Raw genomic sequence first — 576,716 nt, 5'->3', positions numbered from 1 at the left:
TGCACATAATAGTGTTACCAGTAAACAGGGGGGTAACAGAACTGTGGGAGGGAAGCATGAAGGCGTTAGCAGGGTCTAGGTAGAGGGAGGACGGCAGCGGATGTAAAGGCGGGGGGGGGTGGGGGGGGGGGGAGAAGCCCACAGATGGCCGGACATGCAGGAGGTTGCCCATGACGTAGGGGGTTAACGGGGTCCGACTCTGGGGTGACTCACGTCAGGTGAAGGCTACTGGTCTCCTTGGGTGGGGGGAGGGGAAGGGTCGGGCGGGTCACCAGCCTGCGTGGACTGGCGGAAGCTGTGAAGAAGCATGGCCCATTCCATGGAGATGGGAAGTTTGCGCGCGCCCTTGGCTTCTTCCTCCCTTAAAGCGTCTTCCTCCGCTGCCGCCCATTTGCTAACCGCCCCTTTCCATTGTGCTATGGGGGGACCCTCTGGTGATCGCCAGCGCATGGTTATACATCTATTGGCTAGTAGGAGCGCTAAGGACACGAAGCGCCGTCGCACCGGTTCACGCTTAGAGATGTGGAGGATGCCTAATGCACTAGTCTCCCAGGTGGCTAGTGTAGTGAGTCCCGTGAGTGCCCGTAGTGTGTCGTGTACCCCCTGCCAGAATGGCTGAAGATTGGGACAGTCCCAGAACATGTGACGGAAGTTCGCAGCTGGGATGTAGCATCTGGGGCACAGGAAGGGCGTGGAGGGGTAGAACTTCTGTAATCGCGCTGGGGTGAGATATGCCCTGTGTAATATATAATATTGAATATTTTTGAAGCGGGCGTTCCTAGAGACGCGTTTAGGGGCCTCGAGAGCTTTAGTCCACTCTGAGTCGTGCAAAATACGGCCTATATCCTCCTCCCAAGTGGCTCGTAGGGTCGCCAAGGGGGTGTATGAGAGTTCCCGGATGGATTTGTAGAGCCATGTGACCAGGTGGCGACCCACCCCCATATGTAGAATAGTATGTATTACTGGATGCGTGTCTGGCTCGCCATTCTGAAGATTGAAATGGGGTCGGTATCCGTCGAGTAATTGTCTATACCTAAGGAATTGGCCTGGGGAGAGCCCGTACTCTGCGATCAGGCGGTCCAGCGGTTTCAGTTGACCCTCCTCGAAGAGTGATTCCAGGTCTGTGATACCACAGCGGGACCAGTCGGCGAGTAGTGGGGCCGCAAAGTAGGACTCCTGCTTGGGGCCGCCTATTAACGGCAGCAGCGGGGAGTATGGGGGCCTAGCGGGGGATAGCCGGTGTATCCGCAGCATACATCGGCGCGCGATCGTCACCTGAAGGGGGTAAGTGCGCCGTGGCTTGGTGCCCGGAAGGAGCAGACGGGTGAGTTCCGGGGTCGTGATTCTACCAGTAGGAGTAACCGTTTCCTGAGGGTAACGGTCCGCTGTCCAGTAGGACAGCCACTGGAGCTGTGCTGCGAGGAAATATGCCTCGAAGGATGGAGCTCCGAGTCCCCCCTGTGTTGTGGGGAGTTGAAGAGTTTTCAGGGCGACTCTGTGGCGGCCGGCTCCCCAAATGAGAGTTCCCAAGAGGGAATCAACGTCGCGAAAGAAGGACCTGGGTGGTATCACCGGCAGGTTTGTGAAATGGTAGAGGAGCCGGGGGAGCATCACCATTTTAGCAAGGGCTATCCGTCCAATCGGGGCCAGTGGTAAATTATTCCAGAAGGCGACCGTCGGGCGCAGACTCTCGAGTACCGCGCGGTGATTGCCTTCAAGGATGTCCGTCGGAGAATGGTATAGGCGGACGCCAAGGTATCGGGGAGCTTCCGTGGACCATGAAAGACTATGTGGTCCGAGGTCGATGTCTCGGGGGGGTAGGTCCGGGTGTAGGGGGTAAACCACGGACTTGTCCCAGTTGACTTGCAGACCCGAGGCAGTCGCAAAGTCCGCCAATGTGGTCCCTATGGGGGTTAGGTCCATTGCAATGTCCCGGACATATATGAGGAGATCATCCGCGTACATGGACACACAATGGGTCCCATCTGCAAGCGGTACTCCCCAGTTCACGCCCTCCCGACGCAGTCGAACCGCCAGCGGCTCGACCGCTAGCGCGAACAAGAGGGGCGACAAGGGGCAACCCTGCCTTGTGCCTCGTCGGACTGCAAACGCCGGTGAGATACGTTTCCCGATACGAACTCGAGTAGTGAGGTCGGTGTATAAGAGGCGGGTATATGCCATGAGCGTCGGGCCGAGATTAAGGCGACGCAGGACCGAAAACAGGTAGGGCCAGGTGAGGGTGTCAAACGCCTTCTCCAGGTCCATAATGAGGCAGGCAGCACGGGGAAATCTGTCGCGTACCTGATCTTGGATATGGAAGACTCGGCGATGGTTCTGGGAGGTATTCCTCCCGGGGACGAAGCCGCATTGGTCGGGATGGACCAGCGGGCGTATGATCTGCGCATAACGCTCAGCTAGGATCTTCCCCAGTATCTTACAATCAGCTGACAGGAGGGTGATAGGCCGGTATGACCCCATGTGAAGCGGGTCTCTGTGGGGCTTAAGGAAGGTGACAATCACGGATTCCCGTAGCGACTGGGGTAGTTTCCCCAGGTGTAGTGACGCCCCGAACATCCGTGACAGACGGGGAACCACCAGGGGAGAGAATGTGGCGTAGTATTCTAGTGGGAAGCCATCCAGTCCCGGCGCTTTATTTCGGGACATGGCGCGCATCGCCTGGGTGATGTCAGAAGGAATTATCTTGGCGTCTAATGTGCGCTTGTCGGAATCCGATATTGCGGGCAACGTCAGAGGGTCTAAAAACTGATCCGCGGTAAACAGGGTACAGCATGCCGGGGTTTCGTACACTCGTGCATAATGGCGTCGGAACGCTAGGAGAATCTCATCTTGTGATTGCACCAGTACACCCTCCGGGTTGAGAATGTCCGTGATCGGCTTGATTTCGGTGTCCTGCTTCGCCATCCAGGCCAAAAGCGCCCCGGTTTTGTCTCTGTCTTTGTGTACCCGAGAGGCGTAAGCCCTGAAATTATATTTACGGAGGTCAGCGCAGGCGGTTTGATATTCCGTCTTGGCCTCCGCCGTGAGTACGGCGTGTTCCTCCGAGTCGTCAGGCCGTTTGGTGAGAGCAGCTAGAGCCCGTTCCGTCAGTAAGAGCGATCGTTCTAAGGTGCGGCGGACCCCCACTATCTGTTGGATGCATTCTCCTCTCGCCACCACCTTATACGCGTCCCACTCCACTAGTACTGATGACGCTGTGTTCTCGTTGTGTGTAAAGTAGTCGCGTATGCAGGTTTTGTGCGCGTCCTGAAAGACCGGGTCCGCCAGGCAGTCTCTGGGGAGGCGCCAGGTGGGGACCGGTGGATGTGGGGGGCGCCAGGTAAGCCGTATTATGTGGGCATCATGATCCGAGAGGATCCGTCCCAGGTAATCTGTAGATATAACCTTAGGGAGGATCGAAGCAGAGCAGAGAAAACGGTCCAGGCGGACCCGAAGGTTATGTGGAATCGAGTGGAAGGAGTAGATGCGAGCCAGTGGGTGTAGGTGTCGCCATACATCAGTGAGCGCCCAGTGTGTGGTCCATGCCTTGAAGAGGGCCGCCTGCCGGGGGGCCGGGGAGTGCGTGGGGGGAGGGTGTGAGCGGTCCAGCGAGGGGTCTAGTGTGCAGTTAAAGTCACCTCCCAGCACCCATGGGACTGTGGTGAATTGGGCCAGGACGCCCGTAAGGTGATCCCAGAACCGGTCCTGATCTGTATTAGGGGCGTATATGCTGCCCAGAAGTACCCCTTGCCCATCAAGAATCCCCTCCAGTAGCGCATATCTGCCCTCTCTATCCACTACTCGCCGGAGCGCCCGGAAGGGAGTACCAGGTCTCACCCAGATTAATGCGCCACGTGCAAACGCTGAATATTGTGTGGCGCAGATGGTCCCTCGCCACTTGGCCTGTAGGCGAATGAGTTCAGTAGCGTTAATGTGCGTCTCTTGTAAGAACGTAATGTTGGCCGCCATGCGCCGTATGTAGGAGTATACAGAGTAGCGCTTGCTGGGCGTGTGCAGGCCCCGCACATTTAGTGTAAGGATACTAACGTCAGAGTGGGGGACAGCCATTTCTAGAGTGACGTGGTCGGGGGAGGGGCACCTCTACAGTTCCTGTGTGCCGCCCATGTGTGCGTGTCATGTGCATTCCTGCGCGCCAAGCTTCCTTAATCGTGGGGGGGGGACTGGGGGAATTAACAACAACTAGAACCTTGGGTGGGCAACTGTCCCAATTCTGGGGATACGTCACTGGGGGTGGCATATCCAAACTAGTGTCCCACTAGGGGAGAAACCAACAGAAATTCGCGGGGGTGGCAGCATGTGTCGCTGCTGGGCCTGTGCGCGAGTCGGGCTCTAGTAGGAGAAGTGTGTATCGCTCGCCGGAGCTCGCAATTATCTAGTAGAGTAGTCTAGGCTTCTAGATATCGCGCATTACAACAGGCAATCATGGAAAGGATACGTCAGTTGACAGTTCAGGTGTTCACGAAGAGGTGGTAGGCTGACTGGCAAGGGTAGCGTCCAATGTGTGTGTCACCCCGAGGGGGGAAGAGACCGGGCCAAAACCCGACATAGTTCCATCACTGTCCCGGTCTTTCTCTGGAGTGAATAGGTGCGGCTGACCCTCCAGGTCCGAAGCCGGAGGTGACGAGTGCAGTCCGGTCACCGCTCGTAGGGCGTCTCGCCGCTCCTTTATGATTTCTGCGAGGTCGGGTGAGCCCGCCTGGGAGGACGCCCGGCTCTTGGAGTGTCCAGATCGCCCACGGCTCGCGCCCCGTTTCCTGGGTCGTCTGGAGTCATTGTTGCGTGTCTTCTGGGGTCCGGGTTTAGGGATCAGTGGGCAATGAAATTCAGTCCAATCCTGCGCGTCCGCTGCCGTGTCAAAAAAGAGGGCTTTCCCTTTGTGGATTACCTTGAGGCGAGCGGGGAACAGCAGGGAATATTGAAGATCGTTAGCGCGGAGGCGTCTTTTGACTTCCAGAAATGTGGACCGCCGCTGTTGGACCTCCCGGGCATAGTCCGGGAACACCATGACGTGCTGGTCTTCCACCCGCAGGGGGCCCGCCGTCCGGGCCGCGCGGAGCACCGCATCCCGGTCTCGGAAGTGCAGGAACTTGGCCAGCATGGGTCGTGGGGGAAGACCAGGTTTGGGCGCCCGGGCTGGGACCCTGTGGGCCCTCTCGATGGAGAAGAACGGCGAACGGTCGCAGTCCGGGGTGAACGATTTAGTCCAGGATTCCATGTATGTCAGGGGGTCCGAGTTTTCAATCCCCTCCGGCAGGCCCAGGACACGAATGTTACAGCGTCTCGAGCGCCCCTCCAAATCCACTGTTCGTTCCTCCAGGGTCGTCACGCGGCGCAGGATCTCCTGCATGTCTGTCTCCTGCGATTTCACCGCTGGTCGCAGTTCAGTCACAATCCGTTCACCCTCTTTCACCCTGTCTGCCAGTTTACGGTGTTCATCCCGAATTAGGCTGATGTCTGTCGTCAGGGTGCCCAATCTCTCCTCCATCGAGAGGCGAGACATTTCTATTGCTGCCAACACCTGGTCCAGCTTCGCTGATAGTGTAGGGTCGGCTTGCGACGTGTTGGTCTGCGTCCATGCTCTCGTCTGTGGCATCTTCTCGGCGGCTGTTTCCGGGACCGCCGTCATCTGTGTGGCTCTCGGCTTCCCCATGGGTGCTGCTTGGAGGGAGAGGGGGGTTCCCTCCGGTCGTTGCGCGTCCCGGGGGAGATAGGTCGTCGCCACGCAGTGCTACCGGGTGGTGGCAGCCGGGTGCAGGTCAGTTTCCCCGGTCCCTTCCAGGCCCAAGGCGAAGTCTGTTCCTCCTCGGGGAGCCCCCACCAGGGGCGTCAGGGGAGGTTTGTGGTTGTCAGGGGCCGGCTGCTCTGACCACGCGAGGATCCTCTCTGCTCCGTGGGGTGAGGTCGTGTGCTCCGGGCACAACAGGTTAACGTGGCTGGGTCAGGGGGCAGTGTAACATCTGCCGGTCTCTCTTGTCCACTCAGGGCCTGGGGCGGCCTCCTCTCGTCTCAGGGGACGGGCGCTAAATCAGGGCAACAAGGGCGTGCGGGTCTCCCTCGGCGTGTGGCCCAGCGTTAGTAGCAGCCGGTAGGGCCGGAGGACAGATGGTGGAAGTACGAGGGGGTCCCAGTGGTGAGGCTCGCGCTGTTCGCAGTGTTCAGGCCTCCACGGGCGCCATCTTAGGGTCAGGCGCTTGGGGCCGATGGTCGTTGCGGGGCTGCGGGGGCACCCTGAGTCCCCGAGTTATCCAGCGGTGTGATTCGCAACCATATGCCGAGCCCCCGAGGTCGCGGGGGGGGGCTACAGGCATCAAGTGTCTCGGGGGGAGGGGGGGGGGGGGGAGGCGGCCACTCACCGCCGCTGCGCCGATACGCTTGCTGGCCCTGGAATGGCCCACCACCACACCGGCAGCACGTCCGCCGATCCTCCGCACCCCGTGGCGGCGGAGCGGGCGACGGCGGAGAATGTTCAGGCCCCCGGTGAGGTCGCAGCGTCTGTGCGGTGGAGCTCCGGTGCGGCGGCTGCCATCCAGCGCACCGGGGTGGCGGATCAGGTGAAGGGGCCGTCTGGCGTGTACCTCGGGAGGGTTGGTCTCGCTGTTGCGCCGGGATCTCCCGCCGGCGGTCGCCGGTCCCGCCTCCTGGAGTCTGCGGTCACTGGGTCGGCTCCCGGCGGTGTACGCTCTCGCCGGACGGAGCTGCGCCCGCCATCTTGAGTTGAGGCGCCCGGCTCCGACTTCTGCGAATCGGCCTATGTCGCCCGTCCGCCGCCGTCTGAGGTCGTCAGAGCGGTACCCCAATGCATGTGGGGAGTCCCGGGTGTTTTTCCTGTAGGCTGAGGCTCCCGGCGATCTCAGGAACTGGGCTGGATGCTAGCCCGATCGCGGAGCCTCAGCAGGACACAGCCGCCATCGTGGCCTGCTAAGCCACGCCCCCCTGAAAGCTTGTATAATTGACCATATAATAACAAATGTTTTGTAGAATGCACCATTTTTTCCCAATATTTTGGGAGGGAGAATCCTCCCAAACCAGTGGCAGTGGGAGTACGCAGGTGTAAAAAAAGAAAGACACCTAACTCCTCGCCGCTATGACCCAATTTGTCTCTCCACCGGTGAACAGGAAGCAAACATGCTCCCTGAGCCAAACACAATGCTGCAATGCAGCGTTGTGATTGGTCTGAGTGCCGTAGTTAGGCGCTCAGACAGGGACTGGGGACCAGAGCATGTTTTCCACTCAGGCTGTAAGGCAGTCTGGGTGGAGAACATGCTAAGCGAGCATGACTGTTTGTCCGGCCCAAGACAGATGGCCAAAGCGCCATGTACACTTTAGTTTGGCTACCACTCCTCCCCTGCAAGCAGAGCACCCCGCCCCATGCTCCCGCAGCAGGAACAAATAAAATGACAATAGCATCAAGTAATTATAATTTCATTTTTCCTTTCTTTCACTGCTGCAAAGCAGTGTGTGGGGCGACGCTCCTCCGCCTTAGCGGAGGAGTCGCCACTGCCAAAACCCTCCTTTGTAGTGGTGCATTCGCTGCACCTGCTCTGCACCATACGGGAGCTAATCTGACTAAATTTGCCAGGGCTGCTTTAGGTTTCCAGTCCTGCTTGGGTGAAACAGAGCAGAAAATGGAGCAGAAAAGGCACAAGTCAGAGCCAAGAAAGAACCAGAATGCAAAAGCAGGATGAAGCGGAGCCTACAAAGAGGAACAAATGACAAGCAGGGTAAGAATAGAGGAGAAGAAGGAGCAAACAAAGCACACACTATGATAAGAACAGAGCAGCCTTATCATTGGTTTGCCACCACCACGAAGACCACCATGAAGACAGTTGCGCTAAATTAAGCATAAGCTTTTCCACATGGCAAACAGTCGAATACAAGCACTCTTTCAGTGGAAGCACACAACCTCTGCCAAATCAAATACTGTACTCCAGAGAATCAATGCCTTGACGGATCCTAAAATCACAAATAGTGGGAAACCCAATAGACCCTTGATGGCTTGGCCTTGGGCGGTTCAATATGTGCAGGTAAATGTGCCTACAAGGGATTTGTTCAAGGATATTTTAGCAATGGTTAATTAAATGGATTTGGGTAAGTTCTAATCAAGTAACTCCCAATTAACTCATTCAAAAAACAAATCAATCAATCAATTTATCAGTGAATAAATCATCAAGAAAACAACTAGATGAAGTAAAACACGGGTGTATATATTCAAAAAATGATTTAGTATTGATTGAAATGTGTTCAATTATGCAGTGTCCAACAAATTGTGGCTCTAAAATATTAAATAGAAGCACTATCTAATGTGAAGTAATTGTGTATAAATGACCTGCTCTGCAGGGAGGTCCTTCCTTTTGGTGAACAGAGCAGAGCCGATATTTGAAGGCCAAATGTATGCAGTAATTAGGACCATTTACACTGGCAATGTAAGATTTGGCAAAGCCAATAGGTTTCTCCTATGCAAGATCTATGGGATTTGGCAATGTTTATTTGAACATGTTGCACAGCAGCCTGCGCAGCTGTGCAACTTGTGTAAAAGACACTAACAAAGCAAACTGCTATTTGGCTTTGGCAATGTGTTTTAGACATGATGCACAGCAGTGCGGGCTACTATGCAACATGACTTATGGTAAAGTAAAAGAAAGCAATATGATGTGGTCACCGCTCGTTGCATCATAGCACTTTTTTCTTTACTTTAAGTCATATTGCACAGCAGCCCGTGCAGATGTGCAACATATCTAAATAAACAGGGACAAAGCCAACAAATCTTGCAGAGGGGAAACCTATTGGCTTTGCCAATGCTTGTTATATAATGCCATCTTGAACCCAGAGTAAAGCGACGCTGAGACTCAAACATGATTCCCCATTTCCAAAGTTGGGATCTCTAACAATCGTGCAATATCCTCACAGCAAAAATCAATAGAAACAGAGATCAGAAATGGTGCGAAGAGGCATAGTCAGACCCCCCAGGATATTGCGGCATGGATTAGCAAATATAGCGGCACAAATATGGAAATTTAGCAGCACAAATATGGAAATTTAGCGGCATTTTTGCAGCACTTTATTTTACTCATAATCATCCATTTTCAGCTTTAAAACAATGGAAACTGTTTTAGCAGAGTATTCCACTTTGAAATAGGCATCCTGGGATATGGAACAGAGTAAGCAGAACCCAGGTGAAGGCTGCTATCCCTTGGAAATGCAATCCTCCATTCGCTTAGCCCATTCCATTCCAGAATACATATTCTTCTTGCCATCCCAGATACAGCAGCCATTTTGGAAATCACAGAGGCATTCTGGCCTATTTGTTATAGGTTGCACACAGTTCCCACCTGCTTAGAATTGGTGGTAGTTTGTATGTGCAAAACTGTTTTTTTTATGACTAATCGCTATTTGCAAATGCATTGACATAAGAATGGTGATTCGATATAAACAATTTTTTAATAGCAAATCACTATTTTGAGTCGGTAACATACCAATTAAGCATGGGCGTAAAATCCGCTCCGCTCGCGGATTTTTCGGATTTTCGGCAAATTCGCAATCCGCGAACTCTCGCGAATTTGTCGAAAATCCGTGAATCCGCTCGCGGCGGATTTTTTGCTTGGTTGCGGCGCGCGGCGTGGTGCACGGCGTTCACTTTCCGTCATTTAGCGTTTGCCGAGTTGTTTTTCTTTGCGAGTGACGCGCCATTTTAGATCTTGCTGCGTGTTCCCGCGGGAGTTTGGCGCCCGCGAATACGTACTCGTGGCTTGCCACCTTGCACAGCACACCTCGCGAGAGTTCGCAATTGCGAACACGTAGTTGCGGCGGAAAGGAACAATCTCGCACTTGCGAAATAGAGATTTTGCAATTTCGCACAAGAAAATCACCAGCAAACAGGATAAACCTTCAGAAAATTATGATTTTTATCAGAATCACTCCTCAGGTTGACATTTGCATGGCCTTTTTTTTTGCAAGGAGTCCATTTTGGGGGGGGGGGGGAAGGAAGTGCCCCACAGTCTCCAACTTCCTGTTCCTGTCCAGCAGGCTCCTCCCAGTGCTTTGTCCATCTCCTGGTCACTTTCATTTGGATCTGGAGCTGGAAGGATTACTTTTTGTGGGTGCTGCTGGATATTTGGATTTGAGGCCTTTTTGACTGTCTTTGGATCACTTTTGGATTAGAAATCAACTTTCACAAGTAAGTTTGTTTGGGGCATTACAGTTGCTGCAAGTAAAATTTGGGAACTTTTTCAGAACATTAAATAAATTATATTGTGGGTAGCCACAGTATCCAGTAGGACCAGGGTTGGTTAGGGGTGCATGATACAACTGTTTTGTTGAATTTAAACACCATTGAGGCCATGGATGGGCTGGGATTGTGCTGTTTTTTGTCCTTTTTTTGGGCCTGCTGGTGTGGCCCTTTGCCCAGGGGTGGTGAGTGTTGCATGGGCCTAGTCTTTCTGTGGGGTGTCTTCTTGAATTTAAGGCAACATGTGCTTGGGGTGTAAGGGGCCATTTTGAGGAGAGGCAGTGTCTGAGGCCTGCACTTATTTTGCCTACTTTTCATCCATTATGCCCAGGGGTAGTGAGTGTTGCATGGGCCTAGTGTTTCTGAGGGGTGTCTTCTTGAATTTAAACACCATTGAGGCCATGGATGGGCTGGGATTGTGCTGATTTTATTGTTTTTTGTCGTTTTTTTGGGCCTGCTGGTGGGGCCCTTTGGCCAGGGGTGGGTGGTGAGTGTTGCATGGGCCTAGTCTTTCTGTGGGGTGTCTTCTTGAATTTAAACATAATTGAAGGCCATGGATGGGCTGGGATTGTGCTGATTTTATTGTTTTTTGTCGTTTTTGGGGGGCTGCTGGTGTGGCCTTTTGCCCAGGGGTGGTGGTGCATGGACTGAGTGTGCCTGTGGTGTGGTCTCACTCTCTTTAATGTAAACATCATGGATGGCATTGGATTGTGGTGATTTCTGGCTGTTTTTCTGTTTTTTGGGGGTGTACTGTTGATGTGGACTGGCCATGTGGGTGGTGGTGGTGGCCATCTTGAGTGCTGGCTGGTACAGGCAACATGTGCTTGGGGTGTAAGGGGCCATTTTGAGGAGAGGCAGTGTCTGAGGCCTGCACTTATTTTGCCTACTTTTCATCCATTATGCCCAGGGGTAGTGAGTGTTGCATGGGCCTAGTGTTTCTGAGGGGTGTCTTCTTGAATTTAAACACCATTGAGGCCATGGATGGGCTGGGATTGTGCTGATTTTATTGTTTTTTGTCGTTTTTTTGGGCCTGCTGGTGGGGCCCTTTGGCCAGGGGTGGGTGGTGAGTGTTGCATGGGCCTAGTCTTTATGTGGGGTGTCTTCTTGAATTTAAACATAATTGAAGGCCATGGATGGGCTGGGATTGTGCTGATTTTATTGTTTTTTGTCGTTTTTGGGGGGCTGCTGGTGTGGCCTTTTGCCCAGGGGTGGTGGTGCATGGACTGAGTGTGCCTGTGGTGTGGTCTCACTCTCTTTAATGTAAACATCATGGATGGCATTGGATTGTGGTGATTTCTGGCTGTTTTTCTGTTTTTTGGGGGTGTACTGTTGATGTGGACTGGCCATGTGGGTGGTGGTGGTGGCCATCTTGAGTGCTGGCTGGTACAGGCAACATGTGCTTGGGGTGTAAGGGGCCATTTTGAGGAGAGGCAGTGTCTGAGGCCTGCACTTATTTTGCCTACTTTTCATCCATTATGCCCAGGGGTAGTGAGTGTTGCATGGGCCTAGTGTTTCTGAGGGGTGTCTTCTTGAATTTAAACACCATTGAGGCCATGGATGGGCTGGGATTGTGCTGATTTTATTGTTTTTTGTCGTTTTTTTGGGCCTGCTGGTGGGGCCCTTTGGCCAGGGGTGGGTGGCGAGTGTTGCATGGGCCTAGTCTTTCTGTGGGGTGTCTTCTTGAATTTAAACATAATTGAAGGCCATGGATGGGCTGGGATTGTGCTGATTTTATTGTTTTTTGTCGTTTTTGGGGGGCTGCTGGTGTGGCCTTTTGCCCAGGGGTGGTGGTGCATGGACTGAGTGTGCCTGTGGTGTGGTCTCACTCTCTTTAATGTAAACATCATGGATGGCATTGGATTGTGGTGATTTCTGGCTGTTTTTCTGTTTTTTGGGGGTGTACTGTTGATGTGGACTGGCCATGTGGGTGGTGGTGGTGGCCATCTTGAGTGCTGGCTGGTACAGGCAACATGTGCTTGGGGTGTAAGGGGCCATTTTGAGGAGAGGCAGTGTCTGAGGCCTGCACTTATTTTGCCTACTTTTCATCCATTATGCCCAGGGGTAGTGAGTGTTGCATGGGCCTAGTGTTTCTGAGGGGTGTCTTCTTGAATTTAAACACCATTGAGGCCATGGATGGGCTGGGATTGTGCTGATTTTATTGTTTTTTGTCGTTTTTGGGGGGCTGCTGGTGTGGCCTTTTGCCCAGGGGTGGTGGTGCATGGACTGAGTGTGCCTGTGGTCTCACTCTCTTTAATGTAAACATCATGGATGGCATTGGATTGTGGTGATTTCTGGCTGTTTTTCTGTTTTTTGGGGGTGTACTGTTGATGTGGACTGGCCATGTGGGTGGTGGTGGTGGCCATCTTGAGTGCTGGCTGGTACAGGCAACATGTGCTTGGGGTGTAAGGGGCCATTTTGAGGAGAGGCAGTGTCTGAGGCCTGCACTTATTTTGCCTACTTTTCATCCATTATGCCCAGGGGTAGTGAGTGTTGCATGGGCCTAGTGTTTCTGAGGGGTGTCTTCTTGAATTTAAACACCATTGAGGCCATGGATGGGCTGGGATTGTGCTGATTTTATTGTTTTTTGTCGTTTTTTTGGGCCTGCTGGTGGGGCCCTTTGGCCAGGGGTGGGTGGTGAGTGTTGCATGGGCCTAGTCTTTCTGTGGGGTGTCTTCTTGAATTTAAACATAATTGAAGGCCATGGATGGGCTGGGATTGTGCTGATTTTATTGTTTTTTGTCGTTTTTGGGGGGCTGCTGGTGTGGCCTTTTGCCCAGGGGTGGTGGTGCATGGACTGAGTGTGCCTGTGGTGTGGTCTCACTCTCTTTAATGTAAACATCATGGATGGCATTGGATTGTGGTGATTTCTGGCTGTTTTTCTGTTTTTTGGGGGTGTACTGTTGATGTGGACTGGCCATGTGGGTGGTGGTGGTGGCCATCTTGAGTGCTGGCTGGTACAGGCAACATGTGCTTGGGGTGTAAGGGGCCATTTTGAGGAGAGGCAGTGTCTGAGGCCTGCACTTATTTTGCCTACTTTTCATCCATTATGCACAGGGGTAGTGACTGAGTGTTGCATACTTGCATGTCCCACTCCCTAGTCTTTCTGTGGGGTGTCTTCAATGTAAACATCATGGATGGCATGGGATTGTGCTCATTTTTCTGTGCTTTGTCGATTTTTTGGGGTGTATAACTGAACTGATGTTCCTCTGTCTTCCATTGCTTTTAGGTGCACAAAAAGACTCAAGAGAACCACCAGTGCCAGGAAGACGTCCTGCAGCGGTGTGTGTGTGTGTGCAGCATAACGTCACGCGACGTCACGTCTGGACACAGAACCCTCTGCAACTCGTGCAACTGCTGCCGTGCTGACCTGCTCTGAAGAAGATGGCCCCAAAAAAAGTAACCCGTAGCTCCTCTAGCAAGAAAGGTGCCAGTAAGGAGCAGAAGAAGCAAGTTACCAAGGACACTGGTGTGCTGCCCGCCCCTTTTTTTGGGAGTAAAAAAAAAAGTATGCCTGCAGCAGCAGCAGCGGGATCTGCTGGGGACCAAGCTGGCAGCAGCACCCCCGCTCCATTGGGCTCAGTGCCACCACCACCACCACGCCAACTTAAGTCCAAGCCCTTGAGTGCTGCAGAGGCAGCCAGTATAGTTCTTCAATCACCATCGACCAGTGATGTTGGCTCATCGCAAGAAAGCAGCAGCAATGTCCCTCAATCAACACAGGTTGTTGTAGCTCATCTGACGAGTGTTGCACAACCACAGCCGCAACAACAATCACATGTGCAAGTACAAGCCCAAGTACATGTGGAAGGAGAGGCAGCGCAAGGAGATGCGCAAGCAGAGGTGCATGGAGGGTCACAAGTGCCCACAATAGTTGTTCCTCCCGAAGTAGGGGCACATCAGGAAATCGACAATCAAGGCGAGGTATCATTTGAGGAAGCCACTCCTCCTGATGATCCTTCATTGTCTTCCACACCCCTAGCAAGGAAGAGATCAAGGGTGGTGTCTACATCTTCTTCAAGCACACCTCCTTCTGATGATACGGATCAAACTTGGGAACCAGCACCACAGCCGTCTGAGAGTGAGGCACACCATGATCCGACAAAGGTAGTTAAGCGTAAAAGGAAGCTCGTCCAAAGTCTCAGAGTTATGGAGTGTGATGAGTCTCAACAAGAAGTGGCGGATACTGCTGCTGATGAAGACTCTGCCAACGACGACCCAGTCATCATAAAGGTCACTGCAGCCCCAGCGGGCATGCAGCAAACAGACATTTTGACCCTAGCCCGAAGAGCTGCTGAGTGTGATGATGATGATGATGTTGTCGATGAGGAGGCAGTGGAAACACCACAATCATTGGAGTTAAGTAGTACACCAACTCGTCCCGCTTCCATATTTCTTTCTGGCAAGAAGAGACCTCCGTCAACCTCGACCTTAATTAGTGGCGGTGAAAGTGCAAAACGTACAAAAGTTGGGCAATCCAGATCCTCCACTTCATCTGGCATTAGCTTCATGACCACCACCACCAGTATCGCCGCCTCCTCCATGTCCCACAGACACTTCAAGTCCCCAGTTTGGGACTTCTTTACTGTTTGTCCAAAAAATCCAAAGTTTGCCATTTGTACCATTTGTAAGCAAGCAGTTAGTCGTGGTAAGCCAGGTACCAACTATGGTACCGGAGGCCAGAGAGGTCATCTTAGGAGACAGCACACTGTCAAATGGTTTGCGCACCTAGATGCGATCAAGAAAGGCCAAATTCAAGGAAACGTTGATGTTTCATCTGATGATGACGAGCAGGAAGAAGACGTGTCAAACACTTCCCTTACACCCAGTACCCCTGTCAGCAGTACACCCAATGTGAGGCACACTAAGAGTGTTGGAGCGAGTGAGACACCAACGCACAAAAGTTCACCAGCGAGCAAAATTGGGTCAACGAAGTCATTATCAGCCCGTAAATGCTTGGTCCAGGGCAACATTAGAACAATGCTTACTTCAGACGTGCCATATGAACGCAACCACCCACTGACGCGTCTGTATAACACTAAGCTGGCTAAAATGCTAGCTGTGGACCTTCTACCTTTTTCTTTTGTAGAAGCGGTAGGTTTTCTTGAATTAGTGGCAACGCTCTGCCCTAAATGGAAGGTTCCGAGCCGGTTCTATTTTGCCAGAGTTGCGGTTCCAGCACTACATGAAGATGTGCTGGAGGCGATTGGGGCAGCTTTGCAGAAGAGTGCTGTTCACACAATACATCTGACAACAGACATGTGGACCAGTGGCGCAGGCGCTGATTACATGTGCATCACTGCACACTGGGTCTCTTTTTCAGGTGTTAAAGCAAAGCTAAACGCAGGTGTTGACCCGGACAAAGTTTTCAAAGCTGCTCGGAAACATGCAACACTAGCCATGTTTGGCTTGGAGAAAAGTCACACAGCAGAAAACCTTTTGGAAGAGTTTGACAAAAAGGTCTTGAAAATGCTATCCCCCCTAAAACGCAAGATCGGTTATGTTTCCACGGATAATGGCGCCAATGTAGTTAAGGCCATGTTGATGGGTGACCATGTTAGAGTGCCGTGTTTGGCGCACTGTATCAACCTGGTAGTTCAAAAATTCTTGATTGATAAACAGAGTCCAGCGTTCGAGGTAATGGCCACCTGCCGCAAAATGTGCAACCATTTCAGCCATTCTTTTAAGGCCTGGAAGCATCTGCGGAGACTGCTACTTCAACGTGGAATGCCAGTGAAAGCACTCATCCAGGAGGTGGCAACACGTTGGAACTCAACCTTCTACATGCTTGAGCGTCTGTATGAGCAGTATACGGTACTCGATCACTATTTCTTCACAGAGGGTACATCTCAGAAGGAGGACCTGCGGATGAGTGCGGCGCAATGGGACATAGTTAAAAGCCTGACAGACATGCTTCGTCCTTTTGAGTTCTTCACGCGTGCAGTCAGCCAGGAGGACTGTAATTTGGGAAAAGCTATCCCATTGTTGTGCATGCTGGAGCACCAACTGATGGCGGTGTCTTCTGAGTTTGAAAAAGATGTTCCAAAAAAAGACCATTTTATTTTGTCTGAGAAATTATTAGAGCGCCTACGTGGTGATGAACGTCTTCAAAAGATCAAGTCAGATCAGCATTACATTTGTGCTACTATTCTGGATCCACGCTACAAAAAGGCGCTGGCAGGCGAAGCATTCTTTCCTTTTGCTGATGCAGATGTTCAAAAGTACAAACATTGGTTAGCCTGGTCAGCCAAGAGGTTTGAAAAAGAACGGCAGGTTATTGAAGGAGAAGCCAGTACATCAGCATCAGCATCAGCAGGCCATCCCCAGTCACAAGAATACAATTCTGCACCTGTGGCTGGGGCACAAGTGACCTCTCAGCCGTTAAAGACACCGGCAACTGGATCATCTGCACCACACACAACAAAAACAGTGGCTGTTGTAGAGGATTGGCTAAGTTTGCTTGGGTATGGTTCTCGAAAAAATGTCACAGCCACAGCAAAAAGTAAGCAAAGTGGAGGAACCGTTGATGACCTTGAGTCGATGGTGCAGGACTATCTGAATGACTCAACAGAGGTCTTTCTTAATGATGAGCCATTGCAGTATTGGCATGGCAAAAAACAATTGTGGCCACAGCTCTTCAACCTGGCTATAAACTATTTGTCTTGCCCACTCGCAAGTGTGTCTTCTGAACGTGTTTTCAGTGCTGCTGGTGGCATTGTAACTCCCAAACGGAGCCGCCTCTCGCCCAAAAATGTGGAGCGGCTGACAATGATCAAGATGAATCAGCACCTCATACCACCAGATTACAAAGTACGAGAAAGCACGCCGCATGAAGACGAGGAGGACGGCAACGTAGATGAGGGGATTTGTTCTCTGTTCGGTGGCACTGACCTCATCCAGCCTGAATTCGCAGAGTATGATGACGAAATCTTGTTCTTATTCCCTGACACCGAGCCCTGAAAATGAGACAATCAATCAAGAACTTTATTTTTCGTCCTTATTCACTTTTATTCCTGTGTGCTTTGTGTCTCTCTTTCTTTGTTTTGCACAGTTAATTTAATTCAAACTTTAATCACCTAATCCCAAAAACAAGACCATCATCAGAACTGTCTTCACTTGTTTGCTTATTGATTTGAAGGTGCCGCAGTCTACATTCCTCAGGTTCACAAGTTCTGAAGAACATGCTCCTCTATCCTCCTCCTCCAGACTGCGATTTCCCTCAAAGCAGAGTGCTGGATTACGCCCAATGAAGAAAGACTCAGCACTTGTGGGGGTGTTGTACTTCTTTGCGGGTGAGTTGACGGATTTGGGCCCATTGCTGTGAAGCTCTAATAATGGACAAAAGTGTTTTGGACCAAATATGAGGTGGAAATTTCTTGCCGTTTTTGCTGACTTGCTTGCCTTTGAGGTGCTCTTTGGCGGGGTTCCGGGTGTTTGTGGGTAATTTTTGGTGTCTGGGAGCACTGTTGCGACAGTCTAATCTTGATTGCATTTGCTTTTCAGGAAATCCGTGGTGGAAAACAGGAGTTATGATGATTGATGATGATGATGACCTAGCTGCACAGCGCCTCGTTTGGACCGAAGGCCGAGAGATATTGTAAGTATGAGATTTAGCTTTTTCGCTGTTTGGGGGTGTTGTCGGGTGGTTTTTTCCGGGTGGGTTGGCGGGTCTTGCCTGGGGCATTCCTGGGAAGGTCTAATACCGGATAGAAGTGTTTTGGACAAAATCCTGAAGGAACAGCCTTTTTTTTGCTATTTCTTCTGTCATCTTGCTCAATGTAGCGTTTTGGGGGGCTTCCTGCTGTTTGTGGGTGGGTTGCGGCCGGGGTCTCTGTCGAAGCACTGCTGCGACAATCTAATCTTGATTGCATTTGCTTTTCAGGAAATCCGTGGTGGAAAACAGGAGTTATGATGATTGATGATGATGATGACCTAGCTGCACAGCGCCGCGTTTGGACCGAAGGCCGAGAGATATTGTAAGTATGAGATTTAGCTTTTTCGCTGTTTGGGGGTGTTGTCGGGTGGTTTTTTCCGGGTGGGTTGGCGGGTCTTGCCTGGGGCATTCCTGGGAAGGTCTAATACCGGATAGAAGTGTTTTGGACAAAATCCTGAAGGAACAGCCTTTTTTTTGCTATTTCTTCTGTCATCTTGCTCAATGTAGCGTTTTGGGGGGCTTCCTGCTGTTCGTGGGTGGGTTGCGGCCGGGGTCTCTGTCGAAGCACTGCTGCGACAATCTAATCTTGATTGCATTTGCTTTTCAGGAAATCCGTGGTGGAAAACAGGAGTTATGATGATTGATGATGATGATGACCTAGCTGCACAGCGCCGCGTTTGGACCGAAGGCCGAGAGATATTGTAAGTATGAGATTTAGCTTTTTCGCTGTTTGGGGGTGTTGTCGGGTGTTTTTTTCCGGGTGGGTTGGCGGGTCTTGCCTGGGGCATTCCTGGGAAGGTCCAATACCGGATAGAAGTGTTTTGGACAAAATCCTGAAGGAAACACCAGTTTTGGCACTTTTTGTAAGTTAGGGTTCGTTAGGGTTAGCCCTACCAGCACGATTGCATGTGTTTCGGGGGGTTCTATTGCAACGCAGTTCTGGTGTTGTAGAGCACTGTTGGAGCGATGCTGGCTATGGATACTTTTGCTTGCTTGCAAGTGGTTGGAATACAATCCACGGTCTGTATTTGGGCCTACTGTTACTTTCAAAGTACGTTTTGTAACCATTTTTCTGCTAGGCATCGTTTTTGGAGATCTGATTGGGGTTCTTCTACATTTTTGCGACTGGCTTTAGTAAGGGTCTTGGTGGGAGCATTGCTGGGAAGGTCAAATTTTGTTCTAAAACACAGTTTATAGTACACCTTAATTGAGGGGAAAGATCCGCTATAATATTTTGGCCATACTTATTTATCTTTAAAAAGGTGAGTCCGACAGAGCACGCAATTTCAAAAATTTTGTACTGTCTATTAGGGAAATCAAAGTGTCACATTTTGAACCACACAGCGTACATACCTTTTATTTATTTATCAGTGGTATTGTAATAGCACTTCCTGTTTTCCGTTCAATAATTACAGGCCGGGTTTCAGTCAACATCCGCCAGGCAGGCAGTGGACAGGGTGTCTTCTGTCAGTGGTCACCAACATTGATGGACGAAGCGTCAGCTGGAATGGAGGAGTGCCGCCAATAAGAGGAATTGTTTGCTGCATGCAACTTACTTACCAAATTCAAGGACAACACCAAAAACATACGCAATACAGATACAGTATCCATTGTATTATTCTATGAGTGTGACTGCATGTGCTTAGCTTTACTTTGTAACCAAAGATTGTCTTTATCTTCAATTATTGTTTGTCCATGCTCTGCTTTTTTTTTTCTTCTCTCAACAAAACCTACCCAAAAAGAACCCCCCATTCCCATCCATTTTACAAACCCTAACCCTCTTCCCCCGGGCTGTGTTGTTTTGCTTGATGTCTGACTAAAATGACATCAATAATTCCACACACTTGCTGGGGAGGATAAGGTCATAGCAACAGGCTGGTGAAGGAATACGAGGATATCTTCTAGACTTACTCAGCTTCAGTACTATATCTTCTAGTAGTAGTAGCCAATGTCAAATAAATTCAACGCAAGTACTAGTTATACTTGCAAGCAAATACTTTACCATTTGTTAGGCTACATTATGGCACTGTTCTGTCTGTCACCTGCTATATTCTCGATCGTACCGTAACCGTTGTAATGCTACAGTAAGGACAAACAAGGTTTCGTTTTCTTTTTTTCCATAGGCATGCAACTGCCACTGTGTCACACCACTAGTACCACCGCAATGAGGAAATGTCACCCGCCCAGGATTGACAACGTTAATCCCCATTTCACGTGGAGCCAGCCCTGGGCCTAGCCCTAATTTCTAACACAAATTACAGGTAAGATAAGCGTTTGGTGGGAGGTAGTATAATGGAGTATTATTTCGGAGTAGACAAGAGATTGACGGTTGTACTACTAAAGTCCTACGACTGTTCAGGAAAACAAAGTTACTGTTACACCCCCGCCCCCCACCCACCAGACTGAAAAGCAGTAAAAAACAGGTATGGTCAGATAAAGTTTAAAAATATATTTATGTAGCCCTAACAAAATAATCTCCCTAACCCCAACGATTGTCTTTGAAACGTCCCAAAACGATCCCAACTCCCAAATCCCACCCCCCAAAAGTCTATAAAAAAAGGGCAAGGGACACTCCACTACTGGAGGGTGCTGGTGCTGGGGCATTTTGCGGCATGGGCATCATACTCCTTGCGGAGGGTGGCAAGCTCGGAGCGGAGGCCCTTAACCAAGTTCTTATACTTCAGGACCTCCTGCTCCAGGTTGGACATTCGGACTCGTAGGCGGCGTTGGCGTTCCTTGCAGCTCCTGTGGGGGGCAGCTGGTATTTCTGTTGCTTGGCGGTGGCGGTTGTCTTTCTTAGCCCGGCTCGGTCCCGCTGGCTTAGTCACGGAGGAGGATGCAGTGGTCACAGTCGAGGATGTTGTTGTTGCCCCGCTCGACTGCGTGTCCTCCTCCTCCTCCAGGGCCATCAGCCGCCGATATTCGGCGACAGTGGCCTCCAGCCTCCGTTGCCGGGCCAGTCTAGCCTGCCCCCTCCGTGTTGTTGATTTGGAAGGAGCAACTATATGAAGAAAGAAAGACATAGTCTGTAACCAATGCTCCTTAGCATTAATAACACAAAGTGATTGAGCCGAAAGTTGGGTCACAGTACAAGTAGCAAATTGAAAGCACAGTACATAACTATTGAGGACAGTATCTATGTAACCTCCCACTTCTGCATCCTTGCTCTAACATTAGTGGTAGTTTAATGAACAAATTCTACGACCACTATGGACTTCCATTACAGTCGACTATGACAGTACACCAGTCTTATTCTTCTTCTTCTCTCTTGTTTAGGGAAATTGGTACGTTATCTTATGCAAGCCGGCAGAATGACATGGACAGCACAGTGAACTTGCACCCGAGAAAAAAAGTTGCACACCATGATGAGTGAGACAGACTTGCGTTACTGTACCGGTCTAGTACATGCAGGTGGTGAAGCTATTACTTTTCTATTACGGGTGGCACTGAGAATACTCTGTTACAAGGGCTACTGCTTAATTAATTTACCTTTCACCCTACAGTGCAAATGAGTACTAGAAAAGGAAAATGAAGAAGCTAACTAATTTGATTATCTATCACTTCACATGGGACGTATTTGATGACATATGGGATGACTTTAGGTTCTTTGCTTAATATTGAGTGAACAGTGATACACCCACACATGAATGACGTACTACAAGTAAACTAAAGTTATTAAGAGAGGTACGGAGTGTCCACCGTAATAACCAGATATATGCTGTGATTGCAGACGCAATACAAAGTACTGCTACTATTCATGGTAGTATTGGACACATTTACAATTTCTTTTCCTTGCCTTCCCTGCACTGGAACGGACGTGCGGGTGCGGTGGTACATGCTCTTCAAGGTAACACTTACTTCATCTGGCGACCATCTACTCTCTCTAGATACACATGTGCTATCTAAGAGTCAGAGAATACCATGCTCCAGGCATCCATTCAGTCAAAGTATACGCACACATACAGTTTCTGTTTCACCCACCCAGGCTGCTGTCCTTCCACCCATCCTTGCTTCATCATTGACCCAGCCATGCACCATACCATATTCTTTCCTTCCCAGCCACCTCGGGGGCCAAGCAAACACATATCGTTCTTCTTTGGTAGCCATCATACAAGTTCGCGTCCCACTTACTTACACCCTTCTTTCGCTTTTCGTTCATCCCATCCATCACATTCGTCTAAGAACTTATTGGGATTCTTCTCACCAAAAACTTCACAGCTAAGTCGAAGTACATTTCGAGGAGGCTACTACCTGGTTGATTTGTAATACACCCGTGCAGAAAGCACACTATGCAGTCTTCAATCTCAATAGGTAAGGAATATATAGCTTACCTGTTTCCGCCACCACCGTTTGAACCCCCACAGGACCGTCCGCCGGCTCTTGCACCGCCTCCTCCCCAGAGTCCGCCGAGTCCTCGCCCAACACAGCCACCTCCGCGCTGGCCCCGTCACCAGATGTTACACCTACAAAGTACATTTAAGAATGTTAGAATACACCACTCACTACTATATAATATTTGGTCTAGGAGAAATGTTAAAAAAACGGAATACAATGTAATAATTTGTGACTGTCTACTCCAAAGTAAAAATGTCCCATTTTCCAGGGAAGGCTGTTGTCTTGCTGCACTTTTATGCACAACTGATGAATGCTTGCTTTTGATTTTTAACACGCACCACTTTTTCTCCTAACAGACAGAAGCTTGACTCCTAAGAACACGACCAGGATCAAGTTCAAACCAGGTGAGAGCTCGGCTCGACCACAAGAAATGTGTCCAATTAATCGTCTGCACTAACCACTTTTCCGTTTTCAGTTAAATAGTTTTATGACAAAGTAAATTTTAATAAATGTGTTTAGTTTTAATAAAGCTTTTAAACTTAAATAGACTCTGTGGTTTTTGTTCCTCCAGACTAGAGTGGATGAGCTAAAGGTTTTGGAATTTTTGCAAGCATGAGTGCCTCTGACACTTCTTGACTGTGCTGTGACTTCGTACTCTCTTGTCCTGCGTACGATAATCTAGAGATCATTGGGGATCAATAATCGGTGACTTCGGGAGCTGAATGACTCTGCCACACTATCTAGTCAGTAAGGAGACAGTGCATAGAGCTATTGCTGAATAGAATGGGAGTCCAATGGAATTGCCAAATGTCCAATCTTAGTGAGCTACACAGACAGACTAATAAGAATAGTCTAGTAATACCACAGGGAGTCATATTCGAGGCAGGATAAGAATTTATATCCAGTCTACAAGAAGATCAAAGACGATTTAGAAAAAATCGAATGAGGAACGCTAGGAAAAAATAGGTACTCTTTATTAAAATGTAAACTTACTGGGGCCAGCAAAGGAGCCCTCGCCTGCCCGATCCTGGCCTGCATCCTCAGCACCCTCCTCCTGTGTCCTCTTGCCCTTGGGGGGAGCTGATGTACAACATGAAAGAAAGAAAAACCAGAAAACATGGATGAGATTTTTCAACCAAATCAAACATTTCAAAAGAACAATAACAAAATATTTTGGAGAAATAGCAAATAGATAGACAACTATTCCACGGGATCTATCTCATGTGGTATACTACGTTATTCGTATTGCCTGATTTGCGGAACGTTGACTTAGAAAGTTCCTATGTAACTCAATAAACAGACTACTAAAGAGGTTTGCCTAGGCCTGGCACTGCAGGCAGCAGTCCGCAGCACGCGAAGTGACATGACAGACAAAGTCCATCCTGCTTGCAGATCAGTGAATACTCAAACTATCAATCCACCCACCACCGCCACTATTTCTTCTTATAGCCATGTGTCTAAAGGAAGGACTGGACTTCAGTCTGTTGGGGCTGATTTAGAAGTCCCTTGCGGCTCATTTTCCTCCATTGTTGCGTGCCTTTTGTGACGCAGCGGCAGAACAAAAGACTCGCCATGGTGTTGGTGCGGCGTATATATTAAAAAAAAAACACATATGGACATATGGGCGATGCATCACGTTGTAAAGCCCTGCGCCATCAGGGGGCGTTCCGGCGCAAGGGAGGGCGTACCTGCGCAGGAACGAATCCTAAAAGTGGCTGAGGGAAATCTACAAGATGTCAATCAGTCACTTTTAGGACAATGATGCATGACTCAAACCCTGCGCGCTTGAAGCCGACGTACGGCTTGATGCAGCATTGGGGAGATAGGGTACCCCAGAGCATTGCTGGAGCTGCGCCATCGTTGGCACGCAACTCCAGCAATGCGCTGCCTTTACGGCACAGATGCGTAAGGCTTCTGTGACGTTTTGGGCCAATGGGTGGTGGTGGCATGGCACACAATTACTGCCGCATCCCTGCTACTTTGCAGGGATGCGCCGGTAATTGAAAATATGACCCTTAGTGTCTAGCATTACGCAGTTCTTATCTTTACACTACACTCATACATAATTTCTCAGGCCAATGAAATGCTTCTGAACACAACATACAAAACAAAGAAGCATAGTAGCAAGCAAGGCTACTGAGAAGGAGAGCAGTGCACCTGAAATGCATAGAAGATTTTGAAATATAATTTACCTCAATGTAATCGGCAGCATTATTGCTCTTGGTAAAGAACAAAGATTTGCAAATAACAGAGCCGGATAAAACAGAGTAGTAAATGAATAGCTACTACTACTCACCAAGCCCGGGGACCTCTACGCCGAGCGCGTCCAGCAAGTCCCGCTCCCGGTCCATGACATCGGTCCAGCGGTGGGTGGCCTGGTTATATGTGCGCCGGACCCCAGAGAGCTTATACATGGCCCGGCACACCTTCTCCCACTGCTGGCGGCGCTCCCGGATGCCATAGCCAGTCGCGATCTTGCCGCCTCCCAGGATCGTCTTGGGGAGGCGGCGCTGGACGTGGAAGATGAGTGCCGCCACTTCCTCCGCGCTGAAGATCTCCCGCGGGACCACTTGCTCCCCCCTCAAACGCCCGCACGGGAGCCGGGCACGGGGTGCGGGACCCTTCCCCTTCTCAGGGTGCTTCCCGGCTCCCTTTACCATGGTCTGGGCAGAAATACAGTTAAATGATAAACAAGAAATAGAATAGTGAAGAAGAAAAGAAAAGAGTTTAAAAAAGTAGTTTAAAAGTAACTAAAAGCAGCAGAAAACACAAAAATATAGAGCTAGAAAAATAGAGGGATAGATAATAAGTAAAATTAGATCAAATAAACTTCAAACAAGCAAAGGATGGCAGAGATTGAGAGAGGATAGAGAAGCATGCCCAGAACCATAGCAATGAATGAGAAACAAGATGGCCGCGCCCGTTCACGACCGCGTGGGTAAGTTCGCGCGAGATTTTCCTTGCGAGTACGCGCGAAATTGTACTAGCGAGCAGCACACTTTGCGAGATTACACATAGCGGCCGGAAACGGAATTACGTCACGCAAACAAGATGGCCGCGCCCGTGTACGACCGATAGGGTAACTTGGCAAACGTATAGCTAGAAGCGCCTCGCGAACACGCGCAAGATCACGCGAACATACACGTCGCACAAAAAACAATTTTGTATTCGCACGTATTCGCGGCTTCCGAAATCGATCTCGCACGGATTCGAGCCCCAAAAAACGCGCGAAATTGCAGAAAAAACGATTTTAGCTAAACTGAAAGCAATGAGCAGGTGCAAAAGTTCAAACTTAACATTAGTAACATTCAAGGTAGTGCTTCCTGAGGGGCCCCTCCAGAGTTTGCAACTATTCTATGACCCTGCTATGACCCAAACAGCAGGCTCATAGAATAGATACAAGTAGACCATAAAGGTTCTGTGAAAAAAAATTTCACTGCAACAAAAAGCAAATTACAGATAAGGAAGGAAGCAGGTGCCAGCCAGACTGGAAGTTTCAAAATTACTGACACATTAATGACCCACAAATTAATTGATGGCAGTTGAAGAAGGGCAGGTGTGCTTGCTTTTTTCAACCACCATAATCTACAGTGATAAATAAACCTAATGGGTGGCAGTGAGGATGTACCAGAGGGTGGCATGGGTGTCCCAGAGGGTGGCAGTGGTGAAACAGAGGGTGCTGTGAACCTGTGATGATAAACCAGACGTAGAAACAACATAGTCGCGGCCGTTGCGAGACGAAAAGTAAGTTCGCAATTGCGAACTTGTCCCAAAATCGGCGCGAACGCGCGCCAACACAAAAAACGGGAAAATCCGCAAATCCGCTAGAGTTCGCGTATCTTCGCGGATTGCGAATCCGTAAATCCGCAATTTCGCGTACGCGAGATCCGCTAGATCCGCCCATGCTTAATACCAATTCATAATTCATTTGTATTGCTAAATTGATGCCTGCAAATGATTTTCTTACATACAAAACTATTGCTTTTGCAACCAAATGAGAGCAGGTTTGTCAGATGGTGAAATATTGTTAGCCGTCCAGAGAATATTTTGCATAACTAACTCAAACATAACTACAGATACATATATATCCGTCTGTCACTGGCCTTATGAGAAGTCTGTGAGAGGCAGGTTGAGGGCTACTTGAGAAAAGAGACTTGCTTGCTCCCTTTGCATCCCTGAATGCCATGCATTGTGACTGGTTCTTGCCACAGCAACCTGCTTCCTGGGTGATGGTGATACAGTGACATGTTTAAAGTTGGACCTGTGCAGCTTTGTTGTCAGTATAATGATTGAAATCATTGTTCCGAAAAGAAACGTGTAAACCACAAAACATTATGTTGGTGATTCTCTTGTAATTCGTCCGACGTCACGGTGGGCGTGTACGCCCACGCCATAAATCACCCGCGTCCGACGTCACGGTGGGCGAGTATGCCCACGCCATAAATCACCCGCACCGCGGCGAAATTTTCGCCGCGGTCAAGGGGTTAAATAACACTTGCCGTAAATCTTACAAAATCCAGTTTTTGAAGTCATTATGCCCGCTGTATCACCTATAGAAATGGATGCAAAATGTACACATACCAAGTGCCACATGCCATGTGGCATGTCTTAAACCTAAACTGCAATGTTTAAGCCAATAGAATGGGATCTTTTAACACTACACTTGCGATGTGAAAATTAAACTTCAAGTCCCAGAATGCAGCCTGCTGTTGGTTGAAAAAAAAAAAACACTTACGGACATGAAACTTGTGCCACCTATGACAAAAGATACTGAGAGGATAAATAGAAAATCAGTACAAAATATATAATCTCATGATGTGCGACTTTCCCCCACAAAGGGGTTGGCAGTATAAGTGTTTATCTAAGATACATTCAATTTTAGAAGCACGTAGCCTGAACGGGCTGTACTATGACGTGACACCCTTTATGTAGCAGCTACTTACAAAATACCTTCCCCACTTTGAATACACGTAGCAGGCCCGCCTCCAGCCTCCATGGGTCCCTTTACACACAGGTAAAATGAAATTGAAGCCTTTGACATTGAGAGGAGGGTGACCGTCACCGTAGTAACAGGGCCTGTCCCCTGCTTCCTTCCACTCCTCGCTCTTGACACCCGGCTTTATTTGCCTGCGCTATGGGTTGCTTTGAGAATAAAATGGGCAAAGGGAGGTCAGGAGACTGTAGGATGCTGGAAGGGATGGGACACATGGAAATCAGGAAAAGCTACTCCTTGGAAAATGCTGCACAAAATGAGCATCGCTGCACCCTGGAACGGCGCACACTGTGGGTTGTGATTTTGCAGTTCCCTAATTATTTGTGCCCATTATTGGCAGTTGTGTTAGTCTTATGTTGTGGGAGGGAGGGCGGACTGCTGTTTTGCAAAGACGGGTGTGCTCTTTGTGGCGTGGCGAGGCTCTGTTTACAAGACTAGCCGGAGCATCCTTTTGCTGCTGAGCTGAGCTGCTTCAGCTTTTCCCTGCATTCCTTCATGTTCGTGGGCACTTATGTGAAAATCTCTGCATTTTTACAAAAGTGCCGATTTCGCTGGCACTTTTGTAAAAATTGCGGCATTTTTACAAAAGTGCCTATTTCGCGGCAAACCGCGAAATCCTGGATGGTGTGCATAGTTAACAGTAAAGTGTGTTTGTAAAAAAAGGCAAGTTATTGTGGCATTATACCAGCTGGGTTATACAGAATGTGCTTTAAACCACTTGCGTTGGAATGCTAAGTAGTACAACATTGATCTTTTATTTTTTATATAATATCAACTTGATCCAAAAGTATTGGTTTGCTTTACATGAGCAATTGTTACATTACATACTTTTGAAAAATTGTGTTATTTCTAAACTTCATCGTGCATGCAGGAAGCAGTTCATCGCATATTTGGTGAAAGAAAGTGCATGGCAAAAGTAGACATTGTAGCTTCATGCTGCGTATTAAGGCCACGGTTTGAAAAAAGATTGTGTTTCACAAATATTTGATGTAGGCATATGTCACAATAAAGCGCCTTCACAAGGAGAGATAGTTTATTGTTAAAATATAGGGGCATATTATCAAGGGATTTATCTCCGCTTTTTTGGCTTTAAAAGCCAAGAAAGCGGAGATAAAATTATCTCCCTATTACCTAGCTGTGGCTAACACCAGTTAGCGACAGCTAGTAGGAGATAGCGACCATCTTGGGCCCCGCTTTGCATGTCAGAGATATTTATCACTAATGACATGCAAAGTGGGCGTGCCAAGATGTTATCGACTGGAAACAGTCGCTAACATTGCTATCTCCTATTACCAACTTTTGGAGATATTCGCGCTAAGCGCGAATATCTCCAAAAGCTAACACCTGCCCTGAGCAGTTCTTAGCCATGTTATCCAATGGGAGGTGGATAACATGGCTAAGAGCCTTAGCTCGGTAATGCATGAATATCGCTGACTTTACAGCGATATTCATGCATTTCGGCCGATTTTTATCGCTTAGGAGATAAACCTTGATAATAGCAAGGCTCCTAAGCGATAAAAATCGCCGCAACACGGCGATAAAATTATTGCCGCTAAGCCAACATAGCGATAATTATCGCTAGTTGTTGGTAATATGCCCCATAGTTCTTAACTACAAAGTGCACTTCAAAGGGCTTTCGTTAAACTGAAAATGCAAATCTACCCCAGTTTAAACAAATAAATATGCCAAATAGACTGAAAACTAGACACTTTGTAAGGCTACAGGAGTTTGAGGTGGTGTAAAGAAACTCAACAACTAAATGTAAGTGAGCACGCTGACAAAACTCACAATGTTGGGCCTAAGTCACAAAGGGTGAATGAGAATTCTCATTGCATAGATTCCGCCCTAGTGTGCAGACTCCCCACAACTGTGGGCCTCCACTACGAGTACGGAGGCCCTTTGTGAATCAGGCCATGAATGTGTACATTGTAGCAATCATCCAAAAATGGAAAATAATGTTTCTTTTGAAAAGGCAATTATGTATTCTTTTAAGTTTCGTATCTATACAATTAAGACCAGGCTTCACAAAGCAGTTGCACGCAGTGCATGTCAAAAATGGAAAACAAGCTTCAAAATTGAAAGAACTCCATGAAAGTAGACACAGTAAATAACAAAAAAAAACTCTCACACAGAGCCACTTGCATGAAAGTTGACATGGTTCACATTTTCCCAAGCTGGGATTTCTGACCGAAATGAGATATCATCGCAACAAAAGTTTGTTGAAAATAACGACTTGCATACAGAAAGCATTAGAACAGAACTGATCACAACACGGAGACTCCAATAAAATAAACACTTGCACAAAGCCAGTGGCATAAAGTGCATTAGAAATCAAATGAATAAAACACATGCAAAAAGGCAGTAGCACAGAATGAAGGAAATTACCCGATTAGGGTCACCCGGGTCACTCGTGACCACCTCTTGGCCTTCCAAGCAAATGAATAGTCGGTCAGACAGTAGAGAATACAAACCAAGTATTTATTAGTATTGCGCTGCAGCGGAGCCCAGTCTGACCGCCTCATGAGATAGCTGCTGAGGGACTGACTCCCCCAACAGAACATAGTATATTATACATTTCCAAATCCCTAAGAATACGCCCAGGCTGGAAAATTCCAGTCCAAGCACTAGCAAAAAACAGAAAGCACAGCAGGATGAGCCACAGTTCTGGGACCGGGTACATGTTATCTCTGCTCCAAGGTTATTTTCGCCCATGCCCGCCATACTAGAAGGTGGGAACAAGCCTATCTAACAGCAAAGGTATGCCACAATAGAGAGTACATTCATTAGCGCAGCTGGACTCGGCCTTGGAGAAACACGAGCAAAGGTGCATGGAGACAGTTTTCTGCTGAGACAAGCAGTACGAGACAGGAACTTAGCTTCGGTTAAGAAACACAATGGCGGTTACTAATAAAATGGCGCCATGAATGCTAACTTAACACAGAATAAAACACGAGCAATGGGACAATAACATTTTCAATTCTAACATACCCTCATTTTAGCATTCATTGCTAAATTTGATTACTGCCATCATGTAAGGGCCTTTCAATTATAAAACAAAGGGAAAATGCTCAAGCATAAACAACATTTGTTAGGTCGTTCAACTATCAGTGAAAGCAAAAACTCTGTGTGATATGTAATAAACACATTACATGGATAGGAATGCATCCCTAATATTTAAAAATGCCCTCGTCTATGCACATCATATCCTGGATGTCCTGCATCATCATAACCTTGTTCTTAGAGTCATGTTCCGAATGTTTAGGGCGAGGTGTCAATATGCGTACACAGCAGGCACAACAAGCAGGAAGACAGTGTATGCACAGACAACATGTCAGGAAAACACCAGCTAGGGCGATCGGGAAGATGATAATCTTCCACCCCCAAGTTGCAAATAGGTCCCAAAGCCACCCAGTGAGAGACCATATGCCATTCTCCTGGTGTATGTTAAGCTTATGGAGCTTCTGTATAGCGGCATATACTTTCGGAGTGTCGTCCGGTATGTATACACAGCAGCTACTACCAATGACGCGGCAAGCCCCACCCCTATCAGCAAGTATGACATCTAACACCATCCAGTTTTGCAGAGCAACAAGTCTCGTAGTTTCAAGCTCAGCCGTAAGATTAGTCAGGTTACTGGCGGTTGCATTTATCACTCCTTCAACCACCTGGGTGAGTCTACGAATATTCAGGCTATTGGGCATAGGACCCCAAAAGGCGACAATACCTTTCATGGCATCGGTGGACTGCTGCAGAGTGGTGTCTGTCTGCTCTACATCTTAATTGTTAATGACCCTCCGAACTCGGGACAGGTATGTGCTCCAACATTGCAAACAATGGTCCTTATGGTAATTAGACGGAGCTATATATACAGGGGTTAAGCGAGATAACACCTACCCGACCATCCTCTTAGGGAGCCAAACTTATCCCAAGGACCCACAAATGAAGTAGACGCTAGGGGGCAGTAATAGGGGTGGACTATCTGTCACTCTCAGCTGATATGTAGTGTTGCACCTGCTCTCCCTACCTCTATCTTTCCACTCCCCTGCACACAAAAGGTAGATGACCACTGACAGCGGCATCAGGGTATCTTCAGTGACATTACAAGCCTAAAAGGACTGGAAATATTCTGACGTGTTGAACCCCAAGAAATGATCTTTCACCACAAGAGATAAGTTCCATTCCTTACCCCTTTGCATGCAGCATGCAGGAGCTTCGGAACATCCTACGGAACAGCTCTCGACCTGAAGGAGCACCCAGGGGTGCTCTATGCTGCGAGCGTACATTTTGTATCATTGTGCGGGAACCAGTACTCCTTTTGTCTAAGGTATTCAGTAAGGTTGGTGAACGTACCATACTAAGCAGAGTAAACCACTCCTCACAACCACTAATATAAGACAACGGCATGGACAATAAGTTCTCACTTTTATGAGTCACCGACGGAAGTAACCCACACACCCAACAGTTGGTCGTGTTAGATGCATTATGTGATGCATTATGTGTTTAGTGCAACATTTGTATATAATTATCCTTATAAGACTTTCGGTGTTCCCCTTTATGAGGTGCCAATGTTACAAACATGTGTTCCGGAGGAGCAGGAGCAGGAGTTGTACCAATTAAGAAATGCACTGGATATTTTTCTTCAAGAAACCACATTATTCTGAGCATTGCTATGAGAGAAATCAGAACAGTTAGCATAAAAACGAATTTGCTCTTTCTTGACCAACCGGGACACCCAACCCTATTCTCCTCCAAATGTGGTGTTGCAAAAGGCTGTTCATCCTCAACAATTGGGCGGCCAAAAGGGTACATGGTGATCAATAGAGAAAAACGCAATGCAATGGTGTCAATAACAAGGAAATAATAGGATGGGAAAAGAATTCCCAACATCCTTCTGAGCCTCGCTGGCAGACTCCTATTGTTCATCAACGATGGGGCAGCGCAATCGCGACCCGTTAAAGAAATCCCACGTTGTCCAGGACAGAGCACCCTCCCTCTTCCGGGAAGACACTCTCAGCTTATCCTGTTCAGTATCTCGGACAATGCACCAATCTCCCTTTCTCTCAGCTATCGTTTGTACCACGGGCAGGGTACATACACCCTACTCTTCATCCATGCATTCCATCCCTACTAATCTGACATTTCCTTTGGTGCACTATCCCTCCGTCGGGGCCGCAAATTGAACCTAGCTACTCCAGGCACAGAGTAGTCAGTGAACACGGGCTCAAATTCAGAGGGGCTCCTGTTCACAGACTGACTCAAGCACTTGTGGGACAGGTGAAGGAGTATCCTGGGCCAGCCCACACTTCTGGGGAGACCGCTTCATTAAGCACAGCATCGTTCTCCTCGTCTGTCTGCACCCACGTCAGTCGGGCATCCGAAAATGGGATGAAGCGTGGCACCTTCTTCGTTTCGTGGTCACCTATGCCCTTAATCACCCACTTGTCATAGGGGAGAGGCAACGGTACCTTGCGACAATGGTGCACATGAATCCAGTTCTTCCGACCTGTCACTTTCACTGCACTCCTGGTAGCAAGGAGTACCTGCAGGGGCCCCTTCCATTGGGGCCCCAGGCTCCCCCTTCTCCGAAAGTGCCATACCAACACAAAATCTCCAGGTCGGATGGTGTGCTCGGGCCCCTCTGTTTGCAGTGGTAAAGCTTCTTGTATCTGTTGATTAATAGAACACACATTTTTAGTCAATTCGTCGAGATAATCCACTAACAAAGGATACTCAACATCATAGAAATGCTTCGGTCGTGGAACACCCCAAACATTCGCTGGGCGACCGAACACTACCTCATATGGGGACAATCCTGTCCTAGTATGAGACGTAGCCCTGTTTGACAGAAGGGCTAAGCGGTAGAGCATCTGGCCACTTCAATCCTGTGCTTTCCTGGATTTTTTTGCTATTTTCAGTTTGAGAGTACCAATGTTCTTCTCAACCAAACCTGCTGACTGGCGGTGGTGTGCAGCGTGAAACTTCTGTCTAATGTGTAACCCATCACACACCAACTGGATGACTTTTGAATTGAAGTGACTGCCGTTGTCTCTTCAAATCAAAGAGGAAAACCAAAGCAAGGAAAGAACTCCTTCAGGAGGGCTTTTGCGGTCACCAAGGTTGTATTCTCCTTCGTGGGGTAAGCCTCAACACATTTACTGAATACACAGACAACCACCAACACATATTTCAAATTGTTAACCCGCTCCATTTCGATATAATCCATCTAAAGAAACTCAAAAGGGAAAGAAGGGGGAGCAAAATTGCCTGGGGGTGTAGGAGTGCCTTTCCCAGGATTGTACATCATGCATATCATGCAATATTTAACAAAAGTAGCGGCTATTTTCGGGATATTATCATTCTGCCACACAGGGTCTAACAATTTGCATATGCCCTTAGCACTAATGTGAGCTGGCCTGTGCGCCATAGTAACTACAGGGAGGACATAGGCATCCAGTAATATCCACCTTTGCTTTCCTGACTTATTTGTCGAGCACCCATCTTCGTCTAAACGTGCCGTGCTTTCCTGCCATATTACTAGCTCCTTAATCGTTGCCTCGCTCTGTATTTCTTTCACACTATCCAGTGTGTCCTCAAACATAGTAACTTCGGGTACCCATCTAGCAGGACCTGCCACAAACATTATTTTCATTTTTGTTAGAGCCGTCTCTTTAGCTGTTAGCTCTGCAAATGCATTGTCCCTTCCCACATCATCAGTTATTGCCTTGTGGGCACTGCACTTCACTATTGCTAGCTTCTTAGGGAGTGTCAGAGCTGACAAAAGCCTGTGTATCAATGGACCATTCTGGATCTTTAAACCGTGTGAAGTCAGGAATCCTCTCTCCGCCCAGAGCCGCCCAAAATTGTGGGCAACTCCAAAGGCGTCCTGACTGTCAATATAAATATTGACAGTCAGTCCCTCACTTAGCTCACAAGCTTGAAGAAAGGAAACTAGCTCTGCAGCTTGTGCCGATTGAAGGGAACTTGTGATATCCCAACTACTGTGTATAAGGTAGTGATTGCATATGCAGCAGTTGTTGTGCCATCTGGTAATTTGAAACAAGAGCCATCGACATATAGCTCCCCTTGGGGTGCAGATAGGGGAATATCAGTCAGATCTACCCGTCCCTTCGTCTCCTCTTCAGTCCAAAAGATGCAATCATGCACATCTTTTTTCTCACGTTCAGAAGGGAGTGGTAATAACGTGGCTGGGTTCAGGGTGGCACATCTTTTGATGGTGATGTGGTGCAAATAGGGTCAGCTCATAGCCAGTCAGACGTGCACTGTAAGGTGCTGTGTCTTCGTTCTGTTCAAAAGAGCATCCACAGCATGAGGTACCATAACTGTGAGATCGTTATCAAGGACAAGCCCTGCCGCTTGTCGGATAGAGACAGCCACAGCAGCGACCACTCTTAGACAGCACGGGAGGGCTCTTGCAACGTTGGCAAGCAAAGCAGAAAAATAAGCACGCGCACTCTGCTTACCTCCAAAGGCTTGTGTCAGGACAGAGAGAGAGCAACCAGCCATCTTGTGTACATATAATACGAACGGTTTCTGATAGTCAGGCGTACCAAGCACAGGCGCAGAGCATAGCTCAACCTTTAATTGCTCAAAAGCTTGTTGGCATTCAGGCGTCCAAGGCAAGGGTTCATGCACATCTTTAGTGGTTAGCTGCAACAGTGGTTTAGTTAGTAAAGAAAAGTTAGGAATCCAGTGGCGACAGTATGAAGTAATGCCTATGAAAGCTCACACATCCCGCTGAGTCTTAGGGATGTAGCAAAAATGGAGGGGTTTGGTCCGATTGGGAAGGAAGGGGGTAGGACCACTGAATCAATACAAAGAAAAATGTACCCACACCTCCATCTATTTTGAATCGGAAATCCGATCAAGGAAAAAGGTAGACTAAATTAATTGTGTCTATCTTGGCAATAGTCATTTGCCTCTTTTATTTTGATTTATTTCATGGGAAAGAAATTATTTTCCGATAGGCCAAATTAGGAACACATTATCAACTAAACAAAATATCACATTGACGTAAAACAAAATCTGCACAAAAATCAATTGTTACATATAATGCATAAATTACCACACAAATTAACAATACATTTAAACATATACATTTTTTTTTCAAAAATTCAATGCATAAATACATTCAAAATCATCAAGCATGTCAAAAAGAGCTGTTTCTATACACACTATTTACATGTATATTCAATTGCATTGCTTTACGCATTGAGTCAGAAAATACAAGAAAAAAGATTCCTAATTTCTAAAAAGCAACAAATCCTAGTATGTTAAGTAGGTGAAGCAAGAATCTTCACATAGCCGACGCGTTTCGAGTTCTGGCCTTGCAATTACCAAACTCTCATCAGGGCAGCTTTAATCCTGTCTTTGACAACTATTTTTGACAAAAAGAAAAAGAAATAAAGTCGTTTTAAAAATAGCTTCTGAGAGGCCCCTGTAATCTGATTAAACCACCACTTCGATGTGTAACCACATACCTGTATACTAACAGTATGGAGTTCTGGCGTTCAATTATTCTCCTACGGGGTGCTTTCCCAGTCTGCAACAAAGTATCAATCCCTATTAGAGTCACACCGTCAGGCTTTTAAATCATGCCGACAAATAGCGTAAAGGAAAGGGAAATGTCTTACGATGACACTGAAATCATACTCGGTGTGGCACAGTTCTGTATTTCTGCAAAGATTAAAAACTAATTTTACTACTCAGTTCGGATGGTAAGCGAACAAACGTTTAAGGATGATGGAAAATAAGCGGAACCATTACTCACTCGATGGTCGCTGTTTGTTTGCCAAATAATATCGGGCTCTATTTATTCCAAATATTTTTGAACAGGAAACTGTGAAAGGAAGAGAAACGGGCTGAAATTAGATCCGTTATCCAAGAATTATATCACAAAGCTGGCTTTCTTGAAAGACTGTGGTGGTTCACTTACCAAATTACGCTAAAAGCGCATGGCGTTAGTTGGAGTCTGTTGCTTACAAAATTGTTCGCAAGCAGGCGAACCCAAGCAGTTCAAAGATATAGTTCCAGGTCAAAAAATCACGTGACACCTCTATTCGTCAAATGGGGAGGGGCCACGTGCCGATTGAATTCTGGACCTTGTAGTTCCCAGAGGGACATTTCAAGCCACTGTACCAGAAGTAGATCTTTTTTTTTTTTTTTATTTGTTTTTATTGTTGCATCAAGATAATGTATAGTACAGTAATATATCCTTGTCGGTGCCGCGTCAACATTCAGCCGCTTCCGACCAGTCTTGCAACTATTCCTTTTATTACATAACATTCAACTTTAGGTGCATAGATTGGTAACTTCGTAGTAATGAAGACATGGATTACCATATCCCATAGTAGCAGCATACCGAGTAAGGTCTAGTATCACGCAGGAGGTATATGTTTTGTTTACATCACGTGGGCACGGAAGTCGCATGACCCTTCTGCCATTTGTGCTGCCCCCTCCCGCCTCCCACACCTATTCCATTTCCTCCTCCCCTTCTGAACTGTCTATACCCTCCTCCTCCGGTAGCGGATCACAAATGTCCCCCCTATATGTGTTCCAGGGCAGCCATATTTTGTTCCATTTACGTGGGTTGGTTCTTCGTTGATACACCGCACGTTCCATCACCATGAGCGTGTCCATATTTCTGCACCATTGTGCCAAGGTCGGTGCCTCTGAAGCCCCCCATTTCTGAGCTATGTCCCGCTTTGCTAACATCATTCCGATAACTACCCATTGCCGCCCCTGTGGAGTCAGGTTGTTTGGGCCCCAGACATTCAGCAGACAGATTCTAGGGTCAGGTGTGATGGGGAGCTGCAGGGTTTGGGCAATAGTGCGCGTTATTAGCCTCCAGTACTCTACCATGCTGGGACAGGACCACAGGGTATGAAACAGTGTGCCTTCCTCCCCGCAGTTCCTCAAACAGTAAGGGTGATCCGTCCCTCTGAATTTTATGTAGGGTGGTGCGTGTGTAGTATACCCGGTGTAGTATTTTAAATTGTACTAGTCGGAATCTCGCCGAGATTCCAGCTTCTCTAGGCGACGCTAGTGCCGCATTCCAATGTGCCTCATCTAATTCCCCGAGCTCATCCTCCCATTTGCCTCTCAGTGTCTGTAATGGGTCTGGCAGGTTGTTCACCAGTTTACGATATGTGAGGGAGTCGGTCTTCTAAAGGAGCTGATTCTGGGACCTTTGTTCCCGGTGGAATTGCAGCCAGTAATGCGTGCCGAACCTGTAGGTATCGGTAGGTTTCAGTAATGCCCAGCTCGTACTGCTCCCTCAGGGTCGCGAATGGAATTACCCCATCTCTCATCCACATGTCGCCCACCGTGGAGATCCCGATATTATCCCAGTGGGTAAAGCCCATGCTGCTACGTAGATTGCCCAGGGCTTTGGAGTCCCACAGGGGTGTAAGCCGTGTAATCACACCCTCCCAGTTTAGTCTTCTTTGTGCTTTGTGCCATAGTGTTACTGTGTGTTTAGTCGGGCCAATCAATCTCGCTGTTAGTCTTTATTGTAGAGCGGGGCCAAAAGGGTAGTAGTGCCCAGCTGTCGCCGGTCTGCTAGATAGGCCGGGTCGTTCTGTGGAGCATGTAACCATTGGTTAATCACCTTGAGGTGTGCCGCCCAATAGTATAATTCTAAATTTGGGAGCGCAATTCCTCCACTGTACCAGTCCCTAACCAGCTTCGCCTGTGCGACCCTAGCCGGCCGGTTCCCCCATAAGAGGCCTGACAACTGTCCTGATATCTGTCTAAAAAAGGAAGGTGGGACCATTTCCGGTGTATTTTCCAAGACGTAGAGGAAACGGGGCAGCGCCATCATCTTGAATAGCGCCGCCCTTCCCAACAACGTCAGCGGAAGGGACCTCCAATGGCGGACATCCGCTTCTAGTCTGTCGAGCAGCTGCTTCAGGTTCATGTCCTGAAAGGCCCCGTGGTCTCGCGTAATTTGGATTCCTAGGTATTTGAAGGAGATGGCCTCCAGAAGCAGAGGACAATCCCCACTCAAGTGAGGCGGAGTCCCATGTAGCATGTAGAGCACCGATTTCGTCCAGTTGATTTTATAGCCTGAAGCTATACCATGTCGCTCACACAATGCCAACAACACTGGAATCCCCTCCGCTGGGTCGGTTAGGTATATCAACATATCGTCAGCATACAGTGACACCTTGTCCTCCCAGTCGGTCTCCCAGGCTATTCCTTGCATTAACCTGGTGGTTCTAATGACTGTGGCCAACGGCTCCAGCACTAAAGCGAACAATAGTGGCGAGAGCGGACAGCCTTGTCTCGTGCCTCTTGCTAACTGAATAATTCTTGAGATGTGGCCATTTGCTGTCACTCGCGCCACAGGGTTGTTGTATAAAAGCCTAATCCATGCTATAAATTTCGGGCTGAAACCCATATGTTGTAGGACCGCAAAGAGGTACCGCCATTCCACCAAGTCAAATGCCATTTTGGCGTCCAACGAGAGGATTGCTGCGGATTCTTTCAACAACGGGGCTCTTGCCATCACACCATGCAGGCGTCTGAGATTCATCGCCGTACTGCGATGAGGCATGAACCCCGACTGGTCTGGGTGAATTAGATGTGCAAGGTGGGGTAACAATCTATTGGCTAGTAGTTTTGCTAATATCTTACTCTCGGCATTAAGGGGGGAAATCGGCCGGTACGAGCCGCAATCTTCAGTTGGCTTGCCAGGCTTTGGGATCGCCACAATAGTCGCCATGCGCTGGTCAGGTGGCAGCTGTCCCTGTTCCAGGCATTCCACGAACATATTAAGCAGGGGTGTAGCCAGTGTTTCCGACATAGTTTTGTACCACTCAATTGGTATCCCATTAGGGCCCAGGGCTTTCCCTGGGTGCAGTGCTGCGATAGCCGATTGTAACTCTTCAGTCGTCAAGTCAGCTTCAAGTTCCTCCACCCTGTCCTGCGACAGTGTTGGGGTGGACACTCCCATAAGGGCTGTTTCTGCCATGTCCTGCGTAACTTCTACTTCAGGGGTATATACTGTCTGATAATGATCAGCCAGTATTTCGACTATCAGTGAGGGGCGGGTTTGCACTTCCCCCCGCGAGTCTTTTAGTCGCAGGATCGACCTTTGCCCTTCCCGTTTCTTCTCCAGCCATGCAAGAAGCCTACTGGCCTTGTCCCCTATCTCGTATATCTTGTTCGCCGTGGCCGTCAAATTGTCTCCTACTCTTCGGCGTAGATGATCAATATGACGTTGCTGACACAACTGGAGCGCGTGCAGCGTATCTCCGGTCGGGTCAGCCATGTGTTTTTCATTGGCCTTAGCGAGTTTGTCTTCTAAGTTCAGTAGTTCTTGTTTTTGGGTGCGGTTATGCCTCGTGATAGCGGAAATGGCTTGTCCTCTGAGAACCGTTTTATAGGCCTCCCACAGGACTGAAGGGGAAGACACCGAACCCTCGTTCTCCGCGAGATAGCACCTGGTTGCTTTTTTAAGTGCTTTGGTCACCTGGGGCACCTTAAGATATCCTGGGTAGATCGGGTAAATGCGTTTTTGGGACCGCTCCGGGTTGGAGAGAGTCAGCCTCAAAGGGGAATCGTCCGAGATTCCTCTCGGCCCAATCCGTACCTCGTCTACTGTGAGGAGCCCGCGGGCCAACGCCAGGAAATAGTCGATCCTGGAAAGGCTATCATGGACCGCTGAATGGTAGGTGTATTGTCGGGCTGTCGGATGGAAATTTCTCCAAAGATCTATCAAACCCTGCGCTTCTAGGAAGTCAGTCAGCCGGGACGGTCCGATAGTCTGAGTTCGTACCGGGAATCTGTCTAAGGTAGTGTGTGCCGTTGCGTTAAAATCTCCTCCCACTATGAGATCTCCCTCCGGGAGTCCTAGCAGAAATTCCCCCAGTTCTGGGAGTGCGACCACGTGCAAAGCCGGCGGAATATATACCGGGACCACATTTAGCGGCCTCCCTTCCCACTGTCCAATCGCCGCCGCAAATCGCCCCTGCGTGTCTATCTTCGTGGATTGAAGTATGTACCTGGAGGACCGGTGCATCAGTATCCCTGTACCACGGGACCCCCTGGTGAATTCCGAGTGGGCAATCATACGGTAGCCTTTCCTGTCTAGTGCATGTACTGCAGAACCTGTCAGGTGTGTTTCCTGTAGCAGGACCAGGGCCGGGTTGAATCTCCTTATGTTCAGTAATACTAAGCCTCGTTTGACCTTATCCCCCAGGCCCCTCACATTCCAAGACAAAAGATGTAAAGATGTCGCTGGCCCCATCCCAGGGTCTGCTCCCCCTACGTCAGTCTGTGCGTCATGTGCCATAGTGCCTGCGGTAAAGAGTTACTACGTGCCACTGTGAACATAGTCTATTAAGGTGCCCGAAACTCGCCATGCTGCATATGTGTGCCTGCCAAACCAATCTAGACCTATAAAACTACTCGTAAAATGCCAAACCCCCCAACCCTCAACTTCCCTCCTCCCTGCCCCCCTGCTAAACGGACTTGGAACTGCCCACCCCCCCAACTTAGCAGAGTGCCTAACCCAAACCCAAAACACAGTACTTGCTCGCTGGGGTGAAGGACTCTCCGGAGTCAGCGGCCCCTCATCATGTCCACGGAGGACCTATGCCCAGTGTCCTTGGCGTCTCGCCCAGCCAGCATTACATTTGGTCTAGCATTATAATCACGGGAAGTCATTGTTCTTCGTTGTCTTCACGTTCTTGAACCTCGCTCAGGGACGAATGCTGTCCTGTGTCGTCACCAGATACTTGGGAGCTTGGCCGTGTGTCATTATTGCGGTGTTTGTTCGGCCTGTTGGAGCGGCGAGGCAGGCCCATTGTTCTCCAGCCCTCCAACCAGTCGTGTGCCGCCTCCAGGGTCTCAAAGAACTAAGTTTTATTGTCCGCCACTATCCGCGGTTTGCCGGGAAGAGCATAGCATAGGGGATTTCTCTCGCTCGAAGTTCCTTTTTAACTTCAAAGAATGTCCTCCTCCTGCGTGCGACCTCAGCCGTGTAGTCCGGAAAGAACGCCAGTGTGGAGTTTTGGATTTTAATTGGTGGTGAGTTTCTAGCCGCCTGTAAGATCGCATCCCTGTCTCTGAAATTGAAGAGTCGGGCAATGATCGGTCTTGGGGATGTTCCTGTTTTCGGGCGACCCCCAGGGACTCGGTGGGCTCTTTCCACTGAAAAAAAGGCGGACAGACCCTTGGGTTTAAGTTCCTGTTGGATCAAGCCCTCCACATATAGGTCCATAGCTCTAGTGTCCTCCGACTCTGGAACCCCCAGAATGCGGATGTTGTTCCGCCTTGAGCGCCCTTCCTGCTCGTCCAGTTTGTCACGCAGTGCTCCATTTTCTTTCGAGATCCTCTCCACGCTGATTTGCAGTTCTGAGACATCTTCCACTAGTGACTTTGTTACCACCTCCATCGAACTCACTTTTTCCGACATTTTGTGGAAGTCTGCTCTTATTAGTGTAATCTCTGTTGATATCGACCCCACTGTCGCTTGGACCAGTGTCAGAGCCCGCATCACGTCCTCCAAAGTCGCTTTCTTCCCTCCTGCCGTGTCGGCCGTTTTGTTCGCCTGCATTCTCGCGTCCGTTGGGGAGGATGACGTTTTATCGAATGCATACTTCTCGAGTCTTGACTGCGTGTTTCCACCCTTCGTCCCCTTACCCGCCATTCCGGCCGTCGCCGCGGCGGTGAACCACCGAGGAGTAGGTGCTCAGAACAGTGTGTGTAGGGACCCGAGGCCAACCGTAGGTATCCCTTGTGAAGGCTCGCAGTGCTCCAAAGGGTCACGGATGCTTGTGGGCCTGGCAGATGGACGGACTCTCAGTCGTCACCGTCACTCTATCTGTCTTGCAGGCCACGTGGGTGGCGGGTTAAACGGGTCAGGCCGGTACGCCGTATGGCTCGCCAGGGAAACGCACCTTCGCCGGCGAGTTGAAGCAGGGTGTTCGCGACCAGGCGTCGTGGGCCACACTTGTTCTCAGATGTTGCCCTCACCGTGTCCCTGACACGCCGCCGATGGTCGGCGCAGCTCTCGGCTGTAATTTGGCCCCAGTCGGGATCACTCCGGCCACCCCAGGGGTGCGCCCACTGTCCGTTGCTTCCAATGTCTCTCCGCCGCCACTCTCTGCGGTGCTCACCCCAGCGACACAGCCCACTCCTCAGTCGGGTGAGTCAGAGGGGTAATGACACCGCAATCTCGCGGCAGTGTACAAGGCAGGGCTCGGGGCCTTGGATGACTGGGCCCCCGCCGTGACTTCTCTCTCCTGCAGTGGCGAATGGGCCGGAGTGGCGTCTCGGTGAACCCTCCTGCTAGGCGTCCCAAGGTCAGGACAGGGACTCCTTTCGGCCCCCTCACCACTATCAGGGCATCTCACCGAGGCAGGCAGTTCGCTCTCCGTCCTCTGCCTCGGGCCGTTGGGGAGTCCGAGTCCAAGATGGCGGGTCCGTTCTCGGACGCGGCTGGTCCGTCTGTCTCCGTGGAGCGGTCTGGGGCGCTCCCTGGCTCACGTCAGGTCTCTGCAGACGACGGACGGTCTCCGGGCCACCGGTACCCGGATTCTTACTTTCGCACCGGCCCGTGTATACCTCTCGCCCTCGGAGCCGCTCCACCAGCGGTAGCTTCCGGTGTCTCGGCGCCCAGCCCGCCGCACTTCCTGCCGGGTCCCGGGTCAATCTGTCTCCCGGCTTCAGTTCCCCTCCGCGGCCTGGGCGAGTTGCGCGGCTAACTCCTCTTCCCTCCGACGGATTTTCGTTTTTGTTGCTGCCGGTTGTGGCGCCCGGTCCTGGGCTTCAGTGCCTTCCCGCAGGGTAGTTTTAATGATCGGATCAATAGTCGGATTTACATGGAGGCCGCGTCAACTCCGGAGCTCGCCCTCTAAGCTGCCGCCATCTCTGGCTGCTAGCCACGCCCCCGGAAGTAGATCTTTTAATGACAGTTTACAAAACGGAGTTAAATTCTATTCACTTCGCTCATGCAATTGAGCCCCTTGTTGATACTGTCAAACTTCATAATTAGGTACGCTTCCTTGCGTAGTAACGCACTTTCAATATTGGGGGACCGATGTTTGGGGTCTATTGCAGCCAGAACTGTCCACTCAAAATCGTTTTCGGAATGGTTGGCAGATATAAAATGCTCCACCATTGGGGCAGTCAGAACCCTGCGCCTTAGGCGCGATCTATGTTGTGTGATTCTCATATTGATTTGTTGGCACGTTTTGCCAATATATACCTTGTTGCATCTGCAAAGCACTGCGTAAACAACATTTTTAGTTTTGCAGTTAGTAAAACTCTCATGTCTCCATTTGATGTTGTTATATTCAAATACATTTCCCTCCAAAGTTCACGAGCAAGCAACGCAGCACCCACATTTGTGGTGCCCACATATCGGTTTCAAATTCCACTGTGTGATTAAATCACTTTTGGGTTTTGGAACATAGCTGTCAGCTCTTATCAGCTGTTGTCCAATACTTAGGTTTTTTTTCATAGCGAAAATGGGTTTGGGCATAGGGCATTCCAGATTTTCCAGCAGATGCCATTTTTTTAGGATGATTTGCCTAAACTTGTTTGTATGTGAACCATAGGTTGTCACACAAACAAGTTTCTCCAACTCCAGTTTTTCTTTTTTCTGTAACAGGCTTTCTCTGGGGGTGAATCTCGCTCTCTTCTTAGAGTGTCTAAGCATTTTTTTCGGATAACCCCTCTTGGTCATTTCCTCACAGAATGAATTAGCGTGAGTATCGAATTCTGCCAGCTCGGTGCAGTTCCTTCTTATCCTTAGCAGTTGCCCGTACGGAAGATTTTCCTTCAGGCACTGAGGATGTGAACTCCTATAGTGGAGGATCGTGTTTCTGTTCATCTCTTTTTTGTACAATGTTGTCTTCAATATTCCTGCTGCCGGGATTATTGATACGTCCAGAAATGTCATCTTTAATTTACTAGACTGCATTGAGAACTTAATATCAATGTGTCTTGTATTGATCCAATCGGCAAAGCACTCCAACTCTGCCTGGCTCCCCTGCCACAGGAGCCAGACATCGTCGATATACCTCAACCATTGGAGCATGTTGTTAATAAAAGGATTATTGTTATGGATGAACCTTTCCTCGTATTGGGCCATAAACAAAAAATAAGCACGCGTGCTCTGCTTACCTCCAAAGGCTTGTGTCAGGACAGAGAGAGCACATCCAGCCATCTTGTGTACATATAATACGAACGGTTTCTGATAGTCAGGCGTACCAAGCACAGGTGCAGAGCATAGCTCAACCTTTAATTGCTCAAAAGCTTGTTGGCATTCAGGCGTCCAAGGCAAGGGTTCATGCACATCTTTAGTGGTTAGCTGCAACAGTGGTTTAGTTAGTAAAGAAAAGTTAGGAATCCAGTGGCGACAGTATGAAGTAATGCCTATGAAAGCTCACACATTCCGCTGAGTCTTAGGGATGGTCATTTTAACAATAGCACTAATGCGTTCAGGTGTTAGTCTCCTTCCCTCCTTCGACAGTAGGTGACCTAGGTAGGTGACCTCCTGTCGACAATATTGAAACTTTGAAAGGGACACTTTATGTCCGTGCCAAATGTGGCAATAATTTGACCGTTGCATCTTTGCAACCCTCTTCAGTGTCAGAAGCGATTAAGAATAGGAAGAATAGGGCTATTGCACACGTTCGCAGTCGTCTCTGCAATGACCCCGGACTTGATCAAGACTTGTATGATCCGTAAGAGAGCTCGCTCCCCTGCCCGGTGTATTTTGTACTGGGGAATATGTGGCAGAACAGCATTGTTGTTGACTTTAATAGAGACTGGGGGTATCCGTAATAACCCTACATCAGTATCGCTGGTAGCCCACAAAGTGGTTGGCACATTTTTAAATAGACGGGAAGGGGCTCATCTTTGGATAAACACTGCTTGGAACTCACTACAGTGGGCCCTAGTGTCATATTGACACAATCCGGGAGCAGGAAATGATCGCATGCAACCTCTTTAACAAATCCATACCCATCAAATTTTCTCCACAATTGTAGGTCAATAGAAAAGACATGTCTACAGTAAAAGGGAAAATAGTCAGGGCAAGGGGCTTGGAAATGAGGCTCACAATGGGCACACCTGAAAAACCTCCCGAAACATTATTTTGGCCAGACAGGGCTGCCCCAGGTACCAGTAAACGAGAAACAGAGCTATTCATTGCAGCTGTATCCACAAAAAATTGCCTAGCTGATCCCTGTAAGTCAGCAGTAACACAAGGCTGCTGATCTACAGGTATCGGAACTGGTCCCTCTCCCTGGATGTCCTACTCATGAGTCAACCCAGTCACGTCTAACCATGGGCGTAGTTTGCGTAGTAGTACTACACGTAGCTACGCGAAGTGCACTTTGCACTACGCATGCTATGGGTAGCTACGCGAACTGCGTAGTGCGGTAGGGAAATGCTGTTCGCACTGATTGCACAGGGCTGGATGCTTGTCTGCACTGTGCAATCATTTCAAATGGCATCTTGCACAGTGCAAGCAGTCGTTTTCTGCCACTCGAGTAAATTTGTACTCGAGTGGCAGCTTTCTCAACGCAGACTGGTAGTTTCTTATTGTGAGCAGTCGCAAGAATACGCGACCACTCGGAATGAGAAACCTGCCCTCCCCGCGTTGAGAATCGCACCGGGAGGTTTATTTTTCACGCTCGCGTTCGGCAACTTGATGTTGCTGATCGCGAACCAGGAAAAAGTCTTGCCGGGATGATGCTATTGCTCGCTCACGGTCGCCAACTTGACGTTGATGACCGCGAGCAAGCAGAAAATGCCTGCTACACTATGCTACGCGTTTTTGCACTGTGCTACGTGCAATTCGTGTAGTACGTAGTACCGCAAACTACGCACGCTTCGTGAGCGTAGCGTAGTACTGCACCCAGGGTTAGTCACGTCATCCAAATCATCGTCATCATGATAGCACTGTCGCCCCGAGGGTAAGCATGGGCGGAAAATCCGTTACGCTCGCGGATTTTGCCAATTTTCGGTAAATTTGCGATCCGCGAATTTACCGCGAATTCGCAAATCCGCGAGCGGCGGATTCCGGGGGCAAAAGTTCAAGCCTTGCTGGCCTGTTGTAACTATTTTACGATGGCGCCGGCAAGCTGCCAGCGCCATCCTAAAATAGTTACTAAGTTAGCTTCAACAGGAAGCTCTAATAGATAAAATAAAGCAGGTGCTCGAGCACCTGCTTTATTTTATCTATTAGAGCTTCCTGTTGAAGCTAATTTAGTAACTATTTTAGGATGGCGCTGGCAGCTTGCCGGCGCCATTGTAAAATAGTTACAACAGGCCAGGAAGGTGTGCCACTGCCTTCTTCCCAAATCTACCGTCGAAAATCAGCTGTGATGCTGGATAGAGAGGCCTTTGCATCCTTGACTTTCACGAGCGCAATCCTCGTGCTGTTCCTGTGGCCAGGAGCTTCTGTATCTTCATCTGCTGCTCTGATCGGTCTTTGACCTTTTATACACACAAGAGGCATGTGCACTCGCATGGAAGCCCCGTCCGTTTGGCCCCGCCCACACACTCGCGGTGTGCACCGTCTTCCCGCCATTTACCCACTATGATGGACAGCTCACTCAAGGGACCCCTGCACCCTTCGGCGCGATTGCATAGTAACACACACCTGGTCGCTGTAGACAACTCTCTGGCACTTTAGGCAGCTGTAGTGTAGTAAAAGCACTATACATCTACCCAACGAGGTAGCACTTACTGATTATCCAGTAGAAAGTACTCCAGTTGAGTAGAGGTATGGCACAAAACGGTGGCGTCTTCTTGAATAAATATGAAGGGCAGGGTTCATTCTGGCACGATGGTCCTGGCACAAAAATTAAACCTCAACCGGAGGCACTTACAGATATCAATTAAGCATGTGCCCTAGTTGAAGCTTAAATTCAGTGACTCATTCATCAGCCCAAAAACTATCGTGAGCGTTGTCAAGGCTGGGCAGATGTGCCTTCTTCCCAAATATACCATCGAAAATCAGCTGTGATGCTGGACAGAGGCCTTTGCATCCTTGACTTTCACGAGCGCAATCCTCGTGCTGTTCCTGTGGCCAGGAGCTTCTGTATCTTCATCTGCTGCTCTGAACGGTCTCTGACCTTTTATACACACAAGAGGCATGTGCACTCGCATGGAAGCCCCGTCCGTTTGGCCCCGCCCACACACTCGCGGTGTGCACCGTCTTCCCGCCATTTACCCACTATGATGGACAGCTCACTCAAGGGACCCCTGCGCCCTTCGGCGCGATTGCATAGTAGCACACACCTGGTCGCTGTAGACAACTCTCTGGCACTTTAGGCAGCTGTAGTGTAGTAAAAGCACTATACCTCTACCCAACGAGGTAGCACTTACTGATTATCCAGTAGAAAGTACTCCAGTTGAGTAGAGGTATGGCACAAAACGGTGGCGTCTTCTTGAATAAATATGAAGGGCAGGGTTCATTCTGGCACGATGGTCCTGGCACAAAAATTAAACCTCAACCGGAGGCACTTACAGATATCAATTAAGCATGTGCCCTATTTGAAGCTTAAATTCAGTGACTCATTCATCAGCCCAAAAACTATCGTGAGCATTGTCAAGGCTGGGCAGATGTGCCTTCTTCCCAAATATACCATCGAAAATCAGCTGTGATGCTGGACAGAGGCCTTTGCATCCTTGACTTTCACGAGCGCAATCCTCGTGCTGTTCCTGTGGCCAGGAGCTTCTGTATCTTCATCTGCTGCTCTGAACGGTCTCTGACCTTTTATACACACAAGAGGCATGTGCACTCGCATGGAAGCCCCGCCCCAAATCCGCGGATCCGCAAATCCGCAAAATCCGCCGATTTTGCGGATCCACGATCCGTAAATACGCAAATCCGCGAATCGTGGATCCGCAAAATCCGCCCATGCAGATCAGAGCAACCATTCTGTTCCTCATTGCCCCGGCCTCCATCATGACCACCTGCTCCACGAGAACCCCGTCCTCTAGGGGTTGCAACTTTCTGTAACAATGTCAGGCACTCACTGAGCCAGTGTCCCTCCTCCTTACAATATAGACACTGGTTCGGCCCCAAAGGCGCCGCACCTTTGCTATTGCGGGGCAGCTGTCGGGTCGGACCAGTGCTGCGTCCTCTCCCGGTCCCTCGAGATACCTGCTGCATCAACACCTTCGTCTTAAACTCATTGTTTTTCTTCTCTACCTTCTCCTTTTCTTCGTTCTCTCTATGCTCATAATACTGGGCCATACTTAATATCACAGATGGGGAGGAAGTAGTCCAAGTCCTCTCCGAAGCCTGTAACCGAGTCGCAATCTCGGGAAGCAGGTTCGTAACAAATCTGTTAATGAACAGTGGGACACCTCCCTCCATCAACAAGTCCTGGCCACTGAAGTCTAAAAACACACTTTCAAACCTAGTAACGTAATCCAATACACTTTCATCCTTCTTCTGACAACATGCTGTTAACTTGTCCAAATCTACTCCTCTAGGTGGGATTAGAGAATGCATATTTGTTATAATTTGACCTGGTAAAGCCAGTATCTCAGCCTTAGGCTTCTCACCAAGCTTCCTCTCTTTATCCCATGCCCTGATCTCATCCCAAGGGCCACCCAACTCCACAACATGGTCCTGCATATGCACCTGCCTCCAAATATCAACAGGCACCAATAAACGAAAAAACATCTCAATGTCTGCTCACGTCAGCACTGTTGACGATGCAGCCTATGTTAATTCCTTGTAGTATGTTATTGGATTTTTTCCAGGGTCGGGTAACTGAGTCTTAAGAGACAAAACCTCACTCCTTTTCAAGGAGTATAAACCCATTGTTCTTGAAAACAAGCCTCTACTTGATGCCTAACAATAGCACTCTGCTGATCATGCAACTCTGGTATTTCAGGGTGAAAAATAGGATGTACTTCCCTCATCGGAAACTGGGACACTGTTGTCGGGCTTTTCTGATGTAACCTACCTCGATAACCAATCAGTGTTGCAAAATTACTGAAAACATCATCAGGGGCTATGTCTGCAGCATACACACGGTCCCGAATGTCATATATTATCTGGAGTGCAACACCATTAAAACACTGTTCCCACAACCCTATTAATGTAGTCGACATATGCTTGAGGGCATTCTGTTGCACAAACAGTTCATACTCTTTCAACACACCACACATCCCCCACGCTATAAATCAGATTCCAAGCTCATTGCGCAGCCTGATCAGCCACCATCTTTTTCTCTACATCTCCCACAACAGATCGGATAAACACTCACCCCATTCCCTCCCGAGCAGTCGCCCAGTTCCCCTCGTCCATTCCACGCAAGGGCGTCCCAACACTCAGCAATGTTGGGGAGGATATATCCAAGGAAGACACAATAGATGAAGGAGAGGGGCATCTACAGTTATTAATGGCTGTGTCGAGGGTTAGAGGGATGGAGAAAGAGTGTAAGCGGAAACAATAGGTGTAGCAGGGAGACTTGTAATCGTTGTAGTTGCGGCATGCGAAGCTAGAGAAAGAGCCGAAGGTGCTGTGGCCAAGATAGCCAGATCCCACTTCCAAGAGGTGGAATCGGGAGGAGCGGAAGACTGGGGTGGCGGGAGAGCAGGGTATATCCTCTGCGGGGCATAGGGAGGTGGCGGTCGAGCGTCTAACAGCTCCTTCACGAATGTATTGCCTTCCTCTCTGGCTACATAGGACACTCTATATCCTATTCTACCTTCTCTCTATCATACACTACTGCTTTCTGAGTCACTGTCTGAATCTTTCCTCTTCGGGGCCTCCTTTTCTGCTTTCATTCGCCGCTGCCTTGCTTCCTTCTGCCATACCTGAAGATAATCAAACATTGACTGTCTACTTTGTTTTGCAAATAATTCATCCTGCAGGAAATTGAATTTTTGTTCATCAAAGGTACCGGTTAGCGCCCACTGCAACTCAGCATTGTCCCTCGTATATTTGTGCCATAGTGTACTAAACATAATAGGGCCAAGGCCATGCTTAACATACATATCAAAATTTGGGGTGCCTTCCGGAGGCACATGTTGCCTTTGCTCTAACCGAGCTTCAGCGGAACAACAACGGCACCCCAAACAACACAACTTGCTCAAGCAGAGCATCCTAAAAGGGGAGATGTTCACTATTTGCTCAAAACAAATAGCTCACAAATATTTCCCAAAAGGGTATCAAACGAGGAAAACCAAAAGTCAGTCTTCAGACTGCACCAAAGAGAGAAGTCAAAATCGATACCACAAAACCAAACAAACCAGCCAATTCCAGGCATTTTCAAAAGTAGGCCAAATCCATTATGTTGCCTGGCAGAGTGTCCGCAGACGCTCTGTATCCAAATCGGTCCACAGACCTGCCAAGTACAATTCAAATTGATCTCTGACAGTACCAAAGATTATCTAAACTTGTGCCATATTCACAAAGAACCAAGTCAAACTCACCTGGTGCACACAGGTCGATCAAATTTATTTTCCACTGCCGACTCTTCGGACTAAACCGTCAGATCCAAGGGTTTCGCCTTTCAGGACCCCATCCGGGATGACCGCTGGGCAAGTCACTTCCCGATCAGACAGGCGGGGCATCTGCTCTATCATGGCTCTATCATGCAGGGATCCCAGATCCGCCCATCCGACCTGACGTGGCCCTGTCCTCCTCACCCGTCCGCGGGCAAAGATGGGTCACTCGCCTGATCGGGTCCCTGTTTGGGCACCAATTGCAGAAAATGACCCGATTAGGGTCACCCGGTTCACTTGTGACCACCTCTCGACCTTCCAAACAAATGAAGAGTTGGTCAGACAGTAGAGAATATAAACCCAAGTTATTATTAGTATTGCGCTGCAGCGGAACCCAGTCTGACCAGCCTCATGAGATATTTGCCGAGGGTTTGACTGCCCCCCAACACGACATAAAATATTATACATTTCAAACATCCCTAAGAATACGCCCAGGCTGGAAAATTCCCATCCAGGCACTAGCAAACAAAGGAGGCACAGAAGGATGAGCTACGGACCTGAGACCGGGAACATGTTATCTTCACTCCAAGGTTATTTACGCCCATGCCCGCCATTCTGGAAGGTGGGAACGAGCCTATCTAATGGCAAAGGTATGCAACAACAGAGAGTACATTATTAGCGCAGCTGAACTTGGCCTTGGAGGAACACAAGCAAAGGTGCATGGAGATAGTTTTCTGCTGAGACAAGCAGTACGAGACAGGAACTTAGCTTCGGTTATGAAACAGAATGGTGGTTACTAGCTCCAGCAACAAAAGCAGCGGGTGAACAGTCCAAAAGGAAGAGGTACTTGGTCAATGCCCCAGAGAAAACCCACAAAGGGAGACAGGATACCAACAAGAAACTGCACGCAGTAACCAGTGAAAAGCAAGGAAATCAGAGTGACAACAAAACCAAAGAATGATAAGTAATGGGCAGCTTTTTTTATTTTTTTTTATTTACAAGAGATTTCGCAAGTGATGTGCAGACAAAACCTAACGACATATTATTTAAATGCGTGCTAAAACATGCTTAGTTTCCTGTTCCTGCTTGGTGCATTTCGGCCCTCCCTTTGCACAAGTACAAGTTTGGTTGTTGGCCCATTTGCATAAGTGCATGTTGTGAGTTTGCATGTTGAATTTGTGAATATCAGGTTGCTCGTTTGCATATTGCACATTTTCTTCTTTTTTAAACTTTATTTTTCAGGTTATACATAGTTATCCATTACAGTAGCCACACTGCAGTATCATAACTTATACCACCTTAGAAAACGTCTTACATATTAAAAGAGAGAACAACCTAGGAGACATTTCCAGAGACTGTATGCAAAACATTGTAGTCACATGTTAATTGGGTAAGCATACATATTACATAATCTGTTCACTTTGAATCAGGCTAGCGTAACAGGAATCATCTGGCATTGTGTATTACACACCCACATCGCATATTCGGATTCCATAGTCCTCCCTGTAAGATTTGGGATTGCGTGTGACCCGGATGTATGACATTACGACGCATGCTTTTACCACGCATGCCTTTACAACACTGTTTTTACAACGCATGCCTTTACAACGCATAGTGCTTTGGGGCGTTGGATAGTGAATAGTTTAATTTACTATTTCAACTCCAGTCTCCGTGGATAGTAGGGAAGGTGTTGGATAGTAAATTAAACCTATTCCCTATCCTAGAGCGCCCCCCAGCGCAATGCGTTGTAATGGTTTGCGTTGTAAAAGTTGCGTCGTAAAGGCACTGCATGGTAAAAGTTGCGTTGTAAAGGATGTTTCCCGTGTGACCCACATATTGCACATTTTCATGGTGACGTCTATTTGAAAGTGACTGCACTTTCGTAGAGCACATTATCAGCCTGATTCATGAAACGAAAATCGGCTCGCAAAGGGCCAGATTCTGAGAATCTGGCCCTTTGCGAGCGCAATTATTGCATTTGGGATTCATCATCCCAAATGCAATAATTGCTATAATAGAATTCGCTATTGTGCGAGGAATTGCATTTAAGGAATCTCTATTAGAGATTCCTTAAATGCAATTCATCAACCAATTTTAAATTGCGAATTCGCTATATTTGGCCGCTATTTACCACGAAGTCTGACTTCGTGGTAATTAGCGAAAAAATAGATTAAAGCACTTTAGTGCATTTTTTTCTTTTGCATGTTACACACACAAATGTCTTTTGGACATGTGTGTGCGCAACATCTGTGTAATGTTGCATTTCAGGGGTGCTACAGGGTGTTCTTTGGACACCCCTGGCACCCTTGAAATCGCTTCCTTATTTGCGATTAGCAAATTGCTAATCGCAAATAAGGAATAACTCCCCATTCATTCCTATGGGGCCCATAGGAATGAATGGGGAGTTATTCCTTATTTGCGATTAGCAATTTGCTAATCGCAAATAAGGAATGTGAAGGAATCGCAATTTATTTAGCAATTCCTACATGAATCCCGTTTTGCAAGTCCTTAATAGCGATTCCTTATGAATCGCTATTAGGGGCTCGCAAAACGGGAGAATGATGAATCAGGCTGTATGTGTCTACGCAAGTTTCACCCGCATGGACACATAATGTGACCCCCAGTGCATTGAAGTGCATGTAGTATTCAACCGCCACATCCCCCAAGGGGTGCAATTAGACATGGGTTACAAAATGCAGTTTACTTGAAAAGCAGTTGATGGCATATGAGATATGTTTAGTGGTATCAGTGCACATTTGTTGGTTTGCGTGTTGTACAATTGCATATTAGGATGTTGCGTACATGCATAACTGCAAGTTTACATGTTACATTGATGCATGTTTCCACATTGTTTGCTTATTGGTAGTATGCCTCTCGAGTTTACATTTACCAGTGGTTAGTTTGCACATTATTTGCACATTTGTATGTTGCATGCAGTTGTGCCACCGTATGTTTTCATATTTAGTCACTTGCTTGTTATGTCAGAAAATGTTTTAAAAATGCATGCACGTTAATGTAGGTACATCTTTGGACATGTTTTAATGGAACGGTCTTGCATGTTATGTTGGTGCCCATTTACCAATTTTCATATTCCTGCAATATGTATGGGTACAATTTTTCATATTATGGTGGTACAGGTTTGCACATCCTTTGCATGTTGATTTTTTCCAAGTTGAATCAGTTCACCTTTGCATGCTGCTTGCATATTAATTAATTAAGAAAAAAATTATGCCACGGTATTTATTCACAAGGAAAAAAACTGGCAATGTCTTTTCTTGGCCTTATTTCCTTTTCGAACACCAAAATAACAAGGAACATATGAAGCCAAAAAAGTTTTTGTGGCTTCCAAACCCAATGATGCTCCTGGGGAATGTATCCAAACAATCTCCAAATCAAAACAGGTGTCGAAATTAATAATAACTGTCCTTGTGAATAAATTATTGGGCTTCTTACATAACCCTTGGATTAAGGGTCCACAACAATAAGACATTTTTTGATCTTTTGGATCTTGAATAAGATACTTGGTTGTTGGATTTTGAAACTTCATTTCACACAAGATTGAATATTGCGTGTTTTGCTGATTTGTACTAATAATTTATAAAAATGAAAAATGTTCTTTAAAAGTAAATTACAAATCAGATGATTTGTTTTGTTGTGTTTTTCCTACCTTTTATTTGTTGGTAATAACCATTGGATGAACGTTATATTTAATGATAGATATATACCATATAATTCATGTTATGAGGAGACAGATACTTGGTATTGTTTGTCTCGCAGAAAAAACCTTCCTGTAAGAAAATACCGTGGCATCATTTTTTTCTTAATTTGTTATATTCACCCAGATGCCGTATGGTTTACCGGGTACCCCCTGTTATTAATAATGCATATCAATTATCAGGGAACGTTTGCGCATTTCTTGTACGTTATATCAGTGCTTGTTTATTAGCTTACGCGTTATTTATTTTGTAATTTTATAAAGCACATCGCCTGGGTCACTACTGAAAGCTAGGGAAGAAAGACAACAGATACCAGAAAGTTCTGGAAGCTGAGACTTGGAGTCCATCCAGGTGCGGTGCGGAGCGGATCTCTGGCATTCATCACTGTTGTGTTATTTTATTCTTATTCTTGTACAGCGCGCCACCCCTAGTGGTTTCTTGGTGCTGCTTCACAATATAACAGAGGGATGACAGCTGAAAGCTAGAAGACTTGTACAAAAAAAATATTTTTAACATCGGTCGGAACTCACTGAGATTTAGTCATGGCTCGAAGTTCTTCTGGTAAGAAATTCCAAACATTAGCATATCAGTCCGAAACACTTCGGCCGCACTGCCTTACTTTGCTGAAACTAAAGTTAGTTAATAGGTTAATTTACCCTAGTTGAGGTAATCCAGGACCAATCCTGACATTGGAATAACCTATAGCCGCTGGGGCAGGTAGATAGATGGATTTAGCTTAGTTGATGTGGTACAATTAAGGCTGACACTGTCGATCTTTTACCATTATTGTGAGAAAAAAAGATTTTCTGTAGAACGTTTAAATAAAATGTACATTTAGAACCAACTAACAAAGGCGATATTGCCACATATAGATGCATTTCTGTCAAAAAGGTCTACCAAACATTTTGATGTAGTCAAAGAAAGAGGAATGGTACCCATCTCTGAAGGCCAGTATGCTGTCAAGCCCTAGATTTGTGCTACCACTATCCAAAAGCACTTGCTCCATCGGATACGGGGCCCTTTTTCATATCTGATTTCTTTTATATGACTTAGCTCTTCAACGCTCACATGATCCTCCAATGGATCTTGTTTTGTGCCAATGAGGGGTTGGATACAGGGGATCCAATAGCTAGATATCCAATGATGGTCAGGAATTGGATAACCGATTTACAGCCTAATAATTAGATTCCGAACATTCTGAAGAAATTAAGTCAGACTAAAATCAATTATTCTGCCTAGGCAATACATAACAATGACATTAGTACCTGAAGCCCAGAAATCTTTCTTAACTGATCTCTTTAATAAATTAATTTAGAATACACAATCAACTCAAAGAGACAAGTCATGATAAACCATAGATTCAGGTTTCTTGTTAAATTTTAGTTTATCAAAGATTTTAAATAAAGGTCATCATGTTTTAAGTGAACAGTTCTTGCCTAAAGAGTACATAATAGTCTAGTGATTTGGTGCTTATCATAAAGTGACAAAGGGTTCAGGAAAATTCAGCCAGGACATGAGCCATAATAGCTCATAGGCAGTGCCCCGTTGAGGAAGAGTCTAAAGGGCAGATTTACTAAGCTTTTGCGCTGTGTTTGCGTCAGTTTTGTGACGCAAAATCTTGTTTTTGTTTAGCGCTGAAAATAACGTAAAAGTAATGGGAAGCAGTGCTTAGCTTGTTTCGTGTTAGTTTGCGCCATGGGGGCGTACCAAGGGTGGTGCATGGGCGTTCGCAAGCAACCACCCATGGTTCTCATGCTAAACCACTTTATTAAACACAGTAGATTGGTTTTAGCGTGAGAAAACGTCGGCGCCCTTTTCAACTAGGCGCAAGGAGGGAGAAATGCTTTCATTTCTCCTTCCTTTTCCGACTTTGCATGTGTGCTGCACTGTGCAGCACACATACAAACTGGGAAAACCTTTCCCTTGTATCGAGCATAGTAGTTTGTACAGGAAGGATCCCCTTCCTGTGCAAAACCTATGCTGAACACATACAGACACCCTAGCGCTGCAGCGCTAAGGTGTGTGCTTGGCTCACAGCAGCTGTAATCAGCGCTGGTGCAAAGGAAAGGGAAGGAGAGAGCCATGTCTTTGAAGATATGGCGCTCCCCTGCTCCCTCCCTGTCGCGCAACACAGCGCAGCCTCACTGGGGGCTGCGCCGCGTAGTGCAACTTTTTTGTAAATCTCCTAATAAGTATGGCGCACACAGCGTATGCGTGTCACAAAGGGAAAGGAGCGAGCAGAGTCTACAAAAGGAATGAGCATCAGCAAAAGAATTTCCAATGGAAAGGTGCAGGAAAATCAAAAGCAGTCTCAGGGGTCGGCTCATCATGTTCTAAATATCAATGTATAATTTAGTCCTCTAGTTCCGGGGTGACACCCCACATGGTCACCTCATCGTGTCAGCCCACTCAGTTCATTGGTCAGTACGTATAGAATGATTGTCATGAGGCATAAAGCAAAACACGTATTATAGAAAGAGGTGGTACTGATAACATAATTTGTAGGATCATCTGGCACGCATAATCCTCCAAACAATGATCCTTTAGCAGCAGGCACATGCGTGAGTTCAGGAGGACAGTTTCTCATAGCAAATATTCTCAAAATGTCAACTTTGTTGCCAGCAGTCCTTCAAAACGAGTGAGAACTCTCCAGGAAGCAACAGTTACGCTTGACATTGTAAGTTTGGTAAAGCTTCTCACCACTATAAGACAATTCAGAATGGGAAAAAATGCAGGCCTAGAATAAAGTCAATAGCATTCAAAGATATTAATAATCTTTTTGCAAAGATTGCAGGTAACTATGTCATTTTACTGCAATTTCAAAGTACCAACATGTAAAATCATTTCAAATCATAAAATGTAAATCTAGTTTCAGGTGTTCTATATTAGCACACATATAAAGATTACAATCTGAAGGTTCCATAACATTTACACTCAATATGGCTATGCAGCACCATTTTTGTTTTTCTCATTTGGTGCACAATTTCACATAAGCAGATGATGGAATTTTGAATGCAACCCTTAATATCATACTTAAAGTTATCTAAATGATATTAGATTTCCTTAATTCTTAACACAAATTAGTATTTCCATGAGAATGGTTAAGAATTTTTATAAAGCAAACACAAGGAGATGATGGACGGAGCCCTGAAGCATTTCACTCACCCCAGTCACAGATCTGGGTTGAATCCATCATCGTTCTTTAGCTCACTTTGCCACCCCAGTTCCAGGATGATTGTTCCGGGTCCAGAGAAGACCTGGCTTGGCAGTTCTGGCTGGACTCTTCCCATGAGGAACAGGGTCAAGACTGATTTACATATGGCTGGGTCTGAACTGGGGTGTCAAAGTGAGTTAAAAAATGATGAAGGATTCAACCCAGAACTGTGACTTGGGGTGAGTGTCTGAAAGGTTTCAGCACTTCGTCTATCATCTCCTTGTGTTTGCTAAGGATTATTATACCACATGAGAACATCACTTTAACATTCTATTACACATTGAAATAATGATGCTGCGGCTAGTTAAAAATATAACCCTGTGTTATTTAAATCAATATGATTTAATCTATCCTCAATTATCTGCATGTTTTTACGATGCAATAACTAAGTTCTCTCACATTTATTTTTCATGTCACTTTAACTTATAGTTGGTGCACCCTTATTCATATGTTACTTGGAACAGCTCAAAATCAGTTTATGTGTCACATAAAGATTCTTACAGCTTTTCAGCTGCATCACCTTTCAGTTTTGTCAGCATTTAACTTCAGCCAGTTTCTACCCATCCACTTTCTGATAAATGCCATACAGAGTTGGAAGACAAGGCTAGAGCTTATGAACCCTCCTAGTTCAACTTCTGTTTGAATGCCAGTGTACCTTTTATATTAAACCCATTGTTTGGAGTGCCTTTGCAAGGGCAGACATCGCCCTGACAGATTGACACGGATCAGTTAAAAAAGAGTTACATCACTTCAAGGTGGTACCTCCTCTGGGCTTTTCTATAGGAGACGGGTTCCCCATATCAAACGTGCCTAAGAGGTCCAACAAAATCATGGGAGTTGGTATTGTTCCCAAGAAAACTCCAGAATTAATTGAACAGTTGGATTTTAGGAGTTTTCTGAACTGGGGGTTGCCTGCTTCTGTTAGAAGTCAAGGTCTCTGTGACTGTTCCAAAGGTTTAGTTCCTAGACTTCAAGGATCTTCCACCATACTTTAGTCTTATAAAAGAAAGCTGCTGGAAAAAAATGTTATGCTGGTGCTCATATGCTTATTGTTTGCATGCTGCTTGTTTTCAATATGTATCAGTGAACATGTGCACATTGTCACTAGTCACAGGAGAGTAAATCACATTAATTCGACAGGATCTTCAAGAGGAATGTCTCGAAGACCTTAAACCATGTCTTCACAGCCAATGGTGGATGGCACCACCCAAAGTGTAATATCGTGGATAGTTTCATCATCGGGTCTAGTGTTAACTCCTCCACCAGGAGGGAGACTGTCAGGATGACAACTGTGTCAGAATGTGGGATTTGTACTGTAAAATTATCTCCTGTCCTGAGAAGAAAGTTTAATAAAGGTGAGGATAGGGATAAGGTTAAAAGCGGAGCGGTATAGTGTGGATTGGTTATTGATCCAGGACACCTAATGGTCAGGTCGACATGTTTCGGCCAGCAGTCACCCCTATGGGTCTAAAGTCTTCCTCAGGACTGTGTGTATGGGACACCTAGACTTTAGGAAATCCCTCAGGCATATATGTGTAAGTCAACTAACTTACAGTTCTTCATCCAGGGTTAGTAATCTGCCCGGGATGGGTCGTTTGTTACTTGTGTGGTCTTTGGTCTATCACTGGGAGGAAAACAAGAAAGGGTTAATCTAGAGAGTGCTCAACTTGTAGGTTGAGATCACACATGGTTTTCCTTGGTGCCCAATGATGTATAAAAAGTGATATGACTCATTTGTTCTCATAGGTGCAATATGAGTGCTAAGAGGGTTTGTGCCCAAATATGCAGAGATAAGAATTATAAATAATACCTGGTAATATGTTTTAAAAGCCAGGGTTATTCTGGTGTCTCTCGTATGCCTTTTGAGTAAGATGGTTGGATGGTATGGTGACACACCAGGATGCTGGGTGCCACACTTATAGATGTAAAGGCTATGCAAGCTGCCAAAAGCTAAGAATTCTATATGCTTGGCATTTTGGATAATTTAATTATGTGTAAGCAAACAATTATAATTAAAGTATACAAAAAGGTGCAGTGTTGGTTTATACAAATATATGAAACATTTTTGAATACCTTATGGGGGTTGTGGATGTGCCCCATTGAATACAGGTGGACATGGATCGGTCTGTCACGATCTGAATAAGGAGAGGTAGTTGGTATTTAGATAGCTTACAGCAAGGAAAGACATAGCATCTGTGAGGACCCAGGGGAATGATTCAGGGCCGGACAGGGAACAGCAACCAGCCTAGAAAACATACAGATCATGACTGACACATAGACATAAGAGCAACAATGAAGCATTTGAGTAATGTCAATCTGTACATGCCTAAAGAGGCCCTTGCAGCAGGATTAGTAGCATGGATAGTCTTTATATTCTTACCAAAGTCATAGGTTTCACAAATTGCACAAGAATTACAATAGTACTGGGCACTGGAGAGAAAATATGCTGCAAGCCTGTGAGCTCTGCCCTGCTTCTACTAACATGTGCTAAACTATGATACAGGGGCCAGATGTATCAAAGGGGTTTACCCATTCTGTGTCTATGGGAAAATGCTTTACTGTATATGGCCCCAGGTGTGTTAAATTGTTTACCAGTATTGTAGGTGCAACCATTCTGCCATTCTGGTTGCACTGCAAAGGCGTGTGGATTGCTAAGACACCTGTACCTTTTCCAAAATGTTGTTTTCCGCGCTTGCTCCTGTACATCTGCAATGTCATTCAAGTTGACCATGAAGGATTCAGCAGTGTAGAACAAATACAGAGTTACCTCAGAATGGGAAGGTAAAGCAACAATTGCAGTAGCATTTTTCGCAAAAACTTTCCCACAAACACTTAATTTTGGATCGATTGGCGAGCAAAATGTTTGACTATTGCTACCTCCCTTGGGAGTTGAGAGTATCATGTAAACCTTTAACATGTAGGGCCAGATGTATCAAGGGGTTTTACCCATTCTGTGTCTATGGGAAAATGTGTTCATACATATGGCCCCTAATCTGTGAAGTGGTTTGCTTCATATGGTTCTTAAGAGTAGGGTTGACGGAACGCATGGAGTTTGACTCCGTGGAGTTCCGCCAGTCGGTAGAAATATGCATGTTGCGGTGCTTGGGCTGAAATGTAATGCCGGTAGCACGAGCAGCACTGAAAAATCAGCCCGAACCGTGCCATGCAGTTCGCAAGAGTGCACCCGTTCAAGTTTATTTTGCTGCCGATCAAGTACAAAATCTACTCAAGCAGCAGCAAATCTACTCAAGTAGAAGGCTTCTGATCGCGACCGCCTACGTTAGAAGATCACGCTAGGGGACAGCAAAATTTGCTCACCAATTCACATTTCTAGGGCCTCGTGGGAAAAGAAATCCGCTATTCAGTAATTGGCAGAAATTGGCTGGAACTCTGTGTTACAAGAGTAACTCAATGTCACCAAATTCCGCCAATTCCGCAGGCGGAATTAAACATTCTGCCCACCACTAACTACAAGCCCGTTATGGTGTGCACCTGTTTATTGTGGCCTAATGTCCTAAATGTCATTATTCATTTGAATTATTGGTTGATCCATATGTACTTTATGCTCATTAATGTGTAGCAATGTGTTCTTCGTGTAAGTTATATTCTGATAATAGGCTTCTAGTATACATATTCCTATATTCATTTAACAGAATGCTTAGAAGAATGCATAGTGGCTTTAGAGTTACCATGTAAGTGAATGCCCATGCATTTCATCTCGCATTACATCATGAAGCACAGAGGTGTTTTTCTCAAAATAATCGTAAAGTATCCTAAAATTATCATTCAAAGCCATCTATGCCTAAAGTAACTTTAAATTCCAGAAAAAGCAGAGCCCTTCACTGCATATCTACAGGAAGGCAATCATTTGACATGGCAGCTCGGGCACAAGAAGGCCATGTCCTAAATACTGGCATTTCAGGTATGTGACAAGAAACATCTAAATACTGAACCCCAATAGAAGGGTGAAGTTTTGGTGCTAATACGCGTATTAGCTAGGAACATATCCAAAGACATCCCTCACAAGTTAATAGGTTGCCCACTCCTATAATTTTTACTACCTACTCATTTATGTTCGCTGCTACTATTCCCATATATGCAATAATATTTTTACTACACTCTGCACAAAAACTTGCTTCAAATAAAGCTTTAAAAATAACGAGGTGGATTTCTTGTGTGTGAGCTTGAAGAAAATGGGTCTAGTAAAAACACAACAATAAAACAAATACCCATGAGTCTCTAATAGGTTTGCTTTAGGCCTAACACACATTCTCACCAGAATGTTCATAAACCACCGGGTGGACATCGCAGGGGCGGCTCCCCTGTTTGAGCGAAGGAGCGTCGCCCGTCGCCCCACTGAAATGCCCCCAGAGACTAAAAATGAAATCCTACGAAGTTAATTCATTACCATCTTATTTTTGTCACCCCGTCCATAATGGAGCGTCAGGACAGAGGCAGGGCTGCTGCTGACCGGCAGCAACAGAGAGAGCAAAACACTTTCAATTTAAAGTGTGCATTGCCTTTGGCCAGCTGTCTTTTGATGGCCAGCCACACATGCACACTTTAAACCTCTCTAACCCAGCTGGGTTAGAGAATGCAAAAGCCTCCGGTGCTCTTTTGAGCTCTGATAGAGACCACTCCACCAATCCTGGTGCTGCTCTCATGCTGGTGAGAGCAGCGCCAGCATTGGCTTGGGATTTTGGAGCCTGCCTGCCTGCCTCGAGGAGAGAAGACCATCGAGGGGGACGTCGCACTGCAGGTAAGCGCATGCGCTGGACTGGCGAGACTTTTAGTGAGGGCTCAAAAAATGCTACCATGGCCAGCCTAGAGCTACAGTGCTTGTGCGCGGGCGCGCGCTTAGGAGCAGAGGCACCATATGGCAAACCTTGTCATGCTCATTAAGCTCCCGCAATCACTTTGACTTTCGACAGCGATCACTTTCACGGCGCCCCTTTGATGTTCTCCTTCAAAGAACATCAAACATCAAAGAACATGTTGTGGTAATGCTTTGCTGCAGCCCGTTTGACTTACAACGTGCTTTCTCTTTCCACAAACCCGATGTTTGTATTCCTTTATTTTGAGATGCTTTTAGTATTACTTTCACACACACAACCACAACCATACACACTACCACACACACAACCACACGCACAACCACACACACAACCACACACACACAAAGACACACACACACAACCACACACAACCATACACATACACACAACCACACACACACACACAAGCACACACACACAACCACAGCCACACACACACAACAACCACACATACAACCACACACACACACAACCACACAGACAACCACACACAACCACACACACACACACACACACAATCACATCCACACACACAACCACACACACAACCACACAGACAACCACACAGACAACCACAACCACATGCACAACCACGCAACCACACACAACCACACACACACACAATCGCACACAACCACACAACCACACATACAACCACAACCACACACATACACAACCACACACACAACCACGTACCCACACAACCACACATACACAACCACACACACACACACAACTACACACCCACAACCACACACACAACCATAACCACACACACAACCACAAACAAAATCACAGATACAACCACACACAACTACACACACAACCACACACACAACCACACCGCCAGTGCACACTTTCACCAGGCACAGACACCATCATTCATCAGTGCACACACACAACCACACACAACCACATACACACACACACAACCACACACACACACACAACCACAACCATACACACAACCATAACCACACACACAACCACAAATACAACCACACATACAACCACACACACAACAACACACACAACACACACAACCACACACATAACCACACAACCACACACACAACCACACACAACCACACACACAACCACACACACACACAATCACACACACACAACCGTGCACAATCCCAACCACACACACAACCACACACAACCACACACACACACAACCACACACACACAACCACAAGCACACACACAACCACACACAACCACACACAACCACAAAGACAACACACACAACCACACACACAACCACACACAAACCACACACACACACAACCACAACCACACACACAACCACACACACAACACATGCACACAACCACAACCACACACACAACCATACACACACACAAAACCACACACACGCACCCACACAAACACACACAACCACACACACAACCACACACACAACCACACATAACCACACACAACCACACACACAGCACACACAACCACACACACAACCACACACACAACCACACATACAACCACACACACACAACCACCCACACACAACCACACACACAACCACACACACACACAACCACAACCACACACACAACCATAACCACACATACAACCACACATGCAACCACACATGCAACCACACACACAACTACACACACAACCACACACACAACCCCACACACAACCACACCATCAGTGCACACTTTCAACAGGCACAGACACCATCAGTCATCAGTGCATGCTTTCACCGGGCACAAACACCACCAGCCGCCAGTGCACGCTTTCACCGGGCACAAACACCACAAGCCGTCAGTGCCTGCTTCCACCAGGCACACACCACCAGACGTCAGGGCATGCTTTCACCAGGCACACACACACCACCAGCCATCAGTGCACGCCTTCACCAGGCACACACACACCACCAGCCGTCAGTGCACGCTTTCACCAGGCACACACACCTCCAGCCGTCAGTGCACGCTTCTACCTGGCACACACACCACCAGCCGGCAGTGCACACTTCCACCAGGCATACACACCACCAGCCATCAGTGCACAATTTCTACAGGCACACACACCAGCAGCCATCAGTACACACATCAATTGTTAACACATCCACAATTAACTATTGTATTAATCGCAGTATGGAGCACTTTACTTTTACACATCATTCTGAGACACTTTTAGTGCCCCAAACCATGGCACAATTGCTGCTGCCTTTGCAATTATCATTGTTCTTTATCGTTCGTTTTAATCCTTTTTACTCCATATTTTAACCTCTTCAAACATTTTTAATCCACATGCAAGGAAATGCCATTTCCTGTGTTTCTCATATTCAAGATGGGCCATCCGAGCCTCTTATTTCAAGAATACGTACTAAAGCAGAGATCATCAAAAGCAGTTTACTTTTAAACACATTCATCTAAAGCGCAGCATGCCACCATTGCTACAAAAATAAATACACATTTTTTTGGCCTACAATTTACAGACTTGTGTTGCAATTGGTGTTGCAATATTTAGCAATGCCAATAGCTCAAACGTAATTAATGCAAGACCTATTGCATTGCAACTGCTTGTTTATTTTTATGTCCCCAACAGCTCAACCACCCTCGGGACATGCCAGTCGCCACTGGTCATAGTAATGGAGACTAATGACTAGTCTAGATCAAATAAAGCATGAAAACTCCTGACACCACTGTGCTCTTTAGTCAAACCATGGTGCTGGAATCACGAAATGTAATTGTGTTCACATTTAGTGGTATTCAATATGCATATGCAAGATTACCACTGGTGTATGAAAACAGCCTGGAGTTATTTGCAGCAAAAACAATCCAAATTCCACAGGACGATCCTGATGTACTGTCATGCATTGATGTTCTGAAGTTAAAAAAGAAGTTTATTCTGTCCGAAGTCATAAAACATTTTATAGCAAGTATATAAAAAAGATCTATCAAAAAAATTGAAGAAAATCCCATTAAAAAAGAAAATAACTGCCATTCTAGAATATATAACATTGCCATAAAACGATGTAACAAAATACATGAAAAAAAAATTCATAGCTGCAGGAACAAATTACACATCACAGGTTGCACTGATACTTAATTTATCAGCATAGAAAAACAACATTTCTTTGGTTCTTCAAAGCACAGAAATGAAATATGAAACTGCACACGATCATAAAGCGTGTATGTGCGACTCTAAGAGTACAAACATGAGTTATACATCACAAGATTATCTAGACACTTCATGACTCATGTGTGATGCATTGTTCTATGCAAAAAATATGTAATGCAGCTTCAAATCAAAAACAAATATTTTCAACTGGCTTCTAAATGCATCAAGTTATTCATGGGATTTCCTCTGTTGCATTGCCACTTCAAGTAACCTTTAAACAGAGGAACGGAGAATAGGGGAAGATAGGTAGTTAAAATTACTAAACTCTGGTCTATGCTTCTGTATGTCCTCCTTTTTAGGTTTCCCCTTCCTAGCACTTGCACTGTGCATATGAAATCTATTATTTTTTATATAAATCTTAAAAGGAGCTTACATACCGCCCCATCACTTTTTATTGATTCCTGTGTTTGCCAATTACTTTTCCTTAATTTCTATTGGCCGTAGCATATTTTCGTGCCTTTACCAATGTATCTTCCCCATCTGCTTCTCTTACCAGTTTCTGTAGCTGAAATACTGTTAACATCCGCTTTGGTGAACTATTTTTTCATACAGTTTTGCCTCTTTCGACTTTTTCCTCTTGCAGCAGATTTATATAGCGCAGCTTATCACCTGGAGAGATTAAGTGATTTGCCCAGAATCACAAGATGTTGCGCAGCTGAGACAAACTGGGATCCCTAGCTCTCTATTCAGAAGCTCTGGCCACGGCACCACATCCTCTCCACTCCTGTTACACTAGTCAGGGAGCTCTTTCCTTTGTCCCAAACGGTGATTGATAAAAACATCTTATTATTCATCACGAAGGCAAAACCGATGAATTACCAATGCTTGTTTAGAATTCTATGGCAGGACCGGAGGCGAGGATTATTCTGTACTTTCCTTTATTCCTACAGCCAGCAGTATTCAACTTCAACAACTTTTTTTTCTTTTAAACAAAAAACTAGCACTCCCATGGTGCTTCAAGCAGTTCACAATGTCCACCAATCACGTCTCTCCACTCCTCCCGAAGGCGTGTGCTTCCTGAGACATCCTCCTCTTTCTTTTTTGCTGCCATTCAGTTAAGTAGCTTTCTTGTTTCTCTCAGGGTTTTGCTCTGAAATATATGTACTGTTTACTTTACATTGCGCTTGGTATGTGATATTTGGGGCTTATGATTGCTGCCTGTGACTGTTGCTGCTTTGATCAGCGCTTCTGTTGTGTTTCCGGCGGGGCGCCGCACTAAACGCGGTTCCTGCAGTGGTTTATTTCAGGATTTTCTTTCATGTGCTTATTTATTTGACCCTTGCAGCCTTTTCTTTTAGGGGTGTCGAGTTCGGTGTTTGTTTGTTGGCGGGGCTGCGGGAGCAACGCCGAACTAGCTCTGCTCGCGGCACCGATCTCGCTGCTGTGCGCGTCGGCTCGTGGGGGGCGCGGGTGCAAACTTGTTGATCCGTGACGCTCCTGAGGCGGGGATAATCAAGTCTGTTTGCGCCCGCGAGTCTCTGGGGTGTCTGCGCTCCTGCAACGCGAAAAGGTCTGAGGAACCCTGACACCTGCTCGCAGGTGGGATTTTGCGGACAAACCACAGCGGGACACCCGATCGGGTCAGGCGACTTGCTGTGAGGCTCTTTTTCTTTTACTTGTAAGCAACCTATCTACGCTTGATTGCTGTGATGGGGTGGGCCCAGACCTCTCTGACACCCTCTGATTTTCTGTGTGAGTCGCCCCAAAAGTTTGCGCTTTGCGCTTATCAAAGTCTGCCATCGCTGCCCTTCTGGTTTTGATTTAAAACACGCTTTGTGTTATTAAGGGTCATTGCATTGCAATGGAGTCGGAATATCACGAAGAGGAATCCCTCCAAGTCATCCCCTTGGATGATGACTTCTGCGATGCGGTGGATACGTCCATCCATCGGGCAGTTGAAGCGGCGATGGGGCTCTTTGAGCGGCGTATAATGAAATACGCCTTCGCCATTCAGTCCGAGCAGGCCGACCAGACCCAACGCGCGGGAAAGCGCAAGTTGACCGCTACGCCCGCGCAGGATGCGTTTGAACGCTTAAAAGCAGTGTTCCTGATGAAATATTGGTGTATGGAGCAAGATCCCACCCCTGACGGGTAGGAGGAGCAGTTGTCACACGAAGAAGATGATGATGATGCAGCGGGGAAATCTCTGGATGAAGCAGGCTCGTCTGCTCCTTGGTGGCCTCCTGCTCCCTCTTCGGAGCCTTCTTCTCAGCCTCCAGTGCCTCCAGATATGCTGGTCCCGGAGGACTTGGTCCATCCCAGGTCCTCAGCCTGGGTTCCCTCTGCGAAGGTGTCAGCGTTTGTGGCTAGTAGACTCCGCAAGCCCTTGGAGAAGGAGGTTAGGGCCTGCTTTAGGGCGGAGTACCCTAGACCATCCCTCCCAGGCAAGGTGGACCGACGCCTGAGGTTGATTCAAGAATGGCAACCTTTTTGCAAAAGTATGTCCGGGATCTGAAAAAGGGCATAGATCGATCCTGGAAGAACTGCCAGGATAAGCTCCTGGATATGACAGGGCCTCTAATGAAGATTTTGGAGCTGGCTGAAGAAGCGCAGGAGTCTGGTTCGACCTTGTCCCCGGATCGTATATCCAACTGGGCCCAACGGGCTATAGTTTTCTTGGGAAATGCAAATTGCGCCCTCTCTACGGAGAGGCGCCGCTCCTTCCTGCTGAAAGTGGATCCCAAACTCGGGGATTTGGCCTCTTCGGAGGCGGGCTCAGTGGCACCAGGTGGATTATTTGGTGATCCGTTTATTAAAGAGTTGACAAAATTTGTCTCTACTTTCACCTCCCTCGATAAGGCGCAATCTTCTATAAAGAGGGTCTTCAATCCACGTGTTTTTGTTGGTGCCGGCCGTGGCAGAGGGTGCTCGGCCGGCAAGTTCTTCACACAAGGCCCTCAGAGGAGTGGTAAGAAGACCGCGGACTCCGGACATCAGGAGTTCTTCCAGTCCCGCCGTGGCGGCAGAGTTCGAGTAGGCAGAGGCCGGGGCCAGCAGATGGCCGCAACAGGTGAGTGTTTCTCCTTCGCAGCTGCCCAGGGTGGGGGGCAGGTTGGTGTTTTTCGAGAACAATTGGAGAACTATTACCTCAGACACCTGGGTCTTACAGACGGTGAGAGGTTTTCAGATAGAGTTCTACGGGACTCCCTCACAGGTAGTTCAGCCCAGACCGCTGGTTTTCGCTAGAGACACGGCCGCCCTCATAGACAAGGAAGTGGTCGATCTCCTGCGGAAAGGAGCAATTGTTCCCACCTACTTACACCCGAGGGGCTTTATCAGCAATATTTTCGTAATAGACAAGGGGGACGGTGGTAAGCGTCCTGTCATAAATCTGAAAGAGTTCAATCAATGGCTTGTCTATCGCCACTTCAAAATGGAGGGGATTCATCTTCTCTGCGATCTCTTGCAGCCCAACGACTGGATGGTGCGCTTGGATCTGAAGGATGTGTACCTCACGGTACCGGTCTATCCCCCTCACAGACGTTTTCTGCAATTTATTTGGGACAGTAAAGTTGCCGAGTTTGCAACTCTGCCCTTCGGGCTCTCCTCCGCCCTTGGTGTTTCATGAAGGTTCTCAAGCCGGTCGTGGAGACGCTCCGAGCTCGGGGTCTGAGGCTCATCGTCTATTTAGACAATATTCTGCTCTTGGAGCAGTGCCCTTTACGGTTGGCAGCCCGTCTGAAGGAGGCGTCCGATTTGCTGCAACACCTGGGGTTTGTCATCAATGAGAGGAAGTCTCTCTTGATTCCGTCCAGGCAGGTAACTTTTCTGAGGTTCACCATCGATTCGGTGGCACGTACCCTGAGTCTTCCACTCAGGAAAATTGTCAAGATACGTGGGGAACTCAGGCGTACTCTCACTCGGGCATCCACCTCGCTTCGTCAGATATTTATGTCCTGGCAGGCCAATAGATTCTTGTCTCGAAAGGAACTCTCACCAAAGCTGGCGATGCTCTTATGCTTGGTCTCTTGTCGGAGAGTATCGGATGTTCGGGCCTTAGATATTTCAGGCCGGGTTTATACTCCTCAGGGAGTTACCTTTCATGCGGTTCGTAGGACGAAATCGGATTCCAGGATCATCTCCTATCCAGCTTTCGACTACAGTCCTAAGTTGTGCGTGGTCAGATGTCTCAAGGCATATGAGAACATGACGGAAGACACCCGACCGCCGGGTGAGCGGCAGATGTTGAGTTCCTTACCTAAGCCCTTCAAAGCGGTTTCACCACCGACTATTGTGCGCTGGGTCAGATGGGTGATGCTGGAGGCGGGCATTAATGTCTCGCAGTTTGGAGCCCATTCAGTGCGAGGAGCCATGGCGTCCAAAGCTTTTTCTTTGGGGGTCAGGTTGGAGGACATTTTTAACGCAGACTGGTCCTCAGACTCCATGTTCAAGAGGTTTTATTTCAAACCGGTTGTGGATATGGTCTCGCTGGTGGTGGATAAGCTTTGAAGCAGCATAATGCTCGCCTCCGGTCCTGCCATAGAAGGAAAAATGTCCTAGTAACCATGACGGAAAGTTTCAATTCTATTATGGACGCCGAGGCGAGGATTATTCCCGCCCAGGGCTCTAGCGAACTTCTGTTTCCCGCCCGGGTGTGTTCTCTTTGGATGAGCAAGGCCTCGTATCGTATCAGTATATTTAACCTTATTGCTGGTTGTGTTCATGAACTGCATGGTCTTTTGGTAATCATCATTATGTTGGTTGTTCTTGATTACTTGTTTGCTTAGGGAACAGAGTCATGGTCTCTGTTTTCTTTCAGGGTCTGGTGGAACCAAGAATGAATGATGGGTGGAATACTAGTTCTGGCCGCAGTCTCGAAAGAGGATGACTCAGGAAGCACACGCCTTCGGGAGGAGTGGAGAGACGTGATTGGTGGACATTGTGAACTGCTTGAAGCACCATGAAAGTGCTCGTTTTTTTGTTTAAAAAAATAAAAAGTTCTTGAAGTTGAATACTGCTGGCTGTAGGAATAAAGGAAAGTACAGAATAATCCTCACCTCCACGTCCTTAATAGAATTGAAACTTTCCGTCATGGTTACTAGGACATTTTTCATTGGTAACAAAAAGTTTTGCCATTGGGCAGAATACCACCTGCGAAAAGTACAAAGCGCATTGTTTTTTTGTTTAGACAAGATGTTGCAAGGTAAGGCGGTTCATTATTTGCCAATTCTCAAATTTTGGGAACACCAAGTGAGTCTACAATCAGCCCCAACTTAAATCTGGGCAACAGTACTCGCTCATTCCCAAGCAAATACAGGACACAGTGAAGATGTAAGATCATCTTACACAGATCATAGCTTTTGTGCTCTCAGATGGCATACTCTCTCTTTACATTACCACCAGCCTATTGCCTTTTTCAGGTGTAATCAGAGTGGGAGCATTCATGGAGATCCTAAGTGTGTTGCTAGCTTGTATTTCATTTATTTAGGAGCTTATGAAAGCACCCAATGTCAACATATACCTCTTTAGCGCATTGGAGCAGAAAGATAAAATATACACAAAACATCCTGGTTCACTTCATATAAATGATTTAATACATCTGAACCATGCCAAGTGTTGGGCAGCGAAAGACGTGATTATTTCCCTACTAGCGCTCCTGTAACCCAGGCGTAAGTATACTCCATACCACTGTAGAAAGCGATACAGAAGACCATTGTGACCAAGGAGTAAGGATTCCTCCATCAGAGCAATACAGGAGCCAATTTACTCCTATCATAGATGTACTGCATTCCAGTTTCATCATGACAAACAAATCAGGAGACTCCTGCAGGAATGCCCAGAATCTTTTTTAAGAAGCCGTTTTCAATGGTCTTTAGTTTTTCATTGTGGGAGTGTGGGAGGTGTCTCAGCCCCTTGAGACCCTCACGGGTGAGTAGCTGCGCTATACAAACTCATGATTGATTGATTGGAGTATCCCCAGATGCGAGCTACTGCAAGAGTCTTCGATTTATACATGTCAAAATGGAGTGAATTTGTGGCCACCCTGAGAGCACGCAAATGAGTGACCCCGCCATTGATTCTGGAGGTTTCACTTCATATCCTTGTCAGAAGGGGTGACCAATTTGGTCTAGAACCGAAAGTAAGCTTAGAGGAATAATTCCACACTTTCTAGTCGTTGTTTACTAACATGTATCACCTTGAATCTGACTTTTGAGTGTCCTACTGCCACAAATTTTGATGTATGTAAATTTGTGTCTAGGCCCACACTGCTCATGTATGACATACACCCTGTGATCAAGCCCTGAAGCCAGCTGTAGATTAAGGCAACTAAACTACATCATCAGCATAAAGAACTGGTATGCACCAACGTGCACAGGGTCAGGTTCCAGCTATTAACATAAAGGGACATATTTCCCTGCGCTGGCACACAATGTGCTGTCTAGCACCAATGCTGTAAGGGTGCTTGCATTGTGAGCAGGATTGTTTTTGTGGAGGGAAGAACACCTTCCTGCACAAAAACCAATCCTGTTTGGCATTTTCCTCATTATGTGTGTGCTATAGAGATGTATCCTTTTGACACATTTCCAGGTCTACCACTTATGGTAAATCTGGGAATACAGTAAAATCCATGGCTGGGTGTGTGGTAACACCCACGCTTTAACTGTGGCACGCATCCCTGGTTCAGAGAAACACAACACAGCGATTTGCGCTGTGTTACATTACTCTGGATTTATACAGCGACTCAGGGCCATGCAAGATCACCTTGTGTAGCTTGATAAATCCGACTTAGGTTTTGTGTTGCTCTTGCTGCGCCCCCTTGTGCGCCGCAAATGTGACACGAAATCTACATAAATATGCCCCAGATGTATGCAGGAAAGAGACTAGAATTCAGCTCTAATTACACTACCATAGATTGGGGGTCAGAAGGGAAAGAGTTTATAGACTAGTGGGTGTGTATTCCCCTATTAATCAATCTATATACCAAAAGACACACCTCTAGTCTCATCCATGTGTATCAAAACAATTTATGCAGTTTAGCCCTACTTCTCTTGAAACTAACTTAAATTATGTTTATCATCAAGGGGGAGACATCCCTTAAGGATAAGAACCCTCACTCACCCGAAGGTGACATGCTTCATCATATGGGTCCTCCTTACCAGTGTAGAAAACCTAGTCAACACTGGGAGCTACTACTTCAAGTTTTAAGGAAGGAGCTCAGAGATGTTTTTTGGTAAGGAAAAGGATAGTAATCCCATATGTGGAATGATGGGTGTAGTGAGGTTAACAGCGCTGTGTGGAAAGATATGAAGTGAGTTAAAACTGTCTAGATAGAATTTACTGTCAACTACTTTATTATAGTGTTCTACCTGACAGGATTAAAATGAAACAGCACAGTGGTATGAATATATAACCACTGTCACTTTATGGTCAACATGTTTCAGCCTGTTGATCAAAACCCTTGTATCAGCGGCTTTCTTCAGGACCAGGTATAATCGTGTTATTGCTGCTGCAAAATGTGAAAAATAATAATAAAGTTTATACAACACCAGTATTCCTGTTATTCTTTCTGTTGTCAGGTTTTTTATCCCCGTGTCTTGTAATAGCTGAGGGAAAGATATGTACATTTTTCCCCTGGTCGTTGTGTGGCCTGATTTCCCCCGCGGACCGATTGAGGCGGTCTGTTCATAACCTGATTGGTGGTCGGATCTGTACCGGGTTTTACAATGCGGACCGATTGAGGCGTTGGTTTCGTGACCTGAACGGTGTTCAAATCTATTTTGGTTTTACAATTCTCTACCTGGTCATTAGAGCGGGAGGCCAGGTGTTCCTACCCCGGAGGTAGAGGCGGGCCCTTCTTCCCTTTATTAACGGCGGAAATTGTTAGGTGGGGTCGCTAATATCTGCTGACATCCGCTGGCCGCCTGCAGAGACCGCTTGATGAGAGGAGATTCTGGCTTTCGTCGCTCTACCAGGAGGTGAGAATAACGCGAATATGACTCGGCGAGCTATTTTTGTAAACTACCCTCACTCACTATCGGGTGGCTGTAGGGAACTGTTATATGTTTTAGAAGCAAAACTCGTTTGGCTTCAATCTAATTTCCAGAAAAATAGCCATTCTGCCACGGAAACTAAAGTACTAAGATAACTGTGGTGTTAGCACACTCTCTCTGAAAGCGTGATTTATGGCCGTATTTTTAACGATCTCCCGCGCTCTTGCCTTTTCTTGCAGAATACTTGAAGTAGTAGCTCCTAGTGTTGGCTAGGTTTTCTACACTGGTAAGGAGGACCCATATGATGAAGCATGTCACCTTCGGGTGAGTGAGGGTTCTTATCCTTAAGGGATGTCTCCCCCTTGATGATAAACATCATTTAAGTTAGGTTCGAGAGAAGTAGGGCTAAACTGCATAAATTGTTTTGATACACATGGATGAGACTAGAGGTGTGTCTTTTGGTATATAGAATTCAGCTCTGCCTAACACACCTGTTGGATGCAAAGAACAATGTCTGCTCCCCGCCTGGTGCAAAAAGTACAATTGGTGGACGGGATGCTGAAACAATGTCAAACCCTCACTCCCAGTACAGAGATCTGGGCCTAAATCCATCGTTTTTTTCACATTATGCCATTCCAGTTTAGACTCAGCCATATGCAAATCAGCCTTAACCCTGCTGCCCATGGGAACAGTACAGCCCGAACTGCCAGACCAGCTCTTCCCTGGACTGGAAAGAGGCATCCTGGGACCGGTTTCAGAGTATCACCGCTCATCAACCATGCTAGCTTGACTTCAGTGGCATGGTGAGCCAGGGCCCACGTCTGGGTATACCCTACCTACTTAGGGCGACAAATCCAAAAAGAACAATTGATGGATGAAATACTGAAACAAAGTCAAGCATTTACCTCCAGTACAGAGATCTGGCCTAAATCCATAGTTTATTTGCACACCATGCCATTCCAGTTTAGACCCAGCCATATGCAAACCAGTTTTGAGCCTGCTACCCATGGGGACAGTCCAGCCTAAACTACCTGGCCAGGCCGTCCCTAGACCAGAAACAAGTATCTTGGAACCTGTTTCAGAGTATCACACCCCATCAGCTAGGCTAGCTTGACTCCAGTGGCATGGTGAGCACGGGACCCATGTCTAGGCATACCCTTCCTAATTAGGATGACAATTGCAAAAAGAACAATTGATGGACCGAATGCTGAAACAATGTCAAACATTCACCCCAAGTACAGATATCTGGGCCTAAATCCATTGTTTTATTTGCATGCCATGCTAGTCCAGTTTTTACCCCGTCATATGCAAATCAGTCTTGACCCGCTCCCCCTGGTAACAGGCCAGCCCGAACTGTCAGGCAAGGTAATCCCTGGACCGGAAACAAGCATCCTGGGGACGGTTTCAGAGTATCACCCCCTCATCAGCCAGGCAAGCTTGACCACAGTGGCATGGTGAGCACGGGACCCACGCATGGGCGTACCTTTCCCACTTAAGGGAAAAAAATGCAAAAATTTATGGATGAATGCTGAAACAAGGTCAAACATTCACCCCCAGTACAGAGTTCTGGGCCCAAATCCATAGTGTTTTTGCACACCGTGCCATCTCAGTTTATGTTCTGCCTGAGTGGCCAAGAGTATGCCAAGACGTGAGTCCATCACTCGCTGTGTCACTGGATTCAAGCTAGCCTGGCTGATGAGGGGTGAAACCCAGAAACTGGTCCCAGGCTGCTTGTTTCTGGTCCAAGGAGGACCTGGGCTGGCAGTTCGGACTGGACTGTCCCATGAGGAGCAGGGTCAAGACGGATTTGCATATGGCTGTGTCCAAACTGGGGTGGCATAATGAGCAAAATAACGATGGATTAAACCCAGATCTCTTGACTGGTGGTGGTGGTGGAAAAGTTTCATCGCTCTGGCCATCATCTTGTTGCGTTTGCTATGTTCGCCCTAAGTAACCAAGGGTATAACGAGACGTGGGTCTCTTGCTCGCTGTACCATTTGATTCAAGCTAGCCTGCTGATGAGCGATAATACCCCAGAACCGGTCCCATGATGCTTGTTTCTTGGCCAGGAAGGACCTGGCCTGGCAGTTCAGGCTGGACTGTTCCCATGAGCAGGGCCAAGACCGATTTGCATATGGTTGGGTCCAAACTGGGGTGGCATAGTGAGGAAAATAACGATGGATTAAACTCAGATCTCTTGACTGGGGGTGAGTAGTTGAAAAGTTTAATTGCTTCGTCCATCTTGTTGTGTTTGTTGTGTTTGCTACGTTTGCCCTAAGTGTCCAAGGATGTGCCAGACATGAGTCCCTCGCTCGCTGTGCCACAGTTTTCAAGCTAGCCGGAGTGATACCCTGAAAACCGTCCCAGGATGCTTTTTTCCGGTCAAGGGAAGACCTTACTTGGCAGTTCGGGCTGCACTGTTCCAATGAGGAGCAGGGTCAAGACTGGTTTTAAGATGGCTGGGTTCAAACTGGGGTAGCAATGTGAGCAAAAGAACAATGGATTAAACCCAGATCTCTTGACTGAGGATGAGTGGTTGAAAAGTTTCATCGCTCCTTCCATCATCTTGTTGCGTTTGCTATGTTCGCCCTAAGTGACCAAGGGTATAACGAGACGTGGGTCTCTTGCTCGCTGTACCACTTGATTCAAGCTAGCCTTCTGATGAGCGATGATACCCCAGAACCGGTCCCATGATGCTTGTTTCTGATCCAGGAAGGACCTGGCCTGGCAGTTCAGGCTGGACTGTTCCCATGAGCAGGGTGAAGACCGATTTGCATATGGTTGGGTCCAAACTGGGGTGGCATAGTGAGGAAAATAACAATGGATTAAACCCAGATCTCTTGACTGGGGGTGAGTAGTTGAAAAGTTTCATTGCTTCGTCCATCTTGTTGTGTTTGTTGTGTTTGCTACGTTTGCCCTAAGTGTCCAAGGATGTGCCAGACATGAGTCCCTCGCTCGCTGTGCCACAGTTTTCAAGCTAGCCGGAGTGATACCCTGAAAACCGTCCCAGGATGCTTTTTTCCGGTCAAGGGAAGACCTTACTTGGCAGTTCGGGCTGCACTGTTCCAATGAGGAGCAGGGTCAAGACTGGTTTTAAGATGGCTGGGTTCAAACTGGGGTAGCAATGTGAGCAAAAGAACAATGGATTAAACCCAGATCTCTTGACTGAGGATGAGTGGTTGAAAAGTTTCATCGCTCCTTCCATCATCTTGTTGCGTTTGCTATGTTCGCCCTAAGTGACCAAGGGTATAACGAGACGTGGGTCTCTTGCTCGCTGTACCACTTGATTCAAGCTAGCCTTCTGATGAGCGATGATACCCCAGAACCGGTCCCATGATGCTTGTTTCTGATCCAGGAAGGACCTGGCCTGGCAGTTCAGGCTGGACTGTTCCCATGAGCAGGGTGAAGACCGATTTGCATATGGTTGGGTCCAAACTGGGGTGGCATAGTGAGGAAAATAACAATGGATTAAACCCAGATCTCTTGACTGGGGGTGAGTAGTTGAAAAGTTTCATTGCTTCGTCCATCTTGTTGTGTTTGTTGTGTTTGCTATGTTTGCCCTAAGTGTCCAAGGATGTGCCAGACATGAGTCCCTTGCTCGCTGTGCCACAGTTTTCAAGCTAGTCGGACTGATGAGGAGTGATACCCTGAAAACCGTCCCAGGATGCTTTTTTCCGGTCAAGGGAGGACCTTACTTGGCAGTTCGGGCTGCACTATTGCAATGAGGAGCAGGGTCAAGACTGGTTTTCAGATGGCTGGGTTCAAACTGGGGTGGCAATGTGAGCAAAAGAACAATGGATTAAACCCAGATCTCTTGACTGAGGATGAGTGGTTGAAAAGTTTCATCGCTCCTTCCATCATCTTGTTGTGTTTGCTATGTTCGCCTCCTGGGTCATATCCCACAGAAGCACTGAGATTGCTATGTAAAGCAGCTAAATGGTTAACTACATTGGCATCCAGTCCCAGCGAAAGCAAGGGGGACCATGGTTTGGACAGATCCACAGGATCAAGGACAGGTCCATAAACACCATTACCATTGTTCCAAAATACAAGTTTAGCTGGTTTCAGGCACAGCTCACTGACGATATATATTCCATGAAAGTTACTTACTTGAAAACTTAGAAATGGAGGACAGAATAGTGACCATTTGAACTTGACAAGGGTGTAAAATACGTTTCGGCAAATTAAAGATTCCCTTCTTTGGCGTAACCTTTTAAGGATATGAACTATCCAGTGAAAATACTACAGACTCACATTAAAATATAAGGCGATCGCACAGCAGAGGTAGCTGATACTCATGTCCTCTTGTTACCTCTACAGAAGACAGACCACTATTTCTCACAACCCATAGTGTCAGATTCTGCTTTCTATGCACAAGATTACACAATAGACCTTCCCCACTGGCACTTTATTCAAAAGGAGATTCAAAAGGTAAATTGGTAAAGGCTAATCAGGTTTGGGGAAAGGTAGCAGTCCTACAGTATAAGCCACCATTGGTCTACATACAGCATGCAGTGGCTGATTAAAGTGAAAGGATTAATGCTAAAGGGATTTGTACAGCTGCATGAACAGAAGTGCAAACCTTTAAGGTTGCTGCTGTGATATGTTCTTAATCCAAGATAAATGCAGATATAATGGTGGCTAGACAGGCAACATTGAAAGCAGAGAAGCCCTCTGATTGCGACTAGACATGTCCTAAATGAAATAATTTGATTGCACCTCATAAAGGCAGCACATTTGGGAACAACACCTACCCATACAAACATTAGTGCTACATTATTATTGCCACATTAAATATACAGGTGATCCTATGTGACCAAAGCTGCAAAAAATTATATACAGCAATATACTTTTTTGTCAACATATGAAACCTTCTACTGCTGCAAGGCTAAATCTTACACCTTTTACATATCAGATGAACCTTTGGGTGTCGTCTATCCGACCAAATTAGCCTTTACCCATTGTTAACCATTATAAATGCACATTGATTGCGATCAGCTCTTTCTCTAGATTCCTGTGGGTATTGACACAAAGGACTGATACTGCTTGCACACTCAAGTCAAAAAGAGCTTTGTTAGACTTTAAAATTTCATAATCATAAAAGCAATCACAGTTAAAATACATTCATATATTCCTACAGAAAGATATAAAAATCAACAATAAAAACATGTAAAAAGAAAATGTGCACAATTTAAAAAAGCCAACGTTGGATTTTCATATACATCATGCGTGATCGTATGGCAATTTTATCAAACAAAGGTGTGTACACTTTTCCTTTCTCTCTTTACACCACCTAAAAATAATAAAACGAATAAAAAAGCTATTTTCAGGTACATTATTCATATTTGTATACCAATTTATTGTATAGAGATAAAGTTGTGCTTTCTCTTATGGCGCCACTAATAAATAATGAAACAGCAGAACAAATAAGGTCAGACTCAAGGCTTAATAAAAACATATAGGCTTCCTGGTGTACTAAACAATTCTTAGATTGGAGTACCGGGCGCAGTAAGCATTTCCTAAGAACATGATAAAATGTACAAAACAAGATAAAGTACATTGTTGTCTGGAAAGAGACACCGTCACATGGGCATCTAGGGAGATGGTTTGACAACCCATCTCTTTTCGGGAAAGCTACAAGACGATATGCTATGCCAAATTGAAACCTCGTTAAAATAAAATATTTTTTAGATATCCGAGACCATTACGAGATAACCCTGCAGCCCAGGTTGCATGGGTCCCTCTAAGTATGTCACTGAGACTTTCTGCCTTTCCTTGGTTTCTCTCAAGTAAGTTAACTTGTTCATAAAAATGGCTTTAATTTTTTTTCACCATACTTTAAGGTATTGGCTGGTTGTTTAATTTTAAAAACCATATCTATTTCCTGCATTAGTCTATCAACCTGAGCCAACCAATGAATTTTCTTAAAATTCTCAAGCCTGAGACAATCAGTAATGACTGCTCTGGAAAATTTCGTTCCTACTTTACTTCAGATGTTATACTAACCAGTAATCCCACTCAAGTCTATTATATCTTCCATAAACTTTATATCTAGTTCCCTATGGGTAATTATAGTTGATATTGTGTGGGGTACAGCAAGTAGCCTGGCCAACAATAGATTTTCCTGAGTTTGTAGCATAGTGTTTCCTCTTGCACCCCACAGTGTTAATCCGTAAGTAGCTACTGGAACGCATTTGCTCTTATAGAGTTGGAGCATTTCTTGGATGGGCCTATTTCCTACTTTCCTTGCAAACCTAAACAGGGCTTCAATAGATCTTACAAATAACAATTTAGCTAATTCCAAATGTGGTTTCCATGAGCGTGTATTTGAAAAGAGAATGCCCAAATAGGAGAATTTATTGACTTTGAGTAGTTTGTGGCCCCTTACAGAATGTATTTTCTTTTTAGGGCTACCACCACCACATTTCACCGCAATTCAACTACAACAACTAATCAAATCCCCCACTCATGACAAAGGTCACTTGCTCAACCCAGTCTTCACCAACTGCCCTAACCTAACGGCGGGCACCATTACTCCATTACCTTGGACGGATCACTTCTTGATTCCCCTCAACTGGTCTACCTGTAAAGTCACCCCCCCCCCCCCCCACTTCACGTAAGATGAGAAACTGGTCGAAACTACCGCTAGAGCAGTGGTCGAGCCTTCTTTCCATCTCCAAACCTGCTCTTTCTAAAAACCCTGTACCTGATAGCACGACATTCAATAAATGGATCGAGGACTCCATCGACACCATCCTCCCTTCCAGGAAAACCAGGCTAAAAAGAGCTCGAGAGACTGCCCCCTGGTATTCGGAGAAACTCAGGGCACTAAAACGACAGTGTAGGAAACTTGAAAGGAAGTGGCGTCTGGGATACGCTACTACCGAGAAAGACAGATACAGGGAAGCTATCAGGGCATACAAAACCAAAATAAATTTAGCTCAAACCGATTACTACAAAGAGAAAATCATGGCAGCCCGGTCTAAGCCAAGAGAAATATATCAAGTAATCAATAGCCTCTCTAAGATTCCCCCCCCCCCCCTAGCTCCAATCTACGATCCGACTGCTCGATGTAACGAACTGGCTGAATTTTTTTCTCACAAAATTAACAAAATATATTCTTCTTTTGCACCCCCCAGCCCAGAAATTATCACTGTCATATCACCCCCTCCAAGTGCTACAGAACACCCTCCGCGAGTGTTCCTGGATGAATTCCCACCGTTAGACCTAGAATCACTCAAATCCCTTGCACTTCAGGTAAAATCAGGCTCTCCCCTTGACCCGGCGCCCCCTCGGATGATGAACATGGCTAACCAGGTCATCCTCCCCATCCTCATGCACCTACTCAACAGCTCCATGCAAAAAGGAGTGGTCCCCCCCTCCTTGAAACAAGCAATGGTGAGAGCATTGCTTAAGAAACCTAATCTCAATCCTACAGACCCTAACAATTACCGTCCAATCTCCTTGCTGCCATGGGCAAGCAAAATTCCGGAGAAATACATCAATCTCCACCTCACTAACTACCTTGAGGAGAATCTTCTATTGGACTCCACCCAAACAGGATTCCGTCCTAAACACGGCACAGAAACGGCTCTTTCAGCCGTCACGGAAGAATCTAGGAAGATCCTGGATCGAGGGGGGTCAGTGGCAGTGGTCCTCCTCGATCTAAGCGCCGCGTTCGACACGGTGTGCCATAGAACCCTGTTGTCCCGTCTACTCGACCTTGGAGTCTCAGGAAACGCCCACGACTGGCTGAGTTCCTTTCTCAGCGAAAGAACCTTTCAGGTCTTCGACGGCGACTCCTGCTCTACGAGCAGACCCCTAAACTGCGGTGTACCCCAAGGTTCCTCCCTGAGCCCCACGCTGTTTAATGTGTACATGAGGCCACTGGCTGGGGTCGTCCAACAATACGGTATTAAGATCATTTCGTATGCGGACGACACCCAGCTGGGGGTCTCCCTGACACAGAAAAACAGCGGGCTCCCCCAATCGAACCTGGCAGCCTGTTTGGAGGATGTTAGAAGATGGATGACAATGTCATCCTTAAAACGTAACGGCGACAAGACCGAGATAATGATCCTCGGCCCCCCTACTCTTATCGCCTATGACCAGCTATGGCCCGCAAGTTTAGGCCCACCTCCAACCCCGAAGGAGGACATCAAAAGCTTAGGAGTGTGGATGGACAAAACGCTTACCTTCAACACGCAGGCAACTAAAACAGCAGCAACCTGCTTTGGGATTATCCGAATGCTGAGAAAGATCCTGCCGTTTTTGCCCTTTGAAGCTAAGCAGGTTGTTATTCAGGGCCTCATCCAGTCCAGGCTCGACTTCAACAACGCCCTCTACCTGGGAGCCCCTGAATATGTGCTGGAGAAACTTCTGCGCACGCAGAACTGTGCAGCTCGTACCCTTCTCCAGATGCCTCGCAGGGAATCAGTTAAGGCAGGGATCAGGTCACTCCACTGGCTTCCCGTCAGAGACAGAATAAAGTTTAGGACCCTGTGCATATCGCACCAAGCCTTCCATAGAGCCAGCCCTGAGATCAACCACTCACTTCTCTCTCCTTACTGTCCTGGTAAATCTCTTCGATCCACAAACGCATTCCTCGCCGTAGTTCCCAGAGTCTAAAGGTCCAGAGCGGGAGGCAGGTCCTTCACGCTCAACGCTGCCAGACTATGGAACTCTCTTCCCTTTTCACTAAGGTCCAATCCTACTCTCTCGTCCTTCCGTAAAGAGCTGAAAACATTCCTTTTTAGAAATTAGCTCTCCCCCTGGTTTTCTTCTCCTTTTTTCCCTCAGAGTCTTTATTTCCTCTATCTAGCGCTTGGACGCCCTCGGGCAGCAGCCGCGCTCTACAAAACCCATTTTATTTCATTCATTTCACATACCATAGTGTAAGTCTTCAATAGATTTAGTTTTAGATCTTTCCTTTCCATAAATGCCACAAAGCCATTGATCAATTTTTGTAAACAGTTTGCGGTTCTGGACATTAGTATGGCATTGACATAGAGGAGCACTGGAGTGGTACGGGTCCAAATTTAGGAGCATCTGCATCCAACATTTGGAGCTCTTTATCAATTTCATTAATGTATAAAGAAAAGAAAGTGGGTGTCATCAGGCATCCCTGCCTGATCCCTCTTTTTAGGCTAAACCTCTTGGTGCATTCTCACCCCTGCCCAAATCTGAAATGTGAGGTCACTGATGAATACATTTGGGATAGGTGAACCACTATATCTATTGTTGCACCCATGTCGGTCAAAGTTTTCCATAAGATTGAGTGGTTCACCAAGTCAAAAGCACTGGAAAGGTCAGCAAAGCAGAGATAAATAAATGCCTTCTTTTCTAATGTGTATTTACTAATAATGAGGTGCAAGTTTAAACATTGCTCGGTGGTCCCAATATCTTTCCTGAAACCATATTGTACGTCGGTTAAAATACAGTTCTTGGTCATCCACTCATCAAGTCTGTTCAAAATTACCCTCCCTACAATCTTAGCAGAAGAGTCCAAGAGGGATATCAGGCGATATCACCTCGGGTCCCCCGTCTCCCTTTTTTTTTTTTTTTTTTAAAAAAAACCTTTTATTGAGCAATTAAAATAAAAAGTACAAAGATGGGCCTACAACCACACGGGCTGGCCGCTAATAGCAACGCACAACATAAGAAGCAAACGAACACTTCCGTGGCCAGGCACAAATCAGATATCAAGTATTGGTCAAACCATAGGACAGGACATAAAAATGTTTTGTTTTTTCAAACATAGAAACAACTAACTCTAAACAAGGCGAATGCACAATAATCAAAGTCAGCCCAGAAGGCGGAGGGGAAAGCCACTAATCAGGAAGACGAAAGCACAGTCAATGGGACTCGGCAAGGCCGGGGGGGGGACAGCGGGGAGGACAGGAAAATCTTAGAACAATATGAAAATTTCGGGAACGCCAGCCTAGGGAGATAGGGTAACATCGGGAGTGTCAACCAAGGGAGGGGTACAGATGTCACCACGATATTCGTTCCACTGACTCCAAATCTTCGTCCACGCCCTGGGTCTGCCCCTAGCCACATAGACGGTCTTCTCTCGAAACATGGACCAGTCCATGTTATCTTCCCACACCGAGACCTCGGGAGGTCTGGAAGCGCCCCAGAGTTGCGCAATGTCCCGTTTCGTGACCATGTATCCCAAGGTCGCCCATCGGGTCTGAGCCACAGAACAGTCGGTGGGTTCCCACACATTCAACAGGCATCGTCGGGCCTCAGGCCGCAGGGCAATACCAGTCACAGCAGTCATCACCGCAAGCACATCAGTCCAATAGGCTGCCACCACTGGGCACTCCCAAAGAATATGCAGAAATGTAGCACTCATCCCACAACCACGTTTGCATAAACCATCCGGGGAAAAACCCATTGCTACCAGACGCGGACCAGTTACATACACCCGGTGGAGGATCTTAAGTTGAACCAAGCGAAGACGGGCTGGGATGGCGACCTCTTTCGGAGAAGAGAGTGCCGACTGCCAATCCTCGTCATCTAAGTCCAACCCGTCCCCGACCCAAACCTCCCTAAGTCGGACCAGTAAGTCAGCGCGATTATTAATCAGTTTCCTGTAAATCAGGGAGATAGTGCTATCGGGCAGGTGTCCATCCAGAATGCGGTCCTCAAGGGGGGAGGACTCGGGCAGTGGCACATCAGGAGTCAGAACTGAGGCCAGGGCATGCCGGACCTGCAGATACCGAAAAAACTCTCTGTCACTCAAGTCATACTCGGCCTTAAGGGCCTGGAAAGATTTCACTCCACCCTTCACACAGACATCACCCACTTTACATATCCCAATCATATCCCAGCGGTCAAAGCCCTTAGAGGACCAGAGACATCCCAAACGTTCGGAAGCATAAAGCGGAGTCGCCATTGTCAGTCGATTCTCCCATCCCAAACTCACATTCGCGGCGCGCCACACATTGACTGCGATCCTGGACGGGCCCGTAAGATGGCGCCCGGCCGATCTGGAATAAAGCGCTCTATTAAAATCCCCTCCCGGCAGCTGGAGTTTATCCATCTCAAAGGCCGGATCGCGACCCGGGGAATACATTGCGTGGTTAATGGCAGACAGCTGGGTGGCCCAATAATATCTCTTGATATCGGGGAGCGCCATGCCCCCGTCGTACCAAGGGATGGTAAGTTTCGCCAGGGCAATACGTGGACGCCCGTCCCAGATCAGTTGTCTTTGAAGACTCTCGATCTCTCGGAAATAGGTAGCGGGAACGTCGTCAAAAGAGTTTTGAAGTGCGTATAGGAATCGCGGCAAAGACATCATTTTAAAAAGGGCAGCCCTGCCCAGAGGAGACAAGGGTAGCTCACGCCAGCGGGCCACGTCCAGTCGCAGTCTAAGAAGCGGGGGGAGGAGATTACGCTCGAACCGGAGTGAAGAGTCCAGTGAAATAAAGATCCCCAAATACTTGAAGCCAGATTGGACAACCTGGATAGGAAATCTGTCTGGCAAGGGGGGCAACACACCTGAAAGAACATACACACAAGACTTAGCCCAATTAATAACCAGACCTGAGTTAGCACCAAACGAAGTAAGAATGTCAAATAATACATTTAAAGATTTACGCGGGGAAGTAAGATACAAAAGAATGTCATCCGCGTAAAGCGAGACGCGGTCTTCAAAATCCGGTGACCAACGGATCCCTTTGAGTGAAGGTTCCCATCGAAGCCACGCTGCTAACGGTTCCAGGGCGAGCGCGAAAAGCAACGGAGACAAGGGGCATCCCTGACGGGTCCCTCTACCATGGCAGAAGGGGACAGAAACCCGACCATTTCCCACCACCTGTGCCAAGGGTTCGGCGTATAACAACTTCACCCAACCAATAAACTCAGGTCCGAAACCAAATTTCTCAAGAGCAGCCCAAAGATAGGGCCACTCCACCGTATCAAAGGCCATCGAGGCGTCCAACGAAGCCAAAATGGCCGGCTCCGTCAGAAGCCCCGCCCTCGCAACAGCTCCGTGGAGACGACGTAGGTTAAGAGCCGTGTTGCGATGCGGGATAAATCCGGATTGATCCGGATGAACCAAGCCACCAATGACCGTCAAGAGGCGGGTAGCCAGAAGCTTAGCCAGAACCTTGGGTTCAACATTCAACAGGGAAATGGGCCTATAAGACGAACAAAGGTCCCGAGGTTTACCTTCTTTGGGAATAACAACAATCGTAGCCAGACGCTGATCATATGGGAGAATACCCCGCTCCCGGGATTCCAAAAACATAGTGCGAAGATAGGGCGCCAGCTTATCAGGACTTAGCTTGTACAATTCAATAGGCAATCCATTCGGGCCCAAAGCTTTGCCCGAACGGAGTGAGCGAATAGCCGTCGCTATCTCGTCCGTAGTGAAAGGGGACTCCAAAGAAACTCGGTCTAAATCGGAAACACTGGGCAGAGCTATATCACGCAACAAAAGGCGAGAGTCATCAACATCCCGTGCAGACACAGGGGAATAAACCACACGAAAATAGTCCGCAAAACATTCAACTATTCCAACCGGGTCAGTCACTCTCACACCATTCAAAATCTGAATCACAGGCACCACACGATTCGCCCTCTCCTTCTTATCCAGCCATGCCAGCAATTTACCCGCTTTGTCCCCCACATCATACAAACGACCCTGTTGCTCCCGAAACATCAATTTAGCCGCATCTGTAACCAAAGACCTATAGGCAAATTGTTTCAGACCCAGGGCGTGGAGTTTACCAGGTGTGACATTCGACTCCAGGTCAGCCTCTATCTCTGCAATCTCCCTCTCAAGGTCCACTACCTCCCGATTCCTCGCCTTTTTAGATTCAGCAATAAGGGAAAGGGCCTGCCCGCGAATCACTGTCTTAAAGGCCTCCCACAGGGATACCGCCGATGAGACGGACCCCTTGTTGTCTAGGAAATAATTGTCGAAACACTTAATCAAGAGACCGCGGGTCTCGGGGGAGGTGAGGTACCATGGGTTAATAGGAGCCACACGGCCCGCCGCCTCCACCCCCACCTCAAAACAAAGCCAGAGCGGTGAATGATCAGAGATGCCCCGGGGGAGGTGTTTAATCTCGCGAACCGCCGGCGACTGCGCCGCAGGCATCAGGAAATAATCCAGTCTAGACAAACTCCCATGGGCCCCAGAATGAAAAGTGTATTGAAGCTGAGTAGGATGCATAAGCCTCCAACAATCCACCAAGCCAAACGTATCCAGAAACCCACCCAGCCACTGTTGGGCCGAAGGAGTATCCCTAGGGGGGTGACGATCGTGTAGACCGGAGAACACTGAATTAAAGTCCCCCGCTATAAAAAGAGTACTATCAGGGAGGTTCAACAACACCCGGCCCAAATCGGAAAAAGTAGAGGTCTGTAGACCGGGGGGCACATAGACGGCAAACAAGGAAAGGGTCCGACCCTCATAGCGTCCCACGAGGACGGCGTAACGCCCCCGATCATCAAGGATCACATCATCAATAGCCAGGGGGAGGGAAGCCCGAACAAGGATACCCACCCCCCTGGAACCCGTGGTAAACCCCGAATGTGCGGCGAGGCGATAGCCCCACCTATTCATTACACGACATGTATTGCCCACCAAATGAGTCTCCTGTAGAAAAACAATATCTGGAGACAAACGTCGTAGACATCGCAACACCACACCTCGCTTAATACGATCCCCCAGACCATTGACATTCCACGAAATAAACCTCAACCCGCTACCCCCCATCCCACACAGCAACGCCGAAACCCCCCCTCAATGAGCATGACATCAAAAACATCATTAGCAAGATAGAATCGCCTTGATAAAACAAAACACAAACATCAAACATCCCTTCCACCCACCCCCCAACGATCAAGGAAACACCCCCCACCCTGCACCCCTGCAAGAAGCTAAAAAGCCACCCCAACATGCAGTGTGCCTGTCGCCCAAGAACCCCCATTCTACAAAAAGACCCCGGAGGAGGAAAGGCCCTGACCCACCCGCCACCCCGATCAAGACAACTAACGAGGAGAACACACAGACAGTAGAGGCACTTAGGCAGAAAATCCCAGAAGAAGTTACTCTACACGAAGACCCGGGCATAGACAAATAGTTCAGCTCTCTGCACCACCCTCAGCACCACCCTGGTGGTCGGCAGGCTCAGTCACAGGAGGTCGGTCCGGCAGAGAGTCCAACCAGTCATTCACTGAATCAGGCCGATCAAAGAAAAAGGTTCGGTCATTGTACTCAACTCGCAGCCTGTTCGGAAAAAGCATAGCATATCGCAATCCCATGTCTCGGAGGCGCTTCTTGACTCCACGGAAACCCATACGCTGTTTCTGAACCTGTTGAGAAAAGTCCCGGTAAAAGTTCACCGTGGCATTCTCAAAGGCCACCGGGCCCTTCACGCGCGATGCCTGCAGGATAGCGTCCCGATCTCTATAGTGGAAGAGTTTTGCAACAATAGGCCTCGGCGGGGCGCCCGGCTTACCCTGGCCTCCCGGAACACGATGGGCACGTTCCACTGCGAAAAATTTACTCAACCCAGACGGAGAGAGGTGGTTCTGGATCAGGTCCTCGACCAGGAGATCAACAGAGTGCGGGTCTGGATTCTCCGGAACGCCAACCACACGCACATTACAGCGACGTGCCCTGTTCTCAAAGTCCTCCAAGCGCCGGGTCATGAAATCGTTCACCTTACGGAGATTGCCAATCTCCGTCTGTATCTCCGAGACGTCTGCCGTGAGGCTGGATGACTTGAGATCCAATGACTTCACCTTCTCATTGGTTTTAGATAGGTCGGCCCGAATCAAGTTCACTTCAATGGCCACGGTGTCGATTTTGTGGGCCAGAGCTTCATACTGTTGGCCTATTGTTTCCTTCATGCCAGAAATGGCGCCCATGATGTCCTGCAAGGACGGCTCCGTTGACGCGTCCACGATGTGGTCAACCACACTTGGACCAGGCAGGGCGGCTCCAGGGGACCCCTTCGTATGGGTGTAACGGTCCATAACGTTAGACTGGACCGGGCCCCCACGCAGGGGCGTCTTGGTCTTTCGGGTCTCTCGGTCCCCCCTGCCCGCCATGTCGGAGGCCGCGTCACCAGGAGACTAACTCGACCCGATGGAAATGGCCGCAGGAAAGTAGGGCGTCGGGACCAAAAGGCAGCGACGAGGGTACCACTAGGAGTGAACTAGCCTGGAAGGAGAATAAGCAAGCCAAAGGCCCGACAGCCGTCTCGTGCGCCGGACCCAGCAAAGGCCGGACTCTTCTGCCAGATGTCTCAGTCAGAGGCAGAATCGAAACCGAAACTTAAGAGGGGGACCCACAAGTCCAATCCCCCTGCCGCTGTTGTTCAACTCCAAGACGGCCACAACGCCGCACCCAGTCCCGGGCGCACCTCAAGGGCGGACCCCGAAAGTTCAAGCCGTCGTATCTTCGGCGTCCCGGGTCCAAATCAAATTCCAAAAGTCCCAGGAAGATCAGCCCAGTGTCCTCTACACAAATCCTCGCAAAGAATCAGGATATGATCAGGATATCATGCCGGGAGTGGCGGGGGTCCGGAGAGCGCTGTGCTCACGCGGCCATCACTGATGCCCGCCAAGCTCCTCCCCCGTCTCCCTTTTTAAAAATTGGAACAATAATGGAATCAGTCCGGAATAAACCCCCTTCCCACGGCATTAAAACATTTGTTAGGATCGGTGCCCATAATTCAATTAAATCTGTGAACACATCACCTGGGACCCCATCAGGGCCCGGTGCTTTCAAGGCAATGGATTTTCCGATGGCCACACTGATCTCGTTCACAGAGATGGTTTGTAAGGGAGTTGATATAGTGCAAGTTGTATTACTCTATGATACTGCCGGGTAGTTCAGACAGGAAAAAAAATCCTTCAAAATCTTCTACACAAGTGAGCGGGGTGACAATTACTTCAACTTTTGTTTCGGCTGCATCCGATAAATAAGAAAGAGGAGTTTATAATTTTCCAGAAGAGCTTGCTGTATGTGGTATTAGCTGCTTGTTCTAAGGCTGCCCACGTTTGTTCCCTCAATTCTTTTTTGCATTGAGCTATGGCATGTTTGTATTCCACCCTTAAAGACCTAACTTCTATTCTGTCTCTTAGTTCTTTTTGCAGGGCCCTTTTTAGTTTGTTATTTACCTGGGTACAAAAGTGATCGAACCACCCCGCACTGCGCTGTTGCTTGCTGAGTTTTGCCTTCTTCAAATTTCCAGCTTTGGTTGTGGTGATCCTCCTAAAGGCTAAAATCAATTTATCTGGTTTAGGTTCTGTTTCAGTGCAGACGTTGAAATCATCTAAATTACTTTTAACCAACTTCTCCAGAAATGCTGAGACATTAACACTTGATCACTTCCAGCTAATAGCATTCTTTTTTGCAATCTCAACTGTGGAGGCATCTAATGCACCTCCCGATGCTGAGCTTGCAAGTCCATTGTAAGAATTAGTGGGAAGTGGATGCTATAGTAAAAGGTGCCAATAGTTAATGTACTGAAAAAACCCTTGTTATTGCAAGACATAAGAATGTGATCAATATTCGAAAAGCCTCTAGTCCCAAAAAAAGTTGGTAGCGAAATGCATCCATTCTGATTCGTTGTCTCCATATTGTATTTTTTTATCATTGTATTTAATCTATCCCCATATTTATTTGGGAAAAGTGTCCAAAACTATTGCTATTTGGGTCTACATGCCCACAAATATCACTGAGTGAATGTGTACAAAGATCAGTATTAAAATCACCTACCCAGATAAGGGTCCACTCTCCATTGATATTTTTTGTGAATGTATCTAATTCTTTTTCAAGTAACATTACCACCACACAGTTCTTATTATTAAACACATTACTGTAAAAGTTGATTAAAACAATGGAATATCTTAAATTTGCCTTAAGCATACCAATCGAAAGAAGGGTCTATTGACAAAGGTCTTTTTGACAGATACCGGATCCACAGCTGAGACCAGGACGGACAAGCCCCTTTAGTGCGTCTATATATTGATGGAATTGATGGACTGTTTATGGCAATATACCCATTAATTGTATAGTCCTCAGTGTGCCAAGTCTCTTGGAAGCAAGAGGCACAACTTGTGGCTTTACGAATTTGGGCCGAACAAGCATTGGACTGGTACACACTTCTTTTCTGTAATGTGTCCCTGATGGGTACTTGTTGAGATCTGATTAGGTAATGGGGATGCACTGTGGTTCAAACACTACATGAATGGCAATCCAACATGGTCTGTTGCATGAGGGCTGAGAAACTGATGTATCAAGCTAGAGGATGCCCTAAAAATTGGAGAAAGCGTGGGGTCCTTGGAAAACTATTGAAGACTTTGATTTTATTCCTCACAATGTGTATTAGCCACAAGTACTGGAGAAATTGACTTCCCATCAACTCATACTGCTTTATTAGTTTGGAGAACGGTATTATCCTGTTGTCTCACTAGACATCCCCTACCTTTGATATACCAGGAGGTACCACTTTTTATGCCCCACAGTTACTCTGTTCTTTCAACATGTTGGAGTCCCACACTGGAGTCTCCATCGTCACTTTTCCATCCAACCCAGGGTGCCTGTCGCCCACTTCCATATTTTAATCAATATGGCAGTCGGTATGTGCAGCGGAATCTGCCCGTTCGCCTGATAAAGGTGTCGTACGTACTCCTCTCGGTCCAGCACTCATCTATCTGCTCTTAATGAAGGATCCTGTTGCGAGGAGAAGGCCCAGTCATTGATCACCTGCAGCTGAGTTGCCGAATAGTACAACTGCTGGTTGAGAAGGGCGATTCTGCTCTCCAGGCTCTTCGTGGTTAATGTGGCTAGGGCTATTCGTGGCATTCCCCCATTCCCCAGCAAGGTTCTTGTCACCTCATCCACCGATCTGAAAAACGCCTCTAGAACCTCAAACAGTGTGTTCTGCAATACCTATGAGAATTTCGGTAGGTAAATCATTTTACATAAGGCTGTCCTTCCCAGCAGGTATAGCGGGAGTCCCCGCCGGCATACAGCATCTGCCTTGTATTTCTTTGTGATTCTAGTAGTTTTCACTAAGGAATACCTTCCAATTCATGGCCACAAAGATACCCAGATAAGCGAATGGGGAGGATAGCTCCAACCCCGCTCTGGGTCATCATGGGAGAAAGGATATGCCACTAACTTGTGGCAGTTGATTCAGATCACAGAATGGTATGCAGACGCCTACAGAATCTCAAGGAATCTCAGCATGGAGAAGCTCTGGGTCAGCCAGAAAGAGCTGTATTTAATTTGCATATAGGGAGATAACATCTTCTCACTCCTGGTCCCACCGCAGACCTCTACCCTGGCTATCAGATCGGTATATACTAGCCTCACCCAGGACAAGTACCACGGGTCAAATCCCATCTTATGCCGAATCACCATCATGTATGGCCATTCCAGGGAATCATATGCCTTTTCAGCATCTAAGGCTAACAAAATGGCTGGTTCATCTATGTGATCCCTGCGCACTAAGCACCCAGCAAGTCACCGCAGGTTGTCCCTTGTTGCCCTGTAGGGTTTAAGGCCCGGCTGGTCAGGGTCTACTAGTGAATCAGCCACCTGCATCAAGCAGTTGCCAAGACCTTTGCCAGAACCTTGGCCTCAAGGTTCAGCAACAATATCGGTCTATAGGAGGCACAATCCTCGGACGGCTTCCATTACTAGTGGATCAGAGCAATCGTCACCCATCTCACTCACATGGGAGGGTACTAGCCTTTCTTGCCCTGAGAAACATATTGGGCCCACTAAATAAGACCCAAAGCATCTGAAGAATTCCGGTGGCAGGCCATGATGGCAGCTGGATTTTCACCCTTTAATTTGAGGCAGCGCCTCAGAAATGGCAGTCTCTGTAATCTCTGGTTCCAGCCCCGCCCTGCTAGCCACCCAGGTTGTTCTGGAGATCCTTGCTAGGTCCCTCGCCTCTCTTCCGGTCCGTGCCAAGCACAGCACCTCCAAGTAGGGTGCAAAGGCCTGTGCCACAGCAGCTGGGGTTTTGACTTTCTCCGGACTCAGTCTTGAATGCCTGTAGCCATCGCTGCCCCTCCTCTTTTTTCGAAAGCCCGGCATGGAGTTTCCCTACCTTATTACTCATCTCATATAGATTTCCCTGCTGTGCCAGAATTTGGGCCCTCAATTCTTGCTGGACATGCACCCTCAAGTCTGCCTTAAGTCCCTCGATTCTGTGTGCCAGCTGTAGGGATGGAAAAGCCACATAGTCCACTTCCCAGTGCAACAATTTAGACTCCATCTCTGGTCTGTCCCTTCCTCTCTCCCTCTTCTTTCCTGTCACCAGCACAATAAGTTGAACCCATATAGCTATCTTGTAGGCTTCCCAGAGAACCACCTCCGAGTCTACTGTACCCCGGTTTTCCTGGAAGCAATTGACGGTGGTCTGAGTAGTCAGCTTCCTTGTATTCCAGTCAGTCAATTCACAGGGATAAGGCTTTCATTGTTCCCTCAACCCTGGGATGCCTGTCTTTCTATGTGAATATGGGTGAGTGGTCCGTAATGCCTCATTGCAAAAATGTGGCATGTGTAAATTGATACACATGGTGACACTGTATCAGTAGGTGGTCCAGTGCAGATACAAAATGCATTATGTTAGCCGCAAATCAGTATTGGCATATCCCTGAATGTCCCTCCAGCCACGGATCAGCCATAGTCATCGCTTCAAGGAACTAGGATAGAGATAAGTTTGCTTGGGGCCTCTACCCTGAGGCAGTCACCCTGTCGATCTACACATGTACGGTTAAAGTAAGGTCTTCTCTAATGAGGAGCGAGACCTCCGGCAGTTCTGTTATCCAACCCCCTAGTTTGACCAGCCCCACCGACTGCAGACCCATAGGGAAATAATACATCACAAACACCATATCTTCTCCGTTCTACCTCCCATTCACTGCTGCGTGACACCCCAGGTCATCCACCCACGACCGCGTGAACTTCAATGAGTGGAATTTACAGACAAGGATTCACACTCCCCTGGGTCCCCTAGAGAACCCTGCATGAGCTGACAGTTTGTACCTGCTGCAGTTCAAGAAACTATAGCAGTTACCCATTATTGAGTTTCTTGTAAAAGGAAATATCTGTATCCTGCCTGGATAAGTATTTCAACACAATTCCTCTCTTAAGTTTACTGCCTAGGCCATTCAAGTTCCAGGAAAGTATTTTCAGGGTTAAACCCAGTGGTACCTGGTAGGGTGAGTGTTCTGCCATTCAATGACTTTTGCGGGCTTCAGTCGCTTCTCATGGTCCATCTGGATTTGTTTCTTGCACCAGCATGCCTCAACCAACGTCCAACCCCTTGATCCCCACCCCACTACCTTGTGCTGCTGATTCAAAACTACATATCACCCAATGTCCGAGGAATCTGTAATCTTGCATCTTGAACCTGTGCATCTTAATATCAAAATTGAATATCGGACATATAAGTACACCAAGTTACAGAGGGGAGTGTGGCCCTATGGAACAGCAGTTAGCATCTGTAGCAGAAAACTCACCACTTTTGATCCTGGGTGTGACCCATGGTTTCTTGCAACAAGGCTGTCTATCAGCAGCTTTTGATACCATCTCCTATGCTGCTGCTGGATAGACTCCAAGGCCTTGGCATCTCTCATCAAGCATTGGCTCTTCTGTCCTCTTTGCCTAGGGAAAGATTCCAAATGGTGAAGCTACAGCACTTATATTCAGAGGTCTTTTCTTTACCCTGTGGAGTGCTACAGGGCTCATCTTAGAGCCCTACGTTTTTTCATCTTTGTGTGGCACCCTTAGCGGCAATAATCCACTCCTTTGGAATGGAGGTAGTGTCATATGCAGGTGACACTCAGATCATGGTGTCAATCTCAAAGAACTCTTGCTTGATAGCAGAAAACGACCAACGTGGCAGAATAGATGTCATGTAACTTTCTAAAACTTAACAGGGAAAAGACAGAAGTGATAATCTTTGGTCCATGGACATCTAGTTGAAATAGTTGCTGTTGGCCACATTCCTTAGGAACCTGTCCTATTCCGGGAAAAAATGCCAAGAACCTTGGAGTAATGATGGACACTAAATTTAACTTTAATGTCCAAATAAATCGTACTATAATAACCTGCACCTGGATTATAAGAAAATGTTCTCATTCATCCAATGGTCCGCTCGTAAGCAGGTCGCTCTCACCCTGGTAATGTCCGGACTCGATTACTGCAACTCACTGTATCTGGACTCTAATAAGAGCACGCAGCACATACTCCAGGTGGTGCAGAATGCATTGGCGAAACTTGTTCTGGACATACCCAGGGGGCATTCCACTGCATATCGACTGGAGACCCTTCACTGGCTCACAATTAATAAGCGCATTAGCTTTAAATCTCTTTGCATGGTATATAAGGCCCTTTACCTCCCATATCCAACAAGATTAAAAGCAATGTTTGATTGCGATAATTTTAACACCGGACCTTGATAATATGCCCCAAAGTCTCATGCGGTTGATATATCATACTATCTCTCTGCCCATCGCCACTTCACACTATTATGGATTTAAAACACAACCCTCTATGGGATGTATGAACCTATATACAATACCTATCATTTACTCCCTTTCCAAACTCATTGCTTACTTAAGGACGCTCTTGCTTTTATAAGCACATCTTCATGCATTAATCCTTAAGGACTTTCACTGTTATTTAACACATTCATTATACACAGCTGGATCTGCATAATTTTGGCTGCACCTGTATACGTCCCAAACTTATAATGATAATGCGCAGTTAGCACTCTGAATACACAGTGTAGTTTAATAATAATATCAGTAAAGCATGGAGTTTCAATATATTTCTGAAATGTTCCATAGTAGAATAGTATAAATATGTAATGTATGCACACTAATGTTTGAGATTTATTATTACATTTTAATTTTCGTTCATAGTTACATGAATGTTTTAAGATGTAAAGCACAGTTATAAGTCACCATGATTTTACTTTTCATATTATTCAGTATGTACTAATTATGAATGTGCGTGCACCTATATTCAAATGCCATGTGCGCTTGAACTGCTGTGTTAATTTAGCATAACCAGAGGCCTTAGGTTTCAATGTTTAACTTTCATGTGGGAATTGTTTTGCATACACGTTCTCTCCTCTGCAGGTGCTGATACAGGGCTACATTAGTTAGCGAAAAGGCATTGTTTATTTGTAGATATAGTAAGGTACGGGAGGAAACCTTGGCAAGAAGGAGACGCGCTAATGAAGTAGTAGGCGAGTTCTCATGGCGGATAAAGAATGCTCAAGGTTCAGCGAATCTGCCCCATTGAAGGTGTGGGAGAAGAGGTGAATGTTGCCAAGTTTTATTGAAGAAGATGAAAATCAACTTGAGATGATGAAGCTGGTTACCTTGAATACTTTGTGTGTTAATAGGTGTTGCATTGTGAAGTGGTGTTGCTCAATGGTTAGAGCGGCAGACCCTGATGCAGAGGTCTGTCCCGGGACCAAGGTACAATTCCCGCCTTGGTGGGTCTCGGGCTCAATTTCCTCGGACCTGATAATTCTCGCCTTGGTGCCTAACCCAATCATCGAGTCCCACTCTGCAACTCTGCGCAATATCTTGCTTAATCTCCACAACGGCCCCAACAGTGCTCACAGCGGTATGCGTACAGCGACTAGAGGCCTCAGGGTATAAGTGCGCTATACAAGTACGACGTTTACAGGTGTTTTTTTAATTTTTTTATTGTTAGTTACATAAAGAGACTCTTAGGATTTCATGAGGTGCAGACCTCTTTCGATATTCCTCTCATTGTGTGGCTTTATGCTGTATAGTCTATAGACGTGTACTCTGTGTAATACTCAATGATGGTGACATCTGTTCCTTGCATACTTTAGAGATATTAGAATTTTCCCTGTATTAGTATCAAGTAGGGTAAGTAACATTTCTTTAGGTCTACTAATTATTAGACAGGAGGATTGAGTCTAACAGTTAAATCTTCGGATCCTCTTTCTCATCTTCTGTATCACCGCCATCGAGTTCTTGGTGTGCTTCTTATTGCTTAAGCTGAATTTCATCAGAAGATTTTGATTATTTCTTGTTATATTATACTTTTATGACATGCTTTTGAAAGTCATCTATATCAGTCTGTTTCAGAATCTGTAATAAAACCCTTAAACTTTATTTAGGAGTCCTGGCCTTATTGTGTGAATATTTTGTTACACTGTTATGGTGATTTGTAATTATGCTAACTCCCTCTTACCTCTCATGCAACTAAGAAAAGGGCTCCCGGTCGAAGATAAGAGAAAAAAACGGGTTCAGAGTTTTCTCACACCTTTTGTGACTTTTTGAAGCCTGGTCTTACTGGCCAGTTGCTGGTTGCACCGGTATCTATCTGTTAATCCCTTATACCAAGCTCTCCTCAAGAATGGTAGTTATGGTTTTGGAACTAATGTTTCATGTTGTGAGTTACATCATGGTTGTATTTATCTACTTTCAGTGCAGAAGACTGTAAAATACTGGGCTGTGCCAATATTCTGACCTCCAGTAGGAGCTTCTGATGATCAATTGCTCCCCGTGTACCTTAATAAAATAAATAAGCTTTGTGAAATCCTAACAGCAAACATGTTTCTGTACCTTCCGCAGCACAATTTGTGACCTTCAGGCAGCATGTTCCATGCAGAGATGGTGGAGTACACACGGACACCGACTTGTATGTCTATAGCTCTTTATTCATGCCTCTGCACAGGTCCCCGTCCCTACTCTAGCTGCCTCTTTCCTGTCCTGTCCCCTCCTCTTCCCCTCTGCCCACCTAACTCCGCCCACCCCAACTACTGGACTGCTAACTCTATTACATCTCCCCCTTTCTTAATAAAGCAACAAGTGAAAAAACTAGAGATTAGTCCATCTCTGCAATCAGTCTCTTGGGAGGCCGCACATGACGGCGGGGTCTCGCTGGTGTGGACACGCCAGCTTCAGATGAGGGCTCTTCGGCAGATGAGAGTCCGGTGTCAGGTGCGACAGTCTCAGGATTGTCTCTGTTTTCAAGTGTGGGGACCACAGGTATATTTTCATGGGTTTCAGGAGAGCACTTCTTGAAATGAGAAGCGTTGCGGGTGACTCTTCGTGTTTCGGATTCTGCCGTCACCATGGTGCCCTTTTGTTGGGTAATCGTTAGTGGCTCATCTTTGAAGCGACAATCAGTCTTTTGACGTTGCTCCTGCTTGACAACAACTCTGTCACCTTCGTTCAGGGAGGGGGACCGGGCCCTTCGCTTGCGGTCCGCATACTCCTTCATCTTGTCCTTGCGGTGTCGATCCGTTACGGCCATGTCTCGGTGTTGTTGATCTGACAGAGGTTTTCTCAAGGCTCCATCCCATGTGGGGATCCGATTTCTCATTGTCCTCCCAAGCATGAGAGTCGCAGGGCATTGGCCCGTTGTAGAGTGGGGGATGGTCCGATAGGCACTAAGGACCTCGTTCAAGGCTGACTGAAGATCTTTCCTTTCAGCTGTGGCTTGTTGGAATGTCCTCTTGATGGTGGACATGAATCTTTCCACAGTGCCGTTGGCCTGAGGCCAGAGTGGCGTGACTTTGCGATGTTGAAAGTCCATGTGTTTCGCAAAGTCGCTGAACTCATGACCGTTGAATGGGGGCCCATTGTCCGTCTTGATGATCCTGGGGACACCCCAAGTCGCGAAGACCTCTTCAAGTACCTTGAGGGTGCATGTGGCATTGGTTGATGATATGAACTGGGCCACTGGGAATCTGGAGTATTCATCCAGGATGACAACGACATACTTCCCAGATTGCAGGGGGCCATAAAAGTCCATGGCAACTTCTTGCCATACCCCATCAGGCAACGGGGTCATCTGTAGAGGAGCAGGTGGATTGCTGTGGCTGGTCAGTTGACATGGGTGGCAGTCTCTCAAGGTGTCCTCGACCATCTGGTCGAGAGCTGGGAACCAGACACGTTCTCTCAGTGCTCTTTTGGTGGAGACGACTCCTCGATGGCCTTCGTGGGCCAAATCGATTACTCCTTGTCTCAGGGTCGTTGGTATGACTAGTCTGTGATCTCTGAGGAGGAGGTCGTCACTGGTTACAGATAGTTCGTCGGAGACATGCCGGAAGGCTTGTAGTTCTTTCCTGACAGCAGGACTTTCCTCTTCCTCCTGCGGGTGATATCTCCACCTGTTGGTTCGGGTGCGCTCAATCACTGTTTGTAAGGTGCTGTCGTGGCTGGTCGCTTCCCGAATGGCGTGCATGGGGATGGCTGGTGGACGAGCATGGTTGGTCACAAAATGAATGTATTCCTCCGCAATGGAGGGCACAGTCTCTGATGAGTCTCGGGGGTGGCGAGACATATAATCGGCCGGATTCTCATCCTTCCCCGGTTTGTGAATGATTGAGAATGTGTACTCTTGCAGCTGCAAGCCCCATCTCTCAATCCTGGGAGGCATTTTGCACTTGGGATTGCCATAAATCGTGACGAGTGCTTGATGGTCAGTTATGAGCGTGAAATGTTTCCCATAAATGAAAATGTGAAAATGTTCGCACGCCCACACAACGGCTAGGCTCTCCTTTTCCGGTTGGGAGTACCGTTTCTCGGGGTCTGTTAAGCTCCTGCTGGCATAGGCAATGATTCGTCTCTGATCCGACTCATGGTCGTATTGTGCCAGGATGGCCCCTAAACCCACCGGGCTTGCGTCCACAGTGATCTCTGTCTTTCTCCCCGGATTGAAGTAGGAGAGGCACTTGGCTGATTCCACAGCGTGTTTGATGTCCTTGAAGGCACGCTCGCACTCTGGAGTCCACACAAATTGTGCACCAGCTTTCGTGAGAAGCCTCAGAGGGTGACTCACCGTGGCGTAGTCACGAATGTAGCGGGCGCAGTAGCTGGCCATCCCAAGAAATGAACGCAAGTCGTTGACATCTGCCGGACTCTTGGTGTTGTTGAGCGTGGCGATTTTGTCTGGGTCCGGTTTCATGCCACTCGCAGAGAAGATGTGTCCGAAAAACTTCAGGGTTGACCGATGAAACTCACACTTCTCTTTGTTGAGAGTCAACCCAGCCTCCATCAGAGCGAGGCAGACACGATCGAGGGCGGTGTCATGCTCCTGCGTGTTTGAGCCGTAGACCAGGATGTCGTCGCTGTAGTTAAGCGCGTTGGGGATGTGGTGGATGACAAGACGTATGGCCTCCTGGAAGATCTCGGCGGCCGAGGAGACGCCAAAGCTGAGGCGTTTGTAGCGGAAGAGACCAAGGTGAGTGGCAAAGGTCGTGATGGGGCGGGAGCTGTCGTCAAGCTCGAGCTGATGGTAGCCCTTGTTCAGGTCCAGTTTCGAGAACACAGTTGCCCCGTTAAGGGCCGTGATCATGTCGCTCAGGAGCGGGCCTGGGTGCCGCTCCCGCTCAATTGCTTGGTTTGGCAGGCGCATGTCCACGCAGAGACGGACATTGTTCTGTGAGCCTTTCTTGGGGACAATCACCACCGGGGACACCCATGGGGTGGGGCCCGCCGTGCGCTCAATGATATCTGCGTCTAAGAGCTCCTGCAGTTCACGCTCGACAGCGGATTGCAAGTGGAACGGCACTCTTCTCGGGTGTTGGGCCACTGGTTTGATTTTCTCGTTGATATGCAGGTGGATCTGACGGCCCTTCAGCTTCCCCAGGCCTCGGAAGAGGGAAGGGAACTTTCCGGCGCAGTCCGAAATGTCATGGACGTTGAAAAGGATGTGCACCAGTTGAAGACGTTCCGCCGTGGGGAGGCTCAACAGACAGTCAGCTTCAGGACCCTTGATCACGTGGATAACTGCTGGGATGGAGAGGTCGCCATAAGTTAGAGTGGTGTCAAATTTGCCCAAACATTGGAGAGGTTTCTTGGCCATCCAGGTGTAGACGCGGACAGGTGCGAAGTGCAAACGTGGTTTGGGGTCCATACGGTCATGTTCAGCAACAGATATGTAGTTAAGTGATGCCCCGCTGTCCATCATGAACTTAGCAGCATGATTTCCCACTTTGATGTTAAGGCGCGGATAACGTTTGAACTGATCGTGGTCAGCAAAGTTGACATACTCGGTGGTGTAGGATGAGTGCCTGGAGGAGGACGATCTTGAGTCTCTTGAGGGGGAACGACGGTCCCACCGGGAGCGCCGCGAGTCACGACTCGAGTGTGAGGATGTGGGAGATCCAGGAGGGTCTTCCTGGACAGCTCTGATGTGATGACGTTTGGCCTCCGAACGTGAGGGCCGCTGTGATCCTTCCCGTCTGCCGCCATCATTGCGTTTTTCTTTGTGGTAATCCCCACACATGGCCTCAAAGTGGTTGGACCATCCACATTTCCGGCACCGTTGGCCCATGGCAGGGCAGGAGTCAATGTGAGGATAGTCGTATCCGCACCTGAAACAACGTCTTGTGCGTTCAGGCCGGCGGTCTCTTCTGTCGGATTCCTTCCTTCTGTAGTCCGGGCGTCGCCTGGGTGAGTACTTGGAGCGCCTCGATCTGTCTCGCGGGTAACGCCGTCCGCTGTCGCGCCGATCCTGACGTCCCTGCCGTCTCTCAGTGATGCGGTTGGCGTGCTCACGGCTGGTGCTGGGCCCTGTTTCAATTTCCGCCGCGTTTTCCTCGGCCTGGTCGTACAGTCGGGAGTTTTCTTCGATCTCCGCAAGTTCTTGAGGTTTTCGCAGCAGTCGCCGTCTCAGGGACTCCGAGTGGCACCCCGTGATTATTTGAGATTTGATGGCTGCGTCCGGCGAGAAGTTAGTAAAGTCACAGTGTAGGGACTGTCTCCGCAGCCGATGTATGAAGGAGCTCAGTGGTTCTTCCTTACCCTGGCGTTGCTGGTGGAATTTATGCCTCTCATAGTCGACGTTTCGTTTATGCAGAAAACGATTGTTCAGAACAGTTCTCACTTTGTCATATGTATCACCATCTGTGGCGGGAATCTCTCGTACAATCTTGCTTATTTCACGCCCCCCTAGATTGCGAAGGGCAATGATCTTATCCTTGTCTGGTTCAATTTTGGACCCCTCAATGTAGTCCTCAAAGTCCTCGAGCCATTCTTGCCATTTTTGTCCCATGCTGCTTCCTGTTGTGACTGACAACGGCTCTGGGGCGCGCAGGTGGGTGCCTCCCGTGACATCCTTCTGGGCGGGAGGGTTGGACATCGTGACACTGAGCTCGGACGCTCGCGTCTGCCTCTTGCGTCAGCAACTGACGTGCGTTACCAAGTTTTCCACTTGCCGCTAGCAATGCTTGTTCGCCTCTTGCGACTGTCAATGCTTGTTTTCTCTCTCTTCTATCTTTCGCTGCTTCCAATGCTTGTTTTCCTTTATTGCATGTATATTTTCCTGATGCCTGACTTCAAAATGGCCGCTTCTATTTTGCTCAGGGAGGGTGTCCCAGGAATCGCCTGACTTAAAGATGGCCGCCGCCAAATTTCACAGGGTCTGTCTTTCAGGCTGCCTGACCTCAAGATGGCCGCCCCCTCTACAGCCCACGAGGTTTCTCTCTCTCCAGGCACACACACACCCGGTGCTGCTGGACTCACTGTTGTGCGGTGGCAGATCTCCACTCTTCCGGCGGGGATTGGGTGAGTTTAGTCCGCTCTGCTAGGATTGCTGGCCTCGCGCGCCGCGTACCAGGCGGCTGGGCTTCACTTCTGTCGGCAGGTTCAGCGCTGGCTTTGGACACTCTGCCACGCACACTTGGGGCACTTCTCCCGCCCTCGCGGCGCTGCAGGCTCCCTGGGGCAGTGTCGGAGTGAGCTTCCGACCCTTACTTTGTCCCGATGCACTTCTGGTTTTTTCGCGCGTCTAGCGCGACCGGCGCTCTCACTTGGCGCCTTTTCCTGTGGCGCTTCTGCGCTCTCCCTCAGCGCTTCTTCATGTAGCGCTTCGGCGCTTGTCCACTTCTCTGTCGCCTTTCCTCGACCCTCTTCCGCTTGCGAGGGGAGATCGGGCCGCTCCTGGGAGGCTCAATACCGGCGCTGCAGGGTCACGGTTGCAGCGGAGCTCTGGACGCTCCACGCTGCGGGACGGGGCACTCTCGGGTGGGTTTCTGCTTGAATCCCACCCTCGTCGCCAGCTGTCGTGTCCTATACCAATTACACACGGACACCGACTTGTATGTCTATAGCTCTTTATTCATGCCTCTGCACAGGTCCCCGTCCCTACTCTAGCTGCCTCTTTCCTGTCCTGTCCCCTCCTCTTCCCCTCTGCCCACCTAACTCCGCCCACCCCAACTACTGGACTGCTAACTCTATTACATAGATTTATTACCTTTTTGTTGCAATGCAACACAGGCACCAATGTTGTTGTGCTGCGTTGCGCAAGGAGAAGAACGCAGCACAGAGCTATATTTATTCAATATGAATGATGCTGCTGTCGTCTCCTGTGCTGGCACACAAGCAGCCAACCTATCACCGTGCACAGCTTTTGCACTATGGAGGTGAGTGCATGATTTCTAGCGTAGCATACCCTTCCAATACAAAATCCCATGCCATGACAAATTCTAACACATTCTGCACATTGGATGTGTGCTTTGACCACAAGCAGCAATAAATCTATTTATATCCTGTTGGAACAACCAGCTATCCTTCCTGCACACATGACAACCCTCCCGATTCAGGCGAGGGACAAACCGATTTCAAGGCTAGTCTCCCGCCTCCTGATTCCTGCATGCAGAAACCCAATTACTCGGCAGGCTCCTGCCGACCGGGACTGGTCTAGTGAAACTCGTAGGGGCATATTTACAATAACTGGCGCATCCCTGCAAATCAGTAGAGATGCACCAGTTATTGTGCGCCACAGCTCCGCCATCATGGATGTGCCGCATTTACAATGTGGCGCACCATGGTGCAGAAACGGCACAGATGCGTGACGCATCTGTGCTGTAAAAGTGACGCATTGCTGGAGTTGCGTCGCAAGCGCGACGCAGCTCCAGCAATGCTCTGGGGGCCCTATCTAGTCTGCTTCAGGCAGGCGCAGGGTTTTGACGCAGCATGGGCCTAAAAGTGACTGAGTGAAATCTTGTAGATTTCACTCAGCCACTTTTAGGAGGCGTTCCTGTGCCGGAACGCCCCCCCACCCGCACAGGAACACCTACATGTGGCGCAGGGCACTACAACGTGACGCATCTCCCAGATGCGTCATGTTGTAAGTACCCCTGCACCATGGAGCAGGATTTGCGCCGCCAATGCGTCACAAAAGTGACGCAACAGCGGCGTAAATGAGGCGCAAGGGGCTTGTAAATCTGCCCCGTAGTATTCACTACCAGTAACCTGTTCTCGCAGGCGAGTGCGCAACACTTGCATCACGCTCTCTCTGCCTGCCATAGCCATAGCGCTTTCTCCGTGCTCTTTCTTGACAGGTGAAGAAAAACATGTATTTGCATTTCTGGTCCTGTAGCAGCACACTTGCAAGTCCCATACATGCCAATAGCCCCCACTCAGGCCGCAGTAGAAGCCAATAGGAGAAATACATTCTTCCGATTATTATTTTTAAATCTCCCACTTTGCTCTTCTAAAATGTTGGCATGTATGTTCCTGTGAATTGGCAGAAGTTGATCTATAAACTGGTTCTTCATGGTTCTCTCTGTGGAGCTCCGCTAGCGCACATCGTCACTTGCTGCATATGGTGCACCGTCGTTGCTGCCTCATGTGCTACCAACGTATGCAATATCTTCGACAACCTCTTATTTGACCATCTTTGGCTATCCAACTCGTGTTGCTTGTGTTGCGGAGCCACAGATCTGATGATCTACACCCAATCTGATGACCTATTCACCAGTAGTGTCTTCGACAACAATCTTGAGCCATTTTCTAATGACTTCAACAACTGCTGTCTCTCCATATTCTTTAAAAAAAAAAAATTATTGATTTTTAACAAATGAAACTGGTAATCAGAGAGATCCTTAATACACAATATAGGTTGATTAGTGGGCAATAGCACGTGGAGCCAGGCAAAAGGTGTAACAACAGTTCCTCGGAAAGAGAGCACATGGCTGAGGGCCAACATTATATACATACATATATGAGGGTTTACTTCTGACATAGTTACATCTGTCAACAGTGGGTCATGCATCACAATCATCAAGGTCCCATCTCCAATCCTCCCAGGGGTAGATCCATTCCTTCCTCGTCCACTTCTAGGTCGAAACCATAATATTTTATCCATGGTGCCCAAAATTTCTGGGATTTCCGGGGTCACCCTCTTGCCTTATAGGTCACCTTCTCAGCAACCATATAGAGATCCATACTTTTTTTAATATATATTTTTATTTTGTTTTGAAAAGAAAAATAACACATTGAACAAGGCATGAATACACAATACACAGTAATTGTTCCTCCACACTTGTCTCAAATGGCAGTAGTCTAAATGTAACGCCCATGGTAAATGAATCTGTTGACGAGTTTGAACGAGACGGGCAGGCATGAAGAACAATCCAAGGCTATAATACACTTGTTCCCTACAGCAGGGACATACAGTACAACTGTCAGGGCTCCCCCCGTTGTCCTGAGAACAATCCTCCTCCCTCCGCTTCTCCTTCCACCTCCGGGTCATAGTATTTTATCCATAGTGCCAATATCTTCCCAAATTTCTGTGGACAGCCCCTAGCCCTATACGTCACTAGTTCCCCCACCATACAGAGATCAAGACTCGTCCTCCATTCCTTGAGTGTCGATATTTGTTGGGCACCCCAATATTTCGCTATGTCCCGTTTGGCCACCACTAACCCCAAGTTGGCTAACATAAGTTTGCGTCTTGGGAAATCCACGTCTGTGGGGATTCCTAGGTGGGGATTCCTAGGAGACGAAACCGTGGCTCTAATTCTATTTGGACTTCAAGGATGCTATTAAGCTCCCTCATAATCTTTCCCCAGTATACCTGGATCCTTGTAAATGCCCACAGAGTATGTATGAACGTTTCATTTTCTACTTGGCAATCAAGGCATTCTGGACTTTCCGCCCCCCCCCTATTTTATGCAATCGTGCTCCATCAAAGTATGTGCGATGGAGGATTTTGTATTCAATGAGACATAACCGCTGTTTAATTGCCACCTCCCGTGAATGCACGAGAGCGGCCTCCCAATCTATATCTTCCAGGACCCCGGTGATGGTTTCCCATTTTGTTCGGAGTGGACATAATTTGTCGGTCATATTGTTAAGTAACGTCTTACAGGTAAATAAGATGGCTTTAGCAGGGATCTCCTTCTGTAGGAGTCGACCTTCTAACGGGGCGTATTCGGGCAGTGTCTCCCCCTCCAGTCCTTCAACAATCCACTTGTGTTTCAGACGAAGGTATGCATGTGCCTGAGTGTCGTGTAGCTGGTACCTGTCTGCTAAAAGAGGCCAACTCACTCCTATTCAAGATATCCCTTATTTTAGAAATGCCTATCAGGTCCCATTTCTTAAAGCCTCTTAACTTCCACACCTCGGGCAACCTATTCCCTTCCCACAGCGGGGTCTCCCTTGTACACCTTCAGTCCCCCTGCATTTGTCATTCAGAGCTTTTCCATGCCTCTAAGGATCTCTGGGTCGCCTGTAATAAGTGCCTACTTCCCTTTCCCCCATAAATATAGTGAAGGTGTGTACATTCCCTAAACTGTAACCTTTCCAGGTGTTATGTTGAGTGACCTCCCGGTGTGTGGATCCAGTCATTGATAACTATGAGGTGAGATGCTCTATAGTACGACCTAATGTCCGGGAGGGCCAACCCCCCATTATATGGATTCCTCTGTAGAGTTTGGAGTGCCACACGTGGATGGGCCCCGTCCCAGAGGAGCAAGCGCAATTCGCTATCTATGAGTTTGAACATCATGTCTGGAATCTTATGGTACGTGTTTTGTAACACATATAGCAGCTGGGGAGGTGTAATCATTTTATACATTGCAGCCCTACCCATAATAGTTAAAGGAAGTCTTCTCCATCTCTTGACGTCTTCCTGAAAGTTAGAGAGGACCCGCCTAATATTACGTGTTAGGCTCGCTGCCCCATCTGTAGTGATGTAGAGGCCAAGATAGGTAAACCCTTCAGTCGACCAGCGTAAACAACCGGGGTATGTTTGGGGCTCCAACTACCCCCCGCTTGGGTATAGGGTTGACTTACTCCTGTTAATTTTATATCCCGCGTAGCGCCCGTAGGTCTCAAAAAGTTGTAGAAGTTGGGGAAGCGTCTCCTTTGGATTCGTCACATATAGTAAGATATTGTCCGCATAGAGGGAAATGCGTTCTTCATCTAACAAACGGGAGTCATCTACAAATCCATCCAACCCTGGGGAGGCTCTAACCACACAGGCCAAGGGGTCGAGAATAAAAGCGAAAATTAGAGGAGAAAGGGGACAACCTTGTCTGGTCCCTTGTGAATTGGCCAGGTTTCTGATAAAGCTCCATTAACCCTAGCCTCGGGTTCAGTATAAAGCAGCACCACCCACTTTCGTAAAACCCAGGCCAAACCCGAATTTCTCGAGAGCGTGTCCCATAAAAGGCCAGTGGATGGTGTCAAACGCCTTTTCAGCGTCACGGTGAAAGGAGCAAGTGGGCCTTTTCCTGGTCTCAGACGGCATCCATCCAATTATCCAACCTACGTAGGTTGTAGCAGGTGGCCCGTTTTGGCATTAAGCCCGACTGATCTTCGTGAATCAAGAAGGTGATGACTGTTAAGAGGCGTGTCGCAAGTGTAGTAGATAGGATTTTGGTTTCTATATTTAGTAGCGAAATGGGGCGATACTAACCACAATCGGCAGTGGGTTTCCCTGCCTTGGGTATCACCACCACTGTTGCCATTCAAAGATCTGCAGGGATCATCCCAATGCCTTTAGAAGCTTGGAACATCTTAAGTAGGTACGGAGCCAGAAGGGAACTGTGTTGTTTAAAACATTCCCCCGGGAGACCATTAGGGCCCGGGGTTTTCCCCATCTTCAGACGACCAATGGCCTCCGTGACTTCGTCTAAGGTAATGTCTACATCGAGCCCCTCACTCTCTTCTGGGGCGAGGTAAAGGTGTTCGATACCTTCAAGGAATTGTGTAATGTGTGTCTCAGTGACTCGTGTCTGAGTTGCATAGACTGTCGAATAATATAGGGCAAAAGCCCTGGCAATATCTTGAGACGAAGTGTAGTTCCCTAATAGATATAACCCATCTCAAGTCTTGTATCTTCCTACCCAACCATGCCAGCAATTTGCCCGCTCCGTCTCCAGTCTCATACAGCCGATGTTGGACAGCGAGCTGGTGTGCCCGTGTCTCCTTGGTAACCAATGCTTGGTATTCCCTTTTAGTGACTGCAATCTGCAATCTGGCAGAGGGTGCGTGCATTCAAAGTGGAGGCCCCCCTATTATCAAGGTCTACCAGCTTACAATCCAACGTCAGAGCTCCTGCAATTCCCTTAGCTTTTTGTGGGCAATAATATTCTGAGCTCTTTCGCTATTACCACTTTGAAAGCTTCCTATAGAGTGACAGCAGATTGCACCGAACCCAGATTTCCCTGGAAGTAGAGTTCTGTATCCATCTGAAGATCTTTGGCAACCGTTTCATCTTTCAGGGCCCATGCGTTCAGTCTCCAGGAGGAGCCCTGCCCTCCCCTTCTCCTCCCCACCCTCAAAAAGAGCAACGAATGGTCAAAGATACCTCTGGCCAGGTATTCTGACTCTTCTACCTGTTCAGTCTCTCCGCTGGGGCAAAAAGGTAGTCCAGCCTTGAAAACCCCTATGGGCTCCCGAAAACTACGAATAGGCACGTGCAGATTGGTGTTGACGCCTCCATAGGTCAGTTAACCCAAGGATTGCCTGGAATCTTGCCAGTGTAGTGCCCTCATGTGGCCCTGGTCTTGTAAGAGTATGAACCAGGGAGGAATCACTCACATCTTTAAAATCGCCCCCTATGATATGTGTAGCAGGGCCGGACTGCAGGAGGATATCCGCCAATTTGTCAAGTGTACATTGCTGGAGACATGAGGGAGCATACACACTAATGATTAACCATGTTGTGGTTCCAGGTGCCCTGGACCGCTACGTAAGTGCCCTCTGGGTCGTCCCACCTTTGAATAACCCTAAAGGGGGGTGATTTTCAAATGAGGATTGCCACTCACCGTGAGCCTCGAGTAAACCCTGCATGAGCCAGGGTGGTGTATTGCCCCTACCCAGAAACGGATAATGTGGACACATAAGATGCGTCTCCTGTAGTAATATGATATCTGGTTTGAGTCTTTTAAGGTAGTTAGATATCAGACCACGCTTAATTTTGTTCCCTAGCCCACTGACGTTACACGTCATTACTGTGTAGTTTCCCCCGGCTATGGATGAAAAAGGTGCATTAAATAATCTGCCCACCTTGGTCCCGTAACAGTTCCCCGACAGTACCATTCCTGCGTAGTATCTGTAGTCATGTCCAATGGCCGAAAAAGAGCTAAAACGTCCGCCACCTCCCCTGGTCCCCAAACATCGCCCAGACAGTGTCTTCCCATCTCAGTGTCCGTATTCATGCAAGTAAATTGAACAGAACTACCCACCCCCCTTCCCAAAAAACATAATACAAAACATCTAACCATATCCTGTAATTCCCCCCCTTCCCCACACTCTGCAGGCACCACCACCCCCAATACCTTCAACGTGACAACATTGGTGCGGGTAAACCACCCAGAGATCTGTGACCCACCCCCTTCCCCTTATTAACTCAACAAAATTTCAATACAGTAACTACAACCCACTGTATACTTTCCTTTATCGTGGCAAAGGTCCCAAAGTTCTCCAAGCCTCAGGAGTTGTATAGCGTCTTTGGGTGGGCGTCTGACCCCACATCTTCATTCCTCTTCGCCCTTATACTGTGGTTGCTGTGATCGGGAGTCCACCCACGGAGGGTCCGGGTCTAACCCCACTAGCCGTTGAATATGTTCCAAAGGAGGGTGTTCACTATCCACATCCATGGAGTACTGTCACTCCGACTGATCAGAGTCTTTATTTCCCATCGATTTCTGATATGTACGAGACACACAATCTAGAGCCATATCATCGTCTGTGTCTGGTGGTTTTTCTCTCCCTCAACGTCAGGGACCTCACCGGTGTAGCCCCGACGGGGTCCGGCGTTTTAGCATTTTTTGTCACCGCCTCTCCTTAGGATGTTCCCAACTAGAGCTCGGTCGCTTGTCCACAGGCAGGGCCGCAGCCGCCGGCGACCCACGCCACAGCTGAGGCCGCTCTTCAACCCAGGAACATGCCTCCTCCGGTGTCTGGAAGAACTGCGTAGTTCCCTGAAAGATAACTTTAAGTTTGGCTGGGAACAACAGCATGTACTGGATGCCAAGGGCGCAAAGTTTAACCTTTACCGGATCAAAGGTGCGTCACAGTTTCTGAACATCTCGTGAGTAGTCCGGGAACACCATCACTCTAGTGTTTTCATATTTGACCTCACCCTTCTTCCGTAGCTCCCTGAGTATAAGATTCCTGTCCTGAAAATTCAAGAACCAGGCTGTCAGTGGTCTGGGGGCTGCCCCCGGCTGCTGCCGTGCACCAGGCATTCTGTGTGCTCTTTCTATGATAAAGCATGATGAGAATTGCGTCTCTGGAAGGGCATCCTTGAGAAATGTCAGTATTAAGTGGCCCGCGTCAGAGCGTTCGCATTTTCCGGAAAACCTATAAAATGCAGGTTATTTCTGCAGGCCCTATTTTCGGCATCATCCACTCGCCATGCCACCTCCTTTACAGTTGCCATAAGTCCTGCTACATCTTTACTTGTGGTTCCAGGGGTGTCCTCCAATTCCGATACACGCTGCTCCACCTTGGTGACTCGTTTGGAAACCTTTCGCAGGTCTTGGCGCAGAAAGGAAACCTCTGTCCAAATCTCCGCAATCTTACCTTCCAAGCTTTCACGAGACGCATGAATTGCCTGTAGTATCGCATCGGTGTCTGGGCAGGGGGCTAAGCCACCCTCCGCCCCAGTGGGGGTAGACAGCACCTTGGCGAATCAGTCTAACTTTCCTTGCTTGAACGCCTTGGGGTCTTTCTCTTTTGCCATCTTAACCCAACGTTCGGCAAGGCACTCTATGCCGTCACCAGGCCCCCAGACCACAATGACCCCTTTGGCCAGGCCACCAAAAGGCTCGATAGGGTACACCAATCGTGCTCGTCAAACTAGCCAGCAGAGAAACAGTCCATGTATCACCCCTCTAAGGGCACCGCCCCTATTATGCAGGCTAGCTAGCGTGTATTGTCCCCACTAGTCTGGACAGAGGAGTCTTGCACACACTTCAGCCCCTCCAACTCCCCACAGGGCCAGTCCTGGGTCACTTCCCCGCTGCCATGCTGTTTCCAGAGGGTTCCGGTAGGTCTCAGTCACTGCTCTTGTCAGGCCTCAAAGTCTCCCTCTATACAGCTACCTTCCTCCCAGTGCAGGAGACTGTTATGTGCACCAAAGCATTAGGCCTCCGACCGGGTGCGTAGTTACCTCAAACACTGTGCTGACAAACACCTCATGGCCATAGAACGTAGCACACCAGCCCTCTTGTTTGTGTCCCTGCAATAAAAGTCTTTTGTTAGCGGAGGAACAGGAGCAGGAGCACCCCCATATTGTGCTGTGGCAAAAAATAACGGGGGAAGGGGGCAGAGTACACCACCGGAGCGCTCCTCCAGCCCCACTGCGCAGTACAGGATCTGTTGTGCATCAGCCAGAGGGGAGTCCAGACGCCCAGGGCCTCACCCGCGTCGCACCATCTAGTCCAGCATTCTCGGGCCACACTCATTAGAGAGGGAGCCGGTCACTCCTCCGCTGTGCCACCTACCCCGTTGCAGCCCGCAGGGTCTGCCGGTAACTGCTCCTGCCGCAGGTGTCCCCTCTTTCCCATCCGTAGAGGACCGCCCGGCACCCTCTGCCTCCTTGCCGTCAGGGTCAGCTCCTCCGCACCAGTATAGGAACTCCCTCAGGCATCCACAGGTCACTTAGCCTGTTGGTCTCGTGGCGGATCAGGCGCGTCTCGACTCCGATCAGAGGCGCCTCGTCCTCGCCCTTCTCAGTTCACAGCAGCACTCCGGCACTCCGATTCTATTACTGCGCCCCGCCCGCCATTTTGAGAGACCTCGTGCTGAGCACCGCGCAGAAAAAGTCTCGATTACTGGCCGAAGTCACTTCCAAACCTCACACCTGGCACTCCAGCGCACGCCCGTGCCTTCCGATCCACGATTGTGCGTTTTATTGGTGAAGAGGAACAGGATAATTGCAGGATTTCAAATAGGGCCAGCGCAGCTCGCACTAAATGCAGCTACCCATCCATGCTGTTGGCCACGCCCCCCTTAGAAATCCATACTTGATCTATATTCCTTGAGTGTAGGGAGTCGGTGGGCGCACCAGCATTTGGCTACGTCCCTCTTAGCTACCACTAGCCCAAAATTGGCAAGCAGGAGCTTGTGTCGCAGCAGGTCTACATCAGTAGGGATACATAAGATGAGGAATTTTGGGTAAAACTCAAGCTAGGTTTCCAGTACATTGTTTAAAGATTTGTCTCTCCATATTCATTGATGATCCCCATGGTTTGTTTTTTGCCATCACTCCAATAAATTAATCAATATTTGACACTTCAGACTTAGATAATCCAGGACAGTCCATTTGGCTGTCAGCATCAACGGGACTACAACATTCCAATGATACGATAGACTCTTTAGACATTTCATATATGGACAATATTTCATTTGGATTGTCTTCCGTTTGGACCATATAAGACTGTACACATATTTGCTTCTCTCCACTTGTTTGTTTGTAATCAAAATTGACTGACAACAGAGTCAGTCTCCTAAACAACTTTGCTGTGCTCTATATTGTATGTTTTCAGTGAATGTCTGGCATAATATCAACGTCAAAAATATCGACGTCAAAAATATCGGAGGCGTAATATCGACGTTAAGAAATTAAAGTCCTATCTACATTAAGGTAAGTACAAAAATATATCTTTGTAAAAAATATTGTTGTAAAAAAGATCATTTTTTTCCCAATGTTTAGAAATAATATAAAATTAAATAAATAATACATATAATTAAAATAAACATAGTTAAAAATATGTTTACAATTATAAGTAGTACAAATAATGTAAAAAAATAAACATATACATATAAAATATAATATATATACTTAATAATATTTACAATTAATTACTCTAATAATTTTTAAAAAAAGTATAAATTATAAATACAAACATACACATACAACAAAATAAAAATAAAAAAACTATACTAACAAATTATAAAAAATAATTTTAAATACATTATACACTACATTAACTAAAACAGTAAATATTGTATAGCGTAGGGGTAAACATTACTATTCCAACTCCAGAGGGTGCAACAGTAGGGAAAGTGTTGGTTAGCATAGGGGTTAAAATTACTATTCCAACTCCAGAGGGTGCAACAGTAGGAAAAGTGTTGGATAGCGTAGGGGTCCAAATTACTATTCCAACTCCAGAGGGCGCAGCAGTAGGGAAAGTGTTGGATAGCGTAGGGGTTAAAATGACTATTCCAACTCCAGAGGGTGCAACAGTAGGGAAAGTGTTGGATAGCGTAGAGGTCTAAATAACTTACTAATAACCAAAATAATTTTTTTGTAAAAAAAATAATGTCATTATTAAATTACAACAAATTAATTAACAATACCAATAAATAATTATTTAAAAATAATTACCAAATAATAATTAATTAACAATTAAATTAAATAATGTTTTTCACTAATGACACAATGAGGGTAATCAAGTTGTGTGCACAATGAGCAATTGCAAAAAGTATCAACAGTATGTAACTACAAACACTTTTATGGCGCTCAAACTTCCAGTGGCCCACCGTCAAAACCACTGAAATACAAAATGTAAACACCAATGGAAGGAGCGTCAAAATATATAGTAATATCAAGCATCATAAAGTCATGCACAGATTAAGTGTTTCTTGTTTTTTGATAAACTTAAGCTGTGCATTAATCAGAGTGCGGACCCGAGAGGTAACATGGGTGGAGTTTTTTTAATTAGATTGAGCGGGAAAAGCACTACGGGATGATTGGACAATGGAGACGTTAAATTACTCTGTTTTCAAAGGGGAATCAACGGCGGGATTGATTGAGCCTAGCTGTCATGGAGTAAGGACGTACAGCACGGACGGGGTGTATATAACAAGGTGAGATTCGGAGGCTTGGAATAGAATAGCAGATGAAGGAATTTTAGGTGAATGAGACTACTATAAGAATTGTTTCTTTTGTTTTTGGGTATTGGATCAGGCGACCACTGCTGGTATTAATAAGATTAAGGTGACAGAGGAATGGAACTATACGGCGAATGTTTAATACATAGAGATTTTCCATAGAAGGCATCATTAGAATAAGGTGAGACGTGAGTTGAATGTGATTACTAGTGGGGTCTTCTTCCTTTTTTTTAAAACTCATCAACATATTTGTTAATTTGGGTATTAGTTCAAAACTAACTAGCTTGCAATTTCAATGGAAATTTTAAGAAAGGGATTTTTGAGCAAATATTCCGTTTTTGTTGGTAGTGTCCAGGTGAATGCCCAGCCACCTTTGGATAGAAGTGAGCAGAAATTTGGACGTAAGGAGGAGCGCAAATTAGGAATTGGGTGAAAATTAAGATTTCCTATCATAGAATTAGCACTCGACCTTAGGGTTTGTTTATTTAATAAAGTGTATCCCTTTTAAACTTGATACCTCTTTTGTAGATCACTGGTTAATTCCATTAAACTTTAAGGACCTGGGGTAATTGTTTCTTTTTATGGGCGAATGGGACATTGGAACATGACACATAGCACTTATACATTTTTTTAATAGGTGAGTCTGAGATAAAGGCATTAATTGATGCTTTTGTCTAATATATTCAGGGGCAGGAGGACTTAATGTAAATTTTTCTTTATATATAACAGATACCAACTTTTGACTATTGGAATCAAGATTAATGAACAGAGGGTAAAAAACGGCCAGCATTTCATCAAGTAGGATTGAGAATAGAGGTAAGAAGACACTCTAAAATCAAGGAGCAGGTTTCTGATGAGGGAAGTTTGAATCATAAATTTTAGGTTGACATAGTCTAATGCTGACTACTAGAAGGTAGCTTCCTAAAATACATGTACTATAAGGGCGAGTAGGTTTCCCATAATACCGTGGTGATATGTATTTGCTTAAAATGAGCAACTTATAGATTGTTATATAGGCTGGGGCATGATTTTGGTATCTGCAGAATGGTATATAGGCAGGCTTCCTAATGTTAGTTGATTATGGACTTGTTTGAGATGTGATAATTTGTTGTACAGTATTGTGATTGTAATTTCCACTTTTTCTCTTATTTACAGCCCTGATGATGTCCCGAAGGGGACGAAACGCGTAGGCTGTATGACACATGTTTTTTAAATTCTATGAAGGTGGATATCTTCATTACACGGAATAAAATACCACAATAAAAGAACTGACCAAAAATGCGAAGGAAGGCTGCATGGACTTTTCTTGAATCTGTAGAAATTGCATGACTTTATGATGTTTGATATTACTATATATTTTGACGCACCTTCCATTGGTGTTTAAATTAAATTAAATACAATGAAATAGTAATTATTAAAACTGTATTACCAAATAATAATGAAATAAAAAAACAAATTAATTTTCAATACCCAAAAACAATAATTATGGAAAAACTTTTAGCAAAAAAAAAAAATTAACAATACATTATTGATAAATACCAATGAATTATAGATAATCAAATGTAATTACCAATTACTAATTAATTAACAATATTTTTTTAATATTAATTACTACAAATGCATTACTAGTTAATAATTAATTAACAATAATTTAATTATCAATACTTAACACTAAAATAAATAATGACTTAATTACAATTAAATTGCTTCCCACCCTATTACAATATAACCTCACAACACCCTTCAATAATAAATTAATACACTTACTATAATTACCAATTAATAAATTAATAAAAATGTATTTACCAATTAATAAAAATTAATTACCAATTAATAAATATTAAACATAAAAATAACTATCAATACCAAAAATAAAAAAATAATAATTACTTAATTACGATTCAATTACTTCCCACCCTATTCCCCTATTAACCCACATCCCACTACAGAAGTAAAACACAAAATGTATTTTAAAATATTTAATAATTCCTAAAAAATATTTCATTAATTTACTATAATTAAATTACTTCTCACCCTATTCCCCTATAAACCCACAACCCGCTACGGTACTAAAACACATAATTTACTTTAAAAAGTTATTACTAACTTCTAAAAATGTAATACATATATTTTAAAACTAGTACAATGATTAACAAAAATTATAAAAATATATATATAAAATACATAATAAAATATATTACACTAATATTAAAATCGATATTAGTAACATCAATATTTTTACTATTTATATTACTAACTTCGATATTAACATAAACAATATTTCTTACCTTCAGGTCGATATTCTGGTTGACGATATTCTTGATTTCGATATTCTTTCCCTCCAATATATTGAACTCAATATTCTTGTAGGTCGAAAATAAAAAGTCGATATTTAGACTGTTTACCGTTTTCCGTTTATGTATTGAGGGGAATCTTGGTTTTCCTCATACGGGGTAACACTAAGTAAGTGCCCCGGTGTTTTATGTTGAGCACGCATATATACATAGTTCCTCCATACTGTGCAAAACGTGACGGAGGTGCTGATTGTTCTGTTTATAACCACTGCCATTTGTTCTCAGTGCAATACAGTTAAAAAAGAGTAGGGTGTACGGCTTCTGTTCCCTATAGAGCCAAACTTTGCTTTCATGTTTTTTGTACATTCATTTTGCACCCTGCTGCATAGTTGAATTAGGCCTGAGGCTATTGCCTTGCTTGATCATTTATCAACGCTCATCCAAATATACTGACATATAACAAGCTTTGGTGTAATTAGATATATTAACATATGTATTAACATGCTTACTGCCATTCCAGGGGTGTCATGTGTTTTTCTTCCCACCTTACAACAGGAAGCACAAGCATATTTATTTTCAATATAATGTTAAGACATGGTTTAAAATGATCATCCACGGTTCTCTGTGCAAAGAGGAGTTTTGGATTCCAGAAAAGCATGGCAGTTCTCAGTGTACATACACTCGAGGGAACATACACTGACAATATATGGCCACATAAACACAACTTAGCCTTGCCCTACTGACAGACAGAAACTCCGCCAGACAGACGCTGTGATGCTCCTCGGAGTGACAGCTGCGCTCTATAAATATTCTCTAACATAACATAACTAAGGCGGAAAGGTTATCTGTAGCTCACAACAATAAATGAAAGGCCTCCCAGTCTCTGACAGGTTTGTTATGTGCCTAACAGGCATTCTCTCCAGGTAAGTTGGAGAAGGAAAGGCAGGCTGCAACTTATCCGTTCTACCTGCTCTAGAAGGTAAGTTGGTCTACCTGTGCTTAGCTGAGAGCCTAGAGGGATCCACCAAGTTGTGAGCAGGGAAGATGCTAATAATATAACAGATATACTTTTAAAAGGAGTACCTGCAGAACCAGAGATCTCTTTGTAACTATAGAAGTCCAAAAATGCGGGCAGCAATGAAATCATATTTTGAATCAGTAAAGATGGTGACACATTTCTTTGTACCTTAAACACTGGCTAGATTAAGGGCAATGAGTTCTGCGACCTGGGCAGATGTACTTGTGGGAAACATCAGCTTTCTACTATCTCTTATATGGTGCATGCTGCATATCCCCCAACTAGTTTTCCTTCATCATTTCTGAGCAAAGGACTATACATATAAAACATGAAATCCCAGTTAGGTAGTGGTCCTTCAGGGGGGCCAATGTGGGATCTGAAGTTGAGGCGTCACTTTCCTGATGGCATCGGAGCAGTGATGTAGTCAAGGCTAGAGTACAGTCCCGGTGGCTGAAGTCAGTTTTATGCACCAAACACTGTTCAATTGTACAAGCGGCTCACTAGAGCCACGTTCAAGGCACCCGCCTTGGAACGTAGAATAAATCTGGTACCCAGCTGAACATCTCCAGAATATATAAATAAATAAAAGTAACATAACGCAAAGCATGTAAAAGTTTAAATAAAGAAAAATAACATTGCATGAAGCGTTAGCAAAACGTGCAGCAACCACAGAGCATCCCCAAAATGTTTTTTAAAATGTTTAAAAAGCATCCCTCCCTAAAGTACTACACTGTGTCCCACACTACACCACTGCACGGAGCGGGTCTCACTAAACCACTGCACAGTGTCCCTCACTAAAGTACTTCACACTGTTGCATGGTATCCAGCTGCGGTAAGTGCGGTGCGGCTGGGTGGGGGGAGTTTCAACAGACGAAGGCGAGGGAAAATTAATTAATTATTTCATTTCCCCTCATCGTCGTCTGCCAAAATCCCTCCCACTCTGCCACACCACTCTTACCTGCACAGGCCGCGGCTGACTGTGTCCCTCAGTAAAGCACCACACAGTGTCCCTCACTAAAGTTCGGTTCACTGTCCCTCATTAAAGTGCTGCACAGTGTCCCTCACTAAATCACTGCAAGGACAGTCTCTTACTAAAGCACCGCACGGAGCAGCTCTCACTAAAGCACAAGCACTTCACTGTGCCCCCACACTAAAGCACTGCATGTTGTTCCTCTCTGAAGCACTGCACAGCATCCCTCACTAAAGGACTGCACAGCATCCTTAATAGCACGACGTGTTGACAGCTACAGTACAGTCTGTGTGGCTGAAGTCAGTTTTATGCACCAAACATAGTTCAATTGCAAGGGCGGCTTGCCAGAGCCACGTTCAAAACTCCTGCCCTGGAACCTAGAATAAATCTGGCGCCGCGCTTAGCATTTCCAAAATGTTTGCAAAAATAAAAGTACCATCGTGTAAAGCGTGTAAAAGTTTAAATAAAGAAAAATAACATTGCGCGAAGCTTATGCAGAATGCGCAGCGTCTGCGCCGTGGAAGCATTGGTAAATGATTTGGCAGGGAACATTTCAGCCTACATGAAGTAAAGATAACACGCACAAGCAGAGGCAGGCCAACAAAAAGAAAAGAGCGCTCTCCTAGTCTCATAAATTAACATGAATAGTAAGAGCACATGTAACAGGGGCAGTCCTCATGGGAGGCTACAAAAGTAGAAATGGAGGGATTTCTGAGCATATTAACCAATGAAAAGCAGGCATTTATGAAGGACAGTTAAAGGAGCCAATTAAAAAAGGTGTGGTGCTTAAAGCCCATATTCTAGATATAGCTAGTCTTGAAGAGACAGCTCTTGCGCTGACTAGGCGAGCCCTAAAAATGAGGCTGGTTTTAACACAACGCATCTTACCAGGGTAATGTGATATTCAGAAGCAAGAATATTTAATATATTGGCAATCTGGACGTTGAGGAGAGCTGTGTTTTAGTAGTTATTAACAATGCAACTGCAGCAAACAGCACAGCAACAGTATGAGGTGATCTAAGACAATGTTTTCAGACACTTCGACAAGATGCCCAGCCGCTGTCGTGTGCAGACATGGAGGCAGCCCTCCTCCTGCATCATTAGGAGCATCGGAATAAACAACTGATTAGGAAAAGGCCTCCCTTTCACGACAACACAGAGAAAACGTTCTGAATAATCTGGCAAGCCTTGGGATGGGGCAAAAAACAATGCAACCTTCTTGAACATAAAGGTATGCTCAGCTTTGGTGGACTAGAGTGGAGATTCAGGGTTGTCCTTTTTAGTGAGATCCTCAAGGGGTTTATTATATTAGTGTAATGCAAACTTCACTGACCACAATAGGCTGAAATACCTAAATAAGCATGCATTTGGGGCACTACAATTGGGCGTGGTAACTTACGGATGGTTTATTTGCGACCAACACCACACAAATGCCTTTCTTCTGCAAAGATGGCATGACCAAAATATCATATGCAAGGTAACAAGACTGCAATTTCTATCTATAGGCTTTGTGCCCATGCTGTCCTATTTCAGTATGGAATTACAATGAGGCATATTTGAAGTGGTTGACATAATCAGGGTTTGTCAATAAATCATTAACACATGGAACAGGGTGAAATCAAATTGGAAGACAATAGCGTCCAAATTTTTCTAAAGTGCTTTGGGTCCATGTCATTTGAGTGTCATCGAATGAGAATGTGAAAAGGAACTGCTTTCAGGATGTATAGTGCTAAAAAATTCAGAACACCAATCAACAACAGTGAAACATGTGTCTGTGGGCAGAATACAAGAAAGGTAGTGAATGATGTTTGGTACAACAGGGAAGCTAAGTAACAGAGAAGTGCTGACAGCGCACTGATCTTGCAAAAATGTATGTCTTTTCTTACCAGGCTTCTAAAAGGCAGAATAGGCGTATTTCAAATGCTAATAGTGGGGATCAAAACTTTGTGCTTTAATTAGGTGATAATAACAACACAAATACTCTGCTCTGCTTCAGGTTATAGAGTTGTTGTGGTAGGGAGCTTTTTCATAGGCTGCAATAGTATTTTACCTGGGCCACCTGTTAAAATATAGCCTACTTCGCTAGTATTTTGGGACCACAAGGAAAGAGGGACCTGCGCTGAAACTTCAGACACATTTTATGCGGAAATATTTGCATCATCATTGATGAAAGGATCCGCAATTTCGCTTAACACAGGTAAAACAGCATTTTCATTCATATTAGGAATACGTTAAAAGACGGAGGGGCATATGTATCAAGCCCTTTTCCCGTTCGCAAACGGGTCGATACTCAGAATCAGCCCGTTTGCAAATGGGATAAGGCCTTTTGGGATGTATCATCCCAAAAGGTTTCCAAAAGGACATCGCAAATTAGAGAATTGCAAAATTTGCGATTCTCTATTTTGCGATTGCATTTAACCCCTTCAGTGCTGGCCACGTTCAGCGGACGTTGCGTACACTACCTCGGTAGTGCGGCGCACGTCCGTTGAACGTTCCAGCCCCATCCGCGCAATAGAACGTTCCGCACCAGCGTGGAACGGTCAGCACAGCGGAGGGGTTAAGGAATTGCAAATTGCGATTCCTTAAATGCAATGTATGAAGAACAGAAAAAGTGCCATTTGGACTTAAGAAATCACAAATTACCACCAACTTCAAGTTGGTGGTAATGTGCGATTTCTTTGAAAAATTGCCTTTTTTTGCATTTTTAAAGTGCATGTGGCGCACATACATGCCCTGAGGGCATGCATGTGCGCCACATGTGCACACATACATATTTCAAGGGGTGCAACAAGGTGTCCTTTTGACACCCTGGCACCCTTGAAATTGCTTTCTCAATTTGTGATTCTCTAATTGCGAATCGCAAATTGAGAATGTCTTCCCATTCATTCCTACGGGCTTCCTAGCCCATAGGAATGAATGGGAAGGTATTCCTTAATTGCGAATCGTGATTTGCGAGTCACAATTTAGAAATATTAAGGAATCACAATTAATATTGCGATTCCTACATACATAGCATTTTGCGATTCCTTAATAGCAATTCGCTAAAAATCGCTAATAAGGAATCGCAAAAGGGCTTGTTCATACATATGCCCCACAATCATTTAGTGCAGTGTGCAGTACGGTTTACGTAAACGGTCCCTCCACAATAACTTAGCCATTGGGAGAGGATGTAGCCTTACGGCAAGAGCGGTGGACCTCGAAGCTGGGGAACCGGGTTCGTCTCGGCAACGACGCTCAACATCCTGTGATTCTGGGCAAATCGCTTAATCTTCCCGTGTTTAACAAAAATGAATGTGTCAATTATGATCATGCTAAACACACAACCCTTTTTGCTAAACTGGTAATAAAGCGTGCACGGAGCAGTCTGTTCCTCTTGGGCGGTCCTAAAAATGGCGGCTGTTGTTTTGGTGGAGAAAATGAAGGCATGTTGGACTGTTCATAAAGTCCATGGCTGCCCTGTGGTTTGGGCAGTCTTGTTTCCAATTTAATGTCTTCAAGTGAAACAGGCGGTGTTTCCGGTCAGAGCAAACTCTCCCTGACTCCTCCAATGGTCCTTCCCAGCTCCCCCATCAGATTGTCTAACCCTGCCCCTCCCCCAGACCATCTATTGGAAAGGTGGTATTTACAATGGCATTCCTTTTGTTTCGGTGGATTCTTTCTTGCTTTCCTGAAGGGCCACACAACAAATAGCTAATAAAAACCAATTCAAACGATTTCTTTTTTACCAACCCAAGACGACCAGTCTCAATTTTTCTTGTACCATTGGCGGTTCCCCTAAATAAAGGCTGCCCTACTGCCTTCTGAGTAGTCTAAGCAGGATTTACCATGTTGGACTGCCAGTCACAAAATATCCTTTAATGAATCTTGATAATCAATAGGTGATTCAGCTTTGTTTTGGTTGCAAGTTTGTATTTTTGTCCAATCAGTTTTGGTAGAAGACACCTGTGTTGTTACATTCAGCGGCGCATCCCTAACAGTGGTTAACGTGGCATTCTCTCTGGGGGTCTGCTGTGGACAGGTGGCCTTGGCCATCAACCTTTCTCAGACTTCTCTCGTCAATCGATTGCTCTGGACTGCCCCCTACCTACCTACCATCTCATGTTATCACCTCTAATATGCCGATTTCCTACTGCTATCTTTTTAGGTTTCACCTGGCGTTTACTGCGCAAGCAGTATTGCGCAGGCGAAAACTTTGGTTTACAAGTATGGAGCTTTCTCCCGCCTCTGTCTTCCATTGGCTAGCTCCATAAATGGAGGCTAGCCATTGGAAGACAGATCTGTACGTCATTGCCAGAGCAGATTCGTGGGCGTTCCCGCGATTTTTACTCATCCCACCCCTTTTCGTACGTCATGCAGCGGTGGGCGGTAGTTATTTTTTTTTTTTCCGCCATGTTTTTCTCATTTCCAATGTGTCTGTTGCCGGTGGAACTGCCCCAAGAGTGCCCTCCAGCTGTCCACCCACAACGTCAGATTAGGTCAAACCGAGCCGAACACGGCCAGGAGCGGAACTCCCGACACCCAAGGGAATTCACAAACCCGTCCAGGGTAAACACATTCACCACATGCACAGTGTTTATTTAGGCGCGTTTACATGTTTTCAATATTCCCCTAACCTGCCCAAAATTACTGATTGGAATTTATTAAATGTACAGTGTAAAGTACACCGTGTTGCAGATGATCACTTGTGAGATATTGTGCACAATAATATGAAAATTAACATATAAATAACTAGCCTTTGGTGCGCCGTTCTCAGCTCGGTTGTAGACCGAATGTTCGGAGCGCCCTCTGCTGTTCACACTTGGAACGGAAGATGCGAAACGTTCTAAGAGCAAGTCATCTGAAATACATTTTTTCCGATACTTTGGGAAAATGAATGGGAGGCCTTGATTAATGAATGCAGGTGAAACTGCGAAAGAGTTAGACTGATCAACACTGAATACTTTACTGTGACTGGTGGACGAAGCAACAGACCGGTGAAAGGACAAGGGCGGAAGGAAAGGCCGATTAGATAACGAGGCATTAAACAATGAACGAGTCGGTGTAAACATTGAATTTGTGGACGATGCAAGGAGTCCGCGAAAGAGCTATAATTGCCAATAAATAGACAATGGGGCGCCGAATGGACATGAGAATGAGTGAATGGGACACCGTGATTAGAGAACAAAGCAAGGTGAGCAGGGAATGGACAAGGGAACAGTTAAAGGGGAGGGGCAGGGAATGATTAGGGAGGCCAGGGATCAGCTTTACCGTTAGTGGCCCCCAGTGCGAAACTATTTGCTGGTGCATCCCCTCACGTGGACATAGGTTAGATCTCAAGTCACATTCTTTAATTTTGGGGAAAGAGATGAAGTGGTGCTCTATATTCAGATGTAGCTTGGTCAGGGCATAACGGTGCTTGTGATTTGATATAAAGGTTAAATATGGTTGCGATCCTGTTGGTAACTGTTTCCCCCGTCACGACGCGATTCGGGGGCGTTTCTTGCTTTTTTAAAAATCTTGGTATTTAATCTTGACGTAACTGCAAGAACACGCCCCCGAATCTCAAAAATGCCGGAGCTTTGTGGCTGTAACTGCTGCCTTGAGAGCACAGACCCTGAGGCAGTAATAGCCGTACTGCGATAACTTTTCACCCGCCCCGGGGTCTAACTGCACCATCACGCCGCACAGCAGTTCATATCTTTTTTCAAAGGTAGAGTGATTCCGAGTCTATACTTTTTCTTGTTGGACCTGGTGTTGTTTTGTTGTATTGCTTTATGGTTCCTTGCTTTTTATTTTATAGTGTTCAGTTACAAGCACCGCGTTTCATCACACAGCATGTGCACCTTTATTCACGCACGGTGCCGTCCGTCTCTTCCCAGCAGGCAGGCATGGCGCAAACAGAGCAGTTTGCCTAAAACAGCTCCCTTCTGCTTGTCGCCCTCAGCCTCTTCCACCTCTCCCCACTGCCACAAAACCCCATCGAGGCGCCCACAGTCTCTTCTACCTCTTCCCACTGCTACGAATCCAAAGCGGGCAGGGCAAAAATAGAGCAGGCTGCCTCAAATAGCTTCCGCCCGCTGCCAGCAAACGCTTTTAATTTAAATTTATAAGCCTCGGAGCGGCAGTCTTTGTAGGTATTACAGACTAAACGTGTGCCCAGGGATACTACACGTTAAGAGCTCCGGAAATGGAGGGGCGTGTTCGAGCCCATCGGCTTTTGGGGACCAGGCTTGCTTTGCATATCTCACCCACTACCCCCTTTTTCCACGGACCTGATGGGCAGCTGCTGTGTGCAAACCCAGAGAGTGCAAGGGAGTGCTAGGGAGTGCTAGGGAGTGCAGAGTGACTAGGGAGTGCTAGGGAGTGGAGAGTGACTGCAGAGTGCTAGGGAGTGCTAGGGAGTGCAGAGTGGCTGCAGAGTGCTAGGGAGTGCTAGGGACTGCAGAGTGACTGCTAGGGAGTGCTAGGGAGTGCAGAGTGACTAGGGAGTGCTAGGGAGTGCAGAGTGCAAGGGAGTGCTAGGGAGTGCAGAGTGACTAGGGAGTGCTAGGGAGTGCAGAGTGACTAGGGAGTGCAGAGTGCTAGGGAGTGCTAGGGAGTGGAGAGTGACTGCAGAGTGCTAGGGAGTGCAGAGTGACTGCAGAGTGCTAGAGAGTGCTAGAGAGTGCAGAGTGACTGCAGAGTGCTAGGGAGTGCAGAGTGACTGCAGAATGCTAGGGAGTGCAGCAACACTCCGAGATTCTATGCAAATCACTTGTTTTACTGTGCTTTCAGTTTCATTGCGACTGTGCGCATTTGTTTACATGTGGCTAGCCGTATTTACTTTACCGCGGCTGCACGGATGGGAAGTAGCAGGGGGCACAGCCACACGGAAGGCCCCACCCTCACTACAGTAAAGAGCCACTGTCAGATGAGTTCGGGCAGAGAGTTCACTAAAGTGACGTACTGGGACAGGGTTAAACTGGAGTATTAGGAAGAGGGAGGCAAGTGTGTGTACAGCGCTACAGGGAGCAACATATACCCGGAGAGTATACACAGGGGCAGCGGGCACTGACGAACCAGGACAGTGGGCACTGTCTCATGGGGTGAGGGATGGTCATCGGTACAGGACAGTGACGAACGTGCCACCACCACCATACAGGGGTTAGAGACGTGTTTGCCTCAGTGGACAAAGTGTTACTGGGCCTGTGCCCACAGAAGGTACTTATTTGGTTCACTGAACAGTAGGCTCTATGGCCAAAGTGCACCACCGGTTGATACAAGAGAGAGAGTGTAGAGTGCCACGAAGCGGTGGGGGATTGTTTTGTTAGGAACGGGGAGAGTGGGTGTGTGTGTGTGTGTGTGTCTCTAGGTGTGTGTGTGTGTGTGTGGGGGGGGGGGGCTCTGGGTGTGTGTGTGTGTGTGTGTGTGTGTGTGTGGCTCTGTGTGTGTGTGTGTGTGTGTGTGGCTCTGGGTGTGTGTGTGTGTGTGTGGCTCTGGGTGTCGGTGTGTGTATTTGGCTCTGGGTGTGTGTGTGTGTGTGGCTCTGGGGGTGTGTGTGTGTGTGTGTGTGTGTGTGTGTGGCTCTGGGTGTGTGTGTGTGTGTGTGTGGCTCTGGGTGTGTGTGTGTGTGGCTCTGGGTGTGTGTGTGTGTGGCTGGCTCCGGGTGTGTGTGTGTGGCTCTGGGTGTGTGTGAGTGGCTCTGGGTGTGTGTGTGTGGTAGTAATTGCTGTCTGCTGAGCTCGTCCGTAGGGTACAATAGGTCGCACATTTGCGAGAGATTAAGCTATTGGCAATGTAAATGAAAATGCCATTTATTTATCTGTTTTCAAAACCAACACATAAATACAAATGTTGTCATTTACAATGCCAATAGCTCTAACTTTTCCAAAGGCGAAACCGTTGCATTGTAAATGCTTGTTTATTTTGCAGTCTTGCGAGCTCGACCCAAAGGTATTGGAGGCAGGCACCGAGACTCGAACCTGGATCCACCAAGTTGTGAGCAGGGAAGATGCTAATAATATAACAGATCTACTTTTAAAAGGAGTACCTGCAGAACCAGTGATCTCTTTGTAACTATAGAAGTCCAAAAATGCGGGCAGCAATGAAATCATATTTTGAATCAGTAAAGATGGTGACACATTTCTTTGTACCTTAAACACTGGCTAGATTAAGGGCAATGAGTTCTGCGACCTGGGCAGATGTACTTGTGGTAAACATCAGCTTTCTACTATCTCTTATATGGTGAATGCTGCATATCCCCCAACTAGTTTTCCTTCATCATTTCTGAGCAAAGGACTATACATATAAAACATGAAATCCCAGTTAGGTAGTGGTCCTTCAGGGGGGCCAATGTGGGATCTGAAGTTGAGGCGTCACTTTCCTGATGGCATCGGAGCAGTGATGTAGTCAAAGCTAGAGTACAGTCCCGGTGGCTGAAGTCAGTTTTATGCACCAAACACTGTTCAATTGTACAAGCGGCTCACTAGAGCCACGTTCAAGGCACCCGCCTTGGAACGTAGAATAAATCTGGTACGCAGATGAACATCTCCAGAATGTATAAATAAATAAAAGTAACATTGCGCAAAGCATGTAAAAGTTTAAATAAAGAAAATAACATTGCATGAAGCTATCTCTATTGTCAAAAATCAGCTGAATTCGATTGAACATTCAATGCCTCCAAATGTTATTTAATTTTCTTCCCGGGTTGAAGAAACACTTTTTGAGACCTCAGAGTAAGTAAATTTGCCATTTTCATGCATTTTTACCCATTCCACAAATCTTGCGTTTAGGACCCCTGGAAGCATAAAAATCACTTTAACCCCTTCCATGCTCATGACGAGCTCAGCTCGTCATGCAGTACACTGCTTGTGTGCTCATGATGAGCTGAGCTCGTCATGAACAAAGGGATTTAAGGGAGATCAGCACCAAGCGGCAATTGCTGTAGCATTGATAGTGTTAAACATGCTCATTTTAGCTCTAAAAGTGTAGATCCACGTACAAATGTGAGATGATGTTCAAAAATGCAAGATTTGAAAAAGGACCATTTTTCACCTTTCTGAAGCATGATGTAATGTGGGGGTGTTATCTCTTTTGTCAAAAATCAGCCAATTTTGCTTGAACATTAAATGCCTCCAAATGTTATTTAATTTACTTCCCGGGTTGAAGAAACACTTTTTGAGACCTCAGAGTGAATAAATTGGCCATTTTCATGCAATTTTACCCATTCCACGAATCTTGCGTTTAGGCCCCCTCGAAGTATGAAAATCACTTTAAACATGCTCATTTTGGCTCTAAAAGTGAAGATCCACGTACAAATGTGAGATGACGTTCAAAAATGCAACATTTGAAAACAGACATTTTTCACCTTTCTGAAGCATGACGTAATGGGGGGGGGGGTGTAGCGTTAGCAGAACGTGCAGCAACCACAGAGCATCCCCAAAACGTTTTTTTAAATGTTTAAAAAGCATCCCTCCCTAAAGTACTACACAGTGTCTCACACTACACCACTGCACGGAGCGGGTCTCACTAAACCACTGCACAGTGTCCCTCACTAAAGTACTGCACACTGTTGCATGGTATCCACCTGCGGTAAGAGCAGTGCGGCTGGGTGGGGGGAGTTTCGACAGATGAAGACGAGGGAAAATTATTTATTTATTTATTTTCCCCTCATCGTCGTCTGCCAAAATCCCTCCCACTCTGCCACACCACTCTTACCTGCACAGGCCGCAGCTGACTGTGTCCCTCAGTAAAGCACCACACAGTGTCCCTCACTAAAGTTCTGTTCACTGTCCCTGATTAAAGAGCTGCACAGTGTCCCTCACTAAATCACTGCAAGGACAGTCTCTCACTAAAGCACCGCACGGAGCAGCTCTCACTAAAGCACAAGCACTTCACTGTGCCCCCACACTAAAGCACTGCATGTTGTTCCTCTCTGAAGCACTGCACAGCATCCCTCACTAAAGGACTGCACGGCATCCTTAATAGCACGACGTATTGACAGCTACAGTACAGTCTGGGTGGCTGAAGTCAGTTTTATGCACCAAACTTAGGGGCCGATTAGGATTGCGGTTTTTCCGCATCCTCCGGGCCGGCGGAAGTGTCCACCGGCCCGGAGCATGCAGAAAAACCGCAGCAGAGCCTTCAAAGACCCCCCGCCAGATTAGGATGGATGGGGGGTCAGGAAGACCGTCCGCAGCTTTTCTGCCGCGGTCGCCTTCCGACCGCGGCGGAAAAGCTCTAACATGTCTGGCGGTGTCTATCAGACACCGCCAGGCATATTAGGATGTTGTTGGTCTTATGCCTTTCCACGGCGGCATTTCCGCCGTGGAAAGGCATACGGACTTTCAATTCAGGGGCCCGTTGCGGGCCCCCTGGGTGAAGGGGGGTGGGGGTGGGGGGTGCACATGGGGGGTACCTATGGTACCCCCCTGCATTTGCGTACACAAAGCAGCAGGCACTGTGCGGTGCCTGCCGCTTTGTGCATGCAAATGCGATGCATGCATTTTTAACCTTGCGGCGGGTGCGGCTTGAAGCTGCACCCGCCGCAATGTTAGAGATAGAGGATGTGACCGCCACCCTGGCGGTCACATCCTAATCTGCTCGGAGGGAATGCCGCAGCCCATGCGGACGTTCCCTCCTCCTCAGGGGTCGTGGATGGACTCAAGTCCGTCCGCGATCCTAATGGGCCCCATAGTTCAATTGCAAGGGCGGCTTGCCAGAGCCACGTTCAAAACTCCTGCCCTGGAACGTAGAATAAATCTGGCGCCGCGCTTAGCATTTCCAAAATGTTTGCAAAAATAAAAGTAACATCGTGTAAAGCGTGTAAAAGTTTAAATAAAGAAAAATAACACTGCGCGATGCTTATGCAGAATGAGCAGCGTCTGCGCCGTGGAAGCACTGGTAAATGATTTGGCAGGGAACATTTCAGCCTACATGAAGTAAAGATAACACGCACGAGCAGAGGCAGGCCAAAAAAAAGAAAAGAGTGCTCTCCAAGTCTCATAAATTAACATGAATAGTAAGAGCACATGTAACAGGGGCCGTCCTTATGGGAGGCTACAAAAGTAGAAATGGAGGGATCACTAAGCATATTAACCAATGAAAAGCAGGCATTTATGAAGGACAGTAAAAGGAGCCAATTAAAAAAGGGGTGGTGGAGGAGCTTCGCGCGCGTCCAAAGATGGCCGCGTGAGCTCGGGGCTCCCGAGTCCCGCCACCACAGAGACTATCCTGTCACTCATCCTGGCATTTGAGGTCTGGGAATTGCATCGCCTGTGAAGCGGTGCCGGTAGCTGTGTCCCGGGGCTGATTCTGACGTCGGGGGGCCGAGCGGCATCGTCAGCCGGAATGGGCCTGCGGATTGTTGGAGCCGGGGTCTCTAGTAATAGCGGACCCCGGCTGGAAGTGGAAAACAGCGGGCCCACTAACTGGAAGTCCCCGGTTCGGTTTGGCGCCCGCGATGGATCACGCCCGGGACCTGCCTGGACTCCGGCCTTCCCATCGGCCTTACACTAGGGACGAGACGACCCCCCCCCTCTTTCTTGCCTATTGGTGCCGCGGACGCAGCTCACGCCTGGCTGCGGCAAAGAGGGAGTGGCCGGCGGAAGACTCCTGGCGGGGTGGAGAGACGCCCTGCGACTCCTGTGTGGTGGCGAGGCCACTGGGTGTGGTCCCCTGGCGGCTGCAACTGTCTCCCCAGGGTGACTGCATTTGGGCCCCCCCCCCGCATGTGCCCGCAGGGAGTGTGGATGCGGAGTAGTGGCGCCGGAAGAGGCAGCTGAGCCCTACGAGGTTTGCGGGGACACCAGACTGTCCCTGGAGGGATCCTCTTTGGGACTCTTGTTGCTCGGCGGCTGGGGCTGGAGGGTGAGATGCTGACGCCCTGACTGCCTGAGGTGCCTGCAGAGGTGGGGATTTGTCCTGAGGACACGGCTGCTGTTGTTGGTCGGCTGGATGGTTTGCAGAGCGGCTGGCAGGGATTGACACTGGATTCAGTGCTTGATCTGAGGTCTACTGGTACCTGGCTGCGGTGCGGGGGAGGTGGTGATCTAGTTGCGAGGCTGCTGTGCGGGCCGATGGACAGGGTTGTGCCAGCCGCGGCACGTCTGGATTGCTGAGAGCCCTGCTGGTCATACGGCTCTGTATGCACAGACCCAGCGGCGCCAATATTGGCTGGACTCCGAGAGAGGCACGGATTCCCTGCCTGTGACGACCACAGCCCCTGCTACTTGTTGAACGTCGAGACATTGATTGGCCGAACCCGGACTCGGTGGTGAGATGGCGACTAGACCGGAGACAGAGAAACAGCAATCTAGATCCTCTAGGGGGTCCCGACCCGTCCAATTGAATAAACTGGATCGCTATACGCAACCCAGGGGTTCGCCCATAGGGTCTGGGAAGCTGCAGGACGGGGGTGGTGGGGTTTCGGGACCGGCGTCAGAGCCTACATTACTGGACGTGATGGCAGCAATAGACGGGGTTAAAACTTCCCTTGGTCAAAAGATGGAGTCCTTAGATCATAAGTTGGACACTCTGACCATCGAGGTCAACCTAATCCGAGCCGATCTTACTAAAACGAGTGAGAAGGTGAAGTCGTAGCATATCAAAACGGTGAGTTTGACGGACGACGTAACGCAGCTGCAGCAGGAGGTGCGGCATCTTAAGGCCTCCGGCGAGCAGGCGAGCCGTAAGCTGGACGAATACGAAGGGAGGGCCCGGAGGAACAATGTGCGCATCATCAGAGTTCCGGAGAAGGCCGAGGGTCAGGCGCCTGATTTGTTTGTGGAGGACATCATCCTCAACCACTTGAAACCGAAGGGGTTGGGAAACTTCTTCACAGTGGAGCGAGCGCATAGGATTCCGGGGGGTCGGGCGCGGCCCGGGGCTCCACCTCGGCCGATGATTGCGAGGGTGCTCAACTTCAGGGACAGAGATGCCATGCTGCAGGCCTCAAGAACGGGGGGGCCTTTGAGGTATGAAAACTCCACCCTTAACTTTTTCCTGGACTTTACCCAGGCGGTCCAGCGGCAGCGGCAGAGCTTTTTCGGAGTGAAGCATCGACTTCGTGAGAAAGGGTTTAAATATGCTATGATGTATCCTGCTAAATTGCGTGTTGAGACTGGGGGGAAAGTCTGTTTTTTTTTATAACCCCGAAATTGCCTCAGACTGGGTGGAGGGCCTTTCCTCCCAGGGTGACTCTCGGAGGCGGAGCGGGGAAATGGGAGAGGGCTCGCAAGAACAGGAATGATAAGTATTGCCGCCTTCTGTGGAGCGCAGTCATGCGGGGGTGGGGGTCAGCAAGGGGGTATCATTGTTATTATGTTTTCTTGTAAGGGGTGTTGTGATCGATGCGATATTATCCTAGTGGTGTGCAGGGCGGTGGGACACCGGACTCCTCCTTTGATCTACTTTTAGATAGTCGGTTAGTTAGTGTATGGGGCGACAGGCACACTGCGAGTTGGGGGTTGGCGATAGCCGAGTGCAGGGGTGCAGGGTGGGGGGAGGGGAGGAGAGATGGATGCGGAGATTGAGGATGACTGTGTGTGGTTTATTCAGTTATTATTCTTTAGTCTCAGGCAACAAACTGTTGTTGACATGTCTTTCACATGGGTTCGGCGGCACAGAATAGTCGGGGATGAGTGTTTTGAATTGGAACGTGAATGGACTAGGTGATAAGATCAAGAGGGGGATGGTTGGTCAACTTTTCAGGCGACATTCCCCAGATGTGGTCTTACTTTAAGAGACACACCTGGTTGGTAATAAATGCATGGCCCTTCATAATGGAGGATATAAGCTGGTGGTGCACGCGGGATTTACGTCCGGTTCCAGGGGAGTTGGGATCCCGGTCAAGAACTCCTTTCCATTGTCAGTGCAGTCGACTTGGATTGATCAGAGGGGCAGATATGCGGGAGTCTCGGGGCGGGTGGGGGGCCAGACGATCACACTCCTGTCCGTTTATTTGCCGCCTGGCCTGCAGACTGAGACTTTCCGAGACCTCACTACTATCTTCCTAACGCTACCCCTTGGTGACCTGGTGATGGGTGGGGACTTTAACTCTGTCCTAGATGGGAGATGGACCGTGGCCCGCCCCGGGTGCTCCCGCCAGCACAATGATGGCTTTCTGATTTTGTGGGTACCCTGGGGCTGGTGGACGGTTGGCGGGTGCGCCATCCGGCGTCTGCACAATACACTCACGTTTCAGCGGCTCATGGCAGCCTGTCCCGATTGGATTATATGCTACTTCCGGCGGCACTGGTGTCCAGGATTCGCGAAATTAAATATCTCGGCAGAGGGATTTCAGATCACTCCCCTCTGTGGCTAAGCCTCAATCTCGGGTTGTCGTCTGTAGGCAGAGTGGCGCCAATAGGGGCTTGGCGGTTGAAGGACCCATTGATAAAGAGGGAGGTGCTTAAGATGTCGGACTGATACTTCCGGGAGAAAGAGGGGTCGGTAGAATCTGCCCAATCCCTCTGGAAGGCATACAAAACGGTAGCTACAGGTGAGGTACTATCCCTGGTGTCGAGAAAAAGGAAGGAGGGGCAGGCGGAAGTAGCCAAAAAGGAGGCGGAGGTCTTGCTTCTGGAGGAGAGGGTGGCTGGGTTGCACGAGCTGGCTGACCTTCATCTGCTGCGGCTCCGTGAGGAGGAATATAAATTTCTTACTAGAGATCGTGCGGTGGCCCATCACAATGCGGTCCAGGGCCGCGTATACGAACACGGGGATAAGGCGGGCAAGTTGATTGCTTGGCTTGAGCATGGGGAGCGGGTGTCTAGGCTGGTGCCGGAGCTGGAGGGGCTGGGGTCGAGTAAGATCACCGACCCGCAGGCCATAGCGGATGAATTCCCTGATTATTACCAGAAGGTGTATACGGCGGGGAGCGACTTTACAGAAAGGGACAACAGCGACATGATTCGGGATATAATTATGCCACGCCTATCAGATGACGATATAATGCGTTATCTTGATTCGGCGCTCTCGGACGATGAAATTGCACAGGCGATTAGGCAGGTTAGGTCCGGCAAGGCGACGGGTCCTAATGGGATACCTATCGAAATGTACAAATTGAACGCTAACAAACTCGCCCCTCGCTTGCGTGCCATGTTCGTGGAAAGTAGAGAGAGAGGGGAACTGCCATATGACCAGCGTGTAGCAAACATAGTAGTCCTGCACAAAGTAGGCAAACCAAAGACATCCTGTTCCTCTTATCGGCCCATATCGCTTCTCAACGCGGAGCCCAAAATTCTGGCGAAACTGTTGGCAACTAGGCTTGTTAAGGTGATCACGACTTTGATACACCCGGATCAATCCGGGTTCATGCCGCGCCGGAACACGGCACTAAACCTGCGTAGGCTACATGGTGTTATTGGAGCCCCGTGGCTGCATGAACAGGCGGCCCTGGTGTCCTTGGATGCCACAATGGCCTTCGATAGAGTGGAGTGGCACTATTTGTTTGCAGTATTGACAAAGCTAGGCTTTGGAGGTGGGTTTATCGGTTGGGTGCGCTTGTTGTATGCGAACCCCCTCGCGAGGGTGGTCGTGAACAACTGTAAGTCCAGGGATTTCTCCCTGGGTAGGGGCACCAGACAGGGTTGCCCGCTGTCTCCGTTGCTCTTCGCTCTTGCGATGGAACCGCTGGCTGCCTGGGTCAGATGGGACATTACGATACGCGGCTTGCGGTGGACGCCTACCTGGGAGGACAAGATCTCGCTATATGCTGACGATGTGCTCCTTTATCTCACCAACCCTGGGGCCTCTTTTCGTAACTTCCTTGATGTGCTTGCTGTTTTTGGGAGGTATTCTGGGTTAACTATTAACTGGACTAAATCAGTGATGTTTGTATTATCCGGAGACCCGCCGGTGATCCCGGAGGCGTGCCCTATCCACATTGAGACTACAGGATTTCAGTATTTGGGCATATTTATCACGCTTGACCCTAAGTTGTGGTATGATTACAACCTGGCCTCCCCGTTGGCCAGGTGCAGGAAAGATGTGGAGCATTGGAGTGCCCTTCCACTCTCTTTGCTCGGCAGGGCCACTCTATTTAAGATGATGGCGTTCCTCGGTTTTTGTATGCTTTACAGAATTCGATGGACGCGGTGCCGACCGCGTATTTCAAGGAGATTGAGGCCCTGCAGAGGCAGCTTCCGTGGAACGGTGGGGCCCATATCGCTTTCAATAAATTGACTCTCTCGTGGTATGATGGCGGGATTGGACTCCCAGAGTTGCAGAAGTACTATTGGGCCTCGCAATTAGCTGCGGTAAACCACATAATCTACGGACTCCCTGGAGATCCGGGCTATGCGATGGATCGGTCCTTAGCCCCGGGTGGAATGATAGACAGAGCTTTGTATTCTAAGACAGGGAGGTTTCTGCTGACTGGTCCGACTGCTCATGCGGTACAAATATGGCACACTACTGGTGTATGTTCCGGGAAAGATCAGTGTATGTGGCCAGGGCTTGTCCGCGGGAGTGGGGGAAGATCTGGGGAGCTTGGAACAGTTATCGCGGGGAACTATGTGAGCCGCCCATGTCGGAGCCTGACCTTGAAGAACAGGAATCCCCTTGACCCCAGTGTTAATTGTCATCTGTTAGATTCTGTATAGTGCCGCTTAGACCCATGTGTTGCAATCGTATGCTTTCGCCTGAGGCTTCTTTTTCTTTATTTGTTGTAATGTTTTATTGTGCAATAAAAAGATTTCCCCCCCAAAAAAGGGGTGGTGCTTAAAGCCCATATTCTAGATATAGCTAGTCTTGAAGAGACAGCTCTTGCGCTGACTAGGCGAGCCCTAAAAATGAGGCTGGTTTTAACACAACGCATCTTACCAGGGTAATGTGATATTCAGAAGCAAGAACATTTAATATATTGGCAATCTGGACGTTGAGGAGAGCTGTGTTTTAGTAGTTATTAACAACGCAACTGCAGCAAACAGCACAGCAACAGTATGAGGTGATCTAAGACAATGTTTTCAGACACTTCGACAAGATGGACAGCCGCTGTCGTGTGCAGACATGGAGGCAGCCCTCCTCCTGCATCATTAGGAGCATCGGAATAAACAACTGATTAGGAAAAGGCCTCCCTTTCACGACAACACAGGGAAAACGTTCTGAATAATCTGGCAAGCCTTGGGATGGGGCAAAAAACAATGCAACCTTCTTGGACATAAAGGTATGCTCAGCTTTGGTGGACTAGGGTGGAGATTCAGGGTTGTCCTTTTTAGTGAGATCCTCAAGGGGTTTATTATATTAGTGTAATGCAAACTTCACTGACAACAATAGGCTGTCATACCTAAATAAGCGTGCATTTGGGGCACTACAACTGGGCGTGGTAACTTACGGATGGTTTATTTGCGACCAACAGCACACAAATGCCTTTCTTCTGCAAAGATGGCATGACCAAAATATCATATGCAAGGTAGCAAGACTGCAATTTTTCTCTATAGGCTGTGTGCCCATGCTGTGCTATTTCAGTAGGGAATTACAATGAGGCATATTTGAAGTGGTTCACATAATCAGGGTTTATCAATATATCATTAACACATGGAACAGGGTGAAATCAAATTGGAAGACAATAGCGTCCAAATCGTTCTAAAGTGCTTTGGGTCCATGTCATTTGAGTGTCATCGAATGAGAATGTGAAAAGGAACTGCTTTCAGGATGTATAGTGCTAAAAAATTCAGAACACCAATCAACAACAGTGAAACATGTGTCTGTGGGCAGAATACAAGAAAGGTAGTGAATGATGTTTGGTACAACAGGGAAGCTAAGTAACAGAGAAGTGCTGACAGCGCACTGATCTTGCAAAAATTGATGTCTTTTCTTACCAGGCTTCTAAAAGGCAGAATAGGCGTATTACAAATGCTAATAGTGGGGATCAAAACTTTGTGCTTTAATTAGGTAATAATAACAGCACAAATACTCTGCTCACCTTCAGGTTAAATAGTTGTTGTGGTAGGGAGCTTTTCATAGGCTGCAATAGTATTTTAACTGGGCCACCTGTTAAAATATAGCCTACTTCGCTAGTATTTTGGGACCACAAGGAAAGAGGGACCTGCGCTGAAACTTCAGACACATTTTAGGAGGAAATATTTGCATCATCATTGATGGAAGGATACGCAGTTTCGCTTAACACAAGTAAAACAGCATATTCATTCGTATTAGGAACACGTTAAAAGACGGAGGGGCATATGTATCAAGCCCTTTTCCCGTTGGCAAACGGGCCGATTCTCAGAATCAGCCCGTTTGCGAATGGGATAAGGCCTTTTGGGATGTATCATCCCAAAAGGACATCGCAAATTAGAGAATTGCAAAATTTGTGATTCTCTATTTTGCGATTTTATTTAAAGAATCGCAAATTGCGATTCCTTAAATGCAATGTATGAAGCACAGAAAAAGTGTCATTTGGCCTTAAGAAATCACAAATTACCACCAACTTCAAGTTGGTGGTAATTTGCGATTTCTTTGAAAAATGCCCTTTTTTTGCATTTTTCAAAGTGCCATGTGGTGCTGAGGGCATGCATGTGTGCCACATGTGTACACATACATATTTCAGGGGTGCAACAGGGTGTCCTTTTGACACCCTGGCACCCTTGAAATTGCATTCTCAATTTGTGATTCCCTAATTGCGAATCGCAAATTGAGAATGTCTTCCCATTCATTCCTACGGGCCTCCTAGCCCATAGGAATGAATGGGAAGGTATTCCTTAATTGCAAATCATGATTTGCGAGTCAGAATTAAGTAATATTAAGGAATCGCAATTAATATTGCGATTCCTACATACATAGCATTTTGCGATTCCTTAATAGCAATTCGCTAAAAATCGCTATTAAGGAATCGCAAAAGGGCTTGTTCATACATATGCCCCACAATCATTTAGTGCAGTGTGCAGTACGGTTTACGTAAACGGTTCCTCCACAATAACTTAGCCATTGGGAGAGGATGTAGCCTTATGGCTAAAGCGGTGGACCTCGAAGCTGGAAAACCGGGTTCGTCTCGGCAACGACGCTCAATATCCTGTGATTCTGGGCAAATCGCTTAATCTTCCTGTGTCTAACAAAAATTAATGTGTCAATTATAATCATGCTAAACACACAACCCTTTTTGCTAAACTGGAAATAAAGCGTGCACTGAGCAGTCTGTTCCTCTTGGGCGGTCCTAAAAATGGCGGCTGTTGTTTTGGTGGAGATAATGAAGGCATGTTGGACTGTTCATAAAGTCCATGGCTGCCCTGTGGTTTGGGCAGTCTTGTTTCCAATTTAATGTCTTCAAGTGAAACAGGCGGTGTTTCCGGTCAGTGCAAATTCTATGTCAGTCCACGGAGGCTTAAATTATGCTTCTCAATCTTTACTGAACAAACAACAGCAAAGGGTTAAACTTTAAACAGCATACCCCGGAAGGACAACCCCCTCCAGGTCTGCACCAATCAGTACACAGTATCAGCAATAAATGTCTATGAAGTTGTCGTCACTTCCTCTTTCTTTACTGCTGCAGCAGCGAGATAAGTGACTTTTCATTATTTTATTTTTTTTAAATGTTTTATTATTTGAAGACAGATAATCAAACAGACACTTTGGTAGGCGTTACAGTGATTGTGCAGTATTGGCTCGGCTACACATGCATCTCAGATCTAATACATTTATACAGTATTTGAGGCAGCCCCCAGCTTTCTTCAGTGTTTTTAGTAAGACTTCCTTTTCCCCCCATTTCAATCCTCATCCCCTTCTTCGTCAGAACTGGCAATTTCATCCTCTGGCAGAGGGTCGCATATTTCCCCCCTGAAGACATTCCAAGGAGTCCAAATCTTATTCTACCTGCGTGGACTTGCCCTGGTTGTATATACAGTGCGCTCTGTAATCATTACCATATCCATATTCCTACACCACTGTGCTAATGTGGGTAGGTCTGTTGCGCCCCACTTCTGTGCTATATCTCTCTTTGCGACCATCATGCCTACGGTGCTCCATGTTTGACCATGCCTAGATAGGTCGTTTGGGTCCCATATATTCAAAAGACATTTGCGTGGTTCTGGTACAAGGGAGACCTCTAGTGTCTATGAGATAGTGCGCATTACTTGCCTCCAATATTCGGTTATAAATGGGCATTCCCAGATAGTGTGGATAAGCGTTCCTTCCTCTCCGCATCCGCGGAGACAGTAGGGATGTTGGGCCCGTTGTATCTTGTGTAGTGTGGTTCTAGTGTAATATACCCGATGCAGGATTTTGAGCTGTACCAGGCGGAACTTGGTCGAAATTCCCACCTCTCTCGGTGACGCCAGTGCTTCGTTCCATTCCGAATCATCCATGTCGCCCAGTTCCTCCACCCATTTCTCTCTTAGTTTTAGTGTGGGGTCTGGTAGGTTGTTAATCAGTTTCCTATAAGGGATGTGGCACTATGCTGCATGTAGTCTGTGAGTAGTCGGTCCTCTAATGGAGAGGCCTCTGGGACTTCTGTATCTGCCGGTATTGCCGTTAGTAAAGGATGTCTAATTTTTACATATCTATACGTTTCATTCGGTCCCAACTCATACTGTTGTTGAAACTGGGTGAATGGAACCACAGGTCCCTTGTCCCATAAGTCTCCCACCGTGGATATTCCGATATTGCCCACAGTGTAAATCCCTTGCTACGTCTTAGTTGTCCCAATGCTTTGGTGTCCCATAGTGGGGTGAGTTTAGTGATTACACCTTTCCATCCCAGTTTCGCCTGCGCTGTGTGCCATATTGTGGCCGATTGTTTTGTGGGTCCTATCAGTTTCGTTGCCATTCCTCTGTTATAGAGTGCTGACAACATACTGTTCGTGCCCATCTGTATTCTGTCTGCCCTATAGGTCGGATCATCCTGGGGTGCGTGTATCCATTGATTAATGGTTTTTAGCTGCGCCACCCAGTAGTACATTTGTAAGTTCGGCAGTGCAATCCCCCCCTCATACCAACTTTTATTCAACTTACTGTGCGCAATGCGTGCTGGGCGATTACTCCACAGTAGGTTAGACACCATTGCTGTCACTTGCCCGGAAATATCTCTGCTGCACCGAATATGGTGTATTGTCCAGAGCATAAAGAAATCTCGGCAGAGCCATCATTTTGTATAGTGCTGCTCTGCCCAGTAATGTCAGGGGCAGAGTCGCCCAGTGTTTTACATCGTTTCTTAGACGCTCTAGCGGCGGCTTCAGGTTTTTGTCGAAGAATTCCGTCGAGATACTGGTGATGTGTATACCAAGGTATTTGAAGGAGTCCACTGCCAGCATAAGTGGGCAATCAATGGCGAGTGTGGGATTCGGTCCCCTTAGGACGTATAGTACTGACTTTGCCCAATTTATTGTGTATCCCAATGCCTTCCCATGGGTATCACAGAGTGTCAGAAGTGCCGGTATGCTACGTTCCGGGTCCATCAGGTATACCAGCATGTCATCCGCGTAAAGTGAGAGACGATCTTCCCATCCCTCCCTCCAGCTAATTCCTTTCAGCAATGGGGTTACTCTATTCAGGGTCGCTAGGGGTTCTAACACTATCACAAATAGCAAGGGTGATAGGGGACAACCTTGACGTGTCCCTCTTGCCAGCTGTATTGTATGAGAAATTACGCCGTTCGCTGTAACCTGTGCAATCGGGTTAGTGTACAGAAGGCGTACCCATGCTATAAATTTAGGGCCAAACCCCATATGTGACAAGACTGCAGATATTGCCATTCTACCATGTCAAACGCCATTTTCACATCGAGTGATAGTATCACTGCTGGTGCTGACAATAACGATGCCCTTGCCAGTACTCCATGAACACGCCTAAGATTGAGAGCAGTGTTCCTGTTAGGCATAAAGCCCGATTGGTCTGGGTGGATCAAGTGCGGGAGGTGGGATATTGGTCTATTGACTAAGAGTTACGCCAAGATTTTTGCTTCTGCAGTCAGAAGAGATATTGGGCGGTAAGACGTGCAGTCCGTCGGTGGTTTTCCGGGTTTCGGAATTGCTACAATCGTCGCGGTCCGCTGGTCTAGCGGGAGTTCGGCATTCATGAAACTCTCATTGTACATTGCTAGTAGTGGTTCACTAAGTGTTTCAGACATGAGTTTGTACCACTCTATAGGGATCCCGATAGGTCCCAGAGCTTTTCTGGACTGCACCGCGTGTATGGCCCGTTGTATTTTGTCTGCCGTGAGGTACGCCTCCAGCTTGTCGACTGCCTTTGGTGTAAGTGTTCGGGTTATTATGTGGCTGAGTGAGTCTAGTGCCGCTTCCTCCGTAACTTCTCTGTCTGGGGTATAGACTGTTTCAAAGTAGTCTGCTAGTGTGTGTACTATCTCTTCCGGGCGTGTCAGAGGTATTCCTTCCTTCGTGTATAACTGCTGTATTCCTTTAGTACTTCCCCCTTTCTTATCCAACCAAGCTAGCATTTTCCCTGCCTTGTCTCCCACATCGTAGATTCTATGCGTGATTGCCGTAATACTGTCAATTGTCTTTGTTTTAGATGGTCCCTGTAGTGCTGTTGGTGTAATTGCAGGGTATGAGCATTATCTGGTGTGGGGTCTGCCATATGTGTTACATTCGCTGCGTGTAGTGCTAGTTCTAACTCTGACAGTTCTTGCTGTCGTGCTCGTTTGTGCCCGGTGATGGATGCTATTGCCTGTCCCCGAAGTACTATCTTGTATGCTTCCCAAAGAATGAAGGGAGAGGCTACCGACGCCGTGTTTTCTTCAAGTAGTGTTTTGTCATTTTCTTGAGGTCTTTCTTAATTTTGGGAATCTTGAGGTAAGTTGCATAAATGGGATATATTCTCTTACATGACTTCTCCTGGCTGGAAAGAGTTAATAGTATTGGGGAGTGGTCTGATATCCCCCTGAGTTGTATATCTACGTTGTCGATACTATGTAGTCCATTTCCTAACATCAGGAAATAGTCTATTCGCGATAGACTATTGTGCACTGTGGAGTGGTAAGTGTACTGATTCGCGGTGGGGTGCATATGCCTCCAAACATCTATCAGTCCCATCGCCTCCAGGAAGCCCTGGAAGCGGGAGGGTCCGGGCGATTGGGTCCGAGCCGGGAATCTATCTACTGCTGCATCTATCGTTGTGTTGAAGTCTCCCCCTATAATGATATCTCCTGCTGGTAGCTTTAGGAGAAAGTCTCCCAGTGCTGGCAGTGCAGCCGAGTGGAGCGCTGGAGGTATATAAACGGACACTACATTTATGAGCCTACCTTCCCACTGCCCTTGGATCGCTGCAAAACATCCCTGTCCATCCACCCTGTTCTGCAGGATGACGAACGGGGAAGTCTTCTTCACTAGGATGCCTGTCCCTCTCGAGCCTGACGTGAATTCAGAATGCACTGCCATCTTGTAGCCTCGTCTGTCTAATGCCTGGTGCGCCCTCCCTATGAGATGTGTTTCCTGTAATAGGACCAGTGGTGGTCCTTGTCGTTTTATAGCCTGTAGTACCAATCCCCTCTTGATTTTGTCCCCTAGTCCTCTCACATTCCAAGTTAGTATTCGTAGGGGTGTTACCGGGGTTTTCTGCGTCTCCCCATCATGGGTGGTGGGTTGTGAGTTGTGTGCCATGGTAGATGTGTCCAAATCTGTGTGGTTGTGTCCATTCCTCCGGCGTTCTCTGCCTGCCTCGTGATTGTGTAGCTCGTGTGTGTATTCTGTCGTATCCTGCCGCTACGTGTGTAACTCGAAAAACATGAACTATACCTTCCCTTCCCCCCCACCCTGCTACCCTGCTTAATGGACATTGAACCGCCTTCCCTCCCAACTTAGCAGAGTGCTTGTCCCAACCCCAAACCATTGTACTTGCTTGCTGGGGTAAAAGGTCCCATGGAGGAAGCGGCTCCTCCTGCCCTCTTTGGCTTCTCCCAGTCCAGTGTCCAATGACAGCCCGACCTCCAATGTTCGTGGCAGCTGCTACTTTTGTGGGAACCAGGTGTTCAGGATCCCGGCCTGTGTTCGTTTTCCAGTGACCCTGTTCCTGGTGAGCGGTCCGGGTTTTACCGTCCCGATGCCTGTGATCCGGCGCGATCCTCTTCCTGTTGGTTCCGATGATTTCTGTTCGCGCGGCGAGGTGCTCCTACTTGTCTCCACCCTTCCAACCAATCATGTGCTGCTTCTGGTGTATCAAAAAACCATGTCTTGTTATCGGCTACCACTCTCAGTCTGGCCGGAAACAACATCGAGTAAGGCATTTATTGCGCTCTCAATGCTTTTTTAACTTCCATGAAGGTTTTCCTGCGGCGGGAGACGTCAGCTGTGTAGTCTGGAAAGAAGGCGATCGTGGAGTTGTGTACTCTGATTGGTGGTGAAACTCTTGCCGCCTGGAAGATTGCATCCCTATCCCTGAAGTTGAATAATCTGGGCTGCACCCGGTTTTGGTTTTCCGCCAGGAACTCTGTGCGCTCTTTCCACTGAGAAGAAGTGTGATAACCCCTTGGGTTGCAGCCTGGTCTTAATCAACTCCTCCACATATAGATCCATCGCTCTGGTGCCTTCTGTCTCTGGAACCCCAAGAATTCTTACATTATTTCTTCTCGAGCGCCCCTCCTGATCGTCCAGCTTCTCTTTAAGTAGTTTGTTTTCGGCCTCCATTCGCTCCATCGCTATTTGTAGTTCCGAGACGTCTTCCACTAAGGATTTCGTGATCACCTCGACTTCTTTGATGCACTCAGTCATTTTGTGGAAGTCTGCTCGCAGCAGAGTGACATCTGTGGAGATCGTCCCCACCGTGGTCTGTACATTTGCGAGTGCTTTCATTATGTCCTCTAGCGTTACTTTTTTAGTCCCGTCCCCTTCTGGTGCTTTTCCTGTGGGTGTGCGTGTCTCTGCTTGCGGTGGGTTGTTTTTGTCGTAGGCGTACTTGTCCAGTCTAGCCTGTGTCGTGTTATTCTTCGAACCTCTGCCCGCCATGGCTCCTATTGCCCGGGTCCTACTGTAGCTGGTCAGACCGGCGTGTCCTTGGTCTTTGCACTATGCGAGTGTGTAGAATAATGGTGCGTACTTGTAATTTGTATTGTTAGTTTAATCAAGGTTCCCGGGGCTGGTCTTGCTGTGATGCTGCAAGACTTAGTTTTTATGGGCCTATTTTGAGAAGATGTGTTCCCCTAGCTACTGCATTCCCTGGTGACAGCGTGTCCATAGACTTTACTTTGGCTGACCGCGTCAGTGTGTTATAATGCTCCCCGGGGTTAGGTTTGTGCCATGCTGCAGGTGTTTGTGTGCTCCAGTGTGCTTCACTAGCCTTCTCTGGAGCAGGCCTCTAGCCGCGTCACCAACCTGTGAGCTGTCCGTGCGTCTCGCACCTCCTTTCTGTTCTGGCGGCGGGGAGTTGGTTCAGCCCCTTCGCCGCTGTTGTCCGACCGCACCCCTCTCCTTCCTCCTGGAAGCTGCTCTCGTGCGCACGCTAATGGGTGAGTCTACCGTGGCACTCGTCTTCGTTCGCTCTTCCGTGGGAGGTGGGGAATCCGCGTGTGTTGGTTTTAGGGGTTTTAGCTCGAAGCGGCACCCCAAATCTCGTTCCGATGGCTATGCCTGGTACGTTGAGTCACGGTATTCGTTTCCGCCCCGGACAGGTTCCTCTGCGGTGTTCGGGAGCTCCGGTTGCTTCACCCGTGCTCTGGGTCTCCAGCATGCCCTCGCCCCCACCGTAATCTGGGCGTTTGATTTGTGCGGCGATCTCCTTGTTTATTGGCAGCAGGGCAGACCTTCCGGTTCTTCACGCCCGTCTCGCCCTCACTTCCGCTCGGCTTTAGAGGGGCACCACAGGCCGGTGCTGACGGTCGATGTTTAGGCCGCTGCCGGTTGTCATGCGGCTTTGCTACTTCCCGGTCTCGATTTTCCAATGGATTTACACCAGTCGGTGCCGCCCGGTCCCGGACCCTGGGTTTCGCCTTCCGAGGTTAGCTTATAGCGGATTAATGTGCGGATTGTCGGAGTGGGGCCGCCTCACTCACGGAGCTCCTTCTCTATACAGCCGCCATGTTCGGCTTCTAGCCACGCCCCCCAACCGACTTTTAATTTCTTGTGCATATATTTGTTTTTGTGGCTTTTTTATGGTATTTTCATGATTTTTTGCTGATAATATCTGTATGGAGTATAGCGCGCTGCGCTGCCTTTAACGTGCGCGAGCTTGCACGGTTGTTTTTGTCGGGAGTAGCGGCTTGCTTCTTCCCGTTATGCGATATACACATTTCATTATTTCTTTGGTATTGCTTTCGGGCGCGCTACACTGTTCTTTCCTGTCCTACCGTGGAAGTTGAGGCTTTGGTGCCCCTCCGTCGTGGTCTTTTCTTTGGGGCTGTGGCGAGGGAGCAGAGCTATGCACTTCGGTGGGCGAGGGGAGCAGGCAGTGTTTCAGCCCCGCCTTCTTCTTTGTGCGCATTCGCGGAGAGCCGGTGACAGAAAACGAAGCTCCGGCTCTTCGCGCATGTTGCAATTTTCGCCTGTCAAATCCCCAGCTCACAGTGAACGCTGACTGGAGCGCTTTCCAGACGAGTGTTTGGCATTAGGGGAGTTTATAAGGGCATGCTCCTGCCACCTTTATACTATTACCTTTGCATTCTTTTCCATTCTTTTTCCATTCTTTTTCCTGTACATTACTGGGACCCAAGTATTTTTCTGTAGTCAGTAATACTTTTTAGAGGTCTTTTGCCCTTGGGTTCCTCCCCCCCTAGAAACAACTTCAGATATCCTATACTATATTATGGCATATTACGCCGAGGAGGATGACAAGTGGGTTGAGTACAATGAATATGAAGAATATCGGGAGCCTTATGAAGAGGAATTGGAGGAGCAACCTGTGGAAGCCCCGGATACCCACGTCTGGGGTTTAATGAATAAGGCGCTTCTCAAGGTCTTGACACCCTTAGCAAAGACCCTAAAATCTTCTGGCAAAAGAAAGTCTAGGTCCTCTGGTAAGAACACTTCTAACTCACAGGCTTCGGCTGAAGTCCTGTTAAATGTGGCGAAGAGTGTTCTCATGGACCACGGCTCCATGGCAGGCAGGGATACGCAAGGAGAGTCTTCTCCAGCTACCCTGGATACATCAGATTCGGATGATGAATCTGTGCAGCCCAGGAAGAAGGTCAAGAAGACCAAACATATGTTGTACGATTCTCAGGAGGATGTGCAACCAAAGAATCTGCTTTTTAATCCTCAGAACTTAATTCACCCTAGGTCTACTGAATGGGTTCCCTGTGTGGAAGTGGCCAATATGTGCAAAATAATTTGCGACAAGGTTTTGAGAACCAGGTCAGGGCCACCTTGCGTTCTGAATGACCCCGACTGTCTTTGTTGGGTAAGGTGGCAGATACGCCGGATTTAGACCCTAATATGGCGACATTCATGCGTAAATTCGCCAAAGATCCTAAAAAAGGTTTGGATAGGGCCTGGAAAGGGTGCCAGGACAAGTAGTTAGATATATCTGGTCCGCTGACAACATTTTTAGATGCCGCTGTCACGGCAAAGGACAAAGGTGTCCCTCTGGATTCCTCAGACATTATGGAATGGGCGCAACGCGCCATGTGTTTTCTAGGCAATGCCAATGTGGCGTTATTCACAGAGAGAAGAAGATCCTTTCTCATGCGAATAGACCCCCAGCTGGCTGAGATGGCTACTACGGAACCGGGTTCCATGGCCAATGGCATGTTGTTTGGCGATGACTTTGTCAAAAAGATGGGCAAATATGTGGCAACTTTTTCTGCCTTGGATAAGGCACAGGCCAACATCAAGCGTGTTTTTCAATCCGGTGTTTTTAATAGGGCCGGCCGTTTCAGAGGTCGAGGGTCCGGCCGAGGTGGTAATCAGACCTCTAGAGGTGCAGAACAACGGGGCAGAGGAGGTTCACAAAGATCTAAGTTCTATCCGACCGGAAACAGAGGCGACAGGGGTCGCGGACAACGTGGAGGCTACAGAGGCCAGCAGTTCCAGTCTGGAGATACCTCATATGCAGGTGTCAGGAATCCCCAGGTTGCGCCTGCATTGCGAGGTACATTGTGCACATGCGCTAGGGAAAATGATACGAAGATCAGAACGGGAGTAAAAGACTACAACTCCCAGAGTCCCCAGCGAGGGGGACTACTAGAGCAGTGCGTACACGCTTCCTGTTGCGTGTAATTCGTTTTGGTTCCGGTTTCCCCCCGGAGTGCAGGGGAGATGCTGTCAGTCGTGTTGTTCGGCTGTCTGGACACTCAACTCCAGATTTGGTTTCTTCGTGACCCGAGTCCCAGGTAGGATCAGGTTTGCGGGGAGTTTGCTCGCTACTAGGCGGGCGCTTGTTTCAGCTTGCCGTATTTTTGGATCCCAATTTCTGTAGAGCGGAGCGCGGTGGTTAACAGCCACGCATTACCGTTTCTCCTTTCTATGAAGTGATTTTCAATTTCTGTACGAGGATTGAGGGGTTTGGTTACCCTTTTGCTTTCATCCTGGAATAAGGATTTATGTTTGGACCTGGTTAAAGTTCGCGGATCGTTGTGGAGGTCGAATCTACACGCTACCGTGGGCTGCCTATTTTCCCATCTTCGCTATTGTGACTGCATGGAGAGCGGAGAGGCTTTCATTGATGTTGTAGACCTAGCCATGGAGGTTATGTTGTGACTTACTATTTCTGGGGATTTATGCAGTTAACAGTTCATGTTCTTATGTAGATTAGAGCGGAGTGTAGTGGTTCTTGCTTCCCACGCACTGCCGTTTCTAAGGAGAATGAAGCTGTGATTATACTTCAATCCCAGAGAACCTTTCTTTCGTTGGCCATTTCCAGCAAGGTGCTGTGTATCTAAACAGAATCCAGTGATTGTGTCTCTTGCCTTTTGTCATGGTATGCCAAACTACAGGGGAGTGTTTCTTGTGACCTGTGTGTTCATGAGAGAGTGCTTGTTTCCTGACCTGTGTTTATATCCCACTAGGTTTTGTAAAGTGACAGGAGGTGATTGAGGAGACCTATCGCCAGGGCCGGTTGCTTTCATGTTTTAAGGTACTTGGGTGTTTTTAGTGAGACCATATGAGAGTAGCTTGTTTTCATTGGAGTGATTCTAAGCATGTGTTTTGTCGTTTCAGGTATGTCCCTTCCCCGCTGACCCTTCCCTTCCCCTTCCCGGTTCTTTTTATCCCTCACCTAATGGCTCAAATCCTCTGTGTGTTGGTACAAGAGGGTTTGTGACGTTTGGAGGTGGACCCTTATAAGCATCAACCGGATTCCGTGGAGCAAATCTGGACAGAAGGTACCCATTTTACATTGCGGGGATCATATGGTGGGAGGTCGTCTTGCGCAGTTCCTTCCCAGGTGGGAGGCCCTGTCTCCCGACCCATGGATACGTCAGACGGTTCGGGGTTTTCATATCGAGTTTTATACGACCCCCATGCAATTGGTGACTCCCAGACCCCTACGTTTTTCCCCTGTAGAGATGAGTTTCATCGACAAGGAAGTTCAGTAGTTACTGAACAAAGGGGCTATAGTGCAGATGAATCCTCATCCGCACGGTTTTGTGAGTACGATCTTCTTGGTGCCCAAGAAAGATCTCGGTTTTCGTCTGGTTCTGAACTTGAAGGAGTTCAATGTGGGAGTAGTGTACCGTCATTTCAAAATGGAGGGTATTCATCTCTTGCGAGACATGTTGTTAAGCCAGGATTGGATGGTTCGGTTGGATCTAAAAGATGCATATCTAGCTGTCGCCATTTTTCCGCCTCACAGGCGCTTCCTCCAATTTCAATGGCGCAGTCAGTGGTTCGAGTTTTTGGCTATGCCCTTCGGTCTCTCGTCCGCTCCATGGTGTTTCGCGAAACTCATGAGACCGGTTGTTCAGTGGTTAAAGGAGAGAGGAGTCAGACTCATAATCTATCTGGACGATATTCTGATCATGGGTCAGTCAGTCGAGGTGGTGCAACTCCATCTGTCTTGGACTATTCAGCTCCTCCAGGAGTTAGGATTTCTCCTCAATGTTCCCAAATCTCTTCTGGTACCGTCGCAAGTAATCGACTTTTTAGGTTTTCAGGTAAATTCCTTGACCTCTCAGCTGCTTTTACCTCTCAAGAAGAGAACTGCGATCAAGAAAGAGATGAGGAGAGCGCTTGCCTCTCCGACAATATCATTGAGGACGTTAGCTTGCCTCGAGGTTTGTTGGCGGCGTCCATTCAGGCGATTTTTCCCGGTCCCTTACACTACAGGGCCTTACAGAGAATGAAGATTCTGCATCTCCGCAGGGGCTTACATTATGCAGAGCAGATTGCGATCTCACGGGAAGCTCGCCTAGAAATGAATTGGTGGTTAGAGCACATGGACGCTTGGAATGGCAAGGCTATCTTTGCGGAGACTCCTGATGCCATAATAGAGTCCGACGCCAGCCGGTGGGGCTGGGTGCTCGTTGTGGTACACTGGAGACCGGGGGTCGGTGGTCCCAAGAGGAGTTGCGACTCCATATCAACTGCCTGGAACTATTGGCAGGGTCTTTTGCGATTCGAACTCTGTCTCCTCAGCGAGCGAGTTGTTGTATTCTTCTGCGTCTGGACAATGTGTCCGCAGTACGTTATATCAGTCGCCTGGGCGGTACCAGATCCCGACTTCTAGCGGAAATTGGCAAGGATTTTTGGCACTATTGCCTGGATCACCATATTTCAGTGACGGTGGAATACATTCCAGGTTCGTCGAATGTGGTGGCAGATTAGAATTCCAGATTTCTGAGGGATTCCAGCGATTGGAGACTTCATCCCAGTGTGTTTCAAGCATTGAACTCCAAATGGGGACTGTGTGCACTAGATCTGTTTGCGTCCCGACTCAACAGACAACTTCCCCTGTTTTACAGTTGGCGTCCGGATCCGTTAGCGATCAGCTCGGACGCATTCCTTCAATCGTGGACGACGGGCATTCTATATGCCTTTCCACCCTTCGTCATGATTCTGAGGTTGTTAGCTCAGACACGCAGGCAGGGGGCGGAAATAATCCTTGTATCCCCATGTTGGAAAGCCCAAGTGTGGTTTCCGGTGGCAATGAGCTTATCTTGTGCCCCTCCGGTTCGGATCAGGTCATTCCCAGAGTTGTTGACGGATCCAGTGGGCCTTCTTCATCTCTTAGTCCTGCAAGGTCAATTACCTCTCATGGCGTGGAGACTTTCCGGCGACGCTGGCAAGTGCCGGGAGTTTCACAAGACACTCTCTTTTTTCTCTCCCAGTCTTGGGCACCTTCCACGCACAAACGATACGAGTCCGCTTGGCGTCGATGGGTGCGTTGGTGTGGTGAACGGCAGAGTGATCCCTTGGGATCAGGTATCTCTGTGATTGTGAATTTTTTGTCCGAATTGGCAAAATCTGGCATGGCCTATAGGACGGTAAACAATTTTTGATCGGCCATTTCAGCGGGACATCCTCACATGGATGGTAGACCTGTAGGGGAACACCCCCTGGTCTGTAAGGTATTGCGCGGTATCAGGTTGGTAAATCCACTTCAACCTAGATATCAGACGTTACGGGATGTTTCCATAGTTCTGCGATACTTGAAAACATGGCCAGCTAATGAAGGACTGTCGCGCAAACAATTGTCTGCCAAATTGACTCTTTTATTATGCCCTATTTCATGCAGACGTGTGTCGGACGTACGTGCTCTGGATTTAGCAGGTAGAGTGTTTACTCCGTCTGGAGTTTCTTTCACACTTTCCCGTCATACTAAGACTAATTCTAAATGCATTACTTATCCTGCTTTTCCTCACCATAGCAAACTGTGTGTTGTGCAATGCTTGAAGGTCTATGAGGATTGTACCAGAGAGTTCAGAAATGATGTGGCAGGTCAACTGTTGATATCGCTTCAGAGACCTTTCCGCCCAGTCTCTTCCGCTACTCTGGCCAGGTGGATTACCTGGTTGTTGACGCAAGCGGGAATTGATTCCTCCATTTTTGGTGCTCATTCTGTGAGAGGGTCCATGGCCTCGACAGCCCTTGTCATGGGGTCCAGGTTACAAGATATTATGACTGCGGCGGACTGGTCCTCTGAGTCCACTTTTAAGACCTTTTACCACAAACCTATTGTGGACATTGCGTCTGTTGTTGTGGAGCAACTTTAAACTAGCATAATTTGAGCCTCCGTGGACTGACATAGAATTAAAAATTTTCTAGCTAACGCGACAAAGAATTTTCAATTTTATTAAGGACACAGAGGCGAGAATTATCCCACCCAGGATGAATTATTTTATATATTACATGTTTTTGTAATTGTTATACTGATATTTGATTGCATATTTCGATGCTAATGTTTGACTTCTTATTTTTCACACCCGATTTCTCTACTTGTGACTGTTACTTTCAGTCTGACATGGGTGGTATGGCTGTGTTTCTTGTTTCAGGCGACCAAGAAAAACAATCCTGAAGTGTGAGCTGTTCTGCCGAGGCTTTGGACCAGCCTTCTACGTTTCTAAGAGGATGGTCGCTGATGCAGTTCGACGTCAAGTTTGGGTTCCGTCCTGTTACAGTTTATAGACATTGCAAAGAAAGAGGAAGTGACGACAACTTTATAGACATTTATTTCTGATACTGTGTACTGATTGGTGCAGACCTGGAGGGGGTTGTCCTTCCGGGGTATGCTGTTTAAAGTTTAACCCTGTGCTGCTGTTTGTTCAGTAAAGATTGAGAAGCATAATTCTCGCCTCCGTGTCCTTAATAGAATTGAAAATTCTTTGTCGCGTTAGCTAGAAAAATTTTCACTCTCCCTGACTCCTCCAATGGTCCCTCCCAGCTCCCCCATCAGCTTGTCCAACCCTGCCCCTCCCCCTGACCATCTATTGGAAAGGTGGTATTTACAATGGCATTCCTTTTGTTTCGGTGGATTCTTTCTTGCTTTCCTGAAGGACCACACAACAGATAGCTAATAAAACCAATGCAAACAATTTCTTTTTTACGAACCCAAGACGACCAGTCTCAATTTTTCTTGTACCATTGGCGGTTCGCCTAAATAAAGGCTGCCCTACTGCCTTCTGAGAAGTCTAAGCAGGATTCACCATGTTGGAATGATAGTCACAAAATATCCTTTAATCAATCTTGATAATCAATAGGTGATTCAGCTTTGTTTTGGTTGCATGTATGTATTTTTGTCCAATCAGTTTTGGTAGAAGACTCCTGTGTTATTACATCCAGCAGTGCATCCCTAACAGTGGTTAAGGTGGCATTCTCTCTGGGGGTCTGCTGTGGACAGGTGGCCTTGGCCATCAACCTTTCTCAGACTTCTCCAGGTATGTTAAGCCTCGTCAATCGATTGCTCTGGACTCCACCCTACCTACCAACCATCACCTCCAATACGAGGATTTCCTACTGCTATCTTTTTTATTTTGCAGTCTTGCGAGCTCGACCTGAAGGTATTGGAGGCAGGCACCGGGATTCGAACCTGGTTCCCCTGTTCCAGAGTCGGCAGCTCTGGCCTTTATTCCACATCCTCTTCTCCGCTATTAACTGATCAAAAAAAGAATGTTTTATATAGTAAAAAGACTCATTCAAAATGTAGTATGCGGATGTCTAACTCGATGTTCCGAAGACCAGGCGTCTCTCTCAGGTCCTGCTACAGAGAATTCTCGCTCTTCTTACCTTTGGCGCCTGGGCCATAGAATTGGAGAGTCAGCCCTGTTCCAGCCGCCACAGGCAGCCAAGTCCACGCGATTCCTGGCCAATGCTCCAAGAGACTGCGGAAAAACACTGTGACGTTAGGTTTTCGATGAGTCAGAAAGAGTGTTATGTACACAGTTTCGCGGATCCTGCTGGCTTTTATAAAGTCTTGCATGCGCATCCCAAAAACACAGTCGACACGATCAGAAAGCATGGCAGCTATTGGTTACCATATGTCAAGGATCTTCCAGAACTCTTTATGTATGTATTTATTATTTTTGTATGCAGTTTTATATAGCGCTAACTCGACCCGAAGGTATAGGAGCGTTTTACATGAGCACCAGTTGCATTACAGACGGACACACTTTTTTTTTTGTTAGCTCGGGGAGATTAAGAGATTTTCCCAGAATCACAGGATGTGGAGACTCGGCCAGTTCCAATTAGCCAACATTGCTGGAGCAAAGATTGTGTTTATTTGCATTATATCTGCATTTTGCGTTTATTTGCATTATATCTGCATTTTGCTGGCTTGCTTGTTTGCACGTTATTGTGTCGCACGTTTGCATACAGTTCTATCAGTGCACATTTTGGTTTGCATATTATGGCGGGACACATTTGCACATTGTTTGCAAGTTGCACGAGTGCACGTTTCTACTTTGATGTTTTGCGCTTGGTGTCGCGCGTCCGTGCAGTGTTTACAGCTGATTGACAGTTTAAGTGATTCTCTGGCAGGCTGGCGCGCTGAGCCGTGACCGGCAGTAACCCCACTGCAGCAGCCGGGGGAGGAGTTTAGATATCCGACGCAGCAGCACAGAAGCAGATGGTACCCGCTCTTTAAGATTATCTCTTCTCCTACACCTGACTGATTTATGGACCGGTTGGGACAAGTCAGTCACGTGTCAGCACCTAAAAATGTGTCGGGGAGTGATGGCCAATCACACACGTTATCGCAGCTGAAACGCCGGTACGGGGTCGGTCGCCCGACTTTGCATTTGAAGGGCTATGGATGGACGTGTGCCTACGGCTAGGGGTGGATCACAAATGCCAGGCCAGTTTTTTTTTTTTTTTTTGCAGTTTTATATGGCGGGAACTCGACCCGAAGGTATTGGAGCGCCTTACATGAGCATCCGTTACGTCACACAAGGACACGTTCATTTTTGGTAGGCACGGGTGATTGTGATTTGCCCAGAATCACAGGATGTTGAAAGGAGACTGAACCCGGTTCTCCAGATTCAACGTCGGTAGCTCCGACCTTTACGCCACATCCTGCCTGAATGTGTCCTTGTGTACCGTAACCGGTGCTCAGGTAAAGCGCTCCAATACCTTCGGGTCGAGTTCGCTTAGGGTCGAGTTCGCGCTATGTAAATCTGCATTTAAAAAAAAATCCTATAAAATGCTGGGTTTATAGTTGCCATATGGCCATTGTCACGGCATTGCCTCTGAAAACCCTCAGAAGCTTTCACATGTCTGATAAAAGATTGCCTGAAAGCTGGGGCTGGAATAGAAGTCACAATCAGGCCAGAATATTCGAGTGTAGAGTAGAACTCGTGCAATAAAACACCATACCACAAACCTTTATTAGCACAAAAAACAAAATCAATCATATACAAGTACAATAAAATTATGACCTGTCCCTGTCTGCCCACGTGATTATGGAGTCAGTAAGAAGCCTGAACTCCTAACCTACCTGTCTCTAAATATCCCTATCACCTCGTACCACCCTTTATTGCCACTATGTTATGTTATGTTATGTTATAGTGGCTTTTATAGAGCGCACGGCTACTCAAAAAGAGTGTCCCGGCGCTTTTAATTAACAGGCTGCAGTAAAACTAACATAACACATTAAAAAGAGAGTAACAGCTACACAATCAACAACAGAAAAAAATAAAACACCGAGGGCCTACTGGGAGAATAGCCACGTTTTAAGGTCCTTTCTGAAGGCTAATAAACTAGATGCTCCCCGAAGAGACAGGGGCAAAGAGTTCCACAATTGGGGCGCCAGTAAACTAAATGAGCGACCTCCCAGGCGTGCACGCTTTACTCGAGGAACGGTCGCCAAGAGTAACGATTCTGACCTCAGGGAGCGCGCCGGTTGATAAAAGGTGAGTCTCCTCTGGAGGTACTTAGCCCCCGTCGCATGGAGCGCTTTGTACGTCAGAGTCAAGGTCTTAAAGGCGATCCGCTTACGGATTGGCAGCCAGTGCAAGGTCTGTAACAGAACCGTAGCACTGGCCCGTCTGTTCAATCCATAAATTGCACGCGCCGCAGCGTTCTGCACAACTTGCAGCCGCTGTAGCAGGTATTCTGGCAGGCCCAGGTATAGAACGTTGGAATAATCCAACCTGGACCCTATCAGGGCCTGCACAGTCAGCCTCCTGTGCTCCTCCGATAGTAGGGGAAGAAACCTCCGTAGCATCTTCAGGAGGCCGAAACACATACCCGACACTCCGAGGATCTGGGCCTTCATTGTTAGCCCCGTGTCCATCTTCACTCCCAGGTTCTTAGCCCATTGGGATGAGCACGAAGGGGGGGCCATGTTAATAGGCCACCAGGCCTGCCACTCTGGTTCCACATCACACCCGAAGAAAAGTACCTCAGACTTATCGGGGTTGCACTTGAGGCTGTGTAGATGGAACCATTGAAACACAGCCTCAAGGCAATCCCGGATACTTTCCCCCTCAAAGTCCACTCCTCTCTTACAAGAGAAGAGGAGCTGGGTATCGTCGGCGTACGATACGATCCGGGCCCCGAAAGACTCCGCCAAAGCCGCCAAAGGGGTCATAAAGATATTAAAGAGGGTCGGGCTCAAAATAGAGCCCTGAGGGACCCCGACTCCCAGAGGCGGCATCACGGCGGAATCTGGAGCGGCCCAGACCGTTTGCCGGCGGCCGGCTAGAAAGGAAGAAAACCAGCTGAGCACCGTTCCCCGAAGTCCTATCTCACAAAGTCTTGTGAGAAGACCATCATGGGGAACGGTGTCAAAAGCCGCCGACAAGTCCAACATCACCAGCATGGCTTTACCCCCTGCATCCAACGACTCCTTGATTGTTTCGGAGACCTCGAGGAGCGCGGTCTCCGTACTAAGACCCGGGCGAAAACCTGACTGGGTAGCATGCAGAATCTCGTTCGACTCTAAAAAGTTGGAGAGCACCGTCTGCACGTGCTTCTCAACAACCTTCGTCAGAGCCGGCAGCAGAGAGATAGGCCTATAGTTGACCGGGGCCTTAGGGTCCAGACCAGGCTTCTTAAGCAGCGGGATGACCATCGCCTGCTTCCAAGCCTGCGGAACCACTCCCTGGCTCAACGACAGATTCAGCAGCGGATTAACCAAAGGATTAATAACCTCAGCCAGTTTCGCCAGAATCTTAGCAGGGCAAGGATCCAGGGGCGAGCCGGACTTCAAGTTGCTCAGAAGTGCTAAGGAAACGGGCGCCGAAATAGATGGAAATGCGCCCAGTGTGGGGCCCGGCAACGCCGGGGGCGAACGAATGGCCTTACTAACAGTCCGCTCCTCGGGAATGGTCCCCGGGAAAGAGGCCTGTAGCAATTGGATCTTGCTGGTAAAAAAGACAGCAAGATCTGCCGCCCACACGTCAGAGGGCCTCTCCTCGGTAGTGTTTATCCGGGGCGATGTAAACTCCCTCACTATAGAGAAGATCTCCTTGCAGGAGTTGGAGGCAGCATCAATCCTACCTGCCAGGTAGATTTTCTTACCTAGTCGAATATCTCGGTGATACTCCTTGACCAAGTTCTTAAAGGCCTCCTTTGCCTCCACATCGTATTTTGATCGCCAAGTTCTTTCAGCTACCTTGCACTGCTGCCGCTTAGCCGACAGTGCAACGGTAAACCAAGGGGCGGAGACTCGCTTGGAGGTACGATGGGGGGCTAGTTCCGGGGCCAGGTCATTAAGCCTATCAACCAACCACGCCTGCAAGGACTCCACATCCTTCGTCAGATCACCAGCAAGAGGGCAGGGGTGATCCAGAGCAGCCTGAGCCAGCATCTCAGGGGTCACTCGATGGTACGCCCTATAGGGTTGACCATGTCGCTGAGAGACAGCAGCAGCCGATTTAGCTGTGCCTTTGATCAAAAATTTAATCAGCGAGTGGTCAGACCATATAACCGGGACAGTCTCTACCGCCTCTAAAAGAGAGGTCGAGAAAACCTGATCTAGGGTGTGCCCCCTATTATGCGTCGGCTCATGTAAATAAGGAAGCAAACCCAATGGAGCCGTAGCCTCAAAGATTTTAATTGCGGCTGCATCCAGAGGATCGTCCATCCGGAAGTTGAAATCCCCGGCCATAATGCAGTGTTCTGCTTTCAAGGCCAGTCTCAGAAGGGTGGAGTCTAGATCTTCAAAAAACGTTCCGGGAGGGCCGGGCGGTCTATAAACTAATAACCCCTTCACAGATTGGTGTGGAGCTAAAGAAATAGTAAAAGCAAGGACCTCCGAGCCACGAATATCCTCCACTGGCAGGATCGAACATACAATGTCCTTCCTCACCACAAGTGCCACTCCACCGCCCCTTCCCCCAACTCTGTCCTTCCTAAATACATTGTAGTCAGGTGGTATTGCCGTAGCGACATCTGGATTCGACGCGTCTCCCCACCATGTCTCCGTAAGCATGAGACACAGAGGCTTAGCCGTGTCCAGAAGCTCAAAGATATCTTGAGCATGTCTGCATGCCGATCTAGTATTTAATAGCATGCAGAGATATCGTACACTGGTACCGGTATTACCAGGAGGCAGTGACAGAGTACGCGAGGGACGCCAACCACAACCAGGGCAGATGGACTTACCGCGGTGACGCCCCGGGAAGACAGTGCAGCAACCACTTGTGGCCGGGAGGAAAGCACGAAGCTCCCCAGCCGTGTAGCGCCGCACACAGAAACCTGCTCGGCACATAGCGCAGAGCCGAGTCCGCCGCTACGCCCCGCGCGCCTCCGGGTCGCTGACGGGCGCAGACGGGCAGGACTCTGGCTTGACTCAGGCGCCGACCAGGCGCTACCGCTGCGCGTCACCGCTGCGCGATTCCCGCGAGCATTAAGTAGGGTCCAGCAGAAGATGGAGGGAAGCGCTAGAGCGCTCCACCAGTGACCCACTCGCCACAAGCCCCCCCCAAGATGGCGGCCTCGCGCCAGAAACGCTGGCACACAGATGGTAAATCCGCTCAAAGAGCGGTGCGGGGCACTTTTTAAATGGAGGTATGTGGGCACTACTGGTGAAATTTAAAAACAAGCTAGGAAAAACGAAAAAAATAATGTAACATAAAAACGCTAATTATTTTAAAATACAAGCGCTGCAGCCTACAGTACAGCAGCGAAGCGCGCGTGCTGTCTTCCTTGTCCGGGGCGAGCCTAGAAAGTGCTCACCTTAAGTAGGGTCCAGCAGAAGATGGAGAGAAGCGCTAGAGCGCTCCACCAGTGACCCACTCGCCACAAGCCCCCCCCAAGATGGCGGCCTCGCGCCAGAAACGCTGGCACACAGATGGTAAATCCGCTCAAAGAGCGGTGCGGGGCACTTTTTAAATGGAGGTATGTGGGCACTACTGGTGAAATTTAAAAACAAGCTAGGAAAAACGAAAAAAATAATGTAACATAAAAACGCTAATTATTTTAAAATACAAGCGCTGCAGCCTACAGTACAGCAGCGAAGCGCGCGTGCTGTCTATCCTATCCTCTTCCTCCCCTCACCCCAACTCATGTGACAGAAAAGCCAGGGGAATGGTGGAGGCGGGGGGAATGGCTCTGCCCATGCCCCCACCAGGTACTGCCATTGTCAGGCAACACACTCTAACAAGCATTGAAAATGCAATAGGTCTCGCAATAGAAGAGTTTGACATTTTTCGTTTTGCATATAGATGAGTGGCGTTGCGTGGATGAGTGGCGTTGCGTGGATGAGTGGCGTTGCGTGGGTGAGTGGCGTTGCGTGGGTGAGTGGCGTTGCGTGGGTGAGTGGCGTTGCGTGGGTGAGCGGCGTTGCGTGGATGAGCGGCGTTGCGTGGCTGAGCGGCGTTGCGTGGCTGAGCGGCGTTGCGTGGCTGAGTGGCGTTGCGTGGGTGAGTGGCGTTGCGTGGGTGAGTGGCGTTGCGTGGGTGAGTGGCGTTGCGTGGGTGAGTGGCGTTGCGTGGGTGAGTGGCGTTGCGTGGGTGAGTGGCGTTGCGTGGGTGAGTGGCGTTGCGTGTGTGTGTGGCGTTGCGTGTGTGTGTGGCGTTGCGTGTGTGTGTGGCGTTGCGTGTGTGTGTGGCGTTGCGTGTGTGTGTGGCGTTGCGTGGGTGAGTGGCGTTGCGTGGGTGAGTGGCGTTGCGTGGGTGAGTGGCGTTGCGTGGGTGAGTGGCGTTGCGTGGGTGAGTGGCGTTGCGTGGGTGAGTGGCGTTGCGTGGGTGAGTGGCGTTGCGTGGGTGAGTGGCGTTGCGTGTGTGAGTGGCGTTGCGTGTGTGAGTGGCGTTGCGTGTGTGAGTGGCGTTGCGTGTGTGAGTGGCGTTGCATGTGTGAGTGGCGTTGCATGTGTGTGTGGCGTTGCGTGTGTGTGTGGCGTTGCGTGTGTGTGTGGCGTTGCGTGTGTGTGTGGCGTTGCGTGGGTGAGTGGCGTTGCGTGGGTGAGTGGCGTTGCGTGGGTGAGTGGCGTTGCGTGGGTGAGTGGCGTTGCGTGGGTGAGTGGCGTTGCGTGGTTGAGTGGCGTTGCGTGTGTGAGTGGCGTTGCATGTGTGAGTGGCGTTGCATGTGTGAGTGGCGTTGCATGTGTGAGTGGCGTTGCATGTGTGAGTGGCGTTGCATGTGTGAGTGGCGTTGCATGTGTGTGGCGTTGCGTGTGTGTGTGGCGTTGCGTGTGTGTGTGGCGTTGCGTGTGTGTGTGGCGTTGCGTGTGTGAGTGGCGTTGCGTGTGTGAGTGGCGTTGCGTGTGTGAGTGGCGTTGCGTGTGTGAGTGGCGTTGCGTGGCTGAGTGGCGTTGCGTGGCTGAGTGGCGTTGCGTGGCTGAGTGGCGTTGCGTGGGTGAGTGGCGTTGCGTGGTTGAGTGGCGTTGCGTGTGTGAGTGGCGTTGCGTGGTTGAGTGGCGTTGCATGTGTGAGTGGTGTTGCATGTGTGAGTGGCGTTGCATGTGTGAGTGGCGTTGCATGTGTGTGTGGCGTTGCATGTGTGTGTGGCGTTGCGTGTGTGTGGCGTTGCGTGTGTGGCGTTGCGTGTGTGAGTGGCGTTGCGTGTGTGAGTGGCGTTGCGTGTGTGAGTGGCGTTGCGTGTGTGAGTGGTGTTGCGTGGGTGAGTGGCGTTGCGTGGGTGAGTGGCGTTGCGTGGGTGAGTGGCGTTGCGTGGGTGAGTGGCGTTGCATGGGTGAGTGGCGTTGCGTGGGTGAGTGAATGGTTAGCTGTTGCTTATGCGACGTATAGCACTTAATACTAAAGTAGGCAGACCTTCTTAGCCTTTGTGAGAATAATAGCAAAATAAAAATAAAAACCAGATCAAGTCAAGGACGCAAACGGCACCATGCTATTGTTTATTTACTCAGATGATTTGCATAAAAATGTAACTTGTGAGCACGTTTCTCTAACTCTCCAATAATCCCATTACAACACTTTGTACAAATGAGATTGCGACTCATCCTTCCGAAGTCGAGAAAAATGTGCAACGCTGTGTTGAAGTTAATTTTTTTAATTAACAAAATGCAAATAATGTGGAGAGATTTCAAGTGATTCAGGAATGGGCGCCCTTGTAAAGAGAAAGTACGGCCGGCCTGGGCAGTGATAGGGGAGGAGGGAGGAGAAATGCGAGTCACGGCAGCAGCAGCCTTTGATGTGCCTGCCGGCCGGCCGTGAATAATTAGGGGGTGAGAAATGCGCTCGGAGGGCTGCCTTTGATGTGGTAATGCGAGGCAGGCAGGCAGGCGGCTGGTGGCATTGTGCACGCGCTTTTTAGGGCTTGCGCAAGCGCAATGACCTAAAAAGCACATGCACTTGAAGGAATCGCCAGTGGAATCGCCAGTGGATAAACACTGGATAAGCCCCTATAGAGCTTCGCCAGCTATGCGCTGAAGCGCATCAGCAGGCGAGCCCTAAAAATCCGGGTGGAGTAGGTCCTGTGCTTAATTTCAGCAGGTGGTTTCCAATGTTCAGCAATGCACTTAATTGTCAGCACGGGCACTACCATCATCTTCCACATGGTGGCGCTATTTGTCTGATTTAGAGATGAATACAATAGTTTATTATTCAATATGCATTTAAAATGACTCCTACCTGCCGCCTAAGACTTTCTTATAGGTTTGGGAGCCTGGAATAATTTGGAGTGACACACTTGTATGGGTGTGATGAACAGTAGTTGTTTAGTGTAGGTACTGTCAATGGTAGCGCGGGCAAGTACAATAGGTGGTGCAAGTTGCAATGGCCTTCTGAGAAGGGCCCTGGTACACGATTTTGGTGTGAAAATTAAGCACTTAGCCAGTGCTTCTGAGGGGATAGGCTGGGATCAGTCATATTCAGGCCCACCTCTTTGAGGAGTCAGGTAAATATCGGGCCAGTTCCCCTATAAGGCTAAATGCATTTATAATTACAGATGTGAAGTCAGTGTCTGAAATACTGGCAGGGCTGGGTCAGATTCAGCCAGGCTGGTGGTATGTGGTGAAAGGGGGCAGCGGCTGAGAGATCCAGCCAAAGAACATGTCGTGACAAAGCTCAGGTGAGAGGCATGTGTTGGGGTAAAAACAAAGCACACCTTGGAGGCCCTGGAATGTGCATCCCCTAGGGGAGGAGAAGATGCAGTCGATTGCTCACCCCCTCCTTCCCTTGACGTAAACGTGCTGGGTCTCACCGCTTCCTCTTCAATCAAAGCTATATTTAATTATACCCCGCCCCCAAGGCAGAAACCTGCTGCAATTCTTTTGTTGCCCCAAATGTGTCACGGTTTTTTCTGCCCCTTCCGCCTCCGGATTCTTTATTCCTTTCACAAACAAGCCGATGAGAGCCCTGTGCGTTGCCAGACGAAGCCACGAACATGAGAGATTTTACTTCTGGAGTGCCTCCCCGTGTCAATAAGTGGCACATACATCCATGGCCAGGGGTGTGACACAGGCGCCTAACCCTTCACTTGCCTAATTTAGGGTGACCAGACGTCCCGGATTTCCCCGTTTTTCAGAGGACTGTCCCGGTGTCCCTACGCTTTTCTTAATTTTAAATAAATCAGGGCACAAGTCCTAACAAGCATTTACAATGCAATGGTTTTGCCTTTGTTAAAGTTAGAGCTATTGGCATTGCTCTTGACACTCTGAAGCTCCACTCTGAAGCTCCACTCTGCACTCTGAAGCTCCACTCTGCACTCTGAAGCTCCACTCTGCACTCTGAAGCTCCACTCTGCACTCTGAAGCTCCACTCTGCACTCTGAAGCTCCACTCTGCACTCTGAAGCTCCACTCTGAATCTGCACTCTGAAGCTCCACTCTGCACTCTGAAGCTCCACTCTGAAGCTCCACTCTGAAGCTCCACTCTGCACTCTGAAGCTCCACTCTGAAGCTCCACTCTGCACTCTGAAGCTCCACTCTGAAGCTCCACTCTGCACTCTGAAGCTCCACTCTGAAGCTCCACTCTGCACTCTGAAGCTCCACTCTGAAGCTCCACTCTGAAGCTCCACTCTGAAGCTCCACTCTGAAGCTCCACTCTGAAGCTCCACTCTGAAGCTCCACTCTGAAGCTCCACTCTGAAGCTCCACTCTGAAGCTCCACTCTGAAGCTCCACTCTGAAGCTCCACTCTGCACTCTGAAGCTCCACTCTGAAGCTCCACTCTGCACTCTGAAGCTCCACTCTGAAGCTCCACTCTGCACTCTGAAGCTCCACTCTGAAGCTCCACTCTGCACTCTGAAGCTCCACTCTGAAGCTCCACTCTGCACTCTGAAGCTCCACTCTGAAGCTCCACTCTGCACTCTGAAGCTCCACTCTGAATCTGCACTCTGAAGCTCCACTCTGCACTCTGAAGCTCCACTCTGAATCTGCACTCTGAAGCTCCACTCTGAATCTGCACTCTGAAGCTCCACTCTGAAGCTCCACTCTGAAGCTCCACTCTGAAGCTCCACTCTGAAGCTCCACTCTGAAGCTCCACTCTGAAGCTCCACTCTGAAGCTCCACTCTGAAGCTCCACTCTGAAGCTCCACTCTGAAGCTCCACTCTGCACTCTGAAGCTCCACTCTGAATCTGCACTCTGAAGCTCCACTCTGCACTCTGAAGCTCCACTCTGCACTCTGAAGCTCCACTCTGAAGCTCCACTCTGCACTCTGAAGATCCACTCTGCACTCTGAAGCTCCACTCTGCACTCTGAAGCTCCACTCTGAAGCTCCACTCTGAAGCTCCACTCTGCACTCTGAAGCTCCACTCTGCACTCTGAAGCTCCACTCTGAAGCTCCACTCTGAAGCTCCACTCTGAAGCTCCACTCTGAAGCTCCACTCTGAAGCTCCACTCTGAAGCTCCACTCTGCACTCTGAAGCTCCACTCTGAAGCTCCACTCTGCACTCTGAAGCTCCACTCTGAAGCTCCACTCTGCACTCTGAAGCTCCACTCTGAATCTGCACTCTGAAGCTCCACTCTGCACTCTGAAGCTCCACTCTGCACTCTGAAGCTCCACTCTGAATCTGCACTCTGAAGCTCCACTCTGCACTCTGAAGCTCCACTCTGCACTCTGAAGCTCCACTCTGAAGCTCCACTCTGAAGCTCCACTCTGAAGCTCCACTCTGAAGCTCCACTCTGAAGCTCCACTCTGAAGCTCCACTCTGAAGCTCCACTCTGAAGCTCCACTCTGAAGCTCCACTCTGCACTCTGAAGCTCCACTCTGAAGCTCCACTCTGAAGCTCCACTCTGAAGCTCCACTCTGAAGCTCCACTCTGCACTCTGAAGCTCCACTCTGAAGCTCCACTCTGAAGCTCCACTCTGAAGCTCCACTCTCCACTCTGAAGCTCCACTCTGAAGCTCCACTCTGAAGCTCCACTCTGAAGCTCCACTCTGAAGCTCCACTCTGAAGCTCCACTCTGAAGCTCCACTCTGAAGCTCCACTCTGAAGCTCCACTCTGAAGCTCCACTCTGAAGCTCCACTCTGAAGCTCCACTCTGAAGCTCCACTCTGCACTCTGAAGCTCCACTCTGAAGCTGCACTCTGAAGCTCCACTCTGAAGCTCCACTCTGAAGCTCCACTCTGAAGCTCCACTCTGAAGCTCCACTCTGAAGCTCCACTCTGAAGCTCCACTCTGCACTCTGAAGCTCCACTCTGCACTCTGAAGCTCCACTCTGAAGCTCCACTCTGCACTCTGAAGCTCCACTCTGCACTCTGAAGCTCCACTCTGAAGCTCCACTCTGAAGCTCCACTCTGAAGCTCCACTCTGCACTCTGAAGCTCCACTCTGCACTCTGAAGCTCCACTCTGAAGCTCCACTCTGAAGCTCCACTCTGAAGCTCCACTCTGAAGCTCCACTCTGAAGCTCCACTCTGAAGCTCCACTCTGCACTCTGAAGCTCCACTCTGAAGCTCCACTCTGCACTCTGAAGCTCCACTCTGAAGCTCCACTCTGCACTCTGAAGCTCCACTCTGAAGCTCCACTCTGAAGCTCCACTCTGAAGCTCCACTCTGAAGCTCCACTCTGAAGCTCCACTCTGAAGCTCCACTCTGAAGCTCCACTCTGAAGCTCCACTCTGCACTCTGAAGCTCCACTCTGAAGCTCCACTCTGCACTCTGAAGCTCCACTCTGAATCTGCACTCTGAAGCTCCACTCTGCACTCTGAAGCTCCACTCTGAAGCTCCACTCTGAAGCTCCACTCTGAAGCTCCACTCTGAAGCTCCACTCTGAAGCTCCACTCTGAAGCTCCACTCTGAAGCTCCACTCTGAAGCTCCACTCTGAAGCTCCACTCTGAAGCTCCACTCTGAAGCTCCACTCTCCACTCTGAAGCTCCACTCTGAAGCTCCACTCTGAAGCTCCACTCTGAAGCTCCACTCTGAAGCTCCACTCTGAAGCTCCACTCTGAAGCTCCACTCTGAAGCTCCACTCTGAAGCTCCACTCTGAAGCTCCACTCTGAAGCTCCACTCTGAAGCTCCACTCTGCACTCTGAAGCTCCACTCTGCACTCTGAAGCTCCACTCTGAAGCTCCACTCTGCACTCTGAAGCTCCACTCTGCACTCTGAAGCTCCACTCTGCACTCTGAAGCTCCACTCTGCACTCTGAAGCTCCACTCTGAAGCTCCACTCTGAAGCTCCACTCTGAATCTGCACTCTGAAGCTCCACTCTGAATCTGCACTCTGAAGCTCCACTCTGAATCTGCACTCTGAAGCTCCACTCTGAAGCTCCACTCTGCACTCTGAAGCTCCACTCTGAATCTGCACTCTGAATCTGCACTCTGAAGCTCCACTCTGAAGCTCCACTCTGAAGCTCCACTCTGAAGCTCCACTCTGAAGCTCCACTCTGAAGCTCCACTCTGAAGCTCCACTCTGAAGCTCCACTCTGAAGCTCCACTCTGAAGCTCCACTCTGCACTCTGAATCTGCACTCTGAAGCTCCACTCTGCACTCTGAAGCTCCACTCTGCACTCTGAAGCTCCACTCTGAATCTGCACTCTGAAGCTCCACTCTGCACTCTGAAGCTCCACTCTGCACTCTGAAGCTCCACTCTGAATCTGCACTCTGAAGCTCCACTCTGCACTCTGAAGCTCCACTCTGCACTCTGAAGCTCCACTCTGAAGCTCCACTCTGCACTCTGAAGCTCCACTCTGAAGCTCCACTCTGCACTCTGAAGCTCCACTCTGAATCTGCACTCTGAAGCTCCACTCTGCACTCTGAAGCTCCACTCTGAATCTGCACTCTGAAGCTCCACTCTGAAGCTCCACTCTGAAGCTCCACTCTGAAGCTCCACTCTGAAGCTCCACTCTGAAGCTCCACTCTGAAGCTCCACTCTGAAGCTCCACTCTGCACTCTGAAGCTCCACTCTGAAGCTCCACTCTGAAGCTCCACTCTGAAGCTCCACTCTGAAGCTCCACTCTGAAGCTCCACTCTGAAGCTCCACTCTGAAGCTCCACTCTGAAGCTCCACTCTGAAGCTCCACTCTGCACTCTGAAGCTCCACTCTGAATCTGCACTCTGAAGCTCCACTCTGCACTCTGAAGCTCCACTCTGCACTCTGAAGCTCCACTCTGAAGCTCCACTCTGCACTCTGAAGCTCCACTCTGCACTCTGAAGCTCCACTCTGAAGCTCCACTCTGAAGCTCCACTCTGAAGCTCCACTCTGCACTCTGAAGCTCCACTCTGCACTCTGAAGCTCCACTCTGAAGCTCCACTCTGAAGCTCCACTCTGAAGCTCCACTCTGCACTCTGAAGCTCCACTCTGAAGCTCCACTCTGCACTCTGAAGCTCCACTCTGAAGCTCCACTCTGAAGCTCCACTCTGAAGCTCCACTCTGAAGCTCCACTCTGAAGCTCCACTCTGAAGCTCCACTCTGAAGCTCCACTCTGAAGCTCCACTCTGAAGCTCCACTCTGCACTCTGAAGCTCCACTCTGAAGCTCCACTCTGCACTCTGAAGCTCCACTCTGAATCTGCACTCTGAAGCTCCACTCTGCACTCTGAAGCTCCACTCTGAATCTGCACTCTGAAGCTCCACTCTGCACTCTGAAGCTCCACTCTGCACTCTGAAGCTCCACTCTGAAGCTCCACTCTGAAGCTCCACTCTGAAGCTCCACTCTGAAGCTCCACTCTGAAGCTCCACTCTGAAGCTCCACTCTGAAGCTCCACTCTCCACTCTGAAGCTCCACTCTGAAGCTCCACTCTGAAGCTCCACTCTGAAGCTCCACTCTGAAGCTCCACTCTGAAGCTCCACTCTGAAGCTCCACTCTGAATCTGCACTCTGAAGCTCCACTCTGAAGCTCCACTCTGAAGCTCCACTCTGAAGCTCCACTCTGAAGCTCCACTCTGAAGCTCCACTCTGAAGCTCCACTCTGCACTCTGAATCTGCACTCTGAAGCTCCACTCTGCACTCTGAAGCTCCACTCTGCACTCTGAAGCTCCACTCTGAATCTGCACTCTGAAGCTCCACTCTGCACTCTGAAGCTCCACTCTGCACTCTGAAGCTCCACTCTGAATCTGCACTCTGAAGCTCCACTCTGCACTCTGAAGCTCCACTCTGCACTCTGAAGCTCCACTCTGAAGCTCCACTCTGCACTCTGAAGCTCCACTCTGAAGCTCCACTCTGCACTCTGAAGCTCCACTCTGAATCTGCACTCTGAAGCTCCACTCTGCACTCTGAAGCTCCACTCTGAATCTGCACTCTGAAGCTCCACTCTGAATCTGCACTCTGAAGCTCCACTCTGAAGCTCCACTCTGAAGCTCCACTCTGAAGCTCCACTCTGAAGCTCCACTCTGAAGCTCCACTCTGAAGCTCCACTCTGAAGCTCCACTCTGAAGCTCCACTCTGCACTCTGAAGCTCCACTCTGAAGCTCCACTCTGAAGCTCCACTCTGAAGCTCCACTCTGAAGCTCCACTCTGAAGCTCCACTCTGAAGCTCCACTCTGAAGCTCCACTCTGAAGCTCCACTCTGCACTCTGAAGCTCCACTCTGAATCTGCACTCTGAAGCTCCACTCTGCACTCTGAAGCTCCACTCTGCACTCTGAAGCTCCACTCTGAAGCTCCACTCTGCACTCTGAAGCTCCACTCTGCACTCTGAAGCTCCACTCTGAAGCTCCACTCTGAAGCTCCACTCTGAAGCTCCACTCTGAAGCTCCACTCTGAAGCTCCACTCTGAAGCTCCACTCTGAAGCTCCACTCTGAAGCTCCACGCTCCACTCTGAAGCTCCACTCTGAAGCTCCACTCTGCACTCTGAAGCTCCACTCTGAAGCTCCACTCTGCACTCTGAAGCTCCACTCTGAATCTGCACTCTGAAGCTCCACTCTGCACTCTGAAGCTCCACTCTGAAGCTCCACTCTGCACTCTGAAGCTCCACTCTGAATCTGCACTCTGAAGCTCCACTCTGCACTCTGAATCTGCACTCTGAAGCTCCACTCTGCACTCTGAAGCTCCACTCTGCACTCTGAAGCTCCACTCTGAAGCTCCACTCTGAAGCTCCACTCTGAAGCTCCACTCTGAAGCTCCACTCTGAAGCTCCACTCTGAAGCTCCACTCTGAAGCTCCACTCTGCACTCTGAAGCTCCACTCTGAAGCTCCACTCTGAAGCTCCACTCTGAAGCTCCACTCTGAAGCTCCACTCTGAAGCTCCACTCTGAAGCTCCACTCTGAAGCTCCACTCTGCACTCTGAAGCTCCACTCTGAAGCTCCACTCTGAAGCTCCACTCTGAAGCTCCACTCTGAAGCTCCACTCTGAAGCTCCACTCTGAAGCTCCACTCTGAAGCTCCACTCTGAAGCTCCACTCTGAAGCTCCACTCTGAAGCTCCACTCTGCACTCTGAAGCTCCACTCTGAATCTGCACTCTGAAGCTCCACTCTGCACTCTGAAGCTCCACTCTGCACTCTGAAGCTCCACTCTGAAGCTCCACTCTGCACTCTGAAGATCCACTCTGCACTCTGAAGCTCCACTCTGCACTCTGAAGCTCCACTCTGAAGCTCCACTCTGAAGCTCCACTCTGCACTCTGAAGCTCCACTCTGCACTCTGAAGCTCCACTCTGAAGCTCCACTCTGAAGCTCCACTCTGAAGCTCCACTCTGAAGCTCCACTCTGAAGCTCCACTCTGAAGCTCCACTCTGAAGCTCCACTCTGCACTCTGAAGCTCCACTCTGAAGCTCCACTCTGCACTCTGAAGCTCCACTCTGAAGCTCCACTCTGCACTCTGAAGCTCCACTCTGAATCTGCACTCTGAAGCTCCACTCTGCACTCTGAAGCTCCACTCTGCACTCTGAAGCTCCACTCTGAATCTGCACTCTGAAGCTCCACTCTGCACTCTGAAGCTCCACTCTGCACTCTGAAGCTCCACTCTGAAGCTCCACTCTGAAGCTCCACTCTGAAGCTCCACTCTGAAGCTCCACTCTGAAGCTCCACTCTGAAGCTCCACTCTGAAGCTCCACTCTGAAGCTCCACTCTGCACTCTGAAGCTCCACTCTGAAGCTCCACTCTGAAGCTCCACTCTGAAGCTCCACTCTGAAGCTCCACTCTGCACTCTGAAGCTCCACTCTGAAGCTCCACTCTGAAGCTCCACTCTGAAGCTCCACTCTCCACTCTGAAGCTCCACTCTGAAGCTCCACTCTGAAGCTCCACTCTGAAGCTCCACTCTGAAGCTCCACTCTGAAGCTCCACTCTGAAGCTCCACTCTGAAGCTCCACTCTGAAGCTCCACTCTGAAGCTCCACTCTGAAGCTCCACTCTGCACTCTGAAGCTCCACTCTGAAGCTGCACTCTGAAGCTCCACTCTGAAGCTCCACTCTGAAGCTCCACTCTGAAGCTCCACTCTGAAGCTCCACTCTGAAGCTCCACTCTGAAGCTCCACTCTGCACTCTGAAGCTCCACTCTGCACTCTGAAGCTCCACTCTGAAGCTCCACTCTGCACTCTGAAGCTCCACTCTGCACTCTGAAGCTCCACTCTGAAGCTCCACTCTGAAGCTCCACTCTGAAGCTCCACTCTGCACTCTGAAGCTCCACTCTGCACTCTGAAGCTCCACTCTGAAGCTCCACTCTGAAGCTCCACTCTGAAGCTCCACTCTGAAGCTCCACTCTGAAGCTCCACTCTGAAGCTCCACTCTGCACTCTGAAGCTCCACTCTGAAGCTCCACTCTGCACTCTGAAGCTCCACTCTGAAGCTCCACTCTGCACTCTGAAGCTCCACTCTGAAGCTCCACTCTGAAGCTCCACTCTGAAGCTCCACTCTGAAGCTCCACTCTGAAGCTCCACTCTGAAGCTCCACTCTGAAGCTCCACTCTGAAGCTCCACTCTGCACTCTGAAGCTCCACTCTGAAGCTCCACTCTGCACTCTGAAGCTCCACTCTGAATCTGCACTCTGAAGCTCCACTCTGCACTCTGAAGCTCCACTCTGAAGCTCCACTCTGAAGCTCCACTCTGAAGCTCCACTCTGAAGCTCCACTCTGAAGCTCCACTCTGAAGCTCCACTCTGAAGCTCCACTCTGAAGCTCCACTCTGAAGCTCCACTCTGAAGCTCCACTCTCCACTCTGAAGCTCCACTCTGAAGCTCCACTCTGAAGCTCCACTCTGAAGCTCCACTCTGAAGCTCCACTCTGAAGCTCCACTCTGCACTCTGAAGCTCCACTCTGAAGCTCCACTCTGAAGCTCCACTCTGAAGCTCCACTCTGAAGCTCCACTCTGAAGCTCCACTCTGAAGCTCCACTCTGCACTCTGAAGCTCCACTCTGCACTCTGAAGCTCCACTCTGAAGCTCCACTCTGCACTCTGAAGCTCCACTCTGCACTCTGAAGCTCCACTCTGCACTCTGAAGCTCCACTCTGCACTCTGAAGCTCCACTCTGAAGCTCCACTCTGAAGCTCCACTCTGAATCTGCACTCTGAAGCTCCACTCTGAATCTGCACTCTGAAGCTCCACTCTGAATCTGCACTCTGAAGCTCCACTCTGAAGCTCCACTCTGCACTCTGAAGCTCCACTCTGAATCTGCACTCTGAATCTGCACTCTGAAGCTCCACTCTGAAGCTCCACTCTGAAGCTCCACTCTGAAGCTCCACTCTGAAGCTCCACTCTGAAGCTCCACTCTGAAGCTCCACTCTGAAGCTCCACTCTGAAGCTCCACTCTGAAGCTCCACTCTGCACTCTGAATCTGCACTCTGAAGCTCCACTCTGCACTCTGAAGCTCCACTCTGCACTCTGAAGCTCCACTCTGAATCTGCACTCTGAAGCTCCACTCTGCACTCTGAAGCTCCACTCTGCACTCTGAAGCTCCACTCTGAATCTGCACTCTGAAGCTCCACTCTGCACTCTGAAGCTCCACTCTGCACTCTGAAGCTCCACTCTGAAGCTCCACTCTGCACTCTGAAGCTCCACTCTGAAGCTCCACTCTGCACTCTGAAGCTCCACTCTGAATCTGCACTCTGAAGCTCCACTCTGCACTCTGAAGCTCCACTCTGAATCTGCACTCTGAAGCTCCACTCTGAAGCTCCACTCTGAAGCTCCACTCTGAAGCTCCACTCTGAAGCTCCACTCTGAAGCTCCACTCTGAAGCTCCACTCTGAAGCTCCACTCTGCACTCTGAAGCTCCACTCTGAAGCTCCACTCTGAAGCTCCACTCTGAAGCTCCACTCTGAAGCTCCACTCTGAAGCTCCACTCTGAAGCTCCACTCTGAAGCTCCACTCTGAAGCTCCACTCTGAAGCTCCACTCTGCACTCTGAAGCTCCACTCTGAATCTGCACTCTGAAGCTCCACTCTGCACTCTGAAGCTCCACTCTGCACTCTGAAGCTCCACTCTGAAGCTCCACTCTGCACTCTGAAGCTCCACTCTGCACTCTGAAGCTCCACTCTGAAGCTCCACTCTGAAGCTCCACTCTGAAGCTCCACTCTGCACTCTGAAGCTCCACTCTGCACTCTGAAGCTCCACTCTGAAGCTCCACTCTGAAGCTCCACTCTGAAGCTCCACTCTGCACTCTGAAGCTCCACTCTGAAGCTCCACTCTGCACTCTGAAGCTCCACTCTGAAGCTCCACTCTGAAGCTCCACTCTGAAGCTCCACTCTGAAGCTCCACTCTGAAGCTCCACTCTGAAGCTCCACTCTGAAGCTCCACTCTGAAGCTCCACTCTGAAGCTCCACTCTGCACTCTGAAGCTCCACTCTGAAGCTCCACTCTGCACTCTGAAGCTCCACTCTGAATCTGCACTCTGAAGCTCCACTCTGCACTCTGAAGCTCCACTCTGAATCTGCACTCTGAAGCTCCACTCTGCACTCTGAAGCTCCACTCTGCACTCTGAAGCTCCACTCTGAAGCTCCACTCTGAAGCTCCACTCTGAAGCTCCACTCTGAAGCTCCACTCTGAAGCTCCACTCTGAAGCTCCACTCTGAAGCTCCACTCTCCACTCTGAAGCTCCACTCTGAAGCTCCACTCTGAAGCTCCACTCTGAAGCTCCACTCTGAAGCTCCACTCTGAATCTGCACTCTGAAGCTCCACTCTGAAGCTCCACTCTGAAGCTCCACTCTGAAGCTCCACTCTGAAGCTCCACTCTGAAGCTCCACTCTGAAGCTCCACTCTGCACTCTGAATCTGCACTCTGAAGCTCCACTCTGCACTCTGAAGCTCCACTCTGCACTCTGAAGCTCCACTCTGAATCTGCACTCTGAAGCTCCACTCTGCACTCTGAAGCTCCACTCTGCACTCTGAAGCTCCACTCTGAATCTGCACTCTGAAGCTCCACTCTGCACTCTGAAGCTCCACTCTGCACTCTGAAGCTCCACTCTGAAGCTCCACTCTGCACTCTGAAGCTCCACTCTGAAGCTCCACTCTGCACTCTGAAGCTCCACTCTGAATCTGCACTCTGAAGCTCCACTCTGCACTCTGAAGCTCCACTCTGAATCTGCACTCTGAAGCTCCACTCTGAATCTGCACTCTGAAGCTCCACTCTGAAGCTCCACTCTGAAGCTCCACTCTGAAGCTCCACTCTGAAGCTCCACTCTGAAGCTCCACTCTGAAGCTCCACTCTGAAGCTCCACTCTGAAGCTCCACTCTGCACTCTGAAGCTCCACTCTGAAGCTCCACTCTGAAGCTCCACTCTGAAGCTCCACTCTGAAGCTCCACTCTGAAGCTCCACTCTGAAGCTCCACTCTGAAGCTCCACTCTGAAGCTCCACTCTGCACTCTGAAGCTCCACTCTGAATCTGCACTCTGAAGCTCCACTCTGCACTCTGAAGCTCCACTCTGCACTCTGAAGCTCCACTCTGAAGCTCCACTCTGCACTCTGAAGCTCCACTCTGCACTCTGAAGCTCCACTCTGAAGCTCCACTCTGAAGCTCCACTCTGAAGCTCCACTCTGAAGCTCCACTCTGAAGCTCCACTCTGAAGCTCCACTCTGAAGCTCCACTCTGAAGCTCCACGCTCCACTCTGAAGCTCCACTCTGAAGCTCCACTCTGCACTCTGAAGCTCCACTCTGAAGCTCCACTCTGCACTCTGAAGCTCCACTCTGAATCTGCACTCTGAAGCTCCACTCTGCACTCTGAAGCTCCACTCTGAAGCTCCACTCTGCACTCTGAAGCTCCACTCTGAATCTGCACTCTGAAGCTCCACTCTGCACTCTGAATCTGCACTCTGAAGCTCCACTCTGCACTCTGAAGCTCCACTCTGCACTCTGAAGCTCCACTCTGAAGCTCCACTCTGAAGCTCCACTCTGAAGCTCCACTCTGAAGCTCCACTCTGAAGCTCCACTCTGAAGCTCCACTCTGAAGCTCCACTCTGAAGCTCCACTCTGAAGCTCCACTCTGAAGCTCCACTCTGCACTCTGAAGCTCCACTCTGAAGCTCCAATCTGAAGCTCCACTCTGAAGCTCCACTCTGAAGCTCCACTCTGAAGCTCCACTCTGAAGCTCCACTCTGAAGCTCCACTCTGAAGCTCCACTCTGCACTCTGAAGCTCCACTCTGAAGCTCCACTCTGCACTCTGAAGCTCCACTCTGAAGCTCCACTCTGCACTCTGAAGCTCCACTCTGAAGCTCCACTCTGCACTCTGAAGCTCCACTCTGCACTCTGAAGCTCCACTCTGAAGCTCCACTCTGCACTCTGAAGCTCCACTCTGCACTCTGAAGCTCCACTCTGAAGCTCCACTCTGCACTCTGAAGCTCCACTCTGCACTCTGAAGCTCCACTCTGCACTCTGAAGCTCCACTCTGAATCTGCACTCTGAAGCTCCACTCTGCACTCTGAAGCTCCACTCTGAATCTGCACTCTGAAGCTCCACTCTGCACTCTGAAGCTCCACTCTGAAGCTGCACTCTGAAGCTCCACTCTGAAGCTCCACTCTGCACTCTGAAGCTCCACTCTGAAGCTGCACTCTGAAGCTCCACTCTGAAGCTCCACTCTGAAGCTCCACTCTGAAGCTCCACTCTGAAGCTCCACTCTGAAGCTCCACTCTGCACTCTGAAGCTCCACTCTGAATCTGCACTCTGAAGCTCCACTCTGCACTCTGAAGCTCCACTCTGAATCTGCACTCTGAAGCTCCACTCTGCACTCTGAAGCTCCACTCTGAAGCTCCACTCTGCACTCTGAAGCTCCACTCTGAAGCTCCACTCTGAAGCTCCACTCTGAAGCTCCACTCTGAAGCTCCACTCTGAAGCTCCACTCTGAAGCTCCACTCTGCACTCTGAAGCTCCACTCTGAAGCTCCACTCTGCACTCTGAAGCTCCACTCTGAAGCTCCACTCTGCACTCTGAAGCTCCACTCTGAAGCTCCACTCTGAAGCTCCACTCTGAAGCTCCACTCTGAAGCTCCACTCTGAAGCTCCACTCTGAAGCTCCACTCTGCACTCTGAAGCTCCACTCTGAAGCTCCACTCTGCACTCTGAAGCTCCACTCTGAAGCTCCACTCTGCACTCTGAAGCTCCACTCTGAAGCTCCACTCTGCACTCTGAAGCTCCACTCTGAAGCTCCACTCTGAAGCTCCACTCTGAAGCTCCACTCTGAAGCTCCACTCTGAAGCTCCACTCTGCACTCTGAAGCTCCACTCTGAAGCTCCACTCTGCACTCTGAAGCTCCACTCTGAAGCTCCACTCTGCACTCTGAAGCTCCACTCTGAAGCTCCACTCTGAAGCTCCACTCTGAAGCTCCACTCTGAAGCTCCACTCTGCACTCTGAAGCTCCACTGAAGCTACACACCGCGCAGGGCAGCTCTGGATGCTGATGCGAGAGGCCAGCTGGGAGGCGCGCTGCTCGTCTTCCTGCTCGTGCTGACTCGGAGAGAAAACTTGTTTTCATTGGGAGAGCGGCCTTCAAAGACCCGGTCACTGCGCCTCTCCGAGTGTTTAGCTTGGGATAAAATGGGCGCAGTGTTGTGGTGATGACAGTAGAGCAAGGGAGGTGCCGGCAATGCCGGAACAGACTCGGGGGCGTTCCCGGCGTCGCGTGACGTCGGCAAAAGGCAAAGAATGTCAGGAACGCCTCCGTGTCTGGTCCGGCATTGACGGACAGGCCCCTCGTCCAATGGCAAGGCTCCGTTTACGGAGCCAGCCAATCAATGACGAGGGCCGACCCAAAGCACCCTACAGTTCTCAACAGGATTTCGCCTGCGCGAAAAGCTGCGCAGAGCGCAGCTTTCGCTAGGCAAAACCTAAAAAACAAGCCTTTGCAATGCAATAGGTCTCGCATTAATTACGTTTGAGCTATTGGCACTGCTAAAAATTGCAACACCAATTGCAACAAAAGTCTATAAATTATAGGCCAAAAAAGTGTATTTATTTTTGTAGCAATGGTGGCATGCTGCGCTTTAGATGAATATGTTTAAAAGTAAAGTGCGCCATACTGCGATTGCTACAATAGTTAATTGTGGATGTGTTAACAATTGATGTGTGCACTGATGGCTGGTGGTGTGTGTGTGTGGTTGTGTGTGTGTGTTGTTGTATGTGTGGCTGTGTGTGTGGTTGTGTGTGGCTGTGTGTATGTGGTTGTGTGTGTGGTTGTGTGTGTGGTTGTGTGTGGTTGTGTGTGTGTGGTTGTGTGTGTTTGTGGTTGTGTGTGGCTGTGTGTGTGTGGTTGTGTGTGTGTGGTTGTGTGTGTGTGTGTGGTTGTGTGTGTGTGTGTGGTTGTGTGTGTGTGTGGTTGTGTGTGTAGGGAGAGGTGTGGCGCCTCGGCCAGGGCGACTGACGCTGGAATCTGGGGATCACGGTTCGATCCCCAGCGCCGGTGGCAGGTTAGCCCAGCAACATGTGACTCTGGGCAATAGCTTGCTTAATCTTCCCGACGGCCCCCAGCGCCTAGAGACCCTAACGGGTGATTGTGCGCTTTACAAATGTGGATTATTATTATTATTATTATATTTGTGGTTGTGTGTGTGTTTGTGGTTGTGTGTGTGTGGCTGGTTGTGTGTGTTTGTGTGTGTGTGTGGTTGTGAGGTTGTGTGTGTGTGTGTGGTTGTGTGTGCACAAGCCACATCGTTCACACTGAGCTCTGTATCTAAAGGTCATGCAATTTGTACATGCGATTTGGAAAGTATTGTACCTCCGAGAGCAGCACCCACTTTTTTTTTAGATACCTACTTACAAGACGACACACATATTCTTTACAAAGTAAGGGAGGCCCTCCCTTTGTAGGGAAAAACAATATCATTCTGTTTTTAAATGAGTGAAGGAAATGCACGATTGGTTAACAACAAACAGGGCGCCCAAAGGAACGTGCAATAATTAAGGCCAAGAGACTGTCTCTAAGTTAACACCCGTAATAACCTCCGAGAAAGGGACTTGTCTAGAAGAAGCATTGTGTACACACCCATGGAAAATAAATGTGATTACTTTAATATTGTCTCACTTTAATATGTGTTGGGGGAAACTGATGGTCTGGAGCTTTGCTTCACAGCAATAAACTACAACCGTAAGTGGAAATCCAATGGGAAAAAAAGATTTGCGGAAACTGTTAGTTTTATCATTCATGACAACGTATGTTTACAACCCAGTGATCTCAAAGCACCAGTTATTTTCTCATGGCACTCAAGTGGTTGGTTGTGTGTGTTTGTGGGTGTGTGTGTGTGTGTTTGTGGTTGTGTGTGTGTGTTTGTGTGTGTGGTTGTGTGTGTTTGTGGTTGTGTGTGTGGCTGTGTGTGTGTGGCTGTGTGTGTGTGGCTGTGTGTGTGTGTGGTTGTGTGTGTGTGGCTGTGTGTGTGTGTGTGTGGCTGTGTGTGTGGTTGTGTGTGTGGTTGTGTGTGATTGTGTGTGTGTGGTTGTGTGTGTGGTTGTGTGTGTGTGTGGTTGTGTGTGTATGCGGTTGTGTGTGTGGTTGTGTGTGTGTGTGGTTGTGTGTGTATGCGGTTGTGTGTGTGCTTGTGGTTGTGTGTGTGTGGTTGGTTGTGTGTATTTGTGTGTCTGGTTGTGTGTGTGTGTGTGGTTGTGTCTGTGGTTGTGTGTGTGTGTATGGTTGTGTGTGTACAAGCCACATCGTTCACACTGAGCTCTGTATCTAAAGGTCATGCAATTTGTACATGAGATTTTGAAAGTATTGTATCTCCGAGAGTAGCACCCACTTTTGTTTAGATACCTGCTTACAAGACGACACATATATTCTTTACAAAGTAAAGGAGGCCCTCCCTTTGTAGGGAAAAACAATATCATTCTGTTTTTAAATGAGTGAAGGAAATGCACGATTGGTTAACAACAAACAGGACGCCCAAAGGAACGTGCAATAATTAAGGCCAAGAGACTATCTCTAAGTTAACACCTGCAATAACCTTCGAGAAAGGGACCTGACTAGAAGAAGCATTGTGGACACACCCTAGGAAAATAAATGTGATTACCTTAATATTGTCTCACTTTAAAATGTGTTGGAGGAAACTGATGGTCTGGAGCTTTGCTTCACAGCAATAAACTACAACCGTAAGTGCAAATCCAATGGGAAAAAAAGATTTGCGGAAACTGTTAGTTTTATCATTCATGACAACGTATGTTTACAACCCAGTGATCTCAAAGCACCAGTTATTTTCTCATGGCACTCAAGTGGTTGTGTGTGTTTGTGGTTGTGTGTGTGTGTTTGTGTGTGTGGTTGTGTGTGTTTGTGGTTGTGTGTGTGGCTGTGTGTGTGTGTGGCTGTGTGTGTGTGTGGTTGTGTGTGTGTGGCTGTGTGTGTGGTTGTGTGTGATTGTGTGTGTGGTTGTGTGTGTGGTTGTGTGTGTGTGTGGTTGTGTGTGTATGCAGTTGTGTGTGTGGTTGTGTGTGTGTGTGGTTGTGTGTGTATGCGGTTGTGTGTGTGCTTGTGGTTGTGGGTGTGTGGTTGGTTGTGTGTATTTGTGTGTCTGGTTGTGTGTGTGTGTGTGGTTGTGTCTGTGGTTGTGTGTGTGTGTATGGTTGTGTGTGTACAAGCCACATCGTTCACACTGAGCTCTGTATCTAAAGGTCATGCAATTTGTACATGCGATTTTGAAAGTATTGTATCTCCGAGAGTAGCACCCACTTTTGTTTAGATACCTGCTTACAAGACGACACATATATTCTTTACAAAGTAAAGGAGGCCCTCCCTTTGTAGGGAAAAACAATATCATTCTGTTTTTAAATGAGTGAAGGAAATGCACGGTTGGTTAACAACAAACAGGACGCCCAAAGGAACGTGCAATAATTAAGGCCAAGAGACTATCTCTAAGTTAACACCTGCAATAACCTCCGGGAAAGGGACCTGTCTAGAAGAAGCATTGTGGACACACCCTAGGAAAATAAATGTGATTACCTTAATATTGTCTCACTTTAAAATGTGTTGGGGGAAACTGATGGTCTGGAGCTTTGCTTCACAGCAACAAACTACAACCGTTAGTGCAAATCCAATGGGAAAGAAAGATTTGCGGAAACTGTTCGTTTCATCATTCATGCCAACGTATGTTTACAACCCAGTGTTCTCAAAACACCAGTTATTTTCTCATGGCACTCAGGTTAGGAAGATTGAGTGCCAAACATGTTGTATTCCTTTGTAAAGTCCTATAGTTTTAATCAGTAAGAGCCTCGTGGAGAAACACGTATATAATTGATATGTAATATACACAAAAAACTCTGTGGTGTAGGTCTTTTTGCTCTGCTTATAGAGGCCCTACGTAGTGTGCACACAGTTAATCAGAAACTTCGGACACGTTTTTCAGTGGGGTCAAGAGAATCCTAAAGAGACGGATTGTACATGAGAGAGTACAAGGAGAGACGTGTGGCGAGTAGCAGAGATGGTCAGGAAAGGGGTCACTTCACTTGTGTGATAGACACAGGGCAACAGCGCTAGGAAGAGGGCAGAGTGACGTGATGCTGAGGCGGCCAGGGAGCAGGTATGGAGGTACAAAGACCGAGCGCACGGGAAGGGGTGCTGTGACAAGGTGTAGATGCCGCGTGGGAAGGGAACAGGTATGATGTATACAGCCAGCTGGTGCACAAGGGATGTGGCAGAAGGCTTGAGAGGACTGGTATGAGTAGAGAGAAGTAAATCACGGATTTTGCAGTACGATCATCCTTCGCACCATCAAAGACCGCGTGAGCCTTTAACCCATACTTTAACCCATAGTGCGCTTGCTTTGTAAACAAGCAATGCGGTGATAAACACAGAGGCAAATGCTTAGCGTCGGACTGCTTTACCTGAAGCTAGTGTTTGGTTTTTTTAACCTATGCCACCAATGAAAGGAGGAGACCCTGTAGAAGATTGTACATTTGAATTTTGGAACAGTTACCCTACGCTTCTGATTAGCGTGTATGTACATCAACTGCTGCTCCAGTCACAAAAGCTGCAACTCCACACAGCAGCACAAAACCCAAAGCCCTCCTTTCCAGATCTCCAAATGATTTGACGTGAATGAAATGGAATGAAAAGAATGTATAAATCCCACTATACCCGGAGGTGTCCACAGCTTAAAAAGGGTTGTTTGCAGCAAACATAACAGCTGCCTGTGTGCTGGGCTCGCTCTGGAACACATGAGGAATTGTGATTGAATGAGCAACCCTCGGGCGATCTGCCTCAGTGTAAAAGGGGCTAAACTTGAAAACAAATGCACTTCAATGTTTCACTCATTACGTCACTGTGCTGATTTTCAGCTTTTGTAAAATACAAGCCAGCATGAACCAGTCATCACATCGGCCGTGGACGATATAAGCTACTAAAGAGGTGGGGCCACTCGGTGGAGGCACTGGTGGTTACAGCATGCTGGGGCACGCCCCCCCCTCTCTCGCCGGAGATAGAGAAAAGAGCGCGAGAGAGAGAAGAGCAAGAATGAAAGAAAGAAAAGAGAGAATGAAAGAGAGGAAATCGCGAATGAAAGAGAAAAGCAAGAATGAAATATAGAAAATCGAGAATAAAAGAGAGAGAGAAGAGCGAGAATGATAGAGAGGGAAGAGCGAGAATGAAAGAGAGAAAAGAGCGAGAATGAAAGAGAGAGGAGAGCAAGAGAGAGAGAGAGAGAACAGCGAGAGAGAGAGAGAGAACAGCAAGACTGCCAGACAGACATAAAGAAGCGAGAAGGTGAGGGGGGAGCAAGACTTAAGGAGACGGATAGTAAACAGAACCACGAAAGAGAGAGAGAGCAGGAAAGAGACAAGAGAGTGAAGGCGCCCCGCTTGTGCAACTAAGTAAATAAATAAATAAACAAGAGTGGCCAAAGCGGACCACGCTTGTGCAGGCTGGCTCAATATCCTGTGTCTCAAATGCGACCTTTGTGTGCTTACACAAGATGAATGCAGCCTTCTGTAAACCGTTGAAATATCTTCCACCTGCAACCATACTCAAGCAGACCGCCAGTATGTGTGCACACATGGGGTGTGCCAAAGAAACAAAAGAAGACCAAAACAAAACGATGGCGACTGTTCCAGTGAGGCGAGGCGATGTGGCAACATCTAGAGCACCGTTCTTGGAACTGCGGAAGGGGACCTGGCATCGGCTCTCCCACACCCACCAAATTGGAAAGACACGCCATCCGAAATGCAAAACAAAACCACGGCAGAAAGCATTCAACGCCTATAGGAAACAAGCTCTCTGCATTGCTGTGGCGGGGTGCATGGGAGCGGGAGCGCATTTCTTTGATGTCTGATGGGGGGAGGCGAGGGGTAGCGGCTTGGGAGCAGTTTCCTTTGAAGTCTGATGCCGAGGCTCAGACAAATGGTGGTGTGCGAGCGGCTTCCTTTGAAGTCTGTGCCAAGGCCGATGGTGCTTGATGTGCACGCGCCTGTCTCACACGCCTGCCTCACATGAACTGTACACGATCCGCAGTAGTTTGGTAGACTTTTTAAACCGCTTACTAGAATCTCGCCTATTTATCCCTAACCGGATAAAATAGTCGAGACCTAAAAAGAAGTGGGGGGAATAATCCAGTATTCAAGTGGCATCACAGCGAGTGACATCACAGTGTGTGACCTCGCTGCATGTGACATCAGGGCGCGTGACATCACGGCGCGTGCCATCACAGGAAGTGGCATCATAAAAAGTGACATCAGATCTTGAACCCTCACATATATGTTTAGTAGGTCTATCATGAGTACATTGGAGCACATTTCGAGTATACACGCAAACCCTCCTGATTGAGGCAGAGGATTCACATTTTTGAAAGCTATGCATAAAACAGTGTTGCCTATTGTCAGCGCAAACATCCTCTACCCATAGTGCTTTACAAAAAAAAATAGTGATACTTAAATTATTTCAACGCCTCCTCAGGGGTAGTAAGCACCATATAAATTACATTTATTATGTATAAATACAGGGAAAGGCCAATGCATCTGACATTCTTACAGCACATGCATATTGTATTGTATTGTATTGTATTGTAATTGCATTTATATAGCGCTTACTACCCCTGACAAGGCGTTAAAGTGCTTTTTCGGCGAGTAGCACGCTACTCCGGGACCCATAGAGGATTAGTGTTGAATTAGTATAGTGAAACATGAATTACATTTTAAGTGGTGGATAGGTTAGACAGTTATTTAGATTCTGAAGGATAAAAAGGAAAAAAGGCTTGTATTTATATAGCGCTTGTTACCCCATATGGGGTGTTGAGGCATGCTACTCCAGAAACCCATAAAGAATTAGTGGTGAATTAGAATGGTGAAATATGAAAGTAATTTGAGTGGTGGATATTAGTCAGTTATTTGGAGTGAGAAGTATAGTGAAGGGATAGAGGGGAAGAAAGGTTTGCATTCATATAGCACTTGTTACCCCTGATGGGTGTTGAAGCGCTTTTCTGGCGAGTAGCACAGTACTCCGGAACTCATAAAGGATTAGTGTTGAAAATTTGTATAGTAAAATATGAAGTAATTTGAGTAGTGGATATGTTATTCAGTTATTTGGGTAGAGAAGTGTAGGTGGCGGGATAGAAGATCTTCCCTGAAATAAATGTCCCAGTTTTTGGGACAAGGGTCAGATCTTCTAGCCAAGCAAATGTGAAAGGTGTTTTCTCCTTTCACAGGCACCTACAAAGTCTGAAATCATTGAAGTAATTTATCTGTTTCTGCGACCTTGCCAGACAACACAGTCCGCTGTCTGCTCCCAGCAAAGAGACAGAGTGGAGGGGGGGGCAGTGCAGGGTGGAGGTCAAGCCATAGCTAATGTTATGTATCTGTAGTCTTGTAAATGTGCGTTTGTATATACATATATATATGTATATATGTATATACACACAAACACACAAGTAGAGTCACACATTTACAAGGCTACGCAAAAAAACGGAACAGGACAGATATAAAATTGAGATTGAAGACTTTAGTCCTTCTTTTATGTCTGACCTTGCCTGATTTTTGCTCCTCAAAATCTGGTAACTCTACCCCCATTCAGCCCAACATCAAAGAATATCCTTGAGATAGGGGAGGCTCGGTTGCGCCTCGTCACATTGTGCTTCATTTTGCGTTACTCCCCAGTCCGAGGATGTGGTCTGTGGCGTTTGAAGGCGGTGCCTGTTGCCCTGGGTACTCAGTAATTACAGACTGAGATACTTACAGGCGTAAATTGTGGTGCTGGTTGCAAATGAGAAATAACCCCACCGGGCTCTGATTCTCACCAGTTGTGGCACAACTGGCGTCCCTCAACATTTTGCACAGGTGCAGCACCAAGCAACGGATTGCACAGCGCCTGGTGGGCGCACGCATTCAAAAACCTTTTAAAGCGGTTGCTTCCTGTGTGCCTGTCTAGAGTATAGTTACTTAGGCTGTCACTGGACTGCTCCAAATGATATTGATCTATGATTTAACAGCTATTTGACAACAGGGCCGGACTGGGACCCCAACGCAGCCACGGTACATTTTTTCAGCCCGGCCCTCGTACTATATATATTAATCACCGGAGTCATCTTATCATTTTTATTGTTGCCTGAAAACTACTGGCTATACAAGGAGCTCTGCAGCGGGTGCTTTCAAAACTTCTGCACTGCTACAAAACCAGCCCCCCACCATTCCAGCCTCCCGGGGAAACGCCCAATGTCCAGTATAGGCAGTCCAGCCATGCTTCTCAATACATAGAACACCAAAGAATCAACACAAACGGCAGGCCTCCATGTGGCAGAAGCAGGACTTTTGGGAGGCTGACTTGGAATAGCACCGGGACAAGAATGGTGTCAGAAATCGCATGTTCACCAGTTCATCCACCTATAAATTCATCACAGTAATTTAAGCAACCACTCCAGAGCGATATGTAACCTACATGTAACTCATGCCGTATCTGTTTATGTTCTGTGAGAGAGGGAAGCTTGCTTTGTTACTGCTGTACTGTCCCTGTTCTGTGAGAAAGTAAAGCTTGCGCTGCTGCTGCCCGATTTGTACCTGTTCTGTGATCAGAAAGGTCTGTGCTGTTGCTACCCCTGCCGTACCTTTCTTCTGCAGTTAGGAAGCTTGCACTGTTGCTGCCAAGGTGCACCTTTTCTATGAAGAGGGGCGTTTCCAATGCTGCTGCTCTATCTTATAACGATACAAAGGATACATTACATGCCCCGGCCAGTTAGAAGCATTGATTGGGGGGGGCGTGGCTTGGACGGCAATGGGAAGAGTTGCCTGAGTCCAGAGCTCCGCTACACCTCAGGATGCAAAACAAGATTTTAACGTGACACAGGCGGAGAAACGAAGAAACAAAGATCAAGGCAGCAATCGGAAACTGCACCGCCCCGAATGGTGATACCGACGACAGCGCGATTACCAGCTGTACATCGTAAACAAGCAAGATTGTAGGAACGAAAGAATTGACTCCGGCCGGCAAGATGGCGACTGCAAGTTGAGAGACACCCTTCTACGGCGTGGCAAAGATAATCCACAAGCCCACTCTCACAGACAAGGTCAGTGTCAGTACCCCCAAGGCCCCAACCCCCGCCCAAGCGACTGCCCTACATCCCAGCAGACCAACCTCAGAAAACGCACTGCACACTCCAAATATAAGGACCCCAAATGTGGCAGAAAAAAAGGCTCTAAGGTCCCAAACTAACAAAAGAGAAAGCAGACCAAGAGTCACAGGTAGCACAAAGCAAGAGAGCCCAAACCTGAGCACCTCTCCAAAACCACGCGCGAACGACAGTGGCCAACAAGTACAGACATCCCATCCCACACCACAGAGCAGTGACAAAAGATACGAACTCCTGCGGAAGAAAAGAGGACTAGGGAAAAACAAAACGGCCGGTAACGAAAGCAAGGTGGTGCCAATAGCGAAGAAAACCAAACCGGAAGGCCAACCAGATTCCCCCTTCAAACAAAAGGCGGACATCAGCAGCACTCTGGTCAGCATACTTAAAAAGCTGTCGGAAGACCATGACTTAGCCAAATCTACAAAGAAGACCACAGACGCCATACAACTGGAACTGGCAGCAGTCAGAGCAGACATCCATTCGACAAACAACAGACTCTCAACACTAGAACAAAGAGTCAGCGATATTGAAGACAGAGCGCAGCTCACAGGCAAAACAATGGGCACCATCACCAAAGCAACCACAGATCTCCACAAACAGGCTGCTGAGTTCGAGGACCGACAAAGAAAAGGGAACATCAGAATCCTGGGCGTGCCAGAGGGAGCGGAGGAGAAAGTGTTATCCTGTGTGGCAATGATACAAGAGCTCATACCCAAACTAACTAACCTCAAATTTGAAAACCCCTTCAAACTAGACAAGGCCTACAGGGTCCCGGCTTTTAGACAAACCAACAGAGCAAGCCCAAGACCGATAATTTGCAAACCACTACGTTCTCACCAGACCGACGCCATCTTTGGGTACGCAAGAAAGAACCCCAAAAGGACACAAGATTATCCTCACCCAGGACTACTCGAACACAGTGGACATTAGGAAAGGCTTTCTGGCCCAAAGAGACAAGTTAAGAAAAGAAAACATCACCTTTTCGTTCGCTGGACCACCCAGATTCAGGGTAAACAACAAAGGAATCTCGTTAACGTTCGAAGACCCAGCGGAACTGTCACGATACTTATCTGGCCCGGCCCCACAGGAAATGGAGACAACAATTATGTCAAGCAAAAGAAGCGCCTCACAGGAACTCTCAAATGAATAGGCAAGACCCCAAGGAGCTTACAGAGAGAATTCACACTATACAATATCTCGAGGCATTAACAGTAACGCACTCTACCACATATGCCTACAAAGACTGCAAGCACTTTACAACAAAACCTACCTCAAATCAAGCCAAAGCAAATCCCAGACGAGTGGCCAGAGAACAAGTCAACCAGTTCACCAGCTCACCAAAAAACTGACTATATCCTTTAACTTCTAGGCATGAACGAACAATGATCAGGCATTTGCGATAGACAGGTCTAGCCTTGTAAGGGGACGTGCTTAGAATAAGCAAACTAGAACAGCGCGATAGACTATCCTGAGAGTGTAGCGGGCGGGAGGGACCTTGCTGTCGCACGTCTACAGTACGAAACACGAGCAGGGGGGGTAAGGGAGGGAAGGGAGGAGGAGAGGGAAGGGAGAGGGTGTCCCGTCCGTTATGTTTGTTACATTTGTCCTGTTCTCCTAGTATGTCTCATCCACGTCTCTGTCCATGTCCAAACCAAACTTGCCGACAGGCCGACTGGGTCAAACCATCCACCACAAGTAACCACTCTGTCACACGTAGGCAGTCCACAAGGGCCCATTACTAGCAGTACAGTAAACCCATTTAGAAACCCAAATTGGCCTGCGATCAGTGACACAAGACCGTGAATAAAAAGAACGCATTACAGACCGACCTGAAAATTGTATCCCTTAATGTCAAAGGTCTAAACCACCAGATTAAGAGAAAGAAAGTACTAGACTATCTTGCAAAGACTAAAAGCGATACCATCCTACTACAGGAAACAAAACTCTCCATGGATGACGCAAGTAAACTTAGGGCAAGATGGATAGGCCAGACAGCCTGCTCACCAGCAGGGGGCAAAAAAAGAGGTGTAATCACCCTGATTAACAGCAAATCCAACATTACCATCAAGAAAGAACAGTTTGACAAAGAGGGCAGACTACTGATCACACAGCTAAAAAGAGGTGTAGAATCCAGTCTGGTAGCAAACATATACGCACCAAACACAGACAACTCAACATTCTGGGAGGGGGTAAAAAAGAACTAGAGGCACACCAATCGAACCAAATGATCGTCATGGCAAAGTGACTTCAACCTTGTACTGGACCACACCCTATATAGACAATCAGGCTCCCAGACTCAACTTCCCACTTCCCACAACAACCTAAAGAACATATGCACCAGATTCAACCTTAAAGACCCATGGCGCCACCCAGACACCAGAGATTACACATTCTATTCCAACCCACACAACTCCTACAGTAGAATAGACTACATCCTCAACTCAGACTCTCACGCTCACCTGATAGAACACACAGATATAGCGGCAAGGACAATCTCAGACCACTCCTGAATTAGCCTACATCTGACGGGCCAACACAATGAGAACATCACCCACAGGTGGCGCCTCAACAACATCACCATGGCGAAACAGGAAGACAAAAATAGAATTGAAAAAGCCATCAAAGACCATATCAAAGAGAATGACACACCAGACATAGATCCAAAAAGTCTGTGGGACGCCCTTAAGGCGACCATCAGGGGGCACATTAATAGAAATCAAATCCAGAAGAGACAGAGAAACAAAAGCACAGTTAGACCAGCTAGAAAGCGACATCAAACAACTAGAAACTAAACACATCAGAGATACCTCGGACAAAGCCGCCCTTGCAGAACTCACAGGGAAAAGTACGAATTCAGCAGAATTCTAAGCGAACGAGCCGGTCTATGGATAAGAAAATACAAACAAATCAACCTCTGCGAAGCAAACAAGGTGGGGGAAATCCTAGCATCATATCTCAAACACAAACAAAGGCAACACTGTATTTCCACAATCACAGACGCACGCAACAAAACACACATCCGACACGGAGATATCCTACACACGTTCATGGAATTCTATAAAGAGCTATACAAAAAAGGCGACAACCTTGACCAGGACGGCTGCCCAGCCTATCTAGACAGTATGAACCTACCCACGATAACGATAGAGGAAGCTAAGACACTAGGTCAAGACATAAAAATGGCAGAGATCACCACAGTCATTAGGGCACTAAAAGACAACAAAGCCCCAGGACCAGATGGATACACAGCGCCCTTTACAAAACGTTCCAAGACCAGCTACTGCCGGTCTTGACGAAAGTTTTCAACCACTGTGGCACAGAAGGGGTAGTAGCCGAATCAATGTCACAAGCCAACATAATTGTAATACCCAAAGAAGGCAAAGACGCTCAATGGCCAAAAACTACCAACCCATATCACTGATAAACTTAGATTGCAAATTATACGCCAAAATCCTAGCCACAAGACTTAACAAAGTGCTCCCTCAGCTGATTGGCAGCACTCAGGTAGGACACCTGAAAACACGCATGTCGCACAACAACAAGAGGCTCCTCTGCCAGATAATAGAGCACTCCTCCAATTCATATAAGTCGGCGGTAGCAATTACACTAGACGCAGAAAAGGCTTTTGACAGGGTATCCTGGCAGTTTCTAGAAAAGAGCATGCGTGCATTCAACCTAGGAGATAGCTTCACAAAGAAAGTCATGGCACTGTATAAGTGCCCCAAAGCACAGATAGTTATAAATGGTACAACATCGGCACAATTTAACCTCTAAAGGGGAACGAGACAGAGTTGCCCGCTACCCCGCTGCTGTTCCTTTTAGCACTCAAACCCCTGATTAGGGACATTCTAGCAAACAGAAGTATAGCGGGCATAACCATTAACAATACTACTGCCAAAATTGCAGCCTACGTGGATGACCTACTCATAATAACGGAAAACCCCACCCAATCCATACCAGCACTCATGCACACCATTGAAACATACGCTAAACACTCAGGATATAAGCTCAATAGAGATAAATCAGAATGCATGCCCCTAAACATCCACACGACCAAAGAGATATTAGGAACCTCAGGGCTGACCTGGCAACCCGGCTTTGTCAAATATCTCGGCAGCCAATTCGGGAAAAGCCTGAGAATCACCCTGGAGCAAAATGAGAAGGCAACACTAGATAAGATCAAAGGTCTACTAGAATCCTGGTCACCCAAGTTCATCACCTGGTGGGGAAGGATAGATACAGTGAAGATGATGATCACGCCCATTGTAAACTATCTTGCAGGAATGCTCTCCATGGCTTTCACAGATGAATTCCACAGAAAGATAGACCAAATGTTAAACAAATTCACATGGAGAAATAAGAAACCTAGAATAGGCCTCCAAAAACTTAGACCTGAGAACCTTCCAGACAGCCTTTATAGCCAGACAAGGAATGCACTGGGTTCTCCCAAACCAGCCATACACACCAACATGGCTCTATATTGAGAGAGCCATTCAAATTAACACTGACCCCTTAACTCTCCTCACTGCCAACAAGAAGGCACAAAAAAACAACCCTATCTTTAGAATCACAAGACAAGCGCTGCTCAAAGTAGATCAGAAGCTTGAGCACAGCATCAGAAACTTGCAATGGGAAACACTCTGGGTAAACCCCAAGATCAAATACAGAGGCAAGTCCCTGGACATAAAGTCATGGAGAAGACTAGGTTTCTCTTATCCAGCGCAGTGGGAAGCAGTAGGTCTCTCCACATTTTCAACTACCTGAAAGCACAACATGAACTTCCAGACATAGAACTATACAATTTCCTGGCAATCAAAACAGCCCTATCCAAGTCAAAGCTAACCAAGCACGAACCCTCAATCTTCCATTACATGGAAACTATAAACAATTCGGGCCACCAGGTCTCACAACTGTACAAACTCCTCCGCCCTATATCCACCAGACTCAACGCCAAAAACACCAACTACTGGGAAACACAGCTAGGTACCAAACTCACTGAACAAGAACTACAATTCTTTTGGGCAGCCCCGTCGGAAAACATGATATCGCCGGTCGTGGCACAAACGAAATTCTGGCTACTACACCAAGCATACTGGAAACCAGCGCGTCTAGCATCGATAGGTCTGAGAGATAATGACAGATGATGGAACTGTGACACAGAAAAAGGTGACCTCGCACACCTCATCTATCACTGCAGTAAGGTCAGCAAATTCTGGGGGAAGGTGCTCAACTTCATCAACAAAACTGTAGACTGCACTCTAGACTGAACATTCGCCACAACTACCACTGCCCATTTTACAACTGACGTAGCAAAACAAAAGGACAGATACCTCCTGGACTTCCTATTAACTACGGCAGTCAAAACTGTTATAGCAAAATGGAAAGATACCTCCAAAGTCACATTCAAAGGGTGGCTGAACTGGGTGACATTTCTCAGAGGAGCGGACAACACTGCTCTCAGACACACACCATGGAAAAACCCCAACAGAGCAATGTGGTCAAAACTAGACACATTCCTAAGCCCATACAAACCACCATGAAGAACAAAAATCCTGAACCCAATCAGCTATACACAATTCCAGGGCCACCTAACGACCTGTCACTACACAACCATCCACCAACTTTATGTTCTGTGTACGTTTTATGTATCATCTATACAAGCAACCATCAGCGATAACTTAAATGTTTAATGTTATATGTGCGAAAGAAGGAGGGGCAGTCACGTGAAGACCGTAAAACCAACCAACGAACCTGACTCGAACAATATTACCACCAAAAGCCAGATTGTCCGAGGTGAATGCCCGAAAACATGTTTTTTTGTTGTATGTAACTTTGTTCTCTGTATCATGTAAATGCCAATAAAAATATTATAAAAAAAAGAAGCATTGATTGGATCCAGTGCAAACACATTTATTGTGGAACCCTGCCCAGAAGTCCATTTTCAATCACAGCTTGTCCCTGCGTGACGCTGGGCAATTTCTTTTGTTCCCTCTGCCTCCTTTTCCGTGATCCTCACATCTGAGAGCACCCTGAAATAATTCAATTCAGGATGTGCACAGTACACAAACCTCTATCGCATATGGTATAATTAGGGCTCCCTTGTTTTCCGTTTTTATAGATTTTTACAGAAAAATACAGTCAGAAAACATTGTATTTCCTGTCTGTATTTATTTTTAAAAGTGGAAAAATGCAGATAGGTGGCTTCTTTTGGGTGACTCTCTAAGCTGAGATTATTGACTTTCAGGCCAGTAGCTGTACATATTGGCAACATGGTCAATAGCTATACATATTGGCAGCATAGGGAGTTATAAAGCTCACTGAGATTTGCTTAAATTAATTGCTGCACATCTCAACATGTATTTGAGCGATTATGCCAATTGTTTGATGTGTGTATTATTTCATTTTTGGCTGTGTAATTTGCTAAAACGTGACAGGCATCAAAGTATGAGTGCATGTTGATCTGTTAAATAAATGTGGAAATATATGAGTTATCACATCATCTGTTCACAAAAAACAAAATACATATGGATAAATACCAATAAAATGGGCAAAAAATAAATATGGACAAACACAGACGCAAAAGTAAAAAAAAAATACCATAAAACTGGGAGCCCTAGGTATAATATATAATAATGTTGTTCCATTAATATCAACACTAAGGGCCAGATGTAGGTAAAAAATATTTACCGATCCTTAATTACCGATTTTTACCGAATCGGTAAATAAGAATCGGTGAATAAGAAGGGGGGGTATGTAGGAACATCCAGATGTTCCAATTACCGATTCGGTAAGAATCGGTAAATAAGAATCGGTAAATATAGAATCTGTAATTACCGATCGGTATTTACCGATCGGTATGGCCAATGCATTCCTATGGGGCAAAAGTCCCATAGGAAAGCATTGGAAATACCGATCGGTAATTACCGATCGGTAAATACCGATCGGTAATTACCGATCGGTAAATACCGATCGGTATTTCCCGCGTCGGCCAGCAACCAAAAGTGAAACTCAACACAAACAGCCAATCAGGTGCAACCACCCTCCCCCTTCCTGGCAGGAAGTGTGCACACAGGCAGCTGCAACTAATTAGAAGGTTCTGGAAAGGCAGTTGGAGCAGAGAGACTGGGAGCAGCAGCAGCAGCAGGCAGAGCTTGTGAATTGAGAACACTTTAAAATGGAAAGCAGCAGGGAAAGTGAGCAAGCAGAAAGGAAAAGGAAACTGAAGTTCAGTAGTACTGAATTACAGGTGCTTGTTGAGGAGGTGGTCAAGGTACACCACAGACTTTTTGGAAAACTGTCCCTCACTGTGCCAGAATCCACAAAAAGGAAAATATGGCTGGACATCCTAGATAAAGTGAATGCTGTGGGAGTGACCACCAGAGTGACAGAAGACTTAAAGAAGAGGTTCTATGACCTAAGGAGCCTCACAAAGAAAAAATTGGCTGATCGCCACAAACAGTCACAGAAAACAGGTGGAGGAAAGAACACAGCACCCCCACTCACCGAGCTTGAGGAGCTGGTAGCCACAACCCTTGAGACTGAAAGTGTCCATGGACTGGGAGAAGTGGACAGCTCTGCTAAATCTGCAAAAACAAAAGGTAAGATGCATGCACAGCAATCCCCCTCCCACCCCCATCCATCCCTCACCCCTTGCAGCTCAGTTACCCCAGTCCCATGGTGTGTGTGCAAAACTGTAGCAAAGCATCATGGTACATGTAGTCAGTCTTTGAAAGAACATGTGACATAGCACTGTAACCAACAAGTAATTTAAATGTTTGCAGACAAAATGAAGGGCAGGCAGCATGTTCAAAGTGCAAATTGATATGTTTAATTGTAGTGGCTGTGACACATTAGCACCTAGCTGATATGTGCCCATATGTCCACAGGTCACACATCCAGAAGGCAGTCCGAGGAGGCAGAAGGCACGGCACCCCAGAGGGATGACAGTCAGGATCCAGGGCCCAGTGCATCCCAGGACACAGGGGTTCCGAGTGGGCAGCCACCCTCCCAAGCAACAGACATCAGTGAGGAAATGCATGGATCCCCAATTCCCTCACAGTCACCACTATTGGTGTCATCACCAGAAATGCCTGCATCCCTTGAATTGGTAACACCTGTTGCACACCCTAGCAGGAGGCATGTTGTTTCCCCACTGCTGCAAATGGAGATAGGTGCTGAGGAAATGGTGGGTGTAGAGTCACATGATTTGTCTGAGGCTGACATCACTGCCACACTGCAGCCCGGCACAGAGCCTGTACCACCTACCACTAGAAGGCGCACAGTCCAAGGAAGGGGTGCAGGTGCACGTGGGGAGGGGTCCAGTGTCTTCCAAGGCCTGGAGGGATCGATGGTCAGGATCCAGAGGATGCAGGGCAAGGGCATCATGGCCTGTCAGAGACAAATGAAAAACATGAACATTAACATTCAGGACATTGGCAAGGGCATACAAGAGCTTGTGGAGGTGAACAAGTGCATGGCAACAGGCATACAGCAACTGTGCACTAAACTTGACTCTGAAATTGCTGCAAGGCACAGGGACAAGCAGCGGGCACAGAGAGCAGAGAAATCCTTACACCGCCTGGCAACAGCCACATCCCTGCTATGCAGGCGTAGCATCAATAGCCAGGAAGTCCTGACTAATAATACCAACCAGTTAACAAGGGGCATAGCTGGAATGACTGGTGCGCTGGAGGCCCTACTCAATGCACAAAGTGCACGAAGTTCTGCTCTTGACGTGCCGGACAGTGAACCTAGCACCAGTAGGAGCAGCACAGCTAGCCCACATGGTGTTGAGCCAAGGAGGAGCAGCAGGCGACAGGGTGAGGCTACAGGCCAAACGCCCAGTGTACAGGCTGAGCCACAAACACCTGGCAGTGCAAAGCGTGGCCGAAAATGAACATTTTTTACTATGGCCTACTGCCTGTGGACATTTGTTTCTTTAGTTGTTAAAGTTAAATTTGCACATTTGTGCCATTTAAACAAGCCTAGTGACAATATGCAACTATGGTGGGTGGGTTCGAGACCTGTCTGAGTGTGTTTGCTCACTGTGAGCATTGATGTCAAATGCTTACTGATGCTCTTTTTTACTTTACCATCTGTTTATGAAACCTAAATAAACAGAAGCTTGTGCTTTGACTATAGCTCAGTGTCTTCACTTACTCAGAAATAGTTGCGTGTAATCTCCTCACGTCTTAATCTGCCATCACTTGGTGTTGACACTCCTGCAGGATGTCTTTCAGGCACAGCATTGTCGTCGTCGTGATCCACATAGTCACTTAACTCCACCTCAGTCCCCTTCTTAACAGCCAGATTGTGCAACATGGCACAGGCAGCAATGATCTTACAGCATGTGATGGGGGTATACTGCCTTGCACCTCCACTCTTGTGCAGGCATCTAAACCTGCTCTTCCATATTCCAAATGTTCTCTCAACAACATTGCGTGTGCGCTTGTGTGCCCGGTTGTACCTCCTTTGGCTGGGTGTTGAGGGGTTGAGGTAGGGGGTTAGTATGAATGAGCGAAGGGCATATGCACTGTCTCCTGGAAAGAAAAGGGAATAATTTACTCACATGCATACATGTACTGCTAATTGCAATAGGTCTAATAGGTGTTGCACACTGTGTCTTACCTAGGAGGTAGCCTTCACCAAATTCCCCTGCAGTCAGCCGTTCATAGATGCCACTGTTCTGAAATATATATGAATCATGGGTACTTCCCGGGAATTTAGCTACGAGGTCTGTGATGTAGTGCTTAGCATTACAAATCACCTGCACGTTGATGGTGTGGGTTGATTTCCTATTGCGGTAAATGTATTCTGTGGCAGCAGGGGGACAAATGGGGATGTGTGTGCCATCAATGCATCCGATGATATGGGGAAATCCTGCCATCTGGTAGAAGTCCGATTTGGTTTGAACCAGTTCTGCATGGGTGGATGGAAAAGAAATGTAATGGTCCATCCTGTGCAACATGGCGTCAAGGAATCTGTGAAAAAACCTTGAGAGGCTGCTCTGGGTCACCCCTCCCGCCACAGCAACCACGCTCTGGTAGCTCCCTGACGCCAGCAGGTGGATGCTGCACAGCACCTGTACATGTGCTGGTATTGCATGTGCCCTTGGGGTGGGGTGCTCCAACAGGGGTTTGAGGTCCCTGATGAGCTCCATGATGGTGTCTGGAGCCAACCTGTACCTTTGCACAATCTCTTCCTCTGTGAGCATGAACAGGGTCACCCTCTGCCTGTAGACCTGCTCCTGTCTCAGCCATTCCCTCTCTCCTTCCTCCTGTAGCCGTAGCCGTCTTGCAATTACATAGAATGCAGCCATTTTGCAAACAGAATTGCATTTTGGGTCCTTTTTTATAGGCTGTACCTGGTTAACACCTGATTTGAATCCATGGTAAATACCGACTCTTAAATACCGATTTTGGCCCAAAATCGGTATTTCAGAGCCTCCCTACATCTCACACTTCAATTTTACCTATTCTTAATTACCGATTCGGTATTTTACCGATCGGTAACGTTACCGATCGGTAACTTTACCGATCGGTAACTTTACCGATCGGTAACTTTACCGATTCGGGAAATTTACCGATTCGGCCTATTTTCTGTCACCTACATGCCGATCTCCAGATACCGGTCGGTAACGGCCGAATTCGGCCGTTTCCGACCGGTATTTGGCTACCTACATCTGGCCCTAAAGGCCTTGTAAAGGTGGCACTAGACAACCGACTTGCCTCTGGGGTTATCCTACCTTTGCTTCCAGCGCTGGGACATTTCTTTCAAAAGTATCTGTGCACGTAACAAAATGTAATGAATTCACTAATAAAATTGTCATTAAGGCAGAAGGGGAAAGAATGTGATAACCATCCAGGTTTGGAACTACACAATGTCTAATTAAGAAACCTTGTTTCAATTCTGGCTTCCAAACTTGACCAAACAGTGTGACCCTTGCCTCTTAAGTCTTTAATTAAACTGTCATGGCAGAAAGGGTGTGGCTTGATAATTCTACTACAGGCCACGCAGTGCAATGCTTTATTTAAGGTGCTAAAATGAAACCATCCAAAATCCACATTTTAATGTAAAAATTCACAACTTAGCTATAAATAAAGAGGCAGTCAGCGACACTTGCAGCAGGGTATGAAGTCCATGATGAGCTAAAAGGCTGCTCTTCTCAGCATCCACTGTGCTGCTTTTCCATACAGAATGCAGCATAGATGAGGGTACTCACAATTATGGGACATGGCCGTCACTGCCTCACTACCACTCCCCTAGTGATACAGGTGGCAAGGGAGGAAATGCTTTGGTGTTGGACATGTAGTTCACAATCTCAAGGCCCGTGCACTCCCACTTCCCATATCCAATTAGCTGCAAGTGTGGCTTGGCAGAGTGGGTGATGGACTTGGCCCTTCATGCAGGGTCATCCCAAGACTTTTTTTGCCTTCTTCCTCCTATTTGTTTCTGAATTCATTCATTTTTGTTGGTTTTAGGATTGTTAGACTTGGCATCTTTTGGCATGTTTCCCCTATGTTTTTGCTTTCTGACCTCCCGGTTTTGACTCTGTTTTTGCTGGTTTAGTGACTCTGCACACTTTCTCACTGATGTTCAGTGTTCAAGTGCAAGTGCTCCTGTTGTAAATTGTTATTATGGATTGGTGTTTCCATGATTGGCATATTTGATTTACCAGGGCTTGTAAATCAAATGCTACTAGTGGGCCTGCAGCACTGATTGTGCAACCCACATGAGTAGACCTGAATGGGTATCTCAGACCTGCCACTGCAGGGTCTGCACGCAGTTTGTAACTGCCATGTCGACCTGGCAAGTGCACCCACTTGCCAGGCCCCAACCTTCCCTTTTCTTACATATAAGTCACCCCTAAGGTAGGCCCAAGGTACCCCTGTGGGCAGTGTGCTGTGTATGTTGACAACATTGAGAGCCTTAATGGGTTTGACCTCCTAGTGACATTGGACGTGGAGGCTTTGTACACGAATATTCCACAACAGGCAACATTGGAAGCCGTGGAGGCCAGTCTATTGAAGGAAGAATGGGACTCCCCCACTCCGGTCTTCTTCATTATGGGATGCGCTACACTGGCACTCACAGAAAACTTTTTTGAGTATGAGCAACAGCTTTTCCATCAGACCCAGGGGTCTTCCATGGGGAGCATGTTCGCCCCCAGTGTAGCCTGCCTGTACATGGCCACATTTGAGGAGGAAATCATTATTAACCCTAACAACCCATACAGAGCGAATTTGACTCTGTGGAAAAGTTTTGTTCATTGATGATATCCTTATTTTTTGGAGGGGTGACCGAACAACTTGCGAGGAGTTTTGCCAATGGGTCAAAACACAAAATACGTACCTTAAATTTTCCAACACCATTTCAGACACAAGTATCCCCTTCCTGGACTTAAGGATATGGCTCACCGATGAGGGATTGAGCACGACACTTTATAAAAAGGCTACAGACAGAAACAGTCTCCTTCTGTATAATAGCCACCATCCCACGGCTCTCAGGAACAATTTGCCGTTTGGGCAGTTCCTCCGCATCAGAAGGAACTGTAGCACCCTGACTGACTACAAATCAGAGGCCCAGGACCTACACATAATCTCATAATCTTAGGGAAAGAGGTTACCCGGCACACCAGGTCAGGAACTCTTACAAGAGGGCTATGAATAATCCACGTGAATCACTTCTCCAGGCCACCACCAAAGATCAGGTTGAAACCATAACATGTGTCACCTCCTACACACCGCACTCTACACTGATCAAGAGGGCCATCAAAAAGCATTGGGGAATAGTGAACACAGGTGACCTTAATCTCCAAAGACCTAGGTTTTCTTTCAAGCGTACTCAAAACATGAAGGACATCTTAATACACACCAGGCCTAAAATCAAGGAGCTGGGGATCCAGAGGACCCTCTGGGACCTACCACCGGTAATGGGGCACCACCCCAGTGGGTTGTGCTCGGTCTGCGAGCAGACCAGCTCCGTAAGAGAGATCGGACTGACTGACACATTCCTATGGAAGCTCAAGCAACACAGTAACTGCAACACACCGAAGTGTATATACATGATTACATGTCATTGCAAGAGGAAATATGTAGGGATGATGATGAGACCTGTCAAGATATGCATCACCGAGCACAAGAGCAATGTGTGGTGTATGAGATCAACCACCAAAATGTACACTCACTGTAAGGATCTTAAGCACACTGCAGAGACTTTGAAATGGGTGGTACTTGAGGCACACCCGAGGATTACACAACATGCCCTCTTCAGAATTGAACAGAGGTGGGTGCACCGCCTGTCCTCCAACACGATCGGCCTTAATGATGATATACCTTGGGCCGCGCTGGCAGGGAGGTAAACACACACCCACCACTGGCCTCACACGCAACAACAACCCCATGACTCAGTATGGATAGTATTTCCAGCAACAATCATATGCTCCATCCCCGTCACCTGTGTGTGGACCACTCTGTTTAGATACCTGTGGGCACCGTGATTACATCCATTCCTCTATCTAGGGAACCCTCCATTTCTATTCACATTGGACACCATATGAATATTTGGGTGCATGAGCTGATTGGATGCCATATGTGAGGTAGGATTCACTATTACCACATAACCCTAACTCAAGAATAGTATTCAGAATCTTGAACACGAATAGCCCCTGGTGTCCTGACCCCACGCAACTCATTACTACAGATGGGAGGCCGTCACTGTACTACACTAGACTACAAATCCGCACTGAGGTCTGCGGAATGTTGGGTATGGTCCCCCGACTTATGAGTCGTTGACAAGGGGTACTTCGGTTGCGTGATTATAATAAAACATGGGCAGCCATAACTCGGCCTACACAATACACTGGACTACACATCCGCACTGAGGTCCGCGGAATGTTGTGTATAACCCCGACTTTTGAATTGTTGACAAGGGGTATTTCGGGTGTAAAATGCACAACTCAGTCTTGGTCTTTACCATTGACTCCTCATGACCAGTCCCTACACTCTAAGATGCCCGCCATGTTCTGCCAGCGGATTCAGCTCAGTCTGCCAAGACGCTCGATGCACCACGTGACGCGACGTAAGGGGAACGCCGGCCCAGTCGCGCACCGTGCCGCGGGAGACGCGCAGGACTACAAAGCACTGCATGAGTGGCAGCCCTGGGATTATCCGGCTGTTCGGCTCAGTGCTGGGTAGGTTTCCGGCAGACGTCCACATTTGGACAGGTGAGTGCTTTGGTAATTGCAGTGGCCGTACTCAGTCGGCATCGGTCCCAGGTCCTCTTGTGGCGGGCGGATTTACAACCTTTACACCGCACAGACCCTGGGCCGGGATATATGTGTGGCCCGGGTGAGGGTTCTTCCTGGGGGCACACCAGTGGATGGTGGGGGACCCGGATGCGCTGCCCCACCTCAGGGCATGGGATGGCTCCACCGGTGGTACCACAGTCTGCCTCTGCCCCACGGGGGGCCCTATGGCCCCACAACTTCCGAGCCTGTGAGGACAGTGTCCAGTGGGGTTGCCTGTTGCCCACTACATAGGGCAGAGGTCTTCAAACTTTTGTCGGCTGAGCCCCCCCTTCTAAACCTTTTTACACGTCGAGCCCCCCCACCACCACCACCTGACAAAAAAGTTCTGGAAGCTGGTACTCTGCATCATTGATGGCCATTCCCTCCTGCAGAGCCCACGTCATGTAGGGCAAATAATATTAAATAAAGTAAGAGTGCTTAGTAAATTGACATTTTTGTAGTGCTTGTGCTTATTATACAGTTCAAATGAAAAGTCTCCAAGAAAACATTAGCCCCAAAAAATTACATTGGTGCTTTATTTTATTTATTTATTTTATTTTACAGAGTTTTATATAGCACAAACTTGACCCGAATCGGGTATCAGAGCGCTTTACATAGCACCAGTTGCATTACATGAGGACACATTATTTTTTTTGTTAGGCACGGGGAGATTAAATGATTTGCCCAGAATCACAGGATGTGCAGCGTCATTGCCGAGACTTGAGCCCAGTTCCCCAGATTCGAGGTCGACCACCCTAGCCGTTAGGCCGTAAATAGCTGTAAAGTTTTTACCTTTTCCAGTAAAATGGACAACACTGTTCCAAGTCTCAGATTAAGCAATTCAAGTCTGTACTCAAAAATCAAGATATCATCTTACTGCTACCCAATCGATGTTACCAAACAAAATATACATCCATTTTTGGAACTATTAAAAAATGTATGGACCCTTCATGTCAAGTAAATTAAGAAGCAAGGCTTTGCTTCTATTGGAATCAAAAGAATTGCCGTAATTACCACACGTTGTCAATACAGGGGCAATACTTCATAAATATGTGGTATAAGTAAAGTGTAGTTGTCATGCAAAGTGAGCATTTACTTTAGTGACCGGTGAAGTCTAGGTGTAAAGAGCATGAGTTCAATCAAAATTTTTTTTTTTTACATAAAACAAAATTTAGGATAGATTAGTAAAAAACACTTCCAAAACACAGGTGAGGGGTGTGCTTGTTTTTCTCCACAGAGACAGTCAATGTGTGGATGGATTCTTGCTTCTGCCATCCTTAGGTTGTGCCTCACTTCCAGTCTTGAGCAGTACCCGGAAACGGGAGTGCTCACAACATTTTGTAATATATTTTTTGCTGTTTTATATAGTGCGTGGAAGACATGGCTTGGCAGTTCGGGCTGGACTGTTCCCATGAGGCACAGGGTCAGACTGATTTGCATATGGCCATGTCTGAAATGGGGCGGCTGAGTGGGCTAAAGAATGGTGATGGATTAAACCCAGATCAGTTGACTGGGGGTGAGTGTTTGATTTGCTCAAATGCTCTGTCCATCATCCCCTTTTGTATCGTTTTATATAGTGCAAACATGACTCAAAGGTATTGGAGCGCCTTACAGGTGCATCTTTTACATTACACAAGCACACATTATTTGTAAGCACAGGGAGATTAAGTGATTTGCCCAGAATCACAGGATGTTGAGCAGACACCAAGAATTCAACATGGCTCACCAGCTCCACAGTCTTCAGCTATGGCTGTTGCGCCACATCCTTGCCCTAATACAAGATATCAGAAAAGGGGGTTCCACAAAACATGCCTTCTGACACAATTCAAAAATCTGTGGTTATGTGGAGTATGGCCAGGTGTTGCTGTGCCAGTAGGAGCCCAGCCACAGTTTTCCAAGAAGACCTAGGGGGCATTTACATCATACACATGTGATATAAGTGGAGCCTGGGTAAAGTGCTAAACATGTAACCCTGCCCCTTTACCTGCGACATTGAATCAGTAGTAAAGGTCAAACAAAAGCCTGAACAAAAAACACTACATAAAAAGAAAAAGTGACATTCTTTTCAGTTTTCTATAAAGGGATTCCTATTCTGTTAAGCCTACAATCATGCCTTTTATGACCAGAGCTTAGGAAGTTATGAATGTCATTCAAATGTAACAGGAAAGTTTAAATGGTTCGCTATCAATAGGTCAGTTTTCAGTTCAGACTACCCCCAAGCATATTTAAAAAAAACTGACCAGTTTAGCAGCCATTAACCATTCTGAAATTCCCTATCGAGGCAGCATAAAATGGGTCGCACTCGGGCTGTGCATTTTGAGCTCCTTTCTTTTTCCTTATTGCTATTTTCTGCTTTTTGTGCCCTTTTGTGTTATCTGTATCTTCTTTGAGCTTTCTGTACTAGTTAGTGCTCTTTTGTGCTCGCTTTGAGCTCTTGTTTCGCTCTTTGTGCTCTATTTTCAAGATATACATGGGTTGCACAGGTCTTTAAAGACCTGTGAAAAACTTGGGCGTGCCGGAGATAAGACTCCAGACACTGCCCAGACGAGTCTCCAGCAGCCCGAAATGCAGCAGCAGCTCCGGCTGAGAGACACGATGCCTAATTAATAGCCCTTGAAGCAACAAATGAAGGTTAAATGGTGGGGTGGAGAGCGCGCCCCCCCCTGAGGGGATGCTGCGCCCCCCCAGGGGGGCGCGCCCCACAGTTTGAAGACCTATGACATAGGGACACATATCCGAGCCTGGCTCCATAGAAACTTTGAATAGTTATTGAAGGCAATATTTTGTTTATTTTACCCCATACACTGCAGGACACCACAACTTTGGTATCTGGAGCTGACAAGACCGTTGGAGTGCGTTTTACCCTCCAGATAGGTGAGTTGGACTGTTGGCTACTGCTCCCTATCTGGGGACCATTCTTATATATATTAATAGTCCCTCTCTCTCCTAATCAGCCGCTGTTTTAATTCAGTCACCCTGTCTTTCACTATATGTTTTTATAAACAGGGGTGCATAACATGTCCCCTGTGCACTCACTGGATGGACACGTTTTATTAGGCTTGTGGGATGACATGACCTGTTTATTGGATATTTTTATCTGGTAACTATACACTGCTTTCCATGTCACCCCACTTTTAGGTTACTACTAGGATTGGCGGGACAGCGTGCTCGCACCTGTGAAGAGTGGTAGGTAGGAACCCTTCCATCCACCACCATGTGTAGATAGTTTTGCACTTAGGTCCTGATGAAATGCTATGGATCAGTATTGGCCGTAAAGCATGAAACATGTTGACCACATTGTACGAGTTGAGCGTCGCTCCACTGGACCATTAAGCCAGAGAGCAGCAACTCCATTTCTCTTTCAATAAGGTGGATAACCACCCTAATAAAAAGTTTAGTCAGATTATCCAACCTTCTTTTTTAACACCACCCACTCACACCCACAGCACCATACGGCAAGGAACAAAAGATCTCCACCAAAGAGCCCCTTTATGGGTGCCCGTCGGGTACTGAGGCGCCGACCTGACGAGGAGCAAGTCCATATGATGAAGCATGACACCTAGCTTGCTGGGTGTGTGAGGACTCTAGTTCCGAAAAGGAGGATTCCCCTGCTTCTGCCTCTTTAACACTTTGTATACATTATCCTTGGGGAACAGCATACTCTTTATGTTAGATAAGTTAAAGGTAGCACATGTACTACTGTGTGTAACGTCCTGGTGGTGAATTACAGTGTATTTCCTTTTTCACCACTGCAAGGCTATCTGTCCATAGGAAAGAATGGGAATTTTAATTATAACATCTTATAAGCATAACTTCCCAAAGGGACAAGATAGGGAAATGGAGTTTAGTATGCCTGGACTCAGAATGTAAAAATACATTTTTTTAGTAAAGATGATTTTTGTGTTTGAAAATACCACTTTTAGAAAGTAGGTCTTTTCTTGCTTAGCCATCCTGCATGCCTCTGCTGGGTTTGTGGATTGACTGTCTGGCTTTGGAGTGACAGGGGCTGGGGATGTGCAGTGGCTCCAGAGAGTCTGGATGAGTCAGGGCTGGGCTGGATAGACCTGGGCTGCATTTAGAGTAGTGGGAGGAGATTTCCTTGCACCTTAATGGTCCTGGTCTGCCTTGAACAATTCTGTCTCCACCTCCTGCCAGGAAGCTGGGTCAGTGAGGACCAAACTGGTTTGGATTCAGCACAGACAATCTCTGCCTGAGAGAACAAAGGGATTTTGAATATAAATATTGGGGCCAAGACCCCAGAATTTTAGAACCCGCTGGAATAAAGGAACCTGCCAAGAAGAACAGCTGGAAGAGCTGCCAAGAGGAGTACTGCCCCTTTGCTGTGATGTTGCTTTGTTGGATTTGCCTGCAGTTGCTGTGTCTGCCTTGGGCAGTGAAAAGGAAGAGACTGAACTTTCTTTTACTTGTGCTGAATATCTCCAAGGGCTTGAAGTAGAGCTTGCCTCTTGTTCTGAAGTCTCAGGGACTGCAAAGACTTCACCAACCTCTGGGTGCCGCTGTTTCAGTTGCCACAGAGAAGGTAAATGTAACCGACTTCGACTCCGTCACTGACCCTGTGTCCTGATGGAACCGCAGACGGCACAGTCCACATCCCTCACAGCAACCCTGGTCTCATCGACAACGATGATCACCGCCACCGAGCCGCTGCTTTCACAGTGACCTGTGGGCACCACAATCCGCACTGCTTCACTGCGCCATCCTGGTCTCACCGATGCAGTTGTTGCTGCTGACTTCGACACCCGTGACCGCATTGTGGCTGGGGGTACCGCTTGTAATTTTCATGACGCACTGCCTTGTTCCACATAGCAGTCTGGGCCGACCAACGCTAGCCCCCACTAACCAGCTCAGTTGCTTGCACCACAACCTGCCAGCACAGCATCGAACACCGACTTCCCCTGCACTGTAAGCCTTGGTCTCACCGATGCCATCTGGACGATTGTCAGCGAGCCCCTGCCTGCACTGCATCGAGAGGACACTGCACCCTGCACCGCTTTCATTTTGCAATGCAACCGCAACAGTTGCCACAACCAGCTGGCACCAACGTGCCAGTCGTAACGAGAAAGGTACTGTTACTGAGTCTGTCCACAATTTTGCTGGCCCTTACCCATGCGGTCAGCTGAATCTGTTAGTCTCTGTTGTTTTCAGCATCGAGGTAGCCCCGGACGGAGCCACCTACTCGTACGAACTGTGTTTTTGAGGTATTTCTGAAATGTTAAGGATATCATGCAAAGTAAATATATTTTTTAATACTGTATGTTGGATTCTTATCGTTTTTGTTCTTGTTTTGGATATATAAAAATATTGGATATTTTTCTAAACTTGTTTGGTGTCCTTTTGTAGTGTTTCACTGTATTACTGTTGGTTATGTGCAAATGCTTTACACAATGCCTCTGAGATAAGCCTGATTGCTCATGCCAAGCTACCAAGGGGGTGAGCAGGGGTCATTTTAGGAGTGTAACTCCCTTACCCTGACTAAGAAGATGGGTCCCTATTTGGACAAAGGCGCAAACCCTTGCCAACTAGAGACACCCATTTCTAACAAGGACTCTGTGCACTTTACCACTGCTAACCAGTACTAAAGTGCTTGTGCTCTCCTTTAAAACACAGTAGAAATGGCTTGTACCCAATTGTCATATTTAATTTACTTTTATGTCCCTAATACAGTTGCAATACCTTTGCTCAGGGCCTGTCAATTAAATGCTACTAGTAGGCCTGCTTCACTATTTATGTACGCCCCTCAGTAGCTTGGTAAACATGTCTTAGGCCTGTCACTGCAGAGCCTGTGCAGTTTTAAACTGAATGAAGAGTTGGTAGTGATGCACACTAGAAAACCAACTGAAATAAATAGAATGCTCTAAGATTGTAAACTTGTTAGGACTTAAACATATTTCATGTGCACATAGCGAGCAGGGGTTTCCCCTAAGCCCTGACATATGTATGGCAAAGAAACCAGAACTACTGTTCTAGGCGCTAAGTGCACATTGGTGCCCAAAGGCTGTGGTGTAAACAATATAAATGAGTTCAGTGCCAAGTGTAAACAATGGAATGTTAAAACATAAACACTTCATCAAAAAGTAAATGAACAATGAATAAGCAGTAAAGACAACATTTTCTTCCAGACTTGTGTTTTTCTTTATGGCACAAGATCGTACATAAATGTTGTATCATCACATTCATGGCGCCCAGAAACAAATGCAAAGTATCTTGTTTTCTTCTTGATTAAAACAACACCCAATGCATTTTGGGTCAGAAGACCATTCTTCAGGGGTCACCGTCAAAAGGATATGCCCGACTGAGAAACGTAAGGATGCGACCCTTCCTCCAGGACTGAATTGTGCCGGTGAGACCCATTGAATGTTCATTTTGACAGTGACCCCTGAAAAAGGGTCTTCTGACCCGAAACGCATTGGGTGTTGTTTTAATCAAGAAGAAAAAAAATACTTTGCCTTTGTTTTTAGACACCATGAATGTGATCATACAACATTTATGAACAAAATTGTGATATAAAGAAAAACACAAGCCTGGAAGAAAATTTCCTCTTTACTCCTTATTCATTTACTTTTTGATGATGTGTTTATGTTGTAACTTTTCATTGTTTACATTTGGCGCGGAACTCATTTATATTGTTTACACTGCAGCCTTCAGGCACAAGCATGCACTTTGCGTCTAGAACTGCAGATTTAAACTGCCATTTCGACTTGGCTAAGTAAACCATTTGCCAGGTCTACACCTTCCATTTAAACACATATAAGTCACTCCTAAGGTAAGCCCTGGACAGCCCCAAACGACGTGTACAGTGTATTTAAAAGGTTGGATATGTACTTTTGAGTTTTACATGTCCTGGTATTAAAAACTCTTAAATGCGCATTTTCCTACTGCATGGCCTACCTCTCCCGTAGGATTTATTTATTTATTATGAGTTTTATATAGCGCTAACCAGACCCGAAGGTATCGGAGCGCTTTTCAACAAGAATCACTTGTAGGATACATGAAGCAATTTAGCATATACAATGTCCCAAAACACATCGCATAATGTCGACATGGAATCCAAAATGTCACTCGTAAAGTAAGATATCGCAGTAGAATGTACAGGGAACATATGACAGTTATCACGGTAGAATGTACAGGGAACATATGACGCCCCACTGAGGTAGTAGTAGAGAACCCAATGACTCACGGAGGGGTTAGACCGGTAAGTGGGGGGAGGGAGGTAGGCATGAGGAGATTGAAGTAGAGGTCATTGATGACAAAGTGTCTGTATGCTACTATGGTTTGTCTTCGGCGACTGGCTTGTAGCTATCCATTTGGGAGAGATGGGTTGAGGAGGAAGTCCTTGAGTTGCCTTTTGAATTTTATGTAGGTGGGGTTAGTCCTGATATGGACTGGAAGGGAGTTCCATATTTTCGGAGCACTTCCTGCGAAGGATCGAGATGCGTTTTTTTGTCTGCGAGATTTTGTGGGATAAGGAGTAGAGTGTTTGTACTCCTTAGGGTTCTTGACTGACCGGCCTTCTGGAGTTTAGCAGCCAGATAGGCAGGTTTCCCTGTGTGCAACACTTTGTGCGTTAAGCAGGCGGTTCTGAAGCTGGCACGCATTTCAACAGGGAACCATTTAAGCTCTTTGAGTGCAGGTGAGATGTGATCATATTTCTTTACTCCGGTGACCATCTGGCTGGTGCGTTCAGAGTTGATCTGAGTGGAGCAAGATGGGATTTTGCTGCTCCAGTGAGGGTTGCAATCCTGTAGTCCAGTCTGGACAGAACCAGGGATTGTGTTGCTTGTTTGAGGTCACTAGGAGGGATGAAGGGTTTTATTTTGTTGAGTAGTTTAAAGTTGAGGAAGGCGATAACATTGTAATTACCGTATTGCATTTATAGGCGTAATTTCCAATTTGAAATAGGTAACCCCTTCATGTTTTGTGCCTCTGGAATCACAATTTAAAAACCTAACTTCTGGTGAAGTTGGATTTTAACTTGCAATTCTGAAAATGCCATTTTGAGAAAGTTGGCCTTTTTTTTCCTTAGCCATTTGATGTCTTTAGCCTGTCTCTGGGTCACATGACTTGGTGTGGGTAACAGTTGGGTTTTGTGTATTCCTCTTAGACAGCCACACTCAATGGGGGATTTAAGTGTGACTAGCTGGGCCTCACTGGCAGGGTGGTAGGCATTGCTGGACCCAGCCCTACTTACACTTGAATAGACTGTGTCCTGTCTCCACACAAAGGGCTGCATACCCCCCCGTAGTTAGTCTGGAGCCAGGGCAGGAGAGTCTGGGTAGCTGTGCACTTTAACCTTTTGGTGCTTAGGACAGCCCCCGGCCGTCATACGTCACGGTGGGCATGTGCGGACGACGGCCGTGAGCCGTCCATACCCCACCTGCTCAATAATTCTCCTGCATAGCGGAAGAATTATCGCAGTGCACAAGGGGTTAAAGGCATGTCTGTAGAAGCTCCCCATTCAAAGGTACACTGTGTATAATTACTGGATCTCAGACACCACAAAGTCAGGACACTTCTGGACCTGTGGATACTCTGCCACTATGGATTGCTGCTCTGAAAAGATTGCTTCCCTACTATGTTGACCTGCTGCCACCCTCCCTAGGTGAGAAGAACTGAACCTGCATCGCTTTGAACCCAGAACCCAGAGTGACTCTAAGGGTTAATTGGCTGGCCTCCTGATCTGAAGCCTCTAGGACATAACAATCTTCCAACAACTTGTGCTTGGACGCTCCCATCTGTGAGTCTACCCTGCCAGGTGGTGTAACGCCATTCCTGGACCCTTAGAAGTGGGCTTAAGGGGCTTGTCCAGCCTCTGTGATCCAGCGGAACAGACACATCTCTTCTGCTGCGCAGCACAACCCGGAGCAGAACAAATGTGTCTCCGCTGCTGCATGGATTGGACCCGTCTTAAAGACCTGCTTTGCATTACTGCTCTTTGGAACTGACTTTGTGTGCATCTTTGGTGCAGACCCTTTCATCCCTCGTAGACGGCAGCCTCGATGATGGACTCCGCATCGCAGTCTTGCAGCTCATCAGGACCGACGCATTGCCTAGACTGTGCACCACAACCTCGAGGCCAAACTTTGCATCGCAAGCCCCATCCATGGGAACCTCCACGATGACGCCGGTTCTGGCATAGCAGCCTTGCTGCATCTCAGAACTGATGAATTGTTTCAGCTGTGCAAAGCATCTTCTACGCGGATCGACGAAATGCTCTGCAAACAGGGAACGAAGGTACTTTGTTCAGTAGACCTAAGTAGGTTCCTGTAGCCGGCCGGCACTCCATTGAATTTGACCTGAACTTGTCCCGTTTGAGTGTAACCAGATATCCACAGTCAGTCAGTCAGTACAAAGTTTATTGTGTAGATTACTTAAAACCAAAACAATATAAAACATTAAAAAGGCATATTAGGCTAAGAAAAAAAAGAATGATGGGTCCGTGCAGTGGCTGGCCCGTGGTGCCCAAATGTAACATTCAAGGTATGAGACGGTTTAAATTTAAGATATTTGAGTATTTAAAAACTATGATAAGAAAGCTAGTTTCAATTATTTAAACAAGGAATAAAAAAAATTGATATAATTTTTTTAAATCAACCGTAAAGTAAAGTAAAGGCATGACAGATGTTAAGGCTCAAGTGCAAGGAGGTCAAACATTACTATGCTTAATGTCCAAAGTGCCAAAGCTAAAATATGTCAATCCACTAACATCTCTTTGCTTAATTGTGTGTTTTTAAGAAGGTCCTGCACAGCTTTGAAAAATGTGCCTATTTTTGCCAGTTCAAGGGGAACCATGGTACTAAAAATCCAGTTCATTGCGTTATTGCATGTTCTTATACCATGGGTTAAAAAGAGCTGATTTAATAATGTTCGCTGGGGCACGAGCAACGTCGGGCAACTGCAGAGTAGATGTAAAAAGGTTTCGGTTTTGCAGCCACAATGTCTACACCTGACTATCTTGGAAAGCATTGGCCAGTTAGTGTTGAAGTCTTTAATGTGTAAAGCCAACATCCTTGCTGCCAGAATTTGGGCCAGGCAGGCTTTTCCAATCGTTTCCACAGTTGGCATGTTATGCCTTTTGGCACTATTTTCACTAAAAACTTTAAAATTCACTATCTCCACTTCTACTTGTTGGATTTTTGCCTTTTTGGCCTTATTTCACTTATTAAACATTACTCTATTGTTCTAATTCTGCTGTGGGCCCCTTTCGTAGTGTGTTTTCACTGTATTACTGAATAAAGAGTTGCACAAATACTTTACACATTTCCTACGAGTTAAGCCTAATTGCTTTGTGCCAAGCTACTCAAGGGTTGAGCACAGGTTAATTTAGGGTTTGCTTGTGACTTAACTCAGAGAAGAATTGTAGTTGCTGCTTGACAAGGATTTCACCCCCCTCAAACAGTAAGCCAATTTCTTACAGTGGGCATGGCCTGTTTTATAGTGTAGGCTACGATTATAATGACTCATTCTGTGAAGCATGCTGCAGGTTCTGGGAGCCTTGCCAGTAGCACATTGTGAGGCCTCCTCAAGGAGTGAGGCCTAAGGAAAGTTGCCCCATTGCCCTCCCCACCATCTTCATTAGTGAAGTTGTGTGAGAAGGTGCGTGGGGGAGCAATTCTCGCAACCACTGCTCCACATATTGCACAGCGTCTTGGCCCTCTGCCCCCTCGGGGAGACCCACAATACGAATATTATTTCTCCTCAGTCTTCCCTCAGCATCTTCAGCTCTCCGTTCCAGGACACTGACTCGCTCCAGCAGCGTCTGCACAAAAGAGTGCATGTGTTGTGTTTTCGTTTGTAGGTCAGCAAGGGTGTGCTTCACCGAGTCCACTCTGTTCACAAGTTTACAATGATTGGCATATAGTAGTGTGAGGCCCGTAGCCACGGTGTCTATTTTAGCCTCCAATGATGTGTGAGAAAGCGTTCAATGGCCGGGTCAATGGCCGCTCAAACAGTGTCCAGTTTGTCTTCCAGTGAAGCAGGGTGGTCATAGGGCTCCGAAATTGAGGCATCTTTGGCAAGCATGGACGCTGTCATCATCGGGTGCAACGGGGTGTCCTGGGCAGCTGAGCGGAGGCGGTCCATTGTTGGCACACACATGGGTCTGGGAATCCAGTAGCTCGGTAGGACAGTGTCAGACACATTCCCACAGGATCTAGGTTCAAGAGCAATCAGGATGGCCCAGTAATGCGATAAAGGTGGCGGAAATGAAGGCAGCCCTGGAGTCTGCACTACGCATGTGGCCCTAAACACTATTATCGTGTCAATACAGGGGGGTCCATGGAGATGTTGAGATGAAGCAGTGGGGTCAGTCAGGGCCCCCAGAGACAGAAAGGCACTACACGGTAACAGGGGTGTGGATGGGCTAAATAAAGCCGCAGCCAGCCGCCAATCCTAATCCACTACTCAGGAAGCCAGGCCACTCCACCCCATCATGTATTGGCTGTAACAGTTATGGGCTATACAGCAAGGCAATCCAAAGTGGCTCCCAGGCTCAGGGAAGCAACGAGTGGCCCCTCAGAGGGCCAGGAGGTGGCAGCAGGAACCAAGCCCAATTTGCTCCTCAGTCATGCCCCACTAGGCGCTAGCACCAGGATGATACATCAAAGAGACCCAGGAGTGCAGTTTAATTGCAATGCTGTGTGTGAGGTCATCCAACCGCTCGCTTTGAGAGCCTGAGCCTGAACCGACCCCTTTGCCCCTGTCTCGAATACCAATGGCGGCCCCTCCCATGTCCTGAGGGAGCACGTGTGAACTGCTGTCCCCGGGCCCCCACCGGGATTCCAGGGGGAGACGGTACATGATGGGGGCCCCTGCTCAAGGCTCAAGCGCCATGCATTGTTGTCCGCTTCGCCTCCCAGCCGCTAAGCCTAGGTCCTACAAGGCCCCCAGGTCCTTGGAAGTGGTGAAGGCTAGGGAGGAGGTATAGAAGAGAGGGCAAGTAAGAGCCCCCGCAAAGGTGGAGGCCCGGGGCTGATCCAACCCTTGTGTCCCTGCCTTTAGGTGCAAAAGCAGGAGCCCCGATAGTTCAAGGGTGGTGGGTCAGATCCAGAGGGCGTGGGATCCCAGCCAGCAGCGCTGGGGAGGCAGCAGGCAGTGAAGTAAGGGCAAGGGCAGAGATGCGACATTAAGATGTCGACTCCACCACCCGTGGCTATGCCTAGGCCTGACACGACCTCCAGACACTTCCCTAATGGGGGAAAGGGCAGGAGAATGACGTCCCTGCAGCTCTCGGTCTCACATTCACCGCAGGGTTCCCTCAGGCAGTAGCGCTCTCCCCGCAGCATCCTTACCCACGCTCTCCTCCGCTCCAGGACCAAGTCGATCAGCATGCCACTCCCGCTCAACCAGCCTCAGTGACCAGCCGCTCTGACACTCAGTCGCTCCTGTGGGCTCACCATCAGATTGGCAGGAGGCGACGGGAATGCTGACTGGGTCACCGCAGCAGCACCAGGACCACCAGTCTTCACGGCTCCCATCAAATCGCCGCCATGGGGGTGTAAGCGGCAATCAGACTCTACGGCAGAGAGGAAGCCCACAGAGGGAGAACAGCATAATGGCGGGATGTACCGATGAGGCACTGCTTTGGTTGGCTGATGAAGCGGGTCAGGACATCAAATGGCAACTTTAAACCAGGGTAGTGTCCAGATAATTGGGAAGGTGTGCGGAGCCTCTTCAGAACACGTCCGTCATCTTGGCTCTGCTCAACGCCTGGCCCTGTACGGGCAAAATTCAAAGACTGTAACATGTTAATGGAAAAAATAAAGTAAAGTCTGTTGCTCTGTCCTCCTGTTTTTATTCTTGTGGTAAGGAGACACCAGTAAGCAACATTTTAGCTCACCCGTATACAAATGTAATATGTCTACGACATAAGAGACATACCCACACTCAAACTAAGGAGCCCATAGCTATGAGACTGTGCAAACAGTGAACGATAATACTTGTGAATGCTTCCCAGTGAAAGATATGGAAACCACTGATGGAGATTATCACACTAGGTTGGTGAGTGTTATTCGACCTATATGAGGATATTAATGCATTTTAATCCATAAGAGGTTTGTCTGTTTCTTCCAGATGTTTTATAGTTCTTGTATGTTTGTGGAAATTGTACAACAGTCCTTTTACGTCTCTCATTCCCTCTTTAGTGTTTTAGATACCTGTGTTATGCCAGTCCTGTATGTGTGAGAGAATCATGTTATGTTCCTTCTGCTACTGCCTCGTGTCCTTAACTTATTATACACGTTAGAGAAGGTTGTGCTGCTGCCATCCATGTTGTTCTTTTATTGTGTTGAGAAGCTACACAAGCAAAAAAAACAATCCATATTACCAATGCTGGTTTTAATGAATGAATGTGAGTAAAAGAGTGAAGCCTCACAAAATAGGTGAGCAGAGTTTACATTTGAATAGACACGTGAAACAAGCAGTTTTTTAGGTCGAGCTAGACGTAAGCAATGCAAAGCATTGCTTAGTCTGCGAAGACATCTATTGTGGCCCGTATTTGGGAATGTGGACAAGAGAGGGTGCACGAGCGCAGATTGCACCTCGTGGGCGCGCACGGCGCAGTGCCCCTCTCCTGCCTCGGAAGCACCAACACGCATGCGCATACCCAGAGACACACACACACACACACACACACGAGCACCCATGCACGCACCCATACATACAGAGAACCCACCCCCGCCGTCGCATACACACACATGCGCGCACACACACTGCATACACACACGCTCCCCCCTTACCTCACCAGAGACACACACACGAGCGCACATACACACACGCACGCATACAGAGAACCCACCCCCGCCGTCGCATACACACACACACTGCATACACACACGCTCCCCCCCTTACCTCACCTCACTTCTCTTCTTGTCCTGTTTTCATGTGGGCTCCTTCTGCCCGGCTCCCGATGGATGGGCGGGCGGGTGCCGGAGAAGCGACCAAGAACACTCTGCGCCTGCACGGAAGTGCACGCGCCCGCCTGACGTCACTTGTTTTGCTTGTTTACTATTGTAAGGTTCCTGCGCCCCGCCTGGCACGAGTGCTTGCTCAAAGCAAGAAACTACATTTCCCTGTTGGGTGTGTAAACTGAGCGGAAACACTCGATTAACACATATGATGAGCATGGCCACCAACCAATCAGAGAGTTGTTCCAAGAGCGAAACCAATTGATGTGTCATATGGGCGGGCTCGGTCTATTCGCACAGTATTGAGGGTCCGTGTTCGAGGTTTCGATCGGTGACAACGACTCCTGTTTGTGTGAGTGGGGTTTGAAAGCAGGGTGCCTGTTAACGGCGGAGGTGTGGGAGGCTGTATATGAAGAAAATAGATGGTATGGTATCGTATACTACTTCAACAAAGCTCGACAACTTATCTGTTCTCTTTACTGGTATTTTGATTGGATATGGCTCCGTTGTAAAATCTCAGACTAATCTTCAAGCGCTATCTTGGTTACGATTTTCTAGTTTTGCACAATAATTCGTAGTTCTGAGTCTTCGATGCTGAGTTACTCACAAAGCCCCCAAATGAGTTTTGATCCTATTGAGTTATGCACAGATGTTAAATAATACAAGTAATAGTGTCGTAAGGGAGTTGAGATAAGCAGTGACAGTGTGAGGTGTGTTTAAAAGAAAAAAATTCTGAGACCGAGGTTGGGCTTGTGAAGATGGGGGCACACCTCAGTAAGACTCCAGTTCTACATCTCGGTATTCAGCTGCTTCTTCAGACGTTGCCTTGTGTTAATTTGGAATCAGAGTCACAGACACTGAGTGAGATTCGTAGATACATGTGTAGCGCCCACCACGAAAGAATCACTCTCTCAGCCCTTCGCTATAAAGTTATATTACTATCCCAGTGCACTCAGCGGCGAGCCTCGATGGATGAAATACAGTCAACTCTACAAGTATCATTGGAAGCTGCAGGCTATACACCGCAGGCGCTTTACCCGCTGCGCTGCCCGGTGGCTATCTGTATGTTCTGTTGATCCATCACTTCTGTTTCGGCGGGGTTCGGTGTCTGTACTGCAGGTAGGCGAGCAATCGATAGACACAGTGGGTGTAATATAGTTGACAGTCTAGTAGCTGGGATGGGCGGAGCTAGATGGGCTGAGGGGAAGAGGAGGGGTCAGAACAGGATGAGGGCAGTTAGAGTAGGGACAGGGTCGAGACAAGTTGTATTAAATAAAGCTCTGAGATATAAGAACCTGTGTCTGTGGTTCTTTGTAGCAGGATGCTACAACTGGCGACGAGGGTGGGATAAGCAAGCCCACTGCGTGCAGAACCCCAAGAAGACACCCTGTCCCCTGCAGCGTCGAAAAGAGAAAGTCTGCTGCTGTAGGTGATGCTGCCAGCCAAAGGAGAGATAAATAGTAGGTGACCCTGCCCCTCCTGTCATTGTGGGAGCCCAGAGGGAGCCGCTACCACGAGCGCTGAAGCGCTTGAGAAAAGAAGAAGCCTTCGCGCCGAAAACGCGAGCTCCGCCTGATGCGTGAGCTTTGGCACGCTGTCGGCACCGGAGAGCGGGAACTCCGAAAGTGAGTTGGGAGCCTACCCCAACCCAACCTGAAGACTGTAGTGGCCAGAGAAGAGTGAATCCTGGGGTGGATCGCCCCACGAAGGTCTACTGCTAAGCGCTGCTGAGCGCGCTGAAATTTGAGCCCGGGTGAGGTCCGACGTCGGAAAACCTCACCCCCGATGCGTGAGCTTTGGCACCTCACCCCCGATGCGTGAGACTTGGCAAGTCACCGCCGAGGACCCTGCAAAGTAAGGCGGGAGCCCACCCCAACCTCACCTGATTGTAGCAGTGACCAGAGGGAGCCAAATCTGGAGTATGCTGACCCTGGAAGCAACTGCTGGTGAGTCCTGTGTGAAGAATCAGGTCGAATGAAGAGAGAGAAAGTAGTGCCTGCAGATAACCACGGCGGCCATCTTTGAGTCAGGCAACTCTTGGGACACCATCCCTGTGTGAACTGTAGGCGGCCATTTTGAAGTCAGGCAAGAGGCGATAAGCAAGCATTGGTTGAAGCAAACAAACAAGCATTGGCAAGAAAAGATAAACAAGCATTGGCGAATGGAGATAAACAAGCACTGGCAAGAACAAATAAACAAGCATTGACGAGAGCAAAGAAACAAGCATTGGCGGAGACCAAACAGACATTAGCAAAAGCAAACAAGCATTGGTGAGTGCAAATAAACAAACATTGGTATATGCAAATAAAACAAGCATTAGCGAAGACCAAACAAACATTGGCAACGACAAGCAAGCAAGCATTGATACATGCAAATAAACAAGCATTGGTACATGCAAAGAAACAAACATTGGTATATGCAAATGAAACAAGCATTGGCGAAGACCAAACAAATATCGGCAAAGACAAGCAAGCAAGCATTGATACATGCAAATAAACAAGCATTGGTGCATGCAAATAAACAAACATTGGTACTTGCACGTCGGCAAGCCTTGGTATGTGCAGATAAACAAGCACTGGTAAATGCCAAGAAACAGGCATTGGTAAGGCAAATGAATAAGCGTGGATAACGGCGCGTGAACAACGATGAACAAGTCTTGGCAACCAAAACAGAATAAGCACGAGCAACCACAAGAGTGACTTAACAAACATACATTGAAAAAAAACAAAAAAAAAACGTCAGCACGGTGGAAACTCGAACATTGAGAAACGCAAGCGAATGCGCAGTGGCGAATGTAATGAAGTAACACGTGTCTGCAAAATAAAAGACGCACAAGCAAACGACCAGACCAAAGACCTTGACCAGAATCTCCCTCTCTCATGGCGGGAAGAGACGTAGCACAGCGGGTCACTCCAGACATTGAAGTACCGCCCCCAGCGGTGCAGACTGATGATTGGATCTCGGATCTCAAACGACACTGGTGGCTCGAAGCTTTGGAAGATTTCTTAAAAGCCAATGGTGAGCAAAGAGAGAGAAAATGTCTGATACTACTCCTCCATCTGGTGGGTTCTGAGGGCCGATGCCCAATCAGGACATTTTCCAAAGAGGATACAGATATCTATAAAAGACTCCAAAGGGAGCTCTGTGCCCATCTCAACGCACAGACAGATGTGGATCATAACCGCATGGTTTTCAATACAGCACGGCAGGAACCAGGCGAACCGTTGCCAAACTTCATCACTCGGTTACAAAGTCTGGTACGAGGCTGCCACTTCAACACTTTTACAAATGAGGATGCGGTTCGACTTCGGATAGTTGAAGGTTGCACAAACCCTGACACCAAGCGCAAGATCCTGCAAGGGCATTGGTCGTTAAAGGAAATCATCAAGAAGGCCGAAATTGGAAGGCAGATAAAAGCAAGAGACGGATTCAAGGACGTGCACCTGAGAGCAAACCATCAAGATACCTGGGAAGATAGGACTCAGAAAACAAACAAAACTGAAAGGAGAGAGAGGGAAGGCAGACCAGCAAAAAGACAACGGGAAAGATACAGTGACAAAGAAAGTGACAAGGACTACTCAGAATCAGATGACTCAGAGTCAACCATCCAAAAGACAATTCCAAGGAGATATTCGCCCCCCAGGAGTTCCTCAAGGAGTCATTCAAAAAGACAACAGGAAAGATACAGCGACAAAGAAAGTGACAAGGATTACTCAGAGTCAGACCCCTCAGCGTCCGACTACTCAAAGTCAACCAAGGATTACTCAGAGTCAGATGACTCAGAGTCAACCATCCAAAAGACAATTCCAAAGAGTTATTCACCCCTCAAGAGTTCCTCAAGGAGTCATTCAAAGTATGACACACAGTACTCTGATGAGGAAAGAGCGTCAAGTGGGACAGATCGCACGCCTGGACAAGAGGGCATCCTGCACAACAAGTGGGAGAGAAAGACAAACCCTAGAAGAAGGGGTCGCACTGGTCAACACCTGAAGTCGGCGCAGGAACATCAGTCGTCAAGCAGTGAAGACGAGTCCAAGGAAACATCTGGCAGGAGACCACATCAGCCCCAGATCAGAGGTGTTAGAGCATCAAACAAGTGTGAAGGAGAAACAGGTCGCACAAGACGGACTGATCCTCCACAGCAACGAATCAGAAAAGATCCATGCATCTTTGGCTCCCGCGACAACGAAGAAACGGAGAGGAAATCGTTAACTTCAGGCGAGAAGGACAAAGAGGCAAAAGCTTGGGATCAAGCACAAGGAACAAGCGTGGGGTCATCAAACAACCCCCCAAATGAGACAGCATTGAAGATGCTCCAACAAAGGCACACGGAGAAACATCCCAAAGACAATTCAAAGGGAAAGAGCAATTTGTCACGGACTACGGAATTCAAAAATCCATTACACAAGACAGTTTCAAAGAAACATTTGAGAAGGAATGGGAAGAAGGCTCTCTCTGACGCGGAGCGCACATCCATCCAATCCTGGAAGTTGACAAAAGACTTCTCTGACCCAGAAAGCACGTCTATGGCCAGGAACTCCTCTGGTTCAGAGAGCGCGTCTGTCCGATCCTTTAAAAGGGGTATGGCCCGGACCTCCTCTGATTCAGAGAGCGCATCTGCCCGATCCTGGAAGTCGACAAGAGACTTCTCTGACCCAGAGAACATGTCTGTCCAATCCCGTGAGTCGACCAAGTCATGGTCCTGACAACAGACATGGCGTCAACCACCCGAACACACCATGGAACCGAAGGACATCCTTCCCGTCAAGAGCAACATGTCACACACTAAGGCCTCTGAATACTCAGTCACTCCACCTGACAACCTGTCATGTCAGTCACAAGTATATCCAGACACAGATCAGACACCGTCACCCCTGAAGGGGTCCGCGAGGCTGACTCACAGGACCTACAAAAGGAAAACAGAGACAGTGGACCTTAGTAACCGGACGGGAAGGGACCAGCCAGTCACTCCGCAAGGAAAGCCGGACGTGTCAGGAGAGAGAGATCATCAGATGAGAGAGAAACATGCCTATGCACCGATAGCTCACGAGCTCGCCAGACAACCCGAGGCCGTGAATGAGTTATTGAACCAAACCAAGACCGTCTCATCAGGTAGCACCGTACTGTCTGGCATACATGACCCTGAATTGGTGGGCAGTGTTGCTCTCGACCGGGCTAGCCAAAAGGAAGTAAGGGTAGATGCGGCGAATGAGTTACCGAACCAAACCAAGACAGTCTCATCAGGTAACACCGTACTGTCTGGTATACATGACTCTGAATTTGAGGGCAGTGTTGCCCTCGGCCGGACAAGACAAAAGGAAGCAAAAGTAGATGTGGGTGCTCGGAAGAGGACCGGAACATTATCCACTCGTGAAAGAGATCGAGCATCTGAACCAACCGTAGTCACACCACCGGAAGGAAACATGAGGACTGCGGACCGTGAGAGTAAACAGTTCACACGCAACGTGGTCAAGAATGCCTTGATCAAGACAACAGAAAGATTGACCAAAGCCAAGCCCACCACTGATTCGACACTACTGGAGTTTGAAAAACAGGCCGTCCACCGACCCGTGTGGTGGATTGAAGAATTGCGAACACTGAAGACATTAAACTCATTTTGTTAAGAAAGGGGGAGATGTAATATAGTTGACAGTCTAGTAGCTGGGATGGGCGGAGCTAGATGGGCTGAGGGGAAGAGGAGGGGTCAGAACAGGATGAGGGCAGTTAGAGTAGGGACAGGGTCGAGACAAGTTGTATTAAATAAAGCTCTGAGATATAAGAACCTGTGTCTGTGGTTCTTTGTAGCAGGATGCTACAGTGGGTATCACCCCGCGCCTGCAGTGGGTAGACACTGGGGCAGGCTTCGGAACTTCGTCAGCTCTGAATTAGAAATAGTGACTGCTCCTGTCACACTGTTTGACGGTATCCACCTTGTCATAACAGAGTCTGATGTACGCCTGTCTGGCAGATATTCATTGTGCTGTTTTTATGGTGAAAACTGCTTTCCCTGGCACCAGTGGCCTAACGCATAATGGTGTGTGGCCCCTTAATCAACTACACAGTTCTCTGGTTCCCGCATTCGGAAACAGGAGCTGCACTCGGCTCAACCCACGGGCAAACAGCCCGAATAGCACCGACGCTGTGTGAACTGTTACACACGATCCCCATTTTGACGAAACGGCAACCGATTACTTTCGGTACCGTTCTCCTACAAACATAAACATCCCGATTAGGACCGGGACGGAATTATCACCGGTCTCCCGATAACGCGCCTTGATCATTCAGATCAGCCCTGAAGATTCACAGCCACATGCTGTGATGAAACACGTGTAGGCTAGAGTGATAAGCACAGTGATTCTGAGGAAAGAACACTGTTGAACAATAAAACCGTTTTGAAATACTTATGCGTGTTTGATCTATCCCATCGCTTCAACCATTTTGACCATTTGAAGATTGAAATTAGATTTGATACACTAAGTGTGCTCTGGATTCTTGTCCAACTACACAGTTCTCTGGCACCTTATGTTAGCATTCGAGTTGTCTTTGATTTGCACGTGCACTGCTCGTGTGTTCACTGCACTATAGAGGGGACGTACTCCACCCGACCCTTCACGTGCACTCTCACCGGATCCAGTGCCAGGGCATTTAGTGCGCGCGCCTTTAAGATGCTTTCTGCCGGTCCAGGTCTTTTTACTCAGCTGTGGATACCGCTGTCTACCTAGAGAGTGTATTTGTGAATAGTGCAGCAGGTACAGTGACACTAGAATCAGGGTTCTGAGTAGATCACTACACCCCGTTATAGCTTTTTTCCCTACCAAACAAGAGTATGATTCCCTTGAATTAGGAACCCACAGCCCCCTTGCTACAACCCTGTGTCCAGCCAATGTGCTGCTGCTTGTTTTCATTGGATTTTAGGTTTTGTACCAAACGGAGATTTTTCAAGACATTTCCAGAAGCCTGTAACTTTCATCTGTGAACATTTGTATTCCATGAAGAACAAAACGGCGCTTTCGACGGGTTGCTTCTGTCAGACACATGGGTAGCCGCACTTTGATACAGGCCGTGCAGCAGGGCTGCAGCACTTTCACTGGAACGGTGCTGACACAGGAAAGGAACACATTTGTGAGGCGAAAGCTGACTTCCGGCAGGTGAACAACGATTCCCCACCTATGTATTCTATGAGGAGGAAGCCTAGAACTTTATTTAAAGGGCAGGTGCTGTCCGTACTGAGTGCCTGCACTTCTCAGCACTGCTGCAATACAATTAATGGGAGTGTACCAGCACGGATCAGCAGGGTCGGACTGGGACAAAAATTAGGCCCAGACACCAAAATAACAAAGGTCCTTATTAGCGAATAAGGAGTAATATCAGGGAAATGAACAGTTCAACCCGACCCGCTTGGCCATAAAACTATCAGACCAGCCCTTCGGGACCTGCCTGATAGCCCAGTTCGAACTGAGGGGGTATGCATAAATGTACTATATGGAGTACCTGCACTTCTATTTACATATAAAGGCGTGGAAGAAGGACACGATAGAACCCGCGCCCAGCCTCTCGCAGGAGGCAGACTCTCATTACCACTGGACATGGGGTCCCAGGTTAATTCTCGCAGGGCAGTGGCATAGCGAGGCAGAGGTAAGTGCATGATCGTGCAGGACCCGCGTGAGCCGGCTATATCTAGTAGGTGCTGTTTGGCACAAGGCCTCTTATTCGATGTAAAGATATAACTCAAAACGGATTTCAGCAAACAGGACCACCCGAGCAGCGTACAGTTGTCAGTCGTCCCATAGTCAAGTTGCCCAAACTTTGAGAAGTGTCACTCATTTAAACTTAGCAAGATGTTTCACCGTGGTTTGCATAAGATCACACCCAGTGTGTGCATGTTTTGTGTGTGTGTGTGTGTGTGTGTATACACAGAATGTCAGCGAAATTTATTTCAGCCGCTCCCTCTTCTGAGAAGGCAGGTTGCTGAAATACGGATACATCGTGTCAAAATTCTTTTGGGAAGATAACAGGTTAATACCACCCACTTAAGTAAGTTGAAGGGGGGGAAATTGTGCTGCGAGATGTCAAGTGGTAATTCTTTCAAGAACACGATACAGTGTGACAGCACAGCTTTATGAGTGACTTGGCTGCCAAAATATTTCTCACTTTGAGATTAGGCAAGAGAAATGTTTTCATAACCTTAGAACCTGCTTTTGCTAATTTTTGTCTAGCAAAGAAATGCCACACGTACCGTAAAAATACCTTCCTGTGCCAACACCTGAAAGTGATTCCCCAGTGCGAAAAATCACGTCGGATGAAAGGAGTGTCTTGACTACAAAGGATGTGTTTGCTCAAGGGCTTATAATTTCAGCTCCACGGTCTTGTTAAATTATATTGCGCCCTTGCTTGCATCGAAGTTGCATTTAGCCATTAGAGCGCTTCATGACCTCAGAAGGCGCAGACGATCCTTTGGAGGACAGATAGCGCTATACTATGGAGTATGTGCTTTTTGGAAGTGTATGTGTTTATTGTTTGGCTATTTAGGGCATGTTTTTGTGTTGTGCGTGATGATGAGCAGAAAGATTTGGTAGTTGTGTGGCACTCGCCTGCTGCTAGTCTGGTGTTTTGCTGCTGTTTGTTGGCAGTCTGTATTGTTTGCCGCACAGCATTCTCTTTGTAATTTAAACATTGATACATGGTTCTGGGATTCGCGGACAGGGGGCTTGTTGGGCCTGATGTTAGGTGGCGTTGTATGTCACGTGTCTTCATTTACGTGTGTAGTGTGTTGTTTTATGCACACGACTGTTTGGAGGTGTAGATCTTGGGCCCAGCTGGCAGCCCGATGCCTGGGCTGGGTTCATGCTCGCCTGCCGGTGTGGCATCCTTGCGGTATGTGCCCCGGCCTCGATGTTGAGTCCCACAGTGATTGTGTGGGTTGGGGGCTCGTAGGTTCTAGGCAGTCGTTGGATTGCGCAGGCATCTGAGGGTAGGAGGGCTTCAGTAGGGTGGAGTATGAGGAGGGCAGACGTGACTCGTCGCCATTGAGTTGGCCTTTGGTCATGGGGTGGCTGCAGCTCACGCAGGACGGGCATAAGGGATTGCAGACCTGACCCCGGTGGCATGCAGGATGCGCACCAGGGGTTGCGTAGGGTCCGAGAGCAGGCGGAGTGTGAGTGTAGTCTTGAGAGTAGTGACTACTACACATTGGACTTGGACGCACAGGTGTTTGCGGACCCGGGTCCGGTCCAAATGCTTTGCTTGGATGGTGGTGTTTGACAGTGGTGATGGTGAAAAGTGAGGTATCCTTGTGACGGGAGCGGTGTCTGCGGACCGTGTCACTGCGGTGGCTGCTGATTGAAAACGAAGACCCTGGCGTATCTTTTTAATGTTACACTTTGGGTTTGCCGCTTGCCGTATGAGTGTTTTTATATGAAGGTCAACAAAAAAAAGCGACTCGTCACCAGACGCTAGTAAAGTGTTCAAGTCTATGGGTGACAGAGAAGTGGAAATGTATCTTGGCTTGAAATGCCCTCACCCAAAATATGAGAGGAGCGCCGATCCAGATTAACAGCGCCTTGAGGGAAGGAGTACAGCGTGTAGCGCCTGAAAAGTCTGTCCTTGCCCGGAATAATCATTTACAAGGACCTCGTCCCCATAGACTTGTACTTGTTCTTCCTAAAACTGAACAGACACAACTTCCATCCCCAGCATGCAAGTTTAACTCAAGTGTCTGTCTGACTTAAAGTTCTAAAGCTACGTTTAACTCCAAATGCCCCTGCCTAATCCGAATAGTAATCCTAATTGCTAAGGCTAAACCCCAATGAACCTAAACCAAATAATTTTTTTCATGTCTCTAAACATCAAAATGTAACCAGCTGTGACCCTTAACCTAAAACAAAGTCTCTAACTCTAAATGCAATCTTAGTCTCTAAGTGCTACAACTCCAAAATGAATGCTAAGTATCACAGAGTAAACCTTAGGATACACGTCCAAGCACAAACTCCTACATTCATACATATAGGATAGGCCTAAAAAAGATGCCTAAACACTCGAACCTAAGCACTGAATTTTAAACATAAACAGCAAGTCTGAAACTGATCAGCCTAAACCTCTAAATCTGATACCTAAGGCAATCCACCTGCATATTTCTAAACCTCTAGGTTAATACCAGGCTCCTAAACCTTAAACTCTTTATACTTGGTTTAACCTCATGAATCTAAGCCTATTTCCATAAACCCACATTTAAATTCCTCAGCCCCATTCACAGCAGCTGTGTCTAAATCTAAACCATTTGTTACTACTTAAACATCCAGGTTAAGGTTACTCCCTAAACCAAAACTTGTGCGACTCAATTCCCTAAACCTATATTTAACACCTTATTGGTAAACCTGGAATTTATTATAAAAGTTTACTCATTTTGTGAATCTAACCCTTTTAATCCATGCTAGCAAATTTTAGTCTAAATGTTTTAGACTAAAACCCTAAATCCATAATATTGTCCGAATCCCAAACAATGTGTCCACAATCTCCACTTCTGGATGAAGGACAGTCATTTCTGCTTGAATGGTGACAAAACTGAGATCATGCTTCTAGGCGGTACTAAGGAGAATCCATCCCATTTCCATTACCCTTAATCCTGTCCCAGCAAAGAAGGCAAAGAATCCAAGCATTACTTTAGACTCTGTAATCACATTTATGCTGCAAACAGATAAAGTGCTCAAGGATGCTAGCTTTCAACTCTCCAGCTCTGCAAGTTCTTGTAACTCCTGCAACCAACTACCAGATGGAAATGGCTAGAAGTAGGTTCATAGTCGTCTTCATTATTCCATTATTATCCACATCGGCCAGCCCATAAAACTCATAGACATGCTGCTGCAAATGTGAAATGAAATGATCCGGTTGTGCATATGAGACCCACCTTGCTAGTTCTCAATTTTCTTCCACTTAAATGGAGAATTCCATTCACAGTTCTCTGTGCAGTGCATACGGCCCGGTGGATCACAGGCCCTTGCATCCCCAGGAGCTTGACCACACTATTGACCAGAGTTACATGGTCAGCAAAGTACTCATGATCTGCCATCCAAAACAAATGCTGCAGAAGCCTGGCAGGAGGGTGTCTGAGCTCCATGAGCCAGGGATCCTAACCATGGCCTCTTGCAAAGGCTCCTGGAGCACGTGCTGTTCAGACAGACCTTCAGCTGAAGATGATCATCACAAGCAGGGCCGGACTGGCAACCTGGCTTTTCTTAATGAACAATGCAAAGACCTGTTTAAACAAGCATTTGCAATGCAATAGGTCTCGCATTTATGCAAGTTTGACCTATTGGCATTGTAAATGACACTGGCTTTTATTTATGTTTCATAAATAAAAGGCATTGTCAATTACAATAAAAATAGCTCAAACTCGCAAATGCGAGACCTATTGCATTGCAAATGCTTGTTTAATTTAGCAGTCGACTTTGTAAATTTTAAAATATACCTGATGACTTGGTAGTATTTGTAAAAACGTAGCTGATTAGTGGCCAATTGCGGAATTGTGGCCAGTGGCACTTTCTATGCCAGGGTTTTCAGACCATGATGCAACTGCTAAAAGCTAAACTTCAAGGCCCACAATGCAACATGCTATTGGCTGAAAAAATAATAATGATGGAACCAACATCTGATGTATTTTATTCAAAATAACCATCTTCTGGACCCAAAACAATTTAGGTTCACACCAGGCCATAGTACTGAAACTAATCAAACCCACCCAGGAGACAAGGGCTGTGCTGTATAGTTGAGGAACTGCGACTGTTGTTCTCCACGACTTATCGGCTGCATTCAATGCGGTCAACCACTCTGTATTGATTGGACGGCTAGAAACTATTAGTGTAAGAAATAAGGCATTGGCCTTATTTAAATCATTTCTTGAAGGAAGAGAACAAATGGTGCCCGTTGATTCCTCTGTATCAAAACCTTTCACTCTTCCCTGCGGGGTCCCACAAGGGTCCTAGCTCAGGCCTATGCTATTCAATCTCTATGTAACAGAACTAGCATCTCAGATCATGTCCTTTGTTTTTCCCTCACATCTTATGCTGACACACAAACACCCATATTATCGGAGCTAACTTTCATGATTGCATGGTGCATTCAACTGCTGAATGAGCAGTCGTTGCTTAAAACTAAACTCCGGTAAGACCGAGGTCATTTTGTTTCGGAACAATCCACAGTTTTAAACACCTTCCTGCTGATCACAGGAGATGGGTGCGCTACTTGATCCAGTCAAAAAGGCAAAAAATATGGGAGTCCTAATTGATGACCAATTGAATTACTCCAGCCAAATAAAGTCAGTCATTTCATCTTCTTTCAAAACTATAAAATTGATCAAGAAAATACTGCATCTCATTCCCATTAGTGCAGTCAGTCAAATATTCTTTATTCTCTTTTTTTGCAACCATAAAAGAGAACATCAAGGTTTAAAACAAGAAACAGACAATGTGTAATAAAATTCTTACCAATACAATTCATCCTCAGCAATGTAGATCTAAAATATAAGATGATATTTAATCGCGTTCCTGCCACTGTGCAAGAGAACCACACGTGATCCGGCATAAGGCTAATTTTAGCCAACGGAGCAAGTTGCCTTCACACGCACGTACTGCTACCGTTATCCAATTTGGAGTCAAAGTCGTTGTCTCTACCGTTGACAGAATCGCACCATGGTTTAGACCCACAACGCATTGATCAGCATCAGCCGTTCACTCCGTGAAGCCTCCATTACCAACCTTGGTCTCTTGAGGCATTGGTTTATGCTCCAGGCACTTTATTCTATATAGTCCTGATGATGATCCTTGTATTATGAGAGCTTGGGATCGAAACGTCGTCGACAAAAATCAGTACCACTTCTGTTTGAATTTTATAAGAAGTTGTGGTAACTGTTGATGGTTAGCTTGCATACCTCTATGACCACACCAAGCAGCCAAGGATCTATCTGTTGCCTGAAACCCCCTCTATGTTGTTTGCATTGTATGTTTTTCCTGTAACTATTTTCCCATGTTGGATGCAGGATTGTGTCCCGTTCATTACATGTTGCTTTTTATGTATAAATTTCCTTTTCGCATTGCCGATTAAAACTCCTTGTCCGGCTGGACATTGGAAAACTATAGTACCCATTAAGGTCTATATGTTATCTGTTCTTTGCATAGTTTACCTAAGGACCACTGTTCTCAACATTAATTGATACCCAAGGTCCTTGGATACCTATTGGGTTCCCTTGTTTGTCTAAAACAACATTTAATCGATAGCAGCACATCACTAATTACCAAGTGGGGCAACGATTAAAATTTTGAAGCAACAACCATAAATTAGCACACAGACAATACAAATATAAATCTTAATAACATCACTATGTCCCCAAGAACCATGATATTCAAAAGACAATTCATTAAGAGTCAGAAAAAGCAAAAAAAATGAGGCATGTGACCAGAGCATGGTATAGTGATGACCCCAGATTCCTTAAGCGGACTGCTGTGGATATATAGCTAGAGACCATTACAAATGTATATTCCTCATTTAAAAGCTGGAGATGATATAAGGCTGGCCTACATTTCCTGATCTTTAAAAATCCCTCCTCGGTTTAGTTTAAAGTCAACAAAAAAACAGGAAGTGCAGCATGTTCTGGGTTGATTTAGAGTCACATGGGCATGATTCAAGTTTGGCATCACAATAAACTTTACGAGGATAAGAAACCATGAGGTGTGCGATGCCAAACCTAAATCTGAGAAGATAAAACATTTGTGCTTGACAAAAGTAAAAAGAGAGATAGGGCTCAACACTTGGTGAGTGTACTAAAGGCAAATATTCCAAGACTCTCTTTTTCCCAGTCTCCAGGTGCTAACTGTTCGACTTTAAAAAAGATAAAAGGTCCCTTTTCAACTGAATTTTTGGGATCTTGGCAATTCGTTCAGGGTTATAAAAACAGTCCGCGGAGCCTAGAAAACAGTCCACCAAGCCCAGTAGTGCAAAAAAACAGTCATTGCCACTTTAGTGTTGTCAAAAATTGATTACTGCAACGGTATGTATCTGAGTTTGCAAAAGCAATATTTGAACAAATTACAGACTTTGCAGAATGCTGATGCTAGGCTCTTCCTGGGCATTCCCAAGTTTCAATCCGTCTCTCAGGCCATTAAAGATCTTCACTGGTTAACGGTTAGAAACCGTATAAAATTTAAGGCACTCTGCCTGTCTACAAGGTACTTTATGGCACAGACCCTCTTTTCCTAAGACAATCCTTCAAATGTTATTAGCCCAGCAGAATCCTACGATCTCAGGGAGAAGAACATGTGGTAGTTAATAGATTTAAGAAGTCCAAGTGGGGTGGAAGCAGCTTCATCCTTCGAGCTACTAGATGCTGGAACCTGCCTCCACCCCATATTAAGGCTGCCCCTACACTGCTTGCTTTTAGAAAGCAGGTAAAAACCTGGATTTTTATCCCTTTGCATGCTGCCGTCGGCCCTTGGCCGTCGCGGGCACTCCCTCCCCAGTGCTGCACACGACCAACGGCCGACACAGTCCCGCCCACCCTTTAGAACGCCTGCACCGCGGCGGAAAAACTGCTGCGGTTAAGGCTTTAATACCTAAATTCAACATAGGGTTCATTCAGTTGTGTTCTTTCTGCTAGCGCCAAGACACCCTTGGGTAATCGAGCGCTTTAAAAACTGCTTAACATGACATAATGGATCCTCTGTCTTACTGCCAGAGATGCCTTTCAGATGAAATTGCAAGCAGCTCCCAGTAAATTGGCCAACATTAACACTCCTCAGAAAACATGCAGAGGTCATCATCTACCAGAACAATGTGAGCAGCAACAGTTAGATGTGTCTAAAGACACTCAGAAAGGACGTGTAATATCCTATCTTCACTCATCCTGAACTTGTCCTCGGCTTAGAACGTGGTGGAATTTAGGCGGTGCGAGAACAACACTACTGTGAAGTGCCTTGTTTGAAGAGGTGCAGCACAGGCTGCAAGAGGGCCGCCACTATACAGGCTTATTGGTTTACTTTTGCCCCTCCCCAACCTTATAATGTTGGACAGACAACTTCTTCCCTCCCGAAATGCATTTTTTGAAACTGCCTGAAGCTAGAAACTGCAATGCCATTATTTGGAGAGAAACCCTGAATTCTCAAGAGGCTCAGGAACTATGGGCCTGTCTCAAGGCTCACTGTGTGGCCTTTAATCCAGTTTCTTGCAACATGTGGGCTGCTGGTTAACAGCAGTTTTAGCACTGTCCTTTCTCACTGCCCTGGGCATAGGCAATAGTACTTGTATAATTTAAAAAGCTTGTTTCGGAGTCCAGGGCTCATCAGTGGATCTCGTACTCCTGGTGAGCAGTCAGGGCTCAGCCAGAAGAGGTGGATGTGTAACACGGCTCAGATATCATACAACAGAAATGCTTGCACTCAATGAATCAAACGTACAAAAGGCATCCCTGCCAACTCACTAGGTGCCACAGTGTGACGCACAATATCGGCTCCCATCACACGGTCTCCCGTTGAGGAGCCAAAATCACTGGGTGGTATGGAAAACGAGCTGAAAACAACAGTGAATAGTGGTTTTCCAGCTAGGACTGAGGAAGTCCACTATGGGGTGGGAGTACACCCAGGACATTGGCCCCAGCAAGCTTTTTTTTCTTCTTTCTTTTGGGAGGAGTGGGCTTCGGGGCAGGGTGGAATGCAAAAGTGCCTCCTAGTTGGCTCCCTGAGAACGGAGGTACATTCATGCGTCACGGAGCTCAAGAGGGAGGTCACGGAGCTTGGGGACCGCGTGGATAGCTTGGAGAGGACCGTGGACACGCGCACCGAAGACCAAGAACACCTCTGGCAGCGCCTGACGGCCCTTGAGGAACAAAACATTGAGCTCCAGATCAAGCAGGAAGACTTAGAGAATCGGGGTCGGCGCAACAACCTCCGTATTCGCGGCGTGCCACTCGGTGAAGAAGGGAAGGACGTGATGGACTTCGTGGCGCAACTCCTCCACGAGGTGAGGGGTGATGAGGACGTGTCGCCTCCCACTCTCGACCGGGCGCACCGGGTGGCGGCCCCTGCAGGGTGGTCGGGCCTTCTCCCGGACATTCTCACACGGGTGCATTTCTTTGTAGAGAAGGAAGAGATCTGGAAGCGTGCACGAGACAAGCCAGATCTACAATACAAGGGACATAAGATCCAAATTTTCCATGACTTGGCGCCCAACACTTTGAAGCGACGACGTGCTTTCCGCCCAGTGACGGAGAAGTTGCGGAGCTTGAGCATCCCGTACCAATGGGGCCATCCCTTTGCGCTGATTTTTCAATGGGAGGGTAGGCGCAAAGCCTTGCGGTCCTACAACGAGGCGGCGCGGCTCCTCAGCATCGCGGGCTCTCCCCCGGAGAGTCCCTCTAGACATCCTTCCCGCAAGAGAACGCCGACTGGACTGGACCACGGTACCGCGATGACGGCGCACGCCCCCTGCTGACGCACCCACGACTAGCCAAGCTCGGCAAGACGTCATAGCCCACATTAGGGCTCTGGAGGAAGCAGGGACCGACCCTGAGGAGCGCTCCCCTGAGGGGCGTCCTCTTACGCCGTGAGGATGATGACGCACTTGCTGCATTCCTTTTGAGGTACTGTTCCCTTGCACTCCCCCAGTGGGCGAGGGGCTGTCAGAAGATGGGGTGGGTCGGTTGGGCTCCTGATCCCTTTGTGCTGGGCCTGGGTGGGTGGGGGCTCCATACCTCCTAGTGCTTCCGGCCAGCCATGTCCCTACGGAACTGTCCCCTGGGGAGTGACATCCCGATGGACATTCGAACCCGAGGGTGTAGGATGCCCTATTCTGGGGACAGTGAACTTTGGCCCTGTTGGCCGCAATTGTACGATTCACGCCTTCAGCCTCACCGGCTGCCGAATGTTTGGTTTTTGTACTTAACTTCTTCTCTTCCCCTCTTTCTCTCTTTTCTTCCTTCCTTTGCTTTCGGTGGGGGACCGGGGAGGGTGGGGGTGGTGCTGGTTAGGGTCGGGAGGGGTAGGTCCTCTGAGTGGTGCATGGGGCTGGTGTGTGATTTGATGAGAATGGCTTTGCTTGCGTATCCTAGGGCTCCCAGCCATGGCGAGTACTGTGACTAGACCCCTTAAGATTTTATCCCTCAACGTTAAGGGCCTCAATTCGCCCAACAAGCGCAAGCAGATATGGCATTATTTCCTGCGACATGACCCGGATATCATTTTCATACAAGAGACCCACCTTCTTCAGGCAGATATTGGGCGCATGGCACATCCTAGGTACCCCCTCCAATACTGGGCGGCAGCGGACACGAAAACGGCAGGGGTGGCAATTTTGTGCAAAGCTGGCATCAGGCGAGGTACTGATAGGCTCTTCCGAGGTGGTGATGGCCGTTTTCTCAAGGTGACGGTTGGGGTGGGTCCTCGCAGTCTTACACTGTGCAATGTGTATGCCCCTAATCTGGCGCAGGATCGCTTCCTTCGAGACCTTTTGCGTGACCAGGTCCTTCGGGGTGGGCCCTCAATTGTTCTCGGGGGAGACTTTAACCTGGTGTGGTGCCCTACGATGGACCGGAGTGCGGGCTCCTTTCATGGGGCGGGGGCGATGTCTCTGGCGCTTTGCAAGCTGATCGGCGACTTGGGCTTATTCGACGCTTGGCGATACTTCTCTCCGGAGAAAAGAGAATATTCTTTTTACTCGAGTGCTCACCGCTCTTATTCTCGCATTGATCATGTCTTCATATCCCACGACTTGCTTCATGATGTGGTGGACGCTGGGATGTCGGACATCTCCATCTCGGATCATGCGCATGTGGAGCTGCTTCTCAGGGACCCGCGGGACGGCCCTCCCAGAGAACGGAAATGGCATTTACCCCCGCACCTCTTACGGGATGCAGAGTCGGTCGAGGACATTCGCAAGGCCATTACCTCCTATTTTGAGTTCAACGACCTGCCGGAGACGCCTTTTCCGGTGGTATGGGACGCTTTTAAGGCCACGATACGGGGCCATATTACGTCCCTCACGATTGCGAGGGCACGGGAGAAGAGGGCAGTAGAGGATGGCTTGGTAAAGGACCTCCGGGAGGCAGAGGCGCAGAACCAGGAGGGATCCACTTTAAGGACACGACGACACCTAGCCAACTTACGAGGTCAGTTGCGACTGCTGCGGGCGAACAGAGCGGACAGCTCCCTCATGGCTCTGAAGCACTTGCATTTTGACGGAGGGGATAAAGTGGGGAAACTCTTGGCGAGAAGGTTGCGGGTCAAGGCGGCCAGATCCCACATAGCGAATGTGTTGCTTCCCGACAGGTCTCGGGCAACGGCGGCCGGGGACAAATTGGGAGCGTTTCGGGACTATTACGCCTCACTGTACGCGGCAGCCCCACCGACCCCCGCCCAGTCGGGAGAGGTTCTGGAACACTATAGCGGGACGCAGCTACACCCCGGTGAGGCAGAACAGTTGGAGGAACCGATAACGTTCGATGAGGTAACCGCGGCTATTAAAGACCTACATTTGGGGAAGACGCCAGGCCCTGATGGCTTGCCGCTCGCTTTCTATCGCCTATTCCAGAGTCAGCTGAGTCCATACCTCCTCCGGCTTTTTGCCTCTTTCGATGACGGTCAGGGCCCATCCCCGGTGGCACAGTGAGCACGAAACCCACGTCTGGACATCAAGCAATCGTAAGGTGATTGCCTAGCCGGCTAATTTATACCGAGGCAGTCAATGGCGCCTGCCACTAGCTCCCGCCAGACGCTGGAGCTGCCTGGTGAAGGAAAGCTGTCTTTAACCTTCAGAGGACATATTTGTTCTACTTAGGACAAGGAATGGGGCCCGCGTGAAGTTGTACTGAGACCAACAAAAGCTTCTGACGTGCATGCATCAAAATACAAAGACTATAGGGTGCTTCCTGCAGCTATTTGTAGGCCCACGTATACCTGCAAAATTAACCACAGAATAAGGCCCGCCCCATGCAAAGTGGTGGGGCACCTTGGAGTGGGAGAACAGGGCCACGGGCATCCATCTCTATTAAAGAGTGCATAACTTGTGAACTGGGATAAACCCCGAGGTGTGGGTGCGAAATGCCTCCAAGGCACGGCTACTGGAATTAAGCGATTCTGTGGTCGCAGCGATTTTTGCATTAATATGAAGTTGCTGCATTTGCCACATAATCGATTATTTGCAGCATAATCTACAGATTTTAACAACAACAAAAAACTTTGGGGATTTTTTTCAAGCCTCTTGCGCCGCCTGTGGGTCACTTTTTCCTATGTTAAAAGTGATGCACCAGTGGCGCAAGGGGCTTTTTTTCTATCTCAAACGTTGCAACTCGGGGTCCTGCGCCCCAGAAGGCTTTTTGGAAAGGTTGACTGGTCAGCTTTTAGTTGCTAACTGTTGTATTTGGGAGTTACATTGGTACTAATTAGGGCGAATTATTTTCTCAGACACATTGTTACCAGATGTAAAAATGACAAAAAAATAATACTTTCTTAAAATGTGCTCATGTTGCATAATTCTGTCCTCCTCCCCCGCAGTCCAGTGGCGCAGCACTAAGGGGAGAGAACCTCAGGTGGCCCACACTGTTGTGGGACTGAGACCAGTCCCCCCCTCAGATGTGGCTCTGAGACCGCTCAAACAATGGTACTGCTGGGACCGCCTTGATCAGTGGGGGAGAGCCACCACTCCCCCCCCCCACCCCCCACGAAATTGTGGAACAAATAAAGTCGTCGAGTTAAGTTGTGAATCTGAGACGGCCCACGACCTGTCAGATTGAGACAGACCCCTAACTATGTGATTCAGAGAAGATCTCGAGCTGTGGTGCGAGACAGTCCTCGATTCGATTCCGAGATGGCCCAACGAGTTGTGGGGTTGAGGGTCTACCCATGAACTGTGGTTGAGACAGCTCCCAGGTTGTCGTGAGAAAGCCGAGATACCCCCCGAGCAGTGGTAACGATTGAGACAGGCTGTGTTTGAGAGCGGGCCCCAGCTGTGGACTGGGGCGGGCCCGGAGCTGAGAGACCGAGCACGCACCTGAGCTGTCATGAGACAGCCCCTCCCCCCCCCCCTTCGGTCTCTCAAACAGACCCCTGTCAGTAATCCGCGCTGAATCGGATGGGCAGGTGTTTCCTGGCAGAGGCCTGGCTCCAAGCGATGGCGGATCGATAATTCAGCTTCCCCGGGAGACGGGTGGATCATGGTGCGGGGCAGGGGAGGGGGGAGGACGACGGTCGGCGAGGCAAGCTCCCGCACACCTGCTGTCCTATGTTTCCTGCTCCTGAAATACCCGTGAAGCACAAATGGAGGGAAAGAGGAGGCGAGGGAGTGACGCTACTAGGCCGCGCAGCCACACCGGGCGCAACAAAACAATAGGCTAGCCCAACCAACGAATGAATACCAACCGCGGCCCTTGCAGGTAAAAGCACTGAGATAGGATTGGCGTTGGGGAAGTGGAGGGGGGTGGGTTGATTCGACAGACGGCCACGAGTGAAAATTAAGTAAATAATTAATGTTCCCTCATCGTCTGTCGAAATCCCCCCAAACCGGCCCACCGCTGGTACCTGCACGGGCCGAGGCTGAGTAATACCCGGAATACACTCTGACCGCCATGTGATCTCAGATCAGGAGGCATGGCACACCGACACAGGAGTACTCCTGTCGTGCGTGCATGTGTGGTAAGTCACCGTAAGTGTGCTCATTGAGGCACACTGTTGTGTACTCAGTACACACAAAGGCCGCACAGATGCAAGTTTGTGTACTGTACACATCAGGGGCTAACAGACGAACATGTACGTATACTGTACATCCAAACTCTCTCTATTCCACAAGTGGACTTTACACACAAAGGGCTCACACTTAGCAGAAATTTAGACAGTGACATATAAAGAAGTGTGTTTGCGCAGGGTGGACTGGGACAGAAAATAGGCCTGGCACGGAATTAAAAGTGCCCATGATTAGCGAATCAGTAAGCTAAAAAAAGTCTCATGTTTGCAATTCAGAGCAGTATTGAATTTTTAAAAACAGGCTGCATAGGTGTACTGCAAGGTATGAGAGACTGCATGCATGTGTGCTTGTTGCAAGCAATGCTTGTGGTAATAGCAGAGAAATTTACAGTAAAAATCTGCCCACAGCCAATTAAACAAGCCCACAAACAACCAAAAACAGCCCATACTCTGACCTGTCAGACCAGCCCTTCGGGCTCTACCAGATTGCTCCACAGGCCAGTCCGACAATGTATTTGTCCAAGACAGCCTCTTGTTCATACGCACCTGCATAGGACAGACCCTCATTTATTCACACGTACACACGCACACGTGAGAAAGTCCCTCTTTGGCACACATCAGACTGCCCCTGGTTCGTACACACGTGTATATTCTCGACAAAGGCCTCACTTTTGAAACCATACGTACTGTACAAACAAGGGCCTCAGTAATAATGCACATGTCTACTAACACTCAAGGCCACACACATGTAAACAGTCTGGCACACATACACATACATAACAGCCCCATGGCACCTCCAACACGTGTGTGAGAGGTGTAGAGGTGGCCAACCACTGAACATCGAGCCAGATGCCTGCCTCTGATGAGCCCGAGGTCCTATTGGAATCTGGAGTCCAAAATAAACTGATCTTTCACGGAGATGGAGGTGCCTAGTTTCTACAGCTGCCCACCATGTAACATGTGGCACCAGGTTGGCATTCTGGCAATGGCTCAGCAACCAGTGAATCCCAGAATCATCAAAGCCTATACATCCTGGTGCAAAGTTCCCCCTATGTAATACTGCAAAAAGTGTTTGCACCCTTCGCACACGCTATAATTGAATTCTCCAAGAATTAAGGAGAAATCGTTAAACTTTGATGTCAGAAAGTGATACCATCGAGTGGCTGAATTTTAGTGTGCAACTGGTAAATCTGGGATCAGTCTTGGCTTCCCTGCTTGACCACATCATGTGATTGGAGGCAAATGCTTAATTACGGCAAGCTTCCTTTTTCTTCATTTTTAGGGCTCGCCTGGCGTTGCAGCGTGAAGCGCTGCCGCTAGGGAGCCTTATTGTCGTTGTGTTGCCTCCCCAAGTGGTACAGACCGGTGCACGAGCAGACACCGGTCTGTGAACGCGCGAGCCGCAGGGAACGCCAACGTGCACGCTCCTGCCCTCCCACGTCTCTTCCAAGGCGCGCTCCAGGCCGACTTGTTCTACTATGCCGGGACACCTCGTTTCATGTGTATTCTTATTTTGGGAGGTGTTTACTTCTTTCACTGCCCATGGGTTAAAATGGGAGATTGCATAGGTTTAAACCTTGCGCCTGGAAGCACTACGTTCCAGTCACGTGAGTCCTTGTAACGAAATTACAGTAGATTCACTCGTAGCCTGGTCTGAAGGACTCTAGAACCTGCCATATTGCTGTATGTTTCACAGAGAGTGTGCAAGAATGCTAGTGCTCTGCAACCGGCAGTGGTGCCATATGTGTACTTGAGAGCACAAGATATAAAGCACTCTCGAACCAGCCGTATTGCCGTATGCATTAGAAAGAGCGTGTGATAATGAGTGCACTGGAGCCTACAGTACTGCTACCTGGGTGCTTCGGACCGCTAGTGTTCATCCCACATTCTCTCCTCTTCTGCCTGTGCTTCATCACCAGGGGCCCTGTTTGGCTATATGCTATCCGCTTCTATTTTTTTTCTAGCATACCTACATTTTCTTCTATGGCGTGTGCAAAAAATTTTCTGTCATCAACCGCATTGTGTGCTCGAGTGCACATCATAACATGCCCCTGGTTGCAGCAGGTAACAGCTTCTGCAGGTTATCTTCATAGGATTCAAACTGACTGCAACTGTTTAAATTGTTTACATATATGGCACCAATAAAGTGTGGCTCACATTGTTCATCTGGCAGCTAGTGGACACAAATATCATATGTTTTGTGCAATGTCAGGTCCGATGTCCGGTGTCTTTCTTCATTCAACCCACAAACCTCCCCTCCTTCAGCGCCCCACCCCCAACGTCTAGAATTACTTTCCTGTGACAAGCAGCAATGTTTCTGTCTTCACACGCATGTTACTTTTTTATTTATTTATTTAATGCGATTTTATATAGCGCGAACATTACCCAAAGGTGTCAGATCGCTTTACAAAAGGACCCGTTGCATTACCTCTGGGCTTTTTTTTTTTTAACATAATAGTTTTATTAAAAAAAACAGCAAAGTCATACATCCATTACACATGAAAGCATATATCGGAATTAAGTTGTATCATAGTCACAGTGGTTGCAAAAGCAATAATTCAAGAATTGGATCCGGTTCGGGACATTGCCAGTTCAAGCGAAGGAGAGTCGCACAATTCACCTAGAAACTTGTTCCAGTGCCTCCATTTTGCGTCCCATTTCGTGGGGCAGCCCCTTATCTTGTATACAGTCTTTTCGGCTAGCATACATCGATCCATCTCAGCCACCCAACCCACCACCATCGGCCTCTCTGGAGAACCCCACTTCATGGCAATGGAGCGTTTGGCTAGTAGCAGGGCAAGCGCTGCCCACTGCAGTTCCAGCTCAGACAGGTCTGTAGCTCCCCATATGTTGAGGACACATTCTTTCGGGGACAGTGGAATCGGTTTACCCACAGAGTCCTTCATTTTTTTCAGGACTGTTTCCCAAAATTGTTGCACTATCGGGCAATCCCACAGGATGTGGTAGAAGGTGCCCGATTGTCTACACCCTCTAAGGCAATCCGTGTCCGTGCGCCTGCCAATTTAGGTAGTGTAAGAGCGGACATGTATACCCGATGCAAGATCTTCAATTGGATCAGCTTGAATCTGTGGTTCATGGCCGACTCCCTTGGAGACATTAAAGCCGCCCGCCATTCCTCTTCCTCCAACAGCCCCAGGTCTCCTTCCCACTTATTGCGTAGGGGTCGAAAAGTGTCAGGCAGATTGTTGCATAATTTACGATAAGTGAGGGATACAGCTTTTCCGGGGAGAGGTTCCGATAGTAGCCTGTCTTCCATGGGGGAACTCTCAGGTAAGGAAATAAGGTCGGGAATGGCATGGAGGAGTGCATGTTTGATTTGGAGATATCGGAAGTGTTCCGTCGGTGCTAGGGAATATTTGGATTGTAGGTCTGTAAAAGTCAGTATTTTGCCTCTGTGTACTAAGTCGCCCACCGTGGATATCCATTACATGTCCCATTTATCAAAACCTTTGGAGAAGCAGAGCGAACCTAATTGTTGCGTCGACCATAGAGGGGTCGCTCCAGTGATTTTATGCGACCATCCCAAACACTTGTTAGTTTTGTGCCATATCATTATCGTATGCGCCATGGGTCCCATATATCGACTTCTGGTCTGTTTACTATGGAGGGCTCTTAGATATCCCTCTCGCCCGGTCCGGATCTTGTCAAAGAGGTAGGCCAGATTTGAGGGGGAACCGTGAATCCAGTGGTTAATTGCCACCAGTTGCGTCGACCAGTAATAGAGACGCAGGTTAGGCAAGGCTATACCACCGTCGTACCAGCTCTGAGTGAGCTTATGAAGAGCTATACGGGCTGTTCCTCCGTCCCATAAAAGTTGGCGTATGTCACTTTCTACGGCATTAAAGTATGAGTCTGGAATTAGGAATGAACAGTTCTGCAAGGCATATAGGAAGCACGGGAGTGCCAGCATCTTGAACTATGCAGCTCTACCAGGAAGGGATAGTGGAAGAGAGCGTCAATGCTTTACGTCTCTGTATAGCCGTCGCAGGGGGGCCCATTAGATTTTGGTCTAGGAACACGGTCGGGTCGGGCGTGATGTATATACCGAGGTATCTGAAACCATCTGGAGCTACCGTGATGGTAAACCCTTTAGGGAGCCTGGGTGGGGGACCATGCAACATATAGAGGGTGGATTTGGACCAATTAATTGAGTACCCTGAGTATTTCCCAAAGTTGGTGAGGACGTGGAAAAGGCTGTTAATTGAAGATCGGGGAGAGGCTACATATATCAGTATGTCATCGGCGTATAGAGAAATTTTGTCCAGAGTTTCGTCATTCCACTGGAGGCCTCGGGTAGACATGTCTGTGCGGACCCAGTGGGCCAAGGGTTCCAGGGTAAGGGCAAATAATAACGGCGACAAGGGGCAACCCTGCCGTGTCCCTCTATGAAGCTGGAATTGACAAGATGTAAGATTGTTGACTCGTACCTGACCTGATAGGTCAGTATATAGAAGACGCACCCATTGGATAAATTTAGGTCCGAAGCCAAATCGACGGAGAACCTCAAAAAGATAGGACCATTCGATTGAGTCGAACGCCATCGTGGCGTCTAAGGACAAAATAGCGGCATCTTGTTGTATGGTAGATTGCCGACTTAAGACGTTGTTGACTCGTCGTAGATTAAGGGCCATATTTCGGCCCGGAAGGAAACCCGATTGGTCCTTGTGGATTAGTGAGGGGAGTACTAGGAGCAGGCGAGTCGCCAGTAATTTGGCCAGAATTTTGGCCTCTGTATTTATAAGAGAGATCGGTCTGTAGGAGCCGCAGTCTGAGGGTGGTTTATTAGGTTTGAGGATAACTGCTATGGAGGCCAGCCTTTGAGTGGGAGGTAAGATACCTTTTTCCCGACTCTCCTCATACATATTTTTGAGATGGGGAACCGTCTCTAGAGCCATAGCATTCAAAAACTCAGCGGGGATACCATTGGGGCCCATCGCCTTGCCAGAGTTTACAGCGAAGACTGCTGTGGTAAGCTCATCTATTGAGATGTCTGCATTCAGAGCCTCTTTGTCAAATTCTGAAATGGTGGGCAAGCGCATTTCCTCCAACAGTTGCCTGGAGTTCTCCGAGGAATAGTACGCTCTCGCTGTGTAAACCGCTTCTAAGTGGTCAGCAAAGGCGTCCGCGATGGCCTGTGGATCCGCGACCCTAGAGCCGTCTGGCTTCACTATGGAGGAGACCCATCTGGACCCCTGTTCCCGTCTCTCAAGCCATGCCAGCATCTTTCCTGCAGAGTCTCCGTGTTCGTAAATGCGATGTCGGGTGTGGAGCAAGCGGGCCTGCGCTCTTTCTTGAGTTAAGGATTTATATACTTGTTGTTGAGTAGTGAGGCGGCTCGCTGACTCGGCTGAAGGGGCTGTATTATGTAAAGCTTCAAGATCAAGAAGGTCAGACTCCGCTCGAGAAATCTGTTCCTCGTGTTTGCGAAGATGCCCTATTTTCATTGCCAACGTTTCACCCTTGATTACTGCTATGTATGCCTCCCAGATTGTGACTGCGGATTTCACTGAACCGACATTTTCTTCAAAGTATTGTCCTGTCCGTTCTAACAGGGTATCCTTGATGTCTGGGATTTGGAGAAGCCAGGGGTTAATGATTAAAGGGCCTCGGGTGAGGGGCGGTGGTATGTTAGTTCTACAGTAATAGGAGAGTGGTCAGAGATACCTCGGGGAAGGCCCTTTGGATTGGTGAAATATTCTAGGTCTGTTGCGGGACAGAAAAAATAATCGATGCAAGACATGCTTCTGTGTGCATTAGAGTAGTGTGTGAAATATGGTGTTGCAGGGTGGTGGTGTCTCCAAATATCCTCAAGTCCTAGTGCCTGGGTGAAGTCCAGTAAGTCAGTAGTATGTCTATGTGAGGGGCGTTTAGGATGACGATCTAGGTCGTCGTCCATCGTCATATTAAAGTCTCCCCCTATGCGAAGTGTACCCGTAGGCAGGTTTAGTAGTCGAGGGCCCAGTTCCTTAAGAGACTCGCAGCCTAGGGTCGGAGTCAGAGTGCCTGTCGCCCTCCCAACCATATCAGGGGTACCTGGTGAGCCGGTGGAGCCTCTCGCCTGATAAAATCACATCAAAATCTGGCAGAGCAAAGTTTATAACGTGGTGCTTTTTTCATGGTATAAAAGTCCTGTGCGGTTCATTAGTCCAGAGCCTATCGTTCAGGGCCATAAGCCCTCTGGGGGAAGAAGAAGGCAAGGAATCATAACGCGAAACCTCATGAAGGTCCTGCTTAGTGGATGTAGTTCAGACATGTGAAGTTCAGACAAGGAGTCCCTCTAGATCTTCTGCAGGAGATGATCGTCATTCCCCTCCATCGTTGGTTCCAGTGACTAGTTCTTGGCTCTCTGGTGGAATGTTGTCGTTTGGACGATCCTCTGGGGAGTCGCGTTTCTTCCGAGTTCTTACAACTCGGTGCCAGCCCTCCAACCACTCCCAAACCTCGTCCGGCGACAGAAAGAACCAGGCCTTGCCGTTCTTCTCTACGCGTAGTTTTGCAGGAAAGAGCATTGAGTATTTAATTTGTCGGTCCCGGAGGGCCTTCTTAACTTTCAGAAAGCTGCGTCGTTGTGCTTGCACCCTCATCGTGAAGTCCGGGAAGATCGAGATACGTGCATTGTCTAGGAGCAAAGGTGGCCCGAGCGAGCCGTTTGGAGGATAGTATCCCGGTCTCTGAAGTTGAAGACCCTTGCGACAATGGGGCGGGGAGGGCTCCTGGTTTTGGCCTCCCTCCTGGGACTCTGTGTGCCCGTTCAATTGAAAAGTAGTTGGAAAGGTTTTTCGGCTGGAGGTGTTTTGTAACTAAGTCTTCAACAAAGAGGTCCGGTGCTAGCAACTCCATTTTCTCCGGAACCCCAAGGATACGGATGTTGTTTCGTCTCGCCCTCCCTCCGTAATCATCTAGAAGGTCCCCATCTGTTTCTGAAGTTGGGTGACTTGTTGCTGGAGGGTAGAAGTATCACCCATGAGGGCAGCGGTTTTGATCTCAACATCTTTGACTTTTGAGTCCATTTTGCGAAGATCTGCTCTCAGAAGAGTCACCTCTATATTAACTGAGTCGATACGAGACTCAAGGGAGGACCGGACCCCCGCAATTGCCTCCATGACATCTTCTAATGTGAGTGATTTACCTCCCGATGAGGGGGACGTGGGTTTCGGGTCCCCAGGTGGGGTCGCATCCTTGTTATCATTTTTGGATCCCCAGGAAAGTTTGGTTATCTGTCTCTGGTGTGTATTCCTGGTCCCTTTGCCTGACGCCATTTTGGAGTCCCAGCGTCGGTAGGCTGGAGCAGTGCGCAACTGATTGCGATGGGAGCAAGTATTCTAGATTTGAAAGGGCGGCCCGTCAGTTCAGCCACTACTAAGTGTCTTTGTGTATTGCCTGGGTTCAAGCTAAAGCGTCGAGCAAGATTCCTAGACTCCAGCACGATAGAAGCGCGTGGGTGTGAAAGCCCGTCTAGATCAGGCTGGGATTGGAGGAGTCCGGGCGCATCAGAGCTCGCCGATATAAACCCCGCCTGGGGTATAAGTCGTCTAGGCCCCCGGTGCTATACGCGGTGGTACGGGAGGCAGCCGTTACTCCTCTAGCCAAGTGCAAGGCTATCTGTTGGGGGGGCCAGTACTCACAAGTTTGCCTGCTGGGTGCTGCCACCTGAAGAGATCCGGGGCGTGTCTGCGGGGTGTGGAGCCAAGCCAGGATCTGCTGTGCAGTCGGCCTACCGCATCGAGGGCTGGATCTGACTCGTCCCGATGAGTCGAGTTCCCCTCCGCTGATTAGTCGCAGTTGCCGAGTGTGTAGGGCAGGGAGCCGGGTCCGGCGCCTCCGGAGCGCCTAGGCCCGAAAGCCGGGGCGTTGCGTAGGTGGTGCTTCAGGGCAGTGGGCGGCAGCAAGGCGTCCTTGTAGTGTGGTCTCTGCGATATCTGCAGCGCCCCTGCAGGTTGTCGTCGGTCGCGAAGGGTTTCTGCCTCCCTCCGGTCTGTGGCTCGGGGCACGTTGATCTCCGTTGGTCGGGTCTGTCACGGGTGCTGGTGGACCGAGCCCTTTAGCGTCGAAGCATCGGAGTGGGCGCCATCGTGCGCGCGGCGGGGAGCATACTTCGAGCGCTGCAATCTCCTTCTTTATGGCTCCCCGAAGGTCGAGGCTAATTCTGTGATGTGCACCAGAGGTTGCTGTTCGGGACCTCTCGAGTTTAGAGGGGTCCCAGGTCTAATAGCGGATAAATTGGGCGGATAGACAGGCGAGGGCTGGGAGCCGCGTTAGAGAGTGGCCGTGTCCTCTGGCTGCTAGCCACGCCCCCTACCTCTGGGCTTTTGATTACATGAGTTACATAAGAGAAACAAACCGAAAAGAATTGCAAATATACAAGGCGTAAAGTCACTCAAGGAAGAGATATAAACAGGAAACAAGCATTAAAATGCAATAAGTCTCGCCTTTGATTAAGTTAAAACTATTTGCTTTGCTATAGAATACCATTAGCAAAGCAAATAGCTTTAACTTAATCAAAGGCGAGACCTATTGCATTTTCAATGCTTGTTACAAATGCGTGGAAGGGTAAAGGTACCTTCAAGGGATTTTGTTGATATATTTTATACCATTAATACTAATTTAGGACTCAAATGAATGTTGGTCTACAGTGCAATGAAGCAACAATGATTATCAAAAAGTAGCAACTATTTTTCGAGCTGATGATCTCTAGTGATCCCGCTACTTTCATTACACAAGGCTTAAAGTCCCCTGAATCCGTTTGATACTTGTGACGACTTTTGATTCCACTCATTTGAGGCCATTCCCCTATATGAACAGCTAGGACTTGTGTGAAGAGCTGATTCAAACAAATTGTAACGGTGGACCCTATCTCGGAACTCAAGGAAAATCGAATACCCTCTGTTGTCTTCACCTGAGGTGTCTACTCGACACAATAACCAAAACCTCTGTGGTGAATCGATCAGTACTAACTAAAGGGTCTTCAGATATATTGTTATTGTCCTGAGGATGGTCTCAACAATCAGCTTTTAAGAGACCGAAACGTCGACCTACGCTTTTTCTTCACTAAAATCATTTCATCGATTGTATTAAGGAAGAAAAGCGTACACAATTGTTCCAATGAAGTGTTTTTGATTTGATTTTCGATAACTTATGCTTCTTGTAACATTGTTGACATATATTTTCTGTACCCTCTTTTGATTCTTTAGCCGTATTAAATACACAAACTTTTATATATACACCCTTCTTGCTCTGTTCTTTGTGTTTGGATCACTGTGTGACTATTGTAAATTCAATTGATAATCATTGTTGCTTTATTGCACAGTAGACCAACATTCATTTGGGTCCTAAATTAGTATTAATGCTATAAAATATATCAACAAAATCCCTTGAAGGTACCTTTACCCTTCCATAACTTTTGCCCAAACCCTCAAGGGTATATTGGGTTGCTCACTTCTTTTATATTATGTTACAAATGCGAGCAACCTCAAATACCGGAGTTCAGGCTGTACACTGTACAAACACTTATTTTTTGTTTGACTTAATAAGCCTATAATACTGCTCCATCTATAAGAAGAATCTAGGCCTTATATAGGTGCACAAAACAACTAACTTGCCTAAGTTCACTAAAACATTGTCATCAGGGTGGAAGAAGGAACGATTCTTAGTCCATGTTTAAAAACAATCAATTTTAATAAATACCTCTCAGTGCACTGATTTAAGCTAACGTACTCTCGTGAAAGGGCCAACGTTTTAACGAAATAAACACCTTTTTCACAAAAAAACACCTTATCATACTCTAACGAGGTGTTTGGTACATGATTTACATGCCAAATTTGCAGATAATCCAATTCTACCATGTTTTAAGAAGATAGCACAAGCACTTTAGCACTGGTTAGCAGTGGTAAAGTGTGCAGAGTCCTTAAGCCAGCAAACACGAAGTCAGCAAAAAGAAGGATTAAAAGGCAAAAGGTTAGGTGGGAAACCATATCCAGGATGCTAACAATACTCCTAAAACCCTGCATGTAAAATTGACCTTGACATGCTTCCACCTGATTCCTCTCCTTTCCTTCTTCAGTGACCCTCTTTTTGCCTTGTATCCTCAGCATGTCTTCTATTTCGGTATTTAACCTTCTCTTAGTCTCATGTATGCCTTGATCTATTTTATTGTAATTCTGAAATTAGCTGATACCTAGTTTTCATAGATCACGACCTCTCCTCTTTACAACCCTATCCCTGTAAACTACCCTTACCTAATCTCCACAAACCTGCCTCACCAACCATTCACCTGACACAACAAAGCTTCCAATACTGATCACACCTACCTGGCACTAATAGAATACATCACAGAGTAACTAGAGAACATGCATCCAATTTTTTCTTACAAACACATGACTGATCGCAATAACCAACAGTAACCACTAGATTAACCACTAACCTTGGCTTCCAGAGTAGCATGATACCTGCTGTAAAGCGCCTCAACGCCTCGTCAGGGGTAGAAAGCGCTCTATAAATACAATCAAGGTTCGCCTCTTGGAAGGCTCTTAGAGCTGACGTTTCTCCAAGTTCATTTGTTGGCTTGCCATCTTCTAGCAAGGTAACTGCTTACTCACAAGCAGGCGTGCAGGCAAACACTCCTTCACACACCCAGGGTTATAAGCTCCTCGTTGACACCCAAGGCAGACCCTCTTGGGTACACGCGCGTGTACTATTCACAAATGCATGACTGGTGAACACGTGTGCTGTGCACGCAAGGCCTCAGTGATATGTAAGTGCACTGTACACAAACGTCGCCCTCCCCAATGGATACGGGTACCTTGCACATAAAGGCCTCGTGCTTGTAAGACAGTCGTCTCTCGTCGAAGACACACAGTTACAGACTCGTGCAAGTCTCTCGCTGACACACAGTCCATCTTTCACACACAAAACACAGAGGTGTGTAAGGAAGGCTTAACTGACTCGTGTGTGTCCTACCAAACACACACGCGCACACAGTGTGTCGGACACACACACACACGCGCACACAGTGTGTCAGCCCTTCACACACATACACACACGCAGGTGTCCAGGACACAGAGAGGAGGGGGCATACGCAGGCTCGCTGGCGCACAGAACCCCTCGCCCCGGATGCGCGCGGCTCATCTTTCTGCTGACTTCAGCTTTCCTAGTCTGGAAATGAGCAGCGCTCCCTGCCCACCCTTAGGGAATGCCCCCTCCCTGCAGATGAGCACTCGCTGCCAGGGAGCACAACGCGCAGCGCTCCGCCTGTCTACCTTCTCCCCACTGGGGATGCCTCCTCCCTGGCAGAAGCCTGTAAGTGTCGGCTTCCTGTCTGCTGGCCCGGGGCAATGTTCCATTACTGGTAGGGGGCGCCATGTTCTGCCTTCCTGTTCAGCATCAGGCCACCCCCACCTTGGCAGAGAGCTTGCCAGCCTCTGCTCGGCCCGCCCCTCCTGGGCTGGGTGCCACTTCTGTCCTACCTGTTTCCTGAGGAGTGACAGCCCCCCCCTCTTAGCACACCTTTCCGCTCCCGTGGGCGGCAACTATGGCAGACACCTCTGGTTCTACAGGGAGAGGGGCCCTGTTCAGATCGGTTCTAGACTAGATCGAGACAGGGCTATCGGGTCAAGAGGAGGTGGGCCCTTTGAGTAAAAATAGCAACTCTGGATTTCCCACAGGCCACGCTAAAGAAGTATGTTAAGGGACTTTCAGAAATTAAGATGGTTCTGTTCTGTTCTGAGCTATTTACGGAGCGGCTTATGTAGTGTCCTTCCAGACACGTGGGCCTGGGACACTACAGGATTCTCAGGGAGAAGCAATGGACATGCAGGCATCTTCTACACTGCAGCCTGTCAAACGCAAAGGAAGCAGATTTCTAATAGCAGACTGTAGACTTCTTGGTGGTAGATAAGAGACTAGCATTGGCACAGCCAATAGGTCTCGCCTTTGGGAACATATAAGTGTTTAGCCAGAGCTTTTGGCTTTGCCAATGTCTTTATGCTATATTGTAGTGTTGGGATAAAAATGTTTTAGCTGAGTTTTCCATGCATTGTATGTTGTAAGTTAGCATTTGCGGCACCATTTTATATTCAGCTGCCATTTTGAGCAATGATCGAAACTAACTTCTGTCTCTCTCTCTCTCTACCCCAGCTGAAAGCAGCTGCAATAGTTTTTGTTTCTCCAAGCTTGAGCTTCACTGTGCTAATGAATACACTGTTTTGTCAGTACATACCTTTCCCATTAGATAGGCCTGCTCCCACCCTTAGAGCGGCGGGCACAGGCAGAGTGACCTTGGCACTGAGATAGCATGTACCCGGTCTCAGAATTGAAATCCATCCTTCTATATCGCCTTTGTTCATCAGCTACCAACTGGAAATTTCCAGTTTGGGTGTAACTTTATTGGTTCTGAATTGTACATTATGTATCACCATGCTTGCTGAAGTCAGTCCTCTCTGCAGCACCCCAAGAGACTGGGCAGATGGGGTTTCTGCTCGAGTGTATTTGAATAAATACTTGGTTTGTATTCTCTACTGTCTGACCGACTCTTCATTTGTATGGAAGACTGAGAGGTGGTCGCGAGTGACCCGAGTGACCCTAATTGGTCCACTTCCTTCAGTTGGTGCCCGAACAGGGACTTCATCGGGTGACCTATCCTCGCCCGTAGACGGGTGAGGAGGTCGGGCCATCATCGGGGCGGACCAGGGATCCCTGCACAAGAGAATTTTGAACTCACAGCTGCCCCGTCTGTCTGACTGGGTGATGCCTTGCCCACCGGTCATCCCGACTGGGGTCTGGAACGCCGAAACCCTTGGATTTGACTGTTTGGTCCGAAGAGTCAGCAGTGGAGAATAAATTAGTTTGACCTGTGTGCACCAGGTGAGTTTGCTCCGGTTCTTTGTGGATATGGCGGCATTTTGGTTTGTATTTGACACAGTCTGAGGACTGCCTTTGGACAAGCGCTTGAATTTGTTCGAGTTCTTTATGAACATGGTACCACTTTGATTTGTATTTGATGGGGTCTAAGAATCGACTTTGGTACCGGTACTTGCAAATACTTTATTAGGCATAAGTAGGTGACTTGTTTCCTTTTGCGAATGCCTTGCTTTCGTAAAATGTTTTGTTTGAGCTGTCATTGTTCAGCTGATGCTCGATAGGAATAAAGTCAGCCAGTAACTCCAGAAGGTACTCTGAATTTATGTTAAGCATGGCATTGGCCCTATTATGTTTAGTACGATATGGCACAAATATACGAGGGACAATGCTGAGTTGCAGTGGCTGTTGACGGGCTCTTTTGATGAACAAAAAAAATAAATTTTTTACAGGAGAAATTGTTTGCGAAAAGGAGTAGGCAGCCAATGTTTGATAACCTCAGAACATGGCAGAAGGAGGCTAAACAGAGGCGAATTAACGCAGAGAAAGAGGTCCGGAAAGGGAGAATGCAGAAGTTGACTCAGAAAACCGAAGCTGGAGAAAGGGATTGAACGTGACGATAGGAGGTTTTGACTGAATATTGATAAATGTAGCCCGGGAGGAAAATGATGCTTTAGTCAAAGAATTGCTAGATGATCGACCCCCATTTCAGTTTGCCCAGAAAAGGGTATATCCTGTTCTCCCTCCACAGACCCAGCTGCCTGGATCTTCTGCCTCTGCTGTCTCTGTTTCTGCTACTGTTGCTCAGTCTGCCTAGGCCACGGCACCTCTTGTCCTTCCTTTGTCTTCACCATCTGTGGCAACTACGACTGTCAGCATTCCAGCAACACCTATTGCTTTGGCATCCCTTTCAACAGCTCTTACACCCACAACCCAGCCGGCAGCGACGTTAATGCCCACTACCCCTGTTATAACTCCCACTGTCTTCCTCCATTCCCCGACATTGCCGAACACTGTGACACCAGTGCATGTCTCTGAGGATAGAGATTGGACAAAACTCAAGGACCGATTAGGGCGAACGTTGATATGATCTGACGTGGGGGAGGCTGAAAGACAGGTAGTAGCTAATCAGGCTGCACAGTGGGCCCGGAATCCCATTTATGGTGTGGAAGATGTGTGGAACATGATGAAAGATTATGAGCCTTTTGTGCAGCAGCATGTCCTTAAATACATGTTGGCTACTTTGATTGGGCTTTGGGAGCACTGTTTTAATGGGGCAGCACCACAGGTTATCTATGATATTAAGGATCATGTCTACGTAGCTGATATGACGCCTGGTCAGGTTTTTGGTAATGTTGCAACGTTGGTTGCTTATCGGAGTAGGCTGCTTGAGAAGATGGTGTCTCAGTTTCCAATGAGGGAAGTCCACCCCCAGGGGTAGCGGCCCGTTTCCAAGAACAGTGGATTTATACCCCATGGAAAAGGAGTGGGGTTTTGTCCCATGAGACTCAGTTACCAGACCCTAGGAAAAATCCTAATGCATATTATAAAGAATTGACTGAGGCTGCTTCATCGACAGTGATGACGCTTGCGGATATTGAAATGTTCTTTGGTTTGTTGATGCCCGTTGACATTTGGAGACAGGTACACATACATGACCACGTCGTGAAATTGGGTGGTACCTTGGATTAGAATAAAGCATGGGGCCAGGAGAGGAAGCCTGGTGAGAAGTCTAAGGCAGAGATACTTGCTTTGCCTGACCGAATTACCACGTTCATGCATTCCCTTATTTCACCCCGAAAGATTGATTGGGACAAGCTATCGGCTTGTCGCCAGAAGAAAGATGAGAGTGTGTCTGATTTTTACACCCAGTTCGAAAGTGCATTTCTGGATTATAGTGGACAGGACTTGTCGATTGAAGGTGGTGTGCATTTGTTTGTTAGTAGTTTTATTTAAAATTTGCTCCCCGAGATTGCAACACGATTACAGGCTTCCGAGAGTACCTGGTCCACAGCTTCTCCTTCTGTTATCTTGAATATGGCGCAGTATTATGAGCACGGGGAACATGAGGAGAAGGAGAAGGTGAAGAAAAAGCATAAAGAAATTAAGAAGAGGGTGTTGTTGCAACAGGCTTCTCGAGGGAATGGTAGAGGATGTGATGGCATGGTCCGACAGATTCCTCGTACTGGCAGGAATACTACACCTGTAGTATCGAACCAGTATGCGTACTGGTGCAGCAAGTGTCCTGTGCTTTTGCAGAAGGTGGCGGTGCCAAGAGGATGAGGGTCTCGTGGACGGGGTCGTGGAGATGGTGGCCAGGACAAAGCTCAGACAGCTGAGACATCGGAGGGCCGAGCTGATCAAAATTATTTTGACGACCCTCGGGGCAAACAGTATTGTCATGATGATTATGATACAGATGAGGCGACAGGATGTCTTACAGTTAGGGCAGCCAGGGACAGAGTGAGGGCCAGTTCCGATACCTGTGGATCAACGTGGTCTGTACGTTAGTGCGGATGTGCATGGTTCAACTAAGGAGTTTTTGGTGGATACAGGTGCAACAAACAGCTCTATTACCTGTTCCTAGGTCCCTGGGCTGGCTCTGTCTGGCCATAATAATGTTTCGGTAGGTTTTTCTGGTTTACCGTTTGTGAGCCCCATTTCCAAACCTCTTGCGTTGACTCTTGGTCCTTTCACTGTGGATTCGCCATTCTTGGTGACGTCCAATTGTGGAGAGAATTTGATGGGTTTGGATCTATTGAAGAAATTGAATGCCACAATTTATTGCTTCCCGGAGGGTGTCTACATGACAGTGGGTCCGAATGTTGTGTGTGCTATGCAGTGCCTGTCTAAAGATGCACCTCTCCCTGTTGAATTTAAAGATGTGCCACCCAGACTGTGGGCAACGGGCGACATAGAAGTGGGTTTGTTACAGATATCGCCCGATTCAATTTGTGTCAAGGAAGGTGCTATTTTACCCCGTATTCCTCAGTATAAGATACCGCAGGCAGGTGAGCAAGCCTGGATTACAATAGTGCACGATTTGATTGAGAACGGAGTGGTTCAGGAGATGACTGCTAATGTTTGTAATAGTCCTATTCTTCCCAATCTCAAATTGACACTTTTGGGTCCCTCTGAACATCACAAAGATGTTTATCGCTTTGTGAATGATTTGCGTGAAGTTAACAAAATAGTGATTTCCCAGTTTCCAGTGGTCCCTGACATTAGGACTCTAATGACGATGATTCCTTCCTCAGCTAAGTTCTTTTCTGTTGTTGACTTGAAAAATGCTTTTTTCAGCATCCCAATTCATCCTAATAGCAGGTATCTGCTTGGGTTCACCCTAGCTGGTAGGAGCTTTAGATTCTGTCGCACTCTTCAAGGCTATTGAGAGAGTCCGAGTATCTATAGTCAAGCATTGAAAAGTCAGTTGGATTCTTTGTTGCTTCCCACAGTTCAAATCCAATATGTTGATGACCTGCTCATTGCCTTGGACACAGAACAGGGTTGCAGAAACAGTATGGTTGAACTGTTGCTCCACTTAGCTGACCATGGTCATAAGGTATCCTTTCCAAATTTTAGTATTGTTGACAGGAGGTCACCTACTTAGGTCACCTACTATCGAAGGAGGGTAAAAGACTGACCCCTGAGCGCATCAGTACCATTGTTAAATTGTCTGTCCCGTAAACTCAGAAAGACATGTGTGCTTTCATAGGTATCACTTCCTATTGCAGGCAGTGGATACCTGGCTAATCACTGCTTATTAAGCCTCTGCTTGCCCTAACACTAAAAGATGTGCATGAGTCCCTGCCTTGGACGCCTGAATGTCAGCAGTCTTTTGAGCAATTGAAAACTGTGCTTTGCTCGGCTCCAGTGCTTGGTACTCTGAACTATGCAAAATGCTTCGTGTTGTATGTCCATGAGCTGGGTATTTGTGCACTTTCTGTTTTAACACAAAAATTCGGGGATAAGCAACGACCGTGCGCTTATTTCTCTGCTGTGCTTGACCCTGTCGCCCGAGCTGTCTAAGAGAGATTGCGGCTGTAGCTGTCTCGATAAGACAATCAGCTGGACTCTTACTTGATACTGACCTCACAGTTATGGTACCCCATGCTGTGGATACACTTTTGAATAAGACGAAGATTCAGCACCTCACCAGTGCACTTTTGATGCTCTTTCAAAAGCACATTACGATCAAACGCTGTGCTACTCTGAATCCTACCATGTTACTACCCCTCCCTTCTGAGAATGAAGAGATTAATATACATGATTGCATTTTTTAGACGAAGGAAGAGATGAAGGGACGGGTAGACCTGACTAATGTTCCCTTATCTGAACCACAAGGGGAACTATATGTCGATGGCTCTTGTTTTAAATTACCAAATGGCACTACCACAGAAGCATTTACAATTACTATGCTGCACATAGTAGTTGGGACCTCAGGAGTTCCCAATCAGTCAGCCCAGGCAGCTGAGCTAGTCACCTTTATTCAAGCCTGTGAGTTGAGCGAGGGACTTGTTGTTAATATTTATACTGACAGCCAGTACACCTTTGGGGTCGCCCATAATTTAAGGCGGCTCTGGGCAGAGAGAGAATTACTTGCTTCCCATGGGACTCGCATTCAGTATGGTCCTCTCATATATAGGCTTCTGTCCACCCTGATGCGCCGTAAGAAAGTGGCAATTGTGAAGTGCAGCGCTCATAAGAAGGTTACTGACAAGGTGGGTGAGGGGAACGCTTTTGCAGACCAGACAGCTACGGAGACAACCCGCATTAAGATGAAACAAATGTTTGTAGCAGGGCCAGCCAGATGGGTACCCGAGTTCTCCATGCTTGAGGGTACACTTGAGAATGTTAAGGAAATCCAGAGTGAGGCCACGAGGGAGGAGTTAACAGTGTGGCAAGAGAGTACAGCAAATTTGAATAATGAGGGATGTTGGATCGATACGTCAGGGAAGCAGAGAGGGATGTTGCCAGATCCATATGTTCTTCCTGTAGTGACAGTGGCTCTTGGCCCAGCTCACATCAGCGCTAAGGGTATTTGCAAGTTGCTAGATCCCGTATGGCAGAATGATAATATTTCCAGACAGCTGCCCATTTGGCAAAATACTGCATGGTGTGCATGATGCATAATCCTGGCAGGGGTACCCCTTCACTACCAAGTAATTTTGCACCCCCACTTTCCCATTTGAGGTCCTCTAGATTGATTTTATCGAGATGGACAGGGTCAATAATTTGAAGTATGTGTTAGTGGTCGTCTGTGGATTCAGTAAATGGGTTGAGGTTAAGGAAAATACAGCCATTGCGACTGCAAAGATACTCCTGAAGGAGTTCTTTCATCGCTTCGCTTCCCTGTTTGATCTGGGGTGATAACGTAAGTCATTTCAATGCCAAGGTTATCCAGCTAGTTTGCGAGGGACTACACATCAGACTGAAGTTCCAAGTTGCGAATCACCTCCAGTCAGCAGGTTTGGTTGAGAAGTACAATGGTACTCTCAAACTGAAATTGGCAAAGATTTAGGAGACCACAGGGTTGCAGAGACCAGATGCTTTACCTTTAGCCATGTTGTCCACGAGAACAACAGCACATTCTAGGAAAGGATTGTCACCTTACAAGGTCGTGTTGGATGCCCGGCCAATGTCGGGGGCGTCCCGGGACCGCGTACATTTTCAGAAATTGAGTATCCTTTATTGACGGATTACCTATGTGAGTTAACTAAAAGTCTCCATTCTATTCACCAACAGATGCAGGAGTGTCTACCACCTGTACCGGAGGGGCCCGGAAATTATATTCGGCCTGGTGATTATGTTCTGGTGAAGAACTTCCAGTGGGAAAAAAAATTGGAGGTCCTCCTCGCCACCCCTACAGCCGAGAAGATCGCCAGGCAAAAGAACTGGATTCATACGCATCACTGCCGCAGAGTGCCTCTGCCCTTACCCTACGACCAGTGGGTGAAGGAGGGCATTGGGGTCTCAAAGTGGGAACAAGTACCACGATTCGTCCCCTTTTCTGATGCCAAGCTCTCGTGGACTCAAACGGATGCCGAAAATATTGAGGTGCTAAATGCGGCAGTGCCCCCAGAGATCAGGGCCATTAAGGAGCCTGTTTCCACTGGCCCCTTTGTGTCTGAGTCCCTTTTTTACCGATCCTTCTGTGCTCGGAGTCACTAGGTACAATTTGCGCCCCGACGGAGGAACAGTGCACTAAAGGAGAAGTCAGATTAGCCAGGGATGGACTGCGCAAGTCAGGGTGTACTTTGTCAATAGTACCAACAGTGTTAGTTAAGGGCGAGGCAAGATTGGTGCACTGTTCGGACATTGGACAGGATAGATCGAATTTTCTCCCTTGAAGGGGGGTACATTATCCTGGATGACATGGGATTAATCGCGAGCTAGGACTGGACTGCTCGACTGCCAGTGCTCAAGAGTGCCAACGTTGATGAACAATAGAGTCTACTAGTGAGGCTCTGATGGACATTAGGAACACTTGCCTTTGTCATTGCTTTCATTGCATTGCTTTTATCTGGTTCCACAATATATCTGTTTGTCTGTTTGGTTGGCCCATTACCGAGGAAGAACCGCCATTTCCACCTCCGCGTCCAGAGCGGGGTTGGTCCATAAAAAGTAAAATAGTTATTGCATCAACTATCATTGCATTAGGGATATCCTATTTCCTGGAAGAGAAGTATCCTGTGCAATCCTTGGTTGGTACAACACTTATTCCTCCCGAACACATGTTTATCACTTTGGTCCCTCACAAAAGAGAGCACAGAAAGTCTTACAAGGATAATGTATTCATACAAATGTTGCATCAGGCTCATGAGGTGTCGAACACAACTAATTGTTGGGTTTGTGTATTACTTCCCTCAGTGACCCATAAAAGTGATAACTTGTTGTCCATGCCACTTCCATACATAAGTAGTTGCGAGGGCTGGTTGACATTGCTCAGTATGGTGAGCCCCCATTCCCAATTCGATACTCTGGATAGGACACCTTCTGATTCTCGCACTTTGGTACAGAATGTACATTTCCATCGCAGGGCGCCCCCCCCCCCCCCCCCCGGCAGTTCGACAGGTCAAGAACAGTTTGGTAGATTGTTTTTGAGGTCCTGTATGAACTCACACAAAAGAGTAAAGAACAGGACATGGTCTCAAACAGAAATAGCTGATTTCCAAGGGTGTAACACTTCAGAGTATTTCCAGTCTTTCCAGGCTCGTAATGTTACTGAGGACAAGCCAATACCAGTGTCAGTGGTCAACACAACAGCTAGTTTCTGTGTCCAGGGGACTGGGCGGATGAAAGTGGGAGAGAGCAGATGCAATTCCACATATAAGTGGAGAACGACTGATAGTCCGCCCTTAATACCACCCCCTAATGTCTATTTTGTTTGTGAATCCCAGGCCTATGTCTGGCTCCCAGAGGGATGGTTGGCCAGGTGTTATCTCTCTTTTTTCCTTCCCCCAGTGTATATAGCTCCATCAAATTACCACAAAGACCATCGTTTGCCGCGTCGGAGTGTACACTTGCTCCGAGTCAGAAGGGTTATTGACACGGAAGATATAGATCAGACAGATACCACTTTGCAACAGTTTGAAGATCCCTTGAAGGGTATTGTACCCTTTTGGGGCCCCATGTCCAATAGCCTTAGCATTCGTTGGTTCACAAGAGTTGTAGAAGGGGTTATTAATACTTCAGCAGGGATACTGGCCAATGTCTCTGCTGAGCTCCAGCTCCAGCTCGTTAGCTTACAAAACAGGGTGGTGTTAGATGTCATCCTTGCTGATCGGGGAGGAGCCTGTTACGTTATTGGCAGTAGCTGCTGTGTGTACATCCCAGACCACGCCCCCAATGTATATGCTGCCATACAGTAGTTGCATAGGCTTTCATCTGACATACACCAAGAATATTGTACTTGGACTCTCTCTGGATGGTTTTGGGGTATGTTCACATCCTAGGGTTGGAAGATTGTTATCTTTCTGGTTGCAATTGCAGGTATCATCTTTACATGTTGTCTCAACATACATTGCCTCTCTGCTTGTTGCGCTTATTGTGTAAATACTCTGACGCATATGCCAAAGATATCAGTCCATGACACTAACGCCACAATAATGATGATGAAAGATATAAACAACATTATGTTGATTAATGAAGGTATCTTTGAATATTGACTATGCATATATCAGCTTGTAGTGCTAGCTCTTATTTACTGCAACATGTTATCTGTTTCTAGGTCGTAATAAAATGGTTTAGCGACAGCTAAAAGGAGGGTCTGTTGGAATAAAAATGTTTGAGCTGAGTTTTCCATGCATTGTATGTCTTAAGTTAGCTTTTGCTGCACCATTTTATATTCAGTCGCCATTTTGAGCCATGATTGAATCTAACTTCTGTCTCTCTATCTCTCTCTCTCTCTGCCCCAGCTGAAAGCAGCTGCAATAGTTTTTGTTTCTCCAAGGTTGAGCTTCGATGTTCTAATGAATACATTGTTTTGTCAGTACATACCTTTCCCATTAGATAGGCCTGCTCCCACCATTAAAGCAGAGGGTACAGGCAGAGTGACCTTGGTGCTGAGATAGCATGTACCCTGTCTCAGGATTGAAACTCATCCTTCTGTATCTCCTTTGTTCACCAGCTGCCAACTGGAAATGTATTGGTTCTGAATTGTACCTTATATATCGTCATGCTTGCTGGAGTCAGTCCTCTCTGCAGCACCCCAAGAGACTTGGCAGACCGGGCTCCGCTCGAGTGTATCTGAATAAATACTTGGTTTGAATTCTCTACTGTCTGACCGACTCTTCATTTGTATGGAAGGCTGCAAGGTGGTCGCGAGTGACCCGCGTGACCCTAATCGGGCCACTTCCTTCAGTAGAGCAGTGTGGGTGCTGTGCAGCATGTTGAAAATGTATCATAAAAAAGCGTTATAAGCATTTTTGTTACCTTATATATAAACAAGAAGACATTATGCACAACTGTACGACCATATTAAAAAAAAATAACATATACAATGTCTTCTAGTTTTTTTGTCCTTGCAATGCTGCCAACTTCTTCTTGCCTGTTCTAATGCTTGTTTGTTATATATTTTTTTGTTATGGGGGTGATATAAACAACAGGAGGTGGAGGTTGGAAAATAGTACCTGAATTACAACAACAGCAGTGGACAGACACTAGGGGAGAATCAACAGGTGCCAGATTCTGAGGGCAGACTGAGGTGGTGCCGAGTGATGCTGAGGTGGTGTTCAGTGATGCTGAGGTGGTGGTGCTGCGATGGTGCTCACGGGATTCTGAGTGATGCTGAGTTGGTTTAGTGCTGAGGTGATGCTGCGCTGATGTGGTGCTGTGCTGATGTTGAAGGAGCTGTGTTAGTGCTTAATTGCTGCAGAGTTAGGGCTGCGCTGGTGGTGGCGCGCTGATGTGGAGGTAGTGCTGTGCTGAGATGGTGCAGTGCTGATGTTGAGGTGGTGCTGCGCTGATGCTGAGGTGGTGCTGTGCTGGTGCTGCATCGATGCTGAGTTTGTGCTGCACTGGTGGTGGTACACTGATGAGGAGGTATTGCTGTGCTGATACTAAGATGGTGCTGTGCTGAGGCGGTAAGACAATAAAAAGGGCATTGATAGAGTCTGGCGGTCTTGCCAGGATCGCTTGCTGGATGTCACTGGACTTCTGGCAAAGATCCTTGAGATAGGGGTTGATGCTATGGAAATGGGAAATACCATTGATCCTGCAATATTGGCAGGTTGGGCCCGGTGCACCATTTACCATGTGGGCAATGCTAACTGTACTACATTTTTTGAGCTCAGGAAGTCAATGCTTATGCGCATAGCCCCAAAACTTTCAGAATTAGCCTCCACGGAAGCTGGACCTGTCGCTAACAGTCTCCTTTTTGGCAAACCTCATCAAGAATCTGGGCTAATTCATCAGTACTTTCACAGCCCTAGACAAGGCCCAATCCTCCACAATAAAGTTTTCCACTCCAACACTTTTGCCAGGCCGGGCGTGTCTGTGGTCGCTTGCCTGGCTGTGCCTTTCTAAGAGCCCTCCGACGTGGGTTTGGTAATTGCCGGAGCACCTCCTGGCAGAATTACGGCAGTGGTAACACCTTCTAACCCTCCCGCAGAGCCAGGCAAGGGAGGGACGGCATACGATTTGGAATGTATGGAGGGACACAGCTGTCAATTACAGGTGATCCTGATTTCTTCATCTCAGGCATCACTGGAGGTCAGATTAATGTTATTTTTCACAAGTGGGACAGAGGACGCCTGGGTCCTCTGTCCAGGGATACCAGGTAGAGTTTTATGGGAATGCCATCCCAACGGTTCCCTACTTAGAGACCTCCTCATAGAAGGCGACATGATGGTTTCGCTTGACCCGAAGGATGCCTACCTCACAGTCCCGATTTTTCCTCCTCATCACCAATATCTCCAGTTTCAATGGCAGAACTCCTCTTTTAAGTATTCTGCATTGTCTTTCAGTCTATCTCCAGCCCTTTGGTCTTTAACCATGTTCATGAAACCTGTAGTGGAATTCCTACAAGCTTGAAGGGTGCGTCTCATAATTCACCTGGACCACCTCCATATTCTGGCCCAGGAGAATGATATCCTCCTGTCACACTTGAACATGACATACCTCTTCCTCAACAGTTGGGTTTCCTTCTGAATTTGGAGGTCCTGTTTGATTCCTTTGCAATCAACATAATTCCTGGGCTTCCCCACAGATTCAGTGATGGTGCAGTTAATATTGCCCCCTCAAAAAGGTCATGGACTGCAGGAGGCAATCAAAGTCACTTGTATCCAATGAGGTGGTATCTGCGAGACAGGTGACTCGAATCGTGGGGTTCCTTGCATCCTCCATTCAAGCCATTTTTCTGGGTCCCCTGCATTATGAGCTCTCCAGCGGCTCAAAATTCATCACCTCAGAAAGGGCCTGTCCTATTCGGACTTGGTGTTGTCTGAGTCACATCTAGGCCTGGATTGGCAGGGCGCTTTTCGATTCTTAACCGGACATCATCATAGAGTCAGATGTGAGCAGGTGGGGCTGGGGAGCCTGCTACTGTTTGGTCTCCACAGAGGGTTGTTAATCGTAGGAAGAGTTTCAGCTCCTTATCAATTGTCTGGAACTCCTAGCGTGTTTGTTTGCCATCAGGGCGCTATCTCCTCAGAAGTTCTCGGGTTCGATCCCCTCTAAGAATGGAACTTGGTTATTACGGAACATCTGCCGGGTCGCTCCAACCTGATTGTAGATCTTTCAGTGGCTTCAAAGTCTATGGGGTCCTTGCCAGATAGACTTATTTGCGTCGCGTCTGAACACTCACCCTTTCTTCAGTTGGAGGCCAGAACCTGTGGCCTTGGTGACCGATGCCTTCCTTGAAGACTGGAGTCGCGAGTTAGCCTTTCCCCGGTTCCTAATGATACCTCAAGTGGCAGCTCAGGTGAGACGTCAGAGAGCAATTCTGGTCCTTGTGACCCCTCTCTGGAGATCTCAATACTTGTTCCCCACTCTGATGGATCTTTCATGCAATCTTCCAGGGCAACTTCCTCTAATGTGGGAGCTTCTGATGGGCCCCCTCAGGGAACCTGCACCCCCTGGTTCTGCAAGGGGTGCTTTGTCTCATGGCACAACGTCTTTCAGGGGATACTGGAACCTGCTGGGGCTTTTGCTGCAAGCTGAAATGTTTGTCACCCAGTCTTGGTCTTCCAGCACCCATGAGCGATATGCTTTGGCATGGCGTCAATGGGTCGATTGGTGTGATCCGCAAGGTCTTGATCACGTGGGGGCAGACTTATCCCAGGTAATGAATTTCCTGTCTACTCTCACAGAGGATGCTATGGCTTATCGATTTGTAAACAATTTTCATTCAGCCATTTCCACCGGCCATAATTACCTGGACGGTATACCCATCAGCGAGCATCCTTTGGTTTGCAAGGTCATGCCTGACATCTGAGTCTCGAAGCCTCAGAGGCCTCGCTATTCTCTGCTTTGGGAAATAAATCTGGTGCTTAGGTTCACACAAGACTGGCCAGAGAACATCCTTCTATCATGTATACAGGTTGTGGCCAAACTGATTATCCTTCTTCCTCTCATCTCCTGCCGCATTGTGTCAGACGTCAAAGCTCTTGACATTGCAGGTAGAGTGTTTACTCCAGAAGGAGTTTCTTTCCAGCTTTTCAGGCACACAAAAACATTGACTAAATGTATTTCCCATCCCACCTTTCCTGACAATCCACAGTTGTGTGTCATTCAATGCCTTAAAGCTTACGAGCTGGTAACCCAATCAATTAGATGTGATCCATCTGGGCAATTGTTGTTTGCTATGCAGAAACCCTTTGGTCTGGTGGCCTCTGCCACGTTGGCACGCTGGGTCAAATGGTTACTGGCGGAAGCAGGTGCGGACGTGTCTGTGTTTGGTGCGCATTCAATAAGAGGAGGTATGGCATCAAAGTCCCTTTTATTGGGGTTTAGAGGACATTATGAGAGCTGCAGATTGGTCGTCAGACTCTAATTTTAAACACTTTTATTATAAACATATTGTAAATGTTGCATCTGTGGTGATGGATAAGCTTTAAACAAGCATAATCTGAGCCTCTATTCCTGACATAGAATGAACATTTTTCAAGCATTTGCATCAAGAATTTTCAATTCTTTTAAGGGCATGCAGGCAAGGATTATCCCACCAGCACAATTGATTAATTTATCATTGTATGAGATTGCGTTGCTGAGGATTTTGTTCCCGTCCGATATAATTAATTTGTGGTACATGGCATAGGCTACTTCTCTCTTTTTCCTTGACAAGTTTTGCCCAAGAGCAGAGTTGAGCACATTCGGGGCTGAAAGTCCAAAGTTTCAAGTTCCGATGTTGGTGTCTTTTTTTCGGTGTTTTCAAGATTTCTTCAGTTGCCTTCAAATTTTCAGCACATGTTCTAAGGGCTAGAGGATAAACAGCTATATTGGACTTGTTCAACTGTTCAGATTCATGGTTAAGCTGTACAAACTTGTGACTTACAAAGAAAGAAGATAAGTTCTCGTGGGTTGTCGGTAATCCAGGAGTGGGTTATCCCTGATTGGTTGATGGACTTTTGGGAAATGTAGTTTGTGTTTACTGTGTTTTTATTGGCAGATGTAAGTTGTGCAGTAAGACAGGGAAGCATAATCCTCACCTCTGTGTCCTTAATAGAACTGAAAATTCTTGAGGTGAATACTTGAAAAATGTTCACCCTTCTTTTATAGGGAATCAATGGAGGTATTCAATGCTGGTGTAGAGATCATAGAACACACAAGTGTGGCTGGGCCCAATGGGAAGGAGGGTAGGCAGGGCCTCACAATATGAAAATAGAAATGATTGCCTATGCCTCCAAATTAATTAAAGTACAAACTGACTTCCGGTACGAGTAAACCACAACATGTTAGTTTACACAAAACATTTTATGTTTGTCAATTGAATACTCAGTTTACAAAAAGAGAGAATCACAATAAGCAGAACTCAGATCACTATCGACCTCATGGTTGAGTCATATATACATTCACAAAAAAATCAATACAGAAGTGCAATACCCAAAAAATGGTGAACAATTACAAAAACATTAACTTATTCACAAATGCCAACATCACATTGAATACATGGACCATAAAAAACTTTTTACGTTTGTGAAGCTAGGGCTCTTTGTAAATGTCTAGAAACCCAGGGAGAAAGTAAGAAACATCATTTGAAACAGTTGTTATGCTCCCAGAGCCTGAATAGGAACTAATCAAATGGATTTCAGGAACCAAAAGCAGTTTCCGCAATAAATGGCAATTTAGAAAAAACGACTGCCGACGCGTTTCGAATCCTGATTCGCAGCTTGCAGGATTCTCATCAGGGCAGATTATATCTAGTCCATGGGCACTATTTAAAATAAAAACAAAAGCAAAATTTTACTATCTAGCGCGACTTCTAGCCATCAGTCTCCGGACAGTGCGGTAACAAAAACAGTTTGTACCTTGTGTAATTCCTGCCCACAGTCAATCATGGATTAGAAGGAATGTCGTCTGTGCTTGGTGGCCTGCACTGCAACAGAGTAATAGAATCAATGAGCGTTGGCCGAATGCGCAGGAAGGGAAGGTTTGAAAACCATCGGTTACTCAGTTACCTGCGTTTATGTGGAAGCCGAGCCACATCTATGCCGCTAATGGTGAAGTTCTTTTAGTTTTCTGAAAAGAAGGCGGTAAAGTGCGTCTTAGTACACTATTTATTCACCGATTCAATAATCGCATGAGCCCCTTGGTATTCAGAAAAACACTTACTTGGACGTTGGTCCGCAAAAACCTCAAGGTGGGTTCTGTTATGTGGCCCCTGTTCCACCATGCAGAGAGACAGTTGTACCTCTGTTGGGATAAGCGGAGGGCACCATGTTACCGCGCTGCTATTTGATTCAATTTCAAGCGCTAGTCGCGTTTAAATTAAGAAATTCTTACTACTGAGCCACTTACTTGGACAAAAAATCGCGGTACCCTCAATGGGGGTTCTGTTACGAGTTCTTCACCAAGCGCTAGCTCGAATCAGCCGGTCAGGTCCCATAATGCACCTTAATGGTTAGCCAAAATCTGAATTTATCTTTCACACTACAGGTCCCAGCATGCACCATTACTAGGTCTTCCGCCTGATTGGCCCGCCACAAGTTTGATGGTTTGGCTACCTGACCGGCGACGCCCAGGGACATTCACATCTCTGTGACACCGCTGTGGAGCAAGTACGCTTGATCGGAATTGACACACTGTGGTAAGCATGGAAGCAGCCGTTCCCTAAAACTGTCCATTTGATATTGGTCATGTATTGACATGTCAATGCGGTAATGTGTCCCCCTCCCATTCCCCTGCAGACATTGATTCGAGCTAGCGCCTTCTTTTCAGAAAACTAAAAGAACTTCACCATTAGCGGCATAGATGTGGCTCGGCTTCCACATAAACGCAGGTAACTGAGTAACCGATGGTTTTCAAACCTTCCCTTCCTGCGCATTCGGCCAACGCTCATTGATTCTATTACTCTGTTGCAGTGCAGGCCACCAAGCACAGACGACATTCCTTCTAATCCATGATTGACTGTGGGCAGGAATTACACAAGGTACAAACTGTTTTTGTTACCGCACTGTCCGGAGACTGATGGCTAGAAGTCGCGCTAGATAGTAAAATTTTGCTTTTGTTTTTATTTTAAATAGTGCCCATGGACTAGATATAATCTGCCCTGATGAGAATCCTGCAAGCTGCGAATCAGGATTCGAAACGCGTCGGCAGTCGTTTTTTCTAAATTGCCATTTATTGCGGAAACTGCTTTTGGTTCCTGAAATCCATTTGATTAGTTCCTATTCAGGCTCTGGGAGCATAACAACTGTTTCAAATGATGTTTCTTACTTTCTCCCTGGGTTTCTAGACATTTACAAAGAGCCCTAGCTTCACAAACGTAAAAAGTTTTTTATGGTCCATGTATTCAATGTGATGTTGGCATTTGTGAATAAGTTAATGTTTTTGTAATTGTTCACCATTTTTTGGGTATTGCACTTCTGTATTGATTTTTTTGTGAATGTATATATGACTCAACCATGAGGTCGATAGTGATCTGAGTTCTGCTTATTGTGATTCTCTCTTTTTGTAAACTGAGTATTCAATTGACAAACATAAAATGTTTTGTGTAAACTAACATGTTGTGGTTTACTCGTACCGGAAGTCAGTTTGTACTTTAATTAATTTGGAGGCATAGGCAATCATTTCTATTTTCATATGGTGTAGAGATCATGGCGTTACTGCCTAGAAGGAGGCCCGCAGCCTCTTTGTGGACCCTTTGGAGCAATTAAAGTGGATTATTTGGAAGGCCAGTGTAGAAGCTGTTGTAGTAGTTCATCAAGACATCATTGCTACTAGAGATAGAGCAGTTTTCTGAGTGAGAGGGTTTTGGGATACAATGTCCCATCCGTGGACATCTGGCCAGCTCATTATGGCGGGGCAGATACTGGTGGGTGACCAGGGCTTTCAGTGCTGTTGGAAGCTTGTGGTAACCAGGCTTCTCGTGGACCGACCATAGCTCGTCATGCATGACTGTTTCAATTTACGCATGTTGGTTTGAGCCACCAAAGGTGAAGTGTCCTACAGCATCCGAGCTCCATTCCTCAGTCCCTGGGTGCAGACCAGCCAACCTTCAATGATTACACTTCCTGGTCACTATGGGCAGGTTTACCAAGCTCAGTGGTATTGAAGCTCTCTCTCTCTCTCATTTAGGGTTGACCACAGCACCCCATATGTACAAACCCACGCAGATCCAAGATGAGAGGGGTCATCACTGATTGACCCTCACATCGGACTCCTATAGGTGCCCTGGCCTCAGTAGGAGTTTGTCAAACCTCGCAAGGAGCCCTTGGATGCATACGGTCTCTATCCCATATATATTCACATAGCTCTAGTCCGCATGGAAAGGTAGTGTAGCAGTCCTTAATTTAAGCCAGTGGTTTCTGGTGCTCGGCACTGGCTCTTAATTGTCAACACAGTCACTTATAATAATCCGCCACATGGTGGCGCTGTTTGTCTAATTTAGAGAGCAGCACAACAAGGGGGAGAGAATGTAGCCTAACGGCTAGGGCGGTGGACTTCAAATCTGGGGAACCGGGTTCGAGTCTCGGCAAGGACGCTCAACATCCTGTGATTCTGGGCAAATCAATTAATCTTCCTGTGCCTAATAAAAATGAACGTGTCCTCAAGTAAAGCAACTGGTGCTCATGTAAAGCGCTCTGATACCCGATTTTGGGTCAAGTTCGTACTACATAAAACTTCGGGGGAAAAAAACAACAGTAATTTATTAATTCAATATACATTAAAATTAGTCATACCTGCCATCAACCCATTCTTATAGCTTCGGGGGCCTTGTAGGTAGTTGTTTTCATACTGTCACAAGCAGCGCTGGTAGGGGCAATGGGTGGTGGAAGCTGCCTTAGCCTCCTTACGAGAACCCTGGCACTTATTTCACTGTAATCCATTATCAGAGCATGAGCCCTTCTTCCCTACTATACGGGTATGACATAGGGGCCATTTTACACTCAATGCTGCACAAACTAATGGCCTCTTGGACTTTAAACAACCCCATTGGTGTGGCCTTGGACTCCATGGTGGTCATTTCGCCAGCCTGGGGTGGGTGAAAAGTTAATTAAGCTCTTCCAATAATGAAACGTGTAACCTGGTTATTTCTCACAAATGCAGCATGCAGCTGGCACTGAACCCACCAAGACATCACACTTGAATTTAAACTCTGATTGAAACTGTTGATCTACATGTTACATGCGAACTCTGACTCAAATGCACGGATCACCCTTACTAAGAGGGGAAGATAGGTGGTTGCACCTTGATACCCAGCACCTAAAGGGCACAAGTCCTAAAAAAAGAAGTGGGGGGATGCTCCAAGTTAGGTGGTGTCACTGGAAGTGATGTCATGACAGGAAGTGACATCATGAAAGGTGGCTTGCACCATCAGACTCATTGCCTCCCCTCGCTCACCCCTTAGATGCGATTGCATCAGAGAAGTCAGGGCGTGAGTAGCGTTCTGAATGAGCTCCGATCTCGCCCCAGAGAGGCCAAAGAGTGAATGTGTGGCTCCATTTGCTTCAGTTATTGAGCTCTCAAGTTTTCCACTGTCATGTGGGCGATGTCAGCCAGTCCTGGTTTTACAACTCTCCTTGCTTTGCGTTATGCATAATATTATAATAGTAATAATGCAGTTAAAAATCCAATTGCTCGGATCTCTCGAGTCACTGGGTAAAGGGAGATCGACGGGGCGGCCGTGCGGGCAAGTAACGCCATAATTGAAAGTCCAGCTTTTGGGCAGGGGGGACGGCGTCCACCCTGTAAAAACCCAGTAAAATAAGTGGGGGGATGCCGTCCACCCGCGTGGGACCCCGACTCGAGCACTGCCTGTGTGTTAACTCCCTTAGCTATCTTGTGTGGACGGAACCTACTCCTTACACATAGGTCTCCTCAGCAAGTGCATAAGCCCACAAGTTATCCTTCTGGGCTTATACATTTACCCACAACTCATTGTTTTGAGGTGGCCAGTCTAATTAGTTTGAGGAAAGCAGGCCAAGACTACAGCACCCAGAATTCATTAGGCTGACACATACAAGTCCCAGGGCAAGAAAATGTGTTCGTAATGACATGGATATTGGTGGTCACCCTACCTGCAGGTCAGAAATGGTTTGCCACAGCTGCAAGTGCATTTGCACCCTGGGCTTTCTTACATACGCAAAGCATCCCCACTGTCACTGCAGGTATGTTGGCACTCAGTGGTACCTTACAAGAATCAGAGCCTAAAGCCAGGCATAGAGAAGTCCTAAGCATTAGAGTCTTGAGGTACAGGAAGACATAGAACAGGCCGCAATAAACCTGTGACTGTAGAGACTACTCTTGTGGGACAAGGAAAAGGACCTTCACAATGGCACTGGGCAGCAAATCATCAAACGCAAAATCATAAGAAGGCGGTGAAAGGTAGCGACAATGCAACCCACAACGAAAAGATTCCCCAACACTGCACTAGAAATCTCTGACAGGAAATAACATGGGCCAGGGCGCCTGGAAGGGGACTGCATGCTGCAGTAACAAATGATGGACGGAATGCTGAATGAAACAAACACTCACCCCCAGTCAAGTGAATGAATCAAACACTCACCCCTAGTCAAGAGATCTGGGTTAAATCCATTGTTCTTTTGCTCACTATGCCCACCTAGTTTGGACCCAACCATATGCAAACCAGGCTTGACCCTGTGCCTCATGGGAACAGTCCAGCCTGAACTGTCAAGCCGAACCCTCCCTGGACCAGAAACAAGCGGGTTTAGGGGTAACACCCCTCATCAGCCAGGCTAGCTTGAACCCAGTAGCACAGCAAGCAAGGGACCCACATCCGGCCATAACCATCTGACTTAGGGCGAAAAGTGCTGCAGCAACAATTGATGGACGGAATGCTGAATGAATCAAACATTCAACCCCAGTCAAGAGATCTGGCTTAAATTCATTGTTCTTTTGCTCACTATGCCACCCCAGTGTGGACCCGGCCATATGCAAATCAGTCTTGACCCTTTTCCTTATGGGAACAGTCCAGACCAAACTGCCAAGCCGGGTCCTCCCTGGAACAGAAACAGGCATCCTGGGACCGGTTTGGTGGTAAAACTCCCAACAGCCCTGCCATGGCTGCAGGGCCTCGACAACCAAAATCCCCAATCCCCACCCACGCTGCGAATGACTACACAGAGGCAACCCAGAAGTCACTTGACCTTCACAGGGGTGAGTGTGGGCGGTCACAAAACGACCCTCTTCCCTGTAATGAACACCTACATCAGGATAGCGTCCATGCCTTATAACTCACCCACCCTCATAAATGATGCTTGAGATTGAAACCCTGTTGAGAACAGGGGGGGGTTATCTCAGTAAGATTGGGAGGAGGGGTGGTAAGGTTCAGATTTTCCAACAATCACACAGGTTAAAATACATTACAGGAGAATAAGGGCAGAAGGGGGGATCCTGAAGGAGCAGTAGGAAGGATGGGGAGTACCGATTGTGAGGAGGTACGTATAACTTTAATAGTTTGGAAAATAATTGTTTTAAGACCTTTTAAATAGCGACAAGAGTGTGTGGGTTTTTGTCTGCATGTGTATGTAAAAATCCCAGGTGAAATCCAACAGCGCACCATACCCGACTTAAAGGCGCTTATACCCAACTATTTACTACAGAATACATATATTAGGGGGGTGTAACCCCTGGTTGAGAACTACCTCCGGAACTGCAGTGTTAGACGGGGACCCAGAGGGTCGGCCGGGGACTGAGGGAGAGATCCCCGAGGGGGACCGTCTCCGGCGATCGTACAGACAAGTTACCTCCCTCCCCACAAACAGGCACCACACCAAGTCGAGTTCAATACTTTATATAAGGTTCGTAAGGCAAGGATATCAGCGATACAGGATATCTCGGACCCGGGGGTCCTCTCACTTCTAGTCTTTGTAGGGAAAGGGGGTAGCGGGACAGTCTTGGCACCGGATCGGTACAGGTAGTGGTAAGAGGCGAGCTCACAATCCTCGAGCTGGAGTGTCTGTGGATCGGGCCGCGGCAGCGCCAGCAGGCCAAGATGATAGTCTCACAAGGCAGAGGGCCGCGGCAGCGCCAGCAGGCCGAGTCGATGGTTTCACGAGGCAGAGGGCCGCGGCAGCGCCAGCAGGCCAAGACGATGGTTTCACGAGGCAGAGGGCCGCGGCAGCGCCAGCAGGCCAAGACGATGGTTTCACGAGGCAGAGGGCCGCGGCAGCGCCAGCAGGCCAAGACGATGGTTTCACGAGGCAGAGGGCCGCGGCAGCGCCAGCAGGCCAAGACGATGGTTTCACGAGGCAGAGGGCCGCGGCAGCGCCAGCAGGCCAAGACGATGGTTTCACGAGGCAGAGGGCCGCGGCAGCGCCAGCAGGCCAGTCACAGATGAGTTCTTCTCGGGTCTCTCGACTCCAGGATACAACTGGCTTCCTGGTCTGGCCCTGCCCCAGTTATAGGTCTGGTCCCCTTTGATGTCCGGACCCTCGCGCCTGGGGGGCCGGGAGGTCCGGGATGAGGGAGTCCAGACACCCAGCAGGGGGGTGGAGCCAGCGCCCAGGGCGGCCTGGGGTGATCGACACCGGGCGGAGGAGAGCCGTTGGCGATTCCTTCTCCCATTGACTCGCCAAGTGGTCACTCTGCCTCCTGGGGGGAGGTTGGTGCCTCGATGTCGGGCCCGGCCGGGCCCAGGGTGAGGGTCGAGTTGAGGCCATGCGGCCTCGTGCTGTAGTGCCCCAAGATGGCGGCTGGGCCGAGGCCGTGGTGTGGATGGTGACCCGGGCCAGCTGGGTCCGGAGCTGGTGTCTTGTGGGTGAGGGATTGCAGTGTACTTCGGGTGGTTGTCGGGGACTCTGGCTGGGGATGCAGGGGGAGCCAGGGTCCAGGTCCCATTGCGGGGAGGGGGGCAGCCCGACCATGCGGCCTGTCCAACATGCGTCCCCCCCAGCTGAAGGCGGGGAGAGTCAGCCATCTTCCTGGGGAATCTCCTCGCTGAGGCGGAAAAAGCGTGACAGGCCGTCGGCGTTGGCGTGGTCCTGGCCTGGACGATGTTCTACCGTGAAGTCCATCCCCTGCAGGGAGATGGACCAGCGCAACAGCTTCGGGTTCTCCCCCCGCATTTGCATCAGCCATTGCAGGGGTCGGTGGTCTGTTTGCACCCGGAAGTGGGTGCCGAAGAGGTAGGGCCGGAGCTTCTTGAGTGCCCAGACTACGGCGAAGGCCTCCCTCTCAATGGTGCTCCAGCGCTGTTCTCGGGGCAGCAGGCGTCTGCTGATGTAGGCCACTGGTTGGTCGACCCCTTCGGCGTTGAGTTGGGAGAGGACGGCCCCCACACCATGATCGGAGGCGTCCGTCTGCACAATGAATTCCCGGCTGTAGTCGGGAGCCTGGAGCACGGGGGCCGTGCACATGGCGGCCTTCAGTCTCTCGAAGGCCGATTGGCAGTCCGGGGTCCAGTTGACGGTTTTGGGGCCCTTCTTGGAGGTGAGCTCTGTGAGGGGCCCCATGATGCTGCCATAGTCCTTCACGAACCGCCGGTAGTATCCGGTGAGCCCCAGGAAGGCCCGGACCTCCGTTTGGGTCGTAGGGGGTCGCCAGGCCTGGATGGCAGCAATCTTGAGTTGGAGAGGGGCCACCAGCCCGCTTCCCACTTGGTGTCCCAGGTAGGTCACGGACCCTTGGCCAACCTGGCACTTGCTGGCCTTGATGGTGAGCCCGGCTTGCTGGAGGGCGTGTAGAACCTCCCGCAGGTGGCGGAGGTGGTCGGTCCACTGGTGGCTGTACACAGCAATGTCGTCCAGGTAGGCGGCGCTGAAGTCTTCCAGGCCCGCCAGTACCTGGTTTACCAGCCGTTGGAACGTTGCCGGGGCGTTTTTCATGCCGAAGGGCATTACTTTAAAGTGGTAGTGCCCGTCCGGGGTAGAGAAGGCGGAACGTTCTTGGGCCCTAGGGGTGAGGGCGATCTGCCAGTAGCCCGCTGTTAGGTCGAAGATGCTCAGGTAGCGGGCGGCCCCCATCCGGTCAATTAGCTCATCTGCCCGGGGGATGGGATGAGCGTCGGTCCTGGTAACTGCATTCAGCCCCCGATAGTCCACGCAGAACCGGAGCTCAGGGGCAACGCCCGGGGCGGCTGCTTTGGGAACCAGGACGACTGGGCTCGCCCAGGGGCTGGCTGAGGGTTCGATCACTCCCAGGGTCAGCATTTTGGACACCTCGGTCTGGATGCAGTTGCGCACCCGATCGGGTACGCGGTACGCCCGGTGTCGAATAGGAGGGCTGTCCCCGGTGTCCACATCGTGAAGGCACCAGGGGGTGACTCCGGGGGTGAGGGAGAACAGGGAGGCGAACCGCCTCAGGAGCGTTTGGCAGTCTTGGCGTTGCTCCGGGGACAGGGCCTCGGAGAGCTGGACCCCTTCCACTGAGCCATCCCGTTCGAGGACCCTCAGTAAGTCCGGAAGGGGTTCGGAGTCTTCTTCTGTCCCATTATCGGTAGCCATCAGGAGGCTGAGTTCGGATCGCACAAAATGGGGTTTGAGCCTGTTGGCATGGAGGACCCGTAGGGGGTTCCGGGCAGTCTCCATGTCGATTAAATAGGTGACGGGCCCCTTGCGTTCGATCACCTTGAAGGGCCCGGACCATCTGTCTTGGAGTGCACAGGGTTCAACCGGGGACATCACCCAGACCTGTTGTCCTGGTTCGAACTCAATGGAGGACGTGTGCTGATCGTACCACCTCTTCATGTCCTCCTGACTGGCCTCGAGATTGGCTTTGGCGGTGTCTCGGAACCGCCGGGTCTGGTTGCGGAGAGCCAGGAGGTACCTGTAGATGTCCGGGGGAGTTTTCTGGGGGGGCTGCTCCCAACCTTCCTTGACTAGGCTGAGGGGGCCCCGGACGGGGTGCCCGTACAGGAGTTCAAATGGGCTGAAACCGAGGGATTTCTGCGGGACCTCCCGATAGGCAAACAGGAGGCATGGAAGTAGCACGTCCCACTGGCGTCGAAGGGGTTCTTCTAGGCCCATAATCATTCCTTTGAGGGTGCGGTTGAACCTCTCAACCAGTCCGTTTCCTTGCGGGTGATAGGGGGTCGTGAATTTGTAGGTGACCCCGCATTGTTGCCAGAGAGACTTCATATATTTGGAGATAAAGTTCGTGCCCCTGTCACTGACGACCTCCCGGGGGAACCCCACCCAGGAGAAGATCCCCATCAGAGCTCGGCCCACCACGGGGGCCGTCACAGTCCGAAGAGGGATGGCCTCGGGGTAGCGGGTGGCGTGGTCTACTAGGACCAGGATGAACCGGTGTCCTTGGGCTGTTCGAGGGTCGAGGGGCCCCACAATGTCTATTCCCACTCGTTCAAACGGGGTGGTGACGACCGGAAAGGGTTGTAAAGGTGCTTTGATTTTTCGGCCACTTTTTCCGCTGGCCTGGCAGGTGGGGCAGGCCTTGCAGTGGTTGGTGACATCCTTTCGCATTTGGGGCCAGAAAAAATGGGTCACCAGGCGGTCGTAGGTTTTATCCTGTCCCAGGTGTCCGGCAAGGGGGACATCGTGGGCTAAGTTCAGGAGGAAGTCTCGGAAGCGAAGGGGCACCACCAGCACCCGACTGGCTCCTAGTTCTGCAATTTTCTGCTCGCTGTAGAGCAGGTCTTGGTCCCAGTAGATCCAGTGGGCCCCCGAGGTATCCCCTGTGCTCTGGGCCAGGGCTTGCTGCCGGAGTCCTTCGAGAGAGGGACATGTTTTCTGTTCGGCCCGGAATTGTTCCTGAGTGGGGCCTCCCTCCTGACGCCATTGTGCCAGGTCAGGGACGTCCCGAAGCTGGTCGGATCCTTCTTCTGTTTGGGTCGAGGGACTGGCTTCTGGGGCGGCCTCCTCTGGGATGAGCGCGGGAGGAGGTTCCGGCCACTCGGGCTCTTCTAGACTGGGGACCGCGCGGGCGGTCATGGACCGGGTCGTGACGCAGACCCATTCGGGGAGGCCGAGCATCCCCAGGTGTTCCCTCCGTTCGACAGCTGCCCAGGGAGAGCTTTCGAGGTCGTTTCCTAGGAGGCAATCCACGGGGGCATCATCGCGGACAGTCACCTTTAACATCCCCGTTACTCCCCCCCACTCGAAGGGGACGCAGGCCATGTGGCACAGGCTTTCGGAATTGTCTGCTGAGCGGACAGGGCAGAGAATGTTCGGCAGGATTTGGTCTGGAGTGACGAGATGGCGTCGGACCGCCGTTACACTGGCCCCGGTGTCGCGGAGGGCTCCCGCCCGGCGGCCATTAATGTTGACCCATTGACTGTACTTCTGCGTGTTGGCGGGAAGGGGGGCCCGCGGAATCATCTCTCTCTCCCCTAAGCAGGCCAGTGCCATGGCGGCGGGAGCCCATTCAGAGGGGTCGGTCTCGTACTCTTCTTGGTCTTCCGGGACTAGTTCTTCCCCTAGGGCGGCCGCTGCGACCTGGCGGGGGGTAGTGTTCGGATTCTTTGGGCAGTTGGGATCACTGGCGTAGTGGCCGGGTCGCAGGCGTCTGTGGCACATAACGTGGGCCCGAAAACTGGCCCGGATGGCAGGGCTTCCTCGGCCGACCGGGGTCGAGGGGCTCCTGGGGGGTGACGAGGGGCCGGGGTCTCTCCCCCGACTCTGGCCTCCTCCTCCTCCTCGGGGGCGATGGGGCCCTGGGTACGGTCTGGATGATTCGCTGGGTCCGTTCCGGCCAACTCGGGTGCTTTCCCACCGGTCGGCTTCGGCGGCGAGTTGTCGAGGTTCGGTTAGCTTACTGTCCAAGAGGTGTTGGCGGAGCTCCACGAAGCAGTTGTTCGACAGGTGTTCCCATACGATAAGGTCAAAGAGTTGTTCGTAGGTGGTCACTTTGTTGCCCTTGATCCACCCCTCGAAGGCTCGGCTAAAGAAGTTCACGTACTCCACCCAGGTTGTACCCGGAATCCGTTTGCAGTCGCGGAACCGTTGGCGGTACATCTCGGGTGTGAGCCCGTATCGAGTGAGGAGGGCGGCCTTCATGTGGTCGTAGGATGTCATCAGCTGGTCCGGGAGTTGCAGCAGGGCGTCCCGCCCTTCGTTGACAAACCTCCCCCATAATCCGGCTCCCCAGTCGCTTCGGGGAATCCGGTGGGAGGTCATTGCCACCTCATAGGCTTTAAACCACTGCTGTATATCATCGTTCTTGTGGTATTCCCGGATGACATCTTTGGGGATGTGAACCTTGGGCTCGGTAGAGGCAGGCAGGGTCGGTCGTTCGGGGAGCCCGAGGTCTTTATTCTGTTTCTGGATCTCCAGTTCTTTGAGATTGCGCTCATGTTCGTACGCTAGTTTCTTTTCCTCTAGCTCTCTCTGTTTTTGCTTCTCTTCTCGCTCCTCTCGGAGTCGTAAGTGTTCCAGAGTTATTTTTTGTTCCGCCAGCTTGAGTTCCCCATCCAAGCGAAGTCGGGCTAGTTCTAACTCGTGGAGTCTGCTTTTTTCTCTTTCTCGGATCTCTTCCAGGGAGAGACCCGCTCTTCTTTCTTCGGTTGTTTGTGTTCGGGGTACGGCCGTACCTGTTTCCGCCCAAGCTTCTAGGGCTCGTTTGAAGTCTTCCTTCGTGCTCAGACCTGTGGTTGGGAGACCAAGTTCTATGCAATATTGCTTCAGTTCTCGGTGGTTGTAGTCTTCTAATTTTTCCATCTGGAATTTCTCCGTCGTTCCGCTCTCTGTTGTCATGGTGGTCGTGTGCCGTGGGTCGAGTGACTTTCTGTACGATTATGCGTAGGTTCGGATCCCGTCGCTGGCCACCAATGTTAGACGGGGACCCAGAGGGTCGGCCGGGGACTGAGGGAGAGATCCCCGAGGGGGACCGTCTCCGGCGATCGTACAGACAAGTTACCTCCCTCCCCACAAACAGGCACCACACCAAGTCGTGTTCAATACTTTATATAAGGTTCGTAAGGCAAGGATATCAGCGATACAGGATATCTCGGACCCGGGGGTCCTCTCACTTCTAGTCTTTGTAGGGAAAGGGGGTAGCGGGACAGTCTTGGCACCGGATCGGTACAGGTAGTGGTAAGAGGCGAGCTCACAATCCTCGAGCTGGAGTGTCTGTGGATCGGGCCGCGGCAGCGCCAGCAGGCCAAGATGATAGTCTCACAAGGCAGAGGGCCGCGGCAGCGCCAGCAGGCCGAGTCGATGGTTTCACGAGGCAGAGGGCCGCGGCAGCGCCAGCAGGCCAAGACGATGGTTTCACGAGGCAGAGGGCCGCGGCAGCGCCAGCAGGCCAAGACGATGGTTTCACGAGGCAGAGGGCCGCGGCAGCGCCAGCAGGCCAAGACGATGGTTTCACGAGGCAGAGGGCCGCGGCAGCGCCAGCAGGCCAAGACGATGGTTTCACGAGGCAGAGGGCCGCGGCAGCGCCAGCAGGCCAAGACGATGGTTTCACGAGGCAGAGGGCCGCGGCAGCGCCAGCAGGCCAGTCACAGATGAGTTCTTCTCGGGTCTCTCGACTCCAGGATACAACTGGCTTCCTGGTCTGGCCCTGCCCCAGTTATAGGTCTGGTCCCCTTTGATGTCCGGACCCTCGCGCCTGGGGGGCCGGGAGGTCCGGGATGAGGGAGTCCAGACACCCAGCAGGGGGGTGGAGCCAGCGCCCAGGGCGGCCTGGGGTGATCGACACCGGGAGGAGGAGAGCCGTTGGCGATTCCTTCTCCCATTGACTCGCCAAGTGGTCACTCTGCCTCCTGGGGGGAGGTTGGTGCCTCGATGTCGGGCCCGGCCGGGCCCAGGGTGAGGGTCGAGTTGAGGCCATGCGGCCTCGTGCTGTAGTGCCCCAAGATGGCGGCTGGGCCGAGGCCGTGGTGTGGATGGTGACCCGGGCCAGCTGGGTCCGGAGCTGGTGTCTTGTGGGTGAGGGATTGCAGTGTACTTCGGGTGGTTGTCGGGGACTCTGGCTGGGGATGCAGGGGGAGCCAGGGTCCAGGTCCCATTGCGGGGAGGGGGGCAGCCCGACCATGCGGCCTGTCCAACATGCAGGAAGAAACAAAGCGCAAAGAGGTCAAGTATTTGTCGACAGCTGAGCTGTACAAATAAATTAACATACTATCTCTGCAGCCGGAAGTGTGTTAACCCTTTGGGATACTATACTCAGAGCTTTCAGTGGGCCCGGCCCACCAGTATTGAAAAAAATGGACATTGCAGAGGGTCCCTCTTGAACCATATATCATCGTCTTTTTAGCCTTACTGGTAAAAACACTGATAGATTTCTGACCAATTCATGTAAAAAACGTTAAATTAATAATCCATGTACGCGATTTAGCTCCTGTTTATATTTTATACGTTTTACTTTATTTTGCGACTGCTAGCTATCTCCTGTTTCTATTTTATACGTTTTACTTAATTTTGCGACTGTTAGCTATTTCCAGGATGTCTTTTTTGTATTATTTTTTTCCATGCAGTATTTTATTCTTATGTAGCACTTTATCCTAAATAGCTGACAATCATTGAAAAAGCCAATAGTCTTGGCTGGTTTTAGGTGTATATCCGTAGTTGTGTTTTATATCTGAATGTAATAACAGAAACCTCAGAGACACCCTAAAATACCGTTTGGGTGGCGTGGCACTCTATGGAAATCACAGAAAGTTAGTTTAAATGTTGTAGCCACGTCTTAAATTATATAGGCCAAGCCCTTTTTAGAGACCCCTTCACATTTTTCATTCCACTTAAAACCCTGACTGTACCACTGTTTAACAGCAGGATGCACATTAATTCTGCGACTGTGCTACAAGGATTTGAAAAGGGAGCTCAGGTGTTGTCCTCCACCGCTGTCTGTGCATTAGCCCGGTGGTTTATCTTACATGATTATAAACTGCAGGTAAGGCACTGTCTTAATCTCCAGGTGCTTCAGCCCCTGGGCTACATCTGTGGGTCTGATCCAGCATAAGAGTGGCTTTTCTCATCAGCAGGTTTTGTATTCATTTTATGGGATGGTGTGACATGCAGGACAGAAATTGTCCTCTGTCAGAAGAGCACAAATTCTTACTCTGGTAGGGAGAGGATGTGTTCTAAGGGCCAGAGCTGTTGGTCTTGAACCTGGGGAACCAGCTTCGAGTCTGGACAAATCACTTAATCTCCCCATGCCTACCAAAATATGAATGCATATCTGCCAACTCACACAGTGCCTCCCTGTGACACACAATATCGGCTCCCCTCACACGGTGTCCTGGTAAGGAGCCGATATCACACCATGGCAGGGAAAACAAGCAGAAAACCACTGTAAATAGTGGTTTTCCAAGACACTGAACTGCCAATGTCCATTAAGGGGTGTGCAAAACACCCCAGGGCATGGGCGACAGCCATAAGATTGTTTTCCCTTTTTTTGGGGTGGGGGCTTGGGGCGGGTGGGGTTCAAAAGTTTCTGGTAGTTACTTTTTTGGCACGAGGCCCCATCTCCTTCAAGGCCCTGCCCCCACCTCACAAGGTTAGATTGCTCTGCAAGTTGGCAGGTATGTGTCCTGCATATTGTGTCCTTGTGTCAGGGGCGGATTGGTAACGCGGGCACAGGGGAAATGGCCGAAGGGCCGGTAGCTGATTTCTAGGTGTGGGCTGCTTTTTTTGGGCAGCCTGGGGCTGTCTGTGCTGTTGTGATGCCGATCAAACAACAAAAGAGTGTTGTATGGTTATGTAGGACCATACGTAGGAGCAAAAGAAGAGGGTAACCGGCCACAATTAGGTAGGTTAGGAAGGCCCTCACTCACCACCTAGTGGTGACATGCTTCATCATTGGGCCCCGCTAAAGAGGCAGAAGTGTGCTGCGACGCCAGAATTACTGCGGAGCGGGATTTGTGAGTTTTAGGGCGTGTAGTGAAGATAAATTAAATGGTGGTGAGGGGTATAAAAAGTTCTAAGTGTAACCAAAAAATAATTTATTATGTGGTCACTTGGAACATAGATTAAAATGATGTGCTGGGAAAATCGTCCACAGTTAATTGTGTGGTTATTTCCACCAGCGGCCCAGTGGGTGCCTGAGTGGCCTTTCTAGAGGCAGATGGGCAGAGGCATCACCCCCTTTCTCTCGCTGGGCCGGCCCATTAATATATGCTGATTGAGCGGGGGAGGGGCGTGTGCAGAGGTGGCCCCACTTGCATTCATGTGTGGCTCAGCAGTGTGAACTAATCTGTGCATTGTTTTTTTTATCTAAGTGAAGTTAATAAAACATGCCCCCCCACCCACTTTAATTTCATAAAACTTCGCTGAAGCAGTGTTTTACAAAAGGCAATACGCAAATGTTGCGCGCGCTGCATCGCTAAATTCGATGCAGTGCGCACAACGAAATTCTTTTTATTTATTTATTTATATGTTTACTTACCTGTATTTCATAGTTTACCACGCCCCACCGTGCCCCTCCCTCTCCCCACGTCACTGCCCGGCAGCACTCTCACCACCGCACTGACAGCTACAGATTATGTGGACCACTGTTTTTTGGTGTGCCCAGGCCGATTATTGATCCCAATCCAACCCTGCCTTGTGTAATGTAATTGGTGTTCAAGTAAAGCGCTCCAACACTTTCGGGTCCAATTCGCGCTACATAAAACTTGCGGGTGAGACACTGTTCTCCGCAGCAGATGCGTTATCCTCCTTTGCTATCTCTCAAGGGTCGTAACCCGCCTTGCAGGCACGTTCCTCCTCCGCAGCAGAAGCAAGACACGCCCCACCTCTGTCTCAGTAATTGCTGCCGTGGTGGGAACCTGCAGGTGAGGCACCGTGCTCAACCACAACAGATGACTACATGCCACCTCCTACCCCCATCTTCCAGTGGATGGACTCTGCAGGCAGTGACGGTAGCCGGTTGGAGGTGCATTAATCCTCTGAGCTATCTAACCGTGGTTAGAACCTGCAGGTCAGCCCCTGCAATCAGCTGGAAGTTCATTAGCTCTTGGATCATGTTACCGTTTTTGTTACCGTTTTTGGAACCGGCAGGTGAGACGCTGTCCTCCTGGCTGGCGGTAGGTGTAATAACAACCCCCAGGCAGTTACAGCTGTTGAAGCTGCAGTTCCAGCACTGTCCTCCGCAGCAGGTGCATTAACCAGCTGCGCCCTCGGCCGCCGGTGACGCAGCCCCTTTAAGAGGATGCTGCGGTGTTTGCGCTCCTCCCCTCCGGACCATCAGAGGATGCTGAGCCGGCATAGATGGAGCCGGGTCGGAGGTGGGCTGGTGATCGAGGCGGCACGGAGGGGGCCCGGGAACCGGAAAGGGCCCCTGCCGCTCAGGGTGGCACCGCCGGACACAGTCACGCACGGACTCTAGGCGCTTCCCAGACATAAGCGTGACATCGCACTGGACACGCGTGACATCGCTCTCGGGAGGCGTCTGAGTGGACAAAGAGGCGCCTAACCCTCCGGAGCCAAGCCTAGCGAGGAGGGTCTGTGAAGGGCAGAGTCGGTGGAAGTGAAGGTCGCCCATGGGCATAGTGTCTGTCAGACTCGGGGCGGCCATCTGTCTTCAGAGGGCGGCACTCGCCTGACAGGAGTTGGACCCGGGGGATTGGGCATCGGACAAGGGCTCGGGCTGGGTTGGAGCCAGGGTTAGAGGTCACGCCTGTGTTTGGGTCGGCAGCGCGCAGTGTGTAGAGTTGCTACAAAGGATACAGAGAATAAGTGGCGCGGGGTACCAGCAGCCAGGACTGGCGGATGCTACGATTAGGGGGCTGAGGGCGCGGTTCTGGAACTGAGGGGGTCTGACTGGACGTCCTGGGACTTGACGGATAGGACTTGGGGTGCTGGGGCTCGAACGGGGGCACTAGACCCCAGGCTAGGAGGTCTGATTCATAGATGACCAGACTTTGAGGGGCTCTGACTAGGATATAGGGGGGCTGGACCAGGGGCTCTCGACGCGGGTGTCAGGGGAGGGGGCGCAGGTTGGTGTTACTCAGCCCCCTTGGGACCCAGACTTGGGGTTCGGAGTGCGGAGGGTGGAATAGGGGGGCTCAGACTGGCGACTCCAAGCAAAGAGGTGTCTGAACAGTGCGACCGACCTTCATCCCAGCTGCTCGAGTCTGGAGTCTAGGAGCTGACAGCCGCTAAGCATTGAGGTGAGTGCGCCAGCATTACCGGGGTAGCTCCTGGGTGAATGTTGGCGCTGTGCTGGAAGAGGGGAGGGGGTGTTGGGTGAACACTGAATGTTAGTGGAGCCGGGTGAGGGGGGGGGGGGTGTGCGCTAGCGGAGTATGAACGGACAGTGGAGGGTGAGTAGGAGGTGAGTACCGGTGGAGTGTAGAATGATAGTGTATGGTTGGATATGAAGGCTTGTGGACGTGGGGGGTAGTTTTCACTGGTGCAGTAGGTGCAGTGGCACCGGGCCCACTGAACTCGGGTTATTGCAGCATTTCAAAGTTCATAGAGCGGCCGGAAGGTGGTACCTCCCTTTGCTCTAGGGGGTGAGTTACGGTGGAGTCTCGATGGGGTGTTTTATTGAAGCGTCTCTGATGATTCTCGACAGAGCCGAGCTCTTGTGTAGTGTCATGAGTGAGTGCCAGTGTAGTCTCAGAGGTCAGTAATGATGGGGGGTCGGTGGTGAGTGGTGTCCGAGGCGAGTGCCGGTCGTACATGCTAATCTGGAGTTACATGTGTGCCGGTGCACCATCCGAGATTAGTGGTAGTGCGGTGTGCTCAGTGCTGGCTTGTGAGCGTTCCCACAGTGTTAGAAGTGAGTGCTGGATAGGTGCCTTTTGGCGAGTTCTAGCCAGGATCAAACATGAATGCTGCTTGTGAGCCTGAGGTGGGTACAGGTGTGACTGGTAGGGCAGTGTCTGGAGCCACTGCTTGTTTAGTGTCATTGGTGAGAGTTTGTGGAGTGTGAAAGGCGAGGAGAGATGAGATTGCTGTTGGAGGTGAGTGCTAGTGCATAGTCAGTCCCACTATAGATTTTGTTATTTGGTGCCGGGTCAGAGGTTAGTGCCAGAGGGCTGCCAGTGGTGGCGGCTTGCACAGTCTCAGAGTTATTGTTGGCAAAGGATCGAAAGTTAGTGCACACATTTGAAGGCATTGGCAAAGTGGACAATTGCCCTGAGCCATGCCTCCCCCACACAGGGAATCTTTTTCTCACCCTATCACTTTTGTCAGAACCTTTCTTTGCCTATTTCAGTCTCAGACTAGCCTGTGTCGTTTTAAGAATTTGCTGCCCCTGGGCAAGAAATATTGTAGGTTATTTTAATGAACGTTTAAGTATAATTCAATATTGTCTAGCATCAGGCAGGCTTGAATTTGTACAAATTAGGTTATACAATTAAAAGTTGTTCCGAGAAATGGACCACAAAATATATCTTGCCCACAGCCCCATAAGTCCTTAAGATGACACTGAGTGCGAGTAACTTGCCAGCGGCGAGTGCCAGTGGTGTGTCAACAGTGAGGGTTAGTGTAGTGCCAGAGGTGAGTGCTGGCAGTGTTAGAGGGCAGTGTCACTTTAGCGTCCATTTGGCAAGGCAAACAGTGTCAGCGATGAGTGCTATCACTCTCAGAAGGGAGTGTTGGCACAGGGCTGGGGGTAAGTGACAGTGCAGCGTCGGAGGGCAGTGTGCGGTTCTTTTTGCCCACTGGCTGGTCACTGCGGGAAGAGCAGCTTTTATTGGCACTGGTGATCTAGAAGTCGGCGGTCTGAAGCTGTCCAGCATCAGACGTGAGCAGCAGGTCATCTCGTGCTGATTTCTTGTTGCATGCTGGTACTTGTAGTTGTTTTCTTATAAAGTCGGGTTCTTCCGTCCTCTGACGAGGAGTCGCACTCTCTGGTTCCAGCATCCCACACGGCCCTTGAGAAGCTCGAGGGAGCACCCCCCTTCTCTCGCCCTCAATCTGACTCTCACCACTCTGTGTGTTGCCCGCTTTTCACCTTACCCTTCTTCCCGCCCTACCTCCCTCCCTGTGCCCCTTTCTAGGCACCCTCCATTGTGTTTATCTCTCCTGGGACCACTGTCCGCCCTCTCCACTCCCGCCTGGCACCTGTCTATCCTCTGCTGCCCCCACCAGTCCTTCCCCCTCCCCCTCCAGACTGTCCTCGCACCTGTCCATCTCCCTTCGTGTCCGCTGTCCTCTCTCGCTTCAATGCTACTGGTATCCCGCCTATCTGCCCGCCATCATTCTACCCATCTCTACCTATCCCCGCCCCGTGTACTCCCTCCCTGCCGCTTGGCCTCATTCTCTTCCATGTTTGTCCCGTGCCTGTTTCCCTGTCGGTCCCCACACCCCGCCTTTTCTACTCTTGTGCAGGCGGTGCTCTCCCCCCACCTCCAGTGCTGTCTATTCCCCTTCCGGGCCCGTCATCCCTCCCCTGTACCTGTCTGTCGCCCACCTCCTCCCTCTCTCTCCCCCTGGCAGCTCCTATTTCTGCTCTGGCTGCTGCTTCTTCCGCTTAGGTCCCATCTATCTCCCATAAGCATCCCTACCCCCCACATCAAGCTCCCCCAACACCCCCTCCTCAATTTTGCCCCTCGTTCCACCATTCCTCACAGCTGTGCGCTGGCTGCCCCCTCACACGACCCCCCACCCCTCTCCGCCTCCTTTCTTTCCTGGTCTCCCTGTTTTTGTTCTCTCTCTTTTTACCTGCCTCCCCTTCAGTCTTACCGTGGCCGATCTCTGCCCGCCCATCTGTCTGGCTCCCCCTCCCCGGTCTGTCCTTCCTCCCAAGGACAGGAGCTGAATGTGCTCCCAGGAAGCACAACCTTGCCTCGAGGGAAGGCACGGGGCACGCCGGGCTCTTTAAAAGGACGTGGCACGTGACGGGCAGGGGTACTTCCTGTTTCTCGGTGTCCCCGGCTCACTTGCTAGAGCGGCGCAGTGCCCGTAGGTTCTAGAGCAGTCTTTACTGCCTATAAGACGACAAAGTGCTCAGAAAGTGCAGAATGAGGAAGTGGCGCTGGTCCGTGTTAACCTATGGTAACCCGGACTGGGCATGTGACGGGACTGTGGTGACGAGGCCCCTAGAGCACCATATATGCAATTAGTGGACAGGTCATTTACTATCTGGGAGTGGCCTTGGAACAGTCCACATCCCGTTTATTTATCTTCCCCGCCCCGGAGTGCGCGAGACGTGGATGCACGTCACATAGAGGTAGAGGCCCGGTGGCACTCTCCATCCCTCCCTCCCTCAGTTTATTTGCTTACCATGTATTAACATTTTTTGTTACTGTTGTTTTTAAATAGCGCGAACTCGCGCCTTGGGTTTTGGTTATTGCACTCCCCCTGCTCAGACTGCCCTGCTGAACTGTTCTCGCTCTCCCCTTTCCTCTCGCTCCCTCCCTTTCTCCCTCCATCCCTTTCTCTCTCTCTTCCTCCCTCAATTTCACCCTTTCTCTCTCCACCCCTCTCTCTCCTCCCTTTCACTCTCCTGCTCCCTCGCTCTCGCCCCCTCCCCCTCCCTCTCAATCTGTATCTCTCTCCATTTCTCTCTCTCCCCCTTTCATCCCTCTCGCTCTCCCCCTTTCTTCCTCTCTCTTCCTTCCTCTCTTCCTTCCTTCCTCTCTTCCTTCCTTCCTCCCTCTCTTCCTTCCTTCCTCTCTCTTCCTTCCTTCCTCTCTCTTCCTTCCTTCCTTCCTTCCTCTCGTCCTTCATTCCTTCCTCTCTCTTCCTTCCTTCCTCTCTCTTCCTTCCTTCCTCTCTCTTCCTTCCTTCCTCTCTCTTCCTTCCTTCCTCTCTCTTCCTTCCTCTCTCTTCCTTCCTTCCTCTCTCTTCCTTCCTTCCTCTCTCTTCCTTCCTTCCTCTCTCTTCCTTCCTCTCTCTCTCTTCCTTCCTCTCTCTTCCTTCCTTCCTCTCTCTTCCTTCCTCTCTCTTCCTTCCTTCCTCCCTCTCCCGACCTTTACCCCTCTCTCTCTCTCCCTTCCTTCCTCTCTCTTCCTTCCTTCCCCTCTCTCTCCCTTCATCCCTTCCTCTCTCTCTCTCTCTCGTCCTTCAGGAACGCCTTCCTGCTGCTGCTCAGGGTCGGAGGAGACCTCCTCCCCGGGTCCTTCGGGTTGTTGTTGGGCCTCCCGGTTCAGGACTCTCAGGGACCTGCGCCTTCGGGCAGCGGTGACCATGATCCCCTGGATCTTGGCGACTTGCCATGGTTTCCTCTCAAATGGTGTTCGGAACTTGTTGCCAGGGGGGCAATCTTTGATGAAAACCACATCTCCAACATGAAGGTTTGGGGCAGAGGTTCCACAGGCCCCGTTGGCCTGATCATTGATGGCCTTCTGCTTCCTTTGTACCGACTTGGGGACCATCGTGAGCGGTTGCCATCGTGAGCGATTGCCATCGAAGACTGGTGGGGATGCTATCTGCTGTAGGCGGCCTTAGCATGAGATCCACCGGGGTAGATCTCCTGATGGGTGCTGCACAGCGTTTGCCAGTAGGCCCTCAGAAATGGATGGAGGCATTCTTTGAGGTCATCTACTTGTTTGACCCCTATCCTCACTCAGTGCTTTATTGAGGGTCCACTGCAGCATGATTTTCCTAAGCCGTGCACCCAGGTTCTTGAATTATCTGCCAAAGTCCTGGCCTTGGAATGTTGGACCATGGTCGGTCTTGCCTTCTTCTGGAAAGTGGAACAGGATGAACGTTTTCTCCATCAGAGGCTTTCTCTTCCTGAACACAGTTCAACCACTTTAGCCACTGGGTACTTAGAGTGGCATTGATGAAAACAACTGTGGCTCTCCTGTTTGGAAACTCATGAAGTCCATGCTCAGGTGAGCATACATGTGGTGGTGGAATTCTTCTGTGATAACAGGTGCCTGCTTTCTCTGCTCTCCGGTGAGCTGGCAAGGGTGGCATCGACACACAGCGTCATCAACCATGACATCCATTCTAGGAAACCAAACCTTTCTCCTAAGTCACCTTTGGCCTTGGCCATTCCTTGGAGACCATGGTGTGCCAAATCAACCTCCATGTTCCACTGGGCTCTCGGGATAATGCGGTGCCCCCACAGCAGGAGTCCATCGGTGGCGTGGCTTAGCTCATAGTGCAAGTGCTGCACAGCGGCGTTATGATTAGCTTTTTTGGGTGGTTCCATCCCTTGGTACCATCCATAAAGTCTTTCCATGCTTTGAGACATAGCACTTCCTTCGCCTTCTTCAGGCATGCATTTGAGCAGGTGGCTATCTCAATCTTTTACAATGTCCTCGCCAAGAAGTATGTGCCTTGCACAACCATGGGGACGAAGTACTCGTCCTCATCCCATGCCGCAACCTCACCGACTTGTCGGTGTCGCGATAAGAAGTCGGCTGGGTGGTGGCCCCTGGCCAGTGTGTGACTTCAGAGTTGTAGATCTGTAGCTTGATAGCCCATCACTCAATTTTCAGTGGTGGGTTACGTGAGGTTACCACGAATCGTAGGACCAGCGGCTTCGGTTTGGTGATGACCCAAAACAGTCTCCTACAAATGTAGAGATGGAATCGGCAACAGCTCCTCTGAATTGCCAACGCCTCACTTTCTATTTGGGTGTACTGGGACTTGGTACCTGTCAAGGCCTGACTGGCGTAGGCCATGGGGACCCAATTCCATGACTCTTTTCTTGCAGCAGCATTGCTCCCAGCCCAACGAAGAAGGCATCCACCTCCAGCTCTGTGTTACGGTAAGGGAAGTAGTACTCCATAGTTGCATCCTTTAGCAAAGCGTCTCTCACGTTCCGGAATGCTACATCCACTTTGGCAAGCCACTGCCATGTTGTGTTGGCCTTTAAGAGGTCCCTCAGGGGTTCTGAGATGGGGCCAGATTTGATATGTACCACCCACAGGCCCGGACTGACCGTTGCGGGCACCGGGCAATTCCCCGGTCGGCCGCAAGGGTCGGGGCCGTTTTTGGGCCCCTGGGGGCCGTTTTTGTGACAGGGCCGTTTTTGCAGCAAAGCTGCAAAATCGGCCCTGTAACAAATTCGGCGGAAAAGCGGCCCTGGTAAAGAGCTTGGTGGCATCCCCCCCCCCCCCCCTCCCTAAGGGGGAGGAGGGGGGGCCGGCTGAGCACTTTGCCAGGGCCGGTTTTGGTTCCCAGTCCGGCCCTGACCACCCACAGTAGTTGGTCATGTCCAGAAAGCTCTGAACCGCTGACAAATTTTAGGGCACCAGTGCCTTTCGGATTGCCTCTGCTTCCCTTTGGTTCACCTGTAGGCCGTCCTTTTAGAAAATGAGTCAGAAGAACTCAATAGTCTGCTCGAGGAATGTGCATTTTTGTTGATTTCGCATGAGGCCACAGTCTGCAAGGCTAGCTACTGTTGCTCAGTTGTCTGTGGTGCTCTTCCAGCATGTTGGAGTATCTTAGAATATCATCACTGATATTAAGAACCCCTGCCAGTCTGGTTAGCTCCTCCCAAATTGTGTTCTGGAAGACCTCGCCAGTTAAGGAGATGCCAAAGTTCAGGCATTTGTATCGCCTTCCTCGAGGATGCATAGAGGAAGTTGTGATGTAGATGCAGACAGGGTCCAGGTCGAGCTGGTGGTACCCCTTGTTGAGGTCCAGCTTGGAGAATGAGTGCACAGCGTTGGGGTGCAAGATTATGTCATCCATTGTTGGCATGAGATGATCCTCTCAGCAGATCGACATTTTCAGGAGAAGCATGCCCACACCGGGGCGGAGGGCTACTAGCTGTCTGGGTTTGGGTACCACAACCAATAGGGAGACCCACAGGGTTGGTCCAGTCACTTCCTCAATTATGGCCAGCTGCTCTAGCTTTCATAGTTCTCCCTCCACCAAGGGCCGCAGATGGAAGGGGACTCGCTGGTGGCGCAGAGGCAACAGTCATGCGGCCGGTAATGTGCAGTCTGACCTATGTATCCTTCAAGCAGCTGAGGCCCTGGAACAGCTCTGGAAAGTCATTCATGACTGCCTCCACTTGCTTGGTGTGGACGTGCTGGGTTAACAACACCAGCCCGAGGTCCTCTGCAGTGGGACATCCAAGGAGGGTGCCTGTCCCCTCCTTCATGACTAGGAATTAGGCCCACACCCTGCGGCTGCCGTTTGCCACTACCACATCAATGACTCCAGCCAAAGGCAGTGGACACCTACTGCCATAAGCAAATATCTTGGTTTTAGCAGTCTGCGCCGGAGGGAGGGAGACGGGGAGGGTGGAGGTTGCGAATCCTCGAACTGTCATATATCCATGATTTTAATGGATGGCCCGTGTCGATCAGGGCAGGGCCTGTCACCCCTTCCATCATCACAGTACACATAGGGGGAACAGCTTCATTTTGGTGTTCGCACATCTTGAGAACCAAACACTGGGACATTTAGCAAACATAGAAGAAGGACTACATGTTTACAATCAAAGGAGCAGCAGCAAAGAGTGACAGTCCTCACCAACATAGAAACACAGAAGAGACACTAAGAAAATAAATAAATTTGTAATTTTTAAAACCAGCATCAAACCTGTAAACTAAATTGCTTACTTATAACAGCTACTAACTAGCCCTGCTTTGGAACACCTAAAAAGTGCCTTTAACTGTTTCCCATCAACCTGCTCTAAAAACCATGATGTTAGACAAATTTGCTGAAATCTTGTGGGATAGCTGGTAAAAAACCAGGACTGTCCCGGCAAATATGGGACGCCTGGGCACTCTACTACAATTGAAAGCAGCCCCTAGCCTGCAGGCAACCAAGAAAATGCTACGTGGCCGATGCTCCTCATTCAACAGGAGTATTCTCTCACTCACATTCTTACAGCTGTGCTGTTGGCTCTTCTCAGTCCAAGTAAGGCTTTTTTTTCCCAAACTCCTACTTAAACCACCTTTTCATTTTAAAAAGAGGACATTTATTTTAGTGCAGGCTGGGATGAGGAATTTTCTCTGTTTAGTATGCCCTGTATGTTGTGTGCATGCTTGCAGGTGAAAGTCTGTTTATGTGACAGAGTCTGTGTATGTGTAAGCATGTGTGTATGAGTGAAGGTAAAGGTCAAATGGTATGTGATGTCACTTGTTACTCCTGGCATTTTGCTGAATTGACCTTCATGGATAAACCATTTGGTATCTGATACCAGAGTGCACAAAATATGAACTTACAGACTACCCTGTGAAGTCTTTATGTTTAATTAATTTCATAACATTTCAAATATCTTTAAAGGCAGTGAATTACCCTTAGCACTGTGTACTTTGTTACTCCAAAATAGTTTTTGAAATGGGAATATTGAAGTGCACAGGATCCCAGAGTACCTGTTTGCTGCTGAATACCTGTTTGCTGCTGAGAAGTGTCGGTACTCTCCCATTATAGATACTGCATCAGGCCTCAAAAACTCTTCTCGCTCACGCGCTATGGCGAGTTAGATTTTATCAGGTCAAGCTATTTTTAGCGCCTACTCGCCCATGAGCGAATTTAAGCTGGAAGGGAACAGGTGTGCTGTTCATTCACAAAGTGAATGAGCAATAAAGACACCTTTAAATATTGTTTTTATCTTGAGACATTTTCTGTCTGTTCAAGGACGGAGGTTAAATGACAGTTTGCCTTTTTAGTAATCATTGCCTATCTGTTGAGTGAACTGTTTGGCAATCATTGTGAAACAAAAGGCTGCAAGATGTCAGTTTTTATTTCCCAATAAACAGCTTGTACATTAATTAAAGAATAGTACAAGTATTTCAAAATATATCAGGAATTCCGAAAGAACATTTTTGTTTGTAATTCAGAAGCATGATGAAAACAAAAGTGCTACAACTTCATGCTTCAGGTATGAATTTATTAAATGTGATCGTTTTTAAAAATGATTTGAGAGACATTCCTGCCCCGCCTTGATGACAATTCGGGTAAATGAACTAAGAGGCAAGTCAGCGGTCGTGTGTATCCTATATGTGGCTAGATTTGCATTATATATGTAGCAAAAGTTTGGTCTATTAAAGCAAACAAAAGTGTTTTTCGTAAGCAGACATGCTGTACCGGCGTATTTGAAGGTGTTCTCATAAGTGATAAAGAAGAAAATGGCGGCTCAGTGAATTAAAATAATTCTCCAGGATCACATAATTTGAAACCAGTTTATGGCCCAAGAGCATTATAATTAGGTCAAGTAGATTAAGTCAGTAGACCTCCAGGTATAGTTTTTCCAGTCCTGTGCACCTCTACTGAGAAGTGCTTGTGTACTTCCTTTAAACTTTTAAGAAGTGCAGATACACAATACATGACAGTACTTACCCATTTAAAGCACTGCTCTTAAAAACATTTAAATTTGAGAGATCAAGAAAAAAAATCTAGCTCCGATTTCACCATATTGAGAAAAGTGCAACTCTGTCCCATACCGTTCTATAAATGTTAAATGTTAATCACTCGGTAGACTGTCCTGATCCTAAACGAACAATACTGCTGTTGTCTGATTTGTTTTTATAGCGTGAAAATGGCCTACGGGTTCTGGAGCAAACAAAATTACATGACGCTTTTTTTGGCACAGGAAGATTCTATGATTTGCCCAGAATCACAGGATGTTGAGCCAAGGCAAGGATTCGAAAGTGATTCACACTTCCAAAGTTGACACTCTAGACACTAGACCACGTCTCCTCCTCCTATGTGATATTGTATCATGATCCTCTCAAGTACCACCCTTATAGTGGAGAAGTGTGGCTCACTGGTTAGAAGCGGCAGACCTTGAAGCAGAGGTCGGCCCGGGACTAGGGTTCAATTCCCGTCACGGCAGGGTCTTAGGTCAATGTCCACGGACTCGATAATTCTCGCCTAGGTGCCTAAGCTAACCATGGGTCCCACTCTGCAACTCTGGGCAATAGCTTGCTTAATCTCCACAACGGCCCTATCAGTGCCGGGGATGCCTGGCTTCACCCTGGGGTGCCAGGGAGGGACCATCTCACAGGGAAAGTCAGGATGGGTTCCCCAGCGGTATACAGCGCCAGTACACTGCGTGATGGAATAACAGAGCGCTTTACACGTATACATTTACATTTACATAGTCCTTTTACCGTCCTTATTCTCTGATTAAAACATTGAACTCAGTGATCAATCTCTGGCTTGCCCACCCTTCCCGACGCTACACCCTCAGTTACGCTCCCCTTCCAGTCGGGCTGACTTGACTTGCACTTACCATTTCTGAAAATCTTTCTCCTTCCCCTGCGCCATCTAGGGTACTTTTACTATCAATATGCCCTCCCATGCCCCGTGAAAATGCACATCCTTTTTTCATGCTTGTTGAGCATTCCAGTATTGCAAAATAGTTTGTTTAGCTGCTAGCAACAGTCGCAATATTATTGTGGTCTTCCTCCCCCCATGCTGTGGGTATATATAGCGACTGATTGTTTTTCTCAGACGAAGTACCCCCTGGACACTTAGCTACAGCTGACCTTGTTATACTTTCAATCGCTTTGAAAACCTGGTAAAATTGGGTTTTGGGGCAGAACCACGGGGTATGTGGCGTAACACCCCCCATTCCCGCCAGAACGCATCCAGCCTGTTTGGGTCTATCATGTGCAATTTTTCGTCACGTCCGGTTCCAGAAGGCACTCCTTCAATGGGGTTACGTTTCTGGTCGCTCCCTCCATTAGCTGAGGATGCATGAAGCAACACCGCCTATGAAAATTGAGCATACCTATCCTGTAGATACCTAACCATTACCCCTATTCCTCTGGTCCCAGTCATTACTAATGATGTGACAGTCACCTCACAACAGGCTAACAAAGCAGGATTAGTCAACAGAGAGCTAGCCCAACTCACTTCCTGGGTGCCATAAAGGAGGGTGGCATTCCTGGCTCCTCCAGTTTTGTTGTCCTGTCACCAGGACGATGAACACAGGAGGTCTCTGCTGGGCTGTAAACCTTGGCTGGGGCGTTGTTACCTCCCTTGGTGTGCCTGGGAGTGGACGGGCCTCCTTTGTGGGACAACAGTGTACAAGAGATGGGTTGTGGTGTTTATTCAGTACTTTGGCGGTTTTCATTCTTCCCTTGTTCTAGATGGGGATGTTTGCCAGCAAGATTTCTCCCTTTTCCGTGCTTTTTGTGGTGACAAGGGAGCAGAGAAATGTTCATTCTTTGCGCGTATGCGTTCTGTCTTTGGTTTACGCATGCACGGTAGAGCCTCTTCCAACTGAGCATCCTCTCATTTCGTACACAGGAGGCATAAAAACACGCCTGGTAAGCGATTTCTCTTTGTCTGTGAGCAATTTTGCTGCCTGGTCATTGTTCTGGGCTAACTTTATATTTGCATTCATTTATTTTCACGATGAGCAAACATTCCAGTAATTTGAGGCATGTTTCTCCTTCTTCATCATCTTCAACACCTTAGTTCCCTGGTCAGTCTCCCTCTTACAAGTGCTCTAGATATAGGGAGAGAGGAGGAAAAGCAGAGAATGTGTAGGGTTGTATTACAGACTCTCAGTTCTTAAGGGGAGGGGAGTAGACATTTATTAATAAAAAGCTTGTGGTTCCCTCGGACTCTGTGGACTCTGATAGTGCCGAAGAGTGGCCAGTCAGAAAGGTAAATGTTTCGAAAGATACCGTACCAGATTTCCAGGCCCACATCAAGAGTAACATGAGCTTTCCTCCTGTTGTAAGAACAGGAACTTCGGATGACTCTCTTCTCAGACAGTTCCAGAAACCCCCTAATATGGGTTTGCCCATTCACCAATTTGTGTTGGATATAGTCAGACAGGAGTGGAAGGATCCAGATAAGATCATCCTTCCTATATTCATGGTTAAACTTTTTCCTTTGAAGGATATGGATAGAGTATTGCTGGACAATATTCACGTGGACTATGTGGTGGCCAGTTTGGTTGGTCGGTCTTCAATGGCAGAAGAGAACATATTGAATGATCCAGCAGATAAGAAAGTAGACTCTGCACTGAAAAATGTCTTCACAGGATCCCCTGTGGCTTTCAGGGCAAAATACACGGGGCCACAATCCTTGATTTTGGATATTAAGGCTTTATTTTGGATCATTCAGGAGGAATTGGATTGTCTGCCTTTATTAGAAGGCAATGAACACCAGATAGAATTTCTACCAGACATTTCATTTGATGTTTCCAGGTCGGCCGCTTTGGCTGGGGGTGCTTCTATTGCAGCCACAAGAAACCTATACCCTATGGATTGCAATACTGAAACTTCTCAAAGGGCAACAGCCTTAAAAATGCCATTCAAGGGTTCAGGTGCTGAACTTGAGGGCAAGCTTCATCGCATCTGTAAAGAAAGGATATATTCTTCTTCCTTTTAGTGTCAATCCATGAAACAACCAAATTATTTTAAGTCAAAATCTTCCTTTCGGAAACCATCAAGAAGACAACAGTCACAAAATCACTCCTCTATGTTTCAGGGGAAGTCAATTTCTTTCAGATCTTATATGAAGCAAAAGCAGGTCAATAGCACCAAGAGTCAGGGCTCTTGACTGTCACGTCCCTGCTGCAGGCACCATATATTGCAATTACACGCTGGACACAAGGTGGGTGTAAATACGATTCTTTATTCTTTCCTTATCATGACGCTGGTAACACACGTCCGTCCCCTTGCTCGTTTCAGTCCAGACTGTCCTCTTCCTGTCCCCTGACCGGATGTGGTGTCTGGTGACCTGGTCACCTCCCTCATGACCCACAGGGTCCTAGTGTCCTCGGTCCCTATACGCCAGGTCACCACATCTCCCCCCTTGTTGCAAACAAATGTTCATGGTGCTATTCTCCTGCTCATTGTCGTCGTGAGAAAGAAAAAGAGAGACCGAGAGAGAGAGAGAGAGAGTCAGTCTCGTCGACCCTTCTCCCCAGTCTCTGGTTCCTACTTTTTTCTACGTATTCTCATTGTTCCTTTGTACCCCTTCCTTTGTCGTCGTTTCCTGCCATCATCCTTTCTTCTGCTTTTCAGTCGTCCTCCGTCTGCTCTCTTTCTGTCAGCTTCTCTTCGTGTTGATCGTTGTTCTCTGCCCTCCACTTTGCTTCTTGCTCCTCTCTTTCTACGGCCGCCCTTTGCTGTGCTTTTTTTTTCTTCTCATTTTTCTTTCTTCTCTTCGCTTGCTATCGGCATGTCCTTTTTCTTTTTTATATGTCATCGTTATCAGGCCCATCGTTTTGGCGGTGCTGTTGCTCATCAGGCATGGTCCAGGGGCCTCGCCTTTTAGAACACGAATGTCCTCCTTCTTTGTTTTGTCCTCGTACCTCAGTTCCTCTGTGATTTTTCCCAAATTCGTTACCTCTTTCTTTGCCCCCCAGGTGAACACTTTTACCTTGGACGCTCTCAGTGTCGGCTTCACTTCCATTTTCTCGTACTCTGATACACATATGACGTTGCATGTCGCACCACTGTCCAAAATAAAGTCTGCTTCGTGCGCTCCTACTCTTATCTTTGCATTGTCTGTCTTCCCTCGGCTGCTTTTGTCTGCTGGCTCTGTGTGTACTTCCGACATGTTGTATAGTCTTTGCACTTTCTCTTCTTCCTCTTCTTCGCTTGATCCTCGTGACATACTTCTCCTTTCGTTGTCGATGTACCTGACGTGTCTTGTTGTCGACTCCTGTTGTCTTCCTGTTCTTTCCTTGTCGCCACTTACTTGTGCACTATGGCACATACTGGCGTAATGATTTCTTCCACCACATCTTCTGCACGTCTGGCCAAACGCTGGGCATGCGCCTCTGTGAGGAAATCCCATTCCGCACTGGAAACATGTTCCTTCGCGTGATCTCTTTTCCTTTTGTTCCCTCCAGTCATTCTTCCCTCGGCCTGTGCGATCTCTGTTTGTCGTGAAGTGTGCGTTTTCTATTTCAACGCTCTTCCCTCTTTCCATTTCCTTGGCATGCTCCGTTGCTCTCGCCTCTGCTCTTGCTAGTGACAGGATGTTCTCCAACGACGTTGGCTCCTTGAGTATTCTTGACCTGAATCCTGTGTCGCGACAGCCTTCTATGAGTCTCAGTCTTATTGCCTGCTCGTTATCGAATTTGTCGAACTCACAATGTGTCACCAATTTTCTCAATCTTGTCGCGAAGTCATCTAGTGTTTCGTCTGCTCGTTGACACGCAACCGTGAATGTGTATCGTTCGAAGTCAATGTTTCGTTGTGGGTCGAATTTGGCTGTTAGGCATTTTTTTAGTTGGTCATATGTTTTTGTTTCTTCAGTAGGCAGTGTCACCAGAAGTTCTTCGACGTCATCCCCTGCTAAGTTCAGCAGTAGCCCTCGTTTCTTTCCGTCTGCTACATCTGTATCTTCTACGTATCTTTCAAACCGTCTGATCCACTTCTCCCACCTTATTCCGGCCTGTGGCTCCGATAAGTTGAACGGTAATGGGCTCCTGTATTGTGCGCTGGGCTTTGAGTCTGCCATTCTTTCCCTTTTCTAGGCTTTCCTTGTCTCTTTTAGCCTTTTCTAGGCTTTCTCTGTCCTTTTCTTGTCTTTTATTCTTCTTCATCTTCTGTTATTCTCCTTGTCTCTTTTAGCCTTTTCTAGTCTGTCCTTGTCCTTTCCTCTTGTGTCCCTTTGGTGTCCTTTTTTCCTTGTCCTTTTCTTGTCTTTGCTTCTTCTTCTTCCTTTTTTTTTTTGTTGTTGTTGTTCTCCTTTTCTTTTAGCCTTTTCTAGGCTGTCCTTGTCCTTTCCTTGTCTCTTTTAGCCTTTTCTAGGCTTTCCTTGTCTCTTTTAGCCTTTTCTGGGCTTTCCTTGTCCTTTTCTTTCCTTTTCTGCTTCTTTTTCTTTTTCGCCTGACTCTGTAATGGCCGCTCTGTTTATTCCTATGGCCTTTTCCTATTGTCCTGTTTTTCAAAATGGCCGCTCTCTTCTCGCGAGATTTCACTATTGAAATCTCGCTCGCCTGACCCTGAGATTAGCACCTTCGTTTCTTCTGTCTTCTCATTGGCTCTCCCCGCCTGACTGTCCGATGGCCGCCGAGATGTGTTCTTGCTCTCGCGAGATCTCGCTCGCCTATTTCGAACGCGAGGACCTTGCGCTTTGATTTCTGGCACTCGCGCTGTGCCTCGAACGCTTCTTATCGCGTTCTGCTGTGGCTCCGTTGGACGCTCTCGGGGTGGGCTCCCGTGTAGCTCCTTGCGTCTTTATGGCCGGCCTCGATCACGCCCGTCGATGTCCTACACGCGTGGCAGTTCTTCTACCTTCGTCGCCAGTTGTCACGTCCCTGCTGCAGGCACCATATATTGCAATTACACGCTGGACACAAGGTGGGTGTAAATACGATTCTTTATTCTTTCCTTATCATGACGCTGGTAACACACGTCCGTCCCCTTGCTCGTTTCAGTCCAGACTGTCCTCTTCCTGTCCCCTGACCGGATGTGGTGTCTGGTGACCTGGTCACCTCCCTCATGACCCACAGGGTCCTAGTGTCCTCGGTCCCTATACGTCAGGTCACCACATTGACTATGCCAGGATAGAAAGTTCTCGGTGAAAGGTCGGAGGTCGAATTGAAGCAGTTCCATTTCATGAGGAAGAACATCAAAATAGATCATTAGGTTCTCCAGGTAGTCAGCAGAGGCTTCTCAAAATAATTTCTGTCTCATCCAGTGGCAACGGGGACCATTCATACTCTGCTCCCCTGAGACCAGATCAAGAGAGAAGCTCTCAGGGCAATGGCTGCTCTTCAGGAGATGGGAGCTATTATTCCAGTACCAGAGAAGAAGGGACTGGGAGGGCCCTCCAGTGTCTTTCTGGTTCTAAAATCTTTAGCAGAGTTTCGGCTTGTGATCGATTTGAAGAACCTCAACACTCTTATTTGCAATATCACATTCGAGATATAAACCTTCCAGAGGATTATTCCATTGATTTCGTTCAACTATTTACTTATATCATTAGATCTTATGGATGCGTATCTCCATATTCCAATTGGCAATCACCATTAAAAGTTTCTGAGGTTCGCGGTGAACACAGTGGCGGCTGCTGTTAAATACAATTGGGGGAATAGTGTGGGGGAGAAAAAGAAGAAACAAAATAGAATACCACTTACCTGGCGACTGCTGCTTCAGTGCTCTTCTGTTACTCTGCTCTTTTCGACTCTTGGTACTCCATGCACAGGCTCCCTGACTCCCTACACCAATCCAGATCCAGACGCACACAGGTAATACCCAGCACAAGAGAAGTGCCGGGATTGGTCTGAGCAGTCTGGTTTGATGCTCAGTCAGGCCCAGGGAGCCTGTGTCTGTTTTCCACCCAGCTATGCCTCACAGCTCGGGTGCAGAGATCTAAGTGTGCATGTTGGTTTGGCATCTTAAGACGACCTGCCAAACCGACATGCACACTTGCAGCAGTGTCCACCACTCCTCCTCCCTGCTGCTGCCCATTAGGATGGCCCTGCCCGCTCTAGACTCAGCACAGCAAGGAAAATAAAATGATAATAAGCTGTTTTATTATCATTTTATTTTCCATGTTTCACTGCTGAGAGAGCGGGGAGACGCTCCTCCGCCTTTAACGGAGGAACCGCCGATAGGTGAACAACCAACATTTGCAGTTCAAAGTCCTTCCTTTTGTGCTGAAATTAGTGCAGAAGTTCTTTACAAAAATGATGGCTCCACTGGTGGCTTATCTTCATCTGCGGGGGATTCCGGTCTTCCCATACCTATAACTCATGGTTATTTCAAGCCCCAAAAATAGAGCAGACCAGGCTCATGTGGTATCAAACTTATATGATCATATCTCATCTCGGACTTCTTCTTAACATAAAGAAATGCCAACTATCTCCATCCAAGGATCTAGTGTTCATTAGTGCTTGATTCAGGATGGAGCTGGGAAGAGTGTTTCTCCCGAAAAGAGAATCTTACACCTTCATTCTACAATTCACCCACTAGTATCCACCCGGAGGCTCCAGTCATTCTATGGTTAGATGTCTAGGTACACACACCAGCAACAGTGCACATAGTTCAGTGGGCAAGATTACACTTACATCCTCTCTTATGGCATCTCAACAGCCACTGGTCTTCAACCCTACATCATTTGGATAAACGAATGCCACTGTCATCATAGGTGAAAGAATCCCTAGACTGGTGGTTGGACATCTAGAATCTGATGAAAGGGGTGGGCATGCATCAAGACCCTCTGCTGATTCTCATAACGGGTGATAGTGAGTTGGGATGGTGAGCAACAATATTTTACAGGTCTTGCCAGTCCAAGTGGTCATTTCTGAAGAGTTAGAGATCTTCGATTTGGAGAAAGTTGATGGCAGTATTTCAGGCCCTGAAATTATTTCAAGCTCTCCTGTTTCAAAAGAATGTGTTAGTGAAGATGGGCAACACTGTCATTGCCCCCCACATAAACCATGAGGAAAGTACTTGGTCGAAAAGTCTCGATGCAGTAGCAGTTCGATTGAGCATCTGGGCAGAACAGAACTTGTTGAACCTGTCAGCTGTGCACATCAAGGGGACCAACAGCGTGATTGCAGATCAGAGCAGGAGGTTTCCTTCATCATAGGATCACACTTTTCCCACAGTGACTTGCAGGAAAATTTGCAAAAGGCGTGGGGTCCCGTTTCTGGATCTCTTTGCAATGAAGGACAATGCATGTCTTCCAAGGTTCTGCTTTAGGAGAACGCCTGGTGAGTGGACGCTGTGGTGGTGAGATGGCCAAAACAACTGCTCTATGCCTTTCCTCCATTCCCTCTGATACAGAAGGTTCTCCTGAAATTTCTGAATGAGAAGGGGGAACTCATCTTGGTGGTCCTCTATTGGCCAAGCAGTTTCTGGTTTCCTCTGCTCAAAACCTTGGAACATTTTCTGCCTAGGGTACTTACGCAATTTCCATCTCTTCTACAACTCTCAACTCTGCCCCTTCCTCTCAAACTCACTATGTCAGTTTGGTAGTAGAGAAGACCAATCTTTTAGAGAGGGGCCCTTCTCCTTCTTTGATGGGGGTTATTCAAAATTTGAGAAGATCTTTCACCCTTAAATCTTACTCTTAACACTGGAAATCTTTTGACACGTGGGGTTCTTCTCATAACATTTTCTGCTCCTTCTTGTGAATTTTTGGCAGTCTTGCATTTTCTTCTGGATGGTTTTCATCTTAATCTATTCTACATTACGATCTCCGTGGTTTGCCATTAAAGCCTACAGAGAGTTTTCTGAACTATGGTGAAAGATGGAATCTTTATTTTCCAGTTTATTTAAGAGTTTTGCAGTCTCTAGACCTCCTTCGTCTTCTCTTATCTCCTGCTTGGGATATTCCTACTGTGTTGAAGGCTTTAGCGTTACCCCCTTTGAACCGCAAGAGCTGGTGGATTTAAAGTTTCTGTCTTTAAACGACTTCTTCTTGGTCACTATTACTTCGGCCTGTAGATTGGGTGAACTAGGGGATTCAAGATCTTATCTTCGTTTTATCTGGTTCATGAACGACGGAGCAGTTTTTAGTCCTGACCCTACCTTTATTCTAAAGGTTACATTTATCTTTCACTGATTTCAAGAATTAATCATTTTGTTGGGTACTCTTGATGTTAAAAGGACTATTGTTTAATAGTAACAAGGCTCAATACTACAGAAAGAATGATCATTAGGTTGTAACCTCTGTCTGTCTGGAAAGGGTAAGAAAGCAACATTGATGACTCTAAACAAGTGGATTAAATCAACCATTTTGACTGCAGGACAAGACAGTTTAGGTTAACTTCCAGTTCAGGGAACATCCTAAGGGGCATAGCTGCCTTCTGGGCAGAGTTCCAGGATTCATCTGTCAGGGATATTTATAGAGCAGCCATTTGGTCATCAGAGCATACCTTTGTCAGACATTATCATCTAACTTCTGTTTCAGGTTGTCATTCTGTAAATGAGTTTGGAATTTGCAATTGTTTTTTTTCTGTTCTGTACAATTAAAATAGGGTGTTGCATATTTGATCCATTGTAATAGTTGTTTTCTTTTGATATTTGTTTGACTTCAGCTTTGGTATACCGCATTAGTAAGGACTGGGACAAGGGATGTAGGGGTAATGTCCCATTTACTTACCAGTATTCATCATTATACTTAGTCAATCTCTTGTCACAGTCATTACATCCCACCCACCCTCCTTTTTCAGTTCTTCAATAAATGCAGAAGGACTCAGGAGTGCCAGCCTCCTTTATGGCACCCAGTTAGGGTGGGTGAGGCTAGCTTTCTTTTGGAGCCCCTGCTTTATTTCCTGTTGTGAGGTGACAGGCACCTAATTGATAATGAGTGTGACAATAACAAAATGGACGAAAGATACCTGTAAGCAGGGCCACTGGAATTATATGACAGCATTTAGTAAATTATGCGTCAAGAAAAGGCAAATTATGTGGTGTAAAGCAGCAAATCTTATGATCGTATTACTTCCTCATTCAGAATTTTTACACTTGTTAACACTTTCTGGGCATTGGTTGCACATCATTAATACCTGTTTAACATGCAAATATAGCAATAAGAAACCGAAAGGTGACCAGTCAATCTTTAGGAATGGCATTCCACTGTGCAGCAATTTAGTAACTTTTGAACCGTTTGAGCTAGAAACAATTTTTGTTGTTAAAATCTGCTGGTTATGCAGTATGTTGACCCTTCCTTCCTGTCAATCCTTTTTGTGAACTTTTGACATCAGTTCCCGCGGTAGTGTAACACAAAATGATGCCCTCGGCTCCAGATCTCCCAGTCCCCCACCAGAATGTGTTGAGGGCCTGCCTAGACTCCCATATCTCACAGATACTCAGGCCTTGTGCTGAAGGGGGTGCCCATGAAGGATGCTTCTCCGTGCCCCTTGCTACCCCCCCCCCCCCCGCCACCCCCATCCCCCCGCACAGCAGGAGCTGGCCTGTAGGTAGACCCTTTTCTTATCTCCAAACATCATGACATTTTGGTGAAAGAGAATCCCAAGTCTTGGCGGCACGCACCTACTTCCATAGTAGAGGCTATGAAGTGACAGGCAGGCGCTGTAGAAAATAAATACATACACACAGATGGATCCCAGAAGCCTGCATCCTGCCAAGAGAGGCTGTCAGCATTAGAGTTATCTCTGTCCTTCTTCCTGAGACAGTCCTGTCAAGCTCACAGGAAACCAGCCAATCGCAAGAGCTTCCTTCTTGCCTACCTCACTTGTTATTGCATTTCATGGAGGTTTGATGAGTTGGGACTGTGGATTGAGCAACAGAAGACATTTCTTCAGTGCACAAACAATTGCCAAACATTCTTCACAGTGGTACACTTTTCTTACCTGGATATGAATTACCTGGGTATGTAAAGTGTGTGATTTTCTTTCTTACTGCTTCTGCCTGTGGTCTAGAACCCCGCACCCCTCTGATGCCTATGTTTTTGCTATAACCGGCTGGAGCCTTCACCGCTTACAAGGACAACCCTGGAAAGTAAGGCTGTTTTTAGACCCTGAAAGAATTTTGTAATGAGTTGTCCATGCAACTTCTCTCATCAGCCTTTCTTAGGGAGGTAAAGGAAACTGTAGGGCTCCTACAGAGGTGCCAATGTACTAGACCATCCCATCGTTTCTACAAGGTGTTGGCAGGGAGGACGCTGTGGTTGCTTGTTCTAGACTGTCAACAGTTCCCTTCTGAACACATGATTCACTTTAGCACTGTAATGCTTGAAATTTGGGCCTAGACTCCAAATGTTCCAGTGTTCTTCCAAGGAGTTTCTTTACCCGGCTACAACACTGTAGAGGGACCTGGTCAGTTTATAGACTGGAACGCCTGCCTTTGAATCCAGAAAAGTCTGTGGCAAGTAATGCGCTCCTTCCATAATTCCTTGGTCAGGACAGTTGTAAGTAGCAATTCCACCAGAGGGCCTATTGTAGACAGCAGAAACAACCAGGGACTGCAGGCGATGGGGGAGTTCTTTTCCTGAATAGGTGCCTGCTGGACCTCTCTGGTGAGAATCCGGTGAGCTGGAACTGAAAATCATGACTCTAGCAAGATAGTGGTTCAGGCGCTGGTTACTTCTAGATTAGACTATGCCAATGTCCTTTACGTGGGCCTACCGATCACCTCCTTCAGCCTCTCCAGGTGGTGCCAAACGCAGCGGCTAGAGCAATTCTCAGACTGAAACTCAGGTCTCTTATGGCCACTCACCTATAGACCTTACACTGGCTTCCAGTGAAAGATCGGATAAAATTCAAGGCCATGGTAATTTTCTTTAACCACATTAGTGCTAAGACAATTTCCCCTGAGTGCTGTTACTCCAGGTTTGCCATTGTTCATGGCGAGTTCAGCTCGTCATGAGCACACGAGCAGTGTACTGCATGACGAGCTGAGCTCGTCATGAGCATGGAAGGGGTTAAAGCCCTCCATGGTAAGGGCGCCGGATATCTCAGAAGGTGTGGCAGTCCCTATGCACCTATTAGATCACTCAGATCCTCCTCTGCTGACTTTGCCTGCGTCCCTAAGGTACGCTTGGCGCGCAGGGGTAGTAAATCCTTCAGCCTTCTGGGTGCTCAAGCATGGAACAAACCCTGAGAGCAACCACTGATCTGACTTCCTTTAAGAGACAGCTGAAAACATGGCTTTTTAAAAGTTAAGTCGTCCTCGGGTACAGTCCTGTGAACCCCCCGCACCGGGAAACTCCTGATGGAGTTGCTGTGTGCTTTACAAGTTCCTTTCATTAATTAATCAATTTATTGATTCATGAATCATGTCAATGAGTGGTTTATGTAAATATCTTGCCAAAAGATGGCTCTAAGGTGCTGGAATCCTCCATTGTGTGCGGTCTCTTGTTTGTAAATGAGCAGAGAGACACTGCTCAAGAGTATACTATACTTGGAGCTCAGCACGATGGAAATGTTGTAGTTAATTTACTGTGTATTTACTTATTTTGGCAAAAAAACGTATTGATTAATGCTATTGTGCGACAGTGTCTTATGTGTCTGTTTGCACAATCATGCTGGGTACTTGCACAGTTGGTCATCTCAGCATCAGGACCTTTATTGAAGGAAAGTGCAGGATTCAAAGTCTAGCACCTTTTCCTACTGAAGATGTTTATGAGCAACAACTACAGCATGTGGATAATAAGTCTCTTTCGATTGGATAGAAGGTTTTATTTGAATTATTGTATTTAATGTCTCTTGTCTTCAATTTGTAATGTTAGAAAACTAAAAGCGAAGCTTTATTTTGATGCGGCCAGTTTCTTGAATACTTGCATACATAAACCGTCTCTTTATTATTATTGGGATTTGTAGAGTGCAGCAGAGACTCGGTGAGTGTGCCAGTCACTTGACAGAAAAGTCTTATCCCATTGTAACAAGGGGTGCTAGAAAGCAGACCCGAAGAGCCAGGTCTTGAGGAGTCGCTTAAAGTTCTGGATGTCCATGGTGGCGCGGAGCTGTTGTGGGAGGGCATTCCATTCCCTAGCAGCCAAATAGAAGAGCTGCTGCCCCAATTTATCCTTCTGAATCGAGGAATTACAACCAGCAAGGAGCTGGAAGACCAGAGTGACCTGGCCGGCTGGTAAAGGGTAAATCTGTTGGACATTCACAGAAGGCCTTTGAGGTAGAAAGCTCTGTGTGTCAGAACCAAACCTTTGAACCTCACACGTGCCTTGATAGGCAGCCAGTGCAGTTCTTTTAGGAAAGGTTGGATGTGACCTCTCCTAGGGAGATGCAGCAAAAGCCTGGTGGTGGTGTTCTGCACCAGCTGTAATCTTTTCAGGAGGCAGGCAGGTAGACCCAGTATACAGAGTCGACATAGTCCAACCTTGTACTGATCAGGGCTAGGACAATGTTTTTTGCTGCGGAAGGGGGAGAAGTATAAAGGGGCTTTTTTGCCATCTTTAGCAGACCAAAACAGGTACCTACTACCCCCACCACCTGGGAGGCAAACAAAGCCGTGTTATCGAATTTCACCTCCAGATTACGTGCCGCCAGGGCAGGTGGCGGCGGAACATCATTTGACCAATAGCCATTGTCCCAACTGGGCGGTAGAATCCCAAAGAGCACGATTTCTGTCTTGCTGGTGTTGCATTGAAGGCAGCTGTTGTGCATCCATTGGAACACAGTGGTCATGCATGCCTTGAAATTGCTAGGTGCGTTGGGTGCATTTAAGTCCATGGTGAGGAGCAGTTGCTCCTCTTGAGGAAATATATGTTGTATGTACAACCTTAATCAGATAATGTTCATAAAACCCTAATTTACATTTAATATTTTGACATTCGTTGGGCACACTTTATTAGAGCAGGCCTGCATTCAACTACTCAAGTAAAACAGCACTTTCCAGAAAAAAGTGTGTGGATCCTGTGAGAACCTTGATCATGTCACGGTTGGACTATGGCAATGCCTTGTACATCGGTCTCGCCAATAAGCTGCTGGGTAAGCTTCAAGTGGTTATGAATGATGCTGCAAGATTATTGTTCGAGCTACAAAGAAGGTTGCATGCTACGCCACTGCTGCAACAACTGCATTGGCTGCCAGTCAAACAGAGGGCCAAGTTTAAGGGCCTGTGCATTGCGCACAAGACGTTGTATGGCACGGTACCAGCCTGTATTGAAGACCGGCTGAGGCACTGTGTGTTCCTGGACGCTGTCTCCGCTCCTCTGAGGCAATCTTGCTGACCTGCCCAGCTTTAATAAAACTACCTTGGCAGACAGGCTTTTTCAGTTCTGAGCCCACAGATCTGGAATGAATTGCCAGAAGGTTTGAGGAGCGAAACCGCTCTTCTCCCATTTCGGAAGAGACTGAAAACGATTTTATTTGGACAAGCTTTTGGAAGAGACTGAATTTCTCATTTTATTAATACCCGTTGCAGCATGGTAACACAACGCTTAGATATGCGCCAAGAGACCGTGGTATTTGTGTACTATACAAGTGTTATTAACATAATATAGCATTGGATCAAACAATTAATGTTTCTTCAGAAAAGATCAAAGTAGATTATTTAATAAACATGAAGCTGAAGCGGGCGTGCAAGATGTATCCAGACAGTATGAAAAAACACGTGCAAAAGAAAAAATCGTTAATTTTGGGGATCTCAATGAACCCCATCAGTCACAGGAGTCATCTTCCCATTGGCTCCCAGTGCTGACTGCTAAGATCGTCTTTGAATGGTAGAGAAAGGAGCGGCTGCTGAGACAGGCCTGTCAGGGGTAGGCCGCAGGTCACTAGTATGTATACTCCTCTGTGGCAGGCATGTGGACACCATGTCTTTCCTCCTTCTGAGAAGACCCCCTTATGTTGACAAGCTGCAGTTTCAGAGGAGGTCTTTGTAAATTCACATGGTTAGCTGCTGCTCTCTGGGTTACATACATGGGCCCCTCCGCGGATGCTCGCCGGGTACAGGATGCATTGGGGTGGTGTTGGGAGACAGTCTGCCCTCGCCAAGGGATCAGAGGGATGTTATTCGTTGCAATGTGGTTAGCTGGGCACACTGTTTGAAGTGATATACACTGTAATGGCACAGCCTTGGGGTACAGAGTGGGTCCTTCTGCCCCCCTTCCGCTACCAACGCTGAACCAGATGCTTCATTGCCTGGAGTGAGCAATCTCTACTGCAGGCGGGTGGTGTTTATGTTGTTTGTGGCAACAGAGGCAGATTGTGCATGGTTGTGAGACGGGTGTGAGTTTACTGTGACAAGTGGAGCAGTGCATGGGTGCCTGACAGTAAGTATTCTTATTTATTTATCGAGTTTTATATAGCGCAAACTTGACCCGAAGGTATCAGAGCACTTTACAGAGTTGGTACAGTAGTAATTACACGAGTTACATATGGAGTAATAAAAAATACATAGTAACAGTATTTATAAGAAGTGTACAATAGACAGTAAGATATGTGGACGATATAGATTAGAGGTAGTTACGGTAGATCTATGTATAGCGTTTTACTGATTTGGCACAACAGCAATTACAAGAGTTACATATGGAGTAAAATAAATACATAGCAACAGTATATAAAGAGATCTATGATGGGCAGTAGGATAAATGGACGACATAGATCTCAGGTAGATACAGTATGGTGATTGCGCAGGTGGGGAGAGTAGAGGCATAGTTTGTCCCTGAGTTAATGATGTTCAGATTTATTTGGAGAGTGTGAGGTGGGAGCGACAGGCCAGTAAGATGGTTTAAGAGGGAGGGGTGTAGATATTTGTTGAGGAGAAGAAGTTTCAGTTTCTTCCTGAAATGAGGGAATGATTGTAATGTAGAACCTTAGGCAGCGAGTTCCAGATTCTGGAACAGGTGGAGTTTTTTTTTCTCTTGAATTTGGGAGGAATCAGGAGTAGACTGTTAGAGCTTCTACGAGGTCTCTTCTGACTGGCTCTTGATAGTTTATTTGAGAGGTAGACTGGCTTTTCTGTGTACAGAGCTTTGTGTGTTATGTGCAAGCAGTTTTGAAAATAGATCTTGCCTCTATCGGTAGCCAGTTGAGTTTCTTGAGAGTGATAGTGATCTGCTTGGAGTGTAGCTTTCAAAGGTGTATCTTTAAGGGTGGCTTTGATCTTTGCGTTACCGTAGTCCAGCTTGGGGAGGACTAAGGATTGCATCACAGTCTTTGGGTCTTTGATTGGAATGAAGGGTTTGACTTTAAGGTGTTTCAATGTGTAGAAGGCACTTTTAGCTGAGGCATGAATATGTTCCTTTATGTCCCGGTGACTGTCAAGAGTAATCCCCAGAGATTTGACAGAGTTGGAGATGGATAGTTTGCAGTTTGATGCAGAGAAGTTGTCCAGCCAGATATCTACAAGAAAGGACATATCTTTTGGTTGGATGAAGAGGAGATTCGGTTTTGATGGGGTTGAGCTTAAGAAGGTTGCTGGTCAGCCAGGACTGAACCATGGAGAGAGTGTTATTTAGGTGCTGAATGTCTTTAACTGACGAGATTTTAATGCAGAGTTGGGTGTCATCTGCATAGAGATGATAGGCAATTCAATTCTGACTTGTGTCAGGATCATTGCAAGGGGATATAGAGGTTGAATAGGGCAGGACACAGGATTAGCCCTTGAGGAACTCCTTGTGAGGCTGGTGTTGCTTTCGATATCCAGATTAGTTTGATTAGCTGTGAGATTTGGTTCAGGAAAGAAGCAAACCACTGAAGGACAGTTCCACTGATGCCTGTATGCTGAAAGAGGGTGTTTAGGAGGATGTCATGCTTGACAGTATCAAAGGCAGCCAAGAGTTTCAGGAGGACTAGGAAGCAGGCCTGGCCATCATCTAGAGGTCTATGTAGGTCGCCTGCGATATTCAGTACTGCAGTCTATGTACTTCAGTCTTTGCTGAACCCAGATAGGAAGGTGTCGTGCAGGTTGCATTTCTCAGTGTGGTTGTTGAGTTTTGACAAGTGCAGCAGGGAGGGGCCTAAGATGTGAGATGTTGACTTTGTTCAAGCGAGTAATTTGAGGACTTCTTCTTCAGGATATAGTTGAATTTAGTCCAAATTGCATCATTTTTCAATTGCGAGGGGTTGAGGTTAGTGCTGAGGGAGAATTGGGAGACACCCATTAGCTGGAGGTAAGACTTTGGGTAGACCCTCTTTGCTAGGTGGGACAACCTTGGTGCATGGTGGGGAGGTGGGTGGTTCAAGAGAGAGTTTGATGTCAGAGAAGAAAGTTGCAAATAATTCATAGCGCTTAGTAGAGTCATTGATTGAGTGGTGAGGGAAAGAGAAGGTTTGCAGTTTGATGTTGTTGAAAAGGTGTTTAGATCTTCCTAGACCAGGCAAGTTGGGCTCGGAAGAGGAGGAATTTTCTCTGAAGATGTTTTTTGCATTTTAGGCGTTCAGCTCGGAGGATCAAGAGATTGGTTAATGAGGGATGTTGTCTCCAATTTCTTTCGGCTAATCGGATTTGTCTCTTTTTTTGCTAAGGTCTTTATTGAGCCAGGATATGGAGGGGAGACTTCTTGATTTCTTGCTTTTCAGAAGGGTGACTGCTTCCACGAGTTCTGACATTTTTGTGTTGTAGTGGGCGGTGAGGTCATCGGCGGAGGTGAGGTCTGGCAGAGGTAGAATTTGGAAACTGACTAATGCTTCTAGTTCTGCCTGGGGGGTTCGATGTTTGTTCCTCAACCAGTGCCTGGGACAGCTAGTTTGGGGTGGGCCTTTAGTTGGATGCCACTGAGATCGAAAAGAATTAGGTGGTGATCAGCTCAGTCAGTGGGTAGGACATAGTGGGGAGATAAGGTGTTATGCTTAGAGAGGATAGTGTCAAGGGAAGAGCCCTTATTGTGGGTTTGTTTATTGCAGTGTTGTGTAAGATCGTTCGTGACCGCGGCAGCACAGCATACATTCAGGGCCGGACTGGGAACCAAAACCGTCCCTGGCAAAGTGCTCGGTCGCCAAACTCCCCCCGGGGGGTTGTGGGTGCCGCCGAGCTCCTTGCCAGGGCCGATTTTCGGCCGATTTTGTTACAGGGCCGATGCAAAAAAGGCCCTGTAACAAAATCGGCCACCACTCGTGCGGCGCACCAGGGGATTGCCCAGTGCCCACTACGGCCAGTCCGGCCCTGCATACATTTGAGGTAAGTGACAAGTGGAGACTGTGGGAGACTGTGTTGCTGATGAGAGTGATTCTGAGCATGAGTAACACTCCAAGTAGGGGTGTAACACAGCAGGCACCTGCAGTCCCTAACCCTCTGGGCCCCCAATCAGCCCAAAGCCAATGAGAGAGAGACAGGAGACTCAAGGCCCCCACTACACATTCGGGAGTGGGGGCTCTATTATTTCCTGTTATGCCACTGACACTAATTGAGGCTGTGTAAAAATCCAGACTTCCTTGAAGCGTTGTGTGAGTAAGGATAGGACTGGTATGAATCAAGGAGTAGCAGGAGATAGCAAAGTCGAATTTTGGTCAATTAAGTGACGTTGCGGTGTGCAACGGCTGTAGGACCCTTTGTTTGGGTGGAGAATACTCACCAACACGCATGCTAAAACATTTTTCTGGCACACGCTGCATACTTTTGTTGTTGCTGGCCACCATATCGGATCATCGTTTTGGGGACTGGAATGAAGCCACCCTTGACACTAACTATGGGTGAAACCAAATATGCTGGCATATGAAATTGCTGAGAAATATTGGTCATATGATATTGTTGGTTACTTAACATCGGATGGTCGCTCTCACTTTATTCTGATACTACAAGGAAAATACAATTGCCCTGAAGAAGTCCTAGTAGATTAGGATGAAACGCGTTGGCTGAAGGCTTTTTTGATTGAAAATAAAAGAAATTATAAATGATCTGTTGGGACAATCAACTTCTCTCGCACTAATTGGTTCAACTCGATTTTCATGGACACTTAAGATTTCTTGCATTTATGCCAAGGAAGGTGGTGTGGTTCTGATTTATTGTTGTTTTGATTGTTTACCTGTTTTAAGGTGGCGCCCTTGGGCAGGGGGTGCTCTCGGAACATCCACACAGATTTATATAATTGTTGCAAACACATTGGTACATTTTTCTAAACTGGTGCTGCTTTAGTGTTCTATACCCAACTGTCCACTTTGTGTGTATGAACCAAGGATTAGCAGGAGATAGAAAGGTCAGAGTGGTGCAGTGCGGAGCAGTGAGCTTGGCAGTGGTGTGGTTTGAGGCAGCGATGGGTGCAGGTGCTGTGGTGTAAGCCAGAGAGGCGGTCACGGAGGCTGGTGGGATGGTGTGAGACCCTCATGTTGCATGTTGAAAGGAGTGCAGTGTGTGACTGCACGAGGGCAGGCTGTTCCCTGTATACTGTGATACAGTGATGGTGCAGGAGGTGTAGTGTGAAGTTACAGGTGTGCAGAATGACGCAATGATATTGCGAGACGTGCAGTTCCTGGTTGTAAGAGGCACTAAAACTGCAGAGGGTGTGGTGTGAGATTGCCACTGGGGCAGTTTGTGACTACTGGTGGTCCAGGAAGGGCAGCAGTAGTGTGTGTGGGAGTGAGGGTGACAGTGGGGCACTATGAAGTAATGAGACAGCAGGTCGTGCAGCGGGAGGTGGTGGCACTGCAGGTGATGCAGTGTAAAGCAGTGAGACTACAGTTCGTGTTCTGGAGGTAGAGAGGGAGCTGGTATTTCAGAGAGAGACAAGGGCGGCAGAGTATGCAGTGAGAAGCTGCGAGACTGCATGTCAGGCACTGGGGCAGTGAGGCTGCAGATGGTTCTGTGTTAGGCTATTATATTTCCAGTGGCGCAGGGTGAGAGTGAGGTTGCCAGACAGTGGTGGTATAGGATGCAGTGAGACTGCAGGGTGTGCATCGAGAGGCATTGGAGCTGCATGTCGTGTAGTTGCTGCATATGAGACAGCTTTCTTGGCACTATTAGGGTGTGAAGCAGTGGTGCAGTGTGAGACAGCTAGATTCCAGTGGCGTCATGGAATCAGTAGGGCCACAGGTTGTGCACTGGGAAGGTTTGAGGTTGAAGGCGGTTCATTGGGAAGTAGATGTACCATGCAGTGCAGTGTGAGGCGGTGAGTGTTCTATGTGTACAGCGCGAGGGGTGCAGTGAGCCTGTCTGTGGCACACTGGGAGGCAGTGGCTTTGAAGGTAGTGCAGTGATAGTGCAGGTGAAGGAGGGTGAGACAGTAATGTTGCGGGTCACGCAGAGGAAGGCGCGCGGTTCAGTGAGGACAGGGTGGAGGCAGTGACGCTTTAGGTGGCGTAGTGGGCAGCAGTGCAGGTGGTTCAGTGTCAGACACAAGCTGCAGGTGAGGGGGCTGCCTGTGCCTCCTCTCGCTCACTCGCAGCCAATGAAGTCTCTCTGAGGTGCAGCTATTTATAGCGGCGGCTTCCTTTGTGCTGCTCCGGGGCCGGCCTTCTGCATGGAAACAAGGGGAAGTGCGCGAGTGGGGAAGAAGTGCTCTGGTCGGACCGCACCATGCCGGCCTAGAAATAGGGGTGTCGTAGCGTAGGGGAAGGGCTGAGTGAGGTGGTGCAGAGAAGGGGTGTCCAGGGCCGCCTAGGCGAAAGGGTGTCAGGCAGGGCTTGGGGGATATCAGGGGCTGCTTATGGGCGGCTTGACAAGGAGTAGTCTAGCAAAGGGGTGCTGGGGTGACCTCGAAAGGAGATATCAAGAGGTGCTGGGGTCTCAGTCCGTAGGGGAGTCAGTCGGGCGGTGCAGGGGAAAGTAGTGCAAAGACACTTCATTTATGAGTGCCTGCTAGTGGCAGCCTCGACAGAGGGTTACCTGGGGTGTGAAAGACACCCTGAAATGTGTCAGAGCCCGCCTGGACAGATATATGCGGCAGCCAAGTGGAGTGGGTGCCAGAGACCTCCCGGGGGCGCGAACGCCAGTCAGGACCAGCCCGTAGAGGGCACGGCAAGGGCAACTTGTTTGTTGTCATTGGCAGCGCAGGGCGGGGGAGGGGCACTGGGGGCAGCATGAAGCGAGTTTCTGAGAGGCAGCCTAGGAGAACGGGTCAGGGGCAGCTCAGAGCGGGGCCTGTCGAGGGCATCCGAAGAGGCAGGCTAGGAGAAGGAAGAGTGCAGTTGGGTACTGCACGAAGGAATGGTTGGATAGTGCATGCCAGGGGCGCGGGCGTGTATTGGGCATCTTCGAGGATACCTTGGCGGAGGAAGGCATGGGTCGGTGCCGGTGAGCAGGGACCCTTTGTTACAGCAGCAAGGTTCGAGCAGGGATAAGAAGGCACCGTTCAGAATGACGTTTGGGGGTCCCCTCTTTATTTCAGGGACAAATGCTGCCCACATGTGTACACCCGACCCCAAAACAAACTGTGCTGATACATGGCGCGTCCTTTCATCTGTATAGGAAAGGGCTTTGCAGAGCTACTATCTGCTGCAAGAAAAGTAATGGGTCTCCAGGCTGATGTTTGAATGATGAAATGCGGCAATAATCAGGGTACCGTGGGCCTCTCAGTACCCTGGGCGTTGTCACTACTGCACCAGTTGCACTAATGGAAGCTAGGCCGGTGCCCCTCTCACTTCCATTCACCACGTCACCCGTTTCTTGACGCTTTATTTTTACAGTATGTGTTGGTCTCTGTTCTCCCCGTCTCTCTTTTTCCACCGTGACACTCCCACTCTTCCATATCCGTCTCTATCGCGCTCTCCCCTGTCACATTCTGCAATGTTTACTCTCCCCCCCTCCTCGATGTCTCTTTAAATGTATTTGTCATTCTCTTCTTCGGCTCTGTGGTATCTTTGTTGGCACTAAATCACCAGCACTCTTTCCTCTTTCTCTGAATCCCTCAGCTCTCTTTTCTGGCACAGGTGTATGTTCCTCTCACCAAAGGGATGGCAGGGCCGGCTCTAGCTCAGACTTGTGTTGCGGAGGGGCGGGGTTCACTCTATTTGCAAGTCTATTATGGTTATAAAAGCACCTGCTACCCCGTTCTTGCCTCCAGCAATTTTCAGGCAACAATAAAAATGTCAAGATAACTCTAGGGTGATTAATGTTCTTCCTGGAAGGAGATCAGAGTTTTGTCTTGTGGAAGCTTTGATTCATCATAAAGTAGTGCAGAGGGTTATCATGCCAGCTGCAAAGAACGTGTACCAATCAAATCACAAAGTGCATACAATGTAAATAGGGCAGTGGATTGCTGCTTTTGTCAAAGAGATTCTTTTGTTATTTGCAGTTTCTAAGTTAAAATTCGAATGTAGAACAGTGAGCTATTAACCGTCATCAAAGAGCTGCATACACACTTCAAGGCATAGATTAGAGGGTTATGATTTTTTCCCCAGCCTTTGATTATCATAATGTTGCAAAAACAGTTCATTTGGGTAGAAATCAATTCTCAATATTTTAGTGAACCACCAACCATGGTGTTACGTTTTAAATTCTGAGTTTATTCTTCTCCAGATCAAGCACTCGTAAACTATCCTGCCTACCAGTAGGGATGAAATGTGATTACTACACCTTGTAGTCCTGTCTTATGTAACATTTCCTATAAACTGATTTATACACTTATGATTCATTGTCTCTGTGTAATATGTGTGTGCTGTAATGTGCTCTGACACCCCACACTGTCATGGGCAACGCTATAAAATGAATCAAATGCACCTGAGAGAGGTGATTTTGGAGACTTGAGGGGCTCTGTTAAAGGATGGTAATGAAGGAGTCGTGGTGGAGGTGGTCGTGGGGAGGAGGCACAAACATTAGTTGCTGCACCGGGCGCCAACAGCGCTAAAGCCGGGCCCTTGCCACTGGATGACCCTAGCTGACAGGCCAGGTTACATTTTGCTTCTCTTCTGATTTCTGATCTCTCACTCAATGCAAACCTGCATGTCAACATTCTGGAAAGTAATGGTAAATTTCACCACACATTTTTATCATAGAGAAAGCACTACCCTGTCTTCTCATAAAGCAAAACTCCTTCCATCTGACAGAATGGTTTCAGTGAGTTAATGCTCACCTCAGACATCTGATGTGAACTCCAGCTCATGAACACTGCCTAGGCCAACTCAAGTCAAGCAGGGGACGAATAAAAGGGGGTCCCAAAATACATTTTTCTCGTGCAATTTCCCACATGAAGTTTGGGAAGTGATACAGAAAATTCGGCTGAACAAAATTACACCAAATGTGGCAGAAAGCTTGTCCTATTCTCAAAAAGCATGCTTTTTGTGATTTCGTATACATTTGTTCAGCCTTTTCCCAAAAACTATGCTTCAAAATATAGTAATATCGGGACTGTTGGACTACTGTGATAAGAGTAGGGATACCCTGAACCCCTGGCCCTCGTTGCAGTGGGGGGCCCTTGCAACCTCCCCCCCCAAAAAAAAATCTATGCCACGGGTCTCGCAGTACTCCTGTGGAATCCAGCGAGACACCCCGTGAGGATTCCTCCTGAACTCCCTCAGGACCTAGCATGACCCACTTTGTGCAGTCCCACAGTATTGTATCAGCGTCAAAAAGTGAATCTTGCACTGTCCAGTGGAACCTTGGAGTGGCGCATGTGCAACAGTACCGTGGGAATACTGTGATACAGTGGGAAAAAAAATAAAAGTTGGATGGGTTTCCATTGGGGGGATTTTTGTCAGCAACAGAGTGTTGGCCCCTGCCTGCAGCCATCCTCTATTGCACACTGTCAAAAACTATGATCAGTGAGGGACTTAGTTGAATATGATTAAAAAAAAAAGAAATTCACTGTGAAAAAAACAAAGGTTAAAGTGAAGTTATAGTTAGATATGTTAATAAGATCTTACTATACGTTAAAAAAACTAGAAATTCACTAGAAAAAAAGTTTACAGTGATATTATTGTTAGGTCTGTTAATAATAACTTACTTTATGTTAAAGAAACTCAGAAATTCACCAAAAAACAAAGGTAACATGATGTTATAGTTCGGTAAGGTACTAAGATTTTATAGTTAGGCCTTGAAATAATATAAACACTATAGATTTAAAACAAAAAAACCTGCAATTAACAAGTTATAGTTTACTGAGCTAACATTAACTTGCTCTCCCACCATGCACTTCTTATACGTCCTATTTCCTCACATACTGCGTTACCATACTCATGGCATATTAAATGATATCATTGATCACTGATGACATCACCAATGACTATATTCTCGCTCGGATTTTCTCTGTGTCTGCAGAAAAAACAGCACTCCGGAGGGGGCGAATTCAACAGTCTTTAATCAGGTAACAAACAAACGCGTTTCGGCGTTTAGCCTTCATCAGTGTCGATGACACTTGACTCGTGAACTGTTGATAAAGTTTTACAACTTAGTGGCAATAGACAAGGGACTAACCCCTCTGCATATAATGAAATGCCATCTTGGAGTATCTTACACCCTATACATTCACATTAAAGTTGTTAAACCGTGAATCGGTTCGTTTTCAAATGCAGAGGGTATAAGAACATTAAAATGGAACATACCATACAGTCTTGCCGTGGATCGGCTAGTGTCCCTCGAAAATTCATCCACATGAATGTTGACTATATCAATCACAGCAAAACTGGTAATAATTAATCTAATTCATTCCTACGCATCAGAATCAACAGTGTTCAGCCAATCTCAAAAAATTAATTAATTAATCTAATTAATCAGATCAATCACTATATCAGAACTCCTAAAATAAAGAATAAAAATCAATATTTCACATAGCAGAGTCATATAGCAGCAAACCGTACAATATACCATTCAGTTTTATTTATTCACTTCCCTAAGTGTACTGCCATCTCCTCACCGCTGTTCAAGCCTCTGGGATATTTGGTCGACAAATCTATGATGTATCTAGATTCAAGCCTCCGCAGCATATATATACATATATATGCTGTCTTATCAAAAGAATATTGTCTTACTGCAATTGGACTGGCTCGTGATTCTCTGCCGAAGGGGTGGAAGTCTTGCATTCTCATATATATTTATTTATTTATATATATATATATATATATTACTCTCCCAGCAACCATGAACATGTTTTGTAAAATAAAACAAGTAACTGTGCTGCTTGAAAAATGAGCCAACTTAATAACCTCCACTTTATGATTTTGTTTCTCATAAGACTATCACAGATAGGTCATTCAGTTGTAAGAGAGTTGCAGATTTTCTTTCAAACTGAAGTGTTAATGGAATAAAGTGCAACCACTACAGGACAAAGCAGAATGAGTAATTGAGTGTTGGGGAGGCCTAGTGACAGTATGTGCATAAAGGCAGACAAAGGACCCGACAGGTTCAGGGACAGGGCAGTGAGTAGGGAATGTCTATAGGACTCTACAAAAGAGGAGTGTCTGGGGCTAGGGGAAAGAATATTCACTGGCCACCAAGACAGGTGGGGTATTTGTGGGCCCAGGGTAGGTAGGGTATGTTGAGGGGGTGGGGAGATGACAGGGGTCACAGAGTGAAGTGAGATAAGTCGGGACAGGTGGGAGGGATTCAAGTGTCAGGAATCCAAGAGGATGTGGTCTGTCTGGGAGTGAGTAGCAATTGGGTGTCAAGGGTTGGCCTAGAAGAGGAGAGTGCCTGCGACCAGGGGCAAAGTCACACTTCTCTGGCCATTCGAAAAGCAAAACAGGGGAGCTGAGTACTCTGGAAACTCTTTTGATTTCTATTGATTGGTTAACAGTTGAATGATCCCACCGTAACCCACAGCATGGTGTGTGTTTTTTGTAACTAAGTGTGTAGCCACTGTCTTTTAAGTGCTACTGCCTACGGTGTAAATTATACCTCATCGCTCTGGAAAGTAGTGTTTCCATCTTGGTTACTTGTGGGTTTGGTTGGTGGCAGATACTGGTTACTATGTATGTATAACTGAGCATACTCTGTCCATGCTCCCTGCTTTAACCGACAACTCCCCTGTATAAGCCCCTGCAACTTCCCTGTAACAGCCCTGCAACTTCCCTGTAACAGCCCTGCAACTTACTTGTAACAGTGTTACAAAGGGCATGATGGACCGAGTGTTGAACATTGCAAGCACTCACCCCCAGTCAACTGATCTGGGTTTAATCCATCATCATTCTTTAGCTCACTCCGCCACCCCAGTTCAGACATGGCCGTATGCAAATCAGTCTGACCCTGTGCCTCATGGGAACAGTCCAGCCCGAACTGCCAAGCCATGTCTTCCCTGGACCGGAAACAAGCATCTGGGACCGGTTTCTGGCTAATAAGGCCCAGATCTCTGTACTGGGGTGAATGTATGACATTGTTCTGCATTCTGTCCATCAACTGTTGTTATTGAATTTGTCACCCCGAGTGGGATGGGTATGCTCAGACGTGAGTCCCTTGCTCTCCATGCCACTGGAATCCAGCTATCCTGGCTGATGAGGGCTGAAAGCCCGAAACCAGTCCTAGGATGCTTGTTTCCAGTCCAGGGAGGACCTGTCTTGGCAGTTCGGCCTGGACTGTTCCCATGGGGCACAGGGTCAAGACTGATTTGCATATGGCTGAGTTCAAACTGGAATGGCATGGTGAGCAAAAAAACAATGGATTTAGGCCCAGATTTCTGTAGTGGGGTGAATGTATGACATTGTTCTGCATTCTGTTCATCAAGAGTTGTTTTTGCATTTGTCACCCCGAGTGGGACGGGTATGCTCAGATGTGAGTCCCGTGGTCTTCATGCCACTGGAATCAAGTTACCCTGGCTGATGAGGGCTGAAAGCCCAAAACCGGTCCTAGGATGCTTGTTTCCAATCCAGGGAGGACCTGGCTTGGCAATTCGGGCTGGACTGTTCCCATGGGGCACAGGGTCAAGACTGATTTGCATATGGCTGGGTTCAAACTGAATGGCATGCTGAGCAAAAAAACGACGGATTTAGGCCCTGATCTCTGTACTGGGGTGAATGTATGACATTGTTCGGCATTCTGTCCATCAACTGTTGTTTTTGCGTTTATTTTACTTCAGCATGTGACCCAGGTATGCTCTGCCAGAAAGGGAGCTTTCTCTAACCCTTTGTACCTTCATACATTGCAGCATATGGAAGTTTTAATGAAGGATGAACGATTCTGATAAGAGCAAAAAGTGTGTCTCTGTGAAATCCACCCGCCTTGTGCACTCCTCTCGTTTAGCGCTTATACTCTGGTAATAATAAACATCCAGAGTCATTTATTGCAGCTGTCTCGCATTGCTAATTTTGGACGCTTTCTCCTTTTTAAAGCTGCCTGCACACTTTTGTTTTTCAGTAACTTCTGTGTGACACTTATGTGCATGTCAGCCGAGCTATCCTCTTGATAGCAACACCCATAGTGTCCCCCAACATTGACCTGAGGGGAGTAAATGTCTTTGCTTGGCTAAGGGAAGGCTGCATGGTTGTTGACATATGATCAGATTCTGAGATACAGCGTTTTACTGTAGCCTTCGAGTGAGGTCTCCAGATTTATCTGCGTACCGTTCTCATGGTCACACAAAACTGGGCTTATTACTTCACCTCTCAGTGTGGGTGGGAAGAGTGAGATAATGAATGGCCGAGACTCCGACTAAAGGGGTCTCAGTGACTCCCTACGAGTGGGCCAGCCCTTAGGACCTAACCAGGAGCAGCCTGTGCAGGTAAGAACGGGGGGTGGGGGGTGCCAGTTTGGGGGGGTATGACTTCGACAGACCACCATGAGGAAGAATTAATTAAATAAATAATTTTCCCTCGTCGTCTGACGAAATCCCCTCCCCACCCGGCCCCACTGCTCTTACCTGCACGGGCCGTGGCTGGGCCTAACTCTTCATTTTGGAGCCACTGCCAAAATCCTGCGTGACCATATATGGAAATGTCTGGCTTAATGCTTGAAGACACATTTTACCAGTTTTCCTCGGTTTGCCTGAAAAGGGAACCCATGAAAAGTTCCCCATCCCACTGTCATTACTGGAAGCTAGGCACTTTTCCACCTCCCCTGGACGAGTATGTCTTGTGCCTCAACTGACTGTACTCTAAAGGCGAACACCTTGAAGAACCTTTGTGGGAATAAAGGGCCCGATTCAAAAGGGACATACGTGTACTAAAGTTACGATTGCGGACTCTCTGCACTCTTGGTGGAATCTCCGCACTCCGGGCGATATCTCCGCACAGTACACTGCAGGGAGTGTGCCGTACTGAGATTCCTTCTGAGTTGGGATACTCCGCACAAGTAAAACACACAAGATGATGGACATAATGTTGCACAATGGCAAAACATTCACCCCCAGTCACAGGTCTGGATTTAATCCATCATTATTTTGCTCACCAAGCCACCCCAGTTCAGACATGGCCATGTGCAAATCAGTCTTGACCCTGTGCCTCATGGGAACAGTCCAGACTGAACTGCCAAGCCATGTCTTCCCTGGACCGGAATCAAACATCCTAGGACCGGTTTCTGGCTATCAGCCTTCAACAGCCAGGATAGCTTGACTCCAGTGGCGTAGTGAGCACGGGACCCACGTCTGGGTATACTCTTTCCACATAGGGTGAACAGCAAAACACACAAGATGATGGATGGAATGTTGCACAATGGCAAAATATTCACCCCCAGTCACAGATCTGGGTTTAATACATCGTTATTTTGCTCACCAAGCCACCCAAGTTCAGACATGGCCATATGCAAATCAGTCTTGACCCTGTGCCTCATGGGAACAGTCCAGACTGAACTGCCAAGCCAAGTCTTCCCTGGACCGGAATCAAGCATCCTAGGACCGTTTTCTGGCTATCAGCCTTCATCAGCCAGGATAGCTTGACTCCAGTGGCGTAGTGAGCACGGGACCCACGCCTGGGTATACCCTTCCCACATAGGGTGAACAGCAAAACACACAAGATGATGGATGAAATGTTGCACAATGGCAAAATATTCACCCCCAGTCACAGATCTGGGTTTAATCCATCGTTATTTTGCCCACCAAGCCACCCCAGTTCAGACATGGCCATATGCAAATCAGTCTTGACCCTGTGCCTCATGGGAACAGTCCAGACCGAACTGCCAAGCCAAGTCTTCCCTGGACCGGAATCAAGCATCCTAGGACCGTTTTCTGGCTATCAGCCTTCATCAGCCAGGATAGCTAGACTCCAGAGGCGTAGTGAGCACGGGACCCACGTCTGGGTATACCCTTCCCACATAGGGTGAACAGCAAAACACACAAGATGATGGTCAGAATGTTGCACAATGGCAAAACATTCACCCCCAGTCACAGATCTGGATTTAATCCGTCGTTATTTTGCTCACCAAGCCACCCAAGTTCAGACATGGCCATATGCAAATCAGTCTTGACCCTGTGCCTCATAGTAACAGTCCAGACAGAACTGCCAAGCCAAGACTTCCCTGGATCGGAATCAAGCATCCTAGGACCGTTTTCTGGCTATCAGCCTTCATCTGCCAGGATAGCTTGACTCCAGTGGCGTAGTGAGAACGGGACCCACGTCTGGGTATACCCTTCCCACATAGGGTGAACAGCAAAACACACAAGATGATGGTCGGAATGTTGCACAATGGCAAAACATTCACCCCCAGTCACAGATCTGGATTTAATCCATTGTTATTTTGATCACCAAGCCACCCCAGTTCAGACATGGCCATATGCAAATCAGTCTTGACCCTGTGCCTCATGGGAACAGTCCAGACCGAACTGCCAAGCCATGTCTTCCCTGGACCGGAATCAAACATCCTAGGACCGGTTCCTGGCTATCAGCCTTCATCAGCCAGGATAGCTTGACTCCAGTGGCGTAGTGAGCACGGGACCCACGCCTGGGTATACCCTTCCCACATAGGGTGAACAGCAAAACACACAAGATGATGGATGGAATGTTGCACAATGGCAAAATATTCACCCCCAGTCACAGATCTGGGTTTAATCCATCGTTATTTTGCTTACCAAGCCACCCAAGTTCAGACATGGCCATATGCAAATCAGTCTTGACCCTGTGCCTCATGGGAACAGTCCAGACCGAACTGCCAAGCCATGTCTTCCCTGGATCGGAACCAAGCATCATAGAGCCGGTTTCTGGCTATCAGCCTTCATCAGCCAGGATAGCTTGACTCCAGAGGCGTACTGAGCACGGGACCCACGTCTGGGTATACCCTTCCCACATAGGGTGAACAGCAAAACACACAAGATGATGGTCAGAATGTTGCACAATGGCAAAACATTCACCCCCAGTCACAGATCTGGATTTAATCCGTCGTTATTTTGCTCACCAAGCCACCCAAGTTCAGACATGGCCATATGCAAATCAGTCTTGACCCTGTGCCTCATAGGAACAGTCCAGACAGAACTGCCAAGCCAAGACTTCCCTGGACCGGAATCAAGCATCCTAGGACCGTTTTCTGGCTATCAGCCTTCATCAGCCAGGATAGCTTGACTCCAGTGGCGTAGTGAGAACGGGACCCACGTCTGGGTATACCCTTCCCACATAGGGTGAACAGCAAAACACACAAGATGATGGTCGGAATGTTGCACAATGGCAAAACATTCACCCCCAGTCACAGATCTGGATTTAATCCATCGTTATTTTGCTCACCAAGCCACCCCAGTTCAGACATGGCCATATGCAAATCAGTCTTGACCCTGTGCCTCATGGGAACAGTCCAGACCGAACTGCCAAGCCATGTCTTCCCTGGACCGGAATCAAACATCCTAGGACCGGTTTCTGGCTATCAGCCTTCATCCGCCAGGATAGCTTGACTCCAGTGGCGTAGTGAGCACGGGACCCACGCCTGGGTATACCCTTCCCACATAGGGTGAACAGCAAAACACACAAGATGATGGATGGAATGTTGCACAATGGCAAAATATTCACCCCCAGTCACAGATCTGGGTTTAATCCATCGTTATTTTGTTTACCAAGCCACCCAAGTTCAGACATGGCCATATGCAAATCAGTCTTGACCCTGTGCCTCATGGGAACAGTCCAGACCGAACTGCCAAGCCATGTCTTCCCTGGATCGGAACCAAGCATCATAGAGCCGGTTTCTGGCTATCAGCCTTCATCAGCCAGGATAGCTTGACTCCAGTGGCGTAGTGAGCACAGGACCCACGTCTGGGTATACCCTTCCCACATAGGGTGAACAGCAAAACACACAAGATGATGGTCGGAATGTTTCACAATGGCAAAACATTCACCCCCAGTCACAGATCTGGGTTTAATCCATCGTTATTTTGCTCACCAAGCCACCCAAGTTCAGACATGGCCATATGCAAATCAGTCTTGACCCTGTGCCTCATGGGAACAGTCCAGACCGAACTGCCAAGCCATGTCTTCCCTGGATCGGAACCAAGCATCATAGAGACGGTTTCTGGCTATCAGCCTTCATCAACCAGGATAGCTTGACTCCAGTGGCGTAGTGAGCACTAGTAACTTTACTGCACATAAGGCCCTTTGTGAATCGACCCAAAAGTGTGGGTATAGGATACTGAAGTGGTCACCTGCCTGTTTCTGTACAGATGAGACAAAGCTAGAAGTTGAAGGTCTGCCGTGGACCCTGACAAAGTGCTTGCCTGAAGCCTGTCTGTGCATTGGCAGGCCCCCAGCGAATGGAGGACTTCAGACCACCCATGACCAACAGTCTGGCTCCAAAGATCATGGAAGTGTTCGAATAAGGAACAGTCACTATAGAGCCAAGTAAGACAACACCAAACCCCAGGGCTACGAAAATACAGATGAGCAACCAGGAGTAGTATCATAGGATATAAACCCTTGCACAGTTTATAACTTTGGCCCTCCCCAGAGGATACAGGGCCCTTAACTCACCCACCATGAATGTCAATATGGCCTGACTTCCAACACATCTTGAAGCACCCACAGCACGTTGCGACATCTTAGATACCCACTTGGCTTTTGGCCCTCTAGGTCTTGATTCGCTTAGCGCTAAGACACCCTCGGGTATTGCACGCTTTACACAACTATTTCATTCATTCATTCAAGTGCCAGACCAACTGACTGAAAACTTTGCAGGATTTCAGTGCCTTCACTTACATTGGAACCCCCAAAACACTTCCAAAGGTGAGACCCATTGGCCTACCCCAGTTAATAATAATAATAAATTCTTTATTCGGTTAATCACGAAGATAACCATAAAAGACAACAATTTCAGCAATTATAAAATACAGTTACCCGTAAAAAACAAGAATTTTCAGAAAAGAAAGAGTACGGTTAATACAAATATGCATACATTAAAAGGTCATTGTTTTTGTTTGTGGATAAAGCTACAGGTTTTTCCTATGGTTCATGATGGACTTTAGAAAATTTGTGACTAAATAGCAAAGTTCCTCGGACTCTAGTGATTGCAGGCGATAGAAAGCCGGTCGGCACTGTCTCAGACCCCACCTCTTGCATATCGGGAGGATCCAAATTTTTCTGTGAGGATGGTATTTACAGAACATGATCACATGGATGTTCGATTGAGTAGATGTCCCGTCGCAAGGACATGGGGGCAGGCTATGTTCCCAGGTCTTATTTGTAGGAAACACGACCAGTCTGAAAAAAAGGTGTTTAGACTAGAGAAGATTTAGCAGCCTTTCCAGGTCTCCAGTGGTCTTTAATCCTTTCCTCAATATTCCTCTGACCCTATGGACCCCCCGGGACTCTTCCTGGGAGATGCACCGATCCTTGAAATCCCCAGGTGCCTCAGAAAATGTGCATCGCAAACAACCACTTCCTAGACTGTTAGCAGGACAAAACAGGCCTGTTATGCCCAACCATGCAGCATCCTACAGAGGTTTCAGGGCATCAGGGGGCAATGGGCATTTTGCCGGCGAGGACCACAAATCTTTTTAATAATAAGAAACTTCGTTTCTCAAGTGAATGTGATATTTGGCGAGCAGCACTGAAGCCCACAGAGGCCTTAACTCTACATCAATACCTCCATTGTCATGTCTCACTGGCAGACAGTCCTGACTGTTAAGCCAATAACAAACCTCATGCTGGGAATTTTGAGTGTAAAATGTTAAAAGCGAAACAAGTTCAAGAATCTTTGTTGGCTAAACATTCAGAGCTATCTGAAGGTGTTATGCGTGGCAGAAGGCTTGCAGTGGCTATACAGGTTTAAAGCCCTGAATAGCCACGTAGAATCGGAAGCCTTTTGTGCGCCATTGTCATTTCATTTATATTCATAGTGCTTACTACGCCAGAGGAAGCATTAACGTGCTAGTCTAAGACTAATGGTTAGTGGTTAATGATTAGATTATTGACAGAGAGCATCCGATGATTATTAGTAGTTAAAGAAAACCAGGTATGGGCTTTGGGTCGAGATGTGGACAATTCACAAAAGTAGGTGTGGAAAATAAGCCAGAGCTTTGTAAAGGGCTTGAAATAGGGAATACAGTCTGAGGAGTAAAATAGGGGGAGGGGCATGCAGAGGAGGATAGGTATTTATTTATTTTTGTTCTTGCTTTTTAACCCCTTGCATGCTCGTGACGGAACTATTCCGTCACGGCCTGGCCGCCGCGCCTGCGCGGCGCTGATTACGCGCCTGCGCTGAGCGTTCTATCAGGTGGGCGGGGCAGTGACGGAACCATTCCGTCACAAGCACAGCGCCACCGCGGCTCGTGACAGAGTGGTTCCGTCACGAGCATGGCGGCGCCGCGCGGCCCCCCTCCCCCCTAGCGCCGCAGCGGAATTAGCGCCGCGGCCAAGGGGTTAAAGCTAGTGCATCAGGATGTCTGTCCATGACGTTTAGTTGGGGAATGACCCGTCTTCAGCAAGACCAGTTGAAAGAGGCATCCTTCCAGACAGGCCCGGCCCTTACTAGTTACTGTAACTTAGAATCTATTGTGAAGCAATGTAATTTCTCCAAGAAATGCTGTACATAGTAAACCAACGGATACCCAAGGTCAAAAGGGTAACAAGTAGTGTAGTGGATGTATCCGTAATCCTGCAACCACTTCCTGCATGATATAAGGATCGGCGCTGTTGTCTCCCTTCTATTTAATGGCTCTTAGTCAAGCATTGGCATAACCATGGATGACCTGTCAGCTTTCTGAATGCTTTTTAAATTTAAAGCCACACATTGTATGAAAACAAGCATTGTCTAAAATTATATATATATATATATATATATATATATATATATATATATATATATATATATATATATATATATATATATATATATATATATATATATATTGCTGCTCAAATTCTTCCAGTCTCAGACAAAGAATTATCCGCACTCCAGGGGTATATTTTCAAAAAGGTTGCTTTTATTTAGACAAGACAGACGCCCTCGCGTTTCGGCATTCAGCCTTTCTCAATGTCGGTGACCCCGAGACATCGTCACGTTTATAAACACACTTTAGGGTAGAGGAAGGACTAACGGCTGGCTAGCTAAAACCAGCACCATCTTAGAGTGGTGAATATTTACAATGATGTAATCAACTAACTAACAACTATCAACTATCAACTATCAACTAACAAGCACATTCGTTATTTTAAACATGCTTAACTACTCTTGGCATACGTTTTTTCGAAAGGTAATTGTACAAAGATTGTAGCTGCATCACCTGTACATTTTTTTTACTTATTATCGATTAACCTATTATGAAAACAAGCATTGTCTAAAATTATATATATATATATATATATATATATATATATATATATATATTCACTATTCACGTTTGTAAAAGCATTGTTTATGCAGTGGTGGTCTGAGGCAAAACTTGAATGACTCTACAGGAGACCAATGGATCAAGAAGGCTGATTAAAAGCCCCTATGAGGAAGCATGTGTAAACAAAAAAGCTCATGCCTAACTCCAGACCTAAAGAAGAGAACATTAGGGGGCACTAGTAATAGGATTTAAATAGCCTTCTTGAGAAGGTTTAGAGGACCCATCTTGACCTTTCCTTTGCCGTATCAAGGTTTCCATGGCCCTATTGCAAGCAAGGATAAATTGCGCCCCTTACTGCTAGTTGGCGATTAACAGACTGATAGAAGTGGGGTGCATTAGCTCCCCCCTCCATAGTCGTAGGCCTGCTCCACCACAAACAGATGAGCCCTTGGATCACTCTGACATTACCTGTGCTCGCGTGCATCAAATGGTAAAACACATACTGGCTACCTGCTCAGTTTGAAGCAGGGAAGAACATAGAGCCGTGGTGAAACTTGCTGTGCTCAGGGAGAGTATCCGAATCCCCTTTCGAATGCCTCTCAGCTTCCTTGGTACATATGTGTCAGAACTTGTCTAGGAGAATGATGACGCCAGGAGCAGCATGGCACATGGTGGCTGCACCGCAGACTGTTATGATGTCTTTGGAGTGGGAGGGCAGTGAAGGAGAAGCAAGAACACTTCTAATGAGTTAGGAATGTTAGTTCAGTGCTGCAGGGAATGAATTCTGAGGGAAGTTTTAAAAGCAGATGTTGAGGCTACAGATCTGAGATCGAAGGGGGCACTCCAGTGGAGTGTGTCACGAGGCTGGAATGTGCCACAGCAAGATTGGGGCCGGGGATTTGTGAACAGTGCGGATGTGAAGGTTGGCAGAACATGGAGGTGGGGAAGGTTAGTAATGTGAAAGAGTATCAACCAGGTAAGAAGGGGCTAGACCATGGATGGATCGTTAGACGGCCAGCACAAGGGGCTTGAGCTGCGCTCTGCTGCTTGCGAAAGCCAACTAATTTACTTACTGGCCAAGAGGCTGTCTGAGCACTATCCATGAGTCACACAACTATCGCCCACTCACAGCCGTCGGAAGGAACAGCACACGGAGTTTCAGTTCCACGCTGCAGTAAAATGTCCATGGTGAGGGGTTTTGGGACAGCTGGCGGCTATCGCACATGACTTTGACGTGCTTGTGGTCTCCTTGTTGAAATGCCAGGCCTTGTGGTTCATGTAGTGTGCTGAACAAAGTCTTGTAACAGCTGGCCGGAGGGCAGAAGGATCGCCTGTTGTAGTGAGTAGTGTGGGACTGCTGCGTGTGGATCAGTTCTGATGCCCGTGGTCACTCACGGCTTGCTGGAAGGACTGATTGGTGTAGTGGTTCGTGGTCCACTGGAGTCATTAATGTTTGCTGGAGCTATTGACAGGTGTGGGTCTTCATGGTGAGTTGGCCTTATTGATTTATTCATTGATTGCTTCTTGGAGCCATTAGCCAGTGTGGTGCTTTGTGGCGTTTTGTAGTTAATGACACAAGCAGTAATACATAGCCTGTTGGTTTGATTGAACGGTGTGGTTCCCCATGGTCTGAGGAAGATGTTGAGCTGTGTGGTCCTTCATGATCTGTTGGAGTGAAATTGTGGTATTTTGCAGTCTACTGCACTGACTGAACACTGTTGAATTTCGTGGCCTGTTTGAGTGATTGAACAATGCGATCCTCCATGATCTGTTGGAGTGACCATCTATTTCCATCCTTTCCTCTGCAGGTGCGTGTAATGGCCGAGAAGGGCATGGATTCCTCCGTTGTTTCCATCGTCCTGGAAGACTCTGTGTGCAATGGCAGCTCCCAGGAGGCCCCTCTCCTCACCACACATCTGAAGAAGGTAGAGAACACCATCATGGAGGCGCAGCGCTTCTCCCACCTGCCCAAGCGCTCGGCCGTGGACATTGAGTTCATGGAGCTCTCCTATTCCATCCGAGAGGGCTCCTGGTGGAAGAAGAGAGGTAGGAGATGCTCCACATTTATTTACTTAACTGCTGATTTACATAGCACACCTCAGGTCCAAGTAGAGTTCCAGATCGCGCCACACAGCTTTGGGGGGAGTAATTATGTCTTCATAATTTAGGTTCTAGAGTGACAAAGAATCATCCAAAATGACTGTAATACACTGCAACATTACAAAAGTGCTCTCAGGGGAACAGAGCAACTGAAAGAGGAACCACTGTCCGACATGTTGTCCTTCTCATGGAAATTGGATACAGAGACCGCCTGACATACACTCACAGAGATAACCATGACAGAGCCCCCATCTCTTGGAGGACTCTGTCACAGGCCTCCTAGTCCTACGGCTGTCAGTCAGACCAGTCACTTCAGCTGAAAACTTAGGAACATACGCCATCTGATCCTACACAGAGAAACCATAGGCAGAGCCCTCACCATTCAGAAACTTGGAAAAATAAGAAACAGAACTTTTAGATAGACATCAGGAACCTGGCCTTCAACCCAGAAAATTAAATATGCGACAGAACCAACATTTTCACTGTGAAATCAGGGAAATCCTGCTTACCCCACACAAAGAAAGCTTGAGCAGAACATTCACCTTCCACCGAGAAGTCAAGAACAGGCAGCTTAGGTAATAGAAAAATTGAGGTCTAACCCACCTCGCCTCTTAGCAGATATGAATATAAGACAGTCCTTTCACCTCCAACAGATGCATAGGATTGACCTCCTATTGAGAAACCAGGAACTGACCCCTGTGTCACCAGGAACTTAATGGAGATACTTTCAACTCTCACCTATTACAAATCAATAATGGAGAGACTAGTTGTCTATCTTCCATCGAATGGAGGCAGGGCAAGTAACTAGTTTTGTACCGAGCATTATGGGTCTGTTATTATTTACAGGGATGAATGGACACACAGAATTTACCACGGAAAGGTTGAAATAGTTATTTGCACTACATATAATCTCCGACTCTCACAAGAAATACTTTCTGTGGACCAAACAGATGAAAACAGTTTTTAAAAACAAATTTCGGGATCAAAAGAGCTCCAAAATCCTTGGAGTATACTGCAGTATATGTCTGTGGTTTTGAAGCAATATCTGCTCTGGAAGATAAATAAAGTGGCAACTGGCTACGTGTTTTAAATTGTCTGGGAAATGGCCGCAGAAACAAATCTGCTTACTACTATGAAAAGTTGTACCATTGCAATAATGTCAAGTGTGGAGCAGGCGGGTGAAATCATATGTAAGATACCGCCTTTCTTTGTTTTATGTTGATGTTTTAATTAAATTAAATTAAAGACACTTATCGCGTGAGGTAGCTTGAGATCTTGACTGTGAGAATGTCCTACCTCTGGCTCTTATTACTTCGTGGTGGGAGTAGGTTTTCGGATAAAGGCATACATGTTACTTGGCTGACAGCGGTTGTATCTTCGTTGGGAGCAACCTTCATTGGTTGAATTACAATGGGTTCCTCTCCTCTTTACAGGTGGATCCTGTCTCAACTGATTCTACCTTCTTTCTTTAAATTCAGCCGTGTTCAAGGCTCTTTCTGTATCATTCTTTCCCCTTATTTAAGTCTCCTTCACTAAGGTCATACTTTATAGATATGGAAGAAAGGTGCTGTGCAACTCTGTCTCTGTGCTTTGGCCTAACTCTTGTACAATGGCCTCTGTACTTTCTGATCAGCTTGCTTCGAGTTTGTCATTGTCACAATACCTGTGACTTCTCCAATGAAATCAGGGACTGACTTCTCACCTCCCACAGATACATCGTGGACAGACATCTCAGCACCAACAGAGACATCGGAGAGAGAACCCTTACCTCCATCAGCGAAAGTGACATGTTGCTCATCTCCCGAAGGTAATGGACCCTGAGCTCTGCGCTTCTCTTCTGCTCAAATCTGTCTCTGTGATTTCCAACTCTATACTCTTGTGATCGTTGTGTTCATGTTCTTCCTAAATTTGAGTGGTGAGCACTCACCCCAGGACCCATGTGAAGTGATGAAACCGCACTGGAAGGCCTCCATCCTGACTGTAACTTCCTTAACATCACCTCCTCTGGTTGGCTTCTATCCTGGATTGAATTCCTTGGATGGTCGATTTATCGACTTGAACGTCTCTGGCTGCCACTGCCCTGACTGTCACTTCCACCTGTGATGATGCAGCAGCTTAGGCAGACTGTAAAGTCCAGAAGTGCTGCCACTTTATCTTTTTTAACCTCCTTTGACATAATTTCCCACAACAATTTCCACAACACTGCCCGTCATCATTAGTTTTGCTGCTGGTGGGGAATTTTACATATAATTTGAGTCAATCTAGAAGAATGGGACAAGATGGTGGGTCTATGCTCCATGTGTTTTCACCCACGGTTACACCATGTCTTCAGTCTTTCATATCTTTGTTGTTAAAGCATTGACTCTTATGTAAAGGCAAAGCATCAGCCTCCTCTCTTGCGCACCTGGCTAGGAACTTCTGGAGCCAGAAGTCTGCATGTTGCTTGTGTTGTCATCCAGGGCTCTTACTCAATCTTTTGTGGGTCCCACTCATTTAGGTGCCTCCAAAGCACCAGTGGCCGAAACTCTATGTGTGTGCTAACTGACCGTTCCAAGCTCGGAGAGTTAGTCCACTCAACTCTGAGGCGTTTCCCAGGGTTCTGCTCTGCCTTCTTTTTCTGTTGAACGTTTCCCACCTTCTTGTTGGCTCTTCTCCAGCTGTGCTTCCTTATCCTCCTTCTTTATGTCAACTACGTGTTGCAAACTTAGTTTGTTTGTTTACAGAGTTCTGTGTGGCTTTTCCCAGGGGCCTGATCTATTCCGCCCTCTTATTAACATCTCTTGCTCCCTTGGTGAACTTTATTCACAAGTGCTACATCCCCCTTCACTTTCGTGGCTACTGTGTTTGCCTTCCAGGACTGGGCGATTAGTGATTGAGGCCTGCCTATGTACTGGCTTTAACACAACTTAAGTTACAAAAAATGCAGAATATAGAATGCAGGGTAGCTCCTGCTACTTTGTTAAAGTCTGTTTGTCATCTTCCTCTTACCTACTGCTTTATTCAAGTGCTAAAATAGGTAAGAATTTCGCCTTGAGGGAGTATATTTCTATAATGTACTCCAACTCATTTAAAGATTGGGACAAGTCCTTTGTCAACAATGGGAACCAAAACTAGAAATATATATTTCAAACATGGCGGAAAGAATTATTTATTCTTGGTCTTGAAGATGTTTTGTTCTGCTGTTAGTGTCAGTTCTTGTTTATTTCGTGAGGACTTCAAACAAGCTGATATTTCAAGAAGTCAAAAGAATCTTGAACACTTTGCACATCTTTTGAAAGTCCAATGTCTACAAGTGTAAAGTACTTCCTAGTGAGAAGTTCACATTATAAATAGATATTCAATGTTGTTCTTCAGATGTTTCTTGTTGGAACTTGTACTCACCCTAGACCCATGACGTGAAGCCAGAATAAGCTGACACAATTCTCTGGTAATACAGTTTTAAAACATTGCTTTGGTGTAATGAATAAAAGGGTAACACAATTTATTACAAGTAGTGTGTGCAATGGGTGTTTGTTCTGCTGTGTATAACCAGGGCACAAGTCCTAAAAAAAAGAAGTGGGGGGACGCTGATGTCACAACAGGAAGTGACGTCACGAAAGGTGGCTCACACCATCAGACTCATTGCTTCCCCTCGCTCACCCCTTAGATGCGATTGCATCAGAGAAGCCAACGCGTGAGCAGCGTTCTGAATGGGCTCCGATCTCGCCCCAGAGAGGCCAAAGAGTGAATGTGTGGCTCCATTTGCTCGTTTTCGAGCTCCCGGTAAAATAAGTGGGGGGGCACCCGTCCACCCGCGTGGTACCCCCGACTCGAGCCCTGTGTATAACATAGTAAAAGTTTTATACTGTTTATTTCAGTCCGAGAAATAGAAATAAAAGTGTTAATAAAGTCGTGTTCCTGTGTTTCTATGCAGTTGTACGTTGCATATTGTTAGTGAACCACAGTTTACATAGGCCATATTTGTAATTAGTGGTGTCCTCGAGTGCTCCACTTTTACAGCCCACACTCCTTACAACTGCAGTCCAAACCATGTGCCTCGATCTCCTCCCTGTAAGTGCCCCAGTCGCCTCATGCATGGGTTTAATGCTCCACACAGTGCACAAACTCCAAGCTCAACACACTCTCTGCACAAGTGTCATGTCTCCTTGCACTACCTCCCCATGTCCCCTAAATCCTTTCCATTTACAAACACGGGTTCCAATGTCTTACTAGTCCCTCAAGCACCTCACACGTCTACTTTTGGGCACCAGATTCCTCTGGCTTTTTATATACACGTTCCTCTGATTGCCTGTGCACAGGTACTGAGCTCACCTCTTTGTCCATGTGCACCATGCTTCTCACAGTGCCAGTATATTGTCTCAAAACATCTTTCACCTCCTCACAAGGTGTTCAGTCTGGTCACACTGTTCCTACTGGCACCTCACGCTGTCCGCAAATTTTCTGTAAATACCTTACACTAGTTGTACACGACCTTTAACTCTTTACACAATCTGTGTCTTCATCCTGCTCAGATAGGAATTAACTTAAACACTGGGAAGAAATAGTGACCAATCAGTATGTGTAGTAAGCATGGACTAATGACATCATTCTGAGCAGTAAGTGCAGGTCATTAACATCAGCCTGGGGATTAAAAAAACATATTGGCATCATCAACCTGTTTCCTAAAAAGTCCTGAGTGTCTAATAGATGGTAGCATTTGGTAAAAAGAGGTTGCAGCATCACCTGAAGCTTCACGAAGCAGGTAAAAGCCCTGCTTGGCCTACATTCCTGTGACTAGCTACGATTGTGGTTGCGAGGTAGAATTTGAGGCGAGCAATGGTCATGGCTGGACTGGCCGTACCGTGCATCGGGCATTTCCCCGGGAGGCTGCAAGGGTGGGGAAGCTCTTTTGTTACCGAAGGCCGGATTTGTAGGAGTGCAGCAATTTTAAAAGCACTGCAGATTTCTATGTACATGGAACAGTTTTCAGGCAACAATAAAAGTGGAAAGATAACTGGTGATTAATGTACCTGCTGGAGAGAGATGGGAGTTTGTCTAATGGCAGTTTTGACTTATCTAAGGTAGCACAGAGGGTTAATATGCCTGCTGCAGAGAGTGTGTACAATGCAGATCACAGAACTGTATTTTATGTGCATTGATCAGTGGGTTACTGCTTTTGTCACAGAGATTCTTTTGTTACTCTGCAGTTCATAAATTAGACTCATAATCTTGGTTAGAAAGTTGTTTTTTTCCCCAGTCTTTCATTCTCCTAATTTTGCTTTAAAATGATTTGTTTAGGTAGAAATACATTCTTTGTAGTAAAATCAATCCTAACCACTGTGTTACGTTCTGAATCCTGAGTTTGTGCTTCCCCAGACCAAGGACTCTTAAAAAATGCTGACCAGTATGAATGACATGTGAATCCTACTCCTTGTAGTCCCCTCTGTCGGTATGTTACATGTTATACACACGTATGATTCATTGGCACTGTATGTGATGTAAAATGCTCAGGCACAGTACAATGGTTTAAGAGGTGCTATAAAACAAATTAAATACACGTAAGAGTTGGGCTATGGAGAGATGAGAGGCACTGTTAGAGGATGATAGTGAGGAACTTATTGAAGAGCCCCAGTAAAGAATGCTGTTGCCGGGGGCACTGTAAGGTCATCATTTAATATGCTTTAAAAGCAAATACAATTGAATATATAATGCAAAGGGTGTTGTAGAATGAACCATTTTTTCCCAAAATTTGCTTGGGTGAGATCCCCCTAAACCCTCCTTGTGGTGGTCAGGCTCGCTCGCTCGCTATGTACTGTAATAGGGGCTGGTCTGACAAAATTTGCCATGGCTGCTTTGGGTTCCCAGTTTGGCCCCGGCAATGGTACTGCTTGGTGGTGGCAGGACGTTGTTGAGGAAAATATCCTGTTTCCAAAACGTAGACCAGTTGAGAGTCGGCCAAGGCTAGAGGTGGAAGTGAGCAGGGCCAACTGGGATCAACATTTCCAAGCCTTTTTAATATTACCGTTCCAATACTTTTTGTAAAAACTGTTGCAGCATGGTAAATGTCTACCTTGTGTTTCCTTAGGGTTAAAGGGAAGAAGTGGGTCTCCTGTATTGTGCAGGGACAGAAGGATAAAGAGATGCTTGGGAGCCAGTGTAGGCTTTAATTGACTGAATCATTTGACCCCAAAGAATTGTTTTTGGGATATACCGTAAGGCTATTACCTGGAACATGTCCTTTAACTGGAAACTCATAACAATGTTTTGCAAAAGGTACACACTGCTTGTGTATTACTAAAAATGTAACCTTTGAAAGCACTGAGAGCACTTAAACACTGTTCTTTTTGCCCATTTATAGCAACTTATCTTGTTTTGTGTGTAATACACTTATTAAATAAATGACTTACATATTCACAGTGCTTTCTGTCGAAGTCTGGCATCTCATAGCACTAGAATGCATGCCATTGTTCCCCAGTGCACCAGCTAGGATCTAAAGTGATTACATTAACCAGTTAAGCTTTCCTATCAGAACAATAAACTTCCCATAGAGTAGTTTAACTAGCATTTTTTTTATTTATTTAAGGTGTATGTGTTATATTTTAGATGCAGTTACCTGCAAGTGAAAGGCTTACCAAACAGTACAGAATATCTTATTGTTTTTAGCTGTGTATCGGCCCTCCCTCTTTCTGATCAGCATCCCAGTTCCCACACTTTTTACACACTTCGATTGCTGGCTCTAGTTACAGATAAATAACAATCTCTTTAACCCCTTGACCGTGGCGCAAATTCCGCTGCGGTGCTAGGGAATTAATGAGTGGGCGTGTTTCGGACGGTCCTCCGCACACGCCCACTGTGACGTCGGTCAGCCAGGGGTCGTCCGACGCACGCGACGAGTTAAAGAGCCCCCTTTTCACATCTGACGATGCCTCTCAAAAAGAACATTGATCCTAAATGTAATGCCACACATGTACTCCTATTTCAAATAGGGGAGAGAATGTAGCCTCACCGCTAGAGCGGTCGACCTTGAAGCTGGGGAACCGGGTTCGAGTCTCAGCAACGACGCTCAACATCCTGTGATTCTGGGAAAATCACGTAATCTCCCCGTGCCTAACAAAAATGAATGTGTTCATCTGTAACGAAACTGGTGCTCATGTAAAGCGTTCAGATACCGGATATCCCCGGGTCTTGTTTGCGTTATATAAAACTCTTTAAAAAAATTTGCTATCATTCAAAATATTAGTTCTACTTCATTGAAATGAAGGGAAATTGAGGGTTATTAAAGAGAGCTGCAGTACGAAAATAGTCATTTTCACAAAAAATAGGTGTAAAATGCTGTATGGACACTTCACACGATGAGAGTGGGGAAGGGAATCTTGAGAGATATGATGTTGACTTGAACCCTGCTGGCATTACTCCCCCGCAGCACTTCCTTCCTCTTGGACGTGAAACAAGCGCACTCTGACCTTTAGGTTTCCGTAGCACATTTTAAAGGGAAGGGAAACATGGGGGTTCTATTCTGAGTGAAACTAGAACTACACATTCGTGCCCCAGCCAGTTCCTGTTATTTGGGGGTGAGGGTTGTCTGATGAGAGTGCTGCAGGTTATTCAAGTTTAACTGTGCCTGCCAGTGCACAGCAGTTTCAACAGCAGGAAGTGGTTAGTGGTGGAAGGGGCGAAATGACTGTGCTCGAAATGCGACTCTAACTATAATTATTTAACTTCTCCTCTTTCAATAAAGTGAGACCAGGGAATCCCCAATAAAACTTTGAGGGCGGGGAGCTGTATAACATTAAATCTAGGGTGCATGTCAGTTGTGGCAGTGGCATAACAAAACCTCTGGGCCCCAAGTAAGATGAGGAGGTCCCCATTAACTATTCCTTAACTGCCCTGCTGCTTCTGAGTGTTTTATTTGTTTGAAGCTGGCCAGCTCAAGGGGACCGACCCCCGTTAAGGTGAACAAGGTGTGGGGGCCCCTGCGCTGCAGATGTCTCCGTTACAGAGGCTTGATACCTGTGAAAGAGGGGTTCTTTAAAAGAAATGTTATGATGTCTGTTAAAGCTCAGTCTGATGAGGTCACCGACCTGCACTTACTGCAAACACTGACAACGTCACCAGTCCATTCTTACTATACACACACTAATTAATCACTATGTGTGGTAACTCGATGGGGCACATGGACAGCAGGTGAAAGGTGTTAGGGCCATAAATGTGGAGAACTTGGGAATGCTTTTAGTTACTAAAATGGACAAGGAAGCAGGGTTGGACTGGCCTATAGGGCAGTCAGGCAGTGCTCGACAGGCCGGTCTGACAAGTCCGTTTGTGGGCTAGCTTATTGTCTGTTTGTAGGGCCATTTAATCGTCTCGTGGGCTGGTTTTTAATGTTGATTTCCCTGATATTACCACAAACATGGCCTGTAGCAAGCACAAATGTAGGCAGTCCCCTAAACCCTGTGCAACACCTATACAAAGGGTCTTTACAAATTGAAAACGTCCCTGATTTGCAAATGTGGGCCATTTTGTAGCTATCTGATTCACTAATGGGGGCCACTTTTATTTTGGTGCCCGGGCCTATTTTCTGCCCCAATCCGACACTGTGAGGAAGCATAGCGAATCTCAGGGGGGGTCATAGGGACTGCTGATCAAACTGTTGTGCAGCCTGCAGGTCACCGCTTCTAGTTACAGCAGAAGTGCTTGGTAGGTTGTTGTTTGTACTGTAGAAAATGCTAAGTAAAAAAATCGTACTTCTAACTGAACTTTGTTTACAGGCATACAAATAAAATAATTATGCCATAGCCGGATGTACCCTGCACGACTTTAGACCACTATCACTCTTCAGTTTTGTATATTTATGGAAGATTGTGCTCTGTGTTTTTTTCCCCATTTCCTTTCCTCTGGTGGTGGTATGAAAATGCTCTATAACCTACAAAAAATGCATGAAGATAATTCAGTTGTTAAAGCATCCGATTTAGACATGAGAGAGTGTCGGTAAGGACACGCAGTGTAGGTCACTGTTTCCATGCACAGTAAATATCGCTAATTGGTTTAATGTTTGCATTGCAGAGACATGGGAGACAGATTGGAAAGGCCTCGGTCACAAGACCAATTTTGAATATAAATTAGAAAGCATTGCAAGTGAGAGGGAGTATGTCAGATGTATCCAATTGTGATATATGTGTGCAATTTGATTAATTTTAAAATTGGAGTATACCACTAATTTCATTGCCAAATCTCTGCTCCTGCCCACACACACACACACACATTGTCCTCTTTGTTTTCTGGAGCTTCTTACCAATACCTGCTCTCTCTGCTCCTTCAGCTCACACACTTCTCCTCTCTGCTTCATGCCCCCTCTGAACACTAACAGCACTGTCTGCTGGGATGGCATGGTGCACAGTACAGGGACATAACTTGGTGTCCAGGGTCAGATTGGAATAACAATTTGGCCCAGGCACTTCCCAAAAAGTGGCCCACATTCCTAAATCGTTAGTATTTTTTGGGGTTGTAGTTTTCTATAGCGTGAACTCCACCCAAAGACATTGGAGCAATTACCGTTAACACCAGCTACATTGCATGAGATCAAATTCATTTTTATATCAGGTAGGGAGATTTAGGGCCTGATTATGGCTTTGGAGGTCTTGGTACCGCTGTCCCGGCAGATTCGCCGACAGCCGACTAGGCTGTCCGCCAGCTGAATTACGATGTTGGCGGTCACATTGATGAAAGCCCACCCGAGCCCAGCAAACTTCGCTTGTCTTTCCTTCCCGCATTGACGGCGGTCACAGGCTACAGTGGCTGACGGCTGGAGGCCAGCCCCCCTGTTCCCACAGGCGAGATTACAATGAGGCTCACCGCCAAGCCGACTGTGGCGGGAAGACCTCCACACTAGACCTGGTGGGAACACAAGATATTAGGTGAGAACTTACCTTATACTCAGTTTCCACTCCTCTTCCCGTCACGGAGACCCTTGTCCAGGTCCTTCCTTTGCTGCAGACACTTGCCCACGAAGAAAATACACACTGTTGGTGTCAACTCCTAAGGGTAAGCAGCTCGTACATTTCTTTACTGTTACAATGGCTGTGGACCTGTGTTGTTGGACATGGTATGTGTTCCAAAGCTGTATTACATATGTGGGTATTTTCAGACATGCTTCATGTATATACACACATGTGTATTTGTATTGTGAAACACTACCTACAAATAATGAGGTTCCAAGAGAGACGGCTCACCTCTGTCGAAAAACCGCCACAGCAAGACCGCAAACACAGCTTAAACATCTTAATACTGCGAACGGGATGCTGTAGGCTTGGCAGCATTGACTGGCCTGCCGCGGGCCGGTGGTGAGGCCATCAACCTCGTAATCAGGCCCTATGTGAGTTGCCCAGAAGCACTAGATGTTGAGCTGACGCCAGAACTCGAACATACTTCCCCAGTTGCAACACTAGCAGCTCTGAGACCATAACGTTACATTCTATGTTTCCCTCCACCAAGGCCTAAAAGACACTGGAACTGAGGTGAAAACACCTGGCCCCTAGCAAGGCCACATCTCTTATTCACCCCCTGCCCACCTCACTATAGCCTCAGGGTATGATCTAGCATGGGAAGGGGTCAAGAAAAGCACACTGCTGCTAGTCCAGGGGGGTTTAGGTGAGAATGGCCCCTCTCCAAGGCCCCTGCATTCTCTCACTCTCCCCATGCCCACCGTAGCCTGGAAGTGATGACCCAATGAGGGAATGGCACTGCTTCTGGGCGGGGCTGGCCACAGGATGGGGCCGAGGTTAGAACAGCACCTGCCCCCCCCAGCCTCAGTTTGACAGCATGGCAAGGGAGGGCCCATGATACTGGTGACGTATCACAGTGGTGTGGCAGGGACTGGGGAAGATAGTTATGTTAAATGGGTTTCATAAAGCGTGCAGCTACTCAGTTGAGTGTCCCGGCACTGTACGTGATAACTGAAATTACCGTGCCACAGTGACCGCTAAACTAGGCATTGAAGCTGAAACAGCCAAGTTTTCAATGATTTCCTAAATGCCAGAAGATCAGGCATCATCCTTAACTCCACCGGCAGATTATTCCATAGTTTCTCTGCTTGCACTTGGAAGGAACGTCCCCCAATTAAAGCTTGAAGATATCTGGGGGTTCGTGCCAGTTGAAGTGCTGAAGACGTAAGTGTGCGGTGAGGGTGATAGAATTTAACTCTCTTCGCAATGTACCCAGCACCACTGCCATAGAGAGCCTTGAAAGCAAGAACCAAGGCCTTAAATTGTATACTCTTGTGGACTGGGAGCCAATGCAAGGATTTCAATTGTGTCAACATGCGGACTCTAGGGCCTAGCATAAATATTACTCTGACTGCTGGGTTCTGGGACACCTGCAGTCTAGACAGTAAATACTCTGGTAGCCCTAGGTAAAGTACATTCAGGTAGTCTAACCTGGAGATTATCAAAGCTTGGACCAGGGCCGGACTGAGAACCAAAACCGACCCTGGCAAAGTGCTCGGCCGGCCCCCTGGGAGTTCGATTGAGCTCTTTGCCGGGACGGTTTTTCGGCCGATTTTGATACAGTGCCGTTTTTGCAGCTAAGCTGCAAAAACGGCCCTGTAACAAAAACAGCCCCCAGGGCCCAATACCAGCCCCCACCCTTGCGGCGCACCGGGGATTGCCCGGTGCCCGCAACGGCTAGTCCGGGCCTGGCTTGGACCACCGTTTTTCTGTGGGTGATAGGCAAAAGAGGCAGAAACTCTTCCCTTGAGGCACCGGCCCATCTCCCAATGCCCGCCTTCGCAATCCGCCCCTGTTGGTGTCCATTGACTTCACGTTAAAAAAGCATTATGTTGTACTGATTTTAACAGTTCCTATGACAAGAAAACCTCTGCTGGCACTTCTGTTCCAGAGCCAAGCTTTGGTGCGCTTTCACTTGCCTCACACGCAGCACTTGTGTGACATGATGATACATGTGCTGCAGGTGTGTCACGGTCCGCTTCACCAGTCTCCTCTACCACCTGACAAAACACAGCCCCTCAGCTGAAAAGACTCCGTGCCCCACGGAATTTGGCGCTGGCATGCAGAGATCTATGTTTAAACTGAAAGTCACATTTTCCAAATCCACCTTCCATCCTTCCAAGAGAGGAGAAATGAGTACCACTGACCGGCCAACCGCATCATCTGCTACTCACAGCGCATTAAAACTACGAGCTTTTGCAAATAGCTCTATATTGTATACACATGCTAAATTGTGTAACTCTCGTGTTATTGTTAGCTGTGGTACGCATCATAGTCATTATTCTACGTTTTTATCATCATTCCTAGTCGTGTTCTCAAAGTTTCATTTTATTGCCTCGATGCACAGAACTCTCTATTTCAGTTTCTGTATACGTAATTACCTAAGACTCAAATAAAATATTTGTTTTTACAAAGCGCTGAGTAGGTATAGTTTACAGTAAAGACCCTTCTTTATGTGGGTACTATTGTGTAGCGCTGTACACCATGTGTCAATAAATAGACAAATTGATAGGGCTGGAGTGGCAGACAAGTCTAGCAGCAGTCTCGGGTCCTTCACAGTCTCTCACTGTCTACCATAGTTTCTAACTTTGCCATACACACACCCGCCGCCTTTCCTCATCACCTCGAATCTTTCCTGCACTAAGTACTGGCCCAATGCTTACACGTCAGTATTTTGATTCCTCTCTCGCGCTGCATACTCTGAGGTACGCAGTGTCTTCAGTGTGGCCTAAAGTGCCTGCGCTCCTGCCAACCGTCCAGCAGCGTCGCACGTGCGTCAGGGCGTGCGGCCGCGGCGTTCGAGCCGGGCGCGCGCCTTGCGCAGTGCCGCAGCGCCGGGGTTACTCGCAGTCATCGGACGCCAGTAACCCCGCGCAGGCGCAGTCCGAGCGCGCGCGAGCGTCAGCTGTGGGGAAGGCAAGGCGCTGCGGCGAGGCGGAGGGGGCGAGGCAAAGGGGAAGCGCAGGTTATTAATTAGCTTTCAAGGCTTTGTAGCCTAAGGTGCCGGGGTCCCGAGCTGTAGGGATTCCAGCCCCCAGCCCCAGCTAGGGGGCAGACGTGTTATGTTATGCTTCTTGGTATTTGTACAGGATGTTTCTGCCATTGGTATGACCTTTGAGCTCAAATACATGCTTAATAAAAATGGCAGACATACTATTTTTAAATACGCAATGCATTGATATATCAAACTACTGAGTCCAATCGACCCTATTACTCGACAGTGTTTCTGTTGCCCAGCTAATGGTCCTCGCGTTTATCACCTTTGGAAGCTGGCGTGGCCGTGCTGACCTGCCACACTGAGGGCGTTGACCACATAAGTCTCTACAATCAGACCCCAACAGAAATACAGAAGTTTTGCGGCATTTTTGTGTGACTTTATTTTGCTATTTGCATGTATTTTTAGCAAGTTTTGTGGAAATTGATAAACATAAATGGCCCCTGGGCACGCCACGTGCCCCAGGAAGCGGCCCATGCAGGTAAGGGTGGTGTGGCGGGAGTCGACAGACAGCGAGGGAAAATTAATTTTCCCTCATCGTCGTCTGTCGACTCCACCGCCCCCCCCACCCGACTGCTCTTACCTGCACGGGCCGCTCCTGCCCCGTAGGTCCAAAATGTGATAGAAATTAATGCCCTCTGGGCACGCCACCCACAGGACACCTGGGGGCCAATGACTTTTATCAAGTTTTGGGCCTGCCGCCTACAGGGTACGTGGTGTGGCCAGGGGGCATGCATTTTTATCAAGTTTTGGGGAACTTGATAAAAATAGATGCCCCCATGGGTGGCGGGCCCTAATCATTTAAAAAAATGAATGCTCCCTGGGCCCGCCACATGCCCAATGGGCCCAAAACAATACAAATGAATGCCCCCATGGATTACCCGCCCACGGGGCACCTGGAGGAAATTAACTTGTATCAAGCTTTGGGGCCGCCGCCCATATAGCACATGGTGGGCCCAGAAGGGCATGCATGCTTTAAAAACAAAACTGCCGATTTTGTGAAATTGCGAAATCCTGGAGGGTCTGTACAATGGACAGTGTAAAAACAAAGGCCCCCCTGCAACAAGTGGGGAGTTCTTCTAGTCAGGGAAACATTGTAAATGTACAGAACCTAGGTTTTTGCAGTACGCCGCAGAGAGGATTACAGCGTGCGGGAGCGTCTTGCTGCCATTGGACCGTCGCTGATTGTGACCAGGATTTGCCCTACAACTTGCCGGACCCGCTTCGCGGGTCCCGCAGCGCGCTTTGAAATCGTGTGGCTGTGGGACTTGCAGGATCTACATCAACTGCCTTCCAGGTACCGGCAGGGCTGCGAGTAGTATAGCAGGGACTCAACTTCCCAGGAGTCCCTGCTCGCCACACCTGAGGCTGCTCTCCCTGCCGGTTACGCCCACCGCCCTGATAAAATCCCGCTGGTGCAAGCTGACTGCGGGACACTCTTTTCTTCTGCAAGGAGAGTCTTGCTGCCATTGGACCGTCGCTGATTGTGACCAGGATTTGCCCTACGACTTGCCGGACCCGCTTCGCGGGTCCCGCAGCGCGCTTTGAAACTGTGTGGCTGTGGGACTTGCAGGATCTACATCAACTGCGTTCCAGGTACCGGCAGGGCTGCGAGTAGTATAGCAGGGACTCAACTTCCCAGGAGTCCCCGCTCGCCACACCTGAGGCTGCTCTCCCTGCCGGTTACGCCCACCGCCCTAGGTCTACATAACTGATTGAGGATACTGCTGCGCGGGAGCGCCCGGGGCTAAGCCCGGGCAAAGGGCGGGCCCTCTGTGGCCCTCAGAGGCCTGAAGAGACTGGTCTGGGCACAACCCCCTGGCCCATAGCCATTCCTGTGCCATTGTAATAGGGTCCACTGCTCCTGATTATTAACAACTGTCATTTCTTTGCTAAATGTCATTTTCTCCGTTAAGCTCTGACTCAGCTATGCCAGATAAGCAAGGGGGTTTGTTAAATAGAACTTTGGACAATTATTTCACAAAGCCCGCTGTTAACCTCACTGAGGGAATTACCCTAGAAGAGCGACGATCGGAACGCCGCCGTTCTGTAGAAAGCATGAAGAACAGGCCAGTGATTGTTCCATCTTTACCTGCTACTTCTACTGTTGAGGGCAGCCAGAATGTTAATGATAGTGTACCTTCGCTGGAAAGCCAGCCAATAGTATTGAAAGATACCACGCTCATACACAATACTTGCCCCACATTGATTATGAATGGCTCCCTGTCTATTAATCATACTAGCACTCCGAATACAACGAAGCCATCGAGTGCCCCTGCCCCTATTCTAGGCAAAACAACACGATATAGGGTTAAAAAAATAATGCCTACGCCTAGAATATATGGCCCACCCCCGTTTAAAAAACGGCGTAAAATGGGGGAATCACAACAAACAAAGTTGAGCTACTCTGATTTTGGAAAAAAGTCAAAGACTTCTGCTGAAAGTGCTAAGACCTTAATAGCCACAACAGAAGGAATTAATACTCTACCTTCAACCCTACCGAACATGCTGATAGATAAGGAGGCCAGCCCAGATATTAGTGTGGCTGATAACGTGCCCAAAGCAGTTCAGGAACTCATTACATTGCATAGTATAGAGAGCTTAATCAGAAGCTATTCAGTCGCAATTTTAGAGAGACTGAACAAAGTGGAGGATAGATTAGGGAAAATTGAACGGGAATTGGGAAGCAAGGGAGTTGCTATCAAGTCAGCTGTAAGTAATGTATTACAAACCACTACATTGCCAATCCAACCTACCGTAACTACCCCAATCTCTGTTCCAAACACGAATCCATCTACCTTGAAGCACCCTGAAAATAAGATCACCAAACATCACAACCTACCTCCCAAGCTGCCACAGGATAAACCCGATAAACCAGCCAGTAAATCATATGAGGGTACGGCGAGTTTACCATTGGGGAGACCAACAAGGGAGGCGGATGGTACTAGGCACAACTGGGGGAGACCCAAACGGGCTCCACTCCCAGAACTCCCGCCGGAGGCAGTGCCTTTTGTTGTAGTTCTTTCAGGGGTGCCTGTGTTGGAACCAAATAAGCGGGAGGGTTTTGCACAACTGAAGAACAAGATTATGCATTGGCTGAGTTTATTTAGGCCAATAATAAATAACATCAGTGGCAAAATTGTTCACGTTCGCCGTCTTCAGTGGTTGGGGGGCAGACCCAAGGACACCTGAGGGGTGACGTGGTGGTAGTAAACTTTAGGGACCCAAATGCTGTACAATTTATATTAAACTGGCCACCCGGCAACAGTAACAACCGTATAATTCCCAGACCATTGACATACTTCTATCCAAGATCAGTGGTGTTTCCAACCCAGCACCAACCACCCAATCACATAACAACACAAACGCATTTGAACACCTATCCCCTGATTGCACAGAGTGCCAGGAACCCCCAATATGTGTCTTATCCTATGTCAACCCCAGATCCCTATGGGTGGAATTATGTACCAGCCAGACACAATAATGTAAATAATAGGAGAATGGATCATCTAAAACCATTCACACCTCTAGAGACCATAAATAGATTTGATATATTCAGTGGCCTAGATGATTGTGATTGATGTTTTTTGAGTTTGGGGGTTGAGGAAAGTGGTATACACACCCCTAGTGCAAAGGGTGTTGTCAATGGAGTTGAAGTGTTGGGGAATACTGGGTCTTCACCTTTGTTTAATTTGGTTGCGAGGGATGGAATCATTCAGGGGGAGGGCCGTAGAATGTTAACAACTGGGGAAGCACCCTTGGTGACCCAACTTGAGATCCCAGCCAGAAAAAGGGAGTTATCTAACTTAGCCCCAGAGATCCTAGCTAGAACAAGAGAGCCTGTAAAATTAGTCTCTTGGAATATAGCCGGAGTCGCAAAAAATTTAAGGGACCCAGAATGGGCAAGTTTTATTGATGTTTTTGACTTTTGTTTGCTACAGGAAACTTGGGCAGTAGTCACACCACATAGAGTTGGATATAAGTCTTTTGGAATAGGTGCTATTCAATCTAGAATTGGAAGGCCTTCGGGCGGGCTATTAATTTGGGTGAAAGTAAACCTAAGGGTACAAATTGAGGTGTTGGATGCAAATTCTCTTGACATTTTAGCTTTAAAAATAACTACATACGAAGGGAAAAAATTCTTCCTAATAAATGTCTATAACAGACCAACACCCTCATCAAGAGACTCAACAACATTAACCAAATTATATTGCTTTTTAAGTACATTAGATAGAAGGGAGGATCATGTTATCTTGGCAGGTGATCTAAATTGTAACTATGAACCTATCTTGGGTCTATGTGATATCTTCAAAGAGGAAGATCAAGCCAATAAAATCCCTGCTCTGGAGAATGTGAAACCTGTAAAATGCTCGGTTTTGGCACTCCAAATAACAAAATTGTGTACAGAGTATTGCCTCAGGGCTTGCAATGGACGACTTCCGTCTGATAGCTTGAAAAGACCAACCTTTAGTAGGAATAATTGCAGAAGCAATTTGGATTTTGTGATCGCTTCTATATCCATCTGGCCGAATATTCTAGACTTTGAGGTAAAGGATAGGCTGGAAAGCGACCACTTTCCTGTAAGTCTTTTAATGGAAGCCTCCTTGTTTGAAGGAGTAATTTCCTCTCCCTTAGCAGATGGTAGTAATATTGACAATGTTGAGATCCACATTAGCAATAACAGACGAGCACTTAAATGGCCATTTATACTAGACCATGGTGAGATCCTCGCAGAAATATACACTCTCTTTGCAGAGACCTTTGGTTTATACATAGGTCTTACGATAGAGGAGGTAAACCCAATTCATGTTATGTCACTACACAATAACTTTTTTAATGAAATAAAAAAAATGCCCAAGAAGAACCAACAAAAGACACAGAATCTGTCCCATAGTAAACCTTGGTATGGCAGATCCTGTAGAGAATCTAAAAGGGCTCTTTTATCAGCAATTAAATCTAAGTCCCTCTTGGACATAAAAACAGCAAGGAATAACTATAAGGTAGTACAAAAGGCATCCAAAATAGCCTGGGAGGAAGAAAAATGGGCTGATATGTTGATGGCTGCTAAAACAAGAGATAACGTAGGCTTCTGGAGGCTAGTAGCCAACGGAAACCACATAGGGAGAGTGGCCAAGGACATCTACCTGGATGAGCTAACATGGACTAACCACTTTACTAGTCTTTATAAAAAATATGATGATGCCCACATGGATTTGGATGTCCCACGCTACGATCATCCCATAGATTGCCTGGGTTTCACTTTAGGCGAAACCGAGCTGGCAATTAACCAAATCAAGTCTGGCAAAGCACCAGGTCTAGATAAGATCCCAGGGGATCTATATAAGCATGATTTAAAAGTATGGGCACCATACATTAACCTTTTGTGCAATAAGTTATCCCTCACTTTAGATTTCCCCGAAAGTTGGAGGGGAGCTGAAATTGTTCTAATTTTTAAAAAAGGGGATAGGATGGATCCCTCTAATTATCGGCCAATCAGCCTGATGGATATCCTCCAGAAAATTTACTCACGACACATTTTAGCTCGTGTCAGTGATTGGATGGAGGGAAATGCAATTTTAACTAAATTCCAAGCTGGTTTCCGATGTAAAGTAAGCACAATTGATCAGATATTTAGATTTTGTTGCCTTTATTGGAAATACGTTTTAATCAAAAAGGGTCATTTATATGTTGCTTTTGTTGATTTGAGGGCAGCATTTGATTTAGTGCCACGCAACCTCTTATGGAAAATGTTGAGTGTAGTAGGGATGCCAACTAGTTTATTAGTTCAGATAAAAGAGTTACACGAAGGGAATTTTGCGAAAATTCGATGGGGCCCAAGTGGGGAACTAACCCAAAAAATCCCTATCGAGCGTGGTGTACGCCAAGGTTGTGTACTGGCCCCCACGCTCTTTTCCCTTTTCGTGAATGACATCCCGTCGCATCTGGAGGGATGCAAAAATGACTCTCCAAAACTGAATGGAGAAAGGGTAACATCTCTACTATTTGCTGATGACACTATTCTGATTTCCCAAACTAAGAAAGGACTCCAGGCACTACTGAATTCCTTTAGCGAATACTGTAGTAAGAAAGGACTGGAGATAAATGGGAAAAAGACTAAATGTATGGCCCTAAATCCAACAAAAACCGATAAAGGCTGTTTATTTTTGGAAGGAGTAAGACTAGAATCGGTCTCCCAATTCACATACTTAGGGGTCACATTAGATTCCAAATTTTCATGGAGAGCACAAATGGAAAAAAGTAAAGTGGCATTCGCTCAGAATGCAAAGCCAATCCTTAGGGAGCAAAGTTTGAGCACTAGTAAAGCTGTGTCTCCGGCGATTGAACTTTTTAAATTTAAGGTACAGCCAGCAGTGCTATACGGCGCAGAAATATGGGGACCAGGGTCTAAGGATACTTTCAGTGTCCTGGACAATACATTTATGAGAAGCCTGGTAAGGGTCCCAAGAGGCACTCCTTTAGTGCCCCTTCAATTAGACCTAAACATCAAAAGAACCGATCACTATACTATAATTCGGCCACTGATGTTATGGGTCAGACTATGGCGGGTGCCAGAATTACACGACTATAGGGACGGGCTAAAAGAAATCATGGAGTTAGATAATTTAAAAACCATCCCATGGTTAAAGCACGTTAAAAATTGGTTCAGTATAATAGGTCTAAAACACTTTTGGGAGAACCCTGAGCAATTACTGCCCGATTCGAAATTAATTTTAAAAAGGGCTTTCTGGAGCTGTATTATTAATAGGACAACAAGTGCCCTAACTGCTGGGACCATAGTAACAAACTTTCTTAGCTTTAAGAATGTACCATTGTTTGAGACCTTTATGGACGAGATAGAGTCCCCTCTTGCTAAAACTTTATTCTTAAAATTAAGGTATGGGAATATCTTACTAAAAACAACTTTGGCACGTTGGGCAAAGAGGCCTAATGTCCCATCCTTAGTGACTGATGAAATTTGCTCCATGTGTGATTGCCACCAGATTGAAAATGAGTCTCATATTTTTTTCTTTTGTCCTGCTTACGTATTGGCCAGGAAAAGATGGATAAAACCAATATGCTTATTGTTGGGCGTGAGATCATGTTCACAGGCATTGAGAATTCTTACAACTAACACAAACCAAACAATAATATTTAGCGTTAGTAGATTCTTATATTCAATCTTTTTCCTAAGGAAAAAAAAGGGTCAACAGTTGTAAATAAAGCTTATCCATGAAAACAGGAATAATATAGTAACTAGTGGGGGACCTTTTCCTTTCTCAGTATCTCATTGATGATTGTGCTCTGATTTACTTTTATTATGAAATGTATTTTAGCCGACTGTTTTTTATGTCAAATGTTTTTTTATTGTAATGAATGTGTAGTGACTCTTTTATGGCAACTATGCCGAAATAAAGATAAAAAAAAAAAAATGTACAGAACCTAGGGAAACTCATATTTATTAATTTTCAACATAGTAAGAATTACACAAATATAGAAGGGCAACAAATGTGAAAATCGGGTACAAAAGTATTTATTCCAATATATTATTAAAATCCATACAATACAAAAAAATAATATCAATTCACACACATACTCAAATCACACTTAATTCAACCACATTCTAAGAGCAAGGTACACAAACAAGGACTAGACAAAACAACATTATGGAGACTCTGTGATACAATGATATTATATAACATATCAAAGGGGATATTTGATCAAGGAGCAGTTGGTGGCTAAACACAAAACTTTCTTTCGTCATCACTGTACAATGGACCTCCTAATTCTCTTCATGTTTTTTTTTACGCGAATCAAAAACAGTGGGTTACATGATACCTGCGTCTCAGTTTATTGAGCGCCTGTTGCATAACCCTATGTATCATGCAAGGTAGGTTTCAATCTCAGCAAGACAGCTCAAATGCAGTTGAATCAAAAAGCCATAAATAAATGCAGGCTACGGGCCTATCAAGAGGTATTGTATTGTATGGCTACCTGGAGGCATCCCAGCGCTGTGGACGTCGCTTGGGAGCTGATCTCTTAAGGAAAGAGCCAGGTCTTTAGTTGTTTTCGGAACTTTACGTGGTTCGGTTCGCTCCGTAGATGTAATGGAAGGGCATTCCAGAGTTTGGAGGTGTTGAGTGAGAAAAGCCTTCCGCCACTTCTCGCCTTCTTGATCCTGGGGACCATAGGAAGGTGGAGTTAGTTTGAGCGGAGTTTCCTGTTTGCCCTGTAGGGTCGGATCATAGCATTTGTGATTACGGGACCGCCTCCATTCAGCTACTTGTGGGCTGTGCAGAGAGACTTGAAATGTATTCTCTCTTGTATTGGAAGCCAGTGGAGAGAGTGTAGAGCAGGTCTAGCTGAGCACCGGTTAGGTGTGTTGGTAAGCATCCTCGCTGCGCAATTTTGTATGACCTGCAGTTTTAGAATCACCTCCTTTGGGGCACCTAAAAAAAAAGCGTTTCCATAATACAATCTGGACAAAATCAGGGCATGAATGACTAATCTTTTTGCTATCGGGGGTTGGAGGGGGAGGATTTTACAGATAATTCTCAATAGTCCGTAGCATAAAGCGGCCTTCTTCCTCGCCTGTGCTTTAAAGGTAAGATTCTGGTCAAGCCATATTTAAAGGCTTTTGATCTCTGTTTTGGGGATTGGTGCTGGGCCCATGGAGGATGGCCACAGAGTTTTTGAGAATGCACTTAATGAGTTACCAAGGATCATGAGCTATGTTTTCTCCCCATTGAGTTTCAGGTGGGAGAGAATCATCCATTTTACTACTTCCTACAAGCAGGAAGGGAGACCATTGGTCTGTTGGTTAGGATGGCTAAGAGCTACAACCAACTGTGTGTCGTCGGCGTGTGTTACCATATGGATCCCAAAAGGGGACACCACTTCAGCCAATGGGGCCATGTAGGTATTAAAAAGAGTGGGACTCAGTGAGGAGCCCTGTGGGACTCCGCACTGTAAGGGCAAGGGCCGTGAGTTGGTGTTACCCTCGAAGGCCTGAAAGGATCTCCCCTCTAAGTAGGACTGCAGCCATAATAGGGCTATTCCCGTCACTCCAGCTTTCCTGAGGCGGTGAATCAGGACACGGTGATTAACCGTGTCAAAAGCCGCACTCAGGTCGAGGAGGATTATTGCTGCTACTCCTCCTGCGTCCAGTAGTTTCCTTGTTTCTTCCACCACTGATAGTATTGCGGTCTCTGACCCTTGACCGGGGCGGAAGCCCGTCTGGGAGGGGTGGAGAGCATCGTTGGATTCAAGAAAAGCGGATAGAGTGTAGTTTACAAGAGGTGGTGAGGTGGTTAATGCAGGGGTGGCAGGTGTGTGTAACTAGCAACTCGCAAATTCTGATCCCAATTGAACCTATCAGTGACAGAGACATTTTAAGGTGTGGGTTATTGCCCAGGCCCCCATCTCAAAAGAGCCTCCCTTGAAAAATAACTTTCCATATCACCTCTGTCTATTACTATAGCTCAACGACTCTCTTTATATCTGCCTACTGCTCATTCTGACTCTGTCTCTCTTTTGCGTAGAGTCATTTTAAGGATTTTTATGACCTCTGGGAAGCCATTGTTCAACTACTTTTGTGTGACTGTGGCCCCATCTCTGAAAGTTTGCCTGGCATCATGCAGGGGTGAATCAGCAGAACATTTGTAATTTGCTCTCTAAGGCGTGAGATCATCCAATTTTGCATCAGTCCCTTGATTGCACAAATGGCATCCATTTCTGCCAGCGTCCAGCGATGCAAATCTCTCAGCCATAATGCGGCTGCCTCTGTTCTGCCCCTTTGTTAATGCACATGCTTTAAAGGTTGTTGTGCGAAATGGGTGTTAGACGTGTTAATCCCACTAAAGCAACACAGTGTGTTAATGCACCAGATAGAGAGAGCTGCATATAATCTGCAGGTTACAGGTTCTTGTCCTAGCAAAACAGCTCAGAGGGTTATTGCTGAGATGTGTATGTATCATTCAAGTCACAAGACCTGATCTCAGTGACGCTGTTGAGTCGGAAATTATGCCAGATCTATTCAACTTGCAAACTTGGCGCTTCAATACTAGTATGGTTGTTTTGTGGGTTAATGCACCTCCTGCAGAGGTGTTTAATGTGATTTTTTGAAGCGCCAATATCAGCAAGATAACACAGGGGGTACATGCACCTGCAACAGAGGTCTTAAATTGCAGGTGACAGATTTTAATTCCAGAAAGATAGCTCACAGGTTTATTGCATAACATTTTTTTCTTTCCTGCTTTCGTATTTATGTTGTTAATCAAGTAGCTCTTGAAAATCTGTTGAGCTGGGCATTGTGCTCTGGCTGTTTTGGTTTGGTAGTAGGATATGATGAAATGGGCCTCAGAGTGGGGTGGTGTGGCAAAGTCTAGTCTATAGGAACTTTATTGATCAGAGTTTCTGAAACTGACTTAACCATGAGATGAAAAAACTCCTGTAGATAGACAGTGGATGTCTCTTCTGTGCAAATGCATACTACGAAATAGACCTTTTAGCCCTAATATCACTTCCTAACCTGGGGCCAGTTGCTGAAGTTGAAAGGGGAAGAAGGAGTGTCCAGTAGCCAGATGGCAGAGTAGTCTGTTCTCTGCATGCTGGTGTGATGGGGCAGACAGTGGATGTGGGCTAAGACTGGGGTGAACCATTTGATATTTGTTGGCTGAGGTGGAAATATGTTGGGGTTTCTGTAGAGTTGGGGCCATGTATGACCTTTGTAGTGAACACTGGTGCTTGGCCTTATCCAGACTCTTTCCAGCAGGAAGCTAGCCCACTGCCTTCGCAGACAACCCTAGCATACATCCCGCACACCACCCCCATGCTTGCACTTCCACCCTACCCTGATGACTGCAGATTCCACTGGCAGCATCCTTTCTTCCCATTCTCTTCCATTCAAATGGAAAGTAATTGCTGCTGTTCATACCTCTCAGATTTCCATTATGTAGCTAAAACTACCCCCACCGGCGCATAAACACGATAATGCAAGTCACCATTAGTTTGCTTATCAATACTAGACTGAAGACCGATACCTTGAGGGTAGTGCTTAATTTGAGCTGGTGGTTTCCGGTGCTTGGCACCGGCACTTAATGCTCAACAGCGGCGCTTGCGACAGGCTGCCACAAGGTGGTGCTGTCTGAGTAATTTAGAAATGACCACACCAACAGGGAATTATTAATTCAATTTACCTTAAAAATTACTACTACCTTCCGCCCAAGCCATTTTCATAGCTTTGGAGGCCTGAAATAGTCTGAATTGCCACACTTGTAGGAGTGTGATGGTTAATAGTTGTGCTGTTACTATAATTGGCAGTGCTGGCAGGGGGAATGTGTTTTGCAAGCTGCAGTGGCCTCCTCACGAGAGCCCTGGCACTTATTATTTTATTTTTTTTACAAATTTAGCACTGCTTGAGGGATCCCTAACACCTTGTTGTCTACTCGGGCGACCGATATTTTGATATCAGAATATGCATATAGTAAGATATTCCATGAAAGTTCTAAAGTCATATTATTCTTAAAAATGTACTACTGGCGAGAGAAATTGTTTTATGCAAATAATTGTCGGTGATACACTATGGGAATTTGCAGATATGACTCCATAGAGCAGGGCTCCATAAGTGACTGACAACGATCCCGTCCCGCCTGCTTCTCCAAGGGCCTGGCATGGTGGCAGCCGGCACTTTTTGTAATGGCACCTCAGAAATCAGCTCTCAAACTCGGAACTGGCCATGTGTGGGAGAATATTTGCTGCCAGGCGGTGGTGTGGGAGCCACGGTACGCCATTTACATGGTACACTCAATCCAGAATTTCCTAGTGCATGGGACAAATTCAAAGATGACAACCATATCTGCTTATGGACATCTGCCCCTGTGCAAAGGCCTGTTCTGCCCCTTTGTTCGAGATGTAGCGCATTGGAGGGATCCCTGCGCTTCTTGGCCCACTAGGGAGACTCACTCAAATTTAGGGAAACATGCTGCGTGTGGTAATCTTGTTAAATAGTGCAGTGGGTGAAATTGAGGAATGGCTAGTGGTGGTAGACTGGTGAGAGGGCTGGCTTCAGATAGATGACTGGTGTGTCTAGAGGAGAGAATTATGTCCGAAAGATGCAATGGGGTGGTGTGGCGGTGGGGGAAGGGCTGGACATATCTCTATCAAGGATATATTTTAGAGCCTTCATGCAGGACTTGTGACCGCTTTGGTGCTAACCCATCCCTAGTACCCTGGCTCTTTGAGACCTTTTGTTACAGTTTAGAGCCCTTTTGTGGCCATTTGGGAGGATGTCATAAGGCGGGTGCTTAGGTTGGCCACAATGTACAACTGTCTCTTTATTTCATATTTGTGTATTTATGATTGCCTAATTTTGCACAAACTACACCTAAACAGGATTCAGAGTGCTGTGCAATCAGTGTAGGGATTTATAAAGCAACATGTATTCACAAAGCAGCTGCAGCAAGCAAGAGAATTGGGGCAGTGGAGAGGGAGATGAATGCAGGTTGGTGGGGTACTAAGTGAGAGAAAACAGAATATTTTGTAAACATTTTTTGAAGACTTTCAATGCAGAGAGGGAGAGAGTGAGTGTGCGTCCTTATCTGTAATTATGTAAATGCACATATTCCTTCTGAAATCCGACTCACCATACCCAACTGAAAACACTTGTACCCTACTGTTTACTAGACCATAGATTTATTAGGGGGGGGGGGGGAACACCCCAAACTGCCCCCTGAAGTTATGCTCCTGATAATAGGTCACAGGTGGGCGCGTGACGAGGTAGAAGCCACTAAGAAGTTAGGACAGGTAATGAAACAAAGTTGCAGACACCTTAAGTGGTTAGTAAACAGTGAAGCAGTTAACCATGCAAGTGGTAAACAGTAACATTAGCACTAAGTTGACATACATAGTATGACACCCAATGGCTCACCTCAAAAATAGGTGAGCCATTGACAGTAGTGATGAACAGGGTAGCTAAGGCATGAGTAGTGCACAAGTGTGCAAAAGATTGGAATGGCGGGTAACAGAAAGCACAAAAAAAGACATTTGTAGTGTGTGGCTTATAGAATTGGCGATCCAATGAAAGCTCAATCCAGGCTCGAGACATGTCTAGCTCGAGGTCCTCTTGGGCCTTTGTGCCTAAAACAAGCATACCTTTCATGCGGCTTTTGCCTGCCACGCGCGTCCTAACATCATGCACCAAGACTAAAGACAAAGCATTAGCCTTTATGTAAAAAATGAGAGAGCAAGAGATAGCTTTCTAGTATATTAATTGCACAATCTGAAAGCAGAAATACGGGGATCAATCTTAGCTTGCTCTATTAATCAATTTGTGTTTTCTTAGTCAACTCATTTATTTCCCTTAGTCCCCTTTTCTTCATGATCACATATGAGTCCCCTTCAAATACGTAATTCAGGATTTGCTCTGCACAAACATTTCTTTTGTTATATTTAATAGGCTATAATGTTGCTCAATGTATACAAATAATCTATGCCAAACATAAGGGAACACATGACAACTATTAGCTCACAAATGCCCAAGGCTGGACTGGGAACTTAAAACAGTCCTGGCAAAAATGATAAATTCAACCCTCATGTGCAGACGTGCTAACGTGCGTGTAAACTAGATTAACCGCCTGATTCATCAAGCTAAATTGCACTCGCAAAGGGCAAGATTCTCAGAATCTTGCTTTTTGCGAGTGCAATTTTTGCATTTGGGATTCATCATCCCAAATGCAAAATTCGCTATTTAAGAATTCGCACATTTGCGATGAATTGAATTTAAGGAATCTCTATTTGAGATTCCTTAAATGCAATTCATGAAGCATTTTAAAATTGCGAAAATGCAATTTTGGGCCGCTATTTACCGAGAGGTCAGACCTCTCGGTAAATGGCAAAAATGTAGAAAAATGCTTTTAAAAGCATTTTTCTAAGTTGCATGTTGCACACACACATGTCCTTTGGACATGTGTGTGCGCAACACCTGTTTCAATTTGCATTTAAGGGGTGCTACAGGGTGTCCTTTGGACACCCCTGGCACCCTTTAAATCGCTATCTTATTTGCGATTAGCTAATTGCTAATCGCAAATAAGGAATACTCCCCATTCATTCCTATGGGCCTTTTGGCCCATAGGAATGAATGGGGAGTTATTCCTTATTTGCAATTAGCAATTTGCTACTCGCAAATAAGGAATGTGTAGGAATCGCTATTTATTTAGCAATTCCTACATGAATACCGTTTTGCGAGTCCTTAATAGCGATTCGCTATGAATCGCTATTAGGGGCTCGCAAAACGACCCGTTGATGAATAAGGCTGATCTCTTTCAAGTTGCTGCTGGGATTGCGTAATGTGCACCACCGCTCCTGGAGGCTGAAACCGACTTCCAAGTGTCAAAACTGGCCTCCTGGGGCTCCAGGCTCCTGGGGGGTTGCCCGCTTGCCCGGATGGCATTGTCGTCAAGGCGGGTGAGCAGGGCAGGTATGCTTCTAAATTAATGAGTAAAAACACATGCTTTTAATAAAGGACTCACTTTAGCGATATACTCTGATGTATGTGAAAATGGCTTTTTTTAAACTTCGAAGAGACCTACCTTTGGTGATTTGATGATCCAGACAGGGGTGATGGTGTCATTAAAACCTAACAGACAGGATGACAGACTGTGAGAGAATAGCAGGCGAGGGGCCTGCACGAACAGATTCTGCAGAGATTGCATGTTTAGGATTCCAAATGCAGATAGGAGTAGTTTAAACTTTTAAAAAGAAGGAGCATTGTTGTTATAAAGCGAGAGAGCATTCAAGATTCTTGGAGCTTTGTCAGAGATGGAGCTGTAAACGGTTGTCTTTTTCTGGGAAAGGGAATTGTAGATATATTTTCTGACCTGCAGATAGGGCTAACATCTGTGAAAGAAATGTGGGCACCTGGAGGTTTAAAGCTTTGTACCTGAGGCATGTATCATTCATGGAAATCATGGGTGAGAAAGGTAGGTATTAGGCCTGTACCCAAATCCCCATCCTGTTCCCAAAATCTCCTATTTCCACAAGGCAACATTGCAGTGATCCCTACCCATAATGCAACTGTCCAGGGTCCACAGCTCTCCATTCCTGTTTCCTTTTACTAATAACCCCACTTCCTCCTACCACAAATCTCCAGGCCTTAGTTCCAGGTTGCTTGAGGCTCTGCTAATGTCTTCTCTCACCTCACCTGTCCACGTCGCCGGCCCTCAGGTGAAACCACCATGCCCTCCCTCCTTTCCAAAAATGTACCTGTTCGCACTTCTCTTTACAAGAGGCATCTAGCCAGGGTTCACGACACACGAAGCATCACTTTACTCTCCTTTTCCTGCACAAGCCAATGCTTGTTTGCCTAAGCCCCCCTTCTAAGATTTCCCCTCGACTCAGTCTGAATTTCACTTTGCACGACGCCCCAAGGCATCGTTTGATTGTTTACCGCGTTTATTACTGTATGCTCCCCTTTGCACATATACCCAGAGCAAGATTAATTTCTTACAATACATCAGTCTGAATTTCAATTCATGCAAAATCCCAGTATAGGTTTTGTTTCCCACAATACATTACTCTTTGCTTCAATTTACACAAAGCCTCAGTCCATTGTTTACGTCCCACTGGCTCGTCTTGTCTGTTGCCACAACGATTTTTCTAAATTTGACTTTACACAATGTCCCAGAGCATGGTTTGTTTCTCACATTATGCCTCCAGTCTTTTTCCATAATGCACTGTTCTGCTCTTCTTTTTATGAAGTACCTGGGGACGATTAGCTCAAATAATAATGGCTGATAATTCTCCGCCCACTGACTCACAAAGCACTGATCTGTGGTTTCAATCCCACAATGCATCTACCCGCCTTCACTGTCCATAAAACTCTTCCACAATTTGCGTTTGGTGTTTTCCTGGTATTACTTCAGCACTGCGAAGTGGGCATCTTGAAGTTTAACACCTTGAAAGTTATAGTTTGCTCAGAAACTTCATACTCAAAAAAACACAAGGGGGCAAGAAAAAACACACAACTAACACAGTACATTAATAAATAAAACAAAATACATATTGGGAAGAGAAAAAAATCGAAAAGGAAAATAAAGAAAAATATATACGTAGATAATGAGAAGTTAAACAAAGTAGAAGTAAATGTTTGAGGTACATTCATTGTCCCAAAATGCACAATTCTTTGACTCCATTTACAAATGGGCCTCTGCCCAGCGTGTCAGTGTTTATTGCCACTCCCCACAATGCATCATTCTGTGCTCCTCATTACACGAGGAACATGTCTGTAGCGCCACAACCAATCCGCTTTTGCCTCTACCCACAATGAATCCTACCACATTTCTTTCTCCTCACCATTTCTTTCCACAATACATCACTATGGTCTTTTTAATTACAAGTCACCTTTCTCTGGTGCCTGCCTCCCCCACAATGCTAACAACAAAATGGGACACTAGTGGTCAAATGATATGTGGCTAAGAGAGAAACAAAAGTGGCATAGGCTATGTCTTGTGTATGTGACACTACAGTGTACAGAAAACCCATCAGCCCACCCAATGGCGGAGCATCGTCATCTGGGATTTTGTAAAAGAAAACTGGTACCTCATCCAGGTGTCTCACTAGTTGTTATCGTGAGACATCCTAGGAAGGATCCACCAGTGATGTAACACGGCCAAAGATGAAAAAACGGTGGTGCTGAGAAATAAATTGCAGTGTAGAGGTAGTGAGAAAATAAATGTGAAGCTAAAATTAACTATTATGATGCCAAAGAACAAATTTATTAAGGGGTCATCATAATGTCACGGTTAAAAGATAGTGTTGGGATAGTATAAATAGATGGTAACTATCCTGTGATGTTTAAATAGGTCGACATGTTTCAGCCAATCACGGACGGTAGGTAGCCCAGTGGCTTTCTTCAGGACCAATATTGAAACACTACTGCAAAAAGTGTGAAAAATAATAATAAATACTCAGAGAAACCCTACCATTTTGCGGAGTTCCAGATGCTGGAAAATGGTGTCTCTGAAAGATAGAACGTTTCCCAGAAAGATCTTGGGATCAGACCTCACCTCTCCTGGCGCTCGCTCAGGTAATGAGGCCCCGCTCTGTCCTTCGGTACCTCAGGCTTAGTCCACAATGCCCTACTCCAGTCAACACGTGCAATACTCTACTCCATCCTTTCTCTAACAAAGTGATCCAGTCTAGTCCATATTGTCCGTCCCATGGTATTAATTTCTAGTGCCTATGACTGCAATGCATCATTTCCCTTTTTATTAGAAGGTACATTTCCATGGCAACTGCCCCACAAGGCATTTCTTTTGAGTAGGTTCACATTGGACCATTCCATAGTGAGCATGCTCTGGCTATTCACACACATGCCACTGTTCAGGTCTAAAGTGGCTGTGTCTTATTTTTTTTTGCATCAAGCAATAAACCTGAAATGTATCAGGTGGTATACTAATTTGAGTGTGATAACTTAGGTTATACCAGTGCCTACAATTTGACGTATGACAGAGGGGCCATCGTTGACAAAATTGTATGATGGTAATATCTTAGACAGCTTGATGTAGTTTAATTAGCAACATCATTGACCACTGATAAACATCATGTGTACTATGATGTTAAATCTTTACTCTGCAGTATATCCAGGCGTTTAACCACTGACGCTAAATAACCAGAAAGGGCCACCCATGACCGAACTCTAATATAACTCTCCAGGCAAACGATATGAGGAACACTAGCATACAGCTAGAAGTAAACCCCCCACCAGGAGGCCGCCCTTCTCTTCAAGCTAACTCCAAACCAACATCAGAACCATCCTGACCAATTTTGGATGGGCAGCAGTACACAAAGGAGGAAGAGCGAGGAGAGGATGTGGTCTCACGGCTAGACTGCCGACTATGGAGCTGGGAAACCAAGGTTCGACCCTCGGGGTTGACTCCACATCCTTTGATTCTGGGCAAATCACTTAATCTCCCCCTGCCTACCAAAAAAAACAAATGTGTCCTTGTGTACCGTAACTGATGCTCATGTAAAGCGCTCCAATACCTCTAGGTCGAGTTCACGCTATATAAATCAGCAAAAAAAAAAGCGGAGACAAAGGCCATTGGCCAGGGTCCGAATGGACGTATAAACTCGTTGCATGCTCATAAGGCATTCCTCGGATGTGTGAGGTCCAAAACACTTATTCCAACTATAGGAGTCTTTTTACCTTGGGGAAAATGTACAGGAGAAGGCCAAAGTAGCCCCAAAACGAGTTCCCTTACCTAAGACTTGATAAATGTATGGCCATGTATGTTTAGCTCCCCGTTGCTGACTAAGACCCTCCCCTCATTACCGATTGGGTGTGGGTGGCATGTTTCTTGCTCACAAGGTCCAGTATCTCACCCACAATCCCATTGGAAAAGTGCTTTTTAGGTTTCGCCTATTATCATTCGCTTGCGAATGTAATAGGCGAAAATTCAAGGGCTCGATCGACTCGTCAAACCACTGCGGTTTTTGCACAGTGCATGTGAGTCACGTGACCACAAAAGCGGGTCACGTGACCACACAAGCACGCGCATCTCCCTAATCCGCCTGCCACACTTCTCCTCCCCTCGCTCGCATTCCCGCCCCCCCACCAGGCTCTCCCGCCCCCATCCGGCTTCCCTCCGCGCATCTCTCTAATCCGCCTGCCACACTTCTCCTCCCCTCGCTCGCATTCCCGCCCCCCCACCAGGCTCTCCATTGGTCATTGGTATCATGGAGCATTAGAAAATGTTTACTAGACTCCTGTTCTACCTGTGAGTTTATTTATTCCAGTAAACACATAAGGCGATACATAAACTGAAATCTGCTACTTATTTGGCTCCAACACTCGCCTCAGTGGTGGGTTTCGATTAATCAGCCAGCGCTTTATGAGCCTCGGGTTTGCACGAAGTAAAGCACTACAAAGCGCTGCAAGAAATGTGAAGAGGTGCGGCTGTGCAGATACATAAACTGAAATCTGCTACTTCTTTGGCTCCAACACTCGCCTCAGTGGTGGGTTTCGATTCATCAGCCAGCGCTTTATGAACCTCGGGTTTGCACGAAGTAAAGCACTACAAAGCGCTGCAAGAAATGTGAAGCGGTGCGGCTGTGCAGAGTTCAAACGCTCTCGCTCGCATTCCCCAAGCAGCTCAGACACCCCCATATGCCATCTTACGTCGCCCCCAAACTCCCAGCTTATGTTGTCACAGTAGCCAGCGTCCCAGAGACAGGCGGGTCAGACACCCCCAAACTTCAATCTTATATCGTCACACTAATCATCGTCCAGAGACAGTCGAATCAGACACCCCAATCTACCATTTTACGTCGTCACACTAACCAGCGTCCCAGAGCAGTACAATACCAAGTCTATTGTGTGCCAAGGTGGCTGTGTGTACCCCGCTTTAGTGCGACACTTTTAAACTTGCATTTCACACCCAGGCGTCTGTGGGCCTCACCTGTCTTGCAAAGCAGTTTTACAACTAAAACCGCTTCTTGCCTCTATAGTATTTGCAGATGACAGAGGCAGGCCACAGCCTTCTCAGAAAGCGACAGTTCTTAAACACACAGATGGCATTTTTCTTTTCGACTGTGAGATGTGTAGCCACTGAGTAGTAAGAGGTTGGCACAGTACGTACCCCCACCCCCTAAACAAGCACTGGAGTTGCCAATAGGTTTCGCATTTGGAAAGTTGGAGCTATTGGTTTTGTAAATGACATTTTATATTTATATATTGTTATTGACAATGCCAATAACGATATATAAATATAAAATGTAATTTACAAAACCAATAGCTCCAACTTTCCGAATGCGAAACCTATTGGCAACGCCAGTGCTTGTTTTGGTTGGCGCTCCTGCTTTTTTCAGTGTCAATCCTTGGTCCTCTGTTTTCCATCTACAAGAACAAGCCCCTCAGCCTGAGGTTGACTGTGAATTCCAAAGGCTATCCCAGAGTGTAGCTGCGCCTTTGGGGTCTCCTCATATTGCACCATTCTGAGTTCCTCTTTACTAAGGAACCTAACCATGGTTCCTGTCCCACAATGCATGTGCCCACGCTCCCCCGTTCCATGTCTTTTTGCACATGCCTCATACATGGCAGAAGAGTTGCTTTTCAAGAATGCTATTGTTTCCTTTAACTACGCACTCTCCCCCAGATTTATTTTTGAAATATTTTTGATCGTGGTACTGTTAGGGATTTTCTTCTGCAAATTATGGGGCTCATAAAGTGCTGTTTGATGAATTGAAGTTCACAAGTGAGGCTGCGCAACAAATCAATGCATTCACATAACATGAAGCACATTAGGCTTCACAAGGAAGACAAAATGATTACGTTTTCACCCCATAAAGTTGTATTAAAGTTTAAGGTTTTACAGAAAGTGAAATCAGCACTTTAGTATCAATCAATAATCAATATATAAATGCATTAACTAATATAGAGTTCAAATCAAGGTCATATAAGAAGGAGGATGAACTAGCATAGAGTTGCCTCAAAGGAAAGGCTTTCCCTAAGTGCCCTAATTTTCTGTAAACTGCATCGAAAACAATACTGCCTTTTAATCTACTCAACATTACTTAATTCTAACATCTGCTACACCTGCACACAGCTCTCATGAAACTATTCAATCAGGTTAAACTGAAGTGATACAATTGTTTATTCGTTAGCTTCTCAGGAAACTCACAATACAGCTTCTCTCAGTGTCCAACCACTTTACATTATCTGTAATGAGATGAGATAGTGTATGACCAACATGTACACTCCAGCTTCTTCTAGAAATAAAATGCAAACGTGTCACAAAGCAAGATGGCAACCAACATTAGTTCGTCGGTGGTGGCAGCTGCTACGGGACCCGCTTGAGCGCTGGGGGCAGACTGCGAGTGATTTTGGTGTGTTGACTCTTCTGTTTCCCTTTTTGCATTGCCACTCATTTTTTAGGGCTCGGCGACGTCACCACTTCGTCAGAAGTGGGGCGGAGCTGCGAGCCGTATTGTTAAGGGGTTTCTGGATCGAGCTTGAAAAATTCCTCAGTGCGCGAGCATTTTCAGTGCTTTATGTTACCATCTTTATGGTGATTGGTCCTCGCGGTGCCGTGTTTGTAATACCCTTAACACAATAGGCCATATATATTTCCAGTTGGGCATTTCCTGCATTTTGTCTGCGGTTACGAGCGCGGCAGTCCATAAATATCAATTAGGAGCTGTCAGGGTGCCTCGGTAAGTGAATCCAGATGGCCGGGGCGCGTTCACCACTCAGCAGTGAGTTTTGCGGGTGCGTGCGAGAAACCAGCAAATATGGTGTTTATAAACGTAAATGTTTCTTTATTCTTCTATTTTTTTATTTATCCGTGGACATTTACAAGTTGATTAAAGTGAAGCTTTTACAAGGGCATATGAAGGACATCTGGACTTTGCGGTCACTCGGCAGAAATGTGCATTTTAGTTAAAAATTACCTCTGTAAGAAACGCCCATCTGTAAATTACGTGTCCAGCGATGGAGACACACGGTCAACTTTATTTACACAACACCGTGCATTTAAAATAAAATAGAAAAGAAGGGCCAGTGGAAGCTCTCAGCGAAGTGTCATTTCAAGCAGCCCCGGACTTCTCACTAACATTGTCGGATGTTTCATACAAATTCAGCCCAGACGCCTCCCTTCTGCACTCGATGGGAACGCTAGGTACAGAACACCCCGCGAATATTTTCGGGGTGTGCAAGGAAATGTCACGCGCAATATAGCAGCCACCATGTGCTGCTGTTGGCACTCTCCCAAACAAGCACTAGTTAGTGTGTATCCCGTTGTCTGTGTAAAGCGGCACATGCAGCTAACAGCGCTTCTAGCCACCCGGCCGTGTGTCACCAACCACCACAAAGTCGTCATGTGCCCATTGTGTGCGCGCGTTCTTCTCTTCCAATCAGCAAACGCGAATAAAATAAACATTTCCACATGCCCTAGCAAGGACTGAAGACCTTGTTGTGCCCTCTGCTAACCTGGGATGAGTGGGCTGCCTCTCTGCAAACTCCCTATCAGTACAAAAGAATCTGGCACAGCCACTCCAATGTAGAGTTAAATGTGTTTGTCAAGCGCCTACACTAAACCGTATCGAGGCGCTCTGCTGTGGCAAGTTTGTTAGACAGGATTTGGGAGCAGCGTGTCTAGGCCGGGGATTTTCCACTACAGATCATTGCCTTCCGCGGAATCAGTCTAATGAAAGTGCAACTAGACTACAGCTCCCACAATGCAGTTTTCCAGACTTTATGTCAACTGTTGAGGACGCAATTGCGACTTCCGCGCGGACATGGTCGAAAGAAAAGGAACTGGGTGTCACGATAGTAACTACTATGGGGCTAATTAGCTCAATGTAAGTGCAGATCTGGTAGCCAGGGAGCTCCCCCTTGCATTGGTACGGCCCACGTTACATGGTACATTCCTCTATGATGGGACACAGCGTGCAGATGTCCGCCCTCCCCTCCCCTTCATGAATATGTATAGCAGGAGGCTTTAATTCCAGATTGTGATTGCAGATTCAGAGTGCAGATTGTGAGTGCAGAGTGCAGATTGTGAGTGCAGATTCAGAGTGGAGAGTGCAGATTCAGAGTGCAGAATCAGAGTGCAGAGTGCGAGTGCAGAGTGCAGATTGAGAGTGCAGAGTGCAGATTGAGAGTGCAGAGTGCAGATTGAGAATGCAGAGTGCAGATTCAGAGTGCAGATTCAGAGTGCAGAGTGGAGAGTGCAGATTCAGAGTGCAGAGTGCAGAGTGCAGATTCAGAGTGCAGATTGTGAGTGCAGAGTGCAGATCGTGAGTGCAGATTCAGAGTGCAGAGTGCAGAGTGCAGTTTCAGAGTGCAGAGTGCGAGTGCAGAGTGCAGATTGAGAGTGCAGATTGAGAATGCAGAGTGCAGATTCAGAGTGCAGATTCAGAGTGCAGTTTGTGAGTGCAGAGTGCAGATTGTGAGTGCAGATGCAGAGTGCAGAGTGGAGAGTGCAGATTCAGAGTGCAGTTTCAGAGTGCAGAGTGCGAGTGCAGAGTGCAGATTGAGAATGCAGAGTGCAGATTCAGAGTGCAGATTCAGAGTGCAGAGTGCAGATTGAGAATGCAGAGTGCTGAATCAGAGTGCAGAATCAGAGTGCAGAATCAGAGTGCAGAGTGCAGAATCAGAGTGCAGAGTGCAGATTGAGAATGCAGAGTGCAGATTCATAGTGCAGATTCATAGTGCAGATTGTGAGTGCAGATGCAGAGTGCAGAGTGCAGAGTGCAGATTCAGAGTGCAGATTGTGAGTGCAGAGTGCAGATTCATAGTGCAGATTGTGAGTGCAGAGTGCAGATTCATAGTGCAGATTGTGAGTGCAGAGTGGAGAGTGCAGATTCAGAGTGCAGATTCAGAGTGCAGAGTGCAGATTGAGAGTGCAGAGTGCAGATTGAGAATGCAGAGTGCAGATTCAGAGTGCAGCTTCAGAGTGCAGAGTGCAGATTGAGAATGCAGATTGAGAGTGCAGATTGAGAGTGGAGAATCGGAGTGCAGAATCAGAGTGCAGAATCAGAGTGCAGAATCAGAGTGCAGAATCAGAGTGCAGAATCAGAGTGCAGAATCAGAGTGCAGAATCAGAGTGCAGAATCAGAGTGCTGAATCAGAGTGCTGAATCAGAGTGCTGAATCAGAGTGCAGAATCAGAGTGCAGAATCAGAGTGCAGAATCAGAGTGCAGATTCAGAGTGCAGATTCAGAGTGCAGATTCAGAGTGCAGAGTGCAGATTGAGAATGCAGAGTGCAGATTCAGAGTGCAGTTTCAGAGTGCAGTTTCAGAGTGCAGTTTCAGAGTGCAGTTTCAGAGTGCAGATTCAGAGTGCAGATTCAGAGTTCAGTGAGTGCAGAATTCAGAGTGCAGGGTGCAGAATTCAGAGTGAATGAATGCAGAGTGCGTGTAGAGTGACAGTGAGTGCAGAGTGACTGCAGAGACCGTGTGTAAGGGTGCAGGGTGCACATTGTGTGAGTGTGCAGAACGAGTGTGCAGTATAAACAGTGTGTGACTATGCAGGGTGACATTGGGAGTGTGTGGGTGAGCAGTGTGTGAATGTGTAGGGGCAGTGTGTGAGTGTGCAGAAAACACTACACACACATACACCACACACACATGCCATACACACACCACACACACATACACCACACACAAATAGCACACACACAAACCACACACCTCACTCTCTCAACGCCACACACTCGTCACCACTCACCACAACACACTCACCACCACACTTTATCCCCAGGCTCACCCCCACAGACTCACCACCACACACTCACCAGTACACAGAAAACAACACACACAACACCACACCCCCAGCCGTCAATGAATGCTTTCACCATGCACAAACACCAACAACCACCAATGTACGCTTTCACCAAAAATAAACTCCACCATGCATCCGTGCCGCTAAACACCCACACACACAATAAACAATGTCAGTGCAACTTTCACTAAACACACACACACACACCAACAGCTGACAGTACACCAGCCACTCTTTCAATTGGCACAATCATCAGCAGCTGTCAGTGCACATTACCATATACAATGCCATTATCTCAAACTCAAATAAACCGAGCCCTAATGCATTCCTAATGCTTGTTACCTTTGCCATCAATTTTAATTCTTGTCCTGCAATATTTTTAAACTTGTTTGTCGGAAATAGCCTGTGTATTACTATCACTCACCGGTGTGGAGGTGTGCTGCCCCTGCCTGGTCCACTGCGGCTGCTGTGCCGTTTGAGTGGAGGGCAGGGCGCCATCTTTGGTGAGTCCCCCGGATCCCGGTGGGACCCTTCGACGCGGTCTAGCTGGGGGTGGGGGGGGGGGCTATTTAATGCTCATGACTGTCCGGACGCGCAGCGGGCGCACCGCCGGCACGCTGAAGGCGCGCCAAAGGCAAGCCCGTCTGCGCCCCGGCAGCGCCCAGGGCCAGCCACTCTGGTCAAATCGTGCCCGGCCCTACCACCAGGAAGCTCATCTACTCTTGTGAAGCGCTGCTCAAAGTAAGGGGCTCCAGTTGTGACGCGGGCCGGTGGGGAGCTGTACTGGACAACCTTTCTAGGAAATGCCCGGTTTGTAATTTCTGTTTGTTGAACCAGACGTTCCATTCCTCTCCCTTGGTTTCGGGCAAACCTAGGATTCAGGCAGCATTAATTAATGCACGCTCTATGGTTAAGCATGCGCCGGACATTTTTGAGTTGCTTTCTGATGGTGTGTTGGATGCTCTTTTCATTACGGAGACTTGGCTCAACGAGTCTTGTCCTCCTGTGGTGGAGCTCTCCATTCCAAGAGGCTACAAAATTGTCAGGGCTGATCGGGAGGCTGGGAGAGGAGGGGGACTAGCGGTAGTGTTCAGGGACTCGTGGTCTTTTACTAGCGATGCCATCAGGGACTGGCCAGAGGGGGAAGCTCTTGATTTTGCCCTTACCATCTCCCCACATTTTACTCTAGGCGGGACATTGGTCTATCGTCCGCCTGGCTCCCCCGGAGCTTTCCTTAAGGCCCTGGATGACACTATCATCCCGCGTGCTCTTCGTTATCCCAAATTTCTCCTGTTAGGAGACTTCAATATCCATCTGGATACCCCTTCTGCTCCTGAGTCAAGGGCTCTCCTGGATTCGCTAGGCCTCGCCCAGATGACTCAATACGTGACGCTTCCGTGTCATGAGGGTGGCCACCTAATTGACTTGGTCTGTTCTAATTTCCCTATCCGAGTCATTGATCTGGAGCCGGTAACGTGGTCCGACCACTTCTTGATTAGGTTCTCCTGGTCAGACGATAGGTCTGGCAGAACTCTTGTCCCTTCCCCCGCGACACAACCTAATAAGATTAATCTCCCAGCACTCTCAATATTTCTAAGCCAGTCTCACCCGCCTTCGGCCACAGATTTGGAGGAGGCAGGGGCCAATTTTGACCATTGGATTAGTCAGGGGGTTAGGGCTAGCTCCAAAGCCAATAAGGGCTGCTCTCGGCACTCTGTTCCCTCACAGCCTTGGTATTCCCCCAAGCTCAGGGACCTGAAACGAGGGTGCAAGATGTTGGAGCTCTGCTGGCACCAAAACTATTGCATGACAGCTAAGGCTGCCTTACGATCAGCACAGAGGGAGTACTACATGGCTATTAAAACGGCTAAGAGCGACTATTTCGCCAGGAGGATTGCGCTGGCCAGGAACAACAGCAAGGAGATCTTTGCTATTGTCCGGAGCTTTCTATCTCCTTGTGCGGAACAAAGTGCGCTACCTGTATCATATGAATGGTGTGAGGAGCTATCTACCTTTTTTGCTGACAAGATTCTCAAGATCCAGTAGAATATTGGCCCACCCTCCGGATCTGGGGAGTCCCCTTCCCCGGGGTACTCCCCGAATCAGCCTGTGGCCTCCGCCCAGTTCACCTCATTTCGGCCCACCACTGAGACAGATATTTTAGCCATCCTGGGGTCTCTTAAGTCTGGCTCTCCTGCTGACCCCTGCCCGGCACGAGTCTTAGCAGGTGTAGCAGAGGTAATCTGCCCAGCAGTTGTGGACATGGTCAATTCTTCCCTTCTGACCGTCTATGTACCCGCCCAATGGAAGCGGGCTAAACTACTACCCCTCCTGAAAAAACCCTCACTGGACCCTATGCTTCTGGCCAATTATCGGCCTATCTCACTTCTTCCAGCACTGGCCTAAGTCTGTGAGAAGATGGTCTTCAGGCAACTGGAGTCGTTCATGGAAACGTCCAGGGCACTACACCCAGCTCAGTCAGGTTTCAGAGCTGCCTACAGCACTGAGACTGCTCTGGTGGAGGTGTCAGAGGCGATCAGAGAGTGTCTTGATGGGGGCAGCAGGGCGGCCCTGGTGCTACTTGACCTCTCTGCCGCCTTCGATACGCTTGCCCACCAGCGGCTCATGGCCAGGCTATCTGCAATTGGAATCTCGGGCTTGGTCTGGGACTGGGCTAAATCCTTTTTGGATTCCCGCCCGCAGCAGGTCAGCATGGCGTCCTGTGGCTCCACTGTCAGAAGCCTGACCAATGGGGTTCCGCAGGGCTCCACCCTGAGTCCTCTGCTATTTAATATCTATTTAACACCACTGATTTATCTCGCTGAGGAACTCAGCGCGAAAGTAATGGCTTATGCTGATGATACAGAGCTGCTTTTTACTTGGGGGAGCGCGGTCCTGAATACGCTCACTGCCCAGACGTGCCTCACCTCAGTTTTTCACTGGATGGCCCATGCCTCTCTTAAATGTAATGAAGACAAATCGGAAATCCTCCTTTTTGGCCAGTTCCCTGCAGATTTTAGACACCGCCTGTGGCCTCCCAACCACCCTAGGCCACAGTCTGAGGGCGGGCTGGCAAAAAATCTGGGGGTCTGGTTCAGTGAAGACCTTCGATTTAGTGATCATGTAAAGAAACTGACGGGAGTCTGTTTTGGTACCCTTAAAACACTTAGTAAAATTGTCCCTTTTCTCCCGAGAGTAGCCAAAGAGACGATTACCCGTGCCCTGATCTTGTCCTGGCTGGACTACGCCAACGCTCTGTTTACTGGCCTGCCTGACTATCTGCTGCACAGGCTCCAAATCATTCAGAATGCTGCAGCCAGGCTCCTCTTTAATGCCTCTAGGAGATCTAGCACGCGCCAATACTTACGGGAGCTGCACTGGCTGCCGGTGGCTCAGCGGGTGCAGTTCAAAGCTATCACTCTGGCACACTGATCCCTTCATGGGCTGGGCCCCACCTATCTGAGGAAGCGTTTCACTTTTTTGTGCCAAATCCCCTCTTGCCTTCGGCATCTCACCGCCGGATGATTATTCCCCGCTTTCGCAGAGTGCGTTTGGGTGGCCAGTCGCTGGTGGTCAAAGCTGCGGAAGCTTGGAATGCGCTCCCCTCTGCTCTTCAACTTATTTATGAGTTCCAACTTTTTAAAAAGCAATTAAAAACTAATTAATCAATCAATCAATCAGTACATTTATAGAGCGCGCTACTCACCCGTGAGGGTCTCAAGGCGCTGGAGGGAGGGGGGGGGGGGTGTCGCTACTGCTCGAAAAGCCAGGCCTTGAGGTGTTTCCTGAAGGTGAGATGGTCCTCGGTCAGTCATAGGTGTGCGGGGAGGGAGTTCCATGTTTTAGCTGCCAGGTAGGAGAACAATCTTCCGGTGGTGGTTCTGCGGATCCGTGGGACGGTGGTGAGGGCGAGGCTGGCAGAGCGTAGCTGGCGGGTGGGGGTGTAGAACGAGAGGCGGTTGTTGAGGTATTCGGGCCATTGCCGTGGAGTGCTTTGTGTGCATGGGTGAGGAGCCTGAACGTGATCCTCTTGCTGACGGGGAGCCAGTACAGGTTTCTCAGGTGGGCGGATATGTGGCTGTGGTGCGGGATGTTGAGGATGAGTCGTGCGGAGGCGTTCTCTATGCGCTGGAGTCGTTTCTGAAGTTTGGCTGTGGTTCCTGCACATAGGGCATTTCCGTAGTCCAGTCGGCTGGTGACGAGGGCCTGGGTGACGGTCTTTCTGGTTTCGGTGGGGATCCACCGAAAGATCTTACGGAGCATGCGCAGGGTGTTGAAGCAAGATGACGAGACGGCGTTGATTGCTTGGTCATTGTGAGGGAAGAGTCCAGGATGAATCCTTTTCTGCAGGTCCAACTAATCTGACTCTCGCCTCTATCCCAGCCCTCCATCATGCCAGGACACTCTTGAGTAACAGTGCGCGCTACAAATTCAGTATAACATAACATAACATATAGCATTATCCTTTTTTTAAATAAAGACCTACATTGGCCATGGTCAGTCTAAAGATTAATAAAACATAGCAAGATTTGATGTTAGCGTAGATTTAATGCACAATATTTAATAATAAAATCCCGTTTCAAAGCTAACCCCAGTGGAAGCCTGAAGTGACCCAGAATCCCTTGAAGGTAAGGAACGTAGAATAGCCGTGCATTACAGGATTCGTACTTTATGTTCGTGCGGTGAACTTTTTCTGCTTGGGCCAGACCATGCTTTGCCCGGCTCAGTTCTCCTCGGCATCCCGCTGTCTCAGCAGTGCTGGCAGCACTTTAATGGCTCTCTCCCACTCCTGGGTGTCTGCGAGAGGTGCTTCTTATGTTTCATAATTAAAAATCGAAACCCTGAGCATTAGAGTTGGTGCAGGAGTCTCTGGCCCATTCACGAGCCCCCCGGGAGCCCGTTCTCCAGCTCTTTATCCGCCCTGGGCTAGAGCCAGAGAGTGCTGTCTCCTCTGCCAATGACATCACTGGGCTCTCTGTGCTGGGCAACATGGCCTCTGAGGGCTTCCACTTTACCTGACTGCAGAAGCACCTCTGATCTGAGTCACTGGTGAGCGTTGTGTCCACCACTGCTTGCCACCGCACAGGCGCACCGCTGCTGCCTGCCAGTGCATATCCCATACAAAGTATTTGACACTAGCAACATCTCCTGAGAGGGCCTGCACTTCACCTTACTGCATGAGTACTGTTGTATGTGTATACTTCATTCAATATGACTACTTGGTGTCTGTAGTCCTTTCTTAGTGTCTCTACCTTCTCTACCTACCATTATACCTAAGAGTGTTCTATCTTGTGTGTGAGATTCCAGCCTTGGCAGTTGATGGTCTGGTCAGCTGTGAGGTTTACTGCTCTGCTGTCTTATTCTATGTAACTTAATAAATCCATCTTAATAACCTGAAGACATGTCTTGCTGCCTACTTAAATTATCTACAACAAGTACCTTACTTTTATCTACTGCAGACCCTGCTGTTCACCCCTGCATGCTACACGCGGCACGCTGCAGGCGGGTCACTGTACACGCTACATGTGGTTCACTGCACCAGCAATATCTGCTGTGTGGGCTTCCGCTTTACTTCACTGCAGGATCACAACTGCTCTGAACCACCATTGAGTCAGCTGCCCACCAGTGCATCCCCCAGAGTGCACTGCAGCGCAGCACCATATTGCCTACCACTGTTCACCAAACATACAGCACACTGTAATAGAACCATCACCAGTGTAGACTTCCACTTCACCTCACTGCAGGAATGCCTCTTCTCTTAAACATTGCTGAGTGTGCCTCCCACCACTGCACACACGGTCCACGGACGTCATTTCGGGGTCGCAGTTGTGACCCCTAGCTTGCCCCTTACAACCCCTGGCACTGCATTTGTAACTCCTGGACTGAGAGGTGATACAATCAGTACCAGAAACACAGGGGCACCTCGTCCCTATGTAAATCAATTGGGGATCCAATCTCCTTGCTTTTTTGTCATTTTTTAATTCAATTAATAGTGAATAACAGTAAAATATTCACTATTAGGTTATTAAGAAATGGAGTACAATTTAGTTAGAATATAACCCTGAGTGTGAGAGTGTGTGAATATGTGATTGTGTGTTAATGTGTCAGCATCTGTGTGTGAGTGAATGTACAAGTCAAATGGGGTGTGAAGTCACTTCCGCTATCTCTGACCTTTCGGTGAATTGATGTTCATGACTACACACCATCTCTCACAGCACAGGTCAGGCATGTTACTGTTGCCTGCTTCTGCACGCCCCAAGCAATGCTCTCCTCACTAACAACCTTTCCTTTGGAGGCTTCTATTGGTCTGACTGTAGGAGTACAGCTGTTTTAGCCACTGCCTTCTTTCTCCACACCCCGTTCAGGCATGATTGATGAGAGAGGCCAGACATTGCCAGTTACTAGTCCATGGCGGAAGCGGCCGGGTGTGCTCCTGCCCTCCCCGCTCTCCCTATCTAATTTCCTCCTGTCTGCACCCACGCAGCAGGAAGCCAGTGGATGGCAGCTTCTGCCCCCTCTGACGGATAGCAGCTTTGAGCTGGTTGGAGCCCTGCTGTGAGCAGGGCACAAGTCCTAAACAAGCATTTACAATGCAATGGTCTCGCAATCATTACAGGTAGAGCTATTGGCATTGCTCATGACATTTCTTTTTTTTTTTAAATCATAAATAAATGGCATTGTCATTTACATTGCCAATAGCTTAATCGTTAAATAAATGGCATTGTCATTTATAATGCCAATAGCTACACCCCTACACAGAGCCACCCTCACACAGACAGAGCTACCCACACATAGAGTCACCTACAAAAAAAGCTATCCACACAGAGCCACACACACACACACACACACACACACACAGCCACACACACAGAGCCACACACACAGAACACATTCCCTTATTGCACATGGGGATGCCTGATATGCCCAGATACAACAGTTGTTTTTGTCACAGGGAATGCATAATTGCCCCCACTACTACTGTTAAATCGGTTCTATGGTTGCAAGAAGTGACATGTAATATAGCCCGATCGGTTATGTTATAAAAGTAATCTCTTGAAAATGGCTCAGTGGGACATATTAGTTGTTGCTACCCACGAGATGCGGCAACCCACGAGATGCGGTCTCACCCATCCCTCGATTGTTGCGACACTAGACCTACGTGTGCCAGCACAACGACAACTTGTAACACACTGTTTGCTACCTCTTACATTTTGTTTGCTTTCGATACTTGCACAAGTGCCACCATTGCCTACGTAATGTTTGTTCTTGCGTTTGAGTGTCCTCCATTTATTGCAGTATTATACCTCTACGTGTACTTTGTTCGCTTTTGTAACCTGCACACTCGCCACTTTATCCTCCTGTAATGCACCGTTTGCTCACGATTGTCACTTTTGCCTCATGTAATGTAACATTTGCTTTTGTAATTTGTTCACCAGTAATGTTGTATTGTTCTCATGTTTCAGTTCTGTCCTATTGTGAAGCGCGCTGACACCATCGGGTAAAGTCCGCGCTTGAAATATTGCGAATAGCGCCGCCGGTACCAACTGCCATTCCTGTGTGCCCCCGTGACCGGGCATGCGATGCTCCCCCGTCCAGACCACAACATTACGGCCACTACACCAATTACACACCGAACCAAATTTGTTCACCGGTAATGTTGTAATGTTCTCATGTTTCAGTTCTGTCCTATTGTCAAGCGCTCTGACAACATCGGGTAAAGTCCGCGCTAATGAAAACGCATAAATAAATAAATACCTCTAACGTGTAGAGGAGCCCCTAGAAAATGGCTGCCACCCCCCATGCTAACCGAAACTCCCGAAGCGTCCTGAATCTAGAGGTTAGTAAGACATCACAAGGCTGGCACCAATCCAGAACAAAATCGCCTCAATGATATGACCACTCAAAATATATACCCTAAATCCATGTACACACCCCCTCCTTAATCACAGTGAGCAGCCGGCCAGGAGAGCCAAGATAGATCTGCAGCAGTCTCTCCCAGATACAGGATGACCGCAACTGCGACCTAACCCTCGGCTTGAAATATTGCGAATAGCGCCGCCGGTACCAACCACCATTCCTGTGTGCCCCCGTGACCGGGCATGCGATGCTCCCCCGTCCAGACCACAACCGTTCGGCCACTACACCAATTACACACCGAACCACGTTGCGGCCAGGTCTAGGTTTATAAAGCACCAAAAATATTGGAACGCTATACCGATAAAACTGCATGCTACACGAGGGTCCCCATACCACTCCTCACTAGCCCCGGCGAGCCACTACAACGTTTGGGGCAGGACCAAATGCCACAAAAGCGCTGCTGGGGACACGGGCGTTTTAAACAGTCACCAACACGCCGCACAATACCAAGCTGCTTCTTCTGCCACACATCCCAGGCCAACGGTCTCGCGGGCATCCACGGCCCCCACCCCACAGCCAGGCGACCCGACTCCCGCAGACCGAAAGGGAGAGACCCTGGCTACGGTGCCCAACACTCACAGTAACCCCGACGCCAGACCAAGAACGCGGCGACCCCATGTTTTAAATAAAATATTTTCAGCGCGTGCACGGAAGCTAAATCAGAAGCCAGCGTTCTGTCGCCCTCTTACGAGCCCACAGCGTATGCAGAGGTAATTCGCTCACCTGACACCGCGCACCACAAATAAATACACACTGTTAGAAAGGCGACCCCGGGGGAGGCAGAAGATGTCTGACTGACCACCCCTAGGTCCACCCCTCCGTCGAAGTAGCCGAGCGTTATCGAGAGGCCTCCTGGGTGAGGGTCCTCTCCTAGGATCGTACAGCAGGGTAACCACAACACTACAAACGGACACCACACAAGAGGTTAAGTTCTTAGGCTTTATCAAGAATAAAGGTTGCTGGGTCTCAGCGGTATATACAGGCAGATCGAGGGATCTGTAGAGTCTCGTAAAAGGGATAGGGTAGCGGGACAGTCTCGGTATGGATACAGGAAGGGATACCCTGCGCACAGCTCTCAATCCTCGAGCCGGGGGTTCCGAGAGGTCGAGCCGCGGCAGCGCCAGCAGGACTCGACAGGTGGTCTTAACGGAGAGGAGGCCGCGGCAGCGCCAGCAGGCTCTCAAGATGGTTCAGCCGCGGCAGCGCCAGCAGGCTCTCAAGATGGTTCAGCCGCGGCAGCGCCAGCAGGCTCCCAAGATGGTTCAGCCGCGACAGCGCCAGCAGGCTCTCAAGATGGTTCAGCCGCGGCAGCGCCAGCAGGCTCTCAAGATGGTTCAGCCGCGGCAGCGCCAGCAGGCTCTCAAGATGGTGCAGCAAAGGTGGGCCGCGGCAGCGCCAGCAGGCTCTCAGGGTCTCTTCAGGTTACAGGCAAGGAGTTCTTCTGGTGTCGGCCGTGACAGCATCAGCAGGGCTTCCAGTCCAGGATACAACTGACGTCCTAATCCAGGGCTGGCCCAGATATAGGACTGGAGTCCTTTGATGTCCGGACCCTCGCGCCTGGGGGTCAGAGGGGCCGGGATGATGGTGTCCAGACACCCAGCAGGGGGGTGGAGCCAGCGCCCAGGGAGGCCGGAGGGCGATCGAAACCAGGCGTCCGGGGACGGCTGGAGGCCCATCGAAACACCCTTTTCTCCGGGATCTGTCGAGTGGCCACTCGACCACCTGGGTGGATCCTGGTGCCTCGATGTCTGGGCTTCGCTGGGGCCTGGGCCGAGGCCGAGGCCACGTGGTCGTGACGTGGTGGGCCCAAGATGGAGTCGGGCGCGGCCTCGTGCTTAGGTCGTGAGGGGCCCACGATGGAGCCAGGTCGGTAGTGGGGGTCCGGGATGGTGGCCGGACCAGCAATGTTGGGGCGTGCAGTGTCGGGCAAAAGGGCTGCCCGATGCTGGGTGGAGGGCCGATGTCGTCCTGGGCCCGCCATGCGGGAGGGGTAGGACCACGCCATGAGGCCGGGTCCAACACGCGTCCCCCCCAGCTGAAGGCAGGGGAGAGTGTGATCTCGGATCCCGAGATCCCCATATCCGAGACTATCTATCCCCTCTAGTACCGCCTCGCACCATAGCCCGTCCAGGCAGTCGCGTAGAGCCCCCAACAACAGCGTCCCTGACGACAGGCATCCCGCCCCTCTCTCCTGTGCAGGAACCAATCAGAGGTGCCGAAGGACCGGAAGGGATACACCGTGACCCCGGAAGTCCCGCCTTTCCACCGACTGTCGGATACAGAAAAGCCGGAAGAGAAGACACGAGCGGGGTCGAAGGATTGTGGCAGGAGATTTCGGCTGGACCGGTGACGGACGGAGAAGACGGGAACGGAGAACGCGAGGAGTGGTCCGAAGAGTGGTGGAGTCCCACGGAGGTGGCTGGAGAGCGGCCGTAACTCGGAGGAGAGTTACGGCGGAGCGCGTGAGTACCAGTTACTCCCTTGAGCACGCTAGGTGCCCGTGTATATAGTTAGAAACCCCTCCCAGTGTAAATTGTTCCCGCTATCCTAGGCACGTCACAAGTAAGCACTAAGCAGGTTGTAAATACGCACTTCACACTGTATAAAGAGCACCCCTCTCCCCACATCCCTGAGCACTTCCATTCCTTTCCTTTCCTTGATCCATACCCGTACCGCCCTCACTTCCCCTTCGTATCCACACACTCCCGGGTTAACGGTGAAGGTACCGGATCTCGAGTCCAAGCACAGCTAACGGCTCCCTCTTTTCTCTTGTTTGCCCTCCGAGGTATTCTCCGACCACAACGAGGCAGCTACACCAAAGACCCAGCCTTTCCTTGGACCCTCATCCCGCCCAGACAAGAAAGAAGAAGACGTACACCTCTTCCCGGGATTTGGACCGGACTCTCCTACTGTCCCCGAAAAACCTTGTACAAACAAACCCCAATAAACCGCTATCGCCCACTATATCCGGCCTCCTCGCCTGCTTTACCAGTCCGCTGACCGCCCACGATCACAGAGAGTCACCCATCTTCTTGGGGATTCTCCTCGCCTAGGCGGAAGAATCGGGACAGGCCGTCAGCATTGGCGTGGTCGTTGCCGGGGCGATGCTCCACAGTGAAGTCCATCCCTTGCAGGGAGATGGACCATCTCAACAGTTTCGGGTTTTCTTCCCGCATCTGCATCAACCACCGCAGGGGTCGGTGGTCGGTCTGGACCCGGAAGTGGGTGCCGAAGAGGTAGGGTCCGAGCTTCTTTAGTGCCCACACGACGGCGAAGGCTTCCCTCTCGATGGTGCTCCAGCGATGTTCTCTGGCCAGCAGCCGCCGGCTTATGAAGGCAACGGGAAGGTCGATTCCCTCAGGGTTCACTTGTGAGAGGACCGCCCCAATGCCGTGTTCCGAGGCGTCGGTTTGGACCACAAACTTTCGGCTGTAGTCGGGGGCCTGGAGCACAGGGGCGGTGCAAATGGCAGTCTTTAGAGCCTCGAAGGCTGTTTGGCACTCTGGGGTCCAGCGCACCTTTTGGGGTAGCCTCTTGGAGGTCAGTTCTGTGAGGGGCCCCACAATGCTTCCATAGTCTTTTATGAAGCGCCGATAGTATCCAGTGAGCCCCAAGAAGGCTCGGACGGCGGTCTGGGTGACGGGGGGCTCCCAGGCCCAGATGGCGTCAATCTTTGGCTGGAGGGGAGCCACCAGGCCGCTCCCCACTTGGTGTCCCAGATACGTCACGGACCCTTGGCCGATCTGGCACTTGCTGGCCTTTATTGTTAGTCCGGCCTGTCGGAGGGCCGACAGGACCTCCCGGAGGTGGGTCAGGTGCTCACCCCAGTGGCGGCTGTACACCGCAATGTCGTCGAGATAGGCGGCACTGAATTCTTCGAGTCCGGCCAGTACCCGGTTCACGAGTCTCTGGAAGGTGGCCGGGGCGTTTTTCATGCCGAAGGGCATCACTTTGAAGTGGTAGTGGCCATCAGGGGTCGAGAAGGCCGATCGCTCTTGTGCTCCAGGGGTGAGGCCGATCTGCCAATACCCCGCCGTGAGGTCGAAGATGCAGAGATATTTGGCGGCTCCCAGGCGATCGATCAGTTCATCCGCCCGGGGGATGGGATGGGCGTCGGTCCGGGTGACTGCATTCAGCCCCCGGTAGTCAACACAGAACCGGAGCTCCGGGGGTGTGCCAGCGACGGTGGTTTTGGGGACCAGGACAACCGGACTGGCCCAGGGACTGTCGGAGGGTTCGACTACCCCCAGAGCTAGCATCTTGGCCACTTCGGATTGAATGCAGGCCCGAACTCGGTCGGGCACTCGGAAAGCTCGGTGTCTTACAGGCGGGTTGTCTCCGGTGTCCACATGGTGGACACACCACCGGGTGACTCCAGGGGTGAGGGAAAACAGGTCTGCAAATTGCCCCAGCAGCTCCCGGCAGTCTTGGTGCTGTTCTGGGGTCAGGGTAGAGGAGAGTGTGACCCCTTCGACGGAGCCGTCTTTCTCGGTGATGCTCATGAGATCTGGTACGGGTTCGGAGTCGTCTTCAGCTCCGTCATCGGTCGCTAGCAGCAGACTCAGTTCCGTGTGGGCGAAGTGTGGCTTGAGCCGGTTAGCGTGCAGAACCCGGAGGGGGTTCCGGGGGGATTCCAGATCCACCAGGTAAGTGACGGGGCTCGTGCGCTCCACCACTTTGAAGGGCCCCGTCCATTTGTCCTGGAGGGCGCAAGGTTCAACGGGGGACATGACCCAGACTTGCTGGCCTGGCTCGAATTCGATGGATGAGGCGTTCTGGTCATACCAGCGTTTCATCTCCTCCTGACTGGCCTCGAGGTTGGCCTCGGCAAGTTCCCGGAACTTCCGAGTCTGGTTGCGGAGTGTCAGGAGGTACTGGTAGACATCTGGTGGGGCACCTCGGACAGCCGTCTCCCAGCCTTCTTTGACCAGGCTGAGGGGGCCTCGGACCGGGTGCCCATACAATAGTTCGAAGGGGCTGAACCCCAGGGACTTCTGGGGTACCTCTCGATACGCAAACAGGAGGCAGGGCAGCAGGACGTCCCATCTGCGTCGTAGGGGCTCGTCTAAGCCTTTGATCATTCCCTTCAGTGTTCGGTTAAACCGTTCTACAAGTCCATTTCCTTGGGGGTGATACGGGGTGGTGAACTTATATGTGACCCCGCACTGTTGCCACAGGGATCGCATATGCTTGGAGATAAAGTTTGTACCCCGATCACTCACGACTTCCCGGGGGAAGCCGACTCTGGAGAAGATCCCCATCAGCGCTCGGCCTACTACTGGGGCCGTGATGGTCCGGAGGGGGATGGCCTCAGGATAGCGGGTGGCATGGTCCACCAGAACGAGGATGAAGCGGTGCCCTTGAGAGGTGCGGGGGTCCAAGGGCCCCACAATGTCGATCCCCACTCTCTCGAAGGGGGTGGTGACCACAGGAAAGGGCTGGAGTGGGGCCTTGACTTTTCCCCCGCTCTTCCCGCTGGCTTGACACGTCGGACAGGATCGGCAGTGGTTGTGCACATCGTTGCGCATCTTTGGCCAGTAGAAATGGGTCACCAGGCGGCTGTAAGTTTTATCCTTCCCCAGGTGCCCGGCGAGGGGCACGTCGTGTGCCAAGTTCAAGAGGAAGTCTCTGAAACGGAGGGGAACGACCAGTACTCGGCTGGCCCCTAGTTCGGCAACTTTCTGCTCGCTGTAGAGAAGGTCGTGGTCCCAATAGACCCAGTGGGACCCCGAGGGGCCTCCAGCGGCTTGAGTGGCAGCTTGCTGTCGGATTCCCTCGAGGGAGGGACAGGCTTTCTGTTCCTGCCGGAATTGTTCGCGGGTGGGGCCACCTTCTTGGCGCCATTGAGCTAGTTCTGGAAGGTGGCCGAGCTCGGTGAGGTCTTCATGGTTGGGCCCCCGAGGACCAGGTTCAAGGTCGGCGTCCTCGGGGACGGCGGGCGGTGGCGGTGCGGGCCACTCTGGTTCCTCGGTCGGAGCATCCTCCGGTGGGGCGAAGGCTCGGGCGGACATGGAGCGGGTGGTCGCACAGACCCACTCTGGAAGGCCTAGCATCCCCAGATGCTCTCTCCGCTCGACGCTGGCCCAGGGGGAACTTTCCTGGTCGTTCCCCAGGAGGCAGTCCACGGGGGCATCGTCCCGGACGGTCACCTTCAGTATACCCGACACCCCTCCCCATTCGAAGGGGATGCGGGCCATCTGGCACAAACTCTCGGAGTTGTCCGCCGTCCGCACCGGGCACATGATATTGGGGAGAACTTGCTCTGGGGTCACCAAGTGCCGTCGGACCGCTGTTACGCTGGCTCCAGTGTCTCGGAGGGCTTCTGCCCGGCGGTTGTTGATGGTGACCCATTGACGATATTTCTGGGTGTTGCCTGGAATTGGGTCTCGGGGGACCATGTCTCGATCAGCCAGGCATGCCAAGATCATGGCGGCGGGCTCCCACTCGGCCTGTTCGTGGTCGTTGTCGTCGTCCTCGCCTCTTTCTTCCCCCAGGGCGGCGGCCGCGATCTGGCGGTTGGGAGGACCGGTGGTGCCGGGTCGCTGGTTCATCGGGCAGAGGGGGTCATTCGCGTAGTGACCCTGTCGCTGGCATCTGTGGCACGTCACATTCGGGCGGGGCCTGGGTCGGGCTAGGGGAACCCCCCTTCGGCCCAGGGCTGGTGAAGTGGAGGTAGGGGAGGACCCCGTGGGGGTGTCTCGTCCCCTGCTCGGGCCTCCTCCGCCACCCCGTGGTCGGTGGATCCCCGGGGATCCCCGGCCGTAGTCTCCCATCAGACTCCGGGGGACTCGGGTGCTCACCCATCTATCCGCCTCGACAGCGAGTTTTCGGGGCTCAGTTAGTTTGCTGTCGAGGAGGTGCTGCCGGAGTTCGATGAAGCAGTTGTTGGACAAATGTTCCCATATAATGAGGTCGACCAACTGCTGGTAGGTGGTGACCTTGCTGCCTTTGATCCACCCCTCGAAGGCTCTGCTGTAAAAGTTCACGTATTCCACCCAAGTGGTACCGGGTATTTTTTTACAGTCTCGGAATCGCTGCCGGTACATCTCGGGGGTTAGTCCATAGCGAGTGAGGAGAGCGGTTTTCATGTGCTCGTACGAGGTCATCTCGGCGTCGGGGAGCTCTAGCAGGGCGTCTCTCCCCTCATTGACGAACTTCCCCCACAGGCCGGCGCCCCAGTCCTTGAGGGGTACTCGATGGGCGGTCATGGCGACCTCGTAGGCTTTGAACCACTGTTGGATGTCGTCGTTCTTGTAATATTCCTTGACGACATCCTTGGGTATGTGCACCTTTGTGTCCAAGGGCGGGGGCGAAGTCTTGCCCCCGGAGGCGTTGTCATCATTCGTTTTGGCTTTGAGTTCCAGTTCTTTTAGGCCGCGCTCATGCTCGAGCATGAGCCTCTTTTCATCGAGGTCTCTTTGTCTTCTCTTCTCTTCCAGGTCTCCTTCTAGCCGTCGTTGCTCGAGTGCGATTTTCCTTTCCTCCAGCTGTAGTTCTCCATCCAACCGGAGTCGGGCGAGCTCCAACTCGTGGAGCCGGTTCCTCTCTCGCTCTCGGGCGTCTTCGTGGGGGCTCGTGCCTGGATTGGCGGGTCTCTCCCCCGCTGGGGTCGTGTCGGTCTCCGGGCGTCCGCTCGGGCCCGGGTTGTCTTCATTCCGGGGTGGTGTGTCATCGGTGTCCACCCATGCTTGTAGGGCTGATTTAAAGTCTTCCTTGGTGCTTAGCCCAGTGGTAGCGATGCCCAGATCTTTGCAGAATTGTTTTAATTCTTTGTGACTGTAATCTTCCATTTTCTTTTTCTGGAATTCCGTAGTCGGTCTTGTCTCTTGCGTAGTCATGGTCGTGGTGTGTTTTTCTCGGTAGTGAGTGAATCACTCTCTGTACGATCTGCGTCGGCTCGGATCCCGTCGCTTGCCACCAATGTTAGAAAGGCGACCCCGGGGGAGGCAGAAGATGTCTGACTGACCACCCCTAGGTCCACCCCTCTTCGAGAAGTAGCCGAGCGTTATCGAGAGGCCTCCTGGGTGAGGGTCCTCTCCTAGGATCGTACAGCAGGGTAACCACAACACTACAAACGGACACCACACAAGAGGTTAAGTTCTTAGGCTTTATCAAGAATAAAGGTTGCTGGGTCTCAGCGGTATATACAGGCAGATCGAGGGATCTGTAGAGTCTCGTAAAAGGGATAGGGTAGCAGGACAGTCTCGGTATGGATACAGGAAGGGATACCCTGCGCACAGCTCTCAATCCTCGAGCCGGGGGTTCCGAGAGGTCGAGCCGCGGCAGCGCCAGCAGGACTCGACAGGTGGTCTTAACGGAGAGGAGGCCGCGGCAGCGCCAGCAGGCTCTCAAGATGGTTCAGCCGCGGCAGCGCCAGCAGGCTCTCAAGATGGTTCAGGCGCGGCAGCGCCAGCAGGCTCCCAAGATGGTTCAGCCGCGGCAGCACCAGCAGGCTCTCAAGATGGTTCAGCCACGGCAGCGCCAGCAGGCTCTCAAGATGGTTCAGCCGCGGCAGCGCCAGCAGGCTCTCAAGATGGTTCAGCCGCGGCAGCGCCAGCAGGCTCTCAAGATGGTTCAGCCGCGGCAGCGCCAGCAGGCTCTCAAGATGGTGCAGCAAAGGTGGGCCGCGGCAGCGTCAGCAGGCTCTCAGGGTCTCTTCAGGTTACAGGCAAGGAGTTCTTCTGGTGTCGGCCGTGACAGCGTCAGCAGGGCTTCCAGTCCAGGATACAACTGACGTCCTAATCCAGGGCTGGCCCAGATATAGGACTGGAGTCCTTTGATGTCCGGACCCTCGCGCCTGGGGGTCAGAGGGGCCGGGATGATGGTGTCCAGACACCCAGCAGGGGGGTGGAGCCAGCGCCCAGGGAGGCCGGAGGGCGATCGAAACCAGGCGTCCGGGGACGGCTGGAGGCCCATCGAAACATCCTTTTCTCCGGGATCTGTCGAGTGGCCACTCGACCACCTGGGTGGATCCTGGTGCCTTGATGTCTGGGCTTCGCTGGGGCCTGGGCCGGGGCCGAGGCCACGTGGTCGTGACGTGCTGGGCCCAAGATGGAGTCGGGCGCGGCCTCGTGCTTAGGTCGTGAGGGGCCCACGATGGAGCCAGGTCGGTAGTGGGGGTCCGGGATGGTGGCCGGACCAGCAATGTTGGGGCGTGCAGTGTCGGGCAAAAGGGCTGCCCGATGCTGGGTGGAGGGCCGATGTCGTCCTGGGCCCGCCATGCGGGAGGGGTAGGACCACGCCATGAGGCCGGGTCCAACACACACAAGCGTCAACCCTATGCTGCAGAACCGCAGCATGTGTGGAGTTGTGGTATGCAGTAAGTGCGGACGTCATCACGGTGTGTGTGGGTAATTTAGCCCTTAAAGGAGAACACAAAACAAAAGCTTAAATTTAACTTTGCGCTGGGTTCGAAGAGAACCTACCCTAACTTCAAAATATCCTTGTGACCAGGGCCATGTGTATTCACATTAATCACTCTCCACCACCAAAAACAAGAACAAGGAGACGACAGAAACAAGAAAAACAGCACAATCAGGGGCAGAAGAAAACTTACCTGGAGTGGCAGCAAGGCTGTTCCGGGCAACAATGGCGGCCGCAAACGTCCGAAATTTTTGGAATCGGGGGCGTGTTTTTTGCGTTCTGAGTGACGGATGATGTCACAGGTCGAAAGAACGCAAAAAACACGCCCCCGAATCCGAAAAAGACGGGGCTTCAACCGAGTGACGCCCCTCTCCTCCAATGGCTGGCCTCCGTTTAGGAAGCCAGCCAATGGAGAAGAGGGGCGGGTTGAAGCCCCCCTAACTCAAAAACATAAATTCTTCGGACTCCGCCCACTGCTACGCAGTGCGACGGTCCTCAACCTAAAAAAGAGGTGGGGGGACTAACCAAGTTAGGCAGTTTGCAAGTGACATCATGGCGTGTGCCATCACAGCGCGTGAAGTCATGTCGCGTGACATCACACGTGACATCACAGAAAGTGACCACACTAGAAGTGACATCACAAGAAGAGACCTCAGATATTAAGACCTCACACATATGTGTATCAGGTACATTATGAGTACATGTAAGCACATTATGAGACTTAAATGAGATTTTGTGTCGGGTTGTGCCAAAAAAGTGGTACCACTCTGACACAAAATTTGGGCCTCAATTAATACCTTTATGTTTTTTTTAAACCCGGTCACAAAGAATTTGGCAACAAGGAGAAGCATGGTAGTAGATAGGTTCTGCTTAACTGGTTGTAAAGTCTGCATTTTAAAACATTTTAATGAATTAAGACCGTAAATCTCTGGGAATAATAATGGTGAGATAGCTCTGAAGTATAACACATTTGGTGGAGAGATCTGTGTTTTGTGTAGTCCCAAATTTGAATCAAAGTAGTATAGAAGGTTAATGTTTCTCCTGCAAAGCATATTATGTAACATGCAGATGACAGATTTTTATTTTATGTAGATAGATAAGTGGGTTACTGCTTTGAACAAAGAAATTCTTTTGTTACTTGCAGTTCATAGTTTGTAATCCTTCTAATATAGCACAGTAAGCTATGAAGGACAAGTGACTTCTACATATTGTAACCTTCACTTTCTTATGTACCATATCTTGTACATTTATTTACACAAGTACATGATTTATTGTCAATGTATAACGTTACATAAAGCACTTTGACACCCTGTATTGGGATGAGTAGTGCTATAAAAGAAATAAAAACAGTGCTATTTAAATTGTTATCTGTGTAAATACTGACACAGACACACACATCTCACATTCTTACAGAGCATGCACTTATATACAGGAACTGGACAAAGTCAAAGCATGCCTCTCTTAACCCCTCCCCTGCTGGTGACGGAACTACTCCGTCATCAACTGCGGTCGCGCTGTGCTGATGACGGAGCGGTTCCGTCACGGCCCGCTCGGCACACCTGCGCGGCACGAATTCGGTGCCTGCGCGGCGCGTTCTATTGAGCGGGCGGGGCCGTGACGGAACCGCTCCGTCATGAGCACAGCTCAACCGCGGCTGGTGACGGAGCGGTTCCGTCACCAGCATTCGGCCGCCCCGCCCCCTTAGCACTGCGATAGCCGCCGCAGTGAAGGGGTTAATTACTTGTGAAAAGATAACAAACAGGCTGTGAGCCTTTTCTTTCCCCGCATTTGCATTTAAAGTATGAGGTTCAAGGCTGCGTCCAGTCAGGGTACTCAATTAAAGGGCGGCCCTGTAGCCCCTTAAATTTGGCCCTGCTGGAGGTGGCAATTTAAACAAGCATTTACAATGCAACGGTTTTGCCTTTGTAAAAGTTAGAGCTATTGGCATTGTAAATGACAAATTTTTTATTTATTTGTTCCTTTTGAAAACAGATAAATAAATGGCATTGTCATTTACAATGGCAATAGCCTAATCTCTCGCAAATGCCACACACACACACCCACAGAGAGCCCCCCACACAGAGCCCCTCCACACAGAGCCTCCCCACACACACACACACACAGGGCCCCCCACACACACACACACAGGGCCCCCCCCACACACACCCACACAGAGCCCCCCCACACACACCCACACAGAGCCCCCCCACACACACCCACACAGAGCCCCCCCACACACACCCACAGAGCCCCCCACACACACACCCACAGGGCCCCCCCACACACTGCGAGCCCCTCCCACACACAGAGCACCCCCTCACACTGCGAGCCCCCCCACACACTGCGAGTCCCCATCCACGCGCTGCGAGCCCCCATCCACACACTGCGAGCCCCCATCCACACACTGCGAGCCCCTAGAGAGTAAAATGCATAGGGCCTGTGCAATGAGTAAACAACACCAACTCCCCCCCCCCCTTCCAGAAAGATGCCACGGAGGTGTTATCTGTTAGCAAATGCCCCGGATCGAACCAGGGACCGTGGCTCTAAAGGAAAACGCTTTCCTTGGCTTTGCTACACTTGGATTTTCCAAATCCCTATGATTTAGGTGATGTAACAATAATGGTGGCACGCCTCCCCCCTGCCCCCACTGCTACGGGCTACCCAGGTCTGAGGGACGCACAATGCAGTATACTACTGTCGCAAGAGGTGTAATATATCGTGGCAGATAATCCCGGCCACCTCTGCTGGCCACGAGTCAAGCAGAGCTTCCCGACAGCAGGTTGCTCACGAGTTAGCACTCAAGGCAAGTATCAGGTAACAGGACACTTTGTTGTGTGTACACGCCTGTCCTCCCGCACCACGAACACAAATGATCGAGTAAAGCAGCACTGTGACACGTCACGCTGCTCCCTGTGAGTGCTAGGTCGTGGGGTGCCGCCCAGGCGTTATAGCCACGAAGGAACTAACGTGGGAAAGGGGGAGGGGGGGCGGAGGGGGAGGGTGCAAAGCAGAAGACAGACTGAAAATGTGGGGCGTATAAAACAGATGGAAGGGGCAAAGGAGAGTGGGAGACTGGTGGGAGAAAGGGGTGACATGTTAAGACAACAGGCAGATGGTGTTAAAAGTGGACTCGGTCAGAAAGAGAAGAAGGCTGATAGGGGTGCTGTAGACGGAGGGTGGGGGTTCACTTGAAGCAGGAATAAATAATACAGGGAGTAGAGGGTACTATCTGAAATTAATGGGTGAATCCCTGAAAGCGGGGTGAGATTATTTATATGACGAGAATTAGGGTGCAAGGTGCGACGGGCTGAGAGCGGGGGAGAGATTCCATGCTGGGAGTGCGGATGGCCCTGAGAAACGGTAATTAGAGCATGGCAGGCTGAGAAAAGGGGCAGTTTACAACCTCTGAGAGAGACGAAGATGTGGGGTGACAAACAAAGTGTGGGGCGTGAATAGCGGTATCAAGCTTAGAGGGAGGGGTGAGGAGATGCTAACAATTGGGCACAACGATGATCTACAAATAAAAGGACACGACGGGGTGGGCATGCTGAACCTGAGAGAAGGGGGAAAGCGGAACGGACACACGGGGAGGGGGCGGAACGGCACAGACAACATGACGGGGTGGGCATGCTGAACCTGAGAGAAGGGGGAAAGCGGAACGGATACACGGGGAGGGGGCGGAACGGCACAGACGCATGAGAGGTGGGCGGGGGGGCATCTCATTTAATTTACAGGTAAATGTAGCCTTTGAAGGGTGTGCTTACCTTACATGTTGCTAAGAACTGAAGCCTAAAAACTGAGTGGGGGGAAAAGTGAAAGCTTGCAGCAGCTTCCAAGTAAGTGTACAGTAGTATGAATGGTCAAAGAGGATTTATTTTTACCTGTCTCGGTTCGTTAATCATGGAAGATGCCTCCAATAGCACTCGACAACTTGTACTAAATTATTCAACGAGATTACTAGAGTGGTAGTTTAATGACGGCACACCTGTGCACCGACTCATGGAGGAGCGATACATTCCAACTAATTGAACCAAAAAAGAAAAAAGTTGCAATTAACACTTGAGACGGTGCTAATGAGATGGAGTGGGCGAGAAAGCAGAGTGCTTTACCTTTAATAATCCATGTGGAAAATACTCCCAGAAGAATCCCCTGCCCCTATGTGCACAACTGGATTCAAATGGCGTTTAACCTGACCCTTTACACGCTGCTTTTCTGCAGACCTGAAATACCAGAGCTGCTGGAACCAAGAAAGAAAAAAAAACTGTTAATATCAACTGGCATTGCCAGCCACATTCAAGTACATAATACACACAAACCTGGAATAGCTAAAAATTCAATTTATTTTTATTTCTTTATTGTCAAAGAAGCCGTTTCAGTCCTGAAAACATGAGCATTAGTAAAGGCGTGTGCACATTTTGAACAACAAACATGGCAGATCGAGTACCCTTTAGTCATATCCGTTCTGTTTCTATTCCCTTTAATCGCCTTAGACAGCCAAACGGGTGGACCAACGAGATTGTCAGGATATTTATGAAGGATGATTAGGGTGAAGGGATCTGGGGAAATGTGGAAGCAGGTAGAAGATGGGAAACAGGCAACCTGTTACATAGCAAGGGCAAACAAAGCGAGACACTGAGTCTAAACATTGCATTTTTCGAAAAGATGCATGCTTGGTGGGTGCTGAAACCTACACAAGAGAACTTAACTTGTTCAAGTGTTTTATGGGGTCCTGACTCTGAAGGCAACGAACACACGTCCATGTTTTTATTGGTCCTTTTTAGTAGCTAGTCCGGGATTCACCACTGTGATCGATGATGCAGTCAGTCTCCCAACATTGCCTGATCACGTTAAGAGTCCTGCAAACGGCAAATGTTAGGTGAATATCTTTCTTGAAAAGCGATTCCCACCCCTCCCCCCTTCAGTGTCTGATGGCGGAATGAGAGGGAATCAGCACACTGCCACAATACCCCAGGGCGGCCTCCATGAACATGTCCATCTCCATCAGATTGATTAGTCACACGGGCCAAGGCTGCAGCCTGTGAGTCCACGCATCAGCGACCGTGGCCTTCGAGGCTCTTGAGCAGGGTCCAGTCTGCAGCTGCGGGGTCCGTGTTTGTCCGCCGGTGCAGGGCGGAAGTGGGTCGGAGGGTGCGTGCTCGGCTTGGAGCCCCCTCCCCCCCCCCTACATTCCCTGGTGTACCAGTCACTTCCCTGCCAGCCAGGGCTGCACATCTTACAACACCGCCCGCCCAGATCATGACCACACGGACCCGCCAGTCACACGACCCACCGCAATACCCCGGAACAGTCAGTCACACGCCCTACCCCGGTCACACCACCCCCGTACCCGACGCAATACCCCGGAACCTCCAGCCACACGACCCTCGTACCCGCCCTACCCCGGTCACACCACCCTCCGTTCCAAGCCTACCCCCGGTCACACTCCGTTCCAGCCCTACCCCGGAGCAGCCAGTCACACGACCCCGTACCCGACGCAATACCCGGGAACCTCCAGCCACATGACATGCCCTACACCTCGGAGCAGCCAGTCACACGGCCGGCAGTACCCGGTTACACTCCGTTCCAGCCCTACCCCCGTCACACTACCCTCCGTACCCGCCAATCGTACCACCCTCCGGTCCAGCCCCGGTCACACGATACTCCGTACCGCCATATACCACGGAGCCGCCCGTCGCACGGCCTTCCGTCACCGCGAAGCCACCATTCAACTATCCATCATACCCGCCTCAGAAACACGCCCGTCACACGGCCTCCCGTCACCGCCGCCCGACTCCCATGTCACAGTACCGCGACCCTCCGCCACGTACCCGACAGTCACTCACACGAATTGACCCGAGGAGACTATAAGGGCACACCCCGGGCTTTTCAGTTAAGAACCAAAGTGGAGCTGTCGACATTATACAAGATTGCCCCCCGCCCCCACTCCCGCCGAGGCCCACGCGAGCGATCACCCCGATGACGCACAGAACGACCCAGCCTGCCACGGCTAACTCCGCAGCCCTGCGGTCCTCCAGCCGACCCCGAAGACCCTTACACTCCGGAGGACACCAGCCGCCGCCATCTTACCGGCCGCCCATCGAACCCTCTCACTCGGCACCGTCCGTTAAAGTCGGTATCGATTGCGCAGCCTCAACCCTCGAGCGGCTCTTTAGAAAACGCACCCGTCTACACCACCCGGCCCGCTCTCCCTCCCAATGTCCCAAAAAACCTCCGCTCCTCGTCTCCTCCCGCCATCTCAGAACACCCGCAAGCAGACCCCCGAGCACAGCACTCACCGCAAACCGAGGGAAAAAAGGCAGCCAATCACCGCGCAGGTCGCCCGGCGAGCCTCCCGCAGCCTGAACCAATGGCAGCGCGGCTCCCGGGTGACGTCAGCGGTTGTTCCCTCGGCTTCTCCGCGGCCCCGGGGCTGCGGCGGTGATTTTCACGGGCAAAACGGCTGTGCACACGACGGCCGGAGCAGGAAGGCGGGCATCAGGAAACAAGCGGGAGGGGGCGGGAAAGGGGGAGGAGAGACGCAGCGCCATTGCGAGGCCAGCATCAGGCAACAAGCGGGAGGGGGCGGGAAAGGGGGGTGGAGAGACGCAGAAGTGCCGGCAATGCCGGACCAGATCCGGGGGCGTTCCCGGCTTTCGCGTGACGTCGACAAAAGCCAAAGAATGTCGGGAACGCCCCCGAATCTGGTCCGGCATTGACGGACAGGCCCCTCGTCCAATGGCTAGGCTCCATTTATGGAGCCAGCCAATGAATGACGAGGGCCGACCCAAAGCCACACTACAGAACTCATCAGGATTTCGCCTGCGCGAAAAAGATGCGCAGAGCGCATCTTTTCGCCAGGCAAAACCTAAAAAGCACCCCTCACTGCCTGCACGTAGCTCTTGGAAATGGCAAGCAGACAACGTGCAGTTGCTGCTGAATGTAGCCCATGTCTGTAAATTATATCAGGACAAGTTCAGCATATTTCTGTGGGACCCAAATTCTTCACACCTTATGAAAATAGTGGATGGACGCTGTGTACCCACGTGTACCCCCGACCAGTGGTGTAATGAAACTTGAGGGGGTCCCCTGCAAAGTACACAGAGGGCCCCCCTCCGGACTCCCTCAGGAGCTCTCAGGCCAGGGTACTGTGCTGAGGGGGCCCCCTGGAGCTCAGCCACCCCGCACTGCAGGGGCTGCGGGGCCTTTGTTACGCCACTGCCCCGACTTGTGCCTAGGCTTTGAGGAACTTGGTGAGCTTTCGGCCTCATTGCTGGTGTAGTCTAAAAAGTGGCTGGCTGGAGGCCAGGGCTACATTGCAGACAATGCGTGCCAGGATCACTGACTGAAATCAGACTTCGAAGCCGACCGTGAGTGGGGTCTGACAATGAACAAAATGAATATAGCTTAGCTATCTGAAGGAAGGACAGATAGCATTGATACAGATGGAAGCCAATGGTACCCAAGTGGTGGAGGCAGAAAGTAAAGGTAATAACTCACCTATAAAAGTATCCCTTCTTTTCTTCCCTAGGAAAGAAGTAGAGCAATGTAAGTAAAGGAGAAAATTCATATCAATGTGTGCTTCAGCCCTGCATGCGGCACTCAGGGCAGCAGGGGCTGTGGTGGAAACTGGAAGGTCACATTTATTATTCTAACTCCAGTCCTAAAATATTTGGGGATTAGAGCAACTTTTCCCCCAAATATCCCAGGAGGCTTATTTAACATTCTATATATATATATATATATATATATATATATATATATATATATATATATATATATGGAATATTTGGGGGAAAATTATAAATTTTCCAAGTATTTTTGGGAAGGGTTGCAAAAGTAGTCATTTTGAATAAGAGAAAGTGCTGTCCAGAGGGTGCAGCTAAGGGCAAAAAATTAGAAATACCATGCGGTTGCCATCAATGGCATTTTTTCTTCTCTCTTCTTCTTCTTTGAGTGCTACAGGGCTTCCTGCTAAAAACGGTGATAATAACAAAACGGTTTTATTTGTGTCAAGACTTCCAAGTCAGATTTGAGCTAATTGGGTCATAAACTGCAAATTGCAAAAAGCTGCAGCAGCTGGCAAAGGTAAGCGCGGTGGGGAGGGGCAGGGCGCGGGAGGGGGGGAGTCGACAGACGACAAATTAGGTATTATTTTTTTATTTAATTATATCTATTCCATTGTCTGTCGACTTCCCGCTCCATTCCACCCCACTCCACTCCACAGACCCACTGCGCTTACCTGGGCCGGCCGCTGCTGGCAAAAAGAATAAAATACAAAATTGAGCTGATGCGGTAGCCAGTATTAGATTACTACTGCAACCACCGGCTCAAACTAAGCACTGCTACTATGGATCCATCGCACATAGGGCCATCTCTATCTGCACCTAAATGGGGAGCACATTATGCCTGGCAGATCATGGATATTGCACTTAAAACCAAGTACCACGTTCAAAGGAAAAAAAGGCCTACTTCAAAAGCAGGAAACAGCTTATCAAAACTCCTCTATTATTGACATCACAAACAGCACTTTAAATGGCTGTGCTAATACCAGCAACATTAAAAGGCAACAAATAAAAGTAAGCACGATCTCACTAATAATAAAAAATAATCCATATTTGTAAAGCGCGAACATATCACCCCTTAAGCTTTCAAGGCGCTGGGGCAGTTGTGGAGATTACGTGAGCTATTGCCCAGAGTCACATGGTGCTGAGCTGAGCTGCCGCCGGCGATCGAACCGTGAGCCCCACGCTGCGGAGTCAGCCGCTCTGGCCGATGTGCAACATTATGCAACACCTGAAATGCTACCTGCCCAGCCAGTTCTGTCCCTAATCAGGACAACGTTCAGAACCCTGGACATAACAGTGAGGGATTTGACCACCCAGTCAACGAATTTGGATATGCAAATTGAGGCCATGCAAGATGTGGCTTCCTTTAGCTCTGACATTGATAAATGAATGGGAACAATGTAGCAGGGGGTGGTGGTGAAAACATTTAACAACTGCACTATTAGGAGCAAATCCTGCCATTGCCAGAAATCCTCTTTAAGCTAGGAGAAGTACCAGAGTATTCAATCAATATTAACAGGCTGTAAAAGGGGTATGATACGCCTTCGAAAATCACCAAGTCAGCTAATCATTGATAAATATGATCAAAATGAACGTAGTGTCCGACCTGAACCAAACTCAAGGATTGGAATAATTTAGGCCGATCAGGACCGGCTACCACCAAAATAATGAAAGCAGATCGCGAAGAAGCCATAAGTGTTACATCAGTCAAATATAATTTAAAGACAACAAAAAGCGGCTATTCGAAAATAGGATTAAAAACACTAAGAGGAACTTATGGACCACCACTGCCTTGTGTTCCTCAGGAAGCCTGCATGGGCGAGCTCACGGAACTGGACCACAAGGCTCTTGTGAATGCCTGTCATGGTCTACTCTATGATAAGTCCTGCATGAGGCATTCTCACATATAGAGAATTGTGACTAGCCCAACAGGGATGAAGGGTGAAGGGCACCAGGGCTTAATTTGAGCTGGTGGTTGGAGGTGCGGACAGCCGTAACTCATTTTTGAAGACCAGCAGATATTTCCCCTCAACAAACTTTGATCCAGGATAAGAGAGAGAAAAACAAGAAAGGGAAAAAGAAGGAGGAAGAGAAAGGCGGAAAAACAGTGGCAAACAGAGAATCCGCAAGAGTGAGATAAAACAGGAGTGAGTGTCTGTTGATGAATTAAAGAGGCAAGAGGATGGAATAAAGACTATTAACCATTGTAATCGGGACCCCGACCTTTGATAGTGCCAGCTGCTGGCTTCTTAACAAAACTTTGAGCCCAAAGCTTATTTATTTATTTATTACAAATTAATCACTGAATGTCAAGGGCCCATGGGGCAAATCATCCAAACCAAGTAAGCTGCGGACAGATAATGGACTGGGCTACACTTACATTGAAGGAGACAACGTTTTAAATACTGGAAGCACATTAGAGATCGCAGGAGACAGAGCAGATTAAGATAGTTCAGACAAATTATTTCAAGAAAAATTACCAGAATTAGGTCTGTTTGAAACTTAAATTACAACCATGTAATTTGTGTAATTTTGGGAATTTCGCATTATACTCGTTATGTGAAATTGCACCATTACACCACATTACATATTTACACCCATTTGCGATAAAACAAATTATATCAAACATTCCCACAAATGCACAGGAACACGAGTGGCTGTTGTGCACTATGCTTTTGTTTTTTTACACTATTTGTGCAAAATGCCTCCTTGTAGGAAAAATTGACGCAAAAACACATTTTAGACGAAAATATATCATCAAATGGCAGATTTGCATTTCAAGTACCTACGTGGAATTTGGATCATTTTGATGCCGTTTCGTAAAATTACGTGAAAGCAAACTACACAAAATTCACACACCCCTACTCAGAATCAGTAGAACTGGCAGAGAAAGTGAGCGGTGCATCATCACCCCACCCCACTATCAGCCATAAATGCAGCAACAAAACCCATCATGCCAAGGTACTAATCTACAACAAGCCTATACGAATATGGGGCATCCCATGCTGGAACAGGAAAGGATGATGTATTATATCAGGTGTAGGACATACAAAACTTCAAAAGGGGCCTTGCTGGTGCCAAACAAAAAAACAGCTGGTTCATTTGAGGACTAGCCCTAATAATGGAAATACTGGCTGGAGAAATTACATCAGGATGTTACATTGTGAAAGAGACAATGAGAAAGACAATGACATTGACAAACTGTGCAGGATCACAGATATGCTAAGCACCCCCAACATTTCCCGCACTTCTAGATCGTACACTATTCCTTTTCCACCAATGTTTTCCTCCAGGCGCTATTATGATATTCTCAACAGGCGGAAAATGCTGAAAATAATTAACCAGGCCTGGAGCATGTATCTTCTAACGACTTGTTATCAGTAAGGTTCCTGGATAATGTTATGTTAATTTCGATTTATACAGCGCCAAATCACCGACAGGTCTCTTAGCGCTTGCTTTGGGAACCCGTCCTGGCTTTCCCTGCGAGATTACCCCTACTGGGCATCCCCAAGGTGAAGACCAGGCATCCCGCCGCGGGGGGCCGTAGTGGAGATTAAGCAAGCTATTGCCCAGAGCTGCAGAGTGTGAACCCATGATTTGAGTAGGCACCGAGGCGAGAATTATCGAGTCCGTGGACATTTGGGCTCAAGACCCTGCCGCGTCGGGAATTGAACCCTGGTCCCGGGTCTGACCTCTGCATCAGGGTCTGCCTCCTCTAACCAGTGAGCCACACTTCTCGGCTAGAAAGTCTACTGAGACTTCATGGACTAACCAGACCCTAGGGGGTCCCCCGTGATGGCTGTACCTTTGTTCAAAATCTATGAAATAGTGGACTGAGCTAATGTTTTGTGATTCTGCTATAGGCCGCATCCGCAGGAGATCTATTATGAAGTTGCCTCTTATATCTGGTTCATCTGGACTTTGTTTGGCAAATTTAATAATAACGGAAAGCTCTATTGATTTTACCTGGGATTGCTAGGATTATACATGGCTTGTTCTACCGTTTTTCTCTGTGTTGGGTGGAACATCAAGTATATTGTGGAGAATTAGAGAAATATAGTCTTAGAGGTTTATGATTTTGTTCTATTTGGTTATATAACTAACATGTTTAGTTTAGTGAAATAGGGATAAGGTTGTATCTGTTTTAATGCATGTTTAATGATTTTAGCAATATACAGCTTATAATTTGGTTTTATGAAATAATGGAATTTTTAAACATTTTTAGCAATTGTTATTTGTTGACGCTTGTGCCGAGATCTACAAGGTACTCTCTATATATTAGTGTTCCCCTCGCAGAGATTTGTAGGACTGCTGCTGCTGGGACTACACCTCCAGCTTTGGTGCATCTCATCAAGCTTCAGGGGTTGAAATTCGTGGATGGGAAGAATTTTGGTTTTGATGATTTAAGTTCTGCCAGGACATAAAAAGTTATTTATGTGAATTGAGATACTAATAAATCATTTGAGGTGCATTTGTTTTCGTGTTCCTTTTATGAGACAAAGACCAATGTTCCTTTGATATTCTTCCCTAGTTTGACTGGGATGAGGACAAGGGACATACAGGTAATGCCTTGATTACTTATTGGTAATATTCATTACTCCTAGACCTAATCATCTTTGTCCGAGTCATTACAATCCGACCACTCACCTAGTAGACTATGCTCTTCCTCTGGTCTTGGTATATCAGGAAGATGCTGGGCATGTCAGCCACTTTGTGGCACCCACTTTGGGTGGGAAGGACTTTTAGCATTTCCGGGAGCTTTTTGTCTCATGGAGTTGCGATCACTAATGACCTTGACAAGGATGAGTAGAACTAGGAGTAATGAAGATTACCAGTAAGTATTCAGGACAGTGCTGCTCTCAAACCCTGCACAGCTGCTGCAGAGCTCTGAATTGGACCTGTGGAGGATAAATTGATGATGTGGCAGTACACATGGGTGCACAGGGGAGCATGTTGTTTTAGGGCTACCCGGGGACTAGATCTTAGGATCGGTTAGCTTGAACTTAGATAAGTAGTTAGAAATTTCAACAACTGCAAATTCTCTAAATTGTTAGAGAGCGCAGGTCCCTGGGTGAGCGGCAGTCTGAAAGATCTAATGTCTATCTGTCTTAACCATTTTTTAACAAATCTTCTTGATTTTATTAATGACAAAATCGTTTAGCTCTCAGAAAATTCCAGAGAGTGATTCATTTGAGAGAAACCCTGTGTGTTACTTAGCTTAGAGGAACAACTGTTTTAAAGGGAGTGGAAGGCTGGGTGCTTTCCCTGCTGATTTCTGAGTCTCATCAGAATTGTTGAGCAGAAATTGCTGTTTTCTTGTTTATTTAAATATAGGTATGCTATCCAGTTTTAAGTTGATGGCACTTTTTCCCGCCATTTAGACTGTAGTTTCCAGTGTCGATGCTTAATGGATTGACTTTCAGTTCAGATGAGCACCAGGTGGCATGACGGGTTTGACCACACGCTTTTTGGGCGGTAGTTGGTTGTGACAATAAAGCCTTATTTTTTTAATCTTAAAGACAGAATTTTGCATGTTTCTCCTTGCTGTTCCGCAGGGCACTTCGACCTTTGGCTGCCATCTAGAGTTAGGTTTGCCTTACATCACGGACACCATAAAGATGCAGCCAATCTTATTATGGCATCGCCTTTGGTCATCCACCAAGTTAGTTCTCACCCAAAGTCTTTTGAAGGGCTGCCTTGTACACGAAAACTCTGCCAAGATTGGTTGGCTTTGATATATTAAGAAGTTTTTATATGACCTGGGCTTAGAGAAATACTACCATAATCCACCACTAATTACAGAGCTCTCAAGGAAAAGGTTAAAAACCCTGTGCCTATACCATCTAGCGGATCTTCGACTGGCCTCTGAAGTCAACAAAACCTCGGTACATCACTCTCTGCTGATTCAATCCTCACTGGTTATTCAGCCTTATCTAAACTGGAATTTAAGCAGCTATGACAGATTTTTGTTGACCCGTTTTAGGTTTAATATTTTCCATCGATTAGTTACCTTTCCAACTGTCAACGATTGGTCAAAGCTGCTATCCCGTTACCCTTGTGATGGTGTCTCACCCCAATCTCTAATACACCTGACCCTTTTTTGTAAATTCTATATTGAACCCAGAAAGCGTTGGCTAGCTCCAATTTAAAAAAGTTTAGGCTTACGCCAATGTCGTCCCGCTTTCATGGTCCTTCAACTCATGGACTCTGATTGCTTAGCAGTAAATATTGCTAAATTTCTAAAATGTTGTATTCGTCATAGAAGTAACCTATAACAGAAGATTGATGCACTTTAACCTTGCTTGTTGTATATACTTGTAACATGAATCATGAATTTTAAGCTATCCTTGGTATAGTATTGTCTTTTTAAAAATGTCTGTATCATTTGTGATAATTGTAATTATATGATGTATGTACTTTTATGGTTTTCTCCTAATTGAAACCAAATAAAGTAGATTTTGACTTTGACTTTGCATGCGAGTCAAGGTTTCTCTCACTAGAATACCAAGAAGTCCCTAAGTGGGGTTTTCTCAATCACTATTCCTTGATCTGGGACTACACCCAATTCTTAAACGGGGTGATTGGGTCAGAGATCTTTTTTATAGGTCTAGGTGATTCCAAAGTGAAAGAAATGAGATAATGGTCCAACCAGATAACTGGTGCAGTAGCATGGTGACATGCAAGGACTGCATCATGAGAATGTCCCTTGACTTGAGAAGGGCCAAGAAGGGTGGGAATAACCCAACTCTGCCAAGCTTTGTGTTAAGATCTCTGCGCGGAGGTGTGAGGCACCTTGCAGACAAACTTTGAAGTTTCCTATAACTATCCTGGCAGCTTGGCAGACAATGGGGCCAGAAACTCTAAGGATGCTGAGAAGGAACGTTTATTACAGCCAGAGGCCCTTTTCTGCTGGCAGAGTTTACATGTCAGACTCAAACATTCCCATTCCTGACACTGAAATTAAGAGGATTTAATTATGCCCCCTACCTCACATTCTACTCTCTTGGTTTTAATATTTAAAAAATGTATTAGTTGGTACCAGCAGTGAGAGAATTGTATTGTTGTAAACATTCAGCCAATTCTTTGTTCTAAAAAAATTAATCTGGCTGCTCGTCTAGTTAGACTTCCCACCTTACCCAATATGGCAGCTGTCTCTGGTCCAGGTGCAATCCAGGGTCTCTGCAGTCTAGATAAATGCGTGTCGTCTTACCAGAGTTGCCGCCATGATGTGGACATGCCATACAGTGCTTGCTTTTTGGCCTTCTTAGGACCAGGACCTGTCTGTAAATCCCTGCCCAGGTGTGGGCAGAGTACAGGGCTACCATCTTGCTACCAGAGGTTTGAGTACTGCCTTAAATTACTCCAAGCCCCTTCCTAGGAGAGAGACCGGTCTCGGGCAGCTCTTCAGCCGCCCTCGGCTAGTGTCCAGGGCCCCAGAGTCAGACTGGAAAGCAAAACAGGCCCTGCCAAAAATGTGTAAACAAAAAAAGCACCACATTGCAGGAAGTTGTGACTAAATTGGAACCATAGGGTCTCAGTCGGGTCATGGTAGCCCCTCAAGCATGTTGTCACCAACCAGGGAAAGGCCAGAGTGGCAGAATGGCCAGTGCGTCCCTGCGAGGTCTGACACCAGAGATGCTCTTGTGAAGAGGCGACAGATGGTTAAAGCTTCTCCCGGCCCACTGTGAGTGCAAACACTTTATCCCACTATTCGCATTAAAGAGAAGGCGGCCTTCAGCCGACAGTAATCCACCTCAAGGGCAGGGCCTCCTCTGGGAGACAGCAGCAGCAGCTCCTGGAGAGATGGAGACTGTGTGTGCATAGAGAGATGGTGAATGTGTGAGTGCATAGTTAGATGGTGCCTGTGTGTGTGTGTGTGTGCATAGAGAGATGGTGAATGTGTGTGTGTATAGAGAGATGGTGACTGTGTGAGTGCATAGCGAGATGGTGCCTGTGTGTGTGTGTGTGTGTGCATAGAGAGATGGCGAATGTGTGTGTGTGTGTGTAGAGAGATGGTGCCTGTGTGTGTGCATAGAGAGGTGGTGCCTGTGTGTGTGTGTGTGTGTGTGTGTGTGTGTGTGCATAGAGAGATGGTGACTGTGTGTGTGCATAGAGAGATGGTGTGTGTGTGTGTATAGAGAGGTGGAGACGGTGTGAGTGCATAGAGAGATGGTGCCTGTGTGTGTGTGTGTGCATAGAGAGATGGTGAATGTGTGTGTGTGTATAGAGAGATGGTGCCTGTGTGTGTGCATACAGAGATGGTGTCTGTGTGTGTATATAGAGAGATGGTGACTGTGTATGTGCATAAAGAGATGGTGAGTGTGTGTGTGTGTAGAGAGATGGTTAATGTGTGTGTGTATAGAGAGATGGTGTCTGTGTGTGTGCATAGAGAGATGGTGAATGTGTGTGTGTATAGAGAGATGGTGCCTGTGTGTGTGCATAGAGAGATGGTGTCTGTGTGTGTATATAGAGAGATGGTGACTGTGTATGTGCATAGAGAGATGGTGAATGTGTGTGTATAGAGATGGTGACTGTGTGTGTGCATAGAGAGATGGTGTGTGTGTGTGTATAGAGAGATGGAGACGGTGTGAGTGCATAGAGAGATGGTGCCTGTGTGTGTGTGTGTGTGCATAGAGAGATGGTGAATGTGTGTGTATAGAGAGATGGTGCCTGTGTGTGCGCATAAAGAGATGGTGAATGTGTGTGTGTATAGAGAGATGGTGCCTGTGTGTGTGCATAGAGAGATGGTGTCTGTGTGTGTATATAGAGAGACGGTGACTGTGTATGTGCATAGAGAGATGGTGAATGTGTGTGTATATAGAGAGATGGTGACTGTGTATGTGCATACAGAGATGGTGAATGTGTGTGTGTATAGAGAGATGGAGACTGTGTGAGTGCATAGAGAGATGGTGCCTGTGTGTGTGTGTGTGTGTGTGCATAGAGAGATGGTGAATGTGTGTGTGTATAGAGAGATGGTGCCTGTGTGTGCACATAGAGAGATGGTGTCTGTGTGTGTATATAGAGAGATGGTGAATGTGTGTGTGTATAGAGAGATGGAGACTGTGTGTGTGCATAGAGATATGGTGCCTGTGTGTGTGTGTGTGTGTGTGCATAGAGAGATGGTGAATGTGTGTGTGTATAGAGAGATGGTGCCTGTGTGTGTGCATAGAGAGATGGTGTCTGTGTGTGTATATAGAGAGATGGTGAATGTGTGTGTGTATAGAGAGATGGAGACTGTGTGTGTGCATAGAGAGATGGAGCCTGTGTGTGTGTGTGCGCATAAAGAGATGGTGAATGTGTGTGTGTATAGAGAGATGGTGCCTGTGTGTATGTGCATAGAGAGATGGTGTCTGTGTGTGTATATAGAGAGATGGTGTGTGTGTGTGTATAGAGAGATGGAGACTGTGTGTCTGCATAGAGAGATGGCGCCTGTGTGTGTGTGCATAGTGAGATGGAGACTGTGTGTGTGCACAGAGAGATGGTGCCTGTGTGTGTGTGTGTGTGTGTGTGTGTGCATAGAGAGATGGTGAATGTGTGTGTGTATAGAGAGATGGTGCCTGTGTGTGCATCGAGAGATGGTGTCTGTGTGTGTATATAGAGAGATGGTGAATGTGTGTGTGTATAGAGAGATGGAGACTGTGTGTGTGCATAGAGAGATGGTGCCTGTGTGTGTGTGTGTGTGTGTGTGTGTGCATAGAGAGATGGTGAATGTGTGTGTGTATAGAGAGATGGTGCCTGTGTGCGTGCATAGAGAGATGGTGTCTGTGTGTGTATGTAGAGAGATGGTGTGTGTGTGTATATATAGAGAGATGGAGACTGTGTGTCTGCATAGAGAGATGGCGCCTGTGTGTGCGTGCATAGTGAGATGGAGACTGTGTGTGTGCACAGAGAGATGGTGCCTGTGTGTGTGTGTGTGCATAGAGAAATGGTGAATGTGTGTGTGTATAGAGAGATGGTGAATGTGTGTGAGTATAGAGTACTGGAGACTGTGTGAGTGCATAGAGAGATCGATGGTGCCTGTGTGTATGTGTGCATAGATAAATGGTGAATGTGTGTGTGTATAGAGAGATGGTGAATCTGTGTGTGTATAGAGAGATGGTGACTGTGTGTGTGCATAGAGAGATGGTGTGTGTGTGTATAGAGAGATGGAGACTGGGTGAGTGCATAGAGAGATGGTGCCTGTGTGTGTGTGTGTGCATAGAGAGATGGTGAATGTGTGTGTGTATAGAAAGATGGTGAATGTGTGTGTGTATAGAGAGATGGAGACTGTGTGAGTGCATAGATGGTGCCTGTGTGTGTGTGTGTGTGTGTGTGTGTGTGTGCATAGAGAGATGGTGAATGTGTGTGTGTATAGAGAGATGGTGTGCGTGTGTATATATAGAGAGATGGAGACTGTGTGTCTGCATAGAGAGATGGCGCCTGTGTGTGTGCATAGTGAGATGGAGACTGTGTGTGTGCACAGAGAGATGGTGCCTGTGTGTGTGTGTGTGTGTGCATAGAGAAATGGTGAATGTGTGTGTGTATAGAGAGATGGTGACTGTGTGTGCATAGAGAAAGGGTGCCTGTGTGGGTGTGTGTGCATAGAGAGATGGTGCCTGTGTGTGGGCGTGTGCATAGAGAGATGGTGACTGTGTGTGTGCATAGAGAGATGGTGAATGTGTGTGTGTGTATAGAGAGATGGTGACTGTGTGTGTGTGTGTGCATAGAGAGATGGTGACTGTGTGTGTGTGCATAGAGAGATGGTGCCTGTGTGTGCATAGTGAGATGGTGACCGTGTGTGTATATAGAGATTAGTGACTGTGTGTGTGTGCACAGAGAGATGGAGACCGTGTGTGTATATAGAGATGGTGACCGTGTGTGCATAGTGAGATGGTGACCGTGTGTGTATATAGAGATTAGTGACTGTGTGTGTGTGCACAGAGAGATGGAGACCGTGTGTGTATATAGAGATGGTGACCGTGTGTGCATAGTGAGATGGTGACCGTGTGTGTATATAGAGATTAGTGACTGTGCGTGTGTGCACAGAGAGATGGTGACCGTGTGTGTGAATACTAGGTCTAATGTTGAACCAGCTGTGTGGAGCGGTGCTGGAACTAGGGGTACTGCTGCACTCCCCCATGGTATAGACTATATAGAGGATTATCGGTACAATGGAATGGAAGGCGTCACTTGAAATTTTTGTTTTTCAGCTTCTCTTTTAAAGCAAGCACTCTGGGCCAATGTTGGACTGGCTTGTTGGACACCCTGGCACTGCCACGTGGATCAGTTTGAAAGGGCCAGTGTTTTTGATCCCCCGGGCCGTTAGTGGACCAAAAAACCCGACCCACATACTGGCCATTCAAGATATCCCGTTTGGCAGTCCAAGAGTGCTTGCAGACCAGTCCAATAATGTCCCGGACTCCAAATTGTGAGGCCCAATTTAACAGCAAACTTGAAACAACATTTTTCTAGCAAAATACTACTAATCTTTTTATTTTACATTTGTTGTTGTTCTTGCAGTAAAAGTGAACATTGTGTAACTTGAACCTGATGGTACTGATTGGGGCAAAGCAAAACGTGACAAAAGAAAATGAAATAAAATGTCTCTAAAACGAACAGATAGAAACCCCTCCTTCTTCCATTATGCAATTTACAAATATATTTTAAAAGTACCAGACTCCCAACAAGTGCAAATAGGTGCTGTCATGGCAACAAATATTGTTAATAGACTGAATAGGAACCAATAGTATATAGGAATGCTACAGCACTTTGTATTCTTTCTTCCATATTTTTTCAGGAGGACTCGACTCCATTAAAGACCACAAAGTCAGTTCATTTTGTAGTATTCCTGTCATAGCAGGTCTATTGAAGCATTACACACATTATGCATTATGTACTATATGTTAAACAATGTTCTGATATTTGAACTGGCTTTCTCAAATACTTTTGATACTTCCCCTGTCAAATGTATGCAGTAGGTTTGACCTTCAGGACAAAACATACCATTTAAATTGTAATTGCTTCCGACCTGCTGGTGAGGGGATTCTTTATATTACAGATTTAGGCAGCTGGAAATGGATATGATCAGGCGCAAGGTGCCTCTCAAGCTTCACACATACCTAGTTACAAACTAATATAAAACGTGGGTGCCTCCAATCTGATATTTAGCTAATTCATAATAAAGCCTGGAATTATAAGCAGATTAACATCCATCTTTCACAAACAAAGTGCAGTATGGCTCAGGAAGTTAAACACTTGCCACTGACTTTTCTGTGAGCTCCATGATATGAGTTCAAATCCCAGTAAAGCCAATTCAGCCTTTCATCCTTCCGAAATAAATAAATCAAGTACCATTAAACGAGTGATTAGTAACACCTGTAATTTTCACTGCTGAACCAGAAAGACTATAATATTAAGAGCAGTATGTTATTTAATGCCAATGGTCTAGAGATAACCTGGCAGCGACAGACAGTTCGTCAGTTTCTAATACTAATTAAACTACCCAGCACTATCTCACATGCAAGTAATATTGGGGCATATTACCAAGCTATAGCGATAATTATCGCTAAGCTTGGTTAGGGGCCAAAATAATATCGCCGAGCTTCGCCTATTTTTAACGCTTAGGAGCCTTGATATTATCAAGGTTTATCTTCTAAGCGATAAAAATCGGCCAAAATGCATGAATATTGCTGAAAAGTCAGCGATATTCATGCATTACCGAGCAAATGCTCCTAGCCATGTTATCCACCTCCCATTAGATAACATGGCTAAGAACTGCTATGGGCAGGTGTTAGCTTTTGGAGATAATCGCGCTTAGCGCGATTATTTCCAAAAGTTGGTAATAGGGGATAGCGATGTGAGCGACTGTTTCCAGTCGCTAACATCTTGGCACGCCCACTTTGCATGTCATTAGCGATAATTATCGCTGACATGCAAAGTGGGCCCCTAAATGCCCGCTATCGCCTATTAGCTGTCGCTAACTGGCGTTAGCGACAGCTAGGTAATAGGGCGATTAAATTATCGCCGCTTTAGCGGGAAAAATTCCCGCTAAAGCGGCGATAAGGCCCTTGGTAATATGCCCCATTGTTTTGTCCTACAGTTTTGCATCTTCAAATGGCATGCTTTCTCAAGAAGTCTGCTTCACATTCCTAAATTATGCTTAAAAACCGACCCTGATTTAAAACATCCAACTGCTGCCCCTACTTATTTTCTTTTAAATTACTCTTTCCATGGTTAAGGAAAGAGTCATTTACATGCCTCCTCTCGCACAGCCTACTCTTAAATTGCTCACGTGCTTCCCTTAATCTCTATTATTACATTCCTCCAAAATGACCACAATTCATTTAATCTCGTAGGTCACATCATCCCCTTTGAAAGCATAGCCCTGCAATCTAACAGTGCATAATCTCGTTTATCCTATCTGTTAATCCCACCAGTCATTTGCATGAACTCACATAGCCCCCACTAATGATCCCATCTAACTCTTATAATTTAATACGCCAGAAGGAAACTGGAGCAGATGAATGGAATGATCCCTTTGAGAGCACAGACTAATCCCAATAACCAACAATAATCAGTAAGCACTGGATTAACCACTAAATTTGGGTTCCAGAGCAGCGTCTTTCCCTTCATAAGTCACTTCACGCCTCGCCTGGGGTAGCGAATTCTATAGAATTAGAATTAGAACACAGTATAATGTAAAATTGATGCTATACATGATTTAGATAAATACTTGTTGGGTGGGTGTTTTGGTAAAGGGTCAGGTCCAGTTTAGAACTTCTTCTCTGGTCAGTCACCAGCCTGGGGTGGAGGCGCTATAATGCTGGTGAAATATTTACTAGGTGAGAACTTTGTGGAATAACCATCACTATTAACACCATTAAAAGTGAAAGGGGACAGGCTAAGCTAACAAAGTTAGAGCAGCCACAAAATAGGAAAAACCTTGAGGCCATCTGTTGTGAAAATATTCGACATCTGCCCAGATTGATATATATGATACGGTGCAGTGCTTAATTTGTAAAATAATAAGAGTGACTGTTACATAAATTTAATGATATTAGCAGACTATTAAAGCAAAATTGAAAACTGAAAATTTTGAAAAAACTGTACATCTGGAGGAATTAGAAACTGGCAGCTAAAAAATAAGTTGGTATACTTATCTTGATTTGTGTAAAGAGAGCAAAGGGAATCTAATATGGATGATCAGGGGCTTCAATTTAAGTACTGATGTGCAGCAACAAAAACAGAGCATTCATTAAGAGCAAAGAGGACTAAATGATGGACTAGAGTCATCATATTGCATCATCTTTTTGAATTGCTTACGCGAGGTCCCCGGCTTCCAGTAGTGATTCCGTAGTCAGAAGTCAAACTTTTAAGAAACACTGCTCTAGCCTAACCTCACAGTCATTTTCAGGTTGTTCTTTTATATTTTAGACCCTTTTGGTTCAAGAGATTGGTTTCGGTAAACATGCATGATATCATGACCAAAGCAGACAACTTTGGGGAATTTTTAGGAGCAAGCCAGAAGGAGTGTGCATTTTATCAAGAGAGGATCAAAGGGCGAGTTGAGCTATTTTCAGCAAAGGAGCTGTGGTGACTCTATTGTATTAGGATCACACCTAAAATCTATTTTTGGAATTTGAAAAGGACTTTGAGGGACGCTGTGTATGATCAAGATGAGCGCTCTGAATAACAATTAATTATCAATCGGATGTGGGAGTGAGTTAGAATAGTATGTCATAGTCAAGCTGTTTCCGAATATGAATATTATTATGAATGGCGCTCTAAATTACTGTTATAGAACATCATATGATCAAGTTCAGATATGCAAATGTATTAAGATATCATATTTAATATCCATTCATCCTTCGAATGGGTAGATCACATACTCATTCACCCTTCAGGAAAATTAGTTCGAGACTCGAAAACTGTAAATTGCAGTGGTGGTGGTGGATAGGTTTTTATATAGCGCAATATCACCGCCAGGTCTCAAAGCGCTTTGCATTGGGAACCTGTCCTGGTTTTTCCCTGTGAGATAGCCCCTACTGGGTATCCCCAAGGTGAAAGCCAGGCATCCTGCCGCGGGGGGCCGTAGTGGAGATTAAGCAAGCTATTGCCCAGAGTTGCAGAGTGTGAACCTGTGATTTGAGTAGGCACCGAAGCGAGAATTACCGAGTCCGTGGACATTTTGGGCTCAAGACCCTGCCGCGTCGGGAATTGAACCCTGGTCCCGGGTCTGATCTCAGCATCCGGGTCTGCCTCCTCTAACCAGTGAGCCACACTTCTCCACCAGTGATTAAGATTTAGTATTCTTATTTCCTTAAGGCTTGGAAATGGTTGTCCAGTGGTTAGTTCTGCTTATTTGCCAGCATTTGCACTTTATATAGGGTCAACTTGGCCCAGGGGCATTAGAGTGCTTTACATGAGACCCAGTAAAAGCCACAGGAGGGTACCTGTAGACCCAGTTGAAATCTGGGTGATTTGTGTTTATAGTACACAACGATGTCTCAACAGGTAATATTCACAGACAGTTATATTACCTGTTGAGACATTGTTGTATGCTATTACATGAGAACCAGAAATTTTTACAAGAGAACCAAAAGTCATGCTATGTTTGTAGGCACCGGGAGATTAAATGATTTCCCAAGATTCGAAAGATGTTGAGCCAAGGATGGGATTCGAACCTGCTTCCCCAGGTGCAATGTCAGAAGCTCTAGCCACCTAGGCCTCATCTCCTCCTGGAAAGCCAGTTTAAAAAGAGACATAACTCCTGATAAAGTAGTTGGCCATACCAGCTTACCATACTATGTTGTATTGTATTGCAGCAATTATATAGCCCTTACCATCCCAATGTGCAGGGTTTTAAGTGGAATAAAAAAAACTGGAGGGTCTCTCAAAGGGGCGTGGCCGATGTAATTTAGGGCATCGCTTAGAAACACATAAGCTAAAAATCTGTGCTTATCATAGTGTGCTGCCCCACTGGTATTTTTCTGCTTCTGTCATTGCATCCAGATATATAATACAACAAGCAACATTACACCTACATCAAGCCAGGGCTATTGGCTTTGTCAATGTTTGTTAGTTGCATATAATAAATAAGCAACGACTATGGCTTTGTTGTATATAATATTGAAAATGCTTCAGTTCTCAAATGATGAGACTGTGAAAGAATTAAAACGAGTCTCTGTGAAGTTACATCAAAGGCTTTGCGCAGTGGCACTGCTGCGGAGTGAAGATTTTCTTTTCCAACCGGAGGGTGAGGGCAGACATGGAGAGCCCGATAGGGACCTGTCTCAGCACCTGCCTTTAAGAACCGCCGGTGCTCAGCCCTGTCAAGACCCGGCCACTTAAAGCCCTGCCTATTTGGGACAGTGAAGCGCTTGTTTAAATGGGCAGCAAGATACACTGTGTAGTGTGTGTGGTTGGCAGGGTGTTGTCTTTGCTTTGTTACATTTTTGTTATCCTATGGGTGAAATGTTTTTCTGTCCCAGTCCGACCCTGCTCCAAAACGACCATGATTCATCGTCACACAGCTCACCACCTTCTAAAGTTCCATTCGTGTTTTGAGGAAATGCAGTTCAAAAGACACTGCTGTACCCTTATTTTAAAAAAAAATGCTGTGTGAATTGTGGTAAGTGAAAAGAGGAACAACATATTTCCACTGGAAGAGTTTGGTTGTTTCTACACTTGCTACATTGCAAAAGTTCAAATAGGCTTTTCGACTTTATGAGTTAGTGAGAAGGCCCTCTGGAAATAGTTCCAGCACCACTGGATGTGTGTAGTGTGTTTGTACCTAGCATCTGATCGGCTGTGTGTGCGTTTTTGTTATGTAAATGATTATGACTACTGACTGGTTATGTGCATGTTTTAGGTTGTACATTTGAGGCATGTCTGGCCATCAAGAGGGAAGGTTGTGCGTGTTTAGACGTTTCACTCACCCATTCCACCAGGGACATCTAGGATTTTGGGGACCCTGGGCGAAACGTATTTTGGAGGGCCCTGTTCAGAACAATTTTAATTTATGATCCAATTTCAGCTCTTTCATGCCCTCTTCGGCCAGGTCCCTGACACTGCACAGGAACACTCATCCAAATCCAAAAATGTGTTTGCATCTAATATTCAGGGATAGTGATGTGTGTTTTCAATATTGTAACACAGCAGCAGCTCACTAATATTATTGCTAATAATCTGTTTGACTCCCTCTCATTTCGTATATATATGAGGTCATGTTTTGATCTAAAAGAAACGTATTTTTATGGATTTTGCATGAAACATAAACACAACATTTCTCTGCAAAATGTCTGTAACAGACTCACACACATCACCCACATTAAAAATAGATTAAGGGAAAACGGTATTTAAAATAGTCTTTTTAAGAATGATTAAAGGTCCTGGGGCAAGACTCTGCAGAACAGACCTTGTTGTATGTGAAAAATAAGCACCAGCCTGGAGCAAAGAAGGGACTGCCATCTCCCTAAGAGGCCGTATCAGTTTTAAACTGCATACCTTGATCGTCCCTTATAGGTAAGGCTCCCGGTGTTCCGTTTTTACGAATTTTTACAGATAAAAACAAACAGAAAACAACGTGTTTTTTGTCTGCATTTATTTTTAAAAGTGGATAAATACAGAAAATTGGGATTCTTTTAAGGGAACTCTGTGCTGCCTTTCATGAATCTTGTTTCCCGTCCAGGGAAGGCATGGCTTGGCAGTTCGGGCTGGACTGTTCTCATGAGGCACAGGGTCAGACTGAATTGCATATGGCCATGTCTGAACTGGGGTGGCAGAGTGGGCTAAAGAACGGTGATGGATTAAACCCAGATCTGTTGACTGGGTGTGAGTGTTTGATTGGTTCAGATGCTCCGTCCAACACCACCCCCTTTTGTACCGCTTTCATAAATTATAGGCCAACAGCTAAGCCGATGGACAGCAAGGGAAATTAAAAAAACAGACTGCAATTACATTAAATAATACATTTGTGGTATAATACTGATTTTTACCAGTGGATGTTTTGTTATATAACAGACAGATATCAAAGTATGAGTGCGCGTCAATTAAATAAATATGGAAATGTCCAGTTTTACAACTTCATTTATCTGCAAAACACAAAATAAGTATGGATAAATACAGATAAAGTGGGCAAAAAATAAATATGGCTAAATACAGACGGAAATGCTAAAAAAAGAAATACCATACAACCCGGAGCCCTACTTATAGGGTTTCATTGGTGCGCATGAAAGGGTTAAGCAGGAAATTGAACACAGTAGAGGATGCACTGCAAAAGCCTCCAGAGAGAGAAAAAAAAAGAAAGAAAGAAAAGCAACTATCTAGCGTAAAGGTGCTTAATACAATTGTTTTCTCTCTATAAGAGCTGTAAATAAACTACTGTTATAATTCAGGGGAGGAGGTGTAGGGACAGTGGTGTAAGGTAAACGGTGATAAATAATGCTTTCAATGAAAATATAGAAGTCCAGGTACTCACTACTTAGAGTACCTGTTTGCCCCTGAGAGGTGCCAGTACTCTCCCTTTCAAATGAAAGAAGTGCCGGTACTCAGTACCGGACAGCACCGGCCCATATAAAGCACTGGACTGATAAGGACTTTAGTCTGATCCCGATCCAGCAGGCCACGAGAAACCGTTTTAATGGAATCTGGGAGTGACTCTTCTGTGTTTACTCAGTACTGGTCTCCCTTGAGAGAGGGGGCGTCCAGGAGCACTTTGGTCCCTTTCAGAGGGGTCTCAGCAGGGCACCCGCAGACCCCCTGTTGCTCCATCCCTCTCATGCTCCTCGCCCTGCTGGGTGTCATCTAATGTCTGTCTCTTTCATATTGTCTGTGATCACACAAGGGTGGGGGCATTTGGAGTCAACCCAGCCATTAATGAAGCAAAATGTTTTGCAGTGAAATGGAGTCTCAAAAGAAAAGCTTTTACAGCAATTTGAAAAAAATCCTGCAGTTTTAATTAATTGTTTGTCTAGAAGTAGAGGTGGTGCTTCAAACTGTTTTTTGAAGCCATAAAATGCATGCCTCACAACTCTGAGAATTAGAACCTCACACCACTGTGTTGTGGAGCTGAACATGAACATGTCTGAAATACATCTAAAATAGTATTACATTTTCCATATATTATTTGTGCAGTTTTATGTGGCCAAAGTGCGCTTTCAATAGAATTTTACATGATGTAAATTTTTTATTACTTTAGTCATTGCAGTATGTAAATTCCAGCGCACAATAAAGTTAACATGTGGACACGTCCTGTAACACTATTGAGCCTGTCCTAGCTTTCGATAAACAGCACTGAACATTCTGGCACTCGTAGATTTGAATTTAGCATTACAAGCATTGGATTGACTGTCGCAACAGGCAAAATAATAGGAAACGCATAGTTAGTTATTTTATTAGATCACAAATAAAATACATAGTTATTCAAAAGGTATGTTTTTCATTTAAAAGAGTCTTGATATAAATACAGCACGACTTGCATTGTTCAATTTTTTTTGCGATTTGCAGAATGCTTTATTGCGGCATTCACTCAGTGGGATATCAGGCATGCTATGGGCTGGGCTGCAAGCCAGGAAGCTGGGCGTCCCCCACAATTTGGAAGCCACAACTAGTTTCCAGAGAGCTTTCATACCCGTGGGTCCTGGTGCCACTGTACCTGCTACACTAATTAACTGGCATACCCTAAATTGAGATGGCAATTATTTTTTTTGGGCTCGGCTCGAGTTTGGGCTCTTAGAGCCAAGCTAGATCCCTGTCTCGGCTCTGCCCATGAATGCCTGGTGCAAGAGCCAGTCAACAAACAGGAAGCTGGCGAGAGAAGAGAGGGCCCCTGGGACACTGCGGGCAAACACGAGGCCCCAGTGCCGCGCACGTGCGACCTGCCGGGGTCAAAGGGCAAAACACTGGGACCGTTGTAAGGGGAACAAGGTGTGAACGGACAGGGGGCAGGGGGCAGGCGCTGACCTTTTGGTGAGAGGGATGGATGAACTGTTTGGGGTCAAGGGTCAGGGAGCAGAATACTGTACCTCTGTTCTGGCAGAAAGGGTAAAACAAACAGCGCCTTGAGTCCCGCTCTGTGCTCGGTCTGAGTATGGCGACCTTTGAAGTGAAGGCTGGTGGGGGTCAGCGCCAGGCACGGTTCCCAGAGCACTCCATGTCAGCCGGGGTGCCGGCGTCCAGTCCCAGACTTTACTTTTAGAAACTATGGTCAGTTTGCACTTTAACCCAATTGGTTTAAGTTCAAGTAAGCAAAGACCTCAACCCCCAAAATGTATCAGATGTTAAATGGTACAGTGGGCGGCTGCATGGGTCATCCGACCACTCTTCAGCCCTAATGACAAGGGGTTACTCAGAGAGTAGTGGTGGTGGCCCCAGTGGCTGAGATGCGAGGGTTAATTTCAGATGTCTTTTTTTTAATTAATTATGATTATATTTATAGGTGTTCTTATGTAGGGCTGTCAGAGCTCTGCGCCTTGTATCAAAATGACCTAAAGTGAGAGAAGGTTAGGACCAGTACATTTACACCTGAATTTTACATAGCGGGCTCGCTCTGATGAATTACTTTACCATAAATAGGTCCTGAAGTGCTGGTTAAAAGTTGCCTCTGTACACATCAATGCAGTGGTTAAATGGCTTCCGATTTTTGAAGTAAGTAAGGTTTCACAAGATCAGTCCTTCCTGAACTCTAAAAAGTAGAAAACCAATGAGCGCCTCCAGGGTCATATTTGGTTGCAGAACTCTGGATGACACTGTGTAACTCAGTGCGCATGTGTAGTGAATCCGTCACTGGTGGAGTTGGAATCTGTTTACTTGGAGGTTGAGGGCTCATAGCACTATGCTCCTTCAATTTGATTTGCCACGTGTGCCACAGGACACCCTACATTTTAGGAAGTCCTCACTGTCTCCCAGTTGCTGTCTCCTGAGTGCCCTGTTGAATAGTTGATTCTGGGAATTGTTAGAAGTCATGTCGATGCGGCAACAAGCACTATATAAATGCAAACTTTTTCCCCTTTTCTACCCCTCCCCCAACCCTTCTCAATCCAAATAACTGACTAACATATCCACCACTCAAATTAATTTCATGTTTCACAATACTAATTCAACACTAATCCTTATGGGTTCCAGAGTAGCGTGCTACTTGCCAAAAATGCGCTTCAAAACCCTATCAGGGGTAGCAAGCACTATAAAAATACAAACCTCTTTCCCTGTTCTATCCCGCCACCTACCCTTCTCTATCCAAATAGCTGAATACTATATCCACCACTCAAATTACTTCATATTTCACTATACTAATTTTAAACACTAATCCTTTGTGTTCCGGAGTAGCGTGCAACTCACCAGAAAAGTGCTTCAACACCCATCAGGGATAACAGGTGCTATATGAATGCAAACCTTTCTTTCCCTTCTATCCCTTCACCATCCTTCTCACTCCAAATAACTGACTAATATCCACCACTCAAATTACTTTCATATTTCACCATACTAATTCACCACTAATCCTTTAAGGGTTTCCAGAGTAGCGTGCTTCAACACCCCATCAGGGGTGACAAGCGCTATATAAAAACAAACCTTTTTTTTCTTTTTCTATCCTTCTGCTATCCTTCCGAATTAAATAACTGACTAACCTATCCACCACTTAAAAGTTACTTGCATGTTTCACTATACTAATTCGACACTAATCCTCTATGGGTCCTGGAGTAGCGTGCTACTCGCAGATAAAGCGCTTCAACACCTCGTCAGGGGTAGTAAGCGCTATACAAATGCAATTACAATACAATACAATACAGTGTACCATCCATCTATCACACCGCACCATATTTAGCCACATCTTTGTAAAAATGCATTTAAAACCCACTAATATACCCACAGCTTCCCCGCACTTACATTAATGTGTGGTGGACACTCTTTAAGTAGCAGTTAGATTTTTCACAACCCCTCTGCCGTTTTTGCGGTGACGTTAATGGACAGCACCCCTACTTTGAAAACTATCCCAGCATCACTGCCTGTGCTCTATGTGTCCTGTACTGGAGATAGACTCATATAATGTTCCTTCTGGTACTGCTGCCTGCCCTTCATGTATTCTTTGCATTAGGGACGAATGCGTGGCTGGTGTCCTTGTTGTACCTGTGCTGGGTTGTGAAGCTCAGTATAAAACTTTCCACTTCTCAAAATGCAAAACGACTCACATTGCCAATGTTTGTTTCCATGCACGACGTGAATGAAAGAGTCATCCCTCACAAAATATGTGAACACAGTTTAGTTTTGGCTCTACATGTGAAACAATCAGTTTTTTAATGAACTAGATGATGGCTTTGTACCATTTTAAAACATAGCTGAAACGTGGATATATGTCCAAGCATTCTGCCAGTACGGGCATTTTTCCCCACATCCCTTCGATTTCTTGAGCCTTAGGCCCATAACGAAAGTGTTAAAAGCAAAACTACATGTCCCACAATGCAATATGCTGTTGTCAGAAAAGCGAGGAATGGAAGATGGTGCATATGTAATTGTGCACTTGGTAAATCTGCGAACTGAGAAATAACATTTTGCACTTGACTTGCTGCCTTTATTGTTTTGCAGGCAATCAGGGGTTAAAAAAGTCAGTAGGTAAGAGGGCAGAGGCAGCCTTTCAAATGCAGATGCAAGCATCTCACTGCTAATGGGGTAACATTATAACCCCCCTTGGGGAAAATCAAAAGACATTATTTCCCAGAACGAGCAGTGGATACAGTGGAAAAGAAAAAACAATGTGCTGGCACCCTGAGCCCATCCTTGACCTAGAGTTTGCTGTAATTTTGGTGGGGCACCTGCCTGTGAGGTGCCCTGCCTTGAACTGGTGTAGCAAATGCTGCAGGTGCTGCCCGACGTGGACTACCAGTGGTTTATGACAAAAGCACTGTCATGTGCAGTGACGGCTCTAGGGAATGGTGGCGGGGATTGGGGGTTTAGAAAAAAAAGAAGACTTACCTTGTCGTCGCCGGTCATCAGCCAACGAGCCTTTTCTCCGTCCTCGCTCTTCTCCTGGCTCCCGGCAGCACCCAGGCTCTCAAGTTACCCTAAGCCAATCACAACGATGTTCTCACCCTGACAGCACTGTCGTGATTGGCCTGTGCACTGTGGTTCGACGCTCAGATGGGGACTGGGAGACTGTGCATGTTCTCCACCCAGGCTGTACAACACAGCTGGCGGGGAATATGCAAAGTGTGCGTGACTGTTTGAGAGAGCCGGCCAAACCCTCATACGCACTTATGATGCAGCAGCAACCACTCCTCCTCCCTCTCCCAATGACAAGCCCAGCCCGTCCCAACCTGGCTCGCTCCTTACAGAAGAAGAAAATGATAATAACGCAATGTTATTAATGTTGCGCTATTATCATTTTCCTTTTATCCTTAGTGGGGCGACCCTCCTCCGCCCTAGCAGAGGAGCCGCCCCTGGTGAGCCCATGAGCGAACATGAAAAGGTTTTTATTAAGCATAACTAAAACCATTACACTTATTTTTGTTGCCCTCAGCAAGCCTGCTGTTGAGCATATTGACGTATTTGGCTCTCTGCTTTGAAGTTACTTAACTAAAAGTATAGATAAAGTTTGAACCAGTCCAAGATGGAAGCAGAAAATCTCCAAAGTTCCTTGTGGCCCGTGCTAAGTGGCAGTGCCTTTTGGAGGTTGGTATAGGGCTCAATCTAGATGCACCTACATGTATATGGTCCTGCCTAGCCTCGCTGTCCTTGTAGAAGTCTTCTTTTCACATGGGATGGATACTGCCCAGTCCTACTGGCCTTTATGATTCCTTCTCTTGATGTGGGACTCACTGCTCCGCTCTGTCACATCTCCTGATTTCCCTGAAGGTCTTCCGATCTCTGATCTGGCTTCTAAAGTCTTGTGTAAAAGGAAGGCTAGAACAGCAGAGAGGCTTATTTGCTCTGAACAGCTATTAAACGCCACAGTTGTGGAAACTGCACTCATGTCATAGTTTCCACTTGAGGCAGCTCACAACTGTTGGTCCAAACGATTGACGTTCTACAGCTTACAAAAGACACACAGATGATGGACGGAATGGTGAGCAAATCAAACATTCTCCCCCAGTCAAGAGATCTGGGTTAAATCCATCGTTCTTTTGCTCACCATGCCACCCCAGTTTAGACCCAGCCATAGGCAAATCAGTCTTGACCCTGTGCCTCATGGGAACAGTCCAGCCCAAACTGCCAAGCCAGAAGGCTATAGGCACAACAGGTCTGAGCGGAGCTACAATCTATGCCATTATTGTCAGTTTCAGATCCTAAATAATCCACTGCCACCACTGATGATGGAAAGTTGTGGTCTTAGTACCACGCTATTCTAGGGCACACATCAATTGGCGTAGAATTGATCCACAATCAAGGTTCTTATGCACTTCATAAACCAGCTAAAATTAACAATGGGTCCGGCCTTATGCCAAAACTAAGGGAGACACCCTCTCTTTTCAAAGTGCGTGTTCTTTCTCTCTTTCACCTGCTTGCCATTATACCTGGGGTCTTGTAGCTTTGTTTCAGGTAAGCTTTCGTTTCTTTGGTCATGTCTCTGAGTGTCCAGATTTCCTAAGCTTAAGCTGTTTTTCGCTGCAATCTCTCTTCTAACCCTGTCCTTGAGACCGAGTTCCCAAGCCCTCACTTGGAGCTTCTTTCTTTATTTCCTGTCTGAGATCACCTATCTTTTTTTCAGGTTTCAAGGCCCTCCTGAAATGCCTGTCTGGAAAGTTCTGCAGCCGCGAGTTGATTGGCATCATGGGACCCTCTGGGGCTGGAAAGTCCACCCTGATGAATATCCTGGCAGGTTACAGGTGAGCCTTCACTCAGACCCTCTAGGCTCTACAGCGTGACCACATTTTTCAGTAGCTGCATCATATCTTCTTTTGAAGTGACCCATTTCCTCTTCAGTGGGACAGTGCTGCCTTCACTGCTCTTACATTGCACTCACTGCTCCACCTTATCCGCACTTCTGCCATCTTGGCTTCCTTACCGCCATCTTGTTAATGCTGGCACACCTTGTTGTTAATATTGCCTTATCATTAACTTTTGTCTTCATTGCCACCGTCTTAACTTCACTTCCATGTTGGCTTTAGGGTCACCATCATGTCTAAACTATCACAATCTTATATTGACCAACTTATCACTGCTGTTTTGTTTTCTCTGTTGTTGCATTGTTTGCATTGCTGTCTCGTCTTCACTGCTGACTTGTTCTGGATGTATGACATTACAACGCATGCTTTTACATCGCATGCCTTTACAACGCGGTATTTACAACGAATACCTTTACAACGCATAATGCTTTTGGGCGCTGGATAGTGAATAGTTTAATTTACTATTCCAACTCCAGTCCCCGTGGATAGTAGGGAAGGTGTTGGATAGTACATTAAACCTATTCCCTATCCTAGAGCGCCCCCCAGCGCAATGCGTTGTAATGGTTTGCATTGTAAAAGTTGCGTCGTAAAGGCACTGCGTGGTAAAAGTTGCGTTGTAAAGGTTGTTCACCACTTGTTCTTACTGGTGCCATCTCCTTTTCACTGTTCTTAGTTTTTACTCCCTTTACGTTTGCCTTGTTTTTACTACATTTGATTAATTTCCGTTGCCTCCTTTGTTTTCACTACCATTTTTATAGTTTTAGTTGCTGTTTTCTATATTGGTTCTAATAGCAAGCTTGTTTTGTCCTCTTGATTTCACTTTTGTCTTTTCTTTCACAACCACTGTTTTGTTTTCCTGGCCTTTGTTTGTTTCCAGTTTTTGATGCGCTCATCTTTAGATTGAGCCTACCAGACAGCACAGTTTACCAAGAGCGTACCTGGACATATAGCCCACCCATTGCTTACCATTGGTTGGCGTTATTGCCACTTCAATTTGCTTCCTTCTTATTCGATGGCTTTCCATGTAGAAGCTTGTCAATCTTGTGTTTGTCCCTCCCCTGGAGCATAGCCTCTTTACTATCTCTCTCATTGGCTGAATTTTAGACCATCCACATCTGACTTTTGGAAAACTATTTTTTTCTTTGATCTGAAGCACTCAATGTAGTGCGTGTATTTTGTAGGTGTCTCTTTTGTGTGTTTCTCTCCCCCGTGACTCTTTTGTCTGTCCCTCGCCCCTGTACTTCTCCCTTTGCCCTCATAGTGGTTCTTCCTTGTTTACTTAAACCTGCTACCCACCCTCCCTCATTGTTGTTTGTCCGCCTGCCTGCTAGCCAGCTAGCCCTCCTGTGGGGTTGCTTGCCTTCTTTCCCCCTGCCTTGATTAATGTTGATTGCCTTCCCTCAGTGTGGTATATCCCTCCTTTACAATCGATGTGTCCGCAGCGCAAATTTTTTTTCCTAAGCCATGCTGCACAGCATTAGGGCTGCCATGAAGCAGCAAAAACCATTGGCAAGGGTAGTAGGTTTCAAAGATGAGACCTGTTGTCTTTGCTCCTGCTTGCTTTTCTCTGCACCTTTGATATCCGTGCAGTGCTCTATTTTCACAGTTCACCTACTATTCATGCAGGATGCCTTGTTTTCACGTAGTTATTTACTTTGGCTCCTGGCTTACCTTTACTTTTGATGTTTTGCTTACATATATCCTGATCTTGTCTTTCTTTCACTGTTGTTCTGTTTTCACTTTGGGCATTTTGTTTCCATACTTTTGTTTTCATTGTTTTATTTGTACTGTCACTTCTATGTTTTTGTTCTTACTGTTTTATTTTCATTCTTGTCTTTTTTTTTGTTGCTAGTGTGAAGTTTTTCTGTTAAATTGTATTTGCACTTGTGGTTTTTTTTCCAACTGGCTTATTTTTTTCAAACATTTTTTGGAATCAATTGGTTTGTCTTTTTATTTTTGCTACTGTTTTGTTGCCTTGTTAGGTTATGTATCACCTTTCTGTTGACAGTAACATTCAACAATTCCTTGGTCTTTCTATGCTTTAGTTTCGGGGGCGGAACGCTGTCTATGATTGTACGTTTGACCCCAAGTTGTGATTTTCTTTGGTAGGAAGGTCAAACAACCTTTCCTAGACCATGTAGGTGTGTCAGTGTGTATTCCTTGCGGTGTGATTATTTGAGGGAGGTGCAACCGCTCTCGCAACCTTCCATCCCAAACCCATTTGAGTCTTAAACCCAGCAGGGTGTTCTGCAGTAATGCATCACTTCTTGTGTTCCGCCACCTAATCTGTGGTAGGTATTGCAGTGATTGTATGTTGTTTTGGTGACCTCGCCTGATTGCTGCCAAGGTGAATGGTTTTGTGCATTCCTATGATCTATTTCGGTGGGTACAAAAAGTAAGGATATTGTTTTGCTAACCCTTTTGATTGTTCTCTGAACGGATTTTATCTGAGCTTTATTTGGGTACAGCCTTTGTTATTCTATCTGGTTATTCATTTTTCTTGGCCCTTTTCTTTTACTTTAGTTTTGGTGTTTTCACTGTCCTTAGCTTGTTTTCACTGTTGTTGTCTTTTGTTTCCAGTGTTCCCATTGCTGCTGGTTTCTTTTCACTGTTTTGTTTTTGCTATCAATTTGCTTTCAAAGCTGTTTTAGTTTCAGCACTGCTCTTTTATCCCAGTTATTAACTCATCCAACGGCATTTGTAAAGCGCAGCACTGTTACCACTAGGGGTATCTGGGCTCTGTGTCACTGTCAAAGAGCCAGGTCTTGAGTCTCTTTCTGAGGTATGCCAGCGAGGGGGCTGTACAGAGCTGGAGGGAAAGGTCGTTCCAGGTCTTGGCAGCGATGTAGGAGAATGAGCGGCCACAGCTGCGACAGATGAGGGGGTGTGTGGGAGGGTGAGTGAAGAGGAGCGTATGTGTCTAGAGGGTTGGTGGAAGTTCAGTCAATGGTTGAAGTTCAATCGATGGTTGAGGCTAGGTCGTGGAGGGCTTTGTAGGCGGGCGTGAGGATCTTGAACTGGCACCTCTTCGGGATAGGTAGCCAGTGGCTATCTCTCAGGTGGGGGTGGCGATGTGGGCTTATTTGGGGAGGTCCAGGATGAGTCTGGCTGCAGCGGACTGTATGGTCCGGAGTCGTCTGAGCGGCTGTTTGGAGATGTGTATCAGCTGGCATGATTGATGGTCTTGTTTGATTTTGTGGATTTCAGTGGGGCGGCTCTCTTGGCGCTTTCAGGAAACCAGGTGGCAAAGTTCTGCACGTCCTGGTCAAGGTCTGTTGAGGACTTGGGTTGGGAAGTGTTAAGGACCTGTGTCCACTGAGTTTTGGTGACCTTGCTCCAGCTGGGAAGGGAGGATATCAGACACCTGGTGATGGTGTGCTTGGCGTTACAGATAGTGAAGTGTACGATGGTGTGGTTAGACGAGGTGAGTTCTGTGGTGTGGCTGAATTTGATTCTGTCGCTAGAGGTGAAAATGGGGTTGAGTGTATATCCAGCTTTGTGCATGGGTTCAGTGACCAGTTGGGCGAGGCCGATGTTGTTCAGGTTCTCTAGCAGGGTGATGGAGTTGGCGTCGTTGATGTCATTGATGTGGACGTTGAGGATGCCAAGTAGGACGTAGTGGTGAGAGTCGATTGCTAGGGGGGCAATGAGGTTGGGGGTAGTGTCGCAGAATGTTGCTTGGGGTTGTTGGGGGCTGCCTCTTATCGTGGTCTTTGCGTCTGTTTGTAGTAGGAAGTTGAGGTGTTCCATGACGGGTGTGGGGGTCGTCATTGGTGATGGTTCATCTGATGGTTTCTGATGGTTTCTTTGAAGATGATGACGATACTTCCACCTTGTTTGTTGGTGCGGTCTCAGTGAATCATCTTGTAGCCTTCAGGAGTGATAGTGGTGATGTCGGGCTTCGAGGAGGGGTTCAGTCAGGTATCGGTGATGAAGGCAAAGTCTGTCGAGAGGGTGGTGATGGTGTCCGAGATTTACGTGGCATGTTCGTAGGTTGTGTCGCAGGAGAAGTGGCAGTGTCGGCAGGTGAAGGGTCCTTTGGTGGATCGTGGGGAGGAGGAGACACAGCTGTGGTGTCTGCGTCCAGGTACAGGAGTTCCTTGGCGATGTACCATTGGGTGGAGGGAGGGCCAGGGGTCCTTGTGCTAGTGATATCCAACCGGTGGTGTGTTGGTGGTTTGCCCGTTGCATGCGTGTGCTGCATCGCCGTGTGGCGGCCTTCATTAGTGGTCCTGGTAGCTCGTCCAATTGGCCCTGGGCGCTGAGCAAGGACCTGGAACAGGCAGCACCGAGCAGGGCTAGCGGGCAGTGCAGGGGCAGGGACAGCAGGCGGGCTGGGACAGCAGGCACTGCAGGGGCAGGGACAGCAGGTAGCACAGCGACAGCAGGCAGAGCAGGGACCGAGGCAGCAGGCAGCGCAGGAGTAGGGATAGCACACAGTGCAGTGGCAGCAGACCGTGCAGGGACAGCAGGCAGCACAGGGGCAGGGGCAGCAGACAGTAACGGTAATTGTCTTGTTTTCACAATGGTTTTGCTTTCCCTGCCTTTGTTTTGTTTTTTACTGTTTTTGGTTTGTTTTCTCTATTGTTGTCTTATTTTCATTGCTGCTTACTGATTTTTGTTGTCTTACTTTTGCTGTTATCTGATTTTTGCTATCACAGTCTTGCCTCCACTGTCATCCTTTTTCTCCAGTGTACCCTTGCTTTTTCACAGCCATCAATATTTTTTCACTGCTGTGTAGTTTTGTTTGACTTTACGTTATGTTTTAGGCTTTGATTTTTTTTGTTTTTTTTTGTTTTTCCTTTTATTTTTCACTGTTTACTCTGTTGTCTTGTTCTCATTGTCCTTGTCTTGTTTTCACTGTCGTCTCTTGTTTTCACACATGCCATGGCACTGCTGTTCTCGTGTCTTTGCGGCTGTTACTTCGCTGTGCAGAGAGACCGGGATGAAAGGGCAGATTTTCGTGAACGGCAAGCTGCGGGACCTTCGGACGTTCCGGAAGATGTCCTGTTACATCATGCAAGATGACATGCTTCTGCCTCACCTGACCGTCCGCGAGGCCATGATGGTGAGTGACAGAACTGCAGCATTTAATCTCATTGTCGTAGCTTCATTCAGCCTGCTAAGTGCTTGAAATCCAGTTAGAGTCTAAATACCTTTGCCCAGCTTTAATTACCTATGTTGTCCAGTTCTATTAACGTCATTGTTCCAAAGCACTGAATCGACCGTAAGGTGTCATTTCAGTTCTTTGAAAAATCTTCAAACTAATTAGAGGGTTAAACTACCTATAGGGAAAAACTGATTTTTCACAGCAGACCATGTTCCTATTTGCCTGTGAATAGGCTGGTTGCCACACCTTATAGACCAGTGGGTGGTGATCTGGATTTTATCATCCCACTCCTGAGAGCTTTACTGTGTTATGTTATGTTAGCAGTTTTGTAAAGTGCATGGTTACTCCAGGCTACCAAAGACAAAATTCATCAAACGGCAAGAAAAATCAAAAGATCTCAGATAAAGTGACCCTTTGGCGGATCAGTAGGGCATTGCAGTGTCGGTCCGACGAGGGGCACTCGCCTGATGATGAAGCATGACATCCCCTGGGATGTGTGAGGGCAACAAGAAATAGTCTTGTTTACTGTCCTCTGTCATCTGGTTATGTACCTAGCAGTTCTGTCTCTTTTCTCTTGGCACACCTCTGTGCCTTATCAGGAACACTTACCCCCATTTTTAAAACATACCAAAGAAGAACCACTGGTCTGCTGACTACCACACTGATTCCTCAAATCCGCCCGAAAAGACAGGTTTTAAGCTTTAACCAGAAAATGGACTCTGCACCTTCCCGTCTCAACTCCAGTGGGAGAGCGTTCCATGGTTTGGCTGTCAGTTATCTAAAGGGACGACCACCCAACCGTTCTCTGTTAATCTTTGGGACTGCAACCAGCACAGAGTCAGAAGATCTAAGGCGTCTGCTAGGGAGATACCGATTGATTCGAGAAAGAAGGGGGCGAGGGCCCTTCTGTTGAAAAACCCTGTGGCAAAAGCAAAGTGCTTTGAACGAAACAGTTTCCCTGACAGGCAGCCAGTGACGCATGGCAAGGGCTGAGCCTGTAGGAGAGAACCATGGGATATTAAGACCTATCCGTGCCGCCTTATTTTGGATTCTCTGAAGCATTTTCAGTCTACCCTGTGTGGCCCCCAGGTATAGCACAGTGCAGTAATCAAGTCTAGATGTCCTGAGAGCCTGGGAAACTTGCTTTCTAGCATCCTTTGGAAGGAACCCTAGGATCTTTCTAAGCATTTTCAATATCTCAAAGCAGGTGCCAGCTAGAACATAAATGTGGTTCTCAAAGGAGAGAGTACAGTTGCAAACCATCCTCCGGTTTTTAACCTTAGGTTTCGGGGTTGGTGTTGGACCAAGGACATCTGACCACCAGCTAATGGTATTTCTTCAGAACATCAAGGTAGTTACGCCATATGCGATTTGATAAGGAAAGTGAATCCAAATTCACTTCTAACCACTACTCCATAAAGAGAATCCCAGATGATTGATGGTTTTAGCAAACACATGTTTCCTTCCGTCCGATCTGTGAACACAGTCTGCCTGCTGGGCCGCTACTGTTCTTGGTCTTTCAGGATGCATACTTTCTTGTGACCATTCTGAAATCCCACAGCCATTATCTGCGGTTCAAGGTAGGCCTAAAGCATTTTTCAGTTTGCCATGCTCTCCTTCGGCAACACCAGTTCCTTGGATGTTCATGAAGTTGATCACTGTCCATGTTCGTCAGTCAGGAGTCCCTGTATTCCCGTACCTAGAAGGCTGGCTGCTGAAGCCGATCTCACTGCAGTCAGTCGTGGACCATCTTTGAACAACGACAAAACTCTTGAAATCGCTGGGGTTCACGATACACCAGCAGACGTCCCACCTGATTCCTTCACATAGGTGTCTATTCATTGGGGCAATCCTGGATAGAGTGAAATTCGGGGCTTTTCCTCCATTACAGTGAGCCAAGGACATTTGAGATATGTTCTCTGGTGTTGCAGGCTTCGTATTGTATCATGGTGAGAATGGCTCTGAGGCTTCCTGGCCTCCTCATCCACTATGCCAGGTGGCACATGTGTAGTGTGCAATGGAACGTGAAGGTACAGTGGCCCAGCTTCAAGGGTGACCTCCCAGGTCTCATAGGCGGCAGCTCAAGATCTACTGTGGCTGTTACTCAAACACTATGAGTCCAATGACAGGCCCTTCGCCCTTTTCCACCTACAGCTGATTGGTGGTAACGTATGCTTTACCGCTAGTCTGGAGGCATGAAGATCAGAGGTATCCGGTGTTAACCGGATCCACATCAATCTGCTGGAGCTGTGTGGGCCATTTCTTTGGCTCTGAAGGCCCTGCCTGCACACATAAAGGTGAGTCTGGTGCAGGTTCTTATGGACAACACCACCACTAAGTGGAAATGCTACAACAAGCAGGGCGGAATGGGGTCCTGTGCCAGGATGCTTTGCGTATTTGGAGGTGGTTGGATCCGCAGGGCCTTTTCCTGATTGCAAATCACCAAACACGGTCTCTGAATGCCAGAGTCAACAACTGAGCAGACGCGGTTTTGCAGATCACTAGTGGCATCTGCATCGTGAGGTGGTGGTGCAGGGTGTCTTTTAACAATGGGGAGAACCCGAGCTAGACATTTTTGCCACCGTTAAGAACCCACAAAGTCAACAATTTTTGCTCATTGGAATTTCTGCAAGAATGCTTGTTGGGCAATGCATTCTGGCAGCAATGGTCCAAGGGACTCCTGTAATCTTTCTACCACTGCCTCTATGGGGAAGATCGTCAACAACCAGGCCCAAGTCTTCCTTGCAGATGTCGAATGCACAGATTCGGATGGGGAACTCTGGCTTGTTGCTCAGGTGAAGTGGCAGCTTAATCAGAGGACAGATGCGAATGTCCAGGATTTCCAGGTACCACCCTCTCCTAGCCCAATCCATGGATAAAGGATGGAAATGTCTTTTCATCTGCTTAATACAGCAAGACTTTTTGGTCAGAGCTTTCTTCACAGCCCCTTCAAGTAGTTACTGTACTGCTTTGGTCTCTATTCAAAGGTAAAGAATCGACAGTAAGAAGTATCCATCATAAAAATAAGTTACTTACCTTTGGTAGCGCTCTTTCTGATTGCTAATCTATCGAACTGCATATTCCGCTCTGAACCCTCCCTGTTCTGTGGGGAAATAAGCTTAATAATGAAGCTTATATTTTATACTTGCAGCCCGTCCCAACGTTGTCCGGGTATGAAATAGAATGTGTGTATTCAGATACGGTCATTCGTGTGTTCCCCCGCTTGAGGCCCAGCTGCAGCCCTGGTTGATAGCAGGCGCGTGTCCGCCCGCCCGAGGCCCAGATGCAGCCCTGGTTCATGTTAGCAGGAGCATGTAATTAGTGTAGTGATCCGCCGCCTGAGCCCGGCTACAGCCCTGGCTGATGTTAGCAGGCGCGTGTAATTTGGTTTAATGTGATAGTTCAGTAACAGCGCACATGAGAGGCTGCAGTAATTGTCCCCGCAGACACGATCAGTCGTGTGTGCCCCCACTTGAATTGTGTGTCTTGAATGTTTGTTTGCCACTGTTCTTATTTTTTTATGACCCACACCGACGCTCTTCAGCCCGAGTGCTTTTTAGACGCACCCAGGCCAAGCCACACACTGCGTTCGGCCCTTTCAGACGCACCCAGGCCGAGGCACACACTGCATTCGGCACCCCAGTATGTGTGAGACAACGGGCAGTCCCCCAAGGGAGTCTTGCGAATGGTTACTTACCACGCTTCGAGGTGAACTCCTTTGTGACGCCCCCAGCACACGGCCACAGCAGACGATCTGATTAATGTACGACCCAGATGGCATGAAGTGCGGAACGTAACACACGCCCCCAGCGTACCCCTTGATGCGGCGCAATTGCGTAATTGGCGCTTCACATTGCATGAAGGGTGGACACATGCCCACAGCGCGGACACACGCCCACAGCGTTTGTCATGGCCCCAGCGTGTCACGCCCCCAGCGTGCCCCTTGATGCAGCGCAATTACGACTCACATGGCATGAAGGGCGGAACATACCACACACCCCCAGCATTTGTCACGCCCCCAGCACACGCCCACAGCAGAACGCAGACATGCTCACAAGGGACTACTTTGCTGGCACGGTTCTTTTACCTTTTAAATGTATATTGTGGCCGTCTGCATAGCCTATGTCCTTCTGCTGCAACTGCCCTTTCCAACGCTGTATTGGGTGTTGTGATTGGTGCTGTGGTTACTGAGATTACCCGCCTCAAAGGTTTGGGCTCTCTCTTTATAATATTAGTATGGACTAGCAGCCCGTCCCGACGTTGTCCGGGTATGAAATAGAATGTGTTTAATGTGTGTATTTGGCAAAAGCAATTTATTTTAAAATCTCGCGGTAGACAACATTTTTTGTTTCATTAGAATAGGGACGGAGAAGGCCCAGCTGCAGCCCAGGTTGATGTTAGCAGGCGCGTGTAATTGGTGTAGTGATCCGCCGCCTGAGTCCGGCTACAGCCCTGGTTGATGTTAGCAGGCGCGTGTAATGTCGTTGAATGACAGAGTTATCAGACGCGGGTACATCCGTTTAATGAGAGAGTTGAGTGACAGCGAGTAGGAGAGGCTGCAGTAATTGTCCCCACAGACACGCTCATTTGCGTGTTCCCCCGCTTGAGGCCCAGATGTAGGCCTGTTTGATGTGAACAGGCGCGTGTTCACCCGCTTGAGGCCCAGCTGCAGCCCTGGTTGATGTTATCAGGCGCGTGTAATTAGTGTACTGATCCGCCGCCTGAGCCCGGCTACAGCCCTGGTTGATGGTAGCAGGCGCGTGTAATTTCGTTGAATGAGAGAGTTCAGTAACAGCACGCAGGAGACGCTGCAGTAACGTTACTTACCAGGCCTCCAGGTGAACGCGTTTGTCACGCCCCCAGCACAAGGCCACAGCAGACGATCTTTTGATTAATGTATGACCAACATGGCATGAAGGTCGGAACGTAGCACACGCCCCCAGCGTTTCTCACGCCCCCAGTGTGCCCCTTGATGCTGCGCAATTGCGTTCACATGGCATGAAGGCCGGACACACGCCCCCAGCGTTTCTCACGCCCCCAGCGTGTCACGCCCCCAGCGTGCCCCTGGATGCTGCGCAGCAACGTAATTGGCACTTGTATGCACAACTCACATGGCATGAAGGGCGGACACACGCCCCCAGCATTTGTCACGCCCCCAGCACACGCCCACAGTACAACGCAGACACGCCCACAAGGGACTACTTTGCTGGCACGGTTCTTTTACCTTTTAACTGTATAGAGGAGTTGGCCTAACGGCTAAGGCACTCGACCTCGGACCTGGGGATCTGGGTTCGAGTCTTGATAACGACGCCAAACATCCTGTGATTCTGGGCAAATCACTTAATCTCCCCGTGCCTTACAAAAATGAATGTGTGTCCTCATGTAACGTAACTGGTGCTATGTGAAGCGCTCTGATACCTGATTCAGTTTGGGTCAAGTTTGCGCTATATAGAACTCTGCAAAAAATATATAAATATATGGTGGCCGTCTGCATAACCTATGTCTTTCTGCTGCAACTGCCCTTTCCAACGCTGTATTGGGTGTTGTGATTGGTGCTGTGGTTACTGAGATTACCCGCCTCAAAGGTTTGGGCTCTCTCTTTATAATATTAGTATGGAGTATGGATAGCAGTTCATAGCGCTCTAACAATGTTGATGAAGATGGTAAATAACAGTTGTTATTATTACAAAATGTAATTGTACTCCATTCACTAACCTCGGAAGGATGGAATGCTGATTTTGCTTCACGAGGCCAGGTTTAGAGGACATGATTTTCTTATCACTGCTGATGTCAGCAGTGAGCCTTAACCCATTGCGCCAGCTTTCCAGGTTAAGTCATTCGTGTTCAGGCATATTTACGAAGGTTGCCGCCTGCCCAAAAACCCACAATGAAACAATCAGAGACTACTAAATAAGTTATTTAACCATAACTACATTTCTTCAGCGTTGGTATATTTCAAAGATTTACATGCTCGAATCATTCCACATCAAATTCAAAGTAGACGTTTAGTGCTAAACAGAACATAAAAAGCTGTAGGCATTATCACACTAGTAGCATGTTCACCTTATTGGAAAAAATCCAAAGTTCAGCCAGTGAGGTGAGAGCCCAGTGAGCATCACTGTCTCCAGAGGCCCATATACCTCAGTCTTTATAGCAGGGGTATGAAAGGGATTTATTTGTTAGGTGAAACTCGACTAGGGAGGAGCTTGAGCAGCCTTTCAATCTGTGAGTGAGATCAACGCTGAAGAACTCAACTTACAGGAAAGTAACTTGTTACTTTACCGGCACTGAATCTTGTGTAGCTCTACATGCTTGCTTAACAAGTAGTTCATAACAGATAGGCTAATACAGCTAAACAGTGGATGCCTAGTAAAATCCAGAGGCTCACTTTATAGAAGGAGAGCAAGATGAACCGCCTGTCCCACTGCTGTGTCCCTTTGTGCAGCTGCCTCCCGGCAACGGTGCTGCGTAAAGGTGTGTTGATTCTGCCAGGTTGCCGCTCTACACATTTCTGCATTTCTACAAATTACGTCTTTCAGCACTCCTCCATAGGGCGCTACCAGTAGAGCACAATTTCTCGTTGAATGTGTTGCCCCGCCTTGGCCCGACCCACCCCCCTCTATGCTTACCTACACCGACCACGGTTGATTAAGGGGATTAAGAATGCACATTCATTTGGATAGAAATAATTAGGATAGCTGAGACAATATGGAGATATTTCGTATAGTTTATCAAGAGTTAAGTCAATGTAAATGCATCTACAAATTTCCAGAGTCAAAATAGATATACCAAAGCTCAAGGATTCAGAAAGGGACATGGAATAGGGCAGTTCAAGCAGTCTCCCAGAAAGAAAGAGACCACCAGACACATATGCATATACGTCAGTCCGGAAAGGAAGCCAGGTGAATCTACATTAGGCAAGTAAAAGATGCAATGGGAGTTCCGCAAACCTCCGTCAGCAATAGTAGGGATCAACTGGCAGTTCATCCAACACTCACAGTGTGTTCGCCAGTTCATCAGCCAGTCAGTTCGTCTTTCCACAAAAGATTCTTCTCTTTCTCATCAAGCAGTATTATGGGCCATATGTAGGTAGCTTAATACCGGTCGGTAACGGCCGAAAATCGGTAAATTTGCAGTTACCGACCGGTATTTAGCTTTTTCCAATGTAGGTGGCTGGATTTAAGGATTCAGTAATTTACCGGTTAGGTAATTTAAGGAATCGGTAAATTACCGAATCCTTAAAATACCAAATCGGTAAATTACCAAATCCTTAAATCCTATGTAGGGAGCACTCAAGTGAGTGCATTTTTGATTTAAGGATTCGTTATTTACCACCAACTACAAGTTGGTGGTAAATATCGAAAACCTTTAAAAAATAAATGTGCTTTTTTAAAAGTGCCATGTGGCAGACATACATGCCCTTAGGGCATGTATGTGTGCCACATGTGCACACATGCACTATTCAGGGGTGCAACAGGGTGTCAATGTAACACCCCGCCACCCTTGAATATGTTCCCCCTATTACCGATTCAGTATTTACCAAATCGGTAATAGTGAATGGCTTCCCATTCATTCCTATGGGCCTCCAGGCCTATTGGAATGAATGGGAATTACCGAATCGGTAAATACCGAATCGGTAATACCGAATATTACCGAATTGGTAAAATGTATGGAATTTTCCCCTATATACTATTTACCGATTCTTAAATATCGAATCGGTAAAATTCGGTATTTAAGAATCGGTAAATAGAGATTACCTACATATGGCTCTATATTCTTAAAGTTCTGGGGGTGACACCTCCTGGAATCGCCACAGTTGGTCAGGCCACTCAGTCCATTGGTCAGTTTGTATGGGATGGTTGTTAGGCGACATGATGAAGACACAACATTTAGAGAAATAGGTGGTACAATTATGCAGTCCTTAAGCAATCCAATAATGGAAATGTTGGGACAATGCTCCTTTATGTAGAGCACATGAACAAGTTCAAGAGGTCATAGGAAATCTAAGGATATCATGATTCTAGTATAATCCTGATGCACTTGAAATCATTTAGTGGGGTTACAAATAATATGTGTCAGTGTGATGCATTTGTACATTGCAAGTATTAACGCACAAACATATTCAAAATTACGTTTCCAAGTCTTCACCAAATGTGCGCAACGTTAGTACATGTACGAAATACAATCCATGAAAGTTTCACTGAAGCTTCATCAACTGGGGATGAGTAATGCCTACTTTCTTTATGTCATTTCATGCACATGTTTGCATACATAAATGGTAAATTTCAGTAAAGTTCATCCTCATAATTAGGATAATTCATAATGTTTGATAAAATCGTATTAGTCGCACATATACATAAATTAAAATAATAATGATATGGGTAAATTCAATAACATGAGAGTTTATCATTTACACATTTCTAACACGCGTTAATAAAAATAGTACTTTCTAAATTAATAAATCACAGTCTAGGTTACTTGCACGACTATCATCAAGTCAAAATCTTAGTCTGCATGCTTTACGATGCAGTAACTCAATATCTCTTATTTTACCATACTTTCTTGAACATGTAGTTGGTGCACATTTATTTTTTCTCTCTCAAGATATGCCGTAATTCGGTTTAAAAGTTTTGGATATGATTTCCTCTCCAACATGATGATGATGATGTTGTTGTCTTTGATGGTGTTGTCAATAGAGCTATTCTCGACCATGCTAGCGGCAACCATGGAACTGTTTGCGGCTTTGTTGTTTTAGGGGTGCCAGCAGTGGACAAAGGGTGACCCTGTTTGGGCTCCCTTCAGGAGTGTACGTGCTGTCAATGAAAGAGATGGAGCTGGCTTCTTTTTGTAAACAGCAGTGATGGGGGGACTCTCAGAGGCAGTCACAATAAAAGCAGCAGTCACTGATTTAGCCATTAACCGGCACACTTACTGACGTTTAGATTGTAATCTCCTGGGGATGTACGTCATGACAACGCGGGCTTTTACACCGCGCTGCCATTACGACGCATCCATTACAACGCAAGTCGTTACAACGACTTGCGCTGTAGGCGCTGGATTTTGGAATAGTATGATTTACTATTCCAACTCCAGCCTACGCAACGGTAGGGAAGGTGTTGGAATAGTAAATCTACTATTCCTTAGTCTCAAGCGCCATCCAGCGCAAGTCGTTGTAAAGACTTGCGTTGTAATGGCAGCATCGTAATGGCAGCACGGTGTAAAGCCCACGTTGTCATGGCTGTCTCCCTCTCCTGGTCATAGAGATTCATTCAGGAGAGGGACTGCAGTAGCCTTGCCTGAAGATTTAGATTATGAATGTTCTTTTTGGCTACCAATGCGCCCTCCAATGAAATGTATCCCCCTGATCAGTGGGAATACTTCACCTTGGATCTCTGGAACAAAAGGAGGAGGTGACCTTCCCTGGCCTTTAACATTTTAGAGTAAAGTTATGTACATATCTCTCAGTCTTTAGCGCTTGGAGATTGGTACAAGCAGCAGATGCAGTCTTTGTGCAGGTGCTCCACAGGAATCCTCAACTTTCTACATGTTCCACAAGCCCAAGATGTACCTTGCCCACACTCCTGAGAGAACCCACTGATTCATGTGACTTCCCAGAGGGTTGAAATATCAAAATCTTCAAGGCATAATCAAGAACAATCTCTTAACTAAAGACTGTTGAGCAGAACTCCGAAGGACTCCTTTTACACATGTTTGGTAGAAATGAAAGATTATGAGATGTGGTGGCCTCTGGTGGGAGTGGGGTTTAATGTACCCTCGCCTCATTAGTTGAAGTTTATGTCCCAGCCTGATGACGGGGAAGGATTCAAGCATGTGACTCTATGTAAGATCCGATGAAAGATCAGTGTTGGACCTAAGGTTGCAAAGCTTTAAAATCTTGCACTGTAGAGCAAAGCAAATTAGGCAGAGAAGCAGGGCAATGTCACAGGCAGGGGCTCGAATGTCACAGGAAACGAACAATGATTGAGGTGCAGAAATCTCTGGTAGGGAACAAACCAAACTAGGAGCTTTGAGTGCTACGTTAGCACCATCAGAAAGTAAAGCACCTTCAGTCTTTCGGCGCTGGTAGATGATTTTGCAGCAACATTCCAGATATGTTGTGTAAAAAAAAAGGCAAGATAGTTCCTGGCTTCTAACCTCATTGCCGCTTTAGAGGAATAAAAAACATGACTCGGTGGTTTCGTAAGGTCAAAAATGTGTCCTGAAGTAATGACTGGCTCACAAGCATTTCCTGGAATGTTGTTCTAGGAATCCCACCTGCTCAAATTCCACGTCCTCATAGCAGGCAGGAACATGTCTGGGCAAAAATAATAACAAGCACATCAAAGGGGGAAACACTAAGGAGTGGTAAAGGGAAAAACCAAGACAGTGGGATTACTATTTTGGGCAGGACTGAAACCTGAAAAATTTGGAGCAAGAGAATATTTGACCATAAACGAAGATTCCAAGGCATGGAAACTTATAGCTGCCAACTGTACATGAATGAAATTAGAAACAGAAAGTGTTCAGATGGCGAAGGAGGCAGTGCGACCTGACTCTTCTGTCTGGCACATGGAATATGCAGAAACACGCCAATAGCATGATGCATGCCATCATTTTAGCAGAGGAAAGTGGGAGTGGGAAAGAGGCAATTTCAAGTGGGAGACAGCCAAAATAAAGCCAGTTTTGGCTCAAAAGAATCAGGAATCACCCTTCTGAATCTATTCTATTGCCAGGTATGCAATAGAAGCTGGTACATGAAACTGGCACTGTCCAGTCCCCCTAAATGCCCAGTTGGTAAAGAAAGTCAGGAAACAGGGAAACTAACAGTTGTCAGTTGGCATACACAGTTCTTAATTTGAGCCTGTGGTTTCCGGTGCTTGGGCACCGGAATTTGATAGTCAACACCTGCTCTGATGACAGTCTGCCACATGGTAGCACTATTTAATTTCCTAAGAGATGACCACAACAGTTGTTTATTACTTCAATGTACATTAAAAATTACTAATAACGGCAGCCCAAGCCATTCTTATAGCTTTGGGGACCTGAAATAATCAGGGGTGGCTCCTCCATTAAGGCATAGGAGCATCACCCCACTGATTTAAATGCCGCTCATGCCCCAGAGATTAATAATAACATGGTAATAAAGCTAATTTAATACCATTTTATTTTTCAATAAGCGCGTTCCGAGCCGTGTGAGGACAGGAGCAGGGCCGCTGCTGACTGGCAGCAGCAGAAAGAAGAGATGGGCAGGGCACTTTATATTAAAAGTGTGCCTGTCTCTTTGGCTGGCTGTCTTAAGACGGCCAGCCAGACATGCGCACTTTAAACATCTCAACGCAACTGTCTAAAAAAGCTAGGTCGAGAGCAAGCAAAGGCCTCCAGTGCTCTTGGGAGCACTAAGAGAGCCCGCTCTATCCAATCCTGGCGATGTTCTCATGCTGATTAACAGCATGAAAGCAGCGCCAGATATGTTCGGGGAGTTGGCTGGGGTCCGCGCCTGCGGAGAGAAGGGCACTGGACCGGAGCGAGGACGTGCAGCAAAGTGAGTTTTGTTTCCTTTCTTTTAAATTTTTTAAATGTATTTTATGTGTGTGTGGTAATGTGCACGAATTCGCTGACGACATGCGTTTGATTACCGTTTTAAAGTTACAATAATGTAATGCATGTCACAATTTTGGTAATGTAATGGTGCGACGCATGCACCCATTTGCCCGCCTCACCACTCTCCGTAGGTGGCAGCCGCCACTGGAAATAATATGAATTGTCACACTTGTAGGGTTGTGATAGTGAGTAGTTGTGTTGGTAGTGCCATTGGCAGCCCTAGCAGGGGCAACGGGCCTTGTCCGAATACATAGGAAACAGGAACACATACGGAAGCAATGCGTTTACAGAGCAACGTGCCCATGGCACTGCCCAACGATGAACGATGTCTTAGTTTTGCTACCTACTTTAGATCTGGAAAGAGAATGCGCAGACTAGACAGGCAAGAGGATTTTAATGCAGCTAATATTCGGAAGAAGAAAACCATAATACCAATGGCAAACGTACAAACTCAGTAACAACAAGGTCGGAAACCTGCAAAGCATCTACTTATATTATTCGAATAGGTTGTGAAACAGCGCCACTTAACGGCCAAAGTGTAGACCACCGACAACAATTTTGTAATTTAAAAATAGCTCAATTTTAAGCGCCTGTGATTCACAAAGGAATTCTTTCGGGTAAATGTATGATTGTTTGCTATTCGCAAAGGGATTATGAGTAGTATATTTACGAGTGCGAAGTCCCCACACATAAAAACATAGGTCTTGTTATGTGCGAGGAGTCGGACTCCGCACTCGTAAAAATACTAGTCGTAAATACCTTTGTTAATAGCAAACAATCGTAAACGTACACGAAAGTGTAAGTTAACCTTTGTGAGTCAGGCCCTTAGGCTTTAAGATGCTTTTATTTTGTTGATGTAAGTAAATGGAAGTTTTAAATGAATGTAAGTGAATCTGCCACAGACTTATCAGATGCACTAGCCTATAAATGTAAATCCTATTTTTAGATCTGGTCTCTGGACAGATTTAACTGTTTCTCCAACCTCAATGTCAATTTTAAAAAAAACACACAAACAACAAGAGAAATTCACACATATTTGCATGCATAAAGATGCTTTTCGGTCAACCTCCCTCATCCTCTGGTCTGTTTAAGTGTTATTCACGTTTTCTCTCCGCCCACACAGCACACAGCATTTGTCAGCCATATTCAACCATTGGTCCTCGTGCACTGTGAGGGACGACATTTTTCCTCCGCGCGCCTGTTCTGAAAATGAGTACACTTCAGCACCAGGGCTGGTGTGTCTGAGGTGCTGGGCTACAGCATTTCTTTCTGTATATTGTTACATGTTTTTCATTTAAAAAAAAATATATTTAATACATTTGGGAAAACATAACAATACATTGCATGGTTAACAAGCTCAGACCTAATGGCTTTGCCAATGTTTATTTAAACTTTCAAACTCTTTCCAGGCATTCACTTCATAGTTAATCACTTAGGGCCAGATGTAGGTAGGGTTTTACCGGTCGGTAACGGCCGAATTCGGCCGTTACCGACCGGTAAAAGTATTTTGAGATGTAGGGGGCAGAATCGGTAAAATTACCGATCGGTAATTTTACCGAATCTGTAAATATACCGGTCGGTAAATTTACCGACCGGTATTTTTACAGATTTGTTAAAATTGATATGTAGGTGGGACTCTTATGAGTCCCACAAGGCCTAAGAAATCGGTATTTTACCATCAAATTCAATTTGATGGTGAATGCACATGTGTGCATGCACACCTGTGCCATATGACAGGCAGACCTGCCCTTAGGGCAGGTATGCCTGCCATATGGCCCGACCCTTTTTTGGGGGTGCTAGAGGGTGTCAAAGTGACACCCCCTGCACCCTTGTCAAAATCGGTATTTACCGATTCGGTAAATACCGACCGGTAATGCCCCATTCATTCCTATGGACTTCAAAGCCCATAGGAATGAATGGAGCATTACCGGTCGGTATTTACCGATTCGGTAAATACCGATTTTTAGCGAATCGGTAAAATACACATCTGGATGGACCTACATGTCCACCCTTCATATTTACCGATTCTTAATTACCGAATCGGTAAAATTCGGTAATTAAGAATCGGTAAATATTTTTTACCTACATCTGGGCCTTAGACCTGTGCACCCCTGGCGCCCATGTTCTGAGGTGGACACGGTCTGACTATGAGTTAGGGGTGAATTATAAGCAGGTCCACTGGAATTATGTGGCAGGAGAGGGCCAAATTATGCGACAGGGTTGAGTAAATTATGTGGTAAGAAAAGGCTAATTTTGTGGCATGATGCAGCACGTTTTGTAATTATATTACTTCATTATTTTATAATTTCGTCATTTTTAAACTCGGTGACACTGTATGGGTATTGATTGCACCTCATTAGTATCAGTTTAACAACCAAATATAGCTTTAAGCAACAGAAATGTCATCAACCCAGCATTGCAAAGGGCATTCCACTGCGCAGAGACACGTGCAATGCATTTTTGTTAACCGTTTGAGCTAAAAACTATTTTTTTTTCGTAAAAGTTGTGGATTATGCAGCAGATAGTGAATAAGGTAGCAACGTTGCTGCGGCTGCACAATCGCATAATTCCAGTGGCCCTGATTATAGGAATTAAGCTTCTGACCAGACCCAGAAGCTAAGTCCAACTGTGGTTCAATATATTGTATGAAGTTTCAATGTTTTTATTAGGCAATATTCATTACATTTTTTTCAAAACTTCCCTAGCTTTGCAATTTTAGCAATTTTATCAAAAGTTTCTGGGTTTAAATTGTGATTAAGCAACTCAGCAAAAGTAGGCATTAACAGAAAGAAATCTCAGCAAAAAACTTTTAAGATGGAGAATTCTCATGCAAAAAAAAGATTTTGTACAAAATCTGTCTGCAGGAAGTTGTTTTACAGGAACGGTTGGCACCATTTTGGAAAGTTTACAAAAGTTTGTAGTCATTATTTAAATTCAACCAGCCCCTGGGCCTCGGGTGAGGTTTCATACTATAATACAGTTAGTTTGCAGCTCCTGCTGAATGTATGTTGCCACAAATTAAGTGGGGTCCAAAAATGAGTAGTTGATTTCTAAAAATATCATTAGTACACTCTCTCTGACCCTGAGACCATATCTCTAAGAATCAGGACACTAACTAGGAGGCCTAACCTTCCAACGCCCTGCGTGGATGATTAACTCATTACTTCCGGTTTTGTTTTTTTCAGGTGTCTGCAAACCTTAAATTAAGCGAGAAACAGGAAGTCAAAAAAGAGCTGGTGAGTCTTGGAGATGGGGATGTGGGGGTTTAAGAGGTATTGTAATGTGTTTTCAATGGCCCTGACAGATAATATATAGGGGTGGAGTATTCCAATCTGTCCATTCGGTTGACACCTATGCCTGACCACTGGCCTCAGCTAGGTGCCACAGTAGCCTCTGGCTGTGTCAGGTAAAAACTCTTAAAAAAATCTTTGCGTGCCAGCATCCACCAGCTCACCACTGACCGCCACTCAGTTGCCCGTGTGCTGCTCAAAATGTCTGAATCCTCAATGGTACCCCAAACGAGGGCCATAGGCAGAGTTATAAGGATCTGGTTCAAATATGGCGTGTCTCATTATGTGTTTTATCACTGTCAATCTTATGCAATAAAAATGACCTGAGCTTTGTGGACATCTGAAGAATGAAAGGTTAAATGTGCTAGTCTGTGGAGAGGGTCCAGGTGTTTGTTGGATTGCATTGGTGTTGTTCACCTAGCTGCATTTGTACTACTGAATTGTAATACTTGTTTAATTTGATTGATGTTGTTGGATTTTGCTGTGTGTTGTGTCTCATGGGTGTTGTTAGGAATTGCCTCTTGTGTGATATCTATTGGTGATGTTGAATTATGATGACAGTGGGTTTCCTTGGATCGTGATCCCTTTCCAGTACCATTCCTGCAGTTGGTGTGTGCATTGTGTTTAGCACCATTGGCAATGTTTGTACTGTTGCATTGTGACGTCTGTTGAGGTCCATTGGCAGTGGTGGTGCTGTTAGATTATGTTGCTTTAGGTATCATAACGCCTGGTGACCCCGCCTGGATCCCACCCCCCCCAACTCAACTGAATCAATGACAATATATCAAGCTAACGAATGCTGTGGATCAACAGATCATGTTTATTCCAGCAACACATCATAAACATAACATTTACAAAAACACACTAAACCTGTAAATCCTCACAATGGTGCAAAAATAGGTATAACAGTTTTGTTGGGTAGTAGGCAACAAAGTACACTTCTCAAAATGGCAATTGGTCTTAAGAGGATTTCTTTTTTCTCTGAGTTTTATACATCGCAAACTCGACCCAAAGGTATCAGGTATCAGAACGCTTTACTTGAGCACCAGTTGCCTTACACAAGGACACATTCATTTTGTGTTAGGCACGGGGAGATTAAGTGATTTGCCCAGAATCACAGGATGTTGAGCGTGGTTGCAAATACTCGAACCCAGTTCCCCAGATTCAGGTCGATAGCTCTAGTCGTTAGGCCACACCCCCTTCCCATGATTGATATATACATGATTGATATACATTTATTTTCATTAAGGCATTCCCTAGAAATGGCACAACACTCAAGTCTATAATTCCTTTCATTCCACTAGGACCACACGGGTGAACCTGTGTTCCTGAGGTAGAGTCCTAAATCTCTGTAACGTTGGACACCTCGATGGTGCAACCACTCCTACCACCCCTCCCCCCCCCCCCCCCCCCCCCACAAAACTGCCAAAGGGGACCCTGGGGCTATAGCTCTACACCCTACATTGTCAAACTGTGGGCTTATGCCCCAACCTGATGCGGAAGTACTTGCAGAATAAGGATTGCTGCCTGTCACCTCAGTGCTGTCTTAAAAAGTAATTGATGGAGAGCACATCTCTTATGGAATTAATTTACTGTTGAGGGCGGCTATATCACAATAAGGGCGACCAGTGTAGTGAGGCCCTTCACTCTTCCTTCTAAGAAATAGGGTTTCAGCAAAAGCTCAGACGACGTCCATGATGATATCAGTCCGTGTGTTGGATAAATTCACCTTATTGTGATTGAAAATGTGTTTGCCCCTTATTAATTTACAGGGAATATGTCTCAAATTACTTGGCCTGGGACACTGCTTGACCATCTCTTGCAGCTGTGTGATCCTAAGACATCCCAATGTGCACCATCTAAAGAAGACCTTCCTCAACACTGCTGGCTTAGGCTTATAGAGCTGTTTCAAACAAAGCAATGACTGATCAACCATACAACCTTGAAAGCCATTACCGCTAGAAGAGGGCAAAGAGATAAGATGTTAACCCACAGAGAAGGCAAAATGACTATAAAAATACAGCAGGACTATAACATCAGGCAAAAACAAGAGGGTGACCAGCACTTGACTTCTTGCTATGTAAGAGCTGCTGGTGAGACTGAGCCCTGCCTCAATCCTGTCCTTATGTAATGCTGGTTTTTCAAAAAGGGCAAGCGCAAAATGCTGCTTGCCCCAATAGCCCCCAGCCATTGCAACAATGGGGGTGGAAGTGACGCATCAAATGCATTATGCATTTCCTGGTTCCTGTCCTTTGACACACAAGTCAGGAACCAGGAAGTCCTGGCCATATTGCCCACAGTTCTCCCCGGCCTCATGCCAAAGAGACACAAAAGCTGGGGACGTGCAATGTGGTTGTGTTTTTGGACTATTATGCATGTTGGGTAGCAGAGCAAGTGTTGGTGCTGTTGGAGTAAGACGTGTGTTTGTTTTGGCAGTGCTGGTGAATTTGAATTTTGATGTTTGTGGGATACTTCTGTCTCTGTTTGTGGTGTTGGAGTAGGAGCGTTTCGTACTACTGATAAAGCGGGTGCTGTTGGATTATGATGCATGCTGGGGTCCTTTGGCATGGTTGATGGAATATGATGCAGAAATATCCTATTTGTTGCATAGCATTTATCATAGTAAAGCATATTTACTGTTGGTTACAGTTGATGCTGTTGAGTATGAAGCAAGTTGAGTGCTTCTGGTTTTGCTGAATTACAGTGCCTGTTCAGTACCATTTACATGACTGGATCAGAGTGGATGGTTGTTGACCACCGACTTATAATGGCTTTTAGGTCTTTTTTGTTTAGTACGGTTGATCACGATGTTTGTTGTATAGTGAATGTTGCTTGTTTGTCGTGATTGTGCTGTCAACCTATAACACTTATTGGGAGCCATTGATTTTATTAGATTATGTTAACTGTTTGAAATTGTTGGAAGCTATTGATTTACAGTGACTTCTGGGATCTATGGGTTTTGTTGGAATATGTTTCTCAATCCCTTGAGATGTAATGGGTAATGTTTCATTCTTTTCTCCTCCTCTTGTCCCCCACGCCCCTTTCCTTCACCCCCACAAATTCTCCTTCCTACCTCTCTCCCCTATTCAGGTGAATGAGATCCTCACTGCTCTAGGACTCCTGGAGTGTGAATTTACCCGCACTCTCTCACTGTCGGGCGGGCAACGCAAGCGACTTGCCATCGCTCTGGAGCTGGTCAACAACCCACCAGTCATGTTCTTTGATGAGCCAACCAGGTAAGGGAATTTGCACCTTCCACTGCATTTGATGACCTAGCACCCCTTAACACTGCCACTCTTCAGTCTCCCTGGCTTTCCAATCTTTGCTTCGCTTGCAGTTTTGGCCATTGAGTATCTACCAAAAAAGAGGTGTCAACTTCATAACTGGAAGTACAGTGGCCCACTCTCTTCCACCATTTCTGGACAGTGTCACACATTTACAGTGCTCCTTATTTAGTTCTCTTCCATTGACTGACATGTTAGCTCATTCCCTTAGCGAGACCACTGCTGTCCAGGCCATCATTTACGCTGTTTTCAGTCCTGGACTTTCATAGGATACTTGATGGATTCTGGGTCTTGTAGTCTTGTTTTGCTTGCATATGAATAAATAGAATAGCACCGGAAAAATAATTTATCGGTGAAAAGTACAGAATTACAGTCTAGAGTGAAGTGGTCACAGTACATCTTACAGTGTCTAATGCATTCCACGTCACTTACCTCTCCCTAGCTGTGCCAGATGCTCCCCCTCTGCTTTGCTGCTTCGAAGCATAGTGGTTGTTTGTGTCTTCTTCTAGGACTGACAGAGAAGCAGCTGGCAGAATCTTGTTCTGTACTTGTATAGTTATCTTTCTCACTGTTGACCTTGGCAGTTTGTCGTGCATCAAGATGGAGCCTTCTGAAAGCCATGAGAACCACTGTCACTTATGTGGTAGCGTGCATTTAACATAATTGTATGTAAAATCTAACCCTCTCGAAATGGTCCTAAATCTATTTGATAACTGGGGCCTCCACCGTAGCCATAAGGATTCTTGCCTCACAGAATTTCTCCCCTGGTGTAAGCTGGTCTTTCCTTGTACATTCCAAGAACCCCTCTCTGACATGCCTTGTCTCCTAGCTCTCCGCCTTCTGCTGCTGCTGCTTGGTTAGTAATGCCCGTAGGAAGGGGCCAACACTATGACTTGTACAGCTTGGGCTTTCAGCCAGAAAAGGGTCAACTGAGGGATTCTTTGAGGCAGGTTCCACAGTGGTCATCAAATAATCCCATTTGAAGGTTTGAAGTTAACTACATCAATGCTGTACTTGACTGCTTGTGTCTCCCATTTGCTTTTTGATGACAACATTTTATTGCGGGTGATGGACACAGGTTTAAGGGGGAATTCACCAGAAAAGACCATAAGCATGTTTCCAAGTGAATAAACACTATGTTAGCTATATAAGCCCCAGCGCCACTCTCCTCTAGCTAGGTGTGTGTCTGTTCTATCTGGGCACTCCATGGCTGAATTCACGCCTGTGTGCCTTTGGAGAGAGGTTGCCATATGAGCTGCGAAGAACTAGGGTCAGCTCTCTAACTAACCATAATGAAAAATAAACAGGAGTTTCTTCTGCTAGCCAACAGTTGTCTCTTGCTGACCTATCTTTATCGTGTCTCTTACCCCTCTCTGCTGCAGTGGCCTGGACAGCGCTTCCTGCTTCCAGGTGGTTTCCCTGATGAAGTCCCTGGCTCTCGGAGGGCGCACCATTATTTGCACTATCCACCAGCCCAGTGCCAAGCTCTTTGAGATGTTCGATAAGGTGAGTGTTCACGCCGCGACCCTTCAAGGGTCAGTAACTCGTCTTGTAACTGAATTGCGTCGGGGATTGGGAGGCGGCGCTCTCCACTGGCCCTCTACTGTGACTGGATCCTCAATTTTTGTTTAAAACAATGCATTTTCTGCTGCAATCCTGACATCCCCTCTCAATAACATTCTTCATCACAGTGTTTGTTGTTTGCACCTGGCTGTTCCCACTAAATTCCTATCGTAAAGCCACATCATTGACTTTGCAAATCAAACTTTAATTTGCCCCCTAGTATTCCAGATATGGATTTATCAAAGTAGCTTACCGACATGGAGAGTAAAAACTGACCATGCCAGATATTTCTAACATGGGCCAAATTACACCCTTCACTCTTTGGCTCAAACATGCCTCATCACAAGTATTAAGCTCTATCTAAATTTGTCAAGATAACACAGAACCACAGGGTGGAAAAGATATGTTCCACGTTATAATGATAGCTCCTGCACCTTTGCAACCAATTTTAGGCCTGGCTAGACGGAGCTTTTGGATTTTTTAGGTCTCGCCTGGGGTAGTGCATGCACTGTCGCTTGGGAGACATTTTGTTAGCTTACAGTGGGCTTAGAGGCCACTCACTGCTTGCTATTGGTTGGCTTCATCGTCACTTTCATTTGCTTGCTTATCTTTCATCTGTGGGTGGCGGCTTCACTTCCTCTTCATGTGTTTGACCCTCCCCTGGGGCAAGCCCCAAGTATTTGTGTCTTTCCACTGCTTGCCTTGCAGGAGCTACTTTTTCCTTTTTTTGAAACACTGCCTGCGAGCGCAAATGTTAGAACATGCCTACCTCATGTGTCCACCCCTCTGTGTTGATCTCTCTTATCTTTACGCTTTTGTTCCCCACACACCTCCATGTTTCCCTCTCTTGCCATATGCTTCTGCCTTTGCGTTCCTTACCTTACTGGTCCACTTTGTGTTCTTGCTTGACCCCATCCTCTTTTCAGCTCTGTTTTATTGCTGCCACCACCCTCTCCCCCGCTCTGCGTCTTGCTGATGTTTGCATCACCCACCCTCCCTTTCCACTCCGTGTTGTTGCTTGCCTCACCCACCCTCCCATCTCACTCTGCTCCTTGTTGTTGCTTACCCCCACCGTCCCACTTCATGTTGTTGTTTGCTAACACCTACTCTCCATCCTGCTGGGTGTTGTTGCTTGACCACATCCACCGGCCCATCTCACTCGGCTCGGTGTTGTTGCTTGTCTCCACCCTCGCATACCGCTTCACACCATTTTGTTGCTTACCCCCACCCTCCCGTCCCACTCTCTGTTGTTGCTTGCCCCACCCACTCTCCCGTCCTTCTCCGTTATTTCTCTGTAAATACACGTGACAGTGTAATTATATTTGATGCAAAATTAACCGTTTAAAAAAAAAACATGATGCCATAATTTATTAAATGAATCAAAACATACCCAGATAAAACCAGATGTCTGCCCCTGAAGATTTTGACCGATCTTTTTAACCCAAATCGCTTGAGAAATGGGAATGATTTACAACTCATCTGTATCAGTGAACCTACAGTACTCACTTTCCACCCTCGTAACGAAGAAACTTCCACATCTGGCACGTAGCCATGGAGGGTCATTTTGGTTCAAATGAGATCTGCAACAATGGATCTTAAAACTCACACAGGCTTAAAAAAACACACACTGACATAATTTCACATTACACTCTATTATAATTGCAACTACACAAATCATACACCTTGAAGGTGAGACCTGTTGACCTTGTCGGTGCTTGTAGAAAGTTCAGTGCTATTGTCTTCAGAAGTCCAAACACGACATTGGTGCTATGTCACGTGACCGGAAGTTATCAGCATTTTGTCTATGGAAAGTGCATGACCTATCCTTCGTTCTAGGTTTACATTAAGCATCATATAAAAAAGAACTGTGTGTAGAGTCTGCGTGTCTGCCTACCTTAAGATTGCATCAAGAGTTCATTGTTTACAAAATGTCTGGCTAATCAGAGCACATGGTACAAGAAGAGCAGTGCTTAACATATGTCTGTGTGAAAACCGGAAGTAGGCTCACATCATAGATTGTACATTGTTAACAGAGTGCCTGACACAAATGAGTGCAGGATGCAAATAGTGCAGTCTTGTGTAGTCTCTCCCTCTCCTGTGCATGGTTCTGAGGGGTTTACAGGTTTCAGTGTAAAGCTAAGCCTTTACTGGGGAAAGGCATTGGGTAGGTGCTGGGTTTTAGGAATGCACGTGGAAACTGACCATTATCTGGCCATAGCTCAAGAATAAAGTACAGCTCAGTCAGCCCCTTTTACATGGTTGTTGGACTTGAGCACCCTCCCCTTTCTCTTTTTGAACTTCTTTTTGTTGGCTTTTCTAAGGTACATACATCCTAGTCTTACAGTAAGCTTTAGAGGTGATGATGCCTCTCAAAGGTTTCCAGCAAAGTACCAAATACACATGAAGCGGCAATGTAAATTTTTTTTTTTTTTTTAAAACAAAAAAAGAAAATCATACAGGAACCACTTTCGTGTCCCAGTCCCTTAGAAAGTCACAGCAAGGTACAGGTTACCTTCCTTATACTGTTAAACATTGTTAAGTGTCCTCTCATTTTTCTGACCTGCCCCACCGGAAGGCGCTCCACTACATCTTTCCCCTGGGAAGCAGAGACTATTTAAGACATTGCAAAGTGGGTTCTGGCCCAGGGGGGGGCCTTGATAGAACCAGCTCTGTTCTGCAGAGAGTCTTGCCCTGATGACCTTGAATACTTATTAGACAGATTGTTTTAAATAGTTTTCCTTTTATTTATTTTTAATGTGAGTGATGTGTAAGAGCCCAGTTTAGACATTTTGCAGAAATCTCTTGTGCTTATGTTTCATGCAACATCCATAAAAAGTTTTGTTTAGATCCAAACAGGACCTCACATATGAGAAATGGGTGGGTGTCACAGTAATATTAGTGAGCTGCTGCTGTGTTACAATATTGAAAGCACACTTCACTAGCCCTGAATATTGGAAGTAAACACATAAACACATTAAGAATTTGGACCACTGCAGGGGAGAGGTGAAATTGTATCATAGTCAAAACTGTTCCGCAAAAATACGTTTGGCCCAGGACCCCAAAACTCCTTTAGGTGTCCCTGCTGGGAAGATGTCCTCAGTTATTGTCCCTTGGAAAGTGTTCCTTCCTTTCTTGACACTTGGAATGTATACTTTCCATTCCTCTGTCCATAAAAACGAGTTCTCCCCCCTGATTCTGAAAGTGGGGTCTCTTCCCTCCCCTGAGCCAGGTAAAATGGTGTCTAACTTCCTTCCCCTGACCCTGGTTGGTATTGTCTCCACTTCCCTGCTATGGAAAGATGCTCTCTATTCTCCTATAACATTGAAAAGACCAGTCCCCTGGGAGCAGTGCCTAATTTGTAAAAAATAAAATACGTGCTGGGGCTCTAGGCAGGAGGCCTCCGCAGCTTGCACCACCCATTGCCACTGCCAACGTTGCCAATGACAGTACCTACACAACTACCAACCAGCACACTGCTACAAGTGTGACAATTCAGTCTATTCCAGGCACTCAAAGCTATAAAAATAGCTTGGGAGGCAGTTACTAATTGTTTTAAGGCATACTGAATTAATTAACAATTGTTGTTCTGCTCGTCTCTAAATTATATAAACAGCACCACCATGTGGCAGCTGTCATAAGTGCTGGTGTCGAAAATTAAGTGCCAATGCTGAAAATGAAGTGCCGGTGCAGAGCACCCTAAAACACCAGCTCAAATTAAGCAATGCATGGGAGGTATCCTCCCCTTTCTCTCTATCTTTGGGAAGGTGTCTTCACCCACTCCCTGACCTGGGAGGGTGTCCTCTCCCTTCTCTCTACCCTCAGGCACTGTCCCTTCCCTGCCCAACGACGCTGGTAAGTTACCTCTTCTTTGCCATCACCCATAGGATGTGTCCTCCCCCTCTTCTCATGATTCCTACACATATGTGATAGGAGACCATTTTTATGACTTTGCTTTGCAACGCTGTTCTGTCTTTTATTTTTTAAATTGCTGTTAATGATGAACACTGTCTATCCTCATCTGGATTTCACTATCACATTGAGCTCTCTCTCCCACCATCACCCTGCGCCCCCTTTCTATCTGAACTTTGTACTGTCTGTTTTGTGTATAAGTTTGCTGACCCTGCTCCCTATGCCTTTCTCTCCCCTCCCGATTTGCAGCCCTCTTTCATCCTCCGTGTCTGAAATTGTCATCTCTGCATTCTCTGAACCCTCTGCTTCCTATACCCTTACACAGTCTCCCCTCTCGTTGCAGCTGTACATCCTGAGCCAGGGCCAGTGCATCTATAAAGGCGTGGTAACCAACCTCATCCCTTACCTGAAAGGCTTGCACCTCCACTGTCCGACCTACCACAACCCCGCCGACTTCAGTAAGTGACAAACTAAAAGCAGCTCTTCTGGCTCTTGTTGTGTGCTTGGGAGCCTCAACCTAGTGTTTTATAAAGAATACACAAAGTCTGTTCACCAAGACTAACACTGTCTGCCCCCAGCACTGTGTCTCTGTGCATGTCAATATCTCTCTCTTTTTAATGTGACATGACTCCAACATAGTAGTGTACATGCCGAATAGTGAAGGCACATGTGCTCTTGGCAGGCTGGGCATTTTGCTGTGCTTGGTTCATGCTGTGCAGGTAAACTGAAGAAAGCTTGTTTACCCTGAAGAAGCCCAGCTACTTCTAAGCCTTCCTAGAGCCGAAACATCATCACCTCTGTTAGAGTGAATGTTTCTGTCCACTACTCCAGTGTTCTATGGGTTGATTAGAAAAAACACATGCAGATAGATCACCAGGATGCAAATAGAAGGGATGAATGTCGCGGGAGAACCCAGCATGTGGTGGTTTTGTGTGAGTTCACTCTGCACATTTATCATACTACTACACTGAAAGTGGCCGGGCAGCTGACATCGGGGGAAAAAGGGGCGATGGGGAGGAATTTCCTTCATTGAGTGACCTAGTTCTATGTTTGTTTCTCTCCCAGTCATAGAGGTAGCCTCAGGTGAGTATGGGGACTTGAACCCATTGCTCTTCCAAGCCGTCCAGGATGGCCTCTGCACCATGGAGGACAAGAAGAACCCCCCCAGAAAGAACGACGACACTCCCAGCCCTTCCACTTGTCTGACAGTAAGTAAAGTTGAATCGTTATTTTATCTTTTGGGAAGAGTGTGATCATGACTTTTATCTGTGTTATAATGAAAGAACCAGGCTCACTCTCAGAGCCATGTGTCTCTGAAGAGCTGATAAAGTTTGAATACGTTTGAAGGCAGGTTGACCGTAAACTCTTATAAGAGTCAATGGCCGCCCAAGGATCTCTAGATTCTCCTATTGGCCAATCCTCTGTTGTGTACTTGAATTAGTGGGATTTAGTTGCTTAATGCTCTGTGCATCAGGTTCCTCAGGAACAATGCCCACCCTCTTCTTCTCTGTTGTTTCAAAATGCAAGTTCCCCAACCCAACTTGGACTTCACTTAACCATTTGCCCCTTTCACCATAGGAAGTGGTTGCTATGGAGAGCCATACCTTTGCCACGAGCACCATGACGCAATTCTGCATCCTGTTCAAGCGGACCTTTCTCTCCATCATGAGAGACACGGTAAGTGCTCAGAATCCATCACACACCATACACGTGCACAGCTTTTCTTTCTACTGGTTCAGCCAAGTCGAACATTGTACATGGGGCTCTGATAAGAGTGGTTTCCAAAACTTCTGTAGATCATGGATATTGGCTATATGCCAGCTGCTCCTTTACAATTTAATTGTATTAAAGCGTCCAATTTTTGGGATTGTTTTCACACCATGTCGAAAGTCAGAGGAGGAGAGCACTTGGCCTACTTGAATACAATCATTACTAAATCTTGGAATATGAATGTTCGAGGCATGTGGGCTGCTGAATTCATATCTATGCATAGATTGCCGCCTAGTGTTGGGTCCGGATGATTGCACATTGTTGTCCTGGAAGAGTCTTCGAAGTATCACGAGATAGGTGGCTCCTCCCTTGGACTACAGTGCGCATGGGCATCCACTCCATGCTCAGATTGTTTTTTCCCGCCATTGGGTTCGGATGTACTTCTTAACTCTTGTTCGGAATCTCTTATAGTTACTCTTTCTGCGAGGCCAAAAGGCCTTAGGGGCGTCGGTATTGTCTTTACGCTCGGTGCTCTCAGCTTTCCGTGCTTTTATCTCGACTTCGGAAGACCTCTCGTCTTCGACGCCACAGGCCCGTCGCAGATTGAAGATGGAACGGAGCCCGTTCAAGTGATGCCCCGTCTGTAACTCAAAATATCCACACATCGACGTGCACCCGGTGTGCAACAAATGTCTCTCGCCGGACCACGACGAGGCCACTTGTATGGCCTGTTCGAAGTTCAGGTCGAAGAAAACTCTCCGCCTTCGACGCGCTGCCCGACAATCGGCACGTGAATCAGCGCCGGAACCCGAGAACATCTTCGGGGGCGACGACAGCGCGGATGTGCAGGGAGACGACCTGGACCTTTCGGACCCCGCATCAGAACATTACTCCAGCTACTACGTGGACGACGAACAGATCGACGTCCAAGATGAAGACTCCATCGAGGTAGGAGACGACGCACTACCCCTCGGAGCCGTCAACGACGACTCCAGCGAGGAACACGGCCCAACCGCAGTAGCGGGGCCTCATTCAGACTCTTACACGGCTCAGGTCGAGGCATCGCCGGAAGGCCTTAGCCAAGATCTACAACCCCGTTCTATGGTCCCGCTTCAAGGCCGGACTAAGGACAGTTCCATTGAGCCATTGGTCCACGGACCGCCATTGGTGGAGAAAACGAAACCTAAGCCCAGTGGGCAGAAATCGAAACCGAAACCGTCGGAGACGGCCGTCGGATCGATGACTTCGGGGCCGTCCAAGTCAGTGAAGGTGCTCCGCCCCTTGGAGCCGACAGGGGGTGTCGACCCCAATGTCGGAGCGGCTAAGACCGTGTCTGCTGTTAAACACGTCACGCTCACGTCGGAGTCGACGTCAAACGCCGCGTCCAAAGATGGCGACCATTCAAAGACGCTCAAAGCCAAAAAGGCCGTCGAGCCGAAGGCACAAAAGTCACACCTGCTCAAATCCTTCGAATCGAAGAGTCAAACCGCCTTGAAGGGACAAACCTCCGACACCGGTGCCAACATCCCCGCTCCGATGCCACGCCCCGAGTCGACGAAGTCGCACAAACAAGGGGACCACTCGGAGTCTGTCGGATCCAAAGCTAAGTCTTCGATGCCCATTGGTCAGTCACCGATGTCTTCGGCTCCAATCAAGTTCGGCCTCCCCCCTACTGCAAGGCCTAAGGCTGCTGCCTCTTCCAAGTCGACGCCCGCAGCCACATCTGAACTCCCTCGGACCGATGCTGTTCATTTTCAGCCTCCAAGCTACGACGAACATTCTAAGTTCTTCATCGACTCCGATTCAGGCAGGCTCACCGTCTACAAGCGGAAAATCAGGCCTGAAACACCTATGGATCCAGAAAAGGGGGTGGTGATGAACAGAGTGTCTGAATTAAGCAGACCACTCTTACCCAGTCCAAAGATCAGGGCTTGATCCATCACCGTTATTTAGCTCACTGCCCCATCCCAGCTCAGAACCTGGCTATATGCAAATTAGTCTGTCCCTGGCCCAGTGCATCATGGGAACAGGGGAGACCAAACTACCAAGCCAATTCTTCACCAGAAAGGATACAAGCTACCGGGGACCGGTTTCTGGCATTTCAGCCTCTTCGGCCCGGCTTGCTTGAATCCTGATGGAGCAGTGAGCAAGGGACTCATGTCTGAGTATACCCTGCCACACCTATAGTGGCCAAAAACGATTCAGAAAAGGGGGTGGTGATGAACAGAGTGTCTGAATTAAGCAGACCACTCTTACCCAGTCCAAAGATCAGGGCTTGATCCATCACCGTTATTTAGCTCACTGCCCCATCCCAGCTCAGAACCTGGCTATATGCAAATTAGTCTGTCCCTGGCCCAGTGCATCATGGGAACAGGGGAGACCAAACTACCAAGCCAATTCTTCACCAGAAAGGATACAAGCTACCGGGGACCGGTTTCTGGCATTTCAGCCTCTTCGGCCCGGCTTGCTTGAATCCTGATGGAGCAGTGAGCAAGGGACTCATGTCTGAGTATACCCTGCCACACCTATAGTGGCCAAAAACGATTCAGAAAAGGGGGTGGTGATGAACAGAGTGTCTGAATTAAGCAGACCACTCTTACCCAGTCCAAAGATCAGGGCTTGATCCATCACCGTTATTTAGCTCACTGCCCCATCCCAGCTCAGAACCTGGCTATATGCAAATTAGTCTGTCCCTGGCCCATTGCACCATCAGGATTCAAGCAAGCCGGGCCGAAGACGGCTGAAATGCCAGAAACCGGTCCCCGGAAGCTTGTTTCCTTCCCAGTGTAAGAATTGGCTTTTGTAGTCTGGTCTGCCCTGTTCCCATGATGCCCTGGGCCAGGGACAGACTAATTTGCATACAGCCAGGTTCTGAAACTGGGATGGTGCAATGAGCTAAAAAACGGTGTTGGATCTAGCCCTGATCTCTTGACTGGGTGAGAGTATTCTGCTTAATTCAGAGACTCTGTCCATCACCACCCCTTGTTGTAAATTATTTTGTCCACCCTAAGCGTGGAAGGGTATACTCAGATGTGAGTCCCTTGCTCATTGCACCATCAGGATTCAAGCAAGCCGGGCCGAAGACGGCTGAAATGCCAGAAACCGGTCCCCGGAAGCTTGTTTCCTTCCCAGTGTAAGAATTGGCTTTTGTAGTCTGGTCTGCCCTGTTCCCATGATGCCCTGGGCCAGGGACAGACTAATTTGCATACAGCCAGGTTCTGAAACTGGGATGTGCAATGAGCTAAAAAACGGTGTTGGATCTAGCCCTGATCTCTTGACTGGGTGAGAGTATTCTGCTTAATTCAGAGACTCTGTCCATCACCACCCCTTGTTGTAAATTATTTTGTCCACCCTAAGCGTGGAAGGGTATACTCAGATGTGAGTCCCTTGCTCATTGCACCATCAGGATTCAAGCAAGCCGGGCCGAAGACGGCTGAAATGCCAGAAACCGGTCCCCGGAAGCTTGTTTCCTTCCCAGTGTAAGAATTGGCTTTTGTAGTCTGGTCTGCCCTGTTCCCATGATGCCCTGGGCCAGGGACAGACTAATTTGCATACAGCCAGGTTCTGAAACTGGGATGGTGCAATGAGCTAAAAAACGGTGTTGGATCTAGCCCTGATCTCTTGACTGGGTGAGAGTATTCTGCTTAATTCAGAGACTCTGTCCATCACCACCCCTTGTTGTAAATTATTTTGTCCACCCTAAGCGTGGAAGGGTATACTCAGATGTGAGTCCCTTGCTCATTGCACCATCAGGATTCAAGCAAGCCGGGCCGAAGACGGCTGAAATGCCAGAAACCGGTCCCCGGAAGCTTGTTTCCTTCCCAGTGTAAGAATTGGCTTTTGTAGTCTGGTCTGCCCTGTTCCCATGATGCCCTGGGCCAGGGACAGACTAATTTGCATACAGCCAGGTTCTGAAACTGGGATGGTGCAATGAGCTAAAAAACGGTGTTGGATCTAGCCCTGATCTCTTGACTGGGTGAGAGTATTCTGCTTAATTCAGAGACTCTGTCCATCACCACCCCTTGTTGTAAATTATTTTGTCCACCCTAAGCGTGGAAGGGTATACTCAGATGTGAGTCCCTTGCTCATTGCACCATCAGGATTCAAGCAAGCCGGGCCGAAGACGGCTGAAATGCCAGAAACCGGTCCCCGGAAGCTTGTTTCCTTCCCAGTGTAAGAATTGGCTTTTGTAGTCTGGTCTGCCCTGTTCCCATGATGCCCTGGGCCAGGGACAGACTAATTTGCATACAGCCAGGTTCTGAAACTGGGATGGTGCAATGAGCTAAAAAACGGTGTTGGATCTAGCCCTGATCTCTTGACTGGGTGAGAGTATTCTGCCTAATTCAGAGACTCTGTCCATCATCACCCCTTGTTGTAAATTATTTTGTCCACCCTAAGCGTGGAAGGGTATACTCAGATGTGAGTCCCTTGCTCATTGCACCATCAGGATTCAAGCAAGCCGGGCCGAAGACGGCTGAAATGCCAGAAACCGGTCCCCGGAAGCTTGTTTCCTTCCCAGTGTAAGAATTGGCTTTTGTAGTCTGGTCTGCCCTGTTCCCATGATGCCCTGGGCCAGGGACAGACTAATTTGCATACAGCCAGGTTCTGAAACTGGGATGGTGCAATGAGCTAAAAAACGGTGTTGGATCTAGCCCTGATCTCTTGACTGGGTGAGAGTATTCTGCTTAATTCAGAGACTCTGTCCATCACCACCCCTTGTTGTAAATTATTTTGTCCACCCTAAGCGTGGAAGGGTATACTCAGATGTGAGTCCCTTGCTCATTGCACCATCAGGATTCAAGCAAGCCGGGCCAAAGACGGCTGAAATGCCAGAAACCGGTCCCCGGAAGCTTGTTTCCTTCCCAGTGTAAGAATTGGCTTTTGTAGTCTGGTCTGCCCTGTTCCCATGATGCCCTGGGCCAGGGACAGACTAATTTGCATACAGCCAGGTTCTGAAACTGGGATGGTGCAATGAGCTAAAAAACGGTGTTGGATCTAGCCCTGATCTCTTGACTGGGTGAGAGTATTCTGCTTAATTCAGAGACTCTGTCCATCACCACCCCTTGTTGTAAATTATTTTGTCCACCCTAAGCGTGGAAGGGTATACTCAGATGTGAGTCCCTTGCTCATTGCACCATCAGGATTCAAGCAAGCCGGGCCGAAGACGGCTGAAATGCCAGAAACCGGTCCCCGGAAGCTTGTTTCCTTCCCAGTGTAAGAATTGGCTTTTGTAGTCTGGTCTGCCCTGTTCCCATGATGCCCTTGGCCAGGGACAGACTAATTTGCATACAGCCAGGTTCTGAAACTGGGATGGTGCAATGAGCTAAAAAACGGTGTTGGATCTAGCCCTGATCTCTTGACTGGGTGAGAGTATTCTGCTTAATTCAGAGACTCTGTCCATCACCACCCCTTGTTGTAAATTATTTTGTCCACCCTAAGCGTGGAAGGGTATACTCAGATGTGAGTCCCTTGCTCATTGCACCATCAGGATTCAAGCAAGCCGGGCCGAAGACGGCTGAAATGCCAGAAACCGGTCCCCGGAAGCTTGTTTCCTTCCCAGTGTAAGAATTGGCTTTTGTAGTCTGGTCTGCCCTGTTCCCATGATGCCCTGGGCCAGGGACAGACTAATTTGCATACAGCCAGGTTCTGAAACTGGGATGGTGCAATGAGCTAAAAAACGGTGTTGGATCTAGCCCTGATCTCTTGACTGGGTGAGAGTATTCTGCTTAATTCAGAGACTCTGTCCATCACCACCCCTTGTTGTAAATTATTTTGTCCACCCTAAGCGTGGAAGGGTATACTCAGATGTGAGTCCCTTGCTCATTGCACCATCAGGATTCAAGCAAGCCGGGCCGAAGATGGCTGAAATGCCAGAAACCGGTCCCCGGAAGCTTGTTTCCTTCCCAGTGTAAGAATTGGCTTTTGTAGTCTGGTCTGCCCTGTTCCCATGATGCCCTGGGCCAGGGACAGACTAATTTGCATACAGCCAGGTTCTGAAACTGGGATGGTGCAATGAGCTAAAAAACGGTGTTGGATCTAGCCCTGATCTCTTGACTGGGTGAGAGTATTCTGCTTAATTCAGAGACTCTGTCCATCACCACCCCTTGTTGTAAATTATTTTGTCCACCCTAAGCGTGGAAGGGTATACTCAGATGTGAGTCCCTTGCTCATTGCACCATCAGGATTCAAGCAAGCCGGGCCGAAGACGGCTGAAATGCCAGAAACCGGTCCCCGGAAGCTTGTTTCCTTCCCAGTGTAAGAATTGGCTTTTGTAGTCTGGTCTGCCCTGTTCCCATGATGCCCTTGGCCAGGGACAGACTAATTTGCATACAGCCAGGTTCTGAAACTGGGATGGTGCAATGAGCTAAAAAACGGTGTTGGATCTAGCCCTGATCTCTTGACTGGGTGAGAGTATTCTGCTTAATTCAGAGACTCTGTCCATCACCACCCCTTGTTGTAAATTATTTTGTCCACCCTAAGCGTGGAAGGGTATACTCAGATGTGAGTCCCTTGCTCATTGCACCATCAGGATTCGAGCAAGCCGGGCCGAAGACGGCTGAAATGCCAGAAACCGGTCCCCGGAAGCTTGTTTCCTTCCCAGTGTAAGAATTGGCTTTTGTAGTCTGGTCTGCCCTGTTCCCATGATGCCCTGGGCCAGGGACAGACTAATTTGCATACAGCCAGGTTCTGAAACTGGGATGGTGCAATGAGCTAAAAAACGGTGTTGGATCTAGCCCTGATCTCTTGACTGGGTGAGAGTATTCTGCTTAATTCAGAGACTCTGTCCATCACCACCCCTTGTTGTAAATTATTTTGTCCACCCTAAGCGTGGAAGGGTATACTCAGATGTGAGTCCCTTGCTCATTGCACCATCAGGATTCAAGCAAGCCGGGCCGAAGATGGCTGAAATGCCAGAAACCGGTCCCCGGAAGCTTGTTTCCTTCCCAGTGTAAGAATTGGCTTTTGTAGTCTGGTCTGCCCTGTTCCCATGATGCCCTGGGCCAGGGACAGACTAATTTGCATACAGCCAGGTTCTGAAACTGGGATGGTGCAATGAGCTAAAAAACGGTGTTGGATCTAGCCCTGATCTCTTGACTGGGTGAGAGTATTCTGCTTAATTCAGAGACTCTGTCCATCACCACCCCTTGTTGTAAATTATTTTGTCCACCCTAAGCGTGGAAGGGTATACTCAGATGTGAGTCCCTTGCTCATTGCACCATCAGGATTCAAGCAAGCCGGGCCGAAGACGGCTGAAATGCCAGAAACCGGTCCCCGGAAGCTTGTTTCCTTCCCAGTGTAAGAATTGGCTTTTGTAGTCTGGTCTGCCCTGTTCCCATGATGCCCTGGGCCAGGGACAGACTAATTTGCATACAGCCAGGTTCTGAAACTGGGATGGTGCAATGAGCTAAAAAACGGTGTTGGATCTAGCCCTGATCTCTTGACTGGGTGAGAGTATTCTGCCTAATTCAGAGACTCTGTCCATCATCACCCCTTGTTGTAAATTATTTTGTCCACCCTAAGCGTGGAAGGGTATACTCAGATGTGAGTCCCTTGCTCATTGCACCATCAGGATTCAAGCAAGCCGGGCCGAAGACGGCTGAAATGCCAGAAACCGGTCCCCGGAAGCTTGTTTCCTTCCCAGTGTAAGAATTGGCTTTTGTAGTCTGGTCTGCCCTGTTCCCATGATGCCCTGGGCCAGGGACAGACTAATTTGCATACAGCCAGGTTCTGAAACTGGGATGGTGCAATGAGCTAAAAAACGGTGTTGGATCTAGCCCTGATCTCTTGACTGGGTGAGAGTATTCTGCTTAATTCAGAGACTCTGTCCATCACCACCCCTTGTTGTAAATTATTTTGTCCACCCTAAGCGTGGAAGGGTATACTCAGATGTGAGTCCCTTGCTCATTGCACCATCAGGATTCAAGCAAGCCGGGCCAAAGACGGCTGAAATGCCAGAAACCGGTCCCCGGAAGCTTGTTTCCTTCCCAGTGTAAGAATTGGCTTTTGTAGTCTGGTCTGCCCTGTTCCCATGATGCCCTGGGCCAGGGACAGACTAATTTGCATACAGCCAGGTTCTGAAACTGGGATGGTGCAATGAGCTAAAAAACGGTGTTGGATCTAGCCCTGATCTCTTGACTGGGTGAGAGTATTCTGCTTAATTCAGAGACTCTGTCCATCACCACCCCTTGTTGTAAATTATTTTGTCCACCCTAAGCGTGGAAGGGTATACTCAGATGTGAGTCCCTTGCTCATTGCACCATCAGGATTCAAGCAAGCCGGGCCGAAGACGGCTGAAATGCCAGAAACCGGTCCCCGGAAGCTTGTTTCCTTCCCAGTGTAAGAATTGGCTTTTGTAGTCTGGTCTGCCCTGTTCCCATGATGCCCTTGGCCAGGGACAGACTAATTTGCATACAGCCAGGTTCTGAAACTGGGATGGTGCAATGAGCTAAAAAACGGTGTTGGATCTAGCCCTGATCTCTTGACTGGGTGAGAGTATTCTGCTTAATTCAGAGACTCTGTCCATCACCACCCCTTGTTGTAAATTATTTTGTCCACCCTAAGCGTGGAAGGGTATACTCAGATGTGAGTCCCTTGCTCATTGCACCATCAGGATTCAAGCAAGCCGGGCCGAAGACGGCTGAAATGCCAGAAACCGGTCCCCGGAAGCTTGTTTCCTTCCCAGTGTAAGAATTGGCTTTTGTAGTCTGGTCTGCCCTGTTCCCATGATGCCCTGGGCCAGGGACAGACTAATTTGCATACAGCCAGGTTCTGAAACTGGGATGGTGCAATGAGCTAAAAAACGGTGTTGGATCTAGCCCTGATCTCTTGACTGGGTGAGAGTATTCTGCTTAATTCAGAGACTCTGTCCATCACCACCCCTTGTTGTAAATTATTTTGTCCACCCTAAGCGTGGAAGGGTATACTCAGATGTGAGTCCCTTGCTCATTGCACCATCAGGATTCAAGCAAGCCGGGCCGAAGATGGCTGAAATGCCAGAAACCGGTCCCCGGAAGCTTGTTTCCTTCCCAGTGTAAGAATTGGCTTTTGTAGTCTGGTCTGCCCTGTTCCCATGATGCCCTGGGCCAGGGACAGACTAATTTGCATACAGCCAGGTTCTGAAACTGGGATGGTGCAATGAGCTAAAAAACGGTGTTGGATCTAGCCCTGATCTCTTGACTGGGTGAGAGTATTCTGCTTAATTCAGAGACTCTGTCCATCACCACCCCTTGTTGTAAATTATTTTGTCCACCCTAAGCGTGGAAGGGTATACTCAGATGTGAGTCCCTTGCTCATTGCACCATCAGGATTCAAGCAAGCCGGGCCGAAGACGGCTGAAATGCCAGAAACCGGTCCCCGGAAGCTTGTTTCCTTCCCAGTGTAAGAATTGGCTTTTGTAGTCTGGTCTGCCCTGTTCCCATGATGCCCTGGGCCAGGGACAGACTAATTTGCATACAGCCAGGTTCTGAAACTGGGATGGTGCAATGAGCTAAAAAAACGGTGTTGGATCTAGCCCTGATCTCTTGACTGGGTGAGAGTATTCTGCTTAATTCAGAGACTCTGTCCATCACCACCCCTTGTTGTAAATTATTTTGTCCACCCTAAGCGTGGAAGGGTATACTCAGATGTGAGTCCCTTGCTCATTGCACCATCAGGATTCAAGCAAGCCGGGCCAAAGACGGCTGAAATGCCAGAAACCGGTCCCCGGAAGCTTGTTTCCTTCCCAGTGTAAGAATTGGCTTTTGTAGTCTGGTCTGCCCTGTTCCCATGATGCCCTGGGCCAGGGACAGACTAATTTGCATACAGCCAGGTTCTGAAACTGGGATGGTGCAATGAGCTAAAAAACGGTGTTGGATCTAGCCCTGATCTCTTGACTGGGTGAGAGTATTCTGCTTAATTCAGAGACTCTGTCCATCACCACCCCTTGTTGTAAATTATTTTGTCCACCCTAAGCGTGGAAGGGTATACTCAGATGTGAGTCCCTTGCTCATTGCACCATCAGGATTCAAGCAAGCCGGGCCGAAGACGGCTGAAATGCCAGAAACCGGTCCCCGGAAGCTTGTTTCCTTCCCAGTGTAAGAATTGGCTTTTGTAGTCTGGTCTGCCCTGTTCCCATGATGCCCTTGGCCAGGGACAGACTAATTTGCATACAGCCAGGTTCTGAAACTGGGATGGTGCAATGAGCTAAAAAACGGTGTTGGATCTAGCCCTGATCTCTTGACTGGGTGAGAGTATTCTGCTTAATTCAGAGACTCTGTCCATCACCACCCCTTGTTGTAAATTATTTTGTCCACCCTAAGCGTGGAAGGGTATACTCAGATGTGAGTCCCTTGCTCATTGCACCATCAGGATTCAAGCAAGCCGGGCCGAAGACGGCTGAAATGCCAGAAACCGGTCCCCGGAAGCTTGTTTCCTTCCCAGTGTAAGAATTGGCTTTTGTAGTCTGGTCTGCCCTGTTCCCATGATGCCCTGGGCCAGGGACAGACTAATTTGCATACAGCCAGGTTCTGAAACTGGGATGGTGCAATGAGCTAAAAAACGGTGTTGGATCTAGCCCTGATCTCTTGACTGGGTGAGAGTATTCTGCTTAATTCAGAGACTCTGTCCATCACCACCCCTTGTTGTAAATTATTTTGTCCACCCTAAGCGTGGAAGGGTATACTCAGATGTGAGTCCCTTGCTCATTGCACCATCAGGATTCAAGCAAGCCGGGCCGAAGATGGCTGAAATGCCAGAAACCGGTCCCCGGAAGCTTGTTTCCTTCCCAGTGTAAGAATTGGCTTTTGTAGTCTGGTCTGCCCTGTTCCCATGATGCCCTGGGCCAGGGACAGACTAATTTGCATACAGCCAGGTTCTGAAACTGGGATGGTGCAATGAGCTAAAAAACGGTGTTGGATCTAGCCCTGATCTCTTGACTGGGTGAGAGTATTCTGCTTAATTCAGAGACTCTGTCCATCACCACCCCTTGTTGTAAATTATTTTGTCCACCCTAAGCGTGGAAGGGTATACTCAGATGTGAGTCCCTTGCTCATTGCACCATCAGGATTCAAGCAAGCCGGGCCGAAGACGGCTGAAATGCCAGAAACCGGTCCCCGGAAGCTTGTTTCCTTCCCAGTGTAAGAATTGGCTTTTGTAGTCTGGTCTGCCCTGTTCCCATGATGCCCTGGGCCAGGGACAGACTAATTTGCATACAGCCAGGTTCTGAAACTGGGATGGTGCAATGAGCTAAAAAACGGTGTTGGATCTAGCCCTGATCTCTTGACTGGGTGAGAGTATTCTGCTTAATTCAGAGACTCTGTCCATCACCACCCCTTGTTGTAAATTATTTTGTCCACCCTAAGCGTGGAAGGGTATACTCAGATGTGAGTCCCTTGCTCATTGCACCATCAGGATTCAAGCAAGCCGGGCCGAAGACGGCTGAAATGCCAGAAACCGGTCCCCGGAAGCTTGTTTCCTTCCCAGTGTAAGAATTGGCTTTTGTAGTCTGGTCTGCCCTGTTCCCATGATGCCCTGGGCCAGGGACAGACTAATTTGCATACAGCCAGGTTCTGAAACTGGGATGGTGCAATGAGCTAAAAAACGGTGTTGGATCTAGCCCTGATCTCTTGACTGGGTGAGAGTATTCTGCTTAATTCAGAGACTCTGTCCATCACCACCCCTAGTTGTAAATTATTTTGTCCACCCTAAGCGTGGAAGGGTATACTCAGATGTGAGTCCCTTGCTCATTGCACCATCAGGATTCAAGCAAGCCGGGCCGAAGACGGCTGAAATGCCAGAAACCGGTCCCCGGAAGCTTGTTTCCTTCCCAGTGTAAGAATTGGCTTTTGTAGTCTGGTCTGCCCTGTTCCCATGATGCCCTGGGCCAGGGACAGACTAATTTGCATACAGCCAGGTTCTGAAACTGGGATGGTGCAATGAGCTAAAAAACGGTGTTGGATCTAGCCCTGATCTCTTGACTGGGTGAGAGTATTCTGCTTAATTCAGAGACTCTGTCCATCACCACCCCTTGTTGTAAATTATTTTGTCCACCCTAAGCGTGGAAGGGTATACTCAGATGTGAGTCCCTTGCTCATTGCACCATCAGGATTCAAGCAAGCCGGGCCGAAGACGGCTGAAATGCCAGAAACCGGTCCCCGGAAGCTTGTTTCCTTCCCAGTGTAAGAATTGGCTTTTGTAGTCTGGTCTGCCCTGTTCCCATGATGCCCTGGGCCAGGGACAGACTAATTTGCATACAGCCAGGTTCTGAAACTGGGATGGTGCAATGAGCTAAAAAACGGTGTTGGATCTAGCCCTGATCTCTTGACTGGGTGAGAGTATTCTGCTTAATTCAGAGACTCTGTCCATCACCACCCCTTGTTGTAAATTATTTTGTCCACCCTAAGCGTGGAAGGGTATACTCAGATGTGAGTCCCTTGCTCATTGCACCATCAGGATTCAAGCAAGCCGGGCCAAAGACGGCTGAAATGCCAGAAACCGGTCCCCGGAAGCTTGTTTCCTTCCCAGTGTAAGAATTGGCTTTTGTAGTCTGGTCTGCCCTGTTCCCATGATGCCCTGGGCCAGGGACAGACTAATTTGCATACAGCCAGGTTCTGAAACTGGGATGGTGCAATGAGCTAAAAAACGGTGTTGGATCTAGCCCTGATCTCTTGACTGGGTGAGAGTATTCTGCTTAATTCAGAGACTCTGTCCATCACCACCCCTTGTTGTAAATTATTTTGTCCACCCTAAGCGTGGAAGGGTATACTCAGATGTGAGTCCCTTGCTCATTGCACCATCAGGATTCAAGCAAGCCGGGCCGAAGACGGCTGAAATGCCAGAAACCGGTCCCCAGAAGCTTGTTTCCTTCCCAGTGTAAGAATTGGCTTTTGTAGTCTGGTCTGCCCTGTTCCCATGATGCCCTTGGCCAGGGACAGACTAATTTGCATACAGCCAGGTTCTGAAACTGGGATGGTGCAATGAGCTAAAAAACGGTGTTGGATCTAGCCCTGATCTCTTGACTGGGTGAGAGTATTCTGCTTAATTCAGAGACTCTGTCCATCACCACCCCTTGTTGTAAATTATTTTGTCCACCCTAAGCGTGGAAGGGTATACTCAGATGTGAGTCCCTTGCTCATTGCACCATCAGGATTCAAGCCAGCCGGGCCGAAGACGGCTGAAATGCCAGAAACCGGTCCCCGGAAGCTTGTTTCCTTCCCAGTGTAAGAATTGGCTTTTGTAGTCTGGTCTGCCCTGTTCCCATGATGCCCTGGGCCAGGGACAGACTAATTTGCATACAGCCAGGTTCTGAAACTGGGATGGTGCAATGAGCTAAAAAACGGTGTTGGATCTAGCCCTGATCTCTTGACTGGGTGAGAGTATTCTGCTTAATTCAGAGACTCTGTCCATCACCACCCCTTGTTGTAAATTATTTTGTCCACCCTAAGCGTGGAAGGGTATACTCAGATGTGAGTCCCTTGCTCATTGCACCATCAGGATTCAAGCAAGCCGGGCCGAAGATGGCTGAAATGCCAGAAACCGGTCCCCGGAAGCTTGTTTCCTTCCCAGTGTAAGAATTGGCTTTTGTAGTCTGGTCTGCCCTGTTCCCATGATGCCCTGGGCCAGGGACAGACTAATTTGCATACAGCCAGGTTCTGAAACTGGGATGGTGCAATGAGCTAAAAAACGGTGTTGGATCTAGCCCTGATCTCTTGACTGGGTGAGAGTATTCTGCTTAATTCAGAGACTCTGTCCATCAGCACCCCTTGTTGTAAATTATTTTGTCCACCCTAAGCGTGGAAGGGTATACTCAGATGTGAGTCCCTTGCTCATTGCACCATCAGGATTCAAGCAAGCCGGGCCGAAGACGGCTGAAATGCCAGAAACCGGTCCCCGGAAGCTTGTTTCCTTCCCAGTGTAAGAATTGGCTTTTGTAGTCTGGTCTGCCCTGTTCCCATGATGCCCTGGGCCAGGGACAGACTAATTTGCATACAGCCAGGTTCTGAAACTGGGATGGTGCAATGAGCTAAAAAACGGTGTTGGATCTAGCCCTGATCTCTTGACTGGGTGAGAGTATTCTGCTTAATTCAGAGACTCTGTCCATCACCACCCCTTGTTGTAAATTATTTTGTCCACCCTAAGCGTGGAAGGGTATACTCAGATGTGAGTCCCTTGCTCATTGCACCATCAGGATTCAAGCAAGCCGGGCCAAAGACGGCTGAAATGCCAGAAACCGGTCCCCGGAAGCTTGTTTCCTTCCCAGTGTAAGAATTGGCTTTTGTAGTCTGGTCTGCCCTGTTCCCATGATGCCCTGGGCCAGGGACAGACTAATTTGCATACAGCCAGGTTCTGAAACTGGGATGGTGCAATGAGCTAAAAAACGGTGTTGGATCTAGCCCTGATCTCTTGACTGGGTGAGAGTATTCTGCTTAATTCAGAGACTCTGTCCATCACCACCCCTTGTTGTAAATTATTTTGTCCACCCTAAGCGTGGAAGGGTATACTCAGATGTGAGTCCCTTGCTCATTGCACCATCAGGATTCAAGCAAGCCGGGCCGAAGACGGCTGAAATGCCAGAAACCGGTCCCCGGAAGCTTGTTTCCTTCCCAGTGTAAGAATTGGCTTTTGTAGTCTGGTCTGCCCTGTTCCCATGATGCCCTGGGCCAGGGACAGACTAATTTGCATACAGCCAGGTTCTGAAACTGGGATGGTGCAATGAGCTAAAAAACGGTGTTGGATCTAGCCCTGATCTCTTGACTGGGTGAGAGTATTCTGCTTAATTCAGAGACTCTGTCCATCACCACCCCTTGTTGTAAATTATTTTGTCCACCCTAAGCGTGGAAGGGTATACTCAGATGTGAGTCCCTTGCTCATTGCACCATCAGGATTCAAGCAAGCCGGGCCGAAGACGGCTGAAATGCCAGAAACCGGTCCCCGGAAGCTTGTTTCCTTCCCAGTGTAAGAATTGGCTTTTGTAGTCTGGTCTGCCCTGTTCCCATGATGCCCTGGGCCAGGGACAGACTAATTTGCATACAGCCAGGTTCTGAAACTGGGATGGTGCAATGAGCTAAAAAACGGTGTTGGATCTAGCCCTGATCTCTTGACTGGGTGAGAGTATTCTGCTTAATTCAGAGACTCTGTCCATCACCACCCCTTGTTGTAAATTATTTTGTCCACCCTAAGCGTGGAAGGGTATACTCAGATGTGAGTCCCTTGCTCATTGCACCATCAGGATTCAAGCAAGCAGGGCCGAAGACGGCTGAAATGCCAGAAACCGGTCCCCGGAAGCTTGTTTCCTTCCCAGTGTAAGAATTGGCTTTTGTAGTCTGGTCTGCCCTGTTCCCATGATGCCCTGGGCCAGGGACAGACTAATTTTCATACAGCCAGGTTCTGAAACTGGGATGGTGCAATGAGCTAAAAAACGGTGTTGGATCTAGCCCTGATCTCTTGACTGGGTGAGAGTATTCTGCTTAATTCAGAGACTCTGTCCATCACCACCCCTTGTTGTAAATTATTTTGTCCACCCTAAGCGTGGAAGGGTATACTCAGATGTGAGTCCTGTGGTATATAAATAAATAATACCGGATCTAGGTTTTACTGGACATAGCAATAACAGATAGCTCAATAAATAAGAGTCAAGATTCGAGGTAGTAGGAGTTTGCAGGTTTAATACAGCATAAAGGACAGGAACAGGACAACCTGCACGGGAACAGGATGGCAGCGCTGCCGGGGGCAGGATCAGAATCGGCGCAACATTTAATAACAGTGCACAAATATATATACTAAAACAGTTACATTACAATGAATTACAGTAGGCGGAGCAGTGGGTGTGGTCAATAGCAGTCGCGAAAGATAAGGGTGAAAATGGGTGTAACAGGGGCGTATACATAGACATGTGATGTAAACGTAACAGAATATGTCATAAATGGGGCGGAAACATGGAGGGGGCTACCTAAGGAGCCGGGACCTCTAACCTAATGGTGCGCGCAAACTGACAATGACGTGTTACTAGGAGAAGCTGGGGGCTATGAACTCTGTGCTAGGAGTAGAGACTGAAGTCTGGAGAGTCAGGGCAACATGTACCTAAACAGTATCTAGTATCTGATGTTTAGAGAACATGTTGATATAAACTAAGAGTCAGGAGGGGAGAGGCTAACGGACTCTAAGACTGGAGCATGCATTATTCTACATGTAGTGCGTGATGAAGAATATTAAATGACCATTAAATGCAGTATTTCTCTTACATGGAGACGTAAAGGCTAGACAATGACGGAAACTATTGATGCGATTCAGTAGCTTAGGAATGCAGAGAAGGAGGGCTGGACTGATAACTAGGATCATAACATACTCTTGGCAGACTCGTAGGCAGAGCCTGGCTGAGCCGGGCACTGTGAGGCAGGAAGTAAGTGAAGGGTCGAGGATACAGGTGGGGGCTGTATTCGCTCCTCAGCGAGGCTCAGGAGACAGGAGCTGAATCTGGTGTCCGGGCCCTTTTGAGGCCTAGAAACGGGGACTTTACAATAAAATAACGTGCACACTGAGAAACGTGGCAACGTAACTTTACATAGGCCTGATACTCGTAGCTTTCACGAGAACTGGAAACTGGCATACTAGTGATGGACACAACTGTAATTGCGTCTTTAATCAAACATGGGGGATACATATGCATATTTAATCATGCACACATAACATAAGATGGAGGACACGTAGGGACACAGAACATGGCAAAATTTACTTTTCCACATTCCCTCCTTGTCACTACGTTTCCATCAGGAAACATCAATATTCATGATACCATCTATCATTTCATACAGTATCATTTGCTCGTCTCGAGTTTTCTTGGAACTGGATTTAGGACGGGACTTGGGACTAGGAATACAAGATGTAGCACAAATGCCGCAAATCGCAGGGCCACATTGTAAACAGAGGCAGCAACTGAATATGATCGCTACTGCAATACCCAGAAATGACAATACTTTCCATCCCCAGGCGGAAATTATATTCCAGAACCAACCGGACCATGTCCAGGTGCCTGGATCTTGGTGTAACATATGGGCAATTTTATGGAGTCTGGTTATAGCTGAATAAACAGACGGCGCGTTATTAGGAATGAAAATGCAGCAACTAGATCCGATGACTCTACATGCCCCGCCCCTATCGGCCAGTATGACGTCAAGGACGAGACGATTCTGGAGCACGACAATTCTCATAAAGGATTGTTCTTCGGTTAAGTTACCTAGAGCAGAAGTAGTCTCAATCACTACTGCTTCAAGTGTTCTGGTTAATCTACGTATCAGTTTACTATTTACAACAGTACCTAAGTAGGGGAAGACACCTTTATTGATATCTATGTATTGTTCTAGAGCAGTTTCAGTATAATCGACAATCGGGAAATTTCTCTTGTGTCTAGTATGTACTAGGTGGGAATTCCTATGATAGTCAGGTGGGGCTAGGAAAACTGGTGGCAGTAGGAAGGCAATGTAACATGTACCCTCCCAATCGAGGGGCAGACGAACATATGCGGTCTGACCACAAACAAAATAAGAATGACGTGAAGCTTTGAAAATAGATTTCCCACTGTCACTATACTTGACAATAGTAGTACAATCACTATGGCCTACATGTACGGAACCATTATTTCGGACACATAATTCACCTTTGACTGGTAGTACTGAAATAGCAGGTAAGTCTGGAGTAGAATCAGACTGAACATTCAGGACCATGAAATTCGAAGAATAATTACCTAGATTATAAACTTCATTTTCTAGATCTAACCCTGTTCTGTGGGGAAGACCTTGCTTGTCTGGAAAACATGTACTGTTCAGAAAAGACATATCTGTTGAGGATGACGTTAACGTGGACCATGCTCCACACGAACCATTATGTGAAAATGGATAAGGAAAGAGTGGCAGAACTCCCTTCGGTGTCTGGAAAGGGGGGAGTCGACCACACACCCAACAATTTGTGGCATTGCTGGTCTGGTGTGAATAATGTAACATGCGGATGAAGGAGTTATTACGCATAGCAAGACGATATGAGAGTTCATGGGGAGGCAGATCACTAAACGTGTGCTCTACTGTAACATTAGCAGACTTATTTACATGAGAAACTGGAAAATACAAATAAAATGCATAACTGGTGCAGGAAATCATAATGCTAAAATATAGCAGAAAACATAAAATAATAGTGCAACTTCTAGAGTTCTCACTAACTCTCTCTCTGTGGGGGTCTATTATATACATGTCAGAAACCGGTCTAACCGTTTCACCTAGGGGAGGACTTAGACAATCAAACTGGCTGACTTATTTTACTAGACCTTAGTTTAAGCTTATACTCCTGTTGCGGAGTTTTCTCTAACAGGGAAGGGTTCGTAGCAATGTCTTTTGCGGGACAGTCCTTAAGAATAGTACTTTGGCAGTCTTTAGAATCCTCGGAAACGTTCTTTGAAACAGGTTTCAATCCAAAAAATCTTTTCACATGTGACAAATGGACCCAGCCCTTCCTGCCTTCCAGCTTGACGGCAGTACGGGTGGCCAGGAGGACCTGTCGGGGTTCTTTCCAGCGAGGCTCCAGCGGACTTGAACGATCAAAATTCCTGACCAGAACCATGGATCCGGGAACGATTTCATGCGGTGCCACCTCGGTATTGTCTGGAAATGCGGCAGCAACCTGTGAACGACAAGAGTTGAGGGCAGACATCAAGGAAGTTAGGTAATCTGTCAGCATATTACTTGAAACATCGGTAATACTTCGGGGTCTAGGTGTACCCCACATATTAGGGGGGCGGCCGAATACGACCTCATAAGGGGACAGACCTGATCTGGAATGTGCGACCATGCGCATATAAAATAAGGCAACTGGCAGAGCTACTAGCCAGTCCACACCTTTCTCTTTACATACTTTTGCAATTCGGATTTTCAGGGTCTGATTATGTCTCTCTACGAGACCGGCTGCTTCTGGATGGCGGACACAATGGAACTTCCACTGGTATCCTAACAACAGGGAAATATGTTTCATGAGCTCAGATGAGAATGGCTGGCCGTTATCAGAATATACGACTCTAGGGAGTCCGTAGCGGGGGAAGAATTCACGAACCAACTGCTTGGCAGTGGTCGCGGCTGTGTAATCTGGGACTGGATATGCCTCTGTCCACCTGGACAAAGCGCATACCACTACAAGGACATACTTGAAACCTCAACATCGCTCCATCTGAATATAATCCATCTGGAGGACTTCAAAAGGGTGGTCAGGGGGCTGGAATCCACCTTGTTCCACCGGAACACTTTTACCTGGATTAAACTGACAACATATCATACAGGTACGGACTTTCTGCTTGGCTGCAGCTCGTAAATGCTTGTTGAACCAAATGTTCTGGATACTATCTAACATAGCTTTTTCTCCTAAATGTGCTGGACTATGTGCGGTATTGATAATGACTTGAACCATGGAATCGGGGAGAAACCATGTGGCTTTACCCTTCGTTACCCATCCCTGATCTGTCTGGACCCCTCCTTGTTCGGACCATTTCTTGATTTCATCGGGAGTAGCATGTAACTGGATATCTATGACATCTTGAGTAGGGTCCTTAACTGTCATACATGTAGTCTGTTCTAGAGTGGATGTCGGTGTCTTATTAACTGGAAGGTCTGGTGTCTGTGCTGTAAGCTTGGCTGTGCGATCTGCTAGATCATTACCTTGGGAAATAGTGTCAGTAACTTTCGTATGTGCTTTGCATTTCATGATAGCAATAGATGTCGGTAAGTGTATGGCATCTAACAGAGCTTGAATAAGGAGACCATGCTGAATCTTGGTTCCATGAGAAGTCATGAAACCTCTCTCCTGCCAGAGCACTCCGAAGTCGTGTACGACTCCAAATGCGTAACGTGAATCTGTGTAAACATTAACTTTCAGGTTCTTGGCGTGTATGCAGGCTTGTGTCAGAGCAACTAGCTCTGCTGCTTGAGCAGACAGGGTGTCAATACGGTGTGTTTCTATAACTTCAGTGTCAGTAGTCACTGCATACGCGGCTACTAGTTCTCCTGTACTTGTTCTCATACATGAACCATCCACATAAAGTGTCAGGTCTGGATCTGGTAATGGAATATCTGTCAGATCTTGTCTTGGCTTAGTCATAATGTTAACTACTTCCACACAGTCATGTGTGGCAGGATTTGAATTAACTGACGGTAACAGTGTTGCAGGATTTAGAACGTTGCAGCGTCTGATTTCTATGTGTGGCTGGAACAGTGTCAATTCATAACCTGTTAAACGTGCAATTGTCAAGTGCTGAGTCTGTGTTCGGTTTAAAAGAACTTCCACGGAGTGTGGGACTTGTACTGTCAAGGAATGTCCTAATACTATGGAATCACTTTGTCTGATAGCTAGTGCTGTGGCTGCAACTGACTTGAGGCACGCAGGCAGAGCCTGGGCTACAGGATCTAATGTGCTCGAAAAATAAGCACAGGGCTTGTATTGTCCTGCTTGATCTTGTGTAAGAACAGATAATGCTGTACCTTCGCGTTCAGTGACAAAAAGTGTAAAAGGCTTACTGTAGTTCGGTGTTGCTAGAACTGGAGCTTGGCATAGAGCCTTCTTTAATTCATTAAAACTAAGTGTATGTTCAGATGTCCAAGGGAGGACAGTCGATACGGCTGCCTCCTGTGTCGTTAACTGTATCAGTGGTTTAGCTAGAAATGCATACTGAGGAATCCATTGTCTGCAGTAAGAAGTGAGGCCAATAAAAGCACGTACCTCCTTCTGGGTCTTGGGCTGAGGAAGACTCGCTATTAACTGGATACGGTCGGGTGTCAACTGCCTACCCCTCTTGGACAGCAAGTGGCCTAGGTAGATCACTTGCTGGACACAGAATTGAAGCTTAGAAGGGGACACCTTGTGCCCCATCTCGGCAAGGAAATACAAGACTGTAAGGGATGCTCGCTCGCAAGCACGTTCAGAACGGGCTGTGATCAGTAGATCATCGACATATTGGAGCAGGGCAGTGTCAGTTGGCATGTGAATATTGTCTAGTTGTCTCTTAAGTGCTTGACTGTAAATACTTGGACTTTCTGTGAAACCTTGAGGAGCTCGTGTGAACATATAGCTCCTTCCATTTAAACAAAATCCGAAAAGAAACTGGCTGTCTGGATGAATGGGGACACTGAAAAACGCGTTCTTGAGGTCTATGACTGAAAAAAATGAGGCTTCGGAATCAATGGCTGTCAATAGGGATGAAATATCTGGGACAACTGGGTACTGGGGAATAATACATTTGTTAAGCTCTCGGAGGTCAATCACTAATCGATATACTGGGGGTGCATTTGGATCAGTACGTTTCATGACTGGAATGATCGGAGAATTACATACATTGGAGTCAGTTTCTACAACTACTCCTTGAGCCATGAGCTCGTCAATAATTTTGGATAAGGCTGCTACAGCCTCAGGTGGCAATCTGTACTGTCTGATTCGTGGTAACACTACACCTGGCTTGAGAGTCACACGATGGGGTGTGATTTGCATAAAGCCAACATCAGTTGGACCTTGTGCCCATAGATGCTGCGGAACATTGGACAATCTCGGATCAAAATCTCGTAATACATAGTGACCCTTGAAGTCACGTAGGAACAATCGTATTCCCTCTGGGGAGCAGCAAATAACTGCACCTAATTCTTTCAGTGTCTTAATGCCTAACAGATTTTCTGGACATGACTTCGTAAGTAACAGATCAGTAGTACGGGACAATGGACCTACTTCTAGAGTAACTGGCTTAGATATCTCGTTTACAATAGGCTTTCCTGAAAATCCAAGGGAAACATTTCTAGAGCCTGAGAGCGGAGCCCCTGGAACTTCGGCGTGACTAATGGTGGTCCTACTTGCCCCTGTATCAATCAAAAACTTTCTGTCTTTCCCTAATACTTGACTATGAACATAGGGACCCTCTTGATCTACAGGTATCTCGATGAGAGGCAAGCCTACCTCCCTCTCTAGGCTGTTTCATGAATACGGTTGATATTCTGGATACTCAGACTGTGCATACTGGTACATCTGCTGTGTAACATGCTGTGTTGCAGCAATAGGCTGCGGTGCTGGAACTGTCTGTTGTGCCTTCTGTGGCTGAGAAGTCTGTGAAACTTGTTCTTGTCTAGGCGGACGTGGTCTTTCTTTAGTTTTACCGGTAGCTATATTGTGTTTCAGAACTGCACACTCGTTTATAAAATGACCTGGCTGTTTACAATAATTGCAGGTCCCTTTAACGGGAACTGCAGAATGACTGGCCTGATTCGGACCCCTCTTCTGACTGTCTTGTGGAATAGATTGTGCAACCAGCACTTTCATTTTCGTGTCTTTCATACGTTTTCTCTCGTGTTCTTGTTCTTCTCTGATTCTATTCTGGTGGTATTGGAGCATCTGTAACATCTGGGACGGGGTATTAGCTTGCCAGGTACTTTCGACTTTCAAAACTCGATTCTTAACTTGTGGACTTGAATTCTCGACTAATTTAGTAACAAAAAGATGAGGGTATGACTCGCTACTTGTCTTGAGGCCACTGTTTATACTAAAACATTTCTCGAATCTAGAATAAAAATCACTAGTGTCTTCGTCTTGTTTCTGTTTACAGGCTGAGATTGCATCCCAGTCTTCCTTTTTAGTGGCTAATAATCTTGGCAAAACTTGTATTAACAGTTCTGGTAATTCTTTACATTTCTCTCCTAGACCGGTACCTGGTACTCGTATCTTATCTTCGGCTTCTAGAACTGCCCAATCGATCTTTTTCTCTCCCACCTCCCAATCTTTTTCCTTGAGTTTTTCGTATACCCCTGCGGGCAACAGGACCTTTAACATTTTAATAATATCTGGATACGTGTATTCTCCCATACGGAGCATGTCTTTTAATTCTCGGTGGAACCCTGCTGGATCTTTGTCATGACAGGGAATTAACTTTTTCATCTCTAAGAGTTCCATCTTTGTAATCGGGGTGTAAACAAACACTCGTTGCATTTCACCATCTGTTGTCCTAACTGGGTGTACTTATCGTAACGGATTCTGTCTGTCTATGTAAAACGGTTTACTTTCTGGAGGTGAGACATGAACAAAATGCGGGTTCAAAAACATACTATATTTGTGGCGCTGTTCTAGAATGACACTAATTAAATCGGTACCTAAACCTTTCCATCTATACTGGAGTAACTCGTTCAGGACATCGTGTAACGGACCTGGATCAGAATGTTGACCCTCATACAATGTAATGAGGTGCTGGATCATATACATACCCACCAGTCACTGCTCGGCTGGGGGCAATTTCAGGAACATTTGTGCCACTATTTCGTCTGGAAAAGTGGTAGAATCAGTAATCCATCGGACTGCTGATCGGACTAGTTCTTGTTCATGCATAGTACTTAACTCACTATAACCGATTCGTGATTTCAGAATATGATCGGTAGCTTGAAATACTTGTTCTAGAGAACCTTGTTCTGGTGCTGGATGATGTAAAACTGACTTGTGTTCTAGGCGCAAATGGCGATCTGGAAATCTAGATTTTCCTACATACGCTATTCTAGTGGGATTCTCGTCCTCTACCTCTTCAGTAGAGTCATTTTCTTTCTCGCTTACTTGTGCTGCTTTACGTTGTTCGTGTAACTTTAGTATTTCCTTACGAATTTTCTTGTACATACTCTCTATACTACTGATAGTCTTGTGTTTACCCTCGGCTATATTATCACTCCACCTTGTCAGGATTTTCATTTCGGCCGGATCTTTAGTCGGGTAATCTTGTTCTCTTATTAGACAATTAATCAGAAACTTTAATATCATGAGCTGGATCTCAGCTTTCCTTTGAGACATGGCTTCGCCAATACTTTCTGGATCATCCCCTGTACGGATGAAACGATATATTCTGTCTAGATCTCCTTTCATATCTGGTAGGGTGTCTAAATACCCGGTCACCCGTCTTACACGGATGGAATATATTACTGTACTATCATCACCTGCAACTGGATCATAGCGGCATTCAGTAAGAGCTCGTCGGATTTCTGCAACGGACTTAAATGTGGGCGTACGCTGTAACGCACATTCATGTAACTCGGCCAACGTTCTACGTTGGTGTGGTGGCGGGGTACCAGGAGGACCTCCTCCTGCGGCCCCTAAACTGGAATCGTCGACTGATACTCTTCGTACTAGCGTGGCGGGAAATTGTAATGTAGGCTGGACCGGGTGTACCGTAGCGGGTACTCCGGTGACTGGAGGAGCAGGATTTACATTATTTACAGGGACTGGTGGAACAGGATTCGCATATTCTGGGACTGTGTCGTCCAAATAGGACGAGATGAAAATATCAGCTGCGGTCGGTTTGTGACGTAGCTTAGTCGGAACTAGTGGTGGCGGAAAATTACTGGATGCCTCCGGGGTCGCTTTTGGCAAGCCCTCGGCAAGAAGAGGATACATACCCTTAATAAGGGCATGCCTCTGTCTGTCTGACTGTTCTGTTTTAACTCGTTCACCTATCTCGATTAATTCCTTTTCTTGGGCTCGTTCTAAGGATTCTCTACTTAGTTCTGACTTTCTGATTTCTTTTTCGGTTCTTTTATGAGATTCTTTGCGCCATAACTCGATGGCATCTTTCTGTGACTGTCTGGCTTTCTTTTTCCATAATGCTTCTTCTACTCTCATGATGCACTCGGCATCCCACGTACCTGATACGGGCCATCTATACTTTTCCTCTAACTCTCTGGTATACTCTACCCATAAATCTAGATATAATATGGCACTTATGCCATGCTTCTGATACATAAAATGACCTGGACTGTCCCTAGGCGGGACAGGAACTGCTGCTTCTAGCAGACCTTTTCTAGTTTTCAACTGACGTAGTTTCGAGAATAAGGGCATGACTGAACTGTAATCTAGACACAATACAATACACAATGAACACGATAATTACACCACTTTCGTACCACGACATTAAAAATACATGAAGAACATTTGAAATAACAGTTCGAACAGAATACTACCTGGAATACTGAAAACAGAATACATGAATTTTCTCGAGAACAGAACTGACTAGAACAGAAACTAGATGCACTGCTGAAACAGTACGAAACTTACCGGTCTCATAAAGAGACACGTCAGGACCCGCATCCACCGAAGTGGACACTTCGTTTTGGGTCTGTGTACCACCAACCCACGGACCAGAGTCAATTAGATTGACCCTGTCTAGATACTACCCCAGCAATGGTACTCACCGGGCAGCAAGAACGGAAGGCCTCGGACTGGACTGGACTGCTTCGACGCCGGACGGACGAACTTCGAACTTCTGTTACGGGTGGGCCTCCGGATACCTCGGACCTTGGACTCTCGGCTTGGGCTCTGGTCGGGACTCGCCGCGTTCCTCCACCGCCTCGTCTGGATGCTGGACCGCCACCTCAGTCTCCTCCGTGGGCCTGAGGGATACTTGAAGCAGAAATATCTGCACGTGCACGGTATGGTTCCGTCACGGCTGCAGAGGGTCAGGGGGCCGGCGTGGCTTCACCGGCGCGTGGGGAAAGGGCAAGTCCCTATTCGGGCGCCATTATGTGGTATATAAATAAATAATACCGGATCTAGGTTTTACTGGACATAGCAATAACAGATAGCTCAATAAATAAGAGTCAAGATTCGAGGTAGTAGGAGTTTGCAGGTTTAATACAGCATAAAGGACAGGAACAGGACAACCTGCACGGGAACAGGATGGCAGCGCTGCCGGGGGCAGGATCAGAATCGGCGCAACATTTAATAACAGTGCACAAATATATATACTAAAACAGTTACATTACAATGAATTACAGTAGGCGGAGCAGTGGGTGTGGTCAATAGCAGTCGCGAAAGATAAGGGTGAAAATGGGTGTAACAGGGGCGTATACATAGACATGTGATGTAAACGTAACAGAATATGTCATAAATGGGGCGGAAACATGGAGGGGGCTACCTAAGGAGCCGGGACCTCTAACCTAATGGTGCGCGCAAACTGACAATGACGTGTTACTAGGAGAAGCTGGGGGCTATGAACTCTGTGCTAGGAGTAGAGACTGAAGTCTGGAGAGTCAGGGCAACATGTACCTAAACAGTATCTAGTATCTGATGTTTAGAGAACATGTTGATATAAACTAAGAGTCAGGAGGGGAGAGGCTAACGGACTCTAAGACTGGAGCATGCATTATTCTACATGTAGTGCGTGATGAAGAATATTAAATGACCATTAAATGCAGTATTTCTCTTACATGGAGACGTAAAGGCTAGACAATGACGGAAACTATTGATGCGATTCAGTAGCTTAGGAATGCAGAGAAGGAGGGCTGGACTGATAACTAGGATCATAACATACTCTTGGCAGACTCGTAGGCAGAGCCAGGCTGAGCCGGGCACTGTGAGGCAGGAAGTAAGTGAAGGGTCGAGGATACAGGTGGGGGCTGTATTCGCTCCTCAGCGAGGCTCAGGAGACAGGAGCTGAATCTGGTGTCCGGGCCCTTTTGAGGCCTAGAAACGGGGACTTTACAATAAAATAACGTGCACACTGAGAAACGTGGCAACGTAACTTTACATAGGCCTGATACTCGTAGCTTTCACGAGAACTGGAAACTGGCATACTAGTGATGGACACAACTGTAATTGCGTCTTTAATCAAACATGGGGGATACATATGCATATTTAATCATGCACACATAACATAAGATGGAGGACACGTAGGGACACAGAACATGGCAAAATTTACTTTTCCACAGTCCCTTGCTCATTGCACCATCAGGATTCAAGCAAGCCGGGCCGAAGACGGCTGAAATGCCAGAAACCGGTCCCCGGAAGCTTGTTTCCTTCCCAGTGTAAGAATTGGCTTTTGTAGTCTGGTCTGCCCTGTTCCCATGATGCCCTGGGCCAGGGACAGACTAATTTGCATACAGCCAGGTTCTGAAACTTGGATGGTGCAATGAGCTAAAAAACGGTGTTGGATCTAGCCCTGATCTCTTGACTGGGTGAGAGTATTCTGCTTAATTCAGAGACTCTGTCCATCACCACCCCTTGTTGTAAATTATTTTGTCCACCCTAAGCGTGGAAGGGTATACTCAGATGTGAGTCCCTTGCTCATTGTACCATCAGGATTCAAGCAAGCCGGGCCGAAGACGGCTGAAATGCCAGAAACCGGTCCCCAGAAGCTTGTTTCCTTCCCAGTGTAAGAATTGGCTTTTGTAGTCTGGTCTGCCCTGTTCCCATGATGCCCTGGGCCAGGGACAGACTAATTTGCATACAGCCAGGTTCTGAAACTGGGATGGTGCAATGAGCTAAAAAACGGTGTTGGATCTAGCCCTGATCTCTTGACTGGGTGAGAGTATTCTGCTTAATTCAGAGACTCTGTCCATCACCACCCCTTGTTGTAAATGAAACACCTATGGAGGCATACAAAATTCCGCTCAAGAAGAAAACCCTCTTCACCCACTGCAGCCACTGAAGATGTCGATGAGGGTGACAATGAGGAGCAGTTCAACTACCCTGTGGACCAGGATCAGGATGAGTCACAGCCATGGGCTGACACTGTTGACCCTGATGACCCTCACACCACCCCTGACACTCAGTCATATGCGGTCAAGACTTCCCCTGCTGAGGACACTGCCGCGTTTAACGCGCTCATTGAACGGGCGACGCATAACCACGACGTCGATATGCACGCTGACCCAGTGGATGAGGACTTCCTCTTTGATACATTCTCCACGTCTGAACGTTCAGTTAAGACTCTGCCTATGCTAAAAGGTGTGCTCAAGCATGCCAGTGACATGTTCAAGGAGCCCACCAAGGCAAGAGTGGTCAACCCAAGGATTGAGCGCAAGTATCGGCCTGCGCCCGTGGATCCCACGTACATCAAGGGCCAACTCCCACTGGACTCCTTGGTGGTGGCTAATGCTCGCAAAAGGGCGAACTCCCAGACAACGGGTGATGCTCCTCCTCCGGACAAGGAATCAAAAATATTTGAAGCCTCTGGAAAGCGTGTGGCTGCTCAAGCGGCCAATCTTTGGAGTATCTCCAATACACAAGCCCTGCTGGCACGTTACGACAGGGCACATTATGACACCTTAGAACAACTCCTTCAACACCTTCCAGATACATATAAGGAGGGAGCAGAAATGCTTATACAAGGGGGAAAGTTAATCTCCAACGTGTCCATTAAGTGCACGTTGGATGCGGCCGACACAGCAGCTAGGGCTATTAACACTAGCGTTATGCTACGGAGACATGCCTGGCTGCGCATCTCTGGTTTTAAGGCAGAAATCCAGACAAACCTGCTCAATCAGCCTGTCAACCCTGACTTCCTTTTCGGTCCAGAAGTAGACACCACACTTGAGAAGATTAAGAAGGACACTGACACTGCCAAATCCATGGGGGTTCTGCAGTCTCAGCAGTTCAGGGGCGGTTCCTTTCGTCGCTCCGGTAACAGGGGAGCCTCGAGGGGGCAGGCGTCGCAACAGGCTCAGTACAACAAAGGGGGCTCACAATCCACCTATGCCAAGAACAATAGAGGTGGATACCGTGGAAACAACACAAAGGGCAGAGGTCGTGGAAACAATAATGCCAGATCCTCTGCCACTACCAAGCAGTGACGTCTTGTCACTGCCCCCCGACCATACCACCCCGGTCGGGGGAAGGCTCCAGCAGTCTGGGAAAGCATAACTACAGACAGTCTGGGAAAGCATAACTACAGACAGGTGGGTGCGACAAATTATACAACACGGCTATTGTTTGGAGCTCATTTCCACTCCACCCAACATACCCCCAAGACACCGTCCTATGTCCGCAGAGCACATGCCCTTATTGCAGCAGGAGGTCGTCTCCATGCTACAAAAAGGGGCCATAGAACTCGTGCCTGTGGAACAGCAGGGAACAGGGGTGTACTCTCTGTACTTTCTCATACCAAAAAAAGACGGCTCCCTCAGGCCCATCTTGGACCTCAGGCCCCTAAACCAATATATACTCTCAGAACATTTTCACATGCTCACATTACAGCAAGTTCTCCCGTTGCTCAGGCAAGGAGATTTCCTGGCAACCTTAGATCTAAAGGATGCATACTTCCACATTCCTATTCACAAACGTCACAGGAAGTATCTCAGGTTCACCATCAACGAATAGCATTACCAGTTCAAGGTCTTGCCTTTCGGGGTCACTACTGCCCCCAGAGTGTTCACAAAGTGTTTGGCGACAGTGGCCGCGCATCTTCGGAGGCAAAACGTTCACGTCTATCCGTACCTAGACGACTGGCTCGTCCAGGCGCAGTCGGCCCAGCAGTGTGCCGACCACATGTCCCGTACAATACACCTTCTACACAGTCTAGGGTTTTCCCTGAATTACCCAAAATCTCATCTGCAGCCTGCCCACGTACGTCAGTACCTAGGCGCAGAGTTCAACACACTGACTTCCACAGCGCACCCCAGCTCAGCAAGGGTCGCCAGTATGCAAACTCTGATTCAAAGATTCAGGCCGCAACATTCACTCCCAGCACAGGTGTTTATGCAGCTCATCGGCATGTTGGCCTCTTGCATCTTTATAGTCCCTCACGCAAGGCTGCACATGCGTCCGCTTCAGGAATGCTTGGCACGCCAGTGGAACCAGGCTCATGGACATCTCAAAGACCTAGGGGCCGATTAGGATGGAGGATTTTCCGCCTCCTCCGGGCCGGCGGAAGCCACCTCCGGCCCGGAGGAGGCGGAAAATCCTCTGCGGAGTCACCAAAGACCCACCACCGCATTACGATGGCTGGTGGGTCTTGGTTTCTGTCCGCTGCTTTTCCGCCGCGGTCGGATTACAACCGCGGCGGAAAAGCTCTCATTTGGCTGGCAGTGTCTATCAGACACCGCCAGCCAATTTAGGATGCATTTGTAAACATGCTTTTCCGCGGCGGTTTTTCCGCCGTGGAAAAGCATGTGTACTTTTGATTTTGGGGGCCCGTTGCGGGCCCCCAGGGTGTAGGCGGGTGGGGGGTGCACATGGGGGTACCTATGGTACCCCCCAGTATTTACATGCACAAAGCGGCAGGCACCGCGCAGTGCCTGCCGCTTTGTGCATGTAAATGTTAAACATGCAATTTTAACATTGCGGCGGGTGCTGCTTGAAGCAGTACCCGCCGCAATGTTAAATATCCAGGATGTGACCGCCAGGGTGGCGGTCACATCCTAATTTGCACGGAGGGACCGCCGCAGCCCATGCGGACGGTCCCTCCACCTCTGGGATGGCGGACGGACGCAAGTCCGTCCGTCATCCTAATCGGCCCCTTAGTGTTGGTGACCGGTCGTGCTTTCAGCTCTCTGCATTGGTGGAACCCACACAACCTTTGCAAGGGACGACCGTTCCAGGAGCCTGTGCCACAGCTGGTGCTAACAGCGGACGCATCTCTCCATGGTTGGGGAGCGCATGTCCTCCATTACACAGTGCAGGGCCTATGGACTCCACAGCAGCAAAGGTTGCACATCAACCTACTGGAACTGATGGCAATCTTTCTAGCGATGAAGGCATTCAGGTTGCATCTCTGCAACAAAGTCGTGCTGATCCGGACGGACAACATGACTGCAATGTATTACATTCAGAAACAGGGGGGGACACACTCTCCACAACTGTCACACCTAGCACAGTGCATGTGGAAGTGGGCCATTCAGAGGAACATCTTTCTCATGGCGGAACACCTCCCGGGCAGGGACAACCAGATGGCAGATCTGCTCAGCAGACACAGTCAGCAAATGCACGAGTGGGAGTTACACCCATCAGTGCTCCAACCATACTTCCAGCGGTGGGGTCATCCACAAATAGACCTCTTCGCCACACCCGAAAACGCAAAATGCCACGCCTTCGCCGCCAGGTTCCCACACCCGCAGTCTCAGGGCAATGCGATATGGATGGACTGGTCGAACAAATTTGCGTACGCTTTTCCTCCAGCTCCACTCATACCGCTAGTGGCACGCAAACTGAGGCAACACTCCATGACACTAATCCTGGTTGCTCCAACGTGGGCGAGGCAGGCGTGGTACACCACGTTCCTAGAGCTTTCCGTGGTGCCCCACGAACGCCTCAGACTCACGCCCAGTCTCCTCACTCAGAGCCGTGGCGACATTCAGCACCCAGATCCGCAACAATTGAGCCTTGCAATATGGCTCCTGAAGTCATAGAGTTTGGCTACTTAAACCTGCCCCCTGCCTGTATGGACATCATAAAGGAGGCTAGGCGTCCTACCACAAGAGCCTGCTATGCAGCCAAATGGAAGCGTTTTGTTATCTATTGTTCCAATAATAACATAGCTCCGCTTGATGCTTCCACGCAAAACATCATAGCTTACTTGCTGCACCTGTACAAAAGTAATTTGGCGTACAGTTCCATCACGATACATTTAGCGGCCATGGCGGCTTACCTTCAAAATAGACAGCGCCTGTCCCTTTACAGAGTGCCAGCCATCAAAGCCTTTATGGAAGGCCTCAAAAGGGTCATCCCTCCAAGACACCCGCCTTCGCCTGTGTGGAACCTCAACATAGTCCTCACAAGGCTCATGGGCCCGCCATTTGAGCCTCTTCACTCTTGTGAGATACAGTTTCTCACATGGAAAGTGGCTTTTTTGGTGGCTATCACGTCGCTCAGACGGGTTAGCGAACTGCAAGCGCTCACTATTCAGGAGCCCTTCATACAGATACATGCTAATAGGGTTGTGCTGCGCACCAACCCCAAATTCATGCCCAAGGTAGTATCACAGTTCCACATCAACCAAACTATTGAACTGCCTGTTTTCTTCCCAAATCCTGACTCCGTGGCAGACAGGGCGCTGCACACACTGGATGTCAAGAGGGCTCTCTTGTATTACATTGACAGGACCAAAGACTTCAGGAAGACTAAACAGCTGTTTGTTGCCTTCTCTCCACAGCACAAGGGCAACCCAATTTCAAATTCAGGCATAGCCAGATGGATTGTTAAATGCATCCAAATCTGTTATCAAAAGGCTAAACGCACGCTAACAGTCCCCCCCCAAAGCGCATTCCACACGCAAATTGGGGGCATCCATGGCTTTCCTAGGTAACATTCCTCTAGAGGACATATGTAGAGCAGCCACATGGACCACCATACACACATTCACCAAACACTACTGCGTGGATGTACACTCAAAACAGCAAGCTGCTGTAGGTCAGGCTGTTCTCAAAACACTTTTTCAGACTGCTGCAGCTGGCACGGGCAACCGCCGCTAGGGAGGGTACTGCTATGTATTCTATGCATAGATATGAATTCAGCAGCCCACATGCCTCGAATGGAATATGCTACTTACCAGTATGCATCTGTTCTTGGCATGTAGGGCTGCTGACATTCATATTGCCCGCCCTCCTCCCCGGTGCCTGTCGCAGCTGTAGCATTCACACTTCACGTACTTACTCTCATGCATGGTCATCACTTACTGTATCACTCCATCTCTGCCACAATGGCGAAAAACAATCTGAGCATGGAGTGGATGCCCATGCGCACTGTAGTCCAAGGGAGGAGCCACCTATCTCGTGATACTTCGAAGACTCTTCCAGGACAACAATGTGCAATCATCCGGACCCAACACTAGGCGGCGATCTATGCATACATATGAATGTCAGCAGCCCTACGTGCCAAGAACAGATGCATACTGGTAAGTAGCATATTCCTTATTTGACATACTTTAGGTTTATGCAGTCAGAAGGCATACAAGTGATTTGCAAGTCTCAACTGCTGTATATATTTCTAGTGTCAGAGTGAGATAAGTACTCTATGCTGCTTTGTGGCGGATGTTAGCAGAAGAACAAAGGAAGTAATTTCATTAAGTAATTTGGGTACGCGAGTCAAAATTAATCAAACATTCATACTCTTTATATTTTAGTTTAGGCCTTTCATCATAATCCATTACAATGGATGTTTAGATTTGAGTGGAAGAGGCCGCTTTTGTCGGATTTTAGAGAAAGTACTTGTGTACATCCACGGAAACAAAGAAAAGTCTTTTTGAAATGCACCAAGCAGGGATTGATTTGACGTATATGGAGTCAGTGGAATCCTTGCTTCGTGTGTTTGGTCATAGCTGCAAGGCATTTAGCAATTGTAATTGTAATTATATTGCGCTTGCTACCCCTGACAGGAGCTGAAGTGCTTTTCAGTGAGTAGCATGCTACTCTGGAACTCAAAGGATTAGTGGTGGATTAGTATAGGGAAATGTAAATTATTCGTTTGAGCGGTGGACAGGTGAGTCTGTTAGTTTGATTGAATAGGATAAAGGAGGGATAGAGGATGGAATAGTCTAGACAGTTTTATTTGGGAGATCATATTAGTTAGAGAGGTTCGGGTTGAGTTAAAGGAGGGAAGAGACTAGAAAGGGTTGTTCATAGTCGTAAAATGAGGTTTGGGATGAGTCAGAGGAGGGATACGGGAGGAAAGAGTCTAGGAAATGTTATTTTGGGGATCATAGTAGTAAAATTAGTTTTGAAGTGAGTCAAGGAGGGATAGAGGAGGGAAGAGTTTGAAATGTTTTCTCAAAATATGCAGTTTTGACAAATGACAGTTGTTTCCCACCCACTTTCTTCTCAGACCTGCTTCTCTCAGTACTTCTTCATTGAAAGGGCCAGCTTTTGCAATGCCAGGGTCTTTCTTTGCTCTTTTGGGCCACATTTCTTTCTTTTCTTCCCTTGAAAGCTTTCAATTGTGCTTTCAGACCTTTTTCTGGATTTTGTCTTGATGTTTGCTTTATGCTGAACCCTAGCACTTAATTTTGAACACCGCGATTTGAATGCAGTGATGGTGCTGCATTATACTGTAAACACGCAAATGTCAAAATGTGAGGAAACCTATTTAGTCCAAGTGTCTTAATGACATTTGCTCGTAAGAGAGGGTAAAAGCACATTTGCAGCTTAACTATTTAATTGTTTTATAATGCAAAGAGCTCCCTGTACTTTTTTGCCTTGGGCTGAGGGGGGGCTGAGCACATACTTTTGTCTACCTGACCGCAAAGTAATCTGCGAAGTGTAGGGGAATTCTACTGTGCGTCTTGCAAGTCAAGAAACTGCTTAGTATGGACCAGGCTCTAAGCTCAGTGACATGGTTGGCTTGTAGTGGTGTATGCTTCTTTATTTTTGAGCTAGGTTGTCTGTTTTTTTTAGCATTGATCCTACTTTACAAACTTAAAATGTGGTTTACAATAAAAGAAATTAGAAACTGAGTTACCTGCTTCAGCTGCAATTGCATGGGAACATGCATGGGCACCACTTTAGCTGCAGAGTGTGACAACTGGGAGAATTACACATATTAAAAACTATGGTGATTTTCAGGGTGTCATTATTGCACTAACAACATTTTAAGTTCACCATAGTATTCATATAATGAATGTAGTGATACACCTCCTTGATTTTAAAATGTAATCCCCTTAATATCAAATTCTCATGAACGTGTTTCTAAACATATCTTTGCGGTATTAGGATGTTGAAGTGCTTCAGCTAATGTCAGTGCTGTGAGAAGTGTTGCCTTGCAGATATGTTTGTTTCAGGGTTGCAAGTTGTGTGTTGATGGAGAACTATCTGGTTATTTAGTGCATCTGTGTGGTCATTTGATGCATTTCTTGTGTTGTGCGATGTTTTCACCATTGATTGGTTCACACCTTTAGCATGCCTCTTATAAGGATCCTTGGCCACCCTGTATGTCACACTGGAGAGCAGCAGTTGTACCTCTTTGTGGCAGGAACAGAGTAAGGAGTGCTGAATGAATTAAACTGAAAACTGACCCCACATTCCATCACTTCCTAGCAACAGTGTTTTGAATGAAAGGATTGTGTTTTTATAAGCCAGCAAGGTATTAAAGTCTCTGTTGGGTCCCTATCTCCATTTCTTTGAGCCTGGGTCCCTACTCCTGCTCTGCCTGCTTCGTACAAACTTCTAAGGTCTAACCAGGAGTTCCTCGAATGATAATCCCCGATCTGTTCTCTAACAGTCCATTGCAGTTCATCTGGACATATCAAAAGTCAAATAAATAAATACATAGAAAATAAACTAATGAAAGTAAGTAAAGGGCTGAGTGTTCTGGGTATTTTATTTGCTGCGAAGTCTGGGATCTGAGAAATCTGTTTCCCAGCACTTCTAGGTCAAGGGTACCCAATACTAATCTTGGATATTGCCAGTAACTATTCCTTCTTCTCGCTGGCTGCCTCTTTTTGAATGAAGTGTAACTTCCTGCGCTCATCTTTGTCTTTTACTTCTCCCCAATGCCTTCAGGTACTGACCCACCTGCGGTTCATGTCCCACATCTGTATCGGGGTGCTTATTGGCCTGCTCTACCTGCGCATCGGGAATGACGCTGGAAAGGTCTTCAACAACACGGGTTTCCTCTTCTTCTCCATGCTCTTCCTCATGTTTGCTGCGCTGATGCCGACCGTCCTCACATGTAAGACGCTGGTGAAAGCATGCCTGGTGGGAGCGATCCAAGTTCATATATGCATGGGCTTTGCCTGTCACCAATAGACTGACCAACAAGAGAAAAAGCAAGACAGGCGCGGGCTGTCGAAGTTATTAAGGCTAAGGTTGCTGGTATTTATTTTTGTCATTTATACCACATTCAAGCTATTTTGGTGCGAGTCTAGTGGTTAAACCAGCTGTGGCCCGTGCAGGTAAGAGCAGTGGGACCCGGGAGATTTTGACAGACGATGAGGAGGGGAAATAAAATAAATAATACGTTTTCCATCGTCATCAAAATCCCCCCCACCCAGCCCAACCACCCCACCGCTCTTACCTGCACGGTCCTCAGCTGGTTTGGACCACGATGACTCTGTGGGGACCACCTTAGTAGATTGGCCATTTTCCCACTCAATGACCCGATACAGTATATAGCTTCTCCCAGGCCTGCGCTCCATTTCCTACAGCACGTGCCTATTTGTTGGCTTGCTAGATTTCACTTACATGACAAAATAACTAATTTTATGGCAAGCAGCTTGGCGGTAGTGGATGGGTCACCTATCCTGTCTCCCTACTGCTGACCGTTCACAAAATACAATGGTTGTTATGAAGGAAGGAAGAGGGCTGACTTTCACTTTTACAAGAGGAGAACATTTTTATCTCTTTAAACACAATGTTCTTCTCAATATAGCAAATGTTTGATTTGCGGAACAATTGCTGTTTTTTTTGACTGAAGATATAAAGACTGATCAGCATCCATACACTCTCCTCTTAACTGAACAGATTTAATCTTCCCTTAGGGACTGATTCACAGAAGTAATCTGAGACAGAATCCTAAACTTACTACTTTTGGTATTCACAGAAGGAATTTAGTAGTAGTAAAGTTAGGATTTTGTCTTAAGTCTGACTTAGGTCTGGCTTAAGTCTGTCCTAAGTCGGTCTTAAGTCAAGCTTAAGTCAAACATAAGACAAAATCCTAACTTTACTACTACTAAATGCCTTCTGTGAATACCAAAAGTAGTAAGTTTAGGATTTTATCTCAGATTAGTTCTGTGAATCGGCCCCTTAGACTTGTAAGCAACCACGTGTTGCAATAAAACAAAAGGTGTGTGTTTACATCTAGTGTTATCCACAGTGCACCCGCAGCTGCTAAAGATGTCGCATAGAAGTAGATTGTTGGTGAATGGTGTCTGTAGGTGCCTCCTGTTAGCCCTTAAGCGGGAGGGATATGTAAGCTTCTACACCATTACCGCCCACCTTATATATTGCTCTCTGGTTTTTTTTTTTCTCTCACCTCTCTCTGCAGTCCCACTGGAAATGTCTGTCTTCCTAAGAGAACACCTCAACTACTGGTACAGTTTGAAGGCGTACTACCTGGCAAAGACCATGGCTGATGTGCCTTTTCAGGTGCGGCTCCTGTTCTCAACTCGTCTGGCCTCATTCTGTTCATGTCTCTTTTTTTTCACGAGAATTCTGTTGCTTTGTTGCCTTTCAACGTATTTCACTTTCTTTGCAGATTTTCACCTGATCTCAGTTCCACTGTTGCTTTTGTGCTCTGTTGCTTTTTAAAGTAGTATTTTGTTACCCTGGTGCACCTGGTTGTTTGCATTTTTTCATTTTATCTTTTTTTCCTCTGTAGTGTTTAACCTCCAATTTTTCCTATGCACGTGTTCATTTAATGTACTCCTCTGCTATTTTTCGCCAGATTTGTGTTCTTTACTTCACTTCTCTTCCTTTCTTGTTTTCGGACTAATCTCAGTATTTTTCACCTGCTGTTTTTTCTTGGAACTTGCTTGTCTTGATTTGTTCCTGTGCTGCTTTTCACTAGGCCTATGTTTCTCTGCAGGTTATCGTCTGAGCTATGTTTCCTGCTGGCTTCCCCATTATTTAAGTTCATCAGATGTTTTTAGTTGATCTTGGCTGTTTCCCTTTTTCATCTGCTCTCTGGATAACTGTACTTCCCCACCTAATATTCACATCCTGGTTTTCCACCTAATCATCACTCCTCTGTGTTGTTTTTGCCTCATCTTTGTTCCCTCACATTTTTCTCTCTTAAGAGCTGCTTCTCTGCATCCCTCCTCCCCCGGTAAATATTTATGCAGGATTTTTTACTTGCCGTCTGTTTTTCAGTAGTTTTTCCAATTTTTTTCTGTTTTTCTAGATTTTTTTACCAGATCTTTGTGCAGATTCCCACCCTATATATGTTCTTTGTTGGCAGTTTTTCACCTGTTCTCTCCTTCTGTAGTTTTACTCCAGGTTTTCTTTCATCGCTTGTGTGTTTTTTAACCGACTCTATGAGGCACATTTACAAGGGGATGTCGCCACCAGAGCGTCACTAAAAGTGGCTTAATGCCGCCTTGTAAATAAGCCTCCTTTTCACGTGTCACTTAGCATGAAAGGGGCATGCAGTACGTGTTGCAGTGGGAGTTCCGCCACAACACCCATTGCTTTTTTATGCTGCCCCATATTTACAAGGATAAGTCAGCGCCAAAAACTAAGTCCAGGTAAAACCTGGTTTTAGGATGGCAATACGAGGAGAAATTATTAATTTCTCCTCGTATTTTGCTTTTTCTATCTGCGCTGCATTTTGCAGCACACATAGAAACAACAAATCACCTCTAAATATTGTTTATCTACAGGAAGGTTTCCCTTCCTGCACATAAACAATCGCCCCTGTGGAACATGCACCCTTGCAACAAATTAAGCAAGGATTCCTGCACTGGCGCTAGGCAGCTCTTTTAGTGCCAGCGGACACACAGGGGTTCGCTGTATTTTTGTAAATACAGTACATCTCTGTGTTAAAAAAATACTGGAGCGCAGCATTACCAACTTTGGAGTAACACTGTGCTCCAACATTGTATTGTAAATATCCCCTTTTGTCTCTTTGTTATTCTGCAATGTAACATGTTCTATTATGTTGTGACATGTCGTTCTCTTCATGAAGGTCTTTTGTCTCTTTACTCTTTTGCAATACTCCACATATGATTTCTTCTCTGTCGCAGGTCATCTGTCCCATTACTTACTGCAGTATTGTGTACTGGATGACAGCGCAACCTCCAGAGGCCACCCGCTTTCTGCTTTTCTCCGCCCTCGCCACGAGCACAGCATTGGTGGCCCAGTCTCTCGGCCTCCTGATTGGAGCAGCTTCAACCTCCTTACAGGTTAAGAAAATGAGGGCTCTTGGTAGGGGAAGCATGAAAGAAGTTATGCTGGGAGTTGTTTAGGGATGCAAGGTGCGGTGTATGGATAAAGGGCACAACACATAACTAGGTACAGTGTAGGTTTGCAGGGCACAGTTGAAGATGAGCGAGCCAACAAATTGGGGTGTCGAAGCAGAGCAAGGGTTTGGCTTGGCTCTAAGAGCCCATGCACAAGCCAAGTCCAGAACATATTTAGCATGTAAAACATTGTAATTGTAATTGGATTTATATAGAGTTTACTACTCCAGATCAGACATTAAATTGCTTTACGGTGAGTAGCACTCTACTCTGGAACCCATAGTTAGCAACTAATCTAGTGCTTATTGTGGGTTGTCCTGTGCTCTCATGTTGTGTGGCAAGGTAATGTTAGATTACAGGGATTGGGTTTTATGGAACAATTCTGTTTATTGAAGTCAGCTTGTAACAGCAGTAACACAGCTTATGCCTACAACCAATGGTCGGCAGCGTACATTATGTGCAACAGGGATACACTGCTGTGTGCCGACAACCTGGAGGACGGCAGCGATCGGTAACCTGAAGGTGCTGATGGCAACGCTGACATACAAGAGAAAAGGAAGAAGAAAAATAAAAAATAAATAAAAATAAAAATAAAAAATAACACCCATTCTACACACCTAAAAACCCTTCACCCTCCCTTCGATCCCCCTCTCCACCGCACAAGCCGTCTGTACCATTTTCCTCCCAGACCGCCTGTAGTCCCTTATGTGTCCTCCGGTAGGCTCTGCTCCACTGCCTAGGGTTCTGATGCACCTGCATTTGGGGGGTAACAAATGCAAAATCTGTACATATTTGGGGCATGTCAATTCTCTGAATTCTATTGAGAACAGGCGTATAAACGGGGCCCGCAAGTCCGCAATATGTCTCGGTTTTTATTTCTACTAACAAGGATAATCGTTCCATTGCCGGGTCAACCACAGCCTAAGCAGTCAAGAGGTGTGCTCTGGGGCGTCCCCTGAGCCCCAATGCGCCAATATACCCTGGCATGCGGCGTTCAGTGCCAGGACCATCTGACGATCCCACATGGAGTGGAACATCAGGGGGTTGGCCAAACCGTGTTGTCAAGGTTTTATTCCAAACTCCCAGGATCAGTTCAATGCTCAAGTGGGTCCACCTCTTAATCACCTCACCCTCTGAAGCTATAATAGCACAGACAGTAGAGGAGTTTAAGCGAGGGAAGCGAAGGATGGGGACTGCGGAGAGGGAGACCTATAAAATAAACAAACATGAACAAAAGGCAATCAGTATCACTACACTATTGATATCACAAGACTATATATACAATGTTATAGGTCTCTAAATACCTGTAAAAGAAAATAATGCTGAGCTGTCAGCATCTCACTATCACTCCAGTAGGAGAGTGCCAAAAGCTCTCTCTTGTCTCAAAACATTTGTCTATGAAGGAGAAATACATTTAATGCTATGAGTTATACAACCAGATAACCATTCACACATAATCATGGCTGATTCTTACCCACCACAAATATAAAACGACCTTGCATCACAGGGGAAGTTGAAATTGCACACACCAGTTCCCCCTGCTCAGAAAAGAAATATTATGATTCTACATGGATCACCACATCGTGATTATTCCGATGTATAAGGCATTACAATACACATGTCTTTTTTTGTCGATCAGTAGGAACAAGACACTGTTGATAAGGTTCACAACAGTAGATTCTCACATGATTATTGCTCCCATAAGAAGTATACAAAAATATCAAGAATAATGTCAGCTTTGATCTGATCGCGATCTGTAAATGAAGCTCTCATAATGCCATATTGCTTCTCTGTAGAACGACATGTGATTGGTACAGCCTTAATGAAAAATGAACTCCTGAGCCTTTAGATACATAGCCCCTTCGATAGGTTTTGCTCCAAACAGACCCAAGGGGTTATTCTGGGGAAGCGTCCACCTCTAATTGTTAGTCACTCCGGCTCCCAAATGATAGTAGCAGGGTTAAGGCTTCGGGAGAGTTTCAGAGGGAGGAAAGTAATATCCCCTTCAAAGAAAAATAAGAGAGAATGGTGATAGCATCACCCTTACCGTCTTCTCACTGACTCCGGGAAAGAAAGATTATACTGTATGGAACACAGCCGCACCAGCACTGAATACGCAGCAAGTGACGATCACTGGAACAGATATTTTAACATCCGGTTCACAGTGTCGTCACTGTGCATCTGCGGTCTAGGGCTTGAGGCTGCTGGGATTTGTAGTTTGCCTCGTCGGATCGGCGGGATACTCTTTGACTGCCGAAGGTTCAGAAAGGTGTAACACAAGTATAGTGCACGCCGGGAAGCTCGGGATTGAAGTGTCAAATGTGGCATCGATATCACTTAACATCTGTTCCCAAAACCAGGTTTGGGGCAGTGCCATAAGAGATGCAACAGAGAGCCCATCTGTACATATCCCCTCTAGCCCAGCTCCGAGCGTCCTTTGTCCCACTTGTGTATCCGTGTATGAGGCACAGGGTCAAGTCTGATTTGCATATGGCCATGTCTGAACTGGGGTGGCATGGTGAGCAAAATAACAATGGATTAAACCCAGATCTGTGACTGGGGGTGAATGTTTTGCCAATGTGCAATATTCCGTCCATCATCTTGTGTGTTTTGCTGTGCGCCCTATGTGGGAAGGGTATGCCCAGACGTGGGTCCCGTGCTTACTACACCACTGGAGTCAAGCTATCCTGGCTGATGACGGCTGATAGCCAGAAACCGGTCCTAGGATGCTTGATTCCGGTCCAGGGAAGACATGGCTTAGCAGCTCGGGCTGGACTGTTCCCATGAGGCACAGGGTCAAGTCTGATTTGCATATGGCCATGTCTGAACTTGGGTGGCATGGTTAGCAAAATAACGATCGATTATACCCAGATCTGTGACTGGGGTGAATGTTTTGCCAATGTGCAACATTCCATCCATCATCTTGTGTGTTTCCCTGTAGTTGATCCCCATGGTCTTAGCAGCTGTGGGAGTGAGCTGCAGCCCAAGGCACGGGATGGTGTCAGCTGCCCAGGTCAAAGGGAATCGGGCTCACAGTGCTGCTTCGTGCGCAAGGCTGATCGACAGTGAATACCAGAAATCTGTGCGTGATCTCTAATGGCTCCATGTACAGTAAATATAGGAGTGGGGAGAGGGGGCATCCCTAACGAGTGCTGCTCTTGATCGGGAATGGGGCCAAAGATACTCCATTCACCCAGATAGCCTCCCTGGGGGCACTGTTGATACAGCTTATCCACTTCAGAAATGTCCCACCGAACCCAAAGTAGCGGCGCGCCTGAAACAAGTACAACCAGTGGACGCGATTGAATGCTTTCTCAGCATCAATGGAGAGGGAAAGCGCTTCCTTGCGTCATCTAATGGTAATGTCCAAAAGGTGCAGTAGCCGTTTAGTGTTGTCTGCCCCCTGTCTTGTCGGAATGAAGCCCAATTGATCTGGGTCGATCAGACCCGCCATCACTGGATTCAAACAGGAGGCCAACACACTAGCAAAGATCTTGGCATCGATGTTAAGGAGGGAGATGGGTCTGTAAGATCCACACTCCTTTGGGTCTTTCCCGGATTTCAGAATAACAGATACGGATGCCTCTAGCATTGAGCGTGTCAGTGTCCTAGTCCCACGAAAGGAGTTAAAAAGTCAGGTGAGGATAGGGGCCAGTTCCTGGCAGAAGGATTTGTAGATTTGGGCCGAGAAGCAGAGGTGGATTGAGATCACAATTAGGCCCGGGCACTCTCAAAAAAGTGGCCCACATTCTCTGATCATCCCTTTCATGGATCACCATCTGTTTAGTCTCACTGGAATCTAGCTATTTTCTTTTGTTATAGTTTTGTATAGTGTGAACTCACCCCACAGTCATTGGAGAAATGTACATGAACACTAGTTACATTACACAAGATCAAATTCATTTTTGATATAGAAATTAAGGGCCAGATGTATGTAGCCCAATACCGGTCGGTAACGGCCGAAATTACCAAATTTCGGCCATTACCGACCGGTATTTAGGGTTTGAGATGTAGGAGGCAGGTTTAAGGATTCGGTAACTTACCGAACAGTAATTTAAATACCAATTCGGTAAATTACCGAATCCTTAATGTAGGGAGCACTCAATTGAGTGCATTTTCCATTTAAGGATTTGTTATTTACCACCAACGACAAGTTGGTGGTAAATACCGAATACCTTTGAAAAAGCAATTATTAGCTTTTTTAAAAGTGCCATGTGGCAGACATACATGCCCTTAGGGCATTTATGTGTGCCACAGGTGCACCCATGCACTATTCAGGGGTGCAACAGGGTGTCAATGTGACACCCTGCCACCCTTGAAAATGTTCCCCCTGTTACCGATTCGGTATTTACCGAATCGGTAATAGTGAATGGCTTCCCATTCATTCCTATGGGCCTCCAGGCCCATAGGAATGAATGGGAATTACCGAATCGGTAAATACCGATTCCTAAATACCGTATTTACCTAATTTTTATCTACATACCATTTACCGATTCTGAAGTACCGAATCGGTAAAATTCGGCATTTTAGAATCGGTTAATGTAGATTACCTACATATGGCCCTAAGTGATTTGCCCAGAATCACAGGATGTTGAGCTGATGCTGGGATTCAAACCTAGTTTCAACGTCTGCAACTCTGATCATAGCGCAATTTTATGCAACCCTCTCCTCTTCCCCCAACAAGTCCTAATAGACACTGGGGATATGGTCACAACACCTGGCTGCTACGGAGGCCACTTCTTTTACTCACTCCCTCCCCAGCCCATTACAGCCTCAGGGCATTAACCTGGCAAGGGAGGTGTCAAAGAGTTCATTGCTGCTGCTCAAGGAAGGGTGGAGAGTAGGTGAGAATGGCCCAATAAAACCTGCCACCCTGTGAAAGCCACTGCATATAACCCACCCTCCCTGCCCCAGCCATGGCCTAAAAGTGATGGCCCGGCAGGGTCTAACAATGCTTCTGAGCACACGCGGCAGGGCGCCAAAGTGAGAATGCCCCAAATGCTAAAGCAACACCTGGCCCCCAGCCTCAGTTCACAGCACAAAAGGGGAGTGACCAAGATACTGGAACCACAATAAAGTAGCCTGCCGGCGACTGGGAACGAAAGTCAATCTCTTGGGCCAGTATACAGAGGCCCCAAATAAACGGCCCACATGTGACCCTGCGGCGGGTACTCGACCAATGCCCGATTACCCGCCATCCCAATCCGAGCCTGCCGGGAGGCTATCTGGTCCTGGCACCTTAGCGGGTTTCAGTTGCACGATGGCTGCGATAACTTCCTCTATCTGAATCGGCTCGTCCATCTGGGCCGCAAGCTCCCTTGGCAGGGGCGTCGCAGACGAGTCCTGTAGATAGAGGGTTGGGTCGCCCCATGAGCCACCTGAGTCAGAGTACAAGGATTGATAGAAGTCCTTGAAGGACGACGCAATCTCCTTGTCAGAGTGTACCTCTATGCCCGAGGATCGCGTCACTGAGTCAACGGATCCCGACAAGATTCTGGCGCGCAGTCTGTGCACTAACATGTGGCCGCAGTGATCATTGCTGAGAAAGAATTTATGTTTGAGTCTGAGAAGGGTATATTCTGCCCTATCGAGGTTCACGATTCAGAAAAGGGGGTGGTGATGAACAGAGTGTCTGAATTAAGCAGACCACTCTTACCCAGTCCAAAGATCAGGGCTTAATCCATCACCGTTAATTAGCTCACTGCCCCATCCCAGCTCAGAACCTGGCTATATGCAAATTAGTCTGTCCCTGGCCCAGTGCATCATGGGAACAGGGCAGACCAAACTACCAAGCCAATTCTTCACCAGAAAGGAGACAAGCTTCCGGGGACCGGTTTCTGGCATTTCAGCCGTCGTCGGCCCGGCTTGCTTGAATCCTGATGGAGCAGTGAGCAAGGGACTCATGTCTGAGTATACCCTGCCACACCTATAGTGGCCAAAAACGATTCAGAAAAGGGGGTGGTGATGAACAGAGTGTCTGTCTGAATTAAGCAGACCACTCTTACCCAGTCCAAAGATCAGGGCTTGATCCATCACCGTTATTTAGCTCACTGCCCCATCCCAGCTCAGAACCTGGCTATATGCAAATTAGTCTGTCCCTGGCCCAGTGCATCATGGGAACAGGGCAGACCAAACTACCAAGCCAATTCTTCACCAGAAAGGAGACAAGCTTCCGGGGACCGGTTTCTGGCATTTCAGCCGTCGTCGGCCCGGCTTGCTTGAATCCTGATGGAGCAGTGAGCAAGGGACTCATGTCTGAGTATACCCTGCCACACCTATAGTGGCCAAAAACGATTCAGAAAAGGGGGTGGTGATGAACAGAGTGTCTGAATTAAGCAGACCACTCTTACCCAGTCCAAATATCAGGGCTTGATCCATCACCGTTATTTAGCTCACTGCCCCATCCCAGCTCAGAACCTGGCTATATGCAAATTAGTCTGTCCCTGGCCCAGTGCATCATGGGAACAGGGCAGACCAAACTACCAAGCCAATTCTTCACCAGAAAGGAGACAAGCTTCCGGGGACCGGTTTCTGGCATTTCAGCCGTCGTCGGCCCGGCTTGCTTGAATCCTGATGGAGCAGTGAGCAAGGGACTCATGTCTGAGTATACCCTGCCACACCTATAGTGGCCAAAAACGATTCTGAAAAGGGGGTGGTGATGAACAGAGTGTCTGAATTAAGCAGACCACTCTTACCCAGTCCAAATATCAGGGCTTGATCCATCACCGTTATTTAGCTCACTGCCCCATCCCAGCTCAGAACCTGGCTATATGCAAATTAGTCTGTCCCTGGCCCAGTGCATCATGGGAACAGGGCAGACCAAACTACCAAGCCAATTCTTCACCAGAAAGGAGACAAGCTTCCGGGGACCGGTTTCTGGCATTTCAGCCGTCGTCGGCCCGGCTTGCTTGAATCCTGATGGAGCAGTGAGCAAGGGACTCATGTCTGAGTATACCCTGCCACACCTATAGTGGCCAAAAACGATTCAGAAAAGGGGGTGGTGATGAACAGAGTGTCTGAATTAAGCAGACCACTCTTACCCAGTCCAAAGATCAGGGCTTGATCCATCACCGTTATTTAGCTCACTGCCCCATCCCAGCTCAGAACCTGGCTATATGCAAATTAGTCTGTCCCTGGCCCAGTGCATCATGGGAACAGGGCAGACCAAACTACCAAGCCAATTCTTCACCAGAAAGGAGACAAGCTTCCGGGGACCGGTTTCTGGCATTTCAGCCGTCGTCGGCCCGGCTTGCTTGAATCCTGATGGAGCAGTGAGCAAGGGACTCATGTCTGAGTATACCCTGCCACACCTATAGTGGCCAAAAACGATTCAGAAAAGGGGGTGAGGCACTTCAAGAGTAGCCCCTTTCGTTCTAAGTTACTCCATACCCTAGGGGGCCCTGGTACGTTTGTATATTTTTATAGCTCAGAAACTGCCTGTTGCAGCTACTGTTGTTTCTCGCGCCAGGGGGGTACCTTCCCTATCATTGACGCTTAGGTCATCCTTAGGACCTTGCAAATTGCTACAATACTGGTGGAGGATTGCAAAAGCCCGTTGCGCAATCTCCACTGCGCCGCATTGGTTTGGAGATTTCCTGTCCGCTGGGATATTGTGATCATGGCATGGTCCCAAAGAGAATGTGGTTCTATGGTCACCCCTCCCACTCGGGCCATACGTTTTGGAGTTGTGAGGAAATGATTGATCTGCGCATATGTTTTGTGTGCCTCTGAGTAAAAGGTATAGTCCGTGTAGGCGGGGTGCAGCCTGCGCCACGAGTCGCACAGTCCCTCCTCCGCAAGCCACCATAACCCTGCCACTGTGAACGCCCTGGTTTGGGAGGAGCATTGGCTAGAGCGATCAAGCATGGGGTCCATAACTAGATTGAAATCTTCCCCAATGAGCACTGCTGAAACTGGGGAGGCAAGTACTGAGGCAAGCGCATTTAGGAAGAAGGGCTCTTGGCGCTCGTTGGGGGCATATATGTTAGCTAAGGTAAATCTCAGGGAGCCCCATTGTACCCGAATAGCTAAAAGGTGCCCTTTAATCTCTGCAATTGTGCCTAGTATCTTACCACTGAACTTCTGTGAGAGCAGGATAACCACCCCATTCTTCACGGACCCAGAGGACCAAGGTTGGCGGGGGAACCAACGGGAGCGCATGCAGGGGGTATCTTTAGGAAGGAGATGTGTTTCCTGTAATAAGCATATGTCACCTTTTGGGCTCTCTAATAGGGATAGTATTGCTGTGCACTTGATGGGGTTATTTAGACCCTGTGCTTTAAGACTACGTATTTTTAGCTCTTTAGCCATAGCCTGTAGTACAATGGGCTCAATATGCTGCACTCGCGTTCCTAGTACTGAGTAGGGATCAGAACACGCCCCTGATGGATCAGCGCACTGCCTACGACCTCGCCTCAAGAGAAACCAGTGCGGAGTAGTACGTAATACCATACAGTGTCCCAACAAAGACAATGATAGTAGTCAAACGGTGCAATGGCCCATGAGGTCAAGGGGAGAGAGTCTTGAATTCCGCTAGCTCACCGCCCGGACTCATCCAGGGGTGCCGCAGAGAAACAAAAGTATGGCTCCTGCGCCTTCCCGTCCCCACCACTCACAGGGCATCCTGTCGAGCCGGCGAGGGACATTCAAGGAGATTCCTGGGACATCGGGGAGCCAGATACTGTGGTGAGTACTGCCTGCCTTTCTTTAGCCATGGTGGCTATGTCTGGTGACGAGCTCAGATCGTCACGCAGCACGCTGTCGCTGTGCTCATGACGAGCTCAGCTCGTCATGACCACGCCCGTTTCTATAGAACGCTCAGCACAGTGGGGGAATTAGCTCCGCATGTGAGCGCCGCACATGTCATGACAAGCTCAGCTCGTAATGAGCACAGTGCGAACCTGCCTCATGACGAGCTGAGCTCCTCATGAGCACGGAAGGGGTAAAAGAAGAGAAGTTGTGGTCTATGAAATGAGGGCACAAGTTGGGGGTGATGTTGTTTTTCCAGACAGTGGAAGTGCACCAGGATCGAGGAGGGAGAAAACTAAAACATTGAAGTGAGGACAAAGGGGACAAGGTTTCTACAGAAATTTGATTGGGTCCTTCCTGTGGCACTGCGACTCGGTAGAAGGTGTGGGTGAAGGGGACTGCAGTTTTATTCAGAGTCAGAAGGGTCTTTTAGGTAAAGCCACCCATTGTTTCCTGATCACAGTGTTTGTGGCTGTTCCTAGCCAGGTGAAGATAGTTCACACTTCTTTTGTGGGTGCTCCAGGCTGGAGACTATCCCACACAAAGGTTGTGCCTACAGAGCTACATAGAGAGGTACTTGAAAAGGAATCCAACCCAAACCAGGTCACCTGCCGGCAGAATTCTAAACAATTTCACAAGTGAAACGAACAAAAAAGATTCTAATTATAAACCTTAACAATCTGCTTCTACTGGACAGTAAAGACATCATTTTAACTGATAAAAAAGGCAGATATTGACAGGAAGTCACACGCTTTCTGTGGAACCTAAACAGCTGGCTTTCATGAATATTACTTGGAGCAATGCAAAAGGCAAACAATTCAAACTGCACGTATGAAATGAATGGTCTAGTGTGAATAATTTAAATAACTTATTTTACTCAAAACACAAAGGCTTCTTAAGACAATGGCGAGGAATGGTACAGAAACGTCTTCTGTGGAGTTCGCAAAAAACTGCAGGATTTTATCATATCCGCAGTACTTGTGAATCAAACCCACATAAAGGATTAACTTTCTTTCTACTCTGAAGTAGGCAACTGGTCAGCACCAGAAAACTAAACTAACCAAAAAAAAAAAAAACAGAAGGATGTAAAAAGTTCATGGAGGGACACGTTTCCATTCCCTTCTGAAATGTGTTGATTCTTAATGCGTCATGTTTTTGTTAAAAATGTGACGGGGTGAGAGAGTGGACTTCAGGTAAATGTATAGATTGGGTGAGAGAGTGGACTTTAGTTAGGTGTATTGATTAGGTGAGAGAGAGAGGACTTTGGGTAAGTGTTCAGATGGAGTGAGAGTGGACTTTAGGCAAGTGTATAGATAGGGGTGAGAGTAGACTTCAGGTAAGTGTATAGATTGGGTGAGAGAGTGGACTTTAGCTAAGTGTACAGATTAGGTGAGAGAGAGGACTTTAGGTAAGTGTATAGATGGGGTGGGAGATTGGACTTTGGGTAAGTGTTGAGATATGGTCGGAGAGTGGACTTTAGGTAAGTGTATAGATAGGGGTGAGGGTGCACTTCAGGTAAGTGTATAGATAGGGGTGAGAGAGTGGACTTTAGGTAAGTGTATAGATTGGGGTGAGAGAGTGGACTTTAGGTAAGTGTATAGATAGGGTGATAGTGGACTTTAGGTAAGTGTATAGATGGGGGTGAGAGAGTGGACTTTAGGTAAGTGTATAGATAGGGGTGAGAGAGTGGACTTTAGGTAAGTGTATAGATGGGAGGAGAGTGGACTTTAGGTAAGTGTATAGATGGGGTGAGAGAGAGAGGACTTAAGTTAAGTGTATAGATGGCGTGGGAGAGTGGACTTTAGGTAAGTATATAGATGGGAGGAGAGTGGACTTTAGGTACGTGTATAGATGGGGTGAGAGAGAGAGGATTTTAGGTAAGTGTATAGATAGGGTGATAGTGGACTTTAGGTAAGTGCACAGATAGGGTTGAGAGTGGACTTTAGGTAAGTGTATCGATGGGGGTGAGGGTTCACTTCAGGTAAGTGTATAGATGGGGTGAGAGAGAGAGGACTTAAGTTAAGGGTAGAGATGGGGTGAGAGTGGACTTTAGGTAAGTGTATAGATGGGAGGAGAGTGGACTTTAGGTAAGTGTATAGATGGGAGGAGAGTGGACTTTAGGTAAGTGTATAGATGGGGTGAGAGAGAGGACTTAAGTTAAGTGTAGAGATGGGGTGAGAGTGGACTTTAGGTAAGTGTATAGATGGGAGGAGAGTGGACTTTAGGTAAGTGTATAGATGGGAGGAGAGTGGACTTTAGGTAAGTGTATAGATGGGAGGAGAGTGGACTTTAGGTAAGTGTATAGATGGGGTGAGAGAGAGAGGACTTAAGTTAAGTGTATAGATGGCGTGAGAGAGAGAGGACTTAAGTTAAGTGTATAGATGGCGTGGGAGAGTGGACTTTAGGTAAGTGTATAGATGGGAGGAGAGTGGACTTTAGGTAAGTGTATAGATGGGGTGAGAGAGAGAGGATTTTAGGTAAGTGTATATATAGGGTGAGAGTGGACTTTAGGTAAGTGTATAGATGGGAGGAGAGTGGACTTTAGGTAAGTGTATAGATGGGAGGAGAGTGGACTTTAGGTAAGTGTATAGATGGGAGGAGAGTGGACTTTAGGTAAGTGTATAGATGGGAGGAGAGTGGACTTTAGGTACGTGTATAGATGGGGTGAGAGAGAGAGGATTTTAGGTAAGTGTATAGATAGGGTGAGAGTGGACTTTAGGTAAGTGTATAGATGGGAGGAGAGTGGACTTTAGGTAAGTGTATAGATGGGAGGAGAGTGGACTTTAGGTAAGTGTATAGATGGGGTGAGAGAGAGAGGACTTAAGTTAAGTGTATAGATGGCGTGGGAGAGTGGACTTTAGGTAAGTGTATAGATGGGGTGAGAGAGAGAGGATTTTAGGTAAGTGTATAGATAGGGTTAAGAGTGGACTTTAGGTAAGTGTATCGATGGGGGTGAGGGTTCACTTCAGGTAAGTGTATAGATGGGGTGAGAGAGAGAGGACTTAAGTTAAGTGTAGAGATGGGGTGAGAGTGGACTTTAGGTAAGTGTATAGATGGGAGGAGAGTGGACTTTAGGTACGTGTATAGATGGGAGGAGAGTGGACTTTAGGTAAGTGTATAGATGGGAGGAGAGTGGACTTTAGGTACGTGTATAGATGGGAGGAGAGTGGACTTTAGGTAAGTGTATAGATGGGAGGAGAGTGGACTTTAGGTAAGTGTATAGATGGGAGGAGAGTGGACTTTAGGTAAGTGTATAGATGGGAGGAGAGTGGACTTTAGGTAAGTGTATAGATGGGGTGAGAGAGAGAGGATTTTAGGTAAGTGTATAGATAGGGTGATAGTGGACTTTAGGTAAGTGTACAGATAGGGTTAAGAGTGGACTTTAGGTAAGTGTATCGATGGGGGTGAGGGTTCACTTCAGGTAAGTGTATAGATGGGGTGAGAGAGAGAGGACTTAAGTTAAGTGTATAGATGGGAGGAGAGTGGACTTTAGGTAAGTGTATAGATGGGAGGAGAGTGGACTTTAGGTACGTGTATAGATGGGGTGAGAGAGAGAGGATTTTAGGTAAGTGTATAGATAGGGTGATAGTGGACTTTAGGTAAGTGTACAGATAGGGTTGAGAGTGGACTTTAGGTAAATGTATAGATGGGGTGGGAGAGTGGACGTTGGGTAAGTGTTGAGATAGGGTGGAAGAGTGGACTTTAGGTAAGTGTATAGATAGGGGTGAGGGTGCACATCAGGTAAGTGTATAGATGGGGTGGGTGACTGGACTTTAGGTAACTGTATAGATTAGCGGTGAGAGTGGGCTTTAGGTAAGTGTAAGGATGGGGTGATAGTGGACTTTAGGTAAGTGTAGAGATAGGGTGGGAGAGTGGACTTCAGGTAAGTGTATAGATAGGGGAGAGAGAGAGAGGGTTTTAGGTGGGTGTATAGATGGGAGGAGAGTGGACTTTAGGTAAGTGTATAGATGGGAGGAGAGTGGACTTTAGGTAAGTGTATAGATGGGAGGAGAGTGGACTTTAGGTAAGTGTATAGATGGGAGGAGAGTGGACTTTAGGGTAAGTATATAGATAGGGTGAGAGTGGACTTTAGGTAAGTGTTTAGATGGGGTGGGAGTGGGCTTTATGTAAGTGTATAGGTAGGGGTGATGGTGGACTTTAGATAAGTGTAAAGATAGGGTTGAGAGTGGACTTTAGGTAAGTGTATAGATGGGGTGGGAGAGTGGACTTTAGGTAAGTGTTGAGATATGGTGGGAGAGTGGACTTTAGGTAAGTGTTTAGATGGAGTGAGAGTGGACTTTAGGGAAGTGTATAGAGGGGGTGGGAGAGTGGACTTTAGGTAAGTGTATAGAGGGGGTGGGAGAGTGGACTTTAGGTAAGTGTATAGAGGGGGTGGGAGAGTGGACTTTAGGTAAGTGTATAGAGGGGGTGGGAGAGTGGACTTTAGGTAAGTGTTTAGATGGAGTGAGAGTGGACTTTAGGGAAGTGTATAGAGGGGGTGGGAGAGTGGACTTTAGGTAAGTGTATAGAGGGGGTGGGAGAGTGGACTTTAGGTAAGTGTTTAGATGGAGTGAGAGTGGACTTTAGGGAAGTGTATAGAGGGGGTGGGAGAGTGGACTTTAGGTAAGTGTATAGAGGGGGTGGGAGAGTGGACTTTAGGTAAGTGTATAGAGGGGGTGGGAGAGTGGACTTTAGGTAAGTGTATAGAGGGGGTGGGAGAGTGGACTTTAGGTAAGTGTTTAGATGGGGTGGGAGAGTGGAATTTAGGGAAGTGTATAGATGGAGTGAGAGTGGACTTTAGGTAAGTGTATAGAGGGGGTGGGAGAGTGGACTTTAGGTAAGTGTATAGATAGGGTGGGAGAGTGGACTTCAGGTAAGTGTATAGATAGGGGAGAGAGAGAGAGGGTTTTAGGTGGGTGTATAGATGGGGTGGGAGAGTGGACTTTGGGTAAGTGTTGATTTAGGGTGAGAGTGAACTTTAGATAAGTGTATAGATAGGGGTGAGCGAGAGAGGATTTTAGGTAAGTGTAAAGATGGGGTGGGAGAGTGGACTTTGGGTAAGTGCTGAGATAGGGGTGAGGGTGGCCACTTCAGACTTCAGGTAAGCGTATAGATAGGGGTGATGTTGCACTTCAGGTAAGCGAATAGATAGAGATGAGAGAGTGGACTAAGGCAACCCTATAAAGCAAAGGGTGAGTGGAATGACAATCTTTAGAGGGGGGGGGGTCAGAGAGTATGGAGAAGCACCGAGATCTTCAAAAAGAGGCACGAAGGAATGAGAGGAGCTAAGGATAGCGGGGGGGGGGTGGTCAGGTAATGTCTGAAATTCAGCAAAGTCTGCATATAAATAGAACAGGTCTTTTGTAAAGTCTGGTATTGTTGCAAGATTAATTACAATATTACAGGTGCCTAGATATTACCCAAACAGAGGGTGAAATTCATAAAAATGTATGTAATTCAAGGTCAGAGTATCATGCTATGACCCTTAAAACTGGTTAAACTGTCACAGCTGCCATAACAAGGGGTTAAAAAGGCAAGAGGGACCAGCTGAAAATAAAATGCAAGCTAATAAAGTAAAAATAAATAAATAAAGAGAAGCCGCAAAAACATAATAGGATTCCTCGAAAGTTCGTTCATTAGGCAGAGTGTGTGCACTTCAGTCTGGAAATCCGGGGCGCGGCAGCTGCAATCACTGAGTTTGTGGCCCAAGTGCTCCCATTTGCACTCAATCTGCTAATTGCATCGCAGCAGTACATCCGCTTCTGCCTAGTGAAGATGTTTCCATATCCCTGGATTCACCATTAGTCTTCTGCTGTGTCTTGTGTTTGTTGTTCATCTATTGCATCTTTTTCAACCAATCAGTGCCCCCCTTTTAACAATAAAACTCTTACGTTCCAATTATAGGTGTGTAGGCATTATAGCTATAATTAAAAAAATAAAGACACCAAGGGCCTGAGTTAGATTTCGGTGGACGGGTTACTCCATCACAACAGTGACTGATATTCCAATATAAACCCCATAATATCCTACGGGATTTATATTTCAATCGACAAGTTACTCCATCACAATGGTGACAGATATCCCGTCACCGAAATATGAATCCTATATGATATAATGGAATTTCTATTTCGGCAGATGGGATATCCGTTGTGACGAGTAACCCATCCACAGAAATATAAATCAGGCCCAAAAGCCTGTAGTACTTCTTTCTGCAGCCAGGTGCCCTCACAGCATTTATATGAACAAGAAAAACAGTTACCTGCCCACTCGCAGGTAGCAAATCTCCCCACTGACACTAAAAGCAGATGTGGGGCTGCAGTTTACGTTCGGCAACTGCATGTCAGTTACATACATATGAAGGTCTGCTGCAGGACAACTTGGACTGTACAAACACCCTCACAACTAGAATGCAAATGTAAGATGGCAGCGTCAATGTCAATAACAAAATGCTCTTTCTGAGAATATATGGAGAGGAAATTCTGCTGTAGCTGCACTCTGAAGCACAGTCTGCCGCAGTTCCAATCACAAGTAACAGATATACCCGCAGACATAAAATGCAGTTGTAAGCCTGCAGTTCACCGTCAGCAGCTCTGAATGATGGCTTGGTGCAGTTTTACTCCACTGCGACAAATATCATCATTGACGTAAATTTGAATGTAAGGGAAGAGTGTCCTTAACTAGACACATTTGCTCCGATCTGTGCCTCATTTGAGCCGGTTGTTGCCGGTGGGTGGCTCTGGCACTTATTTTGGGATCCAGCACTTTTTTTTTTACTGCATAATATATTTACAGAGTGCAAGATAGTGAAGACAAGGGAAGAAAAAGACAGAAAATTATCACTTACAGAAAGCAGGAACCTGCAAGTGTTAGAAAAAAGGGCAGAGAATGTTTGGTAAGGGGTTAAAAACCACCGGCCTTGGTATTCGGTACACTAATGTTTAATTGCAGCAGACACCGGCTTCTGACCAGAGCCTTGAGCACCGGCATCCTTTCTTTCACAAATTAAACACTGCCTGCAATTATATACAGAAGAAATGCTGCTACAGTTGCACTCTGAATATACAGATGTCCTTTCTGAGATGGCATTGAAAAGAATGGCTGCAGCAGTTGCACTCTGAAGTAATACATACTCTCACAGACAATGTGAGCAGAAATAAGCCTGCAGTGTCACTAACAGCGATTAGTTGCTCTCAATAAGATGCTATAGAGGAAAAAAGCTTCTGCAGTTCGGATCAGATATTCCCGCAGACGGTGACAGCAGATGAAAGACGCAGGGCCATATATATATATATATATATATACACACACACACACATAAATATATATCCAAACACACCCCTATATTTACAAGAGGTAAGAGGCCACACGGAGGAATCCATTTGGGAGTCTTTAATGTGGACACTGGGCATTATGCATTTCGGCGACCCTTCGCCTCGTCAGATGCCCCCACATACGAGCCGCCATTCCATCTCTGCCTTATGTCTCTCGTTCTGCTTCCTCATTGGTCGGAGAGCTCCGCCCCCTGTTGTTTAGGAGCACACCTTCTGTAGTCTTGGAATCCTGACTACATCACCCACAGTTCACCTGGGTTGGAAGGCAGTGCACGGGGGTAGCTGTTTGATGTTAGATTACTCGGGGAGAGAGGATGATTGCTGTACCGGTAGCTTGTCCCGTGTGGGCATGGTGTCCGACGACTCCCTCAGGCCCCCACTAACGTTCCAGCCTCTCTTGCATAGGCTTGGCGGGCCGCGAGTCGGGACATATGGATTCCCGGCTCCTCGCACCATGTCGAGCTGCTCCTGGCAGTCAGCCCAATTCCAAGCTGCCGCAGTCCGGGGCTGGCCGGAGCTACCAAAACCTTGGTCAAGTCCACAACTGTTGCCAGCAATGCTCCGGCCTCTTAAGTGGAACGGGGCCCCTTTAACACGCCACTGGCCGGCGTGTGAAACAGCCAAACACACCCCTATATTTACAAGAGGTAAAAGGCCACACGGAGGAATCCATTTGGGAGTCTTTAATGTGGACACTGGGCATTATACATTTCGGCGACCCTTCGCCTCGTCAGATGCCACCACACACGAGCCGCCATTCCATCTCTGCCTTATGTCTCTCCTCCTGCTCCCTCATTGGTCGGAGAGCTCCGCCCCCTGTTGTTTAGGAGCACACCTTCTGTAGTCATGGAATCCTGACTACATCACCCACAGTTCACCTGGGTTGGAAGGTAGTGTACGGGGGTAACTGTTTGATGTTAGATTACTCGGAGAGAGAGGATGATTGCTCTACCGGTAGCTTGTCCCGTGTGGGCATGGTGTCCGACGACTCCCTCAGGCCCCCACTAACGTTTCAGCCTCTCTTGCATAGGCTTGGCGGGCCGCGAGTCGGGACATATGGATTCCCGGCTCCTCGCACCATGTCAAGCTGCTCCTGGCAGTCAGCCCAATTCCAAGCTGCCGCAGTCCGGGGTGGGCCGGAGCTACCAAAACCTTGGTCAAGTCCACAACTGTTGCCAGCAATGCTCCGGCCTCTTAAGTGGAATGGGGCCCCTTAACATTCCACTGGCCGGCGTGTGAAACAGCCAAACACACCCCTATATTTACAAGAGGTAAGAGGCCACACGGAAGAATCCATTTGGGAGTCTTTAATGTGGACACTGGGCATTATGCATTTCGGCGACCCTTCGCCTCGTCAGATGCCACCACACACGAGCCGCCATTCCATCTCTGCTTTTTGTCTCTCCTCCTGCTCCCTCATTGGTCGGAGAGCTCCGCCCCCTGTTGTTTAGGAGCACACCTTCTGTAGTCTTGGAATCCTGACTACATCACCCACAGTTCACCTGGGTTGGAAGGCAGTGCACGGGGGTAACTGTTTGATGTTAGATTACTCGGGGAGAGAGGATGATTGCTGTACCGGTAGCTTGTCCCATGTGGGCATGGCGTCCGACGACTCCCTCAGGCCCCCACTAACGTTCCAGCCTCTCTTGCATAGGCTTGGCGGGCCGCGAGTCGGGACATATGGATTCCCGGCTCCTCGCACCATGTCGAGCTGCTCCTGGTATCAGCCCAATTCCAAGCTGCCGCAGTCCGGGGCGGGCCAGAGCTACCAAAACCTTGGTCAAGTCCACAACTGTTGCCAGCAATGCTCCGGCCTCTTAAGTGGAACGGGGCCCCTTAACACGCCACTGGCCGGCGTGTGAAACAACCAAACACACCCCTATATTTACAAGAGGTAAGAGGCCACACGGAGGAATCCATTTGGGAGTCTTTAATGTGGACACTGGGCATTATGCATTTCGGCGACCCTTCGCCTCGTCAGATGCCACCACACACGAGCCGCCATTCCATCTCTGCCTTATGTCTCTCCTCCTGCTCCCTCATTGGTCGGAGAGCTCCGCCCCCTGTTGTTTAGGAGCACACCTTCTGTAGTCTTGGAATCCTGACTACATCACCCACAGTTCACCTGGGTTGGAAGGCAGTGCACGGGGGTAACTGTTTGATGTTAGATTACTCGGGGAGAGAGGATGATTGCTGTACCGGTAGCTTGTCCCGTGTGGGCATGGTGTCCGACGACTCCCTCAGACCCCCACTAACGTTCCAACCTCTCTTGCATAGGCTTGGCGGGCCGCGAGTCAGGACATATGGATTCCCGGCTCCTCGCACCATGTCGAGCTGCTCCTGGCAGTCAGCCCAATATATATATATATATATATATATATATATATATATATATATATATATATATATATATATATATACACTAAAATATAAGAATACCAATAAAACATCACCGAATATAATTTGTAGCCAATGTCAATTTTGTTTATATGTGCACTGAACGCTTTTACCTAAAGTCTTTCATATGTAAGGATGCCCTACTAAAAGCTGCCTTCTGTTTGGTTGCTTGGAGGGTTCCCCAGTTTTATGTTTAGAAAGGTAGATTCTGAGTCACAAAGTCTGGCTCACAGTGATGTCTCATCTCCTCTTAATTTCGGTTATTATTCAGGCTGTGCTTCTGCTGTATCTCGTACAGTCTTCAGCTTGCAATCAAAGACCCGCATTTGCAGGGAGCAGAGAAAGTGTCCCAAGTGCAGCGTAATGGGAAGAATTTGAGCCGCATTGCATTTCTTTTTTTTTTTGAGATGGCAGAACTATGTATGAGAGTGCTTTAGAAATTGAGTACATACCAATTCATAAAGCTAGAAAGTTCAATGGGACAAGAATAAGGGACAGAGTGAGAATCGCCTTACATGAGCAGCGCCCGGATACCCTCATGGGTGACAAGTAGAGCTCTACAAATCTACTGATTGATTGAATCGCTCTTCCTTGGCTGGTCATCAATCAGGTAGTAGGCTTCTGTAGGGCCTGGCTTGAGAATTGTAGATAAGGGATTTTGTCAGCATAAGATATTCAGAGTTCCAGTAATGTCTACTGTGGCATTTTACAGACATTCAGAAAATGCTGTAACGGCACTACAAAAAGATTCCTAATGAAAACAAGGGCTCCCAGGTAGAAATTTGTGATTATGCGCCTGGTTACGATCTTGGTAGACAGGGTTACTCTATCACAAATGTGACAGCTATGCTGTCCGCCAAATTATAATTCCATTATATCCTATGGAGCTTATAATACGGTGGACGGGATACTTCGCCATGATTTGTGACGGAGTATCCCATCCTCCAAGATCGTAATCAGGCCCTAAGTTAATAGCGCAGTATGGGACAAATCTTTGTATTATTGCTAGAATATGGGCAATATTGTATATTCATGAATTTTAAGACAGTAGTGGAATGTCATGACACTTTCCATTTTGTCTCAATGAGATAAGTCTGAGTCTCTCCCAATCCTTCTTGTCCAACAGCTTGGTATCTGTATATTTGCCCCGTTGAGCAATGGCAGGTGATTAGGAAGAGAAGTTGCTATCCCTGGATTAGAAATTGAAACAGTATAAAAGTTATCCACGAAAAGCAAAGAAATCTATGGGTACTTCAGAACATCATTTAAGGGGCAATCTAGAACATATCACTAGGAAACAGTGTTAAATTATCCAAAATTCAATGCTCTGAATGAGCATCTGCACAAGTGTAGCAAAGCAACAAGTAAGGCAAATTGGTCTTCTCCTCACTATGCCGTATAAGGTGGAGACATTTTACAGTCTGCTGGCATAAGGTCATCAATATGTGGGGGAACCAATGGAAGAATAACAACTATTAATGAGAATAAAGAAAGACATCTGTTAGTCATGTAAGAAACAAACAATACACACGTAAAGCAAGGTGGGATCCAATTAAGCTATACCATTCACATTTGTATAGCACCAGCCACCACTATGGCATTATTGCACATTCTCTATCTGGGCACCTTTCGCATGGGTCAGGGAATCTGTCAATCAGAACAGAGGAATCATAATCTGATAGTATCTGTTCTGTTGGTCTTTGCTTTTGAAAGGTAAGTAGGGAATTTGCATGGTATTTTGTTTCAGAATAATTAGTTTGCTTTAAAAAGACCTTACCCAGTATTTTACGTGTACTGGTGGGCGTGCCGCACACTGCTTATCTGCCGCAGAGAGACTCAATACTGTATGCTGCTGGGCCCTATGGCTAAATTATTTTATTCACATTTACAACATAGAACACTCATCATGCTAGAGTATAATAAGATGTCTACAAAATTCAAAGAAGTGTATTTCATTTGTGCACGGAAGAGTTTCATTTTAGTACATCAGATTATTAGAAAAGTATTGATTAAAAAGTAGAGTTTAAAAAAATGAACAGAACCATCCTTGTTTCCGCCCTGATGACAATGCTATTAGTTAAATAAGAGTCAAGTCAGTTGTCATGTATACCTTAAATGTTTCCTAGATTCCTATTACAGATAGAGCAATTTCATAGGTGATTAAATAAAGCACAAGACATGTTTTAGTACAGCGCACATTCATGCAGTCATGTATTTGAGGTGCTCTCATATGCATTAATGAACAAAGAGGAAGCATGGTGGCATACAATACTTGGCTAGGATCACACAATTTGCTCCAGTTGGGAAGCTGGGATTGACACAATATTTTTCAGTTGCACACTGCACAACTAGATAGGTACCTCTTTCTGATATCAAAGGTTAATGCTTTTTCCTTAATACTTGGAGGATGAGAGTCGAGTGTGGGTAACAAGCCAAATCCATATTTTATTTTGAGCAGCTTGAGATTGCGCAAACCTTACCCAAGGGCATAATTGCACTACACTACACTCTGTTACATGGGGTTTTAACGGTACAGGGAGATTTGATGGGATTCACCGGAATGTTTAGTTTAGATGAGTTTTCGAACCCGGTTCGTGATGATACATTGTTGTCAGGTGTAGACACTAGGCCACACCCCCTCTATGAAAGCTCAGCTCGTTTTGGGCTCGAGGTTCCAAGAAGACCTAGAGCTGAGCCAGAATGAGGCATCTGGCATGAGCTTGGCTCAAGTTTTCAGTGGCTGGCCCATCTCTAGGCACCGTGTAGGGATGCTCATGGATACAGCCACCATTGACTTACAGGGCACGTTGGTGGAGTACAGGGTGCAGTCTAGGGATGTAGGGCACAGTGTAGGTATGCAGTGCATAGGGTAGGGATGCAGGATACAGTCACAGATACAACCACTGTTTATTCATAGGGCACAGTGGTGGAATCCAGAGTGGAGTCCAGGGATGTAGACACTGTAGATATGCAGACCCCAGGATAGGGATGCAGGGTAAAGTGTAGGTATACAGGGTACAGTCAAAGAAGTTAGGGCACAGTGTAGGAATACAGGCCAAAGCGTAGAGATGTAGAGCAATCTGTAAAGGCTCAGTAGAGGGATTTAGGGCAGAATGTAGGCATGAAAGGCGCAGTGTAAAGATGAGTACTCTATGGCTGTGCAAGGCACAATGTAAAGATGCAAGTAACCCTGGGCGTAGTTCGCGTAGTAGCGCTACGCCTCGCTACGCAAAGTGCACTTCGCACTACCCGAGCTACGCGAACTGCGTAGTGCACTGTGCAAAATGCTGTTCGCACTGATTGCACAGTGCCGGATGCTTGTCCGCACTGTGCAATCAGTGCAAACCGCATCTTGCACAGTGCAAGCGATCGTTTTCTGCCGCTTGAGTAGATTTCTACCCGAGCAGCAGCTTTCTCAATGCGGACTGGTAGTTTCTCATCGCGAGCGGTCGCGAGCATACGTGACCACTCGCAATGAGAAACCTGACCTCCCCACGTTGAGAATATTGCCGGGAGGTTTATTTTCCACGCTCGCGATCAGCAACTTGATGTTGCTGATCGCTGACGAGGAAAAAGTTTAGCCAGGGTGACATTTTGCTTGCTCGCGGTCGCCAACTTGACATTGAGGACCGCGAGCAAACAAAAAATGACCGCTATGCTATGCTACGCTACACGTGTTTGCACTGTGCTACTGGCAAATCGCGTTGTGCGAAGTAGCGCAAACTTCGCAAACTAGCGTAGTACTACGCCCAGGGTTAGATGCAACCCATATTCTAGACAGCAAGGCCACATCATAGAGAAGCAGGGAGAAGTATAGGCATGCAGATCATACTGAGGGGGTGCACATTGCATGTAGTGATCAGAACACAGTGTAAAGATACCCGGCTCTAGGCAGGTTACAAAGCACAGTATAGATATGCAAGGACAATCTAGGGACATAGGACACAGTGGTGCTATCAAGGACACTGTGTAGACATAGAGAACAAATTGTAGGGATGTGAGGCACAGTCTGGGTAAGCAGGGCACAGTGTAGGTGTGTGGGGTACAAAGTATACAGGACCAGTGGCGTCACTAGGGGGGTGCGGGGGGTGCGGCCCGCACCGGGTGACACCAACACATGGGGTGACACCAATCTGCACTGCAGCCTCGCCTCTGCTCTCACCTTTACTGTCGCTCGCTGTGCAAGCTTGTTCCTCATGCTGTTCACACTCGCCGGCGTCTCGCATGAGATCTGCAATGCTTGACTGCAATTTTCTTTGCTCCCAAGGCAACTCTATAGCAGCCTAGCTCATCTGAGGGTGCATGGTTTCCTATTTTTCAGTATCTTGCAGTCTTCAGTTTTACAGTGAACCAGTTACAAATTTCAGCTTGCTCTTCACTACAGTGCCACCTGTTGCTCGCCAGGGAAGACAGATGGAGTAAGAGAGAGAGAGAGGCAGAGGGAGCTAGAGGGAGTAATACAGAGAGAGGGAGCCAGAGAGACCAAGGCAGAGAAAGAGGGAGCAAGAGGGAGTAACAAAGGGAGAGAGGGAGCTAGAGAGAGTAAGACAGAGAGAGAGGGAGATAAAGGGAGTAAGACAGAGAGAGAGAGGGAGCTACAGGGAGTAAGACAGAGAGAGAGAGAGAGAGAGCTAGAGTGAGAAAGACAGAGATAGAGGGAGCTAGAGGGAGTAGGACAGAGAGAGAGGGAGCTACACAGAGAGAGGGAGCTAGAGGGAGCAAGACAGAGAGCGAGGGAGATAGAGAGAATAAGAGACAGGGAGCTAGAGGGAGCAAGACAGAGAGAGAGGGAGCTAGACAGAGAGACGGAGCTAGAGGGAGTGAGAGAGAGGGAGACAGAGGGAGCTAGAGGGAGCAAGACAGAGAGAGAGGGAGCTAGACAGAGAGAGGGAGCTAGAGGGAGTAAGATAGAGCGAGAGGGAGCTAGAGGGAGGAAGACAGAGAGAGAGGGAGCTAGAGGGAGTAGGAGAGAGAGAGGGAGCTAGAGGGAGGAAGACAGAGAGAGAGGGAGCTAGAGGGAGTAAGAGAGAGGGGGCTAGAGGGAGTAAGACAGAGAGAGAGGAAGCTAGAGGGAGTAAAACAGAGAGGGGGAGTTAGAGGGAGCAAGACAGAGAGAGAGGGAGCTAGAGGGAGTAAAACAGAGAGAGGGAGCTAGAGGGAGCAAGACAGAGAGAGAGGGAGCTAGGGGGAGTAAGAGAGAGAGGGAGCTAGAGGGAGTAAGAGAGAGAGCGGGAGCTAGAGGGAGCTAGAGGGAGTAAGACAGAGAGAGGTAGCTAGAGGGAGTAAGACAGAGAGAGAGGGAGCTAGAGGGAGTACGACAGAGAGAGAGGGAGCTAGAAGGAGTAAGAGAGGGAGCAAGACAGAGAAAGGGAGCTAGAGGGAGTAAGACAGAGAGAGAGGGAGCTAGTGGGAGTAAGACAGAGAGAGAGGGAACCAGAGGGAGCTAGAAGGAGTAAGACAGAGAGAGGGAGCTAGAGGGAGCTAGACAGAGAGAGGGAGCTAGAGGGAGTAAGACAGAGAGAGAGGGAGCTAGAAGGAGTAAGAGAGGGAGCAAGACAGAGAGAGGGAGCTAGAGGGAGTAAGACAGAGAGAGAGGGAGCTAGAGGGAGTAAGACAGAGAGAGAGGGAACCAGAGGGAGCTAGACAGAGAGAGGGAGCTAGAGGGAGTAAAAGAGAGAGAGGGAGCTAGAGGGAGCGAGACAGAGTGAGAGGGAGCTAGAGGGAGTAAGACAGAGAGAGAGAGAGAGAGCTCGAGGGAGCAAGACAGAGAGAGAGGGGCCTAGAGGGAGTAAGAGAGAGAGCTAGATGGAGTAAGAGAGAGGGGGCTAGAGGGAGTAAGACAGAGAGAGGAAGCTAAAGGGAGTAAGACAGAGAGAGGGAGCTAGAGGAAGCAAGACAGAGAGAGATAGGGAGCTAGAGGGAGTAAAACAGACAGAGGGAGCTAGAGGGAGCAAGACAGAGAGAGGGAGGGAGCTAGAGGGAGTAATAGAGAGAGAGGGAGCTAAAGAGAGTAAGAGAGAGAGCGGGAGCTAGAGGGAGTAAGAGAGAGAGAGCGGGAGCTAGAGGGAGTAAGACAGAGAGAGGGAGCTAGAGGGAGTAAGACAGAGAGAGAGGGAGCTAGAGGGAGTAAGACAGAGAGAGAGGGAGCTAGAAGGAGTAAGACAGAGAGAGAGGGAGCTAGAAGGAGTAGAGAGGGAGCTAGAGGGAGCAAGACAGAGAAAGGGAGCTAGAGGGAGTAAGACAGAGAGAGAGGGAGCTAGTGGGAGTAAGACAGAGAGAGAGGGAACCAGAGGGAGCTAGAAGGAGTAAGACAGAGAGAGGGAGCTAGAGGGAGCTAGACAGAGAGAGGGAGCTAGAGGGAGTAAGACAGAGAGAGAGGGAGCTAGAAAGAGTAAGAGAGGGAGAAAGACAGAGAGAGGGAGCTAGAGGGAGTAAGACAGAGAGAGAGGGAGCTAGAGGGAGTAAGACAGAGAGAGAGGGAACCAGAGGGAGCTAGAAGGAGTAAGACAGAGAGAGGGGGCTAGAGGGAGCTAGACAGAGAGAGGGAGCTAGAGGGAGTAAGACAGAGAGAAAGGGAGCTAGAGGGAGTAAGACAGAGAGAGAGGAAGCTAGAGGGAGTAAGATAGAGAGAGGGAGACAGAGGGAGCTATAGGGAGCACGACAGAGAGAAAGGGAGCTAGACATAGAGAGGGAGCTAGAGGGAGTAAAAGAGAGAGAGGGAGCTAGAGGGAGTAAGACAGAGAGAGAGGGAACCAGAGGGAGCTAGAAGGAGTAAGACAAAGAGAGGGAGCTAGAGGGAGCTAGACAGAGAGAGGGAGCTAGAGGGAGTAAGACATAGAGAAAGGGAGCTAGAGGGAGTAAGACAGAGTGAGAGGGAGCTAGAGGGAGTAAGACAGAGAGAGAGAGAGCTCGAGGGAGCAAGACAGAGAGAGAGGGGCCTAGAGGGAGTAAGAGAGAGAGAGCTAGATGGAATAAGAGAGAGGGGGCTAGAGGGAGTAAGACAGCGAGAGGAAGCTAAAGGGAGTAAGACAGAGAGAGGGAGCTAGAGGAAGCAAGACAGAGAGAGAGAGGGAGCTAGAGGGAGTAAAACAGAGAGAGGGAGCTAGAGGGAGCAAGACAGAGAGAGGGAGGGAGCTAGAGGGAGTAATAGAGAGAGAGGGAGCTAAAGGGAGTAAGAGAGAGAGCGGGAGCTAGAGGGAGTAAGAGAGAGAGAGCGGGAGCTAGAGGGAGTAAGACAGAGAGAGGGAGCTAGAGGGAGTAAGACAGGGAGCTAGAGGGAGTAAGACAGAGAGAGAGGGAGCTAGAGGGAGTAAGACAGAGAGAGAGGGAGCTAGAAGGAGTAGAGAGGGAGCTAGAGGGAGCAAGACAGAGAGAGGGAGCTAGAGGGAGTAAGACAGAGGGAGAGGGAGCTAGAGGGAGTAAGACAGAGACAGAGGGAGCTTGGGGAAGTAAGACAGAGAGAGAGGGAACCAGAGGGAGCTAGAGGGACTAAGACAGAGAGAGGGAGCTAGAGGGAGCTAGACAGAGAGAGGGAGCTAGAGGGAGTAAGACAGTACCTAACGCCATACATTTCCGACAGAGGTGGTCCATGCGGTAAGTCGTGAGGGGGGTGACACCATGTGTTACCCGCACCCGGTGACACCAACCCCAGTGACGCCACTGTACAGGACGCATTATAAAGATGACGGGAACAGTTTGCGTATTTAAGGCACAGTGTAGGTAGACAGGACACCTTGCAAGGATGGAGGACATGGTGTAGGGATGTAAGGTAAGGTGTAAAGTTGCAGGGCACAATGGACCTACACACAAACCGCCCTTTGGAGTATGTTTAGTAGTGCTACAATAGTGTAACTTATGTACTACAAATGCTGTTCACAAGCCTATGGGTGGAGATCTCCACCTCTTCCCTGTCTTCCACACAGGGTTCTCCGCTTTGGTTGCAGAGGTCTGCAAACATGTAGATATACATTTTAGTAGAAAATGTGGTTGGGGCTGGAGAATAGGTAATAGTATTATTAAAGTGGAGGAGATTATAGAGGAGTAAGGAGGGGCTGAGGGAAGGGTAAGTACAGGTTCAGAGAGGGACATGAACATAAAACGAGTAAGCCCACTGCTACTCACAAACAGCACTTCCGAAGTTACTACGGCCAAAAATGACTAAAGACGGAGTCTAGCACAGCACTGGAGTAAGCCCACCACATATGGCCTCTCACAGGCACTGCAATACAGTCCCACGGAAAATAATGGAGACAGGGACTTAAAAGAACACCACACAGGAAATAATGTTAAATAAAGTAAATTATTTTGATTTCAAAATGTATATCCAATTTATTTTTTGTAATTAAATAAATTAATATTTAAGAGCAAAAAGGTGTAAAGATGCTACAAGGTACAGTAGTGCATTTACAGCTGAGTAAATCTACAAGTGTAAATTTACCTTTGCGAATAGCGCCTAAATCGGGATGTAGTTTAAAGGGTAAGGATACAGGTTACCGTGTAGTAATGCAGAGCATAGTGTGGGGAAAGAGGCGCTAAGAAGGATGGAAGGAAACATTGTAAGGATGCAGGGCACTGTTCGCATGCAGGAGAGTCTAGGGATGCAGGGCACAGTGTGGCACAGTGTAGATACAAAGAGCACCGTGAAAGCATACAGTACACAATGTGGGGGTGCAGTGTCAGCATGCTGCAAGTGTTCTTAGACAACAATTAGAAATAGTGTCTGCCCTTGTTAACTCCTGGTCTCAGGGGCTATGAAGGTAGCAGCAAAAAGACAAAGCAACAGTGTTTTTTCTCTTGCCCTTCTCCTAATTCACCAGTTGCAGATAGGAGTCTGCTGAAGAGGTGATTCCTGTGTCATCACAAACACTGCATGAAGCCACTTCTGATATCCCAGTCAGTTTGGTGGATCACCATCAATTATTTTTTTTTGTTTTACAGGTGGCAACGTTTGTGGGTCCAGTGACTGCCATTCCAGTCCTGCTCTTTTCTGGCTTTTTCGTCAGTTTTAAGACCATCCCCACGTACCTGCAATGGAGCTCATATGTGTCATATGTCAGGTGAGTACTGGGTAGAAGAAGCCTGCAAGGCAATGTGGGTACAGGCTGGCTAAACTTGTGTCGGCCCATCGTTTCTGTTTGCGATCTGTGGAGCTTGTTGAGGTAGAGATGCATTTGAAGAGTTGTATGTGTTCTCACTGCTGGACTAGGAGAGATTGTAATTGCAATTACATTTATATAACGCTTACTACCCTTGATGAGGCGTGGAAGCACTTTTCGGTGAGTAACACGCTACTCCGGAACTCAAAAAGGATTAGTGGTGAATTAATATAGGAAAATATGAAATTAATTTGAGCTGTGGACATGTGAGTCTGTTATTTGCATTTAAAAAGGATAGTGGTGGGATAGAAGATGGAAGGGTTTGCATTTATAAAGCTCTTGGTACCCCTGATGAGGCCTAAAAAAAGGAGGGACAGAGGGCGATTGAAGGTCCAGCATACACCCCCTCCCCCAACAGGAAATGTCAAACAAAAGGTATGCAGTTCATTGTAGAAAGAAGGAAGGATCTCGTCTCTCAGGAGCAAGGGCCCTCCCTCACACACTTATATGGCTGTCATGCTTCATCATCAGCAGCTCCTTCTGGGGCCGGCAGTGCAGTTCCAAGCGGGCCCCGCTGGGGGCTCTTTGACGGAGTTCTTTTGAGTGTTTTGCTAATGTGAAGAGTGAGGTGCAGTGTTAACGTGACAGAATGAATAGTCTGGTGTGAAGTGATTTGAAAATAACTAAAGGAAACCCAAGCCAAATTTAATATCTGGTTTCCATTGTTACAAGTAAGGACAAAGAGTGACTAGAAGTGGATATTATGGTCCACACCAGCACTAAAAGATTACGTGAAGGTCAACATGTTTCTTACCTATCAAATGTCAAAAAAGATCACGGCAATTCATTAGGGCCAATTTGCTTAGCTACTCAAAGGGTGGTCTGGTAAAGTGCAAAGTATTAGAAACCATACCCCATCATAATCACAAAAGTGTAAAGTATACTGCCTGAGTTAATAGACCGACTATAAGGGGGGATAACCACACCTCAACAGCTGGTAGCAGATGGACACCCATTGGCATCAGGCCACAAACAGTCGAGCGCATGGCTGTCGAACGACCTACCCCGAGCTTCGCTGCCGCAAGGGTTTGACATTGACTTTGTCGACTCCCCTGATGAGGTATCAAAGCGCTTTTCGGTCAGTAGTACACTACCCCGGAAGCCAAACAGTATTAGTGGTGAATTAATATAGGGAAATATGAAATACATTTGAGCGGTGGACATGTGAGTCTGTTAGTTGGATTGAAAAGGATAGTGGAGGGATAGAAGAAGGAAGGGTCTACAAAGTATTTATTTGGAGATCATAGCTGCAGGAGGGGGGTTGTGATGGGTAGAGGGGAGTTGGAGGGGGAAGAGTTAGAGGGAAGGGTTTAGAATGGCTTATTTGGGAGATTTGAATAGAAAGGTTTGAGATGATGGAAGGAGGGGTAGAGGAAGGAAGAGTCAAGAAAGGGTTATTTTGGGGATCATAGTAGTATAAAGGGTTTTGAGATTAGTCAGAGAGTGGAGGTAGAGCATATATTGAGAGGTATAGGGCGAGATACACGGTAGTGCATTGGAGATGCTGAATTAGGAGTAAAATATGAAATATAAAGATACATAAGTACATGGAAGGTATAAATGTATAAGGAAGGTAAGATATCTAGATTTAAGTTGTAGGTAATAAACTCAGACTATCAAGTGTTTCTGTACTTTAAGCAAATTTATTTGTTTTTATCATTTTTTTAGTTCAATAGTGAAGCAATTTTAGAGAAATATTTACTTATTTATGCAGTGACCTATATACATGTTTAACGTAGAATAATATAACCATAAATAATATGTATATTTATTAAGCAGAACTAACGAATATCTATATATTTATAAATATAATTATTATACACATTCATACAAAGAAATACACATATCTAGGTACACATATATCATCAAAATAACTGCTTATATACACAGGGATATGCTGTAAAGTTATGTTTGAGTATGGTGGTTATGTGGGGAAGAGCCAACTCTTTAGTAGTCTCCTGAAGATAAGGTAGTTATCCATGGATCTTATATTTGGGGGTAAAGAGTTCCATAGTAAGGCTGTTTGGACAGAGAATGATGTGCCATCTATGGTTTTCTTGTATGGTGCGATTTTGAGGCAAGGTGCCAAGCTAGAGCAAAGGTTTCTTTGTTGAATGCATTTGGTGAATTTGTTAATGATGATGGGCGGTCCTGTTCCATGTATCGCTTTGTGGGTGATACAAAGCAGCTTGAATGTGGATCTTCTTGCAATCGGTAACCAATGTAGGCCTTCGAAGCAAGGAAATTGTGGACTTGTGGCTTTATATGTCAGAGTAGTCTGGCAGCAGAGCTCTGAATCCGTTGTAGTCTTTTCAAAGCCGTGGTAGAGGCAATTGGCATTGTCGAGTTTAGACAGAACAAGAGAGATGGTTGCCTGGACTATTTGTGGAAATCCCAGGTGGGGGATGATGCATCACAGAGTTTATAGTAATGAAGCTGGCTCTTGCTAATTTGACCTCCTGGGCATTAATTGATAGCTTGGAGTCCATGGTAATTCCGAGGTTTCTTACTTACTTAGAAACTTTACGCGGTGCTCCCAAATCATCAGGCCAGGCGGCGAAATGGTCATAATTTTTCCAATCACCACATGTGAGTATTTCTCTTTTGGAAGCATTCAGTTTGAGATGGCTCATATCATCCCCTGATTAATGTCTTTGAGGCAACTGAAATTTGTGAGTGTCCAATGTCTTTGGGGTTTCCAGTTTAAGGAGTATGTGTGTGTCATCTGCATAGTTATAGCATGTGAGGTGAAATTCATCATTCAGTACCGGTAATGACCTCATGTAGATATTGAAAAGCATGGGTGAGATGATAGAGCCTTGAGGGACCCTTACTTCTGTGAAGTATGATTTGCAAGAGAAAGTGTGGGGTATGGATGACATTAGTTCTGTATTGAAGGTAGGATGTGATCCAGTCGAGAGCAGTCCCCTCTATGCCAGCTTCAAGATTCTGTGTATTGGAGTGTCATGGTCAAATGTGTCAAAGGTAGCTGACAGGTCCAAGAGAAGTAGTGTAGCAACCCCATGCTGGTCAACTGTGTTCTTAAGGGCACCCCAGATGGCAATGAGGGCAGATTCTGTGCCTCTTACTGGATGAAATCCTGTTTGAAAGACTGAAAGTATGGACTTACCTTATTATATACAACTCAGTCTAACAAGAACCAATATCTGCTTTTACCCTGCTTTTCCGCCATACCTATCCTACTGCCCACACACTCTTTTTCAATTCCCATTCCTTTCTTCACCTCAGCTAGTAACCTTGGCATTGTCTTCAACACTTCCTTGAACTTCTCTGATCAGCTCTCGTATGTGGTTACAAACGCTCACTTCCACCTAGCATTCGAAAAATGAAATCCCTTCTTCCTTTCTCTTCTCTCAGACAGCAATTCCAATATTTGGTGTTTTCTAGTACCACATGTTACTCCTTACTTGTTAGTCTACCACAGCATCTTCATACTTTGCTCCAGTCTATTAAAAAAGCTTGTATTCATTTACTTTTCTCTCTTGACTACATTTCTCCCCGTCCCGGTTCAGCTTCGGTTACTTCCAATTACTAATCGGCTTGGATTTTGTTATCTTTGTATTATCTTCAAATGTATTCACTCACCTGCTCCACCTTACCTTTCCTCACTGATTTCTGCTTAAACACCTCCTTGCTTTGTATTCAGTTTCCTCTCTCAGTTCCTCGATCTCCCTGCACCTCTTCATGCTGCTGTTCTTATACACTTCCTGGATCTTATCTTTGGAATAACCTCCCCATTTCTATTCACTCTGCTCCTCACTTTTTGGTTTCAAGCAACTCTTAAAGAAAAACCTGTTGAGCCTGTTGAACCTGTTGAACACTGTTCTACATTTTTTGACATTTTTCACTAATGCATTGTACTGTTATATTTTTTGCATACAAAGAGCATTTGATGAAGACACTAAGATAAATCAAAAAATAAAAATAAAAGCCATACTTAAGGTACCATAGCCTAACTGACTATATCCACCGGCCATAACAATCGTAACTATAGCTATCATGACAAACCTATCATACCTACATTTCTATCATTTCTACCTACAGTTCTTTTACAAACACCAAGTGCATACCGATAGAATGCTTAGTTTAAAAAATGCAACTTAAATTGCTTTCAGTTTCTTTTGAAGGATTATTATTCTAATGCTGTGAGAATATATATATATATATATATCTCCAAATACACCATTCACCAGCCACCGCTCCTCGTTGTTGCGGGTGCGTCCTCTGCGCGCGGTGAAACGCGCCAATTAATTCCACAACTCCCATCTCTTACTTCTAAAAGAAACTTTTCAAAAGAGTGCACTTCTGAGCCATATAGATTTTTCAAAGCGAAATTTTTTATTTTTATTTAAGCCGTTACAGCGAAAATTGACAAACGCGTTTCAGCGTTGCCGCCTTCGTCAGTGTCATATATCCTACGTTATGTCGCAATATAGCATGGCTAAGAAATATAACACAAGAACATTCTGTTTAAATTTTTAAATAACTATTACTACAAAGAATATTACACTTTTACAAGGTATTCAGTCCTGTGGTTCAAAATCAATACAAAGTACGTGTGCATTAGCAACACCAAGTGGTAAAAGAGGTTGCTGTCTTGGAATCCAGGACATCATTAAGGCAGTAAATGGTTGAACACTGTGGGTATCTCTAATTGTAGCAGTTACACAAAAGAAAAGCTATACGTTTGCACCTGTTCAGACCTTAGAGCACAAATGCATCTATTGAAAGAGAAGTTATTTATATTAGTTGCCTTAGTGCATCCACAACGTCTCAAAATTGTATTTATATAAGGGATATTACCTACTAGGATTATATTAGGTATCACAATATATTACAACTTTCTAAGCTTCTCTAGGCTTTGTCTGGTATACATGGCTCAATTTTTAATATCTTCTGAAACTGAAAATTTCCAAGCAGCAATAAGAAAAGCAATTAGACCAGTGAACAAATTGGGTAAACTACAACCATGACATTCTAATACTTGGGAAAACACAACAAGAACATGATCAAGCAATTTTGGAAGTATGTTTTTAGGAGCAATAGGTTCATATCTATATACACACAAGAGGGGCCTGAGGAGATTTAGGGCCAGATGTAGGTCGGCAAATACCGGTCGGTAACGGCCGATTTCGGCTGTTACCGACCGGTATTTGCAAATGGAGATGTAGGGGGCATTTTATTTACAGAATCGGTATATTTACCGATTCGGTAAATTTACATAATCGGTAAAATACCGAATCGGTAAATATACCGATTCTGCAAATCAACATGTAGGTGGCACTTCAAAGCGTGCCACAGGCCCTTTAGGAGTCGGTATTTAGCACCCAATCCTATTGGGTGGTAAAATATCTAATTCCAGTGTACATGCACATCTGTGCATGTACACCTATGCCATGTGACACACAGACATGCCCTTAGGGCATGTATGTGTGCCACATGGCACACACGCCTGCAATTGGGGTGCTACAGGGTGTCAAAGTGACACCCCATTCCCCCTGCCAAGATTCGGTATTTACCGATTCGGTAAATACCGAATCAGTATTTCCCATTGATTCCTAAGGGCTTCAAGGCCCAAAGGAATCAATGGGAAATACCGATTCGGTATTTACCGAATCGGTAAATACCGAATCTTACAGAATCGGTAATTGTAAAAGAAAAATTACCTACATCTGCCTATTTCCAATTTACCTACTCTTAAATACCGAATTGGTATGATTCGGTATTTAAGAGTAGGTAAATCAGAATTACCTACATCTGGCCCTTAGTGCACCAGCGAGGGCACGCTCCTCAATTGAAGACTCAACAACACATACAGAGCCCTCGGGTCCGACGTAACGAAGTGATAGTCAAGGAGTGGGAACAACTATTCTAGTGGGGGGTTTTCCCTTTTAAGGCCGGTTTCCCCTCACACACCAGAGGTGTCATGCCTCATCATTGGGAATCCTCCTCGTATCATGAAGCCTGGTCATGATGCGGGCTACAACCCCCTCGCTATGAGGGAGGAGCTCAGGGATGTTTTCAAGTAAGAGGGGTATTCCTAAAACCCAATGTGAGCAGTGTGTATGATGGGAGGCGTGCAGTGCTGATGGATTAGTGGTTAAAGCTAGCTACAAGGTTAGCCTGATACAATTTATTATTGCTACCCTGTGCTAGGGTTAAAATCATATGAGGTGTAGTGCTGCTGCAGACATTAGATGCAGTCGTACTGAGTAGTGTTCCCACTTGACTATCACTTCATTACGTCGGACTCAAGGGCTCTGTGTGTGTTATTGCAGTACGTTCATGGCCAGCTTATGTGCACACTATATTCCACAATCTGCAATAATCAGCGCACCACTGTGAGAGTTGACCAAAAATGGAATACGTTTTAAATGAACTTGAGAATGCAAAGCACCAAGCTTCCTCGGATGCCGAACTTTGCAGTGAGTGGATTTTAGTCCCGTAGTGCTTGGACCAATGGTAGCACAACACAAACTATGAAGGAAAACACCAAGACACATTGTCCCCTATGCTAGGAGTGGGAATTTAACTGAGGTTGCAAGAACTTATGGATAAGGAAAGTATACCTGAGGTAGGGGCATATGAACATTATATAGTTATATTTGGCAAGCATTCACCATTGGAACTTATCATCAGGCGCTCCTCACTATTTTTGGAAATCCCCAAGCAAAATGCCACCAAGAATTGAATGATGGAGTATATGTCTTATGATTTAAAATGAGTACATAGAACAAGTAAATAATACAATCCAGCTGATTATGTTGCATCTTCCACTCGTGACTGATAGCGGAACATCTGTTGCAGAAGCGTCCAACAGCTTCATCATAAGGAAATAAACTTGAGAGCGAGTGTTAGAGCCAGAACGCATACAAATGACTTTAGAAGAAGAAGCATTGCAACAAGTTATTCATGTAATCAACTACCACCACAGATAGTGATGGAAGCAAAGCAGTAGGTTTAATCCAGGGGTTCAAATATAAGTGATATTGGCTTTCAAACAACTAGAAAGTGAACTGACTGTCTGCCGAAGGTCTACTGTGGAGAGGAGTGAAAAATGTCATTCCACATCTGTTACACAGAATAGTAGTTGTCATTGCTCATTAAGGACATTGTGAAATAGTGAAAAATATGAAGTTGTCAAAAGAAAAGACATGATTTCCACACCTAGGCCTTCATTTAGAGTTTGGCGGACAAGATATTCTGCCAAAAATGTTGTGGGTATTTTTTCTGCCGAATTCAGGATTCCCCTGCTCTATTTAGAGTCTGGGTATCTGCCTCGCTTCCGACAGAGGAGCCTGCACTGGCTCTCCATGGCCGCAAGGAGGGAGTGACTGGGACTAGCTCCGGACCTAGGGATCACTTTCAGTGTAAATCCCGGCCGGAGCGACCCCACCGAATGCCCCCCGCCACCCCCACCCGGTCCTAGACATCAACCGGCACCGAGCGTCCTGCTGAAGGAGAGAATCTGATCGAGAGATTCTACCTGCCCCTCCCGTCAATGAGGACCAGGCTCCCTGGCGACATAGACCCTCGTCCACCGGAACCTCGCCCCGCTCCCCCACCCACAGCAGCAATCCTCCGGCAGTGAGCTGTCCCTTTCTCTCACCAGATTAGCGAAAGGCGACGAGGCTCCCAGTGACGGCGCCGCCGGACATCAGAGCTCGGATCATCAGGAGCAGTGCGGAACGGGGTAGCAGCGGAGGCTGAGGGTCGCCTGTTCACGACGTTGGATCCGGTGAGTGACTAGCTTGCCCACAAAGGGCTGGGGGCCCCGCGCCGGTCTCGACGCTCCTTTCCCCCCAGAGCTGCCTGTCCCAAGATGGCCGCCAGCTCCAAAAAAAACGAGACCTCGTCAGAATCGAGGAACCCACTTGGCTCATAAAGGCCCCCCGCCATCGTAGCCGGGGGAATAAAAATAAAAACAACAGCAACGACCAACTAAGACGCCTCACCCAATGCCTCCACACTATCTACATCCACTTTGTTCACGCTAAAGGCCGCCTGACCCTAAGATGGCCACCACGCGGGACACCAAATAGAAAAGGAAATCAGACTCGAGTGAAGACAACTTATCCAAAACTGCAATGCCTTGCAAAGGGGCAGAGGAGGCCCCTATTTACAACGTTTACCTCCTAGTTAACCAAGCGAATTAAGTAATTTAAGGAACCAATTTCCCCTAGCGAAGGGTCCCTGGAAACTGCTATCTACAACATCCATCATCCAAGTATTCTGTTGATCGCCCACCTCTGGGTAACTACAAATCTGCTAGACAATTAAGGAGGCCCCTATTTACAGCGTCTACCTCCCATTTAACTTGGCAAACTAATTTTTATTAAAGGAACCAGTTTCCCCTAACGAAAGGACTCTGGAAACCCTATTTACAACATTTATCATTCTAGTTCTCTGTTGATCATCTACCTTGGGTACTACAAATCTGCTAGCCAATTAATGAGTTTCCCTTCTCTAAGCACTCCATTACACAAGCACGACGCCTAGACCCAAGGAGACAAACGCAGATCTCCAGGTACACCATCCCATACCCCCCTTAACAGTTCAGCTCCCTCGCCCCTACCTAGAGCGGCCTGACCCCTCAGATCCTCCGCCTATTCTTCGCTTATTCCGGTACTGGACTAATAAAGAGCTTCTCCCTACCTACTACCACACCTGGGCCCTCGCTATGCCAACTCGAAGCTACATACAGAAGAGACATACGCTGATCCGCTGAAGCACTGAACTCTGCCACTCACGTAAGCTCCAGCTCTCTCCACCCCTGCTAGGGCTGCCGGATGCCAACTCGGCTGCCACACGTGACCTAGGAAGGTGCAGTGTGGTCCCCAGTCCGAACTTCCTCCCTTCCGATTCTAAAACTCAATCCTCCCCCTCTGTTAACGCCGCTCTCAGTCCCTTAGCGGCCACACCCCCCCTTGCTCCACCATAATGCCTCCGTCCCTGCGCCTAGACATTCACCCCAGCCCTGCACTCAACCATTTATCTCCTCTTGGACGGAATACCTACGCCATTACCTTCCCACACAGTATCTCCTTCAAAGCCAAAAAAACGCCTCAAACAGAATTTAATTAGACAACACCCTGAAACTCTTATCGTGGACACCTACCATTGCTCAACGAGAGGACTGAGAAAAACAGACTTCATTTTCCATACCACCCGACCAGACGCTTGGGTCTCCACCTTTAACTCACTCCTTCCAGTCTCCAAAACCACCATATCAGAACACAACCGGAAACTAACAATCTCCCCCCTGAACCAACAGTCCCTGACCAGAGACATCTCCATCTCCATCTTCAAGAATGGCACCATTCTAATCCAGGCGAAAGATGACAACCTCGAATTCTTCGACTCCCTCTTTCACACTCTTAAGACGGCCATGGCTCTCTACCCACTACATACAGGCCTCACCACCCCCTGTGACCCTCACCAACTTCTATCCCGCAGAGCATGCCTCATCCACCCCATCAATCCCCTCCCCTCGCCCTTAATCACGTCAACATCCACCCGTCCCTCCGAGCCCCTCCCCCCTCTATCCCACAGCCCCAAGCGCCCGCCCCCCTCTCCCAAACAACCAGAACCCCCCCACCCCCCTCTCACCTACATCCCCTAACGTCCTCCCCCTTCTCCCAAACTTCCAGGACTCCCCCCCCTACCCCTCCGACCTCCGACCTCCCTCCCCCCTCACCACGTCTCCCGCACCCCCACAGGGTCTCAGTCCCCTCCCCTTAGAACTCCCAGTCCCCCCGCCGTCTTTGAATCACATCGCCCTGCGCGATCCCTCACTCCCACTGCTCACGCCATCCCCCGTAGTGAAGACATCCACCTCCCCCAAAGAGACCGCAACCCCCCTCCTTCCCTACTCCCCGCCCATCCGAACTCGAAACACCGATCAGATCCCTCCAGCTCGACTACTCCCCCTAATAGTAACTCGCACAGCAGCCCCTCCCACCACCCTGCCCTTGACCAAAAAATCATGAAAGCTAACTCCGTGCCTCCCTCTCCCGTCCCACTTCCTAACAGTATCTCGCCCCAAACCCGCTCTCCCTCACTAGTGGTCCCACAATCGAACTCCAACCTAGACCCGGTCCCCCGTCACAGACCCCCCCATTCGACGTCCTGCTACACGACCTCTCCCACACCAAACCCAACTCCACCCACTCGCCCACCTACTCCCCAGCACCTAAACTGACACAACGCCTGGACTTTCTAGAAGCCCAGATCGCGACTCTGATCCTCGCCTGAAAGAAACCCTATCCTCCCTAGAGAAACTCCAGCCTCCCTCCCTGAACGTCCCTCCTCCGCGCCTCCAGCCGCCTCCCGCCAAGACTGACTCTCATACCCACACTGGGTTCAAGCCCCCCACAGGCTCCCAGCCTCTTCTCTCTAATCCCAGGACTGAGGCTCGAATCGACAGTCCTAGAAGGACGGCTCCCTCCCTTTCGCCACAGGAAGTGACCTCCCTCATCACCTCCTATGAAACCCCGCCTATGCAGCCAGCTCAAATAATGCCCCCTGACCACCCTCCCTTCTCCTCAATTCAAGTCATCACTGGAGTGGGAAGGGACCCGTCCCGTCGTAAAGCTGCCAGACCACCACCCTATCTCTCCTCCTTACCCAGAGCTACCTCGGTCAATCATACCTCACAGGATGACTCCCAAATAAACTGTATGCTCATCAATTGCAGATCCGCCGTCAAACATGCAACAGAAATAGCCGAAACCATCCTCTCACATGACCTGGACGTAGCCTTCATCACTGAAACATGGCTTAACACTCTATCCAGCCCCATCCTGGACACGCTGGTGCCGCCCGGGTTCTCAATTATACACAAAGACAGGCCCATTCACAAAGGCGGCGGAATAGCTATTATCCATAAAAGCGACCTCTCCATCTCTGAATCTCCTGCCGTCATTTACAACTCCTTTGAATCCCTCTCGGTCAACATCAATTCGCCTCACCACCCTACTCTCCAATGCCTTCTCCTCTACCATCCCCCGGGCACTACCTCCGAATTTGGCGCCCAGCTGACGGATCTGATCACGCAAACAGCTCTCAACAGTGATTTCAGTATAATTCTGGGCGACCTCAACCTAAGATGGAATGTATCAAAAAACCCGCTCATTCAATCCCTCAACACCCTTATTCATGACCTTGACATGACCCAGCACTGCACAGAGGAAACCCACCACAGAGGAGCAACCCTGGATGCTATCATCGCAGATAAAAAGACAATTTCAATTGACCACATCATCCCAGTAGACTGGTCAGACCATCACGCCATCCTCTTTCATATCAATCACCCGGCGCTTTCCGTCCCTCCCACGCAAACCTCCCCCAAATGGATCAGAAACTTATCGAGAGTACCTCTTGACAAGCTTGAAAAGGGCCTCAGCTCACTCCTCCCGATCACGACAGAACCCCTTTCAACCACAGAACTCACCTCGCTCTACCATTCCAACTTGGAGCTCGTCTTAGACCAGCTGGCACCAAGGAAACTAAAAAAACAAAGAAACATCCCCTCCAGAACCTGGTTCTCCACTGACATTAACGATGAAAGAAGACACCTAAGATACTTGGAAAGATCCTGGAGGTCCAACCCCTCCTCACGCAACCGGGACCAGCTCAAGGCAGCCCGCAAAAGCTACTACAACCATATCAAGAACAAAAAGTCGTCCTTCTTCTGTGCGGCCCTTGATAATGCCAAAAACCGCCCCAAAGAACTTTTCAACATCATCAAGAACCAAACCTCCATTCCGGTAACAAGAGACATGGTAGCGTCCAAATCCCAATGTGACGACTTTGCCAGCTTCTTCAACGAAAAAATCGCGAAAATTGACCGATCTCTCGGCACGTTGCCCTCAGACCACCCCGCTACAACTTCCCATTTAAGACCAACAATCACATCCACTCGCTGGTCCTCCTTCCAACCTATCCAGGTTGAATTGAAAAGTAATCTCATAGCCTCCGCCAAACCCTCAACCCACTCCCTTGATCAGCTTCCCCCGAGAGTGACCAAAGACTTGAAGCTCACTCTAGCCCCTATCTGGGCCAAGATCATTAACAGCTCTCTGAGCGAGGGCTCCATCCCGGACTGCCTTAAAATAGGTCAAGTCACGCCTCTACTAAAAAAAACGGGCCTTGACATACAGAATATGAATAACTTCAGACCAGTCTCGAACCTTCCACTATTATCCAAAATCTTGGAAAGATGTGTGCTGTCGCAACTTTCCCAGCACTTAGAGAACACGAAGCTTCTCGACCCACATCAATCAGGGTTCAGAAAAGGCTGCAGTACTGAAACCGCAATACTTAACGTCCTGGACGATCTTCACATGTCGCTCGACTCCAACCATTGCAGCCTTCTCATCCTCTTAGACCTATCGGCTGCATTTGACACAGTCAATCCTGCCCTACTAATCAATGTCCTAAAGGAGAGAGCAGGCCTCGAAAAGACTGTCCTAAAATGGTTCTCCTCCTTTCTCAACAACCGCACACAAAGAATAAAAATTAAAAGCTGCGAATCAGACATTCTTCCCATCAGCAGAGGAGTTCCACAAGGGTCTGTACTCTCTCCTCAACTCTTCAACATTTACATGGAGCCCCTCACCTTAATTCTAAGGAAAGCTAACATCCCCTTCCATCTTTATGCGGACGACACGCAACTCTATCTGGAAACCACATCGATCTCGGACATCCACAGACTGAACCACACACTTACCGAAGTTCAGCTCTGGCTCTCTTCCAACCACCTCAAACTCAATGAGGAAAAAACTGAAGTGCTCCTCATCTCTAACAAAGAAGAAAACCCCCAAATTCTTGATTGGCTCAAAGCCTTAAACGCCCTAAATGTGCCGCTTGTTCCATCGAACTCCATAAAATCCCTAGGGATCACCCTTGACCCCAAACTGGATATGAAAGAACACATCTCAAAAACTGCCAAAAGTGCCTTCCTGAACCTGAAATTGATCTACAAACTAAAACCATTTCTCCCCACAAAAGACTTGAAACAGGCCACGCAGGCTCTGGTTCTCTCCAGAATTGACTACGGCATTGCCACTCTGACTGGAACAGCCAAATCTCACCTGCGTCCTCTGACCTCTACCCTAAATGCCGCTGCAAGAATGATCATGGGAACAAAGAAATATGAACATATCACCCCAGCTCTGAAGGATCTGAAATGGCTCCCTATTGACCAACGAGCTAGCTTCCGCACAGCTTGCCTCACACATAAAGCCCTGCAGACGGGCAAACCGGAATACCTGGCCAACAAGCTCAAAAGGGCCGGGCAGTCTAGAAACCTCAGAAGCTCCAACACGCTCCTACTCATTCCTCTGAAATCCCAGAAACTCTCAACATCTAGCAAATCCTTCGCGGGCAATGCTCCCAAGATATGGAACTCCATCCCCCCACACATCAGAATGACCGCATCCTTCCTGAAATTCAAGAAGCTACTCAAAGTCCTCTTCCTTGAGCGCTCCGGAACCAACTAGAACTAAACCCAGACTTTATAGTTTCATGTTCTCGTTCACCCCAGAGCTGATTGACTTGCCTACGACTCTCCGCCCTGTTTCACGCCTGGCTGCTATTGTATAGACTGTACTCACTCCTGTGTTCATTGACTTGCTTTTTGTCCGCATTATCTGTCTAACGCCTGTAATTTGCTGTGAAGCGCTCTGATACCCTCGGGTCCAGCCAGCGCTATACAAAACTTTAATAAATAAATAAACCATGGAACGGTGGCCCGTTGGATACCAGGTAATCAGTAAAAGTTATTAGATGGTTTGGCATAATGAGGACAGATGTTTCGACATCAATTTTTCAGATCTGAGACCAGTGACTGCTTCTCTTCACCAGTGTAAGGAAAAATAAAATGATAATAACTTAAAGTTATTATCATATTATTTTTTCCTGTTGCAAGCACAGCAGTTTTGCCAGGTAGGACGGGGCTGCTCTGCATACATAGCAGGGGAGGGGAGAAGTGGTTTTCACTCCCTAAGTGAGCATGAATGTTTGGCCGGCCCTCTTGGGCCGGCCAAACATTCATACGCTCTTATCATGTTCTTCATCCAGGCTGCATTACAGCCTGGGTGGAGAACGTGCCCAGGCCACCAGTGCCCATCTGAGTGCCGAACCACGGTGCACAGACCAATCACAACACTGTATTGCAGCATTGTGATTGGCTCAGGGGAGCCTCAGCCTGAGGACTTCCTCTTCTGTGTCCCGGCCAGAGGAGAGACGCGACAATCAGGACTCAGTGGGAGGACACAGCGATTAGGTACGTTTATTTTGATCTTTTCTATACCCCTTGGTCCTGCCTTCCGCCCCACCCCGCCACCACTGATTGTGCCAGCTGCCACTGTTTGAGACTGCATAGAAAGACGGTTGGTCCCGAAAAGGAATAGAATCAATGACCCACCTGTGTGCTGGGAAAAAATGCCAAAAGCAAAGGGGCCATTATTTGTGTTTTTCAATAACAAATTCTGGATTTTGGAGTTTGCTATGAAAAACAAAAAACTTTGCTTTGTGGATGCATTGAACATGGTCTCTGGACAGCAAAACGACAGTGCCGTCAGCTGAACTGCCTGCCTGGTGGAGCTCACTAAATGTGGTGGCATGTCCTCCACCAGGGCAGCGGACTACATCTCTTCACTGATGTAGTGGAAATAAGCCCCTCAGATGCTTTGGTGGATGATGTCATGCCTTCCCGTCACCTCTGCCGAAGTATTTGAAAGGCATATATTCCAGCTAAATGTATCATGTAAAGGATCCTCAGAACACATGTTGGAAATTATAGCAACAGATTTGTATGTTCATCTATAAATCGGGCATTATTTGATAATCTTTAACTATAATAAAGCATTAGAGCACGCAGTAGCGGGCTCTACCAGCCAATAAAGGCTCGCTTCAGCGTTAAAAGCCCGAGCCGAAGCGGTCCTTTAATGACTGGTAGAGCCCGCTATGGGGGCTCTAAGGCTTTTAGAACATTCCACCCCTAGAGGACAGAGTGTTCTAATTTGTAAAAAAAAAAAGGCCTCTCGGAGCCGGAGGGGATTGGAATCCCCCCGGGCTCCGTGAGGCCTTTTTTTTGCAGCAACAGCTGTGAAAAAACATTGGAATATTGGAGCTCCGGGCTTCTACTGGCTGTTAGATGCCGGGAGCACTCCATTCTTTTCAATGGAACTCCCAACATTCTAATATTCTAAAATTCAAGATTTCCGATTGCCAGAGAAGTGTCAGCTATATAAGACATTGTGGTATTGCCAATGCTGCATGAAATATTTTCTGTAAGGGGTATAGCCTGCATTATTAAGTCAGACAATTAGACCTCCTTTCAATAATGCATAGTTCAAGAAAATTAATTCAGTACTTAAAAATTAATCTCAGAAGAATTACACCAATGTCCTATTTATGGCATGATCTAAAGCACGGTTCTCAGAGCAAATATCAATCAGATTTTGCTGTACTTATGGTGTGCCTACTGGAGCATTTGCCCAGAACCAAAACAAACTTGGTGACAAGCAGATTTCTTGATCTGGCCCTGGCGTTAGCTAGGCGCCACAGAGCTATAAACTGAAAAAGTCCTCTGGGCCCTCATCTGGGAAAGTGGAGGAGAGAACTCACTACCTGGCCCACCTGTGAGAGTGAGATTCTCCATAGGGAGGTGAGACTGGGACTGCGCGGTCTCGCTTTTGTACATGCGCAGGATGCCATAAGAGTGTTGGCCAACTGTAGATGGCGAAGGCACGCGGCTGCTATAGCTACCACAGCATAACAATGATGACTCTTCATGACCAGGGATGGCAGAGCACCCTTGTAACTGACTGGCGGCGACACCACCAAGTGCCCTCCCCGTCTCAACGATATGCTGTGGGAGGCAAATGTTTTTTTACCTGATGGTACTGCTCCAACAGTTTTCTTGTTTTGGTTTGGGTTGACCTCAGAACGCAGACACTAAGTGATACGATTAAAGATCTGTATTTCGTTTCACCTGCGCTTATTGACAGGCATTATTGCCCCGCATTCATGTAGCATTATGCAACAGACCAATATAGCTGTGAATTGTACTAAACAATAAGCAATATTATTCAATATAATCCATTCAATACAACGCTGCTCGTGGATACAAACGTTAAAAAAACAAATATTGCTGTGTCTGCCTCTGTGACAGGTGAGACAGTCGGAACACCACATATGATCTATAGGAAATTGCCTATCAGAACTAATGTTTGGTCAAAAGCGTCTATCTGGATTGCCTTAGGTGAGGAATTAATGACTTTACAACATAAAGACTTTGCTTAGTGAGGAAAAGCAAAGAAGCGATGAAAGTGCAGGTTGACAAGAGAAGGAGAGCTCAGTCGCCTACCATGAAAATACGAAAGTTAGTGTTTCGATAAAACTGTCGACAACACCGCCATTTCAAATTACTCTAATCAGAGTTAGGCAAGTAAAAGAAACCATGGTCTCAGCTGAATCCTCTCAAAAGGCAATCTAAATGCTTCTCCTTTTAAGAAATGTATTGACAGTGAGCCACAAAAGACACACTCAAAGCAGATCTGAAGAAGGGTAACTTCATTACAAGTGAGACAAGAAGAAATAACAACTATGGACACAGAAGACCCACCAGAACCGTTCGTCGTTCAACATGACTCCTTGAGTGAATATAATGCGAATAATGTTATGATGTTTAGTAGTTTTACGCTCAACATTTAGACATAGTTCACAATTCTACAAATACCGTGTTAGCTCCAATTATTTATTAAATAATCTTATTTGAAAATCAGAGGTGTGTGTCGGATTTAATATACAATGTTGTCCCTCAGTTGCACTGGTAGGCTAAGAGCCAAGGAATCAACTTAATTATGTGTGTGGTAGAACCTTGAGGACCAACAGTGAGGAAACGTTTCTCTAGTCAGTTAAGCTGCTTTATAATGAATGAAATACATATTAAGTAAAAGGAAAATTGTTTTATACCTTGTTGTTAACCTACTTTGACCCCCCCAGCATTGTTTTACTTTAAGACAAAGACATAGGAATATATCCTAGGGAAAGAGCTTCCTCTTCTGTTCACTCACAAATGCACACAGGAGACTAGAAGATGCCTGTGAGAAGACTCTTTTGTACCGAGGACATATAAGATCCACTTACCCTTTTCCACCAGTGAAGGGTTTCTCTTGTTTTTTAGCGTGCATGCATTACAGAGAGGTCGACATGAAATGCAGAATGCAAGGAAAGAGGAACTAACAAGTAGAAATAAAGATATTTCTCCTCATTACACTTCTGTAAGGTAGGCCCACCCTTTTGGGGCAAACCTAAGTTTACGAGTCTTTGAAAATCTGGATTTGCATCAAAATCCATGGGAATGCTGATGCTCTACCAATGGAAAGCCTACCATATTCAAAATGCCGCAAGGCAGCGATATGCGCTGCTTGCGTTACTTTGTATTTATTAAATCACAGAAAGTGGCTTTGTGTGGCTTAGTAAACTAAATGTAAATTTGGGTCTGGATTTCCTTGTGAAATTAGAGCCCAACTGTTAAGTTTACGCATCAGTGCCAAAGCGGAGTGGCAGTCTCAGTCCTGGAGTAGCAGGACGTGCTGCTGGTCAGGTTTGAGATTCATTGTAGAGCTGTGGGTGGTCTCGATTCTGGAACATTGTGTGCTGCAGGTCATGTTTGTGGTGCATTCATTGAACTGTGGCAGGTCTTGGTACTAGAGAAGTGTGGGTGCTGTCGGTCATGTTTGCAGGGCAGTGGCTGAGCTGGGCGTTGTCTAGGTGCTGGAGCAGCAAAGTGGGCTTCAGATCACATCCGCGGTGCACTGGCTGAGCTGTATGTGTTCTCTAACTTCTGAAGTAAAGCAGGTGTTGCCGGTCAGTAGATGCAACCTTAAAGGTACAATAACCTTTATTAGAACATTGGAATGTTGGGAGCTCCATTGAAAACAATGGAGTGCTCCAGGCTTATAATGGTTGGTATATGCCTGGAGCTCCAACATTCCAATGTTTCTTTGTTCACAGCTCTGAACAAAGGCTTCAGGGAGCCACGCTCCCATAAGGCGTTGCTTTTTTTTTTGTTAGAACATTCTGCCCTCTAGTGGAAGAATGTTCTAATAGCCTTATAGCCTTTTGTAGCTGGGCTATACTGGCTATTAAATTCCCTCTCCCTTGTTAAAGGCCCTCACCTTCGGCCTTTAACGCTGGAGAGGGCCTTTAATAGCCAGTATAGCCCTCTACGACGGGCTATAAGGCTATAATATTTGTTAATGGTGGCTTGCACAGCTTGTTCTGCCTCTTCCCTTCTTTTAATAACACTCTTTTTTGATTTGTACAGGTATGGGTTTGAAGGTGTCATCCTTACCATATACGGCATGAATCGCGCAGAGCTTGAATGCAAGGAGGAGTTCTGTCCCTTCCAGAATCCAGAGAAAATCCTGCAAGAACTGGACGTGGAAGATGCCAAGCTGTACCTCGACTTCTTGGTCTTAGGCATCTTCTTTATCATCCTGAGGCTTTTAGCCTACCTGGTGCTCCGCTACAAGGTGAAGTCTGAGAGGTAGAGTACCCACTGCCAGTAGCGGACTCTGCTTTAGGGACCAGGGCAATGGAGCCGTAAATCGACACGGTTGCCCCCAGCTGGAATGTTTACTCGAAACCATGGACCAAAGAACTGGAGACTGGAGGAGAGACCGCCTCCGACCAAAGAAGGGACTTGCTTCTTGAAGCCACTCATACGTAATGCCAAGGTGTATTGGAAATTGCCTTTTTTAAGAAAAAAGAAATCATTGTATGCATCATTCATGCTAGGATTGGAACTTCTGAGATCTCTGTTGAATGCATCTAGAATTTCGGGATCTCTGCACCTGCTCGTGCAGAGGCTTGTTGGGACATCTGCTGTTCTTGGTTATTAGGTGGATAGTGATACCGTTAAATGGAACTGGAGCTGGGCAGTGATGCTGCAGTGCCTGTTGGGGGCCAGTGGTTTCTCCTCACACATTCTCCGATCTGTTCCCAAGCCATCTGAGATGTCTCTCTTGCTTATCGACTAAACAGTTGACCACGTGAATCACAAACCTGGAGGACCATATTTCAGTGTACGTAGTATCAATAGGACTACGTGCCCATCTAACTAGCCAACGGAATGGTGGCCTTGCATTGAAAGTGACTCATCCAGATTTGCAAGACCAGTTGGCTTACTTTGTGTTGAAGGCTGTTTTGCTGGTAGTGTATGATGTTGATTCCAGGTACTCAACAGAAGCATTTCCTGAAATTTGCCCCGTCTTCTAGAGAATATCGCATGTGGATAGTATTACTGAGATGCAGCCACAGAGTTGAGTGTATATCTTGCATCCGTTAGTTGTGGGGAGAATTCCCGTCTGTCTTCCCCAATATAATTTGTGCATTTGCTTGTTTGCTTACAATGAAGTATTTCTAGGGACTGTGGTGCAGACAAGTGGCTGCTATTAGGAATGTAAATGGACATGGAGGCTCGAGGGTAATTAATGCTGCCATGTGTGCCTCTGGTCAGAGGGTTGGAGGAGGTGTGAGTGGGGTGTTGAATATGGAGTAAAGCAATAGTAAGAGATGAAAATGGTGGGGACTCCTTACCTTCAGAAGAAATAAAATACTCCAGTGAAGGCTGTTCTAGCTCCTCACAGATCATAAATACATAAAGACAAGAAAGCTCTACAAATACAAAACTGCTCAATAAATGTATCAGGTTAGGGCAAGTACTTGAAGTGCAACAAAGTGAGGCACAGAGAGAATAATAACTGGACAGGAATGGCCCTATACCATGAAATAAATAAGACCACGTGGAATCCCCGAAAGGGGCAGTGATCAGTAAAATACATTGATGTTCAGCTATGCAACATGGACAGCTTAAGAGCCGTAATGTTTTTGTTTTTTTAACCTTTTGGCATGCAAATGCCCTTCCCAGCAGGTGGCTGGGTGAGGTATGCGTTTTTTATCTTCAAATGTGCAGTCCTAGAAAGCTTATCCACATTTCTGGGTCAAGAGCCAATGGCCTAATTAAGAAAGGTAAACTTACACTTTTGTATAAGTTAGCTATTTTGTTCGTAATCACAAACCTCAAGTTTAATCTTACTAATAGTAATTTTACCAATGCGAAGACTCTGCAATCGAGGTGGAGTATTCCACACATAAAAAGATAGAACAATCCTTTATTTTTATGTGTGAAGTCTCCATCATGAGTGAAGTGTCTCTGCAGTCATAACATTAGTAAAATTAAACTCATAGATTGTGAATACAAAAAAATAGTAAACTCACACAAACGTTTAAGTTTGCCTTTGTGAATCAGGCCCAGCATATTTAAGGCTATCAGTTAGAAAAAAAAATACTTTTCAAACAGAATATTTTTTTCCAGCGAGTGAATGTAAACTGAAAATATTTCAATATTATGTGACCCATATTTTAAATTCTGGTTAACCCCTGGGGTGAAGTTCCAGAAAGCTTCTCCCTTAAGTGTGGTTAAAATAAGTATATTGAGGCTGCTCTTCTACAAAACAGTGCTTACAGTAAAGAGGGTTCTTTTGTCACAAGATTAAGCACAACTTGAAGCTATTCTGTGCCTGAAGTTACCTACCGACTGCATTTAGCCACTTAAAAATCAACAAAAAGCATACATAAATATGTATTGGACAATTATCTGGTGCAGTTCACATTAAAATACAGTTTCAGCTGTAATGTAGGGTTCTGAATGAGGTTATAGCGAAGTCCATGGAAACACCTTTCACGAAACAATTTATATATGTTAAGAAGTAAATCCACACATAACCAACTTTCCCCTTTTTGCTTCCTTTCCACCAAAGTGTGTGTCACACGCTCATTGTAGACATCCCATTGTGTTAATGAGAAGCAGGAACCAACATTGTAAGATAGTTCCCTTATTGTACCGCTAGTCTAAGTTTTTTGTGGTTGCGAGAATAACACAATTATTTCTAATTTCATCCAAAGGGTTTATGCGAAAGAAGCGAGAAGGAGTTAGCACTCAAAAATGAATTGTTGGGTGGAGTTGAAAATAATGATGGAGAAGTAGGAATGCACAGAAGTTAGAACCCAGATATGGATGTCGGGGTCATCACCTAGGGTCCCTCATGCCAGCTCTATCCTATCATAATTGTTCTTTCCTGTTCCACTGGCCTGTTGTAATTTATGCCCAACTATTACTGTGTTCTATCTGTCCATTAGTTATTCTGCCACACAACTGCAGCAAACATCAGAGAATCCTCATATAGTTGCAGCACACAGCAGACCCCCGTTAAACTGCAGCACAAGCAGACCTTTATGTAAAATTAAACTTACCAGGGTGCCGGCCTGTACAGTTGCAGCTTACATGAAGGGCTTCTATACAGCTATAGCATGAGGCAGACTCCTTGCTCAGCTATGGCATAGAGTAGGAAAACGTTGCACCCCTGTAGCGGGGCAGGCCAGCAGTTAAGACACACAGCTGAGACTTCTTGTACGGCTGTAATTTACGGGGTCAGTCTTATGCAGCTACAGTATAAAGAGTGCTTCAAATAGCTGGGATCTTATAAATCTTGATTACTCAGGTGTTTCCTCAAACAAATTCAGAACATGGGGAGCTCCCAGTTCAGCCACAAAATGCATAGGACCTTCTTGTACACTTGCAAAATCCATTAGCCTTGTGGTTCAGTGCAGTGTGCAGAGGTTTCATTTGACTGTACTCCCTACAACAGGGCATTTTGGAAGCTGTAGTAAACAGGGGCAACTTGGCAGACCTGCAGGATACAGCAGGATCCTCATTCAGCTGCACTTTAGAGCACAGCTACAGACACTTTTTGCCCGGGATATGATGTCCGACTATGACTGTTCAGCACTTTAGTCCAAAAGCTGCTTTATTTCCCCAGATCACTTGTTGGCCGGTATCAGATGCGCGGAGTGATCAAGTGTTCGCAGTGGGCTTGGCGGGTCTGATAGGGCCCGGCTCACCGACTCTGGCTCCTCCAGACCTGAGATGGCCACAGGCAACCATCCAACGTAGTAAATACTTTGCAGTTCATTTAGGTTTTATTGAGATGCAAATTGTAGCTGCTGGATCCATCTGGGTACATAACTAATAAGACATATATTTATACTATACCTCTGCAGGTCTTGGTGTCTTCATTTCTGGTATGTGAGTGTATGCACTTATGTACATGTATGTTTGCACATATATGCATTTGTATGTGCCTATGCCAGTGTAGGGACATGTTTGCAAGTATTTGTGATTGTGTGCATGCAGGGTTGTCTGTATGTTTGTTTCTAAACCTATGCATCTCTCTGCCTGTGTATGCATGTGTTTACAGTTACATACTTGGGAATGTGTGTGTGCACATGTAACATTTGCATATCTTTTCTTATAAACCTACATGTGTGCATGCTTTTCTATGCATGTGTTTGTCGCTTCTATGTGGTACAAAAGGGGGTGGTGATGGACGGAGCATCTGAACCAATGAAACACTCACACCCAGTGAACAGATCTGGGTTTAATCCAAATGCATTCAATGGATTCAAGCAAGCCTGGCTGAAGACGGCTGTAATGCCAGAAACCGGTCCTAGGAAGCTTGATTCCGGTCCAGGGAAGGCATGGTTTGGCAGTTCAGGCTGGACTGTTCCCATGAGGCACAGGGTCAGACTGATTTGCATATGGCCATGTCTCAACTGGGGTGGCAGAGTAGGCTAAAGAACGGTGATGGATTAAACCCAGATCTGTTGACTGGGTGAGAGTGTTTGATTGATTTAGATGCTCCGTCCATCACCACCCCCTTTTGTACCGCTTTGTTCGCCATAAGTTGGCAGGGTATGCTCAGACGTTGAGTCCCTTGCTCACTTTGCCACTGGATTCAAGCAAGCCTGGCTGAAGACGGCTGTAATGCCAGAAAACGGTCCTAGGAAGCTTGATTCCGGTCCAGGGAAGGCATGGTTTGGCAGTTCGGGCTGGACTGTTCCCATGAGGCACTGGGTCAGACTGATTTGCATATGGCCATGTTTGAATTGGGGTGGCAGAGTTGGCTAAAGAACGGTGATGGATTAAACCCAGATCTGTTGACTGGGTGTGAGTGTTTGATTGGTTTAGATGCTCCGTCCATCACCTCCCCCTTTTGTACCGTGTTGCTTCTATGTGTTCATATGTGTGTGTCTGTGTATGCGCATTCTAATGAACATAGTTCTCCAGCACACACTCTTATATGTGACAAGCTGGGAAACCTACATATGTATGTCTTTGCTGTTCTACTCTGCCTACTAAGACATGTTATCATGGCCCCTGGAATAATATAGTTCTACTGCCTCTGCACGTTTATTAGCCCATTAGAAATGTGGCACAGCATTTTGTATTTGCCGTATACCCCAATATGAAAGATGATTCGAGATAAATTAGATACAACTTGTTCAAAATGGTAGCAACAAGAATCACTTTGGTGATTACATACACACTTTCTGCGTGGTCTTCCAGTGCGGGAGACCAAATGTAACATCTGTTTAAGGGTGTTGTCCACGAAAACCTGGGCACATACCAATCGAAGTCTGAAAGGGTTTAATAACAAAAGGAAATATAGTTGTCAGTGAATCCTTAGCATTGCAGTTCTCTGCTGTGCTAGTAGTAGCCTGCACAGCATTTACAGGACCCCTTGGCAGACAGGAACAGATGCAGGTGTAGCTCTTCGGTACGTTGGGAAGCCTATGGTTTGGTGCTCCATTTTCAGTGTAATGTTTGAATCCCAACAGGCAATCCCATTTCCCATTCGCAAACGGGTCGATTCTCAGAATCGGCCCGTTTGCGAACGGGAAAAAGCCTTTTGGGATGTATCATTCGAAAAGGCCTTCACAAAATAGGGAATCGCAAAATTTGTGATTCCATATTTTGTGAATGCATTTAAGGAACAGCAAATTGCGATTCCTTAAATGCAATGTAGAAAGCACCAAAGTTGTGCGATTTCTCCTTAAGAAAAATTACCACCAACTTCAAGTTTGTGGTAATTTGCAATTTCTGTGAAAAATGCACTTGTTGGCATTTTCAATATGGCGCACATACATGCCCTTAGGGCAAGTATGTGTGCCACATGTGCACACACGCTCATTTCAGGGGTGCAACAGGGTGTCCTTATGACACCCTTGCACCCTTGAAATTGCATTCACAATTTGCGAGTACCTAATGGGTACTCGCAAATTGCGAATGACTTCTCATTCATTCCTATGGGCCTCTAGGCCCATACGAATGAATGGGAAGGTATTCATTAATTGCGATTTGCAATTTGTGAATCGCAATTAAGGAATTCCAAGGAATCGCAAAACATTTGTGAATTGTTTATTACATCCTGTTTTGAGATTCTCAAATAGCGATTCTCTAAAAATCGCTATTTGAGAATCGCAATAACGGTATTTGATACATATGTCCCAGAGTTCTTGGTGAGCAGGATCTAGTAGAGGTTGCCAATGGGTTTAGATTGCCAACTTTCGCTGATGACTCTTCTTGTGGGACCAGTCGCCAGGCTGCAGGTCTTGAGGGAGTGTGGTTGTTTGAGGCAATGAATCATTTGTTTGCAAAACTGAAGAATCACATCAGAATTCAGGAGCATAACAAGCAAAGCTGGAGTTTAGTTTTTGGCTAGGAGTGTCTTGAATTGACCAAAGTGCCAAATGCAGAGCTCCAGCCCACTTAAGCACTTTCTCACTACACATCTTCGCTATCTTGTTATTCAGAAAACAATTAAATCTCTCTGCCCTTCATGAAGATTTAGGGTGGTAAGTGAATGTTGCTTGATTCCGAAGGACTGGCATTGTGTTTGGACTACCAATGACACACAGTGAGTACCCATCGGAAGAGGAATAACACCTCTGAGGTGTTTCTTGGCTACAATTATTACCTCAGCTCGAGGACCTGGCTAGGCTTCAATCAGTCTGGAAAACATGCAGTCTAAAACCAGAACATAAACATGAAAACAACATCAAGACATTTGAATGAAGTCAGTTGGGGCGTGAACGAACGAACCTCATGGAGATGAATGGGCAGTGGAGCATGGTTTTGATACCATTCCCAGTGTTATGGGTTTGGGAATTAGCACAGGAATGATATTACTGCTGGACAATGGAAGGTCAGAAGAGAGCAAACTAATCAGTGCCTAAGGCTTGTGTCATGCTGCCTCTGCTTAGGTGGGCAATACCATTTAGCAGTTGTGCACAAAGTTCAGGGGTAGCACTTATGAAGCAACCACCCTCCCCAACGTGTCCTTCTACACCTCCATCAAATCCTTCTTCTAGTCTTGCTGTAGCACTGTTTTTAATATCAGGCAGATCCCTGTAGTACATCAAGATCTTTCAAGATGGGACTGAGGGGCTCTTTGACCTGAGATTCATACAACGTGACCAGAATGGAAAGACAGTGGTGTTTTTTGTGGTTTGATCACTGAGGACATTCCCTCTAGACACTCTGTCTTACCTTGCACAGACTGATTAGCAGATCATTTAAGAATAGCTATTTTAGATGGAAGAGCATCCGGCACAACCTTTACAAAGGACCCATTTTTGATAAGGACTCCATCAGAGGTAAGGAATCCGCGCTGCATCGGAGAGCCCAAAGGCATATTTTAAATCACTGAATATTGTTATTGTCTTTTGAGATGCTTGAATACATGCCGGAGTAAGAGCAGGGAGTTCACCTACTTCTGCGGAATGCACGCAAGGCAGACACTCGCTATCAAAAACATCATGTAGAGTACAGACTGTATAGCATGCAGTGAGACTCTCCTTACATGTCTGAGATATGAACGGTCAATATAATGCACAAATTCTCAAGGCAACAGCAGTTCAGTAAGATTGATATGGGATTGGTTAGGCATGGCAATTACCAAAATGCAGTCGTGTGGCTCGCCCTTGAGAGCTGTGGGGAGAATAGACGTAGTCCTCCACATGAGACTGCATCCTAGTCACGGGGCCCTGGGCATGACATATCTTGGGGCCCCTGTATAGAGTAAATGTGAATTGTATTACCCATTTGCTGCTAATTCAAGCCTCCATGAAGCCAAACAATACTAAATTATATATTGAGCGTTGATGATGTCACGAAACAACAGTTGAAATACGTCTTGCCCAGGATACTGGATAGAGAGACCGAGTCAGAGATAGAGGTAAGTAGGAAGTGAGAGAGGTTTAGAGATAGAAATAGAATAAACAGAGGTCAAAAAGAGAGAAAGTTCAGTGTCCCAGGGGGGCCTTGGAAGGTGGGGCCCTGGGCAATTGCCCACTTGGCCCGTGCTTTAAAACATCTCTGATGCTAGTGTTATATGAGAAACAGACAGTAACAGTATGCCATACCTTGGCACCTCTGACATGGAGGGGTGCCGAGTTATGGTGATCAATAACAAAGCGTTTACAGAGTGAGGTACACTAACAGTGAATTGGGACACTCGGACAATATTTTCAGAGGCTTCGATTAAATGGGCAGCAGTAGCCATGGCACGCAAACGAGGCATTCATGCAGCAACAGCATTAAGACCAAAGGAATTATAGGCAGTTGGTTTGTTTTATCACTGTTATCCTGAATTAGAAGAGTTAAAGCAAAACCTTCTCTCTCATGGCAATACAATGTGAATAGTTTGGAAAAAAAGTTTCATCCCAATCCAGGTGCAGGATGCAATGCTTGTTTCGTGCAATGGTTTAATAATGTTAGCATTGCCTCAAAACTCACTGCCTACTGCACTCCGCCATCCCCAGAAGAGTGCTTACCTGGGAGTTGGTAGCAGTTCTGGGTAGCTTATGGATGCCTACAATGTAGTATGAGGACAGGTGTCACTCACATGTAGAGATATCATGACCTAACTGTAGGAGAGTAGGGTCTGCTCCCTATGGTTACCCCCACTTTTTGCTGTGTTTCACTGGTTTTTCGATTTTAGTCTGGCTGTGGCCCTGCTAATCAGGTCCACAGCCTAGCTGTTTTCTCTCTAAATTGATACCATGTACTTTAGGTACATACCAGATTGGTTACTGAGTTACCTTGTGAGCCCCTAGTATATGATACCTTAGGTACCAAGGGCATAGGTACCCCCAGAGGCCTACCAGGGGCTGAAGCCTGTATTGTGCCACCGCTGGTTAGCCTTCCAAAATGGCACCACAGGTCTACACTTGCAGCCTGGGTAAGGTGGTGTAAACACCCCTTACTTAGATATAATATACCTACATCTACCTATACATATAGACACATATTAACCTATAAGTCACTCCAATGGCAGGCCTTGACAATCCTGAAGGCAGAGTGCTTGGTTTTGAGTGAGATGGTGCCCTAGCTTGAGCTGAGCCCCTCTGCAGCTTTCGGAAATCCCTCCTTATAGCTGTACGATGATATAGCCATACCATATACTCTTAAGTGCATTATAATCCTCGCAGTTAATGCTAACTTTGGTTTGGCTTTATCAAAACATGTCGTGTTTGGTGTCAAACGCTTTGGAATCCTACCCTCCCACCAGTTCTGGCGGCAGGGGCAGAATTCTATCCTTCTAGAGGGAGAAGACATGTACACATTGGTATACCCGGTTAAAGTTTAAACGAGCCTCAGCATCACAAAATGGATGCTGCTACCACAGACACTAGTCTGACCTCCTGCTTCTGGATGAAACTCCAGAAGGGGAGGCCTGGACAATAGGTTTTCTGTCCAGGGAGGTGCTAGCACCTCCCCAGGCAGGCTTTAGTGTATTGGGGCAGGGTGTGTTGCATTCTGTGAATGTTTTGAGACACTGCCTGAGGCACACAAGGTGCTCCATGCATTTCCCAGTTCAAACCGGTTGCTGGGGCACTCAGCCCCAGCTCTGGCGCAAAACTGGACGAAGGGGAAGGGGTGTAACCACCCCCTCCCCAGGTCCTCCCATAGGTGGGACCTTAGAGTTAGTCCATCCCCTAAACTTAGTATACGTATAGGAACCCAGTCCCTAGGACTTTAGATTACCCTGGACGAAACTCTGAAGAAGAAATCCTGGACCTTCGACATTTCATTTCGACTGAAAGACTGAAGAATCTCCCTTGGGGTCAAGGAGTGACCCCCCCTGTTCAAACAGGCACCAAAGACGCATCTGGCCGGTCTGCATTTTCGAGGCTCCCACCGGATCCCGAAGAATCTGCGACACAGGACATGGACTTCCAGACATCTCCGAGGCTGAAACGAGTCCCCAGCAGAGCTGAGACCTGTAGCTATCACGAGAGACGTGGGACCGGAACTCCTGGACATCCTGCATTTTGCAACTGCACCTACTTCCCAAAGTTTCCCGAAGTTGTGCATTGGGGTATTTGAGGCCCCTGCCCGAGCACCTTTTGCACTGAAGCTGAGAAACCTGCACTCCACCAGTGTTCCGTGAGTCCCCTTTCTTCTCTGCAGCTCGAGGCTCCTTCGCGATCTCTCGTCCGTTGGCTAGTGGGTCCCCACGAAGGACAATCCTTTGTTTCTTGAGCTTTCCTGGTTGCTCAAGATGTGCTCTGGCTCCCCTCCAAAGGGTGATGCCTCAGACTTTGCTGCTCCGAAGCCAATCTTGTCATCTTGCGTGGGTTCCTGTTGCCAAGGCTTATTAGGTTCAATCCAGATTCTGACGCTGCAGCACTCGACATCTTTCGTAGGACAGCTTGAATCCAGATCCTGGTCGTCATCCATGTCTCCTGGTCCTCATGGCTGAATAGTCAAGCTTCACCTATTTCACTTGAAAGCATCCGACATCGGCTGGCATCTTCCTGTCACCATCCTGGTCACTGGCTAGTGACCCAGATTCTATCCCCTCTGGTTTCAGGTTCTTCAGATCTCCGATCCACCCTTTAATCCACCCGGACACTTTTTCTCTGGTCGCCTGCAGCACTTCTTCGCAGCTCTCCATTGGAATCCACGATGAAACGTGAAAACCAAAAGACACCAATGCACCCGGCTTCCCTGGGTGAGGTAACATGAGTACTCCAGTGCTCCTGTGGGTCTTGACTCTCGAAGTGTCCTACACTAAAAGGGTTCCATCGTAGTTCACTCCCAAGTGTCCTTAATCTTTAAAATTGTAACTCGCTTTTCCTCCATAGAAGTCAAGGGTGATTCGCGGCTGTGTTTAGACACTGCACGCGTCCCCGGTGGGTCTCCTGCGTCCCTACCTTGGGTGGTACCTGGTTGCCCCAGTGGTTCTACAGGCCCTAGGCCTCACTTCTATCCCTCACGTGGTTCTTATACCACTTTTTTAGTATATGGTTTGTGAGGCACCTAGGGCAAAACATATACTGTGCTAGTTTACTGTGTGCTATTAAAGTTCTTGTATTGTACGTTTGCCTCTAGCCTCATAAAGAGACTAGATGGGTTGTGTTTAGTATAAATACATATATATTTGATACATACCATGTGTGACGTACTTTCATTTGATTATTCAAGAGATTATAGACTGGTAAAAGAAGCTGCTTTACATTCCTTCAAGACTTAGCCTGAAGGCTGCTCTCCACAGCTACCAGTAGGATAGCTTTCTATAAAGGTTGTCTAAACGTACCACCAATAAGGGTCGTTTGGACTGGTGCAAGATGCCCACTAGAATAGTGGACATCATATGCCAGGCCAACTTCTCACACTAACTAAAAAACATAGGGTAATCATAGTTGTACTATCCCTTTTCATGCTTTGTTCTTCTTCTTAACTAATTCAGTGAGCAGACACAGGGGATTAACCTTGCACTGTACAAAAGAGAAAGACACAGCCAATAACACATCAGCATATAAATTAGAATGGATTCTTTCAAGAAGCTGGTGGTGTCAAGTTACTTCCCGAGAGCCTGTGAAAAGATGGAAGTTGACTCTGTTCATCCCTGGGTGAGACAAGCCCATGTGATTTGTCCTATAGAGAATGAAAAAGTGAAATGATACTGGTAATCAGGGTGCATTTGAATGAAGAGGAACTCAGAGCATAATAGTACAAAAGAGAACATTGTAACAGTTTCTGGCATAAATTACAGAATAGTATCAGGATTTGTACAACAGATTGGTAGCATTTACATCTTGTACAAAATGTAAGTTTTCTTCTCAGGCTTTTGATTGGTCAAATAGGAGTATGATTAACTCCTACAAAGGGCATCAAAACTGCTATTTCGAACAGCAGCAATGAATGGCCAAACCTCTGCATCTGCTTTGGGACATAATAATGTATTGCATTGTGGAGTACATTTATGCTTCTTCATATGGTTTTCCATCATCTTGACAGGTTCAGCAGTTAAAACACAGCCTACATCAATAGCATGTTCAGACCATAAAGTGGAAGGAACTTGGTCAAGCACATCAGACAATGACTACGGTGAAGGTGTGACACCCTCAGTTTCACATGAATCATTATTTTCTCACAAGGCGGCCATGACAGTGTTCTCATTTTCAGTTCAAATATACAGCATCACTGGTACAATGCACAGTATGTTTTAATTTAAATAAAAGGTCCCTCCCTAGGAAGTTTTCAAGTGGGCTAGACCTTAAGAGAAAGGCAAGTCAGTCAGCGGTAACACCTAAAGAGGCAGATGCAGGATCAGTAACGTAGTGAGGAATATATATATAAGTTAGAAATGCTACCCACATCAATATTTTCGCCCAAGAGAGGTCATGCTGATCTACTAGCACCATTAGCGATATAGTGTGAGGTGTGCTTCCGTAAATGACGTGTACTTCCCCTTTTGATCTACAGGAATTAAAGCATTAACAGAGCAGTCATTTCCCCTCAGGTTGCTCTAAAAGGTAGGGTATACATTATGTGAAATCTGGGTACATACATATTGTTCAGGCTGATCATATGAGGTTTGAGGCAAATTAGGGTAATCGCGTTCCAGTTCCCCAGATGCCCACAAATGAAATATGAGGAACCATAGGGGGGAGCAGATACTCATAAGCCCCACCTTTGGTTCAGTTTGGACCTTTCTCCTCCCTGCCCACAATGGTCATTCTTCCTTCCTATTAATCTCCTGCCTTTCCCTCTGACCGTTTGTTGGAAGGAATGCATTACTAAGACATTTCCTTAGGATAGGCAGTTAATGTCTTTCCTGCACAGAAACACGATTTGCAATGGAAACCAACTCAGAGAGACCTTTAGTCTTCCACTTCGGGCAACGATCCCGGAATAAACATTGAACCTACAGGTGTTTCCACAGCATTTGCAATACCACAATAACAATCAAACAGATCTTTCAAACAATAACTATAATCAACAAGAGTTTCACCGTTGTCCTGTTTGCAATTTGTAAGTTTAATCCAATCAGTTTCATGGGATGTTAACCTGGCATCTTTTGGCATCCTTTAGCGAGGTTTCCTCTTTCTTTTTGCTTCTGGCCTCCGGTTTTTGATTGTGTGCTGGACTTCGTTTTTGTTGGTGTTTGGACTCTGAGCACCTCACCACTTCTGAGCAGCACTAAAGTGCATGTGCGCTGTGTCTAAAATGTAATGGCTTTTGGTTTCTCCATGATTAACATATTTGATTTACTAGTAAGTTCCTCGTACACTGCACTACATGTGCCCACGGCCTGTAAACCAAATGCTACTAGTGGGCCTGCAGCACTGATTGAGTCACCCACATAAGTAGCCCTCCAAACGCGTTTCAGGCCTGCCACTGCGGAGCCTGTGTGCACAGTTTTTAAGAGCCATGTCGACCTGACAAGTACACCTACTTGCCGGACCCAAACCTTCCCTTTTACTGCATGTAAGGCATCCCTAAGGTAGGCCCTACATAGCCCCAGGGGCCTGGTGCTGAGTATTTAAAAGGTGGGAAATGTGCTTTTAAGTTTTACATGTCCTGGTAGTGACAAGCCGCTAACTTTGCTTTTCACTACAGCCAGGACTATCTATTCCATAGGTTAGCATTAGAGCTGCCCTGGAGCATTTTATACTGGTATCTTCCAATTGGGAGATGATACAAAATTGGAGTTATGTGTCTCTGGAGCCCTAATTTAAAAGCACATCTTTTAGTAAAGTTGGATTTTAAATTGCAGGTCTGAAAGTGCCACTTTTAGAAAGTTACAGTACACACAACAGGAGTAGCCTGTAAACCCAGTTGAAACCTGGGTGATTATAATAGCATACAACAATGTCTCAACAAGTAGTATTCTAAAGGCAAATTATGACACAGCAAAATAAATTACAAGCGAACAAGGGGAAAAGCAAGAAATACCAAAGTTGATTATTGCGGTCTGTATTTAATCATGGGTACAGGAATACATTTCAGACCGCAATATGAATATTACTCATACAAAGTGTAATCAGCAAAAAAGTGCACACATGGTACTCGTGAAAAAGTGAACGGCCCCTGTGAGGCTTGTGACATAGTGTAAGTAAACAGCGAGAATGCGTGACTTTTAAAATTGTACATAACATATGAAAGCTGAGGAAAAATAATTTACAGAAACAGGTTATGTGCCAAACCCAGTCCTGGACCCTTGAAGGTGATTCTGGTGCTGCAACCAACTCATCAAATCCAAGCGTCACTTTGGAACTGGTGCATTCTTGCGACATCGATGCATCACCACTGACAGCACAGAAGTCGTGATCCCCACTCGCTGAGTGTGCAACGCAACTTACATCACATGCCCCAATGGTGCCAGAGCACCCACGAAGTACCGCTTGTGCGTGAGTCTCAAGCACCACTTCACTGAAGTCCACGACACACCTCTTCAACTCCAAAGCAGCACCTGGCGCCTGGTGGTTCAACATCGACACCATGGAATCGACTCACTGTGCAGTGACATCGATGCATCACCGACACCTATTTGCCTTCAGTACGTGAGGTCTTGCACCTGACCTGCAACCCATGCATCACCTCCCCTGCGCCCCACATTATCCCCCAGCGTTAGAGGCTCAATGACCCTGCACAGCCTTCAGGAACCGACGCATCACTTTGCTACAGTGTATAGTGAAATGCAATGTTTAAACCCAGTAGCTTGCCTGTTAATTAAATTGCTTTCTTGAAACAGCTCCTAACTATCCCTGCTTTGTAAAGTATAAAAAGCTCCTTCCACAGTTTTCAGTCGTCCCTCTCTAAAACCCGGGACAGAAGCTACATTTCCTGAAATCTGCTGGGACAGCAGGTGAAAAACGGGGACCGTCCGGGCAAATCCGGGACACCTGGTCACCCTACTACAGTGATGCCTCACCTCTTTTGCGCAACGCATCTTCCCCGAGAACCAGTGTGCCAACCACTGCAGAGCCGTACGAAACGAACACATCACCTGCCTTAGCAATTCCTCACCTCCTCTGCGCATCGCACCATCATTGACTTTGTGATACATCCAAAGTACTGTACCGGGGTCCGTGCCACTCCTGTAGCCGGCCAGTGCTCCATCTAGGTCGGACTGAACTTGTGGATTTGTCTCGGTCAAGTGCAACCAAATAGCCTCAGTTGGAACTATTGCTCTCTAAATGCTATAACTGCATTGAATATTGAAGGATTCATATCTAGACTTGTGTATGTAGGATTTTTATAGTTCTGGTCTTGTGTTACTCACATAAATATTGGCTATTTTTCTAAACTGGCGAGGAGTACTTTTGTCGGGTTTTCACTGTGTCACTGTGTGTGTGCACAAATACTTTACACATTGCCTCTTTAGTTTAGATTGACTGCTCTGTGCTAAGCTACCTGAGGGTGAACATGGGTAAACTTAGTGTGTACTACACTTATCCTGACTAGATATAGGTCCCTACTTGAACGGGGTGCAAGCCAGAGCCAACTAGAGAACCCATTTCTAACATGGGCCATACTTTGATCATGGTATCCATCTCTCACAGCAATAAGAGCAGCTACAGCAATGGGTTCTTGTTGCGGCCAATTAGGTTTCCTAAGAAATTATTCTTAACCTTATTTGTTATAATAATGCACAACAATTGATTGACTTTAGCTCAGTTAGGTTTGTATGTATTTATAATAAGGAGTTGAGTTGCCACAAAAAACACCTACCAGAAGAAAGACCTCAAAAGTATTGAATTTAACCCAGCACAACAAAATAAATTTTCAGGAAAGAAGATAATGAGTTCCAAAATCAAACTAATTCAGTATTTTAAATGTATCTTTATTACAGAATTACATTTTTTCCTTTATCAATTATTTTAAATCATGAACAGATATCCTCTTCATAAAACTAAGCATTACTCTTTTTAGGGAGTGCTGTATATTACATTGGGGGGGGGGGGGGGGTTTGCAGGAGATGGTCTACAAATTCTGTATGAAAAGTGGGGAATTACTCATTAAATTTTTTAGGCACAGGAGAATAAGTGATTTACCCAGAACCACACTATGTTGAACTAAGTGCCAAAGCAACAATTCAAATGTGGGCTCCTAGTTTCCCAATTCAGCAGCTCTAGGCACTAAGTCACATCTATTTAAATACGGTTTGCAGGTCTTCAAAAAACGTTTGACGGTTATCCCATATATTAGGGATTTTGCGTTTGAGATTTACAAAGGTCAATCGTAGCCGAAGGAACATGGATGGTTACTAGACCTTCTAATCCAAGTCCTGGGTATTCGTGCAGGGGCAGAAGGGTATTATGTTGGTTGTAGAGAATGTTAGCACCTAAAGGATTGGCCAAATGGTATTTGAGACTAAACACCCCGACTTACAGATTTACCTGTTTGGAAATCCAGATGACACTTGACAGGTCATGTGGACCGTGCCACTGTATTACAAATGGAGATGGAAACAAAACACAAGCGATGCATATATCATCAACTGCCAGATACCTTAATGTTCAGTCAAGGATGAGAGGTTGAAGAATTTTTCAAAACCTTTATTTATCTAAAAGGTTTGTCATCTTTACTCTGGTTAATCTAGTTTACAGAAATATCGAATAAAAGGTTGATTAGTGACAGCATAAATCTATACAGCATGTTCCATAAAGGAAATCGTCACTAAACTAGCTAATGGACCTGATCTAGCCCACGCCGAGAACCCATTAAGAGTTCCTCCTAGGAAATAGCAAGATTTTGGAGCATAGTTAGAGACTTGAACTCCCTATAAAGAGTTGCTTTGGAAACTCAGCTGAGTTCCCCCAAGCTGCAGTAGCAACCGTTAGAATATCAGTGATAGAAGAATGATTGTTGCAGTAGCATTGATCAGAGAAATCAGAATACAGTCACCTTTAGCAATAGCTGAAGTAACAAAAGGACAAGGATAGAAAATGACTCTCCAGCAGCAGAGCCATAAGGGGTCTCTCCTAACTCCCTAGGAACACGTACTATAATATATCAAATCAAACATTAATGTAACAAAAATGAGTAGGTGTCTGATTCTCTCCTCTTATGGAAATCGCTCGTCCGTTGGTGTCGTCAACATCCGTTGCTTCTCCTCCCGATTTCCACCGTAAACATTCATGCCAGTACATATTTAAACACTGTAGCCATTCCTGTAAACATGGAGGAAAGTTCTCATGAAAACCTTCTTACCTAAGCTAAATCTACGTTCAGTGTGTATTGTGAATACAAAGGCTAGTCAAATGCGCTGAAACAAACATATCAATGATGTTCTAATTAAGCATACATAAAGTATATTTAAATTATTGTTCATTCTAACAGTCTATCCATTATGAATACACAGCAAGATTCATTGGTATATGGAAACAATCTAATATTGTATTACGAACCTAAGGAAACATAATCTTGAAGCTAGCAAATTCTTCCTGGTACTAGGCAAAATATCCTAAATAAATGTTCATTTACCTATGAGCAAGAGTTAAAAGAAAATGGCTTTGGCCAAAGTAAAGGGGCACATTTAAGTATGATAGCCTGGTACAAAAAAAGTTTCTTAACATTATTCTCATATACATTTAAGCAAGCATATTTTCCCTACATGTGATTTACTACACATTCCCTATGCAGAATAGAAATGCGCGTTAATGAATTCCTACAAGTTATAAAGCAAGCACTTTTTATCTACGTGTTATTTTCTATTAAAAAAACATTTCTGTGCGGTTGAAACACATTCTAACATGCTATTCCAACATAGTCTGTAAGTGGAAATGAGTTTTTTAAAATTCATTTCTTAGTATTATTGGGCTCGTCACTGTCTCCCCTACTACGCAAGGAAGTAGATTGGTCTAGTTCTTTTGACGTCTCTTGCTCTTCGCCAACATCTATCTTAAACTGTCTCCAGTGATAGTTGGGCTATGAGTCCACCCGCTCCGATGCGTCACTGCATTACGATAGGGCACTCCGTGAGATCACATCAGGGGCAGTAATTAGGGTATTATGTCTATTTCTAGTCTGGTACTTGCGTCATTCATGCTTACCCTTGCCACTATGGCTGTGGTCACTGATGCTGCATTCGACTGTGCCCCACTGCTGGCCCATTGGTAGGTGCTGCGCTGTCCCCAAGTGCATTTTAAAGTACATCCCCAGCATCTCCTGCCGCTATAGAGAAATTTCAACTGTCTAACAGATCCTGTTCCTTTCCCAAATGACTAATTTTGTATCTCAGCCTATCATGGGTGTCTTTCAGTCTCCACACCTGAGATTTTTGTTCATGTTTCATGGCTTCCTCATGCTAATGTATAGAGGCTGCCCATTGTTTGGTACTTGATTTATACTTCATTCATTTCATAGGCTTATTCAGCGCTCTCCGCCAAAGGTAATTTCTTCTGGAAAATACTTTTTAACCTCACGGTTACTGCACTTAACACTTCAATATATCTGCACACGCTTTTCCATGCGGGTGGTGCATCGGTTCAGTGGGGGTCCCTCTTGCTGGCGCTTTTTTTAATATTGGATTTTTTCGGACCCATTTCCTTACTATATCATCATCAAGGTACAAAGGTATAAGTCTGCCTTGTGGAATAAGTGTGGTAGAATAGTCAATCAGGTAAGGGTCTAACAGCTCGTTCCCATCTGCTCTCATGGAGGCCAGTAGGAGAGGTCTTTCACACTCTTACACTGACCCTTCTACAGTCGTAGACCCCTGGGAACAGTCTTTTGGAGCTTGCAGAGACTCCGAGGCGCTAGATTACTGCATTTCTTTCATTCTCAAATTCATTGAGTCAGGGTGCTGCTAGGGTTCTACTCACTACTTGTCCTTCCCTCTCTGCACCCTTCTAGAGCCTCCTGATCTAAATAGTGGATCACAAAACTCTCTCTTTCGCTCTCTCTCTCTCTCCCTCTCCCTCTCCCTCTCTCTCTCCCTCTGCCCCTGATATCCTGGGCCTTTCCTAGTACTTACCCAAAAACAGCTTTATCACTTGTCCCCTACCGACATGAGAAATGCAGTTGTCAATACTAACCTTTATTCAGTCGGTAAACACAGTCAGGTTTCCATTGCATACATTTCGACTTCGCTAGCAGTGTCTGGCTGGATTAGTTTTGAGTTTAGATGTCCTTAGAAAGCTGGTTGAAATCAGGAGACGTTTGAAAGGCTTGCAAGAATAAGGACGTTTATTCTTGTAGAATACAGCATAAGCACAGGAGCACGTCTGTACGAAGTGAAGTCCAACTGCTGAATGCTTCATTCAGCAGTTGACATGCACAACAAAACATGCACCACGAGCGATGCACCTTTGAAGGAAAACATTCCTTCAAAGATGCGCGCTGTGGAATGCCAACATAACATAAGCAATAAACATAGAAGAAATACCAAACCAATATAGAATTAACGTAAGAGCATTACATGTACTTCACATCATCTCCCTTTTTTACAAACAAAACAAATGAAGGAGAAAGACTGAATCACAGAAAATTAGTTATGATAAATAGTAGTCCTTAAATCGTGAAGGAAAAGAACAATTTCTGTGTACTCTGGTTGAAGTACCGGGAGAGGAAATAGATGATCCAAACAAGAAGAATGTACATCATTTTCAGTATGTGACACCTGTGGCACAGGTACAGAAACATTATCAGAGGAGGATCCCAAAGGAAAGTAGGAACAAGAAGAACTGTCATCAACGTGCTTAGCTTTAAACACCTTGATGGCCTGTTCAGGAGTAAGCTTGACAATTACACGTTTGTTCCACCACCCCTTTTTATCAAGAAAAAGAGATGTTGAATTGACACATTTTCTTTAACTATGACTTTATCATGACAAGCTAAACATGACTTACTGTTGGTAGTTAAGTCCTTAATCCAAGACGGGCATATGTTCCCATTAGGATTTCTCTTTTTTCACAATCTAAAGGGAGAGATACCTGTTGTGGAGTGAGGGGTAACTAAATACGACCATACTTTCTTTTTAAGAAAATTTTCAACATCCTCATTACAAGAAACCGCAGTTTGTATACCCTCTTTGAGAAAACTATTCATTCTTTCAATTAAAACATTGGAAGAAAGTGAATAAAGTGCCACCCTGAGATGTTTGACATCATGTGAACCATTGTCACTAACAAACTCCTTAGGAGGACCCTCTGAAAGGAAAACTTTTTCTAGAAAACAAACAACTGCAGAAGAATTGGGATTTACACAAAACTCAAACTCAACCCACTTTGAGTGATAATCAATGAGTGATATAATATAGCGCTTATCATGAGGTAAAATTTCAAACGGCCCTGCAAAGTCAATGGCCAGCTTGTCGCAAGCCTCTTCCGGAAAAGGAACACAGTGCAAAGGAAGATGAGAAGTCTTCCAGTGTTTGTCCGACACCAAACAAGTGTCACAAGAATTTATCCACTGTGTAACATCTTTGTCAAGGGCTGGCCACCAGAAGTGTTCTTTCAGTTTTCTTGAAGTATCTCCAACACCCAATTGACCTTGATGAGCTGCTTGAAACAGCTTTTTCCGAAAAACCGAAGGGGGAATACATTGTTCACCTCTGAAAATTACATCATTGACAATGGAAAGCTCCTCAGAAATCTGTGCATAAGATTTCAAGGAAGCAGGAAGTGAGCGTACCTTTGGCCAACCTGAAATAATCATGTTTTTAACAGCCATTAAAACTGTATCATCAGAATAACTTCTGATCCAATCAGATTCTGAAATGGAAAAAGGTGAAAGAACCAATTCCTCTATAGAGGCTACAACGCATTCTATATCATCACTATCATTGTCATCACTATCATTTTCTAGGGGCAACCTAAAAAGAGCATCAGCCCTTAAGTTATTACCTCCTGAAATGTGTTGAATGGTGAAGTTGTATTCGTGGAGTCTAGATAGAATTCTTATGAGTCTAGCAGACGCCTTCCCTGTGCCATTTCCGTTGAGAAGGTGTAACAAAGGTTTATGATCACTCAAAAGCGTAAAGTGAGATCCCCAAATGTAAGTTTTAACCTTTTCTACAGCCCAGGAACAGGCAAGGGCTTCCCTCTCAATGGTGCTATAATTGGATTTTGCACCACTGAGAGATCTTGACACAAAACCAATGGTGTTTTCTTTGGCACAGTTCCATTGGCAAAGCACAGCTCCCAAACCCTTCTGGCTAGCATCTACATAAATCTTACATTTCAACCCTAGAGTAAAATAAGATAAAGCTGGTGTCTCCACAATAACCTTTTTTATAAGATTGAATGCTAAATCTGAATCTTGGGACCACAAAAACTTCACCTCTTTTTTAAGAAGAGTTCGATGAGGTTGCACCAGTTGAGAATAATTTTGAACAAATCTGGAATAGTACTCCGTCAGTCCTAAAAAAGATTTCAAGGAATCTTTATCTTTAGGAATGGAAACATTTGAAATAGCTTGGGTGAGAGAATGCTTGGGTTTAATCCCCTCAGCAGAAATTGAATGCCCAAAATAATCTAATTCCTTGACAAAAAATTTACATTTCTTTTCACCCAAAGTTATTCCAACATCCCTAAAACAAGACAGTACTTTCCTAAGAATTTGAAGATGTTCATGTTGAGTTTTAGAATGAATTAGAACATCATCTTGATATGCCTGGACGTATTCAATATCACTTAAAATGGTGTCCATGAATTTCTGGAAGACACTGGCTGCAGAAGCCAATCCAAAAGGAAGCCTTAAATACTTGTAAGCTCAGAATGGAGTAATGAATGTGTTAAGTTCTGATGAAAACTTTGTAAGTGGAATTTGATGATAGGCACTTCTGAGGTCAAGAAGTGTAAAAAATCTTGACTAAGAAATGCCGGTAAGTAGGTCCTGGATTTTCGGCAACAGGTGACAGTCAATTAATATATTTTGATTTAAAGAGCGAAGATCCGCACATAGACGGATACTGGAGTCTTTCTTTTAAACAACTACGATGGGACTGACCCACAGTGATTAATCCGTTGACTCAATAATGCCTTCAGACACCATTTTTTCTAAAAACCTTTTTCAAGTCATCTCTAACATTAAGTGGAATATTTCTTAACGTATGAATAACTGGAACAGCATTGGGCTTGAGTCTAATGAGGTGTTCAAAATTTTTGATTTTGCCAAAAGAATCATTGAAGACCTCTGGAAACTCAGAAATTAAATCACAAATTACTGTCTCCTCAATGTTATGTACAGTAGAGATGGAGACATCGTTGATTTGTACAGGAGAATCCGAACCCGGAACTAATTTGAGTCCCATTTTAGCAAGGTCCTGCCAACCAACTATACATTTCCCATTGATGGCTACATAAACTTTTGTATATACACATTTACCCAAACATGAGATTTTTGTTAAAAAATAGCCTAACATGTCAATGTCCTTACCACCATATGCCTTAGGAATGATGTCTAAGGGTTTTAAGTGCACATTTGAGGACCAATGAGTATTAAATAAAACATCAGATATGATAGTCACGGGTGCCCCTGAATCTGCCATCATGTCTAAAAGAAGATGATCAACAAAAACCTCACAAGTAGGATCCTTAACACGACTAACATTAGCTGAACCTTCACCCAAATCAATAGAAAGTATCTCTTTCTTTTGTAAAACATTTGAAAATGTATCAACAGTATTAACATCAACAGTATTGATATTAGTATTTTCTAAAGAAGATTCAGTGTATGAAGTATCAATTTCATCATTTTCTAAAGAAGATATATCAATGACTTGATTCGCTTTTTTGTTTCTACAAACAGTGTAAAAGTGTCCAATTGTATGGCAAAATGTGCATCTTTTGCCCAGTGCAGGACAAATTGGGCTATTTCCGAGATGAGTTTTAGAGCCACATCTGTAGCAAAAGGAATTAACTTTTTTCTGGAAAGGTTTAGTGATTTTGTTTTTTAAATAAACAGCATTAACATTTATCTCATTATGTAAGGATGAAGTGTTCCCTTCAGAAATGCATTTTGATGAGATAATAGACCTTTCTATACTTTTTGCCATGTCTATTACTTCTGAGAGAGAAGGATCACGGCAACTCAAAATTCATTCCTGAATTTTTTTTATGGTAGCATTTATAGACGAACTGATCCCTGAGAACAGTATCTAGAAATGATCCAAAGTTGCAGTCTGCAGCAAGGTTCCAGAGTGCAGATATAAATTCTTCCACAGATTCATGTTGTTCCTGTTTCCTCTTCATGAAATTGAAACGTTCCAACATGACACTGGGTTGTTCTAAAAACTTTCTATTAAGTCTTAAAACTGCGTCAGTGAATTCATTCCATCCATCCCCATTTCCTGGAGGGGGTAATGAAGGGGGTAAGTTATCAAAGATTTGTCGTCCTGCACTCCCCAAGTGGCTATATAAGATAGCTAACTTCCTTTTTGAAGAGTACTCATCTGCACCTATTGCAATTAAATAGCTTTCAAAGCTTTTATACCACAACTTCCATGTTTCTTTAGGTTTGCCAGGAGTAGGAAGGAAGTAATTTAAATTTACAATCTGTTGATTGCTTGCCATGTCACTTCAAAGTTTGTAAAATATAAGTTGTTAAAAGCTTAAATATTATTCAAATAAACATAAATAATAAATAAATGTACCTTAAATCTTCATCTTCCAATGTAAAAGTTGTACCTCAGAGTACTTCCCTAAATTGCTTCGTTGTAGACAAAAAGTGCTGAAAATATATATATTTTTATTAAAAATAAAGAAATAGTAAAGCGCTTTGTTTATAGAAATAGAATAACACACTGGCGTGTGTATCGTCGAAGAAAACAGCTGATCACGAAGTAGAATCCGATCAGAGACTGTTGTCATGGAAACAGCTTGTTGTGGGTAATAAAGATGGCCGCCTGAACGTGGTTACGTTGGGAAGTGCGATGACGTGGCGCTTCTCAAATCCTCCGCGTTCTAAGCTTGGACGTATGTCAGAACGTCATGAGGGACAGCAATACGATCCAATGAATTTCCAAAACAAGTAAAAGGGTATTTAAATCACCTTTAACCCTTACAGCGTCCGTTTTCGTCCGAAGTTTCCTTGGTGATGGCACGAAGCTTTAGAGGAGGTGAGGAGCTCTTATATGCCCCTTTAAAAAGATCGCGCAAAATTGGTGCAAAACTGATTTTTTTCCATTGTCGCCAAATGTGAAGTTTAGATGTCCTTAAGAAAGCTGGTTGAAATCAGGAGACGTTCGAAAGGCTTGTAAGAATAAGGACGTTTATTCTTGTAGAATACAGCATAAGCACAGGAGCACATCTGTACGAAGTGAAGTCCAACTGCTGAATGCTCATTCAGCAGTTGACATGCACAACGAAATATGCACCACGAGCGATGCACCTTTGAAGGAAAACATTCCTTCAAAAATGCATGCCGTGGAATGCCAACATAACATAAGCAATAAACATAGAAGAAATACCAAACCAATATAGAATTAATGTAAGAGCATTACATGTACTTCACAATTAGTGAGTCGAGAGGGGTCTGTCCTCTGCCTGAGAATCCCTAATCTTACCTTTCTGTACCTTAGGGGTTGCTGCGTGGAGTCCAGTCCAGCTCATCTTTCTCCATCCGCCACAACGACACGCCAGAACCGGCAAGAAAATCGTCACCCACGCCAATCGAAGTCGGAATGGGTTTATTCACAAAAGAAATATTAATTAGCTGTGAATCACAGGTTTGGCCAACTAACCCACTCCCTCACTACCCCCTTAGAAACCGAAGTGAAGGCAGGGCGCAAATGTATAGCATTTAACATAGAGGCTGCCACTCTGGATCACGTGACTTTCATGTGACTTTGTAAAACAGAGGGAGTGCATAGGTGCCTGCTTCTGAGGACCTTCACATGTAACAAGAATGCAAACTTTTTCAGCTGTGCGAGCTAACCAACAGCATTTCACAGTGTGATGCATTCTTAGAGATCCAGTTAACAAAACAGAAACATCAATCAGGACAAGAAAAAATTTAATCTAAAGAGGTTAGTGAAATGAAAATGCCGGAGACATAGAAACAACAAACAAGCATTTGCAATGCAGTAGGTCACGCATTTACGCACGTTTGAGCTATTGGCATTGTAAATGACAATGCCATTTTTATGATTTGGTTTTTAAAACATAAAACAAAGGCATTGCCATTTACAATGCCAATAGCTTAAATTCGCATAAATGTGAGACCTATTGCATTGCAAATGCTTGTTTTACATGCAGCCCGTTTTCCTTAAAGGAAAACGGGATGCATTTAAAAAAACAAGCATTTACAATGCAATGGTCTCGGCATTATTAAAGGTAGAGCTATTGGCATTGCTCATGACATTTTTTTTTTTTTAATCATAAATAAATGGCATTGTCATTTACAATGCCAATAGCTTAATTGCTCGCAAATGCGAGACCTATTGCATTTGCACCCACACACAGAGTAAGTAGTAGAGTTGTAGAGTGAGTAGTTGATAGTGAGTAGGAGAGAGTGATTAGTAAAGAGAGTATTAGAGAGCGAGTAGTAAAAAGTGAAAGAGTGAGTATTAAAGAGTGAAAGAGTGAGTAGTAAAGAGTCATAGAGCCACACACATTTACATGCACAGCCACACCCTTACGTATACAAAGTGTATTTTTAGTTTCAGTAGTAAAGAGTGAGTCATGAAACATTGCAGACAGTACACTAGGATGGCAAACCAGGTCAGGTTTGTTCTCTAAATTCTGCTGACCAAGAAAAGAGCGTACACGTTTCAGAGGTACTATGGCAAAGACTCCATAAGTCTCTGTCCAATAATAACAATGATAAGGCCACTATATAATTCTTGATTCTCCAACAGCAGCTAACCAGAAGAAAATACTGGGCAATTTAGGCCGCTCGACCTCCCAGGTACCTTAAGTAGCACGCCTGTACAAACTCCCAGCTGGAAAACGTTTCTGGGGATCATTGGCAGGGTGTATTTAAAGGGTGGTGAGCCTGCAGTGCTTCTACACCAAGTAGTGCTTTGCACTATTCTGAATTATCCATTATCCACAGGGCTTAATAAGCTGCACAACAGTTTTGCTACTCAGCATCGACGGAGTGGTGGGTATCCTTTAGTGACATTACTTACCACTGGACTGAAAGGGAAAGATGGGACACAGGAACAACAAGCACAAGCAACGAGGGGGCAGGACAGCAAGCACAAGCAACGAGGGGGCAGGAGAACAAGCACAAGCAACGAGGGGGGCAGGAGAGCAAGCACAACCAACTAGGGGGGGCAGGAGAGCAAGCACAACCAACGGGGGGGGCAGGGGAGCAAGCACAACCAACGAGGGGGGGGCAGGAGAGCAAGCAAAATCAATGAGGTGGGGGGGGCAGGAGAGCAAGCACAACCAACGAGGGGGGGCAGGACAGCAAGCACAAGCAATGGGGGTGCAGGAGAGCAAGCACAAGCAACGAGGGGGTGCAGGACAGCAAGCACAAGCAACGAGGGGGGGCAGGACAGCAAGCACAAGCAACGAGGGGGGGCAGGACAGCAAGCACAACCAACGAGGGGGGGCTGGACAGCAAGCACAAGCAACGAGGGGGCACAGGAGCAAGCACAAGCAATGTGGGGGCAGGGGAGCAAGCACAAGCAACAAGGGGGCAGGGGAGCAAGTACAAGCAATGAGGGGGCAGGACAGCAAGCAATGAGGGGGGCAGGACAGCAAGCACAAGCAACGAGAGGGCAGGACAGCAAGCACAAGCAACGAGGGGGCAGGACAGCAAGCACAAGCAACGAGGGGGCAGGAGAGCAAGCACAAGCAACGAGGGGGCAGGAAAGCAAGCACAAGCAACGAGGGGGGGCAGGAGAGCAAGCACAAGCAACGAGGGAGCAGGACAGCAAGCACAAGCAACGAGGGGGCAGGACAGCAAGCATAAGCAACGAGGGGGCAGGAGAGCAAGCACAAGCAACGAGGGGGGGCAGGAGAGCAAGCACAAGCAACGAGGGGGCAGGGGAGCAAGTACAAGCAATGAGGGGGCAGGACAGCAAGCAATGAAGGGGGCAGGACAGCAAGCACAAGCAACGAGAGGGCAGGACAGCAAGCACAAGCAACGAGGGGGCAGGACAGCAAGCACAAGCAACGAGGGGGCAGGAGAGCAAGCACAAGCAACGAGGGGGCAGGAAAGCAAGCACAAGCAACGAGGGGGGGCAGGAGAGCAAGCACAAGCAACGAGGGAGCAGGACAGCAAGCACAAGCAACGAGGGGGCAGGACAGCAAGCACAAGCAACAAGGGGGCAGGACAGCAAGCACAAGCAACGAGGGGGGAGCAGGAGAGTGAGCACTCAACAAGGGGGCACGAGGTGGAGGGAGAGCTTACCTGCATCTCTATAAAGCAGCATATGACATCCCTTCAGCATAAAACTGTGCTTGTTACTTCCTCCCACCACTACATCAGTATAACATAGCGGCACTTGGAAATCTCCCTCTAAATAGCGGTACAAAGATACAAACATCACTGGGAATTTCCAATTCGCACGTTAAGAGATTCTAAGCCAATCTTCTGAATAAAATCGCTCTGAACTACAATGGATAAAGCAAAACACAGCATCCTTTCCTCATAAATAAAAGCTGAACAACTTGTATTCCCCCGTACCGAGAAGTGCTAGGCACTGTCCACTTATAACTAAGGCCTCCCACACTCCCCTCCGTATGAATCAGCCCTAGACATTCTCACTTCGCATAAGGCTATTACGCGACACCCAAGCAGTATACAGTTATGCTGTACAACCCCATCATAAATTGGCACCCCACCCCTTCATCCAAATGCTAATGGCCCGCTTCCCCGGTACAGGCTGTGCTTCTCAGCCCGAGTACAAAGATGTACTGCCCTCTGTAACCTCGTATACAGCAGCTACGCAAACTCACCGATCAGTTTGCGCACCTCCTGTTCGCTCATGTAGACACTGAGGCTAGTCCCAGGGGGGGCTCTCCCGGCCTGGCCCCCTGCCCCGGGCAGCAGCAAGGCGCCAAGCAGCAGTAGCATGAGGGGGGGGGGGCAGGGGTGGCGCCATGATGACCCCGGACTCCTGCTCTGCCCCCGAGGCATGCTCACAGGGGCGGCACCCGGTGGCTCATGTCTGTCCCGCGGGCTTCGCTCTGCTCCGGCCTTGCTCGTATCCCTCCCGTAATTCCTATCCTCCCTCCCGCTCCAACTAGGGTTTAGTCTGGCTGTAATCAGGAGCAATGACCGCCTGACGTTGCACGCCACGTGGTGACGTTTTAGGATGTGCTAGTGCGCATGCTCTCTGTGGCTGTGGTGTGTGTTAAACAGAGAAGGGGGAGTGAGGGAGATGCGGGGGTCACAAACGATTCATACGAGCTGTGGTCTACGCACAACTGCATAGTTTGCATCAAGTTCTGCTTTTCACACAACAGCCCTGAGCATACTGGGGCTTGTATTCCCGCACCCATAATGCTCATAACTCGTAATGCCGAAAAATTACTTCTTGAGCCCCCCAACTTCAACAAACAGCAGAGGTTCTTGGCGAAGCGAGCGCATGGGTAGATGGCAGCAAAGCGGAACACGCACGCCATAACACCACCGCCTTTCTCCGAGGCGAGGCAGGAATGCCTCGGAGAAAGCAGCGTTGTTTTCAGATTCGGGGGCGTGGTTTTCTTTATCTCCTCTTCCCATTGGCTGGAAGGTAAAATTCCAGCCAATGGGAAGAGGAGAGAAAGAAAACAAGAAAGAAGGGAAAAAAGACGCCCCCGAATCGGAAAAAGACAGGGCTTAAACGGAGTGATGCCCCTCTTGTCCAATGGCTGGCCTCCGTTTAGGAAGCCAGCCAATGGAGAAGACGGGCGTGTTTAAGGCCCCATACTAAGAAACATTAAATCTCGGAGCAAGACTCCGCAAGCGCAGCATACGGTGCGAGACCTAATAAGAAGAAACATTTCAGTTTCATTTTTTACGGGCAGGCAGTGGTCCCTAGGACCACTGCCTGCTCTTACAAAATATTTGTGCATCCATTCCCAAAAGGGAAGGGATCCCTTGGGGACTCCTTCCCATTTGCGAGTGGTATACCACCCGTCTGGTGAAAAACTGCGAGTGTTTTACGACTGCAATTCCAGTCGCAAAACATTCCGACATAGGTTTTGGAGTAGCTTGTAGGAAGTTACGCCCTTGGCACACCCCTTCCTAATAGTGAGTGGCTAACCCTATTTTGCGAGTAGCTAATTGATTAGCGACTAGCAAAATAGGGTTGGTACATTGAGATGACCTATTTTGCAGTCGCAAAGGGGCTGAAATCCCCTTTGTGACCGCAAAAAACGGTCGCACATCTGGCCCATAGTGTAAAGTATTTGTGCTCACAGTAAAACAGTCAAAACACCATAAAAGACTCCACACAAGTATAGACAAATAGAAAATATTTATTTATCTGAGTAAAACAAGACAAAAACAACAAAAATCCAATAAGTAGAAGTTGAGATATGAATTGTTAAAGATTAAATCCAAAAACAGCGTTTAGAAGTCAATAGCGCTGAAAGGTTACCTGAGGTCACACTAGACCAGGGTAAATCCAATGTTCAGGTCCTTCCTACTCCTTTTTGATGCAAACTGTGTGCTGTTGCTCAGTTTACTCCTTTAGGAGGAAGACCCATGTAAAGTCAAGAAACCTTATACATGCCCCTACCAGATCAATATAGTACTGATAGTGAGCCAAAAATGATATCTTCAGACCCATGAAGTCTGTACATTTTAACTCATCCTAAACGTGTGAAATTAGTTTTCTCAGAATGTTCATTGGAAGTGCAAATGGGTGATATATTTCGCATACAGACCACAGCTGCATAAAAGCAACATCCTGAGCACCGTAATGAATTAGTTGGAGCCCTGCTGCAGACAAGAACTAGCATTGGCAAAGCCAACAGGTCGCCAGTTTACCAGTGCTTGTTTTCTTAAAAGCAGTGGCTATAGATATGTGTTGCACCAACTGGATATGCCAATACTAAATTTCAATAATCATCTACATGTACTTTCAAGATGGCTGTGACATTGCATTAAGACAGAACAAGATACTGTTCTTGGGGTGTTATTATTTATACTTTCAAGATGGTCTTCATGTTACATGAGACAGTGTGGCATGACATTACAGGTACCCTGTATGTAATGCCTGGGTGATGCTAGTCGTTTTGCCAATGATTGTGATGCCATTCTACAAGCACTGATAACGCCAAAGGCATGAGCAGTGGCAGGCAGAAGCAGATGGTAGCACAAGGGACTACTTTCAGCTTTTCCCTGTAACAAACTTCAACAAGGAAAATGATGGCAAAGCATTATAACCTTCTGCGAAATGTCATGGCTTTAAGGATAGCACAACCAAGCAATGATAAGTCTTTAAAAATACCAGAAGCCAATGGCTGCAGGGGCAGACCAGAAGCCCACTCTCTGTACAGTGTACCCACAGTGTGTCGTATGTACGTAGTGTTGTATTAGTAACATGACGTTACAACTCTCTGAGAGTGAGAACTAAAAAGGACCATTCCATATGAAAATACAAAATATACAACCTGCATAAAAATGTTGGCGTGGCCTAGACATCCAAGTAACGATTTAACAGTCCAGATTAAAAAAACACTCACAAATCAAAATCGATGTATACTTCATTCACACAAAATGTTTTCCTATGGGGGAAATGAGAAGGCATAATCAAACAATATTTGCAAAGATGGATGTGTGGTATGAATGTAACCATTTCACAATACAGGTATACCCCTAACACACACCTCCTCCACATTTCACAATACCGTTACCTCCCCTCCAACACACACACGCCTCCACGTCGCCACTGCCGCTGAGTGGGAATTAATTTCTTCAACCTAGGGCACAGTTGATTGGATTCATCAGTCTTGAGCCTACAGAGCTCTTTTTTTAAAAGCACAATGCACTATTAGCTGCTTAGGCCAAACTACCAGTTGGCAGCGGTCATTAAAATTCCAATTTTGTGCGAAAGAAGGAAATGAAGTCAAATTATGAAGAGTGGAGTTGCCAGTACCTTGTGTGAAAACTGAATGTGGGGTATGGGGATACCTCATGGTAGAAAAGAAAACCCACAAGATTCACTCAGAAGACAGCCCGATGAGAAATTGTCTCTCTGCCACACAGTAGACTGTCCCCACGCAAACGTTTCTGCTCAAATCAGCCTCCCACAAGAGAAAACCAAATAAATCACCCAAACCTACCCCCAACAAGGCACGATTATGAGATCATCTACTTGGGCGGAGAGAGTTCAGCCACAATCCGTACCAGGACCAAGGTCTCTTTTACCCCAAATCTGCAAGCAGTTTAACTTCAGGAACACATAAGAGGTGATGTCTTTGGCAGGGTATGACAAAGCTGTGTTTCACTCTTCCCCTGGCTTTGAGCCGAGTGTTGTCTTTGGTGCACACCAATTTATCTGGATACGGCTGCAGTGCGATCAGTTCAAGATCCACTCTCACAAGGAACTGATCAGCTTAGAAATAAACTCTAGGCCTCCACCGTGGGTGTAAACCCGCTCTCCACTGTAATAATAATAATAATCCACATTTGTAAAGCGCACAATCACCCGTTAGGGTCTCTAGGCGCTGGGGGCCGTCGGGAAGATTAAGTAAGCTATTGCCCAGAGTCACATGGTGCTGGGCTAACCTGCCGCCGGAGCCGGGGATCGAACACTGTAAACAATGACGCACAGGGCCTCGTCCATACAGTGTGTGATCGTGAACACGCGGAGATATGTTAAATGACTAACACATCTGCCTGATAACTGCGCTCTGCGTTGTAAACAAAGCAGTACGTCACTCACTTGTGTAGGCATTGAAGGCTGAATACCTCACGGTCTAGCAGATTTGCTTTCAGATAACAGAGGTTCAGGTAACAGAGGGTGAGGGCGACTGGAACAGCTGAGCTGAAAGAAGAGTGGTATGGCGAAAGTGAAAGCACAAGGCAGCACACATGGAAAAAGCAAAAACGAGGAGAAATGAAGCATTTCTCCTCATTTCGCCACCTTAAGACCAGGATTTTCCTGGTCTTAAGTTTGGCGCTGCCACCTTTTATCGCCCCGCGATCAAAGGTTCAGCAACAATCCGTACCAGGACCAAGGTCTCTTTCACCCCAAATATGCAAGCAGTTTAACTTTAGGAGCACATAAGAGGTGATGTCTTTGGCAGGGTATGCTAAAGTCGTGTTTCACTCTCCACCTGGCTTTGAGCCGTGTGTTGTCTTTGGTGCACACCAATTTATCTGGATACAGCTGCAGTGCGATCAGTTCAAGATTCACTCTCACAAGGAACTGATCAGCTTAGAAATAAACTCTAGGCCTCCACCGTGGGTGTAAACCCGCTCTCCACTGTAAACAGTGACGCACAGTGCCTCGTCCATACAGTGTGTGATCGTGAACACGCGGAGATATGTTCAATGACTAACACATCTGCCTGATAACTGCACTCTGTGTTGTAAACACAGCAGTACGTCACTCACTTGTGTAGGCATTGAAGGCTGAATACCTCACAGTCTAGCAGATTTGTTTTTAGATAACAGAGGTTCAGGTAACAGAGGGTGAGGGCGACTGGAACAGCTGAGCTGAAAGAAGAGTGGTATGGCGAAAGTGAAAGCACAAGGCAGCACACATGGAAAAAGCAAAAACAAGGAGAAATTAAGCATTTCTCCTCATTTCGCCACCTTAAGACCAGGATTTTCCTGGTCTTAAGTTCGGCGCTGCCACCTTTTATCGCCTCGCTTGATAATAGGTGGCAGAGTCGAACTGAATGGGTGTTGCGGTGGAACGCCCACTGCACGCCCCTTCACGCTAATTTTAGTGTGAAAGGGGCCCTATTACCAAGGCAGCGTTGAGCCACTTAACATGGCTTTTAGCCACGTTATGTGGTTTAACGCTGCCTTGGTATTAGGGTGCTGACTCTATCGCCACCACAACATCACAAAAAGTGACGTTGTGGTGGCGATAGGGGCTTGGTAATATGCCCTTCTATTTTTATTAATTGTACTTTTTAAAACAAATTCTATCATGTAATTCGATTTTTCTCTAAAGCACCTAGGTGTACTCACCTTAGAAATTCAATAAATAAATCCTAGGTAATGGAAATGCAAAGTGTAGATATGTGGTGATGTGAATATCCAACATTCTAAAGCAATTCTTTTAGCCTGCTGCACTCAAATAAAAGTCTACCAAATACCTTTGAATCTAAATTACAATCTTAAAATTTTACTTGAAAGGAGACAAAAGTGGAAAAGAAAAAGTGAGAAAGTTTAAGTCTGAAGTGTAATGCGATCTATGTAATTGGCAATTACATTAAAAACCAAAAGTTTGGAATGTTTTCTATTTTTCTAATAATAAATATTGAATTGTAAGTAACCACTGATGCCATACAGTCCCCTAGATATAAACTCTATACCCTTACTCTAATACTAACCTATAACCCCATAATACATACCCTCTCGAGACCTGCTGTCCTCCCACTTGAACCTGTTAGTGACTCCCTCTTTCAAACGGAAGAAGCATGGAGGCTCAAGATTCACCGTCTTGGCTCCACAATTTTGGAACTCCCTCCCCGTGAAGATGAGGTTGGTGACCTTCTATGCAAAGTACAGAAAATTGCTCAAGACTTGGCTGTTTACTCAAGCGTATGGTGCCCTAATCTAGTTTCCTGTTGCCCTCCTCTCCGCCCTCAGCGCCATGAAACCATTTGGTGTACATGCGCTCTAGAAGTGATTTTAACAAAACATAACATAACATTATGTCCTCTCACCCAAACATTCTAATACTATGTCTATAGTTTACACCATCACTATCCCAACCCCTAACACTAAGCCTAACACATTTTCACCCTAAATTTAGACCTAAACCTATCTCTGAACCAAACCTCATCCCAACCCTTTCATAACTCTTACAGTACACATTACTAAAATTAACCATATCCCTAATGCTTACTCCTCCACTAAATTTAACTCTGTTACCTTAAATGTTAACTTATCCAAATCACGTTTTGCATTAGCCTTTTATCAGACTGACTGGTTTTTTCAAACCTTTTTGTTTTCATGCTTTTGATTTGTCTAACTGTAGGTATTTCTAACTATTAATTTGAACTTTAGACCTAACACCAAGGTATCCCCTGTTCACTGTAAAACAAGTATTGCATAAGTTTCCAAAGTATGCTGCATAAATCTTTGACCCTTGCCACACAAATTGAAACAATTTACCACGTGACACCACGGCCCAGATATACCAAACTGCCACACAACATAGTCCAGCAACCAAAGTTGCTATGCAGCATTGCATGACAAGGAGAGAGCAGGAAAGCACTCTACCTACAGACATATGGCACTCTTCTCCTCTCTCCCTAGCGCTGCTGCACAATGAGGCTGAGGAGTGCCACCCACACATCTTTGCAACATAGTGCAAATGTGTCTTCTTAAGTCCAGCATAGGTTTTGTACTGGAAGAGTAACCTACCAATGCAAAATAATATGCTTAGTCTACCTTTAAAACTTGACCCGCTTCTGTTGTGTGCTGTACAGTGCAGCAGCACACATGCAAAGTGGGAAAAGTTAAAAGAAATAAAATAATTTCTCCTTTTCAACACTGGCTTCAAAGAGGTGTTCATTTTTGGTGCAAAACCATGTCTATCATTGTTAGTAGATACGGTTTTGCAAAAAAAAAAACACGGGTGGTTGCCTGGGAACGCCCATGTACCAACTATGGATTGCCACCTTAATGCAAAGTAACGCATAACGGTCCTGGAAAGTACGTCCAACAAAAAACATTTTTCCCAGACTCGCGTCACTTTTGTGATGCAGACCCAGTGCAAAAGGTTTCTAAATTGGGGCCCCTGCTGTGCAGCAAAAGACAGTCTCTGCATGCAAATCCCCACGAGGGTTCCATGGTTCCAGAAGTGCGCTTCCTATATTCTGAACATTATCTCTGGGTGTCTCTCTCATTATCGTATTGCGCCCCAAAGAGTTGATCTTTGTCAATGATATTCCTGTAATGCGAGGTGTCTTCTCAACAGCAGTCTGTGAGGTCCACCTCTTGTTGATTCCAACTTCCAGTTCCATCTCTCAGCAGCATGTGCGCCCGTGGTAAGGACTTTTTCCCATTGCCTTTAATAACTCGAATTAGATGCCCAACTAAATTGACAAGGATTACCCCTATGTCCATGAGGGGAGATTGGAACTGAGAGGTGATAAAGATGACAGTAGAAAAGCAAACATTCAACATTTCTACATTAAGACAACACTAGAGATATTTCTGTAACTTTAGAGTCCTTTTCCATTTGCTTGCTCTTTTTTTCACTTAAAACCTCCCACCCCCTTTCTGGAGGTTCTTGAAAAAGTGGTAAGCAATGGGTACATCAATTAGTTGAAGGGTATTCTCTTCTGTGAATATTTTAAATCCAGTTTTTATACTATTGTACCCGGAGACAGCTTTAGTGCTGGTGGCACCCAGTGCGTCAATCTTTTAGCTCCCTCTCCATATGACCTCCTTTTCGGATTCTCACACTACCACCCGGGCAAAAGTGTCCCTCATCTGTCCATAGCCCCTCTATTTAGTTGAATGAATGAATGAAATGGCTTTTATAACGCGCAACTATGCCCAATGGGCGTCAAGGCGCCTAACTCAAACAACTAGCTAGGGGTAGTCAGATACAAGAGCTTACTGATATGCTTTAATGAAACACCAAGTTTTCAACGCTTTCCTGAAGAGATCAAGTGAAGGCTGTAGTTTGATCTCCAGGGGAAGTGTGTTCCATAATTGGGGTGCAAGAATGGAAAAGGCCTTGCTCCCCCATCTAGCCTTCTTAGCGCGTGGGACTACCAGTTGGTTTAGCTCTAGAGAGTGTAGACATCTGTTCGGGACATACCTCGTGAGCAAGGATCCCAGAGCATCAGCCGAACCGGCCATCAAGGCACGGTACGTGAGGCACAGAAGTTTGAACGAAACTCTGGAAGGGATGGGGAGCCAATGGAGACTCTTCCTGGCCAAGGTCACAGATGTCAGCCAAGGCAAGGCCAGTACAAAACGCGCCGCCGCATTCTGTACGACCTACAATCGCTGCAGGAGGCCCTTGTTGGCCCCGGCGTAGAGTGAATTACAGTAATCGAGCCGTGAACCAACAAGAGCGATCACAACCTGCTTACGTGCCTGTGGGGAAAGATAATGGACAATTCTTTTCAGAGTCCTAATGACACCCCAACAGGTGGCCACCGTCCTATTGACCTGGAGTTCCATGGAAAGCCGGGTGTCAAAAATGACGCCAAGATTCCTAGCAGATTGTGTAGGAGTGGGGCAGATGCCCAAGGATGAAGGCCACCACTCACCTGACCACAGGCCCTGGTCTTTGCCAAAGACCAGGACTTCTGTCTTGTCGCCGTTCAACTTTAGGGAGTTGAGAATCATCCACTCTGCAACAAGTTGCATGCAGGACCTAAAGTTGGACGCGGCGACATTCACAGGGTGGGTCAGGGACACCATAATCTGCGTGTCGTCGGCATACGACACAACCTCCATCCCCTGAGATCTTACTAGTCTTGCAAGGGGGGCCACGTAGATATTGAACAGGGTCGGACTCAAAGCCGACCCCTGTGGCACCCCACATTGCAAAGACTTAGCAGGGGAGAGGTAGTCTCCAAGCATTACACGCTGCTCTCGTTGATGGAGAAAAGAGCTCAGGAGACTAAGGGCCGGTCCTGCTACCCCTGCCTCCCTTAACCTAGATGTTAAAGTAGAGGGAGACAGGGTATCAAAAGCTGCTGTAAGGTCCAGCAGTACTAGCACGGTGGATTGACCAAGATCTACTTTCCGGCGGATATTATCCGTGACCTTGGTCAAAGCAGACTCCGTGCTGTGAAGCTTTCTGAAACCGTGTTGGGACCCATCCAGAAACCCTGAAGAATCAAGGAAGTTGGAGAGATGACAATTCAGATGGGCCTCCAACATCTTAGCAGGGGCCGGGAGAAGGGATATTGGTCTAAAGTTCTTCAATATTCCAGGATCTAGAGTGGACTTTTTGAGGAGAGGTTTTACAGTAGCTTTCTTCCATGCTACCGGGAAAATACCCTGTTCCATGGCTCCATTCATTATTTCTAACATTGGAGAAAGAATGATATCCCTACAGTCCTTTAGTATTTTCAGAGGGACCGGGTCCAGAGGAGAAGCTGATTTCGTTGTATCTAGGAGGAGATTGAGACCCTCCAGGGAGAGCACAGGGAAACGATTAAAGGCCTGAGGGGCATCCAGATCCCAAGATTCGAGAAGTTTAATTCTAGAGGAGCTCTCCTCACTCAAAGAGATCCTCTGTGATTGTAGAGCTAGGTAGATATCATCTATTTTTTTATAGAAGAAGTCTGAGATATTATTACATAGCTCCTGAGAAACAACCACGGGATCGGGTGCCTGGAGAGAGCATAAAGAGTCTACGATCTTAAAGAGCTCTTTAGATGATGTAAGAGAACAGGTTAAGTTTGTAAAGTAGACCTGTTTCTCCTTAATAACTCTGTTTTTGTATTCTCGTAACAGGCCCTTGTAAACTTCTCGATCTTTAGGATCCCACGATTTGCGCCATCCCCGTTCCTTCTTTCTGCATTTTTGTCTAAGAAGCCTCAGTGCATCCGTAAACCAAGGGGCAGTTGGCTTAAGTCGCGCCACAGCTTTGAGTGAGGAGGGGGCTAACTCATCTACAGCCTTGGTAATAGAGTCGGTGAGTTCTTGAGCCGCCTCATCCACCATCCGCTGTGAAGTGATATTGATATTTTGGATGAAAGGGGCCAGAGCCTCATTCGTAAAATTCCTAAAGCTTCTTTTAAGATATTTCTTGTTAGTACCCAAATTATCCTTCAGACAAGGAATGTCCAGGGAAAGTGGGACTGCTAGATGGTCGGACCAAATTATCGGTACAGGCATGGAGACAGTTAGTCTGGGGTCGTTGGAAAATATCCCATCCAGGGTGTGCCCCGCTTTGTGGGTCGGATGGAGTACCCTTTGGACAAAGTCACATGCCTCCAAGGAATTAACCAGGGAGGATGTGTCTTTAGACGCCATGTCCTCAAGGTGAAAATTCATATCACCCAGGATGGTAAAATGAGATCTACCAAAGTATGGTTCCAAAATTCTAAAAAGCTCAGTACAGAAATTGGTTCTGGAACCTGGAGGTCTGTATAGAAGAATTCCAGAAAAGGAACTCGACGAGGCACTCGCAATACAGAAGTATAGGGCCTCAAATGGGTCCGAAGGAGTAGATAGAGGTTTTACAGTGCAAGAGAGTGTGGACTTAAAAAAGATGGCCAGTCCGCCACCTCTACAACGCACTCTATCCAACCTCTGGAGTGCATATCCTTCCGGTATAGTCAAAAGGAGATCGTGACCAGAGGAGTCCGACGCCCATGTCTCAGTAACAAAGACCCAATCAGGTTGCCTCATGCTTACGAAGTCGTGGAACTCTATGCCATGTTTAATGAGAGACCGCGCATTAATCAGAAAACCTTGTTTGGGTTGAGAGAGGGACCGACCAGGAAGAGGGAGAGCAGGATTCCTAATAGCCTGAGTAGAAAAATTAAGGGAGGATTTACACGAAGGGCATGCCCGCGCCTGACATAAGACCTCCGGGGAAAGCCGACGATGGCACAGATGTACAAGGGGTCTAAGAGACAGCAGATCGCGCAATAGATCGTCCCTAAAAGGAAAAGCGTACACAGCGGGAGTTCCGGGGTCCAGCCCGTCCTGCAGCCCGTCCTCAGCGCGGACGGGCGCAGACGGGCTGAACTCTGGCGTAACTCCGGCGTCAGTACGGCGTCCCCGCTGCGCGTAACCGCTGTGCGTCAGCATGACTCACTTATGTACCCGCCCAGCGTCCTACCGACGACTAGAGCGTCAAGCCTACCTGCTAGCGCCGAGAAGCAGGTAGTTTGTTTTAAAGCGCTGGTAAAGCTTTACAATTTCACTTAGCTATCCACATAAAATACAGATCTGTTCTTTTCAGCAGGCATATTCACCCTCTGCGCTAATTTATGGTGAGTCAAAGCTGTCATTTGATAAAACTCTGATCTCTCGCTCAGGGCAGGAACATTATTCACAAGAGTTATCATGACATTTTTAATGCTGCCTGAAGCTGGACTCACAAGAAACTCTGCAGCAGGTACTTTGAAATCCTACATTATTGCTAAACACAGCACCCCGTGAGGTCAGTGCCCCCTCCAGGTCAACGCCCAGTGCGGGCGCACCGCCCTTGTTATTGTTATTGTTATTGTTATTTTTGATTTATAACGCGCCCAATCACCTACAGGTCTCTAGGCGCTCGGAAATCGATGATACAAACAATAACTTGGCAATACAGAAAAAGGCATCCACTAGTCTAAATAGCATTCATAGACCTCCTAAACAATAGTGTTTTTAAACCCTTCCTAAAGCGTAGGAGGTTCTCTTCCCTGCGCAGCGACTCAGGTAGTGTGTTCCATAGCTGAGGAACTAGCACAGAGAAGGCTCTTCCTCCCTTGGTAACAAGTTTGTACCGGGGGCAGACCAATAGTTGAGAGTCTGAAGATCTAAGAGTTCTCATTGGACTGTACACCACCATGCGGTCTTTGATGTATGCAGGCGCCAAACCATAAATTGCTTTGTGGGCTATGCACAGATTTTTAAATTCCACTCGCTCTTTAATAGGGAGCCAATGAAGGCTCTGTAGCAGGGGAGATGCTTTGGATCGTCTTGGCAGTCTAAAAATAAGACGAGCAGCGTCGTTCATAATGACCTGTAACCTATTAGTCAGGGTTTTTGGCAGGCCAAGGTAGAGGGCGTTTCCGTAGTCTATCCTCGAGATCACGGTGGCTGCGACAATAGAACGTAGCATGGATTGGGAGATGACAGGTACTAGCTTCCGTAGCTGTCGGATAATGTTGGTACAGCTACTCACCACGGAAGAAATCTGATTGACCATTGATAGGTCGCAATCTAGTTTAATCCCCAGGCTCTTTACATTCAGGCTTGGTTTTGGGGCCGGGCCTAACTCTGCTGGCCAGTAGAGGTCACACCATGGTGAGGTGGCAGATGGAATCACCAATACCTCGGTCTTATCTGGGTTAATTTTTAGAAGATTTTCTGTCATCCATTGGACCGTGTACCTCAAGATGTTCTGGGTGTGAAGTTGTGCGGCAATTGTGTTATCGACACTCAGCAACAGCTGCGTGTCGTCCGCATAGTTAAATACTGTGCATCCCATGCGCGCCAGGGAAGCAATCAGAGGTTGCAGGTATAGGTTAAATAGAAGTGGGGACAGGGCCGAGCCCTGAGGTACCCCACATTCTAACGTCCCCACTACAGATGTTTCTTCCCCAAGTTGTATTCTTTGGGTCCTTCCCAACAGGAAGGATTGCAACCACCTGAAGGCCAGGCCTTTGATACCAAAGTCACTCATTCTTTCCAGGAGCAGCGCATGGCTGACGGTATCGAACGCCGCTGAAAGATCTAAAAAAATCAGGGTGCTCGGTTTCTTACCGTCAGCCAGGCTTCTCAATTCATCCAGCACCGAGAGCATCACCAACTCGGTGCTGTGATGCGCTCGAAACCCTGCCTGTCGTTCATGAAGTAGGTGGTGAGACTCCAAGTACTTAGACAGGGATTTTAGTACATGTTGTTCCAGTACTTTTGAAAGGAATGGTAGCTGAGAGATCGGCCTGTAGTTCTTTAGTATTGCGGGGTCTGCGCCTGGCTTCTTCAGTAGGGGTCTTACACGCGCTTCTTTAAGTTCTGCTGGAATTTGCCCTGTCTTCAAGGATCTATTTAGGAGGGAGATAACACACTCCTCCAATAAGGGACGGGCTGCCTGAAAGACTTTAGGTGGGCACGGGTCCGCTGGAGATCCGGATTTGATTCTATCCATCAGCTGTTCCAGACTCAGTGTGTCAATCTCTGGAAACAGTGCGATGGAGCAGTCAACTGGTTCATGAGGAGCTGTAGGTGTAACCATCCCTTTTAACGTACCACTTTTTATCTCCTGGATAATAGTTCTTACTTTCTCCAGAAAGTATCCCTGAAAGGTATTGCAATCTATGGCGGACTGGGAACTGTCGGGTTTTTTAGTCAACTCCAACAGGATCTTAAAAGTCTCTTTCTGCACATTGGCTGCCTTATTTAGGCGGGATTCATAGTATTTGGCTTTAGCAAGTGTGATTTGTTTTTTGTATACATTGAGGGAGGTTCGGTAGAGGTTTCTGGCTGAGTCCTGCTGAGTTTTTCTCCAACCTCTTTCCAAAGCTCTGAGTTTCCTTTTATGGTCCCTCAGCAATGGCGTAAACCATGGGGCCTCCCTACCGGGGTCCTTTTATCAACTTCGTTCTTTTAGGTGCTATCTGATCCATAGCTAGGGTCAAGCTCCGCGTTAAGTCCGCGTATTGCTGATCCAGGCTATGGTCTGGACTCAGGGACCGATCCTTTGGCGAGAGCACCATGGTCAGGTTTATTAAATCAACCTCTGCCCAATTACGGATATTCCTGACTTTCGGTGGTGGATTATTTATTTGGCCATTAATGCGTATCTCACAAGATACTAGATAATGGTCAGACCATATACATGGGGTTACCTCTTTAAGTGTCACATTTGGGTCTGAGGACCACACCAGGTCAAGAACGTGACCTTTGATGTGTGTAGGAGCCTTCACAAGTTGTTTGAAGTTTAGCGCTGACATCAAAGTGTCCAGTTGGCGCATAGATAGATCCCAATGGGGTTTATCCCAATGTAAATTAAAGTCTCCTGTGACTATGATTTTCTTATAACGGGTGCATATGTCTGACATAATAGGGCCAAATAGGTTATGGAACAGTGGGGTTGCATTGGGTGGGCGATAAACCGCTAACAACACCCAACATGAGTTGTTGACTGTGACTTTCACCCCAAGTAGGTCAGCCAAGTCGGCTGTCTCTGACAGCAATCTTTCCACTGACAAAGCCTTTTTAAATAAAACAGCTACCCCTCCCCCCCGTGTATTTCCTGGGCGGTTGTGCCATAAGGCATCATACCCGCTGGGCAGAGCGGCGATGATGTCTGCCATTGAACTGTCACCTAACCAGGTCTCAGTTAGGCCCTAAAGCTGGCCTTGGTTGTACCCAACATAGATGCGTACCAGACTTTCAGTGTATATGCTTTAGTTACATTTAGATGCTTTACCAGCTAAGGGAAAATGAAATTAAAACACTTGTAGGATGTCTTATATGCCAAATCCTCTTAAATCTTTGATCGGCAATTGCCATGCATAATTTTAATGCTAATATGACTTCTACAAGACCTTTGCTCTCATTAGGAGACCCTGAAGACTATTCCATATTCTGATGTTCTCATGGAAAACAGCGTTTACAACGCAACTTTTACAACGCAGTACCTTTACCACGCAACTTTTACAACGCAAGTCGTTACAACAACTTGCGCTGGGGGGCGCTCTAGGATAGGGAATAGTTAATTTACTATCCAAAACCTTCCCTACTATCCACGGGGACTGGAGTTGGAATAGTAAATTAAACTATTCACTATCCAGCACCCCCCAACGCAAGTCGTTGTAACGACTTGCGTTGTGAAAGTTGCGTAGTAAAGGCATGCGTTGTAAAAGCATGCGTGGTAATGACATACATCCGTTCTCACGCAAAAGTTAGCAGCAAACTGAAGAGGATAGCTGGATTTATTTTCTGAAAAATTGTGATCTCTTGAGTGTGTGAACGAATATTGCGTTTTGCAAGGGCTAAAGTGTTAACCTAAACCTACATCTGTAAATTAGGCATAGAACCTTGAATTTGACTCTGGTAATTTTCGACTGGCCTCTGACACATGGTTACTTTTTTCGAAAACCTGTATTCAGCAGGAGGCCTGCATTCTGAACTTTCTGTAGTTTACTCTGAGTTTTTTTGGAAATGGGCAGTTATAAAGTATAAGCATAATTTATCCATGAATTAGCTATAGATCTGAACTAAACGTTAGCGATGGGGCGGAACTCAGAGTGCCTATCCCTAAAATCGAGAGGTATCCTTAAAATCTGGCATTGACTTGGGGATATGTTGAATGGTATAGTACCAGAATAACCATGGCAGTCAGTGTATCATCTGGTATGAATATAATTTAAAAAAATATCGCCTCGCAGAACAATAATTTTGTAATGGATATGTAGGGCACAATATTTATGTCAGATGCTATTTCTGCATACAGTGTTCACATATACATACTTTTTCAACACCTTTTAAAGAAAAAAAACAATCCCTTAACAGGGAACTCAGCCAGCCCTAAAGGATATCAGAGACAGTGAATTTGGTCAAATACTTTTGAACCTCTGTGCAGTTTTTGAAACCCACAGATTTCCCCTTTTTACTGGCATTTGAGGTGGCAGATGAGGTCCTAGGACCGACTTTTAACTTGTCCTTGTCACTTCCAGCCAACAGTTGTGCGTGTCGGGCTCATTAAGATTTTTCCACCAATTCTCCTTTGGTAGATAGAACTCGGGGCAACACTGGGCTTGTCTCTGTGTTTCATTCTTTTTAACATTTACACATATTAATGGCACATGTTGATGCCAGGTGTGTACATTGATCGCTCGGTTGTTGGAAGCCCATTGGAGCTGCAGAGGGCTCCAAAAATCAAACCACGGTTTTCAATTATTCAAAAAGAAGCAGAGTGGGAACGAGTGAAAATCAGGGTGGACGGAGGCAGGCTCTACATGCGAGACATAAATGTCATCATCCTAGAGGGCACCTTCATTAAAACCCAACTGAGAACGAGAATTATTGATTGAACTTTTGAATACTATCTTAGTACGCCGTCTCCGAAGAACGGCCGTTCCGAGGTCTGTAATTACTACCCGTGGGGGATCAGCTGCAGTTAGAGCTTTCACAGGAGTCACGCCCAGGGCACGTGCCGCGGGGGGGGCGGCAATGGGCGCTGAGGGTGGAGCCGGGGGCCGGGGGTGGAGCTGACGCGCGAGCTCCCTGGGTTTATTCAGGCGAGTGGTGCTGTTAAAAGTGAGGGGACAGGTGATAGGTCGATCTATATAGGGGCGGAATTAAAGCGGAAGGGTTATTGGCTAAGTTAGGGAAGGTTCTTGGATGTTCTTGTCGGATCCTGCCAGTCCTATTGTCACGTGGGCTAGCGGTCTTTGGATAGTGGGGGAGAGGGGAGAGAATGGAGGGAAAGGCGAGCTGGGGGGACAGATCTAGAAAGGTATAGGGGTGTGGGTGAGAGGCCAGAGTGCACACAGAAAGGAATGGGGAGCTGGGGCGACAGAGAGAAAGGTAGAAGGAGTGGAGAGAGAAGAGATTATGGGAGAGAAAGGAACGGGGCAGATAATGGACAGAGGTAGAAAGGTAGAGGAAGTGATGGGTGAGAGAGGGGAGATCGACGGTAGAGAAAAGAAAAAAGCATTTGCAATGCAATAGGTCTCGCACGTAAGGGTGTTTGAGCTATTGGCATTGTAAATGACAATGCCTTTTATTTATGTGTTATTTTTGAAACAGAAAAATAAAAGGCATTGTTATTTACATTGCCAATAGCTAAAACTCTTTGCAAATGCAAGACCTATTGCTATTTGAAAAAATAGTGCTCGGCGGCTGTAAATAAAGCCTACCGATTAACAACACGAGTAACAGGGAGTGCCGCCATGGGAGGTTACAAAATGAGACAAAGTGGTACTAACGAGGGACTACTAAGATAATTGAACAATGAACAGCTGCAGTTTACATTGGTACAGCGCTGGCTACTTAAGTTCCACTGAGTGACTGCTGAGTAAACTGCACAGTTTTTATTTAGAAATAAAAGCTGCGTCACTGTGGTATCTTCTGCCCAGAGAGTCTGGCTCCAGTCCACACTGGTCATCATCGTTTCGACTTACAACTCTAAATATCAACTAGTCGGTTTGGTGACTTACTGGTACAGTATTTAAATCTACTAATAGTAGTACTATCGCCCTCAAATCTCTCCACCCAGTACAAGTAACACTGAACGGGCATTGGTTGCTACTCTTTAATAACAGTTTATCACCCACATGTAGAAATAAGCAACAGAAAGGTGACCAGTCAAGCTTTGCAAAGGGCCTCCCACTGCTCAGCAACACGTGCCGCTGCATTTTTTGACCCGTTTGAGCTAGAAACATTTTTCTTTGTTAAAACTGTACATTATGCAGCAGATGATGGATTGAGTGGCAAATGCGGCAAATCAATAATTATGCAACAATTTCAGTAGCCGCACAATTACATAATTCCAGTGGCCCTGCCAATAGCCAAATCAATCCAACCGTAGGAGCTATAATCCAAGATTCCGCTGTATTGTGCCATACCAAAGAAGATATAATAAACAGGACCAGCTACAATTAACCCTGTAACTATTCTGTGTCATACTACAACAGTTCAGCCAAACCCCCAGCTACTGTACATCAAAATGCCCCAGCGTTATTCCATTGTAGTACAACCTAACCCATTCACCTGGGGCATCATTTCAGGTTCAACCTCACAAGAAATAATTTGTTTCTTGTTTTTCTTTTAAGGTGGAGACACTCTGACACCAAAGCCTATAGGTGAGGGGGGCAACAAACAACATCCCGTTGAAAAAACAGTTGCTACATGCAGAGGGACATATGTTGTTCAATTACTGGGCTTTCACTTATCCAATGCATTCTGGGATTTGTAGTATTAGTGGTATAGATGGGTCTGCGGCCCCTCACCTCGCTTTAGAAAAGACAGTATTGATTTCTGCAAACCCCACCCTGAAAAAATAGCCTCTGGTGAAACAGTGGTTCTGAAGTAGCTTTTCACACAAGCTCGGGAAAGAGAAGCCAGGACAGAGGGGCGACACGGAGTTACTAAAGGAAAACACTACTATGAAAAAAGCAGATGGGTGCTCACGACACGTGGGCGCCTGCCAAGTGACAACACGTCAGGTGTGGAGAAGAGTCTGCTGTAGGTATCCCCTGCCCCCACCCAAGCATGTGCACGAGGAGGCAGACGGGGACGTGGGCGTGAAACAGGAGCCGCATTCATTATCCTGTAACCAACACTGACTGAAGGCATCCGTGGTGGGAGCGCTGTACACCGCACCCCACCCTACCGAAGGAATCCATCATCATTTAAAAAAAAAAAATCTGCTTTATTCAGGTGACCTCTCACCCTTTCAAAATGCAGACACATTTCAGAAGAAAACACAGATTTCACATTTTGTAAACAAAACACCTCGCCCCGCCCCCACACTTCATATGAGCTACATATAAAAACAGCGAACGTGAACAATATCTGACATCAGGGAGGCCAGATAAATACTCGTCGCACTGAAACAACATATTCATATACACCTCCACGCTGCCATACAAGTACGACACCGCGCTCTGTGTCTTTCTAATTTTTTTAACTTTAACATTGAGCGCATTGTCTTTGAAGTGGGCGCATTGCTCAGTGTTAAAGTAAAAAAATCAAATAAACAGTGCACGGTGTCCCAGAAGTGGACGCCGCGCTTAACATAAAAGTGCAATATAACGTAATAAATAAACTGAGCAATGTGTCCTTAAAGCGGGTGCTGCGCTCCGGATAGAAATACAATAAAATAGCATCCGCCATTGTGCCTATAAACAAAATAGTGCTGACCTCCTAGAACAAGCAAACAAATCCCCCCCGGCCCTCACTTACCTACCTCCGGCCACAGAAACGCTGGAACACGCTATGACGCACACCGCAAGTCGGCCTGGAGCGCGCCTCGGAAGAGACACGGGAGGACAGGAGCGTGACGCGCGTGAACGTGCATGTTGACGTTCCCGCGCGTTCACGGACCTGAGTCGGCTCGTGCCCAGGTTTGGAGCTGCTCGTTCACAGATCTGACTCCCTTGGCAGGGAGGAAGGCGGCTATAAGTCTCGTTGGCGGCAGCGCTTCGCGCTGCAACGCCAGCGAGACCTAAAAAGGGGGAGCCGGGGCAGGGAGATAGAATGGAAGAGGGAGTAGTGAGTGAGAAGATTAGAAGGGAGAGGAAGCGGGAGGTGGCCGAAAAGAGGAGTGAGAGGGGCAAGAAATAAGGAGGGAAGTGGTAGAATAACCGAAGGCAGGGGTTGGTGTTAAGCATAGAATGGAAAGAGGAGGAAACTTGGTGGGAAGGAGAAATGGAGAGAAGTGCCTGAGACGTGGAGAGAAAGGAAAGGCAGAGTGTTGGGCTAGGCAGTGATGCGAGAGACAGGAGTTGTGGGTGAGACGGGAGAGACGGGAGAGAGGGGAGAGAAAGCAAAAGGGTTGTGCTGGGTAAGAGAATTATGAGAGAAAGGCAGATGTGGTGAGTGAGAGGCAGAGAGAGGCGAGGAAGGAAAGGGAGAGTAGTGGGTGAGCGACAGGAATGAAAGGCAGATGGATTGAGATGAAACATAGAGAGGGAGTTGTCGTGTCCTGGCCACATAGGACGCAAACTCAGGTGAGTGATTTACTCCTTCTTTATTCATGCACGTCTGCTTTGTTTCAATCCCCGACTCTAACTAACTCTTTGCGGGCATGCCCCTCCTCTTCCCTTGTCCCTCCCTCATCCCGCGTCCTCAGCCGAGGATGTCCTTGTGCCCACAGTGTAGTACAAACATTACATCTCCCCCTTTCTTAACAAAATTAACTAGTCTGGACTTCTATCAACATTTAACAAAAAAAAAATGTCACATAGTTACAGTTCTACAATCAGACGACTCGGTCTCTTAATGATTCAGCGGGGACGGGTATGGACATCCGGACCGTCTCGACATCTGATCACTGGTTTCAGTCTCACTGGGTCTCGTTTGTCTATTGACAGGACTAGTAACAGTTCTTCAATCAGACGACTCGGTCTCTTAATGATTCAGCGGGGACGGGTATGGACATCCGGACCGTCTCGACATCTAATCACTGGTTTCAGTCTCACTGGGTCTCGTTTCTCTATTGACAGGACTAGTAAGCAGTTCTTTGACTTGAGGGCTGCATTTTTGAAAATGCGCCACATTCCGGGTGATTCTTTTCTCATCCGATTCAGCCGTGATCATAGTACCCTTTTGTTTGGTGACTACTAGTGGAGTTTCATAATAGCGACAGTCTGTTTTCTTTTGCTGTTCTTGTTTTACTAGCACCCAGTCACCTTCTTGAATCAGGGAGGGTGTCGCTCGCCGACGGCGATCTGCATAAGTCTTAATTTTTTCCTTCTTGAGTCTGTCAGTGACAGCTATGTCATCTATATCAGAATCTTGTGACACTGTTTCATCATGCCAGTCAATCATGGGTATTCTGGTGCGCACTGGCCGGCCCAGCATTAAGGTCGCGTGGCACTTGCCGGTAGTGGACTGGGGCGTGTTCCTGTAAGCTCACAAAACTTCATTTAAAACCATTTGAGTGTCCTTCCGTGACAGTTTGGCCTGTTGAATGGCTTTCTTTAATGTAGATATAAATCTTTCTACCATCCCATTGGCCTGAGGCCACAAAGTGTGTGATTTTGCGATGTTTGAAATTGAGATGTTTGGCAAAGTCCGCGAAATCTTGACTGTTGCATGGAGGCCCATTGTCAGGTTTTTACTATTTTGGGAATGCCCCAGGCGGCGAACATTTCATCCAAAACAGGTATGGTGCTGGACGCTTTTGTAGACGCAATGAGTTGGGCATTAGGAAAACGTGAATACTCATCCATGATGACTAGGATGTATTGTCCAGATTTAAATGGCCCAAAAAAGTATACAGCAACATGCTGCCACACACCCACCGGCAATCGAGACATTTGCAGCGGTGCAGGAGGATCAGGTCGACTGACCAGTTGACATTGGGGCCAGTCCTTCAATGTGAGCTCTACCATTTGGTCTAGTACTGGGAACCAGACCCGTTCCCTCAGTGTTCTTTTGGTGGCCACGATGCCTCTGTGGCCTTCATGTGCCAGATTAATAATGCCTTGTCGTAAGTGTCTCGGGATGACTATTCGATTGTCTCGTAAGAGCAGGCCATTGGTGGCTACTGACAGTTCCTCCTTCACGTGCTTGAAAGCGGCAAGTTCCTGTCTGTCAATTGAACTGTTGGGAGGGTTGGCATCTAGGTGCCTCTAGTCATTGTTGTGTATGCGACGCTTTACGTCTTGTAGGGTGACATCTTCAAGAGTAGCATGCAGGATGGCTTCTAGCGGGACGGCTGGTGGCCGGGCCTGATCTACCACAAAGCATACATATTCTTCGGCCATGGACGGTGGGGACTTGGTTGTCTCTTTGGGGTGCCTTGACATGTAGTCAGCAGGGTTCTCCGCTTTTCCAGGCTTGTGTACAATCGTATAAGTGTATTCTTGAAGGCAAAGACCCCAGCGTTCTATTTGTGGCAGCATTTTAGCTCTAGGGTTGCCAAAGATAGTAATGAGGGCCTGATGATCGGTAATTAACGTGAAGTGTTTCCCATATATAAAGATGTGAAAATGGTCACAGGCCCACACAACAGCCAAGCTTTCTTTCTCGGGCTCTGAATAAGCTTTCTCCGTTTCAGTCAGGCTTCTGCTGGCATAGGCAATTATGTATCGTTGGTCACTTTCGGAGTCATACTGAGCTAGAATAGCTCCCAGCCCCACGGGACTGGGTCAACAGTGATCTCTGTCTTCTTCGGATCAAAGTAAGCCATGTTGTCAGCTGACTCCACAGCCGCTTTAATTTCGTTGAATGCTTGTTCACATCCTGCAGACCATTTGAACGGGTGGCCTTGTTCGGTGAGTTGTCTCAGGGGATAACTGATGGTTGCATAGTCCTGGATATACCGGGCACAGTAACTGGCCATCCCTAGAAAGGAGCGAACATCTCCGGCATCACGAGGGCTGGGAGTATCATTCAAGGCAGCCACCTTGTCTGGATCCGGTCTCATCCCTGCCTGTGAGAAAATATGGCCAAAGAACTTCAACGTGGACTTATGGAACTCACACTTTGCTTTATTTAACGTGAGGTTGGCTTCCATTAATGCATGACAGACTCGTTCCAGGGCTGTGTCGTGTTCTTGTGTCGTGGACCCATAAACCAGGATATCATCACTGTAATTTAGGGCGTTAGGGATGTGATGAATCGTTTTCCGAATAGCTTCCTGAAAGATTTCAGCGGCTGAAGACACGCCAAAGCTGAGTCTCTTGTACCTGAAGAGTCCAATATGCGTTGAGAAAGTTGTGATGTAACGTGACTGCTCGTGCCTCGCTAGTTGGTGGTAACCTTTGTTAAGATCCAGTTTGGAGAATATCTTTGCTCCGTTCAGTGATGCAATCATGTCACTGATATGTGGCCCGGGGTGTCTTTCCCTTTTAATGGCGGTGTTTGGCGCCCTCATATCAACACACAGACAGACTTTGTCCGGTTCACCCTTCTTCGGCACGACTACTACAGGAGAGACCCAGGGTGTAGGTCCATCCGTCCTTTCAATGATGTCAGCTTGGAGCAGATCCTGTGGTTCCTGTTCGACGGCTTGTTGGAGATGAAAAGGGATCCGTCTATGATGTTGGGCTACTGGAGCTATTTGTTCGTTAATGTGTAATCGAATCTGACAGTGGGCCATCTTTCCCAGGCCAGCAAACAGCTTTGGAAATTTCTGAACCACATCAAGTTCGTCGTCTACCTTGTACAAGATGTCCACCAGTCTCAGTCGTTCAGCAGTCGGAAGACTCAGAAGACAGTCAGCCTCTGGCCCTTTAATGACATGGATGGAGGCAGGAATGGTGTGACCTTGATACGTGAGATGCGTTGAAAATTTTCCTAAGCAGGGGAGTGGCTTTTTGGACATCCAGGTGTAAACTCTCACATGAGCAGGCCTTAGTTGCGGTGGTGACTTCATCCTCTGATATTACGCCACTGGTATGTAGCTGAGGGAGGCTCCACTGTCCATCACAAATTTGGTCCAGTGCGTACCAATTTGAATGCTGAGCCGAGGATGTTTCTTCAGTCGGTCAGGGACCGTACATATATATTCATCACTGTCCTGTGAGATGGGAGACAGTGACCTCGATACTTGAGAAGGGGTGCGTCGGGATCGATAGCTCCGGCGAGACTGGCAGCTGGAGCGGGATGATCCCATTGACGAGTCTCTGTGATCACGTACTGCTTTGACATGGTGACGCGTGCTCGATGATCGAGAGGACCTTTCCTGTAAGTTCCACATACGTTCTCGAAGTGGTTCTCTCCTCCACACTTCCTGCATTTTTGACCCATGGCGGGGCATCCTTCTGTGCGGGGAAAGTCATAGCCACAGCAGTAGCATTTGAGATGGCGTTCACGCCGTCTGTTGTTTCGACTGGAGCTGTGACGCCTTCGATTCCTGGGTTGCTGTAGCATTATGGACCGGGATGACCTCGGTTTCGCTGGAGAATATCTGTGTGTGTTGCGAGATTGAAGCCTAAAAGCTTGTTCACGCTTTTCACTTCTCCCGGCTTCCATCTTCTTGGCATGTTCTTCAGCCTGATCATGCACCCGTGTCATCTCCTCAATTTCATCTAGCGAATAGCTTTTCTTCAGTAGCTTCCGCCGCAGTGATTCAGACTGACAGCCTTCGATGACTCTCAGACGAAGGGCATGCTCAGTCGAAAAGGAATCAAACTCACAATACCATGCCAATCGTCTGAGACGTGTTATGTAAGCACACATGGGCTCTTCTTTTTCTTGAGCAGCTAGGTTAAACGTGTATCTCTCATAGCCAATGTTCCTTTTGTGTAAAAATTTCCCGTTCAGTGCTTCACACACATCAGTGTAAGATGCTGCTTTAGCTGCAGGTAATTCCTTTATGATTTGGCCAACATCTTTTCCTATTAGATTCCGTAGTGCTATCAGCTGTTGACCGGCTTCGGTCACGTGCGAACCCTTCATGAAGTCTTCGAAATCTTCAAACCACTCCTTCCAACGAAGACCCATACCTCCTCCTGTTTCAAGGACTAAGGGTTCCGGTGGACGCAAAAACGACACTCTAAGCACCCCCATCTGTCCAGCATAGGCTTGCGCCGGGCCCGCTTGAGGAGGAGGCGTGGTAGACATGGTGATGAGGCGGTCATCTGTCACACCTGACCCCCGACTGAGACAACAGTTCCCTCTGTTGCGTCGGACAAAACACACTCCAAACCTCCACTGGACGTGTTTGACTTGAACTTGTGAGGGCTTGATTCAACCAACGTACACTAGAACACACCTCAGCTGCATTCGAAAGCTTCTTGGTTTGCTATTACCAGTTCTCGATGATTTCCCAGCTTCGTGATTGAGTTTATCAGTGCTTGATGGATTTCAGGTGTTCGAATTGACTTCGCCAATACTTGATGATTTTCCTATTTTCCAGTTGCATTTGCCAATGCTCGATGCTTTTTTTGATTTCTCCCTTGAATTAACCAATGCTTGATTATTTGCTGAAGTTGCAATTGAATTTACCAATGCTTGATGCAACCCAGACTTTTTTGTTGCATTTACCAAGGTTTGATGCTTTGGTAGGCACTCCGCCTGACTTCAAAATGGCCGCCGGGACCCCCCCCCCTCGCAGGGGATTGGAGCAGGTGCCTGACACAAACTATCGCGCCCCACGAGATTTGGCCTCATTCACACTGGCAGCAGCTCCTCCAGCAATCGGACCTCCCCAGCAATCGAGGGACAAAAGAGGACACTCACCCACAGGTAGTGGGCCCGGTAGCGCGCGACTGGGGTGGGCTCCCAGCTCGCTCTCACGCAGGCAGTAACGCGGGACCTCCGCAGTACTTCGACGTCAGGGGGGGTTACAAACGCCCCACACGTATCTTTCGCCGCTCCCACGGCGGGGGGGCTCACTATACCCCTCACTCCAACAGTGGATTAGACGCGACCGGGGTAGGCACCCGGATCGCAATGCTCCACACGGAACGCGGTCGGGGTAGGCTCCCAAACCGCGCCACGCAGAACGATCCTGAGCGCTCCACACACTCGCGCAGTGCTTCCAGCGCACACAGGAGTCAAAATCCACACCGCATGAGTCGCAGCCACCCTCGTCGCCAGCTGTAGTGTCCTGGCCACATAGGACGCAAACTCAGGTGAGTGATTTACTCCTTCTTTATTCATGCACGTCTGCTTTGTTTCAATCCCCGACTCTAACTAACTCTTTCCGGGCATGCCCCTCCTCTTCCCTTGTCCCTTCCTCATCCCGCGTCCTCAGCCGAGGACGTCCTAGTGCCCACAGTGTAGTACAAACATTACAGGAGTGGGGAGAGGAAGGATGGGCAAAAGCGAGGAGGCAAAGGAAAGAAGTGGTGGGTGAGTCTTGTAAGAACATCTTTTCACAGAACCAACATGTCCCTTCCTTTGTAAGTAATCCCTGTGATGAGAGTATTCTGTTCTGGCTTTTATCTCGTCCCAGGAGGGGAGTTTCTGCAAGAGGAGCTGGTAAGACTCTTGATGAGAAAAGCGCAATTCAGTTGTTTGCCTTTCGTTTGGGGTGCATCCCCTCCCCTCCGTCGGCTCCAAAGCTGCCCCCAACTCCTTCTAAGCGACCTTGTTGGAGTCTATTTTTCAGATCTCGTTCGTTTTTGTGCTTGAAGAATAAAACCTGTGGGGGGGAGGGGGTACTGTGTGTCGAACCAATGGCATTCATTGAAAATGTTCAATACACAAAGAGAGGGACGAGGAATTTAGAAAAAGAGGTCCAGTACCCGTACTCTCAAGTAATACATCTCAATCACTAGAGGGTAATTGTTCCTATGATTGAATGCTAGGCAAGTCGGCAGCATAACGTGTAGATAAAGTGTAAACATGGTTGGAATCAGCCTGTCTCAATCACTGGAAGATGGTGGAATGCAGAGAAAATCCTCAGATTTTAAGAGTTGCCCTTACACCCCCTTCAAGGTGTCATGCTTCATCATTGGGCGTTATGCCCCGTGTGGGGGTGGCGCTGCAGTCCCCCACGGGCCCCGGCAAGAGAGCTCTTTGAAGGAGATCTTTTTAGAAGAACGCTGCAGTGGTGAGTGTGGGTATGTGGTGAAAGTGCAAG

The 576,716-nt window shown here is 47.2% G+C and overlaps 1 protein-coding gene across 3 annotated transcripts; it reads left to right on the top strand.

Moving 5' to 3' along the window:
• The first annotated feature begins 274,352 nt into the window (after window positions 1–274,352).
• On the top strand, window positions 274,353–526,713 carry ABCG4 (ATP binding cassette subfamily G member 4). 3 transcript variants are annotated; one of them, XM_078682187.1, is made up of 16 exons: window positions 274,353–275,276; window positions 320,613–320,850; window positions 322,616–322,711; window positions 407,675–407,792; window positions 412,788–412,920; window positions 427,749–427,799; window positions 430,944–431,089; window positions 432,520–432,643; window positions 436,953–437,067; window positions 437,675–437,817; window positions 438,188–438,286; window positions 473,539–473,707; window positions 475,022–475,122; window positions 476,718–476,876; window positions 504,347–504,465; window positions 522,926–526,713. In XM_078682187.1, exons 2-16 carry the CDS (start codon window positions 320,622–320,624, stop codon window positions 523,149–523,151), a joined length of 2,028 nt encoding a protein of 675 aa, XP_078538313.1. In that variant the 5' UTR covers window positions 274,353–275,276; window positions 320,613–320,621; the 3' UTR covers window positions 523,152–526,713. The 3 variants fall into 3 exon arrangements, with proteins under 3 accessions (XP_078538313.1, XP_078538314.1, XP_078538315.1); XM_078682188.1 differs by having other exon boundaries at window positions 274,473–274,607; XM_078682189.1 differs by lacking the exon at window positions 322,616–322,711 and having other exon boundaries at window positions 275,165–275,276.
• The last annotated feature ends 50,003 nt before the right edge of the window (window positions 526,714–576,716 follow it).

The sequence above is a fragment of the Lissotriton helveticus genome, chromosome 3_1 (assembly GCF_964261635.1).
Source record: "Lissotriton helveticus chromosome 3_1, aLisHel1.1, whole genome shotgun sequence".
Taxonomy (NCBI): Eukaryota; Metazoa; Chordata; class Amphibia; order Caudata; family Salamandridae; genus Lissotriton; species Lissotriton helveticus.
Note: the sequence above shows the minus strand (reverse complement) of the source record. Positions and strands in the feature narration are given on the sequence as shown.

Coding starts and splice junctions, on each gene's coding strand:
- ABCG4 (XM_078682187.1), top strand. CDS start 320,622: ATGGCCGAGAAGGGCATGGATTCCTCCGTTGTTTCCATCGTCCTGGAA. Junction 427,800..430,943: donor AGGAAGTCAAAAAAGAGCTG/GTGAGTCTTGGA, acceptor TCCCCTATTCAG/GTGAATGAGATCCTCACTGC. Junction 437,068..437,674: donor CCACAACCCCGCCGACTTCA/GTAAGTGACAAA, acceptor TTTCTCTCCCAG/TCATAGAGGTAGCCTCAGGT.